This window comes from Solea solea, chromosome 8 (genome assembly GCF_958295425.1).
Source record: "Solea solea chromosome 8, fSolSol10.1, whole genome shotgun sequence".
NCBI lineage: Eukaryota > Metazoa > Chordata > Actinopteri > Pleuronectiformes > Soleidae > Solea > Solea solea.
The window spans coordinates 974,135-1,540,197 of NC_081141.1; the positions used below are offsets into that span (position 1 = coordinate 974,135).

The window sequence follows — 566,063 nt, forward strand, 5'->3', positions numbered from 1 at the left end:
TTATTATAATGACATAAGATTACATTACACGTCATTGAGCAGACACTTTTATCCAAAGCGACGAACAATAAGTGCATTTCAACATTTGTTTACAAATAAGAGGACAATAGACTGGTGGAGGCTACAGTGAGAAATGACCCTGCCACTGAAAATGGGCAAATGAACACTCAAAAATGTGCCCAATAAATTGTGCCAATAAAGGCATTGCCAATATAATAGAACAAGCATGGATATGGACTATGAGTATTTTTATGATCAGATGAATGAGGTACCTTTCATCGACAGATGGGGGCAATGGACTGAGTTACGTGGCTTACATGTTCTCCAAGGAAAGACTGTAGGAGGTTGGGATTATGGAGACTTTGACGTACCGAACACATCCCAGCGCCTCCGAGGGCTCAGTTTACTTTCAATGGTTCTCATTTTGGGAGGAAGAACAGGCCAGACTCAAAATCAGTAATATGAACAGGCAGGTCATTGTCAAACAGATTTTGGAAGAAGGAAAATATTGATTGTGGGATGAAAGTTTTACTTAAATGTGATGCTAATGGTGAAAGCATTGTACAAATACACTATCACTTACATATGCAACAGTTGTGGTACTGGCTGGCCAGCTGTTGAGACTGCATTGTTTTTGTGGGGACATCATTACCCAGATCAGGGTCGCAACCCGTTTGCGGTGCACCCACAATCAAACAACATGTCATTGTGGCAGTGGGATGTGGTTAGGCCAGGTCCAGTGAGAGATACGCTGAGCGGAGACGGCTGCAGGAACACAGTGGATGCAGCCCCCAGCTGTCAGAGTGACGGCGGTGCTTTTTGTTGAGACTTAAAGTAATTTCAGTTGGACTTTATTTGTTTATGCCACATATGACACATATGTCACAAGAAAATCACTCTTATGTCCTTCCTGAACCTGCCGTGAGCAGTGAAGCTCACATCTGGTTAGTCCAACCAATAAATTAAACTTATCCCTGGGACCTAACACGGTCACTAAACTTAATCTGGCAACTAACACCTCGCTGCCAATTTAAGCAGCCTTAGAATCTTTATTGTGGTATAGGATCCCTTAAAGCTGTAGACTCTAACATTTGTATACGACAGTAAAGGTGTATGACCTGGGCTTTTACATTGTATATATAGTCTGTGCAAAGAAATCTAACTGTATTGTTTCTTAAAACTACCCAGCATCTAAATGCAGCCACATTAGACTCGCATGCATCTCTTGAAACCTAAAGAAAATCAAGGATCATGGCTGTGCCAACAGATGTGCTCCTCGATGATTTCTATATTTCTATATATGTGACAGTTTTGTCTCTAAACATGGAAGAAAAAACATTTTATTTCAGATCATTACATGAAAAGTCATAAAGTCTGTATCAAATGATGAAAGCTTCTACAATCTATTCAAGGTTAGCAAAAAAGTAAGAGCACTTCATGGAGCAGTATTTAATTTAATAAAATCATAATAATAATATGACTGAGGGGCCCTATTAGACATATCCCATAGCCTTTGTTATTTGACTGAGGGCCCCATCAAGACATCAGGGGTGGATACCATAGCCTAAGGGGCCAGCACATAATAACCAGTGTTATTTGGCTTCAGGGCCCCATTACAATATCAGGATGAATAACGTGGTAGCACATTATACAGATATTGGGATAGTAATGCAGGGGCCCGACTTCCGGTGATGCAGCTGAGCTAGGAAGACGTGTGCTCCGGAGCTCTTCAGGAAAACTCGGTTTTAAGTTATAAATAACGCCCGCTGTACCTGGAACTTTATCCAACTGGTGAAATATGGACTTGAGATCCCGAAATAAGATGCAAAGCTCAATTATCGACCATTTTTCTCCTCAAGCCGCAACACGTGAAACGAGCACCGAGCACAACATGGCCGCGGAAGAGCAACGTGAAGTGGAAGGAAGCCACGCCATACTACAAGAAATAAAACGCGGTAATGAAGCACTCTCACAGAAGCTCGATGCCAAAACTGCCGAGATTAATCATTCTATTTCGGGGTTGAAAACTGTGGTAGACGGGATGTGCTCACGCATCACGGAGGCAGAGGAGCGAATTAGCACAGCTGAAGATAAGCTAACTGAATTAGACTCCCATGTCCTCCGTCTGATGAAGGAGAAGGACTTTCTCGTGGACAAAGTAGACCAACTAGAGAATCAAAGCCGACGCAATAATGTCCGCATCGTTAACCTACAGGAGGGCGGAGAGGGAAACGACCCGGTGCGGTTCTTTACAGATTGGATCCCCTCTGTGCTGGGACGACAGCACTTTCCCGAGCCGCTGATTATTGAAAGAGCGCATCGGTCCCCGACATTCCGCACGCCAGGAGATAAGCGACCCAGACCCATTCTCATCCGCCTACTCAAGTACCAGGACCGGGATAAAATCCTCCGAATGGCCGCTAAGACATCCAGAGAAAAAGATGGGCCGATCACTTTTAAAGGGAGAGGCAGTGATGCTTTTCCCAGATCTGAGTGCAAACCTGGTGAAGCGAAGAAAGGAATACAATCATGTTAAGAAGGAGTTGCACGCAAAGAAGCTCCAATTCAGCCTCCTCCACCCAGCGACCTTGAGAGTCATCCTACCTAATGGAGAGAAAAAGTTCTTCAAATCACCAGAAGCAGCAGCATCTTTTCTCCGAGACTTCCCGGGAGGTGATTAATCCTGCGTCTCACAGGTGACTACAGGTGACTACAGGTGACTACAGGTGACTACAGGTGCAGCACCACAACTCCTCTAACTCTGAGGGAGAGCGATTCCTGCATATCCTTGAACTATCCAGTGACTCTTATGTAAGTGCAACGATCCCCCGCCATATTTATTTATTTTTTCTTTTCACGTATTTTTTCATTTATTTTTATTTTATTTTATTTTGAAATAATTTATTTTTGGACATTATGGACAAAAAGCTAACGTATCCTATTGCTGTGAGGTTGCACTTGAACTTTCATTTACTTCTGGTTAAAGCGGGTGTTAACAATGTTTACATTTGAGGTCGTTTATATACCGAGTGATTACAAACTTATATACAAGAGAGCTCCGGGCCCAAGGTATTAGTTGGGTATGATAGTTTTAGGGAGCATTCAACGGAGGTCCCGATTGGTGTTTTTGGATGGCGCCGAGTGTTCAGGGGGTCGGTGCCTGGGGGAACGGGGAGGTTTTGTTTCTATTTGTTTTTTTTCTGTTTGTTTCCAGAGAGGCATTTTCTTTAAGCTTATTGTTGAAAGACTACTAAGTCACTGTCAAATCCTTAATCTTTTTACATGAATAAGGTGTTGAAATTTGTCAGTTTTAATGTCAATGGTCTTAACGGACCCGTTAAAAGGAAGAGGGTGTTAACATATTTAAAAAAGATTCAAACAGATATAGCCTTTATCCAGGAGACTCATCTGACAGCGCAGGAACATAATAAATTAAAAAGAGGATGGATCGGCCAAGTCTTCTCTTCATCTCTCAGCTCTAAAGCCAGAGGAGTTGCTATTTTGATAAACAAAAACATTCCCATCACTGTTCAGGAAACAATAAGTGATCCACTAGGCCGCTATGTCTTAATAAACTGTCTAATTTACTCTGAACAATGGACCTTGCTAAACCTTTACGCCCCTAATTATGATGACACTTTCTTTATTCAAGACATTTTTCTTAAAGTATCAGGGGGTCGTGAACATATTCTTATGGGAGGAGATTTTAATTTCTGTTTAGACCCGATTTTGGATAAATCAGCAACCTCCACTGCAAAGTCTAAGTCAGCCTCAACTACTCTATCATTTATGAAAGATTTAAATCTAACAGATGTTTGGAGGCAAATACATCCCCAAACCATAGACTATTCTTTTTATTCAAACCGTCATAATTCACATACTAGAATTGATCTTTTCTTACTGTCAACACATGTGGCTTACAGAGCATTAGAGTCTGATTATCTGCCAAGGATACTTTCTGATCATTCTCCACTCACTCTATCTATAGTAATGCCTGAGAAAATGGCCAGCATGTACAGGTGGCGTTTGAATCCGACCCTCCTTAAAAAAAGTGACTTCTGTAAATTTGTCAGGGATCAAATCAAACTATTCTGTGAAACAAACTGTCCTTCTTCCCCTAATAGTTTCATACTATGGGATACATTAAAAGCTTATTTAAGAGGACAAATAATCTCATGTACAAAAGGACTTAAAAAATCATATGTAGCAGAAGTGGAAAAATTAGAAAAGGAAATTCTTGGGCTGGAAAAAGACTTTCAGCAACATAGGGATAAGAAGATATACAGTTTATTGGTTCATGTATATCTTGAAATTGAAAACTGAAAAATAAAATATTCTTAAAAAAAGTAATGCAGGGGCCCCACAGCCCATGGGCCTAGGGTTGCCAACCATTACGTAAAATAAGGCAAGGCAAGATTCTTTGTATAGCGCCATTCTTACACAAGGCAATTCATAGTGTATTACAGAAGCAAGTAAATACATTGGAAACAAAATCAATTAAAAACAATTTAAACATTAAACCCCTCAAGAATCAAGAAGACAAAGAATTTTTTCATCTGTTCTGTGTTTGCCCTCCATGTGAAAATGAAATAAGTCACAGGGCTTACACTCCCACTCCCAAAGTGCTCTTTTACCTGTTCTTCCCATTTCATCTAATCCGTCCCCCTTTAACTCAGAGGTTAACTTAAAACTAATAAAACATTGGAATGTAATTTAAAATCCTTAAACATCATTAAACAAGCAGATGTGAACGTTAAAGTGGTTAAAATTGGCAATATCAGAAAAATATATATATATATATATGTATAAAAAAAATAAGGATTTGTTCCATATTTAAAAGACAAACAACATTTGGATTGAACAGAATGTTATTTTTGACAAGTCAGCCCAAAACCATGACAGAAAAAAATCCAGGTTAGTCCACTAATGAAGTTTGCACAATTGATAAGACGGAAAATAAAACCCTCCTCCTGCTGTCAGGCCCTCTCAGTCTGTCATTCATTACTATCCAGCAGAAAATGGACACTTTTAACTGATTGTCCTATTCGCTGTGAGTCCTGTGTATCGTAGCAACGGAGAAGCAACAAGATGTAAAAGTAAAAATGATTACAATCATTCCTTATTTTATCATGAAGAAGTTGGTGAGCCTACATGGGCCCCTGGGGCTGGGTCCATCCTCGTCCAATAACACAAAGCACAGAAAAAGCAGGTAAAAAGCAAACACGCTCACTTATCTCATAGTAATTATCATTTTTAAATTGTACATTAATAAAATGAAGCTGTGATTTATTTATCACACAATTATCTCATGGAAAGGGCTAATTTACCTACAATATAAGGTGATACAGAAACGGCATTAAAAATGGTCAGAAATGTTACAAAGTACAACTCTGCTCTTGTCAGGATGGTTTGTCACCTTTAAAAATGAGGTCTCCAAAGAAAAAGCTTGGGAAATATAACCCTCGAAGACACAATCCTGTCATCAGTTGGACGGCCCTGGTCGTTCTTCTGGCCTGCCTTCCAGGTGAGTGTAGTATTTGGTCACATTGTCAAGCTCTCCTGAAACATCTAAAAAAATATGTATGTTTCATTACATTACATTACATGTCATTTAGCAGACGCTTTTATCCAAAGCGACTTACAAGAAGTGCATTTAAACATTTGGGTACAAATAAGAGCTAGAAGTAAGTAAGAGCTTCAAGTAAATCAAACTATGAAGTGCTAGTCATAAGTGCGATAAATAGTTTTTTTTTTTTTGTTGTTGTCGTCGTCGTTATCGTCTTAGTCGAGGTAGAGTCGGAAGAAATGTGTTTTTAGTCGGCGGCGGAAGATGTGGAGGCTTTCTGCTGTCCGGATGTCGATGGGGAGCTCGTTCCACCATTTGGGAGCGAGGACAGTGAACAGTCTCAGGTTTCAGGTTGATTTATTAATTTCAGGCAGTAATAAATGTATTGAATTCTCAGTGATCCATGTATAAGAATTGATTGATTTATGCTGTTTTCTACCTGGGAATGAGTCGCTGTCTGTCTTGAGTGCCAGTTCAATAGATTCCATCAGGGTTTCCTCGAGTTTCTTCAGTATTTCCTCCTAATTCACCGTCATAATTAGCCATCATTACTTCATTATCACATACACAGCAACATAATGTGAATGATATGCATCAACTGTTGAGTGTTTTCAGATTGGTCAGAAGAATCAAAGACTACATTAACATGTGCAATGATAATATCACATTTATGACAGTGATGGAGAGTTTTCAGAGCAAGAGGAGCTTTAGCATATTCTACTTGATTAAAGTAAAAACATTTATGTAAATGATTACCTCAAATCATTGATAACAATACATATTACACAAAATGTACAAACCTTCAAAGCATCCAGTTGTGTCAACATGTTCATTTTAGCCATCTCAAACATTGTGTTCCTTGTAGCACGTACATGAGTCCGAATAATCTCCCTCATTTTTAACAGTGAGTCCTTTCCACGAATCTCTTTTGCTTCTGTAATTAAAAAAGTTTCCTCTTTTGTTGTTTGTCAAACTTGTTTCTGTACAATCATGATTAATATAAAGGTGTTTTACTGTCGTCGCAGGTTTTACATGAAATTATCTTGATTACCGTCATAGCATGTTTTCATGTTTGCCTCAATTGTGTCTGTCAGGCTGCTGTAGATCTTCTTCTTACGATCCCGGACGATTTTGTGGAGCTGTAGTTTGAGTTTGTCCTCCTGGAGAGAGAGAGAGAGAGAGAGAGAGAGAGAGAGAGAGAGACAAAGAGAAAGAGAGAGAGAGAGAGAGAGAGAGAACATGAAGTACATGTACATTCACACATGTTTTTGGATTGTGGGAGGAAAGTGGAGAACCCAATGTATGCTCTTCTTTCTGTTCTTCTCTACTTCATTTCCTCATCTTAAAAGACTATTAAAGAAAGTGACAGCATCCAGGGACGGCGTATTTCCAGGACAAAGACATTTTAGCTAAGTAAACTACTGATGACGTGTGTGGTTACTAATACTCCACTGGAGAAACCGTTTTCAGGCTTTACTCCGTAATATTTTACTTATCATTCTTTGCCACTATTTTCTGAAATATACAAAATGTGAAGAGGAGAAATTGTGCTTTTGCTTTACTTTAAGCAGATGCAAATTGTATTTGGCAATGCTCAGTTTCCCTTGTGTCCCCTCTGGCAGCCATGTTTTCAGTGAGCACATGTTCATCACTTCAAAAACCCAAACTATCTCTTTAACAATTGGGTTCATCATGCAGTACAGCCGTGAGGTCACTGTGCACTGAAGTCAATGTTTTATCGCCAACCTACACACACATTCACAATAGTTTACCTCTGTCTTGAGAAAAGTGAGTTGCAGTTTGACGTCATCGTGCTTTTGAATCAGCGTCTCTGTGTTCAGTGAAAACTCTTTGATGACATTCTTGAAAGGTCCAGAGTTGCTTTCATTTCTGAAAAATATCAAATGCTTTTGGTATGAACGTACATAACCGTGGACTTTCTTACGTCCTCATTAAGTAACAACTCACGGGAAGGTCTTCTTGAATTCTGCATCAATGCTGTCAGTCAGATGTGAACTTAACTTCTCATTCAAGTTTTTAGGTTTCCCTTTCTTTGATTTGTAGGCACCATTGTTCTGAACTACATACTTCAGTATCTTGTGAAAGCTGCTACCCGATGTCCTTGCCTGGGACAAAACAAACAGAGTGCAATTAAAATCAATCAAGTGCAAAAAAAAAGATTATATTAGTTAAAATATATAATTGGGACACCGGTACATACAGGCTCTAAAATGGACTTCATTGTTTTGTCACATAAACGTAGTGATTCTTCAAGGCCCTCTGCAAGGTGTGATTCAAAAGCTGAATGAGCCTCTTCCACAGACTTTTTGACTTTGTCAAGTTCATCTCTCATCTTCTCTTCAAGCTCCTTACACACTTCTGCTTTTTTACCAGCCTGAAAGTGGAAAAAAATAAAAGAAATGAATTAGTAAATCAATCCATTTGGTCCAATGAAGAATGTTTATTGCAGTATCGCTAGGGCAACAAATAGAGGCTTTTAAAGATGAATGTCTATTAAAACTGGGTCATCTATGTAATAGACATGTGAAACACAGCAAGTGCCTTTTTGACCGAGAAAGGCAGAAAAATGTCATGTTGGCTCATGAAGATGACCGACAACAATTCCCAGCATGCACTGCGCTCGCTGCCCCGTGAGAGTCTTGCTGTCTCAAGCTTAGAAGCAGACAGGGCTAGTTGTGTAAACACACAAACCCCCACGAGGAATTAAATATGTAATAAAAATAAAAATACAAAACAAAACACTAGTTTTCACTGAAATGCAGGTCTTTTCTCTTACAGTCATATCAGTTTGAAAACTACATTCAATCATTGTGGTTCTCAGTTTACTCTGCAGAGCAAGAGCCGGGTTAGCATAAGTGTTAGCAAAGATGGCGGACACTGTTTACATTCTGGGACTGAAGTCTCGTCCCCCTAGAGGTGAGTCTAAAAAGTTCAGACCTTGAACCTTGACTCAGCGTAGGGCAAAAATTGGAAAGGGAAAAAGATTGTGAAAAACTGAGGGAGGGAAGCACAATTTATAAAAAAAAATACTACTGCTATTCTAGCAATACAAAGCCACATGCAAATCAGTGAAGTATTCCTTTATTATGCTCATCATATGTCAACAATATTTCAACAAATAAGATCAAAAGTGTCTTTGAAACAAATTACAGACGATAGGTTTACTTCAGTTATGCAGCCTGTAACAATTTACCACACTTTAACTGCTATGCAGCAAGGTCCACAGACATGATTAAGATGTGTTTTTTTTATATTAATGGCATATAAAATGATCAATGACATAAAGATAACTCTTACCACTTCCATGCATCTGGTTCCTTGAATCAGAGACAAAATCCCACGAGCTCCAGACACATAGTTTAATGTCTCTGAGTGAGAGTCGTTCAGGTCTTTCAAAATATTCTGCAATCGCGGAATTTCTGTCAAAGAAATATGCTATCATTTGAAATACTTATACATAATATGTAATGTATACCACACTCAACATTTCACACAAACATCTGTTATGGAGAAATCTCTACTTACCGGTTTCATCTCGCTCAAGATATTTAGTCTTCAGAAACTCTTTGGAGCTCACTGTGAACACTTTGAAACAGTCATCACTGAAGTGTTTCTGGGGGAAAGGCCTGTGATTTTAGCAGGTTTCTAGTTGTAGTCTTTGTTTCAGATTTTCTCTGTTTTTAATGTAACGCACCTTAATTTCGTTTTCCTTGCTGAATTGTTTCATCACTCCACGTTTGGCTTTTTCGTTTCGTTCAAGCACACGATTACGAACTTCATCTCGTGACCTGCAAGAGATTTCAACCTGCAACTCAGTCTTCCTGGAACACTGAAACATCTGAAGTTTGGAGAAGAGTCTAGACATACAATCCTACTTAACAGAAAAAAACATGTCTTTGTTTCTTTAAATAATCTCACATCCCACAGTTCATGATTGTAGGTAAGCGTTGGAACGTAGGTGGACCGGTAAATCACTACAACAGACCAGTACAGTGTCTACATCACTGCAGGTGTTGTCTCAATGTAAGGGAACATCTCAGTGAAGCTTTGTGACCATCTGTTGTACACACTAGGTTCTATCTGCAAAGTAGTTTCAGAACCACGATATTATTGCTGTAACACTGACTTTCATTCATCATCACCGATCCCCAACATCTCTTAGTCTGATCAACATCAGCCCAGGATCAACAGAATGAAATGTTTTAGACAGATCATGGATTCATAAATCAAATCTTTCAGTACTTACTTAAAATCTGAATCATTAATTTGATCAGACTTGGTGCAAATGAAGTGAATGTGCTGACACTCGCCACCATTTCCCATAAGGCTGCTGGCATTTTCCAGGATCTCCCAAGATTCTTTCTCTGCTGTTGCTCGAGTAGTTTCAGTCACAATCCACACAGTGGAACAGTTTCCAACAATCTGCAGATGCATTACAGTCAATAAAAATACTGTTTCTAAACGAGATATATATAATAAACAGAACTGAAAGTAAACAGCGTACCTCTTTCCACATTTTATCTCTGCTTTTGTTACGATCCCCAGTTCCCGGAAGGTCCACAATTGTGACATGCTGAAGGAGGTCATTTCCAGGAACCCTGAGAGTCACACACTTCACTAACGGCCAATACTGTCTCTTTACTTCTTTACACTTTTCCACGTTGGAGTAATTTCTTGTGTATTTGACACATTTTTCTGCAAGTTCTTTAGCCTGTGATCAAAAATAAAATAAGGTTAAATTACACGATCTGTTCATACATGTATTCAAAGAGTTTTACTAACTGCAGAAAATAAGTACAAGTCTCAACTGAACTTAGTAAAAGTAACAGAGTAAATGAAAAGAAGTGATTTTGAGTAATAACAAACAATTGTGAAGTATAGATTTCACAGTTGACCACCATTATATATTATTATATGATGTATATTATATATATTATATTAATCTTTAGTGGATTCACATGGGTATCATCACAAATGTTAGTGTAAAAAAGAGGTTTTACTAACCGAGTCACATTTGATAATCTTCTTCCTTGACTGGAGAAATTCTGGAATTTCTTTGAAATATTTGTTGTCCATGCCGTTAGAGATTTCTTTCCAATCTTGTTCATACAGTGCTGAAATCTTTTCCTTAGTGGCACTATAATCATCATCATGCTCATCAAGAACATTTTCCATAGACCACAGTTCATCTTTCCACTCCTAAAATAAATGAAATTATTTGGAACAAATGAGTTGTGAAATGACATGTGATATCTGATGGTGAAAATGAAAAAGAGAAGAAGAACATACTCACCTCTGGCGTAATGAACTCAATGTGTGCCTCATATCTTTGTGTGTCCATGTTAGCCTCCAGTTTTATCATGACTGAGGTACATGCATCGACATCCCCAGACGGCAGAAGTTCCTTCTCCTCAATGACGGCATTTATCAAAGAGCTCTTTCCAGCTCCCGTTTTCCCAAAGACACCAACTAGTTCCCTTTTTTCTGTCATCAAATCTTTGATTTTATCTCTGTTGTACAAAATGTAAATATAGGTTAGGCTGACCATGGATTTAAAGAGTGGGATTTAGTCAGAACAGCAGAAAACAATTCATACAATCAGGTGATTGTACACTTAAAACTAAGTATACAGTAATTACTCTGCTTCAAGTTCGACGGAGCCCCTAGAGCAGGGGTCTCAAACTCAAATGACCTGTGGGCCACTGACGGTCTCGTCTGGTCAGTCGGGGACCAGTCAAGTAAAAAAAAAAAAAAAGCCCAACTTTTTTGGGAAAAGCAACAGTTGTGGTGGACATTATGAGCTCATATCAATTTTTTATTTTATTTTATGTATGCTATTGCCTCGTGTGAGCTTTTCTGTCTTTTATCCATTATTCTGTACTTTGTACACTTTGGTCCACTGTGTTTGTTTTTAAGTGCTTTACATATAAAGTTGGATTGGATCATTTCAAAATATAAGTGGTTGTTTTAATATGCAACAATAAAAAAAACATATTTATGATGCAAAATTAATCTATTCATTTAAAAATAAAAACATATAGAAATGACTCGTTACAACTTGATATTGTTTGGAGGGCCACATGAAATCGATTGGAGGGCCACATGTGGCCCCCGGGCTTATATATAAACTCAGCGGTAGAGCGGGTCTTGTTTCAACTGGAGGTTTGAGGGTTGGATTCCAGGCTCAACTAGTCTACATGCCAATGTGTCCCTGTGAAGACAATGTAACCCCATGTTTTATTTCTATTTCAGTGGTGTCCAAACTTTTTTTTAAAGGGCCAGATTCAATAATGTGAAGATTTCTGGGGGCCAATGGCCTCTCAGACCTTCTTCTAACAGTAAATGTTACAAATGAACTGTTTTATAATAATTTAATTTTCATTGTCACAATTATAATATTTAAATGGCAATGTAAGCAAATCTAAGTGATTTGCTTACAGTGAAAAATCTGCCTTTCGTTCACGTTTGGAGTCAAGTAACGTAATAGACCCAGAGGTGGGTATTGAACATGGGACAGGGTTTTAAAGAACAAGCCCTGACCGGCTGACCTAAAAGGGACTGAAGCTGACTTCCTGTCTAAGTCCCTAATAGGCTATAAATCAAAGACATTTAAAAAACTTATTGCGAGGCATCTCAAAACTGCCCCCCAAAAAAACAATCTCACTATGTCCCTTGAGGGGCGTGGTAAAGTTCTACCAAATGGAAATAATTTCCCAAAGTTTTACACACTGGAGCTTAAGTGTATTGTGTTACTCTTACTTTTCTTCATACAGAAAACATAATACTTACTTCAGGAAAGCGTTGAGCCTTGTGTTGTCTTTATTTTGTAGTTTCTCGGTGACAAAATCCATTGTGCGTCTCACACCAGCCCGTATGACGCTTTCTATCAGAGTGAAAATAAAGAGCTGTTGGAATGGAATAATGATAAACTCTGAGATTACAGCCACTGAGCTAAAACATCACATGTTATTAATGCTCATATGTAGCTTTGGTACAGGTAGTACATGGTTGACTGCTCTGATTGGACACTGGCCTACTATTAAAAAAGGATTTTCTGTGGCCAATATAAAGAAAACAATACTGGACAATGACATTTTGACATTTGTGGGTTGCTATTGCGGAGAGTGGTAGCATGAATAACTGAAAATGAATCTGGTGAAATGACACATTGACGTTTCCTGGGCGTCTCCTCCTTAGGATCCAGCAGTCTCTTCCCTTATTGAAGAGAAAAGTTTGCTGCAGTAGTCTCTCCCAACAATAAATCTTTGACACATTACAGACGTTTAATCAAAGCAAAACTATTACTGCCTTGAAAACACAAACTAAACCTTCATATGAGGTCATATATCATATAAGATATACAGATATTTCACCTGGGTCATCTCTGTCTCTGGTGGATGGAACCTGAGGATGAACATGATGTTACTTGACTGTTAGATCAAAAAACATATCATACACATCATATGTTGTTTAACAGAACAAACTCATGAACACATGAAGTCATGCCATGAATCAGAAAAGACCAAACAAGTGATCAGTGTTGATTTGCCTCAGTGAACAACAGTTAAATCATCGTGTGCACAGATTTATGCACCAAAAGCATATGAATGGAGAATTAGGGAACATTTGCTAATTTCAAGCCTCTGCGATTCAGTGATATCTTTATATGAGAAGAATCAGGTGTTTAGACTGTAGATGGAGCATACAGCCATGTCAAAACCTGAGCAGGCATTAAATAGAATCTCTCTCTCCACAATTAATGGCTCAGATGACTATTATATACTACATGTGGCGAGATGACTGTATTCATTTGTCTACAACTTACTGGAGGAGGAAAATCAACCTTTTCCAGAGTTGATGGTGGAGGAGTCTGTGTTGCCTGGAGACAACAGAAGATACTTATCCGTAACAGTAAAGACGTTCTTATAGAAAAATATCTATGAGTGTATTCACATTAATATTGTCAACCAGAAAACACTTAATAATTCACAGTAAAGACATTTTTATAAAGAAATTAAAAATATCTATGAGTGTATTGACATTGACATTGTCAACCAGGTCAGCACAGTATCCCCATGGTGCCAGACTCCAGATCAGCACACCCTAGGGCTCCATCAGGGCACCATAGAGGGCACCATCCCACCCCAGAGAGCCAGAGGGACAACCTTCCAGCACACATAAACCCAGCCCCCAACTGCCACCCACAATGTGGCGGTGGCGTGGCCGATGCCAACAGCCAACCACCCGACACTCCCCACGGGCTTTTGGGTATTTACCTGTCTGCAATCTTCTGGAGGCGGAGCAGCAACCACTTCCTGATTTGATGATGGATGTTGTGTTTCCTGTAGACAGCAGAAAACCTTTACTACATGTACTACCTACATATGTATTAGCATTGATTGTAATTTGATGTTGTCATTTACATCACCATGTGTCAGTAAACAAGGGAAAAAAGCAGTAATCGTGCACAGCTGTGTGTCAGAAGTTACTAATGACAAACATCATTAAAGTACAGACTTGCCTTCCACAACTTATGTTTATCCTTGAAGATCAACCTCGGTCCTCCTTTTGGGATCAACTGATCAATTAATCGATCATCAAGAAGGTGAAAACTTTGCTCATTTATTTCTTCATCTGTAATTAAGAAATATTTAATTAAATCACAGTCATGAAAAAATAAGTTTTAATTTTTGTTTATATGCTCCTGGTCTCTTTCTTCTGTCCCTCCTCTTCTTTGTCCCCCATTTTTCCTTTCACCCCAACCGGTCTAGGCAGATGGCTGTGAGTCTGGTTCTGTCAGAGATTTCTTCTTCTGTTAAAAGGAAGATTTTTCTCTCCACTGATGTGTTTGCTCATTGTGTGAATTGTTGGGTTTCTCTGCTCTCCATGATGTTGTCTGTGTACAGTGCCTAAAGATAATGTATGTTATGATTTGGCGCTATACAAATAAAATTGAATTGAATTGAATTAAATGATTGTGTCAGGTGAATGCATATTTATTTTTTCCTGTTGAGATAATTCTTTACTTTCCAAGCTTCCAGGTATCCTGTGCTCATAGCCCTTTTTTTCCAAAACACAAATTAATTGCATTGTCCTTTGAGTTCAAATGTTGCTTCTTATTTTAAGTTATTTTAGACTTAGTGATGCAAACAACACTAGGATGGGTTAGTGAACACTTTTCTCTCAATGTTATGTCTGCGATGCACAGCAGACCAAAGCTGCAGCAGTGTCACTTCTGTATGAGTAGATATTCATCTGTTTATTTTACATTTTATCTGTACCTCACAAAGAAACATACTTTACCTTCAAAATTAGGTATCCACTTGCTGAGTCCCCATTCTTGTAATTTATTTTTAACAAAAGTGTCCATGTCCCACAGCAGAAACTGAATGGTAGATAAATTGGTTTATTTAGTCATGAAGTCATACATGATGGACACTAGTGAAAAATAAAACCAGTCAAAGGTATGCTCACCTAAATCCAATCCAACTGTGTAAATCACTTTAATACAACCACAGTGGACCAAAGTACAGAATAATAAATAAACGACAGAATAAAGAAAAGACATAAAAGCTTACACGAAACATAAAAAAAATAGCGTCAAAGGAGAAGATTTGAAAACAGAAATTTCTGATGTGCACGGGGAGATCATTCCACTGTTAAGGAGTCATAACAGCGAAAGCACGGTCCCCTCTGAGGGCCATCCAGGCCTTTATGTCGTCAAGACACCTAAGCAACGGTTGGATGGATATGTGTTTTTTTCTTTTAGGAGGCACATGAATCTGACAATCGTCTGAATAACCGTGGAATAAAATGCTGGGTCGCCTAAGTATTGAGTCAGGTGGAAGCAGATAGAAAGAGAAGAGGGCCTGAAACTGAGCCCTGAGGGACTCAACACAAGGGAGGAGCAGAGGTGGATACAGAGTCATCAATGCCCAGTAGCTAAAAAGATTTATAAATTCTTTAAAGAGCTGATTCTGCACTGTGCAGAGTTTTAAAATTAGATTGGAAAACCCTGAGTAAGTTATGCTCTTCCAGAAAGGCAAATAACTGACTGTAAACTATGTTCTTGAGGATTTTATAAGGCAGAAAATAAAAGAAATAAAAGGCAGCTTGGAGACACGCCTATAATCAGTGAGAACTGCGTGATCAAGACCTGTTTTGTTTCATAACAGGTTGCACGACTGCATTTTTTTTAAATATTCAGGGACCACACCTGAGCACAGATTGCTATTAATAACTGCAAGTACAGATGGGCCTACAGTGGGGAAAACTTCCTTGCATGTTCTGCATGGGTTCTGTTCCGGGTCCTCTGGTTTTCTCCCACACTTTAAAAACATGCAGAGGTTAACTGAACACTCTAAATTGCCCATAGGCCCATAGGTGTGAGAGTATATGGTCTATGTGATGGACCTGCGACCGGTCCAGGGTGTGCCCAGTGGACGATGGATGGTTTTCGTTACCTACAATTCAGTCTTCACAAAGGTATTCTGTAGGCTGTAGTGTTAAACACTAGCTTTACAAATGTGCTGATTTCATTGACTCAGATCAGTGACCGCTTGTCTTGTCTTCTGTCTGTCTGTCCTATTGTGTTCAAAACTTGTTTTTGAAGTGTGGTTGTTTGAGGTGCTGACCATATGACCAGAAGTTAGCCCCTTAACAGAAGACTCACCCAGTATAATCTGCACAAGCTTGACTTTAACATATCTTTAACATATAGGTATATAGTATATTTTTCATCACATCACACAGGAGTTGTTAATCCACCTCTGCCTCCATCAGGAAGTTCAAAATGAAATTTTACATTTGTCATTGGTGGTGCATGCATTAGCAATGTCAGCACTGAACCACACCTCAAAAATCTATTTGATAATGTACAGTAATAAATATACATTATAAATGTGTATGTCACCTCTAAATTGTGTTTTTCAACAACAGCTTAGTTAAAGAAATAATCATTTTAAGGAAGGACTATGCAATTGTATGTATCAAAACTGATCACTGTACCACTGCATCCTCCCACAACTCTAAATTCTTTCAGTTTTGTAACAAAGTAAAGAAATCCAACACCCAATTATCAAAAGGTTTTGAAGAAGAAATTAATTATAAAATCAAGAAAGAATGTTGTAAAATCCCGACATATTTAATGGGTATATACACATACATATATGTGTGTGTGTGTGTATATACATAAAACATCCAATGACTTTTCATTGTTTCATACAGCATATTATAGCACAAAAGACTTCTGCATGTTATCCTGTTTTAATTTAGTTTCTCCCTGTTAAATTTACTCTTGAATTAAATGTATTCAATTTGCCATACTCACATTCTGTTGCTTCCTCTTTGACGGACAAACAATACCACAGTGCAGTGCTCAATCTGAGCCTTTTCTTTTAAGTCTCCACCTCTCACTAGTTTCACAGTATTTTTTCATAAGAGTTAGATTGTGCAATATTGCAGAACAGGTTCTGAGGCTACATCAACATGTTATGTATGTGTCCAGATGAGTCAGAAAATATTTCTCACAAAACATAAAAACAATAATGATAATTATTATAATGACATAAGATTACATTACACGTCATTGAGCAGACACTTTTATCCAAAGCGACGAACAATAAGTGCATTTCAACATTTGTTTACAAATAAGAGGACAATAGACTGGTGGAGGCTACAGTGAGAAATGACCCTGCCACTGAAAATGGGCAAATGAACACTCAAAAATGTGCCCAATAAATTGTGCCAATAAAGGCATTGCCAATATAATAGAACAAGCATGGATATGGACTATGAGTATTTTTATGATCAGATGAATGAGGTACCTTTCATCGACAGATGGGGGCAATGGACTGAGTTACGTGGCTTACATGTTCTCCAAGGAAAGACTGTAGGAGGTTGGGATTATGGAGACTTTGACGTACCGAACACATCCCAGCGCCTCGGAGGGCTCAGTTTACTTTCAATGGTTCTCATTTTGGGAGGAAGAACAGGCCAGACTCAAAATCAGTAATATGAACAGGCAGGTCATTGTCAAACAGATTTTGGAAGAAGGAAAATATTGATTGTGGGATGAAAGTTTTACTTAAATGTGATGCTAATGGTGAAAGCAGAGTTTTAAAATTAGATTGGAAAACCCTGAGTAAGTTATGCTCTTCCAGAAAGGCAAATAACTGACTGTAAACTATGTTCTTGAGGATTTTATAAGGCAGAAAATAAAAGAAATAAAAGGCAGCTTGGAGACACGCCTATAATCAGTGAGAACTGCGTGATCAAGACCTGTTTTGTTTCATAACAGGTTGCACGACTGCATTTTTTTTAAATATTCAGGGACCACACCTGAGCACAGATTGCTATTAATAACTGCAAGTACAGATGGGCCTACAGTGGGGAAAACTTCCTTGCATGTTCTGCATGGGTTCTGTTCCGGGTCCTCTGGTTTTCTCCCACACTTTAAAAACATGCAGAGGTTAACTGAACACTCTAAATTGCCCATAGGCCCATAGGTGTGAGAGTATATGGTCTATGTGATGGACCTGCGACCGGTCCAGGGTGTGCCCAGTGGACGATGGATGGTTTTCGTTACCTACAATTCAGTCTTCACAAAGGTATTCTGTAGGCTGTAGTGTTAAACACTAGCTTTACAAATGTGCTGATTTCATTGACTCAGATCAGTGACCGCTTGTCTTGTCTTCTGTCTGTCTGTCCTATTGTGTTCAAAACTTGTTTTTGAAGTGTGGTTGTTTGAGGTGCTGACCATATGACCAGAAGTTAGCCCCTTAACAGAAGACTCACCCAGTATAATCTGCACAAGCTTGACTTTAACATATCTTTAACATATAGGTATATAGTATATTTTTCATCACATCACACAGGAGTTGTTAATCCACCTCTGCCTCCATCAGGAAGTTCAAAATGAAATTTTACATTTGTCATTGGTGGTGCATGCATTAGCAATGTCAGCACTGAACCACACCTCAAAAATCTATTTGATAATGTACAGTAATAAATATACATTATAAATGTGTATGTCACCTCTAAATTGTGTTTTTCAACAACAGCTTAGTTAAAGAAATAATCATTTTAAGGAAGGACTATGCAATTGTATGTATCAAAACTGATCACTGTACCACTGCATCCTCCCACAACTCTAAATTCTTTCAGTTTTGTAACAAAGTAAAGAAATCCAACACCCAATTATCAAAAGGTTTTGAAGAAGAAATTAATTATAAAATCAAGAAAGAATGTTGTAAAATCCCGACATATTTAATGGGTATATACACATACATATATGTGTGTGTGTGTATATATACATAAAACATCCAATGACTTTTCATTGTTTCATACAGCATATTATAGCACAAAAGACTTCTGCATGTTATCCTGTTTTAATTTAGTTTCTCCCTGTTAAATTTACTCTTGAATTAAATGTATTCAATTTGCCATACTCACATTCTGTTGCTTCCTCTTTGACGGACAAACAATACCACAGTGCAGTGCTCAATCTGAGCCTTTTCTTTTAAGTCTCCACCTCTCACTAGTTTCACAGTATTTTTTCATAAGAGTTAGATTGTGCAATATTGCAGAACAGGTTCTGAGGCTACATCAACATGTTATGTATGTGTCCAGATGAGTCAGAAAATATTTCTCACAAAACATAAAAACAATAATGATAATTATTATAATGACATAAGATTACATTACACGTCATTGAGCAGACACTTTTATCCAAAGCGACGAACAATAAGTGCATTTCAACATTTGTTTACAAATAAGAGGACAATAGACTGGTGGAGGCTACAGTGAGAAATGACCCTGCCACTGAAAATGGGCAAATGAACACTCAAAAATGTGCCCAATAAATTGTGCCAATAAAGGCATTGCCAATATAATAGAACAAGCATGGATATGGACTATGAGTATTTTTATGATCAGATGAATGAGGTACCTTTCATCGACAGATGGGGGCAATGGACTGAGTTACGTGGCTTACATGTTCTCCAAGGAAAGACTGTAGGAGGTTGGGATTATGGAGACTTTGACGTACCGAACACATCCCAGCGCCTCCGAGGGCTCAGTTTACTTTCAATGGTTCTCATTTTGGGAGGAAGAACAGGCCAGACTCAAAATCAGTAATATGAACAGGCAGGTCATTGTCAAACAGATTTTGGAAGAAGGAAAATATTGATTGTGGGATGAAAGTTTTACTTAAATGTGATGCTAATGGTGAAAGCAGAGTTTTAAAATTAGATTGGAAAACCCTGAGTAAGTTATGCTCTTCCAGAAAGGCAAATAACTGACTGTAAACTATGTTCTTGAGGATTTTATAAGGCAGAAAATAAAAGAAATAAAAGGCAGCTTGGAGACACGCCTATAATCAGTGAGAACTGCGTGATCAAGACCTGTTTTGTTTCATAACAGGTTGCACGACTGCATTTTTTTTAAATATTCAGGGACCACACCTGAGCACAGATTGCTATTAATAACTGCAAGTACAGATGGGCCTACAGTGGGGAAAACTTCCTTGCATGTTCTGCATGGGTTCTGTTCCGGGTCCTCTGGTTTTCTCCCACACTTTAAAAACATGCAGAGGTTAACTGAACACTCTAAATTGCCCATAGGCCCATAGGTGTGAGAGTATATGGTCTATGTGATGGACCTGCGACCGGTCCAGGGTGTGCCCAGTGGACGATGGATGGTTTTCGTTACCTACAATTCAGTCTTCACAAAGGTATTCTGTAGGCTGTAGTGTTAAACACTAGCTTTACAAATGTGCTGATTTCATTGACTCAGATCAGTGACCGCTTGTCTTGTCTTCTGTCTGTCTGTCCTATTGTGTTCAAAACTTGTTTTTGAAGTGTGGTTGTTTGAGGTGCTGACCATATGACCAGAAGTTAGCCCCTTAACAGAAGACTCACCCAGTATAATCTGCACAAGCTTGACTTTAACATATCTTTAACATATAGGTATATAGTATATTTTTCATCACATCACACAGGAGTTGTTAATCCACCTCTGCCTCCATCAGGAAGTTCAAAATGAAATTTTACATTTGTCATTGGTGGTGCATGCATTAGCAATGTCAGCACTGAACCACACCTCAAAAATCTATTTGATAATGTACAGTAATAAATATACATTATAAATGTGTATGTCACCTCTAAATTGTGTTTTTCAACAACAGCTTAGTTAAAGAAATAATCATTTTAAGGAAGGACTATGCAATTGTATGTATCAAAACTGATCACTGTACCACTGCATCCTCCCACAACTCTAAATTCTTTCAGTTTTGTAACAAAGTAAAGAAATCCAACACCCAATTATCAAAAGGTTTTGAAGAAGAAATTAATTATAAAATCAAGAAAGAATGTTGTAAAATCCCGACATATTTAATGGGTATATACACATACATATATGTGTGTGTGTGTATATATACATAAAACATCCAATGACTTTTCATTGTTTCATACAGCATATTATAGCACAAAAGACTTCTGCATGTTATCCTGTTTTAATTTAGTTTCTCCCTGTTAAATTTACTCTTGAATTAAATGTATTCAATTTGCCATACTCACATTCTGTTGCTTCCTCTTTGACGGACAAACAATACCACAGTGCAGTGCTCAATCTGAGCCTTTTCTTTTAAGTCTCCACCTCTCACTAGTTTCACAGTATTTTTTCATAAGAGTTAGATTGTGCAATATTGCAGAACAGGTTCTGAGGCTACATCAACATGTTATGTATGTGTCCAGATGAGTCAGAAAATATTTCTCACAAAACATAAAAACAATAATGATAATTATTATAATGACATAAGATTACATTACACGTCATTGAGCAGACACTTTTATCCAAAGCGACGAACAATAAGTGCATTTCAACATTTGTTTACAAATAAGAGGACAATAGACTGGTGGAGGCTACAGTGAGAAATGACCCTGCCACTGAAAATGGGCAAATGAACACTCAAAAATGTGCCCAATAAATTGTGCCAATAAAGGCATTGCCAATATAATAGAACAAGCATGGATATGGACTATGAGTATTTTTATGATCAGATGAATGAGGTACCTTTCATCGACAGATGGGGGCAATGGACTGAGTTACGTGGCTTACATGTTCTCCAAGGAAAGACTGTAGGAGGTTGGGATTATGGAGACTTTGACGTACCGAACACATCCCAGCGCCTCCGAGGGCTCAGTTTACTTTCAATGGTTCTCATTTTGGGAGGAAGAACAGGCCAGACTCAAAATCAGTAATATGAACAGGCAGGTCATTGTCAAACAGATTTTGGAAGAAGGAAAATATTGATTGTGGGATGAAAGTTTTACTTAAATGTGATGCTAATGGTGAAAGCATTGTACAAATACACTATCACTTACATATGCAACAGTTGTGGTACTGGCTGGCCAGCTGTTGAGACTGCATTGTTTTTGTGGGGACATCATTACCCAGATCAGGGTCGCAACCCGTTTGCGGTGCACCCACAATCAAACAACATGTCATTGTGGCAGTGGGATGTGGTTAGGCCAGGTCCAGTGAGAGATACGCTGAGCGGAGACGGCTGCAGGAACACAGTGGATGCAGCCCCCAGCTGTCAGAGTGACGGCGGTGCTTTTTGTTGAGACTTAAAGTAATTTCAGTTGGACTTTATTTGTTTATGCCACATATGACACATATGTCACAAGAAAATCACTCTTATGTCCTTCCTGAACCTGCCGTGAGCAGTGAAGCTCACATCTGGTTAGTCCAACCAATAAATTAAACTTATCCCTGGGACCTAACACGGTCACTAAACTTAATCTGGCAACTAACACCTCGCTGCCAATTTAAGCAGCCTTAGAATCTTTATTGTGGTATAGGATCCCTTAAAGCTGTAGACTCTAACATTTGTATACGACAGTAAAGGTGTATGACCTGGGCTTTTACATTGTATATATAGTCTGTGCAAAGAAATCTAACTGTATTGTTTCTTAAAACTACCCAGCATCTAAATGCAGCCACATTAGACTCGCATGCATCTCTTGAAACCTAAAGAAAATCAAGGATCATGGCTGTGCCAACAGATGTGCTCCTCGATGATTTCTATATTTCTATATATGTGACAGTTTTGTCTCTAAACATGGAAGAAAAAACATTTTATTTCAGATCATTACATGAAAAGTCATAAAGTCTGTATCAAATGATGAAAGCTTCTACAATCTATTCAAGGTTAGCAAAAAAGTAAGAGCACTTCATGGAGCAGTATTTAATTTAATAAAATCATAATAATAATATGACTGAGGGGCCCTATTAGACATATCCCATAGCCTTTGTTATTTGACTGAGGGCCCCATCAAGACATCAGGGGTGGATACCATAGCCTAAGGGGCCAGCACATAATAACCAGTGTTATTTGGCTTCAGGGCCCCATTACAATATCAGGATGAATAACGTGGTAGCACATTATACAGATATTGGGATAGTAATGCAGGGGCCCGACTTCCGGTGATGCAGCTGAGCTAGGAAGACGTGTGCTCCGGAGCTCTTCAGGAAAACTCGGTTTTAAGTTATAAATAACGCCCGCTGTACCTGGAACTTTATCCAACTGGTGAAATATGGACTTGAGATCCCGAAATAAGATGCAAAGCTCAATTATCGACCATTTTTCTCCTCAAGCCGCAACACGTGAAACGAGCACCGAGCACAACATGGCCGCGGAAGAGCAACGTGAAGTGGAAGGAAGCCACGCCATACTACAAGAAATAAAACGCGGTAATGAAGCACTCTCACAGAAGCTCGATGCCAAAACTGCCGAGATTAATCATTCTATTTCGGGGTTGAAAACTGTGGTAGACGGGATGTGCTCACGCATCACGGAGGCAGAGGAGCGAATTAGCACAGCTGAAGATAAGCTAACTGAATTAGACTCCCATGTCCTCCGTCTGATGAAGGAGAAGGACTTTCTCGTGGACAAAGTAGACCAACTAGAGAATCAAAGCCGACGCAATAATGTCCGCATCGTTAACCTACAGGAGGGCGGAGAGGGAAACGACCCGGTGCGGTTCTTTACAGATTGGATCCCCTCTGTGCTGGGACGACAGCACTTTCCCGAGCCGCTGATTATTGAAAGAGCGCATCGGTCCCCGACATTCCGCACGCCAGGAGATAAGCGACCCAGACCCATTCTCATCCGCCTACTCAAGTACCAGGACCGGGATAAAATCCTCCGAATGGCCGCTAAGACATCCAGAGAAAAAGATGGGCCGATCACTTTTAAAGGGAGAGGCAGTGATGCTTTTCCCAGATCTGAGTGCAAACCTGGTGAAGCGAAGAAAGGAATACAATCATGTTAAGAAGGAGTTGCACGCAAAGAAGCTCCAATTCAGCCTCCTCCACCCAGCGACCTTGAGAGTCATCCTACCTAATGGAGAGAAAAAGTTCTTCAAATCACCAGAAGCAGCAGCATCTTTTCTCCGAGACTTCCCGGGAGGTGATTAATCCTGCGTCTCACAGGTGACTACAGGTGACTACAGGTGACTACAGGTGACTACAGGTGCAGCACCACAACTCCTCTAACTCTGAGGGAGAGCGATTCCTGCATATCCTTGAACTATCCAGTGACTCTTATGTAAGTGCAACGATCCCCCGCCATATTTATTTATTTTTTCTTTTCACGTATTTTTTCATTTATTTTTATTTTATTTTATTTTGAAATAATTTATTTTTGGACATTATGGACAAAAAGCTAACGTATCCTATTGCTGTGAGGTTGCACTTGAACTTTCATTTACTTCTGGTTAAAGCGGGTGTTAACAATGTTTACATTTGAGGTCGTTTATATACCGAGTGATTACAAACTTATATACAAGAGAGCTCCGGGCCCAAGGTATTAGTTGGGTATGATAGTTTTAGGGAGCATTCAACGGAGGTCCCGATTGGTGTTTTTGGATGGCGCCGAGTGTTCAGGGGGTCGGTGCCTGGGGGAACGGGGAGGTTTTGTTTCTATTTGTTTTTTTTCTGTTTGTTTCCAGAGAGGCATTTTCTTTAAGCTTATTGTTGAAAGACTACTAAGTCACTGTCAAATCCTTAATCTTTTTACATGAATAAGGTGTTGAAATTTGTCAGTTTTAATGTCAATGGTCTTAACGGACCCGTTAAAAGGAAGAGGGTGTTAACATATTTAAAAAAGATTCAAACAGATATAGCCTTTATCCAGGAGACTCATCTGACAGCGCAGGAACATAATAAATTAAAAAGAGGATGGATCGGCCAAGTCTTCTCTTCATCTCTCAGCTCTAAAGCCAGAGGAGTTGCTATTTTGATAAACAAAAACATTCCCATCACTGTTCAGGAAACAATAAGTGATCCACTAGGCCGCTATGTCTTAATAAACTGTCTAATTTACTCTGAACAATGGACCTTGCTAAACCTTTACGCCCCTAATTATGATGACACTTTCTTTATTCAAGACATTTTTCTTAAAGTATCAGGGGGTCGTGAACATATTCTTATGGGAGGAGATTTTAATTTCTGTTTAGACCCGATTTTGGATAAATCAGCAACCTCCACTGCAAAGTCTAAGTCAGCCTCAACTACTCTATCATTTATGAAAGATTTAAATCTAACAGATGTTTGGAGGCAAATACATCCCCAAACCATAGACTATTCTTTTTATTCAAACCGTCATAATTCACATACTAGAATTGATCTTTTCTTACTGTCAACACATGTGGCTTACAGAGCATTAGAGTCTGATTATCTGCCAAGGATACTTTCTGATCATTCTCCACTCACTCTATCTATAGTAATGCCTGAGAAAATGGCCAGCATGTACAGGTGGCGTTTGAATCCGACCCTCCTTAAAAAAAGTGACTTCTGTAAATTTGTCAGGGATCAAATCAAACTATTCTGTGAAACAAACTGTCCTTCTTCCCCTAATAGTTTCATACTATGGGATACATTAAAAGCTTATTTAAGAGGACAAATAATCTCATGTACAAAAGGACTTAAAAAATCATATGTAGCAGAAGTGGAAAAATTAGAAAAGGAAATTCTTGGGCTGGAAAAAGACTTTCAGCAACATAGGGATAAGAAGATATACAGTTTATTGGTTCATGTATATCTTGAAATTGAAAACTGAAAAATAAAATATTCTTAAAAAAAGTAATGCAGGGGCCCCACAGCCCATGGGCCTAGGGTTGCCAACCATTACGTAAAATAAGGCAAGGCAAGATTCTTTGTATAGCGCCATTCTTACACAAGGCAATTCATAGTGTATTACAGAAGCAAGTAAATACATTGGAAACAAAATCAATTAAAAACAATTTAAACATTAAACCCCTCAAGAATCAAGAAGACAAAGAATTTTTTCATCTGTTCTGTGTTTGCCCTCCATGTGAAAATGAAATAAGTCACAGGGCTTACACTCCCACTCCCAAAGTGCTCTTTTACCTGTTCTTCCCATTTCATCTAATCCGTCCCCCTTTAACTCAGAGGTTAACTTAAAACTAATAAAACATTGGAATGTAATTTAAAATCCTTAAACATCATTAAACAAGCAGATGTGAACGTTAAAGTGGTTAAAATTGGCAATATCAGAAAAATATATATATATATATATGTATAAAAAAAATAAGGATTTGTTCCATATTTAAAAGACAAACAACATTTGGATTGAACAGAATGTTATTTTTGACAAGTCAGCCCAAAACCATGACAGAAAAAAATCCAGGTTAGTCCACTAATGAAGTTTGCACAATTGATAAGACGGAAAATAAAACCCTCCTCCTGCTGTCAGGCCCTCTCAGTCTGTCATTCATTACTATCCAGCAGAAAATGGACACTTTTAACTGATTGTCCTATTCGCTGTGAGTCCTGTGTATCGTAGCAACGGAGAAGCAACAAGATGTAAAAGTAAAAATGATTACAATCATTCCTTATTTTATCATGAAGAAGTTGGTGAGCCTACATGGGCCCCTGGGGCTGGGTCCATCCTCGTCCAATAACACAAAGCACAGAAAAAGCAGGTAAAAAGCAAACACGCTCACTTATCTCATAGTAATTATCATTTTTAAATTGTACATTAATAAAATGAAGCTGTGATTTATTTATCACACAATTATCTCATGGAAAGGGCTAATTTACCTACAATATAAGGTGATACAGAAACGGCATTAAAAATGGTCAGAAATGTTACAAAGTACAACTCTGCTCTTGTCAGGATGGTTTGTCACCTTTAAAAATGAGGTCTCCAAAGAAAAAGCTTGGGAAATATAACCCTCGAAGACACAATCCTGTCATCAGTTGGACGGCCCTGGTCGTTCTTCTGGCCTGCCTTCCAGGTGAGTGTAGTATTTGGTCACATTGTCAAGCTCTCCTGAAACATCTAAAAAAATATGTATGTTTCATTACATTACATTACATGTCATTTAGCAGACGCTTTTATCCAAAGCGACTTACAAGAAGTGCATTTAAACATTTGGGTACAAATAAGAGCTAGAAGTAAGTAAGAGCTTCAAGTAAATCAAACTATGAAGTGCTAGTCATAAGTGCGATAAATAGTTTTTTTTTTTTTGTTGTTGTCGTCGTCGTTATCGTCTTAGTCGAGGTAGAGTCGGAAGAAATGTGTTTTTAGTCGGCGGCGGAAGATGTGGAGGCTTTCTGCTGTCCGGATGTCGATGGGGAGCTCGTTCCACCATTTGGGAGCGAGGACAGTGAACAGTCTCAGGTTTCAGGTTGATTTATTAATTTCAGGCAGTAATAAATGTATTGAATTCTCAGTGATCCATGTATAAGAATTGATTGATTTATGCTGTTTTCTACCTGGGAATGAGTCGCTGTCTGTCTTGAGTGCCAGTTCAATAGATTCCATCAGGGTTTCCTCGAGTTTCTTCAGTATTTCCTCCTAATTCACCGTCATAATTAGCCATCATTACTTCATTATCACATACACAGCAACATAATGTGAATGATATGCATCAACTGTTGAGTGTTTTCAGATTGGTCAGAAGAATCAAAGACTACATTAACATGTGCAATGATAATATCACATTTATGACAGTGATGGAGAGTTTTCAGAGCAAGAGGAGCTTTAGCATATTCTACTTGATTAAAGTAAAAACATTTATGTAAATGATTACCTCAAATCATTGATAACAATACATATTACACAAAATGTACAAACCTTCAAAGCATCCAGTTGTGTCAACATGTTCATTTTAGCCATCTCAAACATTGTGTTCCTTGTAGCACGTACATGAGTCCGAATAATCTCCCTCATTTTTAACAGTGAGTCCTTTCCACGAATCTCTTTTGCTTCTGTAATTAAAAAAGTTTCCTCTTTTGTTGTTTGTCAAACTTGTTTCTGTACAATCATGATTAATATAAAGGTGTTTTACTGTCGTCGCAGGTTTTACATGAAATTATCTTGATTACCGTCATAGCATGTTTTCATGTTTGCCTCAATTGTGTCTGTCAGGCTGCTGTAGATCTTCTTCTTACGATCCCGGACGATTTTGTGGAGCTGTAGTTTGAGTTTGTCCTCCTGGAGAGAGAGAGAGAGAGAGAGAGAGAGAGAGAGAGAGAGACAAAGAGAAAGAGAGAGAGAGAGAGAGAGAGAGAACATGAAGTACATGTACATTCACACATGTTTTTGGATTGTGGGAGGAAAGTGGAGAACCCAATGTATGCTCTTCTTTCTGTTCTTCTCTACTTCATTTCCTCATCTTAAAAGACTATTAAAGAAAGTGACAGCATCCAGGGACGGCGTATTTCCAGGACAAAGACATTTTAGCTAAGTAAACTACTGATGACGTGTGTGGTTACTAATACTCCACTGGAGAAACCGTTTTCAGGCTTTACTCCGTAATATTTTACTTATCATTCTTTGCCACTATTTTCTGAAATATACAAAATGTGAAGAGGAGAAATTGTGCTTTTGCTTTACTTTAAGCAGATGCAAATTGTATTTGGCAATGCTCAGTTTCCCTTGTGTCCCCTCTGGCAGCCATGTTTTCAGTGAGCACATGTTCATCACTTCAAAAACCCAAACTATCTCTTTAACAATTGGGTTCATCATGCAGTACAGCCGTGAGGTCACTGTGCACTGAAGTCAATGTTTTATCGCCAACCTACACACACATTCACAATAGTTTACCTCTGTCTTGAGAAAAGTGAGTTGCAGTTTGACGTCATCGTGCTTTTGAATCAGCGTCTCTGTGTTCAGTGAAAACTCTTTGATGACATTCTTGAAAGGTCCAGAGTTGCTTTCATTTCTGAAAAATATCAAATGCTTTTGGTATGAACGTACATAACCGTGGACTTTCTTACGTCCTCATTAAGTAACAACTCACGGGAAGGTCTTCTTGAATTCTGCATCAATGCTGTCAGTCAGATGTGAACTTAACTTCTCATTCAAGTTTTTAGGTTTCCCTTTCTTTGATTTGTAGGCACCATTGTTCTGAACTACATACTTCAGTATCTTGTGAAAGCTGCTACCCGATGTCCTTGCCTGGGACAAAACAAACAGAGTGCAATTAAAATCAATCAAGTGCAAAAAAAAAGATTATATTAGTTAAAATATATAATTGGGACACCGGTACATACAGGCTCTAAAATGGACTTCATTGTTTTGTCACATAAACGTAGTGATTCTTCAAGGCCCTCTGCAAGGTGTGATTCAAAAGCTGAATGAGCCTCTTCCACAGACTTTTTGACTTTGTCAAGTTCATCTCTCATCTTCTCTTCAAGCTCCTTACACACTTCTGCTTTTTTACCAGCCTGAAAGTGGAAAAAAATAAAAGAAATGAATTAGTAAATCAATCCATTTGGTCCAATGAAGAATGTTTATTGCAGTATCGCTAGGGCAACAAATAGAGGCTTTTAAAGATGAATGTCTATTAAAACTGGGTCATCTATGTAATAGACATGTGAAACACAGCAAGTGCCTTTTTGACCGAGAAAGGCAGAAAAATGTCATGTTGGCTCATGAAGATGACCGACAACAATTCCCAGCATGCACTGCGCTCGCTGCCCCGTGAGAGTCTTGCTGTCTCAAGCTTAGAAGCAGACAGGGCTAGTTGTGTAAACACACAAACCCCCACGAGGAATTAAATATGTAATAAAAATAAAAATACAAAACAAAACACTAGTTTTCACTGAAATGCAGGTCTTTTCTCTTACAGTCATATCAGTTTGAAAACTACATTCAATCATTGTGGTTCTCAGTTTACTCTGCAGAGCAAGAGCCGGGTTAGCATAAGTGTTAGCAAAGATGGCGGACACTGTTTACATTCTGGGACTGAAGTCTCGTCCCCCTAGAGGTGAGTCTAAAAAGTTCAGACCTTGAACCTTGACTCAGCGTAGGGCAAAAATTGGAAAGGGAAAAAGATTGTGAAAAACTGAGGGAGGGAAGCACAATTTATAAAAAAAAATACTACTGCTATTCTAGCAATACAAAGCCACATGCAAATCAGTGAAGTATTCCTTTATTATGCTCATCATATGTCAACAATATTTCAACAAATAAGATCAAAAGTGTCTTTGAAACAAATTACAGACGATAGGTTTACTTCAGTTATGCAGCCTGTAACAATTTACCACACTTTAACTGCTATGCAGCAAGGTCCACAGACATGATTAAGATGTGTTTTTTTTATATTAATGGCATATAAAATGATCAATGACATAAAGATAACTCTTACCACTTCCATGCATCTGGTTCCTTGAATCAGAGACAAAATCCCACGAGCTCCAGACACATAGTTTAATGTCTCTGAGTGAGAGTCGTTCAGGTCTTTCAAAATATTCTGCAATCGCGGAATTTCTGTCAAAGAAATATGCTATCATTTGAAATACTTATACATAATATGTAATGTATACCACACTCAACATTTCACACAAACATCTGTTATGGAGAAATCTCTACTTACCGGTTTCATCTCGCTCAAGATATTTAGTCTTCAGAAACTCTTTGGAGCTCACTGTGAACACTTTGAAACAGTCATCACTGAAGTGTTTCTGGGGGAAAGGCCTGTGATTTTAGCAGGTTTCTAGTTGTAGTCTTTGTTTCAGATTTTCTCTGTTTTTAATGTAACGCACCTTAATTTCGTTTTCCTTGCTGAATTGTTTCATCACTCCACGTTTGGCTTTTTCGTTTCGTTCAAGCACACGATTACGAACTTCATCTCGTGACCTGCAAGAGATTTCAACCTGCAACTCAGTCTTCCTGGAACACTGAAACATCTGAAGTTTGGAGAAGAGTCTAGACATACAATCCTACTTAACAGAAAAAAACATGTCTTTGTTTCTTTAAATAATCTCACATCCCACAGTTCATGATTGTAGGTAAGCGTTGGAACGTAGGTGGACCGGTAAATCACTACAACAGACCAGTACAGTGTCTACATCACTGCAGGTGTTGTCTCAATGTAAGGGAACATCTCAGTGAAGCTTTGTGACCATCTGTTGTACACACTAGGTTCTATCTGCAAAGTAGTTTCAGAACCACGATATTATTGCTGTAACACTGACTTTCATTCATCATCACCGATCCCCAACATCTCTTAGTCTGATCAACATCAGCCCAGGATCAACAGAATGAAATGTTTTAGACAGATCATGGATTCATAAATCAAATCTTTCAGTACTTACTTAAAATCTGAATCATTAATTTGATCAGACTTGGTGCAAATGAAGTGAATGTGCTGACACTCGCCACCATTTCCCATAAGGCTGCTGGCATTTTCCAGGATCTCCCAAGATTCTTTCTCTGCTGTTGCTCGAGTAGTTTCAGTCACAATCCACACAGTGGAACAGTTTCCAACAATCTGCAGATGCATTACAGTCAATAAAAATACTGTTTCTAAACGAGATATATATAATAAACAGAACTGAAAGTAAACAGCGTACCTCTTTCCACATTTTATCTCTGCTTTTGTTACGATCCCCAGTTCCCGGAAGGTCCACAATTGTGACATGCTGAAGGAGGTCATTTCCAGGAACCCTGAGAGTCACACACTTCACTAACGGCCAATACTGTCTCTTTACTTCTTTACACTTTTCCACGTTGGAGTAATTTCTTGTGTATTTGACACATTTTTCTGCAAGTTCTTTAGCCTGTGATCAAAAATAAAATAAGGTTAAATTACACGATCTGTTCATACATGTATTCAAAGAGTTTTACTAACTGCAGAAAATAAGTACAAGTCTCAACTGAACTTAGTAAAAGTAACAGAGTAAATGAAAAGAAGTGATTTTGAGTAATAACAAACAATTGTGAAGTATAGATTTCACAGTTGACCACCATTATATATTATTATATGATGTATATTATATATATTATATTAATCTTTAGTGGATTCACATGGGTATCATCACAAATGTTAGTGTTAAAGAGGTTTTACTAACCGAGTCACATTTGATAATCTTCTTCCTTGACTGGAGAAATTCTGGAATTTCTTTGAAATATTTGTTGTCCATGCCGTTAGAGATTTCTTTCCAATCTTGTTCATACAGTGCTGAAATCTTTTCCTTAGTGGCACTATAATCATCATCATGCTCATCAAGAACATTTTCCATAGACCACAGTTCATCTTTCCACTCCTAAAATAAATGAAATTATTTGGAACAAATGAGTTGTGAAATGACATGTGATATCTGATGGTGAAAATGAAAAAGAGAAGAAGAACATACTCACCTCTGGCGTAATGAACTCAATGTGTGCCTCATATCTTTGTGTGTCCATGTTAGCCTCCAGTTTTATCATGACTGAGGTACATGCATCGACATCCCCAGACGGCAGAAGTTCCTTCTCCTCAATGACGGCATTTATCAAAGAGCTCTTTCCAGCTCCCGTTTTCCCAAAGACACCAACTAGTTCCCTTTTTTCTGTCATCAAATCTTTGATTTTATCTCTGTTGTACAAAATGTAAATATAGGTTAGGCTGACCATGGATTTAAAGAGTGGGATTTAGTCAGAACAGCAGAAAACAATTCATACAATCAGGTGATTGTACACTTAAAACTAAGTATACAGTAATTACTCTGCTTCAAGTTCGACGGAGCCCCTAGAGCAGGGGTCTCAAACTCAAATGACCTGTGGGCCACTGACGGTCTCGTCTGGTCAGTCGGGGACCAGTCAAGTAAAAAAAAAAAAAAAGCCCAACTTTTTTGGGAAAAGCAACAGTTGTGGTGGACATTATGAGCTCATATCAATTTTTTATTTTATTTTATGTATGCTATTGCCTCGTGTGAGCTTTTCTGTCTTTTATCCATTATTCTGTACTTTGTACACTTTGGTCCACTGTGTTTGTTTTTAAGTGCTTTACATATAAAGTTGGATTGGATCATTTCAAAATATAAGTGGTTGTTTTAATATGCAACAATAAAAAAAACATATTTATGATGCAAAATTAATCTATTCATTTAAAAATAAAAACATATAGAAATGACTCGTTACAACTTGATATTGTTTGGAGGGCCACATGAAATCGATTGGAGGGCCACATGTGGCCCCCGGGCTTATATATAAACTCAGCGGTAGAGCGGGTCTTGTTTCAACTGGAGGTTTGAGGGTTGGATTCCAGGCTCAACTAGTCTACATGCCAATGTGTCCCTGTGAAGACAATGTAACCCCATGTTTTATTTCTATTTCAGTGGTGTCCAAACTTTTTTTTAAAGGGCCAGATTCAATAATGTGAAGATTTCTGGGGGCCAATGGCCTCTCAGACCTTCTTCTAACAGTAAATGTTACAAATGAACTGTTTTATAATAATTTAATTTTCATTGTCACAATTATAATATTTAAATGGCAATGTAAGCAAATCTAAGTGATTTGCTTACAGTGAAAAATCTGCCTTTCGTTCACGTTTGGAGTCAAGTAACGTAATAGACCCAGAGGTGGGTATTGAACATGGGACAGGGTTTTAAAGAACAAGCCCTGACCGGCTGACCTAAAAGGGACTGAAGCTGACTTCCTGTCTAAGTCCCTAATAGGCTATAAATCAAAGACATTTAAAAAACTTATTGCGAGGCATCTCAAAACTGCCCCCCAAAAAAACAATCTCACTATGTCCCTTGAGGGGCGTGGTAAAGTTCTACCAAATGGAAATAATTTCCCAAAGTTTTACACACTGGAGCTTAAGTGTATTGTGTTACTCTTACTTTTCTTCATACAGAAAACATAATACTTACTTCAGGAAAGCGTTGAGCCTTGTGTTGTCTTTATTTTGTAGTTTCTCGGTGACAAAATCCATTGTGCGTCTCACACCAGCCCGTATGACGCTTTCTATCAGAGTGAAAATAAAGAGCTGTTGGAATGGAATAATGATAAACTCTGAGATTACAGCCACTGAGCTAAAACATCACATGTTATTAATGCTCATATGTAGCTTTGGTACAGGTAGTACATGGTTGACTGCTCTGATTGGACACTGGCCTACTATTAAAAAAGGATTTTCTGTGGCCAATATAAAGAAAACAATACTGGACAATGACATTTTGACATTTGTGGGTTGCTATTGCGGAGAGTGGTAGCATGAATAACTGAAAATGAATCTGGTGAAATGACACATTGACGTTTCCTGGGCGTCTCCTCCTTAGGATCCAGCAGTCTCTTCCCTTATTGAAGAGAAAAGTTTGCTGCAGTAGTCTCTCCCAACAATAAATCTTTGACACATTACAGACGTTTAATCAAAGCAAAACTATTACTGCCTTGAAAACACAAACTAAACCTTCATATGAGGTCATATATCATATAAGATATACAGATATTTCACCTGGGTCATCTCTGTCTCTGGTGGATGGAACCTGAGGATGAACATGATGTTACTTGACTGTTAGATCAAAAAACATATCATACACATCATATGTTGTTTAACAGAACAAACTCATGAACACATGAAGTCATGCCATGAATCAGAAAAGACCAAACAAGTGATCAGTGTTGATTTGCCTCAGTGAACAACAGTTAAATCATCGTGTGCACAGATTTATGCACCAAAAGCATATGAATGGAGAATTAGGGAACATTTGCTAATTTCAAGCCTCTGCGATTCAGTGATATCTTTATATGAGAAGAATCAGGTGTTTAGACTGTAGATGGAGCATACAGCCATGTCAAAACCTGAGCAGGCATTAAATAGAATCTCTCTCTCCACAATTAATGGCTCAGATGACTATTATATACTACATGTGGCGAGATGACTGTATTCATTTGTCTACAACTTACTGGAGGAGGAAAATCAACCTTTTCCAGAGTTGATGGTGGAGGAGTCTGTGTTGCCTGGAGACAACAGAAGATACTTATCCGTAACAGTAAAGACGTTCTTATAGAAAAATATCTATGAGTGTATTCACATTAATATTGTCAACCAGAAAACACTTAATAATTCACAGTAAAGACATTTTTATAAAGAAATTAAAAATATCTATGAGTGTATTGACATTGACATTGTCAACCAGGTCAGCACAGTATCCCCATGGTGCCAGACTCCAGATCAGCACACCCTAGGGCTCCATCAGGGCACCATAGAGGGCACCATCCCACCCCAGAGAGCCAGAGGGACAACCTTCCAGCACACATAAACCCAGCCCCCAACTGCCACCCACAATGTGGCGGTGGCGTGGCCGATGCCAACAGCCAACCACCCGACACTCCCCACGGGCTTTTGGGTATTTACCTGTCTGCAATCTTCTGGAGGCGGAGCAGCAACCACTTCCTGATTTGATGATGGATGTTGTGTTTCCTGTAGACAGCAGAAAACCTTTACTACATGTACTACCTACATATGTATTAGCATTGATTGTAATTTGATGTTGTCATTTACATCACCATGTGTCAGTAAACAAGGGAAAAAAGCAGTAATCGTGCACAGCTGTGTGTCAGAAGTTACTAATGACAAACATCATTAAAGTACAGACTTGCCTTCCACAACTTATGTTTATCCTTGAAGATCAACCTCGGTCCTCCTTTTGGGATCAACTGATCAATTAATCGATCATCAAGAAGGTGAAAACTTTGCTCATTTATTTCTTCATCTGTAATTAAGAAATATTTAATTAAATCACAGTCATGAAAAAATAAGTTTTAATTTTTGTTTATATGCTCCTGGTCTCTTTCTTCTGTCCCTCCTCTTCTTTGTCCCCCATTTTTCCTTTCACCCCAACCGGTCTAGGCAGATGGCTGTGAGTCTGGTTCTGTCAGAGATTTCTTCTTCTGTTAAAAGGAAGATTTTTCTCTCCACTGATGTGTTTGCTCATTGTGTGAATTGTTGGGTTTCTCTGCTCTCCATGATGTTGTCTGTGTACAGTGCCTAAAGATAATGTATGTTATGATTTGGCGCTATACAAATAAAATTGAATTGAATTGAATTAAATGATTGTGTCAGGTGAATGCATATTTATTTTTTCCTGTTGAGATAATTCTTTACTTTCCAAGCTTCCAGGTATCCTGTGCTCATAGCCCTTTTTTTCCAAAACACAAATTAATTGCATTGTCCTTTGAGTTCAAATGTTGCTTCTTATTTTAAGTTATTTTAGACTTAGTGATGCAAACAACACTAGGATGGGTTAGTGAACACTTTTCTCTCAATGTTATGTCTGCGATGCACAGCAGACCAAAGCTGCAGCAGTGTCACTTCTGTATGAGTAGATATTCATCTGTTTATTTTACATTTTATCTGTACCTCACAAAGAAACATACTTTACCTTCAAAATTAGGTATCCACTTGCTGAGTCCCCATTCTTGTAATTTATTTTTAACAAAAGTGTCCATGTCCCACAGCAGAAACTGAATGGTAGATAAATTGGTTTATTTAGTCATGAAGTCATACATGATGGACACTAGTGAAAAATAAAACCAGTCAAAGGTATGCTCACCTAAATCCAATCCAACTGTGTAAATCACTTTAATACAACCACAGTGGACCAAAGTACAGAATAATAAATAAACGACAGAATAAAGAAAAGACATAAAAGCTTACACGAAACATAAAAAAAATAGCGTCAAAGGAGAAGATTTGAAAACAGAAATTTCTGATGTGCACGGGGAGATCATTCCACTGTTAAGGAGTCATAACAGCGAAAGCACGGTCCCCTCTGAGGGCCATCCAGGCCTTTATGTCGTCAAGACACCTAAGCAACGGTTGGATGGATATGTGTTTTTTTCTTTTAGGAGGCACATGAATCTGACAATCGTCTGAATAACCGTGGAATAAAATGCTGGGTCGCCTAAGTATTGAGTCAGGTGGAAGCAGATAGAAAGAGAAGAGGGCCTGAAACTGAGCCCTGAGGGACTCAACACAAGGGAGGAGCAGAGGTGGATACAGAGTCATCAATGCCCAGTAGCTAAAAAGATTTATAAATTCTTTAAAGAGCTGATTCTGCACTGTGCAGAGTTTTAAAATTAGATTGGAAAACCCTGAGTAAGTTATGCTCTTCCAGAAAGGCAAATAACTGACTGTAAACTATGTTCTTGAGGATTTTATAAGGCAGAAAATAAAAGAAATAAAAGGCAGCTTGGAGACACGCCTATAATCAGTGAGAACTGCGTGATCAAGACCTGTTTTGTTTCATAACAGGTTGCACGACTGCATTTTTTTTAAATATTCAGGGACCACACCTGAGCACAGATTGCTATTAATAACTGCAAGTACAGATGGGCCTACAGTGGGGAAAACTTCCTTGCATGTTCTGCATGGGTTCTGTTCCGGGTCCTCTGGTTTTCTCCCACACTTTAAAAACATGCAGAGGTTAACTGAACACTCTAAATTGCCCATAGGCCCATAGGTGTGAGAGTATATGGTCTATGTGATGGACCTGCGACCGGTCCAGGGTGTGCCCAGTGGACGATGGATGGTTTTCGTTACCTACAATTCAGTCTTCACAAAGGTATTCTGTAGGCTGTAGTGTTAAACACTAGCTTTACAAATGTGCTGATTTCATTGACTCAGATCAGTGACCGCTTGTCTTGTCTTCTGTCTGTCTGTCCTATTGTGTTCAAAACTTGTTTTTGAAGTGTGGTTGTTTGAGGTGCTGACCATATGACCAGAAGTTAGCCCCTTAACAGAAGACTCACCCAGTATAATCTGCACAAGCTTGACTTTAACATATCTTTAACATATAGGTATATAGTATATTTTTCATCACATCACACAGGAGTTGTTAATCCACCTCTGCCTCCATCAGGAAGTTCAAAATGAAATTTTACATTTGTCATTGGTGGTGCATGCATTAGCAATGTCAGCACTGAACCACACCTCAAAAATCTATTTGATAATGTACAGTAATAAATATACATTATAAATGTGTATGTCACCTCTAAATTGTGTTTTTCAACAACAGCTTAGTTAAAGAAATAATCATTTTAAGGAAGGACTATGCAATTGTATGTATCAAAACTGATCACTGTACCACTGCATCCTCCCACAACTCTAAATTCTTTCAGTTTTGTAACAAAGTAAAGAAATCCAACACCCAATTATCAAAAGGTTTTGAAGAAGAAATTAATTATAAAATCAAGAAAGAATGTTGTAAAATCCCGACATATTTAATGGGTATATACACATACATATATGTGTGTGTGTGTATATATACATAAAACATCCAATGACTTTTCATTGTTTCATACAGCATATTATAGCACAAAAGACTTCTGCATGTTATCCTGTTTTAATTTAGTTTCTCCCTGTTAAATTTACTCTTGAATTAAATGTATTCAATTTGCCATACTCACATTCTGTTGCTTCCTCTTTGACGGACAAACAATACCACAGTGCAGTGCTCAATCTGAGCCTTTTCTTTTAAGTCTCCACCTCTCACTAGTTTCACAGTATTTTTTCATAAGAGTTAGATTGTGCAATATTGCAGAACAGGTTCTGAGGCTACATCAACATGTTATGTATGTGTCCAGATGAGTCAGAAAATATTTCTCACAAAACATAAAAACAATAATGATAATTATTATAATGACATAAGATTACATTACACGTCATTGAGCAGACACTTTTATCCAAAGCGACGAACAATAAGTGCATTTCAACATTTGTTTACAAATAAGAGGACAATAGACTGGTGGAGGCTACAGTGAGAAATGACCCTGCCACTGAAAATGGGCAAATGAACACTCAAAAATGTGCCCAATAAATTGTGCCAATAAAGGCATTGCCAATATAATAGAACAAGCATGGATATGGACTATGAGTATTTTTATGATCAGATGAATGAGGTACCTTTCATCGACAGATGGGGGCAATGGACTGAGTTACGTGGCTTACATGTTCTCCAAGGAAAGACTGTAGGAGGTTGGGATTATGGAGACTTTGACGTACCGAACACATCCCAGCGCCTCCGAGGGCTCAGTTTACTTTCAATGGTTCTCATTTTGGGAGGAAGAACAGGCCAGACTCAAAATCAGTAATATGAACAGGCAGGTCATTGTCAAACAGATTTTGGAAGAAGGAAAATATTGATTGTGGGATGAAAGTTTTACTTAAATGTGATGCTAATGGTGAAAGCAGAGTTTTAAAATTAGATTGGAAAACCCTGAGTAAGTTATGCTCTTCCAGAAAGGCAAATAACTGACTGTAAACTATGTTCTTGAGGATTTTATAAGGCAGAAAATAAAAGAAATAAAAGGCAGCTTGGAGACACGCCTATAATCAGTGAGAACTGCGTGATCAAGACCTGTTTTGTTTCATAACAGGTTGCACGACTGCATTTTTTTTAAATATTCAGGGACCACACCTGAGCACAGATTGCTATTAATAACTGCAAGTACAGATGGGCCTACAGTGGGGAAAACTTCCTTGCATGTTCTGCATGGGTTCTGTTCCGGGTCCTCTGGTTTTCTCCCACACTTTAAAAACATGCAGAGGTTAACTGAACACTCTAAATTGCCCATAGGCCCATAGGTGTGAGAGTATATGGTCTATGTGATGGACCTGCGACCGGTCCAGGGTGTGCCCAGTGGACGATGGATGGTTTTCGTTACCTACAATTCAGTCTTCACAAAGGTATTCTGTAGGCTGTAGTGTTAAACACTAGCTTTACAAATGTGCTGATTTCATTGACTCAGATCAGTGACCGCTTGTCTTGTCTTCTGTCTGTCTGTCCTATTGTGTTCAAAACTTGTTTTTGAAGTGTGGTTGTTTGAGGTGCTGACCATATGACCAGAAGTTAGCCCCTTAACAGAAGACTCACCCAGTATAATCTGCACAAGCTTGACTTTAACATATCTTTAACATATAGGTATATAGTATATTTTTCATCACATCACACAGGAGTTGTTAATCCACCTCTGCCTCCATCAGGAAGTTCAAAATGAAATTTTACATTTGTCATTGGTGGTGCATGCATTAGCAATGTCAGCACTGAACCACACCTCAAAAATCTATTTGATAATGTACAGTAATAAATATACATTATAAATGTGTATGTCACCTCTAAATTGTGTTTTTCAACAACAGCTTAGTTAAAGAAATAATCATTTTAAGGAAGGACTATGCAATTGTATGTATCAAAACTGATCACTGTACCACTGCATCCTCCCACAACTCTAAATTCTTTCAGTTTTGTAACAAAGTAAAGAAATCCAACACCCAATTATCAAAAGGTTTTGAAGAAGAAATTAATTATAAAATCAAGAAAGAATGTTGTAAAATCCCGACATATTTAATGGGTATATACACATACATATATGTGTGTGTGTGTATATATACATAAAACATCCAATGACTTTTCATTGTTTCATACAGCATATTATAGCACAAAAGACTTCTGCATGTTATCCTGTTTTAATTTAGTTTCTCCCTGTTAAATTTACTCTTGAATTAAATGTATTCAATTTGCCATACTCACATTCTGTTGCTTCCTCTTTGACGGACAAACAATACCACAGTGCAGTGCTCAATCTGAGCCTTTTCTTTTAAGTCTCCACCTCTCACTAGTTTCACAGTATTTTTTCATAAGAGTTAGATTGTGCAATATTGCAGAACAGGTTCTGAGGCTACATCAACATGTTATGTATGTGTCCAGATGAGTCAGAAAATATTTCTCACAAAACATAAAAACAATAATGATAATTATTATAATGACATAAGATTACATTACACGTCATTGAGCAGACACTTTTATCCAAAGCGACGAACAATAAGTGCATTTCAACATTTGTTTACAAATAAGAGGACAATAGACTGGTGGAGGCTACAGTGAGAAATGACCCTGCCACTGAAAATGGGCAAATGAACACTCAAAAATGTGCCCAATAAATTGTGCCAATAAAGGCATTGCCAATATAATAGAACAAGCATGGATATGGACTATGAGTATTTTTATGATCAGATGAATGAGGTACCTTTCATCGACAGATGGGGGCAATGGACTGAGTTACGTGGCTTACATGTTCTCCAAGGAAAGACTGTAGGAGGTTGGGATTATGGAGACTTTGACGTACCGAACACATCCCAGCGCCTCCGAGGGCTCAGTTTACTTTCAATGGTTCTCATTTTGGGAGGAAGAACAGGCCAGACTCAAAATCAGTAATATGAACAGGCAGGTCATTGTCAAACAGATTTTGGAAGAAGGAAAATATTGATTGTGGGATGAAAGTTTTACTTAAATGTGATGCTAATGGTGAAAGCAGAGTTTTAAAATTAGATTGGAAAACCCTGAGTAAGTTATGCTCTTCCAGAAAGGCAAATAACTGACTGTAAACTATGTTCTTGAGGATTTTATAAGGCAGAAAATAAAAGAAATAAAAGGCAGCTTGGAGACACGCCTATAATCAGTGAGAACTGCGTGATCAAGACCTGTTTTGTTTCATAACAGGTTGCACGACTGCATTTTTTTTAAATATTCAGGGACCACACCTGAGCACAGATTGCTATTAATAACTGCAAGTACAGATGGGCCTACAGTGGGGAAAACTTCCTTGCATGTTCTGCATGGGTTCTGTTCCGGGTCCTCTGGTTTTCTCCCACACTTTAAAAACATGCAGAGGTTAACTGAACACTCTAAATTGCCCATAGGCCCATAGGTGTGAGAGTATATGGTCTATGTGATGGACCTGCGACCGGTCCAGGGTGTGCCCAGTGGACGATGGATGGTTTTCGTTACCTACAATTCAGTCTTCACAAAGGTATTCTGTAGGCTGTAGTGTTAAACACTAGCTTTACAAATGTGCTGATTTCATTGACTCAGATCAGTGACCGCTTGTCTTGTCTTCTGTCTGTCTGTCCTATTGTGTTCAAAACTTGTTTTTGAAGTGTGGTTGTTTGAGGTGCTGACCATATGACCAGAAGTTAGCCCCTTAACAGAAGACTCACCCAGTATAATCTGCACAAGCTTGACTTTAACATATCTTTAACATATAGGTATATAGTATATTTTTCATCACATCACACAGGAGTTGTTAATCCACCTCTGCCTCCATCAGGAAGTTCAAAATGAAATTTTACATTTGTCATTGGTGGTGCATGCATTAGCAATGTCAGCACTGAACCACACCTCAAAAATCTATTTGATAATGTACAGTAATAAATATACATTATAAATGTGTATGTCACCTCTAAATTGTGTTTTTCAACAACAGCTTAGTTAAAGAAATAATCATTTTAAGGAAGGACTATGCAATTGTATGTATCAAAACTGATCACTGTACCACTGCATCCTCCCACAACTCTAAATTCTTTCAGTTTTGTAACAAAGTAAAGAAATCCAACACCCAATTATCAAAAGGTTTTGAAGAAGAAATTAATTATAAAATCAAGAAAGAATGTTGTAAAATCCCGACATATTTAATGGGTATATACACATACATATATGTGTGTGTGTGTATATATACATAAAACATCCAATGACTTTTCATTGTTTCATACAGCATATTATAGCACAAAAGACTTCTGCATGTTATCCTGTTTTAATTTAGTTTCTCCCTGTTAAATTTACTCTTGAATTAAATGTATTCAATTTGCCATACTCACATTCTGTTGCTTCCTCTTTGACGGACAAACAATACCACAGTGCAGTGCTCAATCTGAGCCTTTTCTTTTAAGTCTCCACCTCTCACTAGTTTCACAGTATTTTTTCATAAGAGTTAGATTGTGCAATATTGCAGAACAGGTTCTGAGGCTACATCAACATGTTATGTATGTGTCCAGATGAGTCAGAAAATATTTCTCACAAAACATAAAAACAATAATGATAATTATTATAATGACATAAGATTACATTACACGTCATTGAGCAGACACTTTTATCCAAAGCGACGAACAATAAGTGCATTTCAACATTTGTTTACAAATAAGAGGACAATAGACTGGTGGAGGCTACAGTGAGAAATGACCCTGCCACTGAAAATGGGCAAATGAACACTCAAAAATGTGCCCAATAAATTGTGCCAATAAAGGCATTGCCAATATAATAGAACAAGCATGGATATGGACTATGAGTATTTTTATGATCAGATGAATGAGGTACCTTTCATCGACAGATGGGGGCAATGGACTGAGTTACGTGGCTTACATGTTCTCCAAGGAAAGACTGTAGGAGGTTGGGATTATGGAGACTTTGACGTACCGAACACATCCCAGCGCCTCCGAGGGCTCAGTTTACTTTCAATGGTTCTCATTTTGGGAGGAAGAACAGGCCAGACTCAAAATCAGTAATATGAACAGGCAGGTCATTGTCAAACAGATTTTGGAAGAAGGAAAATATTGATTGTGGGATGAAAGTTTTACTTAAATGTGATGCTAATGGTGAAAGCAGAGTTTTAAAATTAGATTGGAAAACCCTGAGTAAGTTATGCTCTTCCAGAAAGGCAAATAACTGACTGTAAACTATGTTCTTGAGGATTTTATAAGGCAGAAAATAAAAGAAATAAAAGGCAGCTTGGAGACACGCCTATAATCAGTGAGAACTGCGTGATCAAGACCTGTTTTGTTTCATAACAGGTTGCACGACTGCATTTTTTTTAAATATTCAGGGACCACACCTGAGCACAGATTGCTATTAATAACTGCAAGTACAGATGGGCCTACAGTGGGGAAAACTTCCTTGCATGTTCTGCATGGGTTCTGTTCCGGGTCCTCTGGTTTTCTCCCACACTTTAAAAACATGCAGAGGTTAACTGAACACTCTAAATTGCCCATAGGCCCATAGGTGTGAGAGTATATGGTCTATGTGATGGACCTGCGACCGGTCCAGGGTGTGCCCAGTGGACGATGGATGGTTTTCGTTACCTACAATTCAGTCTTCACAAAGGTATTCTGTAGGCTGTAGTGTTAAACACTAGCTTTACAAATGTGCTGATTTCATTGACTCAGATCAGTGACCGCTTGTCTTGTCTTCTGTCTGTCTGTCCTATTGTGTTCAAAACTTGTTTTTGAAGTGTGGTTGTTTGAGGTGCTGACCATATGACCAGAAGTTAGCCCCTTAACAGAAGACTCACCCAGTATAATCTGCACAAGCTTGACTTTAACATATCTTTAACATATAGGTATATAGTATATTTTTCATCACATCACACAGGAGTTGTTAATCCACCTCTGCCTCCATCAGGAAGTTCAAAATGAAATTTTACATTTGTCATTGGTGGTGCATGCATTAGCAATGTCAGCACTGAACCACACCTCAAAAATCTATTTGATAATGTACAGTAATAAATATACATTATAAATGTGTATGTCACCTCTAAATTGTGTTTTTCAACAACAGCTTAGTTAAAGAAATAATCATTTTAAGGAAGGACTATGCAATTGTATGTATCAAAACTGATCACTGTACCACTGCATCCTCCCACAACTCTAAATTCTTTCAGTTTTGTAACAAAGTAAAGAAATCCAACACCCAATTATCAAAAGGTTTTGAAGAAGAAATTAATTATAAAATCAAGAAAGAATGTTGTAAAATCCCGACATATTTAATGGGTATATACACATACATATATGTGTGTGTGTGTATATATACATAAAACATCCAATGACTTTTCATTGTTTCATACAGCATATTATAGCACAAAAGACTTCTGCATGTTATCCTGTTTTAATTTAGTTTCTCCCTGTTAAATTTACTCTTGAATTAAATGTATTCAATTTGCCATACTCACATTCTGTTGCTTCCTCTTTGACGGACAAACAATACCACAGTGCAGTGCTCAATCTGAGCCTTTTCTTTTAAGTCTCCACCTCTCACTAGTTTCACAGTATTTTTTCATAAGAGTTAGATTGTGCAATATTGCAGAACAGGTTCTGAGGCTACATCAACATGTTATGTATGTGTCCAGATGAGTCAGAAAATATTTCTCACAAAACATAAAAACAATAATGATAATTATTATAATGACATAAGATTACATTACACGTCATTGAGCAGACACTTTTATCCAAAGCGACGAACAATAAGTGCATTTCAACATTTGTTTACAAATAAGAGGACAATAGACTGGTGGAGGCTACAGTGAGAAATGACCCTGCCACTGAAAATGGGCAAATGAACACTCAAAAATGTGCCCAATAAATTGTGCCAATAAAGGCATTGCCAATATAATAGAACAAGCATGGATATGGACTATGAGTATTTTTATGATCAGATGAATGAGGTACCTTTCATCGACAGATGGGGGCAATGGACTGAGTTACGTGGCTTACATGTTCTCCAAGGAAAGACTGTAGGAGGTTGGGATTATGGAGACTTTGACGTACCGAACACATCCCAGCGCCTCCGAGGGCTCAGTTTACTTTCAATGGTTCTCATTTTGGGAGGAAGAACAGGCCAGACTCAAAATCAGTAATATGAACAGGCAGGTCATTGTCAAACAGATTTTGGAAGAAGGAAAATATTGATTGTGGGATGAAAGTTTTACTTAAATGTGATGCTAATGGTGAAAGCAGAGTTTTAAAATTAGATTGGAAAACCCTGAGTAAGTTATGCTCTTCCAGAAAGGCAAATAACTGACTGTAAACTATGTTCTTGAGGATTTTATAAGGCAGAAAATAAAAGAAATAAAAGGCAGCTTGGAGACACGCCTATAATCAGTGAGAACTGCGTGATCAAGACCTGTTTTGTTTCATAACAGGTTGCACGACTGCATTTTTTTTAAATATTCAGGGACCACACCTGAGCACAGATTGCTATTAATAACTGCAAGTACAGATGGGCCTACAGTGGGGAAAACTTCCTTGCATGTTCTGCATGGGTTCTGTTCCGGGTCCTCTGGTTTTCTCCCACACTTTAAAAACATGCAGAGGTTAACTGAACACTCTAAATTGCCCATAGGCCCATAGGTGTGAGAGTATATGGTCTATGTGATGGACCTGCGACCGGTCCAGGGTGTGCCCAGTGGACGATGGATGGTTTTCGTTACCTACAATTCAGTCTTCACAAAGGTATTCTGTAGGCTGTAGTGTTAAACACTAGCTTTACAAATGTGCTGATTTCATTGACTCAGATCAGTGACCGCTTGTCTTGTCTTCTGTCTGTCTGTCCTATTGTGTTCAAAACTTGTTTTTGAAGTGTGGTTGTTTGAGGTGCTGACCATATGACCAGAAGTTAGCCCCTTAACAGAAGACTCACCCAGTATAATCTGCACAAGCTTGACTTTAACATATCTTTAACATATAGGTATATAGTATATTTTTCATCACATCACACAGGAGTTGTTAATCCACCTCTGCCTCCATCAGGAAGTTCAAAATGAAATTTTACATTTGTCATTGGTGGTGCATGCATTAGCAATGTCAGCACTGAACCACACCTCAAAAATCTATTTGATAATGTACAGTAATAAATATACATTATAAATGTGTATGTCACCTCTAAATTGTGTTTTTCAACAACAGCTTAGTTAAAGAAATAATCATTTTAAGGAAGGACTATGCAATTGTATGTATCAAAACTGATCACTGTACCACTGCATCCTCCCACAACTCTAAATTCTTTCAGTTTTGTAACAAAGTAAAGAAATCCAACACCCAATTATCAAAAGGTTTTGAAGAAGAAATTAATTATAAAATCAAGAAAGAATGTTGTAAAATCCCGACATATTTAATGGGTATATACACATACATATATGTGTGTGTGTGTATATATACATAAAACATCCAATGACTTTTCATTGTTTCATACAGCATATTATAGCACAAAAGACTTCTGCATGTTATCCTGTTTTAATTTAGTTTCTCCCTGTTAAATTTACTCTTGAATTAAATGTATTCAATTTGCCATACTCACATTCTGTTGCTTCCTCTTTGACGGACAAACAATACCACAGTGCAGTGCTCAATCTGAGCCTTTTCTTTTAAGTCTCCACCTCTCACTAGTTTCACAGTATTTTTTCATAAGAGTTAGATTGTGCAATATTGCAGAACAGGTTCTGAGGCTACATCAACATGTTATGTATGTGTCCAGATGAGTCAGAAAATATTTCTCACAAAACATAAAAACAATAATGATAATTATTATAATGACATAAGATTACATTACACGTCATTGAGCAGACACTTTTATCCAAAGCGACGAACAATAAGTGCATTTCAACATTTGTTTACAAATAAGAGGACAATAGACTGGTGGAGGCTACAGTGAGAAATGACCCTGCCACTGAAAATGGGCAAATGAACACTCAAAAATGTGCCCAATAAATTGTGCCAATAAAGGCATTGCCAATATAATAGAACAAGCATGGATATGGACTATGAGTATTTTTATGATCAGATGAATGAGGTACCTTTCATCGACAGATGGGGGCAATGGACTGAGTTACGTGGCTTACATGTTCTCCAAGGAAAGACTGTAGGAGGTTGGGATTATGGAGACTTTGACGTACCGAACACATCCCAGCGCCTCCGAGGGCTCAGTTTACTTTCAATGGTTCTCATTTTGGGAGGAAGAACAGGCCAGACTCAAAATCAGTAATATGAACAGGCAGGTCATTGTCAAACAGATTTTGGAAGAAGGAAAATATTGATTGTGGGATGAAAGTTTTACTTAAATGTGATGCTAATGGTGAAAGCATTGTACAAATACACTATCACTTACATATGCAACAGTTGTGGTACTGGCTGGCCAGCTGTTGAGACTGCATTGTTTTTGTGGGGACATCATTACCCAGATCAGGGTCGCAACCCGTTTGCGGTGCACCCACAATCAAACAACATGTCATTGTGGCAGTGGGATGTGGTTAGGCCAGGTCCAGTGAGAGATACGCTGAGCGGAGACGGCTGCAGGAACACAGTGGATGCAGCCCCCAGCTGTCAGAGTGACGGCGGTGCTTTTTGTTGAGACTTAAAGTAATTTCAGTTGGACTTTATTTGTTTATGCCACATATGACACATATGTCACAAGAAAATCACTCTTATGTCCTTCCTGAACCTGCCGTGAGCAGTGAAGCTCACATCTGGTTAGTCCAACCAATAAATTAAACTTATCCCTGGGACCTAACACGGTCACTAAACTTAATCTGGCAACTAACACCTCGCTGCCAATTTAAGCAGCCTTAGAATCTTTATTGTGGTATAGGATCCCTTAAAGCTGTAGACTCTAACATTTGTATACGACAGTAAAGGTGTATGACCTGGGCTTTTACATTGTATATATAGTCTGTGCAAAGAAATCTAACTGTATTGTTTCTTAAAACTACCCAGCATCTAAATGCAGCCACATTAGACTCGCATGCATCTCTTGAAACCTAAAGAAAATCAAGGATCATGGCTGTGCCAACAGATGTGCTCCTCGATGATTTCTATATTTCTATATATGTGACAGTTTTGTCTCTAAACATGGAAGAAAAAACATTTTATTTCAGATCATTACATGAAAAGTCATAAAGTCTGTATCAAATGATGAAAGCTTCTACAATCTATTCAAGGTTAGCAAAAAAGTAAGAGCACTTCATGGAGCAGTATTTAATTTAATAAAATCATAATAATAATATGACTGAGGGGCCCTATTAGACATATCCCATAGCCTTTGTTATTTGACTGAGGGCCCCATCAAGACATCAGGGGTGGATACCATAGCCTAAGGGGCCAGCACATAATAACCAGTGTTATTTGGCTTCAGGGCCCCATTACAATATCAGGATGAATAACGTGGTAGCACATTATACAGATATTGGGATAGTAATGCAGGGGCCCGACTTCCGGTGATGCAGCTGAGCTAGGAAGACGTGTGCTCCGGAGCTCTTCAGGAAAACTCGGTTTTAAGTTATAAATAACGCCCGCTGTACCTGGAACTTTATCCAACTGGTGAAATATGGACTTGAGATCCCGAAATAAGATGCAAAGCTCAATTATCGACCATTTTTCTCCTCAAGCCGCAACACGTGAAACGAGCACCGAGCACAACATGGCCGCGGAAGAGCAACGTGAAGTGGAAGGAAGCCACGCCATACTACAAGAAATAAAACGCGGTAATGAAGCACTCTCACAGAAGCTCGATGCCAAAACTGCCGAGATTAATCATTCTATTTCGGGGTTGAAAACTGTGGTAGACGGGATGTGCTCACGCATCACGGAGGCAGAGGAGCGAATTAGCACAGCTGAAGATAAGCTAACTGAATTAGACTCCCATGTCCTCCGTCTGATGAAGGAGAAGGACTTTCTCGTGGACAAAGTAGACCAACTAGAGAATCAAAGCCGACGCAATAATGTCCGCATCGTTAACCTACAGGAGGGCGGAGAGGGAAACGACCCGGTGCGGTTCTTTACAGATTGGATCCCCTCTGTGCTGGGACGACAGCACTTTCCCGAGCCGCTGATTATTGAAAGAGCGCATCGGTCCCCGACATTCCGCACGCCAGGAGATAAGCGACCCAGACCCATTCTCATCCGCCTACTCAAGTACCAGGACCGGGATAAAATCCTCCGAATGGCCGCTAAGACATCCAGAGAAAAAGATGGGCCGATCACTTTTAAAGGGAGAGGCAGTGATGCTTTTCCCAGATCTGAGTGCAAACCTGGTGAAGCGAAGAAAGGAATACAATCATGTTAAGAAGGAGTTGCACGCAAAGAAGCTCCAATTCAGCCTCCTCCACCCAGCGACCTTGAGAGTCATCCTACCTAATGGAGAGAAAAAGTTCTTCAAATCACCAGAAGCAGCAGCATCTTTTCTCCGAGACTTCCCGGGAGGTGATTAATCCTGCGTCTCACAGGTGACTACAGGTGACTACAGGTGACTACAGGTGACTACAGGTGCAGCACCACAACTCCTCTAACTCTGAGGGAGAGCGATTCCTGCATATCCTTGAACTATCCAGTGACTCTTATGTAAGTGCAACGATCCCCCGCCATATTTATTTATTTTTTCTTTTCACGTATTTTTTCATTTATTTTTATTTTATTTTATTTTGAAATAATTTATTTTTGGACATTATGGACAAAAAGCTAACGTATCCTATTGCTGTGAGGTTGCACTTGAACTTTCATTTACTTCTGGTTAAAGCGGGTGTTAACAATGTTTACATTTGAGGTCGTTTATATACCGAGTGATTACAAACTTATATACAAGAGAGCTCCGGGCCCAAGGTATTAGTTGGGTATGATAGTTTTAGGGAGCATTCAACGGAGGTCCCGATTGGTGTTTTTGGATGGCGCCGAGTGTTCAGGGGGTCGGTGCCTGGGGGAACGGGGAGGTTTTGTTTCTATTTGTTTTTTTTCTGTTTGTTTCCAGAGAGGCATTTTCTTTAAGCTTATTGTTGAAAGACTACTAAGTCACTGTCAAATCCTTAATCTTTTTACATGAATAAGGTGTTGAAATTTGTCAGTTTTAATGTCAATGGTCTTAACGGACCCGTTAAAAGGAAGAGGGTGTTAACATATTTAAAAAAGATTCAAACAGATATAGCCTTTATCCAGGAGACTCATCTGACAGCGCAGGAACATAATAAATTAAAAAGAGGATGGATCGGCCAAGTCTTCTCTTCATCTCTCAGCTCTAAAGCCAGAGGAGTTGCTATTTTGATAAACAAAAACATTCCCATCACTGTTCAGGAAACAATAAGTGATCCACTAGGCCGCTATGTCTTAATAAACTGTCTAATTTACTCTGAACAATGGACCTTGCTAAACCTTTACGCCCCTAATTATGATGACACTTTCTTTATTCAAGACATTTTTCTTAAAGTATCAGGGGGTCGTGAACATATTCTTATGGGAGGAGATTTTAATTTCTGTTTAGACCCGATTTTGGATAAATCAGCAACCTCCACTGCAAAGTCTAAGTCAGCCTCAACTACTCTATCATTTATGAAAGATTTAAATCTAACAGATGTTTGGAGGCAAATACATCCCCAAACCATAGACTATTCTTTTTATTCAAACCGTCATAATTCACATACTAGAATTGATCTTTTCTTACTGTCAACACATGTGGCTTACAGAGCATTAGAGTCTGATTATCTGCCAAGGATACTTTCTGATCATTCTCCACTCACTCTATCTATAGTAATGCCTGAGAAAATGGCCAGCATGTACAGGTGGCGTTTGAATCCGACCCTCCTTAAAAAAAGTGACTTCTGTAAATTTGTCAGGGATCAAATCAAACTATTCTGTGAAACAAACTGTCCTTCTTCCCCTAATAGTTTCATACTATGGGATACATTAAAAGCTTATTTAAGAGGACAAATAATCTCATGTACAAAAGGACTTAAAAAATCATATGTAGCAGAAGTGGAAAAATTAGAAAAGGAAATTCTTGGGCTGGAAAAAGACTTTCAGCAACATAGGGATAAGAAGATATACAGTTTATTGGTTCATGTATATCTTGAAATTGAAAACTGAAAAATAAAATATTCTTAAAAAAAGTAATGCAGGGGCCCCACAGCCCATGGGCCTAGGGTTGCCAACCATTACGTAAAATAAGGCAAGGCAAGATTCTTTGTATAGCGCCATTCTTACACAAGGCAATTCATAGTGTATTACAGAAGCAAGTAAATACATTGGAAACAAAATCAATTAAAAACAATTTAAACATTAAACCCCTCAAGAATCAAGAAGACAAAGAATTTTTTCATCTGTTCTGTGTTTGCCCTCCATGTGAAAATGAAATAAGTCACAGGGCTTACACTCCCACTCCCAAAGTGCTCTTTTACCTGTTCTTCCCATTTCATCTAATCCGTCCCCCTTTAACTCAGAGGTTAACTTAAAACTAATAAAACATTGGAATGTAATTTAAAATCCTTAAACATCATTAAACAAGCAGATGTGAACGTTAAAGTGGTTAAAATTGGCAATATCAGAAAAATATATATATATATATATGTATAAAAAAAATAAGGATTTGTTCCATATTTAAAAGACAAACAACATTTGGATTGAACAGAATGTTATTTTTGACAAGTCAGCCCAAAACCATGACAGAAAAAAATCCAGGTTAGTCCACTAATGAAGTTTGCACAATTGATAAGACGGAAAATAAAACCCTCCTCCTGCTGTCAGGCCCTCTCAGTCTGTCATTCATTACTATCCAGCAGAAAATGGACACTTTTAACTGATTGTCCTATTCGCTGTGAGTCCTGTGTATCGTAGCAACGGAGAAGCAACAAGATGTAAAAGTAAAAATGATTACAATCATTCCTTATTTTATCATGAAGAAGTTGGTGAGCCTACATGGGCCCCTGGGGCTGGGTCCATCCTCGTCCAATAACACAAAGCACAGAAAAAGCAGGTAAAAAGCAAACACGCTCACTTATCTCATAGTAATTATCATTTTTAAATTGTACATTAATAAAATGAAGCTGTGATTTATTTATCACACAATTATCTCATGGAAAGGGCTAATTTACCTACAATATAAGGTGATACAGAAACGGCATTAAAAATGGTCAGAAATGTTACAAAGTACAACTCTGCTCTTGTCAGGATGGTTTGTCACCTTTAAAAATGAGGTCTCCAAAGAAAAAGCTTGGGAAATATAACCCTCGAAGACACAATCCTGTCATCAGTTGGACGGCCCTGGTCGTTCTTCTGGCCTGCCTTCCAGGTGAGTGTAGTATTTGGTCACATTGTCAAGCTCTCCTGAAACATCTAAAAAAATATGTATGTTTCATTACATTACATTACATGTCATTTAGCAGACGCTTTTATCCAAAGCGACTTACAAGAAGTGCATTTAAACATTTGGGTACAAATAAGAGCTAGAAGTAAGTAAGAGCTTCAAGTAAATCAAACTATGAAGTGCTAGTCATAAGTGCGATAAATAGTTTTTTTTTTTTTGTTGTTGTCGTCGTCGTTATCGTCTTAGTCGAGGTAGAGTCGGAAGAAATGTGTTTTTAGTCGGCGGCGGAAGATGTGGAGGCTTTCTGCTGTCCGGATGTCGATGGGGAGCTCGTTCCACCATTTGGGAGCGAGGACAGTGAACAGTCTCAGGTTTCAGGTTGATTTATTAATTTCAGGCAGTAATAAATGTATTGAATTCTCAGTGATCCATGTATAAGAATTGATTGATTTATGCTGTTTTCTACCTGGGAATGAGTCGCTGTCTGTCTTGAGTGCCAGTTCAATAGATTCCATCAGGGTTTCCTCGAGTTTCTTCAGTATTTCCTCCTAATTCACCGTCATAATTAGCCATCATTACTTCATTATCACATACACAGCAACATAATGTGAATGATATGCATCAACTGTTGAGTGTTTTCAGATTGGTCAGAAGAATCAAAGACTACATTAACATGTGCAATGATAATATCACATTTATGACAGTGATGGAGAGTTTTCAGAGCAAGAGGAGCTTTAGCATATTCTACTTGATTAAAGTAAAAACATTTATGTAAATGATTACCTCAAATCATTGATAACAATACATATTACACAAAATGTACAAACCTTCAAAGCATCCAGTTGTGTCAACATGTTCATTTTAGCCATCTCAAACATTGTGTTCCTTGTAGCACGTACATGAGTCCGAATAATCTCCCTCATTTTTAACAGTGAGTCCTTTCCACGAATCTCTTTTGCTTCTGTAATTAAAAAAGTTTCCTCTTTTGTTGTTTGTCAAACTTGTTTCTGTACAATCATGATTAATATAAAGGTGTTTTACTGTCGTCGCAGGTTTTACATGAAATTATCTTGATTACCGTCATAGCATGTTTTCATGTTTGCCTCAATTGTGTCTGTCAGGCTGCTGTAGATCTTCTTCTTACGATCCCGGACGATTTTGTGGAGCTGTAGTTTGAGTTTGTCCTCCTGGAGAGAGAGAGAGAGAGAGAGAGAGAGAGAGAGAGAGAGACAAAGAGAAAGAGAGAGAGAGAGAGAGAGAGAGAACATGAAGTACATGTACATTCACACATGTTTTTGGATTGTGGGAGGAAAGTGGAGAACCCAATGTATGCTCTTCTTTCTGTTCTTCTCTACTTCATTTCCTCATCTTAAAAGACTATTAAAGAAAGTGACAGCATCCAGGGACGGCGTATTTCCAGGACAAAGACATTTTAGCTAAGTAAACTACTGATGACGTGTGTGGTTACTAATACTCCACTGGAGAAACCGTTTTCAGGCTTTACTCCGTAATATTTTACTTATCATTCTTTGCCACTATTTTCTGAAATATACAAAATGTGAAGAGGAGAAATTGTGCTTTTGCTTTACTTTAAGCAGATGCAAATTGTATTTGGCAATGCTCAGTTTCCCTTGTGTCCCCTCTGGCAGCCATGTTTTCAGTGAGCACATGTTCATCACTTCAAAAACCCAAACTATCTCTTTAACAATTGGGTTCATCATGCAGTACAGCCGTGAGGTCACTGTGCACTGAAGTCAATGTTTTATCGCCAACCTACACACACATTCACAATAGTTTACCTCTGTCTTGAGAAAAGTGAGTTGCAGTTTGACGTCATCGTGCTTTTGAATCAGCGTCTCTGTGTTCAGTGAAAACTCTTTGATGACATTCTTGAAAGGTCCAGAGTTGCTTTCATTTCTGAAAAATATCAAATGCTTTTGGTATGAACGTACATAACCGTGGACTTTCTTACGTCCTCATTAAGTAACAACTCACGGGAAGGTCTTCTTGAATTCTGCATCAATGCTGTCAGTCAGATGTGAACTTAACTTCTCATTCAAGTTTTTAGGTTTCCCTTTCTTTGATTTGTAGGCACCATTGTTCTGAACTACATACTTCAGTATCTTGTGAAAGCTGCTACCCGATGTCCTTGCCTGGGACAAAACAAACAGAGTGCAATTAAAATCAATCAAGTGCAAAAAAAAAGATTATATTAGTTAAAATATATAATTGGGACACCGGTACATACAGGCTCTAAAATGGACTTCATTGTTTTGTCACATAAACGTAGTGATTCTTCAAGGCCCTCTGCAAGGTGTGATTCAAAAGCTGAATGAGCCTCTTCCACAGACTTTTTGACTTTGTCAAGTTCATCTCTCATCTTCTCTTCAAGCTCCTTACACACTTCTGCTTTTTTACCAGCCTGAAAGTGGAAAAAAATAAAAGAAATGAATTAGTAAATCAATCCATTTGGTCCAATGAAGAATGTTTATTGCAGTATCGCTAGGGCAACAAATAGAGGCTTTTAAAGATGAATGTCTATTAAAACTGGGTCATCTATGTAATAGACATGTGAAACACAGCAAGTGCCTTTTTGACCGAGAAAGGCAGAAAAATGTCATGTTGGCTCATGAAGATGACCGACAACAATTCCCAGCATGCACTGCGCTCGCTGCCCCGTGAGAGTCTTGCTGTCTCAAGCTTAGAAGCAGACAGGGCTAGTTGTGTAAACACACAAACCCCCACGAGGAATTAAATATGTAATAAAAATAAAAATACAAAACAAAACACTAGTTTTCACTGAAATGCAGGTCTTTTCTCTTACAGTCATATCAGTTTGAAAACTACATTCAGTCATTGTGGTTCTCAGTTTACTCTGCAGAGCAAGAGCCGGGTTAGCATAAGTGTTAGCAAAGATGGCGGACACTGTTTACATTCTGGGACTGAAGTCTCGTCCCCCTAGAGGTGAGTCTAAAAAGTTCAGACCTTGAACCTTGACTCAGCGTAGGGCAAAAATTGGAAAGGGAAAAAGATTGTGAAAAACTGAGGGAGGGAAGCACAATTTATAAAAAAAAATACTACTGCTATTCTAGCAATACAAAGCCACATGCAAATCAGTGAAGTATTCCTTTATTATGCTCATCATATGTCAACAATATTTCAACAAATAAGATCAAAAGTGTCTTTGAAACAAATTACAGACGATAGGTTTACTTCAGTTATGCAGCCTGTAACAATTTACCACACTTTAACTGCTATGCAGCAAGGTCCACAGACATGATTAAGATGTGTTTTTTTTATATTAATGGCATATAAAATGATCAATGACATAAAGATAACTCTTACCACTTCCATGCATCTGGTTCCTTGAATCAGAGACAAAATCCCACGAGCTCCAGACACATAGTTTAATGTCTCTGAGTGAGAGTCGTTCAGGTCTTTCAAAATATTCTGCAATCGCGGAATTTCTGTCAAAGAAATATGCTATCATTTGAAATACTTATACATAATATGTAATGTATACCACACTCAACATTTCACACAAACATCTGTTATGGAGAAATCTCTACTTACCGGTTTCATCTCGCTCAAGATATTTAGTCTTCAGAAACTCTTTGGAGCTCACTGTGAACACTTTGAAACAGTCATCACTGAAGTGTTTCTGGGGGAAAGGCCTGTGATTTTAGCAGGTTTCTAGTTGTAGTCTTTGTTTCAGATTTTCTCTGTTTTTAATGTAACGCACCTTAATTTCGTTTTCCTTGCTGAATTGTTTCATCACTCCACGTTTGGCTTTTTCGTTTCGTTCAAGCACACGATTACGAACTTCATCTCGTGACCTGCAAGAGATTTCAACCTGCAACTCAGTCTTCCTGGAACACTGAAACATCTGAAGTTTGGAGAAGAGTCTAGACATACAATCCTACTTAACAGAAAAAAACATGTCTTTGTTTCTTTAAATAATCTCACATCCCACAGTTCATGATTGTAGGTAAGCGTTGGAACGTAGGTGGACCGGTAAATCACTACAACAGACCAGTACAGTGTCTACATCACTGCAGGTGTTGTCTCAATGTAAGGGAACATCTCAGTGAAGCTTTGTGACCATCTGTTGTACACACTAGGTTCTATCTGCAAAGTAGTTTCAGAACCACGATATTATTGCTGTAACACTGACTTTCATTCATCATCACCGATCCCCAACATCTCTTAGTCTGATCAACATCAGCCCAGGATCAACAGAATGAAATGTTTTAGACAGATCATGGATTCATAAATCAAATCTTTCAGTACTTACTTAAAATCTGAATCATTAATTTGATCAGACTTGGTGCAAATGAAGTGAATGTGCTGACACTCGCCACCATTTCCCATAAGGCTGCTGGCATTTTCCAGGATCTCCCAAGATTCTTTCTCTGCTGTTGCTCGAGTAGTTTCAGTCACAATCCACACAGTGGAACAGTTTCCAACAATCTGCAGATGCATTACAGTCAATAAAAATACTGTTTCTAAACGAGATATATATAATAAACAGAACTGAAAGTAAACAGCGTACCTCTTTCCACATTTTATCTCTGCTTTTGTTACGATCCCCAGTTCCCGGAAGGTCCACAATTGTGACATGCTGAAGGAGGTCATTTCCAGGAACCCTGAGAGTCACACACTTCACTAACGGCCAATACTGTCTCTTTACTTCTTTACACTTTTCCACGTTGGAGTAATTTCTTGTGTATTTGACACATTTTTCTGCAAGTTCTTTAGCCTGTGATCAAAAATAAAATAAGGTTAAATTACACGATCTGTTCATACATGTATTCAAAGAGTTTTACTAACTGCAGAAAATAAGTACAAGTCTCAACTGAACTTAGTAAAAGTAACAGAGTAAATGAAAAGAAGTGATTTTGAGTAATAACAAACAATTGTGAAGTATAGATTTCACAGTTGACCACCATTATATATTATTATATGATGTATATTATATATATTATATTAATCTTTAGTGGATTCACATGGGTATCATCACAAATGTTAGTGTTAAAGAGGTTTTACTAACCGAGTCACATTTGATAATCTTCTTCCTTGACTGGAGAAATTCTGGAATTTCTTTGAAATATTTGTTGTCCATGCCGTTAGAGATTTCTTTCCAATCTTGTTCATACAGTGCTGAAATCTTTTCCTTAGTGGCACTATAATCATCATCATGCTCATCAAGAACATTTTCCATAGACCACAGTTCATCTTTCCACTCCTAAAATAAATGAAATTATTTGGAACAAATGAGTTGTGAAATGACATGTGATATCTGATGGTGAAAATGAAAAAGAGAAGAAGAACATACTCACCTCTGGCGTAATGAACTCAATGTGTGCCTCATATCTTTGTGTGTCCATGTTAGCCTCCAGTTTTATCATGACTGAGGTACATGCATCGACATCCCCAGACGGCAGAAGTTCCTTCTCCTCAATGACGGCATTTATCAAAGAGCTCTTTCCAGCTCCCGTTTTCCCAAAGACACCAACTAGTTCCCTTTTTTCTGTCATCAAATCTTTGATTTTATCTCTGTTGTACAAAATGTAAATATAGGTTAGGCTGACCATGGATTTAAAGAGTGGGATTTAGTCAGAACAGCAGAAAACAATTCATACAATCAGGTGATTGTACACTTAAAACTAAGTATACAGTAATTACTCTGCTTCAAGTTCGACGGAGCCCCTAGAGCAGGGGTCTCAAACTCAAATGACCTGTGGGCCACTGACGGTCTCGTCTGGTCAGTCGGGGACCAGTCAAGTAAAAAAAAAAAAAAAGCCCAACTTTTTTGGGAAAAGCAACAGTTGTGGTGGACATTATGAGCTCATATCAATTTTTTATTTTATTTTATGTATGCTATTGCCTCGTGTGAGCTTTTCTGTCTTTTATCCATTATTCTGTACTTTGTACACTTTGGTCCACTGTGTTTGTTTTTAAGTGCTTTACATATAAAGTTGGATTGGATCATTTCAAAATATAAGTGGTTGTTTTAATATGCAACAATAAAAAAAACATATTTATGATGCAAAATTAATCTATTCATTTAAAAATAAAAACATATAGAAATGACTCGTTACAACTTGATATTGTTTGGAGGGCCACATGAAATCGATTGGAGGGCCACATGTGGCCCCCGGGCTTATATATAAACTCAGCGGTAGAGCGGGTCTTGTTTCAACTGGAGGTTTGAGGGTTGGATTCCAGGCTCAACTAGTCTACATGCCAATGTGTCCCTGTGAAGACAATGTAACCCCATGTTTTATTTCTATTTCAGTGGTGTCCAAACTTTTTTTTAAAGGGCCAGATTCAATAATGTGAAGATTTCTGGGGGCCAATGGCCTCTCAGACCTTCTTCTAACAGTAAATGTTACAAATGAACTGTTTTATAATAATTTAATTTTCATTGTCACAATTATAATATTTAAATGGCAATGTAAGCAAATCTAAGTGATTTGCTTACAGTGAAAAATCTGCCTTTCGTTCACGTTTGGAGTCAAGTAACGTAATAGACCCAGAGGTGGGTATTGAACATGGGACAGGGTTTTAAAGAACAAGCCCTGACCGGCTGACCTAAAAGGGACTGAAGCTGACTTCCTGTCTAAGTCCCTAATAGGCTATAAATCAAAGACATTTAAAAAACTTATTGCGAGGCATCTCAAAACTGCCCCCCAAAAAAACAATCTCACTATGTCCCTTGAGGGGCGTGGTAAAGTTCTACCAAATGGAAATAATTTCCCAAAGTTTTACACACTGGAGCTTAAGTGTATTGTGTTACTCTTACTTTTCTTCATACAGAAAACATAATACTTACTTCAGGAAAGCGTTGAGCCTTGTGTTGTCTTTATTTTGTAGTTTCTCGGTGACAAAATCCATTGTGCGTCTCACACCAGCCCGTATGACGCTTTCTATCAGAGTGAAAATAAAGAGCTGTTGGAATGGAATAATGATAAACTCTGAGATTACAGCCACTGAGCTAAAACATCACATGTTATTAATGCTCATATGTAGCTTTGGTACAGGTAGTACATGGTTGACTGCTCTGATTGGACACTGGCCTACTATTAAAAAAGGATTTTCTGTGGCCAATATAAAGAAAACAATACTGGACAATGACATTTTGACATTTGTGGGTTGCTATTGCGGAGAGTGGTAGCATGAATAACTGAAAATGAATCTGGTGAAATGACACATTGACGTTTCCTGGGCGTCTCCTCCTTAGGATCCAGCAGTCTCTTCCCTTATTGAAGAGAAAAGTTTGCTGCAGTAGTCTCTCCCAACAATAAATCTTTGACACATTACAGACGTTTAATCAAAGCAAAACTATTACTGCCTTGAAAACACAAACTAAACCTTCATATGAGGTCATATATCATATAAGATATACAGATATTTCACCTGGGTCATCTCTGTCTCTGGTGGATGGAACCTGAGGATGAACATGATGTTACTTGACTGTTAGATCAAAAAACATATCATACACATCATATGTTGTTTAACAGAACAAACTCATGAACACATGAAGTCATGCCATGAATCAGAAAAGACCAAACAAGTGATCAGTGTTGATTTGCCTCAGTGAACAACAGTTAAATCATCGTGTGCACAGATTTATGCACCAAAAGCATATGAATGGAGAATTAGGGAACATTTGCTAATTTCAAGCCTCTGCGATTCAGTGATATCTTTATATGAGAAGAATCAGGTGTTTAGACTGTAGATGGAGCATACAGCCATGTCAAAACCTGAGCAGGCATTAAATAGAATCTCTCTCTCCACAATTAATGGCTCAGATGACTATTATATACTACATGTGGCGAGATGACTGTATTCATTTGTCTACAACTTACTGGAGGAGGAAAATCAACCTTTTCCAGAGTTGATGGTGGAGGAGTCTGTGTTGCCTGGAGACAACAGAAGATACTTATCCGTAACAGTAAAGACGTTCTTATAGAAAAATATCTATGAGTGTATTCACATTAATATTGTCAACCAGAAAACACTTAATAATTCACAGTAAAGACATTTTTATAAAGAAATTAAAAATATCTATGAGTGTATTGACATTGACATTGTCAACCAGGTCAGCACAGTATCCCCATGGTGCCAGACTCCAGATCAGCACACCCTAGGGCTCCATCAGGGCACCATAGAGGGCACCATCCCACCCCAGAGAGCCAGAGGGACAACCTTCCAGCACACATAAACCCAGCCCCCAACTGCCACCCACAATGTGGCGGTGGCGTGGCCGATGCCAACAGCCAACCACCCGACACTCCCCACGGGCTTTTGGGTATTTACCTGTCTGCAATCTTCTGGAGGCGGAGCAGCAACCACTTCCTGATTTGATGATGGATGTTGTGTTTCCTGTAGACAGCAGAAAACCTTTACTACATGTACTACCTACATATGTATTAGCATTGATTGTAATTTGATGTTGTCATTTACATCACCATGTGTCAGTAAACAAGGGAAAAAAGCAGTAATCGTGCACAGCTGTGTGTCAGAAGTTACTAATGACAAACATCATTAAAGTACAGACTTGCCTTCCACAACTTATGTTTATCCTTGAAGATCAACCTCGGTCCTCCTTTTGGGATCAACTGATCAATTAATCGATCATCAAGAAGGTGAAAACTTTGCTCATTTATTTCTTCATCTGTAATTAAGAAATATTTAATTAAATCACAGTCATGAAAAAATAAGTTTTAATTTTTGTTTATATGCTCCTGGTCTCTTTCTTCTGTCCCTCCTCTTCTTTGTCCCCCATTTTTCCTTTCACCCCAACCGGTCTAGGCAGATGGCTGTGAGTCTGGTTCTGTCAGAGATTTCTTCTTCTGTTAAAAGGAAGATTTTTCTCTCCACTGATGTGTTTGCTCATTGTGTGAATTGTTGGGTTTCTCTGCTCTCCATGATGTTGTCTGTGTACAGTGCCTAAAGATAATGTATGTTATGATTTGGCGCTATACAAATAAAATTGAATTGAATTGAATTAAATGATTGTGTCAGGTGAATGCATATTTATTTTTTCCTGTTGAGATAATTCTTTACTTTCCAAGCTTCCAGGTATCCTGTGCTCATAGCCCTTTTTTTCCAAAACACAAATTAATTGCATTGTCCTTTGAGTTCAAATGTTGCTTCTTATTTTAAGTTATTTTAGACTTAGTGATGCAAACAACACTAGGATGGGTTAGTGAACACTTTTCTCTCAATGTTATGTCTGCGATGCACAGCAGACCAAAGCTGCAGCAGTGTCACTTCTGTATGAGTAGATATTCATCTGTTTATTTTACATTTTATCTGTACCTCACAAAGAAACATACTTTACCTTCAAAATTAGGTATCCACTTGCTGAGTCCCCATTCTTGTAATTTATTTTTAACAAAAGTGTCCATGTCCCACAGCAGAAACTGAATGGTAGATAAATTGGTTTATTTAGTCATGAAGTCATACATGATGGACACTAGTGAAAAATAAAACCAGTCAAAGGTATGCTCACCTAAATCCAATCCAACTGTGTAAATCACTTTAATACAACCACAGTGGACCAAAGTACAGAATAATAAATAAACGACAGAATAAAGAAAAGACATAAAAGCTTACACGAAACATAAAAAAAATAGCGTCAAAGGAGAAGATTTGAAAACAGAAATTTCTGATGTGCACGGGGAGATCATTCCACTGTTAAGGAGTCATAACAGCGAAAGCACGGTCCCCTCTGAGGGCCATCCAGGCCTTTATGTCGTCAAGACACCTAAGCAACGGTTGGATGGATATGTGTTTTTTTCTTTTAGGAGGCACATGAATCTGACAATCGTCTGAATAACCGTGGAATAAAATGCTGGGTCGCCTAAGTATTGAGTCAGGTGGAAGCAGATAGAAAGAGAAGAGGGCCTGAAACTGAGCCCTGAGGGACTCAACACAAGGGAGGAGCAGAGGTGGATACAGAGTCATCAATGCCCAGTAGCTAAAAAGATTTATAAATTCTTTAAAGAGCTGATTCTGCACTGTGCAGAGTTTTAAAATTAGATTGGAAAACCCTGAGTAAGTTATGCTCTTCCAGAAAGGCAAATAACTGACTGTAAACTATGTTCTTGAGGATTTTATAAGGCAGAAAATAAAAGAAATAAAAGGCAGCTTGGAGACACGCCTATAATCAGTGAGAACTGCGTGATCAAGACCTGTTTTGTTTCATAACAGGTTGCACGACTGCATTTTTTTTAAATATTCAGGGACCACACCTGAGCACAGATTGCTATTAATAACTGCAAGTACAGATGGGCCTACAGTGGGGAAAACTTCCTTGCATGTTCTGCATGGGTTCTGTTCCGGGTCCTCTGGTTTTCTCCCACACTTTAAAAACATGCAGAGGTTAACTGAACACTCTAAATTGCCCATAGGCCCATAGGTGTGAGAGTATATGGTCTATGTGATGGACCTGCGACCGGTCCAGGGTGTGCCCAGTGGACGATGGATGGTTTTCGTTACCTACAATTCAGTCTTCACAAAGGTATTCTGTAGGCTGTAGTGTTAAACACTAGCTTTACAAATGTGCTGATTTCATTGACTCAGATCAGTGACCGCTTGTCTTGTCTTCTGTCTGTCTGTCCTATTGTGTTCAAAACTTGTTTTTGAAGTGTGGTTGTTTGAGGTGCTGACCATATGACCAGAAGTTAGCCCCTTAACAGAAGACTCACCCAGTATAATCTGCACAAGCTTGACTTTAACATATCTTTAACATATAGGTATATAGTATATTTTTCATCACATCACACAGGAGTTGTTAATCCACCTCTGCCTCCATCAGGAAGTTCAAAATGAAATTTTACATTTGTCATTGGTGGTGCATGCATTAGCAATGTCAGCACTGAACCACACCTCAAAAATCTATTTGATAATGTACAGTAATAAATATACATTATAAATGTGTATGTCACCTCTAAATTGTGTTTTTCAACAACAGCTTAGTTAAAGAAATAATCATTTTAAGGAAGGACTATGCAATTGTATGTATCAAAACTGATCACTGTACCACTGCATCCTCCCACAACTCTAAATTCTTTCAGTTTTGTAACAAAGTAAAGAAATCCAACACCCAATTATCAAAAGGTTTTGAAGAAGAAATTAATTATAAAATCAAGAAAGAATGTTGTAAAATCCCGACATATTTAATGGGTATATACACATACATATATGTGTGTGTGTGTGTATATACATAAAACATCCAATGACTTTTCATTGTTTCATACAGCATATTATAGCACAAAAGACTTCTGCATGTTATCCTGTTTTAATTTAGTTTCTCCCTGTTAAATTTACTCTTGAATTAAATGTATTCAATTTGCCATACTCACATTCTGTTGCTTCCTCTTTGACGGACAAACAATACCACAGTGCAGTGCTCAATCTGAGCCTTTTCTTTTAAGTCTCCACCTCTCACTAGTTTCACAGTATTTTTTCATAAGAGTTAGATTGTGCAATATTGCAGAACAGGTTCTGAGGCTACATCAACATGTTATGTATGTGTCCAGATGAGTCAGAAAATATTTCTCACAAAACATAAAAACAATAATGATAATTATTATAATGACATAAGATTACATTACACGTCATTGAGCAGACACTTTTATCCAAAGCGACGAACAATAAGTGCATTTCAACATTTGTTTACAAATAAGAGGACAATAGACTGGTGGAGGCTACAGTGAGAAATGACCCTGCCACTGAAAATGGGCAAATGAACACTCAAAAATGTGCCCAATAAATTGTGCCAATAAAGGCATTGCCAATATAATAGAACAAGCATGGATATGGACTATGAGTATTTTTATGATCAGATGAATGAGGTACCTTTCATCGACAGATGGGGGCAATGGACTGAGTTACGTGGCTTACATGTTCTCCAAGGAAAGACTGTAGGAGGTTGGGATTATGGAGACTTTGACGTACCGAACACATCCCAGCGCCTCGGAGGGCTCAGTTTACTTTCAATGGTTCTCATTTTGGGAGAAAGAACAGGCCAGACTCAAAATCAGTAATATGAACAGGCAGGTCATTGTCAAACAGATTTTGGAAGAAGGAAAATATTGATTGTGGGATGAAAGTTTTACTTAAATGTGATGCTAATGGTGAAAGCAGAGTTTTAAAATTAGATTGGAAAACCCTGAGTAAGTTATGCTCTTCCAGAAAGGCAAATAACTGACTGTAAACTATGTTCTTGAGGATTTTATAAGGCAGAAAATAAAAGAAATAAAAGGCAGCTTGGAGACACGCCTATAATCAGTGAGAACTGCGTGATCAAGACCTGTTTTGTTTCATAACAGGTTGCACGACTGCATTTTTTTTAAATATTCAGGGACCACACCTGAGCACAGATTGCTATTAATAACTGCAAGTACAGATGGGCCTACAGTGGGGAAAACTTCCTTGCATGTTCTGCATGGGTTCTGTTCCGGGTCCTCTGGTTTTCTCCCACACTTTAAAAACATGCAGAGGTTAACTGAACACTCTAAATTGCCCATAGGCCCATAGGTGTGAGAGTATATGGTCTATGTGATGGACCTGCGACCGGTCCAGGGTGTGCCCAGTGGACGATGGATGGTTTTCGTTACCTACAATTCAGTCTTCACAAAGGTATTCTGTAGGCTGTAGTGTTAAACACTAGCTTTACAAATGTGCTGATTTCATTGACTCAGATCAGTGACCGCTTGTCTTGTCTTCTGTCTGTCTGTCCTATTGTGTTCAAAACTTGTTTTTGAAGTGTGGTTGTTTGAGGTGCTGACCATATGACCAGAAGTTAGCCCCTTAACAGAAGACTCACCCAGTATAATCTGCACAAGCTTGACTTTAACATATCTTTAACATATAGGTATATAGTATATTTTTCATCACATCACACAGGAGTTGTTAATCCACCTCTGCCTCCATCAGGAAGTTCAAAATGAAATTTTACATTTGTCATTGGTGGTGCATGCATTAGCAATGTCAGCACTGAACCACACCTCAAAAATCTATTTGATAATGTACAGTAATAAATATACATTATAAATGTGTATGTCACCTCTAAATTGTGTTTTTCAACAACAGCTTAGTTAAAGAAATAATCATTTTAAGGAAGGACTATGCAATTGTATGTATCAAAACTGATCACTGTACCACTGCATCCTCCCACAACTCTAAATTCTTTCAGTTTTGTAACAAAGTAAAGAAATCCAACACCCAATTATCAAAAGGTTTTGAAGAAGAAATTAATTATAAAATCAAGAAAGAATGTTGTAAAATCCCGACATATTTAATGGGTATATACACATACATATATGTGTGTGTGTGTATATATACATAAAACATCCAATGACTTTTCATTGTTTCATACAGCATATTATAGCACAAAAGACTTCTGCATGTTATCCTGTTTTAATTTAGTTTCTCCCTGTTAAATTTACTCTTGAATTAAATGTATTCAATTTGCCATACTCACATTCTGTTGCTTCCTCTTTGACGGACAAACAATACCACAGTGCAGTGCTCAATCTGAGCCTTTTCTTTTAAGTCTCCACCTCTCACTAGTTTCACAGTATTTTTTCATAAGAGTTAGATTGTGCAATATTGCAGAACAGGTTCTGAGGCTACATCAACATGTTATGTATGTGTCCAGATGAGTCAGAAAATATTTCTCACAAAACATAAAAACAATAATGATAATTATTATAATGACATAAGATTACATTACACGTCATTGAGCAGACACTTTTATCCAAAGCGACGAACAATAAGTGCATTTCAACATTTGTTTACAAATAAGAGGACAATAGACTGGTGGAGGCTACAGTGAGAAATGACCCTGCCACTGAAAATGGGCAAATGAACACTCAAAAATGTGCCCAATAAATTGTGCCAATAAAGGCATTGCCAATATAATAGAACAAGCATGGATATGGACTATGAGTATTTTTATGATCAGATGAATGAGGTACCTTTCATCGACAGATGGGGGCAATGGACTGAGTTACGTGGCTTACATGTTCTCCAAGGAAAGACTGTAGGAGGTTGGGATTATGGAGACTTTGACGTACCGAACACATCCCAGCGCCTCCGAGGGCTCAGTTTACTTTCAATGGTTCTCATTTTGGGAGGAAGAACAGGCCAGACTCAAAATCAGTAATATGAACAGGCAGGTCATTGTCAAACAGATTTTGGAAGAAGGAAAATATTGATTGTGGGATGAAAGTTTTACTTAAATGTGATGCTAATGGTGAAAGCAGAGTTTTAAAATTAGATTGGAAAACCCTGAGTAAGTTATGCTCTTCCAGAAAGGCAAATAACTGACTGTAAACTATGTTCTTGAGGATTTTATAAGGCAGAAAATAAAAGAAATAAAAGGCAGCTTGGAGACACGCCTATAATCAGTGAGAACTACGTGATCAAGACCTGTTTTGTTTCATAACAGGTTGCACGACTGCATTTTTTTTAAATATTCAGGGACCACACCTGAGCACAGATTGCTATTAATAACTGCAAGTACAGATGGGCCTACAGTGGGGAAAACTTCCTTGCATGTTCTGCATGGGTTCTGTTCCGGGTCCTCTGGTTTTCTCCCACACTTTAAAAACATGCAGAGGTTAACTGAACACTCTAAATTGCCCATAGGCCCATAGGTGTGAGAGTATATGGTCTATGTGATGGACCTGCGACCGGTCCAGGGTGTGCCCAGTGGACGATGGATGGTTTTCGTTACCTACAATTCAGTCTTCACAAAGGTATTCTGTAGGCTGTAGTGTTAAACACTAGCTTTACAAATGTGCTGATTTCATTGACTCAGATCAGTGACCGCTTGTCTTGTCTTCTGTCTGTCTGTCCTATTGTGTTCAAAACTTGTTTTTGAAGTGTGGTTGTTTGAGGTGCTGACCATATGACCAGAAGTTAGCCCCTTAACAGAAGACTCACCCAGTATAATCTGCACAAGCTTGACTTTAACATATCTTTAACATATAGGTATATAGTATATTTTTCATCACATCACACAGGAGTTGTTAATCCACCTCTGCCTCCATCAGGAAGTTCAAAATGAAATTTTACATTTGTCATTGGTGGTGCATGCATTAGCAATGTCAGCACTGAACCACACCTCAAAAATCTATTTGATAATGTACAGTAATAAATATACATTATAAATGTGTATGTCACCTCTAAATTGTGTTTTTCAACAACAGCTTAGTTAAAGAAATAATCATTTTAAGGAAGGACTATGCAATTGTATGTATCAAAACTGATCACTGTACCACTGCATCCTCCCACAACTCTAAATTCTTTCAGTTTTGTAACAAAGTAAAGAAATCCAACACCCAATTATCAAAAGGTTTTGAAGAAGAAATTAATTATAAAATCAAGAAAGAATGTTGTAAAATCCCGACATATTTAATGGGTATATACACATACATATATGTGTGTGTGTGTATATATACATAAAACATCCAATGACTTTTCATTGTTTCATACAGCATATTATAGCACAAAAGACTTCTGCATGTTATCCTGTTTTAATTTAGTTTCTCCCTGTTAAATTTACTCTTGAATTAAATGTATTCAATTTGCCATACTCACATTCTGTTGCTTCCTCTTTGACGGACAAACAATACCACAGTGCAGTGCTCAATCTGAGCCTTTTCTTTTAAGTCTCCACCTCTCACTAGTTTCACAGTATTTTTTCATAAGAGTTAGATTGTGCAATATTGCAGAACAGGTTCTGAGGCTACATCAACATGTTATGTATGTGTCCAGATGAGTCAGAAAATATTTCTCACAAAACATAAAAACAATAATGATAATTATTATAATGACATAAGATTACATTACACGTCATTGAGCAGACACTTTTATCCAAAGCGACGAACAATAAGTGCATTTCAACATTTGTTTACAAATAAGAGGACAATAGACTGGTGGAGGCTACAGTGAGAAATGACCCTGCCACTGAAAATGGGCAAATGAACACTCAAAAATGTGCCCAATAAATTGTGCCAATAAAGGCATTGCCAATATAATAGAACAAGCATGGATATGGACTATGAGTATTTTTATGATCAGATGAATGAGGTACCTTTCATCGACAGATGGGGGCAATGGACTGAGTTACGTGGCTTACATGTTCTCCAAGGAAAGACTGTAGGAGGTTGGGATTATGGAGACTTTGACGTACCGAACACATCCCAGCGCCTCCGAGGGCTCAGTTTACTTTCAATGGTTCTCATTTTGGGAGGAAGAACAGGCCAGACTCAAAATCAGTAATATGAACAGGCAGGTCATTGTCAAACAGATTTTGGAAGAAGGAAAATATTGATTGTGGGATGAAAGTTTTACTTAAATGTGATGCTAATGGTGAAAGCAGAGTTTTAAAATTAGATTGGAAAACCCTGAGTAAGTTATGCTCTTCCAGAAAGGCAAATAACTGACTGTAAACTATGTTCTTGAGGATTTTATAAGGCAGAAAATAAAAGAAATAAAAGGCAGCTTGGAGACACGCCTATAATCAGTGAGAACTGCGTGATCAAGACCTGTTTTGTTTCATAACAGGTTGCACGACTGCATTTTTTTTAAATATTCAGGGACCACACCTGAGCACAGATTGCTATTAATAACTGCAAGTACAGATGGGCCTACAGTGGGGAAAACTTCCTTGCATGTTCTGCATGGGTTCTGTTCCGGGTCCTCTGGTTTTCTCCCACACTTTAAAAACATGCAGAGGTTAACTGAACACTCTAAATTGCCCATAGGCCCATAGGTGTGAGAGTATATGGTCTATGTGATGGACCTGCGACCGGTCCAGGGTGTGCCCAGTGGACGATGGATGGTTTTCGTTACCTACAATTCAGTCTTCACAAAGGTATTCTGTAGGCTGTAGTGTTAAACACTAGCTTTACAAATGTGCTGATTTCATTGACTCAGATCAGTGACCGCTTGTCTTGTCTTCTGTCTGTCTGTCCTATTGTGTTCAAAACTTGTTTTTGAAGTGTGGTTGTTTGAGGTGCTGACCATATGACCAGAAGTTAGCCCCTTAACAGAAGACTCACCCAGTATAATCTGCACAAGCTTGACTTTAACATATCTTTAACATATAGGTATATAGTATATTTTTCATCACATCACACAGGAGTTGTTAATCCACCTCTGCCTCCATCAGGAAGTTCAAAATGAAATTTTACATTTGTCATTGGTGGTGCATGCATTAGCAATGTCAGCACTGAACCACACCTCAAAAATCTATTTGATAATGTACAGTAATAAATATACATTATAAATGTGTATGTCACCTCTAAATTGTGTTTTTCAACAACAGCTTAGTTAAAGAAATAATCATTTTAAGGAAGGACTATGCAATTGTATGTATCAAAACTGATCACTGTACCACTGCATCCTCCCACAACTCTAAATTCTTTCAGTTTTGTAACAAAGTAAAGAAATCCAACACCCAATTATCAAAAGGTTTTGAAGAAGAAATTAATTATAAAATCAAGAAAGAATGTTGTAAAATCCCGACATATTTAATGGGTATATACACATACATATATGTGTGTGTGTGTATATATACATAAAACATCCAATGACTTTTCATTGTTTCATACAGCATATTATAGCACAAAAGACTTCTGCATGTTATCCTGTTTTAATTTAGTTTCTCCCTGTTAAATTTACTCTTGAATTAAATGTATTCAATTTGCCATACTCACATTCTGTTGCTTCCTCTTTGACGGACAAACAATACCACAGTGCAGTGCTCAATCTGAGCCTTTTCTTTTAAGTCTCCACCTCTCACTAGTTTCACAGTATTTTTTCATAAGAGTTAGATTGTGCAATATTGCAGAACAGGTTCTGAGGCTACATCAACATGTTATGTATGTGTCCAGATGAGTCAGAAAATATTTCTCACAAAACATAAAAACAATAATGATAATTATTATAATGACATAAGATTACATTACACGTCATTGAGCAGACACTTTTATCCAAAGCGACGAACAATAAGTGCATTTCAACATTTGTTTACAAATAAGAGGACAATAGACTGGTGGAGGCTACAGTGAGAAATGACCCTGCCACTGAAAATGGGCAAATGAACACTCAAAAATGTGCCCAATAAATTGTGCCAATAAAGGCATTGCCAATATAATAGAACAAGCATGGATATGGACTATGAGTATTTTTATGATCAGATGAATGAGGTACCTTTCATCGACAGATGGGGGCAATGGACTGAGTTACGTGGCTTACATGTTCTCCAAGGAAAGACTGTAGGAGGTTGGGATTATGGAGACTTTGACGTACCGAACACATCCCAGCGCCTCCGAGGGCTCAGTTTACTTTCAATGGTTCTCATTTTGGGAGGAAGAACAGGCCAGACTCAAAATCAGTAATATGAACAGGCAGGTCATTGTCAAACAGATTTTGGAAGAAGGAAAATATTGATTGTGGGATGAAAGTTTTACTTAAATGTGATGCTAATGGTGAAAGCAGAGTTTTAAAATTAGATTGGAAAACCCTGAGTAAGTTATGCTCTTCCAGAAAGGCAAATAACTGACTGTAAACTATGTTCTTGAGGATTTTATAAGGCAGAAAATAAAAGAAATAAAAGGCAGCTTGGAGACACGCCTATAATCAGTGAGAACTGCGTGATCAAGACCTGTTTTGTTTCATAACAGGTTGCACGACTGCATTTTTTTTAAATATTCAGGGACCACACCTGAGCACAGATTGCTATTAATAACTGCAAGTACAGATGGGCCTACAGTGGGGAAAACTTCCTTGCATGTTCTGCATGGGTTCTGTTCCGGGTCCTCTGGTTTTCTCCCACACTTTAAAAACATGCAGAGGTTAACTGAACACTCTAAATTGCCCATAGGCCCATAGGTGTGAGAGTATATGGTCTATGTGATGGACCTGCGACCGGTCCAGGGTGTGCCCAGTGGACGATGGATGGTTTTCGTTACCTACAATTCAGTCTTCACAAAGGTATTCTGTAGGCTGTAGTGTTAAACACTAGCTTTACAAATGTGCTGATTTCATTGACTCAGATCAGTGACCGCTTGTCTTGTCTTCTGTCTGTCTGTCCTATTGTGTTCAAAACTTGTTTTTGAAGTGTGGTTGTTTGAGGTGCTGACCATATGACCAGAAGTTAGCCCCTTAACAGAAGACTCACCCAGTATAATCTGCACAAGCTTGACTTTAACATATCTTTAACATATAGGTATATAGTATATTTTTCATCACATCACACAGGAGTTGTTAATCCACCTCTGCCTCCATCAGGAAGTTCAAAATGAAATTTTACATTTGTCATTGGTGGTGCATGCATTAGCAATGTCAGCACTGAACCACACCTCAAAAATCTATTTGATAATGTACAGTAATAAATATACATTATAAATGTGTATGTCACCTCTAAATTGTGTTTTTCAACAACAGCTTAGTTAAAGAAATAATCATTTTAAGGAAGGACTATGCAATTGTATGTATCAAAACTGATCACTGTACCACTGCATCCTCCCACAACTCTAAATTCTTTCAGTTTTGTAACAAAGTAAAGAAATCCAACACCCAATTATCAAAAGGTTTTGAAGAAGAAATTAATTATAAAATCAAGAAAGAATGTTGTAAAATCCCGACATATTTAATGGGTATATACACATACATATATGTGTGTGTGTGTATATATACATAAAACATCCAATGACTTTTCATTGTTTCATACAGCATATTATAGCACAAAAGACTTCTGCATGTTATCCTGTTTTAATTTAGTTTCTCCCTGTTAAATTTACTCTTGAATTAAATGTATTCAATTTGCCATACTCACATTCTGTTGCTTCCTCTTTGACGGACAAACAATACCACAGTGCAGTGCTCAATCTGAGCCTTTTCTTTTAAGTCTCCACCTCTCACTAGTTTCACAGTATTTTTTCATAAGAGTTAGATTGTGCAATATTGCAGAACAGGTTCTGAGGCTACATCAACATGTTATGTATGTGTCCAGATGAGTCAGAAAATATTTCTCACAAAACATAAAAACAATAATGATAATTATTATAATGACATAAGATTACATTACACGTCATTGAGCAGACACTTTTATCCAAAGCGACGAACAATAAGTGCATTTCAACATTTGTTTACAAATAAGAGGACAATAGACTGGTGGAGGCTACAGTGAGAAATGACCCTGCCACTGAAAATGGGCAAATGAACACTCAAAAATGTGCCCAATAAATTGTGCCAATAAAGGCATTGCCAATATAATAGAACAAGCATGGATATGGACTATGAGTATTTTTATGATCAGATGAATGAGGTACCTTTCATCGACAGATGGGGGCAATGGACTGAGTTACGTGGCTTACATGTTCTCCAAGGAAAGACTGTAGGAGGTTGGGATTATGGAGACTTTGACGTACCGAACACATCCCAGCGCCTCCGAGGGCTCAGTTTACTTTCAATGGTTCTCATTTTGGGAGGAAGAACAGGCCAGACTCAAAATCAGTAATATGAACAGGCAGGTCATTGTCAAACAGATTTTGGAAGAAGGAAAATATTGATTGTGGGATGAAAGTTTTACTTAAATGTGATGCTAATGGTGAAAGCATTGTACAAATACACTATCACTTACATATGCAACAGTTGTGGTACTGGCTGGCCAGCTGTTGAGACTGCATTGTTTTTGTGGGGACATCATTACCCAGATCAGGGTCGCAACCCGTTTGCGGTGCACCCACAATCAAACAACATGTCATTGTGGCAGTGGGATGTGGTTAGGCCAGGTCCAGTGAGAGATACGCTGAGCGGAGACGGCTGCAGGAACACAGTGGATGCAGCCCCCAGCTGTCAGAGTGACGGCGGTGCTTTTTGTTGAGACTTAAAGTAATTTCAGTTGGACTTTATTTGTTTATGCCACATATGACACATATGTCACAAGAAAATCACTCTTATGTCCTTCCTGAACCTGCCGTGAGCAGTGAAGCTCACATCTGGTTAGTCCAACCAATAAATTAAACTTATCCCTGGGACCTAACACGGTCACTAAACTTAATCTGGCAACTAACACCTCGCTGCCAATTTAAGCAGCCTTAGAATCTTTATTGTGGTATAGGATCCCTTAAAGCTGTAGACTCTAACATTTGTATACGACAGTAAAGGTGTATGACCTGGGCTTTTACATTGTATATATAGTCTGTGCAAAGAAATCTAACTGTATTGTTTCTTAAAACTACCCAGCATCTAAATGCAGCCACATTAGACTCGCATGCATCTCTTGAAACCTAAAGAAAATCAAGGATCATGGCTGTGCCAACAGATGTGCTCCTCGATGATTTCTATATTTCTATATATGTGACAGTTTTGTCTCTAAACATGGAAGAAAAAACATTTTATTTCAGATCATTACATGAAAAGTCATAAAGTCTGTATCAAATGATGAAAGCTTCTACAATCTATTCAAGGTTAGCAAAAAAGTAAGAGCACTTCATGGAGCAGTATTTAATTTAATAAAATCATAATAATAATATGACTGAGGGGCCCTATTAGACATATCCCATAGCCTTTGTTATTTGACTGAGGGCCCCATCAAGACATCAGGGGTGGATACCATAGCCTAAGGGGCCAGCACATAATAACCAGTGTTATTTGGCTTCAGGGCCCCATTACAATATCAGGATGAATAACGTGGTAGCACATTATACAGATATTGGGATAGTAATGCAGGGGCCCGACTTCCGGTGATGCAGCTGAGCTAGGAAGACGTGTGCTCCGGAGCTCTTCAGGAAAACTCGGTTTTAAGTTATAAATAACGCCCGCTGTACCTGGAACTTTATCCAACTGGTGAAATATGGACTTGAGATCCCGAAATAAGATGCAAAGCTCAATTATCGACCATTTTTCTCCTCAAGCCGCAACACGTGAAACGAGCACCGAGCACAACATGGCCGCGGAAGAGCAACGTGAAGTGGAAGGAAGCCACGCCATACTACAAGAAATAAAACGCGGTAATGAAGCACTCTCACAGAAGCTCGATGCCAAAACTGCCGAGATTAATCATTCTATTTCGGGGTTGAAAACTGTGGTAGACGGGATGTGCTCACGCATCACGGAGGCAGAGGAGCGAATTAGCACAGCTGAAGATAAGCTAACTGAATTAGACTCCCATGTCCTCCGTCTGATGAAGGAGAAGGACTTTCTCGTGGACAAAGTAGACCAACTAGAGAATCAAAGCCGACGCAATAATGTCCGCATCGTTAACCTACAGGAGGGCGGAGAGGGAAACGACCCGGTGCGGTTCTTTACAGATTGGATCCCCTCTGTGCTGGGACGACAGCACTTTCCCGAGCCGCTGATTATTGAAAGAGCGCATCGGTCCCCGACATTCCGCACGCCAGGAGATAAGCGACCCAGACCCATTCTCATCCGCCTACTCAAGTACCAGGACCGGGATAAAATCCTCCGAATGGCCGCTAAGACATCCAGAGAAAAAGATGGGCCGATCACTTTTAAAGGGAGAGGCAGTGATGCTTTTCCCAGATCTGAGTGCAAACCTGGTGAAGCGAAGAAAGGAATACAATCATGTTAAGAAGGAGTTGCACGCAAAGAAGCTCCAATTCAGCCTCCTCCACCCAGCGACCTTGAGAGTCATCCTACCTAATGGAGAGAAAAAGTTCTTCAAATCACCAGAAGCAGCAGCATCTTTTCTCCGAGACTTCCCGGGAGGTGATTAATCCTGCGTCTCACAGGTGACTACAGGTGACTACAGGTGACTACAGGTGACTACAGGTGCAGCACCACAACTCCTCTAACTCTGAGGGAGAGCGATTCCTGCATATCCTTGAACTATCCAGTGACTCTTATGTAAGTGCAACGATCCCCCGCCATATTTATTTATTTTTTCTTTTCACGTATTTTTTCATTTATTTTTATTTTATTTTATTTTGAAATAATTTATTTTTGGACATTATGGACAAAAAGCTAACGTATCCTATTGCTGTGAGGTTGCACTTGAACTTTCATTTACTTCTGGTTAAAGCGGGTGTTAACAATGTTTACATTTGAGGTCGTTTATATACCGAGTGATTACAAACTTATATACAAGAGAGCTCCGGGCCCAAGGTATTAGTTGGGTATGATAGTTTTAGGGAGCATTCAACGGAGGTCCCGATTGGTGTTTTTGGATGGCGCCGAGTGTTCAGGGGGTCGGTGCCTGGGGGAACGGGGAGGTTTTGTTTCTATTTGTTTTTTTTCTGTTTGTTTCCAGAGAGGCATTTTCTTTAAGCTTATTGTTGAAAGACTACTAAGTCACTGTCAAATCCTTAATCTTTTTACATGAATAAGGTGTTGAAATTTGTCAGTTTTAATGTCAATGGTCTTAACGGACCCGTTAAAAGGAAGAGGGTGTTAACATATTTAAAAAAGATTCAAACAGATATAGCCTTTATCCAGGAGACTCATCTGACAGCGCAGGAACATAATAAATTAAAAAGAGGATGGATCGGCCAAGTCTTCTCTTCATCTCTCAGCTCTAAAGCCAGAGGAGTTGCTATTTTGATAAACAAAAACATTCCCATCACTGTTCAGGAAACAATAAGTGATCCACTAGGCCGCTATGTCTTAATAAACTGTCTAATTTACTCTGAACAATGGACCTTGCTAAACCTTTACGCCCCTAATTATGATGACACTTTCTTTATTCAAGACATTTTTCTTAAAGTATCAGGGGGTCGTGAACATATTCTTATGGGAGGAGATTTTAATTTCTGTTTAGACCCGATTTTGGATAAATCAGCAACCTCCACTGCAAAGTCTAAGTCAGCCTCAACTACTCTATCATTTATGAAAGATTTAAATCTAACAGATGTTTGGAGGCAAATACATCCCCAAACCATAGACTATTCTTTTTATTCAAACCGTCATAATTCACATACTAGAATTGATCTTTTCTTACTGTCAACACATGTGGCTTACAGAGCATTAGAGTCTGATTATCTGCCAAGGATACTTTCTGATCATTCTCCACTCACTCTATCTATAGTAATGCCTGAGAAAATGGCCAGCATGTACAGGTGGCGTTTGAATCCGACCCTCCTTAAAAAAAGTGACTTCTGTAAATTTGTCAGGGATCAAATCAAACTATTCTGTGAAACAAACTGTCCTTCTTCCCCTAATAGTTTCATACTATGGGATACATTAAAAGCTTATTTAAGAGGACAAATAATCTCATGTACAAAAGGACTTAAAAAATCATATGTAGCAGAAGTGGAAAAATTAGAAAAGGAAATTCTTGGGCTGGAAAAAGACTTTCAGCAACATAGGGATAAGAAGATATACAGTTTATTGGTTCATGTATATCTTGAAATTGAAAACTGAAAAATAAAATATTCTTAAAAAAAGTAATGCAGGGGCCCCACAGCCCATGGGCCTAGGGTTGCCAACCATTACGTAAAATAAGGCAAGGCAAGATTCTTTGTATAGCGCCATTCTTACACAAGGCAATTCATAGTGTATTACAGAAGCAAGTAAATACATTGGAAACAAAATCAATTAAAAACAATTTAAACATTAAACCCCTCAAGAATCAAGAAGACAAAGAATTTTTTCATCTGTTCTGTGTTTGCCCTCCATGTGAAAATGAAATAAGTCACAGGGCTTACACTCCCACTCCCAAAGTGCTCTTTTACCTGTTCTTCCCATTTCATCTAATCCGTCCCCCTTTAACTCAGAGGTTAACTTAAAACTAATAAAACATTGGAATGTAATTTAAAATCCTTAAACATCATTAAACAAGCAGATGTGAACGTTAAAGTGGTTAAAATTGGCAATATCAGAAAAATATATATATATATATATGTATAAAAAAAATAAGGATTTGTTCCATATTTAAAAGACAAACAACATTTGGATTGAACAGAATGTTATTTTTGACAAGTCAGCCCAAAACCATGACAGAAAAAAATCCAGGTTAGTCCACTAATGAAGTTTGCACAATTGATAAGACGGAAAATAAAACCCTCCTCCTGCTGTCAGGCCCTCTCAGTCTGTCATTCATTACTATCCAGCAGAAAATGGACACTTTTAACTGATTGTCCTATTCGCTGTGAGTCCTGTGTATCGTAGCAACGGAGAAGCAACAAGATGTAAAAGTAAAAATGATTACAATCATTCCTTATTTTATCATGAAGAAGTTGGTGAGCCTACATGGGCCCCTGGGGCTGGGTCCATCCTCGTCCAATAACACAAAGCACAGAAAAAGCAGGTAAAAAGCAAACACGCTCACTTATCTCATAGTAATTATCATTTTTAAATTGTACATTAATAAAATGAAGCTGTGATTTATTTATCACACAATTATCTCATGGAAAGGGCTAATTTACCTACAATATAAGGTGATACAGAAACGGCATTAAAAATGGTCAGAAATGTTACAAAGTACAACTCTGCTCTTGTCAGGATGGTTTGTCACCTTTAAAAATGAGGTCTCCAAAGAAAAAGCTTGGGAAATATAACCCTCGAAGACACAATCCTGTCATCAGTTGGACGGCCCTGGTCGTTCTTCTGGCCTGCCTTCCAGGTGAGTGTAGTATTTGGTCACATTGTCAAGCTCTCCTGAAACATCTAAAAAAATATGTATGTTTCATTACATTACATTACATGTCATTTAGCAGACGCTTTTATCCAAAGCGACTTACAAGAAGTGCATTTAAACATTTGGGTACAAATAAGAGCTAGAAGTAAGTAAGAGCTTCAAGTAAATCAAACTATGAAGTGCTAGTCATAAGTGCGATAAATAGTTTTTTTTTTTTTGTTGTTGTCGTCGTCGTTATCGTCTTAGTCGAGGTAGAGTCGGAAGAAATGTGTTTTTAGTCGGCGGCGGAAGATGTGGAGGCTTTCTGCTGTCCGGATGTCGATGGGGAGCTCGTTCCACCATTTGGGAGCGAGGACAGTGAACAGTCTCAGGTTTCAGGTTGATTTATTAATTTCAGGCAGTAATAAATGTATTGAATTCTCAGTGATCCATGTATAAGAATTGATTGATTTATGCTGTTTTCTACCTGGGAATGAGTCGCTGTCTGTCTTGAGTGCCAGTTCAATAGATTCCATCAGGGTTTCCTCGAGTTTCTTCAGTATTTCCTCCTAATTCACCGTCATAATTAGCCATCATTACTTCATTATCACATACACAGCAACATAATGTGAATGATATGCATCAACTGTTGAGTGTTTTCAGATTGGTCAGAAGAATCAAAGACTACATTAACATGTGCAATGATAATATCACATTTATGACAGTGATGGAGAGTTTTCAGAGCAAGAGGAGCTTTAGCATATTCTACTTGATTAAAGTAAAAACATTTATGTAAATGATTACCTCAAATCATTGATAACAATACATATTACACAAAATGTACAAACCTTCAAAGCATCCAGTTGTGTCAACATGTTCATTTTAGCCATCTCAAACATTGTGTTCCTTGTAGCACGTACATGAGTCCGAATAATCTCCCTCATTTTTAACAGTGAGTCCTTTCCACGAATCTCTTTTGCTTCTGTAATTAAAAAAGTTTCCTCTTTTGTTGTTTGTCAAACTTGTTTCTGTACAATCATGATTAATATAAAGGTGTTTTACTGTCGTCGCAGGTTTTACATGAAATTATCTTGATTACCGTCATAGCATGTTTTCATGTTTGCCTCAATTGTGTCTGTCAGGCTGCTGTAGATCTTCTTCTTACGATCCCGGACGATTTTGTGGAGCTGTAGTTTGAGTTTGTCCTCCTGGAGAGAGAGAGAGAGAGAGAGAGAGAGAGAGAGAGAGAGACAAAGAGAAAGAGAGAGAGAGAGAGAGAGAGAGAACATGAAGTACATGTACATTCACACATGTTTTTGGATTGTGGGAGGAAAGTGGAGAACCCAATGTATGCTCTTCTTTCTGTTCTTCTCTACTTCATTTCCTCATCTTAAAAGACTATTAAAGAAAGTGACAGCATCCAGGGACGGCGTATTTCCAGGACAAAGACATTTTAGCTAAGTAAACTACTGATGACGTGTGTGGTTACTAATACTCCACTGGAGAAACCGTTTTCAGGCTTTACTCCGTAATATTTTACTTATCATTCTTTGCCACTATTTTCTGAAATATACAAAATGTGAAGAGGAGAAATTGTGCTTTTGCTTTACTTTAAGCAGATGCAAATTGTATTTGGCAATGCTCAGTTTCCCTTGTGTCCCCTCTGGCAGCCATGTTTTCAGTGAGCACATGTTCATCACTTCAAAAACCCAAACTATCTCTTTAACAATTGGGTTCATCATGCAGTACAGCCGTGAGGTCACTGTGCACTGAAGTCAATGTTTTATCACCAACCTACACACACATTCACAATAGTTTACCTCTGTCTTGAGAAAAGTGAGTTGCAGTTTGACGTCATCGTGCTTTTGAATCAGCGTCTCTGTGTTCAGTGAAAACTCTTTGATGACATTCTTGAAAGGTCCAGAGTTGCTTTCATTTCTGAAAAATATCAAATGCTTTTGGTATGAACGTACATAACCGTGGACTTTCTTACGTCCTCATTAAGTAACAACTCACGGGAAGGTCTTCTTGAATTCTGCATCAATGCTGTCAGTCAGATGTGAACTTAACTTCTCATTCAAGTTTTTAGGTTTCCCTTTCTTTGATTTGTAGGCACCATTGTTCTGAACTACATACTTCAGTATCTTGTGAAAGCTGCTACCCGATGTCCTTGCCTGGGACAAAACAAACAGAGTGCAATTAAAATCAATCAAGTGCAAAAAAAAAGATTATATTAGTGAAAATATATAATTGGGACACCGGTACATACAGGCTCTAAAATGGACTTCATTGTTTTGTCACATAAACGTAGTGATTCTTCAACGCCCTCTGCAAGGTGTGATTCAAAAGCTGAATGAGCCTCTTCCACGGACTTTTTGACTTTGTCAAGTTCATCTCTCATCTTCTCTTCAAGCTCCTTACACACTTCTGCTTTTTTACCAGCCTGAAAGTGGAAAAAAATCTAAAAAGTTCAGACCTTGAACCTTGACTCAGCGTAGGGCAAAAATTGGAAAGGGAAAAAGATTGTGAAAAACTGAGGGAGGGAAGCACAATTTATAAAAAAAATACTACTGCTATTCTAGCAATACAAAGCCACATGCAAATCAGTAAAGTATTCCTTTATTATGCTCATCATATGTCAACAATATTTCAACAAATAAGATCAAAAGTGTCTTTGAAACAAATTACAAACGATAGGTTTACTTCAGTTATGCAGCCTGTAACAATTTACCACACTTTAACTGCTATGCAGCAAGGTCCACAGACATGATTAAGATGTGTTTTTTATATTAATGGCATATAAAATGATCAATGACATAATGATTACTCTTACCACTTCCATGCATCTGGTTCCTTGAATCAGAGACAAAATCCCACGAGCTCCAGACACATAGTTTAATGTCTCTGAGTGAGAGTCGTTCAGGTCTTTCAAAATATTCTGCAATCGCGGAATTTCTGTCAAAGAAATATGCTATCATTTGAAATACTTATACATAATATGTAATGTATACCACACTCAACATTTCACACAAACATCTGTTATGGAGAAATCTCTACTTACCGGTTTCATCTCGCTCAAGATATTTAGTCTTCAGAAACTCTTTGGAGCTCACTGTGAACACTTTGAAACAGTCATCACTGAAGTGTTTCTGGGGGAAAGGCCTGTGATTTTAGCAGGTTTCTAGTTGTAGTCTTTGTTTCAGATTTTCTCTGTTTTTAATGTAACGCACCTTAATTTCGTTTTCCTTGCTGAATTGTTTCATCACTCCACGTTTGGCTTTTTCGTTTCGTTCAAGCACACGATTACGAACTTCATCTCGTGACCTGCAAGAGATTTCAACCTGCAACTCAGTCTTCCTGGAACACTGAAACATCTGAAGTTTGGAGAAGAGTCTAGACATACAATCCTACTTAACAGAAAAAAACATGTCTTTGTTTCTTTAAATAATCTCACATCCCACAGTTCATGATTGTAGGTAAGCGTTGGAACGTAGGTGGACCGGTAAATCACTACAACAGACCAGTACAGTGTCTACATCACTGCAGGTGTTGTCTCAATGTAAGGGAACATCTCAGTGAAGCTTTGTGACCATCTGTTGTACACACTAGGTTCTATCTGCAAAGTAGTTTCAGAACCACGATATTATTGCTGTAACACTGACTTTCATTCATCATCACCGATCCCCAACATCTCTTAGTCTGATCAACATCAGCCCAGGATCAACAGAATGAAATGTTTTAGACAGATCATGGATTCATAAATCAAATCTTTCAGTACTTACTTAAAATCTGAATCATTAATTTGATCAGACTTGGTGCAAATGAAGTGAATGTGCTGACACTCGCCACCATTTCCCATAAGGCTGCTGGCATTTTCCAGGATCTCCCAAGATTCTTTCTCTGCTGTTGCTCGAGTAGTTTCAGTCACAATCCACACAGTGGAACAGTTTCCAACAATCTGCAGATGCATTACAGTCAATAAAAATACTGTTTCTAAACGAGATATATATAATAAACAGAACTGAAAGTAAACAGCGTACCTCTTTCCACATTTTATCTCTGCTTTTGTTACGATCCCCAGTTCCCGGAAGGTCCACAATTGTGACATGCTGAAGGAGGTCATTTCCAGGAACCCTGAGAGTCACACACTTCACTAACGGCCAATACTGTCTCTTTACTTCTTTACACTTTTCCACGTTGGAGTAATTTCTTGTGTATTTGACACATTTTTCTGCAAGTTCTTTAGCCTGTGATCAAAAATAAAATAAGGTTAAATTACACGATCTGTTCATACATGTATTCAAAGAGTTTTACTAACTGCAGAAAATAAGTACAAGTCTCAACTGAACTTAGTAAAAGTAACAGAGTAAATGAAAAGAAGTGATTTTGAGTAATAACAAACAATTGTGAAGTATAGATTTCACAGTTGACCACCATTATATATTATTATATGATGTATATTATATATATTATATTAATCTTTAGTGGATTCACATGGGTATCATCACAAATGTTAGTGTTAAAGAGGTTTTACTAACCGAGTCACATTTGATAATCTTCTTCCTTGACTGGAGAAATTCTGGAATTTCTTTGAAATATTTGTTGTCCATGCCGTTAGAGATTTCTTTCCAATCTTGTTCATACAGTGCTGAAATCTTTTCCTCAGTGGCACTATAATCATCATCATGCTCATCAAGAACATTTTCCATAGACCACAGTTCATCTTTCCACTCCTAAAATAAATGAAATTATTTGGAACAAATTAGTTGTGAAATGACATGTGATATCTGATGGTGAAAATGAAAAAGAGAAGAAGAACATACTCACCTCTGGCGTAATGAACTCAATGTGTGCCTCATATCTTTGTGTGTCCATGTTAGCCTCCAGTTTTATCATGACTGAGGTACATGCATCGACATCCCCAGACGGCAGAAGTTCCTTCTCCTCAATGACGGCATTTATCAAAGAGCTCTTTCCAGCTCCCGTTTTCCCAAAGACACCAACTAGTTCCCTTTTTTCTGTCATCAAATCTTTGATTTTATCTCTGTTGTACAAAATGTAAATATAGGTTAGGCTGACCATGGATTTAAAGAGTGGGATTTAGTCAGAACAGCAGAAAACAATTCATACAATCAGGTGATTGTACACTTAAAACTAAGTATACAGTAATTACTCTGCTTCAAGTTCGACGGAGCCCCTAGAGCAGGGGTCTCAAACTCAAATGACCTGTGGGCCACTGACGGTCTCGTCTGGTCAGTCGGGGACCAGTCAAGTAAAAAAAAAAAAGCCCAACTTTTTTGGGAAAAGCAACAGTTGTGGTGGACGTTATGAGCTCATATCAATTTTTTTTTATGTATGCTATTGCCTCGTGTGAGCTTTTCTGTCTTTTATCCATTATTCTGTACTTTGTACACTTTGGTCCACTGTGTTTGTTTTTAAGTGCTTTACATATAAAGTTGGATTGGATCATTTCAAAATATAAGTGGTTGTTTTAATATGCAAGAATAAAAAAAACATATTTATGATGCAAAATTAATCTATTCATTTAAAAATAAAAACATATAGAAATGACTCGTTACAACTTGATATTGTTTGGAGGGCCACATGAAATCGATTGGAGGGCCACATGTGGCCCCCGGGCCGCCACTTTGAGGCCCCTGCTCCAGAGGGACATGGTGATTGTTTTTTTGGGGGGGGGACAAGTTTTTTTATATTCCATTTATATTAGGAAATATAAAAAAATCTCACGGTGACCTTATCTTTCGGGTCAGTTTGGCTCACAGAACCCAACAACACAACAATGGAGAACACACACCGGTGGGTTCTCCATTGGGTTGAGTTTGATCTGTGGCATTTCTGCACTGTTTGTGGCTGCTGCTGCAAAAACGGTTGTCATTCTGAGTGAGTTGCAAACCGCTGCTTTGTCACATGGAATGAGAACAGGTTAAATATTATTATCTTCATCACCACCACGGTCACCTCACTGTAGTTAACATAACATACTATGCCACTCTGTACATATTATAGTTAAGATTACATGTACCAATGATGTTTTATGTTTGAATCTTATGTGTCTATCTTATATATAAACTCAGCGGTAGAGCGGGTCTTGTTTCAACTGGAGGTTTGAGGGTTGGATTCCAGGCTCAACTAGTCTACATGCCAATGTGTCCCTGTGAAGACAATGTAACCCCATGTTTTATTTCTATTTCAGTCGTGTCCAAACTTTTTTTAAAAGGGCCAGATTCAATAATGTGAAGATTTCTGGGGGCCAATGGCCTCTCAGACCTTCTTCTAACAGTAAATGTTACAAATGAACTGTTTTATAATAATTTAATTTTCATTGTCACAATTATAATATTTAAATGGCAATGTAAGCAAATCTAAGTGATTTGCTTACAGTGAAAAATCTGCCTTTCGTTCACGTTTAGAGTCAAGTAACGTAATAGACCAGACTGTCACAGGTGGGTATTGAACCTGGGACAGGGTTTTAAAGAACAAGCCCTGACCGGCTGACCTAAAAGGGACTGAAGCTGACTTCCTGTCTAAGTCCCTAATAGGCTATAAATCAAAGACATTTAAAAAACTTATTGCGAGGCATCTCAAAACTGCCCCCCAAAAAACAATCTCACTATGTCCCTTGAGGGGCGTGGTAAAGTTCTACCAAATGGAAATAATTTCCCAAAGTTTTACACACTGGAGCTTAAGTGTATTGTGTTACTCTTACTTTTCTTCATATAGAAAACATAATACTTACTTCAGGAAAGCGTTGAGCCTTGTGTTGTCTTTATTTTGTAGTTTTTCAGTGACAAAATCAATTGTGTGTCTCACACCAGCCCGTATGACGCTTTCTATCAGAGTGAAAATAAAGAGCTGTTAATAATGTGGAATAATGATAAACTCTGAGATTACAGCCACTGAGCTAAAACATCACATGTTATTAATGCTCATATGTAGCTTTGGTACAGGTAGTACATGGTTGACTGCTCTGATTGGACACTGGCCTACTATTAAAAAAGGATTTTCTGTGGCCAATATACAGAAAACAATACTGGACAATGACATTTTGACATTTGTGGGTTGCTATTGTGGAGAGTGGTAGCATGAATACCTGAAAATGAATCTGGTGAAATGACACATTGACGTTTCCTGGGCGTCTCCTCCTTAGGATCCAGCAGTCTCTTCCCTTATTGAAGAGAAAAGTTTGCTGCAGTAGTCTCTCCCAACAATAAATCTTTGACACATTACAGACGTTCACTCAAAGCAAAACTATTACTGCCTTGAATACACAAACTACACCTTCATATGAGGTCATATATCATATAAGATATACAGATATTTCACCTGTGTCATCTCTGTCACTGGTGGATGGAACCTGAGGATGAACATGATGTTACTTGACTGTTAGATCAAAAAACATATCATACACATCATATGTTGTTTAACAGAACAAACTCATGAACACATGAAGTCATGCCATGAATCAGAAAAGACCAACAAGTTATCAGTGTTGATTTGCCTCAGTGAACAACAGTTAAATCATCGTGTGCACAGATTTATGCACCAAAAGCATATGAATGGAGAATTAGGGAACATTTGCTAATTTCAAGCCTCTGCGATTCAGTGATATCTTTATATGAGAAGAATCAGGTGTTTAGACTGTAGATGGAGCATACAGCCATGTCAAAACCTGAGCAGGCATTAAATAGAATCTCTCTCTCCACAATTAATGGCTCAGATGACTATTTAACAGTCTGCAACTTACTGGAGGAGGAGAATAAAGCATTTCCTGAGTTGTTGGAGTCTGTGTTGCCTGGAGACAACAGAAGACACTTATCAATAACAGTAAAGACGTTCTTACAAAAAAATATCTATGAGTGTATTCACATTAATATTAGCAACCATGTGGCGAGATGACTGTATTCATTTGTCTACAACTTACTGGAGGAGGAGAATCAACCATTTCCAGAAATGATGGTAGAGGAGTCTGTGTTGCATGGAGACAACAGAAGACACTTATCAATAACAGTAAAAACGTTCTTATAAAACAATATCTATGAGTGTATTCACATTAATATTAGCAACCATGTGGCGAGATGACTGTATTCATTTGTCTACAACTTACTAGAGGAGGAAAATTAACCCTTTCATAAAATGATGGTGGAGGACTCTGTGTTGCCTGGAGACAACAGAAGACACTTATCAATAACAGTAAAAACGTTCTTATAAAACAATATCTATGAGTGTATTCACATTAATATTAGCAACCATGTGGCGAGATGACTGTATTCATTTGTCTACAACTTACTGGAGGAGGAGAATCAACCATTTCCTGAAATGATGGTAGAGGAGTCTGTGTTGCATGGAGACAACAGAAGACACTTATCCATAACAGTAAAGACATTCTTATAAAATAAATTAAATATCCGAGTGTATTCACGTTAATATTAGCAACCATGTGGCCAAATGACTGTATTCATTTGTCTACAACTTACTGGAGGAGGAAAATTAACCCTTTCATGAAATGATGGTGGAGGAGTCTGTGTTGCATGGAGACAACAGAAGACACTTATCCATAACAGTAAAGACGTTCTTATAAAACAATATCTATGAGTGTATTCACATTAATATTGTCAACCAGAAAACACTTAATAATTCACAGTAAAGACATTTTGATCAAAAAAATAACTGACATTGTCAACCAGGCCAGCACAGTATCCCCATGGTGCCAGACTCCAGACCAGCACACCCTAGGGCTCCATCAGGGCACAATATAAGGCACCATCCCACCCCGGTGGTACAACCTCCCCCACCCTGGGACACCACATGCCCCCAGCACACAGAAACCCAGTCTCCAACTTCCACTCACATTGTGGAGGTGGGGTGGCCGATGCCAACAGCCAACCACCCGACACTTCCCACAGGCTTTTGGGTATTTACCATGCTCTTATCTTCTGGAGGCGGAGCAGCAACCACTTCCTGATTTGATGGTGGATTTTGTGTTTCCTGTAGACAGCAGAAAACCTTGATGTACTACCGACGTATGTATAAGCATTGATTGTAATTTGATGTTGTTACACCACCATGTCGCCACATTTGCACTAATGTTCTCAGAACTAATCAGAGGTTTATGTTCCTGAGATAGCATGTTACACTGAGTTGTGACTTTAACAATAGTACTAATGACAAACATCATTAAAGTACAGACTTGCCTTCAACAACTTAAGTTTACCCTTGAAGATCATCCTCGGTCCTCCTTTTGGGATCAACTGATGAATTAATCCATCATCAAGAAGGTAAAAACTTTGCTCATTTATCTCTTCATCTGTAATTAAGAAAAACTTAATTCAATCACAGTCATCATAGTCCATGTTTTTTCCAAAACACAAATTAATGGCATTGTCCTTTGAGTTCAAATGTTGCTTCTTATTTTAAGTTATTTTAGACTTAGTGATGCAAACAACACTTGGAAGGATTAGTGAACACTTTTCTCTCAATGTTATGTCTGCGATGCACAGCAGACAAAAGCTGCAGCAGTGTCACTTCTGTATGAGTAGATATTCATCTGTTTATTTTACATTTTATCTGTACCTCACAAAGAAACATACTTTACCTTCAAAATTAGGTATCCACTTGCTGAGTCCCCATTCTTGTAATTTATTTTTAACAAAAGTGTCCATGTCCCACAGCAGAAACTGAATGGTAGATAAATTGGTTTACTTAGTCATGAAGTCATACATGATGGACACTAGTGAAAAATAAAACCATTCAAAGGTATGCTCACCTAAATCCAATCCAACTTTATTTGTAAATTACTTGAATACAACCACAGTGGACCAAAGTGCTGTACGGAATAATAAATAAACGACAGAATAAATAAAAAGACATAAAAGCTTACACGAAACATAAATAAAATAGAAAAGAGCTGATTCTGTGCTTCTCCCTGTTACATTTACTCTTGAATAAAATGTATTCGATTTGCCATACTCACATTCTGTTGCTTCCTCTTTGACGGACAAACAAGACCACAGCCTTTTCCTTTAAGTTTGGCAGTATTTTTTTATAAGAGTTAGATTGTGCAATATTGCACAAGTCCTGAGGCTACACCACCGCACCAGAAAATTCAGAAAAGCAATAACAAGCCGCTCTGGTCCGCACAGCCTCATCAGAGTCACACTGGGGAGAAAGAAGAGAGTGAAGAATGTTTGTTCAGTAAAATATTGTAGTATGAAGATGCTCATCCAGTCATTTTTAATCCTGTCCACCCTGGTCAATCTACAGCTCTGTCTCCTGTCTTTTAGACAGTGACACTGTTTCTAAGTCATATCATAGCAGGTCTCACTACCGTCTTGTAGAGTTTCCCTTCCACTTTTGTGTGTGTCTATGTGTGTGGTTCTGAAACAGAAATAAATACAGAAATCAGAACAGGATATACATTCTCTACATACCAGTAGTAATGAACATGACAAATAAAAACTAAGGATTGATTTTTTCCATAATGTGTAGTTTTCTTTTTTAAGATATATTATAAAACTGGTATCAAAAAAAGTACTGATGAGGAACCGGTATCGGTAACTTAACCATCAGGACCTAACCCAGTCAGTTTTCCAGCCAGAGAATCCTGGAGCTGCACTTGCCATCTTGTTTGGTAATGAATGCATTAATTCAATAAGGCCAAGGGTTTATCCTTTTACCACCTTTACCACAGTATGACTATACACATTCAAGTATGGGATACGACTATGTTCAGACATAAATCCTACACCTAGCCCGATCGTTCATCCAGTGCCTTTTCAGTCCCGTGCGATCTGTACACCTTCTGGGTGTAACTACTTGCAAAGTCATGTAAAGACCCGTCACCCTTGGCACGGTTCTCCTGCACTGGCACACCCTGTCAATTCAGGTGCAGTTATCTAACTACATCTAACTCATATCTAACTACTAGCTAACTAGTTGTGAGGCTTGAATTAGATAGCATTTGGGACACTAAACTACTACTAGTTACAGTAAAGCTTGTTTAGCCGACACTGAAGCCCATGCTGAGTTTCACAGCAGTGTGATGTCACCAGTGTGCCCTGGCTGTGCCTTGACATCCATTATTTTGTGACTCTCTCTCCCCCCTCACTGGGGGTGCATCCAATTCACTTCTCATTCCTGTGATATTTTCCACATCGATCAGCTGTGGGTGCTGTCTTCATGCACAATGTGTTCGAGTCTGAAATGCTCAATCCCACACAGAGACCCCTATCATGCCCCACCATCAGTAGACCTGGCCTTACTTACCACACAGTCACCGCACCACCAGTGCTCATTTTTTTTGCACTTCATCACTGTATCATATCATCATCATCATCATTCACCCTCAGCTCAGATTTAAACCTGCATGTCCTGCTGGCCTAACGCTGCTGTCATCTTCCAAGCATCATAAAATGTGTTATTTATTTTGATTTACTGACCATTTCGGACATGTAGATATTTACGTTCAGATACAGTGTGACAGATATCTATCTATCTATCTATCTATCTATCTATCTATCTATCTATCTATCTATCATTTGTTTCTCTACCATCTTCTTGGCTTTTATTTTGAAGTAGTTGCTTTAACTTTTGGGTCACCTGATTTCCTGTCCTTCACTTCATTCCTCGGATGAAAAAAAGGCAAAATAAATAGTCAAAAAAAAACAAAATCAAAATTTTGACAACAAACGCGAAAAAAGGGCGGTTTTTTCGTTTATGGTTCAAAACGAAAGAATATGGTATTTCCCCCCCCGAAAAAAACGGTCAAAAAGTACACGGACCAAATACACCCCTTAACCAATTAACATCAAATAACTGTAAGAACAAAGGTCAAAAACAGACAGTGGATGTTCAGGACTAAGATTAGCATTAGCGCGATAGCGTTAGCCTGCTAACCGGTTAACCAGACAAACAACATAAACAATAGATATAGAACTATACATGTGAGACACACAAACATCCTACTTACTGCTTTATGAACGCACACGCTCCTGTACACACTCCAAATAGGTACAGCAACTCTTCTAATGCACTTCAATCACTACTCCACACTGTTCCGTGTGCCTCTCAGACGACACTGAAGCCGAGTCACAGCAATGCAACGCCCTCTCCACCCGAGCATGCTCCACCCACCTCAGCGTCACCCAGGTATTTCTATGGCGTTAGCTACCTTAGCTGCTAACTTTGCCGAAGCATGCCACTCCTCCCAAGAATGTTCGCGTGTGTCCCTCTGGGCTTTCCGTACGTACTGTTTTGTTTTTTGTTTTGTTTTTTTTACCCGGAAGAAGAACACGGTCTCCGTGACGTCATTGAAAGCTGTAAAAATGGCGGAGTTGGAGGAGGAGGTGGACGTCCTGGTGCAGAGAGTTGTCAAAGACATTAACAACGCCTTCAAGAGGAACCCTCACATGTGAGTAGTGCTGCTCGTGAAGGCAGCACAGCGAGTGGAGCCCAGGCGGCCACGTCCAGTCACCACCGACACTAACAACCGCTCCATCCCGCTGGTCAACGGTGGGCTCCGACTATCACCTGGAACGAGAGCGCTTCACAGAAAGTTGACAGTTCACTCGGTGGATTTAGCTCGTGCTCCGTTCGCTTAAATAGACAGAAATAGACTTTTCCTTTTTTGTTGAGTCACAACATGTATCGCGTTCTTAGCGTAGTTAGGATGGATGTATTCTGTACGCCTGTCTGGGACGGAGAGATTTAGTAATAGTGTTGTTACTCCGTCTTATTTTAATGCTCAGTTAGCTGCTACGTTTTATTGCATCGCTAGTACAAGTTCACCGACATGGGGCTGTCAGTGTTGTTGGCACATCCTGTACCACCGCTTCCATAAAACGCTTTCATATCTCCTAATAATAGCAACAACAATGATAATAGTAGTTGTCAAACATAAATAAGTTCTGTATGTGTGGTGTTGTGTTGTAGTTCATACTCTGACCTCTCTCCTTCCTGTCATTCCTCTCATTACACGTAGGAAACTCTAGATTTTATTTTTACAATGAGTCTTATAATATAATATAATATAATATCCTATTCTACCGCATTATATCGTATCGTCACCTCCATATTGGGATATGATGTGTATCTTTTTTGCCAAATTCTTATAATAACTAGGATTCCAACGATTACTCCGTTAATTGATTACTAAACATTACGTTTTTTTCAGCTTCTTAAAGGTTAATATATTCTGTTGTTTTTTTTGATTCTTTAAAACCAGGATACTGATTACAGATATATGACGATATGTCAATATTTAAAATTGACGGTTTCTTGTCTCATGTCATAATGTCACGACATGGATATGATATGGATATACTGCCCAGCCCTACATCTATACTTTACAAACAAAAGGACTGTGACTGCTGTCAATGCTCATTCTCTCTGTCTTGTGTCTTTTCTCTCAGTGATGAAATCGGTGTGATCCCATGTCCAGAGGCGCGCTACAATCGCAGTCCCATCGTGCTGGTGGAGAACAAGCTTGGTGTTGAGAGCTGGTGTGTTAAGTTCCTGCTGCCGTATGTTCACAATAAGTTGCTGCTCTACCGCCAGCGCAAACACTGGTTAGACAGGGAGGGTAAGTGCTCTTGTTCGACTTCTTCTTGGTCCATCTTTATGTCTGTTTCTCATACAACTACACTTTCAGTATTTTAATCTGAGTTAAGTCGATTTGTTATTGAAATTGCCCGAGTACTAAAATTGCTTCTAGATGATCCCTACCTCAATAATTTAAAACGTAATAGAAGCTAATACTGTATCATTGTATGTCTCTCAGCTTTAGTGGATATCACCTGCACTTTGCTGCTGCTTAATCCGGACTTCACCACTGCATGGAATGTCAGGTACGCCACACACTACTACACAAATGCAAGAGATATTTGCTCTTGGTCTTTATTTTTCCCCCTTGAAAGTAGCGCTGGGCGGTATGAACCAAACTTGATATCACTGTATTATATTATGTAGGCGCAGGTGAGTGTGTGTGTGCTCGTATTGAGCGAGTGGTCGAGCAAGAGAGGGAGCAGCGGAGTTTCGGTGCTCTAAGACTCAAGTGCTCATTGCTGCAATCACTACCACAGTTACTGTGTGGTGCCGCTGTGAAAAGGGTCCCCCCTCGAACAGTGTTTGGCTGTGCAACGTTCCATTTAGCGTTTACAGGTCTTGCGGTATATGAAATCATTAGAAGAAATTATTAGCGCGTTTCGGTACAAACCAGTATACCTCCCAGCACTACTCGAAAGTGTACAACATCTTTCCAAAAGATTGTTTGTTGCAAAACCTTACTTTGTACAACTCAAGCTGCGGCCACACCGTACACTAATATTCAATTCAACAGCTTTATTTATCCCCGCAGGGCAATTCCGTTTGCAGCCTCAGTCACATAAACGTACAACAAACTGACAACACATACAGCAACTACTCAGTACCGCAGGTGGGCATGGGCAGTCGAAGCAAGTCAACATTTAAGAAATAGATATTAGAGAATAAACATACACATTAAGACTCAAGTTAAAAATACTTTTAGCTGTCAGCAACATTTAAAAGCCTGATGGCCGAAGGAATGAATGAATGTGCAAATCTGTTTGTCTTCATCAAACAGAATACCTGACTGAGGATGTGGTCAGGATGACTAATGATCTTCCGAGCTTTTTGGATGAACCTTTTTTTACAGATAGAACTTAAGTCCTTTAGCTGGACTCCGATGATCTTGGAACAGACTTTAGAGATGCTGCTGAGACAGTTCTTCACAGATAGACCATAAAACCAACAAATAAAAGAAAACGTCAACAGACTTTCAATAAAGGAATGATAAAAGTTGCATAAAATGCTCTTAGAAACATTAAAAGAATTCAGCTTCCGCAGTAGATGGATACGTTGTTGGCACCGTGTTGCACCATTTTTGTGCTGTTCTTGTGTGAATTTGTGTCTACCAGGTTGACCGACTTCTCTGCCGATTTTACTCCATGGTTTTTCTGTTTTTAAATGGTCTCTGTAGATAAAACGCCTCGTGTCATAGAGCTCCGGGTGTGAACACACGAAGGTGATATGTTTTTCCTCCATTGTGAACCATCTGAGTCTGGCTGGCTGCTGGATTTGGACGTGACATCAGTCAGAGAATTTCAACACTGATGAAAGTAGAAAGTAAAAAAAATTCACACAGAAATTAGGGATGCACCGAAATGAAAATTGTTGGTCGAAATCTGAAAATCAGGAAACACTTGGCTGAAAACCAAAACACAGAAAGAAATTATTATGCCGATTCTGTACCATTGTTTTTTTTATTATTATTTATTTAATTTTGTTGTTATGTCTGTGTGTACTTACCTCACTAAAGTCAAGGCATTGGAACTATATTTTATTATAGAGTATAGATTAATATTCATGCTTTTAAAGAATGAATCAACATATATATATATATATAAAAAATGAAAATAATAAGAAAATATTTAGGAGGATCTCATCAAACATATAAGACAACAAGGGTGCATGCCCTTGTTGTAATCTAGTGTCTACTCACATCTGTGCATTGACTTTGTTTGTATGCAGCATCCGGATAGTGCTCAGTATTTTTTATTTCATCATTCAGATCAGTTGAAAAAGAGACCAGCGTAAAATATTCTTGTGACGTGACAATTCTTGCATGGATGATACAAACACCGACGGGCAGACCAAACCACTGGCAATGGGCTTGTAGTTGATCGCCCGTGTATATAAATTCTCGTTCTAGCCATCAGTTTTAGTGTGAAAGAACATTTGATGAAATGCAGTGTGTGTCATCTAACAAGGTGCTCCGTGGTGCAAACTCTACTGTTTACCCTGAGATCATTGCAACAAAGTGATGAAACAGTTCCTTGCCGCTGCAATAATGGTCCAGAGTTGTGTTCTATTGTGCAATTTAAGTTAGTTTTAACACACAGGTTCACACTTCAACAGATGTTGTATATGGATCATGTATGGAAATGGCTTTTGCACCCACGAACACCCCCGCCTGTACTGTTGAAGTTCAGAGTTAATGAAAGTAGTCTAATTCATCGCTGATTGTTGTTGAAGGAAGGAACTTGTGCAGTGTGGAGTTCTTCACCCTGAAAAAGACCTCTATCTGGGTATGCTGGCCCTCACCAAGTTCCCCAAGAGCCCAGAGACATGGATACACCGGTAAGACATACAGCAGTGCCCACTGGGTAGGACTGCAGCGATAGAGAATGAATGAAAATATTAAGATAAATGAATTGAATTGTCTATTTGAAGTTCACTTATAAATATAAATGAATAGCCTGCATTTTGCTCCATCATTTGGCTGCACATCAGGTGACTCAGCAGTTGATGTCTTCCCACAGTCGCTGGGTGTTGCAGCAGATGCTGCATCAGTTCTTTGCTGTGGGCGAGAGCAGGAAGCAGCAGCAGCAGCAGCAGCAGCAGAACGGTGAAGCAGCACAGGCTGATGGAGAGAGGAGCCACCAGCTCAGTGACCATCTGGCCAGGACACTCCACCAAGAGATGAAGGTGTGCTCTGACGCTGCCTGCCGCTATCCCAGCAACTACAACGCCTGGTCCCATCGCATCTGGGTGCTACAGCACATGGCAAAGGGCAATGTCAAGGTAGGACGGGGAGAAGGTGAGCAGGGAGCCAAAAGCAAAAAGACAGACACCCTGCAAATATTTGCATTAGTACCCAGGATGAAGACTGTATACACTGCAATCTATACTTTTGTAGTAGATGCCCAGTACACACTGGATGTTTCACAAAACTCCTAAATTCCTCTTTCATTTCTTGTCTCACTTGTGCTCACGGCCATGTTTCTCAACAGGTTTTCCACGACGAGCTGTCGTCGATGCGTCTGTGGGTGTCCATGCATGTGTCTGACCACAGTGGCTTCCACTACCGCCAGTTCCTGCTCAATGAGCTGATCACTGCGCTCTCGCACGCGGCAGCTCCCGCCATCACCGCCGTTACATGTCCTTCCCAGTTCTGCTCCGGTCCAGTCCCCGGCACCGCCGGTCCCCACAGTCTCAGCCACGCCCACGCTAACGGCGAGCTGTCGGGAGCAGACGCAGCAGCAGAGGATGAGAGGCAACACAGCTGTACCACAGTCCTGCAGCTCTTCCACCAGGAGATGGAGCTGTGCTCAGACCTGATCCAGTCCTTCCCGGGACACGAGACACTCTGGAGTCACAGGTAAGACGACGTGGGTGAACCCAACGTGGCCATTTTGTCATGATTACCAGGTAATCACAGCACTGCAGTGAAAGTAGATACTTGTTTATTGTGCTGTTGAAGGGATAATCCAGGATTATTCATTTAAATCTAAGTCAGTCTCTTCTTATACTGCCGCTCACTTATGCTCACCATTATTACAAACTGATCTTTTATCATCTTTTCATGTCAAACCTAAATGTTTGAAGTAAACAGCAAAAATAAAGCAATTGACCTCATTCTTCCAACACTACATTTTTAAACAGCAGCAAGCTTTTGCTGTACTGGTATTATTAAGTACTCTGTATTATATATGAAATATAAGTACTCATAGTTGTACACAGTCAGAAATGGTATCAGTACATGCCTAAAACACCAAATTAGAGGCAAGTGCTTTCAAACAGCTGAAGCCTGTTTACCTTCTGCAGTTGCATTTTGAGAACATGACTCTGAATATGTCTCCACCTCCTCATCATCATGCAGGCGGCATGTCTTTTACTTGTGGCATCAGTGGAGGAGAGAGCAGCAGCCACACGGCAGCAGTAACGGAGGTAGCCGGCCCATCCACCATAACGACAGTGACCCGGGTCGGCCAGAGGTCGGCGATGGAAGCCGCGCAGGCCGGACAGAGAGTGTGAACGGACAGAACCACACCGGTGAGCCCATGGACGTAGACGGGGCGTCCTCGTCTGACCCACACGACAGCAAGCGGCTGAAGAGAGGGGCCCCGCTGCCGAGCGCCACCCTGCCCTCCGAGCACGGCTTTGTGGGCGGAGTCCTGCGCGGTTGCTGTGACCCAGAGCAGAGACGTTTTGCCCTGGCGTACAAGAAGTGGTTAGACACCGTCATCGCTCAGCAGCCGTGAGAGAGAAGAGTTAGCCGCGTCCTTCCTTAACAGACCAAGAGTTCTGATCAGCCACTCACCTGTTGTAGTGCTGAGAGTAACTTATAGTTTTTTCAAATGCAGTAAAGACTGGGGAGCCTAGATCCTGACGTACCCTTCTGATGGTGAGTAAAGAGGAAGGTGACGGGATGTTCTTCCTCAGAAACACGTGGATTCTCTTGAGCTTCATCTGAGCCAGTACTTCTTCAGAATGGAAATCGGTACAGAGTAAGCCTGTTGGTTCCGTTGATAGATTCTGCTCTTGTTTCAGGTTCCGTAGTACCTCAGGACAAATTTCCACCATTTTTCTTTTGTTGTTGTTTTGTCGCCATCTCGGCGTCCGGCTGCGTCGCTCCATGTTTGTTCAGATATTCCAACAAACTGCTGCCGCAACAGGTGAGAGCTCAGCAGGATTTACACTCGGCGTGACTCGCTGCTAACCACGCATGAACAGATTATATATTTATTCCTGAAGCTGAAAGCTTAGGAGAACGGGGATAGTGACTGACGTCAGTTCTGTTATATCTTCTGAAAAACTCTTTTACATGCTGGGGAAACAAATCCAGAGTTACTGCAGTTTAATCAATCATGTAATCATTTATAGAGCTCCGGGCGCTGACGGCACACAACCGAGGGAACGCCCTCAGGCTTCTACTGACAGACGTGCACACGCGACACCATGATTCTCAAACACACCAGAGTGTGTGTGATGGCAGTGATGTGTGTAGAAATGACAATAAGTTCAATCATAGTTACAGTCACCTTATCTCTTACTCCATCTTAATCTAATTTCACTACACCAGTGTGTGTGTGTGTGAAGTATATGTGAGGAAGAGGAGGAGGAGGAGGATGAGAGAGCAAAGGGGAATAAATGTGCTCGACCTGTTTACACCTCTGTGTTTTAACGTTGGTGTTTGGTTTAAAGCGTTTGAGAACCGCTGGTCAGTCTCATGTCATCATACCAGTGAAGGTGGTGCATGGATGTCAGAGACACTTTACTGGATCCGTCATGAACCGCGTTTTACAGTGAGCCCAAGAAGACGGAGCCAAGGGAACAAACACAAGCAACACATTTCGTATCTGTCTCTCGGTAAATCGTGGACATACTAGGTTTGTCATGTGACGTCCAGAGCTCTATGTCACTGTGTGCGTCTTCATGTCCGCTGTGTTGAAATTCAGTGGCCTCACTTGTTGCAACGGCAGCTTGAAAGCACAGAGCCCTGATCCTCAGATTTCCATTCTGAAGGCAGTTACTTTATTAACCATGTATACTTTCTTCACTCTGCGTCTTCTCATCTTGATCCTCGGCTGCGGGTGTTGCTTTATTTCTGTCCACTAAATTTACTGATTAACAGAGTTGCTAAGTCCTAAATATGGAGCTACATGCTAAGTTATAGTTGCGTTCAACAGGAAGCCCTGAAAACTGATCTTTAGCAGACCTGTTGTTGTTGTTGTTGTTGTTGTTGTTGGGGGAAGAAACGTTGGCACTGATCTGAAGGAGCTCAAAGTGAGCGGTGCTGCGTGTTGCTGCTACCACACCAAACTGTTAGTTCTGTATCGTTGCTTTTTAAAGGTCCAGTGAAGAAAAAGTGACTGATTATGACAAATTAAGACTCCTCTGCTCACCCTTCCCTTTACTGAAGGTGTCGGGTAACTGCGGAGGTTCTTCACGTCATCATGTCCAGCTGTAGTATTATTTATTTTGTTTATAAACCACGTGAGGCTGCAACGAAGATTATTTTCATATCTGTCAATTAGTTCCTCAACTCATTGTGTGGTCCATAAAATATCAGAAAATCAATGTTGATGCAACAGTTTTAATATTTTTTTTTTTATATATATATATATATATATATATGTGTGTGTATATATATATAGAGAGAGAGAGAGAGAGAGAGGAAAACATTCACCTTTTAAGAGCAGAAAAACCTAGGAACTTGTTTTAATTATTAAAACAAAACACAACCGATCATTTATCAAAATAGGTGATGATTGATTAAGTAATTGGTTAATAATCGATGAATCGTTGCAGCCCTTTATTAAGATGATTAAGAAGATGTAAGATGGAGAGTATTAGTAAAGCGTTGTAAGAAAACACAGAACACACACTTGCTCTGTCTCAGCTCCTGTACAACAACAGACTCTGTTAAAGCACAACTCTTAAAGTACATATTTTATTCTAAAGGCATTTTCATATTAACGGCGACATAAATACACAGACGAGTGCAAATAATACCAATTAAGTCCAGGATCAGACCCCAGCCAATCATTGTTCATCAGGGAGGTGGAGCAACGAGTTGTCAATCATTACTCACCGGGGTTCTGAAGTGTCTCCACTGTTTCTCCCCAACAAGTTGGTTTTTTAACTTTGTCGCGGTCGAGGCAGAGCTGCTGTTACCAGAGCTCAACACAGCGTTCTTCAGTGTCACTTTTACACCTAGCAGCAGCAGCAGCAGCAGCAGCAGCAACAGCATCAGCAGCAGCATCGTCCCGGGGTGTCTTAGTTGCATTATCACTAAACAAAGTCTTTATAAAAGTGTAAATAACTGACACAGAAGAAAAAAACCATGTAGCTGATGTTTTAGGGAATGAAATCTGACTTTATCGTAGTATATTCAGTTTTTTGAAACCCTCCCTAAATGTTACACACTGGACCTTTAAAATATGTCTCTTGTTATTTTGCACTTTGTTAGAAACGATTCGGCCGAGCTGCTTTTCACCAAATCGCCGACAACACTGACAAAAGCCAGTGAGAGGATTTCATGCGGCTGATTCCTGGTGTGGCTGAAACACGTCCGTCACTATCTTTGTATTAAACTAATAATCAAGAAGGTCAAAGTGTTTTTGTGTTGATGGAAGAATTTGTAGCGCTACTTTGGGAGTTGTGTAACATTGTGTGTCTGCACAGTTCAGACGATGATGATTGCGTTATGTTGTTTTCCTCCGTCATTGACAGGAGACGACACAGTCAGTGTAGCCGTGGTCACGTTTACCATATAAGATGTAAATAATCATCGGTGGCCTTAGTGCTGACTGGTGAATGGTCACAGTGTGCTTCCATATTACCTGAACGATGTTAATCACAAAGGATCAGTGTGCGATTGTCTTGAAACGTGTACGTTTAAGTTCATTCATTCATCCAGGAATTGGTGCATATCCTAACTACGGTGGGGCATTTTGACATCTTTGCAAACCCAGAACACAAACCTTCAATCTAAATCTATCTATGCAGAAAGGTTTTTAATGGTTCAACAAGCTTTTTAAAGGAGAAATGTAGCTTGTTTTCTGTCTTTCTTTTTTCTTTCTTTCCAAACGTATTCATCAGTAAACTCCAGTGGCAGGGTCTGTTCTAACAGCCATATTTACAATCCTTTGTGTTGAGTTGTTTTCTCGTATAAAGATCAATTATCGCTAGGAGACGTGAGGAAGAAAAAAGCTTTGTTTTGTTGTGTGGTTACATGTGGTGCTGACTTCATGAAGCGTGTCAGCCTGAGACGATGGAAATATGGCTGAAAAATGGATTTTAACACTTAAGATAAGGGTCAGCCTGTAAATGTAAGGCTGCTTATGTCTATGATCTCTTATGTTAGCCGCTTTATCTCCATGAGACTGAACTTTGCATTGTTTGCTCTCTGCACCAAAGCCCATAGAGAAATCAGTGAATCATTGAAGCTCCACAAGAGTTAAAAACGTTGATTTTTCTCTGTGGACTTTGGTGTGGTTGAGTGAGTGATTTATAAACTTCAATTTCCAGTTTGGAAAGGTTGCCTAACGGTGAGAACATAATTCTTAAGATATCATAGCCTCAAGTACATGTGGATTTTATAATGTGAGCTTTATGTTAAGTGGTTAAAATCTTCTTTTTCCTTGTGTTTTCAGCGTCTCAGCACAGGGAGAATCTGGTCAGTATCTCATGCAGCCTCACATAAGAAAAACCCTTAACTCTCCCTTTAGGTCAGGTCTTCTTTTGGCATCATGGATTGAATCGAGATCCTGCTTTGTCACAAACTTAAAGTGTAAATAATTAAAGTGTAATATTTAATGTTATCTGGAAGCGTGTGGTTGCCTGTTGTGGAGGTATTTTCAAATCATATTTTACAAAGGGAGATAAAGGGACACATCAGTCACACCCCGCACACTTTAACTTTAATCTGTGGGTTCAATTAGGGCTCTTATTTTGTAGTATGACTTAAAATGCATCCAAAACAGGTCAACGAGTGACTTATGATCAACTTTCATGGGAAAGGATTGAACAGATAACAATATGATACACAGTTTATTCAGGAGGAAGTGGTTCCTGTTTATTAAGCGTCACTCGGTGACAGGATCACTGTCACTGAGTGACAACAAACTCTGTTTTCTCCTCTAACAAAACAAATAATATATAAGGTCAAGATGGTCGTGTACGTTATTGCAGATAGGGCCACTCTTGGCTTCAATAATAATTACTAGCATCTCATTCATTCAATATTTATTAATAGAGTTAAGTATTTTATCTTGAAAGTGTTTTTGTCATCTGCTTACCAGGAAAATAAAGCTAATCTGTAATAAAGAGTATTTTTCACCTCTTGTTTATTTTGAGTCAACATCTTTGTGTGTGACACGTGGCGATCACGTGACGATCATGTGACACGCACCTGCACAAATAAGTGATGGGAAAGAAACACATTTGAACTATTTATATTCAATAGAAAATGTTAAATTATACATTTATATAATAGTGTCATGTATAAATGTACCTTATTATAGTGCATTCAATACTAAGCTATTGTCTGAGATCAACAATGTCTGTCAATTGCATGCTAATCATGCTACAAGCTATTTAAATTATTAGAGGCTTTTATTTTAAACATTCTAAAATTCTGTGACCTGAAGAACCTCCACAGACCTCTGATAAGAAATAAGAGGAGACAATGCAGACACTTAGTAACTGTTCAGTCTTCAGTGGATGTTAAATCAGACATATCATATATATATATATATATATATATATACATATATGTCTATGCAAACACACACACACACACATTAAGAGAACATATTTATATATATACATATATATGTATATATATATATGTGTATATGTTCTCTTAATGTGTGTGTGTGTGTTTGCATAGACATAGACACTTTGCTTGGTCCTGTGATGATGAAGATGATGATGATGATGATGTGACGGTGGGATAAAGGAGGGGCTGGGAGGCAGACGCACACACACACACACACACGCATACATACAGCAGCAGCAGCAGTAGCGACAGGGAAGATGGAGGACAGGGTGGTGATGGTGGAGCAGACCTCCAGCCCGCAGCAGCAGCAGCAGCATCATCATCCCCGCTGATGGTTGCAGGTGAGTCCGCCTCTCTGTCTGTCTGTCTGTCTGTCTGTGGCTCGGATGCGGCTCACGGTTGTTGTTGTTGACGGTGTCAAAGCTGCTGTGGCGCGCGTGTGTGCGTGTGTGTGTGTTTGAGGAGTGGCTTCAACAGTGGAGTGAAAACTGAGGAAATGCCTTATTAGAGCCGAGGTGGAGGAAACAGCGCTGCTCTGTGCGCGAGGCTTTGTGGAGGGGGCGACCGCCCACCGGCCTGACATGAATGAGAGGGCCGACAGAGGGGGGGGGAGAGAGGGAGAGACACACACAGAGAGAGAGACACACACAGAGAGAGAGACAGACACACACACACACACAGAGAGACACACACAGAGGGAGACACACACACACAGAGGGAGAGGGGGAGGCCCTGCTGTCCTCACAGTCCCAGCATGGCTGAGCTCGGCCCTGTCAACACTGTGGCCTCTTTTCTTTTCTTCAATCATCTCATGAACTGAATGTTTGTGTCTCTGCAAGATTACACACACACACACACACACACATTCTGATATTTCTATCCATTTGAGGACCCTCATTTACTTGCCAAGGCCTTGTTATCTCTCACCTTAACCTGAGTCAGTTCACGTCTAACCCTGAACTTCACTCAACCACCAGTCAAATCTGCAGCGTTCAGCAACAAACTGTAGAATTGAGTGTGTTCACAGACGACATACGTGTGTGTGTGTGTGTGTGTGACCATGGAGTCCTCAGGTGGTGTTCTGTGAAACACTGTCATGCTGTTGTGAGGATGGAGCCACATTATTGTAACTTAACACGTGACTGTGGCCAATGTAGATGTGAAGCAGGTTCTTATTTGAAGTCAGTTTATGTTGAAGTCTGTCAGCAAAGACACTGATGTTAACACATAGTTCAGACTGTTGTGGGAGCAGGTTTTGTATTGACTGGCTCCTCGCGGCTCTACCTCTGCCCCCTGGAGAGGTCACCTCTTCATCTGCCCTTTCCACAGAGAGAAATTACACCGCGGTTTCCACGGCAACCGATGTCAGGGCTCTGAGTCTGACAGGGAGGGGAGAGGACGCATAATAATGTGCATCCGTTCTAACTGAAGCACAGCCCAACACACGTCGCCACATGATGGCGCTCTCATGTCATCAACACACAACCTCACAAGAGAGACGATGATTTAACTCACAGCAGGAGAATATGTGCATTTACACACATGTGTTAGCAGTAATGTCCTGAAGGGGGCAGTGGTTTTCATGTTGGAAAAGCTGAAATCTAAGATTTCATCCTGTAGATGATAAGTCAGCAGGAGGCAGAGGTGTGACCTGTAGAGGGCAGCGTTTCACCAGCCTGCAGAGTCCTGTCTGTGCTCTTTAGTATCCTGAGATCGTCTCTGCTGTGATTTAATGCTTTAAACTATTAAGTCTTGTTACCACCGTCTTTATGCTGTGGTTCCATCATCCAGACTGAAGTCGTGACGTAACAGACAACACTGGAGGGAATCCAGCAGCTCGGTTGGTCTCAACGTGACGTCAAATCGATGTGTGAGAACAGACGGCGTTTATGGGATATTTACAGTAAAAGCTGACGTGTTGACGGACGACGTTGTTTCCTGTTTCCTGACCTTGTGTCGTCTCTTGTCTCCTCCTCACAGACTCTGAGCTCAAAGTTCTTCACTGTTGATCCGACCAGAACCCGACAGCCATGAACTCCCAGGAGATGGAGCTTGGTCAAGTGGTCATGGAGGAAGATGATGCCCCTCCTCGCCATCGCCACAGCAGTCAGTCTCGTACCCACGGCAACCAGGACAGAAGGCACAGACGTGACGCCCCGGGCGGAGGAAGTGTCAGTGGCAGAGCAAGGGCGCAGCAAGGGTGTCGCCCACAGGAGGAGCAAGATACTGAGCTGCAATATGGAGCTCCACCTCCACAGGCCCAGCAGCAGCAGCCCATCCCACGGCCTGCGGTGACCCGCTATCGAAGGCAGGGGGACAGTGAGGCCCGGATCCGAGTCCAGCAGCAGAGACACAGGCAGCGGCAGCAGAGAGAGGCGGAGCGAGCACAACATTCAACACAACAACACAAAAAACACCCGGAGGTGGAAGATGAACGAGAGAGGGACGATTCAGCGCTGGCCCGCTCAGCCAGCACTGAGAGCGGCTTCCACACCCACAGTGACCGGGCCGAGGGGGACGACGGTCTGGTCCTGATGTCTCTGGAGCCTGAGACGCAGCCAGAGGTGGAGGATGAAACGGGGAACTATGGAGTCCAGCTGCGGCCCGAAGCCGAGGGATACACCGAGAGTGCCGAGGCCGAGCAGCAGCATCTCCACTCGCATCCTTACTGCGCTCCTCGGCCGTTACCACGGGAACCCCCGCCCGACGTCCACCACACCCAGAGACAGGACGACACGGAGGAGAACCTGAACACGGGATACTCCAATTATGTCTACACTCAGCCCCTGTGCCGTGCTCGAGGACGGCCGGAGAGTCTGGTCCCTCACAGCTCAGAGGGTCTGGATTCTGGACTCGTGGATGAAGCTTATTCTGAGCCGTATGACATTTACTCCATGTCTGAGCATGTTTACGAGGAGATCTGTGACGCTCCACCTTCAGGTTCCTCTGCTGCAGACGGATCAGGAGACGCAGAGTCTCTTCAGCAGAAGAGGGCCGGCTTCCGGCTGCTGGAGGGCCAGGCTGTGGGTGGAGACTACCATCAGCAGGAGGCCGTGGGCTCCCGTCTGCGGCACTACGACGAGCGCTCTGACGGCGAGTCGGACAGCCCGGAGAAGGAGGCGGAGTTTGCCCCGTACCCGCGCGCCGACAGCTGCGAGCAGGAGGAGGACATCGACAGCATCGTCGCTGAGGTGAAAGAAAGTATAAGTTCTCAGAGTCTTCATCATACGTCAGAAGACACGATAGACGAAGAAGACAATCTACCACAGGAAGAAGAAAAAACCTGTGAGGGAGACGTTAACCGAGCCAAGCCTGCGAGAAACCCGGCTGTCAGTCCTTCAGAGGAGCTCGCAGTGATGAGGAACAGCCAGGAGAAGAGGGACGCCATCTCTCTGGCCATCAAGGATATTAAGGAGGCTATAGAGGAGGTGAAGACCAGAACAGTGAGGTCTCCTTACACACCTGATGAGCCCAAGGAGCCTATCTGGGTAATGAGGCAGGACCTGAGTCCCACTGCTGAATGTGACCTTCCACCGTCGCTAGGAGGAGATGTAAGTACAGCAGCTCAGGCTGAGTGTAAGAGTGTGGCTGTCAATCAGTCCATCTGTCCATCAATCAGTCCATCTGTCCATCAATCAGTCCATCTGTCCATCTGTCCATCAATCAGTCCATCTGTCAATCAATCAGTCCATCTGTCCATCAATCAGTCCATCTGTCCATCTGTCCATCAATCAGTCCATCTGTCCATCAGTCCATCTGTCCATCAATCAGTCCATCTGTCCATCTGTCCATCTGTCCATCTGTCCATCAATCAGTCCATCTGTCCATCAGTCCATCTGTCCATCAATCAGTCCATCTGTCAATCAGTCCATCTGTCCATCAATCACATTTATAGTCAATATTCACATATTTCAGTACATCCCAAACGGGTTTGTCTTTGGCCCCGCCCATCTTTCCCCACTTCAAGGCCACGCCCACTCAGCTCCCTCACCAGGTCATGGTGATTGTGGTGTCGTTGCTCTGCAGATCACTTTTGAATCATTTACAGTGAATTCATTGGTTTGTGAAGCAGCTGACGACGACGACCATCACGTTAGTCAGAGGCGGAATGTTCCAGCACATGTGCTCATTGTTCCCTCTGCTCTGCCCGGTGTCGCTCATCTTCCTCCTCATGGTTTATTCAGTCATGGTGAGACAGAGAAAGGTAAAGAGCAGAAACAGGTTCAATTATTCAGTGAGGGTCCAGTAACAGTGACGGAGGCTGTTTTCCTCTTAACTTTACAATATAATAAAACATGGATGCTTCCTTTATTATGCTTCTTCAGTTTGACACTTGTTATTCAGATTCAGGGGTGGACCACATTGATTTAAGGACTGAAGTCTCAGACGGTCACAGACTCAGACCAGCAGACCAACACGGTTGATTGCGTGATGAATCCTGACACCTGTGTGTCACCTGAGCAGCTCACAGTGTAACCACACGCCGTCAGTCGCCGTCAGTCGCCGTCAGTCGCCGTCAGTCGCCGTGAGCTCGTCTGCGACGTCGGTTTGTGCATCGACTGCTTTTGTGCTTTGACTGAAAATCATGGAAAACTTTTGGATTTATCAAGTGGAGAAGCTCGAGGAGGAACAAGCCAAGCAGACGCAGCAGGAGCCCCAGGAGCCCGACAGAGCCGAGGTTCTTACTTCATTTATTAGGGTATTATGGGATGTGGAGGAACCCTGATGATGACAGTTACAGATCAGACGCAGACATGGTCACATGATCACTGGCTAACTATTCTGTGTAGAATTGATGTGAATATTTGACTGATGACTTTAAACACTTGTATGGAGCTGAGATGTTGAGCTTTAGATCAGAGAAGCCCTCGACTGTGGAACCATGTGACGTCTTCGCTTCCTAACATTCATTTTATGACCTCGTCTTTTTATTTATTTTTATAATGCCGATGATTGACCTTTGTTCTGACTCTTGACATTGACAGTAATTATTATTTAAACCTTTGTCATCTGCTCTGTGAAAGCACTTTAGCAACGCTATAGAAATAAGGTTGTTATTATTATGATGATGTAAAGGAAATAGGATTTAATGGACAAACTCTATCCATCTACAGCGCTTAGAGACAAATGATCAAACATCTTTTATTGTCCTGTGATTTTACTTCCAGGCTGAATAATTTCACCCTCTAACAACCTGTAAAATCACTCATGACTGAACAAAAATGAGCAGGAATAAATAAAAAAGAATGATAAATAATACACGACATAAATAAATAAAGCTGATTGATCAGTGACGTAAATGAAGCTATAAAATAAAAGTTAAGATTCAAGCCAAGCTGAAACACAAGCAGAGATACAATAATATAATAAAGTTCATCATTATTCTGACAGAGTTAAGTCATACATGATGATATATGATGATATAATACAAATATATTTACATTTGTGTCACATCTTAGACGTTATATGATCTCAGCTTTGCTCACTTTTTACTTGATTATCGGTCTAATGTTTGTTACTGTGACGTCAACATCAAAGTGTCCAGTCAACAGACGAGGGAGGAAAAGACAAACTCTGTAAATGTGTGTCAGGATCAGAGAGAGAAACAGGTGACAACCGTCAATATGAATATAAGTCAACTGTTGACGTGATGATACAGCGTCAATAGCTGTTTGTTACTAGTGCTGAGTCAACGATGGACCAGGTGTACGAACCACACTCTAACCAAACCACTCCTCCTCCCCTGCTCCTCCTCCCTGCTCCTCCTCCCCTGCTCCTCCTCCTTAAGTGAATGTGCAGTTTAAGCACAGAACTGCTTGGTGCTAAAGTGAGTCAGTGTTTCTCTCTAATTCAACTCTGCGTCGCTTTCGTTCGCCAGACGGCATCGTGAGTATGTGTCTCTGAAGTGTCCCGCCCATGAAGAGCTGTGTGAGTGACTGGTGTTTGCAGCCAATCACAGCGCAGCACCGTGTTGCACGAATAACATGACGAACAGACATCAGCAGCAAATCAGACGAGAGGCGAGTTTTATCATAAAGTCGGCTTCATTTACAGAGAGGACAAGGGCCGCATCCAGCCCGCGGGCCGCGAGTTGAGAACACCTGGCTTACACAAAGTTCAAGGACTCTTTCAGAGTTATAACAACAACAGATTTAGGAGAATGACGTCCAGGAAAGAGTTCATTCAACACCAAATACACTCAGACAAAGTGGTCATTTAACTCTTTAAGTTTTGATTTAACACTGCAAAGATTCACTAGGGTCACCTTGTAAAATGATAGGCAGAGATATTGTTGGAAAGTATAATCTTGTAATCCGAGGGTTGGAGCCCCCCAGAGCTGGGGTTCCCCTGAGCAAGGCACCAAATCCCTGTTGTTAATTGGACACTGGGGGGTTTGTGTCAGGGAGGAGAATGAAACCAGACTTCTTGTCTTCCTTCAGTCTCCTGGTTCAGGCTCTCCCTCTCCTCTCGGAGCAGAGTCGTCCAGCAGACATCTGCTGCAGGAGGACAGCGTGGAATCTTCTCCCTCCAGTAAAGAGGTTTGTCTGAACGCGTCGCTGCGTCCTCGTTCCCGATGTCTTCACGTCAGATCCTAACTGTGTCCCTTCTGTTTGTCAACAGTCCAGGAGAAGTCTGGCGTCTTTCCCCACATATGTAGAAGGTGAGTGTGTCTGAGGTGGAATCAGCTGCTCACTCTCCCACACCAGAGTCCATGTGAAAAATCAGTGTTTTTCCATTTTTGTCACTTCAGTTAATCCAAACTAAGGATTTAATCTGGACTGAATCTGAGGAAGATTCAGTGGGACAACATTTTTAACAACGTTAGACTGATCACACATTTAATATAAGATTAGATTTTCTCCCTCCTGACTGTTTACATTAGCTTTAGTATTTAGTACCCACATCAAGTTACTGACGATGCAAATCTGAGGAAAGTCATTTAATCCATGTTTTATGGTCTTGTGGTGTCGTGGGATTGGTGATTGGATTAAGGACGATTAGCATTGTTATTATCACGATTATTATTATTATTATCATTATTATTGTGATTATTATTAGTATCATTATTATTATAATCATTATTATTGTCATTATTATTATATTATCATTGTTATTATCACTATTATTATTATTATCATTATTATTATCATTATCATTATCATTATCATTATTATTATGATCATTATCATTACTATTATCATTATTATTTTTATTTTTATCATCATTATTGTTATTATCATTATTATTATCATTGCTATTATCATTATTAGTTTTATTTTTATTATTATGATTATTATCATTATCATTATTATTATTATTATTATTATCATTGTTATTATCACTATTATTATTATTATCATTATTGTTATTATTATTATTATCATTATTGTTATTATTATAATTGTTATTATTATTATTATCATTATTATTATTATTATATTTTTTATCATTATTATTATTATTATATTTTTTATCATTATTATTATTATTATTATTATTATCATTGTTATTATCACTATTATTATTATTATCATTATTATTATTATTATTATCATTGTTATTATCACTGTTATTATTATTATTATCATTATTGTTATTATTATTATATCATTATTGTTATTATTATAATTGTTATTATTATTATTATTATTATTATTATATTTTTTTATCATTATCATTATTATTATTATTATCATTGTTATTATCACTATTATTATTATTATTATTATCATTATTATTATTAATTCATATTTTTTATCATTATGATTATTATCATTGTTATTATCACTATTATTATTATTATCATTATTGTTATTATTATTATTATCATTATTGTTATTATTATAATTGTTATTATTATTATTATTATTATTATATTTTTTATCATTATCATTATTATTGTTATTATTGTTATTATTATTATCGTCATTATTATTATTATTATTATTATTATATTTTTTATCATTATCATCATCATTATAATTATTATTATTATTATTATTATCATTATCATTATCATTATCATTATCATTATTATTGTTATTATTATCAATAACAATAATAATAATAACATTAAAGTGAGATGGTTGTCAGACAGTGAGACCTCATCACTCTTGTGTCTCCAGTCCCAGGTCCATGTGACCCTGAGGACCTGATCGATGGAATCATCTTCGCAGCAAACTACCTGGGCTCCACTCAGCTGCTGTCGGACAAAACTCCGTCTAAGAATGTTCGTATGATGCAGGCGCAGGAGGCCGTCAGCCGCATCAAGGTGAGAACACACTCTGTAATAACTTCACTTTCATTTTAACGTCATGTCTTAAAGGGATAGTAAAGGTTTTTTGTTTGCTTGAAGTGATTAACAAGAAACACAAAGATAAATGAAGTCTGCACATTTGTTTGTATACACACGTATGTAGAAAATAGAAACATGTTAAATAAATCAATCTAGACCAACATTAAACCTTATACACACTGTGTAATGTTTCATAACAACACTCATGGGCTTGAAAGACAAACATTAAGGTTGTTTTTTTAAGTGTGTCTGCATGAGTCTGTCACTCTCACTGAAAACATGTTCCTTCATCAAAGTCTATGATGGTTTGTTTGTGTTTGCTGCTCTCACCTGTCTCTCTCTCTCTCTCTCTGTCTGTCTGTCTGTCTCTCTCTCTCTGACAGACGGCACAGAAGTTAGCCCAGACCAAGAAAAAGGTGCAGTAATCACATGATCATCCTGTCTGTCTGTCTGTCTCTGTGTGTGTGTGTGTGTATGTGTGTCTGTGTGTTTGTGTCTGTCTGTCTGTCTGTCTGTCTGTGTCTGTCTGTGTGTTTCTGTCTGTCTGTCTGTGTGTGTGTGTTTGTGTACATGTGTGTAACGTGTTTGTGTACATGTGTGTAACGTGTTTGTTTACATGTGTGTAACGTGTTTGTTTACATGTATGTAACATGTTTGTTTACATGTATGTAACGTGTTTGTTTACATGTATGTAACATGTATGTTTACATGTGTGTAACGTGTTTGTTTACATGTATGTAACATGTTTGTTTACATGCGTGTAACGTGTTTGTTTACATGCATGTAGCGTGTTTGTTTACATGTATGTAACGTGTTTGTTCACATGTGTGTAACGTGTTTGTTTACATGCATGTAGCGTGTTTGTTTACATGTATGTAACGTGTTTGTTCACATGTATGTAACGTGTTTGTTTACATGTATGTAACGTGTTTGTTTACATGTGTGTAACGTGTTTGTTTACATGTGTGTAACGTGTTTGTTTGTGCAGGCGTCTGAAGGTGACCCTCAGCCCATGACTGAGGTCGATCTCTTCATCTCCACTCAGAGAATCAAAGTGCTCAACGCTGACTCTCAGGTAATCCACACACACACACGCACACACAGACACACACACGCACACACACACACACCCAGACACACACACACGCACACACACAGACACACACACACACACACGCACACAGACACACACTGGTCTTGGTATTCTTAGTACAGTCAAAGTCAAACAGTAGCGACTTTTCTATCTTCTTCTCTCCTTTTATTTCTCTCTTTCGTCTGCTTTTGTTTCCTATAACTGTGATGTCATCAAAGTGTTTCATTATAGACACTATTACTACAACTTCCTGTCCTGTCCTTTCCTCCTTTCCTTTCCTTTGCATAGTCTGTATAGAGCAGCAGACTGAGTGTCATGCACACATGTAACAGTGTTGATGTGGTTCCATTATATCCAGGAGACCATGATGGATCACCCTCTGAGGACCATCTCCTACATCGCTGACATTGGTAACATCGTGGTTCTGATGGCGCGGCGCAGGATGCCTCGGGCCGACTCTCAGGAGGATCTGGAAGCTTCAGACCCGGGACAAGAGAACAAGCGTCAGTACAAGATGATCTGCCACGTGTTTGAGTCTGACGACGTAAGTCCAACCAGGACCCGACTGAGACATGGACGCCACGAGGACACAAGGACACAAGGACAAACCGATTTTAGCGACTTCATTAAAAATATCAAGAGTTAAATGTGTATCTCTGGTGATCCTTGTGTTCCGTCCCTGCTGGCAGCCATGTTGAAGTGTGTCACACATCATTGTCTCACATGTGGTGTACGATTACTGGAGGAAGTGTTTGCGCTCTGTCCTTCAGGCTCAGCTCATCGCTCAGTCCATCGGACAGGCCTTCAGCGTGGCCTACCAGGAGTTCTTACGAGCCAACGGAATCAACCCCGAGGACCTGAGCCAGAAGGAGTACAGTGACCTGCTCAACACTCAGGACATGTACAACGACGACCTCATCCACTTCTCCAAGTCGGAGAACTGCAAAGATGTGAGCAGACCATAATAACATCTGAATTATATTGGAATGTTATGAAAATGACACTCTTTTATAACGTGCGTGTGTAAAACTATTAAATACAAAGTAGGCAGGATGTTACTCTGACCTCTGACCTCTGACCTCTGACCACCTGCTGTGACCTCAGGTGTTCGTTGAGAAAGCAAAGGGAGAGATTCTGGGTGTGGTCATCGTGGAGAGTGGGTGGGGCTCCATCTTACCCACCGTCATCATCGCCAACATGATGCATGCTGGGCCGGCGGAGAAGTCGGGCAGACTGAACATCGGAGACCAGATCATGTCCATCAACGGGACCAGTCTGGTGGGACTGCCGCTGTCCACCTGCCAGAGCATCATCAAGGTATGAAGAGAAGGAGGTGGAGTAGTGGCTGCTACTGTTGCCTCACAGCAAGAAGGCGTCGGGTTTGAATCCCTGTTTGACTGAAGTCTTTTCTGTGTAGAGTTTATATATATATATATATATATATCAGCTCATATTATGTTTTTTTCACTCCTGCCACTGATTTGATTACATTTCCATTTAAAAATGATAATTGTGACAATGAAAATTACATTTTTATAAAACAGTGCATTTGTATGTAAACGTTAATGTTAAAGGAAAAGGAAAAAAGGACCTTTGACTCCCACAAATTTTCACATTATCAAATATGTCCCTCATTAAAAACAAACTTTTTTTTGCTTATTTTAACCATAAAAGGGTCAGAAAATGATCCTGTGAGAAAATGCAGAATAACGTTCAATATCTGGCAGTTATTTACAGTGTGTTAAAATAGTGGAGTCAAATTACTGAATAACCACACGCTGACGTTGACGTTCTCAGTGTTTTAGTTTACTGAATAAAATGGTTTATCGATTATTGAACTGCACAAAGAAATCAATATTTTAACTTGTGATTTTCCTTTTGGGATTTTAGTGAAAGTTTTTGTTCCGATATAAGACGAGAAACGACGTGATGTTCACTCATGAGTGACAGGATTCTAAATTCTAATTGTTACATGTTTGCTACAGAACTGCGGACCAACCTTTGTTATCTATTCCAACTGAGTGATGAAAATAAAAACTAAAAATGGAAAAGGTTTGAAAATGAATGAGTAAAAATGTGTGGGATGAACTCATGTAACTGTGAAGAAAAGAGTGAGTAAAAAGAAGGATGTGTGGGTTTTCAGGGTCTGAAGAACCAGCCTCGGATCAGTCTGAACATCGTCAGGTGTCCCCCGGTGACCACAGTCCTCATCAGACGACCTGACCTGCGCTACCAGCTGGGCTTCAGCGTTCAGAACGGCATCGTGAGAAACACACACATCTGTGTCCGACTGTGTCCGACTGTGTGCGACTGTCACGATGTGAAACAGTGTGTCTGCTCCTCCTCCTCTGACAGATCTGCAGTCTGATGCGCGGCGGCATCGCCGAGCGAGGCGGCGTCAGAGTCGGTCATCGCATCATCGAAATCAACAGCCAGAGCGTGGTGGCCACGCCCCACGAGAAGATCGTCCACATCTTATCCAACGCTGTGGGAGAGGTGAGACATCCCATAATACAAAACAACAAATACACACACAAAACATGCCTGTGTGTGCGCGCTCAACAATATGGCACAAATATAACGCCGTACAATGGAAAGTTTGTTTATTTGGAGACTTATGTAAACACAGATGTTCCTGTTGTGTTGTGGTTGTGGCCACAGGGGGCGCACACAGCTTACTCTCAGTACCTTAAACAAGCCATACGTTCATCACAGTTATAAACAGTGCATGACACCAGTCGGTTGCTGAGCATCAAATGTCTCGTCGACGTCTTTGCAGCTCAGACTCACAACTGTGCGTCTGCTCTGCTCGGTTATAAACAGCAACAGCAGCGACATGACACCAAGCATTCCACTGCAGCCTGACCTCCCTCACACGCTCCACGTCATGACACACACACACACACAGAGGAACCTTTTTTATTCTAAACGTGCTTTTGTTTCGACAGATTTTTCCTAAATCAGAGATTTAGAGAGAAATAAAAGAGCAAGTGACGAGAAAATCAAAATATGAAATACCTCAGAGAGTGTGGAGCATCGCGGACGACGTATGACACACAACAGTTTGTGCTAAGACGGGATTAAAAAACTGCAAACAATCAGCAGTAGATTCAAAATGTGAATTTAGAGCAAAAAAAAAGAAAAATTCTTCCATTTTTTTTTTGCTTTTGCATCAGTGATAGTACCTGGGTTAGGGTTAGGTCACTGATTGGTCAGAGAGTCATGAATCACACTGAACAATTCAGAACTGTAGATCAGTGAAAAAGAATCATGTGTTCATCTCAAAAAAAGCCCCAGCTGCTGTCACTCAAGGAAAAGCAAGAAAAACTGAGATTAGTTGAGTTTAGTCGTGTTAGAACTGTCAAATGGAAAAGAACACAATAAAATAACAACAAAACACTTAAATAAGACACGACGAAATGTAAAATACAACAAAATATCAAACTACGTGGTAATAAAGTGCAGCTTTGTGCAAGAACACAAGAACAAGCAGAGTTTGATTTGACTGAAACATGTAAACAGAGGAGTTTTTTCAAAGGAATAACGCCATGCTGTGTTGTGTCTGTGACAGATCCACATGAAGACGATGCCTGCAGCCATGTACCGCCTGCTCACCGCTCAGGAGCAGCCTGTTTACATTTAACCAGACCTCACACTTCCTGCACTCAACTGTCACTCAAACCCCAAACCCGCCTCATCTGCTCCGCCCGCTCCTCCCCCTACAGCCCTTCTTCCACAGCTGGTGTGATGGACGGACGGATAGAAGCTGTTTATGGGATGTTTCTGTTGCTCAGTGGCAGTGTAGTGTATTCACTTTAAAGGTCCAATATGTAATATTTTTGCTCCACTGGTCGTCGTTATGACAACTGCTGTCGAGTTTAAAGGCAGAAATGAAATATACGACGTGGTTCAATTAAAACTCCTCTGACATTTATCTGACTGTACAGAAGCATAGACAGAATCTAATCTAAAAGTGTGATTTGTGTGATAATCTGCTGGTAAAAGGACATGATGAGAGGAAATGTCCATCTATTGGTTGCAATCTGCAGTCTCACCATTAGATGTCACTAATTATTCCACAGTGGACCTCTCTGCAGTACTACACACACACACACACACACACATACACTTAACATCTTGTGAGGCTAAATGTTGCGACGGCGTATTAAGGCTGGGGGAGGGGGGTAATATTTCCAGAAAAAAGTCGCAGATTTATGAGATTAAACGTAGCAAATCTCATAAATCCGCGACTTTTTTCCTCCCCAGGGGCTGTCATTTATTTTTTTTCATACTTGGCCTAAAACGTTGTCGTAAAATGTTGCGTACTGGACCTTTAAAAGATTTATTTCTCACTTTGGCTTCAGTTTGCTCATCACAGGTCATCACAGGTCACAGGTCATCACAGCTCATCACAGGTCATCACTGGTCATCACATGTCACAGCTTATCACAGGTCACAGCTCATCACTGGTCATCACAGGTCACAGGTCATCACAGGTCATCACTGGTCATCACAGGTCACAGGTCGTCACAGGTCATCACAGGTCACAGGTCATCACAGCTTATCACAGGTCATCACAGGTCACAGGTCATCACAGGTCATCACAGGTCATCACATGTCACAGTCATCACAGCTTATCACAGGTCATCACAGGTCATCACAGGTCACAGGTCATCACAGGTCACAGGTCATCACAGGTCATCACAGGTCATCACATGTCACAGTCATCACAGCTTATCACAGGTCATCACAGGTCATCACATGTCACAGTCATCACAGCTTATCACAGGTCATCACAGGTCATCACAGGTCACAGGTCATCACAGCTCATCACAGCTTATCACAGGTCACAGGTCATCACTGGTCATCACATGTCACAGGTCATCACAGGTCACAGGTCATTACAGACAGCTGTTTTCTGGTAAAGTCAGAGAAATGAGCGTGATTGTGGCCTTGAAGGCAAACTGCACATATAACCTGACTGTATTTCTGCCACGCTGCTATTTCACCGGCAGATCACTCACTGCACGTCTCTCTCTCCACTGCCCGTCTCTCTCTCCACTGCCCGTCTCTCTCTCCACTGCCCGTCTCTCTCTCCCCTGCAGGAGTGTCACTGTTCATCTGTTCAAAGCTTTTCAACTCTATTTAGCTCAGTTGATGTGATTGTGGTTGATTTTGTATTCTGTGTACATAGCACCAGCAGTAATAACCATGAATGTCCCTCACAGTGTGTGTGTGTGTGTGCGCTATTTATGACCAATGTTGTTGAGATTTGATTTAACTACACACAAAACTGGAGCTTTTCTATATAAGTGTAAATGTGTGAGTTTGACGTCAGAGACTCGTCTTTCTCTTTAGTTTAACATGAACTCTGATGTTTACGAGGGATTATTAATCCGTCATCATTAATCACTAAGTTAATCGTCCACTATTCTGATCGCCACTCGTCTAATACTCGTTTTCTTTCTCCGGAAAATATTAACATTTAAGAAGCTGAAAAATAATCAGAAATAGTTCAAAATAGTTGACGATTGATTTAGTTATCGATTAATCAAATAATCGTTGCAGCCCTAAACGAACGAAACAAGACATTTCCAGATTTTGGAAACAATAAGAAACAGTTTTCAACATTTCATGAACCAATCAGAGCAGACGGGAGGCGGGAGCTTCCTCTCATAGTTATTTCAATCATGATAATAATGATAATGTCACTTACATATTTATTTATTTCTATTTCATAGACTCCACCAGTTTCTACAAAAGTTATTGTGCAGAAGAAAATTGTGAAATTACAAGTTAAAGGCACGTGTGTGTGTGTGTGTGTGTGTGTGTGTGTGTGTGTGTGTGTGTGTGTGTGTCAGACTTCACCAGCTCTAACAATTCCTGGTTTTTAGTTGATTTAGGAGAAACAAGGATTCTGTTTTAGTCACCATTCAAGGACTTTTCCAGGACCAGTTCCCTCAAATTCAAGGACCTAATGTGCTGACACAGTTAAAGATGGGAGGGCAACTTAAAATATGCTAATGTCGTCCACTTGTATTGAATTGCAGCATGAATACAATCTAAATATCAACTTAATGTATTTTTCTTGCACAAAATTCCAGAACTTTCAATGACCCATGTCAAATTTTCAAGGATTTCACGTATCTGCGGGAACACTGTTTATGAACAGTGTTCATAAACAGCATTAACTCGTCCAGTTCCTCTGTGACGACCTTTGGTTTGTCGTTTTCTTTAGTTTTGTTGTTTGTCAGAAAACAAAAACACATTATTTAAGCTTATCTTGGCCTTATTATTACTACTATGACGACTACTACTACTAACACTGGACCTGTTATCATGTTAGAGGGTTAGAGGACGCGGCAGCCATGTGCGATTACGCTGTGCTGTTCTTCCACTGTGTGTGTGTGTGTGTGTGCGCGTGTGTGTGTGTGTGTGTGTGTGTGTGTGTGTGATTATAAGCAGTGTATTCATGACCAGCTGAATATATACGACACACACATAGATGAACATTATAGAAAGCTATATAAAGGTATATACTTCTAATGGTTGTTTTGTTTTGTGTGTGTTTGGATTCAAAGGTCATTTAAGGTCAGGGGAATTAAGGACACACACACACATATACATGTATATATATACATGTATATGTGTGTGTGTATATGTATATATATATATATATAAAGCTTGGTCGGCTTAACAGGATAGTTTGGGGGTTTTCATGTGGGGGTGTATGTGTTAACGCCGAACGGGACAACAGAGAGTTCTATAAAGGCTCAGCTGAAAAACATCAATAGAACTTTTAATTCAGATTTATGTGAATATGTGTCACATACAATGGGAGTTTTAGTACCTTTAACCAAAACATGTCAATCTTTTTATTTTTATTTAACAATTCCAAGCGATATTAAATGCAACAGATATGTCTGTAAATAAGTGTGATTGGGTTTAGTTTGTCATCTTTAAAACATTTTCTCTGCTGTCCCTGTTCACGTTAAAACACACTGAACACACTCCTGCGTCCAAAACCCTCAACTGTCCCTTAAAGCTTGGGAAATAAAAGCACTTAAAACTCATTCTGAATGTAAACTCTGAAATATTATCTCTCAGTGTCTAAAGAAAAGTAAACATCCAAGACGATGTTTGATTTATTTGCAAGCTTTTTCTGTGGTGTTCTTGCAATCGGAGCTTCTTTCCTGTACCAGAGCCAGAATGTATTTGCAACAATAAAAGACTTGGAGAAGGACGAGGATTCCAGCTGTGCTTTTTTATTCCCTCCTGTGTTCCACTGCTGTGTTCCACTGCTGTGTTCCACTGCTGTGTTCCACTGCTTTGTTCCACTGCTTTGTTCCACTGCTGTGTTCCACTGCTGTGTTCCACTGCTGTGTTCCACTGCTTTGTTCCACTGCTGTGTTCCACTGCTGTGTTCCACTGCTGTGTCACTGTGGCACGGACTCTTTTGTTAACAAAAGGCTCATGTGATGAAATCAAATCTACACCAAAGTCCTCGCTCGTCTGTTTGTGTAATTACGGTCAAACTGATTTAAGAGTTACAAACACTGACGTCACAAAGTGACACGATGTAAAATCAGTGATTTTCTCTGTGAAGTTTGGTGCTGGAGAGCGAGTTGTTTATAAAGTGACACAAACTTCAGAAAACGCTGATAAGATACATGATGTATGAGTGCACTCTTGTGACGGAGCCACAGTTTTCATCCTAAATAATCTTGTCTAATCTTAATGTCAAAGAACTGCTGTCCTTTCAATCCGTCAATCAAATTTTATTTGTATAGCCCACATTTATTAACAAGGCGCGACATCGTCTGTCTGTACAAGGCTCGCGTTCATTTACTAGAATCTCTGTCAATGTCGCGTCCTCGGAGACTGGACATGTCCACACACACACACACACACACACGCACACACACACGGTCAGTGGTTGCAGTCCATGGGTTAAAAAGTTTTCGCCACAGTTAAAGGCAGCGGCGCCTCAGCTGTGCTGCCACCTACAATAATGATGCTAACACCGTTTGGCTTGGGTTCAAAGCACAGTCTCTCTAAAAACTCCAATCAGACTGTGAGGCCGATCAGGAAGATCCGGGCGGGATCCCGTCCTCGACGTGGACCTGGAACTCGCTCTGGATTCTGCCCTCCTGCTGTTTCTTCGATGCTCCAAAGACTCGAGTGCAGCGCAGGTGAATGAGCTCAGGTCCCCGCAGCTCTGAAGGTGCAGCAGACCAGGTCTTCTCCTGCGGTGGTGGGGAAAAGTCTGGCAGGACGTGCTCGCCGGCTGCTGTTGCTGGGCGGGTTTGGGTTGAGCGGGACCCATTCGTGAGTCAGTGAACACCTGGAAGAAGAAGGTAAACATTTTGACCAGATGATCAGCAGGTGTTTGTGTCTCAGACTGGTTCTGCTGAAGTTCAAAGATGCTGCTGCATGTGCTCCTACCTGTTCTATGTAACTGGCACAGCGCACCGCCTCCTCCATGTGCTCCTGATCCGACTGCAGGACATGTCGTATGCTCTCCACCAGTTCCTGGACCTCGGGGGCCAGACCCTGTGTGGCTGGCTGCTCCAGGATTTTCCTGACCAGCTCCTGTGTGTGTCTGTAGCTCTGGTAGTCCACCATAGAGGACGGTCGAGGCCGGCGCGGGTTCCTGCCGTCGTTGTTGCTACGTCGCAGCGTGACCTGCCCCTGGGAGTGGGCAGCCAGTGTGGGCTGGGAGGTCTGGGTGGAGGAATCTGTTGTTTGGGGAGAAGGAGCAGGGGGGGCTTCACTGCTGCTCCACACTACAGAAAACATCACAGGAAGATTCTTCAGTCTCCAATTACCAACACACTGTGGAACCAACCTTTGTTCATTTACACACAGTCTGCGTCACAAGATATCAAAGTATAACAATACAGTACTGTAAATGAACATTTCTGTCAAAATGACTTTAATGTTTATCAAACATTTTATGTGAAATTTAAGAAGAAAATGATTGAATGAATTATTATAACATATAATAATATAATTATATTGGACGACATACTATACTATGACCTTTTTGTCAAAATTTGGACGACATACTATACTATGACCTTTTTGTCAAAATTTGGACGACATACTATACTATGACCTTTTTGTCAAAATTTGGACGACATACAATAGTATGACGTTTGTGGTCAAAAATTTGGACGACATACTATACTATGACGTTTTTTGTCAAAATTTAAACGACATACAATAGTATGACGTTTGTGGTCAAAATTTGGATTACATACTATACTATGACCTTTTTGTCAAAATTTGGACGACATACTATACAATGACCTTTTTGTCAAAATTTGAACGACATACTATACTATGACTTTTTTGTCAAAATTTGGACGACATACAATAGTATGACTTTTTTTGTCAACATTTAGACGACATAAAATAGTATGACTTTTTTGTCAAAATTTGCACGACATACTATACTATGACTTTTTTGGTCAAAATTTGGACGACATACTATACTATGACGTTTGTGGTCAAAATTTGGATGACATACTATACTATGACCTTTTTGTCAGAATTTGGACGACATACTATACAATGACCTTTTTGTCCAAATTTGGACGAAATACTATACTATGACTTTTGTCAAAATTTGCACGACATTCTATACTATAACGTTTTTGGTCAAAATTTGGACGACATACTATACTATAACGTTTTTGGTCAAAATTTGTACGACAGCTTTTTGGTCAAAATTTGGACGACATACTATCCTGTGACTTCTTTGGTCAAAATTTGGACGACATACTATACTATGACTTTTTTGTCAAAATTTGCAAGACATACTATACTATGACTTTTTTGGTCAAAATTTGGACGACATACTATACTATGACGTTTGTGGTCAAAATTTGGATGACATACTATACTATGACCTTTTTGTCAAAATTTGGACGACATACTATACTATGACCTTTTTGTCAAAATTTGGACGACATACTATACTATGACCTTTTTGTCAAAATTTGGACGACATACAATAGTATGACATTTGTGGTCAAAATTTGGACGACATACTATACTATGACGTTTTTTGTCAAAATTTAAACGACATACAATAGTATGACGTTTGTGGTCAAAATTTGGATTACATACTATACTATGACCTTTTTGTCAAAATTTGGACGACATACTATACAATGACCTTTTTGTCAAAATTTGAACGACATACTATACTATGACTTTTTTGTCAAAATTTGGACGACATACAATAGTATGACTTTTTTTGTCAACATTTAGACGACATAAAATAGTATGACTTTTTTGTCAAAATTTGCACGACATACTATACTATGACTTTTTTGGTCAAAATTTGGACGACATACTATACTATGACGTTTGTGGTCAAAATTTGGATGACATACTATACTATGACCTTTTTGTCAGAATTTGGACGACATACTATACAATGACCTTTTTGTCCAAATTTGGACGAAATACTATACTATGACTTTTGTCAAAATTTGCCCGACATTCTATACTATAACGTTTTTGGTCAAAATTTGTACGACAGCTTTTTGGTCAAAATTTGGACGACATACTATCCTATGACTTCTTTGGTCAAAATTTGGACGACATACTATACTATGACTTTTTTGTCAAAATTTGCACGACATACTATCCTATGACTTCTTTGGTCAAAATTTGGACGACATACTATACTATGACTTTTTTGTCAAAATTTGCACGACATACTATACTATGACTTTTTTGGTCAAAATTTGGACGACATACTATACTATGACGTTTGTGGTCAAAATTTGGATGACATACTATACTATGACCTTTTTGTCAGAATTTGGACGACATACTATACAATGACCTTTTTGTCCAAATTTGGACGAAATACTATACTATGACTTTTGTCAAAATTTGCACGACATTCTATACTATAACGTTTTTGGTCAAAATTTGGACGACATACTATACTATAACGTTTTTGGTCAAAATTTGTACGACAGCTTTTTGGTCAAAATTTGGACGACATACTATCCTATGACTTCTTTGGTCAAAATTTGGACGACATACTATACTATGACTTTTTTGTCAAAATTTGCACGACATACTATACTATGACTTTTTTGTCAAAAGTTAGACGACATACTATACTATGACTTTTTGTCAAAATTTGGACGACATACTATACTATGACTTTTTTGTCAAAATTTGAACGACATACTATACTATGACTTTTTTGTCAAAATTTGAACGACATACTATACTATGACTTTTTGGTCAAAATTTGGACAACATACTATACTATGACTTTTTGGTCAAAATTTGGACGACATACTATACTATGGCAGGGCCACACGGTGGTGTAGTGGTTAGCACTCTCGCCTTGCAGCGAGAAGACCCGGGTTCGAGCCTCGGTTGGAACAAGGGCCTTTCTGCATGGAGTTTGCATGTTCTCCCCGTGTGTGCGTGGGTTCTTTCCGGGTACTCCGGCTTCCTCCCACAGTCCAAAAACATGCAATGTGGGGATAGGTAAAATTGGACACTCCAAATTGACCATAGGAGTGAGTGTGAGAGTGAATGGTTGTTTGTCCGTCTCTGTATGTGGCCCTGCGATGGACTGGCGAACTGTCCAGGGTGTACCCCGCCTATCGCCCGATGTAGCTGAGATTGGCACAGCACCCCCTGCGACCCTCTGACGGAGGATAAAGCGGTAGATGATGACTGACTGACTGACTATACTATAACGTTTTTGGTAAAAATTTGGACGACAGCTTTTTGGTCAAAATTTGGACGACATACTATCCTATGACTTTTTGTCAAAATTTGGACAACATACTGTACTATGACGTTTTTTGTCGAAATTTAAACGACATACAATAGTATGACGTTTGTGGTCAAAATTTGGACGACATACTGTACTATGACGTTTTTTGTCGAAATTTAAACGACATACAATAGTATGACGTTTGTGGTCAAAATTTGGATTACATACTATACTATGACTTTTTTGTCAAAATTTGGACGACATACAATAGTATGACTTTTTTTGTCAAAATTTAGACGACATACAATAGTATGACTTTTTTGGTCAAAATTTGGACGACATACTATACTATGACTTTTTTGTCAAAATTTAGACCACATACTATACTCCGAATATTTTGTGGTCAAAATTTGGACGACATGCTATACAATGACCTTTTTGTCAAAATTTGGACGACATACAATAGTATGACGTTTTTTGTCAAAATTTGGACGACATACTATACAATGATCTTTTTGTCAAAATTTGGACGACATACAATAGTATGACGTTTTTTGTCAAAATTTGGACGACATACTATACAATGATCTTTTTGTCAAAATTTGAACGACATACTATACTATGACGTTTGTGGTCAAAATTTGGACGACATACTATACTATGACTTTTTTGTCAACATTTGGACGACATACTATAGTATGACTTTTTTGGTCAAAAATTGGACAACATACTATACTATGACTTTTTTGTCAAAATTTGGACGACATACTATACAATGACGTTTTTGGTCAAAATTTGGACGACAGTTACTATGACGTTTTTGTCAACATTTGGACGACATACTATAGTATGACTTTTTTGGTAAAAATTTGGACGACATACTATACTATGACTTTTTTGTCAAAATTTAGACGACATATTTTGACTTTTTTGTCAAAATTTGGACAACATACGATACTATGACTTTTTGGTCAAAATTTGGACGACATGCTATATACTATGACGTTTTTATCAAAATGTGAACGACATACTATACTATGACTTTTTTGTCAAAATTTGAACGACATACTATACTATGACTTTTTTGTCAAAATTTGGACGACATACTTTACTATGACTTTTATGTCAAAATTTGGACTACATACTATACTATGACGTTTTTCTCAATTTGGACGACATCCGATACTATGACTTTTTTGGTCAAAATTTGGACGACATACTATACTATGACGTTTTTGGTCAAAATTTGGACGACATACTATACTATGATGTTTTTGTCCAAATTTAGACGACATACTATACTATGACTTTTTTGTCAAAATTTGGACGACATACTATACTATGACTTTTATGTCAAAGTTTGGACGACATACTATACTATGACGTTTTTGGTCAAAATTTGGACGACAGTTACTATGACGTTTTTGTCAAAATTTGAACGACATATGACGTTTTTCTCAAAATTTGGACGACATCCTATACTATGACTTTTTTTGGTCAAAATTTGGACGACATACTATACTATGACGTTTTTGTCAAAATTTGGATGACATACTATAGTATGACCTATTTGTCAAAATTTGAACGACATACTATACTATGAATTTTTTTGTCAAAATTTGAACGACATACTATACCATGACTTTTTTGTCAAAATTTGGACGACATACAATAGTATGACTTTTTGTCAAAATTTGAACGACAAATTATATTATGACTTTTTTGTCAAAATTGGGATGAGTATTTGACAAAAAAGTCATAGTTTAGTATGTCGTCCAAAATGTGACAAAAAAGTCATGGTTTAGTATGTCGTCCAGTATTTGACAAAAAAAGTCATAGTTTAGTATGTCGTCCAATATATGACAAAAATGTCATAGTTTAGTATGTTGTCCAATATTTTACAGAAAAATCATAGTTTAGTAAGTAGTCCAAAATGAGACAAAAAGTCATAGTTTAGTATGTCATCCAAAATTTGACAAAAAAGTCATGGTTTAGTATGTCGTCCAGTATTTGACAAAAAAGGCATAGTTTAGTATGTCGTCCAGTATTTGACAAAAAAGGCATAGTTTAGTATGTCATCCAAAATTTGACAAAAAAGTCATGGTTTAGTATGTCGTCCAGTATTTGACAAAAAAGGCATAGTTTAGTATGTCGTCCAGTATTTGACAAAAAAGGCATAGTTTAGTATGTCGTCCAATATATGACAAAAATGTCATAGTTTAGTATGTCGTCCAATATTTTACAGAAAAATCATAGTTAAGTATGTCGTCCAATATGTTACAGACAAATCATAGTTTAGTATGTCGTCCAAAATGAGACAAAAAAGTCACAGTATAGTATGTCGTCCAAAATGAGACAAAAAAGTTATAGTTTCGTATGTTGTCCAGTATTTGACAAAAAAGGCATAGTTTAGTATGTCGTCCAATATATGACAAAAATGTCATAATTTAGTATGTCATCAAATATTTTACAGAAAAATCATAGTTTAGTATGTCGTCCAAAATGAGACAAAAAAGTCAATAGTATAGTATGTCGTCCAAAATGAGACAAAAAAGTCATAGTATAGTATGTCGTCCAAAATGAGAAAAAAAAGTCATAGTATAGTATGTCGTCCAAAATGAGATAAAAAAGTCATAGTATAGTATGTCATCCAAAATGAGATAAAAAATTCATAGAATAGTATGTCGTCCAACATGAGACAAAAAAGTCATAGTATAGTATGTCGTCCAAAATGAGACAAAAAAGTCATAGTTTAGTATGTCGTCCAAAATGAGACAAAAAAGTCATAGTATATAGTATGTCGTCCAAAATGAGACAAAAAAGTCATAGTATAGTATGTCGTCCAAAATGAGACAAAAAAGTCAGAGTTTAGTATGTCGTCCAAAATGAGACAAAAAAGTCATAGTATATAGTATGTCGTCCAAAATGAGACAAAAAAGTCATAGTTTAGTATGTCGTCCAAAATGAGACAAAAAAGTCATAGTTTAGTATGTCGTCCAAAATTAGATAAAAAAGTCATAGTATAGTATGTCGTCCAAAATGAGACAAAAAAGTCATAGTTTAGTATGTCATCCAAAAAAAGATAAAAAATTCATAGAATAGTATGTCGTCCAACATGAGACAAAAAAGTCATAGTATAGTATGTCGTCCAAAATGAGACAAAAAAGTCATAGTTTAGTATGTCGTCCAAAATGAGATAAAAAAGTCATAGAATAGTATGTCGTCCAAAATGAGACAAAAAAGTCATAGTATAGTATGTCGTCCAAAATGAGACAAAAAAGTCATAGTTTAGTATGTTGTCCAAAAAGAGACAAAAAAGTCATAGTATAGTATGTCGTCCAAAATGAGACAAAAAAGTCATAGTATAGTATGTCGTCCAAAATGAGACAAAAAAGTCATAGTTTAGTATGTCGTCCAAAAAGAGACAAATAAGTCATAGTTTAGTATGTCGTCCAAAATGAGACAAAAAATTCATAGAATAGTATGTCGTCCAACATGAGACAAAAAAGTCATAGTATAGTATGTCGTCCAAAATGAGACAAAAAAGTCATAGTTTAGTATGTCGTCCAAAATGAGACAAAAAAGTCATAGTATATAGTATGTCGTCCAAAATGAGACAAAAAAGTCATAGTATAGTATGTCATCCAAAATGAGATAAAAAATTCATAGAATAGTATGTCGTCCAACATGAGACAAAAAAGTCATAGTATAGTATGTCGTCCAAAATGAGACAAAAAAGTCATAGTTTAGTATGTCGTCCAAAATGAGACAAAAAAGTCATAGTATATAGTATGTCGTCCAAAATGAGACAAAAAAGTCATAGTATAGTATGTCGTCCAAAATGAGACAAAAAAGTCATAGTTTAGTATGTCGTCCAAAATGAGACAAAAAAGTCATAGTATATAGTATGTCGTCCAAAATGAGACAAAAAAGTCATAGTTTAGTATGTCGTCCAAAATGAGACAAAAAAGTCATAGTTTAGTATGTCGTCCAAAATTAGATAAAAAAGTCATAGTATAGTATGTCGTCCAAAATGAGACAAAAAAGTCATAGTTTAGTATGTCATCCAAAAAAAGATAAAAAAATTCATAGAATAGTATGTCGTCCAACATGAGACAAAAAAGTCATAGTATAGTATGTCGTCCAAAATGAGACAAAAAAGTCATAGTTTAGTATGTCGTCCAAAATGAGATAAAAAAGTCATAGAATAGTATGTCGTCCAAAATGAGACAAAAAAGTCATAGTATAGTATGTCGTCCAAAATGAGACAAAAAAGTCATAGTTTAGTATGTTGTCCAAAAAGAGACAAAAAAGTCATAGTATAGTATGTCGTCCAAAATGAGACAAAAAAGTCATAGTTTAGTATGTCGTCCAAAATTAGATAAAAAAGTCATAGTATAGTATGTCGTCCAAAATGAGACAAAAAAGTCATAGTTTAGTATGTCGTCCAAAATGAGACAAATAAGTCATAGTTTAGTATGTTGTCCAAAAAGAGACAAAAAAGTCATAGTATAGTATGTCGTCCAAAATGAGACAAAAAAGTCATAGTTTAGTATGTCGTCCAAAATGAGATAAAAAAGTCATAGAATAGTATGTCGTCCAAAATGAGACAAAAAAGTCATAGTATAGTATGTCGTCCAAAATGAGACAAAAAAGTCATAGTTTAGTATGTTGTCCAAAAAGAGACAAAAAAGTCATAGTATAGTATGTCGTCCAAAATGAGACAAAAAAGTCATAGTATAGTATGTCGTCCAAAATGAGACAAAAAAGTCATAGTTTAGTATGTCGTCCAAAATGAGACAAAAAAGTCATAGTTTAGTATGTCGTCCAAAATGAGACAAATAAGTCATAGTTTAGTATGTCGTCCAAAATGAGACAAAAAAGTCATAGTATAGTATGTCGTCCAAAATGAGAAAAAAAAGTCATAGAATAGTATGTCGTCCAAAATGAGACAAAAAATTCAGAGAATAGTATGTCGTCCAAAATGAGACAAAAAAGTCATAGTTTAGTATGTCGTCCAAAATGAGACAAAAAAGTCATAGTATATAGTATGTCGTCCAAAATGAGACAAAAAAGTCATAGTTTAGTATGTCGTCCAAAATGAGACAAAAAAGTCATAGTTTAGTATGTCGTCCAAAATGAGACAAAAAAGTCATAGTTTAGTATGTCGTCCAAAATTAGATAAAAAAGTCATAGTATAGTATGTCGTCCAAAATGAGACAAAAAAGTCATAGTTTAGTATGTCATCCAAAATGAGATAAAAAATTCATAGAATAGTATGTCGTCCAACATGAGACAAAAAAGTCATAGTATAGTATGTCGTCCAAAATGAGACAAAAAAGTCATAGTTTAGTATGTCGTCCAAAATGAGACAAAAAATTCAGAGAATAGTATGTCGTCCAAAATGAGACAAAAAAGTCATAGAATAGTATGTCGTCCAAAATGAGACAAAAAAGTCATAGTTTAGTATGTCGTCCAAAATGAGACAAAAAAGTCATAGTATGGTATGTCGTCCAAAATGAGACAAAAAAGTCATAGTATAGTATGTCGTCCAAAATGAGACAAAAAAGTCATAGTATGGTATGTCGTCCAAAATGAGATTAAAAAGTCATAGTATGGTATGTCGTCCAAAATGAGACAAAAAAGTCATAGTATGGTATGTCGTCCAAAATGAGATAAAAAAGTCATAGTATAGTATGTCGTCCAAAATGAGACAAAAAAGTCATAGTATGGTATATCGTCCAAAATGTGACAAAAAAGTCATAGTTTAGTATGTCGTCCAAAATGAGACAAAAAAGTCATAGTATGGTATGTCGTCCAAAATGAGACAAAAAAGTCATAGTATAGTATGTCGTCCAAAATGAGACAAAAAAGTCATAGTAAAGTATGTCGTCCAAAATGAGACAAAAAAGTCATAGTATAGTATGTCGTCCAAAATGAGATAAAAAAGTCATAGAATAGTATGTCGTCCAAAATGAGACAAAAAAGTCATAGTATAGTATGTCGTCCAAAATGAGACAAAAAAGTCATAGTTTAGTATGTTGTCCAAAAAGAGACAAAAAAGTCATAGTATAGTATGTCGTCCAAAATGAGACAAAAAAGTCATAGTATAGTATGTCGTCCAAAATGAGACAAAAAAGTCATAGTTTAGTATGTCGTCCAAAATGAGACAAAAAAGTCATAGTTTAGTATGTCGTCCAAAATGAGACAAAAAAGTCATAGTTTAGTATGTCGTCCAAAATGAGACAAAAAAGTCATGGTATAGTATGTCGTCCAAAATGAGAAAAAAAAGTCATAGAATAGTATGTCGTCCAAAATGAGACAAAAAATTCAGAGAATAGTATGTCGTCCAAAATGAGACAAAAAAGTCATAGAATAGTATGTCGTCCAAAATGAGATAAAAAAGTCATAGTATAGTATGTCGTCCAAAATGAGACAAAAAAGTCATAGTTTAGTATGTCGTCCAAAATGAGACAAAAAAGTCATAGTTTAGTATGTCGTCCAAAATGAGACAAAAAAGTCATAGTATAGTATGTCGTCCAAAATGAGACAAAAAAGTCATAGTATAGTATGTCGTCCAAAATGAGACAAAAAAGTCATAGTATGGTATGTCCTCCAAAATGAGATTAAAAAGTCATAGTATGGTATGTCGTCCAAAATGAGACAAAAAAGTCATAGTATGGTATGTCGTCCAAAATGAGATCAAAAAGTCATAGTATAGTATGTCGTCCAAAATGAGACAAAAAAGTCATAGTATAGTATGTCGTCCAAAATGAGAAAAAAAAGTCATAGAATAGTATGTCGTCCAAAATGAGACAAAAAATTCATAGAATAGTATGTCGTCCAAAATGAGACAAAAAAGTCATAGAATAGTATGTCGTCCAAAATGAGACAAAAAAGTCATAGTATAGTATGTCGTCCAAAATGTGACAAAAAAGTCATAGTATAGTATGTCGTCCAAAATGAGACAAAAAAGTCATAGTATAGTATGTCGTCCAAAATGTGACAAAAAAGTCATAGTATAGTATGTCGTCCAAAATGAGACAAAAAGGTCATAGTATAGTATGTCGTCCAAAATGAGACAAAAAAGTCATAGTATAGTATGTCGTCCAAAATGAGACAAAAAAGTCATAGTATAGTATGTCGTCCAAAATGAGATAAAAAAAGTCATAGTACAGTATGTCGTCCAAAATGAGACAAAAAAGTCATAGTATAGTATGTCGTCCAAAATGAGACAAAAAAATTCATAGAATAGTATGCCGTCCAAAATGAGACAAAAAATTCATAGAATAGTATGTCGTCCAAAATGAGACAAAAAAGTCATAGTATAGTATGTCGTCCAAAATGAGATAAAAAAGTCATAGTATGGTATGTCGTCCAAAATGAGATAAAAAAGTCATAGTATAGTATGTCGTCCAAAATGAGACAAAAAAGTCATAGTATGGTATGTCGTCCAAAATGTGACAAAAAAGTCATAGTTTAGTATGTCGTCCAAAATGAGACAAAAAAGTCATAGTATGGTATGTCGTCCAAAATGAGACAAAAAAGTCATAGTATAGTATGTCGTCCAAAATGAGACAAAAAAGTCATAGTAAAGTATGTCGTCCAAAATGAGACAAAAAAGTCATAGTATAGTATGTCGTCCAAAATGAGATAAAAAAGTCATAGAATAGTATGTCGTCCAAAATGAGACAAAAAAGTCATAGTATAGTATGTCGTCCAAAATGAGACAAAAAAGTCATAGTTTAGTATGTTGTCCAAAAAGAGACAAAAAAGTCATAGTATAGTATGTCGTCCAAAATGAGACAAAAAAGTCATAGTATAGTATGTCGTCCAAAATGAGACAAAAAAGTCATAGTTTAGTATGTCGTCCAAAATGAGACAAAAAAGTCATAGTTTAGTATGTCGTCCAAAATGAGACAAAAAAGTCATAGTTTAGTATGTCGTCCAAAATGAGACAAAAAAGTCATGGTATAGTATGTCGTCCAAAATGAGAAAAAAAAGTCATAGAATAGTATGTCGTCCAAAATGAGACAAAAAATTCAGAGAATAGTATGTCGTCCAAAATGAGACAAAAAAGTCATAGAATAGTATGTCGTCCAAAATGAGATAAAAAAGTCATAGTATAGTATGTCGTCCAAAATGAGACAAAAAAGTCATAGTTTAGTATGTCGTCCAAAATGAGACAAAAAAGTCATAGTATAGTATGTCGTCCAAAATGAGACAAAAAAGTCATAGTATGGTATGTCGTCCAAAATGAGATTAAAAAGTCATAGTATGGTATGTCGTCCAAAATGAGACAAAAAAGTCATAGTATGGTATGTCGTCCAAAATGAGATAAAAAAGTCATAGTATAGTATGTCGTCCAAAATGAGACAAAAAAGTCATAGTATAGTATGTCGTCCAAAATGAGAAAAAAAAGTCATAGAATAGTATGTCGTCCAAAATGAGACAAAAAATTCATAGAATAGTATGTCGTCCAAAATGAGACAAAAAAGTCATAGAATAGTATGTCGTCCAAAATGAGACAAAAAAGTCATAGTATAGTATGTCGTCCAAAATGTGACAAAAAAGTCATAGTATAGTATGTCGTCCAAAATGAGACAAAAAAGTCATAGTATAGTATGTCGTCCAAAATGAGACAAAAAAGTCATAGTATAGTATGTCGTCCAAAATGAGACAAAAAAGTCATAGAATAGTATGTCGTCCAAAATGAGACAAAAAAGTCATAGAATAGTATGTCGTCCAAAATGAGACAAAAAAGTCATAGAATAGTATGTCGTCCAAAATGAGACAAAAAAGTCATAGAATAGTATGTCGTCCAAAATGAGACAAAAAAGTCATAGAATAGTATGTCGTCCAAAATGAGACAAAAAATTCATAGAATAGTATGTCGTCCAAAATGAGACAAAAAATTCATAGAATAGTATGTCGTCCAAAATGAGACAAAAAAGTCATAGAATAGTATGTCGTCCAAAATGAGACAAAAAAGTCATAGTATAGTATGTCGTCCAAAATGAGACAAAAAAGTCATAGTATAGTATGTCGTCCAAAATGTGACAAAAAAGTCATAGTTTAGTATGTCGTCCAAAATGAGACAAAAAAGTCATAGTTTAGTATGTCGTCCAAAATGTGACAAAAAAGTCATAGTTTAGTATGTCGTCCAAAATGAGACAAAAAAGTCATAGTTTAGTATGTCGTCCAAAATGAGATAAAAAAGTCATAGTATAGTATGTCGTCCAAAATGAGACAAAAAGGTCATAGTATAGTATGTCGTCCAAAATGAGACAAAAAATTCATAGAATAGTATGTCGTCCAAAATGAGACAAAAAAGTCATAGTATAGTATGTCGTCCAAAATGAGATAAAAAAAGTCATAGTATAGTATGTCGTCCAAAATGAGACAAAAAAGTCATAGAAGTGTTGATCAACAGAACACTGTCCCAATGTCAAGTTCTCATCCCAATCCAGATTCCCAAAAAAGGATAGTCCCTTATGTGGGATAGGAAACGATTTTCAAATATTCAAATAGTCATTAAATTATAAAGAAATCAAATAGTTAATGAGACTATGATCTAAGGGTTGAATAATTCCCTGTGGTTATGCTTGAAAAGCCCATCTCACCTTTAGCAGCCAGGTCGATTAACACCGGGTCACTGTTGGAGCGACGGAGCCGGGCTTTCTTTCTGGGAGCCGGTGCTGAAGGATGCTGCTGCTGAGGTTTAGCCTGTGGAGCGACACCTCGTGACACTGAAACCACCTGAGGATTCACATCTGAATGAAAGCACACACAAAAAAACAAGTGGTTCTCAGAGTGTCCTCACCATAAATGCAGCCGCACAGAAATCTTTTTATTTAGAACATTTACAAAGCTATCATTAATTATTATAATAATAATAATAATACAGAAAGCTGAGGAGTCATGTTAAGGCGGAGCATGCAGACACAGACGTACCTTGAACACAGGCTGGTGGAGGTGGTGACGTGGTAGGCGGGGTCACAGTCTGCTCCGCCTCCTGAAATAAACAGAGATCACACTGGTTTTCTCAATCACTGGGAAAGTAACGAGGATGTGACCTGGAGCTCAGAGCAGGAGCAGAGGTGTTTCTGGGGCTTTTCCGTTGTGCAGTTCTCGCACTACTCTGCTCGACTCGACTCCATTTCTTTTATTTGCTTTTCCATTAGGGAGAGAACCTGATTCCTGAGCTGAGCCGATACTAAAAGGTGACGTCAGCAGACTGTCGGCCACTGATTGGTCAGAAAGTGGTTTTTACAGCGAGCATACTGTCACTGTACACACACACACACACACAGATGTTCCTGTGTTTGACGGCTGACGAGAGGATCCAGCACCACGTCCTTCATTAGTAATAGAAAGTAATGGAAAACGACGGCCTGATAGTCGAGTAAAGTAGTTCAACAACTGTATAATGAAGAAGCACCATTGCAGTTATGTATTATTATATATTACATTATACTGAAATCTGCCCTTCTGTACCTTTAAATCATCCTTAACATAAACTGTATACTGCAGAGAATAGTGTTGTTGTAGTATTTTTTAACATTTAACATTCCTTAAACATTCAGAACGTTCTCAGTTGTAAACGTTAGTTTGGAGAATACCTGAGTGACGGCACTGCTGGAGCTTCCTGCGACAGCCTCATAAGGAGGCGGGGGGTCCAGTGGACAGAACACCTCCACTCCTTTGATTCGAGCCCCATAGATGTGAGGGAGGGGGATCACGCTGTTCCCCAGCATCCTGAACACACACACACACACACACACACACACGCTGCTCAGCCTCCTTTATAACACGGGTGTGATTATTATATATATATATACATATATATATATATATATATATATGTGTATAATACAGCAGCACACTGCACACACGCACAAAGCTACACTTTCAAGTCAGGGATGGTTTTCCCTGCGTGTTAGAATAATGATCATGTGATCATCATGTGATCCTCATGTTGAACTGTGTAACAAACATTCTGCTCCTTAAACCCCGACAACACAGAGTTCACACACATACGTCACAGTTCAAAGTTCAAACCTCGTTTACCTGCGAGCCACGCGCGGCGTGTACGAGTAGAACGTGGAAAAGTAGGAGGGAGGAGGGGCGGGGGCCACAAACTCATCTGGGTCCGGGACCTGAGCAGGCTCCTCCCTCTCTTCCACCGTGGCCCTGTGCTCGTCCTGTCACACGAGAACGGGACAAGACGATGAGACGTTTTTTAACTTGAGCAGCAGTCGTCTCTGAGTCTCTGAGTCTCTGAGTCTTCTCCTCTCCTGTGTGAGTCCAGCAGAGGAGAAGACTCAGACTCTCTTCTGACATCGTAAAGCTCTCCATCGTGGAAATATCAACCCTAATCTGAAGCAACTGTCTAACACCAAGGTCAATCTAAGACGTTATACATTTAGATTCTATAATGGGAATCTTTTGTAAAGAGGTGAACATGTGTCTGTCTCTTGTTTGACTGGAAAATAACATAATTACTCGATGAATCCTCAAATATTTTGACATCAATTATTCCGTTTGATTTCTGATTGTTTCAGCTTCTTAAATGTGAACATTTCCTTTGGTTCTTTGCTCCATAAAACAAAGAAATCATTTTAGTTTGTGGACAAAAATGATTATTTCCAGGTTTGACAAACAACGTGAAAAGAATCGACAGATTAATGGATGATGAAAAGAATCGTTAGTTGCAGCTCTAATAACGTTCACATCTCAACGATTCATTGATTATCAATCGATTACTAAATGAATCTTCAGCTAGTTTAATAATCAGTTTAATAGTTTCTAGTTATCAAATTATTCCTCTTCTTAAAGTTGAAGAAAAACCTGGTTTCTTTGCTTCACATAACAAAGACATTTGAGGTCCAGGACGTTTTATGGACGGATCACAAATCGACAGATGAATCAGTAATGTGTGTGTGTGTGTGTGTGTGTGTGTGTGTGCGATCATACCATGCAGGGTGTTCTTGCAGTGAAGATCTGCAGGTATCTGAGCGCAGCAGCCATCAGACACACAGCTGTGGTCAGAGCGTTCAGAGCACAGAGAGCAAACAACACTTTCTACGAGAGAAAAACACAGTGAGAGCAGAGAACGCTGCAGCGTCGTCGTCTGTTTTTCACAGCAGTTTAAACTGTGGTTGCACCTTGAGCAGGATCCTCATGGTGCTGCAGGAGTGAGCAGGGTGCAGCTCCAGCAGCTTCTCCTCAGGACATTTGGAGGTGGGCGAGAGGGAGCAGCAGTAACACACGTCTCCGTCCTCACTCTGAAACAACAACGTAAGGATGATGACGTTACATGGTAATGAATATTTCAATTGAAGTTTGACAGGTCTCTCTTGACATGAGATGAGGAATGAGATAAACAATGGGATAACCTGTGTAAATAAAGGTTAAATAAAATAAAAAATATGTATATAAATATGCGTAAACTGTCCTATGTATAATAATGACACAGCCTTTTATATTATTTATCTCTTATCATTTACAGTATGTGGACTCACCTCAGCCGATGAGTCGCCATTATTTGATTTGACAGAGATTTTAACACTGGATGAACAAAACCCTCTCATTTCAAACGCTGACGCACGTGACACGTTTACTTCTTCTGTGATAAAGATAGCACAACACACTTCCCTTCACTGCAGGATATTTACTACACCAGGGTCAGCACAAGGGCACCGAACATGAGCAGAGCACGCACACGCACACACACACACACACACACACACACACACACACACACACACACACAGCCTCCTACAGTGCACGAGTGTGAAGTCAACAACAACAAGACTTCAACAACATCCCATGACCAAGAGGAAAGGAACTGGGCTTGTAAACAGTGCACACGGCAGTGAGCAAGGCACCCAATCCCCATTGCTCATTGTCTCATTGTCCAGTGCCGCTCCTAAACCCAGAGTATTGGGAGGGACGCATGAGGAAGGGCAACGGTGTAAAAAAAATAAAAAACATGTGGATCATCCACTGATCTGTGGTCTAGAGAGACACACAGTCAATAATAAGATGTGTTTTTGTTTGACAGCTGAAGACACCACATGTGCTGCTCTGCTTTTGTAGACGGAACGTCAGGGGACGTTCCTGAAGAGGGAACGTCCCCTGACCTAGGGTTTTTAACTCGGAGCAACCGCAACATACCACGACCGCTAACCGCGCTCATCGCATGTTACTACTGTTGTTGTTTGTGTGTAGAAAAATACCACGTACAACACTGTTATTGACTGTTACTGCAGGTCCGTCTCTTTGGCTTTAACACTTCACTCTGAGCTGAATCTTTATTGAAAGACCGTAAATCCCTCTGCTGTTAAACATCCATCGCAGCTTCCACGTGTGTCTCAACTCAAGCCTGTTTACGTCCAGTGACCTGAGAGCGGCTCGGCTGAGTGAGTGTGTGATTACGAGCCAGTTCAGTATTAACAGAGATAACAGATAGTGAGGCAATGATGTCTAATGTTCTGTGTCGTGGGAAGAAATAAATACTCCGTGTGTGTGTTTGTGTGTTTGTGTGTTTGTTTGTCATCGTTTAGCAGCAAGAAATAAGGTTGTTGACCCAGAGTAGCTACATCTTTGTCCCCAGAGAGACAAAGTCTCCTGAGCTTCCTGTCCACAGTCAGAGACACAAACACGCTGTGCTGGCCATTTCACTGTGTACTGACATGTACACACACACACACACATATAAATGTATATATATATATATATATCTACATATATATGTATATATATGTATATATATATATATATATACATATAGATAGATAGATAGTGCAGGGGGAAGCAGAGACATGTTGAAGGTGGAATCAAAATCCAAATCAAAAATCAAATGACAGAAACAAACAGGTGTCAGTCTCACCAGTTGGCAGCTGGTCATACTGGAAACCAGCTGGGCTCCCTGGCAGCACAGGATGAATCCGGCCAGATTAAGGAGCACACACACCACAGACAGCAGGACAAACACATTCACCTGGAGATGGAGGGGTGTGAAAGAAGCAAGGGAAGATGGATTATTGTCCTTTATTGTCCTTTGTGTCTCACCGTGTTCATGATGTGTTCACAAACCATCAATCACATGATGCTGAAATGTAATGCAAGCAACAAACAGAGATGATACGTCGTCAGACTGAAACAGACACGTGTCGCGTTGTGTAGTAAATGTATTATTCAACTGCTTTAAAGGGTTAGTTCAGGTTTTCAGGAAGTGTGGTGTATGAAACTAAGCACTTAGTAACAGATAGCACCTAATAATATCTACACCTGCCTAAGTCTAGAATATCTTATCACATCAAAGAGCAAAGAGAAAAGCATTGATTTGACATCATGGATTCAAACATCAGTGTTTGACTGAAATGACGACATGAGGCAGCAGCGTGGATCTTACCAGCAGGAGCATGGGCTTCCTCCATGTTGTGAGTCCTACAATACCTGAGAGAATAACCTGCAGAGACACAACACACTCATTAAAACTGGCCCTCCTCTGATCGCTCATTCGAAACGCATTAACACTTTGATTGACAGCTGAATTTGTGCATGAGGACATGTATGTGCTGCCTGCTGTGCGTGTGAAACAATGTCATTTCAGGTGCATTTGTTTCATTGGTTTTATTGACGCCATGTGAAGATAAACGCTAGTTTTTGTGGAAATTAGACCCAGATCGAAAAATACTGAAACAACTTTAGGTTAAGGAACTAACCCCAGTTCTCTGAATCATGGGTGAATAGGGACGTCCCGATGTCAGATTTTAGCGACATCTTTGTTGTGAGAGGGAAAAACCGCGATAATCATGATTTTAGAGTTTTTATTCACTCACTTTCTTTGGTCCTGTAATTTAAAGCCTTCAAACCAAGTTTACACTGAAGAAATAACAACAATAACAATAATAATAATAGAAGATGAACAAAGACAATGTCAGGTTGGGAATAGCAGGCACAGGAATGCACCAAAATAACATAATAACATGATAATAACATGATAATAATATGATAATAATCAAATACTTACAGCAGGACAACACAGGACAGACACTGTCTGTTTTACCTTGATTTGGACAAAGACGGATGGTATATAAAATATACATATATATATATATATTCTATTATAATCTATGATTTATGACTGAAGCTGACTTATTTTATCTGGTGGCAGCCATGTTTTCAGTCAGCAGTGTGTCAGCCCATCCAACCTCTCTTCATAAAAGCTTAACTATCACTTTGAAGTTTTCTGTAGGCAGAATTATTTTGGGTATTATTGATCAGTAATTCCACAATAACCTCTCAGCCTCATGAATAATGAATCGAGTGATCGATTGTGAAATCCATTCACAATCTCACAACCAAATCTCCAGTAGGGCGGAGACTTTTTATTCCAAATTCAATATAATTTGTGAAATGACATGTTCTGAATGCAGGCTGCCATCTCGTAACCCGTCTGATCAACACATGAGACTTGATCAATAAATCCTATATAATTATTGTCTCCATGGGAACGTGAGGATAAAGCAATTCAGCGCATATTAATAAAATCAGTCCATGTGGTTATTTCAGCTGACATTTGACAACAAAGTGTCTAACTATCCGTCAACAGACATAACAATGTACACTTCAAATGTTGCCTGGTTGACACTGTTTACAGATACAATGACAACATTAACACTTGAATCACATTGAATCCTAGCTTTCACTTATGATAATGCATATCCTTCTAATGATAACGAGCGCACGGCTACACTCTGGTGTGAATCCAAATAAAAGAAAGATAACACATCATTGAAATGCCAGGGCTTTGTTTTATTAAGTATAAGTATTCAAATCTCTCATACTCACGTTTTACAGCAATTTAAAACTACAAAAAACATATTTATTTATATCTGATGACCTGCAGTACAGTCATGGCCGACACTACTATAACACATCTGGCCTTTCTGACAATCGTGGGTGTCGTCCAATTATAGGCTGTAGTGGGAGGAGTTAACAGGCGGCACAAGTATCAAACATGGGGGTGTGAGCAGATGGGAGCGAGTTGCCCGGGAGACGGATGTTGCGTACTTTTGTTTAGAATCCTAACTTTGTTGTTAGTTGTTTTTTTTTACGTTACTCAGCTCAAAACATCGGCCACACAACAGCTGCTCACTGACAGTCACGTTTATTCACGCCACTTCTGTGAGATCCCAAATCCCTGGAATCTCAGATATGAACGTTGTCTTGGATGGGTTAAGCTTAAACTTAAGCTGGATGATAATCTGTGCACTCATTTTGTTTAGTCTGTGTCAATACCAGCTGACACTGAGCCGATGAGGTTCCACCCTGAACAGGTCACCACTCAAACCACGGCAGCCACTATTGATGAATGTTAGTTTGGTTTGTTTATAACTAACTAAGTCTTTGCCCCAAGGCATTTATGTGGAGCAACGTTGTGTGTTTCTGTTGTGAGTCCAGCTTTATTATGACTGACACAAGCAATAAGGAGAGCACAGCTCAGATTTGACTGTGCAGCTGTGACGATGTACGGGAATCCATGAGATAATCAAACACAGGGTCTTATTTATTTATTTATTTAGGTTCTCGGTCATAAGCCGTGTTTCCATCCAGTGGAACGGTTTGGTTTGGTTAAGTACGTATTATCTGTGTTTTCATTAGGAACAGTACCAAAGTTACCAGAGTTACCAGACTAAAACAAATTTGAATAAATATCTTATTGCGATTATTTTGACAGGAATTGCGATTGCGACATGATTCGCGATATCAGGTCATTTTTCCGTCATTATTCTCATTTTCAATCAAAAGACATATTTAAAATGAAGACTGTGTGATGTTTGTGCAGATGTGTGACAAACAAAGACGTTCAGGGCGGAGCCAGACCAGCTCAATCACTCCCTCACACACAAACAGCAGCTGGACGTCCTCCATTGTTGTGTGTTGTGTTGCGTTCGATGCTGTCGTTCATTGTCGTCGCATCAGTACGACGTTGTGTGGAGAGCGCGCCGTGAGCACGGCAGTGACGTTGTGTTGTCTGTAGTTCTACAGTATGACGACAATTGAGGACACACATAAACACAACGCTCCTCCAGAGCAACAATCACGACACCTAAAGCCGCGAGTCGACGTATTTCTGGTTCTACCCCAGATCTGCTGACTCAGCTCCGCTAACGTCTAAGTGCTAACATTCACACCAGACTCTCGTGGTCAAGCGTCCTGGGATTATTGCACCACAAACAGGAAACGATGGGTGTAAAGTCTTTACACATCCATATCAGATCGTCCAGATAAAAATCGATTTTTTAACACTAGACTGGTGAAAAGTGAACATACAGCATGACCCGCGCCATACCCAGTACATTTAGTAATACTTTATACAATATTATAGTACTATTATACAGTTCTAACACGACTCGAGCGCTCTATCATTCGTGTTACCTGCTCTGACGACACGGTACTAAAACGTAACATCAACAGACTGCCGGTCACTGATTGGTCACAGAACGTTGTCACTGGACGAGTCACGAGTCCTCCACAAGAATTTAACTCAACAACGCCCAACTGTTGATCAGTTCAAAATCCTGAAAACGTGCAAGGAAATTTCTCAAATCTCAATATTTAACACGCGGCAAAAAGCCACTTCAGTTCCGTGACTCTGTCAGATGGAGTCGGCGCTCCTTCACGCAGGAAGTACTGTGCTGGGCCGCGCTATGGCGACCCCGCCCACGTTAGGGAGGTACAACGAAGTAATGGAAAACCACTGACACCAAACTGAGCACAGACGAGTGAGTAGAGCCGAGTGCTGCTGGAACTCTATCGTGGAAAAGCGTCGTGAGAGCGTTAACAGGAGCGTGGGCTCTCTGTGATTGGTCAAAGTCTCCAGTCGTGTTCTCTCACATCACTTCATTTGCATCATAGTTTGTAATAACTGATCAATAATCTTTCCTACTGTGCCTTTAATAAACCAACGTGTGTGTGTGTGTGTGTGTGTGTGACTACATATTTATAACCAACAGTATTAAATAACCTGTGACAGCATCCAAGACACAGACAAGTGAACCCACGATGACTTGAGGGCCCTAACTTACCGAGGAGCCTGCCCAGAAGGGACACGAGTTTCGGATGGGGGGAGAATTGCTGAGGGACAGAGCTCCGAACGACAGCGCCACCATGGAGCCGCCGAGCAGCAGCTGCAACAAGCCCAGAGAGAGCAGCGGCCGGCCGGGCAGCAGCAGCCGGGACCCGCTGCCAGTGAACCGGGAAGAGGCAGACAAACCGCGGGGTCGGTTCCGGCAGAAAGGCTCTGAAAGCTGCGACGTCCCGGTAACCGGACAGCAAGACCCCGGCAGCACCACAGGGAGTGACATCTGAGGCTGGTGGTCGGGCTGGAACCGTGCGAACAACAGAGAGGGGCGGTGCGGGAGGGAGGTTGTTTTTCACGGGTTAGAGAGCGGATAACGGCTGGCTTCAGTGGAGCTGCCCGCTGGTCCGGCCATGATGACGGTGTCCAGCCCGAAATAAGACGCTGGCTCAGGGCTCGCGGCTCACATTCACTTTCACATACTTTGGCAGCGGCACCGGGGTGAGTACAGTTCGGACGCGGGGGAGGGGCAGAGCAGACCATGTGGGACCTGTGGACGGGGGTGGTGGTCGTCGACTGATCCCGGTGTAAAATGGAGACACTTGAGATGGAACAAAAACAACAACAGCGTCACGGTTTTAAACACAACTGCTGCCTTTCTTAAGCCGACGATGGTTGTGTTTCAGGCCCGGGGTGGAGACCACGACGTCGGTTTAAAGCAGCGACACCCCCCGGCACGACCACCGTCATTAATCCCCCCAACTGTATTTATACTTTTGTATATTTTCGTCACATTTTTGATTTAGAGCAGAACAAAGTGGGAACAGAGGAGAAGTTTATACTAATATAAAAGATAGATTGATAATTATTGAAGATTTTTAAAACTAACTAATAAGGTTTAAACTACAATGGCTGCTAAATTAAGATGAATCACTGTAAAATTAAAAAACAGCAACATAATAATAATAATAATATAATAAATGCATACAAAGCAACAATCATTGCACAGAGCAATGTATCTAATATAAATATTGGATGATTGTTTACTGGCCCGGCCTATTATGGGATGTGTGAGCTGGCATTTTATTGCTCTTGAAGTTCAGGAAGAAAAAAGGTCAGAGGTGAAACTGAGAATGAGTCACATGTTCTTCTACTTTGTTCATTGTGATGATTAAAGAACGACTTATTGTTCACAACTGTTTTTAATTGATGTCTTGATCTGACTTGTAAGGCTGTTTGGGGGCGGAGCTTATTCTATATGCTTGAGATCAGAGGATCAGGTTGGATCCTAAACTACTGAAGAAAGCCACTGAGGAGATAGTCGCAGCGACCAAGACCAGCTCCAGGAGGTTGTGGCTGTCGAGAGACCACAATTGTGACCACAGGTGAAGCCTGGTCTGGTCTGGTCTTCACTGACCCGCTCAGGTGACCCTGAGATACCTGAGCAGAAGAGTTCCTGTCCATGCACATGCTCCTACAACCTGACCAGAGTCCTGCAGTATGAGCCTGTGCTAAAGCATCTTCAGTCTTTATTTGACTTTGCTGCTGCAGCCACACGGTGGAGCATGTGGCTTGCACTGTTGCCTTGCAGCCAGACGGTTGCTGGTCTACATCCCGGTTTAGGCCTTTGTGTGTGTGATGTTTGCATGTTTCTCCCCGTGTGTACTGTGTTGACTCCGCCTCTCACAGGGCTCCAGCGACCCAGTGACCCTCATGTGGAGGATAAAGCAGTAGACAATGACTGAATGAATGAATGAATGAATGAATGAATGAATGAATGAACAGCGTGGCTTCCAGCCAAAATAGTGTTTATTCACCGAGGGCTATCAGCACGCTAACACCATGACAGCAAACCAGACTCCAGTACGGCTTTAAAAATAGAATAGTTTGTGAAAAATACACAATAATTACAGTTCAATGTGTTCTAATGGGGGAATGATTAGGATTAGAATGTGATATAAAGAAAAATCTGCAGATACCAGAGGTGTCAAACCTGCGGCTCATGGGCCACATGCATGTGATAATGAACACGTGGTCGTCTTCCTTTAAAACCAACGCTGCCAGCGAGATGATAGATTATAGAGTATAATACTAAATATATTTTAATTGTTGTAATCACTGCATTATTATATGTCTTACATTCAACATTAAATTATATACTGTATATAAGATTGTTTGGTGTTTTAATTAGAGTTATTATTTACTTCATTTTAGAATTAGAAAATGTCTGTTTCTGGTATGAATAGATTTATTTTGCATCATAATTCTGAAATATTCAGTGTTCCATATCAAAAGCAACACTTTGACTTTGAAACCTGTGAAATATCATGATGAATATCTTTACTGCTCTATCCTGACGGGACACAGTTCATCACATATCACTACAACTAACGCTCTGGAAACAGACCAGTACTGAGTTCTCCCTCATAAAGGCTTTCATTTTAAGTTTATTTATTTTCAATTTATTTATTATTCAAGTGGTTGATTCAACTGTATTGTAATTCTGGGAGAATCCACTGAGTGGCACTATTGAGCTGTGCTTACACAGAGTTACTACATTAATGGAGTGGACTAAAGAAAAGAGACGCACTACAATGGATGGCCATAGACTTTATGTAGCAGTAGTTGAGTTTTGGAGTTTGTGACTTTACTTTAACAGCCAGAGGTTCCAAACCTGTGGCCTGCGGGCCACATGAGGCCCCGCCATTGGTTTCAAGTGGCCGGCCACTTAAATGTCTGTTTTTGATATTTATACATTTGATACATTTTTCATCATAAATGTGTTTTATTTTATTGTTACTATATAGGATTCCTACACCTTGGTTGACATCAAATTCAAGGACTATTCAAGGAATTTCCAGGACCAATTCCCTCAAATTCGATTTGCAGCACGCTCTGGACAAGTGATGGTCCTTGTGATGTTGGTCAAAGTCATTTCCCAGGCATCACGTTGTCATTTGCGCTCTCTTGCTTAACTTTACTCGCTCATTGTTCTGCGCGGAATCTCACATCAATACCAGTGAGAGACAGTGAGCGCTGGTAATTACGACTCAACATCAACTCCTTAAGCACTTTCAATGACCCATGTCTATTTAGGGTGATTTTCAAGAAGAAGAATCTTCAAGGTCCTTGAACAATGTTTTTTTCAATTTCAAGGATTCCAAGGACCCTGAACATAAACAAACCCTTATCTTGAAATGATGCAGTGTTGTCACAAATGTCATTATTGCTACATAAGTGTGAGCGTGCCCTGGTATAAGCCCTGAAAACACCATACTGGTTGACCCCTAATTGTTAAGTGCCTTGATTATTATTGATGATTTGTTGCTGTATAAATAAAAAAAAAAAAATGCATTTGTTGATGATTATTTCAGCAGTAGATTCATATATATTTGGTGCTCTGGTGTGTAATTGTACACACTAGAGTAGTATGGCACAGAGGAATAAGACAGCATATATCAGGCTTTGGATACACAATACAGTACTTGTTAGGAGACATTCATTTTGTTGACAAGAAGAAGAAGAAAAAAAAAAATCCCCTGCCACCTTATCATTTATTTAGTGTGTTGTTGGCAAAGGCAGTGAGAGCCACCATGACTGACCGGACACAAGAGGGCGCTGCAGGGTTCCTGGACCAAACACAACAAAACAAAGAAACAGGAATGATGAGGCCCAGTCACACCAGATCACACCAGATCACACCAGCTACTGTGGAGGGACTGAAGTGATAATCCATGCTTTTCAGATTGTGGTTGAATGAGGTAAAAACGTTCAATTTTAGCCACGTTACAAAGACTCAACAGCCTCTAAGGTTACATCTTCTGATCAACCCTCCATGTGAACTTGTATAATGACAATAAAGATCCTTTTCTTCCCTTAAAGTGTTTCCAATGTGTTTGTCGCTGTTAAGACAGGTGCAGGAGAGTTGGAAAACCTGGAAAAGGCTGAGATAAAGATTTGTGTGTGTCACCGTCTCCTGGCAACACTGACGGTGCCTCACACACCAACACTATCACTGTAAGAGAGTTAGATCAGCAACTTCAGCCTCAGACGCTACAACATAAAAAGAATCCTCTGCTTCTGAGTATGGGTCAAGGGTCAAAGGTCAAAGGTCAAATTGGCACACAGGTTTGTGCAGATTGAGTTCATTTTTAATCAATTGTGTTACTGATTGTGCCAATTCTACACATTGTATTGCTGGAGTAAAAAAGGTTGAAGTGACTGTTAGAGTTGCTGTTTCCTGGTGTGCGGGTGTGCACTGGCTGTTCCTGCGGGGACAGCATTAAGGTTTTGGTGTCACTGGTTCCCTGGTTTTACCTTTAAGCTCGACAGCAGCAGCAGACGGTGGCAGAGGACAGACAAACCGATCCTCACGGGACTAAGAAAAGTAAAAGGCACTTTGAAAAGTCGATAAATAGAATATATATATATTTATATATACTCGTTATACTGTATACTGTATGTATAAACAGGCATTTTCATATAGGATGGAATGCATAAATATATATATATAATATAGTAATATATACTAGTGAATATTAATATAGTAATATATAGTCATAAATGTTTGTATATTATTAGAAGTGCAAAAAGCGGAGCTTCAAATAAAGCGTGTTAATGAGGGCAAACGTGTGGTTTCAGCTGCTGTGCACAAACTGAAGAGTTGCATAGGCAAGAAAACAAGTGGTTCCTGAGCACTGAGCACTCAGTCGTGACCGTGTCAAAGTTAGACAAACACTTAAATACAAAACCAAATGTAAAGTAAGGACAGTGTGTTCCTGGAGAGAGAAGACAAAACATGGTTTCCCCGCTCTCTTAATGTCAAATCAGCAACAGTCTGTTCAAAGTCATCCTACAGCTCAGTGTCCTGGTACTGGTGAGAGCTGGCAGTGTAATATCCAGGTGCTGCCTCCTTCCCTGTGTCCTCCTCAGCTGCGTAGAAGGGACGTCCCTCCTTAGAGGACGGAGACGTCTGATGTTCAGGGTGTGAACTGGAACTGGAACTGGAGCGACACAGAAAACAGGAGTTCAACACCATTTTCTTCTTCTATCCCAGTATCCAGAGTTAACATGGAGTCCGGCTGTGATGATTAATCTGACTCATGCTCACATGGAAACAACGATATCATGGTTTAAGGTGTGGGTGTGGACCTCAGAAATATTCAGATGTTGAAATACAAACTTCAATTCATCATTTCAACTTCAGTTTGAGCAGAAGACTCGTTTAGTCACGTTATGGTTTAATTTACATGAACCATAACGTGACTAATGCTTTGATCCAAGTGGAAATATCTCGTCTTTTCCAAAATGAGATATATCACACAGACACAGACACAGACAGTCACAGACACAGACTGACACAGACAGACACAGACAGACACACGGCTGTAGTGATCTCACCCGATGGGCTGCGGTCGACTGTGGTCCAGTTTGGCCGTCTTCAGAGGAACAGCGTACAGGTCTGGGTGCGTCTGAACAATCTCGAGCTGGAAACAGAATCACTGATTAAACTCTAGATTTCCATAAAGAGGAAATGTTCACTGTGATTCCATCATGGTACGGTTTGGTTTGGTTTGGTACAGTATGGCACGGTTTGGTAAAGCCCTGGATCAGGGTTGTGCTTCGACTGAGAACAGAACCTTTACTTCACAGCCCTCAGCTCCAGATTAATAATGTGTTATTTATTCTGTCTATGATGTTTTCATATTTTCACTCCTGTGTGGCTTACGTTTGGTTTCATTACCATTTAAACATAATGACAATAACACAGTGCCACAGAGGCCCCTGGAATGATCAAATCTGGCCCTTAAAAAAGGTTTGGACACCCCTGCTGCTCTTGGTAGGCGGTGCGATGGAAATGAAAGACCACATGGACCGTGAAAGGAGGACGTCCAGCAGCTCTGTCTGTTCTCTGTCGAGCTTCGACTGAGAACAGACAGAAAACGTTTTTCAGTTTTATCAGCTGACTGTCGTGGGTGGAGCCGGTCTAGCTCCAACCTCACCGTATCGTACCGTTTAACTCTGGTACCCTGAGGGGGAGGTGCCAGAGAATGGAACAGCTGGAGCTGGTTATTTCACAAGGATTCCTAAAAACATTGACTGTACCAAACGTGACTGTTGCACTGAGTGGAAACACAGCTTGAGATATTCCCACCCTGGCGTTCTGCGCCTCCTGTATCTCCAGCAGCCTGTGCGCTCGGGCAAAGTGATCCATCTTTTCAAAGGCTTTGATCTTCCCTAAGAAGGACCTCATGGAGGGCTCGTCCACAGAGCCGTCCTCCACCGCCTCCTGCCGCCCGCACGGCCGACCCACGCCCTCTGGTGGTGGCGGTGGTGGCAGAGCGGGGAGCTGCAGAGCTCCCAGGTGCTGCGGTCTGCTGAAGGACAGGTGGTGAAGAGGAGGCGGGGGCAGAGGAGCGTACGAGGCGGCCGAGTGAGACACGGGAGGCAGAGGGTCGTTGTTGCTGCTGGCAGGGCTGCTGCTGGAGGGGGAGTCGTAACTCCGGCTGGAGCTGGGAGGCGGCGAATGGTGCAGGCGCGGGTGATGATGTGGGTTAATGACGCCCGACACAAAGACTGGATCATCCCTCAGCGACAGTTTCACCTGTTTGACGAGGGAAAGCATTAACGACGTCTTCAGCCTGTGAACTGCACCACACGAGCTGCTACTGCTGACTCACAGTAACACAGTCATTCAGACACCTCAGTCTGAGTCTCATTAAACCACATGTGACATGAACGTTCAGGTCCTGTGTGTGTGTGTGTGTGTGTGTGTGTGTGTGTGTGTGTGTGTGTGTCCCTCACCTTGTTGTCAGATAAAGAACCCACTGGAGGACTGGACCTCTTCAGAACTTCCCGACAACTGACTTTTCTCATGCGACTCCTGATGTCAGGACTGTATCTGCGCAAGATCTACACACACACACACACACACACACACACACACACACTGCAGGTCAGTGGGTATAACTGTAACAGGGTGTGTGTGTGCTCTTCACTCTACCTGCACAGGTGTACCTGTGATCCTGGACAGTCAATGATGTCATGTAAGAAAACAATGTAATGGAATCATTTAAGGCTGTTTATAAGTGTGTGTGTGTGCGTGTGTGTGTGTGTGTGTGTGTGTGTGTCTGACCTCCTCAGCTGTCACAGGCTCAGATGAGCGACTTATGGCCGACGTGTGCGTCGTCTCCAGATCGTGCTCGTTGTCCGTGTAGCAGCCTCCCTCGTCCGCAGTGTCGTCCAGGTCAGAGGTCAGCCGGCTGTCTATGCTGAGGTAATCTGCAGACATGGCCGACAGGAAGGACAGACGCTCCACGTCCTGGCAGTCCAGGTCACTCTCTACTCCCTCCAGCTAGAAGAGACACATGATGGATCTTGGGTGTACAGGAAGGAAGGATGGACAGACGGATAGCACGAGAACAAGAGAGAGAGAGAGAGAGAGAGAGAGAAGAAAGACAAACAGAGCCAAACTGTAGAGCACTACTGACAGGAAGTGGAACCACACAGACAAATCACAGGTGGTAGAAGTCTAAGTCTAAGTCTAAGTCTAAGACGAGACTGACACTAATGACAGAATCAAACTATCACGTCCACTCACAGTCACGTCCACTCGCTCAAATATGAATAAAACATAAACGTGTGAAACCTTTATTCTGCACACAGGAAGTGATTTGCTTTAAGTCCTGGTCTCTGATTGGCTGCAGGAGCCACGACATGCAACACTCCTTCTCTGGCATAAACACTGACCCTGTCAGGACCAGGAGTCCTCATGGAGACCAAAACCTGGTCCTAACGAGGCAGAACGTCGAATCTGAGGAACTGTGTGTGTGTGTGTGTTTTTACCTTGCCATCAGAAACCCACACAGCCTGCATCTGCTGCTCTCTGATGGAGTCTTTGACGCTGCCGTACCACGCGTCGTTGGCTGAGTTCAGATCAATGGCGTCTGAGTGAAACACACACACACACACACACACACAGTAAATGTACAGCACACACACACACACACACAATGCCTCTGTGTGTGTGTGTGTGTGTACCAGTGAATAAGTGCGCGCAGGTCTTCCTCAGTTTGACCGCCTGCTCGTAGAGTTTGCGAGCGCTGCGGTTGGAGCTGGGGACGACCCTCTGTCTCATGGCCTTGATGCCGTGTTTGCTGTCGGGGTTGAAGAAGATGACGATGGGATACCACTGGGTGTAGTTCAGGGTGTCCACCGCCTTGGGGGTCACATCGAGCAAGGCATGCTTGTCCTGCGTGGAGCGAGGGACAAAGTGAGGGAGACTCAGTGTAACCAGGTGTTCCCAAAATGAATTTCCTGAACAAAAGTACTGACTGTTCATGAGCAGAAGCTCTGTTTTATTAGTTTTACCTGCTCGATGATTTGCCGGATGGTGTTGAGTCGGACCACGCCCGAGGACTTCTCAGAGCCGGCGTCTTTAGGCTCAGTTTCTGACACAAGGACACAGAAACAGTGGTGAGACGGTAACACTGAGGAGAAAGACGTTCGGACACAAACTCACGGACACCGACAGAGACTCACTGGCAATGACAAACAGGTCCGGGATCTCAGAGGCCAGTCTCTCGTTAGCAGCATCAGCGATGGGACCAAACAGGACCACAGGACGCCGGAATCCAGCTGCAACCACACAAACACAAACACAAACACAAACACAAACACAAACACAAACACAAACATCAACATCAAGCATCATTTTGGTTTGATGTCGTGTTGCATCACTGAAGAGTCTAGCATGTTAGAAGGATGAGGAAGAAGAGGAAGAAGGATGCGTCCACAAGCGTCACCCACAGCGTTTTAGTAACTCCTCCTCGTCTCCTCAGCGACCTAAGAACTCGTCATACGAGGTCATACTTGCGTTGCTGTGATTGACAGTTTGACACGGTGACCGTCGTGAAAGAGATCAGAGGCGTGGCCTGAGAGGCCAAACATCTGTGTCACTCACCCTCTCGAAGCACCACGCGTTCATAGGCAGGGAAGCGCGTGGCCAGAGTGTGAGCACTCAGGTTCTCTCTGGTCCTCTTCAGGTCTTTCCTCTTCAGAGAACGCTGGCTCCGCAGCCGCCAGAAATCCGCTCGGTCGCCCACGACGGCTTTATGACAAGTCTGAACACTGGACATCTGCTCGGCTCTGACACAGACAACACACGCTTCATTATAAACGCATGAACGCGAGTGTTTTCACGTCATTGTTCTGATGAAATCCAGATCACCTGCTCTTGTTGGGGATGATTCCCTTCTCCAGCAGCTGCTTCTCTTTACCCACGCGGATTGCCAGCCAGTTGCCGAGCTTGCCGTCGTACAGCGTGTCCACCACCTTGAAGATGTCGCCCCGGCTGAAGGCCAAGCTCTGAGGCGTCTCCTTCTCATACTCAAAGTGTGTGCGGATGAAGAACGAGTCGCCGCGTCCCGACACCAAGATGTCGTTATAAACTAACGTAACAGAGGGAAAACAAGGAGGCGTTACTATGCAAACTCTTTAAAACATCTGTTTTTGATATGAATAGATTTACATCATATATAAGGATATAAATATTATATATATACTGTATATATCATGAAACACCTTTCATGATGGAATACTGTTGTCATTTTAAACTTTTACTGCTTTATTCTCTACACCTCTTTGACCAGAGGAGACACTCGTTGACCTCCCTGCTCTCGGAGTCCGTGGCCCCTTTGACCCTGTGACTGGACTGCAAAGGGGTCGTGGGCTGACCACAGGTGGGTACAGGTGTAAATCCACCCGAGGACGGATGGCAGATTATAAATGCAGCACACAGAGGGGGGAGGAGACGTCAGGGGAATAGCTGTGATCTGATAGCGATCACGGAGACGCGTGTTAATACCAGGTGTAAATCGTCAGTCAGTCAGGAAACTCTGTCTGAATGACACATGTTTTTCTAAATCTGAATCCTTGTCTTGATAAAAATAAAAGAATTGAACTGAACAGAAGAGTGACTGTGACTTACCGTCAAGTTTGCTCTGGGCGAGGATGGTGACCACTTCTCCTTTAGGAATCTCCAACAAGAAGAGCACGGCTTCCTCTCGCACCACACCTTGAAAATCAACGTTGTTCACCTTAAAGACAAAGGCAAGTACAATAAGTCAATAAGCTTTGTTTCTGGGAAACACTAGAATAATAATAGTATTATTATTATTATTATTATTATTTTTATTATTATTATTAATAATAATAATAATAATAATCCCATTTGAAAAAGAAAATCTAACTTTGTCTTAATAAGATATTAAGGCTTATTAACCCTTAAGACACTATATCACATAATAATGTGATAAAGACATTCTGAGGTAAAGATTCTTAACGTCAGTTTAATCTAGAAAAGAAAGACTGATTTTAAGTCAACGTGTTCATTCCACTGACATCAGGACCTTGTACCTTTAAGATCTGGTCTCCGACACGCAGACCCTCCTCCTCGGCGGGACTGCCCTCCTGAACTCCGGCGATGAAGATTCCGACGTCGTTGCCTCCAGCCAACCTCAGCCCGACGCTGTCGCCCTTCTGGAAATTCACCATCACTGTGTTTGGTCTGTTTAAACAAACACGTGACATCATGTCCGGCGTCGGTTCGGCTTCAGTGACACGAGAGAACCACGGACACGTGCAGACCCGACTCACTTACCCGTACATCTTCTCATCCTCTGAACTCGGTCTGAGGAGAATCTTGGGTGTGGTTGTTGCAGCAGCTGCTGGTGAGAACATCACGGTCGTCAGTGAAATGAGAGGCAGGTTAAAATGGAACAAAGTGTTAGAGGAACGTGGCCTGAAGACCTGGAGCGGCGTCTGTGTGCAGCGTGTCCACATCAGCTGAGGCATGAGGCTCTTCAGGGACTTTGAATGGAGAGGCCATGGCTGACATCTGAGCGGTCCTCGAGTGTTCTTCCCTGTCACACACACACACACACACACACACACACACACACACACACACACACACACACACACACACACGCGGGTCAATTAAGTGTACGTTCCAAACAAGTCAGACTTCACAAATTCCCGTTTATGTCGCACATGAACACAAGAGTTTCTACATTTATTCTCAGCCGTACGACATGAAGTATAAATGTGACAAAAGTAGAGCTGAAACAATCCACAACTATTTTGATAATCGATTAATTGGTTTGTTTAAGCTTCTAAAATGTGAATATTTTCTTTGATTTCTTTGCTCTGATAACAAAGAAATCATTCAAAGTGAATCATTTTGGTTTGTGGATAAAACAAGACATTTGAGAACATCATCATTTCCAGGTTTGACAAACACCGATCAACATTTTTGAAGGTTTTCTGAGATTTTATGGACCAAACGATTTATCGATTAATCAAGAAAATAATCGACAGATTAATGGATTATGAAAATAATCGCTAGTTGCAGCTCTAGACTAATGCCGTGTTTCCACAAGAGAAACATCCACGTTACATCACAGAGACGAGAGTTCTGACTCCTCTGTCCTACCTGGGGTTGTCTCTCTCATTAGAGGAGTGAGAGGACAGATCGGACTGGTGGGACCTCCTCTCCTCTGGGGGAGAATAGGAATGGTACGACTCCATCTCTGATATGTCTGGCAGACAGACAGACAGACAGACAGACAGACAGACAGTTAGACACAAGTTTCTTTCGAGCTAAATCCCCTCATCGAGACTGGAACCCCCAACCACCACCACCACCATCACCATCATCACCACCACCAGAGAACGGTTGCCTCAGGAAACCACAGCAGCAGCTAAAGCACGTTGGACAGACTGTTATTGGAGGTTTTTGTCAGAATTGTGAGGACAAAGGCGGAGCCTCAGCTCCAGAGTCCAGATAAAAGCAGCCATCACTCAAACAACAGAGTCTAAGCGCTTATTTCATTTGGGAATTCATAATCTGACAGAATTTGAATTTGAAAAACACACAGTGTGGACTCATTCACATTCACATGTGTCCACAGTGTGGACACAGTGTGTCCCTGCAGTGTCCTCATTCTTTGATTCGGCTGCTTTTATCTGAAGAGAGAAGAGCTCGTACGACACACTTCATGACTCAGACGTGAGAGGACAAGCAAGACGACCTGCTACGAAAGAGAGCGGATACTAAGACATGAAAACACGTCGCCATGACAACCCCTGTTAACAGCAACCAAGCAGGTCGTGTTTAACAGGCCCAGTGCAGTCACACATGGCTTTAAACTCATCATTTTGTACTCTTAACGTAGAAAAGCGAGGAGGTTAGTGGAGGTTTGATTAGTTTGATTAGCGCCACTCTGCATGCAGAGCTGTTAGGTACCAGAGGGGGCGCAGTTGGAAGAGTGAGGCAGGTGTTAAAGAGAAGAGGAAACGACGTGAAAGAGAGAGAGAGAAGAGAGTATTATATTATACCTCTAACCTGATGAAGAAGTGTCGAGAAACAACATCAATACCTCAGATTTACGTCCACGTCACTTCACAGATACCAGACACGGCTCCGACTGTCACGTTAGGTTCAATATTTGTTACATTAAAACTTCAGTGGGACAGTTTGTTACATAAAGAAACAAACACTCTACAATGTCTTCAATTAGGAATCACAGAAACTCCTTTAAACGCCAAAGATCGCTTCACAAATTATCATTCTATTGTTTCTGTTTTTAGGTTTATGAATCAAATATGTGGATAACTGACAAAAAGGTAACGTTGTCATTTGATGAAAGGCTTATTTTTGTGAATGAAGAACGACCAGATTCATAATCTCTCATTTAACACAAATCGGTGCGAGGTTTTTCATATTGAACAAGTGTAAATATTCACAGTTCACTGTTTTAAAGTGTGTTTGTAGGAGGTAAAGATGAGGAGTGACGATTAAGAACATTACTGACAGCGACAGTGAGTGAAGGAGGATGAAAATGAGACACTCTTGGGACAAAACATTCATTTGTTATTAGACGTAGAAAAATCAAACATCTTACCCACGTAACGAGCCGCGCTCTGTCATGCAATATTCTGTATTCACAAAAATAAACCATCACCTTTGTCTGATATTATTTAAATTCTACATCATTTTAAATCTGGAGACTTCCTCCTGCCACGCTCGTGATTTCACTTTCATGAAGCACACAGTTCAAAGTGCATTAAATATATTTATTTATTTATTTAATCAGGGAAAATGAACCATGTATTAAAGAGTTAAAAGATTAAGAGCCGTGTGTAAAGACAAGTGCAAACAAAGGGTGAAAGCTTTACAGCTGAGGTTGTGTCACAGCCAGTTACAGTTACACATGCTGCGTGTCGCTGCTCCTTCATCTAAAAGTAGGACATATTATCTGGAAGAGAAAGCACAAGAAAACACGGCACCTGTCAGCGGTTACAGGCCTCAGCTTGTGCGGGTCAAAGACCAGCATTCTGACATCAGAGAGGAAATCTGCTCTCCCACATCAGCTCAGAGCCGCGATGCTGCGCTCGCACACCACCACACACGCCGTCCGTTCACATCAGCAGTCAAAGACACACCTGACATCGCCGGCAGCAGGTGTGTGAGGAGGTGTGGCCAGTGACTCACCATCATTATCAGAGTCAGAGTCTGCCAGAGGGGGGATGCGGACCAGGATCTGGCGGCGGTCCCTTTGGACCACCAGCTGCAGTTTCCCTCTGGACTTCTCGATGAGTTTCCCGGCGTCTTGCAGAGAGAGGTTCTCAGTCACGGTTCCATTGATCTGTGCGCGCACACACACACACAGACACACACACACACACACGCACACACACACACACAGACACACACACACACACACGCACACACACACAGTCTGTGAGTGTGTCAGTAATGCATGTTGTGAATTAAAATGGCGGATGCTCTTCCTGACACGACCCTCTCATTTATACAGGCTCAGGACCGACACTAGGAGAACACTCCTTGCTCAGAGGTAGCCCAGGTGTCGGGGACTTGAACCAGCAACCCTCCGGTTACAAGACAAGTTGCCTTTTCACTGGGTTCCACATGAGCTGACCCTGAAAATCTCCATGAATGTACTTTTAAATATGCCTCAACTAAGCTGAGCATCTGCTGGACCTGCAGATATTTCACAATAAAAGACCCAGGAAAGTTCTTTTACTTTGAAATCGGTATAGTAACTGTGTGAACGAATGTGAACTGTGCACAGTGGCTCAGTGGTGGAGCGAGTCGTCTGTCAAATGAAAGGTTGTAGGTTGGATTCCTGAATGGCAAAAACTACTTTGTAAAGCAGCTTTGAGTGGTCGGTCATCAAGACAAGGACATTTATCATCAGAGGTCGACTCTGAAGACGAGCAGCAGGACATTTGTGAGTCTCACAAATGTCCACTGAGGACAAACACTAACATCACAACTGAAAAACATGGCAGAGAGGTACAATGTAACGTCATATAATAATAATAAAACACAATAACAACACGGTAATGGATGAACGTGTGAACACCTTCAGAATGATGTCTCCCTCCTGCAGGTTCCCGTCCTTGGCGGCCAGGCCTGTGCTGGTCATCTGTTTGATAAAGATCTGACTCCCGAGACGCAGGCCGTACTCTGTAAACACACACAACACACACACACACACACACACACACACACACACACACAAACACACACAACACACACACACACAAACACACACAGACATCATCAAATCTGACGCCAACCAGGGAGTGAGAATATGTTGAATAGCCACCAGGGGGCAACCTAACCCTTTGAATGGGGAACGACACTTGTCAGCACACAGTTAATGAGAGTACGACACATGAGTGGACACCAGTGTAAATCTTAGGTGTTTACGCCGTCGTTTAAAAGAAGGAAAAAATTTAGAATAATGAAAAATCTTTTAACAAATGATTGTAAGTTTCCACCGATGTTTCCCTGCATGAGGAAGTTATCTACACATTTATTATTAATGAAATATTTATATATGAATAATAAATGACATTATCAGTGCACATGCAAACATTTGATTTTGACTTTGTAACGAGGGAAACTCAAACCTTTTTATACTCCAGAGATAAGTGACACATTCAGAGGGAAGAGGGTGAAAGTCTTCACGATGCCAATAACAACATTTCTAGCAACACAAAAGAATATAGTTTGGAATAATTTGTCTGTATATTGAGGGAAGAGTGCAGCGACAGCTTCTGTCATGACATCACTCATAACCATTCTCATCTATTTCCCTCTAAATGGGACCAAACTTCACCAAATCAACATCGCCTGAGACCATGAACTTACCATGGAAAAGTTTCCTGATGTTTTAATCAAGTGAGAAGAAATCCACCTGAATTCTTCATCTATGGTCTGAGTCCTGCGCTGCTATATGTTATAAATACAGCCCACATAACAACACGTGTGTGGAAACAGGAGGTCGCGGTGCACGGTGAACTCATCTATGTTGACAGATCTAATGCAGCATTTAAAGCAGAACTGTGCAGGATTTTCACATGAATTTAACAGCTTCAGAGTCACTGCGACGGTTAAAGGTCTTGTTGAGGGTAAACTAGAGGCCGTCTCCACTCCCCGTCCTCAGAGTCAGGAGGTTTTACAACAGTGATAACTAGAGCTGTAACTAACGATTATTTTCATAATCCATTCATCTGTCGATTATTTTCTCGATGAATCGTTTGGTCCATAAAATATCAGAAAACCTTAAAAAATGTTTATCGGTGTTCGTCAAACCTGGAAATGATGATGTTCTCAAATGTCTTGTTTTGTCCACAAACCAAAATGATTCACTTTTAATGATTTCTTTGTTATCCAGAGCAAAGAAATGAAGTAAATATTCATATTTAAGAAGCTTAAACAATCGGAAATCTTGTTTTAATCATGAAAATCGATTAATCAATTATCAAAATAGTTGTCGATTAATTTAGTTATCGATTAATAATCGATTCATCGATTAATTGTTTCAGCTCTAGTGAGTAAACGTTAGATCGGCTTTTTTCAAGAGAGAATTGAAAGAGACAGATTCTGACCAGTAAGAACATGGCAGTAAGGAGGGGCAGGGAGGGAGGAGCCGTCATCATCGTCATCATCAACATAAAAATATGTACTCTGAGACTTTAGGGGGCGCTACGCAGAGAAAAGACTTGCATAGTTCTGCTTTAAGTCAGCATGAAAAACTGCTCCTTTGTCAAAAGACCAGGTTTCTGTGGTTGTCTTTCTGCTGCCTTAAGACAACAGTGAGAACTCACTGATGAGTGCAGCTGCGATTGCTTCCTACACAACGTGGTGCAGGGTGTGAAAATGGCGACTGTGTTTGGCTGAAAACTCGTTGTAAACACCTGGAAATTCCTTCCAGGCCGTTAGAACTGAAGAAGTCACATGACCTGGAGGACTGACCCGGCTCAGAGTGGAACAGAACCAATGAGAGTCTCAGTGTATCCACAGTCGTCCTTGTGTGTTTTACCTTCACTGGGCTTGTTCTTCACCAGCAGGACGTTGACAGGTTTTTCCAGTGGCTCCAGCTCTCTGGAAGGTTCTGGAGATGGAGGGTTGTCATTAAGGTGGTCTCTGCTCCTGTACTTCCCTACTTTTCCTCCCCCTCGCTCATACTTGTCCTCCATGCGATAGCTGTCCCCGGGGGGGCTGCGCTCTCGGCTGTGGTACCGCTGACGATCGGCGCTGACATCCAGGGTCCGTTCCCGGCTGCCGTCCCTCCTGGGTCTGTCCAGGCTGGAGTTTCGCTCCTGGCTCCTCCCACGGCTCCGCCCTCTCTGGTTGTGGTCCTGCCCGCCCCTGTACTCGGGCTCCAGGTAACCTTTGCTGTCAGAGGCGTGATCCCGGCCTTCGTCGCGGTACCAGCTGTTGTCGTTGTCGGCGTCGTAGTAGTGGCTGGAGGGGGTGTACTCCCGACTGTCTGCACCCGGGGAGGGGGGCTGCTTCATGTGGACTCTACGAGGTCTCTTCACTGTCTGATGGAGGAGGGAATATCAAGAAAGAGCTTAGTTAATCTTGTCAGAGGAGTTTTATCTGTTTGAACTGAACTGATTTAATTTACTCGGGTCTAAAGTCAGAGCCGGTGGACTCGCCTGACGCTCTCTTGGTAACCGTCCACTACAAAGAAAGTACCTACTCAATGAGGGCGGAGTCATCACCGCACGGCTGCATGAAACTGCCATAACTTTGTTTTACACACACACGCACACACACACACGAGTGACCAGTGACTTGTGAAGCAGTTGTTTTCAGTGTAACTGAATCATCAGAATCAGTTCATTACAACTGGACTGAGATACAGCGGCAGGGTCGCTGTCACTAAATCCTTTTTAATTTAAAATTTAAATTTAAATTTAGGATTGTGAAGTCTTTTTAAGGTACTCAAAAAAGTAGCAGGTACTATTCTAGTGGAAACACAACTGAACCGTGCCATGCCGAGGCGAGGCGGTATAAACACGCCATTAATGGGACCTAAAATTCCAAATCGATGAGACATGTTCACTGATGTTATAATCAAGTGAGAAGTAAAAGCATCATTTTCAAATAGTTATAGATGAAACCTAAATAAAAACATGAATTAAGTCTTTGCTAAATCACGCTTACATGTGTTATTTTTTATGTTAAGACAGAAACGACGGCACTACATCGCGCTAGTAAAGTAAGAGCTGCAAACGGGTTCAAGTGAGACTGAAAACCCAAAGAAAAATGTCCATGAAAAGTGCACAAAAACCCGATCTTTGAACAATCTGATGGGATAAATTCTTCTTGTCCCCACCCGCCCCTGCGCTGCTGCTGTATACACACAAACACTCCCTCAGTCAGGTCTGATAGTATTGCATGACGGAGCCCGGTGTGTTGATAATACTCACTATTTTGGCCACTTTGCCACATTTACGGAGAGACTGCACAGCAAAGGAATGAGGCACGCTGTCCATGGAGATGGAATTGACCTGAATGACACGATCATTCTCACTGGACCAAAAAACAACAACAACAACAACAACAACAACATGAAAATGAGATAATGATAGAAATCAGGGCTGAGCAATGCAACAAGCAATGGTAGTACAGCGAAACCACCATCTGCAGTGTGTTAGGTGTACAAACACACTTAAAGTACATTAAGTATGTTTTACTTCATGTGTGAAATGTGTGTTTTTTTCTCTCCATAAAATCTGTATGAATTCATGCCATGAAGATAATTATCAATGTCAGGGAAATAAATCGTTTCCTGGCACAAACAGAACTATAGAAATCAGATTCACCGGTAAACATGTGTCACCTCAGTGTTTGACCTGCACTGACCTCTGGGTTGGAGATAATCTAAAATCTCCGCTCCTGTCATGTACATGTACACAGCTGCAGTCAAAGGAGGCCGACAGAGGAGTTTTCTTGGCACACTTACAAGAGTAATCCGTCAGCTGGTCCTCCCTTTAGCACGTCTGACACGATGATTGACGTCTCACCGTTGTCCACGTTAGGGTTGTCGCGGCCGCCTGACACAGCGATGCCGAAACCCAACTTAGAGTCCTGCAGAAGAAAAGCCCAGGATTAAAATACTAAATTACTTCAGCCTGAGACACGGACACTCTCGCTCACACACAAAGGAAACATGATTACAGCCCAAAAGCTTCACCTCATAAAATCTAAGGCTGCTTAATCTGAAAGGAATACTTCACCATTACTAGAACAGGGGAAGTATTTTTGAAAAGTGTGCTTCCAACCTCAGTTTCCCCTGAGGTGAGAAATATCTTCATTCTTTTCTTTGTCACGTGGTCACCAGCGACACTTCCTGTTTGATTGTTAATTATTTAACGTTCATTTAAATCATCTGTGGTGTAGCAAACACAGCTGTTTAACAAACATTCATGTTTCAGGCTAGAGAGAGCGAAAAATAAATAATGAACAGCAACTGTGTGTCCACACCTCTGCTCACAGACAGGCCTGCTGATCTGGAGCTGATCTGGAGCTGATCTGGAGCTGATCTGGAGCTGATCTGAAGCTGATCTGGAGCTAAGCTGAAGCTGATCTGGAGCTGATCTGAAGCTGATCTGAAGCTGATCTGGAGCTGGCTGAAGCTGAGCTGGAGCTTATCTGGAGCTGATCTGAAGCTGAGCTGAAGCTGATCTGAAGCTGATCTGAAGCTGTTCTGGAGCTGAGCTGAAGCTGATCTGAAGCTTATCTGGAGCTGAGCTGAAGCTGATCTGAAGCTGATCTGGAGCTGATCTGAAGCTGATCTGAAGCTGATCTGAAGCTGAGCTGAAGCTGAGCTGAAGCTTTGCATTGCTGCTGGTTTGTGTTTTTCCTGCAGGGTCACTGATGAGAGGGAACAGAGCGAAGAGAGCGAGCCTGCGGCTGGGTGAGCTGAGGTCAGGTCAGGGCTTTTCTATTTGTGGAACAATGTTTATTTGCATCACAGAACTCTGAGCGAGCAGAGAGGAGACTCATTTCTCCGTTCATCACGCTCATTTTTCATTTGCACATAAAAAAAAGACAAAACAACACGAGAACAAAGAAATCATTAAATATCTTGTAAGTTTTTAGTGCAATGGAAACATTATTTAATGCATAAAGGGTGATGATGATGATGATGATGATTAGAGATAATGCTACTGTTTCCACATTGGCAAATATGGTGGATACAACTGATGTGAGGAGGAAGATGTGGACTGCTGGACCATGTGTGCCTCTTCAGTGATAATCCCCACCTACTTCTAATCTTGTCTAATTAATATCAAGAGATTAGCAGCAGATGGAAAACACAACATTTGCATTTTTTACGAGAATATTTTGTAAATTTGGTTAAAATGTTCAGTACATTCCAGAAGCGACGTGACCGTTCGTGTCTCTCTGTGCTAAAAACTGATTTGAACTGACTTTGGTGTGGGAGAGTGAGTCAGAGAGTGTATCTAACAGTGAGATAAAGAAGTTCAGCAGAGTTTATTTGTGACCCGTGTCCTCGCTGGCGGCCATGTTTCCAGTACTTTCAACTAAAGTGAGTCAATATCACATGGTCACATGTTATTATTATGGTTTGTTGTATGTTATTGTTTTCTAATAACTATATAAGTATTTCCTGTAGATGATACTATAACATCTAATTGTGAATTAATCATTTCTGGGACTAAAATCTTCACCCTACAACAAAGTAAATAAATAAATAAAACCTCACAGTCAGCTGTTCATACAGGACACTTCTTTGACATGAAAACACGCTTGTAGGTGATTTGTTATCTTACTTTGGTCAGAAAAAAATCCAACAACAACAATAACATGTGTTATTAATGTGTGGCCACGGGATTTTTCTGTCACTAATAGATTTTGGAAGATGATAAAAACATAATTTAGCCCCAGAGAGATTGAATTGAATCGCCAGTGTTGACCTTTTGTGTTTGTAACCACACAAACAGTGAGAAAACTCACCCGCTGCAGAGTGACTGTAAACTGCTCCCAGACCATCTCCTCCCCTCCTGAGCTCTGCAGGGAAACACAGAGGAAACAAAATCTTCAGCGACTGCAGGGGAAATAGTCCACTGTCGAGTTTCATCTGCAGGTTTTAAAACAACTCACAGCTCGGTTATTTTTTAGACACAAAATATGATTCAAGACAATCTGTGAAAGTCTCAGAACATGTTGTCAAGTCTTACTGTTACACAGCACAACACACTAATGAAGATCACTACTGCACTTTTATGGTTTTCAAATTAAAATCACAATCCAGCATGTTTTCACTTTATTATTCAGAAATAATCAAACTGAATTATCTGTCAGGAAAATGGCAACTAGATGTTTTCTTCAAACTGCTCAAACCACACACTCCTTTCAAGGAACCTCATTGATTTCCATTCAAAAGTCTCCATGAGGACGACTGGTTACTGTTCATGCCACACACACACACACACACACACACATCAGATAAATGTGTGTGTGCAGTGGGAACACACACATTTATCCCTGGGGGCTAAAAGATATCGAAAAGAAGACTAACCCTGATTAAACACACTCACACACACACACACACAGAGAGGAGTCATGAGTGGGTGTGGGAACAGTGAGGATCAGTGAAGATCAGTGAGGATCATGTCAATAACAGAAGCACAGCAGCCTGTCTTACTGCTTGCTGGTGTGTCATTTTAATTGGACTATTCCAGCAGACATCTGTCCACATCGCTGCTCTCTCACACACACACACACACACTGTTGAGCACTAATGGTTCAACTTCAGCTGCTTCTAACAAGAGTCGTGAATGAGAAGCAACAGAAGACGACAGAGGGAAGAAAATGTGGTTATTTTTCCTTCACTTGAAGATGTGTGGAGGCGGCGGATTGTTGAGGACATCGTAACACGTGTGTGTCAGCCGTGCAACAGGTAGAGGCGGAAATCACAGGTGCGTCACAATATGCTACGTGTTACATGGTCCACGATACAACGATTCTGTGATAATCAAAACGCTGCAAGACAATGTGACGTAGCGACGCCCGGGGAGTGAAAACATACTTTAGAGCAACTTCATTTGTTAATTAAAACACTGATATCCTATCGATTGTCATATTGCACGAGGAAGGACGACGATATATCACCAAATCAATATCTTGACAAGTCATAGCAGCAGGTACAGGTGTTTCCAACACAACACAACATTCTGCATCACAAGATATCAGGAAACTCACGCATGGCACAACACTACTTTCTTTATCACTAATTTGAGAATCTAATGACACCGACATCAGTCCGATAAACTGCTGGAGCTGTTGACATTTCAAACACATCAAACTGCGTATTCTTGTCTCAAAATGAAGAAATAAACAGCCGAAAAATATAGGATATATAGGATATTTGGATTGTATGAGATTTAACAGATACCTGATCCAGTGTCGATACAGAGTATCGTATCTGCTCCTCCCTAATGTAAATCTATGTCAGTACTTCAGTCACACTCCTTCTCTGTGTCTGTTTGAACTTGATTTAATTATAAAAAAAGATTGAGGATTCATTTTGTAATTGTTTAATTTAATTCATAATCATTGCAGCCCTAAAAGATAACATGTCGGGTAGAAAAACAGGTCTCGTATGAAAATGAGCCATTTTCAAAATAGTCACTACCACATACAGCTCACTGAAATATTCCTCACCTGGCCAAATAAGTGTGTTCTATTCTACACTACCATACCATTACAACATTAAGATGAGCATATAATAGTATTTTAGAGGCAAAACTAGAGAAAAACACACTGTATAATATATAAAATACAGTATAAAATACTGTATAATGATTCTTTTTCTAAAGATCAACAAATCCATCACAGAAATGTCTTGAAGACATTATCAGCATCTCAAACGACTCTTTAAAGCCACATAAATAAAGTCGTATAGATTCAGATTTAATATTAGACTGAGGACAGACAACAGCACATCAGCTCTGTGTGTGTTTGGGCTGCAACAATTCATTATTCATCTTTTACTGAATAAACAACCAGTTTGATGATCCATTCATGTTTGAGCTTCTTAAATGTGAATATTTTCTTTGTAAATCAAAGAAAACTTTGAAAACACAGATCATTACATGGACCGAACAAGGAAATAATTGTTATAATAAATATATCAGCAGTTGCACCAACCATCCATCCATCCATCCATCCATGCATGCATATCCCACCAGTCTGAGCAGGCAGGAGTTGCCCGCAGGTGCATACAGGACCACGAGGCTGCCCTTCAGATGTTCAGTGTCCAACCCCCTCAGCTGGATCCTGGCTCCCCCAGAGTCTGAGGCAGTGGTCTCAGCCGGTCTGCACCGATGCCAGCGCGGGGAACCAGCGCAGCAGCCAGTTGGCAGCCATTCCAGACTCATGTTTAGCCGAGGAGCTTCCTCACAGCCACGCTCCCACTGCCCCGGCAACCAAGACCCAGTCCCAGCATGGGGACTGGATCAGACCCTGATCAGACCCTGGCTACTTTTCCCACAGACACGAGTGTTTAACCTCCCTGCCTCGACATCTCACCTCCAATCTGGATAAGCCTGTGCGGTGGCGGATTAGCTGTGCCCGGGGGGGGGGGGGGGAGAAATGACTAAAAATAACAGCAGACTCACGGCCCCTCCTGCACCTCCTCCTGCTCCTGTCCCGCGCAGCGTCCTAAGCGCTTGTACAGCGCTCATCCACTTCCTGCGGAGGCCAGCTGACATGGCCAGGTGAGACTGGGTCAGGTTCAATGAGAGAGAGACAGAGAGAGAGAGACAGAGAGACAGACAGAGACAGAGAGAGACAGAGAGAGAGAGAGCTGCCCAACAGAGAACTCTGCCTGTCCTCTCTCCTCTATGTCTCTCTCACTCTGCACACTATCCTCCCCCTCTCCGCCTCTCTCTCTCAAACACACACATCCACATGCACAATCATTTGTTATATCACAACTGTGAGGACTTTCACCCCAACTAGACTCTCTGTCTCTGTCTCTGTCTCTCTCAAGAATCAAAGTCAGCTCTTCTAAATAAACTTCCCTTGAAATTTGAATGTTTCCGTGAACACCTCTTGGATGAAAAGGTGAAACAGGTCATCACCTGGGTGACAGAGTATGTCAGAAAAGTTGAAAGACGTTGGTCAGTGTCGGAGAACGTGAGTCAGTATCATTACAAAAACAAACACTAGAACCGTGTGTATTTAAGGGTCCATCATTAAATCATCACGTTTCTTCTGCTATGATGGCTGAACACTACGAAACTCAACATAACAGCAAATGCTGTGATGGTAGTCTTGGGCCAGTAGGTGGCAGCAGAGGTCAACCTCAAACAAGAACACTGTCCTTGCTGTAAAAGATGAATAAAGCAGCTACTGTAGTAAACTCAATGATATGAAATCATTCATACATGTGGACAATATTTGTCATTATGATTTATGGATCTTTAGAGAAACAGTGAAAGAACCGGCTGTGTTTATACAGTCACACTGTCCTATCAAAATCAATAATAAATGTATAGAATATTTACTAAACTTCTTTTGTAAATCGTCTGATTGATGTGAACTTAACTCTGAGAGAGTGAAGACAAATATACACAGACAGCATTTACACCTTTTCACACTTTGTTTTTTAAGATGAGAAAAAGTGAAAAGTATGGTTGTGATCCACATGAATTATTATAAACAGGAGGAAATATGTGTCCAAAAAAGATGAGAACAGTAACATAGTCAGGGTTGGATATCATTTTCTGTTCAATGAAGACTGTTAATAGTCTTCGTCATGATTTGATTTATCACATTAAAGCTGCTGTTGGTCAAATCTGTGTTAAATAACAACTCTACACTCAGAGCTTGTTCAGTGTGTGTCTGTTCAGACGTGGTATTAACTTACCAGGTGATTATATTACATAAAGCACTGTAGATTTCTCTGTGTGTGTGTGTGTGTGTGTGTGTGTGTATACTGTGTTCTGCCTTTGTTTCCAGTGCAGCAGCAGGTTACTGACGATCTGCTCGAGTAGCAAAGTACAAAGGTTGTGTTGTGTCCTGTTTCCACAACTTAAATAGGAAGTTAACTGCACTCTCAACTACTTTTAATGGGAAACTTAGTTATGAGTCAGCTCGTACTCTGAGTGTGTGATATTTAGAGTTAACGCTTCGTCTTAATCTAAAGACAACAACGTGCAACTGTTTCACCACGTGCAGAGAAATCACAGCAGTGAACATGCAGAATAATAACATGTCCACCGGGACAAAGTTTAGCTTTGCAAGATCTGCACTTTTAAACATCTTTGCTTTTTGGCCACGTAGAGCTGAGTGAAGCACTGAGCTCTGCTGTCACTCATGTCATCGTCAAAGTGTCTGCGGGCTGGGACATCAGGGACGTCAGGGACGTCAGTGTTGCTGTTATGTAACGGTGTGTGTGTGTGTGTGTGTCTCTGTGATGTCTGATCATGATAAAACTAAATGTCTCAAAAGCAAGTTTGTTGATGTTAACATCGTTGGTGTGATAGAACGGTAACAACGGTAACAACGGTAACAACGGGCACAACATTTGGTGACTGAGTGATGGACTGACACAAAACTGTGTTTCTGAGAACAGAACCTTTACTTGTTAGGCGGGGTGTGGGCGGTGCCTGATGGCCGCGTCAGCGGAAGCCAAATTTAGTCCTTTTACCTAAATAATAGTTAGGTAAAAGGACTGGTGGTGAGATTTGAAAGAAAGATGAGTTATTCTAAAACAGTTCTGACATGAAGTAGTGATAGTGATACACGCACACCAGAAGTAAGTAAGAAGTGATACAAGGACCAACAGATTTAGCCGTTTCACTTACTTTCACAATATTTTGCCTGCTTTATGTTGCAATTATATAACATTCTCTGGCTGGAAAGTGAAGTTCGTCAACCACTCACTCTTCTGCACCAAAGTCCACTGAGAAAAACAGCATTTTTAGCTCATGGGGACAAAGAAGCTGCTGGTCTCCTGCTTCACTCTAAAAATCACCACTTTCTCTATGAGACTGATTTTAAAAATGACGTCAGTTTCCTGTCAGGAATCTAAAAGTAAAGTAAAAGGAATAAAGCATAAAGTCATGTTTTTAATGTCTTATGCTAATGCTTCATCAACCCGGCCACTGGGGGGCCTGGGGGGCCACATCTACTCTAGTCCTAGTGCCGGGTCCAAACCAGGATAATTGGGGAGGGTTGAATCAGGAAGGACATCCGGCGTAAATCCTTTGCCAAAATTAAATACGCGGATTACTGAAAACCACAAGAGGACACGACGGACAGATGATCCACTGAGGTGACCCCTGAAGAAGAAGATGCTCTCCCTTTATGTTTGAAGCACGCCAAAGAAACCTGTGACTCCCTGCCTCCAGAGCCACGCCCATTCCCTGTCAGCCTTTAAAATGGATGACACACCGCGGTGTGTTCTCGGGGTAAAGTGGGTCCCTCAATAATTCATACGTCCAAAGTGCACAGTAAGACAGAGTTCTGTGACATACGAGACAAACTCATAAATTACATGAGAATGTCTCTCAGTAACACACGTTTAAATGTCACTGCCAAATAACACACACGTCGTGTTAACATGAGAATTGAATTTGCTGCACAAATCTCAAACCGAGTGAGCTGTGCAGTGTGTTTATCAAGAAATGACATCAATAATATTTAAATTCCCATTCTCAGCACCAAATTATTCAAATATTAGCACTATTTCATAGATTTAAAATACCCTTCCTTATGTTTATATGTAGACTACAGGACATGAAGTACAAAGACTCTGAGTCTGTTCACATCTACAGTCTGTACAGTATCTTTTAGATGTTTATGTGTATTCTAGAAATACAAGCACATTTTTAAAAACTCATTCAAAGCATATTTTTACATACGGCAGTAAATGGTATCATCCCACTGATCTCCACTGATTCCTAAACCTGGATTACACACCGTGCATCATCCAATGTTACAGCGAGCGACTTTACCTCATGTCTTATTGAAAGACTTTCCTCGTGTTTGTCATGAATATTTCAGACATCATGTCTGTTACAAATAAAGAACAAGGCTTGGACACGGACAGACCAGAGCTGGACAAACGCAGCAGTGCTTCATGGTTGTCCATCAACAGCAGCTGCCGGGCAGTGGATGCTGGAGATGAGACTCACAGATCCAACATCCATCCATTTAGCAATATTACAGTTTCCATAGCAGCTGTGCTTAGTTATGAAGGTCAGTTTGACTGAACTAATGCTGCAACTTAGCCTGAGTAACACCAGACTGCATCTTCATCTCATTTGAGTGTAAGGTGTAGTCACCTCCCACTTTTAAAGAGGTGTCGTACCGGTGCGACGACAATGAACGACGACATTGAAGGCGACACAACAGACAACGATGGAGGACGTCCTGCTCAGTTTGTGGCTGTTTGTCTCAACAAGACATCGAGCTTTGTACCAGAGCAGACTGCCTCGACCTCCATGGGATATTTACACTGATCGCGAGGAGTGACTGTTGTGGGCGGAGCCGGTCTACTGACCGTACCAATACCACATTCCATTCTTTGGTACCCTTCGCTCGGGCTTGATACTGTTCCTAATGAAAATGCAAGAAAATATGAACCACACCGTAACGAACCGAAACAGTTTAAATGTTTGGAAAAACCAATAAATTCCCACACGTACATCTGTGGGTCCAGACCCAGATTTTGGGAACCACTGATTTAGCGTATGCACACATGGACGACTGTGCATGCTGCCTTTGTGATGAGCGTCAGTCTCCTGACAGTGAGGTAACTGAGAGCTGCTGCTGCTGCTGCTGCTGCTGCTGCTGCTGACTCATGCTTCTCTTGACTGATGAAAGGTCACAGGCTGTGATAGGGAATCCCTGTGTGCTTTGGCCTCTCTCTGCTCCGGGAAGATTAAACTTCACTCTCCTCTCTCTCTCTCTCTTCTTCTTCTTAAGCTTTGTTGTTTTAAAAGTTTCAAACTGTCGTCACAGTCAATTCTGATCATGACGATCAGCTCCACACTGCTCGGCTCGGCTCGGCTCAGCTTGACTTAACTCGTCTTTTTAATTCACTGATTTAGTAAATCTGAATCTGAAGTTTGTGTGAGGAGGTTCTACAGTCATGGAAAACCCCGAGCCTGATACCAAACCCAGTAGAGTGGAGCCAATGGAAATGGAAAAACACCATCAGTGTTTCTCAGTCATGCTGTGTTTAGATCTTGCGTTTTCCCACGCTGCACACAGGAAGTGATGTGTTTTATATCAAGACAGAAGGAGGCATCGATTGTCCATGTTTACAGTTTACGGACATAAATCAAGTGAGAAGAGTCTCATTTTACCACAGACTTCCATTCAAACATTGGCTTTTTCTGATATTTTGAATTGACCACAACTGTGAATTAACAGAAGAGAGAGTCAGACCGAGACATGGTGTGAACGGATAAACGGCCTCATGCACATTAAGGCTGTAAAGGGCCAACATCAATCACCGTCCACTTCCAACATGGTTTCAATCTGATTTTGTGTTTCGACTAATCAGAGTAGGTCAGGCGTAACACACACACACACACACACACACACACACACACGCACATCATATCTAGTGTGGCGTGAGTGCTTTGGAGTGGAAATGCAGCTGCAGGCATGAAACAGCTCTGAAAAACAATGAGTCCTCTGACATTAAAGCAGAAGCACTGAGCTGAAGAACACACACACACACACACACACACGCACACACACGACTTCAAACGGTAAAATATGCACAGCCCACGGTGCACATTGTGCCCGTGTGAGCACATGCTTTGCTGCCTCTGAACGTGAGCTGATGTGCAGAGACGAGGTCATTTCAACAAGAACTCAACTGCAAAGGTCAAGGTCATTCTGCATGTCACTAACTGTCAAAGCCTGAAGATACATTATTACACAAGTCTGCCAAAACAAAGAGATCCACATTTTTAAAAAACATTTTAAGTGACAAATAAACTCTATTTTTAACTTAGTTTCCACAACAAAGTTAGACTATAATATTTATTTTGTCATTCCAGTTAAAAGTCCAGTTGACGGCCGATCATTTTTTGGTCTGTATATTTAACTAAATATTAAATACATGGATCATTAAATTAATGAATAATTAAATCAAATCCAGCTTTAGTGACGCACTGTAGCTTCTCATGTGTCTGAGAACAGAACAGATTTGTAATAATTGGCCAATGCCGAAGATTAAAAAATGGCAAATATCGGTACAATTAATCGTTACTGTAACAGGTATAATTTGGAATAATTTTAGTTTGTACACACAAACCATTTAACAGAAGTTTCTCTTAGATGGAAATAATCAGTTCAGCCATTTTAAATAAAATGAATAATAAAACTATATATTTAGTCTTTAAACATTGTTTTTGTTCTATTATTGCATTTGTTTTTCTTACTGCGACCTGCTTCTATTCTAAAAATGACATGTTTGTCAAATGTTGTCATGACGACGGTTATTATGAGCATCAATCAGCTTATGTTTCAGAGCTTTATCGTTTGTTTATTGAAACACGTGCTAATGTGAGGACAAGTTACAACAGAGTCTGCAGCCTGAGACATAAATCTATGCATGTGCATTGCAGATACATAACAATAATACACCAAAGGGCTTTTGTCATCCTGGGACACTGTAACCACTGTAAAAGATCAAACAGACCTCAAAAATATGTTACTAGTTTGTAATTCTCTGTGTGTGTGTGTGTGTGTGTGTGTGTGTCAACCCGGAAACAGACAAACTGTTATCAGATCTGTCAAAACTGTCTTAAACAAATGTGGTAAACAGTGGTAACACAGCAGATTAACAGTCTACTGATAATAATCCCAGCCTGTGTGAGTCTCTGCAGCCTGAGCTGCTCATGACTGAATCATAACAATGATGATATTGTGACATGTCACACAACACAGAGCTGAAGAAAACAAACACACACACTGGGCATTCATGCACACGCCAACGACACACACACACACACACACACACACACTGAGACACAAACACAAGGTCATGGGAACCAGTTTCCTCCAGCGTGAGCTGTGTTGACATCAAACACTGTTGAACAGAGTTTATACTCAGTCAGTCCTGCATTCACATCACAGTAACTGCACATCAAACATCACCTGGTACAGATCACACACGATAACGTCTTGCTTCTCAAGGCTGATTCTGATAACCGATAAGATAAAGTCTTCATATAATCCTGAGTTTGAGTAAAAAAACACTCAAATAAAGCCACTGAAGAATAGTTTCATAACTCTGACCTAACCATAACATCTTATTTTGGTTAAAACATTTATTCCATTTTATCACTACACTATGTGTTTATTAATGTGATGACTGCAGACCTTTGTAAACATTATTATCACCAATGAAGGACACCAGAAATGAAATAGTTTGGGGGCAGATCAGAGTAAATGGAGAGTAAACAGGAAGCCGAATCCTCCTCTGAGAGGACGACTGAGCAGAAAGAGAAATGCTGAACAGAGAGAGCAGAGCTAAACCTCCACATGACGTCAAAGCATGTGTTCATCACAGCTGATGAAGAATGAGGCTGTTTCCAAAGAGCCTGTTCAGACTAAACCAGCAGGGTTTTTATATTTCTCTATTTTAGGGGCTCTAAAATGTGAACAAGCAGAATTTTATGGATTTTAAACTTTTTACATGTGTTTGAAACAATGAAATAGGCTATAAATATGGTCCAATTCTGCTATAACACAAATAATATGACTCTTTTAAATGTAATGTTGTTGAGTTTTACAGATATATACAATATTCGGTCAATATCCCGTCACTTTTCCGCCTTTTTCTCTGTGGAGTACATACAGTGTTTTTACGACAATCAACCATCGACAACAACTTTATCCTTACTGTTGTGAAAACTCCCGCCTCCTTCTCCTTCTCCTTCTCCTGACCATGTGCACCAGAGTCTGGGAACACAAGCCATGTTTGCATTCTTCTGTTATTCTACTAAGAAAAAGCCGACGTTTACTCGTGTGTGGCTCGTCGCTCTATCAGAGAGTCGTTTCCTCTTCCTCTGCCATAATCAACGTCTAAAATAACTCAAATATCGCTGCCTTGATCTTATAAGCTGGTGCATGGCCAGGGAGTGTGTGTGCGTGTGTGTGCGTGTGTGTTCTGAGGGCTCTGGGTCAGCGGTCCCTGAACTTGCAAGACTATTTTTCCACTAGCAGATATAGTAGGGGGCGTGGAGGCGGCCTCCAGTCTCCCCACAACAAGACATTCAACCATCACAGTGACTCTGAAGCTGCTAAATGTGGGTAAAATCCTGCATAGTTCTGCTTTAATGTAGATTATGTGTATTTCACTTAATTATTCACTATAATAAATATGATTATTGTCACTGCAACAGCCTTTAAAACCAGGAAAAGTCAAAAGGACAAAATGATACCCAACATTAAATAGAAATGTGGAGAAAATCTCAGGTGTTAGGGAGAGCACAACATGACTGTATTTGTCAAACATGGAGGAAGGACAATGAGCGCGCGCGTGTGTGTGCGTGCGTGCGTGCGTGCGTGCGTGCGTGTGTGCGTGTGTGAGTGTGTGTGTGTGTGTGTGTGTGTGCGTGTGTGTGTGTGTGTGCGTGTGTGATTGAGGGGGTTGTTGTTTCCTGTGAGTGAATGTGACTCACAAGACGTTATCTCTAGAATGACAGGAAGAGGTTTGCAGACTATTTCCTGTAGCGGGAGCAACTTTTCCCTGCGTGTGTTTCAACTGAGAACCACAGCAAAACCACAGCAACACCACAGCAAAACCGCGACAAAACCACAGCAAAACCACAACAACACCACAGCAAAACCACAACAACACCACAGCAAAACCCCGACAAAACCACAGCAAAACCACGACAACACCCCGACAAAACCACAGCAAAACCACGACAACACCCAGACAACACCACAGCAAAACCACGACAACACCCCGACAAAACCACAGCAAAACCACGACAACACCCAGACAACACCACAGCAAAACCACAACAACACCACAGCAACACCCCAACAAAACCACAACAACACCACAACAACACCACAACAAAACCACAGCAAAACCACAACAACACCCCAACAAAACCACAGCAAAACCACAACAACACCACAGCAAAACCACAACAACACCACAGCAAAACCACAACAACACCACAGCAAAACCACAACAACACCACAGCAAAACCACAACAACACCACAGCAAAACCACAACAACACCACAGCAAAACCACGACAAAACCACAACAAAACTACAAAAAAACCACAAGTAACCACTATGACTGTATTAGTACAGTAGGTCCTCATACATTGATTTATTAGGAGTAAACGCTGTGTGTTTATATCGAGTTTTCCTAGTGTTTGACTCACTCACAGCTGCTCACACATTCATACAGCACATCCATGTGCACATTCACAGCCGTCAGGAGCAGCGTGGGGTAAAGTGTGTTGCCCGAGGACACATCGGCGTGTACACTAGCGGAGCAACCTCCCTGTTGAAAGACAACTCGCACGACCACTGCTCCACCGTTGCCCAGGTCATGACATGTTTGAAGGTTTTAGCAGTGGAATCACACACACACACACACACACACACACACACGACTGTTCTCACGTAATGTGAGGAATTGAGACCTTATTGAGACCTTTAAAGTCATTAGAATTGAAATGTTAAAGCCCTGGAGACGTGCTGAGGACCTGCATAAACGGCTGTGTTTGTCACATGAGTCATATGTAAATAAGGGACGAGTGAGTCATGATGTTTTCACAGCTCATTCACTTCAGCATCACCAACACTGTCACACACACACACCATTGTTTAACACGGCCGTTTCATATCACAAATCAATTCTATTGTTTGATGCAAATTCAAAAAGAGTAATATAAACTATTCATATCTCAATATGTCAAATAAAGTAGTTTTTTTATCCCTAACTTTTGGGATGTGCTTGTTCTCAGGGAAGTTTTTCCTGTTTCCACTCAGATGTTAATCTGTAAAATGAAACACTGTAATTACTAAGACACAAACTAAACAGGAAAGAGCTGCTGTGTGTGTGTGTGTGTTCTTGTATTTGTTACCTTTTTAGGACATTTTCTTTCAAAAAACAAAACCAAAACAAAAATGGAATTTCTGAGAAACTCGTCAGGTTTTAGACCAAATCTAAATTATGGTTAAGGTTAGAAGGTTAGACATTAACTGGTTATGGATAACGCTTTGTGCATCCTAAGAGGAATAGCTGCACAAATCTTAAATATTAAAGGACTATATAATGGAATGATCTGTTAAAGGTCCAGTGAGCCACACTCAGGCAGGGCTGGGTTCTATCGCAGCATCAGCACCGTGTCAGGCCCACGGCACAGTTAACCTCAGGATCACATCACCACAAAATAAATAAATAAATAAACCACATGCACTTTTAAGTGAGATGATGGCGCACCGTCCCCTGGTGCGCTGATTCAAATAGGTCTTCCTGCCTTTTAGTGATAATTGGATCTAAATATAAACTGTTTATATCTTCTTTTTTTTCCACAGTCAGGAACTGTTGTCGACTCAGTGGATGGACTCGCACGGCCGAGGTCACATGTTTATCTGTGGTCAGAGGCTTAAATACAGCACGTCAAAGAACCACACCATTAAACATTATGTGATCATTTAAACATCACAATATTAAACTACTCAAAGTTTTCTAAAAGCTCCAAGTTCAGGGTGTTTGTGTGGCACCTTCATGTGCACATGTGTTCATAGACGTCCCATGTTGTAATCAGTCAGTAAACAGTTTAAACAGGCTGCATTAGCGATGGTCTACAAGTTACTCTGCAGTAAATGAAGTTTACTACACAGAAGCTATCACCTTTCATCTGTATTAACAACTTCAGAAGTTCAAAAGAAGAAGAAGAAGAACAAGTTACCACCCTGAATGAAGTTGTGCAAACATGGATTAAGTAGCTGCTACATCCTAAGCTACTTAATGCCATGTCAGGTCACTGGTAAGTCCATTAAAACAGCAGCGTCGGGTGTTTTTACCACTGGGCGTGTGCAATATTTGCATGTGCAGAGTGGATTACGTGCAATTTCAAAATCATTTCAAAATGATTTGGTAAACCCGGTGTTTTGTTCATGTGTCGTCTGGTCTCCTGTCCCAGTGGAGGTGTCCTGGTGTCAAAGACAAGTATATTGTATCAGGTCAGTATTTTGGGATATTTGTCTTTAGTTGAAATAAACACATCCTGTAATGTTGTTAAATGTGCTTGTCAACTTCTGTGTAACAAGCTGCCTCCATCAGTGAGTTTAAAAGTGTTATTTTGTGACTTCAGTGTTTCAGATCGACCTCAGTGACAAAAACTTAACAGATCAAGTCGCAGTAGAGCAGCAGCTCCTGTTTCCAGTCAGAAATCCAGGTTTTAGCAGGTGTTCCTTCAGTTCAGTGGCTAAAATGTGTTGGCCATGGCAGCCATGATGGTGTCAGGTTGGTTCCCTGCTGAGGAGTGAACACTGAAGTCAGCACTGATAATGTGTCAGTACCTCAAATAACCACACTATCACCACACTCTCTCACTTCAGAGTGGATATTCTCATCAGCTCAACTAAGAAATGCTGCTTTCATCTCCAAAAATAATCAGTCAGACGTGGACGTGGACGTGGACATGTTCGTGACGCTCAGTGAGAGTGAAACAGCTGAGTGAGACTGTGCTCAGTGACATGTCGTTGAGTTGCATGAGACAAGCATATCAATCCCAGCGGGCTGAAATGCTGCCAGCTCTTCAGCCGAGGACAAGAATGCCGACACGTGTGAGGACAGACAGTCCTGTGCAAAAGATGTAGGCATGTGTGGAAAATGCTTTCACAAATATCAACTGTACTTCTTTCTTTTTATCAATGTACAAAATGCAGAATGAGCCAAGAGAAGAAAAATCCATATCTGTGTCTCCTTGATGTTATTGTGTGATGGATAAGCAGCTGCTCGTCTTCCTCACCATTAATCCTGACCAAATCCCCAACTCCATTAGTAGAAATGCAGCCCTGAACTTGCAAGGAACCTCCACCGTTCCTCACCGCAGCCTGCAGACACTCGTTACTGTACATCCACCTGCTCCGCAGTCAAACAGCCAGACACTTCAACTTTTAACTCATCCTGATGTAGTACAAGTTCTTTATGTCTCACGTTGATTTAAACCTCTAACACAGCTGTTTCTGTTTCAGCACCCGTTTGGTATAAAGGGTTAATCACACACCTGATTATAATCCTACAAAATCCCTGATTTGTGTAAGTGTAGAAGGATTGCTGTTGGTTTGATCACACTAAATATAATAAACAAAATATTTAGATGTTTCTTCTCTTAGCTTAAAACTTTTAAACAATTACGAGGCAAATGAAATAAACAAAATATCTGCCCTTTGTTGTTCTCAGTTCAGTTCAGTTCACACACACACACACACACACACTTAAAACTTAAAGCCACAGCAAACATCCTTGATTTCAGCTCGAGTTTCAACAGTGTGCCACGCCCTCGGCCTGTGAACCTATTCCCCAGCGAGAGGGGGCGGAGCCTGCATGCACACATGCTCCGGGAGGAAGATAGCGAGACACACGCAGGAATTTTATCGTTGTGCCACACCCAGCAGCTGTCAAAGCTCATGTAGCACAGTTCTCGGGGGGGTCAGGGAATATCTGGACTGTCACACAACAGCTTCGTAGTGTTTTTAGATCTGTACATCATTAAATGAATAACACCACCTCTGGTCTATAATGTAAATGAATGCCTAACCCTATAACCATACACTGACCACAATTCAAATATTAGTTCTTAGTTCTGCCTCATTAGGACCAGGTTTTGGTCTCCATGAGGACTACTGGTCATGACATGGTCAGTGTTTATGCTATAAAACGTCCTAAAGAAGTAACAAATAAAAGTGAACACACACACAAACACACAGTCAACAGTCATTTCAAATGATAACATGATAATAACATGTGACGTTAAGAACCCGGAAGTAAAAAAGTGGAAGCGCATTATAAAGACCTGGCTGTGTTTGTGTAGTTTATAAGAACGGGTTTAATTGGCAGACATTGAACACACTAACCATAAGTATGTTTGTAAGTTTAGAATTGCTTTTAAATTCAAATCATTTGGTTTTCATAGCTGTAGAATAATCCTTTATTGGGTCATTGGGCCACCATTTTGTGCCGAAATGTCTCTGCAGCAGCGTGAGAGGAACCGAACATGAGAGGAATAAATGAAGTGTTTCCCAGCAACATCCTTCCTGGTATGCAAACACCACCGTAGTTGATCCTGCCAACTGTACCTGTGACCCACAGCTCACACAACAGTCCAACAGTCTTCTTTTTAGTTTCACTCCACTTCAATGTTCACACTCAGGTGAAAAGGACTGGCTGAGTGGAAGTTTAACAAAAACACAGGGAAAGAGTTCACACTGCAACACCCAGCACAGAGTTTTACTGCAACTGCCACTGGACTACCTGCAGACTTTTTAGAATATTACTTGAGTAAAAGTCTTAAAGTACCTGACATTACATACAGTACTTAAGTATCAAAAGTCATTTTATGATATAAAATGTACTTTATGTATATGTCAACTGGAGACAAAACCGTTTGGCTGCTCAGCTGACTGCTGAGGGATGAAACTCACTATCCAGAGACAGGAGACCAGAAACCCAGAGACAGGAGACCAGAAACCCGGAGACAGGAGACCAGATTCTCGGTGTCGGACACGGTAAACAACGAGCCGCTGCTGTGTTTTAAGTCCACTTGGAGCCGAAATCTGCGGCTAACAGCTGAGCGGCTAACAGCGGGTGCCGCTAAAAACAACTAGTGACAACAAACAGGCATTACGTCACCAACTCAACTTTTATTTTGTCGTAACGAGTAACAAAGATGTATCGGAGTAAAAGTAAAAGTTATATTTGTAGTATTTGTACTTTGTACCATTACAACACTGACTACAGATTTTACAGAGCTGAAAGAATCTGCCAGTTAAACTTATGAAAGAATCAAACTTTCACAGCTTTATCAGAGTCTTTTCTGTCTCACAGAAGTCTGTATCAAACAAGAGATTACATACTTTAGTCTGGGATTTAATCTCAACTAAAACACCGCTGTGACGTCTTTCTTCAGTCATGTTGCCTTTCTTCTCTGACGTCACAGCAAAAACAAACTATGCCGTCATATCTGTGTAAATATGACCGATCAGTGTTTCCCATATAAATCTAAGAACATCTAATACTCGTAGATAAAACCTATGATGTGGAGAAACATTCATCACAGTGCCATTATGTTACCACAGGCACATCCAGTCATCAGCACAGTGAAGTTACAACACATGTCAGTAAAATAACATATTATTCCTGAGAAAGAGGAGCATGAACAGTGCAGTGTTTTCATCATGTGTGACTGTAGCAGTCACTGTAACAGTGTGTGACTGTGAGTCACTCACACTGAACTGGCCTCGATGGGCAGAAGACACAACAATGAACACAATCACTAACACAACGCCACTGAATCATGGAGCACTGACACTACAGAGCCACTTATGTCTGAGAAGGTGATGATGCTGTCCAGTGAACAGTGAAGCCAAACATACATTTGTCTCTTTGTTGAAAAGGAGCGAGACTTAAGACCCATTTATGCTCTACACAAAAGACGGAGCCGGAGACGGAACGGGGCCTTTCGTCCGTACTGTGCGTTCATCTCACACGTCACAGGAGAGTTTACGATGACGGACGCTCGGAGGTGAGCGTAATGACGGAGATAATGTTTGTGACGGACGGATGTAAAACAGATGAAAATGGAGTATAAATAGGCCTAATTACACTCATTTGTAAATGCCAATCGAGTAATAAGCTGAATATTTAGCTCAAACTTGACGTATGTCAATCACCTGCTCAAAATAAATAAATCCCATACATGTTGCCATCTCTGAAGAGCCGAGCACTTTTATTTGCCATAGATAACATAACCACAGCACCTGTTTAGTTTATCTGTCCAATTCATTATTCTGGCCCATGCTTCAATGTTCAACTGTTCTCATCAGAGTCTAATGTTTGTTTCTAGAGTCTAGAGTTTTTATTTTTTACTATTAAACAATAACACTGACTTTTGTGTCCACATTAATGCACTAATTGTAAGTTGCTTTGGATAAATGAGACGTCATGTAATGTAATGTAATGTAATGTAATGTAATGTAATCCTGGAGGAACGGCATAAATACAGGACAATAAATACAATTTTATTTAACATTTTAATACAGACTAAAGATTTAAAGTAGAGCTTTGCAAGTGTGGTTCTATTTTTCACTTTTTTTACTTTCGGAGCTCACCTAGTCCCCGACAGTTTCAGACGACATACTGTATTTTTACGATACCACCAGGGTTCTAGCTAGCGCATTTTAGGGTGGCGGCCCGTTACCCTATGATTTGTGGCCGACACGCACAATTGAGGACCGTTGCGCAAAATAAGAATAGTGTAACGGTCATAACAACAACAACAAACGCATGTGCATCGAATTTCCACACATGACATTTCTTGTTGCTCTGCATAGTTCATTCATACAACTGTCTTGAATTAGCAACCTATCAGCCAATCAGAAAATAGCATTTCTTGTCACTGGGAAAATAGGTTTCCGCTGCACTACTCGTTCCACGAAGGCACGTGAATGCTGTGAAGGCGTGCGCAGGTTTCAGGTGACAGAGCTCAGTCAGGTAATCACTTCATTTATGATAATAGCTGCTTATGAAAGTGTAAAGAGTATGAACTTCGAAATTTTTTTTGCTGTTTAAGGGGAAAAATTAGGGCCAAAAAAAAGGCAAACAAATAGGTTGTTCTTTATTATATAAACATATTATCCATAATCCCTATAAGGCCCTGCACGTAGACAACACTACAGAGAGCAGAGACACACACTGAGCAAGCATCAGTGGAGAGAACAGGATGAAATCTCTGACAGAACCAGACACAAAGATGTGCGGCCATCTGCCTGGACAGGTTGGGGTGAAAGGGAAAATGGGGGCCATGGCAACAATACACTTCTATAGCATCCAGTGACCTTCACAGAAGGTGATGTCACCGTAAACAAAGAGGTGATTCCAGTTTTTCAACTTCCACGATGTGAATGTAACCGCAGCGGCAGAGTAAACATGACGTCAGCCGCGTAACGTGCGTCTCTATTGGAGCTCGTGCAGCACAACAGGTGTCACACTGACGCGCGGACCATTGGCTGGCCTTCACGCGCCTCACTGACACTTTCACACACAACACACTCTCAGCGAAAACAAAGCACAAACTCCGGCGCGTTCGCGTCGTGGCGGAGCGGTGAAGACTGTGACGTCACACATGTCAAACACACACACACACACACACACACAGCCTCGTCACTTACGCCGACATTTTCGCTCCTGCTCGGGTACGAGACCATTCTTCCTCCGCCGCCTTTCACCGGCATCTTCTCCGCTTCTCCTCGGTTCAGAGGCGGACAGCGGCTGCGTCGTCGCGGTTCCGCAGAGAATCCAAGTGTGAGTTGAGGCAGCGGTCAGTTGTCGTGCTCGCGCTGCTCGGCTGCTCTAATGAGACATTATCTCCGCCCTCGACGCTGTCAGTCGCTGGTGTTTCCTGCCTGCGGGCGCGCGGACCAGCGGCGGCAGCTTCACAGGGAAGAGGGAGGTCCGTCCAACTACTGTGGGCTCGTGCTCTCTCTCTCTCTCTCTCTCTCTCTCTCTCTCGCTCTCTCTTTCTCTCTCTCTCTCTCTCTCTCTCGTGCTCTCTCTCGCTCTCTCTCTCTCTCTCTCTCTCTCTTTCTCTTTCTCTCTCTCTCTCTCTCTCTCTCTCTAACTACGACAGCACGACATTTCCTGTTTCCTTCCCTGGTGACAGCGTTTGTTATATTTAGTTGCAGCAGCGGCGGCGGCGTCTCTGAACATGTGTTAACCAATGTAAACAACACCACACTGTGTGATGTGGTAAAGTGCGACACAACTGGTCACAATGTGCCGACGTGAGCTCAGGCGCTGGTTTTAAAGGAATAGTTCAGTTGTTGTCATTTTAACCCTTACGAGTTTAAGAATATCCTCACTAATTTGTCCCTAGTGGCACAAAATGTCACTTTCCCAAAAACTGCGATAAAAACATTACATATTCATATTTTTCTTGAGTCAATCTTTTAAAACTACTTCAGCCTACATATCAAATATTCATTATATTTGTGATATTTTAACCCATTAAAGGCCAGTATGTTAACACAATTCCACTGTAAATACAATAAAATAAAATTATAATTTTCAGTGAATACATTTTAAGGAGAATTTGATTGTAATTATTATTAGGGCTGTTATTGGTTGTTTGTTTTTTTGCAGTGTCATATTTAAAAAACAACAACAAAAAACTGACTCATTTGTTCCAAGCGGCAGAAAAAGTCACCTCCACAAAAACTGCTGTAAAAATCTTAAATATCAGTTCTAAATGTATATCCTCTGGCAAATCTCAGCTATATTCATTCAACACAGGCAAAATGGCTTGACAATAAAAAAAAAACGCAGAACTCTAACAGGTTATTAGCTGGCAGGGCCGCAACAATTATTCCATTATTGATTGATTGAAATAAATTGTCAACTATTTTGATGATTGATTTGTCAGTTTGAGTGATGGTTTTTTTTCCCAGTAATTAAAAGCTTATGTGGATATTTATTGGTATCATTAAAAGTGAATATTTTTGACACTTGAGAACATCATCATTTCCAGGTTTGGGAAACATTTATGACATTTTCTGACATTTTATGGAACAAACAACTCATCGATGAATTGAGAAAACAATGGACAGATTCATCAATCATGAAAATATTCATTAGTTGCAGCCCTGTTAAAAATGTATTACATGTAATTCTTCAGTGTCAGAATGAACATTTTCAGTTTATTCCTTCATGGGAAAATATCCCACAGTCATGGAATCACTGTTTCAATTTAAAGCTGTAGAATTGTATTTTTTTTTTTATGACTTGTGTGGTAATAAAACATATGGGTAAATCAGATTTAGACCTCATCCGGTCAAGGCAGGTCAGTTGGAATCACCTGCCACAGAGTTATTGCTGGATGACCTACAGGAGTGTGCAGTGTATCCATGTGGAGAGTGTGTTGGTGGAATACCTGATGATGACATGGAGTCACACGCACACATAGAGTGTGAGGCTGCTGGGGGTGCAGGTAGTGTGTGTTTAAGCCGTGTAGGTGCCTCAGCACATACACCTCTGAGCTGTACCTCTCCCTACAAGGAAACACCAAGGTCAGCATGTTGTCTGTCTGAACACACACAGAGCATTCATCAGAGAACCTCATACGCAGGTAACCTAAAGATTCAAATCCACAGAGCAGCTTCATCTTCACAGTAAGTCAGTCAACATCAAACAGGACATCACAAATAAAGATTTACATTTGAAAAGAGGTCGATCTATTATACCATGTATTAGGGCCATACTGAGGAGACACATATTTAAGCTCTCAAGAATAAAGTCTTAACATTCATAAGAATATAGTTGAGGCATAATATTGCACAATAAACATCTTTTGTCTTCAGCGTGGCCCGAATACTCCCATCATAACTTTAAGAAAACCTCTTGTAAAATAAAAAATTAAATTAAAAAAAGTGTTTTATGGATAGTTCCCAACACCTGCTGCTGACTAGTGGTCGGAGGCTTTAATACAACAGAAAACCAATGACAGGAATATTTACAGCACTTAATATTAGAATCATACTGTGAAATATTCTGATATTTGAGTACAATTTAAAGTGCCACTTTAGGTTTTTTTGAAGTGTAGTTGTATAAGTCAGTGTTTCCCAAACATTCTATATAATAATAAGTTACTGACTGTATATAAAAATTTATTTTATTTATTTTTCTTTTTACTTTGCTGGTCAAAGGTAACAGGCAGTAAGAATATATTAAATAGCCTACAGGTTGCTAGTTGCAAAAATATTCCACCTAATTGATATAAGTGGTACACATTTAGTTTCAGGTCTTCCTCAGCAGATCAATGACTCTACGGTAAATCTTGTGAATATTGGATGTATTTAGAGGAAAACAGATGAAGTACAGCACACATGAGTGGACGCCAGTGTGATTGACAGCTGGATTCAGCCAAATCGTGAATCTCGAGGCTTCAAAATAAAAGTATTGGATTCTTATGGGTGACGTCACTTCCTGTCACTGACACGTATTCAGTGCTGACTGCGTCGTGTGTGCCCCCTGCTGAGAATCAGCCTGACCCACAGAGGCTCGCTCTCAGTGAAAACAAGCAAGAGAAAACAAGTGATTTCATTTAAAACAGCAAACACACACACACACACACACAGCATAGTAACGTGTCTACAGATCGACATGAAACCTGACGTTATAAAGTGAGAAAATTAGCGTTTTGAGCTGGCAGGGACACACGAGCTGCCTTGTTTGGTATCTTAATATCACTCAGGTAAGTCCAAACTAATTGAAATACCAGAGTCACAAAATAATCCCTATGAGAACAACTTTGTGCTGCTTTCTTGATATAAATGGAGTTAAAAGATCCCAAAAACAACATCTGACTTTATTTCTGGCCTTTTTTCTTCTTCTATTTTTGACACGACTATAAATAAAACCTGGAAGTTTTCACGTCAGCTTTGTGTCCCTGTGTTAAAGTTGTACTCACGCTTAACCTAAAAATACATCCTTGCAGCAGAGGCATCAAAGTAATGGGAAGTAAAGGGAGTGTGACGTTCACACTGACATAACTTCACATTTATGGGGCTTGAGTGTCCTGCATTCATAAGACTTTATGGCTTTTCAGATTGAACTGATTTATTTGTATTGCACCAGCTCATAACACATTAGCTCAAAGCACTTTACATAGTAAGGTTAAGACCTTAAAAGCACAACAGAGGGTGTCATATCAGCACTGAGGTCATTCTGACTGTTATTGTTGAACTTCCTCTCTAAATGGAATTATTATCCACATCTGTTTTTCTTAATAGCAGTATGATGTGATGGCTGAGTTTCCTGTTTTCAAAACAATCAAAACAGGGACATCGCAGCCAGTTGTGGCCATCCAGTGCCCTCTACTGGTGCATAGGTGCTATGTCATGCCAGTAAAAGTCATGTTATTTGCTTAACCCCCCAAAAATGAGCGAGTGACAGCGTACATCATTGTCTCAGTAGAACAGCCGGTCTGGTACTGAGAGGCAGAAGTGAAGTTGCTGTGGTTTGTATTTGAGATGAAGCTGCAGGAGCTGCATGAGCTGCAGGAGCTGCATGAGCTGCATGAGCTGCAGGAGCTGCATGAGCTGCATGAGCTGCATGAGCTGCATGAGCTGCATGAGCTGCAGAGGTTGTGTGACAGAGTGCGATACTGCACACGCTGCACTTCTGCTCATCTCACCTTGTGATTACACTGCATCTATGGTAAGCACTGCTTGTTCAGATCCTGAATCACTGATTAAGAGTCAAAGAGCAACTTATGCCCCCAGCGTGTTTCCCTGCTGTCTGTCAAGGTCACTGTGTTTGTGTGTGTGTGTGTGTGTGTGTGTGTGGGGGGGGGGGGGAGATACAGTGGCAACTTGCTGAGGAAGCTGATCAGAGGAGTGCAGGGGACAAAAAAAAGAGAGTGAGAGAGAGCAAGTGAAAGGCTACTGCAGTGCGTATAAGAGAGCTTAACATCATGAATACAGAAACCTCATTTTACCTCCGTCTAGACCTCCCTCTCTCTCTCTCTCTTTCTGCCCACGCCATTTTTTTGGAGAGCTTGAAAAATGACTTTGATACTTTGTGATCTATCTGCTCATTTATCTTCCTGTCTCGCAACGCTGTCGCCCTTTGAGCTCCTGCCTGCCAAAAATACATTGCATCAAGGTACCAGAAATAGCAACGGGCATAAAAGAAGGGGATGAATATTCAGACGGAAATCAAGGATTTCAAATGGCAGCAGCTGTGCTGCCTAATCATCTGTAGACGGAGCATGGAACATGTAACTTTTACCCAAAATAGATAAATAAGGGCACATCTGCACTGCATGGTTCATGTTATGTAAGTGTGTGTGTGTGTGTGTGTGTGTGTGTGTGTCGGAAACAAAGCCAGTCTTAAAGGTACAGTGGGATGGATTATTTTGGGCCGTTATTGATCAGAGAGTGACAACTATTATTGGTCTACTAGTCCAACCAGTCAGTACATTTACATGCACAATTTAATCCAGCTAAGGCTGTAGTCCGACCACCTGGACAGCTTGCAGAGTCCCAGCATACGTGCGAAGAAGAAAACGGATTTATTGGCCTTGTTTATGTTAATCTTCCTCCTGTGGTTGCTGTGTTGTCACCGCTGCAGCTCATACTTCGTCTCCTTCTACTTAGGAAATGGTGCATGTGCAGTCTGACTCCAGTCCGACTAAGGGTATACATGCTGGAGTAATCGGACTATGACTCGCATTATCCAGGTATGTTAGTCCGACTAACGAGTTAACATGACATTAAGAAAACTGAATTATTGTCTTAGTCGGACTATCAACATGCATGTTAACACACACACACACACAGTGTTGCCAACTACTTTCAAAGGAAAGTAGCTAAAATAACCCTAAATCATATATATAAATATAAATATGTATATTTATATATATGTATAAATATATATATACTGTATATGTGTATATATACATATATAAATATATATATTTATATGTAAATTTATAAATATATTTTTATATATATATTTATATTGATATATACATATCAATATAAATATATATACACACATATAAATATAAATATATATGTACATAATATAGCGGAATATAAGTCGGTAATAAAGTTCCACTCTGTGCTTTTATTGCTACTCCTCCACCGCTAACAACTGCCTACACTGCAAAGAAACCTAAAAAGCTGGGATCTACGATATTATTGGCTCAGTATTTGCTGATATTGGGTATTATGGGATATTGGCAGACACGCCAAGATATGATCAGTTATCAGTTATTGGCCCATGCACTCCCAATATATCGGCATATCGAATAATGGCAAAAAGTGCAGTGTAAAAGTATAATAAACACAATACAACAGAGTGTCTCAGATATGGAGAGATTGCCTTGAGTGATTTGTTGAACATGAAACCAGGAGAGAGAGCGCTGTGAGCCCCAAACATTTGTATTTCCAGTGATCTTGCCTATTGCAGCTTTAAAGGTCCTCGGTGTAAGAATTTGATTGACCTTGTAGGAAGAATGCAGATGTTGACAAACTCCTCCCTTTCCCGTGCACACCAGGGAACTGTGGTGGCCTTCACATACCGGAGAGGATGATGTTCTTCAGTTACAAAGTAAGTTTCTGCTTTAAAACACAAACTGTCCGCTGCTTTTTTTGTCAAATGTTACACACTGCATCTTTAAGCCTGCTCGCCAGATTCTTTACCTAAAATACACACGGATGCATTTTTGCTTTTCGAAGGTTTGTGTGTCAACACTTGTTAGTGACGCACAGAATGCAGTAACACGCTATCACCTCACCCATCTGGCCTCTGCTAATTAACACTGCTGCAGGACATGTATGGAGACACACACACACACACACAGAGCATTTGCAGGACAGTCAGCTGGGAAGAGGAAACGACACAGAGTCAGACACAACATGATGGTGTTAGAGGGCGGAGGAGTGACAATATGTTTGTTTTATTATTGTGTTTTATTACAATACGAGGTCACATCATTTAGATGCCACGGCTTTGTTTTTATTTCTTAAAATCTATCGCACGTACAATTTAAAACTTGATTACAAAACTGAAAATTAAAAGTTTCATTTATTTATTTATATTTAACGCTTAGAACGCACAGAATATACAGAGGCTAGAAGAGTTTCTTATATCCTTTTTTTCAGCACAACCTAGACAAAAAATGTATTTTCACCAACTATATAAACAAAACCTACTCAAAATGTTTAAAATCGGACTTCATTTTTGACATTTGGGAATACGTCACAGTTCAAAGTTCACTTGGCTCATATTTATGACACATTTTGTGACTTCTGCACAATTATTGCTACTTAGGGTTAATGACCTTTCATGACTCACACTGACTTACAGCACACATTCATACAGTGCATCACCTACACAGAAAAGCCCCCGGCTGAACGAGGAACCAAACTGGCAGCATTCTTGCTGCAAGGCAACAATGCTTACCCCTACGTCAATGCTCAATAAGACCCCTACTCAATAAGATGCAGATTTGGCATGGAGGTTGTGATGTCACTTTTGTATCGCACGCCGTCTCTGTGCGTTTGTGCTGCGGTGAGAAGGAGCCCTGAAGTGTCCATGCTCCCTCCACCTCATCGTTATTCTGACTCTGTGACTCTGCTGATCGACAGCGGTCTACTGCTGTTTTGATGAATGCCTCTGTGTGTGTGTGTGTGTGTGTGTGGCACTGTATCAGCGGTTAGAGAAAAACTGTGGACACTGTAGGTGCCATTTATCCACACAGCCAAATGGATCTATCGATAGTAGAACATTAATCTGCAGAAGCTCTCACCTGCTGTATATGGCCTGGACTGGACTGATCAAAGTAAGATCTATGGGCCCAACCCCCCACCCCACACACACACACACACACACACACACACAAACTAAGAAAAGTTCCCCTCCTCCCACCCTCAGTGGAGGGTATCAGTGTGCTGACACAGACAGACGTTCTCATCGTCTCTGTCTCTGCTGTGAAATCCATTTCCATGAGTGGGAAGATCTGAGCTCCAGCTCCACCGTGCTCATACTAAAGTAGCTGTGTAATAGTGGAAGCCAGTTAGTGCACTTTTAGTTTGTGTTATTTTTAAAACATGTACATGGATTATAATGATGCATTATAAAAACTGCTTTATCAGGGTGACATCAGGTGGAACTCTGAAATCACAACAGGGATCTACAGATACCAGCATCGTTCTGATTCACTCATTTTACATCTTTTAATTGTTAAGAATTGATGATTTTTCACCTACAAGTTCAAAGTTCACATTTGAGCTGAAACATCTCGTCTCAGCTCAAATGATTTTTATTTACATTTTTACAGACTGTCTCAAACTGAAGTAAGGATGGGACGATACCACCTTTTTGTACCGATACCGATATCACAAACTCGATGATATTAGTCTGATATAGTTATTTTAGACCATTTATGAAATATGAAGCTGTTAACAACACGTTTGTGCTGAGTCATTTCAAAGACATCATTCTCAGCTGGCTCAGCTAAAATGCGTTTGCTGATTTTAATTTACATTTTTACAGCCTGTGCATAGTGAAGCATGTAATATATAGTTAGGAGTTTTGGATTATATCAGATTTTACATTTTTATCTGTCCAGTGATGTTCATTCTGTGCCACTTCTGGTTTTAGTTTGACATTTATTTTGTCTTCTCTTGTTGCAGATCAGCTACTTCCTCTACAAGTCCCGCCTTCATTACTTTTACCTTTGTTCTATTTGCCACACCTGTGGTAACTGTGGTACTGAACGATTCTGTGAACAGATGTCTTTAATTAACTGATGGTGTAGTAGTTAGCACTCTCGCCTTCACCTCTCTGCCCGTGTACGTGGGTTCTCTCTGAGTTCTGCAGGTTTCCTCCCACAGTCTACAAACATCTGACACTCTAAATTGAGCGTGAGAGTGGATGCTTGTTGTGGCCTGTGAGGGACCGTCCACAGTGTGACCCCACCTTTTGCCCCACATCAGTTGCCCCCCCCCCCCCCCCCCCCCGCGACCTTCATGTGTAGAATAAAGCGGTAGAAGATGAATTAATGATTCTAATGATTCAGTAAAATAAAACAACAACAGCCGCGCTATGACGACTTCGCCGTGACGATGAATGAATGGAAGTTAGAACTGTATAATGGAAAAGTCCTGCTCCAGATGTTATAACCACCTTCTTAATATTATAATATTCTACACATTATTGTCCTATTATGGCAGCACACGCTGTGCTTGCTCGGCTGACTGTAGGTTGTAAGGTGACTCCCTGCTGCAGCTCGGCTGCCTCTGGGCTCTGTTACAGTCATGACCAGCACACAGGCTGTCGTTTTTTGATTGGCTTATCAGCGACAGATCCACACCTCCCTCTGCACTCCTTCACTCACTGACAGCCAGCGCTGAATCTAATACTCGCTCCAGTCCTGGGACAAATCCATCAATCTCACACACACACACACACACAGACCATGACCTTCAACTGAGGTCCATCTATCAGCAGAGTTACTGTTACATTAACTTCAAGCATTAAAACCTATGTCTGTCTGTCTTTGTCTGTCCCTGAGTCTGCCTCATTAAGCTGCTGAACCAAGCGCAGAGTAAGGAAACATGTATTTTACAACTCCCTCAGATTTATGTAAGAATGAAATGACCGGAGTGTAACCGGGCACAAAGCCAAATGGAATTACATTTTTAATTAAAGCCACTCAGCAGTTCTTCTGATGAAAATACTGGTGACTGTCTGTCTGTCTGTCTGTCTGTCTGTCTGTTTACTCAGCAAACCACTAGAGTGATTTACATGAGAGTGACCCAAAGATGAACCCATGCACTTGTTTGGTCATGTGTTCATTCCCTCACCCTCACATTCATTTAAATCTATTCAATTCAACACGTGTAAAACATAGTTCCGCGTTTTTTCAAAGCGTGGTCAGATGAGGTAGCACTGACCGCGTCCACTCGTGTCAGTGTGACAATCAAAGAAACCGTTCACACTCCTGCACCAAAGTCCAGAGAACAAATGTGCAAAGGATTTCAAACACCAACGTTTGGAACGGTGGATCAACAATCAGTGACTTTCTCTGTGGAATTTGGTGTGAATGGTTTACACAGTAACATAAATGTCTGATGGTGAAATAAAGCATAGATTTGATGAGATTATAACGCTCAGGTGGAGCTCAGAACTTAAAGGTACGTTATGTGAGAAATTGACTGCATTTATCCAAAAGAGTCCAGGATGAAGACCAAGTTGCAGGCATCAACATAGCGACCATTAAAAGTGCTTATTTTCATCGTGCTTGACTGAAACGCGACTGTGACCTTTGACAACTCACTTCTGCGGCTCGTCGCTCGGATAAAACCACAGCAGTAACACAGCAGCGAGCTCTGGCACCAGGTTTTACTGTGGTTTTCCTCACTCTATACTGCCCCCACATTTTCCGGTGGTATTGCTGTTTCGTCATTTCTGTGTTTAGGAAACTTTGGCACCCATGTTCTCCACTGTTTTGAAAAGGGCTAGTGCAGTAACTGTTACATACACACATATATATGTATGTATATATATATACACATATATATATATATATATATATATATATATATATATATATATATATATATATATGTGTATCCCTTATATGCAGCAGTGTCATTCAGGACATGGATGTGTCTCTCTGTAAACACACTGCCTCCTCTTCTAAACATATACACACACACATTTCCACTAAATATAGGAAATAATTGTGACATCAACTCCACAGATCCACTAAAGCTGAGCAAGCCAAACTTTGACATGACAAATGCACACACACACACACACTACAGTGTCTCCACAGCAGAACCATGTGATCAAATAAGTGTGTGCAGCACACACAGCAACACCCAGAGGGCGTAAGCACCGCTGCTGCTGCTGCTGCTGCTGCCACTGCTGCCTTGCTTTTGAGCACAGCAGCAGGGCGGGCAGCAGAGGCGGGTGGAGGCGGCGTGACTCTACCTTGCCCTCGGTCCAGCAGAAGCAGACGTTACTGGAGGTGTCCAGCATGTCTGACAGGAAGGAGCAGACGCCGAGACGCATGGTGGAGGACGACAACAGTGCTGGAGAGACGCACAGGTGAAAAAAAAGAGAAAAGAAAAGAAAAGAAAAAGAAAGAGGAGAGACAGAGATGCAGGGGAGCTGTTGACACAGCGGAGACCAAGCAAGACTGAAGAGGAGGAGGAGGAGGAGGAGGGGGGGCAGAAGAGAGGGAAGAGATGGAGAGAGAGAGGGAGGAGGATGGCTGCACTGCTACTGCTCCTGCATGTGAGTGTGTGACACTGTATATGTGTGTGTGTGTGTGTGTGTGTGTACAGTAGCTGTATGTTTGTATGTGTTTCACGCTCAAACACAATATTCTGGATTTCTTTATCAATCCCGTTAACGAGGATAGATACAGGTCAGGTGACGCGACTGAAGGTTTCAAGACTTCTTTTTCCTCCTCCATCTTCTCCTTCTGAGAGATCTCCAAGAATTTCAAGGTGACACGAGGAAGTGTAATTCTGTCATGGCTCTGGTTCTCTTTGTTTCAGCCTGTGAGAGAGTGACTGTCCACTGTCCACTGTCCGCGTGGACGACTGCGAGGACGCCTGTGCGGACGACTGCGTGGACGCCTGTGTGGACGACTGCGTGGACGACTGCGTGGACGACCGCGTGGACGACTGCGTGGACGACTGTGGAGTTCTGAGGCTGACAAACTTGACATTGAACATCAGTTCATGTAGTCTTGTGTGTGATTACTCGTCCAGGACAGGCCGCTTTAAAGGGACAGTTTACTTTCTTTGGAAGCGTGGTTGTTTAAGGTTAGGGTTTGAAGCTGATTTCCTCATAACATAGCTTTAACAATAATAAACATTTAAATTCTAAGCTCTATCTTCCACCTGATTAACTAACTAACATACTTTTCTGCCTCATCTCAGTCGACCCAGTCAGATGAAGAGATCAGCATCAGTGCAGAGATGTCCAACACTTCCATGGTGCCCTCAGAATGAGAGAACGTGATTTCAGAGCAGAACCAGAGAGAGCAGAGAGTGACTGCCAGGCGCTCAGACTCACTCACTGCAGCGCTGTGGTTTTGTTAGAGGCACGAGCTGGAGAAGCAACGAAATCCGCTTGAGTTTCAGTCAAGCGCAATAAAAATAACCTCTTTCAGTGGTCGCTATGTTGATGCCTGCAACTGGCCTGGCCTTTTTTTGATGAATACAGTGAACTCCTCACGTAACATACCTTTAAATTCTAAAGAGGAAGAGATCAGCATCAGTGCAGAGATGTTCAACACTTCCATGGTCCCTTCAGAATCTACTGCAATGACACAACATGATTTCAGAACAGGACCAGACTGAGACACGTGGAAAAACTGATTTTAGCCATTCAACCAAAGTCTCATTGAATAAAATCTATGCTTTATTTCACCATTAGACAGTCCTGTCCAACTGGAGACTGACATTTATTTTGCTGTGTAAATCATTCACACCAAATTTCATAGAGAAAATCAGTGATTTTACGTCACAGCTGATCCACTGCTGCCTCCATCAGTAAGTTTAAATGTGTGATTTTGAAACTTTGGTGTTTAATTTGCTTTGCTTGAAGTAACACAAACTTACTCCTGTGTCTCTGTGAGCTAAAACCACACATTTTCTCTATGGACTTTGGTGCAGGAGAGTGAACTGAAGCCTGTGTCACTTTGTAAATCCTTCACTTCCTGCACCAACGTCCATAGAGAAATTCAGCAGGTTCATGAACATGTGACTTTGGTGTTGGAAGTCTTTTCCATATAGTGAAATAAGCATGGTGACTGCCACCCAGTGGTGGAAATCAGCTATTGCTATTGAATTTTGCAATTTGCCGACCTGGAGGCAATTTACGAGTTCAGTGAGTGGATTGTGTGGATTTAATATATTTAATTTTATATCATATCTTAAGGTTCTTTGATGTAGTGCAAGGGTAAAGTATTGTATGAAGCAAAACGTAATCTGCTTCCAGTGAGTCAATATGTTTCTACAACTTACATGTATATGATTTAAGAGAAAGAAAGGTGAAGTTCAAAACAACAACATGACAAATACCTGTCACCTGACCCTGCCCTTACTGACTAAACCTCACTCTGAACTGACTTCAAAACTTCAGAGCCCTGATAAACTACTGTACTATAAACTATACAACGCTTATCAATAACAGGTCTGGGGACCCCAAGGGTTCTGTGAAGAGGTCCCAGAGGGTTCCCAGAGAAAAATAAAATGAAATATGAATATAAATGTCATAAAAATTAAAAACAATACTTCATACACAAAGCTGTGTCATTCACACACATCAAGCACATCAGGTTGGTTTGTTATTCATATTCATAACAGATGTTCACATGCTCCTGTTACAGCTTATAATACAATCATCATTTTAAAACAACAATACTGAGCTAGCTCATTATCATTATTGATGATTAAAAGACAGTGTCCAGCACGAAAAGACTTTAACTTTTAATCCCTGTATATGACATTGAATGAACACTAACGTAACGTGCGTTAACGACGTTAATGAAAACTCACCCCGTAAGAAGATAGAAGGTTAATAAGAGGTTCTGGGTGCTTCCTTTTCATCACTGGTGTCACGTCGTCATCTCAGAAGTAACTACGGTGTCGGTTCGCCTCACGGTGTCCAGTTATTCTCATGTCCTGTCACTAAATAATAATAATAATAATAATAATAATAATAATCCATCCGTTTGTGTTTAAACTCCGGAGAAAGTCCGCTAGCTTAAATGCTAACGCGTTAGCATAAAGTTCGCTAGCTTAAACGCTAACGCGTTAGCATAAAGTTCGCTAGCTTAAACTCTAACGCGTTAGCATAAAGTTCGCTAGCTTAAACGCTAACGCGTTAGCATAAAGTTCGCTAGCTTAAACGCTAACGCGTTAGCATAAAGTTCAACAGCCACGATTTAGTTCTTCTACAGTGTGTTTTTTCATCTTCATTCAACGGTGAGAACACACGCAGCTTCTGAAGCAGCAGCAGACACGGTGAGTGACAGCACCATTCATTCCACGATCAAACAAACCTCATTCAAACACACAGTGCGTGGTTTTAAGACACACAATACTGTGATTTCTGTGATTTGAAGCATGTAGGGCTTCTTCGAAACCAACTTTATTTGGAAGAAAAATACGACGATATGGTGATCCAGAGTGAAACCTAACTGTGGTTTAAAGCTAGAGATTCCATCATCTCAGAGTTGAACTGAAACTGCTCTCTGAATCATGGCCCTGCTGTTCCTGGCAGACACACAATAGTAATCAAAATCATGTAAGGTTCTGAAGGATTTGAAAAGCAGCAAAAAGTAAATATGTTATATTAATAATAATATATTTAATAATATTATTTATAATAATAATAATATACATAATATTTATGTAAAAAAACACATTTCTTTGAAGGTTTTTCACACACACACACACAGAGTTGTTTTTAATATCTTAGTGAGGACACATCATAAATCTAATCTCATCTCATTCCCTAGCCTAAACCTAACCTAAACCCAATTCTAACCCTATAACCAGGTCTTTAGAAGCCCTTTAAAGATGCAGAGGCCAGACTGAATGTCCCCACAAGGTCACAATGTCCTCACAGAGATATACATTCAAATAAAAACAATAACAAACTCACCCTGCAGGTTTCCAGAGTTTCCGTGGTGGTGGGATCAGCTCTCTCTTGTTGAGGGGAGCGACTCCGAGAGCTGCCTGCATGATTGTGATGAACTTCTTATACTTCATTATTATTTCTGCTGCTCCAGCGTCACAGCAACACACGACGGTCAATCAGTCGCCGTTGGTTTGAGTCCGACACATCGTCCGGAAGCTGGATGCTGACTGTAGAAGATGGAGCAGCAGGAGAAATATTAAAAAAATAAATGAAAGAAAGAAGAAGTCAAAAGACAAAGCAGCCGTGCGATGACTTGTGTTTGCATAAGCATAAAGCGTCACAGCGTTACATCATTCACAGAGAAAATCCCACTCCACAGGGATCATAGTGGCACTAATCCTCTGGGTGCTTATAGTGATAATCCAGCACATCCTCTGTTTCTAGTTTTTTCTGTCTTTTTTAAAAAAAAATTGGTTTGATGGGAACTTTCATCCTTTCACATAAATTGAATTGCAGTTTTTAGGATTATCATAATGAAACAAAAAAAAACTACTATCTGGATCCTTTCAGAACCGACTGATGTACGATTTATTTATTATTTATAAACTTAAAATGAGCCATCTCAATGTAGAAGTAACATTATATACAAACACACACTAAAAAAGACCAGTACTTAAGTGAATACAATAGATCCAGCCTATTCAAATGGAAGCCCGTGGGCCACATGCAGCCCAACGAATATTTGTATTGTTCGTAGTACCTCCGATTCTGTTCAGGCACAGTTCTTTTATTATTATTTTATTGCATTTTTGAAGTACTTAAATGTGTCATCATCTGCAGAAAACATCTGGCCCAGCCACATTTCTCAGTCGAGTTTGTAACTGCAATAGAGTTTTTTCCTTGCAACAAGTAATAAACCTGAGTCTGGCCCGGGCACTGACACAGACTGCTTTTATATCACATGATTATGTCCCTCAGGATTTGAAAAATAACAAGACTTTTTCTCTGTTTCCTCCTCAGTCTTGGAATTTTATGGAACACAATATGAATATGAAATATTTCAGTCAAGGTGCACCATATAAGACTTACACAGCATTTTTTGATGCTTCCACCCACCAAGTAACTTGTAATTGTAGCCATGTTATTCATAAATGGTGTTATTGGCTAACTTGTGTTGTTAATGCTGTAACATACTGTCACTGTACAAACCTCAGTCTCAGTCTTTGTTGGCCGTTTGTGAAACGCTATGTTCCCTCACATCCTGTGAGAAGAGGTGGCGGTTCACCACATGCTCGGTGTGTGCGTGCGTGTGTGAGTGTGCGTGCGTGTGTACCTCATGTTGTGGCGACCTAATAATATAAATATAATAATGGGGACTTGTCTTTGTTATGGGGAAAAAAATGGAGTCCTCATAACATAGATGTCTCCATTTTAAGGTGAAGACATATTTTAAAGTTAGGATTAGGATCAAGACAGTAGTAATTAGGGTTAAGGTTAGATTAAGTCTGCAGGAAATGAATGATTGAATGTAAGTCAATGTCCTCAGACGTCATGGAAACTATAAAACAAATCATAAAAGTGAAAGCCCCCCTTGCTTGTGTCCAGGACAAACCAGGCCCCTCCCCAACCGAACCCGTCCAGGGGCACGCACACAAAAAAGAATAAAGTTCATATGCAAAAATAAACAGCAGTTGGAGGTTTTTGTTCCTATTCTCACATAGAATCAAAACCAAGGTATTGCCTTGTTTCTTTTTTCGATACCAGTGAGTATTTGGTATTTATACGTTTCTCACACAACAGGAACGTGATCAGGTGTTGGCGATAAATAGCTTTATAAATTGAAATGTTGAAATTTTAGTTTTTATTTGGGTGATACTGACTTCTAATTATGCAGTAGAGTGTCTGATTGGGATGCATAAATATAATTATATTAACCTCGCAAACTCAGAGCAGTCAAAGCTCTGCGCCCCCCCCCCCCCCATGTGATCTCTCGCGCCCCCCAAAGGGTGGCCAGGTTGGGAACCATGGATTTAGTGAGCGAGCTGTGTGTTTGTGTTGGTGTGATCTTGCTATGTATGTTTGATTCTTGTTTGTCCTGTTTGATCCCCCCCCCCATGTTGTTTGTCTTTTTTCTCTGAAATGAAATATTCTCTCTACATAAACTTGGCTTGCCCTATGTTATTGGCTGCATCTTGTTCTCTAACGCGTTGTGGTTGTTGAACTGTGACTCACTCCAACGTCTCAACCGGCAACTTTTCCCCTTTCCCTCGCCGGCTGAACGCTCACGGGGGGTTTTGTGTTGTTTAAACATCTTTATTGCAAAAAGGTTACAGTACAAAGGTGATTACTGCAATACATCACATTACATTACATGTCATTTAGCAGACGCTTTTATCCAAAGCGACATTCAATAAGTGCATTTAAACATTTGGGTACAAATAAGAGCTAGAAGTAAGAAAGAGCTTCAAGTAAGTCACTGTAACGCAGTTCTGGGAGCGTTACTGCATTATTGCTGCTGAGCTCTGGTCCTCAGAGTGCACACTCTGGCCCAGCAAAGAGTCCATGAGCTCCCACAGTGTCAGGAACATTCTACAGTATGTATACAGTACAAATGATTAAAAAAAAAATTCAAATCTTTTTCTTTTGTGGTTGAAAAGTGGAAATGTGAGTCATAAATGTCCAGTCATAAAAACATCTAAATGATCAGTAATTCATAGATAATTTGTATAAGAAAGTAGAAAGTTTAGCCCCATTGTCGTGATTATATACGTGGAAAAAAAGCAAAAAGTCTATCCACATTAGTAAAGTCCAAATATACGTACGGCTGCTGTCAGACAATTTCAGGGAAAGTCCCAGAGTAAGGAAAGAAGGCAGCATAATGATCTGGAGGTGAAGGTGACAGCTCATTGCGGCTGTCCATAGCTAATGTTGACAACGGTCATGGTGTCCTTCCTCTCGTTCTTAGTCTCTTTCATATGATGTTGTTTGATTCAGCAGCTTCAAAAAAAAGCATTATTAAAAACACGTCAAATGAGGAAAATACATGTGATTTCAAATAATGCCTTGAGAGAAAAATAAGGTTTTACCTTTTGGTTTGGGATTTCTGAATTTATAGATCAGCCCGCCAGCCAGCCCCAGCCCCAGCAGCAGCAGCAGCAGCAGCAGAACGACAGGAACAACAATCTTGACGGTGGTGTGGTCAGCTACAAAAACAATTGAGATCAAAGAAACAGTCTTCAGGGCCACACGGTGGTGTAGTGGTTAGCACTCTCGCCTTGCAGCGAGAAGACCCGGGTTCGAGCCCCGGTTGGAACAAGGGCCTTTCTGCATGGAGTTTGCATGTTCTCCCCGTGTGTGTGTGTGGGTTCTCTCCGGGTTCTCCGGCTTCCTCCCACAGTCCAAAAACATGCAGTGTGGGGATAGGTAAATTGGACACTCTAAATTGACCATAGGAGTGAGTGTGAGAGTGAATGGTTGTTTGTCTCTATCTGTGTGTGGCCCTGCGATGGACTGGCCAACTGTCCAGGGTGTACCCCGCCTATCGCCCGATGTAGCTGAGATTGGCACAGCACCCCCCGCGACCCTCTGGTTGAGGATAAAAGCGGTAGATGATGACTGACTGACTGACTGAAACAGTCTTCAGCTCTGCCAGCTCCTGTCTTTTAAACATTGGCACTGCATGTTGTCATGTAGGAAAAGAAATGGCTCTGAAGTGTCAGACAGGAAGTATTGACACACGATGTAAACTGTGCAGCACAGTGGCTGTACGTTCATTTCCACGCACATATCGACACATCATCCCGCACTTACACTTAAATTAGATATTGCGCGCAATCACAACCGAGACTTCCACGGTGCTACGCACATTTGAAGGAGCTGGACTCATAAAACACTCTAAATACTCAAACTGCACATGTGTATTTCTTGTGAATGTGGCACGTGTAAATATTTCTTATCTGAAAGTCACATTACGATCATTTTCAGCTGCCACATTTATCAGAGCCTGTGACTTGTAGCACATCCTCACCTTCGATCTCCTCTTCAATTGCACTGCAGTTGGCTGTGAACAGAAGAGATTCCCACATCAGAACAGTGTTTGAATGGTAGTAAATGAGAAAGTCGCCCTCATACAGGAACAGGCCTGACATGTAAGTGATACTCACTCTCACAGACAGCCGTGTAGCGCTTAAATCCAAAATCCAAATCCTGTGGAGAAGAAACACAGAGGCGATACAGTGAGGCTCGTGCTAGGCGGTTCTGGTTCATACCAAAAAAAGATACATACGCATCACATTGTTTCTGCCTTAAACATTTGGTCTCACATAATACAAAGAAGTGAAACACATTTATTAAAGTAAAGGTTCAGTACCTCACAACTTGCTTCATACTCCATCTTGGGCTTACATCTGTCTGTGACCACAGTGGTGACATTGTGCTTCACCACTCCATTGTTCTTCGTGACTCCAGGTCCCTGCGTTACGTGAGTTGCCACATTATTCTACAGTCAACAAACAAAAGGACAAATTAATGTAGATCATGACAAACACCACACAACTAAAGTGTGAACAGCGTGATAAGTCACCTTGTCTATTGACCACCAATAGTCGCACCCTGATGGAGGTGATACGCTGAAGCTGTGGCCTTCAGGGCTCTTACTGTAAGTGCAGGGTAGTATGTCTGCAAGAGATGGACGTAGACCACAATCTGGAGATACAAGAAGACATGATTAGAGGCACAAACTAGATACACAATGTATTCATGCAGTTACCTCAACAGAACGTGCAGACATATTCAAATAATAAAGAAGAAGACTCATATAATCCTTAATATTGAAAGTTGAAAGTTATTTGAAATAAAAATTCAGTAAAACTGTTTAAAATAATTTATTGTCCAAAATCATAGGTGTAGTGTGACCATGGGAAGTAAATCTTTGTCCGAGGTGGTTTCTGTAACACTGCAGTTAAGAGCAGTGAAGCTACTGATTTTTTCAGTCGAGCTTGTGATTTCAGCGACGTCACATCCGTCACAAGGTGACAGACAGCAGAGAGGCGGGTGTTACTCTTCCAGCGCGGAATTCAGTTCCCGTGGATGAAAAGGTTACTGTAGCTCATTGATTACGCAATTCTGATTGGGACGAGACCCCGCTTATGTTTCTAGAACGTTTCGTTTACACGTTATTGAACCGGAAAGTCCGAATCTGTCAATATCTAACTTTACCGAACTAAAAACAACCACTAAACATTATTTTCAATTCTTATTTTCATGTATTTGTGTAGAAGTGAGCAACGGGTTAAAGACACAAATGAATAAACTTTGTGGTGGAACTAGATGATCATGTGATTTTATAATTATGAAATATAATAAATGAATATTAATATTTAGTAAAAGCCTGTACCATCACGCTCTGTGATCATTGTATGCCTAATGTATCTGTTCATATGTCATGCATCAACATATTTGTGTAAGGTGACAGACAGCAGAGAGGCTGGAGGAGATGCCTCCTTGTCTTTCTTTAGTTATGAAAGAAATTATGATTTTAAAAAACCTACTTGTTAATAAATAACGTATAAACATAAACATTACTCACATAAGACTAGTGTGAGCCGCACCAGTGTTGTCCATCCTCCAGTCATCGTGACTTGTGTAACTCTCCGCAGGTGAAGAAGCGACTGAGCTGCTGCAACCTTCTGTGTAAAGACCGTCCCAGTCACAGTCTTTATCTACATATCGACATCCGTGTTCAGTCAGAATCCAAAGAATCTCTCTCTCTCTCTGTGTGTGTGTGTCTCTCTCTCTCTCTCTCTCTCTCTCTGTGTGTGTGTGTCTCTCTCTCTCTCTCTCTCTCTCTGTGTGTCTCTCTCTCTCTGAGTGAATGTGTGGGAGTGGCCGCGGCTGAGAGCGTTTTTTTCTTTTCTTTTGTGACCACTGATTTAGAGTTGTTTAGAGTTTATAGTTTTTAGAGTTATTTGTGTTTGGCGGTGGCTGCCGCAGTCCTGCAGGTAATGGCAGCACCTGCAGTCTCCGGGCTGGAGAAGCTGACTCGCCGACATGCCGTCAGACTGTGTCCGGATGTCGGCGTGTCAGTGGAAGCGTGTGGCCTCGCTGTGGGTGCAGTCGTGGGTTACAGCAGATTTTCTTGGACAGCACTGATAAAGTGAATGAACTGGTTGAGAGAGGTGTGGTGGTGGAAGGATCTCTGGTGCACGTGTTACCTCTCGTAATTCCTGCTAAAAAGATTATTATTTCAAACGCAAACTCGTGTCCGCGATAAGGAAATGAAAGGTAAGCAACTGTATTGTCATCATACTGGTTTTGTACAACGAGATGTCGAGGTCAGATGGAGGGTTGATCAAAGAGCCGCTGCGACTGAGCGCGCCGCCACAAGGGACCAACCTGACCGAATGTAACTAACATTCTAACATGTTTTGATGGTGGGAGGAAACTGGAGAGCCCAGGGGAAACCCACGCAGACATGGGGAGAACATGCAGAAAGGTCCCAGACCAGGAATTGAACCCAGCACCTTCTTGCTGTGAGGCAACAGTGTTAACCACCACTACTAACCACTGCGCCACCATGCCGCCCATAAAGATGATTCCGCTGGGCTGTAAATCTGCTCTCCTGAAGCACGTCGTGTCTTTCAGGAGAAAGGTTTTCATGATACTCAAGGACAACAGATCAGAGGTAAATCTGGCTCTGAAGTTCAGAGTAGATGATTATGATTACACAGTTCACGTCACGTCAGACTCGCTCAAATGTTTCGGTTGCGGGGCAGAGGGACACTTGGTCCGCTCATGCCCGGGAAGAGCAGGTGACCGCCGGCCTGACACAGACACACACACCTGAGACACAGACACCGCACACACACACGGAGGCACAGAGTGACGCAGCACACACACACAGAGACAGACAGGGGAAAGCCCTGATGGACAGAGTGTCCAGACTGAGTCCTCTGTGGTCAGAGGACAGACAGTGACCAGAGTGGCAGAGGCTGCTCTGGACCATAACGATGATATTATTGATGATTCAATGGGTGAAATGATCAAATGTTCAATCAAACGGAAAATCACTGAAACTAGAGTAACCACCACAAAAAAATAAGAAAATGTCAAAAGATAATTCACAGGTGTCCTCTGAGGGGTCAGAGGACAACACACAGGAAGACACATTGGAGGACACACTGGGAGACACACAGAGCACACAGGGTGATGAGGAGGCGGGGAGAGACACAGTGAATTCCGTTCTCCTGTGTCATAAAGTTTGTAGCTGACACAAAAGGAGAGAAGGGAGTGAACCTTGATCTGCGTCTCTTCAGTCAGTCAGTGAGGTCTCTGATGAAGAACAAAGGAGACCTCAGCCATCCTGCTTTTATTGACACAGAGATCTTTCGGCTGAAGAAAATTTTAAGAAAAGTTCGACTCCAGCTAGAGAAGGAAAACAATGAATGAGTGTGTTTATTTTTTCTTTCTTTAGTTTGGTGAGTGTGTTTTTGTTTGTTTGCAGCTCTTTTTTAATCATGTGTGACATCAAACTGGGCTCTTTAAACATTAACGGTGCTCGTCAGGACACAAAGAGAGCTGCACCTTTTAATTTGATCCAAACCAAACAACTGAATGTCACTTTATTCAGGAGACACACAGCACAGCAGTTTATTTTATTTTTTTTTTTTTTTGTCGTCGTCGTCTTAGTCGAGGTAGAGTCGGAAGAAATGTGTTTTTAGTCGGCGGCGGAAGATGTGGAGGCTTTCCGCTGTCCGGATGTCGATGGGGAGCTCGTTCCACCATTTGGGAGCGAGGACAGTGAACAGTCTGGAGTTCTGTGAATGCCTCTGCGATCCTCTCAGTGAGGGGGCAGCGAGCCGGTTTGCCGATGCAGACATAGTGGGCGGGCTGGGGTGTAGGTTTTGATCATGTCCTGGATGTAGGCTGGACCGGATCCGTTTGTAGCATGGAACGCATACGCCTCTTTGCGTATGCAATAGTGAACAAACAGGAGAAATACAATTTTGCCAGGGTAGCCCATAAATGATTAAAAAGAAAAAGAGGACCAAATATTGACAGTCTTAATTGCCTTCTTGTTGCTAGAGCCAGAAATCAAGGAAATATAGTGCACAACTTCATGGGTAACATTGGGACAAAATTAGGTTTTTTACCACTGAGTTTACATTTATGAATATGGAATTTTGTCAACAGAATCAATACATTTATAATGAAGTACAAATTCTCTCTATTTTGACTTCTATAAAATACCACATTTTCCCATAATATGACAAAGTCTTTATAAATATGGTCAATGATGAATCTGCTGAAGTTTTGCCAAAATGATCTGGTGTGTGAACAAAACCAAAAGAGGCATATGCATTATTCCTCCAAGGAGGTAATGTTTTACCACATATGTGTGTGTGTATAGGGGTATATTATAACATCATTAAATGTATAATATTTAATAAAGTACAATAATTGTTCATAGAAAAAAATCTCATATTGTGTAATAACATGTTCAGTGTGCAACGTCTTCAGATAAACATTCAGGCTGGTCACTGTAACGCAGTTCTGGGAGCGTTACTGCATTATTGCTGCTGAGCTCTGGTCCTCAGAGTGCACACTCTGGCCCAGCAAAGAGTCCATGAGCTCCCACAGTGTCAGGAACATTCTACAGTATGTATACAGTACAAATGATTAAAAAAAAACTTTAAAATCTTTTTCTTTTGTGGTTAACAAGTGGAAATGTGAGTCATAAATGTCCAGTCATAAAAACGTCTGAATGATCAGTAATTCATAGATAATTTGTAGATAAAGAAAGTAGAAAGTTTAGCCCCATTGTCGTGATTATATACGTGGAAAAAAAAGCAAAAAGTCTATCCACATTAGTAAAGTCCAAATATACGTACGGCTGCTGTCAGACAATTTCAGGGAAAGTCCCAGAGTAAGGAAAGAAGGCAGCATAATGATCTGGAGGTGAAGGTGACAGCTCATTGTGGCTGTCCATAGCTAATGTTGACAACGGTCATGGTGTCCTTCCTCTCGTTCTTAGTCTCTTTCATATGATGTCGTTTGATCCAGCAGCTTCAAAAAAAAGCATTATTAAAAACACGTCAAATGAGGAAAATACATGTGATTTCAAATAATGCCTTGAGAGAAAAATAAGGTTTTACCTTTTGGTTTGGGATTTCTGAATTTATAGATCAGCCAGCCAGCCCCAGCAGCCCCAGCAGCAGCAGCACAACGACAGGAACAACAATCTTGACGATGGTGTGGTCAGCTACAAAAACAATTGAGATGAAAGAAACAGTCTTCAGCTCTGCCACCTCCAGCTCTACCTCATCATGACAGGCCTCAGTGGCGTCTCGTAGAGCTTCCCTTTCACTGTTGCTGCTATCCTTCTGTCCCACTCTGTCTAAACCCACTCCACCTTCACTTGACCTGATAGTGAATGCTGATTAAACACCCGACCACTGGTAAAGCTAAACCTGAGATTAAACTGGTTGTTTGACCAGTAGAAATGGGGCGTAAAAGTGACACATGACCACAGATGCAAACACAAAGAGTTTTACCTCCAGAGTTCCTGCCATCAGTTCTGTGTGGGGAGAAAGAAAAGAAGCCAATTCAGTTTTTTAAACAGTCGCAGCTAACTGTTTGAATGTCTGTCATGTAGGAAAAGAAATGGCTCTGAAGTGTCAGACAGGAAGTATTAACACACGATGTAAACTGTGCAGCACAGTGACTGTACGTTCATTTCCACGCACATATCGACACATCATCCCGCACTTACACTTAAATCAGATATTGCGCGCAATCACGACAGAGACTTCCACGGTGCTACGCACATTTTAAGGAGCTGGACTCATAAAACACTCTAAATTCTCAAACTGCACATGTGTATTTCTTGTGAATGTGGCAAGTGTAAATATTTCTTATCTGAAAGTCACATTACGATCATTTTCAGAGCCTGTGACTTGTAGCACATCCTCACCTTGGATCCTGTCCAGCTACACTGCAGTTGGCTGTGAACAGAAGAGATTCCCACATCAGAACAGTGTTTGAATGGTAGTAAATGAGAAAGTCGCCCTCATACAGGAACAGGCCTGACATGTAAGTGATACTCACTTTCACAGACAGCCGTGTAGCGCCACCCATCCTGTGGAGAAGAAACACAGAGGCGATACAGTGAGGCTCGTGCTAGGCGGTTCTGGTTCATACCAAAAAAAGCGTTTAATGATATGAATTTCAGGAAAAACTGAGTTTTGCTCCAAGAGGAAGTAGGTACGGGGAGAAAAGAAGCGGCCCAGGAATAGAACCTTGATGTACTCCGCAAGTAAGATGATGGTAAAAATGATAATATAGTGGGGTAATAAGGAGATAATATCACTGTCGATGATGTGAATGATGGCCACTACACAGATACGACTACAGGTGTTTCCAGAGAACAAGTGCTCACATGGAACAGCGTATGAACAGTGTCACACTGTGCGTCCGTACAGAACACAAATGATGCAAGCTTTCACACAGATGTTACATGGTAACTACAGCAGAACTGAGACAAACATACGCGTCACATTGTTACCGCCTTAAACATTTGGCCTCACATAATACAAAGAAGTGAACTATTAGGAGTCGGTCAGTGTGCGGCGACACATTTATTAAAGTAAAGGTTCAGTACCTCACAAAGTGCTTCATACTCCATCTTGGGCTTACATCTGTCTGTGACCACAGTGGTGACATTGCTCTTCACCACTCCATTGTTCTTCGTGACTTCAGGTCCCTGCGTTACGTGAGTTGCCACATTTTTCTACAGTCAACAAACAAAAGGACAAATTAATGTAGATCATGACAAACACAACTAAAGTGTGAACAGCGTGATAAGTCACCTTGTCTATTGACCACCAATAGTCGCACCCTGATGGAGGTGATACGCTGAAGCTGTGGCCTTCAGGGGTGTTACTGTAAGTGCAGGGTAGTATGTCTGCAAGAGATGGACGTAGAACACAATCTGGAGATACAAGAAGACATGATTAGAGGCACAAACTAGATACACAATGTATTCATGCAGTTACCTCAACAGAACGTGCAGACATATTCAAATAATAAAGAAGAAGACTCATATAATCCTTAATATTGAAAGTTGAAAGTTATTTGAAATAAAAATTCAGTAAAACTGTTTAAAATAATTTATTGTCCAAAATCATAGGTGTAGTGTGACCATGGGAAGTAAATCTTTGTCCGAGGTGGTTTCTGTAACACTGCAGTTAAGAGCAGTGAAGCTACTGATTTTTTTAGTCGAGCTTGTGTTTTCAGCGACGTCACATCCGTCACAAGGTGACAGACAGCAGAGAGGCGCGTGTTACTCTTCCAGCGCGAAATTCAATTCACGTGGATGAAAATGTTACTGTAGTTCATTACACAATTCTGATTGGAACGAGACCCCGCTTATGTTTCTAGAACGTTTCGTTTACACGTTATTGAACCGGAAAGTCCGAATCTGTCAATATCTAACTTTACCGAACTAAAAACAACAACAACAACAACAACTAAACATTATTTTCAATTCTTATTTTCATGTATTTGTGTAGAAGTGAGTAACGGTTTAAAGACACAAATGAATAAACTTTGTGGTGGAACTAGATGATCATGTGATTTTATAATTATGAAATATAATAAATGAATATTAATATTTAGTAAAAGCCTGTACCATCACGCTCTATGATCATTGTCAACATATTTGTGTAAGGTGACAGACAGCAGAGAGGCTGGAGGAGGTGCCTCCTTGTCTTTCTTTAGTTGTGAAAGAAATTATGATTTTAAAAAAACCTACTTGTTAATAAATAACGTATAAACATAAACATTACTCACATAAGACTAGTGTGAGCCGCACCAGTGTTATCCAACCTCCAGTCATCGTGACTTCTGTAACTCTCCGCAGGTGAAGAAGCGACTGAGCAAGTCAGCTGCTGCAACCTTCTTTATAAAGACCGTCCCCCCCGACTAATGAAGGGGAGGAGTTTCCATTGTAATGACTCACTTTCAGGGTTGGCTCACTGACACCTTCAAGAACCAGCGTAACAAGTGTCAGACTTTTTTTTTTTTTTTTTTTTTTTTTTATAAACAACTTTATTGAAATACGGTTACATTACAGAAGTGAAGAAAGAAACATATTGCATTAGTGAACAAACAGAGCAAAAACAGGAGAAATAAAACTTTGCCAGGGTAGCTGATGAGTTATTAAAAAGAGAAAGAAAAGGAGGACCCAGAGCCGGCCCTGGGCATAGGCAGTATAGGCAAATGCTAGGGGCGCCGTCATCCGCAGGGGGCGCCGAAAACGGAGGAAAAAAAATAATAATTATAAATACAACTTTTTTTTTTTTTTTTTTTTTTTACCACTACCATTATTACTATTATTTCGAAATATTACATAAGCCCACAGCGACATAAAGTCATAGCAAAGATTATTAAATAATGCAGAAGCCTTTTTTCTGGGTGCAACGAGCCGACGCTCTGTACCTGCCCTCTGTGAGGGGGGCGGGGTCAAGAGGCCAGCTGCCTGAATCTGAACAGACCGTGACCCAGAGACGAAGACAAAGATTAATGACACTGTATCGGAAATATGTCCAAAAGACTGAAGCCATCCGCCGCCCAAGGAAGGAAAAGAAGGAAAGAAGAGGAAGAAAAAGGTGAAAAAGACAGAGGTACAGTAATGTCAATGTGATGAAGTGCATGAAATGAATAGTTTAATGCATCGTAGTTACCGTTGTTGGAGCAGAGTGTTAGCTTGCTAGCTTACTTCGAACGATAGCAACATTGTTTAATAATCAATAAATAGCTGAGTCGACGTGTGTTAATGTTACTCCACCTTAAATTCATCAGGGACGTTTGGAAACTTAACGTTAGGCCTGTGCAAGTGTTATTTTACAGGTGTCTTTCCTGCTTGTATGTCAGTTAAAATGCTTTTAGTTGTCCATGCCCTTTGTAATAGGGTGGTTGTAAGCCTTTGGTTTTATGTGTCACAGTTTATGTTTGTTAAAGTTTACATCAGTGTTAAAGTGCAGTTAAAGTGTATTACAGTTAATGTTTCATACCTTAGCTTTCCCATATTATTCATAGGCTATATATACATATATATTCATTTCACTGCACTTTACTGTTTTTTTTTGCACTCTGGTTAGACTGAATTGCATTGCAATGACAATAAAGTTGAATGAATCTCATCACATGTTCATTATTAGTCTATATTAGTCTCATGTATAGCACACCAAGCATCTGTTTTTTTATTCAAATGTAACATGCAGTCGTCACTGTAGATTATTATTTGGATGCTGGCGTACACAGGCTGACCTTAGTCTTCTGTCAGAAAAACTGCAGCTACTCCAGAGGTTTATTTAACCCTTCTTTATTTCTCAAAATGGGAACAGTGTACAGGATGTGTTGTTGTGTGGTTTCCTGAGATATATAAATAAAGGGAACAGTAATGTATTAGTACATTATAATGTAACATAGTTGTGAACTAAACACACAAATAGTACTATACAACAAATGCAGTGAGAATGATGACAACAATGGTATTCTCTATTGGCCACACGGGGGCGCCTCAGACCGCATCATGACAATTTATCACCAGCAACTGTAATAAACATTAATTGTGTTCGATGTAGAACCCATCCGTGGTATAACACACACAATCAAACGGCGTTATGTGTCTAGGACACATATATAAGGTAATCTGAACATATTAACCAGCCTGTGTTAATATATCTTACATTACAATGTCGCGCGCGAGAGTAATAATCACAACATGGCGGCCGGTCCAGGCTCACGCCAGGTATAGCAGGAGACTGCGTACTACTTAACAGTGTGTATAAACTTACGTCTAATTCACGCACGATGAACACAATATAACGGTGGGGACAACTACAGATTCAACTCCATTCACTACCGTCACTGCCGTAGAATACGTGCACAGCACTCCGCGTAACTTCACTGACTTTGCTGGCTTTTCTGGCTTCGGGGTCACTCGGGACTACTCGGGTCTTTCCGGTATCGTTCGGCGCCGTGACTGTGGCGTTCCGAACACGGCAGAGCAGGGAAGTTTGCACAGTCACATATACTTCTCTTCTCTCTTCAGATGCACTTTTAAATATTTCAGTACCACCCCCAGTGACACAGCATCAGGTGCTGCTGTCCCGTCTACCTCTGCACAGCCCAGTGACACAGCATCAGGTGCTCCTGTCCTTTTTAATTTTATCACTTGTTTCTTTCTTTAGTTTTTATTTGGTGTGATATGTTTTACTCGATGCAAGGGGGGGCCAGCTAAAATCTTGCCTAGGGCACCAAATTACTCAGGGCCGGCACTGCATATCGACATCCGTGTTCAGTCAGAATCCAAAGAATCTCTCTCTCTCTCTCTCTCTCTCTCTCTCTCTCTCTCTCTCTCTCTCTCTCTCTCTCTCTCTCTCTCTGAGTGAGCGTGGCCGCGGCTGAGAGCGTCGTCAGGGGGAGTGTTTTTCAAACTTTTCTGACTAATTCTATCCTCTTCTTTTTTGCTGCTTGGTGGTTTTTTTGTTGACATTTAATTTTTCTTTTGTGACCACTGATTTAGAGTTGTTTAGAGTTTATAGTTTTAGAGTTATTTGTGTTTGGCGGTGGCTGCCGCAGTCCTGCAGGTAATGGCAGCACCTGCAGTCTCCGGGCTGGAGAAGCTGACTCGCCGACATGCCGTTAGACTGTGTCTGGATGTCGGCGTGTCAGTGGAAGCGTGTGGCCTCGCTGTGGGTGCAGTCGTGCACCGCCGCTTCTGAGTAACGAGTCTCTGAGGAAGGAACTGTCGCGGCACGGGAAACTCGTGTCCGCGATAAAGATGATTCCGGACATCCGGAGACACAGACACCGCACACACACACACCCCAGGCGTCACTTCTTTGAGACTGGAAAGTTTCTAGTGCGGGTGCTTGGTGTCTTGAAACCAGCAAATGCAATTCTACAGGCTCAGTCTGTGGATATGTGCAGTGCTTCTGAGGTTGTAGGTGCAGCACTGGAGTCCCTAAAAAACATTCGGGAAGATGATTATTGGGCAGAGTTATCTCAGGTGGCGACTGGAGATGATTCACATCCTCCAAAGAGAAGGAGAACAATGAGCAAACACCTTAGTCAGAGTGTTGTGCTCTCAACTGTGGGCCATACAGACTCTGATGATCCTACCCTTAATCCCCATCAGTCTCTGAAAAGATCTCTGCTCAACATCCTTGACAGGGCCATTTCAGAAATGGAAAATAGATTTTCACAGAGAAATGTTGACCTGATGAAAGCCATATCTAGTCTTGCACCCAAATCTAGTGCATTTCTAGATTCAATCCAGTTGCACCCTCTGGCTGTGCTGGCTGGCACAGTGGCAGACAATGCAAGTCTGAAAAATGAAATCCTTGTGGCAAAACAGATGTTGCTCAAGAAATGTCCAAAGGAAACAGACCTGTCCACTGTGTGTAAACACCTGCAGGAATACAGGGAAGCCTTTCCTGAGTTGCATAAATTGTATGTAACAGCCCTGGTAATTGGTGTGTCTTCAGCGGCATGTGAGAGTTCCTTCTCCACATTGTCACGGGTTGTAACCCCCTATCGTCGCACCATGTTACACAAGAGAAAGAGGAATCTGGTGATTTTGGCCCATGAGAAGTCCATAACAAATAACTTGGACATGGATGAATTTGTGAGAGTTTTTGCAAAGGGAAACCGGAGACTGCTGTTGTTGAGTTGAGTGGAGTGGAGAGAAATGAGAGGAGTGGAGAGAAATTTGTTTTTTTGAGCTGTTCAGTTGCCAAAAAAAAAAAGTTCTGCTGTATATCTGTTGTGTTTTATAAATTAGTTTGAGAAGATGTTTTATTATTATTCATAAGACTACCTTTCAGTTTTGTAAATATTGACTATAGTGTGTGAAGTCCTATTTTAGGTTCAAATTTGAGAATTAGGCCATCCAGTTAAGATAAATGTTATGTTGTTGGTTGATAAAATCTGGATAAAGGATGTTTTATTTTATTTTATTTTATTTTATTCATTTATTTTATTTTTATTTTTCAGTTCCCCCCCTGAGGGATTGCCACCTTATTGTGGTCAGGGGGTTTGTGTGCCTCAGTGACCTTAAGAGCTATACCAGCAGGAGCTTAGTCTTCAGGTGGGACACCCAAGTTGGACAGGTCTGAAGGTAGAGGCCTGACAAAGTGCAATCCACTTCTCCAGGTTGGGGTTGGACACATAGACCCCTTTCAATGAAGAACGCATTGTTACTATAAGCACAGAAAAAAAGTGCTGGAGCATGATGTGTACACATGATGCCCCCTTCACATTTCTGACTGCCCCCTCATATTTGCCTGCCTAGAACCGGCCCTGGTCCAGACTGAGTCCTCTGTGGTCAGAGTACAGACAGTGACCAGAGTGGCAGAGGCTGCTCTGGACCATAACGATGATATTATTGATGATTCAATGGGTGAAATGATCAAATGTTCAATCAAACGGAAAAACACTGAAACTAAAGTTACCACCACGAAAAATAAGAAAGTTTTATCAAAAGATAATTCACAGGTGTCCTCTGAGGGGTCAGAGGACAACACACAGGAAGACACATTGGAGGACACACTGGGAGACACACAGAGCACACAGGGTGATGAGGAGGCGGGGAGAGACACAGTGAATTCCATTCTCCTGTGTCATAAAGTTTGTAGCTGACACAAAAGGAGAGAAGGGAGTGAACATTGATCTGCGTCTCTTCAGTCAGTCAGTGAGGTCTCTGATGAAGAACAAAGGAGACCTCAGTCATCCTGCTTTTATTGACACAGAGATCTTTCGGCTGAAGAAAATTTTAAGAAAAGTTCGACTCCAGCTAGAGAAGGAAAACAATGAATGAGTGTGTTTATTTTTTCTTTCTTTAGTTTGGTGAGTGTGTTTTTGTTTGTTTGCAGCTCTTTTTTAATCATGTGTGACATCAAACTGGGCTCTTTAAACATTAACGGTGCTCGTCAGGACACAAAGAGAGCTGCACCTTTTAATTTGATCCAAACCAAACAACTGAATGTCACTTTATTCAGGAGACACACAGCACAGCAGTTTATTTTATTTATTTATTTTTTTGTCGTCGTCGTCTTAGTCGAGGTAGAGTCGGAAGAAATGTGTTTTTAGTCGGCGGCGGAAGATGTGGAGGCTTTCCGCTGTCCGGATGTCGATGGGGAGCTCGTTCCACCATTTGGGAGCGAGGACAGTGAACAGTCTGGAGTTCTGTGAATGCCTCTGCGATCCTCTCAGTGAGGGGGCAGCGAGCCGGTTTGCCGATGCAGACATAGTGGGCGGGCTGGGGTGTAGGTTTTGATCATGTCCTGGATGTAGGCTGGACCGGATCCATTTGTAGCATGGAACGCATACGCCTCTTTGCGTATGCAATAGTGAACAAGTGCCAGGTAGCCCATAAATGATTAAAAAGAAAAAGAGGACCAAACATTGACAGTCTTAATTGCCTTCTTGTTGCTAGAGCCAGAAATCAAGGAAATATAGTGCACAACTTCATGGGTAACATTGGGACAAAATTAGGTTTTTTACCACTGAGTTTACATTTATGAATATGGAATTTTGTCAACAGAATCAATACATTTATAATGAAGTACATATTCTCTCTATTTTGACTTCTATAAAATACCACATTTTCCCATAATATGACAAAGTCTTTATAAATATGGTCAATGATGAATCTGCTGAAGTTTTGCCAAAATGATCTGGTGTGTGAACAAAACCAAAAGAGGCATATGCATTATTCCTCCAAGGAGGTAATGCTTTACCACATATATATACATATATGTATATATATATATATATATATATGTATATATATATATGTCTGTGTGTGTGTGTATAGGGGTATATTATAACATCATTAAATGTATAATATTTAATAAAGTACAATAATTCTTCATAGAGTTCATAGAAAAAAATCTCATATTGTGTAATAACATGTTCAGTGTGCAACGTCTTCAGATAAACATTCAGGCTGGTCACTGTAACGCAGTTCTGGGAGCGTTACTGCATTATTGCTGCTGAGCTCTGGTCCTCAGAGTGCAAACTCTGGCCCAGCAAAGAGTCCATGAGCTCCCACAGTGTCAGGAACATTCTACAGTATGTATACAGTACAAATGATTAAAAAAAAACTTTAAAATCTTTTTCTTTTGTGGTTAAAAAGTGGAAATGTGAGTCATAAATGTCCAGTCATAAAAACGTCTGAATGATCAGTAATTCATAGATAATTTGTAGATAAAGAAAGTAGAAAGTTTAGCCCCATTGTCGTGATTATATACGTGGAAAAAAAAGCAAAACGTCTATCCACATTAGTAAAGTCCAAATATACGTACGGCTGCTGTCAGACAATTTCAGGGAAAGTCCCAGAGTAAGGAAAGAAGGCAGCATAATGATCTGGAGGTGAAGGTGACAGCTCATTGTGGCTGTCCATAGCTAATGTTGACAACGGTCATGGTGTCCTTCCTCTCGTTCTTAGTCTCTTTCATATGATGTCGTTTGATTCAGCAGCTTCAAAAAAAAGCATTATTAAAAACACGTCAAATGAGGAAAATACATGTGATTTCAAATAATGCCTTGAGATAAAAATAAGGGTTTACCTTTTGGTTTGGGATTTCTGAATTTATAGATCAGCCAGCCAGCCAGCCCCAGCCCCAGCAGCAGCAGCACAACGACAGGAACAACAATCTTGACGATGGTGTGGTCAGCTACAAAAACAGTTGAGATGAAAGAAACAGTCTTCAGCTCTGCCACCTCCAGCTCTACCTCATCATGACAGGCCTCAGTGGCGTCTCGTAGAGCTTCCCTTTCACTGTTGCTGCTATCCTTCTGTCCCACTCTGTCTAAACCCACTCCACCTTCACTTGACCTGATAGTGAATGCTGATTAAACACCCGACCACTGGTAAAGCTAAACCTGAGATTAAACCGGTTGTTTGACCAGTAGAAATGGGGCGTAAAAGTGACACATGACCACAGATGCAAACACAAAGAGTTTTACCTCCAGAGTTCCTGCCGTCAGTTCTGTGTGGGGAGAAAGAAAAGAAGCCAATTCAGTTTTTAAAACAGTCGCAGCTAACTGTTTGAATGTCTGTCATGTAGGAAAAGAAATGGCTCTGAAGTGTCAGACAGGAAGTATTAACACACGATGTAAACTGTGCAGCACAGTGGCTGTACGTTTATTTCCACGCACATATCGACACATCATCCCGCACTTACACTTAAATCAGATATTGCGCGCAATCACGACAGAGACTTCCACGGTGCTACGCACATTTGAAGGAGCTGGACTCATAAAACACTCTAAATACTCAAACTGCACATGTGTATTTCTTGTGAATGTGGCACGTGTAAATATTTCTTATCTGAAAGTCACATTACCATCATTTTCAGCTGCCACATTTATCAGAGCCTGTGACTTGTAGCACATCCTCACCTTTGATCTCCTGTTCAATTGCACTGCAGTTGGCTGTGAACAGAAGAGATTCCCACATCAGAACAGTGTTTGAATGGAAATACTGTGAATCTACTTTAAAGTAAATGAGAAAGTCGCCCTCATACAGGAACAGGCCTGACATGTAAGTGATACTCACTCTCACAGACAGCCGTGTAGCGCTTAAATCCAAAATCCAAATCCTGTGGAGAAGAAACACAGAGGCGATACAGTGAGGCTCGTGCTAGGCGGTTCTGGTTCATACCAAAAAAAGCATTTTATGATATGAATTTCAGGAAAAACTGAGTTTTGATCCAAGAGGAAGTAGGTATGGGGAGAAAAGAAGCGGCCCAGGAATAGAACCTTGATGTACTACGCAAGTAAGATTGTGGTAAAAATGATAATATAGTGGGGTAATAAGGAGATAATATCACTGTCGATGATGTGAATGATGGCCACTACACAGATACTACTACAGGTGTTTCCAGAGAACAAGTGCTCACATGGAACAGAGTATGAACAGTGTCACACTGTATGTCTGTACAGAACACAAATGATGCAAGCTTTCACACAGATGTTACATGGTAACTACAGCAGAACTGAGACAAACATACGCGTCACATTGTTACCGCCTTAGACATTTGGTCTCACATAATACAAAGAAGTGAACTATTAGGAGTCGGTCAGTGTGCGGCGACACATTTATTAAAGTAAAGGTTCAGTACCTCACAACTTGCTTCATACTCCATCTTGGGCTTACATCTGTCTGTGACCACAGTGGTGACATTGTGCTTCACCACTCCATTGCTCTTCGTGACTTCAGGTCCCTGCGTTACGTGAGTTGCCACATTTTTCTACAGTCAACAAACAAAAGGACAAATTAATGTAGATCATGACAAACACAACTAAAGTGTGAACAGCATGATAAGTCACCTTTTCTATTGACCACGAATAGTCGCACATTGATGGAGGTGATACGCTGAAGATGTGGCCTTCAGGGCTCTTACTGTAAGTGCAGGGTAGTATGTCTGCAAGAGATGGACGTAGAACACAATCTGGAGATGCAAGAAGACATGATTAGAGGCACAAACTAGATACACAATGCAGACATATTCAAATAATAAAGAAGAAGACTCATATAATCCTTAATATTGAAAGTTGAAAGTTATTTGAAATAAAAATTCAGTAAAACTGTTTAAAATAATTTATTGTCCAAAATCATAGGTGTAGTGTGACCATGGGAAGTAAATCTTTGTCCGAGGTGGTTTCTGTAACACTGCAGTTAAGAGCAGTGAAGCTACTGATTTTTTTAGTCGAGCTTGTGTTTTCAGCGACGTCACATCCGTCACAAGGTGACAGACAGCAGAGAGGCGCGTGTTACTCTTCCAGCGCGGAATTCAATTCACGTGGATGAAAAGGTTACTGTAGCTCATTGATTACGCAATTCTGATTGGGACGAGACCCCGCTTATGTTTCTAGAACGTTTCGTTTACACGTTATTGAACCGGAAAGTCCGAATCTGTCAATATCTAACTTTACCGAACTAAAAACAACAACAACAACAACAACTAAACATTATTTTCAATTCTTATTTTCATGTATTTGTGTAGAAGTGAGCAACGGTTTAAAGACACAAATGAATAAACTTTGTGGTGGAACTAGATGATCATGTTATTTTATAATTATGAAATATAATAAATGAATATTAATATTTAGTAAAAGCCTGTACCATCACGCTCTATGATCATTGTATGCCTAATGCAGGGCCGGCTCTTGGCATAGGCGATATAGGCGGTCGCCTAGCGCGCCATCTGCTGGAGGGGCACCGCGAGGCGCCCCTCCAGCAAAAAAAAATTAAAAAAATTTTTTTAAAACAATGAAAATAAAAATGATTTTCTATTCCCAGTCGCCCTCATTTGTGTGTTCTCTCTTGAAAATAATAAATATTAACAAATGAATAAACAATAATGTTCCTAAAATGTGGCGCTGCTGAATCACATGATGGGTGACCTCAGGGTCAGAGCAGGGATCAGAGGTCAGGTCACAGACAGGTGAAGCTTTTGTTATTAACGACATGAAAAGGCCGTCCAAGCCCTCGGGAGCGCAAAACCGCAAGAGACGAAAAGAAGAGGTTGTGTGAAGACGTTTTATTAGCGCTATTTATTTAAAACAATAAATGTTTTCATATTTCTGCTTGCTAGCTACATCGTGTTTAATGTGAAAATGCGCACTGCATCAAATTAAACATGTGTGATTGTTCATTTGGCTGGTGTAATTCGTGTGTGTGTGTGTGTGGGGGGGGGGGGGGGGGGCACCGGAGAGCAATCTCGCCTAGGGCACAAAATTAGGTAGAGCCGGCCCTGGCCTAATGTATCTGTTCATATGTCATGCATCAACATATTTGTGTAAGGTGACAGACAGCAGAGAGGCTGGAGGAGGTGCCTCCTTGTCTTTCTTTAGTTGTTAAAGAAATTATGATTTTAAAAAAACCTACTTGTTAATAAATAACGTATAAACATAAACATTACTCACATAAGACTAGTGTGAGCCGCACCAGTGTTATCCATCCTCCAGTCATCTCCGCAGGTGAAGAAGCGAATGAGTAAGCGGCAAGTTTTATGACGGTAAGGCTTCATGTTGATGTATCTGACGTGATGATGTCACTTAACATGACTCGCCGACACGCAGTAAGACGTCCGGATGTGGTCTCAGTGGGAGGCGTGGACTGGCTGAGGGTGCAGTTGTGGGAACTTCCTATCACTGGGTTACGGTCACGCAGAATTGTAGTACTTTTTTTGAGTCATTTTGTTCATTTTTACAGCGGTTGGCGCTGTATCCTCTTGTGGGCGTTATAAAAAAAAGACACTCATAGCTCCACAGGATACACAACTAAGTAGTTTGCGTTGTATAAGTACTTTGCTAATTAATTTGACTTTAATTAATTAATCTATATATTGTGTTATTTAGGCCTCCAAAACAATAAATGCAAAATGAGGTGAATAACAACATGGACAGCTGTCATTAAAACACAAAATAAGCTCATGTATAGAATTTACTGCAGAATGTAACACATTTAACCATTGTGAAAATATTGCTTTTAGTTTTGTATATTTGATATATCTGATTATATTAGTAACACTCCTATTATAAAAGTATAAATATATCTCATGTCGTTCTGTATCCTGCGTTTTAGTAGCCCATATACAGTATTGATTTAACATAAATACCTTGTGTGTGTATGTATTCATTGCACATTTCTGTTCTGTTTAATGTTATTTGAATTATTCATAAATATGCAGTGTCATAATAACGACATCTCTGACGTTTATAACAAACTTGAAAATCGGTATAAAATTGAGCAGGTTATGGTTCTTTAAAAAGTCCACGTACCTATACAATACGTGTTATGGGTGACTGTGGCATGATGGCTGCCAGTGCCTTCCTCCCTAAGACATCCAGCCTTTATATATATCTATGATAACTGCACCCAAAAAAAACAGCAACTGTGCTGAATGTGATACAAAAGGAAGGGGAAAGGAAGCCACACACACACACACACACACACATATAACCTGCTATCTCTGTAAAGTGGCTCACGCTGAAAATAACATCAACATTTTGTCACATTTAGCTTCAATCAATGCTAAAAAACTTGACTGATCCATCATGTTCGCTTGCATAAAGGCCAGCAAGAGCCTATCCCCTATCTTACCGAGGTGGCCTCTGGTGGCCCCTGACTCAGGGGCCTCTGGTGTCGCTGTTGAAATGCTCTGCCGATGTTCTCGGCTGAGGCCGATTCGTTGGACATTTCCACAGAGCGACCATGGCCGACAGTGCTGGCCCTAATGCAAGTGAACATGACAGATCAGTCAAAGTGAGCCCCCCTGTGGCTGGCTATAGTGGCTACCGCTCATAATTCCCGCACCCTTCATAAAAGTCACACTAAAAACTCAAAGTACTCTTCAAATACAGTTTCTCCAAACGTGTTTATTAGTTATTATCACGCTTTTATTTTGGTACTTCTGGTTACCTTCTACTTCTGGTTATGTGCATATTAGTTTAATATTAAGTTTCACCCAAAACATTTAGATTTAACATTTAGATTTAGATTTAGCATTTAGATTTAGCATTTAGAATTAGATTTAGATTTAGATTTAGATTTAGATTTAGATTTAACATTTAACATTTAACATTTAGATTTAGATTTAGATGTAACATTTAGATTTACATTTAGATTTAGATGAAACATTTAGATTTAGATTTAACATTTAGATTTAGATGTAACATTTAGATTTAGATTTAGATTTAGATTTTGATTTAACATTTAGATTTAGATTTAGATGTAACATTTAGATTTAGATTTAAGATTTAGATTTAGATTTTGATTTTGATTTAGATTTAGATGTAACATTTAGATTTAGATTTAAGATTTAGATTTAGATTAAGATTTAGATTTAGATGTAACATTTAGATTTAGATTTAGATTTAGATTTAAGATTTAGATTTAGATTTTGATTTAGATTTAACATTTAGATTTAGATGTAACATTTAGATTTAGATTTAAGATTTAGATTTAGATTTAGATTAAGATTTAGCATTTAGATTTAGATTAAACATTTAACATTTGGATTTAGCTATTTAAAATATCTCTAAGTTGACAAATATTGTTGTAAATGTGCAAAAATGTCACCCTCTAAAATGTTTTAAACATGGTTTGAAGCTAAATGTGACAAAATGTTGCTGTTATTTTCAGCGTGAGCCGCTTTACAAACGGCAGCCCATAATCTCCCCACTCAGTGTGACCACATAACAAAAAAAACTAAACAAAAACCAGAGATCTATCCTAACAAAGCAGAAGTACTTCACTACTGTACTATAATACTTGTACTTTTAGTTTTCACTAAAAGGAAGAAGAAGAAAAAGGGCACATACAGCACATCATTGTGGTCACTGAAAAGTCACTAATACATGTTTATAGTATGTTATACAAAGTGCACATTATAGAGCATTAAAACAGACTCACTAGACAGTAAGTTTAGGATACGAGTGACTAAAAATCACATCAGGACTTCAGTCTCTTCCACACAGACGGAGCAAACCTCAGATGACTGGTTACAAACCTCATGATGCTTATGATGGGCTGCAGCCGCGAGGACAGTGTGTGAGTGGTTATGTCATAAGCCTCTGTGACCTGAAGCCTCCAGGATTTGTGGTTAGTGAGGTAACTTTATGACAGGATTATGAACGTAGTTCACTTCTGACCAGAATGAGGCTACGATTTAGTCTGTGATGGTCATCTGAGCACGAGCACGAGAGAGAGAAGTAACTGTCTCATCTGTGAAAGAAGCCTTCAGACACAACTGCAGCTAAGACTATGATGACGGCTGTGTGTCTGTCTGTTTAACAATCACATACAGTATTTCTCAAGAAGGGTTCAGTGTGTAACGTTTGGCATAAATATAAGAAATGACTGTCACATCTATCACAGGTGATGATGTGCTCTTTTTCTTCTTCTTAGAATCACCATATCCTGTTTCATTCTGAAATACCCACCTCTCTCTGGCTGCATCCTCAAAGTGTGCAGAAGATGAAACCACACAACCCACAACTCATCCAAAATTCTTCTTCTTCTTCTTCTTCTTCTTCTTCTTCTTCTTCTTCTTCTTCTTCTTCTTCTTCTTCTTCCAGCAGACTATACACCAAGAAATAAAATGCCACCTCTACAGTCTGAAGTCTGTCTGCTGGTTTAACTCCTAATCAGCCAAACATCCTAAATAAATATATATAATCAGATATATTGAAATATTTCTGATGTAAAATGCATTTTTTTAATGTAGTTATAGAACTAATAGCAGACATTTTTAAATATTCTCAGTAGTGTATTAATATAAATACATGTTTATCCCTTTAACACCTAAGCCTCAAAATGCCCGTCTGGCCCTTTTTTGCTTATTTTAACCGTAAAAGGTCCAGGTGCTTTTGTCCAGTTTTCCAGAATAACTTTCAAAATTAGCAAAGTTAACAATTCAAAATGAAGAAAAACAGTAAACAGTTGCACACAAACTCCAGATTGTGTGTTAAATTTGAAATTTGAACAGTATAAAACATATTTGTTTGAGTCTTTGTCTTAACGTCTGAAAACCGGCCAACAAAGTGGAAACTATGTCCAGGCTTTTTTCCAACTCTGGTGACAAAGACGCTGATTCGCCAGCTTCCTGCAACAGCACGAGTGACATTAACTTTGACGGGAAAGTTTTCAGAGACTGTTGGAGACTGTTTTCCAATCGCACAAATTGTCGCATAATTACAATAATGCAAAGGCTGAAAATAGAGAAAATTCATTAAGTCAAGCTTTTAACTGTGTTAAGATGGTTTCTCACGCTTTAAAACAATTTGCCGGATAAAGGTCTAGTACTAACATTGACATTGTGCTGGATTCTTGTACGTTTTTCTTTTTCTTTTAGTTTGATCTGAAGGCTGAATCGTGTGCTGTGTCATGTTTGAAACAGGCTCATCCACTTTGTTTCATTTAATCACAGAATGAATGTACTCGCTCAGCTGATGAGTCACAAACACTTTCTTTCTACTTGGCCTGATTGTGTTTATTTCACTATGAGCCAGAGCGGCTAAATGTAGCAGTTCATTTAAAGGAAAACGTCCCGTTGTACATGTTGTGTTCTGTGATTCACGTGTGTTTGTCCTGTTGAAACGTGTCAAAATGGCTTCCGTGCAAAGGTCTGTGCTCATATCTCACACAAACATAACAGCCCAACCAAATTTGTCAATGGAAAAAACACAGTACTAGTATAGAACTTAAACAGTCTTTAACTGGCAGATACAGTGATGTCAGGCTGGGTTAAAGTCATGTTGTGTCCAGCACCTGTTCCTCTAATAGTTAGATGGAAACTTGGATGTCATTAAAAATAAATTAGAGCTACAAGAATGTTTGTGCCAAGAGTAAGATAGTCCTTTAGTGTGGATTAAATGGATTAAATGGATTAAATCTGATTAAATCTGAGCCCATTTTCTGTAAATACATCCTTGAAATAAAAAAAAGAAATAAAGATGTTAAATTTAATCTTACACACTCACACAAAACCAGAGACTGTGTGTGTCCTTGTACTCTTTACTGGCATAAACACTGACCTTGTCAGGATCATACTGTAAAAACTGATTTAAGCAAAATAAGGCTTGTTTTAAAGAAGTGGTTCTTATTGTTTTGCCTAAAAAGAAAAAATAATTCTAGTTTTAATAATAGTTTAAAAAAAAATGATATGACTTACTTTAAGCTTTAATTACCAGTAACAAGCTAAAACAATGGTGTGTATGAAATCCAACAACCTGGTCCAAATGAGGCAGAACGGGCTAAGTGTAGGGGTAAGATTTGAATGGTGCTTAGGTTAAGGTAAGGCATTAACTGGTTAGGAATAACACTTAGTTAAGGCTGTTTAAATGAATGAAAGTCAATACAGTGTCCTGACAAGAACAGCTGCACAGACGTGTGTGTGTGTCAGTTACAGTTGAAAACTTTGATTTATTCTATTATAACGTGAATTATCTGTTATTTAATATAAGTGTCACATATCTATAGTACAGTGTTAAAGTCGAGGACAGACAGACAGACAGACAGACAGATGGACAGACAGACGCTTTCGCTGCTGCTGCTGGTGGTGAGATCTCTGGCCCTGCCCCCGTTGCTGTCGTCGCCTAGGAAACGGGGCGTGTCTAAAGCGCTCGTGAAGCAGGTGGCTGACGTGATTGGCTGGAGTGTGGCATGATGCAGTAGCGTGCCATGGTTCCATCGTTGGTCCACCTTGAGCGGAGTGAGCCCCGAGCCTCTCTTCTCCTCCTCACGGCTCCTCCAGCCCTCACTCTCGCCTCACCCTCCGCCGCTCTGTCCCGCTCCTCTCACGGTAAGTTTCTGTCACATTCACGTGACGCTTAAATGTAAAGTTCGCGGCGCAAACACAGAAATAGAGCGTAAGCAGAGCGGCGACTAAAGCCGCATTAAAGCTGCTGTTACACGGCACAGGCGACGGTAACAGCCCGGTGAACCGCTCCGTCTCCAGATAAAAGTGTGAAGAAAGGGCTTTCTGGTAGAAATGTTGGTGTAGTGGTTGTGTAGACTGAGTTATACTAGTATTGTAGTAGAGAAGTATGTGTTTTGTTCTCAACAGGTCACAAATTAAAGGATTGTAATCAAAGGCGGACTATGTTTATGTGGTCGCATGAAAGTGGTGAATTTATTAAGCTAGTAAGGAAGTGCTAATTAACTACGAATTTAATTGAATCAAAACCATTTTTTTGTTGCTAGTAGTTCACTTATTACTAACTGTACGTTTCTTATCTAAGTTTATTGTTCTCAGGTACTTCATACATACTGAAAATTGCTTTATAAAAGTTTATCTGACCAAGTTCAGGTTTTTGCTGACCCATTTTATCTAGTTAATATTTATTTTACACACTGTTTATATTTAATATATGTATATATATATATATATATATATGTATATGTGTATATACTCTATATACAGGAAGTCTGCTGCCTCTTGTGTTACTTAGGCAACAGAGGCTTTCAAACATCAAAGAAACAAAACAAAAGAATTGAAGTTACAAATGGAGAATTTACATTACGCTGCTACATTTCAAAATTGTTCTAATTTCGCCATAAAAAAGAAGAGGCAAAAATCAGATAATCAAATAATTGTAATGGCTGTTTGTCAACAAAAAAAATGTGTTCAAAATGAATCTTAATAAACTTGTACAATATTAGGAAAACATGCAATACGCAATAACCTTGTCGAATATTGTGATAATATAACGTGTGTAAATCTACAGTGTTACTGTTTGCTGCTAACTAGGGATGGGCTTTTCTAGCAAACATGCTATTAGAATGATGTGAATGAGTGAGTGAAAGTAACGTGTGGTTCATAGCGTGCTGAGCTAACGGGATCTACCCCCTCTATGCTCAATACGCTCAGAATCTACAGTGTATTGAGCAAACTTGAAGGTGCATTCAAGAAACCTCTTCAATTTCATCACTTCTGCAAACACACATGAAGTCCACAAACTAAATGCTTGATGCTGCTTCTGCTGCTGCTGCCATCCCATGACAACCACAAATTAGACATCATCATTGAAGTAGAAATATTTGTTTTTATAAATGCAATCACTGATTTAACTGTGTGGATGAAGGTTTTTTGTTTTTTTTTACAAAATGACAACAGAAATGATCTGTTTTAGTACCTAGTGTACAGATGTGTCTGATGTCGGTTTGTTTGTGTGTCCTTGTGAATGACATTGAGGGGGGAAAGAAGAAATGGTAGAAGATTGAGTAAATCTAAGGTTTACTCACGCTGCTGTAACATAAAATAAGATTTTAAGCAATAGAAAAATGAATTCATGTATGAGTGCGATTAGATAACAAAATACTGTGAAGCTGCACAGTTACCTTCAGCCTCTCCCTGCTTATTTGACGCTGCTTGTGTTATTTGGCAGCTTAGTTTCACCATGCTGACCCGCCTCTTCCGTATGCATGGCCTCCTGGTGGCCTCACACCCCTGGGAGGTGATAGTGGGCACCGTCACCCTCACTATCTGCATGATGTCCATGAACATGTTTACCGGCAATGACCAGATCTGTGGCTGGAACTTTGACTGCCCCAAAACAGAGGAGGTGAGTAACAGTGGAGTAGTGAGAAAACATTTTAACTACTTATGTTATGGTCACAATAATGATTTGATAGCATAATATTTAGATGTGGTCTTGACTTAAAATGGCCAAGACTGAGACAGAAGAAGTCTCAAGTGGTCTTGATACCGAGACCTTTTTTGAGGGCTACAACACCAGTGATGAATTTCTGCCTCAATTGTCATTAATCAGATTTCTCTTTTTACAGCAGATTCTAAGCAGTGACATCATCATCCTGACAATCACCCGTTGCATCGCCATCGTCTACATTTACTTCCAGTTCCAGAACCTGAGACAACTTGGATCCAAATATATTTTAGGTAAATTACTGACGGCCACGTAACGTCTTTTTATCAGTTATTAAGGAGACCGTGATGCTATGATGCTAACGCAAAGTCAATTTTATTTCCCAATACTCGTGTTCTCGCACAAGTAAACATAACCTGTAACTACTTGTCTGGGGCTAATGTTGGAGCTAACTAGAGCTGAAACAAAACTATTTTGATAATCGATTAATCGGTTCAAAGCTTTTTTCATGATTAAAACAAGATTTCCGATAGTTTAAGCTTCTTAAATGTGAGTATTTTCTTAATTTCTTTGCTCTGGAGAACAAAGAAATCATAAAAAGTTCATCATTTTGGCTTGTGGACAAAACAAGACATTTGAGGTTTGACGAGCACCGATCAACATTATTTAAGTTTTTCTGACATTTTATGGACCAAACGATTAATCAATTAATCGAGAAAATAATTGGCAGATTAATTGATTATGAAAATAATCGTTAGTTGCAGCTCTAGAGCTAACCAACAACAGTGCGACCAACTGATCCTAGTGACCTATATTTTCAGAATTGACCAGGAAGTCCAACTCCCTCACTGACTTTCTGCAATGCCCCGCCCCTCTGTGATTGCACATTCACAAGAACATTTTTGGACTGTGTCAGATTTTGCATTTTTCTCTTTCTGATATCTGATCCAGTGATTTTGACCCAGCAACAGCCTTACCTGAATCCAGTGCATCATGTATTTTGACCTAACAAGCTACATTTGACTAAAAAGCACTTCATCCGCTCTCTTGCAGGCATCGCTGGTCTTTTCACCATATTCTCCAGCTTCGTATTCAGCACAGTCGTCATTCACTTCCTCGACAAAGAGCTCACAGGCCTTAAGTAAGGACACATTTTGCGAACTTTCTCCACCTGTCTGTTAAAATGCTCCAGCTGAATGCTCTCTCATGTCCTGCAGTGAGGCTTTGCCTTTTTTCCTGCTTCTCATCGACCTGTCCAAAGCATCTTCTCTTGCCAAGTTCGCCTTGAGTTCCAGTTGTCAGGTATGAAGACATATTCAGTTGTCATGTAAAAATATTCCACGTCATTTTTAAGAGGATTCTTTGACATATTTTACTCCCAACGTTTTTCAGGATGAAGTGAGAGACAACATCGCTCGCGGTATGGCGGTCCTGGGACCCACCTTCACTCTAGACGCCCTGGTAGAATGCTTAGTGATCGGCGTGGGAACCATGTCAGGTACGTGATCACAATGCTAAAGTGAAGTGCTAAAGACAAACTCACACAAACATACTGTAAATCAAAAATCTAAAAAAGGAAGTCAAGGACATGAGCTGTTAAAGATAAAGTCAAATGCAGAGGTGAAGCAAAGTTGCAAACTCTCGAACAAAAACATTCTTCACCACATTCCCTAGCAGATGATAACCTGACCTTGATTATATGAAAGACAAGTAACTTTGTGTAATCTCCCACTGTATGTAGACAGTTAAAGAGTAACCGAACCCTGTTTGGCCCTTGGCTTTTCGAGTCCTTGCATCACTGGCACATACTTTCATTTCTCTCTTGTCCGACCGGTGTGAGGCTCGTTGTCTCTGACTCCTCCCCTGCTCCCCGCTCTCCCTCCCTCCTCCTCTCTCCAGCTCTCAGCCCACTTCCTGGTATTTTTTTGAAAGTCAGTGGAGTCAGCTTGAGAAGAGGAAGTTGAGTTAGAAGAGGAGGTTGAGTTAGAAGAGGAGGTTGAGTTAGAAGAGGAGGTTGCGATAAGCAGTTTTTTTACTCTTTTTACAACTCTGTCCTCCTCCAAGATGGCAGACCTTGTTAAACCCTCATTATATACGCTCATGCAAACATACTCAGGGTTAGACTCTTCAGTTTCCACCAATAATAACATTTTATCCTTTAATGAGCAGTGGTCAGATGAGTTGTTCTTGTGGAGGTTCTGAGTGTCTCTCTTGTGTCTTTCAGGCGTGCGGCAGTTGGAAATCATGTGCTGCTTCGGCTGCATGTCTGTCTTGGCCAACTACTTTGTGTTCATGACTTTCTTCCCAGCGTGTGTCTCACTGGTGCTGGAGGTAAGAGTTCAGCCTGGTCGTATGTTTGTCGGGCCTTCAGCGGAGCGATGGATCGTGCTCACGCAGTCTTTGGTCTTAGTTTTAGTCAGAGGTTAGCTGGACGTGCAGTCAGAATTCACAGTTCCACTTCAGCCTATTTCTGCCAGTGTTTTACAAGTAATATTGGCTTAAATATTTAAAATCCACTCTGTAGCAAATAGATAGTAAATCCAGAGAAGTTACTACATGTGTAAAGTGCATTGCATGGTTTTATTTGGCATTTTCATACATTTGAAGGATTTGTTCTTTCTCTAGTTCCTGTTAGTAATTAATAATAATATTGTTGACCGAGGTGTTTTTGCTCTGCTAGCTGTCCCGTGAGAGTCAGGAGGGCCATCCTATCTGGCAGCTGAGTCACTTCTCTGGAGTCATGGAGGAGGACAACAAACCCAACCCTGTCACGCAGAGAGTCAAAATGATCATGGTAACTGTGGATGGTGCATGTTTTTGTTTAGTTTCTTAGTTTTCTTTTGAACAGTGTGTGACTTCTCTCTCTCTCTCTCTCTCTCTCTCTCTCCAGTCTCTGGGCCTGGTGATGGTCCATGCCCACAGCCGATGGATCGCCGAGCCCCTGTCCATGAACTCCACGGAGGGAATCCCTCAGGTTGGCATGGAGCTGGACCAGTTCTCACCCAGGAGAATCGAGCCAGAAAAACCACTTTGGCACTTCTACGTCACCAGGTGAGGCTGCTGAGATGCTTGTTTTTCTGCAGCCTGTTTGCACGCGACAGGTGTCTTAAGTGCGTACTCCAAGGCTATGAAAACCAATTCATTTTATTTTTAAGTCGTGATGCACTTACACAAACGTCACATGTGAGAAGTATTTTTGCCAATAAATCCCCTGAAATGTTACACACTGGACCTTTAATAGTCTAAGGTCATGACCTGGAACTGTCATACTGTTTTACAATTGGACTTCCATCTCAGATTTTACTCATGTCATAAGGAGATCATGAAAATGTGCTGCAGAAGAAACATCTGGCATCTAAAGCTAGTGTCAGCCTCTGAAATGAGTCATGGTTCATGTTGTGCAGGATGATAACGATGGACGTAGAGCAGGTGATCTGTCTGGCTCTGGCTCTGCTGCTCGCGATCAAGTACATCTTCTTCGAGCAGGTCGAGATAGAGTCCACCCTGTCTCTGAAGAACCCCGTCACCATGTCTCCCCCGGCCCTCACCCAGAGGCGGCCCGCTGAATCCTGCTACAGGCGGGAGCCGGCAGCTGCTCCATGCCTCCAACCCGCTCACATCGCTGCTGTCCCAACAACTGTCAACAAGACAGAGAAAGGTGTGTGTGTGTGTGTGTGTGTGTCTGTGGGGATTATTGTAGTAGGTGAACAGTGATGTCTAACTCAACCTTGTTTCCGTAGATGAGGTTATCCGGCCCCTGTCACCCTCAGCCACTGATCCCGAGCCAAAGAGCAAATTCATTGTGGGTGGTGACGAGGAGGAGCTCAAGTGTGAAGCTGCGGAGACGATCCTCCCACCAGAGCCCAGAGGCCTCGAGCAATGTGTGGACATCCTCAGAAATCCTGAGGTAAAACAGCGATGAAATGTCTCTTTCACTACAGACAGACACTACACACGTCCTGTCTCTTTGGTCCTAAACTGTCTGTCATCAGTCACCAGTGACACTTGAGCTTGTTGTGTGGTTTAACTCGACTCTAATGAGATTAGTCACTTTGGTGTCTCTCTGAGGTTGAGCTAATTAGAGCATGACGCCAGAACAAAAGACGTGTCATTCCACTCCCACCATAATAACAGCTGCTCTTCACACATTTTCCTGATTTTTAGTGATAAGTGTGGATAATAATCCTTGATTTCTAAAGAGATTTATTTTTTGATGAGTAGAGTTATTGAACTTCAACGTTTTTATGACCGAATATTGAAAATGTGTTATTAATATCACATTTCAGAGAAACTCATTAGTGTCAGTGAACCATTAATTTAGCACACACTCTTTTTTACCAGTCTATGTAAATGCAGCTATTTCATCAATTACTTCATTACTTAATTAATCATCACTAAATTTTGACTCGTGCTGTTGATGGAGTTGATGGAATTTTCCATGAACACGCTTATGTCTGTGTCTGCTGCAGCTCGGGCCTCGTTTCCTGAGTGACGCTGAGGTGATGCTGCTGGTGAACTCCAAACACATCCCCGCCTACAAACTGGAGGCCATGATGGAGAAGCCGGAGAGGGGAGTGGCCATACGAAGACAGATGATATCAGCAAAGCTTCCCTCTCCCACTGCTCTCTCCACCCTGCCGTACACAGACTACGACTACTCCAAGGTGAAGACACGCACACAGGACACTCATGGATGCAACGCGTTCCCTAAACCCTTACCCTAAACTTACTCAACCCTTAATTTAACCTTAAAACCAGGTGTTAACCCTCAAAGTAGTGAGGACCAGCCACAATGACACTAAGACACACAAACACACACAAGACCAGCCACAACTGTTCGATCTCAGTGAACTACAGCCAACTAATCACATCTATTGTGATTCGAATTTTCGGGAAAAGTCTTGGAAAAACAAATGAATTCAAAAGTGAAATCAAACGTATAGATTTCTCCATGCTTCGTCTTGAGCTGAACTTTTCTGATTTCCAGGTTATGGGTACTTGCTGTGAGAACGTGATTGGCTACATGCCTGTACCAGTGGGCGTGGCCGGACCACTGCATCTGGATGGGAAGCAGTTCCAGGTTCCCATGGCAACTACAGAGGGCTGCTTGGTTGCCAGCACCAACCGAGGCTGTCGAGCAATTGCTGTGAGTGTGACAGACAAACACAAATCACAAAAACTGAGAACGACATCGTGTCTGTTGCTGCGGTAACGCTGTATGGATGATGTGGCCCCTGCCTGTGTGTTTTAGCTTGGAGGCGGAGCCAGCAGCCGTATCCTGGCTGACAGCATGACTCGAGGGCCTGTGGCGAGGATGCCGTCCGCGTGCCAGGCCGCCGAGGTAAAGGAGTGGCTGGAGAGCGCAGACGGTTTCCAGGAGGTGAAGGAGGTGTTTGACAGCACCAGCAGGTACGGCAGGAGACATCGCTGAAACTCAAAGTGTGTGCTCAGTGTCTGCTGCTGTACGTCTAAGTGTTGTTTATGTGTGGTTGGTGTCGGCAGGTTTGCTCGGCTTCAGAAGCTCATGGTTTGTGTGGCTGGCAGAAATCTATACATTCGATTTCATTCCAAGACTGGAGATGCTATGGGGATGAACATGATCTCCAAGGTAACTGTTTGAGTTACTGCCTCTTTAGGACCTATGGCGTCACAGTGAATGATGGTTTACATGTTTACATTCTCACATCTAGGGAACAGAGCTGGCTCTGAGCAAACTGCAGCAGCACTTCCCAGAGCTGCAGGTGGTGGCAATCAGTGGGAACTACTGCACTGACAAGAAACCTGCTGCCATCAACTGGATCGAAGGCAGAGGAAAGTCTGCTGTCTGTGAAGCAACCATCCCTGCTAAAGTCGTCAGAGAGGTACTCAAGAAGCTGCTCACTGCTCATCTCCTCTATCATCCATAAATGAACTTGTTTGCAATAAACTAGAAACAAATCCAGTGTGTGTAGCACTCACTGTACTGTAATTAAGACTCTGCTGTTTTCATGAGAGAGCAGACAGGACAGTGCAGACTCGTTCTTGAATCAGCAAACTCACGCTTGTCCCTCTCCGTCAGGTTCTGAAAACGACCACAGAAGCGATGGTGGAGGTGAACATCAGTAAGAACCTGGTGGGCTCGGCCATGGCGGGAAGCATCGGTGGAAATAACGCTCACGCAGCCAACCTGGTCGCTGCCATCTTCATCGCCTGTGGACAGGTCAACTAGTTCTAGTAATGGACATGTTGTGCATCAGTTAGCTTCTGTTTTTATCTTATGTTAATGTGTGTGTGTGTGTGTGTGTGTCCTCCAGGACCCTGCTCAGTCAGTAGGCAGCAGTAACTGCATCACCTTAATGGAGGCGTCAGGGCCGACACGGGAGGACCTGTACATCTGCTGCACCATGCCTTCCATAGAGCTTGGCACTGTAGGAGGAGGCACCAACCTGCCCCCCCAGCAAGCTTGCCTGCAGGTACACACACACACACAACATAAACAGTATGATGAAATAAATAAATGAATGAATAAAATGAATAAACATGAATAAAATGGACAAAAAAAAAAAATCAAACAATTACTAGATAATAATATTAATAAAATAATACTTATGTAAACAAGAATAAGGTGTAGGTAAACGTTTGCACACACATTATATAATGAATACTGTGGCAAACCCATGGTGGCTCCACTAGGTGGCAGAATGCACAAATTGGTCCCTAATATTTGTCAGTACCAAGATAGAAATAGGCCAATGTAGTGCAACAATCCATGCTCATCCTGTGTGTGTGTGTGTGTGTGTGTGTGTGTGTAGATGCTGGGCGTGCTGGGGGCGTGTCATGACTCTCCCGGGGAGAATGCGCGGCAGCTGGCCAGGGTTGTGTGTGCCACCGTGTTGGCTGGAGAGCTCTCGCTCATGGCTGCTCTGGCTGCTGGACACCTGGTCAAGAGTCACATGACACACAACAGGTAAGAGCAAAGAAGCCCAAACTCTCAGGCACCTGTAAGTCATGATAGAACCACAATGGCAGACGCTTCATCATCATCATTGAGGGGTGTGTGGGGAGTCTGATGCAATGCTAGCAGTAGCATTTATGCGATTCTCATTTGTTCTAAAGCTAAGTTCAGCGGATGTTTCCATCAAATAGACAATAAACGCTTCAGTTTGGTAGAAAACAGTACGTATATTTTTGCTTGTCCATTAGGAATAGAGCCAAAATAACCAGTGCCAACCGTTCCATTCTTTGGCACCCTTCCCTTGGTGTACCAGAGTCAAATGGTATGATGTGGTCAAACCCTCATAAGGATGCATCTGGTCTGTAGTTTAAGACCCAATCTGTAATGGACTCATGAAAAACTCATTCAGATCACACTGGCAAATAATGAAGTTAAATGTTCTTCAACCTGCAGAGAACCCTGAAGATAGAACCGTACGACAATCTCTATAAGCACACAAAAGCTTCTGACTGCTGGTTCTGCTGTTGTGGTTTATTCAGCACCAAAGAGAGAGAGAGAGCATTTCTCATGTTCTGACCGTTTTGTCTGCAGGTCAAAGGTGAATCTACAGGAAACCCCAGGAACATGCAGCAGAAAAGCCTCCTGAGAGCCTTTGTTCAGCTTGGCTTTCTTCAGCGTGTCCAGAACAATGGACGGAGCAGTAAATCCAGTCAAATATGTACAATTTCAAAAGTGACCAATCATTCATCACTGAAAAACAGACCTCATAGGTCTTCTGAGTGACATATTGTGCTATAAGGAGCATTTGTGTGACAAATCTCTGTGCTGGATATAAAAAGGGGCCATGCAAGCTAATCAGTGTATTCTGTGGGTATAAATTCATTTGTGTATCTGGTGAGTTAGATACTGGCTTCTTTAATTTTCTGTCACAAAATGGATTTCTGTAAACACAAACACATGCTACACACAACACAAACAATCCAACAGACGGTTCTCATTGTTAAATGTCTGAAAACGGATGAGCAGAGCTGTGAGGACCACAGTGTTAGAGTGGCCAAGCAGTCCTGCAGAGCCACAGTAAAGGTCCAATATGCGATACTTGACCACCACTCACCGTCAGACCCAAACAAAAGCAGCTATTGTAACTGTTCATCACACGTCTACTCATTACTCGCTGTGTGCTCACAACATACACGTCGTCTAGACCACCTGAGAAAACACTGAGCTCTCAAAGTATCGCCAACGTTAAAATACAGCGGCGTAAACAGGCCGAGCAAAGTCAGCTGCAGACTTTTCACAGGAGGCAGGTTTATTTATTCCCCATAAGATCATTTGCTCTCTCATCATCCTCCTCGTACCACCAGAGGAAGCTTACCACAGCTTGAGAACCATGGGTTTACAGGACTGCGACAGACGGAGCGGGGCCTGATGACATCACAGAGGAAGAGCATGACGCACATTAGTCCTCTGCTACATATTTGCACGTGTAATACTTGTTTATTGAGATCATGTGAGGTAGAATATTGAATATTGGCCCTTTAAGTTCTGGTCTAATCACAAGGACATGGACAGATAACAACCGTTGCCTGGCTGCAAGGACGGACATGTGTGTGTTTGAAAAGAAGATGACTTAATGCCTGTGCTGTTAATACAGTAAATGGTTTCATCCGAATCAGAATACTTTTATTATTCTTTATATTTGTGTAGTTGTGTGTTATAGTCTTGATAAGCACTGCAATCATTGTTCACATGACACACGATGACGTCATCCATCTGCATCTGTGAAGATTCAGGCCAATCAGAGTCCACGGCGAAGGCAGCTGCACGGGAATACAACAGCAGTTCATCACGGAGACTGAAAACGAGAAATACAACATTAAAAATATTTACACAGACATTACTGCGGCAACAAAGGGTCAGAGGTGAAAACTGAGGTCAATTGGTTTTTGTGATGAGACATCAGGTGTGAACTACGTTAATGTCGTGTGATCACATGACAGCACATCATAAAACACTGTGGTCCTCTGACATCACTTTTTCCTGTCACGCCCATTCACACTTAGCCAGACATGAGCGTGTAGATTAGCAGAGCCAGAGTCAAACCCCCTGACCTTTGGGTCATATTAGAACCATGCAGTACACCATAAGCTGTTTCATGTTGTGATTAAAAATAAATCAATCAATAAAAAATCATTATCTCAACTGCATTTTCAGTCAATAAGGGAAATGGAAAATGTAATTTGATGCACAGTGAGTCCGGTTTTTTCACTGTATGTTCTCAATAAATGCAAAAATAAAGACTTTACATATGTACACTTTTGATCACTGTAATGTTATTAATGTACGTCAGCCAAAACTGTTGCTGTGAAATGTCATCAAATGTCATTTTAGAAGCTTAAACTGAAAGTGTTTATGTTATTCAGCTGAAATATTAATGTGCAGATCCTCCAATCACACTGGCACTGTTCACCAAGCCTTAAAGGAATCGTGTTGGGCTTTTTAAGCATGGTTGTGAGAGGTTCTGACAAATATAGCGCAGTGTACAAGACATGACAACCAAGGACAAGGCAAGTCCACAAAAACCCCCAGAAAAATCCAAGACTAAAATCTGAAATGAATCATATCAAAATGAATCATACAGGGACCAAATATGACCAAAACATGACCAAATATGTGCATTGCCCGTATTAACTCCGATTCTGTTCAGATACAGTTCTTTTTATTATTGTTTTTTATTGTTATTGGGTTTTTTTTTTTTACATTCTCCGAAACCTGAAACCTGCACGAAACTACGACAGCACATCATAAAACACTGTGGTCCTCTGACATCACTTTTTCCTGTCACGCCCATTCACACTTAGTCAGACATGAGTCAAACCCCCTGACCTTTGGGTCATATTAGAACCATGCAGTACACCATAAGCTGTTTCATGTTGTGATTAAGGTCCTCTGACATCCCTTTTTCAGAGGACACTTTTTTTTTTTTTCCTGTCACGCCCTGTTTCATGTTGTGATTAAAAATAAATCAATCAATAAAAAATCATTATCTCAACTGCATTTTCAGTCAATAAGGGAAATGGAAAATGTAATTTGATGCACAGTGAGTCCGGTTTTTTCACTGTATGTTCTCAATAAATGCAAAAATAAAGACTTTACACATGTACACTTTTGATCACTGTAATGTTATTAATGTACGTCAGCCAAAACTGTTGCTGTGAAATGTCATCAAATGTCATTTTAGAAGCTTAAACTGAAAGTGTTTATGTTATTCAGCTGAAATATTAATGTGCAGATCCTCCAATCACACTGGCACTGTTCACCAAGCCTTAAAGCAATAGTGTTGGGCTTTTTAAGCATGGTTGTGAGAGGTTCTGACAAATATAGCGCAGTGTACAAGACATGACAACCAAGGACAAGGCAAGTCCACAAAAAACCCCAGAAAAATCCAAGACTAAAATCTGAAATGAATCATATTAAAATGAATCATACAGGGACCAAATATGACCAAAACATGACCAAATATGTGCATTGCTCGTATTAACTCCGATTCTGTTCAGATACAGTTCTTTTTATTATTGTTTTTTATTGTTATTGTTTGTTTTTTTTAACATTCTCCGAAACCTGAAACCTGCAGTACCTACAGAGCGGCTCACAGCTGGATACTATTGCATACGCAGCATAAACGGCCTACACTCCAGTCCAGCAGGTGGCGGTAATGCGCCTGTAAGCTGGTCGCTGACCGTCATTTTCACTGTAAGGAAGTAGAAAGAGGTCCAGTAATCAGTACATGTGATAAGTAATAAGAAGTGCCGCTTCGCCATGGTGTTGTTGTTGTTGTTATTCCGTAAATCTGCGTGTATTTCTGCACACGTGTGTCGCCTCGCCAGCGCGCAGAGACTCCGCAGCTCGTGTCACCAGGTAGCGACAACTCACGCCACGTAATCTCACGCACGTTTTCAGCTAACGTCCGTTTGACTGAAGAGTGTAAACATGTTTCATGTTTCATGTTCCAGCTCAGGAGCCTGTGTCACTTCTATCACGGAGCTTTTCCGCTGCGACGCCGGGCTTCTGTCTGCCAACACCCGGAAACAGTAAGTCCTGCTTCCATTGTTTCGTTTAAGCCTCTAAAGACTGTTTTAAAGGTTAAGTCCTGGTGTTTTTGTGAAGTGTGTTTTGTATCAGAGTCCTCCTTAGACAAAAACAATGATCACGTGAGTCATCGAGCGACACATTCAAAACATTAAGTGTTCCAACATTAAGTAGTCAGGGCCAGTGGCGGCCCAAGCCTTTATGGGGTCCTACGATGAATCTGATTTGCCCCCTTAAGGCTTCAGATTATCATTAAAGTCTCTGAAGAAACTGTGAATCCTCTGTGAACATCACTCAGATGTAAGCAGCCAGGGCCGGCTCTAGCCTCTTTGCTGGATTTAATTTGGGCCCCCCTCCCACTATCTAGGTGTATCTACCTGTGCTTGACTATTATGGCGCTTTCCACTACATGGTCTGAGCTCACTTGGAACTTCACCAGAACGGGCATTAAAAAAGTAGGTACCAGGTACTATTGCTAATGGAAAAGCAAAATAACTGTGCCCTGCCATGCCAAGGCAAGTCGCGCCAGGACCATGTAGTGGAAAAGTGCCATATGTTTCAAATTTTTATATTTTTTATTATATAAGAAACAATGTAAACAAAGTGTTTGCTTGTCATGTTTTTTAGTGTTGTTTAGTAACCTCAGGTTCCCTGAAGAAAAGCATCCATATGAGCGCAGTCAGGCTGGAGAAATCCACTCCTGTGCAGATGAGGTAACACACAGTTGTCTTCTTGTCTAACAATGACTTGGTGGCTTTGAATGGTTTCGCTAATGTACACGTTTGTGTCGCTGTGTTAAAGTGAGCTCTCTGAAGCAGTGTATGAGAAACTGGCAGAGGAGACACTGGATGCTCTGGCTGAATACTTTGAAGACCTGGCTGATGAAGCTCCTCCTGGAGCCGACTTTGATGTCGTCTTCTCTGTAAGTCAAGTGTCTGTTGTGTTCACTGTCACCGTCAGGGAGCAGCTGTCTGTGGAGTAGTCGCGGTGGGCAACTTGACACTGACCTATTATTAGAAATCATTAATAATTATTAGGGTTTGACAGAGCATCTGTTTTTTAACTGGTTCCAGCTTTTTCGGCACTAGAGGTCCAGGAAATGCAGACCAAATGACCATGTGACAACATTCAGCCAATCATATCAGTGAATGGTGTCTGTAAAGTCTTACCTTATTTCAGGTTGGGTCACATGATTACAGCAGCCACCTCTATTTTTACTGCTGGTGTTTCACAGCAACATAAACAGAGAAGATGATCTTTTACCATTGTGAAGCATTTGCACATGTGCAGCATCAAACAGTTATTTAATGACTTACAGAACAGTATTTAAAAGTATTGTATGGCTTCATCGCTCTGTAAAATATAACAGCAGAGAGACACTCCAGTAAGAGATGAAGAAAAATCAACTGATAACCAGTGAAAAGTAACGTCACGTAGTGTGATCTGATTTTTTAATCCAAACAAGAGTAAAGAGATTTTAGTAAACAAAAACAAAGGTGAACATAACGTAAGTTGACTAGCCTTGGTCCGTGGAATTAAACCACTGAGACACATTTGTTTAGCTTTTTGAACACATGCCTGGAAACCACAGTGTTTTGAGCTGTAGGAGGATGACTGGTTTATTTTTATGCTTTAAACATAAATGTGTTTAAAGCTTACATGCATGTATGTGTTTTCTGTCTTTGGTCCATGTGCAGAGCGGTGTGTTGACGGTGAAGGTGGGCGGAGACCACGGCACGTATGTCATCAACAAACAGACACCAAACAAACAAATCTGGCTTTCCTCTCCCACCAGGTAAATACTGTACCTGCGTCACACCAGGGCTACATTTTACTTTTACTTTGAGTAGAATATTTTCAGTACTCTTTCCACCTCTGATTAATTAGCATTTCATATACAAAGTGAAGCACAAAGTGTGGTGATGCTGAACTTGAATTAAACATGTTAACCAGTTTAATGACTTTGGTTTTTAAAACAGATTTGCACAAAGTGAGCAATCTTCAACTGCAAAATAAAACCAAATCACTTCATACGTTTTTTTCCCCTCACACACTATTGGGGACCCTCCGATCCCCAGGGGGCCCCCAAGCAGCCGCAGTTCTCAGATACAAGCCTCTGTGGCCATCGTAGGAGAGCTTCTCCATGCACTTACTTAATAAAAACAAAATGCACTACTATTATTATTATTGTTCTTATTCTTTGTTTTCTTGTGTTTGCAGTGGCCCAAAGCGTTACCACTGGACTGGTGAACAGTGGGTTTACAGCCACGACGGCGTCAGCCTCCACCAGCTGCTGTCCAAAGAGTTCTCCATCATCTTCAATAAAAACATGGACCTCTCTGACCTGCCGTATTCCTGAGGTTTAGGGTCATGACGTCACATAAATACAGATAACGATGATCATGTCGCGTAATAATATATTTGTACAGCTCCTACTCTGTGTCACACACACTGTCTGCATCACGTCACATTTCCATGTTTTACAGAGCTGGGCCTTTTTGGTTTTGTTTTGAGACAAATCATTTTGTTTTATTATTTTATTTATTATCATGGACTGTGTACAAAAGTAAATTAAATGAATTATTATTATATGAACTATTTAAAGCTTATTGTAATCTGCAGTCCCTTGCAAAACTCACAGTGACAGAACAGGGGAAGCAGAAAGTTTGCTGAACGACAGAAAACATAAACTAAAGGGTGATCGGTGTGGACAGGCTTCTGATCACATGGGGGTCTGTATTCTGACAGATTAACTGCACTTCTCTCAGTGTGTGGTTTAACACCTGCACACATTAAAGCTCCCATATGAATGAATGTTGTGTCGTTTTTCTATTTGATCTGTTGAACAGTTGCTTTAAACATTTTATCTAATGTGTGAAATGTGACAAACAAAGCAGGGATGAAAGAAGGAAAGAATGAACAAGGAGCGGCTACTGAAAGGACAGAAATTAAAGAAGGGATGGAAAGAATTAAAGCCATAGAAAGAAGGAGAGAGAAGATGGAAAGAAATGAAAAAGGGATGGAAAGGAAAGCAATAAAGGACAGAAGAGACCGAACCAACAAAAAGAGGGGAGTGAAATGAAAGAAAGAAATGCACCCGTCTACTCACGAGGGTAAACCAAATCCAATCCAGTCAGTCAGTGAAATCCAGTTCATGTGTGTTGCTGCTGGTTTTAACAAATCCTACTGTCAGTAAATAAAGTGATGCTCATTGTCATGTTCGTGTGTAATGATCATGTTCCTGTATGTAAATGAGCTGTGTGTTTACAACTGTTACCACTTTGAAACAGGATTTTCTGGTCTCAACTCCATGAATTAAAAATATAGAATATAAAGATCAATAAATGACTATGTGCGTGTCTCGACGTGTCCTGTGAACATTTTATTTACTATTGTGGTCAATAGTAAATAAAAAATCTTTGTTGCAGTACCACGAGTAGCCACTGGGAAATTTGTCTTCAAGGCAAAGGGGGCGGAGCTACATCCAGTTTTTCGTCGCAGACCCTGGAATGACACGCGGCTCGTGTTTGCGTCACAGATGAAACGATAATGAATTCTCATTCTCTTCAGGTAAAACTGCACGAACACTTCCCGTGTGTGTCAAGTTTGTCTCTGAGAAACGTGAACGTCGACTGACCGTTACCATAATTAACATAATTATCATAATTACGATGGAAAGTCGTCATTTTAGTGTAGCTAGCTTAAGTACAAGCAAGGCTAACTCTGTCGTGACGACATTATAATTAATTAACTTTGTTGGTTTATCCTGGAACAATTGACATTTAGCTAAAACAGTGGAACAAGTTTCCTAAAATGACGACTTAATTTATCCAAATAAAAATAGTCGGTGGCAAAAAAAATAAAGGTCTAGGTCAAGCAGTATCAGGTGTCGTGTAAAGTTGCTCAAGATGAAAATAACATCAACATTTTGCTCCAAACAATGTTTAAAAATTAACTTTTTCCGCATTTACACCAATATTTGTTTACCTATAATATATTAAATAATTAAATCTAAATATTAAATGTTACACCTATTTAAATATGAATGCTAATTATAAATGTTAGATTTCTAACATTCTTAATGTAATATTTAGATTTAACATTTCATAATCTTGACTGCTGTACGGTGCATGACACTACACCGATTATTACTAATAAGTTATCATAAAAAAGTATATTTTTTCAAACTTTCAAAAGTTTACAGAGAGTTTAATGACACTACACTGTATTACGGTGAAGGGATGTTCAACTTCACCAGTGAATATGACTAGATTTTGACACATTGTACCTGTGACAAAACTGCTGAGGCTGTTTTCATGCCTTTCTCTACCTTTGTCTAATTGAATACTGCTTAATTTATATCCTTTATACTCTGTCTCTGAACACGTTGCTGCTGTAACAATGTGAAATTCCCCAGTGTGGGATCAATAAAGTCTAATTAATCTAACCTAGAGTGACATTTTCCATCACTTCTATTTGTCAACTAAAGTGCTCAACTGTGACTTGCCTCTCCCTAGAAGTTAAATCGCTTCTGTATTTTTTAGAATTGTGATTTTTTTTCCCCAGAGAGTTTTGGAGATGACTGACATCTGTAATCCGGAGTTTGAGAGAAATGGAGACGTATCCTCTTCAGATGATGACTCTGTAAGCCTGTTGCATGAAATGAATGACTGCATGAATGGAGCCACAGCCAAGGACACGGAGAGAGAGGAATCGGACTCACAGAACGTCAACAAAGAGCAGAACAAGACCTTGGAGATAATTCCACCGATGCTGCTAGAGGAACAGATGTCCGGGTCCGTCCAGTCTAAATCAGGTAACTGTAATTTACAAGTTCCTGAACCAATATAGTAGAACCATTTTAATTTAAACTTTACTAACATCATTTGTTTTTGTGTGTTTTCATTGGTTTCATAAAACCTCAAAGCAAGTGTCTTACCATGCTTGGCAATGAACAAAAAGTTTCTTCAGAAGAGAAACGAAAGGGGAGAGAGTCGCCTGCACAAAGCATGCAGAAGAAAAGATGTAGCACAAGTCAAAGGACTCATTCAAGCCGGGATCAGTGTCCACATGGAGGATTATGCAGGTCTGTCTACCCTTAAATTCTCACTACACTACATGCTGTGTCTGTGATTGTGATTCTTTGCAGTAGCTTTGACATTCACCTTTTTTGAAAATCGCCCTAAATAAACATGGGTCATTGAAAGTGCTTGAATGTTGTGCAAGAAAGAAGTTAAGTTGATATTTAATGTCTCCCTTATTTGTTATGACCCCACCTACTGTTTCATGCCCTGCATTGCTTGATGTACGCAGACGAGGTCGGGTCATAATTACGAGCGTTATTGTGGACACTGTCCACTGTCTCTCTCTCTGATGTTGATGTGAGAACAATGAATTCAAAAGTCCTTGAATTTAATGTCAACCAAGGTGTGGGACATGGGGAACCCTGTTTTTTAACCACTGAGTGCTATGTCTCCACAAGAAAACACTGGTGAGAAGTCACACAGGGAATGATAACTGATATCATGTAGTGGTTATGAGACCGCTTTAAACTGTCTTCTTCTGTCTGTCTGTCTGTCTGTCTGTCTGTCTGATTTATCAGGCTGGACACCTCTTCATGAGGCTTCAGCTCAGGGGGACAAAGCAGTGGTCGAGGAGCTTTTGAAGGCGGGAGCTCATGTTAACGTGAGAGGCTTTAATGGTTTCACACCCCTACATGATGCAGTTTCCTCTGGACACTATCAGGTGATGGAGAAACTCTGACAGTTGGGCTATTTGCTGTATTTCCTTTAATATATAAAACCCCATGAGCCTCGTGGAGGGAGGTTCTACACCCTAACAAGATGATGTGAATGTGTGTTGTGTAGGTGGTGAAGCTTCTCCTCCAGCATGGGTCCAATGCCAGCGACAGGAATCTCCATGGTCTAACAGCACTAGACATGGCAGAGAACAATATCAAAGACCTGCTCTCATCTTTCCCATTATTATCCGGTGTGTGTGTGAGCAGTAGAGCTGCAACTAACCATTATTTTCATAATTGATTAATCTGTTGATTGTTTTCTCGATTAATCGTTTGGTGTTTATTGGCCGATTCGATTATCAAAATAGTTGCCGATTAATTTAGTAATCGATTATTAATCGATTCATCGTTTCAGCTCTAGTGAGCAGCCTTGTGAGGCTCTTGTACAAGAAAGACAACGGACAGTAGCTCACCTGCTGCTGTCCATATACCATACTTCACAAACCGGTGTGCTTGACAATGCAGTTTTAATGGCTAAACATGTAACTACTTGGTGTTTGTTAGTTACATCTTTAACAAAGGCTCAGATTACGTTTGCTTCACAGAGAAAATGTGAATGATGGGATATCTGTCTGTCTGGTGTGACCATGCACTTACCCTCCAAATGTAGAACCCAGAGAATCGGATGACAAAGACGAGCCTGGTGACGTTCAGCTGAGAAACACCCGGACTGACACTGTGAGCACTCGCTGCACTTTAAACACCTTTTTTAATGTTGATTAAGAAAAGTCGCTGCATTTGTCTTTTGTGTTGTTATCTCTTTGTAGTTGAGACTTTCACAAGCTGTAGAAGTGGTTTTGAAGAGGATGGAAAGAGACCAAAGACGAATGTTGACTTTGACAAATCCACAGGATGCAGGTAGAACATAATTATGCAGTTAGGCTGAAGACACACACACACACACATACACACACACACACACACAAGTGTGCAAGCAGTTGTGGAACCATTTGCTTTTAATTTTGACAGCCATGTAAAGCAGTTAGAACAGCCACACAGTTTGCATGAGTGCATGTTTGATTGAAATGTAATTTTCTTTGGAGAATAAAAGATAATGATAATCAATAATATAGAAAAATTGAAAACATTTGCAATATCCCAGAGAAATAAACAGAGCCTAAACTAAAGTTAAAAAAAGAAAATGATATAACTACATTGTTCTGTGTCTCAAATTGTTATCAAGCCCTAACCCTTTTTTAAATGAAATCTTTATGTTGTCCAAAGTTTACAAAGGACCATACATTTTCCATCCTGTTTATCAGGAATGACACCGGGCGACACAACATCTAAACACTGCTATACTGAGAAACCCAGAGAGTCGTGTGGAGCTGATAGTCTTGATCAGCACTGTTTGACAATCATTTCAATGTAACAATAACAAGATTTGTTTATAATTAAAAGTCATGAATCATGGGTTACATTAAATGTTTATTCATTTCATAAAACAAAAAGTCCTTAGTCCTTAAAATCTTGCAAGAAAGTGGGTGTGTGTGGAGATGTAGACACTTGCAGTAATCACAGGAATAATAAAAGGACCTGGTCATACACCACATGGGTACAAATGGATTTTTCAGCTTCTTAAATGTGAATATTTTCAGGTTAACAAAGAAAAACAAAACATTCAAACATCATTTCCTTGTTTGGCAAACACTGATCAACATTTTCTGACATGTTCGAGTAGACAATAATACAGAGAAAGGGCTATTCTTAAAATATGTACTTAGCAATATCCACAGAAAATAACCTGCTATTAATATGTAAAAATGCTCAATTTAACTCAGGCTGCCTGCAGGTATTGTATAAGAGTTTAATCTGGTTCATGGAAGAGTTATTTGTCATTTATTTTAATTGTTTGCAATGAAATACAATATTTCCTCTTTTAGTGAGTATACATGGGTGAATCACATTGTGTCAACGGTGATACAAAGATGGTGAATTGTTGATGTTCTGTTTTTCAGGCAAATATCACTCGGCTCTAACACAGATCCAGAATAAGGTGCTCATCAGTCAGCATTTGGAGATGGATAATATTGCCCAAAGATACAGGTCAGTTCACAAATGGGCGATATGTATTGTATATAACCTCAATGTGGTGATATGCAGTTACCACATATCACCACCAGGACACGCCAAAGCACCATTCTCATGCCTGATACCATTATTTTAAAGGTTTCCCTAAAATAAAAATAAAAATACACAACAAAAAGTTTTTGTTGTGTATTTTCAGGCATTGGAATTTTGCCCATCTCTTCATGAAACTAGAGATTAAGGATGTGATACTCTGCCTTTTCATTCTAGTCCTTGCCTGTCTCTTTTAGAGGAATTGAATAGTTATTTACATGATTTTTAAGGTTGCTTAGCAGACTACTTGTCTGTTTGACAGGAGTGTGTCTGGCCTTCAACAACGGATTCTGAAAAGTCAACTTGTTTCCCTTGCATCCCGTCAGAGGAACTTGATGGAAATCCTCCAGAAGCAACTGGATGTAGTAGAGGCCTACGTTACAACCAAGACCAAACTGACCAGTCAGTCTTCCAAGCATCGAAACAGCACAGCAGTGAAACAGCCATCAGATCACTCCTACACACATGCTTCCACTAAACCAAGAGAAGCACCTGGTAGCTGTCAAGAGAATCAAAGTCGAACAAGACGGAGATCTGCAGCTCCTTTACGAACCCAGACAAACAGCTGTCACGGCAGCGCCACGCAACTGGGAAACACTTTGCAACACAGCAACTTTCAAATAAAAGGAAGAAGTGCCCTGATACAGACACAGTGTGATGATAACAGCAGACATCTCTCCACGCTCATCCAGAGGGGAGTCATGCCACCTGGAAGTGTTTTACAGCTGCTGTTGAAGGTACGACTAAGCTTTTATATCCATTACACTGATTTCATCCTGGAGAAACACACCTATTTAAACACTGACATACTTGGTTTTATGATATTATTGCACAGCTGGGATGAACTCTCAGTTATAACTTTTATGGTCTGTTGTACAGTATATACATTGTGGTTGGAAACATCAAAATGAGACATAAACACGAACAAGTGTTATAATATATATATGTCAAACTTTGTGAAAATGCGTTAGAGTCTGAAGTCGATACAAAAATAAAAATCAGAACAATATCAATGCAGTTCGGTGACCATGTATAAGTACCTCCCACATAAGCCCACTTATGTAAAAATATGTATAAAAACCTGAGCTATCGCCTTAATGACCAAAGCAGTGTTGTTGTCTTGTCTTTGCAGGGTCAGTGGCACCGCGCCCTCGTGAGCAAAGATGGCTCAATAAAGGACACAAAAGGCAAGATGCATGTGACTCCAGAGCGCTGGCTGGAGTCCATCCTGGGCAACAACATCCCCGTCTCCTCAGTGTATGCCTGGGACAAGGTTACGCACAATATTTCCTTACTTTAAGGGAAATGGTTGCAGAAAAAGAAAATTCTGTGTCTTTTCTGTTGTACTTTAACACTGCCTGTGTGAGCAGTGATAATATTTTATACTTTACTACCCTGCAGCGGAGTTTCTCCTCTAGGGCTGCAACTAAAGATTATTTTCACGGCCGTTTAATCTGTCGATTAGTTTTTTGATTCGTTGATTCGTTTGATTTCTCAAACCTTGAACTGACGATGTTCTCAAACCAAACTTCACCAGTTGTAATGATTTCTTTGTTATATGGAGCAATGAAACAGGAAAAAGAAGCTGAAAAACTTCAATAATGAATCAACAAATTATACATTTATTTACAAAAAACCCCAGATTAATCCTCGTCAAAATATTTGGCTAATAATGTAGTGACTGGTTAATGATTGATAAATCGTTTATCTGCCTCCACAATATTAAATTGATTTAATCTGGACTTCTGCCATAGTGCTATGCAGAAATAACAGAAAACATGGAGGCCTGTAAATATGAATTATCAGTATCACATCAATGACACACGGAGAAAAGCTTTAACTAAAGTTACATTACATAACATGCAGTTAATAAAATCCATGGCTGCTGAAATCTATGATGTTTCAGGAATGTATATATTCCATTATATTCCTGCCTTGTTTTTTAAACTGAAGTTTGTAAACCCCAGATGATATTAGGTGATGGGCCTTCTGTTAAATGGCTTCCTTGTGTCCTGTGTGAGAGTGAACATCTGTCAAACGTCACACAACGATCACCTTCATGTTACCTTTGTTTAATGCAGTTAAAGGATGTTTCTGATGAGCGTTCTTATCTGTTTGCCCAGGTGCTGTTCAGAGACAAGAGCTTGTCTTACTATTTATTCAACATGGAGGCTGAGGTCAACACAGCACAGCCGCCTGCAGAAGGTGGTGTCCAGCACCGCACGGCGGCTTCTTCCCAGGACACACTTTCCACAGGTATGTTGTTCCCATAGCAACCATGATTGTGTTTTGACTTTTGAAAATGAATTATAAATAATCTTTGTTACATTTTCCGCTTCTGATCACAATTGTGTTTCCCAGATTTTTCACTTTCACAAAGCTATCCTGTCATGTCTTATTATCTGTCCCTGTGTTTCCGTCATGGTACAGTACGGTACAGTTTGGAATGGTAAAGCCTTGGGTCAGGCTTGTGTTTTCACTTTGCCACTGAAGTGAACCCTTTGTTTGTGTTCCTCTCACAGGACGAGCTGCCTTGAATTGTCTCATGAGAGTCAAGATAATCCATTTGGTGGACGATGAGTTGTTGCCAAATGCTGTATGCGACTACCACTGGGAGAAGCTCTTAAAGAACGACTATTCAGAGCTTGAAGACTGGTAGGGTGGATCATAAGAAGTGTACTGTTGTTGTTTTGAGAATTTCACTCAGTCACTCATTCTTGGATCGGTTTCAGTCAAATGTCATTTACTCATCACATTTATCTAAAAATGACATGAGATTATAAAACATTGACTTTTGTATTTATTATAGTTTATTGTTACACTTTAAAAATGCTCACTCTGTGGTAGTGTGAGTAACAGTCGGTATTTAATATTTAATGTAACTCAGCCGTTCATTGAAGGGTTTATGTTTGTCTATAATATTGCTGTTGTTAAATGTGATATTTGCCTGCACTGAATGAAAAACAATAAAGTTGTCAGACTTTATAAACGTGTGTAATTGAAAGTGTTTTAACTGGTGCAGCTTTTCCAGAGGTCCAGGAACTGCAGACCCATTACATGCACTGTAAATGATCTCATGAAGTTACTCAGCCAATCAGATCAAAGTGTCTGCATCACTCGACTAATATCAGGTTGGGACACATGCTGGTAACGTTGGGTTTAGAGTTAATCTTACATTTCAAGGTAAAAGCTCTACTTTTTCAGTTCATCTTTCAAACAAGGCTTTTATTGTGACGTAGTTGCCGGACAGACAGATGTACACCTTCATAACAAGAGTCCTGGTGTTAAGTTGATTACAAAGCAGTACAAGACAAATAACTTCTGGTGTAATGCTACCCTCACAGTTCTTGATTTCCACCGCTCCTCTTCTTCCTCTAATATTCTTCAGCACAGAAGTTCAAAGTCTCCCGTCGCAGATCAAAGACCTTCTTTTTCTAGTGAAGTTCCATGAAGAAATTCCAAAACTGCCTTGATGGAAAGGTGATGATTCTTCTCACTATTGAAAATAGATGTTAAGGAAAAACATCAGCCAGTTACCATTGTCTTTTAAAACCTAACACTGGTGATGGCAGTGAGACACTGAAGCTTCGATACGTGCTTCAAACGCTGAACTAAAATTCCATAGAACCACTGCTTCAAAGCTGGCTTTGGTGTCAAAGAGAAATGTCCCACATTGCTTTGGACAACTGCTTCATTGCCTGAAGGAATCACCTGATTGGATGATTCACTGGTACTGGTCCTTGTGAGCAAGTGTTTTCCAAGAAGTTATGAGCAATTAAAGTAACCGGCTCCAAAAAATATTGTACCTCAATAAAAATGTGTGCTCCCAATCCCACAATAATCATAATAAGTAAAGTAGCTTCTCCAACTCTGCTCATTGAGCTGTTCATCAACCAGCACTCTCAATTTGACTGCAGCCTTGCACTTTGCCAGCAGAGGTCACTCTATACTGGTCAAAGTTCCTCAACGCAGTTCAAAGTCAATTTTTCTTTAAACAATTCTGACCCTTTATATTTTTACATCGTTGCATGAAGGAATGCCAAAACTGCCTCAGACAATTCATCTCAATATTGAGAATTTAATTAAATTCCTCAATTTTCCTAAAGAAAAGTCACTATGACGCTAACATTTCCCTCTGGACTCCTAGCTCCTATTAAATTGAGCAGATGAAAGAATATTGTGTTATACAGGCTGTCAGCCAACATCAACAGTCCATAATCCAAACCCAAAGATATTCATTAGATTGGATTCCTCTATTCATTGTCCACCGCTTTATCAACACGTCAAATCTCAAAATCATAGTCAGTGACACATAAAAGCAAAGTGTGGTTCCTTTGATAAATTTAGAGCCATGGCCTCACCGCTGACTTCATCAGAAACCAGAGGAGTTGGAATGCGGATGATGACGACTCCTGTGACGAGGAGCGTCATAAGGAGAAACCCGCCTCCCACACGCAACAAAATTGCGAAGAAACGTGAGACCATAGTACCTGTGAGGAATGACACTCAATCCAGGGATAACACAGAGATTCTCACCCGAGCCGGATCCCCGCACCCTCAGCAGCCACCTCCGGCCCAGCAGCCACCACAGACCAATCAAGCTCACACAAAACAGCAACTACAGAATGTGAAGAGGAAGTCAAAATGTGTGAAGGAGTTGGAGAAACTGCAGGAGAGGAGAGAAAGGCGTCGGCTTCAGCAGCAGGAAGACAAGGAGAAGAGAGCTCAGGAGATGGATGTCACCATTCCCAACTACGAGATCATGTACATGATCCGAGATTTCCGGGACAGTCTGGTCTACCAGCCGCAGATCGCTCCAAATCTGATTGAAGAGCACAGAATTTGTGTGTGTGTGAGGAAACGTCCACTCACTAAAAAAGAGTTGGCTGCCAAGGATTTGGATGTCATCACCATTCCCAATACAGAAATGATCATGGTACATGAACCTAAACAAAAAGTGGACCTGACGCGCTACCTGAAGAACCAGACCTTCTGCTTTGACTATGTCTTTGATGAATGGTCTACCAATGAGATGGTCTACAGGTTTACTGCCAGACCTCTAGTGGAAACCATTTTTGAGAGAGGCACAGCCACCTGCTTTGCCTATGGGCAGACGGGCAGTGGAAAAACACACACCATGGGTGGAGATTTCCGTGGGAAAAACCAAGACTGCACTCAAGGAATTTATGCATTAGCTGCTCAGGATGTGTTTCTCATGTTAAAAAAACCCAACAACATGAAGTTAGATCTCCAAGTATACGCCACTTTCTTTGAAATCTACATTGGAAAGGTGTTTGACCTGCTGAATCGTAAAGCTGAGCTGAGGGTGCTAGAGGACGGGAAACAGCAAGTACAGGTTGTGGGTCTTCAGGAGCGGGAGGTCAATTGCACAGAGGATATCTTGAAACTCATAAAGGTGGGCAACAGCTACAGAACATCAGGGAAGACATCGGCCAATGCTCACTCGTCTCGCAGCCATGCTATATTCCAGATCATTCTTCGGCGAGAGGGGGAGATACATGGCAAGTTCTCCCTAATTGACCTTGCAGGAAATGAGACGGGGGTTGGCACATCGAGTAGAGACCGCAAGACGCGCCTGGAGGGAGCTGAGATCAACAAAAGCCTTCTGGTGCTTAAGGAGTGTATCAGGGCTCTTGGCCATAACAACTACCATACTCCGTTTCGAGCCAGTAAGCTGACCCAGGTCCTGAGAGACTCTTTCATTGGGGAACATTCACGCACATGCATGATTGCAACAATCTCTCCTGCTATGACATGCTGTGAGAACACACTTAACACACTGCACTATGCCAACAGGGTCAAGGAGCTTTCAGTAGACCAATACCAAGCGATGGCAGGAGGTAGACCCAATATCCATGATGTCACTCAGCTGGATCTTCTGGATGAGGAGTGGCAGAGTATCTTGCCGCAGAGAGAAAAATTTAAGGAGCAGAATGAGGCAGAAGTGATGCCTCAGCTGTTAACCCTCGATGAGGCCATATCTGAGTTAGAGGAGATGGGGGGGTACGTCCGGAAGGATCATCAAGCTGTTTTCCAGGAGTCGATCCGGTGGCTGGAGGATGAAAAAGTGCTCCTGAACATGACAGAGAAGCTGGATTATGATGTGGCGTCTTACACAACTCAACTGGAGCAGATCCTAGACCAGAAGATCGAAATCCTCACTGTGTTCCGCAGGGAAGTGAAGTCGTTCCGCTCTGCACTCGAGGAGAAGAAGCAAGCTAGTAAGCTAATCAATCCCAAGATGCCACTTGCTATTTAGTAAGTGGATGTTGACACATGAAGAAACGGAACCACGAGATGATTGGCACGACCTGGACTATCAAGAGCCACCCTCCTTAAGTGAAGCCCCCAGGATGAGTTTTACCGACAGTCTACCTACAGTACCTACAATTGATATTCACCAATGTAATGTATTGTTTATGCATTTTCTCTGGTGCCACCCAGTGTACACAAGAAGCAACTGCACATTCCTTTCAGCTGTGTGCAGATGGCAGTTGCAGGGGTCTGTCCAGGGCTGTTTGGAGGCCTTGTTAAATTTGTTAAATCACCTGTATTCATCCATGAAATAACACTTGCCAATGCCTTCATGAGCTGAATCAGTAAATTAAAATGTAAAAAAAAAAGGTCTCATCTTCCCTGTTGTTTTGTCACAATGTTGAACACAATGTTTCACTGTCTCTGTGACAGTTGTTAAACACAAATCATCTAACTGTTTCCAAAGACCTTGGCATCCTTGTTTCGACACAGTGTTATTGAGAAGTTTGCTAAGCATGTCAACAACTCTGTGGTCATGGGAGGAAGAGGGAAATTAAGCAAACATGTTACAAGTTCAAAATGCTACTTACTTTCTTTATATTGAGCCTCATTTTCATCCCCACCCTGAACGTAAACCAGTAATCCAATGACTTTTGTACCTTCTCTTCACCATTTCTGCCCCTAGTCTAAGTTATTATTGTTATCCTTATTAAATATCAATCACAATACTAATCGTTATTATTCTCATGATTATATCATATTTTATGATAACCATTTTGATTTTTTTTTTTTTTTTTGATGGGCTAAGGTGCATTAAAAGGTGGGCACCAGAAAGAAAGTGCTCCCCCGGGGCAATGATGCTGTCCCGAGGGAGACCTTCCCTCTGTGTGTATATTTATGAAAAAAATAAAAATAAATTCTGAATAGTATTATTAGTCTATTGTGGTGCATTAAAAGACACAGGAGATGGTGAGGGGAAGGACTAAATAACATTTCCATTGGGGATTTGGTGACAACACTGAGGGTCAATACAAGAAAAGTTCCAGTATGGTGATGAAGCAAATAATAATAATAATGAACATATAGTAGATGTAATATAGATATTTATATACATACACACTGTAACTATGAAAATAATAATAAAGTAAGTAAAATATATATTTTTACAAACTTGACTCCAGTTATTTGATAATTAATTAATTTATTTATTCATTCATTAACAAAATCAATCGTCAACTGTTTTGACAATTGATAAATTGGTTTGAGCAGTTTTCTGAGGTTTTCAGTTTTTTTTCAGCTTCTTTAATGTTCTTTTACTCTAATTTCCCTTTTAGGTTCTTGACTTCAAGACTGAGTTACACGTATTCACTGCTGTGCAGCTGTGCTTATGAGAATATGAGAATATGAGAAGTCTTTGCTCTTCATTGGTTAAACAGGTTTAATCATTAGTGAGGGCCTGGTGAGTGTAAGTGCAGTGGGCGGGCGGGTGGACTGACTGACTGCTGGCCCTCTGTCCCTGGTATACTCCTCTCTGTCCTGCTCTCCACTCTGCGATGGAACTCCACCCATAGCAGACGCTGGGCTCCGGACCAGTGCGGTGAGTTTTCTGTCAGAAACAGGAGTAATGTTACTGTTGCTGCTTATTCCTTAGTCTGCTGAATAGCCTGGTTGTAGCAGAGGTGACTGCAGAGTGTAACACAAAGAGCCAGTCTTTAAGGCAGAGCTTGATTCTTGTCACAGCTGAAGGTTTCCTTGTGTTTGACTGCATTTGAGTATGCTTTCTGTTTTTGTCCTTTTGCTTTGACCCTGCACACTTACTGAGCATATACGTATGTTTCTGTCATTATATTGTTTCTTATCTTATATGAAGATTCTGGTGGAGCTGGGAGAAGAACCGTTTAAAGATAACTCCATAGAGCAAGGTAATGAGAGCAGGAACACCACTGCTCATTTCACATTCACACTCAACACAGTTGCGAGAGTTAAACATATCAAATGTGTAATTCTGTAATAGAAAAATAGAAAAACAACACTTATTCGATATTTCAAACTGATTTATTCCCACACTTCACTTCTCAAGGCTAAGTTGATGATGTGACAACTGGCAAAATAAACTAAGTAACTTTCCTTCATGATCGCCTGTGAGGAGCTGTTCATTCTGACTGCACACAAATAAACAGAGCTTCAACAAATCATTCAAACTCTTATTTCCTCATCAGACATCACAACCAATGCACCCTGAAAGGGATAGTTCACTTTTTTAAGTGTGGTTGTACACACTCACACTATTGCCACCTTATCAACAGTGTGCTGCTGAGTGTGTGCAGCTGTGTCTGTGAACCACAGTCCCACTGATAACATAGCTGAGTATGTTTGTGCTCTATCTCACTCGTAACCTTTTCTAGTTGGAAACTGGTGTTTGTAAACCAGCTGTTCTCCCCCAACAAAGTCCATAGAGAAACTCAGTGTATTTTAGGCCAAGAGGACACAAGTGTTGCTGCTCTGCTGCTGTCATGTGAATAAGGTAACTCCAAACAAATGATTTCAGACTGTGGAGTCATAAAATCACTGTGTGAGACAGCAGAGGATCAACAAAAAACTCCTGAGTATGAAGTCATAAATTTAAAAGAATAAAGTCTTAATTTACGAGAATAAAGTCTTAATTTACGAGAATAAAGTCTTAATTTACGAGAATAAAGTCTTAATTTACGAGAATAAAGTCTTAATTTACTAGATTAAGTTCCAGCATACTAAACTATGACTTTTTTGACTGATTTTGGACGACATACTATACTATGACTTTTTTGACAGATTTTGGACGACATACTATACTATGACTTTTTTGACAGATTTTGGACGACATACTATACTATGACTTTTTTGACTGATTTTGGACGACATACTATACTATGACTTTTTTGACAGATTTTGGACGACATACTATACTATGACTTTTTTGACAGATTTTGGACGACATACTATACTATGACTTTTTTGACTGATTTTGGACGACATACTATACTATGACTTTTTTGACAGATTTTGGACGACATACAATACTATGACTTTTTTGACAGATTTTGGACGACATACTATACTATGACTTTTTTGACAGATTTTGGACGACATACTATACTATGACTTTTTTGACTGATTTTGGACGACATACTATACTATGACTTTTTTGACTGATTTTGGACGACATACTATACTATGACTTTTTTGACAGATTTTGGACGACATACTATACTATGACTTTTTTGACAGATTTTGGACGACATACTATACTATGACTTTTTTGACTGATTTTGGACGACATACTATACTATGACTTTTTTGACAGATTTTGGACGACATACAATACTATGACTTTTTTGACAGATTTTGGACGACATACAATACTATGACTTTTTTGACAGATTTTGGACGACATACTATACTATGACTTTTTTGACAGATTTTGGACGACATACTATAGAATGAGTTTTTTGACCGATTTTGGACGACATACTATACTATGACTTTTTTGACAGATTTTGGACGACCTACTATACTATGACTTTTTTGACAGATTTTGAACGACATACTATACTATGACTTTTTTGGGTGATTTTGGACGACATACTATACTATGACTTTTTTTGAGTGATTTTGGACGACATACTATACTATGACTTTTCTGACAGATTTTTGACGACATACTATATTATGACTTTTTTGACTAATTTTGGACGACATACTATACTATGACTTTTTTGACAGATTTTGAACGACATACTATACTATGACTTTTTTGGGTGATTTTGGACGACATACTATACTATGACTTTTTTGACAGATTTTGGACGACATACTATACTATGACTTTTTTGACAGATTTTGGACGACATACTATACTATGACGTTTTGGACCGATTTTGGACGACATACTATACTATGAGTTTTTTGACAGATTTTGGACGACATACTATACTATGACTTTTTTGACAGATTTTGGACGACATATTATAGAATGAGTTTTTTGACAGATTTTGGACGACATACTATACTATGACTTTTTTGACTGATTTCGGACGACATACTATAGAATGAGTTTTTTGACAGATTTTGGACGACATACTATACTATGACATTTTGGACTGATTTTGGACGACATACTATACTATGACTTTTTTGACAGATTTTGGACGACATACTATACTATGACTTTTTTGACCGATTTTGGACGACATACTATACTATGACTTTTTTGACAGATTTTGGACGACATACTATACTATGACTTTTTTGACCGATTTTGGACGACATACTATACTATTGACTTTTTTGACAGATTTTGGACGACCTACTATACTATGACTTTTTTGACAGATTTTGAACGACATACTATACTATGACTTTTTTTGGGTGATTTTGGACGACATACTATACTATGACTTTTTTTTGAGTGATTTTGGACGACATACTATACTATGACTTTTCTGACAGATTTTTGACGACATACTATATTATGACTTTTTTTGACTAATTTTGGACGACATACTATACTATGACTTTTTTGACAGATTTTGAACGACATACTATACTATGACTTTTTTGGGTGATTTTGGACGACATACTATACTATGACTTTTTTGACAGATTTTGGACGACATACTATACTATGACTTTTTTTGACCGATTTTGGACGACATACTATACTATGACGTTTTGGACCGATTTTGGACGACATACTATACTATGACTTTTTTGACAGATTTTGGACGACATATTATAGAATGAGTTTTTTGACAGATTTTGGACGACATACTATACTATGACTTTTTTGACTGATTTCGGACGACATACTATAGAATGAGTTTTTTGACAGATTTTGGACGACATACTATACTATGACATTTTGGACTGATTTTGGACGACATACTATACTATGACTTTTTTGACAGATTTTGGACGACATACTATACTATGACTTTTTTGACCGATTTTGGACGACATACTATACTATGACTTTTTTGACAGATTTTGGACGACATACTATACTATGACTTTTTTGACCGATTTTGGACGACATACTATACTATGACTTTTTTGACAGATTTTGGACGACCTACTATACTATGACTTTTTTGACAGATTTTGAACGACATACTATACTATGACTTTTTTGGGTGATTTTGGACGACATACTATACTATGACTTTTTTTGAGTGATTTTGGACGACATACTATACTATGACTTTTCTGACAGATTTTTGACGACATACTATATTATGACTTTTTTGACTAATTTTGGACGACATACTATACTATGACTTTTTTGACAGATTTTGAACGACATACTATACTATGACTTTTTTGGGTGATTTTGGACGACATACTATACTATGACTTTTTTGACAGATTTTGGACGACATACTATACTATGACTTTTTTGACAGATTTTGGACGACATACTATACTATGACGTTTTGGACCGATTTTGGACGACATACTATACTATGAGTTTTTTGACAGATTTTGGACGACATACTATACTATGACTTTTTTGACAGATTTTGGACGACATACTATACTATGACTTTTTTGACTGATTTCGGAAGACATACTATACTATGACTTTTTTGACAGATTTTGGACGACATACTATACTATGACTTTTTTGACAGATTTTGGACGACATACTATACTATGACTTTTTTGACAGATTTTGGACGACATACTATACTATGACTTTTTTGACCGATTTTGGACGACATACTATACTATGACGTTTTGGACCGATTTTGGACGACATACTATACTATGACTTTTTTGACAGATTTTGGACGACATATTATAGAATGAGTTTTTTGACAGATTTTGGACGACATACTATACTATGACTTTTTTGACTGATTTCGGACGACATACTATAGAATGAGTTTTTTGACAGATTTTGGACGACATACTATACTATGACATTTTGGACTGATTTTGGACGACATACTATACTATGACTTTTTTGACAGATTTTGGACGACATACTATACTATGACTTTTTTGACCGATTTTGGACGACATACTATACTATGACTTTTTTGACAGATTTTGGACGACATACTATACTATGACTTTTTTGACCGATTTTGGACGACATACTATACTATGACTTTTTTGACAGATTTTGGACGACATACTATACTATGACTTTTTTGACAGATTTTGAACGACATACTATACTATGACTTTTTTGGGTGATTTTGGACGACATACTATACTATGACTTTTTTTGAGTGATTTTGGACGACATACTATACTATGACTTTTCTGACAGATTTTTGACGACATACTATATTATGACTTTTTTGACTAATTTTGGACGACATACTATACTATGACTTTTTTGACAGATTTTGAACGACATACTATACTATGACTTTTTTGGGTGATTTTGGACGACATACTATACTATGACTTTTTTGACAGATTTTGGACGACATACTATACTATGACTTTTTTGACAGATTTTGGACGACATACTATACTATGACTTTTTTTGAGTGATTTTGGACGACATACTATACTATGACTTTTCTGACAGATTTTTGACGACATACTATATTATGACTTTTTTGACTAATTTTGGACGACATACTATACTATGACTTTTTTGACAGATTTTGAACGACATACTTTACTATGACTTTTTTGACAGATTTTGAACGACATACTATACTATGACTTTTTTGACTAATTTTGGACGACATACTATACTATGACTTTTTTGGGTGATTTTGGACAACATACTATACTGTGACGTTTTTCACTGTTTTTGGACAACATACTATACTATGACTTTTTTGACTAATTTTGGACGACATACTATACTATGACTTTTATGACAGATTTTGGACGACATACTATACTATGACGTTTTTGACAGATTTTGAACGACATACTATGCTATGACTTTTTTGACTAATTTTGGACGACATACTTTACTATGACTTTTTTGACCGATTTTGAACGACATACTATACTATGACTTTTTTGACAGATTTTGGACGACATACTATGCTATGACTTTTTTGACTAATTTTGGACGACATACTTTACTATGACTTTTTTGACAGATTTTGAACGACATACTATACTATGACTTTTTTGACAGATTTTGGACGACATACTATACTATGACTTTTCTGACAAATTTTGGACGACATACTATACTATGACTTTTTTTGAGTGATTTTGAACGACATACTATACTATGACTTTTCTGACAGATTTTTGACGACATACTATATTATGACTTTTTTGACTAATTTTGGACGACATACTATACTATGACTTTTTTGACAGATTTTGAACGACATACTTTACCATGACTTTTTTGACAGATTTTGAACGACATACTATACTATGACTTTTTTGACTAATTTTGGACAACATACTATACTATGACGTTTTTGACCGATTTTGGACGACATACTATACTATGACTTTTTGGACCTATTTTGGACGACATACTATACTATGACTTTTTTGACAGATTTTGGACGACATACTGTACTATGACTTTTTTGACAGATTTTGGACGACATTCTATACTATGACTTTTTTGGGTGATTTTGGACAACATACTATACTGTGACGTTTTTCACTGTTTTTGGACAACATACAAAACTATGACTTTTTTGACCAATTTTAGGCGACATACTATACTATGACGTTTTTGACCGATTTTGGACGGCATACTATACTATGACTTTTTTGACAGATTTTGGACGACATACTATACTATGACTTTTTTGACCAATTTTAGACGACATACTTTACTATGACGTTGTTGACCGATTTTGGACGGCATACTATACTATGACTTTTTGGACCTATTTTGTAAGACATACTGTACTATGACTTTTTTGACCGATTTTGGACGACATACTATAGTATGACTTTTTTGACAGATTTTGGACGACATACTATACTATGACTTTTTTGACCGATTTTGGACGACATTTTTATACTATGACGTTTTTGACAGATTTTGGACGACATACTATACTATGACTTTTTTGACTGATTTTGGAAAACGTACTACACTATGACGTTTTGGACAGATTTTGGACGACATACTATACCATGACTTTTTTGACAGATTGTGGATCACATACTATATACTGTGTCTTTTTTGACCGATTTTGGACGACATACTATACTATGACGTTTTTGACCAATTTTGGACGACATACTATAGTATGACTTTTTTGACCGATTTTGGACGACATACTATACTATGACGTTTTTGACAGATTTTGGACGACATACTATACTATGACGTTTTTGACCGATTTTGGAAAACATAATATACTATGACGTTTTGGACAGATTTTGGAAAATATACTATAGGATGAAGATGTGACAATACAAGTAGAACAAGATTGGTGTAGTGGTTAGCACTCATGACTTTAATGTAGAAGATCCGGGTTCAATCCCTAGTTGGAACAAACAGACTCTGCAATCCTGAGTCTCCTGAGTTTAATTTTGGATAACATGACTTACTATGACGTTTTTCACTGTTTTTGGACAACATACAAAACTATGACTTTTTGGACCAATTTTAGACGACATACTATACTATGACGTTTTTGGGTGATTTTGGACAACATACTATACTATGACTTTTTTGACTAATTTTGGACAACATACTATACTATGACTTTTTTGACAGATTTTGAACGACATACTATACTATGACTTTTTTGATTAATTTTGGACAACATACTATACTGTGACGTTTTTGACCGATTTTGGACGACATACTATACTATGCCGTTTTGGACCTATTTTGGACGACATACTATACTATGACTTTTTTGACAGATTTTGAACGACATACTATACTATGACTATTTGACAGATTTTGAACGACATACTATACTATGACTTTTTTGACAGATTTTGGACGACATACTATAGAATGACTTTTTGGATAGTCATAGTATAGTATGTCGTCCAAAATCTGTCAAAAAAGTCATCGTATAGTATGTCGTCCAAAATCACCCAAAAAAGTTGTGGTATAGTATGTCGTCCAAAATCACCCAAAAAAGTCATAGTATAGTATGTCGTCCGAAATCTGTCAAAAAACTCATTCTATAGTATGTCGTCCAAAATCGGTCCAAAACTCATTCTATAGTATGTCGTCCAAAATCTGTGAAAAAACTCATTCTATAGTATGTCGTCCAAAATCTGTCCAAAACGTCATAGTATAGTATGTCGTCCAAAATCGGTCAAAAAAGTCATAGTATAGTATGTCGTCCAAAATCAGTCAAAAAAGTCATAGTATAGTATGTCGTCCAAAATCGGTCAAAAAGTCATAGTATAGTATGTCGTCCAAAATCTGTCCAAAACGTCATAGTATAGTATGTCGTCCGAAATCACTCAAAAAAGTCATAGTATAGTATGCCGTCCAAAATCTGTCAAAAAAGTCATACTATAGTATGTCGTCCAAAATCAGTCAAAAAAGTCATAGTATAGTATGTCGTCCAAAATCTGTCAAAAAAGTCATAGTATAGTATGTCGTCCAAAATCTGTCAAAAAAGTCATACTATAGTATGTCGTCCAAAATCAGTCAAAAAAGTCATAGTATAGTATGTCGTCCGAAATCTGTCAAAAAAGTCATAGTATAGTATGTCGTCCAAAATCTGTCAAAAAAGTCATACTATAGTATGTCGTCCAAAATCAGTCAAAAAAGTCACAGTATAGTATGTCGTCCGAAATCTGTCAAAAAAGTCATAGTATAGTATGTCGTCCAAAATCGGTCCAAAACGTCATAGTATAGTATGTCGTCCAAAATCAGTCCAAAATGTCATAGTATAGTATGTCGTCCAAAATCTGTCAAAAAACTCATTCTATAGTATGTCGTCCAATATCTGTCAAAAAAGTCATAGTATAGTATGTCGTCCAAAATCTGTCAAAAAAGTCATACTATAGTATGTCGTCCAAAATCAGTCAAAAAAGTCATAGTATAGTATGTCGTCCAAAATCTGTCAAAAAAGTCATAGTATAGTATGTCGTCCGAAATCAGTCAAAAAAGTCATAGTATAGTATGTCGTCCAAAATCGGTCCAAAACGTCATAGTATAGTATGTCGTCCAAAATCGGTCAAAAACGTCATAGTATAGTATGTCGTTCAAAATCACTCAAAAAAAGTCATAGTATAGTATGTCGTCCAAAATTTGTCAGAAAAGTCATAGTATAGTATGTCGTCCAAAATCTGTCAAAAAAGTCATAGTATAGTATGTCGTTCAAAATCTGTCAAAAAAGTCATAGTATAGTATGTCGTCCAAAATCTGTCAAAAAAGTCATAGTATAGTATGTCGTCCAAAATCACCCAAAAAAGTCATAGTATAGTATGTCGTCCAAAATTTGTCAGAAAAGTCATAGTATAGTATGTCGTCCAAAATCTGTCAAAAAAGTCATAGTATAGTATGTCGTTCAAAATCTGTCAAAAAAGTCATAGTATAGTATGTCGTCCAAAATCTGTCAAAAAAGTCATAGTATAGTATGTCGTTCAAAATCACTCAAAAAAAGTCATAGTATAGTATGTCGTCCAAAATTTGTCCGAAAAGTCATAGTATAGTATGTCGTCCAAAATCTGTCAAAAAAGTCATAGTATAGTATGTCGTTCAAAATCTGTCAAAAAAGTCATAGTATAGTATGTCGTCCAAAATCTGTCAAAAAAGTCATAGTATAGTATGTCGTCCAAAATCACCCAAAAAAGTCATAGTATAGTATGTCGTTCAAAATCTGTCAAAAAAGTCATAGTATAGTATGTCGTCCAAAATTAGTCAAAAAAGTCATAGTATAGTATGTCGTCCGAAATCAGTCAAAAAAGTCATCGTATAGTATGTCGTCCAAAATCACTCAAAAAAGTCATAGTATAGTATGTCGTCCAAAATCTGTCAAAAAAGTCATAGTATAGTATGTCGTCCAAGATCTGTCAAAAAAGTCATAGTATAGTATGTCGTCCAAAATCTGTCAAAAAAGTCATAGTATAGTATGTCGTCCAAAATCTGTCAAAAAAGTCATAGCATAGTTTGTCGTTCAAAATCTGTCAAAAACGTCATAGTATAGTATGTCGTCCAAATCGGTCAAAAAAGTCATAGTACAGTATGTTGTCCAAAATAGGTCCAAAACGGCATAGTATAGTATGTCGTCCAAAATCGGTCAAAAACGTCATAGTATAGTATGTCGTCCGAAATTGGTCACAAACGTCATATATAGTATGTCGTCCAAAATCGGTCAAAAAAGTCATAGTATAGTATGCCGTCCAAAATCGGTCAAAAACGTCATAGTATAGTATGTCGTCCAAAATCGGTCAAAAAAGTCATAGTATAGTTTGCCGTCCAAAATCGGTCAAAAACGTCATAGTATAGTATGTTGTCCAAAATCACCCAAAAAAGTCATAGTATAGTATGTCGTCCAAAATCACTCAAAAAATTCATAGTACAGTATGTCGTCCAAAATCTGTCCAAAACGTCATAGTATAGTATGTTGTCCAAAATCACCCAAAAAAGTCATATTATAGTATGTCGTCCAAAATCTGTCAAAAAAGTCATAGTATAGTATGTCGTCCAAAATAGGTCCAAAAAGTCATAGGATAGTATGTCGTCCAAAATCGGTCAAAAACGTCATAGTATAGTATGTTGTCCAAATTTAGTCAAAAAAGTCATAGTATAGTATGTCGTTCAAAATCTGTCAAAAAAGTCATAGTATAGTATGTCGTTCAAAATCTGTCAAAAAAGTCATAGTATAGTATGTCGTCCAAAATCTGTCAAAAAAGTCATAGTATAGTATGTCGTCCAAAATTAGTCAAAAAAGTCATAGTATAGTATGACGTTCAAAATCTGTCAAAAAAGTCATAGTATAGTATGTCGTTCAAAATCTGTCAAAAAAGTCATAGTATAGTATGTCGTCCAAAATCACCCAAAAAAGTCATAGTATAGTATGTCGTCCAAAATCTGTCAAAAAAGTCATAGTATAGTATGTCGTCCAAAATCTGTCAAAAAAGTCATAGTATAGTATGTCGTCCAAAATCGGTCCAAAACGTCATAGTATAGTATGTCGTCCAAAATCTGTCAAAAAGTCATAGTATAGTATGTCGTCCAAAATCTGTCAAAAAAGTCATAGTATAGTATGTCGTCCAAAATCGGTCCAAAACGTCATAGTATAGTATGTCGTCCAAAATCTGTCAAAAAGTCATAGTATAGTATGTCGTCCAAAATCTGTCAAAAAAGTCATAGTATAGTATGTCGTCCAAAATCTGTCAAAAAAGTCATACTATAGTATGTCGTCCAAAATCAGTCAAAAAAGTCATAGTATAGTATGTCGTCCAAAATCTGTCAAAAAAGTCATAGTATAGTATGTCGTCCGAAATCAGTCAAAAAAGTCATAGTATAGTATGTCGTCCAAAATCGGTCCAAAACGTCATAGTATAGTATGTCGTCCAAAATCGGTCAAAAACGTCATAGTATAGTATGTCGTTCAAAATCACTCAAAAAAAGTCATAGTATAGTATGTCGTCCAAAATTTGTCAGAAAAGTCATAGTATAGTATGTCGTCCAAAATCTGTCAAAAAAGTCATAGTATAGTATGTCGTTCAAAATCTGTCAAAAAAGTCATAGTATAGTATGTCGTCCAAAATCTGTCAAAAAAGTCATAGTATAGTATGTCGTCCAAAATCACCCAAAAAAGTCATAGTATAGTATGTCGTCCAAAATTTGTCAGAAAAGTCATAGTATAGTATGTCGTCCAAAATCTGTCAAAAAAGTCATAGTATAGTATGTCGTTCAAAATCTGTCAAAAAAGTCATAGTATAGTATGTCGTCCAAAATCTGTCAAAAAAGTCATAGTATAGTATGTCGTTCAAAATCACTCAAAAAAAGTCATAGTATAGTATGTCGTCCAAAATTTGTCCGAAAAGTCATAGTATAGTATGTCGTCCAAAATCTGTCAAAAAAGTCATAGTATAGTATGTCGTTCAAAATCTGTCAAAAAAGTCATAGTATAGTATGTCGTCCAAAATCTGTCAAAAAAGTCATAGTATAGTATGTCGTCCAAAATCACCCAAAAAAGTCATAGTATAGTATGTCGTTCAAAATCTGTCAAAAAAGTCATAGTATAGTATGTCGTCCAAAATTAGTCAAAAAAGTCATAGTATAGTATGTCGTCCGAAATCAGTCAAAAAAGTCATCGTATAGTATGTCGTCCAAAATCACTCAAAAAAGTCATAGTATAGTATGTCGTCCAAAATCTGTCAAAAAAGTCATAGTATAGTATGTCGTCCAAGATCTGTCAAAAAAGTCATAGTATAGTATGTCGTCCAAAATCTGTCAAAAAAGTCATAGTATAGTATGTCGTCCAAAATCTGTCAAAAAAGTCATAGCATAGTTTGTCGTTCAAAATCTGTCAAAAACGTCATAGTATAGTATGTCGTCCAAAAAAAGGTCAAAAAAGTCATAGTATAGTATGTCGTCCAAATCGGTCAAAAAAGTCATAGTACAGTATGTTGTCCAAAATAGGTCCAAAACGGCATAGTATAGTATGTCGTCCAAAATCGGTCAAAAACGTCATAGTATAGTATGTCGTCCGAAATTGGTCACAAACGTCATATATAGTATGTCGTCCAAAATCGGTCAAAAAAGTCATAGTATAGTATGCCGTCCAAAATCGGTCAAAAACGTCATAGTATAGTATGTCGTCCAAAATCGGTCAAAAAAGTCATAGTATAGTTTGCCGTCCAAAATCGGTCAAAAACGTCATAGTATAGTATGTTGTCCAAAATCACCCAAAAAAGTCATAGTATAGTATGTCGTCCAAAATCACTCAAAAAATTCATAGTACAGTATGTCGTCCAAAATCTGTCCAAAACGTCATAGTATAGTATGTTGTCCAAAATCACCCAAAAAAGTCATATTATAGTATGTCGTCCAAAATCTGTCAAAAAAGTCATAGTATAGTATGTCGTCCAAAATAGGTCCAAAAAGTCATAGGATAGTATGTCGTCCAAAATCGGTCAAAAACGTCATAGTATAGTATGTTGTCCAAATTTAGTCAAAAAAGTCATAGTATAGTATGTCGTTCAAAATCTGTCAAAAAAGTCATAGTATAGTATGTCGTTCAAAATCTGTCAAAAAAGTCATAGTATAGTATGTCGTCCAAAATCTGTCAAAAAAGTCATAGTATAGTATGTCGTCCAAAATTAGTCAAAAAAGTCATAGTATAGTATGACGTTCAAAATCTGTCAAAAAAGTCATAGTATAGTATGTCGTTCAAAATCTGTCAAAAAAGTCATAGTATAGTATGTCGTCCAAAATCACCCAAAAAAGTCATAGTATAGTATGTCGTCCAAAATCTGTCAAAAAAGTCATAGTATAGTATGTCGTCCAAAATTTGTCAAAAAAGTCATAGTATAGTATGTCGTTCAAAATCTGTCAAAAAAGTCATATTATAGTATGTCGTCCAAAATTAGTCAAAAAAGTCATAGTATAGTATGTCGTCCAAAATCTGTCAGAAAAGTCATAGTATAGTAAGTCGTCCAAAATCACTCAAAAAAGTCATAGTATAGTATGTCGTCCAAAATCACCCAAAAAAGTCATAGTATAGTATGTCGTTCAAAATCTGTCAAAAAAGTCATAGTATAGTATGTCGTTCAAAATCTGTCAAAAAAGTAATACTATAGTATGTCGTCCAAAATCTGTCAAAAAAGTCATAGTATAGTATGTCGTTCAAAATCTGTCAAAAAAGTAATAGTATAGTATGCCGTCCAAAATCTGTCAAAAAAGTCATAGTATAGTATGTCGTCCAAAATCTGTCAAAAAAGGCATAGTATAGTATGTCATCCAAAATCGGTCAAAGAAGTCATAGTATAGTATGTCGTCCAAAATCTGTCAAAAAAGTCATAGTATAGTATGTCGTCCAAAATTAGTCAAAAAAGTCATAGTATAGTATGTCGTCCAAAATCACCCAAAAAAGTCATAGTATAGTATGTCGTTCAAAATCTGTCAAAAAAGTAATACTATAGTATGTCGTCCAAAATCTGTCAAAAAAGTCATAGTATAGTATGTCGTTCAAAATCTGTCAAAAAAGTAATAGTATAGTATGTCGTCCAAAATCTGTCAAAAAAGTCATAGTATAGTATGTCGTCCAAAATCTGTCAAAAAAGTCATAGTATAGTATGTCGTCCAAAATTAGTCAAAAAAGTCATAGTATAGTATGTCGTCCAAAATCTGTCAAAAAAGTCATAGTATAGCATGTCGTCCAAAATTAGTCAAAAAGTCATAGTATAGTATGTCATCCAAAATCGGTCAAAGAAGTCATAGTATAGTATGTCGTCCAAAATCTGTCAAAAAAGTCATAGTATAGTATGTCATCCAAAATTTGTCAAAAAAGTCATAGTATAGTATGTCGTTCAAAATCTGTCAAAAAAGTCATAGTATAGTATGTCGTCCAAAATTAGTCAAAAAAGTCATAGTATAGTATGTCGTTCAAAATCTGTCAAAAAAGTAATACTATAGTATGTCGTCCAAAATCTGTCAAAAAAGTCATAGTATAGTATGTCGTTCAAAATCTGTCAAAAAAGTAATAGTATAGTATGCCGTCCAAAATCTGTCAAAAAAGTCATAGTATAGTATGTCGTCCAAAATCTGTCAAAAAAGGCATAGTATAGTATGTCATCCAAAATCGGTCAAAGAAGTCATAGTATAGTATGTCGTCCAAAATCTGTCAAAAAAGTCATAGTATAGTATGTCGTCCAAAATTAGTCAAAAAAGTCATAGTATAGTATGTCGTCCAAAATCACCCAAAAAAGTCATAGTATAGTATGTCGTTCAAAATCTGTCAAAAAAGTAATACTATAGTATGTCGTCCAAAATCTGTCAAAAAAGTCATAGTATAGTATGTCGTTCAAAATCTGTCAAAAAAGTAATAGTATAGTATGTCGTCCAAAATCTGTCAAAAAAGTCATAGTATAGTATGTCGTCCAAAATCTGTCAAAAAAGTCATAGTATAGTATGTCGTCCAAAATTAGTCAAAAAAGTCATAGTATAGTATGTCGTCCAAAATCTGTCAAAAAAGTCATAGTATAGCATGTCGTCCAAAATCTGTTAAAAACATCATAGTATAGTATGTCGTCCAAAATCGGTCAAAAAAGTCATAGTATAGTATGTCGTCCAAAATCTGTCAAAAAAGTCATAGTATAGTATGTCATCCAAAATTTGTCAAAAAAGTCATAGTATAGTATGTCGTTCAAAATCTGTCAAAAAAGTCATAGTATAGTATGTCGTCCAAAATTAGTCAAAAAAGTCATAGTATAGTATGTCGTCCAAAATCTGTCAGAAAAGTAATACTATAGTATGTCGTCCAAAATCTGTCAAAAAAGTCATAGTATAGTATGTCGTTCAAAATCTGTCAAAAAAGTCATAGTATAGTATGTCGTCCAAAATCTGTCAAAAAAGTCATAGTATAGTATGTCGTCCAAAATCACTCAAAAAAGTCATAGTATAGTATGTCGTCCAAAATCACCCAAAAAAGTCATAGTATAGTATGTCGTTCAAAATCTGTCAAAAAAGTAATACTATAGTATGTCGTCCAAAATCTGTCAAAAAAGTCATAGTATAGTATGTCGTTCAAAATCTGTCAAAAAAGTAATAGTATAGTATGTCGTCCAAAATCTGTCAAAAAAGTCATAGTATAGTATGTCGTCCAAAATCTGTCAAAAAAGTCATAGTATAGTATGTCGTCCAAAATTAGTCAAAAAAGTCATAGTATAGTATGTCGACCAAAATCTGTCAAAAAAGTCATAGTATAGTATGTCGTCCAAAATTATTCAAAAAGTCATAGTATAGTATGTCATCCAAAATCGGTCAAAGAAGTCATAGTATAGTATGTCGTCCAAAATCTGTCAAAAAAGTCATAGTATAGTATGTCATCCAAAATTTGTCAAAAAAGTCATAGTATAGTATGTCGTTCAAAATCTGTCAAAAAAGTCATAGTATAGTATGTCGTCCAAAATTAGTCAAAAAAGTCATAGTATAGTATGTCGTCCAAAATCTGTCAGAAAAGTAATACTATAGTATGTCGTCCAAAATCTGTCAAAAAAGTCATAGTATAGTATGTCGTTCAAAATCTGTCAAAAAAGTCATAGTATAGTATGTCGTCCAAAATCTGTCAAAAAAGTCATAGTATATAGTATGTCGTCCAAAATCGGTCAAAAAAGTCATACTATAGTATGTCGTCCAAAATCTGTCAAAAAAGTCATAGTATAGTATGTCATCCAAAATCGGTCAAAGAAGTCATAGTATAGTATGTCGTCCAAAATCTGTCAAAAAAGTCATAGTATAGTATGTCGTTCAAAATCTGTCAAAAAAGTCATAGCATAGTATGTCGTTCAAAATCTGTTAAAAACATCATAGTATAGTATGTCGTCCAAAATCGGTCAAAAAAGTCATAGTATAGTATGTCGTCCAAAATCGGTCAAAAAAGTCATAGTACAGTATGTCGTCCAAAATAGGTCCAAAACGGCATAGTATAGTATGTCGTCCAAAATCGGTCAAAAACGTCATAGTATAGTTTGTCGTCCGAAATTGGTCCCAAACGTCATAGTATAGTATGTCATCCAAAATCGGTCAAAAAAGTCATAGTATAGTATGCCGTCCAAAATCGGTCAAAAAACGTCATAGTATAGTATGTCGTCCAAAATTAGTCAAAAACGTCATAGTATAGTATGTCGTCCAAAATTAGTCAAAAAAGTCATAGTATAGTATGTCGACCAAAATCTGTCAAAAAAGTCATAGTATAGTATGTCGTCCAAAATCTGTCAGAAAAGTCATAGTATAGTAAGTCGTCCAAAATCACTCAAAAAAGTCATAGTATAGTATGTCGTCCAAAATCACCCAAAAAAGTCATAGTATAGTATGTCGTTCAAAATCTGTCAAAAAAGTAATACTATAGTATGTCGTCCAAAATCTGTCAAAAAAGTCATAGTATAGTATGTCGTTCAAAATCTGTCAAAAAAGTCATAGTATAGTATGTCGTCCAAAATCTGTCAAAAAAAAGTCATAGTATAGTATGTCGTCCAAAATCTGTCAAAAAAGTCATAGTATAGTATGTCGTCCAAAATTAGTCAAAAAAGTCATAGTATAGTATGTCGACCAAAATCTGTCAAAAAAGTCATAGTATAGTATGTCGTCCAAAATTAGTCAAAAAGTCATAGTATAGTATGTCATCCAAAATCGGTCAAAGAAGTCATAGTATAGTATGTCGTCCAAAATCTGTCAAAAAAGTCATAGTATAGTATGTCGTCCAAAATCACTCAAAAAAGTCATAGTATAGTATGTCGTCCAAAATCACCCAAAAAAGTCATAGTATAGTATGTCGTTCAAAATCTGTCAAAAAAGTAATACTATAGTATGTCGTCCAAAATCTGTCAAAAAAGTCATAGTATAGTATGTCGTTCAAAATCTGTCAAAAAAGTAATAGTATAGTATGTCGTCCAAAATCTGTCAAAAAAGTCATAGTATAGTATGTCGTCCAAAATCTGTCAAAAAAGTCATAGTATAGTATGTCGTCCAAAATTAGTCAAAAAAGTCATAGTATAGTATGTCGACCAAAATCTGTCAAAAAAGTCATAGTATAGTATGTCGTCCAAAATTAGTCAAAAAGTCATAGTATAGTATGTCATCCAAAATCGGTCAAAGAAGTCATAGTATAGTATGTCGTCCAAAATCTGTCAAAAAAGTCATAGTATAGTATGTCATCCAAAATTTGTCAAAAAAGTCATAGTATAGTATGTCGTTCAAAATCTGTCAAAAAAGTCATAGTATAGTATGTCGTCCAAAATCTGTCAAAAAAGTCATAGTATAGTATGTCGTTCAAAATCTGTTAAAAACATCATAGTATAGTATGTCGTCCAAAATCGGTCAAAAAAGTCATAGTATAGTATGTCGTCCAAAATCGGTCAAAAAAGTCATAGTACAGTATGTCGTCCAAAATAGGTCCAAAACGGCATAGTATAGTTGACGTCCAAAATCGGTCAAAAACGTCATAGTATAGTATGTCGTCCAAAATCGGTCAAAAAAGTCATAGTATAGTATGTCGTCCAAAATCAGTCAAAAACGTCATAGTATAGTATGTCGTCCAAAATCAGTCAAAAAAGTCATAGTATAGTATGTCGTCCAAAATCTGTCAAAAAAGTCATAGTATAGTATGTCGTTCAAAATCTGTTAAAAACATCATAGTATAGTATGTCGTCCAAAATCGGTCAAAAAAGTCATAGTATAGTATGTCGTCCAAAATCGGTCAAAAAAGTCATAGTACAGTATGTCGTCCAAAATAGGTCCAAAACGGCATAGTATAGTATGTCGTCCAAAATCGGTCAAAAACGTCATAGTATAGTATGTCGTCCGAAATTGGTCCCAAACGTCATAGTATAGTATGTCATCCAAAATCGGTCAAAAAAGTCATAGTATAGTATGCCGTCCAAAATCGGTCAAAAAACGTCATAGTATAGTATGTCATCTAAAATTGGTCAAAAAAGTCATAGTTTTGTATGTTGTCCAAAAACAGTGAAAAACGTCATAGTATAGTATGTTGTCCAAAATCACCCAAAAAAGTCATAGTATAGTATGTCGTCCAAAATCACCCAAAAAAGTCATAGTACAGTATGTCGTCCAAAATCTGTCAGAAAAGTCATAGTATAGTATGTCGTCCAAAATTAGTCAAAAAAGTCATAGTATAGTATGTCGTCCAAAATCGGTCAAAGAAGTCATAGTATAGTATGTCGTCCAAAATCTGTCAAAAAAGTCATAGTATAGTATGTCGTCCAAAATCGGTCAAAGAAGTCATAGTATAGTATGTCGTCCAAAATCTGTCAAAAAAGTCATAGTATAGTATGTCGTCCAAATTTTTGAGTGTGTAAAAAGTGTCATGCTCACCTCACTCCTATGTAACCTTCAGATCAAAATTAGACACCATAGAGGTCACTGACCTCTTACACCAGTGATTGAATTTGCTATAACATTAACCTTCATAAGTTACTTAAATAAAATGAGAATACAAATTCATGTCTTGTTTATTCTTTTTTTTGCTCTTTGCTCCCAGAATGAAAATACGATGTGTCCGGTGCCTTCAAAACGTGAAACACAGGTGTCTCCTGTTTTCTCTGTTTGTGCTGGCGGTCTGTCTGCTGGTCTACATTAAAGTGACGCCGAGGGACAGTGTCTACATTGATCCTTATGGAATCCCAGCCAGCGTCTACGGAATTCTCAACCACAAGTATAACATCAACTGCACAGCCATTTACGAGCTCGACCCCATGGAAATAGGCAAAACTCTTGAGATTAGAAGGAAAGTGGCCGTGGACGTGGATGATGAGAGCACACTGAGTCTAACTTCAGACTGTCAAACATTCATCAGAGCAAGGGCTTACAATCAAGTTCCTGTGTCGGAGGCGGAGCGGAGCTTCCCGCTGGCTTATTCTCTGGTGGTGCATAAAAATGCACCCATGGTGGAGCGTGTTCTTCATGCCATCTACGCACCTCATAACATCTACTGCATTCACTATGATCAGAAGTCCTCCCCAGTGTTCATAAAGGCCGTTCAAAACCTGGCTCGGTGCATTCCAAATGTTTTCATCGCCTCCAGACTGGAGTCTGTGGAATACGCCCACATCACCAGGCTGTATGCCGACCTCAACTGCCTCTCTGACCTGATGAGGTCTGAGGTCAAGTGGAAGTATGCCATCAACCTGTGTGGCCAGGACTTTCCTCTGAAGTCAAACTATGAGCTGGTGCTTGAACTGAAGCAACTGAATGGCAGTAACATGCTGGAGACCAGTCGCCCCAGTGAATTCAAGAAGCAGCGTTTCCACTTCCAGCACGAGCTTAAGAAAGTGCCCTACGAGTATCATCGCATGCCCGTGAAAACCACGGCGGCCAAAGACGCTCCTCCTCATGGGATCCAGATGTTCGTTGGCAGCGCATTTTTCGTCCTGTCGTGGGATTTTGTGAATCACATCAGCAGCAGCCAGGTAGCGAAGGACTTCCTGTCATGGTCTGCTGACACGTACTCACCAGACGAACACTTCTGGGCCACACTCTCCAGGCTGCCTGGAGTTCCAGGACATATTCCCAGGTCAGAAGCAGATATTACCGATCTGAGGAGTAAGACGCGACTCGTAAAGTGGAACTACTTAGAAGGAAAACTTTACCCCGCCTGCACGGGCACACACGTGAGGAGTGTTTGCATTTACGGAGCTGCCGAACTGCGCTGGCTCCTGAACTATGGCCACTGGTTTGCTAACAAATTTGACCCTAAAGTGGATCCATTCCTGCTGACATGTTTGGAGGAGAAACTGATGGAAAAGCGTCTGTGATCAAGCAAATATGATCGTTTAAGGGAGACTTGGTGTTTATTATGTGAATAGACAAAGATTTGAAAGTATTTTAAATCTGCATTTGACAGTTTATTAGGAAGGGGATTAGGGCCACATGTGATTATTAATATGAAAAAAAATAAAAATAAAGTTTAATTATTCTGAATTCTGACATCAAAGTTCAATTCTGACTTTAATCTCAGAATTCTGGCTTCATTTTATTTCTTTTTGCTTCCAAAAAAGTCACACGTGGCCCTAATCCTCTTCCATGAATAGCCCATATTTTTTATTCTGATTAATATATACATTTTTACAAAATTAAAGGATGTCATGAAAACCTGTTCTGGCAGGATATTATGGTATAGACCGAGCCAGTGTTTACTCAATTGGGAGTCTTCTTTTTCAGTCGTTCCAATGACCAATTACACTGTCCATGTTGTGACGGTGTTTGATGGTGGACACTACTTTTACTGTAAGGTGAGAATTCGTCGCCATGTTGACCTCAGTGTGTGGGAATGAAACTGCAGATTTTTAACAAAGAGAAGAACACTCCTCCACTCCTCCTTCTATGGCAAGAGACCACTTTAAATCGCTGATGTTTCTATTCTATTCATCATATAAATGCCTATCAGTACTTTACTATACTGTAAACACCCATAGACAGAGTTGATGGGCCGGTGGTCACCCTGGCTGAAATGAGACTCGCTCACTGTGAATGGAAAGGTAATGTGACACGAGGATGTCCTGCAGCGCTGCAGAAGTAACAGGTGGTGGCTGCAAAAGCATCCGCTTTCTGTCTGTTTGGCTGCTAAATAGTTAAATCAGGTATTGTCCCTCACAGCATGACTTTGAGGAACATAATAGGAGTCAAATGGCTCGCTCCTTAGTTTTACTATGATGAGTATTCGTTTGCAGCTTTGAAAAAGGCAGAGGCCCCGGCATCTATAATGAAATACTTTTAAATCTTGCCATTTGTTACCAAGGAGGTTATGTTTTTGTCTGTAAGTTTGTCCTTCTGTGAGGAAGACAAATCCAACTGAACATTTTAGTAAATGATAGGAGAGCCGGTCAGAACAAGGGCCTCTCTGCATGGAGTTTGCATGTTCTCCCCGTGTGTGTGTGTGTTTCCTCCCACAGTACAAACAACATGCAGTAAAGGGATTAGGTGAATTTGACTCTCTAAATTGACCGTCGGTGTGAGAGTGAATGGTTGTTTGTCTCTGGAACCTGTGACGGAGAAAGCGAACCATACCATGATGGAAACACAGCATATGTTCATAACATGAGTGGAGTTTTTTAGACACCGCTCTGCAGTGGCAGGAAGCACCACCTCAGATATCACACAACATCACACGGGCAGCTACAATAGACCTTGTGTCAGGGATTAAAGTTCTCCATTACGACGACAAGAGGCCATGAATGAGTAACCCAGAATGCATATAATCATCTCTTTGTTGTGATTAGTTGCTCAGGTTCTTCGCCTCTCGTCTTGTTATGCCCTCGTTATGTCAGACCGGATATTCCCATTATTTTGGGGCAGTCCTAAACACATTAATTAATACGTAACAAATGTATTATATAGAGCTCCGGTAGATGACATTAGAGATTGAGAAAGCATGGTGTACATTTCCATCTGTGAGTCGCAAACTGTAGTTCAGTTTAACACGCAGGATCCAGCAGAGCTCGCGGTTAAGCACCAGACAGACTGAACGATACCAGACCTAAAAAGTCTCAGTACCCCTCTCAAAAACAAGGGTCTGCAGTGAAGATGCTCTAAAGCACGTCACTCACTCTCGATGTCCGCCTGTTGCTGACATGCTAACAGGCAGACACATGCTCAATATTTATAAATATTAATATTTAATTATAAATAATTTAATAATTAAAAAAATAATAATTATAAATAAAACAGTCAGCAGGACAGTTGTGTTTTAGCACTGTTTTAGTTCCAGGAAGCAGCAGCTGGTGATGACACATTTAAAACCACAACATTTTTATACGCAAGTAAAATCTAGAAATCTGTAGCGTGGTATTTTCAGAATAAGATAAGACTTCTACATTTACAGTTTTACAGCAGCAAAGACAGTAAAGATAAAGGTAATCTGATCTGTAATCTGTGAACGTGCAGCTTTCACAATATCTGGCCTCCACTGCACTGTTTTCAACTGGGATTTCAGGAACTGTTTAAAGGTCATGGTTGTACATATTATATATATGTGTGTTATCTAATGTTCAGGAGTGGGACCACACCTCAGTGTCTGTCTCTCTACTCTTTTCCTTAGATGGCATCTGCTGTTCCTGGGAGCTGCAGCAGAACCCCTGCGGAGGTTTCTCATCATGCTTATGTCGCGTGGATATAACGAGACTTTCTTTTCCTTTTGTTAGTATAGATAAGAATATACAAGAAGTGTCGCAGGCCTGTCTTTGTCTTTGGACATTCCCAAATACAGTTCTTTGCCCAGTAAAGGGTTAAAGGTCCATGGTTTTCATGGTTATCATAAGCAGTGGATGCAGGTATCACTGAGGTCTCACACACTGGCTTCTTTGGTCCTCCCCTCCTGTGTTCGCCTGCCGCTCACAATAAACTCAATTCATGGCTGCAGCACAGAGCAGAGGGGTTACAGAGGACAGGTGAAATTTGAGGACGAAAACCTGTGCCCCCCTTCTTACATGTCTGTCCATCTGCAGGTATACAATGAACAATATGGGGCATTCTTTCCCTGTGGTCTGGTATGTTGTGCACAGTCCAAGTTTCTTCTTCTACGATGGCACATGTCGAAATGTTCTTCACGACGTATAAAAAAAGGTTATTATAGTTAACGAAAAGTAACGAAAACTAAAATTGAAAAAACATTTTCGTCAACTGAAATAAAACTAAAACTAGAGTTGTGCTCAGTTTTCGTCTTTGTAAATTCATCTCATACATCATACTTTTGGGTTCATATGAAGTATACAGTATTTATCTGTAGTATCCCACTTCACCATCGGGTGGCGGTACAAGTCTGGACGCAGGGAATAGGACGCAAATTCAGGTTGCACATGCTCTGTCCACACACACCCAACGCACTCTTTACGTGTGATTCCAAAATCTGTGCGTGGAAGTATTCCAGGGCCGTCAGGAAGGAGAAGCCGAAAGTACCTCGACCTAAATATGTGAGAAATTTAAAACAATGTGAGCCTGTTAACGATGAAAAGGGCAATAAAAATGATAATTAAAATGTCTTTCAAACCATATATATTCAGAATAAAAGTGTGCATCCATTTGAATGGAGATCACAAATAAAAAGTATGTTACATTAAACCTTCAGGGGATTTGTGAGCTGTCAGCTGCACCTCAGCACGTCCAAACTCTGCTCTGCCCCATTTCCTGTGGTGATGACGTGTCACACCAAGAACTTACAGAAGGATTGTGACTCACTCTGCAACTTTACACCTGTCAATATAACGTATTTATTGGCTTTAAACTTCGCTTTCAAACCTGGATATTTGGTGTGTGGCACGTCCAAGAGTCTCACCTCTGTCTCGCCAGCAAATACTTTTGCGTGATACAGTTTCATAATTTGTGAACACAATGTTGACTTTGTAATTAACTCCTTATCTTTGATGCTCTGTGATTTGGCAACAGAGCATCAAAGATAAGGAGTTAATTACAAAGTCAACATTCGCTGGACGACCAAAACCCAAGCAACAAAGACATTCTGCCTCTGTGATATGATATAAAAGGCGAGTGAGAAGTAAATACTCGGGCTTATCTCTGAAGATATGGTTCTGCTCCAGGCCTAACCCTTTCTTTAACTCACTGAGAGAAGCTTGTTTGTTGTTGCACAGTCGTCCAAACAGGTAGAGACTTATTTTCTTATTTTCATTAGCATGAAGGGACAGCTTTATAAGTGACGACTGATGAAAAAAACGGCCCATAGAGCCCAGTTCTGGGAGCATAATGGAGGCCTTGTCTGTGCAGACAGCCGCCGCTTCAAACCAACACGTCCCGACGTGAGTGAATTACCTGGAATAACAGAGTTCTGTAACATTTCTCACCGCGGAGGTGCAGAGGAGTAACGGCCAACTCATACTTTCCATTTCTGCCACGGACCGCATGATGTAACTGCTGTCATCTGCCCATGTCCTGATCACACGTCACTGTGCAGCCCGGACGTGACTCTCTGCACACAGCTAATGCACCAACTGTGTGTTCTCGTGATAGAAAAACACTAAAGATACTTGTTTTGAAGAGAGACTGGACATCAGTGTTTAAAATATGGAAAAAAGGCTTATTTACAGAGCGTCTGCTTAAGGCCCCATGACGGAGATGTGAAGAAAATACACGTCTTAACATATTAAAGAAAACTAAATATATTGAGATATCTAAAAAGTGTTGTGCTCAAGTTATTTGGTTTTATTTTGTAGATTTTCTGATTTAGTGCACATTTGCACATCTGTTTAAGTTTAAAAAAAACTGCTTTACTTGTTTAGTTCCTGTTCAGTTTCACCACAGTTAGAGCGTCACTTCAAATACAGAAGAGTAAATTAAATTAAAGTGTAAAAAATTCAGCTGAGGGCCAGCCCTGCTTATTTAGATGAAACGCCAAGAAATAAGACCTATAAGAGAGCCTGACGCCACGCCCACTGGGAGGCGCCAAAGCTCCACAAGGGCTTATGAAGTCTTCTTGATTTTAAGGGAGAAATGTTTTGTGAAATAATGATTATAATAATAATTATATTAATATCATAATTTCTTCATCATATACAGTATATTAAAAAAAGAAATACTAAGAATGCATATGTGAACACTCGCTGTGTTAGACGTGTAATCTTGAATTAACCCTGTCCTTTTTACTTGTTGGAATATACGAACCATAAAATGTACATTTCCAAAAATTTACAAGTGTCTCCACTATGTGTTTTTGTACTGTGGGAGGAAACTGGAGAAGCCTTCAGGAGAACATGCACACACAAGGAGAACATGGAGAACATGCACACACAAGGAGGACATGGATAACATGCACACACGAGGAGAACATGGAGAACATGCACACACAAGGAGAACATGGAGAACATGCACACACAAGGAGAACATGGAGAACATGCACACACGAGGAGAACATGGAGAACATGCACACACGAGGAGAACATGGAGAACATGCACACACAAGGAGAACATGGAGAACATGCACACACAAGGAGAACATGGAGAACATGCACACACGAGGAGGACATGCACACACGAGGAGAACATGGAGAACATGCACACACGAGGAGAACATGCACACACGAGGAAAACATGCACACATGAGGAGAACATTGAGAACATGGAGAACATGCACACACGAGGAGAACATGGAGAACATGCACACACGAGGAGAACATGGAGAACATGCACACACAAGGAGGACATGGAGAACATGCACACACGAGGTGAACATGCACACACGAGGAGAACATGGAGAACATGCACACACGAGGAGGACATGCACACACAAGGAGAACATGGAGAACATGCACACACGAGGAGAACATGGAGAACATGCACACACGAGGAGAACATGCACACATGAGGAGAACATTGAGAACATGGAGAACATGCACACACGAGGAGAACATGGAGAACATGCACACATGAGGAGAACATTGAGAACATGGAGAACATGCACACACGAGGAGAACATGGAGAACATGCACACACGAGGAGAACATGGAGAACATGCACACACGAGGAGAACATGGAGAACATGCACACACAAGGAGGACATGGAGAACATGCAAACTTCAGACAGAAGTGAACCAGCATCAGTCTTGTCGTCTGCTCCCGTGTTCGGACAGAAATGGGAAAAAAAGCCTTCAGTTTCTCTGTCCTCTCCAAACTGAACTTAAATTGCCAACTTGTATTTGACTGTCAACAATCTGAAATGAAATTTAAAATCTTAAATTGTTACTGCAACCAAAACTCCTGCACTTTGTCTGCCTAGTAGCACTTTTATATTTCAATGTTTGTTTTGAAAGTGTTTCCTCCCTGTTTCTTATTAACGATGACGTGTGCTGCTGCCTTTCTTGGCCAGCTCACCCATGTGAAAGAGATTTTCATCTCAATGGGTCTTTTATCTGGTTAAATAAATAAAAACTAAATAAAATAAAAAATATTTATGAAAAACACGGTTTTGTTGCAGATAGAATACATATTTTTTAGCGAACATAAAGTAAGAACCTTAAATAAGATTATTAATCATTAAAATGACAAAAAAAAAAAAGATGCAGGCTCCCTCTTGTGGGGAACTGCATGTTGGCAAGTTTTCAAGTCACTCACATGAAATAATCCCAGGGATTAAAAATGATTCATCCTTTGTGAGTTGTCCTATACAAAGTTGGATTTAATGTGTGTCATTATTATGTTGATTCATGAATAAAAAGTGTGTTTTTGTGCATGTTATGGAAAAACAAAAAGTATTCTTGATATTAATTAATTAATAAATACAAGTCCCGGGATTTCATAAGCGCAGTAATCTGCTCCTCTCCATCTTCACCCACTGAGCGATGACGTCTGCTTCCGTCTTCCTGGCAGTGACCAGTGATGCAGGATCGGCGTCGTCGTGTCCTCTGTGTGAGACAAACGGGGACACGTCACACATGTGAAGTGTGAGACTGTGCAGAGCAGAGGACGGCGGGCGTCTGTACCTCAGGTCCAGGTGATGAGCTCCTTCAGGGATGTTGATGGCGATCAGAGACGAGCTCAGGGACTTCCGTACCTTCAACAGCAGAGAGGCGAATAAAGACACTGTTGTTTCTGACCCACGCGTTCACATGACGTAAGATTTACTGTGGTCACTGCAGGTGTCCCTGAAGTGTATTTAAATGACCGATACAGGAGTTCATTACATTTGTAGTTCCTCAGCTCACTCAAATACTGAGTGCAGGATTCCCTCACCTGGGTTGGCATCAAATTCAAGGGCTTTTCAAGGACATTCCAGGACCAAATGTGCTGATACAGCTTAAGATGGGAGGGCAACGTGTAAGAGCCGCTTCTCCCGCGGCATCCACTGTCAGTGATCTACAGCAAGATCTGCATCTGGACAAGTGATTGTCCTCAGGATCTTAGTTTAAAGTCAGTCTTTGTCATTTCCTTTGGTGAGACAGAGATCGTGGAATTTGCACTCATTGTTCTGCATGGAATCTCATTTTGAAATGGCAGAGAGAGAGAGAGAGTGTCCACAACATCGCGAGTAATTACAACTCATCATGCAATGCAGGGCATCAAACAGCAGGTGGCGTCATAACAAACAAGGACATTCACCTAAATATGAACTGAACTTGTTTTCCGCACAAACACCTTCAATGACCCGTGTCTATTTAGGGCCATTTCCAAAAACTTTCAAGGGGCCTTGATTTAAAAACATTTTTGAATTCCCCAACTTTCAAGGATTTTCAGGACCCCTGGGAACCCTGTGGGTGGCTTCAAACTCACCCCTCCATTTGCCCATGGGTCCAGATCACCGTTGGAGAAGATGATGTTACTGGCTGTGGAGAGAGCTGAACACAGACACACGCGTCAGCACAGACAAGGAAACAAGTTCCCTTCCCTATATATATATATATATATATATATAAATAATCGCTTGGTCCTTAAAATGTTATATATATATATGTATATATATATATATATATATATCTGTTCTCTAACAGGACGTTTTAGAACGCCATCATTTCCAAGTTTGACAAACATGGACCAACACTTTCTGACATTTTAACGACCAAACGATTACTCGATTAATCAAGAAAAACGTCGACACGTTACTCGATTATGAAATGAACCATTAGTTGCAGCCTTACATTTTATTACAATGATATTGTCAACAATATTAATATATTTCTCAATATTTGTATAGTACAAGAAAAAGTGAAAAAGTAAAAAAATGCAATTAAACTAGAAATTTACTGTATAGAGCAGCAACCAACAATTGTTTTCATAATTGAATAATCTGTGGATTATTTTCTGTTTTGTCCATAAAAGCTGTAAATCTCTTGTTTTGTCCACGATCCATTTATTTTTTGGTAGAAAAAGCAAAGAACCCAGAAAACAAATACTCATTCATTCATTCATTCATTCATTTATCGATGAATCGTTTGCAACCGTACATAAAGCAATTCAATGATTCAGATGAAGTGCACATTTGACTCTTCAGTTGCAGAGATTGTCTACAGAGCGTGGACGTGAGGAAGCAAATGTCCTCAGAAGCTGCTCAGGACATTTGGAACTTCTAACAAAGCTCCTTTGTCAAATCTTAAGAAAACACGTGCAGCAGTAAGTGTTTGGCCTCATGACACTCACCATCACCCCAGAACTGGGTTTTGAACCAGTCTGGTCTCGGGACCACGGCCCAGCGTTTGGAGCAGTAGCGCTCGCGCTCTGCCTCAGTGAACGTCATGGGAGGAAACATGTCCGTCACGTTGTTGCTCTCAAAGCACAGGTTGACCTCTGTACATGCCTGTAACCACCACACAAGCAGAGACAGCTGACAAACATGGTTCTCAAACTGTGGTACGTGTACAACACTAGCACCTGGTTTTCTGTCTTGAATCCTCTCTCTCTGGGTTGTTCTGTATTACTTTCCTATTCTTGTCTGGGATTGTCTCTCGTCTCATCATCAGACTGCTGTGTGTCGAGCTCCACAAACATGATGACGTGTGTGCAGTACCTGGTAGTCCCATGCCATGCTGTTAAAGCCCAGTCCACAACCAGTGGGATCAGCACACTCCAAATACAGACTGTACAGATCGAAACACGTCAGCACACCCGTGGAATTATAGACGATCGCTGCGGGATGGAAAGCAACAAGGTTATTTAATGAACTGCTCATTTCTACTCACTATCATTCATTCACTCAGGATCTACTGTGTAGACCAGGACCACACTGGATACTGCTCTTTGGAGTGTAACTCAAGCACATTTTTCAGGTGTAAACCAGTGTATATGTGTATCTAGTAATCTTCATGGTTAAGTGTAAAGTATTGAATTTCTATGTGATAAAAATCATCTTATATCTACAGCATTCAAATGTTGCCAATGGCTTTAATAAAATGTAAAATTAAATGTAAAGACATACAAGCACTTTGTTACTGTACTTGAGTACAAAATTCATCTGTACTTTACTTTATTTGCATTTCTAGCAACTTTTACTTTCACTACACTAAATTTCCTCTATCTTTACTAGCAAGAGTTGGTAATGGTGTGTATTTATATAGCGCTTTTACAGTACTTTTGATACACAAGTACAGTAAATGTCATATTTTAAGACTTTTACTTAAGTAATATTATAAAATACACTTTGGCACATACTGCACAAATGCACTTTTAAATTCATATCCATTTTACTGCTCCACTTATCATGTAACCTTTGTTACTTAAACCCTTAATACTCCATTTTTCAAAATCAGGCATTAGGTGGAGTCAGCTTCATCATAATACTGGTGATTTCTTGAACATTGTAAAAGTAAATTAAAATGCTTATTATTATATTGACATTATTATTATTATTATTATTATTGTTATTATTAATAATAATAATAATAATAATAATAATAATGTGACCAAAAAGGTTGTCATAGCTCTGTAATACACCTGGTATTTGCCAAACTTTCAAGATAAACTTTGACTCTTTACACATAATAATAACAAATCATGTACAAGTGTGAAAATAAAATTCCTGACAGAGAAGAGAACTAAATAATAATAAAAAAACAATAAACAGACAGCATTTAATAAAACAGACAAGTGAAATACAACTAAATAAAATCAATCAGAGGTGAAATTCACAGCCAAAAAACGACTAAAAATCTATTACTTACTATTAACTATTGCAAACCAAAAACCTATATAATTCTTTTTAAAATCTGATAAAATTGCATCAAATCTTAAGTGTATTTCCTAAAGTTAGTCATTCTAGAACTCTTGATTTTCAACCTAGACTATGGAATAGAAAGAAGACCAGGAGAACATAAAGTACTTGCAAGAGTATATGGAATTAAAAAGATATATAATATAGTCTGAAGCTTCAGCAGACTGGAGTAGTTTTCCATTTTCACAGCGGTTCCTGCTGTTCTCGTCTGCTCGTCGATGAACATGAAGACAAAGCTGTTCCTGCTTCTGTTCTCTGTGAAGACTGCAGTAGTTGTAGAGGCCTGGGCTATCTTTTTCCAGGCAGGTTCTTTGGAACCTCTGTGGTAGTTGTGGTGATTGTAGTAGTGGACCTTGGACCTCTGTAATCCTTGTAGACTGGACCTCCATAGTTGCTACAGGATGGGTGTCTGTTATACAACAGAACTTCTGTAGTTGCCATGGACTGGACTTCTGTAATATGAAGTGCCAGAACCTTGGTCATTGTAGCTGAATTTGTGTAGGGTCAGCCAGTCGGATTCAGGTGGGTACAGTCAAGTGAATTCTGGTAGGTTCAACCAGATCATTTGTGGTCAAACAGATAAATTGGTCTTTGGTTGATTGATCAATTTTGCTGTTGGTGTCATCAGCAGATGATGCTCCACAAGCTGAACACAGAAGGGACCAACATTTAACTTCAATGAAGACTGTGCTGGAATTTCGACTGCAGACTACGTGCAGCTATGTCCAACATTATTTTCCAGCACGACGTATGAAGCAAAGCAGCAGCGAGTTAGATGTCCGTCCGCCCTGCCGCTTTGTTGATGATGTCTGGGAGGTACCAGAGGAGGGCCTTGAAGGCATCATCCACTGGTTTTCGCTCGGTATCTTCAAGCTCTGCAATCTGTTTCTCCATAGCCACTAATCTTCCCATCACTTCATTCATAGACTTAGTTCTCATGTTGGTTCTGTCGTCCAGAGCCTGCTTACTCTTTGCAAGAGACTCGAGGAGCATCTTCCCCCGATCACAGGTTTTCTCAGCTAGTTTGCTTTGGCAGGTCTCTGACACTTTCTTCTTGTTGTTGTTAAATTCAGCATTGAGATCAAACAGTGCAATTTTTTTCTTAATCAGTGCAATCAATTTAACCTTTTCATTTAAGGTCTGTGTGTTGGTTTCTGCAACAGACTGGTTTTCCACTTTCACAGCAGCCATCGCTTCATTTGTCTCCGCCGACGGACGTGGAGACAAAGCTGCTCCTGCTTCTGTCTTCTGTGAAAACTCTGCTTCATTTACTGCACACTGTGCTTTTGGTTTCCAGGCAGGTTTTTTGGGACATCTGTGGTAATTGTAGAAGTGACCTTGGTTGTAGGCTGGACCTCTGGAGTCATTGTAGGCTGGACCTCTGTAGTTATTATAGGCTGGACCTCTGTAGTTATTATAGGCTGGACCTCTGTAGTCATTGTAGGCAGAACTTCGGTAGACATAATTGGTTGGACGTCTGAAATTACTTTGGGCTGGAAGTCTGTAGTTCATGTGGTTTGGACCTACGTAGGTATGGCCAGCTGGGACTTTGTAGGAATAGTTGGGTGGAACTTGGTAGGAACAGTCAGATGGAACTTGGTAGGAATAGTTAGGGTTAGGAGGGACTTGGTAATTAAAGCCAGCTGGATGTTGGTAGGTATAGACGACGTCTGTCAGGAGTGTGTTGGTGTCTGCAGCAGACAGGTGCTCTGTGCCCACAGTGGCCTGTGCTTCATTGTTATTAGCTTCAGTTGAATCAGCTGCAGACTGTTTGTCCATTTCCTTTGTGATTGTCTGAGTGGACTCAGCTGAATCACGAGTCTCTTTCACTTGAGGCAATGAAGGCAACTTCTGGACCTGGTTGTCGTTTACGGACATAATTGTTCAGGAAATGTAAGATTGGTGTCTGTTGTTGCACTTGTCAAGACAGAGAGAACGCACACCTTCGCTGGCTGTGCACGAAGCCGAGACATCAAAAGCACATGACATGAAAGGCACTGAAATGATGTCAAACACCCAAAACTGATGACATGTGACGTGACGGGCACTTTCACCTGAAGCAGCAGCCTCACCTTGTGCTTCTACATACTGCTTTTCATAGAACTGCATCAAAAGACGTGCCATTGTTTGGCTACAGGCTAATCCTGTTACCAATATCCAATAAGTAATATTATTAAATCAGTATTTCAGAGTTCATTCACCTGCAGTGTTCCTGAGATTGGCGAGTAGGTCAGATCCACTCAACATGGTTTCACAAGCCACCTGAAAAGAAGTCAGTCATGTCAGACGTTGCTTCACATGAAAGAAGAAAGACTTCTCTCTCTTTAGAACATAAACACTGACCACGCCATGGAGAGCAAAACCTGGTCCTAATGAGGCACAACCTCATTTCTGAGGAACTTAAGTTTCAGGCAAGAGTCTTACCAACCCAATCTAGGGTTAGATATGTCATCAGTTAGGGATACAATGTGTTGTTTGAAGGATGTAGAAGATGAGTTTGACTGAGTGTGTGTACCTTGACAGGATTGGCAGGCATGTTGCCCATGAAGTGAGTGCTGTAAGGGTAATCCAGCATGGCCATCATAGTGAAGGCGTTCCTCAGCAGACCGTTGAGCTGGTGGACGTCCTGCGCAGACGACGGAGGTTTACACAGACTAAACTCTGACTGGATGTGACTGTAATCTGGTAACAAAGACAACAAGTCACTTTATTGGGAGTTATTCATTCAATGTTCTGGGTTCTGGAGCCGTCTTTGTTAAACATGTCACCACCTCATCACCTCATTCTCCCACATTCACATGTGACCAATGTCTGCTGCATTCACAACAGTAAGAGAATGTTCAGAAAGTCTGTTCTATCGTCTATTTCTATGTCTATTCCTTGACGTCTGCAAAAGACAAAAAACAAGATGAGACACTTAGTTTCGATTTACCTTGATTTTCAGCCAGTTCTTTGAGCTGATGGAAAGCTCCTCTCACAGCTTCTCTGCATTCAGGGGCAATGCTCTCAAAATCCTTTGAAAGAGAAATAAGGTTTTTTATCATAACATGAACACATGTCTGTGCCTCTCTGTGGAGAGAAGCTCAAATCAATCACTGCTGTAACAGGAATTCAGGTTTGAATCATGTGATGATCAGTTTTAATAATGTGGTGGTCATTGATAAAACTGGTGATATGAGACGAGGCATCTAGAGCCTGAAATTAGACTACATCACTCAGGATGGATGTTAAGACCAGGTCTGAACTGGGTCCAAGACCTGTGGACTCAACAAACAGATGATCACCCTTGTACTTACAGCTGTAACATCTCTGAAAAACTGTCGGGAATCTCCCAGCCCAGCAGTGGACAGGATGGGGGCACTGGCTGCCAGAGCTCCAGCCACAACATTTGGATATTTGAGTCTCATGTAGACGGACAGCATTCCACCATAACTGCAGAGACAGTGAGAGAGAGACAGTCAAACAGGATGTCAAATGTGTCTTTAACCTTAGACGCCTGAAGTTTGTTACATCCAGCATCAGGTTTCTCTGAATATGAACCGAATACATCATGCAGTTTCAAGTTCGGCTTACGTTGGATAAACTGAACGCTCCTAAAAGTGATCAGGAGGCTAAAGAACAGCAGCAAGTTCAGCGTCTTTGCCTCAAGGAATTCAAGTGTAACATTTAATGTGTAAAAGAAGAAACAACACAAGGGTGAAGAGTGTTGGAGAGTGAGTGGATCTCACCTGCCTCCAAACACGATGACAGGACACTGTGTGGCTGCGAGCTGCTGTTTCAGCTCAGTGATCATGACGCTGTAGTCAGCGAGCGCCTGCTCCACAGTCAGCAGGCCGATCTCTGGGATGTTGAAGGAGTCGTGGCCAAACGGCAGAGATGTGCCGTAGTACCTCTGCAAGAAAAAGACATGCTTTTCTTTCACATTTGTGTACTTACTGATGAAAACACCTCAAACTTTTCTTTTTCATAGTTCTCTATGTCTGGCACACATTCTCTTATCAAAGCCTTTTATTTTCAGGGTCTTTTCTTCAAGAGTAACTCATTTCTCAGTCTTTGTGTGACAATAACAAAATAAAGAGATGAAACCACATGATCTTCAGTGTCAGTGTCAGTCCATATAAGTGGATTAGATATTAGAAAGAGACTAAATATGATCCCATACAATCTATAAACATCACGTCCATAAGCTTTTTTTCTTGTTTGTGTGATGGAGGAAGTGAAAATCAGCTGACAGTATGAGTCACATGGCTGTCACTGTGTTTTCTTACATGTTCTGCAAATATGACGAGCGCTCTTTGCTGAGCAGCCAACTCTGTGATGAATCCAGAGTTGAGGGCAAAGTCCCAGATGTCTCCCTCGTTGCCCGTGTAGAAGAAAACGGGTCCGACGCCTTTCTCCCAGTATTTATCTGAAATGAGAACGAGCGCGAGAACACGATGAGCCGTTCGATCGTACAGTTCTTGTTCGCTTCATGAGAGGAAACGGAGTTTCACCTGTGATCAGGTAACGCTGACTGAACGTCCCGTTTCCCATGCTGTTGAAGTTGAAGTGATCCAGAGTCTGAGTGAAGTACTTCTCTGTGAACGGCGACTCTGTCTTCACTCCACGATGTTTCCTTAACTGGAGGAAAATCAATATTATTCTGTATTATTCTGGGATACAGTGTCATTCATTAAAGCGGCCGTACGTAACTTTGTTCAAGGAAACAATGTAACAATATTTGTCCTTCATCTGTGAGTGAGTGAGTGAGTGAGTGAGGTATTACAGTTTCAAGAAACTGAGCGTGTCACACACAAGAACTTTAAAAGGGAAATTCATCAAACTTTATGCTTTTAGTTTGTGTTCTTTGTAAATCAGCCAGGACACGTCATAGAACTATTGTTTAACCAAACTCAACTTAAGAAACTGCAAAAACACCAACAGACACTTTTAAATCATTTAAAATGTGATTAACATTTGAAACGTTGGGCTCACACCATCATATTATTGTAGATTATTTTTGTCATTGATAATGAAGTCTTTAATAGTAAATAAAATAGATCATCTGGACACATCACAGGACTGTCAAACCAAACCTCATTCATGTAACTGCTAACTTTGGAAAATCGTGCTATTTTTTATTTGTTATTTATAAGAAATGTGAATAATATTAATCTTTCGGCTTAAACACCTGACACACAAACTGAAACCCAAATATTCAAATGAGTTACGGTTTGCAGAAGTTTCTAACGCCTCTGAGACGTTTGAATGGCGTTTTTTTTCTAAAACAGAACAAAAACGGATATTTGGACAAGAAAACACTAGAAACTCAAGCGCTTACCTTAAAGTAAGAGTGCGGCAGCGCCTCAGCACAAAACACGGCCACTGTCACCGTGAGAAAAGACATTATTTGTCTCATGTTTGTCTAATTTCAGCTTTAATTTCAACAACAACAGAGAAGACAAGTTACTTCGCCGGTGTTCAACGCGCCTGCGCCGAAATCACGTGTCATGTGACTTGTGCTACATTCAGGTACATCTCGTATGTTTTAACTTCCTTTTCTTTAAAGGGGCCAAGTAGCAAACTGCAGTAAACTATCGAAATGTTTAAACGAGCGCAAACTTAATATTAATTCATTTATAACATTTACATTTATTTGTCAAACCAAATATGTTGGAACAACTGGAACAAACTGATCTGAAATCAGCACCCAATGTTTATATTTTTTAATCCAGGTTAAAAAAAAAATCACGTGCTTACGATTGAGCTCTTTTACATCAGGTTACATTTAATTATTAATAATAATTATAATAATAATATTATTAATAATAATAATAATAATAATAATACATTTGTTTAACGTGTCAGTTGCTTTCTTATTTGAGCGCTTTGAAAAAATGGTGCAAAGTATTCATAAATATTTCCCACACCTACTTTACATCATGTGTCAAGTTTGGGCCACAAAACCATATTAAGTTTACTGTCAAACTCACACACCAATGAACAAATTATCAAAGCAGTTGGTGATCAATTTAATAATCAACCAATCTTATGCTACCATCACACATCCTGTTCATCCATCCATCCAATACTATTTATCCTCCTCATCCATTTAAACCAGTAAGTGTCAGCATTACCCAATAATGATCTATTAGGCATCATCACTGAGGGATTCCCAGTGATTTCTGATCTTTAAAACCCAGCAACAGTTGTTGAATGCTCTGCTTCCCACAGTGTGGGCCTCTAAAAAATGTTTCTAAAATGATTCAAAACAAATGTTCTTTTTGCTTTGGCGAAAACAAACTTAAATCCATTAAAAGACATCAAATATGTATTGTGGAATATGATGTTGTGTGTTTCATACAACATAAACAAAACCCACTGAGGCACATATACACAACACCACCATAATCAAGCAGAGGTAAGAAGGTAGATGACATCAGAAATGTCCGAGCTCTGAGGGAGAAACATGATTTGTTTCTGTAAAAGAAACCGAGCTTCACCCTTAAATTAGAAACCAAATTTCTAACATGTACTTTGAATGACAGCTCCGCATCAATGATGAATCCCAGGTCCTTATAACTGGTAACCAGCTCAAGAGCTCTGGCATGGGAAGTTCTAATTGAGGGTATTTTTTTTTCCATGGGAACAGATGAATTAGAGTATAACGTTGCTTTTGATTTTCCAGTATTTAAAAGCAGTTATGAGTCTGCACTGCATCAAAGGCAGACTGCAAAAATGTGAATGCTTGTGCAATCGAGTGTGAACAACAGTAAATTACGGAACCATCAGCATAAAAATGGTATGAGGCATTTTGACAAGTTTGCACACAGACTGTTAATGTAGATTGTAAAGAAAATGGGCCCTACGACAGAGCCTTGAGGTACACCTTTTGTGTATTTTGGTCAGAATACCAAAATGAATGCGCCAATAATGTCGATTCTGTTATTCATATTAACGATGTGGAACGATGCTGTATTTCACAAGTCAATGACCAAATGTTTGTTCAATAAAAATCGCTTTATTTCAACATTTTCCAAACAGAATTAAAGCAGATTCAGCATTTATTATTATTATTATTATAATACAAGTAAAATCTGCAATGCATTATCTTATGTTGAGAGAAAAAAAAACAATGTCCCACTTAAATACAACATCCCATATCACAGCTTAAGGACAAATTAAACCAGAAACAGAAACGGTGAGTCCGTCCGTCACAGTGAAGTTTCCTCCCTCACTCTCTTTGAAAAATTCAGTCACGTTTGGAACACACAGCACATTTGTCTTTACAGTCGCCTCGTGATCAAACACACAAACATGTACAATCGTCACGACAATCACCGGTGGGTTCTGGTGTATAAGCATCACATGTTCATTGTAATGTTCCTTGAAAATGTAACGTAATCCTGGATTGGTCATTTAAATACACTCCAGGGACGCCTGGAATTACAACTGTGTTTAACGGACAATAAATCCTATATAATGTGGATGATGATGATGACGATGATGATTTACAGCCTACGATCACATACGACATCAGCTGCTACAAGAAGAAATGACTCCCAGTTTAAGTGAAGCTGTGAAACCAACATCCCAGCTGAACTGTTGTTGTTGTTCAAATGAGAAAAAAAAGAAGGTAACATAACATTATTTTAAAGCCATTTACTGCGTTAATTCATGTTTTAACTAATCATTAATCCATGTTATTCAGGTTCATGAAGTTATTAAATCATATATTATTCGAAGGTCTATAAAGTTACTGTTAAAAATGACATTAAAAGCTTTAAATATCTTGCTTTCGCTCACATTTATTAAAGGTTTAGCTTTATTAATGCAAATGTAAAGAATGAATAAAGGTTAACAGTGGTTAATGAACGCTTTAAGTTGCTTCTGCTCTCCCACAAAAGACAGTTCCTGGACTTTATTTGGTTGTGAGGGAATATTGTGACTATCCCTTTAAGATGTGGGGATTAGGATTAGAATAGGTTCTGGTTAGATTACGGGTTTTGAAGGGCAGGTGTTTGGCTGACACAGTTGAAGTGTCCTCACAGCTACACAGATGTACAGCAATATCCCTCTAGGGTGCCCCCTATATAGTTTAATCAAGTAGTTTTCACAGCATGTTTCACCGAGATTAATGAAATATAGTGATCGGATACTGTATATCAGTGTCTAGGGTCCATGAATGCAACATAAAGACCTTTCTATTTTGATTTTCCAGACAGTGCACAATGGAAATGATCTTTTCATCCAGTTTAACAGAAACAAACATCTGCTGTCCAGTAGAGGGCAGTGTTCCTGTACACGTGACCTGCTCCATGGCAGCAACAAATACAGACCAAACAAAAAAGAATGACAGGAGTCTAAAAATACCACAGTTTAGTGACATTGTTATCAAAAGCAGTGAAAATATCTCCTTTGTTAGTTTTTCCTGAAAGATGTGGCTTTGGAGAAACAGCTTTTTCTTACAAAACAAAGACCGGGGCTATTATTAAATGTTCAGCATATCTTTGGCTCAGGAGTTATGCTGAAATAGATGCGGATCACACACACACATACACACACACACACACACACACACACACAGAGGTCGAGATTAGCATGGTGTAAACCTAGTGACTGCTTTGAGGGACCACTGGAAAAAATATCAGTCCACATTTCATTGTTCTGCTGTTAAAAGTACTCAGTTTCAATCACTATATATATAGAGAGAGAGAGAGAGATACAGTGTAATAAACAGTTTACAGTTGGTCTGTTGAACGTTCATTAAAAGGCACACGTGAGGAAAAACAAACACAAAAACAACAACACAGACTTTACAAAACCAGTTTGGTCTCAGTTCAGTCAGAAAGTCCACGATGTCAACGAGTGGCATTTACAGGAATGACTTAAAGCTGGGGCAGCTGAGCTCACAGAGGGAAGAATCAATGCATCGGTGCAGACGCTCTCAGTTATCCAAAGAGACGTAAAGGAGGACGTCTGTGTCCATTCAGAGGTCGTCGTCAGCCTACAACGCCGCACTGAGGGCTCAGCTTGACCCATGTGACGTTAACACCTCTCATGGCGTTTGTCCATTATATAGTTCTGTGAACCATCAGGGTCTATTGGCACTTTTCCACTGTACAGTTCTAGCACCACTCAGCTCGGTTTGGTACCAGACGTTACTTCATGATACATCATTAAGAAGATTTGCTCACAGAATTGTTCAGACTCCTCTGTTAATAGTGAGATTTTTGAAATGTCCTTTGCTAAATGTTGGAGATTAACACGTAATCTTGAGTTTCATTCTCGTGTCGGACGTCGCGCTCATGACTCTCCCGGTGACCACACTCTCTGACCAATTAGTGGCCGGCAGTCTGCTGACGTCACATTTCAGTATCGGCTCGGTTCCCCTGGAACCTCGTCAGAGCAGGAGCTGAAAAAAAGCCCCAGGTACCAGGAAAAAAAAACCAGTCGTGCTAGAACTGTAGAGTGGAAAAGTGCCGATAGACCCTGATGAACCACACCTTGGTTCGTGTGAGCTGCCACCACGGGTTTAGAAACCTGGGGACTCCCACTCCAAAATCACAAGTGAAGAAGCCTTTAGGATGAGAGGAACGAAACGTCTTCTTGGTTTTAGCAATTGTGTCCCAATTAAACATCTGGTGTGTTCCACTTCCAGGTCTTTCACAAACTTGGAGCAACCTCACTAACCCCGACATGGAATTCTAAGATGGCTGCCACTGTACAAACACTTTGAGCGTTAATAGCACTTTTGTCATATTTGTTTCACAGTAAATCAGTCGCACACATTGAACCTTTGCATTTATAACTGTAGGCATGTTTCAGCGACGCATGTGTGCGCAAAACACCATGTTCTGACAAACGACACGCCAAAGAAAACAAGTGTGGAAAGAGGTATGGTTGGACCACAGTGGATTTATGAAGGCAGAATGCATTAAAAACCAGACAGCGGATAAAAAAATTAAATAAAATAAAAATGAAAAAATGCAATAACAATACTCATGGCAACATTTAAAAGATATAACACTAGAAAGAAAGTGGATTTCCTGACTTAATGATGATTAGTGGTGCATGTATTATTAGTTTTTAGCTCACAGTCAGCCCCTCTGCTCTATGCACATGCTGTCACTCACACACCACCAAACATTAACTCTCTCTTTCTTTGTCGTTTTCAAAAAGTTTCAGGGAGTATCTGAAACACGTCAGCTGTAGAACATACTGTATGACAGGACTGGACGTTACGCTGTAACACTCCACCAAACAGACAAGAAGACGTTGTAAACGTTACAGATATAATAACAGAGACAGAATGAACCGAGCCAGAGGAAAGAAAGGGAAATAATGTCCGTTTGTTTACGTTTCGTGACGCAAAAAAAGGTCACTTTTTTCCAATATGGTGCAGCCTTACTGAGGACATCACTCACTCTCTCTCATGTAAACAATCTGTGTCCGAAAATATGTTGTAAAATGTCCTATTAGAGCTGCTTAAATCAGTCGACCTTTGACACCTGTACCATTATTTATTCAAATATAAATAATGATAAGAACCCAACTCTACCCTGAAAGGTCACGACATGCTGCTTCTCTAAACTGACTTGTAATAAGTCAATTTCTCCCGCTCCCTTTACATGAAATGAAACATCACACAACGGTTTAACACTAACGTCAAAAAAACATGTTGCCTACCCGAGACGACAAAAACTGAACAAAAACACGATGTGAGCTCGCTGTATTAACAAATACCAACTTTAAAACATACACTACAAATCAATATTTTACACTACGTTTCTATTTCAAAACAAACACTTCACTCCTCCCACTGAAAAACTAATACATCAAAGCTCTTGAGGGGTGAAATGGAACATTCTGTGAGAGGAGCAGCTGCTCAACACAACATAAATACAACTCAGTCACCACCGATTCCCTCATGATATGAGTTGATCTGCGTCCCGAGGAGAGGCTGCTGCTGCATTCACATGTCATACAGACATTCACATGTCATACAGACCAAAATAAACCAAAGGTAAGTGTATCACTACAGTCACATTATCCAGAACAACACAGTAAACGTAAAAGTTCTGAGGTGCTTGTTAGTTTCAATTTAAACCTTAAAAACATGTTTAAAAAATATACAGCCTAGAAGTACGTAAGACAATCTGAGGTTATTACCGCATGGTCCAGCAGAGGGCGCTCTGAGCACACCTTGGCCTTGGATCCACTCTAAAAGACCTTGACCTTTTGGCCTCCAAAGCATCGGAGTATTTCTGCTTCTAAACCATCGATCACAAAGTAACGAGACAATCTAACATCTGTTAGTTAAACTGTTGCCTACACCGGGGGGAAGTGGCAACGGAGGCATCACACAAGCTTTAAACAAGTGGTCTACATTCACATGACCAATTTGGGCAGCCCATGTCCAAGAGGAAAGGAAGTGGGCTTGTAACTAGAAGGTTGCTGGTCCAAATCCTGGGACAATGCCCCTGAGTAACGCATCACTGCTCCCGCTCCTGGCTTGTATTTTGTTTACTGTTTAATAAGAATGGGTTTAAATGCAGAGGTCAAATTCACCATCACTAATTTGTAATAATAGTGGAGTAATAATAAATAAGGTTACAGTTGTGTGTGTGTGTTACATTATATATGTTTAAATTAGATTTTTGGAAAAAAGTGTTACTTAAGCTTTATGTCTTCACTGGTATATTTAATATAATATTATTTATTTATAATCACTGTGTCCTGTATGACATGAATGCAGCACAGACATTAAAATGCCCTCGTATGAATCAGTCTGAGATTGACAGAGTGTGAAGACGGAATAATGGAGCGGACAATTAGATCACTGCGGCACGATATCATCGTCATCATCAGCCTTTATCGGCTTCAAAGTGACTCTTGTGCTTGTCCCTTCACCAACTGCGATGTTGTTATGTTTATTTGTTTTATTATCTGAAAAACATGTTCATTTCACTACAGACGAGACTCGACGACCTCTGCAGTTTGTATCGGCCCAAGCACCTGCATTATATCCACATAACAAATATATCTGCAAAAAAGGTCTAAAACTGTGCATCCCGAGTACTTTCATTTGGCCAAACTCCATCTGATAGTAATTTTTTTTTTATCTTTTTAACACATGGTGTAAATAGATGCTCCGTTCCCACGAGTCTCAGCATCTGACTGAATCACGAGGAATTAGCTTTTAACCTCGAGTCCCTGCAACGTCGCACTGGTGTGTGAACGCGTCACAGCAGAGAGCTCAGGTGCAGCAGGCAGCAGTTGGTTTCAGTTCACACACACACACACACACACACACACACAGAGAGTGGATTACATTCTGTTTCTAACAGGGCTCACGAGTTAAGACCTGACAGTGATGTAGGATTTTCTCTGGAATAAAAATGCCTATTTTCTTATAGATAGGACAAAATATCATATTTACACAGGAAATCTGCGTCAGGTGATGACGACACTCGGACCTCTGCCCATCAACATGTGTCAAAGGCAGTCGTTCAGTGCTGATGTTTGCTGATGTTAGAGAAAACACAAACTTCCACACACACAACCCTAATGAATAAATCAGTCTCCCGTCACACTCAAGGTCGTTCTGGCAGAGCTCGCTCACTGAGATACAACAGACCAATTATCTTGGTGTTAGAGCAACCCTGAGATTATTTTGCCATTTGAATTCACCCTAGTGTGTGTGTGTGTGTGTGTGTGTGTCACGCAGCAGTGGGCCATATAGGCAGAGGATGAGCTTCAGTGTTGAAGACATACTGGTCAAGGCTGACGAGGTCTGGGTCGTGTGAGAAGAGCAGGTACAGGTACTTCAGCGTCTCTCCCAGGAAGAAGCTCTCCATCTTGTCTCGGGGACTCGGGTATTCTGGGTCTCGCACGTTATTAATGGACGTGTATCCACCAGACGGGACCTGAAACACATGGTAATGTTCTGTATTTAGATTACTTATATTATTTATATTAATCAATCATTTTCAAATAAGAATCACAGGTCCAAACAACACAATTAGCCAATTGCAAAGGCTGATAGAGCATAGTGCATAATGTACGCGTATATCCTTAAAAATAAGAATAAATAATAATCATAACAACAATTACAATAATGAGAAGGAAGTAGAGCTGAAACACTTTCGATTTAGTAATCGATTAATCGGTTTGAAGCTTTTTTCATGATTAAAACAAGATTTCCGATCTTTTTAGCATTAAAAGTTAATCATTCTGGTTTGTGGACAAAACAAGACATTTGAGAATTTCACTTGAGATTTTCTGACATTTTAATGCACCAAACCATTAATCTTAGATAATCGTCATCTAATCATGTGGAAATAACAACAAGCGCATGTGCAGCATCTAGGGCTGCAACTCAAGGATTCCCACTGAAAAATGAACAGAGGCTTCATTTCACGTGCCTTGGTGTACTTGTTGAAGTTTTGGAGAATCTCCCAGCCCCACTCCTGGTACTTGTGGTCTTCAGTGAACCTGTAAAGGTAGAAGAGACTCTCCACCGTCTCTGGTCGCAGCAGGTTGTGTCTGTCAGCGAGCTGAAAGAAAACAACAACACTTTCTTTTTATTTTTCTTTTATTCCTAGTAAAGTTTCTGTAATAAACAAAGACAATACACACAGATACTGTTTCCACCAACCTTCACTTCAATGTCTCGGGTGCTGCCCTCGTGCATGTTGAAGTGGACAATCTCTGGACTGAGGCCTGTCTCCATCTGGACATACATCTGATAGCAGGTCTCCATCAGCTCTTTGGCCAGGTCCATGTGGTCAGCGGGCAGACCATTGTGAGCACCGAGGGCCAGAGTGCCCGGCAGGAAACACACCAGATGATCCTGAGTTCACAGAACACATAGATGTCACATGTCACTAACAATATCACACATGACAATTACATGATGATATTATTATGATGCACACTTCTCTGATCTGTGTACGGAAGTTAACTAAGTGTGGCATGAAATTAAATATTGGTATATATTATTACATTACTTTCCTCAAAGGAAGTAATATTCATGAGGCTCTTAAAGACTTAAAGAAGCATTTGTAGCATGGATGGTTTCACAGATGACTCACCATTTTAGGGCTGAACTGACCATGTGAGAGCTCTCCAACAAAGGTAAGGCCATGAGGAGAAGACTTCTGCAATAGGTTCTTCTTTACTCCTTCTATTGCCTGCAAGTAGTCCTCCAAGAGCCTAAGAACACACACACACACACAGTCTATCATTGCTTTTATTAGCCTTAAAAAGCATTTTATATGTACGTTACGAAAGGGCCTTGTTTTACACCATCTTGTTACCACAGAAATGCAGCAGAGATGTTGTTACAATCGTATGATCTGTTATAAACGAGTATTATTTATTATTTATTGCTTTTACTTCTTTTATTTATTTCTTTAGTCACTCTTACTTTCTCTTTTAGGGAACTTTGTGGCTCTACCTTTGTGTTTCTCTTGTTTCTATAGCTCAGTATCCTGTTCTTGTTTCTTTTCATCAGCGCTACTACAACTATATCTATATCTATATCTATAGCTATATGACACTGGCTGATTTATAGTGTTTTCATGCATCAATCTGTTTCGTAACAAATAAACACTCCACTCCATTGCTGGAGACAACACAGACAAAAAGTCTCCCTTTTATATCTGGTATTTCTCCAATAAAAACTTGGTATAGCCCTCTCTCACTGTGAGAGATAACATTCATTGGCTTTGATGAAACAAATACACAACAACCTCCTGAGGACAGAGGACAACCCGGTCTACTTCCTGACAGTTGCTTAAAAAACAAAGTCCTAATTTGAGGATGAAGAAAAGAAAACATGCTCACTGATGATCCTTCTTCCCGCCCTGGATCCACTGCTTCAGCAGGTATTCATAGTAGCTGTCGGCTCGGGCTCCCAGTGTGTAGACGCCTTGATGGGTGAACTGTCCGTTGTTTGTATTGATGAACATGGGAACGAGGCCGTCCTGTTTGCCATCCAGTTTGTGGATCTGTTTCATGACTTCATCCACTGCAGCCTGGAAACATCGAGGACACGGTGTTTTTGTCAAGTTCTTTTAATGACTTTAAGTTATATTTGAGCTCTGGTATTTACAGCCATCCAAGTTCTGGTCCCGATCTGTCCTGAACACGTTAAGGTGGTCACATTATTCTGTTAGAGACCTCCTCCTCCTCCTCCTCCTCCTCAGCTGACATCTTGTAAGTCGCAGTATTTTTTTTTCAATCAATTAGCACTAATAACCTTAATTAATCTGCACAATATCAACACTGACGAAACGTTCCTGGTGGTTAAAATTGATTTGATGTTTCAGCGGCAGAAAAAAAACCCTCACATTTAAGGATTAAAAAATAGCCACTTTTGAAATAAAATGCATTGCAGTAAATACTATAAAAATAGTAAACTAGGCTTCAGTGTTTTTTTCAACATTAATAATAAACTGAACAGGTTACTAAGGGAAGTTCAACTGCTCAGTTTGGCCTCAAAACTCAACAAAAAGGCACTGATGAATAAAAACGATGAAGGGAAACAAACTCACAGCACAGACTGTGTTGTTTCTAGTACTAACAGCATATATCTCTATGTACCGCCCATCTCCATCTATGTCTATTTCAGCTCAATCCAAACTCACGTCACTGTAATTTTAATCCATCAGCCTCAGTTCTGAGTTAATCTTAATTAATGAGTGAGAGGGGAAAATCGGGTCACCTCATACTGTGGGTCCTGGGTGAGGCGGCCGAGCTCTCTGAACTCCAGCTGGATGCTTGTAACTTCAGATAAAGTGCTGTCAGAGGTCCAGCGAGGCGGGTGAGCGATGCCTTTCCCAATGTTCACGTCAGAGTAGGGGATCTTAGACGGGGTGTTGAAGGCTGGCATCAGCCTGGAGCCAATGTCTTTCTGTGGAGGAACCAAGATTTTTAAACACACGGCACAGAGAGACTCACGCGGGTCGTACAACTCAGATATACAGTAGGTGACACAGGTTTGGAAACCTACAATGACTCCATGCATCCTGTAGCACTCACACCACAGTCATACTTCCCACGCACACGACGATGACGTCACAGAATATAACAGCAATTGTTGTTGTTGGTTTTTGATTCTATATGGTTATTAATAGATTCATTTAGCTTTATAAATGTTTTATTTTATTAACACACACATGTTTTAATATCTAAACAAACACTGTGACTCACAGCTTTGTCCAGGAACAGGGCGTCTCCGGTCAGGTGGTAGGTGCTGAGCAGACCTCCCAGGATACGGATGGTGCTCTCAAACAGATTGACGTCTACGTTCTTGTCGAACGTCAGCTCTGTGGCCACCCATGCCCTCGCTTCTTCAAACTCTAAAAACACACATTTTAAAGCTATTGTTAGTAGAATAAACTGAATATTACATTTAAAAATAAATAGAGATGGGACTAAAGTTAGTTTATATATTATATATATTATATATTATATTATATATATTATTATTATATTATTTATATATATATATATATATATATACACACACATATATATATATATACCAGGGGTCGCGTTAACCGAATATTTTCCGTCATTGACCGTTTTTTTTAAACGGTGATGGAAAAATCTGAGAGCCATCCGTCATTTTGACAGATTGCAATTCACACCCCTAAAAACTATGTTGATAAAAGAGGTGAAAAAAGAGGGATAGATGCAGATGAAGGACAAACTCAGCCCTTGGCCTCAGCGGAGCGAGGAAGCGGCAGTAAGGAGGTTAGGCGAGTTCAGTGGGAGCGGGAGTTCTCCTGGCTGAGGAGGGAGGATAGAAAAATGATGTGCGACAAAATAAAGATTCCCATCGGAGAATCTGAGCATCATTTCTGACCTGGACACCGTACTCAATGCATCTCGCTATCCTTGTAGTGCTGACAGCGTGTTAAAGAGCTATGGACAGGAGGCTTTGGAGCGCGTCTGTGACCGGTGCAGCTGATCCACTGGTGCAGAAGGAGCGCATGTTGCGGGATTTCCTACCACACGCAACTACGCGCAAGCAGGCACTCGATTTAAGTCCATGTGGACCAGGAGGAAGGTGTGAGACTGTGCGTTTAGGCCACAGGTGAACTGTTCATATTCCACTGCAATATGAACAATGCAATTGAATATGTCATTATTATCATTTAAAGTGACCGGTAAAAATGGATTATCACGGGATTTTTATGACCCTGTCAGTCAAAATGACAGACAACGAAAAAGTCTAGCGCAACCTCTGATATATACACACACATATATATGTATATATACACATATATATATATATATATATATATACACACACACATATATATGTATATATATATATATGTATATATATATATATATATATACATACATACATACATATATATATATATATATACATACATACATACATATATATATATATATATATATATAGATACATACATACATACATACATACATATACACACACACACACACACACACACACACACACACACACACACACACACACACACACACACACATATATATTATACACACACACTCTGTTCCGTAGTTTGGGAGCCAGTTACCTTCTTTCAGCCCCAGGAGCCACATGGTATCCAAGGCATCAATAAGTGTCAAACCCAGGCCAAACCACTCGCTGTAGGTCTTGGAGATGGGCCGAAGCTCATCGTGGCCCCAAGAAAATTGTTTATAACCGTTCCACGCATGTCTGAAAGCTTGGCGCACTTCCTCCAGCCTGCTGGCTTCTGAAACACACAACACATACATACACATGTCACTTCATTCTCCCAGAAGTCTATTCATCTATTCATTCATGGGTGAACATGTTATACACACCAGAGTCTTGAGGTAATTTGGCTTCTTGGTCGTCAGGTGAATCGTCCTTTTCTTTACTCTTAGCTCCGCCTGTGGCCTGGTTCGTGTCGACCAGTGGCCCGTGCCAGCTGCTGCAACAGTGGAAACAGACATAACTAAAAATATGGGAACAGAACTATATTTTGACCATTTTTGCCATATTTTGAGGTTAAAACGTTACTTATTGGTTAAAACATTAATTCTTTAAATCTCATAAAACATGAATGTTTTTTTTTAGGGGGTGGGGGGAGGTAATCTTTCCTTCCAGAACAAAACTTTTCTCCTACTAAACTTTGGTTGTAAGCTTGAGAAAAGTATTGATATGACTAGTCTGATATATACTGTATCATATCAAATGACATTAAAAGCATATCATGATAAGATATTTTCCCACATCGCTCAGCCCTTGTTACCCGGTCACTCCCTCCTCCAGGTCTTCCTTGACAACAGCTGCCTTGTTCTCAGCAACCACTTCTGAAGCGTTTCCTCTCCTCTGAAGGTGATTGTGAAGAACAGGTCTGCTCTCAGTGGATAATTTCCTCTATAAACAAGAAAACATAAAACATACATCTACACTTCATATAAAGCAGGTTAAGAGTCTATAAAAGTATCTATTCTACAGCATCAGTACGAGCAAACATGAGCTGATTGAGATACTTTTCATAAAGCTTAAGAGAGAATCCAGATGCATCAGAGAATCCTGTTTTTTTGCCACAGTGAAATATATGAAGAGACCAGTGATTGTTTTTAAATAACAGCTACGTTTACATAATCCCAAGTAATCTGAACACATAAGAATAAAAATATGTCCTTTCTTCATTCTTCAGAGAACAGACATAAACACCTGAGAGGTTTGTTCTGGCAGCGCTGACTGAGCCATTTTGTCAGGCTCCGGCAGCAGAGGAGGGAAAGTGGGCCCCGGGATGTCCTTACTGTCTGTGTCCTGCTCTCCATCTCCAAGGCCTCCAAACACAAACATAAACATTTTTTTAAACCAATGGTCACGACTGGAAATTCAAAGGAAACGGTCAGACTGATTTACAATATGTGCAAAGGTTCCTTTGGATGTGTTTGTAGTCAGAACACGGAATTTGTGAGATCTACTTCTACTTCTTCTCACTTCAGTGTAAGAACAATTGCTCAATGTATCTTATACTGAATATGCTTTAAAACACAATAAAACCACTCATTGTTCAGTTGTCATTGAGGTCCTGTGACTACGCCACCACCAGTGGCTGAAATCTATCATCCCATGGGAAACGGGCCTTACCTCGGAGGTGTTCAGTAACAGTAGGATAGGTGGCTAATCCAAAAATAAACAGAAGCACAACGATGCAGAGGATGAGGCTCCGCTGCAGCCTGGACAGCTGCTTCCATTTCTGCAGGCACACAGTAGAGAACAGAAATGCTATGATCTAAGCAGCAGCTGCAGAATGTGCTTTTCTTTTGATCAAATAAGCAAACTTAACAGACAGCTCTCATTGTCGTGTGCTGCTAAACTGTTTTGATAAGGACAGGGAACATAGAGGTGTTGTCGATGGAATAATCTCATGTATTTGGTCAATTTTGTTGTGTAAAATATAAATAGTCTTGGCTTCTGCTGAAGAAGTAACTTATTTCCCCCCCAAGTTGAGTGAAGTCACTCACAATCAACTTCTATTTTTCTATTAATGTCTTCGTGGGTCATTGTTTTTGTTTATTTTGTCTGTTTCTGTCCATCACACATTTTATGGCACAGAAAATAAAAAATATTGGGGCATAAACCCTTAGATCTAGAATACAATTTCCTACAGAAGTAGGCACTGATGATGACTAGCAGCAATGGAAAAGTACGACACACACACACACACACACACACACACACACAGACAGACACAGTAGCACGGTGGGGAAACCAGAGCTCTGTGTGAATATGAGAGGACAACAGGAAGTGTCTGTGACCCACTTACCCTCCAGCAGGACTGCCTCCTCCACTGCTTGCTGTTATTGTAACCTCCACTTTCTAGTCCAGGAAGGCTTAAAGATACGTAGTCCTGTCGAGATGGTGGCTGCATGTCTCTGCATGTCCCTGGAAGAGCACAGACAGACTCCTTTAAATCAGGAGAATATTCAGAAATAACTCAAATATTCACCAGAAAACACATTAATAACAAAAGTATGTCTGTCACAACAGCACATTCATAAATTACCATGTGTCCAAGGTCTACAAGACAATAGTGAGTCCTGCTATGATGTATGTCTTAGAGACAGGAAGCGGAGCAGGAAGTGCAGAGAGATAAAGTAAGAGAATCAAGGTTGAGAGAGTTTTGTCACGTGCAGAGGACGGACAGTGATTATACTGGGGAAAAGATGCTGAAGATGGAGCTGCTGGGCAGGAGGAAGAGGAAGACCACAGAGAAGGTTCATGGATGTTGTGAAGGAGGACATGAGGACAGTTAGTGTAACAGAAGAGGACACAAGGGAGGGGATCACTGTGGTAAAGGGGAAGAAATAGCAAGACTTAGAATACATTATGATGATAACTTTTAAAGCAATTTCTGCTTTTCCTCTCACTGGGACGGAACAATAAAGGGATTTGAATGAATCATTTATTGTTTAGGAGAATTTGAATGAAAAATGGCTTTTCTCTCCAGCTTGCTCCCCTTAGGCTCCCGTACTAAAGATAAGATGTCTGGAGGTTGGGACATTGTTTGAAGCCAGTAGAAAACTTACTGATAATTGTTGTTGTTGTTGTTGTTGTTTACCATGACCAGGGTGAGCCATATTGTTTATATGATGGTTTTGAGGCTTGTATTTTGATGCAATTTAAGCCCAAGGAGAAATTATGCTCAACTCCCACAAGGAAAACAAAAAATGAAATAATAACAATGGTGTTTTGGGACTTGCTGGTGTTTTCTGTCCTGTGTGTTTTGGGGTTTGTGTGTGTTTTCACTTCTGCGTGTGTTTTGGATCTTTGCAGTGCGTTTGCCCTGTCGGCCACCGTACCCGACCCTACATCTCATGATGCAAGCCTGATCCTCACTTACTTCTTGATTTCATCTGCATGATGAAATCTTATTCCTATGCTTTTACAATTATATATGAAATTGAATTCCTATATTTATATTTTCCTGCCATTTTGATGACATGAGCTGAAGATCAATGGGCAAAATCCCATATGAACAAGGCTTGAAGCCCCATCATGCCTGCAATGTCTAGTTATAATTGTTATTGTTATTATTATTATTATTTTTATTATAATTAACTCAGATATTCCCGATTCTGAAACATCTGAGCATAAATGTTGGTGGTCATGTAGCTCAGCTAGCTACACACCTGTCACACACGTCAACTTTGCATCAACAGGCAGTTTTTTATACTTTACGCTGCATGTCAATTAAATGTTTGTAGTCGGGGCAATTAGATACATATTTACACAATTTATTCAAGGACACGCGTTACTTTGGCAGATAAATGTTTTACCTTTCACATAAGAGGCTCAACTTCGCCTACACGTCACCCGGTGGAAGCGACGTTTTGGCGGTATCACAGCCCAACCGTGGACCGAGGCATGGCTTGAGGCCTAAAAAAAACCCACAACATACAACGAGTAAAATACACTGAAACCTTTTTAAAAAAGTAAAACACGTGTATTCTTTGAAGAACCATCTCTGCTGTGTCCTGAACCTGCCCCATAAAACAAAGAAAAATGAAAATATGCACTGATTTTACCTTGAAAAGTACTCCAGTCTATCCAGAGCAGTGTTGTGAGATTGAGCTGGCGGTTAACTCAGCGTTAATAAAACAGCCTCGGGTCTCTGTTCACGTTTAAGACACATTAGTATGTAAATAATAAGACAAATGTGCTCGCTGAATGTTATCCACTTGTAGCTGCTGCTGCTAATGCGATGCTGCTCACTGACAACAACAAACGATGCAGATGGTCCATGCTGCCTTCACTGGTTTCCTGGAAATGTCGGAAATACCACTGGCGGTGCACGTTTGTCTTAAATTTCAAAACAAACCTATGGAAAAACCATTTGCTCTTTTGTTTTACTATACAATTTAATGTATTTATTGTATTCGTTTATTTACATGTGGAATTTAGCGCGACAGGGGATGGTGCACAGTTGCGACAGATGGGACAGTGGGGTGAACTTGTTTGTCATAGTAGTGCTAATGTGAGGCTTTTAATTTGAAATGTACTTGTGCAGTAAAAATGTCTTATTTACAGTCTTTTCTCAAATTAGTAAATGGTTTCCAGTATGCTAGTAATAATAGATGTCCTGAACACATCTTTACCTTGTCTTGTCTAGAATTTATAGAAAACTTTGTATTTATTCGCAACTACACAGTAGTATATAGTAAATAAAATGTTAAGTGTCTGATTTCCTGTATGGTAGTAGTCATAGCTGTCCTGAACACAACATAGTCAGTCTTGTCCACAACTCATTAATACTTTTATATATAATTATAAAAGTACATTAAAATAAGTTATAATGAATAAAATTTGATCAATCATTTATTACATATACAGATACTATCAACATTTGTATGAAGATGAGAAAGTAATATACACCTGTAGAGGAGCTGCAGTTCTCATTGTGTTAATAAACAGTACATACAGACATCCCAATGTATTTTGGGCAAGAACACAGACAAGAAAGTACTTTTAACTGCATACAATAACAGGCACACAGCATAGTTCCACATAACACCACGTAATGTGGTTTTATTGATACGAGTTGTGTGCAAATATGCTAAAAACGATGGTTTGGGAGTAATAAAGGACTGATTGCACACGTGATGGGGCTGGGCTCACTTCCCTGAGTGAAACAACAAGCAAACAAAATGTATTTAATGTGTCATCAAGCATTAGGAAATATAACTTACCATAATGTACAACTCTGTATTACATAGCTTGTTATAGACCCTGTAAACCTGTTGAGCCATACCTGAAAGAGGAAACTATCTTTAAAGCTGCATTTATAACTGACATGAGTACAGGTTGTCATAGTAACAAAGAAGCTGGTGAACACAGTTAGCAGTAATTGCTTAACAGCCAAATATTTCTAGTGTATTAAGTGTACAATAAAAGAAACACTTTAGTACCAATAACTTTGATATGTTGGTCCCTTAAGAAGAAAAAAACTCATCTCATATTGGATAATGTTATTAACGATGTAATCTTTCATATTTACTGTACATACTGATGGTCATTCATTTATCACATTTGGACAATTGTATCATCTTCGTAGCATGGCCCATTCATCATCATCAATACAATGATCAAGTCACAATGTAACAGAATTAAAAATGATTAAATCAAGGTCAAACACTTACATAAATAATCAAGAACACAAACAAATTAAGTTAACAAACATCAAGACATTCAGGTTCAAAATGTCCTTCGTGTCAGAGGAAACTTCATCTACACAGCTCAACGTGTCGAGGTAACAAAAAACCAAAATCTATAGAACATAGAGAGCAGAGGAGTGGTAGAAATGTTTGCAGACCTGCTGCCACACATGGGATTAAGGGGGATTAACTCCCTAAATGACATTTTTGCTCCCTGTCAAAGCTTTAAGCATTTAAATACTGTGTATTGAGAACAACAAAGTTATTATCCAAGACTACATGCGACACACTGTCACATACTGGTTTATACAGGTTTATTTAGTATGTTAAACTAAACACCTCCAGCCCTGATTTCATTTTCATTTACCGAGAGACATGCGGAATGGGGTACGTGAGGTTTCTCAGTATCTACAAACATGGGATTAGCATCACCTGAGAATCTCCAGTAATGTGTAATAATCTGTGATCTTAATCCTGTGTGAATAGTCCATTCCTGTAATTTGTAAAGTAAAAAACTCCACCGCAAATGACCACGGTCCTGTGATCATATTAGTCCGTGTGATACGGCATGTCTGCGATATGAAGGGATGAGGTTTTATTTCTTTTTTCAGGTTTTTGTTTGCTTTTCTCTGCCTCGTTCATGTTCAAAAAGAAGAACGGAGTCTTGGAAGGTTTGGAAAGGGTTGCGGGTGCAGGGTTCACTTGGTACTTAGTGAAACACCAGCATAGAGACCAAGCTGAAGGCCATCATGGAAACCTGCGAGACTGATGGACGATGTGTAAGGAACCATGTCGTGTGCTTTTATTTGCAGCGATGCACAAAAGTGCAGTAATGAATGATGTCAGAGTGTATTAGCGGTGTGTTATCTTTTATATCCGGGGGTAATATCAGTAAATGACATAACACACACTTAAATCACATTACATAATGTGATTTCATTTGACGACACTAACACTGCCGCTAATATTTATGATTTTATTTACATTTTAGATGTGATTTATCCATCTGCCGAGGTGCAGAGGTGGGGACTAGAAGGCTGCCACCGGGAAAAGCCTCTTTAAATACTGAGAACAGTTGTAAAGAAGCAAATGGAGACACGAGGTTTAACCCATGGCGCTCGTCATCTGTCCATTCAAAGAGAAAGAGCAGCAAACCACCTGGTCGACATGCCTCCCTGCTGATTTTGACTGAGAATCATCATTCATTAATGTAAGCATGAATACTTTTCTACTTTGATGTGTATCTCATTTTGAAACTGTGGTCTAATGTAATGTAGACTTCCTGAATCTACTTCACTGTTGATTATTTAGTGTAAAGAGTGTCTTCACTTCATCTCAGTGCCCCGCTCAGAATCGGATGCTGCATACGATCATGCTGAGAGATGCTGGGCGTCTCTAACTGAAGCACGCAGGTCCTATCGTGAAGCCAAACTCCCAGGTTAGCTCTTGGTTTCCAAACACTGCCAGGTCTCTTAGAGGCAGCAGGAGGAGGTCTTCACTTTCAAACTGAAAAACGGATTCCTGGCCTCCTGACTCTGGAGTCTCTGACATCTGTGGGGGGGAAAAAAAAGGAAACAATGTTTATGGATCACTCAGAAACAAGGCGGCGGTTTCTTGTGCGTTTCAGTGTTTGTTTAAATAAATTAAGATTGTGTAAAAAGATTCCCAGTGTGTGGTTCCTGGTTATCCAGGGAAACATCAGCCGTCCGTACCCAACCCTACGCCCCTGGTACTGTCCCGGGAAACCCTGTTTTCTTGGATCCATGAACATCCATCATCATCATCAGTAATATTTACCACACAGTCTTGCAGCACTCCCAGGTAACTGTGCCTCCGAGTGTCAGCCAGGAACTTGACGTCCCTCTCTGTGTCTCTGTCCCCGCTCCGTCTTCCTCCTGGCGAGCAGGAGTATGTGATGGTCTGAGAGGAGAACCTGCTGTTCAGTCGCAGAAACCTCATCTGCACCACGTCTCTTCCTCCTGGATACTCAAACTGAGAGATTTGTGTACGACACGTTAGAGAAGGGGAGAAAAAAGCTGTAAAAAATAAATAATTAATAATTCACACGTGGAGACTTTCACCTGGAAGCCGTCGTCAACTGTGCTCAACCAGTGAAATGACATATTTGTGCCTGAATCCTTTAGCCAAGCTTTTATGGGAACCTGTGATGAATTATTTATGTTAGAACATTAACAGTTACACAATAGTACTTTAACACAGAACATGACCTCACTTTTACACACATATAAACAAGTGTTTTTTACTGAAACTAGTTGTGATGGGAATCCACTGCTCAGTACACAGTTTAATGCCAACTCTGAAAGAGCTCTTCTTTGTTGCTTTATGGTCTGGGTTAATACGAGCAGAGTCCCTTTTCTCTGTTTACATCAAGCGTCAACTCAAAATGGCTGCCTCTAAAAAGTCTTACCATAAGGCTCCAAATCCCAAAATATCCTTATTTCTCATTATAGGTCCAGTTATTATCCATAAATTCTTACATACATTCTGCAAACAAACAACTGGAACAAGGAAACGTGATAATTATGGGAAATGAAAATGGTTTATAATAACACACAGCGACCAGCTGATTCTGAACGTTCTGATCACGTTTGGTATTGAAATGTAAACACAACAATATTTGACGACATTTTAGTGTTAGATAGTTTAAGCTTCTTAAATGTGAGTATTTTCTTCATTTCTTTGCTGTGGAGAACAAAGAAATCATTAAAAGTGAATCATTTTGGTTTGTGCACAAAACAAGACATTTGAGAACATCAACATTTTTTAAGTTTTTCTGATATTTTATGGACCAAACGATTCATTGAGAAAATAATTGACAGATGAATTGATTATGAAAATAATCGTTAGTTGCAGCTCTAAAAAGCACACTGGGCAGTTACATATTACATAAGTTCCATAAGTAAGTATATTCTTCAGTGACTGCCAATAAAACCTCCTCATTATTAGACTCACTCACATGATTCCTCGTTTGCTTTATTTCTGCTGTGATATTTTAAATGGGACATGTTATAGACATGTTGTTGATACCTGAGGCTGGAGTGGAGACAGGCACGTCTTTGGTTCTGCTGTGAAGTCACAGTACACTTGAAAAGCATCAGCTGGGCTTCCCTGGTTAGGATCAATGTAATACAGCCCTGAGAGACAACACAAGCATCTCATTAACATGTACTGTACATCTGCATATAAATTCATTCATTCACTCACACGTTGCTCAGGCTAACATAGGGAAAAAAGGGGGGGGGGGTACAGCCTGGACAGGTCACCAGCCAGTCCATCACAGTCCAAAACACCTCTGCATGTTTTTGGACTGTAGAAGGAAACCAGAGAACCCGGAGAGAATCCACATGTACACGGGGAGAACAAACCCCATACAAAAAGGCCCTCGGTCTTTTGCTGTAGCCACTCCTCTACCATGTGGCCCACATCTGAATATCTATAGTACGTTCATTATTTCCTACTAGAAAACATCAAGGAACTACAGCTTAGACTTAGACTTCCTTTATTGTCATTGCACAAGAAAACACAACAGTGAATCTGGCAACGAAATTTCGTTGTTTGGCAACCGGAAAAAAACAGCATTGAATTTTAGGAAGTAACTTTTAGTTAGAACTGTAAACTACAATTCAAGAAAATATATAAACATGTGTATAAAAGTAGTGCAAAGATAAAAAATTGTGCCTGTTCATCGAGATGGGGGGGTTGCTTTCCTCGCGGGGTTGTTGCTCAGAGCTTCAAACCCCCCCCCAAAGAAGTTGTTGAGCTCATTGAGGAAGCTGATGTCATCTCGGCAGGGTGAGGGTGTGGCTTCGTGGTCTGTGGCAGTCTGGATGCTGGGGTCATGGAGGACTCCTTGCGTCTTCTGACTGTGGGCATGTTTTGCTGCCTTGATGGCCCGGTTCAGAGTGCCTCTCGCTGTTCTGAGTGCCACCGCGTCACCAGATTTGAAGGCAGCATTGCGCTCCCTCAGTCTTGTGCGCACCTCATTAGTCATCCAAGGTTTCTGGTTGGCCGGTGTGACTATTGTCTTTTCTACTGTGACCTCCTCCATGCACCACTGAATGTAGCCGGTCACAGATGCAGCATACTCCTCCTCATCTGTATGATGACCGTCTGTTGCAGCCTCTCTGAACATGTCCCAGTCAGTGCACTCAAAACAGTCCTGCAGTGCAGACATAGCTCCCTTAGGCCACACTCTCACCGTCTTCACATCAGGCTTTTCTCTGGTGACCAGGGGCTGGTATGCTGGAATGAGCATAACAGAGAGATGGTCTGGGGAGCCGAGTAAAGGGCGGGGGGCTGCTCTGAAGGCCTTCTGGATGTTAGTGTAGACTTCCAAGTCCGGTGTGTTTTCCCCTCTGGTAGCAAAATCCACGTGCTGGTGGAATTTAGGAAGAACAGTGTCCATGTTGGCCTGGTTAAAGTCTCCAGCAACAATGAAAACGCCCTCCGGGTGTTTGCTTTGCATGTCACTGATGGCACAGTAGAGGCTACTGAGCGCGTGCTTGGTGTTAGCGCGGGGTGGAATAAACACAGCAACCACGATGACGACGGTGAACTCCCGGGGCAGGTAGAAGGGTCTGCACCTCACCATCATAAACTCAATGTCCGCAGAGCAGTGACTGGACACCAGGGTAGCGTTGTTACACCAGCTGTTATTAGTGTACATGCACAGGCCACCGCCTCCGGTTGTACCTGTGAGCGCGTGGCTGCTGTCGGCTCTGATTGTTGTTAGCCCGTCCAGGCTAATGGCTTCTTCAGGGACAGACGAGTTCAGACACGTCTCGGTGAAAATGAGGATGCAGCAGTTTCTTGTTTCCCGTTTGGTGGTTACGTCCAGCTTCAGGGAGTCCAGTTGGCTTTCCAGGGAGCGCACGTTGGCGAGCAGGATGGAGGGCAGCGGCGATCGGAACGGGTTCGCTTTTAGCTTAGCTTTTAGCTTAGCTGCAAGCCCGCCGCGACAACCGCGTTTCCTCTCGCACCGGCTCCGGTGTCTCCGTGGACGGTCTGTGCTGGTGGGAGACTCCGCTCCTCTGGGGACCTCTGGGTCCGACTGGCGTAGCAGACCAAGGCTTTGTATTGTGATCCGCGCCTCTAAGTTTACGAAGTCGAAAAGACCAAATGTGCTCAAACTAAACATAACCTGACGGTCATAGACTGTTGTTCGCTGAGCAGCTGCTGACATACACGGACCCGCCATCTTTTCAAAACAACAGCTTCTTCTTCTTCTTTTCTGAGCTTTTATGGCGATTGGTGCATTACCGCCACCATCTGGTATACAGTGTGGATCCAAATGTTGATCTTAAGTACTTCTCAAATAGTGGGGCGGGGCCCCCCTGAGGGGGCGTGGTGAGGTGTGTGTGGGGGGTTGGGCAGGGTGGGACAACTTATACAGTGGTTTATACAGATAAATAAATAAAAATGATAAAAATAATTAAATAAATTACATTATATATATATATATATATATATATATATATATATATATATATATATATATATATATATATATAACCTATATATATATATATATATATATAACCTATATATATATATATATATATATAACCTATATATATATATATATATATATAACCTATATATATATATATATATATATATATATATATATATATATATATATATATATATATATATATATATATATATAACCTATATATGCATACACACACACACACACTATATCCTGAAGTAATATCTTGTAACACTCACTCGCTCCCACTTTTCTTTGGATACTGTAAAACCATCTTCCTTTTCAAACAACAGCTAAGAGTTATTTTTTCTTTAAAGCCTGTGAGTGAGCCGGTGTCAGTCTCTCACCATTAGTGGAGTTGGGGAAAGCCAGCCACAGCTCCAGACATGTGGTCGCAGGGTGTTGTTTGCTGCCATCTGGTGGATTTATGAACCAGTGCAGCTCACCCTGAAGGGAGTCCAGCAGAGCCTGCACCAGCACACGGTTGGGTTTGTCTGACACGTACATGAGATCCTGAGAAATGAAAACATAAAGAACACATCTGTATTGTGTTTCCATGTAACTTTGTAAACAGATCAAAGTCCAGAGAAAACAGACGTTGTGGATCCACTGCGCTCTCCATCAGTAAAGTCAAACGTGTTTTTTTGTGACTTCAGTGTTTCAAAATGGATTTATCTACGTGACACAGAATTTTGAAACAAGGCAGCAACAAACCAGCAGCTCCTGTGTCCTCACTGGCTAAAAACACAGATTTTCTCTATGGAATCTTGTGTAGCTGTGCACAGGGCTCACATATGATGCACTCGGCTCTGAATATACTGTATGTTTGAACCAGTAAAACAGCTAGAGCTGCAACTAATGATTATTTTCATAATCGATTGAAGCTCACACTCACAGGGTTTTTTATCACCAGTGATGTTTCGAGTACAACAGGAGTCTGAGGAAGAGCAACAACTAGCTGCTGTTGCAAAGGAACCTGAGCGATGTCCTGAACTCCTGGTGGCTCTCAGTCAACCATCTTACCTTCAGCTGAGTCAGAGTGAGGTTCAGGGACGTCCCCGGGGGTCCAGGAGGTCCAGGTGGTCCCTAAAAAACAGAATGAGACTAGTGAGGTGGTGCCATATTTGTGAAACACCTCTGGTCCATCATTCCACTGTGAGTTTACTTTGCTGTTTTAATACTCACAGGTAAACCTTTCCTCCCTGTGAGGCCTGATGGTCCAGAAAACCCTTTCAAACCCTGGTGTTCACAGATGACATCCAGTCAGAAATGTAACTGTACATCAACCAGTATATTTACAATCATATGATTTGTAGATTTTAAACTAACTGCAACTAACGATTATTTTCATAATCAATTGTTTCAGCTCTAGTAGATTTCAAATCAGAATTTGAAACTAATATTTTTTTTATTGTTCTATGGTTCCAATTCTTACATAAGAAAAAAGTAGCAAACATATTATAACACTGTCAATGTTGTACTAAAGCTTGGTTGTAAAAAATGATTGGTTATAATATATGTATATAATCTTTAACTGCATGGTAACTCAGATCTAAGAAGTCAACCATATGGATTTATGTGACTATGGTTGTTGGTCTGAGTATTTCAGAAATTGCCGATGGATCTCTAGAGTTTAGGCACTTTATTAGTTGCCGTGTGTACCTAATAAATTGGCCAGTGAGTGTAAATCTTAATCAGGTTTGTGAAGAAACAGCCCTGTGCAGTCTGATTTTGCTTTCACCCACCTTCTGTCCAAACAAACCCTAAAGAAAAACAGAAAATCAGATATTAGGGGTGCCAAGAATTGTATTTCCAGCATTAGAGCAAAAATGGACTAAAAAATAACAAAAAAACATTGATGATCGAGGACTTACAGGCAGCCCAGGTAGGCCGGGGGACCCTCGTCCACCTGGCAGGCCGATATCACCCTGCAACAGTCAGTACCATGTGATTAACAATGACAGTTCAGACAAAGCTTTTACAAGAATAACTTATAAAACTCATGTGAAATGTTAGATTTCTTAAAAGATCAAGTGGATTGTGATGCTGTTTCTATGAAGCATCAGGGTAGAGATGACAATGTGAGGTGAATATTCTGTTCCCACACTATCTGAAAGTTTAAAGGCCCTTGTTGTGACCGGGTCTCGAAGCAGGGTCTTCTTGCAGGTCTCCCAAATTAAAAGATATTTATTATTATTTAAAATATAGACCTGTTTGCATCACTAACATATATATTTTAGTATAGAGTTACACAAACGAACACTGAGCAACAGGATGTAGGAGCAGAGAATCAGTGGTTTTGTTGAATGAATGCGTCATGTGTCATTTCACCTGCTCTCCCTTCTCTCCAGCTCTTCCTGGCTCTCCAGACGAGCCTTTCATTCCCTGAAACAACACAACTGCAGTTAATCATAATAATAGAAGCATAAAGTAGTAATATCATTCCATTTAGTAACTCTGCCCTTTGAAAAATGCCATGAAATGGGCTGAGAGCTGAGTGAGGGCCAATGGCAAATTTTGAATGCTGTAGCTGGTGTTTAACCAGAGAGGCAGTAGATGTTTATCACTACTTTATGTCAAATTTAAACATTTTACACTAAACTGTAAAGATCAGGCTCAAAAACATGGGTCCCTTAAGCCAAATTATACTGTTTAGAATAGGTCCCCTCAAACATGGAGGGGTAAGAGGGGGGCCTTTTCCAGTCTGTGCCCAGGGGCCCACTGGCTCATAATCTGTCTCGTTACCTAAATACACTGGTTTTCACCTGAAAAAAAGGGGTTTAGGGGTTTAATTACACTTTAATAAAGCTTCCATAGAGTTTTAGTGGGCTCACCTTTGACCCTTGTCGACCAAGAAGGCCATGTGCTCCAGGATCTCCAGATACTCCCTGCACAGTGAGAAACTTCAAGTTATCTCACCAACAAACAACACATCTCTCATAGCTGTCACATAAATAAAATACATTATTTATCATAGTCTTAAGAAATGTAAAAGTAGTTTATTTTATCGGAAACATGGTCCCATATGAAAAGACACACTGAGCACACTGAGGTCAGAATGAAAATAATGTGAAAACAAAGTAATACTAAGTGCAAGGTCTATTTCTGAGATATGCTACCACCGTCATGTTGCCTCGCTGAACAAACTGGCAAGAAAGAAATGACATAAATGAGTCTCAAGGACAAACTGTACCTTAAAGCCTGGTCGACCCATTTCGCCTTTTTCTCCACGAGGCCCAGTTTCACCCTTTAGGTAAAGATTGTGAAAGAATCTAAATTGTTTTGCTTGTTTTCATAAGGTTGAAGACACGAGACGACAAAAACACCTCACTCACACTGAGAGAGAGGAAGACTTACATATGCACCATGTCTTCCCCGTGGACCAAATGGACCCACATCACCCGTCATACCCTGGGGAACCAGAGAAAGATCAAGACTTGAATCAATGGAATAAAACTTCAGATTGTGGAGATTTACACAGATTAAAGCTTCTACAGATCGTCAGCTGACCTTTTCTCCTCCACTTCCTCTGAGACCTCTGCTTCCAGCTTTCCCTCTTTTCCCCTTGAAACGACCAAATGAATATTAGAGTCAAGACAGATTAAAGGAATAAAGGTCAAATTCATGTGTATCGTCCTACCCTCCGCCCAGCGCGTCCTGTCTTCCCTGGACGTCCACTTTTGCCGTCATCTCCCTGAAATTCAGTCCATAATTTTTGAAGATAAAATAGTCAGAACAGATTTCTCACACTTAGTCAATTAATACACAACTCCATTAGCTTCTGGACACAGGGTTGGCACTAACCTTTTGACCCTTTTGTCCTTTTCGTCCTTCCTGTCCAGGTCCACCTTTTGGTCCCTGAGGACAATATGAAGGAGGGTGGTGAGTGAATAGTGTGAAACATGTAAATGTGTGAGGACAGCACTGACCTGAAGTCCCTGAGGACCAGCAGGGCCCTGAAGTCCCATCTCACCCTCAGTACCCTGGGAAATGGAAGGACAAGGGGGGGTTTATTAAGGGTGTACAGTAATAATAAAGATATTGTCCGTGTGAGAACACAGCAGGAGAGCAGGAGGGTGACTGTTTTGCCTCCTGCATGCGAGATCCAGGTCACCTCCTGCTGCCTTTGTCATATGTGAGCAGCAAACACAATTGTCCAGACAGTGTCTCATCACCAGTTACATTAGATGGCACTGGCATCATCCAGCCTATCATTGTGTCCACCTTCCCTTCAGCATCTAACATCTCCATTGTTGTGTCAATGCAGCATCTTCTGGGAGCTCTCGTTATGATGCTCCTCCAGCTGTGGCTCCTGGTTCTTACCTGAGGTCCTGGTAATCCTGGAGGTCCTTTTTTTCCATGCAGTCCATCAAGGCTCTGCAGACAGTAAAGATATTTATCATCAAAAATATATATGACATGACTTCGGTTCACAAAGCGAACAGGTTTTTCAGGTGAAGCTGTTGTCACCTCTCCTGGCCTCCCTTTCTCTCCAGGCTCTCCTCTCAGCCCATCAGGTCCAGAAAAGCCCTTTGCACCAGGATCACCGTGTCTCCCTGTGGCTCCTTTAGAACCCTGAAACACAAACAATATTACCTATCGTGATTTGGGCACATCACAACCAGACGCACCACTCTGTCAAATGTGTTTGGGAAAATGAAATCAACGTACCAGTGGTCCAGGCTTTCCCATGTCACCTTTCACACCTCGGTTTCCGTTTGCCCCCTACAACCAGAAAGAGTTGTAAAGTGAATTTAACACTAGTAACAGATGGAGCGTCACATTAAAATGTGCCTTGAATGCGTTTCTTGTGAAAACATGTGATCAGATCTGCCTCTTTCTGCCCTGGACTGAAAATACACACCGACATCATGACTGGGTTACATGTGTCTGATGTCAATAAAGGGAGAATAAAGAAACGAGAAATGCTCAATTGAATTAAAGCTCTATTCACTGTGCTGTAACATGAAATATGATATAAAGATACTGAGCGTAGTGGGGGCTAAATCAACATATGATTGATTAGTGTAAAAATACTGCTGAGTATACTCAGACTTTCCTGGTTTCAAAGGCTGTTGCATTGATAATCTTCATACTTATGGGTCAGTCATATATATATATATATATATATATATATATATATATATATATATATATATATATATATATATATATATATATATATATATATATATATCGATTAAAAATACATGGAATCGACAATATATAAAGTGTAATATATAACACTATAATAACACATATTTATATACAACGTCATTGTTTCGAACATACCTAAATATACATTAAAAAGCCAAAGAAATAATACTAATATAATAATACTATAGGTATTAAGTGTATTTTAAGATCATGTAATACAGATTATAAAGATTGTAAAGAGTAGTGTTATTCTTCTCAGTGTATTGTCACTGTCCTTTGTCCAGAGAAACAACCTGTGTTAACACCAGGTCTGAACGAGTTCTGTGAGTATGCAGCAGCAGCACTCTGTACCTTAGGACCTGGACTTCCTTTGTCCCCTGTCAAACCAGCAGGTCCCGTGTCTCCCTGTAAACAGAGCCATGTCCAGTTAATGGAGGAGTAACTTCATAAAGACCCATGTTCACGATCATTCAGAGTGATGGAGGCTCGTGCGTGTTTGTTTACCTTTGGTCCTGGTTTTCCCTGCAGTCCAATAATCCCAAAAATACCTGGAAACCCCTGAGAAAAGTTTCATGTGTAAGTGTTTGCTACAGAATAATAGTGAAGTCTTTTTCTTTACAGCAGTGTGTCACAGACCCGTAGTCCTGATAAACCTGCTGGTCCAAGTGTCCCCCTCCGCCCAGCTTCACCCTGACAGTAGAAATATAAAGTGATGAACACAGACGTTGATGATAAACATTAAAACAATGACAGAGTATATTAAAAAAAGCTTTTTACCGTGAAGCCTTCATAACCCTTTTCTCCTTTTGATCCTCTCAGTCCTCTAATGCCCGGCACTCCTCGAGGTCCCTGGGATCCTAACGGGCCACGACTTCCAACAATTCCCTGTTAAAAAAAAGAGGTCATTATTTATTTAGTCACGCAGAACTTTGACGATAAAAAGTATTTATCCCACTCTCCCATTTACAACATTCTGGGAGAAAAAAGTCAATATTCTGCTTTGTTCCTGTACAAGAGGCAGTGTTATGAGCTGAGGTTACTTCAGTTGTCCAGGTCAAGGTTCAGTAATGTTATGTAGCCACTTAAAAGTCAATATCAGTATTATTTTGTATCAACAATTTCTGCTGCTGCTGCTTATATAAACATGTCATCTCTCTCTCTCTCTCTCTCTCTCTCTCTCCTGTCTCTACCTCATCTCCTCTTGTCCTTTCTCTCCCCCCTATCTGTCCCCCCACCTCTCCTCTGACCCCCATTTTTTCCTTTCACCCCAACCGGTCGAGGCAGACGCTGCACATCTGTGAGTCTGGTTCTGGCAGAGATTTCTGTGGTCTGTGTACAGAGCCTTGAGATAATGTATGTTATGAATTGACGCTATACAAATAAAACTGAAGTGAATTAACACAATGGTCTAACACTTCCTTCATCAATACAAGATCCTGTGTATATGAATAAATGTTATAAGTGAACAGACTGCCCCAACAATAACTGGTAGATGTTTGTGACTTCATAAAAACAAGTGCAATCACCTCACCTTTGCTCCCTTAGCACCCGTCGCCCCAGAAACACCACACTCTCCAACATCTCCCTGCACAGAGAAACAACAGGAGGTTAGAAACCAGCAGGACAAAAACACAACAACCACCAGGGTCATGTGTGCAAGGGTAATCACTATAGACATGATATGATGTCTGACCTCTTTTCCCCTCTGGCCAGGCTCACCCTGCAGTCCCTGGGAGCCCTGTAGTCCTGGCTCTCCCTTCGGTCTCCTGAGTCCTGGTGGTCCTTGGGGGCCTGGAGGTCCCTGGTTCAGCGTGACAGTTATTATACTGTAGCAACCGACACTGTGCTCAGTACTGGACTTATCTATGCAGCACATTTTCCGTCACTCATCTTTCACACAGCTGTCAGGAGCAGCATGGGGTTCCTGGGCAAGTGTCTTGCCCAAGGACACATCGGCACGTAGACTAGCAGAGCCGGGAATCAAACCCACAACCTTCGAGTTGAAAGACGACTCGCTCTACCACTGAGCGACCGTTGTGTGTTTTATTCAGTACTAACTAACTAACACGTACCTTTTCACCTTTAGTTCCAGGAATCCCATCTTCACCAGCTGGTCCTGGAGAACCCTAACATCAACAAGATCAGAATTTAAAAGCACAGTTAAAGCAAAACTATACAGGATTTCTACATCACAGAGTCACTGTGATGGTTTAATGTCGGGGGCTGTCTCCACCCCCCCTACTGTCTGATAGCGGGAAACCAGAAGTGAGGATGAAGAGGAAGATGATGGAGGGATGCTGAGCTGACGGTGATGTCGTAAATAAACGTACTCTGAAACTGCACAAAGAGGCAAGAGAGCAACAAGACTTGCAAAGTGAGCAGCGAGGAACAGACCTGCTGCCCGTCCAGACCTGGAGCACCAGCATCGCCAGCAGAACCCGTGGCTCCCTAAAAACAATCAACAACAGCAAAGTTACTTCAGTGGTGTGAATGATTCTCGATTAATGATTCTTAATGATTCTTCTACAGAAGCATGTGGTTTTCAGTATTATAGCTGATGATGTCTGCATGCTTAAAAACCTGTTACCTGGTGTCCTTCCTCTCCTGACTGACCCATAGTCCCAGTAATGCCGGCTTTTCCCTGATCAGAAATAAGATTCACTGCATGAAAACATGTAATAAGATGACAATATACTGTTGGTATAGAACACAATCACAGAGTCTTATATCAACACATAATGGAGAGAAGAGTGGAAAGTACCCACTCACTGGAAACCCTCTAGGACCAACCAACCCTGGTGGCCCCGGTGGCCCCTCACTCCCTGGGGGACCAAGGCTCCCCATGCTGCCCGCTGATCCTGGTTTTCCTGGAGGGCCCTGAAACAGGAGCGGCGTGGTTAGTCAACCAACAGGAATAACACTGTTAATAAATCTACACGTCCAGCTGCTACTGATTTTTGGAAGAGAGTCCAGAATCATCACAAAAGGCGGTGTTTTTTTTTCATCGTCCTCATCATCAGTTTATTCTTCTTCTCCTCCTCCTCAGTGTTTAGGAGAACAGTGAGGAAGGCCATGTAGTCTGTGATGAGTTAAGAAAAACACAACCTGACACTACCTCCAAGTCTGAAGATCAGCCGTCCAGATCACGACGATATGTCCTTAGAATCAAGAAGACACAGACTCTCTGGAATAATCTGCTCTCAGCGACATGCTTATCTATATTTTTGTGGCTTTTACTGGCAAGGAATCGACAAAATATCTTGTATTTTTTGGTGAACTTAAAACCACTCGTAGTTTTATGCAGAACCAGGGGCCCAGAAGTCAGAATCACAGCCAAAGACGTGTTTTTTTTTATTATTTGAAGATCAATTACTGACACAAACTCTACATATTACTACTACATATTAGCAGATGTGCAGTTTGCAGAGTAATGTACAACAATGACCTAACTCTGAGCTGCAGGACATACTTACTGGCAGCCCCCGAGTGCCCTTGAGCCCCAACTCTCCTCTGCGGCCCTAAAGGAAAGATGGAGGGTTAATATTTTGCATTATTGCAGCTGATGGTGTATGATGTTTTTTTAGGGTATAAAGCAGCCATGTTCTTTCTTACCTGTGGTCCTACAGACCCTCCCTCACCAGAAACACCCCGCAGACCCTGAGGAGGCAACGTTTCAGTACAGCTGAGACCCAGAAGTGTATAAAATCATTATCCATCATAACAATGTACTGCAGTGGTTACCAAGGACAGGGTTGGGACCCACAGATGTGTCACGGGAGATTTGTTTTGGGTCAGAATGTACAAATGTTTTAAATAAACTTAAAATTTTGAATTCACCGAAACATCTCTTATATATATAAATGAATAATTCATTTACAGATTGGATATGATATGAGGGTTTTACAAAGTTTGGGAGATTCATGTTTGTATGTGGACGTCAAACTAGATTCATATGTAAACACCAAAACATACTCACTGGAGGGCCACGTTTTCCTGAGCTGCCAGGAAGTCCTCTGACTCCAGCGTCTCCCTGCACAGGCGACAGGTCACAGAAAACACAGAGAAAGATCACCAGTTTGTTCTGTTCAGGCAAAGCTTTAGCATCTGCCTCCAGTTTTCTCTTGGGCCCACTTTGCAAAGCGATTCAAACTGTGTTTATGATGTTTGCACTGATTTAGATTCAGATTTCATAACGTTAGCACTGAAGACTCAGCCATGCCTCACCCTCTGTCCCATGTGGCCCGGTCCCCCGGGCTGCCCCACGGCTCCAGGGTAACCCTGTGAAGAAGAGGGTTCTCTCATTTAGCGTCGCACTCCAACAACGCTGTCAAAATCCAAGTGTTTTAGTTCTGTGTTCCTTTGCATCAGCAGGTGAAATGAAGCAGAAGCCAGTGTGTATTCAGAAGAAATGTGGACGATGCTCTGAGCTCTAAAACGTCGAGATAAATTATGAGAGGTGGCAAAACAGCTCATGAAAGTGTTGGAAGAAAAACACGGACGTGAATCTTCTTTGTTGGCCGGTTATAGGATGAGGAGCCAGTGAAGGTGCTTTCAGTTACTGTATAATATTTATAGATCTGTATAAAGCCAAGTCGCCAGCGTGTGTGTGTGTGTGTGTGTGTGTGTGTGTGTGTGTGTGTGTGTTTGTGGTTTAACTTATGAAACTGCTTGTGTACAGTAGCTCTGGCAGATACATCAATACTGATGTCTGCAGTTTTCTTCTTTGTCTTTCTGCTGCGATACAACATGATACAGAGGAAGAGCTTATACATCATCCAAAATAAAGACACATGCATATGGAGCCTGTGTTTTCCTGTTGGTTTCCATTGATCAGCACTGAGACCAAAGGTGTAAAACACGATACATTTCCTTGTAAAGACTCTAACTCTAAAGTTAAGTTGCCTTTGTGTTGTTTCATTTGTAATAACTTGGAGGTTAAATTGTGTTGGTCACTCACACACATGCCTACTGGACCCTGGGGGCCCATCAGCCCTTGTTTTCCAGTGAAGCCCTAAAAAAAGAAAAACACATTAAAAAGAAAAGTATTTGTACATTTTTTCCAACCTTGAAGAAACGGTTGCTAACAGTTGAGCGGACACTGTGTTCACTCACCCTCTCCCCAGGTGGTCCAGGGATTCCATTGTCTCCAGGCTTCCCAACGACCTGTTGAAGTCACAGGTGATTTTCTTCTTTTCAGTTTATTCAAACTCACCGTGAATACGAATATAACGACGATTAGAAGTTAAAATGTCAGCGTACTCTTGCTCCTGGAGGACCCGTCTGTCCTGGTTCACCAGCCACACCTGGAAACCCCTTCATGTGAACACAGACATTTTTAGATATGTGAGACTGTTTTCAAAGATTTTTGTTTTCTCTGTACAGTTTGTTATCAGCGCAGTTTTCATATACCAATGCAATTTAAGAGAAACAAAACAAAAAACAACTTACTCTGTCTCCCTTGGGCCCGGAAGAGCCAACAGAACCGACAGCACCCTGCATGTAAGACACATGATATGAATATGTATCTGTGTATTTATATATGTATATTTAATCAGGTCCCTCTCAAAATCAAGGAAGGATTCTCGGATGACTGAATTCCAAGGATGTTACATAAACACAACCTAAGGACTGTTCTAATGTGCAGAAACATTCAAATTACATTATATATGTATACATACATATTATATATGTATACATATTATATATGTATACATATATTTGCGCGGCCTTTTAAAACAGAAAGCAGCAACAGAGCAACTACCAAAGCGTTGGCTAAATCTACATTTAAATGTTCCTACACCTGAGTTGACATGAAATTCAATAACTTTTCAAAGACTTTCCATGACCAATTCCCTGAAATTCAAGGACAAAATGTGGTGACACAGCTTAAGATGGGAGGGCAACATGTAAGAGCCGCTTCTCCCAGGCGTCCACTCTCATTGATTTACAGCACGCTCTTGGAATTTGCATTTCACAGGTTGTTATAGGCTGTTATATTTGTTTCACTGTAACTCAGTCGTACACATAGCACTGTTTTATTTTATCTGCACACACGTTGCTCCACAAAATATCATGTAAATATCAAGTGCTTTGGCTACACTCCCAGTTTCGACCAGTGACGCCATGAAACACACATGTCTCAGGAGTCTTGACTCGTTTCTGTCAGATAAGATAAGATACTTTATTTATCTCACAGTGGAGAGAAAACGGCGTTAAAAGTGAGGAACGATGCAGCAAAAACACCATTTTATGAGATGAAAAGTTATAAAACGGGAACCTGTGTACCAGGCTTTCCTTCTGGTCCCTCAGTCCCAACTCTGCCTTTGAAACCCTGAAACAATAATCATACAAACACACACACATTTGTGATGACAGATTACATTGAGTCAATGAGCTGGATTTGAGCTCGTCTTGCTCACTCTCACCTGGATGCCAGGTAGACCAACCACACCAGGGCGTCCTGGACGACCCTGTAAATTGACAACGATAATAATAAAAAACACAAGAAACTGAAATTGAATGTGACATTGTTAATGTTTCATTCTGTCCAGGTAATAATTACCCTTTGCCCTTTTAGTCCCGACGTCCCACTTTGACCTGGACTGCCTCTATTTCCCTTCAAATAGGAACACATTCACCTTTAGATTCAGATAAAAGACTTCTTTAAAGATTATCTAATACTTTTTCAAGTATATTTATTTATCATCAATCTGAATACAACTAAAAACAACAACTTTGTACAAAAGTTACTGGTTTAAACGTCCACTTTTATTTCTTTCATACAAAATGGACGCCATTAATATAAAAATGTACTAAGCAATACAAATACAAAGCAGATCATTTAAAAAGTAAGACCGGGAGATCAAATGACCTCATACACATTTTTATGTGAAAGTTCATTTATATTTATTGTTATTTGTACTTGTCTGTCAAAGTTCAATCTCAATAATCCCAATTTCCTTCACTTTCAGTGCTTCACATACCTTTCATTTTACACCAGCTACTACATGAGTGTTATTGTCAGTGGTCGTAAAAGAGGCTAATAGTGACAGTCATCAGCAGAGGTCATCTCTCCTCCTCACATGGTTCAAACGTCCGCTCAGTGAAGTGCAACGTAACAAATGTCCGTGTGTGAAGATAAAGTGCGACACATACAGCTCAGTTTTACGAGCTTCAATAAAAGCCTCTGACCTTTGGCCCCTGGTTCCCCACGGCTCCCTGGAGACCAACTTCCCCGTCTTCACCCTAAGGAGACGAAACAGTGTTAGTGTGAACACATGAAGTAAAACAGAGCTACAGGTTATTTTATCAGGATATTTTGATGCACACACTGTGACATGTTGATAACAACAGACTCATATTTAATATAGGTGTACATTTTACCCCATTTCCACCGTTATTTATTTGAATTTACATTAGTTGAAATCTGTTTTCATGTTGGCATGATGTCATACTAGACTGTACCATTTAGGGAAAATATCTCCTGAGTATTTTTCTGATATCTCCTGGACAGAGAGCAGAAAAATAAACTAGCAGTCTTTTTTTTGTGGGAGATCATGATCCTTACCTCGTCTCCTCCGGGCCCAGGTTGACCTCTGACCCCTGGAGGGCCTGAGGTGCCACTTTCCCCTCTCTCTCCCCGACGACCCTGGATTCCTGGAGTACCTCGTGGGCCCTGAGGGAACAATAATACCCGAGGTTCAGTTGTTAGCATAAGCATAAACAACACGAGGGAAAGATCTTACACGTGAGGTTAGTGGCAGAAGAACAAGTGTCTTCATCATCTTACTCTGTCTCCTTTGGCTCCAGCCTGTCCGTGGTCACCATCCTGTCCTCTGAAGCCCTGCACACAAACCAAACGTGACACTTTTATTGCAACATCACAATAGAATGACAACTTTAAACCTCTAAAATAACCCAATAACACAAAATGACCCAATAAAAAAAGTCCATTTCCTGTTTTTAATGTTATTGTTGCAACTCATGTCATAACTGTGCAAAGGAAAGTTATGTTGCCTCCGTGTGTTTGTAGAGGGTGTTATATTAAAGGTACAGTATGCAGGATTTCTGTGGCGTTACTGATCAGTTATTCAAGGTCATCGGCGGAACAGTGGCTAGCAATGTTGACTCACAGCTAGAAGGTCACTGTTTGGAATCCCGGTTGGACAGAGGCCCCCGTCTGTGTGGAATTTGTATATTCTCTAAATTTCCTCCAAATACATGCCGATTGGGTTAATTTGTGGGCGACTAATACACTGCATTATTAGTGCAGAGACTTCAATGTTCACATTCATTCTAACACTTAAACACGATATATCGCATAGATTGCAACAACAAAGTTCAGTCATTGTCGCTGTCGTTCACGTGCGATATTGTACTTTTGTTTGCTCATCTTGTTTCTCTCTCTCCTGTGACTCACGGCGATATTTCTGCTCGGTTTTGATGCGTTCACTGATGCTTGTAAAATGCACTCGCTCACATTACCCTGTCTGTAATATTGTCAGGGACTATGTAGCTTTCTCCAAATATTGGTAAAGACAAGTCACCACCGCCCATACACAAACCCACGTCCTTGGTTTTTAGTTATATTTTAATGACCCCCACAGATGCACATTACCTACCTTCATGGGAGCCCAACCCCCTCTTTTTGGGCTCCCACGTAATTCGCACACAGATTGTCTCTGTATGTTTGTAAGTGTAAATGTGTGCAGGGTGTGACCCTGTGTCTGTCTCTGGATGTTTGTATGTGTAAATGTGTGCAGGGTGTGACCCTGTGTCTGTCTCTGGATGTGTAAATGTGTGCAGGATGTGACCCTGTGTCTGTCTCTGGATGTGTAAATGTGTGCAGGGTGTGACCCTGTGTCTGTCTCTGGATGTGTAAATGTGTCCAGGGTTTGACCCTGTGTCTGTCTCTGGATGTTTATAAGTGTAAATGTGTGCAGGGTGTGACCCTGTGTCTGTCTCTGGATGTTACTAAGTGTAAATGTGTGCAGGGTGTGACCCTGTGTCTGTCTCTGGATGTGTAAATGTGTGCAGGGTGTGACCCTGTGTCTGTCTCTGGATGTTACTAAGTGTAAATGTGTGCAGGATGTGACCCTGTGTCTGTCTCTGGATGTGTAAATGTGTGCAGGGTGTGACCCTGTGTCTGTCTCTGGATGTGTAAATGTGTCCAGGGTTTGACCCTGTGTCTGTCTCTGGATGTTTCTAAGTGTAAATGTGTCCAGGGTTTGACCCTGTGTCTGCTGGGATTGCCTGCCGCGCCTCCATGAGCCTCATGTGGAGGATAAAGTGGTAGAAAAGGATTGAGAGTGATCAGTTATTCAGATGTATGATGTTCGTCTGGCTCGCGTTAGCATAAGAAATCAACTGACCTGTGAAGGTCAACTGCTGATTCATCATTGTATGAAATGTAACTTAGTAGGAGGAGCCAATCATCTGTGTGCTTATCTTTGTGGGGACATTTTACCTGAGTCCCACAACTTTAAAGGGCTTTTTCAGGATTAAAACCTGGTTTTAGGTTTGGGTAAAGGTTAGGCACCTAGTTGTGATGGTTAAGGTTAAGTTAAGGGGCTAGGTAATGCGTTATGTCTGTAATGTGTCCCCACTAAGGTATAAAAACAAGTTTGTGTGTGGTCCATGTATTACACATGTTGTGTGGAACTAAATGTGTTTACATTAGTCACATTATGGGGACAAAAAGCAAGTCTCCCTAATGTAAAGTATTACATTTGAATGTGAAGACATGTTGTATGGTTAGGATGAGGTTAGGACTAGGTTCAGTAGTAGTTGTGGTGGTTAAGGTTAAGAATAATGATGACTGAATGTAAGTCAATGTAACGTCTGTGCTTCTATTTCTGTGTTCAATACTTCAACTGCACATGTATGACAGACGATACACAGTTGAATGACTCGATAATCACTTACATAATAACACATATCGTTCATCATCAATGTTAATAGCTAATTACAACAGGTGATTCATTGCTTACTTTGACACCTGCATATCCTTTTGGACCAGGACTTCCAGGCATCCCCTGTAAGAGCAAACACAGCTGAATAATAATAATGATAATAATAATAATAATAATAATAATAATAATAATAACAACATGACTAATAAAAACACATGACTGGAAAATGCCTGTTATCTCAAACAATTGAAAGATTTCACAGATTCACTTTGTCCTCGATGTTTCAGTTAAACTATGAAGAACAAAAATCAGACTCCTGACTTTGAGCAGAGACCAGCAGCTGTCGCTGCCGTGGACTAAAATAATAAGACATTTGTGGGGCGCAATCTCAGCCTGAAGCCTTAGCTAATCGAGTATTTTTGCACAATCAAGATAAGACCTGAGACACATTGGATGCATCTGCACCATCTTGGCTCTCTTTTAGGCACCAATGTTAACAGAGGTGCACATCTCAGGTGGGCGAGCTGCTCTACTGCTGTACTCTTCTTGAGAACATAACTCTTTCCACTGTGTTTCCCAGCAGAACAGACAACGGAAATGATCGTTCATCACAGTTTCAATCTCTACATCTATAGAATTTGTCAAGAAAACACATCCTGTGTCAAAGTAAAAGCTCTGGAAAACAAAGAAATCATTAAAAGTGAATAATTTTGGTTTGTGGACAAAACAAGACATTTGAGAACTTCATTTCCAGGTTTGACAAACACCGATCAACATTTTTTAAGTTTTTCTGATATTTTATGGACCAAACGATTCATCGATTGATGGAGAAAATAATCGTTAGTTGCAGCTCTAAAGACAATTGATTTATATTTACTTACCATAGGCCCTTCAATACCAGGAAGCCCTTTGTTTCCCACAGGTCCCAGTTCCCCCTGTCAGACAGAACATGCTCAGTCTCATAAGCTCAAAAAAGAAAAGAAAAAAGAACTTTGCACAATTTTTCATTAGCACTTACAATTTCCCCTTTTGGACCAGTGGGACCATCATCGCCTGGTTGACCCTGACAAAAACAGACCAATAACAAAACTGTCAAACTGTGAGACAAAGTGCAGGTTGTGATTGTGAAGGATGACACCTTTACATTTATGCATTTATCTTGTTTATGAGATGAGGTCAGAGTTTCAAATGTGGTGTATTACTGTTAGTTTAGCTGCGTAGAGTTCAGAATGGGGCCGTCCTATCTGATTTATGCTTAGTGGGACCATCATTCGTTCTTCAACAGGACAATGACTCCAAACACGCCTCCGGGCTGTGTAAGAGCTATTTGACCAAGAAGGAGAGTGATGGAGTGCTGTGTCACATGACCTGGCCTCCACAATCACCTGACCTCAACCCAACTGAGATGGTCTGGGATGAATTGGACCACAGAGTGAAGGCAAAGCCGCCAACAAGTGCTCAGCAAGAGCTTCTTCAAGACTGAAGCAGCAGCTCAATGAAGCCGATTCAGAGAATCAAAGCAAAGGGGGGCTACTTTGAAGAATATTAACTATAAAAAACTAATTCTGGCTTCTTTAACACATTTTGTTTACTGGATGTCTTCAGTATTAATCTACAATGTAAAAAAAAAAAACATTGAATGAGAAGGTGTGTCTCAATGTACCTGAGTTCCTGCAGGTCCAGGTGAGCCCGTCTCTCCTCTTAATCCTGACGGCCCCTGTAAGAAAAGCAACCAGATGAAACAATGACAGTTCTGCATCAGTACCAGTGCTGTATGTCAAACTATAATGACTGGAACGTACTCGAGGGCCTGTACGACCTCGTGGACCAGTTGGACCTGGATCCCCCTACAGAGGAACAAAAAGACACACCATTAAACTTTATGATACAAATGAGACAGCACACTCGTGTGTGTGTGGGTTTTCACTAACTTTAAACTGTAACTTTGTAAATAAACACATTTGAACCACTGTCCCATGAGTTCACACGATGATGATTAAGCCCATCAGCGCTACAAGACTCCTGGATCTCGTGTCGCCTGGTGACATTCCACTTTGTAGCCTGCCTCACACACAAGGTCAGTTCAAAGTTCACCCATGACGCTCAAACTTTAATATCTAATAATATTTAAAGCAATGTGGCAAAAAAAACAACAACAACTCACCTCAGACCCATTCAGTCCAGGTGGTCCTATCCCGCCCGTGGCCCCTGGAGCCCCCTACAAACATCCCACTGAACGTTAGTGTTTCCTGCCGAGAGCAGCTGGCACTTGTGTGAACATTATGAACACTATTGCTCACCACCAGCCCTGGAGGACCCTTCACTCCATCATCTCCAGAGTCTCCCTGAAGAAAAGAACAAACAGTGGCTGTTGTGACACTTGGATGAGGAGAAGAAAGACAGTCTAAGCAAATACAACATAGTGTATGTGTCCTACCTGTGGTCCTGGAGGTCCAGGCAGCCCCTGAGTACCTCTGTTACCTGAAGGACCCTTGATAAGCACAAAGGTCAAAGTCTGAGTATGATTTTAGGAGAAGTCTAGGATGCAGTGTCCATGACGTTTATTCCTGAGAATTCACTCCACAAAATATCCATTGAGCTTGAAGATAATTGATGATTTATCACTTTTATTTCTGGCTTTCTACAGATCATAGAATCTTCAGCCATTTCATTATTAAATAAATAGCACAGTATGGCACAGAAGTCATCAGTAATAGTGGGTTTTGAAAGGGAAGGTTTGATCTAAAACTAAAATCATAATATATCCAACACCTGATATGATCAATCTTCCTGATCTTAAAAGCCCAAACATTTCAAGCTCAATTACCCCAGTTTTTTTTCTTACAAGTGTCTCATGAATATTTAATGTGTATAGAAAAGTCTTACAGGTGGTCCAGTGGGTCCATCGTCTCCTGGTTCCCCTTTAGATCCCTGCAGGACAGATGAAGAGTGGCAGGATGTCATTATCAGCAGTACACATTATTTGGTGATACACATCGTTGTCAAGTAAACACCAATTTATTAATTAGTTGACAATTAGTTGCTTCTCTGTTGACAGACAGTTAGTTGACTGGATGTTTGTATTAAAGTTAAAAACAGCTGAGAACAGTAGATATAAATAAGTGTCAACTGATTACTCCATTATTAAATAAATCGTCAGCTACTTCAAATATCTATTTATCGGTTTGAGTGTTGTTTTGTTTTATTAAAAACAAGTTCCTCCTATTTTTCAGCTTCTTAACGGTGACTATTTTCTGGTTTCTTTGCTCTATATAAGAAAAAAATCATTAAAACTAAATAAATAGGACTTAGATCTTATCTTTTTACGTGTTGTATTTTACTGTTTTATTTGCATTTTCTGTTTTATTACAAAGTTAAAACAGGGTTTTTACTTTTTGACTTAAGACCTTTCCTTTTCATTCCACCCTGTGTTGTGTTTTATTGTCATATTTGCTTTTTAAATTTAATTTTCCACTTTGAGCTGCACTCCTTGTATGAAAGGTGCAATACAAATAAAGTTTATTATTACAAAAACACTTAAAAACAGCAGCTGCTTGACACAGGACGCTGTAAACTGTTGTGATACATTAATAAACACTATCATGTGCAGGGAAATGTCAGTATGAATGTCTTTGGACCAGTAACCGTCATCAGAAGCATTAATGTGAATTATATGAAAACACGTGCATCGGGAATTGAACCCAGGTCACAAGAATGGGAATCTTGCATGAAACCACTACACCAGCGGTGCTGATGCAAGAATGGATGCAAACATACGTCTAAACATACACAGATTGTGTGGTTTCTTGGTGACGCCATATTTATTTATTTTAATATTTTTATTGCCATTGGATTTTAATCTTACAGTAAAAATCTAAGTGAACATGCAACAATATCATTTGCAAAAAGGCGGCAAAGGTAGCTCAGTGTCAACTCAAAGGTTGTGGGTGCGATTCCTGGCTCCGCGAGTCTACATGCCGGTGTGTCCTTACCCCACGTTGCTCCTGACGGCTGTGAGCATGTGAATGGGTACGAAAGAAGATGTAAAGCAGCTTTAGAATAGAGAAGTTTAAAGTTTAAATGTGTGTTGTTTTGGTGATCACAGACAGTAACTCCCACTCTAAACAGTCGATCACAGATCTGCACATGGCATCAATTAACTTGTTTGTTATTTGAAATGTTCCATATTTGGGCATTTGGTTGGATCCCAAATTCACCCAGACTAAGTAAGAAAAGGAAGAATTGGCTATTTATAGAAGAAGAGAAGAAGTTGCCTTTCTTTCAGAAACAGAAGGTCCGTTGTACAATCCTTTATTCTACCTGTGTTTGATTATGGTGACATTATATCCATGCACACTTCAGCCACGCCTCTAAAGCCACTCGATGCTGTGACAGGTCTCTCACCCGTCACTGCATTCATTCAACACTTTAAACCGAGAAAATGAGCAACAGATGAATCAATTATGAAAATAACCATTCATTGCAGCCCTAGTTAACACGATACTGAACACCTGTAGATTAGTACAGTAGTAGAGAGTCACATGAGCTACCAAAAAAAGTGATGCCCTAATCCTATCCCATGATTAATTGGGCGTTTTTTCCGGAAAAACAAAGAAAACTAAAGAAAACGAGAGAGAGCAAAGTGGAGTGGATCACAGCAAGGGCCTGTATTCAAACATGAGCAGTGGTGTCAAACACAGGGAATTAGAAATGACACCACAATAAAATGAAGGACTTGTCAAATACGTTAAAAAAGTAGTCACCTGCCGGACAAGACGGTGATACATATCATCCCTAAACCAGTTGCCCTTGAATTGTCGGTAATATAATACGATTCCATTTAATAATATTCTTATATATTAAAATCTATTTGTTACACAAACCTTTATCCCAGTCTCTCCACTGTCTCCACGTGGTCCAGGCTCACCAGTGAAACCCTGCAGTCCAGGACATTCACAGTGTTAACAAAAACATTTCAAACAAACCTGAACGAGTGTAGTGCCCACTGAGAACAGCAGGGGGCATCAATCTGACCCTGAGCTTATGAACACTTACGGTAAAAACACAGCCCAAGTACAGCATTTTACACTAATAATAATAATAATAATAATAATAATAATAATGATACAGCAAACACTTGATGTGATGATTTCAGACTGCTACAGTGGGGAACAGCAGTCCGTAACATTTCTGTGACTTAAATAAAGTTTGTGTATAAAAAGCTGGGGAAACACTGTCATACATGACTGTAAATCAAGAGATTTTAGAATGATCTAAAGTTTGAAAAGCTGGGCTCAAAAAGATTCTAAAAGAGATTTTAATAAGTTTCATTTCTAGAACTAGAACACTCACCTCATCACCTTCCTCCCCTTGCAAACCATCTTCTCCTTTAAAGCCCATGGGTCCCTGACAGGGAAAAACAACAGCGTTAACAAATAATGCAGGTTTATCCTTATAAAACCACAGACTCACTCACCTGGAGCCCTGGTTGCCCCCGTGGCCCAAACATCCCGTCCAACCCCTGACTGCCATTCCGACCCAAACTCCCTCTCTTGCCGGGGACGCCCTTTGGACCGGCTTCACCCTAACACACAGATCAAATCCCATTACATGATGTTGGGACACCAGGTATAACAGAGCTAATGCTGTTAAATAAATGCTGACCATGTTTCCTCTGTGTCCTGAAGCTCCTCTGGTCCCTGGGTCTCCAGGAATCCCCTTATGATAAATACATTTAAAACAAGTTAAAGGAAACACTGGCGTACTAAACTACTTGTTTAATCACAATGGACGCTTGACTCACTGGAAGACCAGGCGTTCCCATCTCTCCCATGAGTCCAGGTGGACCAGGCTGCACCTGATGAGCAACAGAACAATTCACAGCTATAACTCAGCGACTTTGAACACTGATATCAGTTTTCCTGACAGAACTATTGAAATACTCACCGGCCAGCCAGCTCTGAGCATGTGAAAGAAGGTCGATCTCTGCAAAAAGAAAACACTACATTATTTATAAAAGATCACACGCACAGTTTTGACACTTTGAGCATTGTTTCCACTAGACATGATGAGATGCTGTTTTCATATTTACACTACAGTTAACCAGTACAGTGCAGTACAGTGCTCTAGAGTGTAGATACAGTACAGTGTAGTTAAATACACTGGAATACAGTGCAGTACAGTAAAGTCTAGTACAATGTAGTACAGTCATTTGTAGTAAAGTGTAGCACAGAACAGTACAGTGAAGGGTAGCTGAGTTCAGTACAGTGTTTCATTGTACAGTGAAGTACTGAAGTACAAGACAGTGCAGTAAATTGTCCGTAAATCTCTTGTCCTGTACATTTTCATACAGTACCGTACACTGTAGTGTAGTACAGTACAGTGTAGTACAGTGTACGGTACAGTGTAGTACATTAATTTGTAGTAAAGTGCAGCACAGAACAGTACAGTGAAGGGTAGCTGAGTTCAGTACAGTGAAGCACAGTGAAGTACAATACAGTGTAGTAAATTGTTCGTAAATCTCTTGTCCTGTACATTTTCATACAGTACAGTACAGAATAGTACGGTGCAGTGTAGTACAGTGCGGTGCAGTGCAGTACAGTGTAGTACAGTGCAGTATAGTACAGTGTAGTACAGTGCAGTACAGTACAGTATAGTACAGTATAGTACAGTGTAGTACAGTGCAGTGTAATGTGGTACATGACAGCAGAGTGTGAGCTCACAGCCATGTCAGCAGCACAGCTGTGAATGATTCCGGTGCCGACTGAAGTCCTGGTGCTGGTTCTAGAACACTTGACGCTGCAGATGGAGCCAAAGAGACGCGAGTGTGTGACAAAGTGCTGAAAACTCCATTTAATGCCTCTTGTGGATGTTTAACGGCCGTTAAATGATACGACGTAAAGGTTGTGGTCACTGGCAGAGTCAGGTCTCATAAACACGGGTCTTTCTGGCGGACTCCACCACCCAGCTCTGCTGCTCCAGCTTCTGTTTGTATTGGCAGAGGTTCTGCAGTGTGGCTGGCCAGACCTGAGGTCAGGCTCAGACTGCTGAAGAGGACTGGACCTGCTTTACTGTAGGTCTCAGTGCGTCTCTGAGGCCTCGCTGTGTTCTGACAGAGCAGCAACACTGATGCTTTTCAGCTCTCGTCTCTCTTGTGAAAGCAAAGTGCAGGGCCTGACCCAGGCATGAGGTCTGGATCTGCTCCAGTTACAATACATCCAGATACTCCAGCTTTTCATTACAGCCTGTGAGCTGTGGCCATCTACAGATTGTCAACAGACTGGGGTCGGATTACTGCCTGAACGTTCTCTCCATGTCATCGTCTGCATTTGTACATTATAGTTTTCATGGGAAATTCGGATTTTCACATTATTGTCCATTTAATCATGATCTTGGACACGTTTTGTAAATGAAACGTACAGAGCTTGTTTTCTGTGTCTGAGGAATATTTATATATATATATATAAAAAAAAAAAAAAAGAATCGACCTCAAATTCACTTCCTTCAAAGAAAATAAAAGCTCTTCACGGCTCTTCACCGTGTTTCTGTCTATTATGACATGTTTTATAAGTCAAATTTTAAATTGAATTTAATCCAGCTCTGTAATAGAATGTGAATTAAACAAACCCTGACAGCATCATAATCATTTTAAGTGTATTCTTCATTTGACTGAGTGAAAAGTAATAAGGTGGATTTCAGATTTTAGGCTATTGTGCCGTCATATTTTTTTAAAAAGAAATAATTCTTTGTTGTTGCACTCTACCTGACATAAAAGTGTGTTTAAGTGTTGGGATGCATCATTTCTCTCTCTCTCTCTAATCTATTATACGGTCTATGGGTGTGCGCTCTCATACCGTCTCATTTCATATTTCAGTTAAATAATTGTTGTTGCAGTCGACATGATACACTTTTGCAAGTAGTTGTGAGTCTGTGTGTGTGTGAGAGTCTGTGTTCATTATTGATCTCAGCCTTAGTTTGACGTCAGTTATTAAAGACCCTGCTGGACTGTTGTGAGCAGTGTTTATATATTGAGACTCACCCTGAAAGCGACCCAGTCGTCCTCAGAGTTCCGCCATAAATAAAGCGTGGGAAGTCCCGGAGGACCTGGAGGCCCTGGATCTCCTCTACGTCCATCCATGCCTGAAATACCTCGAGATCCCTGCGGAAGAAAATAGAAAAAGTAAAAAAATAAAGATGCCAGTGATAGAAAAGTTTACATTACATCACATTACAGTAGAATCTGGTCAAATGTAAAATCCAAACTTACCATGTCACCTTTAAATCCAATAAACCCTTCTCTGCCTGGACATCCCTGTAAGAACAACATGACATTTAAATGTACACAAGTGTCCTTGCTGGTGTCTGGCATCATCTGCACAGTGTGACGATCATAAAAAGAAAAGGCCACTGTGGTTCGTTCGAGACATTAATGCCAAGTGTTTGGAAGCCTGTAATTTAACAAGTGGAATAAAAACCCCGTATGAGTCAGCTTCAACCACATGTTTGCACAGAACAACCATAACCTCCACTTACAAGCAAAATGCACACCCACTCAGGAGGTAATTTCAGGGATTATCTGAAGCTCTCAAGGGAAAAAAAGATGATATTCAGTTAAAAGCAGTGACAAAATGTTTTTATCTGTTCTCAAAGTGAAGATGGAAGTTTCCCCAACTCAGTGTCTCAAAGAGCTTTAAAGACGTTTACAGAGCAGGAGATACAGTACTGAGGGGCAGGAGATACAGTGCTGAGGGGCAGGAGATACAGTGCTGAGGGGCAGGAGATACAGTGCTGAGGGGCAGGAGATACAGTCTGTGCATCTGGTTTTCCAATAGTGAGATGAGAAGACCTGTGTTCATTTTTATATTGAGATTATAAAGTAACCACTATGGTGAAAAAAATATCCTCAAGGTCCAAAATGTAAAATCTGTGCATGAATAAGGATTTTAAAGATAAAATGAAAGCAGGCTTGGATGATGTGAGGTCAGCGACTTCTCCTCTCCTCTCTGGCCACACCCTCCAGGCCGCCTCCCTTGGCTTTAGCCTCCTCCAGCAACATAAATTAGAATATGAAAATAAATTGCTTTGGCTCCAACAACTATACATGACTGTAGTGAGTCAGGTTGCCAGGTTTGGTAACATCCTGCTTGTACTCAACCACAGCCTGCGTATGCACTGGTGGACTTCATGTTAAAACCACACGACAGACGAGACTCTTCTTCTTCTTCTTCTTCTGCCACTTCTTCACTGCTGAGCTACAACTATTCATCTGTTCAAGAGAAGCCAGGTGATCGTTTGTTTCTACATCAACACAATCCTAATCTAAATTTAATATTCATTGTTAGAGAAGAACTAGTATTAGGGGCCACACTGAGAATTTTTAGTTTTCGAGAATATAATCTTAATTTACGAGATTAAAATCGTAAATGTACTAGAATAAAGTCTTAATTTACGAGATTAAAGTCTTAATTGACTAGAATAAAGTCTTAATTTACGAGATTAAAGTCTTAATTGACTAGAATAAAGTCTTAATTTACGAGATTAAAGTCTTAATTGACTAGAATAAAGTCTTAATTTACGAGATTAAAGTCTTAATTGACTAGAATAAAGTTTAAATTTACGAGATTAAAGTCTTAATATACGAGATTAAAATCGTAAATGTACTAGAATAAAGTCTTAATTTACGAGATTAAAGTCTTAATTTACGAGATTAAAGTGTAAATTTACAAGAATAAAGTTGTAAATTTACCAGAATAAAGTGTTTATTTAAAGTGAAACTTAAAAGTAAATGTATGACTAATCTCGTGGTTTAAAGTTCTTTGAAGTGTGTGTACGATGTATTGACACATGATCAGCACTGGCGTCGCCAACCAGTGTTGGATCTGCCGACACCGACGCTCTCACTGATCACACGGCTGCAACAATAACAGAATTTAGCACCTGCTAAACTCTATGATATCTCAGGACTGTGACACCTTTTGTCGCCATTAGAAAACTGTTTAGCGTTTGCTTTGTTACCCACTCACTCACTCACTCACTCAGTCACTCAGTGACTGACATGTTAAGTGGAAGGAGAGACCGGGCTCTGTTGTATAAGGATTGTCTGACACGGACCAAACACGGCCAATAGTAGCCAAACTAAATCTAGATGACTTTTATTAAGTGGCTAAAACCAGATTTTCCCTCTGTGGTTGTTTTCTGGTGCTTACTCTTCTTCCCTGTGGTCCAACAGAGCCAGCAGCACCTCTGTGGATCCTGTAGCTTCTCTGGTCAGATCCGTAGATTACGTCCCCAGACTGCGGTGTACTTGAATGTTGACCAACCACGCTGACTTTTAAACGAGGCTGCAGTCTGTCCGTCTCCCGGTTTCCCTTTGGTTGCATTGATGGCGTCACATTCTTGTAGATCGCTAACGTAACATTTTGTTGTGAATCGGGAGAGATGAAGTCGACGTTCCTTTCATTTGACGATGGGATGAACGGAGAGGATTCAGTGGCATCAGCTCCTCTGTCCTCGCTGTTAGCCGCTAACACAGGGAGAGGTTCATCGACAAGGACAACGACAGGTCTCTGGTCAGGATCCGTCGAGTCTGCAGAGTTTCCCTCGGACAGGTGAGTCTGAAAAGAGACCCGGAGAAGAACCAGCAGTCAAATGTGACATTCTGTAGCGCGCTAACCAAATCTTTAATACAAAAATAAGGAAAATGATGCCGTATAACATCAGTGACAGAATTGGTCAGTTCTTTGTGTGTATTTATCTATTCAGCTCAGGAGTCGGGCAGTGACGTCCATGACGCGGCCATCAAATGAACATGATTTAAATCAAACTAAACAATTTTACTTCCACTACGTTTGAGGTCAATTGGCAACATTTTCTGTTCATCAAGCAAGTAATTCATGACATAATTCAGTTTCCCCCTCCTATTTTGAAGCAGTCTGGTCCTTCTCCTCTGACTTTGGTATCGACAAGGTATTTGCACCCAAAGTACTGTCGCTTATTGAATAATTTCTCTTTTCCAGACCATTCTCAACAAGTTATAGGGAGTGCATGAAGATCCCAGTAGATCAGGAGTTTCTGAAACAGTCAGAACCACCTGTCTTTATTCAAAGTGATGCTCAGTTTGAACCTCTCTGCCATGTCCACATGCCTAAATGAGTCGGATTATATATTTGTATTAACACACAGGTGTAAAGAAGGTAAGGCGAGTGTAATTCAGCCCATCATCGATGTACAAGGACCTTAGAGCACCATCGATACACTGTTTCAAAGCACAGGGTGTGACGACCATGGTGAGTACACATCACTCAATGTGTCATAACTCTGCACCTGATGCTGTTTGTCCAGCTCTCTGCTCTGCTCATCGTCACCACTCTGACAGACTGGAAACACCAGCATACAGATGATGGTCAATCACCACAACAACAACAACAACAACAACAACAACAACAACCTCCTACACAATGTTTCTAAAGAGGTTCCAAAGAGTAGCAGGGACACTGGAACTGAGTCGCAGAACTTTTGAACTGGGTTGAGAAACTTTGGACTGCATTAAAGGAACTCTGAAGCAACTTTGAACTTAGTTGAAGGAACTTTGAACTTAGTTGAAGGAACTTTGAAGTGCATTGAAGGACACTGCAACTTCAATCTGTTTTAAAGAACTTGAACTGTGATGAAGGACCTTAAAATGTAATTGGGAACTTCAAACTGTAGAGGGCAGTATTGCACCTCGCAGTGTATAACCTGCCAGAACTTATTGGAAGAAGAGGAAGCAGCAGGGGGCATTTTACTGGCTTAAGGCCTTATTTGATTCCATTGCTTTGACACCTTGTAATCATCAGCACCTGAACCAGAGTGAGAGAATGTGGTGTGATAAATCATCACCCCCACACACACACACACACACTCACTCACGTTACATCTGAGGCTGCACTCACCAAGGTTTCAATTTAATCAACTTGAGCGATGGAGTAAATAGCGCCTCCTCCTCCACCATCACACAGGTGACAACACTGGCAACTGCCTGCTGCTGAGATACAGTAGTGTATTAATGGTCATATCCCACTTAATATGGGATGGATTGTTTTATAGATGTCAATGGCGATGTCCATGCCTGTTTCAGGTGTTTACTTGACCTTGGATTGAGCTCTTTATGTTACGCCACGATTGAAGCCTCTTCCAATTGCAACAGGAGGCAGAGAGTGAGTGAATGAATGAATGTATGAATGAACATTCACACACAAACTCTGTATAACCACACAGTTGTGGTTTAGGGATGTAAATGATGTATCATCTAGAGTCATGTTGTCATCTTCTCTCTTTAGGGGTCACCACAGCAGATCATCTGCCTCCATGTTGTCCTATCCCTTGTGTCCTCGTCTGTTACACCAACTGTCCTCGTGTCCTCCATCACCACATCCATGCTCTTCCTCTTTTCCATCTTCAATATCCTTTGTCCCATATTAAAAGTATCATAATGCCTCTCTGGTTGTGGACAGAGCTTTACTTAAAATCACTGAGCAGAGAATTTTGACTCAACTCTAAAACAAATCTGTGAGTGCAAGACAACAGGGGAGGAGTCCATGGTCTGTATTTAGAAAGCGTCTTTCTAGCTGCGAGTGGAGCATTTTCTATCACAAACGGAGCTGAGAATCAAACCCACAACCTTCCAGTTGACGTCCGTATTCTTCCTCATTTTGTCTTTAGCACAGCTCCCAGCCTCCATTTAAGCTCCACTCTGTGCCTAAAGATAGAAGCCAAGGTTTTTCCAAAAAGTTCCTTTCAAAGAAAGCTTAGAACTTTCTTTGGGGGAAAAAAAAGGCCATTGAACGTTAGTTGTAGTTGTAGTTGTTGGCAACAACCTGAAACCCCCTAGTTTGCACAAAAAATGTATTCTGGAATAACAACCACCAATAAGGAGACTCCCTACACTTGGCAGGCTGATTAGTGATGTGACAAAAATCTCACTGACTTTCAGGGATGTAGAAAAAAGCGTATTACTGCACACGTGTGCTGGCAGAGAACTTGATGCATATGGACTGATTTAACGTGACTTCTATAAATACAGTATCAAAGAATCATGAGCACATTTGGCAGGAACATCTTTCACATCTTAAACTTGTTCCAGTGCACTGACGACAAACCATGAAACCACTCGATCACAAAACAGCATTCCCACACTTCCCGACACATTGTCACTTGTTATTGTACATACCACGTGTGTGTGTTGCCCGTCCACACTTAGTCCCACGCGCACAGAGTCCTGCAGCCAAAGGAAGCCCATCGTGACGGTTAATACAGTCCACATGTCTGCAGCGTGTCCTCACGCAGGTCAGTGGATGTGTCTGAACAGGAGCAGCCTTTCCTTCTTCAGCTGACCCTCCTCGAGCCAACAGAGACACACCCAGGACTCCACTGCACCACACGCTGCCACGCCCCACACACTGCACTCACTCAGATGCTGCCGTCACATTAAACAGTCTCACGCCGCGCTCATATCACCACAGAGGAATCTCCAAACATTTCATTTTCACGCTCCACTGCAGGATCAAAAGGTGAAGCGACAGTGACATCACAAACCTCCCATTCATAAGAGATGTATTATTATTATTGTTATTATTAAGTATATGGAGTAAAATAAATGAAAGAGATTATGTGTAACATGAAATAAATGACTGTATGCCAAGTCTACCCTGTCAGTTGGATGTGATAAATATGGTTTCAATGTCTCCGATTTCTTACTCAGTGACATCAATCTTTGATCTTTTCATCGCGGTGCGTTCCATGTGTCGTCGGAACTCGGAATTTCCATCTAGAAAAAAAGTCGACGTCACAAACCCTGACAATATCTCAGTGGGACTAACCTGGTTAAAGAAAGGCTAAAAACACAAGTCAAACAACACTTAACAAGTAAAATAGTTCTTACTCAACGTGGGCGGAGTTTTACACGCGACACACACACACACACACACACAAACGAGTGACTATTGACTTGTAAAGCAGTTATTTTCAGTGTAACTGAATCATTAGAATCGAAGCACAGACGTCCGACACAGTCATTGGACTGAAACACAGCTCGCCGGTCGTGATCAGCCGTGTTGTTGCTAAAACACACCAGACGCCACTGTTCAATATTGAGATTTTACACATTTCCCTGCTAAACCCACGTTTTTACGATTGTTACGTCTTTTTAACTGATCTACTGTTCGTTCGGCTTGATTCTTGTGTCGGACGTCGCGCTCACGCACTTCCTGTGACTAACAAGTACCAGGTATCGCCAGCGGAAACACGGCATTGTATACAGCAGCAGAGCAGGGTACAGCTGGGGGCAATTATCCCGTCAAACTTCCTCTGGATTCTTCCCCTCTCCCTCTCCCTCTCAATAATTTGAAGAGATTCTCTTGAGGCCTTCTCACAGGTGCAAAATGCCAGCGTGTCAAACAGACACATTGACTTCAGGTCCAGGAGGAGGAGGCCAGTAAAACTACAGCGTCATCTTCAGTTGGAGGCTTTGCTAAACTGCTGCATGGCTCATTACTCGTAAGACACGAGTACTCGTATCATAGACTGTATTTACACATGTAAACATCAGACCGACTGTTTCCCGAATGGTGAGAAATGAAATTATATGATATTATATTATATTATATATATAATGATCAATTATATTATATAATGAATGGATTGGTAAGCAGGAAGCGAATCATTAAAATATGTAAATTGTGTTGAGTTGTGGAAAAAGGGGGTGGGAATAAATAAGCTTATTCTTCCTTCCACATGTAAATTGATGGATTTTTTTGACCAGAACTGTGACAGTATACACGAGTTCACACTGGCAACACAAAACCTGTGAGGTGACGCCCTGACGATGAGTGGAGTACGAAACTGTGAGCACAACTTTAATTATCCACTTTCTTTCAGATAATCCCCAACTGCACAACCGACCGTTCCGCTCAAACCGCCCTGAAAAGTGCACCCTGTGTGCAGCGCGGAAAGTTGGCAAACATTGTTTTGAGGGTGGACGGTGTACACCAGCACCGTAGGAAAAGAGGTAGTGATTGAACATGGCAGGGCCAGACCATAATCGTCCTCCACGGGCTGTTCATCAGGGGCCACCACATCATTCAGCCTCTGCACATGAGCATGAAACACTGCTCAGTCCCACAAGGGAACATGGAGTCAGAGCCAGAAATCAGCCACATGAGTTACTCATGAAAGGATGAATCGTCTCTTCACCTCTGTGCCAATCATTCAGTGCATTTACATGACGTGTATTTGAATATATGAATAATAAAAGCAGCTTTTGTTAGAAACAAACGTGGCGAACGTGCAGCGCAAACATAATAAATTGATTTGCATAGAAAGTGTGATATACAATATTCAGACTCAAAAGTCATTCTAGTTTCTATACTTTTAGAATTAGGATTCCATAATTCCTGCCTCTCAGTCAGTGTCTGGTGGGAGCTCCTTAGTCTAAAATGACACATTACTACATAATGCTTTTCTCACTGTACACAGTTCATTTATGAATTCTGATAAAAACCAAGGTCTCCATGTCGCTCTCAAAACTCCTGGTTCCAAACACAGACTCTATAATCTGCATTTCTTTCCCTTCAAATGTTCCGTTTGAATCGAAACCACATAACATTTACGACAGTGATGTATGTCCTTGAAACTGAATATTTACCCAGAATGCACTGGAGGTTACCACGTTGCAGGTGGGCTGATGAAGAGTGCATTGGTCCCTGGCAGCGTCTGGATCCCCCATAACAAAAGTCATTTGTCTCACAGCACCCTGAGGACACCAGTGAGAAGACAGGGTCAGAGGTTAATCTCCGTGTAAACCACAGGCACAGGAAACTCCACCTTTAACCTGCCAACCCCAACCCGTCATCTAGACCTGACACTTCAGACGAGGTCAACAGAGGCCAGCGGAGGACATCCATCACTATCTGCTCTGCACTGTACTTGGATTAGACACTCAACCGTCATGGATATGATCAATGCAGCAAGTTCATAGCTTATAGCTCATATTTTTGACTTTTTTTATCTCATACTTGTGACTTTTTATCTTAATTTTGACTTTTTATCTGAATTTTTTGACTTTTTTTTATCTCATACTTGTGACTTTTTATCTCATACTTGTGACTTTTTATCTCATAAATGTGACTTTTTATCTCATGTCAGACATACATGTCCACTTTAAAATCTTTAGTAACATTTTTAAATTAAGAAAAAAATAATCATTTACATTTTACAATCATGAATTAAGCATTAACTAAACATTAGCTAATTACATTATAAATGATTAGTTAATCATCACCTCATGATTACTTAGTGATCAGTTAACCTTTTTGCACACATTATTTTGTATTTTAGGTGACAAAGACCTGTCTCGTGTATAATCAAAGACAAACATCAAAAACTATTTGAAAAACACCTAAAAAGAACAAAACGTAGCAGAAAAGTTCAAAAGGAAACTTGTGTCCCGTCAGGATCATAAGTAAAGACGACACAGTAAAGCCTCCTCTGCTGCCACCAAGTGGAAAAATAAGTCCAGTTCCTGCACAACCTCGAGTCCCTCCCAAACAAAGATGGAACCCTTACTTCAAAGGGTGTCTCGTATCCCTCCAGGCTGCCTCCCACCATCAGGACGCCATCCGTGGCGATGCGCTGCCAGGGATACGCCCAGTTCACCCTCTCCACCAGAGAACAGTCCACATACACCTCCAGCCAAAGAGGGGAGACACTCAGTGACACTCGGTGCCACCGACCGTCCCGCAGAGACCCCACGGTGAACCTGTATGTGATTGAAGCAGGACAGAGGTGGTAAGAGAGGGGAGACACATCCAGGGACACTACCAGGGACGGACGAGAGAGGGGACAGAGGGGAGTGAAGAATGGACATCACATGAGGTTGGTCCCAGTTTTGTCTGGGAACGTTTGGCGTCACACTTACTCATATTCTCTGTGCTGTGTGGAGATGAAGGTGAGCGAGAACAGGCCGAGGCGGAGCTGCAGGTGCACGTGATGCTGGGAGTTTAACAGGGAAACTACGCTGCTCTCCTCCATCTGAGAGCTGCGGAACTCCATCAGCAGGCTGAACTCTTCTGAAAACCTGCAGGAGACACACATGACTGTACAGCATCCTGAGAGACAAAGACATCATGCATTTTTAAGGCTTATTAGAATAACCTTAATCGTCATAACAACTAAATGCCTAACCCTAGCCTCAACTTAAACCAGTTTCTATCCCTGAACCCTCAAAAGCTCTTAAAGTTCTGAGACAAGACGTCCTCACAAATATAGGTTTGACTCAAAATTTACAACCTCGCAGCTTATTTTGGGAAAGTTTCTTACAACAACAACAATCTTTCTTCACAGTTTAAGCATTTTTATCTGTCGCTTATGTCACAAACACAGCACATCCTGTTCTTGTTTCAAAATAAAAGCCCTCTAGCAGACGGATAGACAAACGTTCCCTGAATTACTCTTTGTAAAATAGCACCTGCTGCACAGAGGCTCTGCAGCAGGTGTGTGTGTGTGTGCGTGTGAGGGACACAGCTGTGCCGTCACTCATGGCAAACACACCAGTGTAAAACTGGCCTTAGACGTCATTCCAACCAAGACTGGAATCCAACTCACTCACTCAAACACTCACACTCGAGGACGTTACTCCTTGAACTTGTGGCATTATCTGTGTCAGTGTCACACACAGAGACTCGTCTGTGTGTCCACCGTACGTACCTTTGTCCAAACACCTGTTCTGTGGACACCGTCACACTGCCGTAACGGCCCACGTGGAGAGTCGGACACCGCAGACCGTCCATCGACACGGACACGTCGGTGCCGACGTTCACCCTCTGGGAGAAGTGATGCAACAAATCCACGTCCTGTTAAGAAAACAAAGCGATGCTTTTGAGTATTGAGTTGAACTAACGCCAGACTGCAGCTCAGTGTCCAAACGGTGTCGTCACCTCCCACCTCCCACGTCCAGGAGGTGGACGTAGATTAAATTAATCAAACAAATAAATAATTCACCGATACTCAAATCATTTCTAAAGTGGTAGTTTGATCATAATTCACTTTTGTGTGAAATATTTCTCCTGCCGCTCACTCCCAGCACCGTCTGTTTCCGTCATGTAAAGGTCAACAGGAACCACCAGGGACCACAGATGCAAACACTGCTCGCAGGTGACCACACATAACCAGGCTCCTCATTCCTCCCTTCTACGTGCGACACGGTAAATACTTTACACAAGTGCAATATACGTATTTATGCTGTAAATATCAAGTCCATACTGTGTATAGTCTGCTGTCCATAATGTACATTCTACATTCTATTTTAACTCATTTTTTATAGTCAAGTGTTAATATGTTGTTTTTTGTTTGTTTGTAATTTTCTTTTTTGGTAATGCATGTTTATTATTTATTATTTATTATTTTTACTGTCTTGCTGCTGTAACAATGTACATTTCCCCACTGCGGGACAAATAAAGGACTAACTCTGGTATAGACCTGGTTCTGTACATGGTCCCTGTCAACTAAACTAATAAACTAAACTAAGTACAAAACTAGTCAGACATACACGGCCAATAAATCAATTTTCTACGGCCTTACCTCGACTAAACTGTGCATGTAAACGTACTGAATGTGAATGTTTTTTTTAGCTCTTTTTACTCATGATTGTCAGATTACAGTGAGCTTGCTGAGCCGCTCTCTTCACTCACTCACTCACTCACTGTAAAATGTGAGTGACATTTATTAGTGGCTGAGTCGTCTGCAGGTGCTTGGACGTGACATGAGGGCCGAGCACGGACTCCACACATCACACAGCTCACATCAGATACGACAGGGCTGTAAACTGAACTCTGGCTGCTCGCCGCACATCAAAAGAAGGAATTCCTTCAGGAGAAACAGCCTTTTATTCATCCTTTAATAGCACTAGTGTCAGACGCTCCTGAGCCTCACCACATACTACTACTGTGAAAAAACACAAGCAGTGGAAGCTGGTCTGTGTCAGCATGAGGTTAAAGCTGCAGTATAGAAAGATTGTTGATTTTCATTCACAGGTTATAAAAAAAGTACTCAGATTATGGGATTTTGGCGACAGCTGACCTGAGGCAGTCTCTAGAATCTGCACTAACTGCACTCAGAGCTGTTTCAGTGGCCACAGTCCAAACAGGTGTTTTCATGCTGCAACAGCGGCTCTGAGTGGAGCAGCCAGGTACTGCACTCACAGTGTGTCATCAGGTGACTAAGATGATAACCTACATTTACTGCTACTTTAAACAAACCATGCTTTTATAGTGTTTAATATGATTATATTTCATTTTCCTGGGTTTTATTTACACTTTGTACTGATTTTTTTTATTATTGTGGGCATTTTGTCTCCACCCATCTGTTTTGTTTAGTTATTCATTTACACATAAACTATTAAAAGGACACAGTTATAATATAGATGAGAATGTGAGAGATAATTACCTAAAAAAAACTCTTCAGGGATTTAAAATTAAAAGTGGTGTTCTCCCAATACTGCACAGCTTCATGTGCTCTTATGTTTGTAATTGTTTTATGTTCATGGTTTTTCTGAACGTTTTCTTTTGTATTATTTTTTATTAATGCAGATTACAGCTTCACATAAATGAATTCAAAGAGACCACGCATTAACTGAAAAATAAAGCTACTATAATCATACATTAGTCAGTTAACTCGTAGTTAGACTGCTTTGTGTCCCTAATTTCACTTACTATCACACCGTTTGGTGTTATAATAGTTATTATGTCTATAATGTGACTATTTAAAGTATTAAATGTTAAGTGTGACGCAGTTGTTTCTTACCTGAGCGAAGGAAATCCCACGTGTCTCCACGTAAAACTGTCACGACCACGTCACATTCAAGTAAATACAACATTAGTAACTGAACTGGTCGCATTAAGAACATAATTCCTTACAGAGGTCAACAAACTTAACTATTACTTCTGCTACAACAGCGGAAAGACGGCAGAATCAACGCGTTTAGAACCGTTTTCTTTTATTGTGCGTCAGGTGAAGAAATGACGCTGTCAAGTCAGCATGTTTTCACAGGACGACTGCCAGAAAGGTTTCAAAATAAGAGCCCGACACAGGAAATGGAGATAAATGAGTTGTTCGCATTTAGTGGATGTTTTCTCTTTACCCATCGTTGGTGCCTAATTGTGAGGATGAGTTTGAACCTCGGCAGCTGGTTTTCACCATGTCCACGTGCCTAAATGTCCTGCAACCCTTAAAGGGATACGTCACCCATTTGCATTTAGCTTTGTATGACTATAATAGGGGTGGTAGTTTTAAAAAAAGTGTGCTATCCAACCTCAGTTGAACAATATCTTCATACTTTTCCCGCCAGTGACACTTGGTCCTGTTAGCGTAACTATTAGCAAAGATGGCGGACACTGTTTACCAAGTCTCGCGCATTTATCGTGACAGTCACGTGTTTCGCTCTTTTGTCACACACTCCCGCCACACATTGTATTTCAATTCTCACGCTAAAAATAAATAAATAATATAAATGTCTCTGTCGCGCCGCTATCACTATGGAACCGGGAGGAAACTGCTCTCATACGCACGTGATTGCCTCCTGAGCAGTGCTCACTTTGGCAGATACTCCACCTTGTGGCCAAAGGGGGAAAGCACACCTCTCTGTATGTGCTACTTCTCAGCACAGATACAACAATACATATATAATACATCAATAACTGGACTTAAAAACCTCTTAACATTTGAAATGAAATAACTTGAAAAATATACAATATATACATCTCTTTTTGTTGTTTATTTTTGAAATAATAGTTTGCTGTGCATTTGCAGTAAATACAGTTTCATCGTTGCATAGTCCATTTTAGTCAGGAGGCTACTTTTACTTGTAATATTTAATTTTCAATCGTTAATCGTTCTCGATTCAGGGGAAACTGAGGTTGGGAAGCACAGTTTTTCAAAAAATATTAGCCCTATTCTAGTAATAAAAGCAAAGGTGAAGTATTCCTTTAAGATAAAAAAGAGCCATTTTTGTCCCCTCTCCACTAAACCTATTTAACCTAATTATCTTATTGGGAATAAATCTGGCTCCTGTAGCCGCCTTTGCGCAGTCCATTTATGCCACTGTATTTTAATGTTGGTGATGATGTTGTTATTATCTTCTCAGGTGGTACTTGGTATAAAAAGTTTGAGAACCACTGCTTTACCCTCAACTGTGAAGATTTGCACCTGGATCAACAAATCACACACACACTGGTTTACACCTGGGAAAAAAACCCCGTGATACATGATCACATAATAAGAAGCTTTGTTTCATTCTTTTTTATTTCAAGGAACTTTGCTTCATACAAAAAGTGTAATGTAAGAAACAACTGCAGAATTAAAAGTCTGGCCAAGAAACATAAAATCAGGCAAACAAACATTTCACTGAATCCCAAACACAGGAATGTTCCAGGTCTGCTGCGTGGGGAAGAACTGTCATTGACGCTCAATACTGTTTTTGATAGAAACGCTTTGTCTTTTTCAACAAAGCCCACAGTTTATATCAAATATGAAAAAATCAACAACAAAATAACACGTAGTATCTAAAAGTACTAAGTTGTCTACATGCACATACGTCGTTAGAACATGCAAACTCTTTGTATTTTGTCAAGGAAAAGCCACACCTACAGAAGTAGCCAACAGTATGCAGAATAAAGTTCGGAGACCACTTCCATTTGAAGCTACACAGAGGCCATAGAGTTCGGAAGGTACAGGATTTCTCTGCCGTCGCGTGACTACGCCTTTAAAAGAACACAGGACTGTGTCCGTCTTTGATGAAAACGAAGCTGAGGTGGATTTACAAAAAAACCCTTTTTTATCACGACCTAAAAGGTGACACCTCCTCCAGTTTGTGAGCCCTGTGTGACTTTGTCAAAGTGGGTAAATGTGATGCATGCAAATATATGTATAAATCTGCTGTACTCCTACATGTTTTGTTTTTTGTTTACACTTTGTGCCTTTATGTGTTTAACGTCATTTTCTATAATAAAAAAAACATTTGGTCACGCTCATGCTGAAGCCTGAATCTGAAGAAGCTGCAGACGAATGGAGGAGTGCTTGTATTTGTTGCATAGCCCACAGATCTCAGACTCAATGAGCAGCTGCTGCTGCTGCTGCTGTGGATCAATGTGACGTTCATGTGTGTGTGTGTGTGTGCGCGCACGTTCTAGGAGAAGTTGCATATAACGACGGTTTGTGAGTGATTTCAGCCCTTGTACGTCAGAGCAGAGCGTTTTCAGACATGACGGATGGTGTGAACGTGTGTTTCTAACACATCTGACAGCGTGAGACTGGAAGCAGAGGTTTGGTGACGGTCGGTGACCGTCGTCTCACTCCTGAACGTCGTCACAGGTCAAACTCTAGCAGCTCTGTTCATTTCTGGAGTTGATCGGTGTTGTAATTTCACATTGTTGTTATGCGTCAGAGTGAGTGTGGTTGCTAGGCTGCAGATTCTTTTACATAGTGAGTTTTTTGGGGAACCTTCTCAAAGAAGAGATGCTGCATCTTCAAGGGTTTGTCTTCAGATAGTAAACATCACATCGTGAGGTACAGGACGGGATGGAACATCTCCAGAATCGTTTTGTTTGTTTTTTTTATCCCGACGCTTAATATCAATCAATTTGCTTGTTGTAACATTTCCTGCTGTCAAACTGCTGAAAAACACACGTCACAGCTGTTTTAGAAGAAAACCATGAAACTAAAATCTGGATCCAGAAATACAAAATAAAATATCTGATGCATATCAATGTTCATTTCAATACACACTCACACACTTAAGGACTCTGCCACGACTTGCATTCATTGGGACAGCGTAAACAGACCCTTATCCCTAACCTTAACCTTTAACCTTTAACCTTTAAATCTTAGCCCTAAACTTAACCAGTTCCTCAGGAATGAGCTTCTGCCTCATGAGGACCAGGGTTTGGTCTCCATTGGATTAGATCTGAGCAGGTTAAATATGACAGGAGGTCACACTGTGACATCATTTCCAGAAAACATGTGAAAAACAGTCGGTGACTGAGCAGCGCTACCATCTAAACATGCACGTGTCACTGTATAGATACATATATATTGATGCAGTTTCCAACATCAGGCTCCGCCTACACACGTTTTTATCAAAAACGAGAAAAAAAGAATCCACTTTCTTCTTCTTCTTCTTTTTTGAAAGCGTGCTGAAGTGTAGGTTAGCGTCGCTCTGGTTTCCTGCAGCGCTACATACAGCATGAACCAAACCGCTACTCAAGTGAGGACGTGTTAGAAAACATCTGACGTTGCATCTTTTTTCTTTTTTTGTTTCCTCGTTTCTCTACAGTATTATCTAAAAGGAGATTTTAGGCACTTTGTCTTAAAACGTCGCAAAGAAGTCCGTACGTACGAAACATTAGACCTGAAACCATGGCAAACCGGAAGCAGTTCACACACACACACCATAGTCCCCGCCCCGCCGCCCCCATGTCGTACAAAAAAAAAGAAACAAAGATAAGAACCTTTTTTTTTCTTCTGTTATATAGAAAATAAACGGGTCAGTCAGGATGAAACATAATCAGAGAACTGGAGAACACCACAGTGTCATTATGTCTCCACTGAACGGCTCTCTGACCTCTGACCCGTTTCCTTGACCTGCTGAGTCATGGGTTTCTGTTGACGTCGCCATAGCGACTCAAACACACTCACTGTTGAATGTAATGGTAGAAAAAAAAGTGAGTGAAGTGACAAAGAGAGGGAAGCAAATGTAAAATGACATCTTTTTCTTTTTTTTGCATATATTTCCCTCTTTTATTATGTGATGCAAAGGGTGAATGTGTCGGTTTGTAATCCCAGGTTACTTCAGATTACAGCTCATGCTCTCATGTTAGCAGGTGAGTGTGTGCAAAGGTTCGTCACCAACACATGCAGACGGGTGCATGAACAAAGTCTCCTGTTAGTACATTCATTAACATCAGTAAATGCTACTCAGTGGCTCGGGGTTGTCGTGTCTCATCTAAAGCTCGAGGAGATGAAATATGGATTTAATCTGGATTGATAAGAGAAGTGTCACATAAGGGAAAGAAAAACTAAAGACCTTTTACAGAACCTTGCAGAAAACATGCACTAATAACGTCATTCACCTGGATAACATTAATAAATGGTTAGTTCAAACATTAATGAACTGTGAGTGAATGCTTACAACAGCATTAAGTAATGTTCATTCATGTACCTTTACTGCTGCTTCACTGTTCTGGTTCATTCCAACGGTTTTTGCACATAAACGCAGCACAAAACTGTGAATAATGTGAGAAGAAAAGGTGAATAAATCATGAGGACCGGACACAAATACCACACTTAGTACCAAGGACGCCTGGAAAGGGTACTAAGTGGGCAAACACAGGTGGGGCCAACCCACTTGGGACTCACCGTCAGCCTGTTTGAGGGTCTACATGGAGGCGTCAACAAAACACTCACGTCAGAGCAGATAAAGGATCACGCCAGAGTCTGATGTCCTGCTCTGCTTCATGATCCCGTTCACATTCAAGTTTTCTCCCTAACCTTAGCTCTCCATGTTTCAAACACACACACACACACACACACACACAGTGACAATGTAAACTAAAGCCTTCAAAGAAGATGATAAAACTCATCACAGTTCTTCAAAAATGCATCAAAAAGGTTGGTTTAAAGCCAATCGTCCTCCTCTGACTCCTGGTAATACCTGGATGCCCTGACGCCAGAGCCTGGGCTGGTGTTGCCCCCGAAGCTGAAGTGGTACCCATTGGGCACCCCAAGGTTCTGCTGCGGAGCCGGAGGCAGGGCTCCCATCACGCGAGGCAGTGCGGTCCGAGATGAGCGTCCGGCACAGGGGCTGGGCGACAGCGACGCCACGTCCTGGAAGACGTCCAGCTGGTCCCGGAGGCTGCCGTAGGGGCCGCCCAGGGCCTCGCCGGGGCCCCGGCCCAGGAAGGGCTCAGAGTTGATGCGGGCGACGGGGCAGGGGATGTGATGGGAGCCGCTGTGTCGGAGGGCGTTGTGCTCCGACAGGCCGCGGCTCAGCCGGCCAGGACTCAGAGAGGCCCTGCTGGACACAAAGTGCACGGGGGAAGAATTGGCAGTCTTGTAGGCCACCCCTGGCCGAGGGGTGAGGGGGGTCTGGGGGAGCTGCCGACGTCCGCGGCTCGGCGTGCTCGAGCTGGAACTCAGTGCCACGGGGCTGCCTTTAACCCAACCACTGCCCTAGATGAAAATTGGACAAGCAATTTGAAACGATGTGCAAAACATGTGACAGAGGGAGAGGTCAAAGGGAAGGAGGCGGGGACAAGGTCGCCAGAGGGAGGAAAGGAAAGTAAACGACACCAAAAAATGTGGGATGAGATGCAACAAAATGACAAATGAGGGACAGAGAGACGACAGAATGACAGACAGTCAGAGGAAAGTCAGACGGACATAATGGACAGAGAATGATGAAAAGAGAAAGTGGGAAAAGAAGTGAAAGGCCATGAGAGGCTGCACCACAGGCAGACAGAGGATACAGCAGCATCAACAGAGAACAACACCGTCTCTCAGCAGCTGGAGCTCCATGTATTTATTTCACTTACTGTCTAAGAGATTTACCTGCAGGTTTTTCTGCAGTTGCTCCATTAGTTTTGTTGCTGTCGAGTAACTCACACCACAATCATCAGCAGCACTGTGTGTACAACACGGCGTGCCACGTACTATAGTACTATACATCATGATACAGAAATAACCTGATTATGCCCCATGATTAATCGTGATTAACGTAACTCTGACAGCCCAAGCTTTAACCCTTAATGGTCGTTATCAGGCTTCTGCGGAGCTTAATGATGAGCTGACCATTTGAATCAGGCGTGTTGGAGCAGGGAAACGTCTAAAACATTCAGGACGGTGGGTCCCTGGGACCAGGACCGAGAAACCCTGTTTTAAATCACTATGATCACAATGACATCATTTAGATCATTTCTGTTATTATGAGCAGCAGAGTGCACTTTTCTGTTTAGATCAGAATCACACAATAGAAGAAATCAGACAGTGATCGGAGCCCTGCTCCTCCCTGCTCCTCCCTCCTCTGCTCTCCCTGCTCCTCCCTCCTCTGCTCTCCCACCTGCTTGTTGCCGGGTTCCTGCCCCTCACTGGGGGAGGTGGCACAGCTGGCAGTGGCAGATTTGCTGTGGCAGTGCTCCTGGCTGCAGAAGCGGTCGCAGGAGTAGTAGCGCTGCTTGTCGGCCGACGGGTGGTGGTGCTTCCTCTCGTGGGAGCGTCCGCGGTCGTGGGCTCGCTCTCTGTGGGCACCCGGGTCTGATGCTGGCTCTCCTGGTGCACCTGCAGAGGAGGGATGAGACGGGTGCTTCGAGGTTAATATTAGGGCCATGACTGATGTCACACTGTCGCGTAAAGCAGCTTTGAGTGGTTATCAAGACCAGAAAAGTGCTCAATAGGTCGTCACATTGTACATCTGTGAGGGTCGTTCAAATATAACGAAAAAACCAAGGACGTAGGTTTGTGTATGGACGGTGGGGAAAAGCCAGATTGTCCATACCAATATTAGAAACTGGGCAATGTGTAAGTGTGCGCAAATTCTGTGAGCGGATTTTTTTTTACGAGGATCAGTGAACGCATCACAGCCGAGCAGAAATATCACAGAGAAGACAGAGAGAGAGAGAAAGTGTGCAGATGATGTTCTGTTGTGAGTTTTTAAGGCCAAACCTAAAGCCTTTCCCTTTCTCTCTGGCCTGCACGACTTAACACACATATTACTCGTATTATTACTGTATTATTTTCATCTCAAACAATGCAGTTTTCTATGTAAAAAGTATCATTCACATAAACAGACAGAAACTACTGTCAGTCTTAGTTGAGACCCTCACAAAGACGAGATTATATATTATTCCAGGATGTCCAGATTTTCTGTTCTCGACTCAGTTTGATTTCATATGCAAGTTGAAAACACACACACTGACTGAGACATGGTGTCGTCTGTGAGAGCAGGTGCTTTATTTTCCCCGGTTAAAGGAGCGAGGCCTGCAGCAGCGTTCAGACACACTCTCCACAGCGTTGCCCTGCAGAGACGCCGCCTGTTCATTGCTGGGTTGTCGCCTGTTTGTGTCTCTGACAGTTTTTCTTTTATCAAAGTAGTAAAGAGGACGCGTGGAGCTGCACGTCTCTGTCACACACTGGTTATACCAGTTATCACCAGTTATATATATATAAATATACATTTTTGGAGAATGTATTGGAGTATTTTTAATTCCCATCTTGTTTTTTATTCAGGGTGTATCAATAGGGTTAATAGTCTGTCGGGTATCATACTGTATGTATAAGACATTGACTTTCCTGAGCGTGATAGGAGTCGGAGACATTTATCAAGACTAGAGCCGTTGAAGGTCTTAAAGTTTTACAGGTGTTTTCTCACATAGTTTCTAAATATTAGTAAATATGGAGAGAAGAAGCCGCCTGATCATTTGTATTTACTCTGTAACTGTAATATATACTGTAACCTATCACCTACTGTGTGAATGCCTGAAGGTATTGTGGATCTGACAGCACGTGCCCATGCAGCTATCATCTGTGTGTTCTTGTATTTGTTGTTTCTGTCATAAACACTGACCTTGTCAGGACCAAAACCTGGTCCTAATGAGGCAGAACCTCACTTCTGAGGAACTGGTTTAGTTAAGGGTTAATATTTGAACTGTGGTTAGGTTAAAGTTAGGGTTAGGCATCAACTGGTTTATGATTTATGAATGTGTGTGTGTGTGTGTGTGCTGGCTCACCAACAGAGCCTGCAGCTTGTCCACCCAGAGACGTATCCAAAGACCTCTGTCTCTTCTCTCTGTCTCGGTCTCGGTCTCTGCGGTGGTGGCAGCGGTGGTGGTGGTGATGGTGGTGCGGTCGCTCCTGGCTGGGTTTCTCCAGGGTGTAGTCCCTCAGGTTGACCTCCTGGGGTCGCTGTGGGGCCACAGTGGAGGCTGAGCGCTTCATCGGGCTGGCGTCGGGGACGGTCTAATGAGGGAGGACGACAACAAGGAGACTCGCGTCTGACGTGTTTTCCTAAAGCATCCGAGTGTGACGACGCAAGCACAAACAGTATGTAAAATAACTGAAAGAAAGATGCGTGAGAGTGAGTACGTACGGCCAAGTGGATCCCTGGAGAGGGTCGTGGTTGTCCCCACTGTTTCACAGGAGAATGAAGAGAAAGAAGAGCAGAGGGATATTTAATAACAGGATCAGTGTTTGTCAGGGCTGCAGCTAACGGCTCTTTTCATCATCGATTAATCTGTCGATTACTTTCACGATCAAAGAGTATTTGTCAAAGCTGGAGATGATGATGTTCTCACGCGTCTTGTTTTGTCAAAGCAGCACAAACGCAGTTCATCTGGTTCTCATCAGAACATTAAGACTTTTAGTTTTACTTTCACACTGCAAACCTCACTGTGTAGACAGATGAATGATCACATGGTTCCGTTTGAGGCCGCGGTTCTCAAACTGCCGTACGTGTACCATCAGTGGTGCGTGAAAATGACAGAAAATCAGAAATACTGTGAACGGAGAGGACCTGAGGAATTTTGACCAGAGTGCGTTGAAAATGAAACAAATAACAAAATGTATTAAATAATAATTAGAGCTTGGTATAAAAAGTTTGAGGTGTAACAGGTTAATGTTCCCAAATGTTAAATTTCAGGGTTGCTTTGCGTCCGGTTTCCATGGAAAGTGCATGTTCTGCTTCAGTGACAGTAAAATGTGCCCTTAATTCACACAAGGCATCATGGGCCATAGAAATAAGGCTGATAAACAGATGTCATCTCCTGACCTCGGCTCAGCTAATCTCAAAAGTAGCAGAAGACGTGATGGATGAGTCTGCAACAGAGCGACTGAAGGTTGTGGATTTGAGATGGTGTGGTCTATAGTTCCCGTCATGATCCAGCAGCAGCAGCAGCAGCAGCAGCAGCAGCAGCAGCAGCAGCAGCAGCAGCAGCAGCAGCAGCAGCAGCAGCAGCAGCAGCAGCAGCAGCAGCAGCAGCAGCAGCAGCAGCAGCAGCAGGTAGATTCCAAAAGTCATTTATTCCATGAGTTAAAAGATTTCCCACCCTCTCTTTTAAAAGGTGAGAAAAAAAGACGGAAAATCAACACACACACACACACACACAGCTGGTCTTTCCGTCCTCCCATTATTCCTCCAGATTCTCTCACTCTTACATTTAACCCAGTTACTGTCTTCCTCTCCCATTCATCTTGGGCCTGGAGCCATTTGCAGCCACGAGCATCTTCTTCAGTTGGCAGCAGGATAAAAAAAAACCCAAAAACAACCCAACAGTGGACAAACAGCAGGCAGGCAGCCAGGAGCTAATCAGATTACAGTGGAGTGAAAGTAAGATCATCAGTGACTGGGCTGTGAAAGGAATGCACTCTCAACGCAGAAATCCATTAAAATCACTCAGGAAATGAGGGCCCTTATTATCTTATTATATTTCTTAGGATCTCACATTTATAAGGCGTTTATTTTGAGTTTTGCTGCCTCAGTCAGACAAACCTGCAAGATCACGGGAATAATTGTAATCATCATTTATTAACATTACTTAATGCTGTTTTACACATTTACTAACAGTTCTGTAGTAAACGTAAGTAACTGTAAATGTCTTGCTAATGTATAATAGCAGTACATCATCATAAGGATACTTTTCCTTTATTAATGAACGGTTATTGTAATGGATTTCTCAAAGCTTATTATCAGTAATGGAGACGCACAGACAAACATTTTCTTTCTCTTATGCTAAAGAAATCCACACACTGTGGGATTCAAAAGTGACTTTCAAAATAAATGATGATTCAGTTTTATTCAGGGCCATTTAAATATTTGTGGAATCCTGCATCTTTCAGTGGTCTCAGAAAGTACACAGACCAGCTTTTCAAGGAAACTTTGAATGAATGGTCCCTGTATAAATATTTTCAATGCTTTAGATCAACTAAAGCATCTAAAGTCATCTAAAGCTACACACAGAGACTGAGCAGTATGTAAGTTACTGAGTGGATCCAGATTCTGCACCAGAGTGAACAAGCAGCAGTCTGGAAATGACAGGTGACTCTACTGAGTCTGTTTGACTGCTGCAGGGCAACAATGACATGAAAACTAGACACAATCTGTCATTTAAATTGTGGGCTGGAGCTTATTTAATAGTGAAATTACAAAAAAAGTGGATGTTCAGTGTTACCTGCTGCTCAGCACTGAGTCGAGGCATAGAGGCGGCTCTGCCCTGGTTCTCCAAACCTGCACCAGGGACTGGGATTGTGCTGCTGATACTGGTCTCCATCTTTCTCATCTCCACAGACTCCTACACACACACACACACACACATAAGCCTATTAGCATCATTACTGTGTGGGGGGCGGGTAGGCTAATTCATTCCTCTTAACTGTTAAAGACAGTTAGCAGTGTAGCCTTGCTGTTGGTCATTTTCTCACTCTTTATTGCTAAATAACAAAGATAAAAGTATCAGTCCTCATGTGTTTGCAAAGTGAACTGTGTACTGTATGGATGACGATCACACCTGAACGACCGCAGTGTCGGGCGTGTCGTCTGATGGACCTCTGGACACGCTTCTTTTCGCATTGGCTCGGGGAACGTCCTTAGGTTTCTCCATCACCCAGGACAAAGAACCCTTGATGTTGTGATCGTGACCTGGCCTGTGTGTGACAGCAGTCAAACCTCAGCATGACAACAACAACAACAATAATCACAGGGGATCAAACTCTAACTCTGAGTGACATGTGAAGAAACGTTAATCACAGATGTGATGTTGCAGTAGACTAATGAAATCAGCTGTTTTCGGGTCATCCAACCCCCAAAGTTTTTGTACATATTTAGCAGAGAAATTAACATTAAGATGTATTGAATTTGTCCAAATAATGTACGGCAGGAGGTTTGCTCTGATGTTTTCGTAGATGTGATATACACCACTGTCTCAGTATACCTCTGCATTTTCTGTATTCAGTATTTATGAAATATCTAACATTTCCATATGAAAGATAAACTTGAGTCTCAGGGTTGAAAATCAACATTTGTCGGACGGTAGCGATGAATACATAATAAAGACATGTTTTATTGGACAGTTTAACAGCAGATGTGAGGGTTTTTATGTGTGCATAGATCACCATGTCAATAAAAAGGAGTATCCATAAACAACTGGAATTACTGCCCAACAGTTGTTTGCCTCTGGTGACCAATGCAGTCTCAGCTGATAGAACGTGTTTCCAGACCCATAGAAAATGCATTTGTTGACTTAAAAGGTCACCAAGATCTAATTAGTGAGCATTTGTGTCACATGGCATTCTTAAAAAATGCATTTACATGGCAAAGAAGGGGAGGTCACAGCAACCTTGAAGTCTGGCTGCTTTTGGCCTTCCACCACATTTCTCCCCAAAGACAACAGGACAACATGGCCATCCATATAGCACATGGGGCAATAACTGAAGTCATCAGTGCTGGAATATGTCGGGGTTCAGGATGTGACCTTCATCTGCGACTGTACCGCAAAGCTCCAACATGGACCAGGTGCATTCCAGTTTAAGGAGCCTATGTTGAAAATCTTTCTCCTGTGACATTTTCTGAGTGAGGCCGAGGACATGTCGCAGTCCTCCCTCCAGGATTTCTTATGTGGCAGCTTTTATGTCTGAGACAAATTTCCCCTGGGACAAATAAAGAAAGCTTGAATCTTAAAAAGGTCAGTAACTGAACCAGCCCGGCAGCTGAAGACCGTGTGCTTCTTGAGTTTATCTGACTCTGAATACATTGAGAGTGCAACCCTCAAGTCTTTATTTTCACATAAGTGAGTCAGGTGAGTCAACTCACTTGCAGCTTCAATGACGCAACCCTGCAGACCAGGCTGTGAAATAACGTTTGGGAGCGTTTTGGATTATCAGGACAACATTGAGATTAACGGTCTAGTGTCAGGGTGTGGGCTGAAAAGCTGTCGAATTTACCCAAATGTGGTTTATTTTTCAACTTTTGTTTGTGATAATGAAATGTCTTTAGTACTCATTTTTCACGAAGTTTTAAGTTTCATCGCTCCAGGCATGACCCCGTCTTATTCAGCTGATTAACTTTTCAGCCCACACTCTTACATATCGACTTAAATTTATGAAGCCCCCTTCATGTAAATGTGAAGGGGAATTTCACATATTTCACAGTAGCCCCAGATAATTTTAGGGCCTCCCTCTTTCCATTTCTGTCCTTCAACTCTCCTCTGTCCCCCATTTTTCCTTTCACCCCAACCAGCCGAGGCAGATTTTGAGTCTGGTTCTGTCTGTGTGAATTGTTGGGTTTCTCTCTATAACATCGTACGGTTTCTGCCTCCCTATGTTCAGTATCCAGACATGATGCAGGTTGTGAGTTTATACAAATAAAAGTGAATTGAATTGAATTCATTTCCTACGCTGACATGAACCAAACTGCAGATTCTATTCTTCATGCATAAAATGGCGTCAGCAGGACTCACAGTGTGCCTCCGTTGTTGAGAGAGCTGGAGCTGGGTCTGGTCTGTGGCTGGGACTTGGCGTGGGATGTGGGCTGGGGCTGAAGAATGCTGGGAGGCTCCTCGCTGTTTTTCATCACAGGCGGGTCTTTCTCCTGCATGTGAGGCAGAGGCAGCAATGGCTTAAACAAAGCCCCGAACTCGCACTGTGGAGGAGAGACGGATGGCAACATGCTGAAGACATTCAGAGGCAGCAGGCAGAATATTGCTGGACCCAGATGTGAGAGCAGGGGGTTCTATGCCACGCATGTGTGAAAACTGGGCACAGAATATTCATTTATTGCAGTCATGCTCTTATGTAATGCATCTGTGTGGAAATTATGGCTGTGCAGTAGATATAATAACTGCCAAATGCATTTTCATCTATGACTGTGACGTGTCAGTGTGCCTTAAAAGGGATAGTGGAGGTTTTTGAAAGTGTGGTTGAATGAGGCATTGATACAAAGTCAACGCAGACTGTGCAGCGACACAAGCAACAACTTATTTTAACACTTGCCTGATAATCATAACATCTAAACCTGAATCGTGATTATCTTAAGAATATGTTAACTGCTTCATCTCATCATTGGACAGACTTTCCTGACAAGAAAGTTACATTTGTCTCCTTAGACTCAATATAGAAAATCCGCATTTTTAACTGAAATAATCGGTAACACTCTAGATTAGGGAACACATATTCACTATTAACTTGGTGCTCACTAACATGCATAAACAGCACACTAGCCCTTTATTAGTAATTATTAAACACGTATTAACACCTTATTCTACATAATCTTATTCTACCTCTATTACGACATGAATTAAGATTTTTCCTGATTAAGGTGTTAATATGTGCTTAATAATGACTAATAAAGGTCTGGTGTGCTACTTATATGCATGTTAGTAAGCACCTAGTTAATGGTGGATATGTGTTCCCTAATGTAAAGTGTTACCAAATAATCGGATCTACTGTTGCCTTATTTGATACGTCTATGTGGTGGTTGGACTACAGAAGTGACATGTGGCCCTGATCCTCTCCCATAGGCAGTATACAATAGCGTGTGTGGATGTTGTACCTGGGAGTCTGACGGGTTCTGTTGCAGCTGCGGCGGCGGCTTCCTCGCTCGATACTGCTTGTAACATTCAAAGATCATCAGGGCCGCATACACCTTCCCTACTGTCAGCTCATTGGCTGAGGAAGAGAGGAGAGGAGAGATGTTAGGAATAGAAGGAGGAGAGAGGGGGGAATTCTGCTGACTGCTCCCTCATTCATCTCTATTTGCCCGCTTGTCTCACTAATAGTTTTTTTGTTTAACGTGAGTGATTAGTTTAATTCACAGGAGGTCACTAAATTGGATTTTTAAAGGGTAAACAAAACAAACTTCATCACAGAAATGACACAGCACACGCAGAGCGTCAGCCGTGTGGACGGACACAGAACACGGCCATGACATCATCACTCTGAGGGTTCGGGAAACAGTGATCTGGGCGGAGCCACTGTTTGATTGACAGCATTGTAGAAGTATACACGACACTGGAGCCTTTTCTGGCTCAGCTCAGAAACAAATAGCATTAACACTGTACACTGTACACCTGCGCGGCTCAACCCGCGGCCTGTGGGTGCAAGTATGTACTTGCTTACTTGAGTATTGCTGCAGCCTCATTACCGCCACCTACAGTGTTGATAAATGAACATATGAAATACTTTTAATAAATGCATATATATAGTTATTATTTTCACATTTTCAATATTTAACTTCATTTATTAATTTATTTTTATTAAAAATACAATGTGGAAAATAGATATTACAGCATTGTAGAGTAGTGTGTGTGTGTGTGTGTGTATATATATCTATATATTTATGTACATATTATATTTAAATACAATGACCGTGCGACTTTAATATAAATCTATCTAAAATAAATAAAACAAACTTTCAAACTGTCAGGTCAAAACGTTTCCATTAAAAACAAAATAACACGTCAACAACAAATCTATGGATCACACCGAGCATGTAATGACAGCGACGTCTGAGCCAGCGGATCATTTCATCAGGACAGGCCGAGGTAACGCTGCTCTGCGCCGGGCACAGTGAGCGCCGAGCGTTCTGATTTGATTTTGTAATTTGATATCTGACAGTTCGTTGGTCTAACGATGTTTGACCTCATGCTTTTTACAGAAAAGAGACACAGATAGATCTATGAGGCGAAGTATAACATTCAATCAATAAAACCTCATCTATTTTTACGAAGGTCTCATGAAATTGTCCTTGTACTGCAGTGCATTTCAAATATTTTATTGAATATTACCTTGATAATTCATATGTGTTTTTATGTCCACGAACACAGAGATATTTTTTACTATGTGGCCCACGAGCAATGCTAAGTTGTAGGATTTCATCTGCTCATTAATTTTTATCAGCGTCGGTTTATAAAGAATGAGTTTAGAGTTCAATAGAACGAACATACATCAGGCAAAGATAACGTGTGACACACTCCACTTTCTCGTTGCCATAAATTAAGGTTACAACCACCTGCGTGACAGTCAGAGTACACTTCAGCTCACTCAGGGTGGGTCTCTCACGGGCTCGCTGGTGTTTAAACAGAAAACTCTCATCAGCAGAGAGGAGAAACGAGGAGAGGACATCTTCACACATGCAGAATCATGTACACACAGCACTTCTGTCACAGTGTAACATGCTTACAGATGCTTACGTTTATGTGGCGTCACCAGCAGGTCCATGGTCTTCTGTGAGAGGTTGGGCCACACTGTGGACAACTCCTTCTTTAACTCGGCGTCAGACAGTCGCTGGGCTAACATACCTGGATATACACAGAACAGACAGACAGACAGACAGACAGACTTCATTAAAGCTGCACAACACTGACTCAGTGTTTCAAAGTTCTCTATCTGAGTTGTGTCACAACCCCTGGATTATACAGACGCTTCTTTCTCTTTTCAGTTCTCAGTCTGGTTTTCTTTTGAAGTTTTTCCTTCGTGTGCACCTTGTCGAGTTTTGCCTCGTGTCCTGCGTTTCCTTTTGATTGTCTGTGTTTCACCTGTGTCTGATCACCTGATAATTGATTGATCAGGTGAAACACTGTGTGTACTGCAAGAGGCATCTGATCAATTCTTTTTATTTTTTTAAATAACTGCTACCAATGATTTAGAGATTTTCACCTAGAAAGAATACTACAGTACTTCCTATGTGTTTACATTTTCAAGAAAAGAGGGATTTAAGACATTTCAAAGATAGAAAGATGAAAAATTCTATTAATTTCTACTCATATATGTGATCTCGTGTTTCTCTGACCTGAAGCCAGTTTGATGTCCAGAGCGGTGCGAATCAGCGCCATCAGCGTGGAGGTGAAGTGCACGCTGTTGTTGTCGGCGATGGGCATGTTCATTTTGACGAGACGCTGAGATTAGGAGATGAGGAGGAGGAGGAGGAGGAGGAGGAGGAGTAACCCATCAACATCAGGTCAGGAGGTGGAATACAAACAGTCTGAACATACACAGTCCCACAGCCGGAGAAATCAATCTGTGTGCTGCTGTGTTCAAAACAACTATCCCAGATCTGCTCTCTCGTATTTAAGCCCCCGTCGTAAGTTTGGTTGGACGTTTACAGAGTTTACTGCTCAGCACACAAAAAGCTTTCTCCACGAGAACATACAGGAGGACACAAACTAGACATTCACATTCACTGCTACTGGCTACAGTATGCACTACGCCGCAAGTCAAAGTGCACTGGTGCAAGACTGACATTGACCGAAAAGAAGGTGAGAGAAGGCATGTGACGCATAACCATGGAGGTGCCGCGGCAGTCGCAGGAGCTCGACTCTGTGTTTGACATCCTGACAATCATCAGGTCGCATGTGCTCTACGTGTAAAGTGGCAGAAAAACAGGAAAAAGAAAAGTGTCCATTCCACCAAGCGTGGGCAGCCTTAGTGGGTTGATTGTGGACTAATGGCACCGCTAGATGCAAACAGGATGACGTGTGTGATTGCTGCTGAAAGAGTTGAGCTCCCCTGAACACAAAAAGCATTCATATACATGTGCTCTCAGTGGCAGTGCAGAGAGGACGAGAAGACCAGCGTCAGAATGAGACGGTGATGGAGAGAGCTGAGGAACGCACACACACACACACACACACACAGAGAAGTAGGTTTTCTTTTCTTTTTTAGTGAACAAAATCAACTGCTTTATTTGTTATTGTTATTTTGGATTCAAGCGACTCTACCCTGGTATCAACATCTGATAATGACCTGATCTGATGATTGTCTCAATAATTCCATTCGTCTTTACTTTTGGCTTCATGTTTAAACTACAATCAAACTTCAGGTCACATTTGTGTAACGCAGGACCAAAGACAAAACTTCAAACTTATTTATTTAGATTTTGTCACTTTTCCTCTGCTTTTCACTTATATTTTTTTAATAATTTTATGTAAATCATAGTATATATCTATCACATGCTATTCACATAGTAATATCAGGTACAGATGAAGACTATTTTTCATTTGTCTTAATCGGTTTTGAACACACACACACACACACATACACAGACACACACACACTGACACTAAGACCTTTCCAAAAGTGCATAGATTGAGATGAAATGAGAGAAAGAATGACAGGGAAAGTAAAGCAAAGACCACAAAGTGAAAAGCATACATATAAAAGTCTTTCTTATACGAAGAGCAACACAGGTCCCACACACACACACACACACACACACACACACACACACACTGCTCCACAAAACTATAGGCCTGACATTTAAACGCAAACGATGACATTGGAGCAAATTTCCTCCATAAACATAAAATCTTAATGAATTATTAATCAGCGTGTCCCAAAGTATTTCTAGCTAAGCTCAGTGTTATTATCGTAATCCGCCGACACGAGACGCTAAACAGTTGGCAACAGCAAAGAAGAGGGAGGGGCTTACACCAAAAAGATATCAGAGCGCTAGCAAAAAGCAAAGTGAGGAAATGAGGGACGACTGCAGAACACAGACACTGGCTGGAGTTTGCACCAGTGGAAGAAAGGTTTGTCGAGCACAGGGAAGCAGGTAGAGGAGGAAGGGGGTCTACCTTGTAGGCGACTCTTGGCGGACATTTCTTTCCCAAACCTAAGGGTGGGGACATGTGGAGCAGCATCTGATACATATCGGAGTACTTGATACGGCCACTTCACAGGGAAAGGAAATCAAATCAAATCCAAACAGAGAAGGATGGGGAGTTAGAGAAGGAGTAGAGGAGTAAAGAGAACAAAAAGAGGAGAATAATGGAAAGGGGAAACAGAAATCTGGTGTTAATAGATTTCCTTAAGTGAGATGCAGAGTGGATGCCATCCTCGGCCACTGTGTCGCGGCACGGGGATGCATCGCTGTGGAGCTCAGGGTCCCTGAGAGGAAACATGAGATGGCAGAGAGTGAGTCTGGTTGGTTAGAGGGGAGGAGGGGTGAGAAGAGAGGATGACGAGGTTGACCTAACACGCAGGATGCGTATGAGAGGGAAGAGAAATGACAGCATTGTAACAGGGATGTCTGCCTCAGCATGCATGCAGACATCCCACTGGTACTTCAACCAGGTTACACAGAGACAAAGGTTTCAATGCCAGCCCGAGGTCTGAGTCGGGGCTTTCACTCATAGCCTGACTTTCCTTTAACATAGCAATATATTTAAAAGATCAAAAATCATTAGTCATTAGGCTTTTGATCGGATGCAGAAATGTCATCACGTTCTCCTTTTAGGAGTTATTTTCTGGCAAAGTCCTGGAGACTTTTCAAGACTTCAAGAAATGTAAGAAATGGGAATAAATGATATATAAAATGATTAATAATTTAATTAAAATTATTATAATTAAATGATATAAATCTGCGATCTTTAAAGCATTAGAGCGTCGACATGAGAAAGTAGGCATGGTAGACGGCATGTTGGAACAATGCCGTGGCTTTGAAAGCTTTGTTTCTACTCCGGCATCATCAACCAAAGCCAGTCAGTTTGGAGGGGCAGATGCTCTAGACTAAAGGCGATTTCATTGGTGCACAGCCATTCAGTTAAAAGTCTCTTGGTGTAGAGGTACACAAACCACCCCAGTGACGGAAATGTCTGGTATTTGCAAACCTTGTATGCTACCCTATTAGGGCAGTTCTTCCCTAAGCCGAGGGGGGGTGAGATAATGCGTAACAAATTGTACATATCCTTATAGGAAATCCGTCCACTGTGGAAAAGAACAAGCACATAAATAAATAAATGTTGAGGACAGCTCAGAACAAAAACAGTGATCATTGGTGGGCTGACTGCATAAAACAAAGGAGTGAAGCCTGCGTACCAGGCCTCATGAAGTCACCTTAGTCTAGGGGGGAGAAGTAAGATTAGGGTGTCATTTTACACCACTTGACTCATATATGGCGTGGGGCCGAGATAGAGGTGTGAACATACCACGCAGCTGGGTCATACTCGGCCCAAACCCGGATGAACTCATCCAGGTGATGAGGTCCCAGAATGGAGGAGTCTCTGGTTAGGTACTCAAAGTTATCCATGATGACAGCCACGAACAGATTCAGCATCTGGAACACACACATTCAAGTCTGCGACTACGTTTTGGACTGTTAAACAGTGAACAGTAACCAGTTCATCCCAATGGGACGAGCACAATGACACAGAATCTACCCTACGAATATTTCTCAACTGCCAACATTTTCACAGAAATCTGGATTTATAATCCTGCTTGTTTCACAGTATGTGGTCCTTATATATATATATATATATATGTGTAATGTATATATTCGATACACGTGGCATGAGAGATAGCGGTCGTATCGGGTTCCATCGACAGCATGGCAAACAGCAATGGTGTGCGTCACGACCCCGTCTGAAACCCGAAGTGTGACTACTTCCTGTTACCACTGACGCATCACAAACGAATGACGGCTAAAACTAAACAACAATGTAAAAGAGTGTGAGTCACGACCCCTTCTGTTGCCCAAAAACCTGACTTTTTTCAGTGCACATGCAAAATGATGTTTTATGACAGTCGAGGATTAACCACAAAACTAAAAATAATGTAAAAATGTGTATTTTATTTTGTAAGAATAACGACCGTTACCGAAACCCAGTTTCTTCTGTTATCGCTAATGTATTACGACTAAAACTAATTATATAGTGTTTTGGCAAAAAGTCAAATTCCATGGATCTTATTTTGAAAGCCAGTTAGAAGGAAGTGGTGCTATGTAGGATCGGCTGAGGGACTGTCAAATTTCTTAACACATGGAGAATCAGAGATGGAAAACTACTACTTAGGTAAAGACTGCAGTGTGTTTGAGCACTGACCAGGAAGGAGCAGAGGAAGATAAAGGAGACAAAGTAGAAGTAGGCAAAATCACTGCCACAGTCTCTCTCGCTGGACCCCGATCGCTCGTCGCATTCTCGGCCGCTCAGACAAGACAACATGATCTCGTGCCAGGACTCGCCAGTCGCACTCCTGAGCGCAGAGGAGACATCAGAGGACACAGAGGACAGGCAGAATCTCAATAACCAGGTTGATAGGGAATGAATAATGTGACTCATGATACATTTATGTCTCTTTCAACATTGAATAAAAAATGTGGAGCGGACGTGACTTGATTTTTGTACTGATCTCAATGTTTCATTGAAAGATCTTAAAACCGAATTTGTTTGTGAACAATTACAATTACAGCGACGTAACAGTGACCATGTGACTGTACGTCAAATATTATGTGGAAGAAAATGCTGGAAAACCCCTAAAGTCTTACCTCATGTGTATAATCTTGTACTTCCATTACTTTTAATATCCCTTACAAACAAACTGGTGTCTCAAAAACTAGTGCAAGCCAACAATCTTCTTACTGTGAGGCAACAGCGCGTCCTGGTTTGACCTTATTTTATATGTATATTAAAACTTTTGCACAGTACTATACTTTACGACACAGTATAATATAATGTCATACCTGAAGAGCAGCATGAGAGCCTGGAGGAACGTGCGGAAGTTGTTATGTTCATCGATCGCTGGGTCTTCAGTGTCTTGAGTATTCAGCTTAATGTTGCCAAACACCTGCAGCAGAGACACAGTGAGCGTCACATCGTCACCACGTGTCACGTCAAACATTTTAACAGTGAATCTCTGTGGGAATAATAAGTGAGCGCAGCAGAGAAGCTTCACGCACCTGCATCCCGATGATGGCATAAATGAAGAACAGCATCGCAATCAGCAGGCAAACATAAGGCAGCGCCTACAGAGAACAACAGGCAACCAAAGCACACTTTATTATTTCAATACACTGTCAGTGACTTCAGCCTTGTTGTTGAGTGTGTATGTGCCACAAACACTGACTCAGAACCTCATTTCTGAGGAACTGGTTAAGTTTAGGCCTAGGTTTTTCATTGTGGTTTGGTTAAGGTTAGTCGTTACCTGAGTTTAGGCTGTCCACGTTAATTAAGTCAATGCGAGTGCTCTGAAGGATAGCTGCGCCAACCTGTTGTGTCTGTGTGTGTGTGTGTGTGTTCACGTATAGTACAGTTCACGTGGGAACACGTGATAACGCATGTAAGCGGCACCTTGAAGGACTGGACGAAGGTCCACAGCAGGATGCGGATGGTGTTGCCCTGCCTCAGCAGCTTGATGAGCCGAGCGGCTCTGAACAGCCTCAGGAAGCTCGGGTTCAACAGCCTGTCCTGTTACACACACACACACACACACACACACACACACACACACAGGAAATCAACAATCAGCAACAAAATACTAATGATCAGCTGATAACATGCTGATCCCCTTCAACAAGCAAAAATACACAAACCTGAAAGTACTATAAACACCCTTTAAGTACTATAAATACTCTTTAAAAGCACTATAAATACCCTTTAAATACTATAAATACTCTTTAAGTACTATAAATACCCTTTAAGCACTATAAATACTCTTTAAGTACTATAAATACCCTTTAAGTACTCTAAATACTCTTTAAATACTATAAATACTCTTTAAGTACTATAAATACTCTATAAGTATTGTAAATACTCTTTAAAAGTACTATAAATACTCTTTAAGTATTGTAAATACTCTTTAAAGGTACTATAAATGCTCCCTAAATAATATAAATACTCTTTAAGTATTGTAAATACTCTTTAAAAGTACTATAAATACTCTTTAAATACTATAAATACTCAACACTTTATAGATCATATTGCCACACTCAGGATTTACAGCATTTACAGCAGGTCATTAAAACTATAGTACGTAACTTTGAAATCATTGGAAATTCTGAGTTCCGGCTACAATAAAACACACCACGCTTGAAAGGGAAACCTGAGCCTTAAATGATGATTGTTCTTTTTTTAGTGCTTCTCTCCTAAGTTATATAAAATAATTTAGATCTATGTGTCGATCGGATGAAACACTTTTTGAATGTCACTCACCGTCGTCTAGTGAAGTTTGGGACCAGGGCAACAGCAGTGACCACAAGGGACAAGATGTCAACGGGGACGGAGAGAGAAAGAGACGGAGAGTAAGGACAGCAGAGAGGAAGACAGAGGGATGAGAGAAGGGGAACAGTCATTGTAAATACTCTTTAAAAGTACTATAAATACTCTTTAAGTATTGTAAATACTCTTTAAAAGTACTTTAAATACTCCTTAAACACTATAAATACTCCTTAAACACTATAAATACTCTTTAAATATTGTAAATACTTCTTAAATACTATAAATACTCTTTAAGTATTGTAAATACTCTTTAAGTACTATAAATACTCAGGATTTACAGCATTTACGTCTTTAAAACTATAGTACGTAACTTTGAAATGTCTGTTACATTCAAACCATTGTCAGCTCCACACGACTCTATCATGTTTTCAGTTTAGCCGTGTTTAGATCTTGTGTCGCCGGGCAGTTTCCATGCTGCACAGACAAAGGGATTTGTTTTTTTGGGGGGATTTTTAAACAATTTTTGGATTTTTGCCTTTATTGAATAGAATAGAGTAGAATAAAAGGGGGGAAGACACGCAGCAAAGGACCAGTCGAACCCTGCAATGGGCAAAAGTATGACAGAGGTGATGGTAGCATTGTACCAGTAAAGAACAACTGAAAACACAAAGAAGTGTCCAAGTGTTGAGATTTGACGTTGGAAATTCTGAGTTCCGGCTACAATAAAACACACCACGCTTGAAAGGGAAACCTGAGCCTTAAATGATGATTGTTCTTTTTTTAGTGCTTCTCTCCTAAGTTATATAAAAGAATTTATATTTATGTGTCGATCGGATGAAACACTCTTTGAATGTCACTCACCTTCGTCTAGTGAAGTTTGGGACCAGGGCAACAGCAGTGACCACAAGGGACAAGATGACAATGTGGACGAGGAGAGAAAGAGACGGAGAGTGAAGACAGAGGGATGAGAGAAGGGGAACAGTCATATTGTACAACATCAACTGATACAGGTCAACAAACAACACACACATGAGTCAGTAAAATGTGTACACACATAAAAAAACACTCCACAGCTCCCTGTCTGACAGCTGCTGTGTGTCTGTATGTGTGTGTGTCTGTCTGTCTGTGCTGCTCATCATCATCAGGACTGTGTGTCTGTCTGTGCTGCTCATCATCAGGGTGCACTTACATTGATCTCAGTCACCACGATGTCAGTGATGCTTCCCAACACTGTCACAAAGTCAAACACGTTCCAGGCGTCCTTTAGGTAGTTCTGAGTGAGAGTGAGAGTGAGAGTGAGAGAGAGAGAGAGAGAGAGAGAGAGGGAGGGAGAGAGAAGGAGAGAGAGAGAGAGAGAGTGTTTTCAAATTGAATACATTACACCCATGAGTTGATGAGTTGTCCTGCACTTGTGTCTTATATCACAACCTGTGACAAGTACAGCACCAAAGTGTTGTTACTTCATTAAATGACATGACTGCATACGGCCCACTGTGACCACCATCACATCTAACGATGTGGTCCGGAAGGGTTTTTGATGATCGTCGTTAACACCAGCTCTGATCAGGATCACTCACTCACTCACTCACTCACTCACTCACTCACCAGCGGACCAAAAGCAATGATCTTGAGGATACACTCCAGAGAGAAGATAGTGGTGAAGACAAAGTTGAGGTACTTCAGCATTGCTTTATAGAAGTCTGGAGCTTCGTGGAACTAAAAGACAGAGGGAGATGAGTGAGACCTGCTGGACTCATCATGAGAGTGAAACTGTACTAAATGATTCATATCCTCTTGAAAAGCTCTTACCTTCATCATGAGGACCACCGTGTTGAGAGCGATCATGATCATGATGGAGTACTCAAACGGAGGCGACACCACAAACTTCCACATCCTGTACTGGAAGGACTGCTTGTTCTTGGGCATGTAGCGCGTCAGAGGTTTGGCGTTTATGGCAAAGTCAATACAAGCTCTCTGGAACCAAAGAACCACACATACGCAGGTTACGTTATGTGTTCTCATCTACGGCCCACGGCTTCGGTTCTAAAATGTATTATTTATGGCCAGTGACGGACTTCAACAAATGAACTCAGCTGTTAAGGAGACCCCAGGTTCGACAGCTGTGACCGACAGCTATATGCACTCATCTCATATTATGTTATTTGACTCCACATGTGGAAAGAAAGGCAATTTTTCTTTTAATTTTTTCACTCCTGATCAGCTTAGATTTGGTTACATTTCCATTTAAAAATGATAATTGTGTCAACCGAGGTGAATAAAATAATAGGGCTGGATTTAGATTTCTCTTTTGTTACTTTATATCTTGGTAAAATTCCGGAAACAGTCCTACACAAGGACAAATACTAATTGAAGATTCTCTTAGCAAGTAGTAGGAAAGCTATAACCAGGAAATGGTTGCAACTAGATCCGCCAACATTGGCTCAGTGGCTCGGGATCATTCAAGAAACTTACTGTATGGAGAGACTTAGATTTGTTTTAAGACTTCAGTTGGAGAAATGTACCGAACACTGGAAAAAATGGATTGTGTATGCTCCTTGAATAGTGTGACGTGATGTATGTGTATGTATTTATATGTAAAAGAATATTTAGATTTTAAATGTAACACCCATGATGATCCCATGTTCTTTGTACATGTTAAATAAATAAAAAAATAGTAAAAAAAAAAGATAATTGTGACAATTTTTAGAAAACAGTGCATTTGTGTGTAAATGTTACTGTTGAAAAAAAAAAAAAAGGACCCAGAAATCCTCACAAATCAAATATGCCCCTCGTTAAAAAAAGTTTAGACACCCCTGAGTTAGACCATTCAACACTAGGAAAGAAGCAGTGACGAATCAGCGCTTTAAAGTTAGTAATGGACCTCAGGGGTCCACGATCAGCTTCAAATCCTTGATTCCCTACCTCAGTGTCAGTGCTTTACCTTATTCTTCTCCAGGCTGCACCCAGACAGAGCCTTGTCCCCCTGCTCCTGAAACGTGATGATGATCAGAGCCACAAAGATGTTGACAAAGAAGAAAGGAAAGACCACAAAGTAGACCACATAGAAGATGGACATTTCTATCCGGTAGCCTGGACTGGGACCCTGGTCTTCAAAGGTGGCATCGACAGAATGCTTCAGTACACTGGAAGCAAAGGAGAGCAACGATGGGTGAGATACAGTAACATAGTGACATACTGCACTAGGCGTACACTATTCACTCTCACACCTACAATCAATTAACCTCTGCTTGGGATTAGAACCTGGAACCTTCTTGCTGTGAGGCAACAGCACTAGCCACCATTCTGCCATGTGGCCCCTCTGTGCCAGTGTATAATCATTTTTTTTACCCAATCACATAAACAGAGCTTAAACTGGTTTATATTTACCAAAGAGCAATTTTAGGATTTTATAATAAAGGCTTATTTTGCCAAACTAAAAAGAAAGGGGACGTGTGGTCGTGAGCAGCTGCGACCTGGATGAATGAGAATCCAAACAGAACAGTAACAATGATGTTGATGTGTCTGATACATCAGTTACAGTTACAGGTAAGTTTGCATTCCCCAGAACATACAGCCACACGATCCCTTTGATAGATATTACTCATTTTCTCTTTAATATTAGTCGGACACGCCTCCGCAGCATGTTTCCTCTGTTCCTGCCTGCCTCATAAATGCCACATCATTTAGCGTTAAGAACACCCAGAGCTCACAGTGAGCCCACAGGATATAACTCTACGCTTGTTTTATACAGAGCCACAGATGACAGTTCATTAAACCTCATGATGACAACACTGATGATTATGTGCTGCATCTAAAGAGAGAACTAATGTGAAAGCTGCGATAAGCAATACATTTCTATGAACAGCAGCAGGGCTGCAACGATGCTGCCTTATTTGTCAACTTATTATATTTCAGATTAAAGTGAGAACTCTGATTTTTCATCTCCTTGAATGTGAATATTTTTGTTCAAAGAAAACATACACGCTTTTCAACAATTTCTGATATTTTATAGACCAAACAATTACTTGATTAATCAAATATCAGAATAATGATGATTAAAAAGAATTGTTAGTCGTAGCCCAAGATGTTTCCTTGTACTCCTGTAGATCTCACAAACTGTGATTTTTTTCTTTCTTTCTAAGTGGACTTAGAAAGCTGTGCCTTCCCTTTTGAGCGTGGCAGATATTTATCCCCAGTTTCATCACGGTGCTGGGAAATGACTCTGATTCCCTATCAACAACTTCTAGCACACTATTTCTCAATGAAACCAGTCAGACAGGCAAGATGAACACAGCTCCTAACACAGTGGAGTCTCTATGTGTCAGCACCTCATAAAAACCTGAAAGACTCTTTTAATTGAATGTCTTACAAACCTTTGTTTCATGTTCTTTTCCTGCATTTCTTTAAATATCCAAACTCTCTTAAAGTTACGACGATGAATCCTCGGTGAGAGCTGAAGTCAGCTGTACTTACGTCGGCCAGCCTTCTCCGGTGGAGACGGTGAAGAGTGTGAGGAAGGCCCACAGCACGTTGTCATAATGGAACTTGTATTTCTCCCACTTTCTCTGCTCGACAGTGAACCCGTCTTTCTCGTAGTGCAGGAACTGCCCTCTGGAAAACATGAAAGCAAAGATGAGGCTGAGCGCGACAGAGGTAGAGAAGTTAGAGGCGCTTGAGACTAACTCGCAGTCCTTCTTCAGACCCTTGGACTCGTCGGTGCAGTGGAAGAACTTTCCTTTGAAGAGCTGGACGGCAATGACGGCGAAGATGAACATGAAGAGGATGTAAACGATGAGGATGTTCAGCACGTTCTTCAGAGAGTTGACCACACAGTCGAACACTGCCTGAGGACACACACACACACACACATGCACACACGTTACAGTGTGAAATCCTTTCTGAAAACTACAGAATTAGCTTTCAACGCACACGTTGGATACTGGGGACACCAAAGCTAACTTTTACATCTCATTGCTTGTGTAAGTTTGGCCGCAGGATCATTTGTGTTAATCTGAAATTGTGTGAGCAACATGAGTAAAAACAAACCATTCTCTTCAGGAGAGCATGGGAATCCTCAGCTTTATTTTCATCTTAGCATGTCCTGAGCTACACTCTACGGACACAAGTATTCTGGCGGACTGTAATAATGTATTCAAATACAAATACAGTTCTTGAATGTGGAATTGGTCCCTCTTCTGCAGCTAGAACAGCTTCCACACGTCTTGAATGATTTCTATTATGGTTGGGCATGAGAGCCGGTACTTTTTGTGCTTGGTACCGATTGGCGTCAGTACTACCAAGTACTGGTTCACTTGAGATGTCTGGGAGAGCGTAAGACTACGAGAGCATGAAAGCAATAATGGCGAGACGAACGCAGTCGAAAGTGTGGCTGCATTTCACACAAATAGACGCAGACAGCGCATAATGTAAGGTGGCCGAGGAAACATCTCCAACCTGATGAAGCACCTGGTCAAACACGGGATTTATCTGAAAGCTGAAGAATGTACGACTGCTGCATCAGCTACCAACGCTAGCAGAAGAAATGAATGAAATCCACCTCATCGACACGTTCAGGTAATTATCAGGTGGTCCTAAACGTTCAATAGTAATTAACTAACATTAACTAACATTAACTTATGTTTATTTATTCTTAAATCTTCTTAATAAAAAACTGAAACTGAGAAGTGTAGACTTTGTTTTAGAACTGGAAAACATTTTAAAAAGTGCCGTTTGGTACCGGTGCCGAATTTCAGATACCGGTACTGGTACCGGTACCGTATCGGTTCAATTATGAACCAACCCTAGTTTCTATGGTAAATTGTGCTCATTCATTCCGCAGATTCTTAAGATCGTCCTTCACTGGAGATAAGGGACCTAGACCAAAGCCGGAGTAAGACATATGAATTCAGGTGTGGCCAAGTACTTTTGTCCATATAGTGTAAGTCTCAGAGTATCAGACTCATCGAAAGTCTCTGCCCAGGGTGCACAAATCTCAGATGTCATAACGTCCAAAACCCTCTTAATGTTGGCGTCAGTGAGTAACGGTCACAGAAGCAATGCATTAATTAATAAATAAGGACTTTCTGCCCTAAGCCCAGTGGAGCCATGCTAACTTATTTAGACATTTCCAAATAAATGTGAACAATGATCATCAGGGAGCAGAACCTTTAATTTTGGCAGCCGTTTGATGGTCTTGAGAGGCCTGAGAACGCGGAGAACCCTCAGTGACTTGATGGTGCTGATGTCTTTGGCTTTGCCTTTGGTCCCCCTGTGGATAACAAAGGCTGTTAAAACCACACACACACACACACACACACACACACAGCAACAAAATCATCTACAAACAGCCTGCAGTGATCGGAGGCCTGTGTCAGGAAGTGGGTTCAGCAAACTCTGAGTTTGTTTCACAGTGCTCACGAGGGTTGATCTACTCAAAGCTCAGGCTTGTTCTCAGAGTTTGCTGAACTCCTGCTTCCTGAAACAGAGGCAAAATATTTATATGTAAAGTTTCCAGCATATAAAGTGTGGTTCTAAAGACATTTTGATTATCAGCCATGATGTTGTAATCATTTAAGGATACAGCCATGAGATTGTTAAAAAATGTTATATGCTATGTGTAATATTTCAAACTCCATTTTTGATTATTCCTTTTTGAAGATCAAGGTTCCATTCCCGAGTACGTAGTAACTGTGGTGCATATACCACAAAGCTCAAGTGATGATACACCAGTGACTCTCTCCATAGTTAGAATGAAGGTTATTGAACAGGTGGTCCAGAGAATTGATGTCGTATATTTGCCTTGATCAAGAGAGCAGCAGATGATACCGTGTCTCTGTGTCTGTGCCATGTGTTCAGACATCTGGAGTGTCCTTCCTCATATTGTGTCTGTTTGATTACAAACTGTGAGGAGTCAACAAATCTCAGCTCTCACACATTTCGGAATTCTTCACTCACTATAACCTCCGCTAATTTGAGATGGGAAAGCATTGTTCACAAACATAATGTTGATTGCACTTTAAAATGATTGACCGTTCCAATGCTTTTGTCAATTTACATCATGCAACATCTCAGAAAAAGCCTTGAATATCATTTGAGATGATTCTATACCACTAGAGGAGGAACATTCCCTTTCATTCTCTACATATCAGCTCTCAGTTCATTTCACCTTTTGACTACAGTTCTATCCACATAAAAACAGAGACTATTCCTTTTGGCCAAACCCAGTTTATATTTATTAGGCTCTGACATTTCAGTAATTTATTACCCCTGTGTGTTGCCAGCAAACACATAATTACTCCCTTTTGCCAAATGTGTTTCCCCTCATGATCTATCTCTTAAACTGAAGCAAACAAAACTGGGTTATGTTGAGTAGAATATTTACACAACAGTCCAGAGCATCAAGAAACTGCACAACAGAACAACAAAGTCAAAGACTCGATGAAAAACCAAACGCAACTCAAAGAAATATGTGATGTTGTGTTTTATGGTGTCCTTACACTCAGCACAAGCTAATTATTGCTCTTTTAACGTTAAACTATGAAAACAGTTCTAGCATTATCCAAAAGTCGGAAATTGCAGTGTGTGTTTACTGCGAGAAAGCACAAACGACACAGTGATGCAGTGAAGAAGATTTTGATAAGCAATCAGAGGAACATGCAGCTCCTAACCATAGGGCAAAGAGACAAAGAGACTGAACCTCCGTCACACTGGGAGGTGGAGTAGAAGCCCAAACAACAGCTGCTAGATGTTTCTAAAAAAAACACGTGTGTGACTGTTTCTTGCTTTTAGGAAATTCTGTAGTTGGCCAAAATGACATCCATGTGTGTGCAGAGTGAAATAAAAGCGCTGGCAGACTCGGCTTGGTTCACCCAGGCTAGTCACATGCACCAGTACACCTCACAGGGCAGTCCACGCTCAGCCAAGTCCAAAGATTGAACTCCTCGACTTGGGACATCAACACAATCCTAACCCAAAGCAAGTCGACATTTTCTGTCAAAGATCCATAACCTCAGTGTGACAGGGTGTGACTCAGACCTACTGCTTCACACCCCCGAGCAGCAAACTGTGGGCTTGTGAAGTAACTGCTGATTCTGACAGGGGATGTTGTCAAGCAGTGAAAAGAGCACTGAGTGGGTGTGGAAAAGATTTGCTTTAAAGCCTCTGGACATGGCTGGGCTCTTTCCTATATGCCTGAAAAACCTTTCCATTGTAGCATGGAGGCTGTGGACTGTCAGGTATGAAGGGTTTGCTGCAACTTTTAGGATTTTCTACTACTTACCCTTCCTGTAGAAAGCTTACACTCAGGGGCACTGATCGAAGTCAAATAGATCTTTAAACAATACTAAACAAAAATGTGCAGTATATTTTGGTAACATGTCTAAGTATAATATCAGATAATCCAACAAAGCAATTTTTCAAAGGACCAGGTGCTTTCACTCCTCCATAAAATACTCACTACCATATTCATCAGTTCTCTCTCATTCAGCACAAAAATATATATAGTTGGTGCTTTTGCCACCTGCTAACAACATTACACTGATCAGGCACGACATTACCAGGGTACACTGCTGTGGTGTGTGTGTGGCCCCAGTTTGGTGGCAATTGATGTTATGATCAAAGACACTGACCTCTAAATGACACGTTTCATTCCATGATGCCATCTTAATAATATAATTATACAACAGTTTTTTCCTTAAAGAAAAAATCACAGCTAGAACTGAAATGGACTGCTGTTAAAACAAAAAATAAAATAACTGTCTTATTAAAGTTAGAAAAACAAAAGATATAATATGGCTTTTTGGAATGAAAATGGTTAAAATCATGGGTGTTTTTTTACAGGCAGGTTTCATTTGAAAGCTGTCAGACAAAGGTTAAAAAAAAGGTTTCATATTTTTAATACATGACGCTGATCTAAGCATTAGAAGAATGGCAGTTAGAAGGGGGTTGGATTTCAGGGGGTGAGGAAGGGTCAGGGTTAAGATGTGGGTACAGGGTGGGGGTGGAGTCAAAGGGGTGTGGGTGATTTCAGAGGAGGGCTCCCCACCTGGTCACACCTTGTTGCGATCTACTTGGGGGAAAACAGTGGTAAAAACAAGGTACAGCAATTTTATGGATGCTTCACACATACGAACAGAATAAAGCGTAATGTCTGCATCAGATGACAACGCCATAGTTTTCCATTCGTGACAAAACAGATGTGAGATTTTAACTGAGGGAATAAATCCCAGAAGAGAATGGATCTACAATGGACTCAACTACAACTACAGCATATATACATATGTATGTATATATACATCTGTGTATATATATATATATATATATATATATACATATATATGTATATATATATATATATATATATATGAGAAAATAAAGTCGCAGACAGTCCACCGCAACTGGGAACCCACTGATTACTATAATCTCCTTTGTATTGCAGCAATCTGACGCTGTCTGTGGTGCTGAAAATGCCCACTGTGACTTTATTTTCTCATAGATTTGCTACTTTTTTATTTGAAATATTAGCCCCCTCCCCGGCTCCGTATTATTCTTCATACTAGGCCCTAACACGCCATAATACACTAGTTTTAACTATAATAAAAGAAGAATGAACTGGAATATAATCCCAGCACTGAAGCCAGGCTAGCATTGCTTTCACTGAAATGCACCCTGAGGTTCATGGGGGTGAAATGACAGATTCATGGCTTCAACTTGGATGGAGACGCTATGGTTTGTTGTCGCTGCCACAGGCAGTTGATCAGATGGTGAGCAGACACTTCCAAGGACATGCATGACGACTGAGTGACAGCTGTCAATCAAACGAGTCTACCTATCTGGATCCAAAGAGCATTTGTAAATCATTTTTTGAGTTTCTTTAATGGTTCTCATAGTATGTGGAACGTTGAGGATACAATCCCAGCCAAAGCCTTCTTTAATAATTAACATTATGAAATAATAACATTACATAACGACAAGTACGAAGGAAAATATGTAAAAAATGTATTCTTTAGCCATTTATTTTTCAAAGATTAGCATTTTTAAATGACTGCACCTTAGTGTGTAGCTATTGTTTTTTATTATATAGTTATTATGATAGTTTTACCTTCAAGATTCTTAGGAACAAACAATTAGGCAGAGCCAACATTCAACGTAAATGTTCCCAAGTCCTAGCATTGAAAAACCTCAGATTTTCTTTCTTTATTCTAACTTTAACACGTCTGGCTGATGAGCGTATACATAATAACAAAAGTGTCAGCGTTTTAAGGATGTGAACAAATCAGTATTTGGCAAACTAGTATTGTCTTATCATTGGAATGTTACCGAGCAGGACAGCACTGCAGGTAATAGGTGAACTACGGATCCAGGACCAGCTCTCTCAGAAAGTGGCTGGAATGAAACCCACTAATAGGTAGAGTGTGTAAAATTTGGCAACATCCACTGGTGAAGTTTCATGTTGCACCTGAATATCGCTCACCTCCCTCTTCTCTCCCAAACGTGTCAATGAACCGACGTAGCCTTCAGTTAGCGTCACAGTTCAACAGTCTGTCAGTTTTTCCATTTGTGGGCTACTTTAAAAACACGGTGGTCACCGTAGGATGTGAAGGCCTGGCTCTCACTGAGACACAGCCTCAAACTCTCGCCACAAAGATGGAAGCATAGCATTGTCCCAAATGTCTTGGTGTGCTGAAGCGTAGACCAAAGCCAAATACTTTTGTCCATATAGTCACTATAAGCCACTCAAAGATATTTACAAATGCTGCTTTAGTTCATCCAAACACGTATCTCCATCTGCAGAATGGTGCTGCCGAGTCTGACAGATACAAAATGCATGTAAATGGAAATGATGCGTCAGGACAGACCTGAGGTCAGTCATTAAAATCCTATAGTGAGCAGCACACGTGTCATACAGTCGATCTAGCCTGCATGCTGAAACCACAAAGACGAGCGATGCTCCCCGAGATGTGCTCATGCCCTCCGACAGCAGCTACATTAGTGAATCAATAATGGAGAGTGTGAGACTGATGGTGTCATTCCAGTCCAAGCAGAGCAAAGTGTCGAGGCAAAGTGCTGATGAAAACACCTCCCAGCAGAGGTTTAGAGAAGAGGATGATGATGAACACGTTATTGACATGCCCCCATGGGTGGGGGGGGGGCACAAGCACACGAAGGTCCGAGATGGACGACGAGATGAGATGTGCTTCAGACACGTCGGTGAACACTGCAACTGACACTCGTTCTCACAAGCAATTTCACCTCATATGCTCCATGTCTTACCGTCTTTTCAAGCAAAGACATACTTTGACATACTCTGGGACGTCTTTTAGTACAGGAGAGGAATTCGCTTTTTAGGGCAGAGGTCTCAAACTCACAGCCATCCAAACCATTTATTTATTTATACACTTTATTAATCCACTCTGCATTTAACCCACGGTACGCTATCATCTATGACATTTATCTAAGTTGTCATTTAGAAAGTTGTGTATGCAATGTCTGCATAATTGCATTTAGTGGTTCAATTTAAATCAATCAAAGGCCTATATTCCATATTTCTACTGACAGGCACCACTGCTGCAGTGTTTATCACGTAAATGAGCGGTCAGTAGAAATATGCTGTCACAGAGTCCACGACAGAGAGAAGCCTCAGCTTCAGAGAGACGTGTCCAACACCGCAACAATCTCTGACCGCAACTTCCCTTAAAACAGACACCAATTATTAACCAGGCTTAATGTTATGTATGTGGAAACTGATATTTGGAACTTCTGTAGGGAAAGGATGTGGTGACATATTTTGATGTCAGCTTATGTGCAGACTTAAAAGACATTAAAAGAGACATTTATTTCTTTGTTTTGTCTTCTTAATTCCTCTAACTTTTCTTTTATAAAACATAACTCGTATGGGAATAATATCCAAATTACAAATTTTAATTTTTGTGCCCAAGAATATCAGACACTACAGGAAGATCTCATTTGAATTCTCAGACTGAATATATGAGGAGATTGCTTGTGTTTTTGCAGTGAGGGACATGTATGTCATGTATGTTATCGCTCATACACATACATACACACGGATAACGACACGGTCGAGCAAGATGAGAGAGACAGAGGAGGCATTACCCCATGAAGCTCCTTCAAAACGATCCCAGAACAGAGACAGGGGAAGAACCATGTCAGTATAAACACACACTGTATACTGAATACACACACACACACACGCTGACACACTGTATATTACAGCGTGCAAGCCACATACAGTATATCCACCAAGTCTGATGGATAAATAACTTTTAATTTGAAGAAAAAAAAGACGTAGGAGTTGTTGAACTTACGAAACTGCAAAAGCCACCAGCGCCCCACTGACCACTATGAAGTCCAGAATGTTCCACAGGTCTCTGAAGTAGGATCCAGGGTGAAGCAGCAGGCCCAGGTCCACCATCTAAACCAAAGATAAGTCCTTTGTAAACATTCAGACAGAGCTGCTGATCCACTGCTGCCTTTTCTGTGACTTTGGTGTTTGAAATCCGTCCTTTGGATATTTCATTGAGTGACACAAACGAGGCAGCAGTGGACCAGCAGCTCCTGTGTCCCCGAAAGCTTAAAAACCTTGATTATGGGATTTGTTGTGGGAGAGTGAGCAAATGTACAAAGTGACACAGCGTTGTGTTTCAAAGAGAAAAGGCTGCCTCACAGCAAGTAAACACTTATTGTTAAGATATTGTGGACATCAGCAGTAAAACCACACTCACCTTGATCACCATTTCAAATGTGAAAACACCAGTAAAGGCATAATCCAGATATTTAAGCACCTGCAAACAAAGACCCTGGATCAGAGTACTGAATATGTGCATGTGTATAATAATCCCAAAATGAATCATGTCAGAGTGGAGAGTGTACTGGGAAAGCTTTCCTGGTGTTTCATTTCCACATCTGCCCACAACTGCACACTAAAAACACTTCTCTACGCATACATTAACATGTACATACACTATGTTTCTGTGTATTTTCACTGTGTGTCTCACATTGTTGCGTGGGGCATTTGTCCAGACTGGGTCCTCTGCTGCCAAAGCGATGCTGCTCAAGGAGATGACCACGAGGATGGACATCTCAAAATAACGCAGAGTCACAATGTAGTGACACAAGCGTCTCACCCTGAGGGAACACACACACACACAGAACACAATGGCTAGTGTGACGGCAGCTACTGAAACCTGAAATGTTAGTGGCCAATAATGACAATTACTGACTCGATAGCGTTATATTAGAGATATCTCAATATTGACTTTTCATGTGCTGATTTCAGTACGATACATTAAATTTACACCTGATGCATTTATCACCTACAGTGAATTTCTTTTTAAATGTGTCCTTTATTTAGCCAAGAAGGTCCCATTGAGACACAAGATCTCTTCTTCCAGGGAGTCCTTGGTCAATTTGAACTTCTCTCTAACTGTGTGACAAATATTCTGCTCCCATAAAGAAGAAATAAACAAAGTGACGCATGTTTGGATTTCAAATGAATATGACCAGTATCGGACCGATACCAAGTATCATATCAACTCATCTTTACTTAATATGATGTCTGTATAACTGCGTAGAAGAAAGAGGAATTATTGCTTTATGCCGATGTCCGATGAGATTTTAAACACGACTGTCCCAATCCTATAAACCAAAATGTACATTTGCACCACAACGTGAGGCTTTTTAATCCATGTCTGATGAGGCAGTCTACTAAACCTGATCATGGCTGTTGTGTTATCTACAATAATGTGGTTTACAAGAACATGAGGGGACGGAATTCACTGGTGACAATCTCTGAAGGGTCAAAGTGAGTAGTAGTCTGAGGAGACTCACGGATTGGTCTGTCCAAAAATGAACATGGAACTGTAAGGCAGGATGGGTTTGGGTCCAGTTTGACCAAGATCCTCCAGGGCCTTCTCATTCATGGGCATGGCCTCACAGTCAATACTGTTCACTGCGAAGACAGATTCATATCAAACATATTTAGTGTGTGCAGAGGTGACATTGTTTTGAGCAGCATCAAAGCAATCATTTCAGAAATGGAACAGTGGCTTTACCTCACCAACTCAACAGACATCACATACTTTCCTCCAAACAATTATTCTTTTTTGAATGTTTAGAGATAACATCCATTGTAAATGCAAAAAAAACAAATGCGACACAAAACACGGGGTTCAAAGCAAACTTGATGTTTCTTGTTCACTCACCTCCTCAGTAGAGTCTTATGCACTCCTGCTAAAACATAAGCCAGCTCCTTAACCCCCCATCAGTTGTCATTATGGGAAAACTCATACAAAGAAGCGTTATCGATAACATTTCCGATATGGATTGAAAATGTTTACAGTGTCTTTTAGTAGTTGTTTTAGCCCTGATGGGTTTAGCATGACCTAAAATGAAAAAGGCCTTTAAATTTCAGCTCTGTGAGGGGACAACAGCGCACCGCTGCTGCATCCCTTTTCCAAACACCCTCCACCAAATTCTATAATGTGCCGTTACATACTGTCGACCATCTCTGCATCTTTGGCTGACAGCTTACCCCAAATAATCAGGCTGGTTTATGAAAATCCAGGAGGTGACTGTGCATAAAAGTCAAGTGTATTAAAGCTCCGCACAGATTTCACTCCAGGCTAAGGAAACGTATTAACAATGTTTATTTGACAGAATTTGCACTCAAGCAACTCTCTTTTGCAAAACACTGTGAGGATGTCAGTCATTTTCTTAAACAAATGACTTAGAATACAATGAAATTCATTACGTGTGCTCTGTTTTTGGAGGTAATTACGTTGTATGAGCGTGGTCTCTCCCGGTGGGGCGGTCACGGTCACAGGAGGAAGCTGGTTGGACGTCTGGCCGCTTTGTCGGACGTTCCGCTGGTTGTCGGAGTCTTCTGCTCGGTCGAGAGGCCAGTTCCCGCCCGCAGAGCCCTGCGGTGGAGAGATGGCCAGCGACTCTCCCTCAGAGTCACCACACCGGTCCCTACAACAGAGGCAGCACCTCACACATCCACCTGTACACTAGAATATTTCATGCTTACAACTGTCAGAATCATTATATTAGCTGATTAATAAAGATATCAGCTCATAGCAACAGTGCGGCAGAACTGAGAGAAACTTCTCGCGCTTATTTCCATAATCGTTTAATATTTTGGATTATTGTTCGGTCCATAAAATGTCAGAAAATGTTTTGAATGTTTCTCTGAAGCTTTGGGTTTATTGTCACATGACTTCAACCTACAGCCTTTCAAACACTGAATGGTTATTTTATTCAGTTCTATACACTTCACTGTTATTTCTATCTGGGCGGGAAAATCTGGTAAATGACAGGAGATTGATCAATCAAAACTAAAATTTAACTGAAATACAAATAAAAACTACAGTTTAAAAAAATCACAACTAACTGAAACTCAATTGTGTGTTTACGAAACTAACTAAAATTGTAGTGAAAATATGCTTAGTTTAATATTTTAATATACTAATATGAAGTTACTATATTATTTGTTCAAACTTGATTTTTGGGAAAGAGAATTACTGAATCTGTCATCTCGAGCTGTTAGCTTAGTAATAGTTCAGACCATCATAAAATCACAAAGTGGTGCAGTGGTGTTGAGTTTTACCTGTGACTGTGGGTCTTCTCTCTGTCGTTAGGCTCCTCCCCCTCCACTCTGGACTGTCCCCTGGAGCCATGAGTCAGGTGTCTACTCTTCTCTCCATTCGCACCACTCTCTCCTCTGGAACTCCTGTCTCCATCCCTGTTACAGGGCCGTCCTTTGTGACGGGATCTCCTCTCCCCCTTCCCTCCGCTGCTCACCGTCCCGTTGCCGCCTCTGGACCGATGTGAGTGATGATGTTGGTGCTCTCTCTCGTTCGTGACCCCGCCTCCTCCGCTCTCATCCACTGAGCTCTGATGGTGATGCTTCCTGCCTCCCTCTCGGCTGTGGGACCTCTCGCTCTTCCCCTCTCTGCCGCGGCTGCCGTTGTGGTCCTTGGAGCGGCTGTGATGGACGTGGTGCCTCCCACCAGTCTCACCGTTATCATTCGTCTCCTCCTTGGTCCTGGTCCGGTCCCTGTGACGGTGGTGGTGGCGGCGGTGGTGAGGCGCAGGAGGGTCCGCCGCAGTATCGGCCTCTTCAGGCACACAGGGCACATGGTGGTGGGGCTCGACGAGCAGAGGCCGGTCGTGGTGGGTCATCATTTCGGGCCGGATGACAGAGGAGCTCCGCCGACGCTCCTCGGGCTGCAGCTCGTTGTACAGAGCCTCACAGCTCGCCCAGTTCTGTCTCCTCAGTTTGTTTGCCTGCTGCTCCCACACAGAAATCGGCTTCACCGTTTTCTGCTGCTCTTTACTATGGGATGGCAGAAGAACCACACAAATCAGAAGCACTGGAACATTGTTTTCAATGATCTTTAAGAACCCTCAACTTTGATGTCGGCACAATGTGGCCATTTTAACAAAGGATAGAAGAATTCACGATGGATACAGTGTTTCAGCAGCAGTGCTGTTGTGCCAGTTTCCATGAGGATGCCACAACAACACGGCACACATTTGTTCCAAGTCAAAACAGTTTTGAATTAAAACTGCAAGACTTTCCAATATAAACAAATCGCTTACATTCAAACATCAAACGTCAAATAAGTTCATACAATACTGATTAGGCCTGTGTTTAGACCTCATTTCAGTGGTTTGTTCAGTGTCATGGCCGACAGAGACGACAGCAACACCGCGCTCATGAAGTGAGATGAGTGCAAACAGGTTTTGGTGATCACTGAGTGATAATAAGATGATTATTAATGGCACATTGATATTAATGATATTAATGATTGTGTGCGAGGATGCACAATATTATCGACCAATATTGCCTTTAAAACGTATTATGGGATATGTTGTGACAAAATTTGTCGTAAGGTGTCTGATGAAGAAATAAAGTTGATTATTGAAGCTTGGTTTATTCTTTGCAAAGAGAGAGTCAAGATGGACAACTGCTCAGACGCCAGTCAAGGACAACGCTGAGGCACAAAAGAAAATCTGTGTAGTATATAGTTGGTGTTATCTGTGCAGCTGGGGAAGATGACCTGGGGTCCCACGATCCGACAGGTCTGTGAATCAGGTTTTGTGTGGGTATAACTCAACTTGCTAGGAAGAGAGATATCTAGGAAGAGCTACAAGTGTGTAGGTCGAAGGTGAATGGCCTAGTATGAAGCTACAGGAATGTGTATGTAAACAAAGGTGTAAAGGAATGGAAATGTTATTTTTCATGGCAGGATATGACAAATGTGTCCATATAACCCCGATATGACTCATGACTAAATCAGTAGGCTGAAAAGGCTGCTACCTCATTGACTTCTATGCTTGTGCCCTCTCCAACTATTATATTATATTCTTTACTTTGCACAATTAAGAAAATGTATATCTGCATCAGCTGCAGGCTAATGTGCAAAGGTGCACCTCCACATCTGCCTTAACACATTATTTAATGGTTAAATTGATGCACTGTCCTGACACTGTGTGAACTAAAAAAGTGTGACACCTCTTCACATAACCTTAAATAGAACTGCATTTTCTTTAATCTGGCATTTTATCTGTTCCCTGCAAACATGACAATCAGGAATGTTCCATCATCCTACAGACACAATCTCCTCCTTCTGCATATTGTTCTATGTGTAATTTTTCAACAACAAACTGTTTTATTTATGTGGTCTTGGTTTCAAGGATGTAAATAATGAAAACATGATGATGTATGGTTAGTTTTTTGTTTTTTTTACGAATGTTATCATCATCATTGTCATGGTCATCCACCACCTTGATGTGAGGCGGTTGGGTTTACCTCAGGAAGGGATGGACAGGGGTGCAGACATAACTCCTACAAACACATAAAGGGAGCAACATTGAAACAAACAGAAGGAGAGAAGGAACGTCTGACACAGGTTACAGACAGAAGCACAGAGGGAGCAAATTAGCCTCAGAGGAGTGAGGAGGGGAGGAAACATGTCGAGTACAGAGACGCAAAATTATACAAAAACACACAAACAGAACTGTTTTTGCTGAGAGGGAGAAGGGAAAACAACAGAGATCCAAATACTGAACACTCACAACAAAGCTGAGCTGCTTCAGTGCACAAAGATGTAATGTTACTTTCATCTTGTGCATGTGTTTCAGTGTTTCCAACACAAATATTCCTGTTACTAGCCGATTTGTACTGGAAACACGAGATGATCTGCACATGTGTGAAGTGTCACGACTTCCTGTTGAAACAATTTACAGCATGTTTGAAGATTTTTAAATAAAACAACGTTATATTAGGTTTTTATTAGTTATTCTCCAAACAGGAAGTAGTCATATTACACGCAATGGCAGAACAAATTGGGTTTCTGGTAACATATCCGGTAATGACAATGCCTGCTCACATTGTGAAACAGTCACATAAGCCCCCATGTTACAGTAACAACATGGTAATAGTGTGCTTAATATAATGTTAATAATTTCATAATAGTATGGTAATACCATTTCAGGCTCGTTGCAATTGGTAATAAGGTGATTATATTACAGTAATTATGAGATTGACTACATGCTACCAGGAGCGTGATACAGTCACATAAAAATATTTGTCAATCAAAATTGACAATTACTATAATATAAAGTAGAGATGAGCCAATATGATATTCAGTGGTCAAAACCACTGGATTGGCCTTCAGACCGACAAAAATACAAATGCAAATCCAACACAATCCATCACATGTGAGTCATGTTGTGGGCTGTTTATTTTTTATTTATGGGAGAAGAAAACTTCGAACACAGTTGGAGAACTATTTCTTTGAAATAGCCAGCACAAATGTTGTTAACAGCTTCATAGTTTTAAAAGGTACCAGACTGATATCGGTCTCAGAAATTCAAGTTTTTGTTATCAGTATTGGACAAAGTGGTATTTTCATACTTATTTCGAAGCTATTTCTACAGAAATTAGATGGAGTTACTTTACTTCACTTTCCTGTTACAAAATTAAGTACTACAACAATACCAGACTATTACCGAATGGTTACAGTGCTGCATGTAAAGTGTTCCCACCCCATTAGACAGATATTAACACCAGTCCCAAGAAATCTGATCACAAGTGCTAAGTTTGCCTTTTCACACCTCCTTCAGGGGTGTGACTCCTTCATATCCTGAGTGTACTTGCTGAGTTATTGGCTTTGTTTATCTCTTGGAGGAGACCAGCATTCTGCACTCTTAGGTGAAAGGCAGGCCTGTCTGTGGGAATTCAGCAGCAGGCATTCCAGCAATGATTCTTTGGATGCATTCTTATTATCAAAACTGCCATTGAGGAGAGAGTTTATTTCCACTGTGAACACTGTGTAGTGTAGCTACCCTGGGCTAACAACAATATGAATGTCTACCACAGGGAAAGGAGCTTTTTTTGATGAAGCTAAAGCACTGACTAGTCGCTATAATAGGCTTTATAAAATGTGGCAGCAGAGTAATTGAGTAAGGGGAAAATATCTCAAGCTCAACAGTGAGGTACACCATTTCCACAGGGCTGTGTAGCACACTGTGGCTCTGTTTGAATTCTCACTTCGGCTGAAATGCATGGCAGTAACAGCACAACATACAATCTCTACACATGTATTACCTAAATAAGGTGTACTTCCTTTAACATCCAGATATTCAGTGTGGGCTTGCTACAAATCAACTTAACTGGACAGTAAGCAAGCTGAAAGACAAGTAGGACTCGAAATGGTAACAATAACTAAAAATGGTCTTTAGTTAAATGTAGTAAATGTAATCATTTGTACTACCATGTATTTTCTGTACAACTGAAGTCTACTCCAGTCAAGGACTACTGATGAAACACCAAATTCAAAGTCTGGGAAATCTATCTGGTGGAGGAGGGGAAACCTGGCTTTTCTATTGCTTGTGACACATGGGGTCTCTGTCTGAGCAAAATGCCATGTGGTCTCCATCCAAGATGCATGTGACTCCAACTTAAATGAGCTGATTCCCAACACTCCACAGAGCTCCCCCAGGCAAAAGTCGTCAGACACCATTACTAGATACACTGGTTTGGTGCTATGACTATGTCTGATCCATGTAAATGTGACGTATTAGTGTTTTGTTACTGCCTTATTTACATTCCAAAAAAAAGAATAATGAACAGAGATGAAAATCGCAGACACGGAAGAGGAGGAAAAGCTCTTCTGCTGCTTCTACAACACTGGACGTGTCAAAATAGTCCATTCTAAGTGAATGCTTGATGCATGTGTACACGTGCCACAATCTGATCATTTAATTTTGCATCCATGTAAATAATGAACTGTAAATTCCAATTGCAATGACTCTTTTTGGAATGAAGACATTTTGCATATGTAAACATTGCTAATGAAAACTAGGTACAATATGGTGTGTTAGAGGATGTCAAACGACTCTTGTGGATCACACGGAAATAATAATAAAATAGAGTCAAGAGTGGAAATACTGAAACACAAGCAGCTTCATCACAAGATTGTAAACACTGAAGAGCTGCCGTGTTCTTCACACTGAAGAATGACTGACATTACGACGGCGGGAGAGGGTGGAGGATTTAGCAGCGGCGGCAGCAGCAAGGGGGGAAGGCTGAGGGGAGGGTATGGGAGGATTCAAAAGTTGTATCAGAGAGGTAATAACTCACAGTGAGTTAACGCTGCAGATGGATGAGCTGCTAGAATGCGCGTTACCTTGACTGCGTGTTAGAAAACTGTACATGCACCAAACGAAAACAGAAACGGGGAGGGGAGGAGGGGTGGGGACATCATATACAGTATGTAGAGTGAGGTCAGGGAAAACAGCCAAACACACTGTTCAACATTTCTCTGTTTCCTGTTTGTCCTTTAGCCTCCCATCACATTTCAGCTGTGTGAAACACACAGCTGAGATTGAACCAGGGAGGAAATTGTGACAGGAAACAGCCACAGTGACCGTAATATACATGTGATCACATGAGATTTGTTGTTTTATGTTGGGAAAATCAAAAGGCACCAGCAGCCAGATACTGGGGATGGACATTAGTATTCTATTATTGATTATAAAAAGTCAATCAATTACTGTGACTATTTGCATTATATATATTGTATATATATATTTTTAAAAAAAACCAAATATTTCTATTCCAGTGACTACCTAAAATGTGGTACATCTATTATCACAAGGTGGAAGCAGCAGCAATAATTTAGTCAGTGTACTGTGTGTTTGCAGAAGTAATGAAATTCGTGAGATTCCTTGAATGCATCTTAAAGCTGCTCTTCTAAGCTCAACATGCTGTGGATCCCAAAGAAGTGATGAAATCTACCAGGGTCTTAACACACTGTGGACCCTACATTACTTTCACTAGCTGTCATATGCTGGAGTTTAATTAAAACATTCAAATATTTGACAAATAATTCTTTTGAATATTTGAATAGCATTTTTGCTGGAAATGCCCATCCCTACCAGATACTAAAATATTTCAACAATCAACATGTAAGTACACGTAAGCAACTTTGTAAGCAACTGTAAGGACTGTGTCTCAATTCAGATGCTGGGGACACTTCATACAATGGTTAATACATGGTACGAGGCCACGAGGAGCTAATACTGTGTTAAATGATGTCACCGGTAGCTTTACAAATCCTTGAATAAAGTATGAGTTAATACCTTAATTAACCTGAATAACAATATTAAATGTGTACTTAAAACATTAATTAATACTTAGTAAATGCGTATAACAGATTTTACTAATGTTAAATCATGTACCTTTATTATAAAGTGTTACCATTGCAATTAAGGTTTTTTGCCTGCAGAAGGGTGATGCACATACTCAATAATGAAGCGAAATGGAAGAAATTTTGAAAATTAAAACATTTTAAATTCTTCTGTAAATAACGTTAGTTTTTAGCATAGTTAGCAAGTTAGCTGTTGTGTCTTTTTATGGTTGTACACACACGCGTGAGAGGAGGAAAAAGAAAGCCAGAACAAACATTGGAAGACGTGAACTTACGCTGTGATGGAAATGTTAGCGGCCGACATGGGGCTGACCTCCTTTACCTCCTTGGACTTCTGAAGGGCGAGTTTCTTATTGATTTCCTCCTCTGCATCCTGGACAGTGTCAGCCAAATAAAACATAGCATGCACATTAGGGCTGGGTATCGCCACCAATTTCCTGAATCGATTCGATTCCGATTCACAAGGTCTCAATTCGATTCGATCCACGATTCCATCAATTCTGATTTACCCAAGTACCTGCCTACCGACCTTTCCACAGACTTAGAAATGTTGCTTTTTGAAAAAGCTGCCACAAAATGAACAACATTTGGTCGCAAACAACCTAGTTTTCTTGTAATCCTGCCTAACCCAGCTCTAAAATAAGGACTATTATTATGGCTACTGTGGGGAAGTCAGTGCTACGACTCCATATTGAGAACCCCTTAAAAGCCACAATGTATCAAGATATAAAGAAATACAGTACCTTAGTGAGCTCCTGGGCATTTGCAAGGTTATCAACAGCAATAGCCAGGAAGACATTGAGTAGAGTGTCTGGTTATTTGTAGTTGAGTTCAAATGACTGATAAACAGAGAATCAACATTTCAATAAATGGCACTATAAGTGTCTTCCAACAACTTACCCGGCAGCATGAAAACAATTAAAAGGATACAGTTCCCAAAGAGAGTGAGAATAATGAAGTAAATAGAGGAGTACATTCCCCCCTCATGAACGCCTCCCTGTGATTCAATCCCATGGTACATGACCTCGTTCCAGTCTTCTCCAGTGAGAATCTGCAGGAGAGGAGACACAAGCTGAAGTCCCTTCAACAGCAGAGCGGCAGGAAACCAACAAAAAAAACAATGATCAATTTGACCCTTCACCTGGAAGACGGTGAGAATGGCTGCTGGGAATGTATCGAAGTTAGCTGTCGGCGTCTTGTCTTCAAAATTAAACCTGCGGGACAACAATAAACAGACTTTGGAATCAGACCAAAACAACAGCATACGCCTGGAAGATGAAGCAGCGTCTTCTACACATTATGATCTCATTAAAGGATGACCACAGTGAGTATACAGTAGGTTTTTTTATCATCTGTAGGGAGTTTTCGTCCCATTTATAAGATTATATAAAGATTTTTTCTCTTTAATTATGTACACTGTAAGTAGGGCTGCAACCAATAATTCATTATTAACCAAATGATTACTTGATTAATCGAAAAAAGGTTACGGTTCATCAATTATGAAAATGCACATTAGCACTTCAGTTGTACATTAAATATATAAATTGGAGCCTTAGTAACAAATCTTTTCCAAAATCTATGTACATGTTCCTGCCATATTATATTGACCTTTTTTCTAGAACCATCGAGTGAAAGTGATACCCAACCTTAGTTATTTTATAAAAAATATTAGCTTAACCTTTAATCATTATTTAATATTTAATAGACAGAAAGATGTACAGTGCAAACTGTGTCCACAACAGGCTCAAAAGGCTTAAAAAGAGAGAGAGACAAACTGTGTATAAGACAAAAGTGGGAAAGGGAATCTGCAAATAACAGAAGAGGCGTGGGAAAAATTCTGTGAGCTACAATGGATGGTTAAGTCATCTAGTTCAGCTTTGTGGAGAGAGTTTGGACAGAAAAATGTCCTAAGATGTCCTAAGATGATAGATATTTACACAGAAAAAGAAAGCCATAAGTAAAGAGTGGTTATAACCACATATTTCTACAGTAGATGATTTGATTAATATTATTTATGATAGGAAAAAAACAGAAAGATACATTTATGAAAAGATGGAAAATTTGGCTTGCATATATTGTACAAATCATTAGTTTGAAGCGAAAAGAGACAAATTCTATTTATTTATATATTCTATATGTCTCTTGGTCAGTACTTGATTGCAGTAAGGCACAAAGATCGTGTTTGTTTGTGTCCCTGTATTTATTATGTTGTTCTTTTGGGTTAAATGCATTCTAATGATAATATAGAGCAGTGTTTGTATGTGGACCATGGTTACGTCACACAAAGAGCACATGTGGATGTATTTCTTCACTGTGAACAGGTGCAGTCGGAACTATTGACTCACTTTCCTCCAAACAGCTGCATGCCCAGCAGAGCGAAGACCACAATGAAGAGGAACAGGAGGAACAACAGGCTGATGATGGACTTCATGGAGTTGAGCAGGGACACCACGAGGTTCCTCAAAGAGTTCCAGTACCTACACACACACACAAGCAAATGGCATGAATATGTATAAGTGACATGAAAGGTTTTCCACCACACAGGCAGACAATTGTGACGACTCACTTGGTGACTTTAAAGATCCTGAGCAGCCTCAGAGCTCGAAGGACACTAATCCCAAAGGAGGCCCCGGGTTTGATGGCAGCCCAGATCACCTCAAAAATACTGCCAATGATCACCTGTCAACACACTGCGGTTAACGCGAACAGCAACCACACTTCCCGCTTTCTTTTTATTGTGAAGAAGAAATTAGATGAGTTCAAAATAAAAGGGACAAATCGGGGACGACTCACCCCAAAGTCAAAACAGTTGAACGAGGAGTGGAAGTAGTTCTGGGGTCCAAGCCCGTACATTTTCATGGACATCTCCACCAAAAACAGGCCCAGGAACACAAACTCCGCCAAGTCTGTCCAGGAGGGGTTAGAAGAACATATACAGATCAATAACCTGGGTTATCACACTGAGATTTTAGGAAATAACTTAAGCTTATGTGACACTGAAGTGTCCCTGCCCTCGTTCTAATCTGTGGCCAGACAGTGGTACTGTTAAATCACAGGTCATTTTACAGTTACTTAAAGTAACTGTAAAACTATAAAAAGTTAGTGTGTTGATCAAAAGGTGAAATTTAAAAAGGTTATTATAATCCTGTGGGAATAGAGTTTACAATATGTCTGAAACAAGTAAAAACGAGCACCATGACATGTTAGCCTCTTAATTGAAATGGAGCCAGCTAGCTTATCATATCTGGTTTACTAGCTAGCTATAGCTACTGTAATACATTTTAATTAAATTTAATAGTTGCAAGTTAAACTTAAACTTAAAGGCCACAGTTTAAATATCTACTGTACCTCACAATATCATCTAAACTTACTTGACTTTATGTCGTCCCTGGGCTCAAAGTGTGGCTTCAACAGTTCAGGAATGTTCCGGAAATCATCTGCTACTGAGGCCACACCCTGCATGTAGGGGGTGTGGCCTAACTAGCCCTGCAGTGAGTGCGAGTAAGCATTGATATTCCTTTGTAAAAACTAGTAAAGACACTTTTACCAAGTATAAGAGGCTCAGTGGTGTCACATTTATGTCAGGAGGTGTGAGAGCAGTGAAATAAATAATATTACTGCGCGTTGGTCAGGCAGCGTGTGCAGCTCAGTTGTTTCTCACTTGCAGCTGTCTGAACTGCTGGCAGTTGTTTAATATGCTCACGAGGGGCCTATATTGTGCATGTAATGTTAATATCTGCGCGTGTGCAGTAATATTATTTGCTTGTGAGCGCATTTTACTGCTCTCACGACTTCTGATATAAAAGTGACGCCATGTAAAATGTCTAATATTATTATTATTACTCATCTTATTTATTTATTTTCCTGTTTGTAGATGTGCCTTGTGTGTGTTTTGTTGCCTTCTGTTAAATTAAGAAAATCTTCAATAAATACTGACGCCAAAGTGACGCCATGCAAGTCAAACTAGCTACCACTGCTGGTAATCTGAGTAATCTGAGTAATCTGAGGTACAACTGCTTTGACCATGTAGTCGTACACAACTGCGAGTGCTTACATAGAGCATAGGTGAGCCAGTCCGGCTGGCCGTAGTGTACGATGGCTACACACAACGTGTTGAGGCCAACCAGACACAGCACAGTCCAGTAGAAGCTCTGGGACTTGACCAGACGACGGATGGTGAAGCGAATCCTCTTCACTTTCCTCCTGAAGTAAGACGAGCTCTCGTTCTTGCTCTTCACACTGGCCCGGGCAAACGGCGACCCTGGGGGGGCAGTTGGAACGAAACAGAAAAAATGGCAATAAAGTCACCGAGTTAAAGACAAGACGTCGTCTGACCACTGGACTCATCGCTGAGTTTAAGACCCGACAGTTACTTTGAACCGGGGCCTTGTTTCTGACATTGACACATAGAAAAAGTTGGGACTGAAAGGTGAATCATTTTTAAAGTTCTATGTATTATGCCAATAAGAATATTTGGTTTACGATGAGCTTAAATTACCGTTAAGTAATTATTACCTAATACGAATGATCAAGTGAGGAGCGACAGTGAGTCCGTGGGCAAAACACTTGTTGCTCGGGACGTGTGAATGAAAAATGTGTGATAGAAATGTAGATGTGCTGTATGAATGTGTGAGTGAATGAGTGTGAATGGGTGTGAATGGGTAAAGTGTGGTGTCAGACATAGAGGATATAGTTGATTCCACCTAATCAATCAGCCCTACACTACAGTAGAATACAGTGGTGTTCCACTGCCACGGGAAACTGTTGAAATGTGATATAATTAACTTTTTTTTTTAGATCTTTAGCTATGATGTCATTGAAGAGAAGCCTGTGACTCTCTTTAGATCACTGTCTTCCCACTCCATGCTCCTACTCCCATTTAGCGTGTACTATATTTAACCTTCTGTTACTTAAGACCGAATGTCAAGTAGGACGGTGCACAGAAGGGACAAAGAGAAATTGTTCTATTAGAAGAACAGGAAGACCAGAGGGCTAATTATTTCCTGCTCTATATTAGTCCAGACATCTGAGTCATGCTGTGTGACCTGAAGTCCCACAATAATATCTCCATGTATCTGCTTCTACCTGTGATTTCCTTATCTTTTATCATCATCATTATTATTATTATTATTATTATTTACATTTATTGTTTGTGCTGTTTTTGATGTACAGCATCCTTTTCTGCCATATAAATAAGGCTGGATTGGATTGGATTATCAGTACGGGGGGAGGATGATTATCATGAGATATGAGAGCTGATAAATCAGAATTTCCTCTGCTGTCATTACTGCAGATTGGATGAATGTTGTCTCATAAAGAGGAGAAATTCACAGGTTATAGGTGCTAACAGCAGAATATATATATATATATATATATCAACACATCAGCAATACATCAAACAAGACTCTTTGAGCACATGGAAAAAATGGTTAAAAATATTAAAGAAGACAAATGTCATAGCGCTCCCTGCAATCTGACTCACATCACTCAGAAGTTGTTCAACGCCATTGATAAAAATACTTTTGATAACTGTAAAGAAGGGGTGTCAAACTGGCGGCCCATGGGCCACATGCGGCCCTCCAATCGATTACATCGGCCCGCCCAGCACTGTGCTAAGTCACAGCTACCAGTGAGGTGATAGAATATAGACAGAATATAAATATAAGTATATTTGCTAGCAATACTTTTTAATTAGACATTCGGTTGTAATTATTGCTTTATTAAATTTATTACACTCAACATTAAATTACATATATTTAAGCTGTTTTAATTTTCTATTCATTTCTCTGTTTTGGTGCTTCATAAATATGTTTTTATTGTGAAATATACACCATTTTACATCAAAACATGCACTTTTACTTTGAAATTCTGTCTACTATCAAAATGGATATCTCATACATCTCCACGCTACTGAACAGTTACTGAAAAGTACTTGGATTGGTGACACCGACATGAATTAAGTCTAATCAAACTCAATTTACCTCCAATCTGTCACCAAAAGAAGTCTTATCTTTAAATAACGTCTTCTTTTTTCAGTGTTTATGTTCGTTGCCAGACAGAGCTGCAGTAACACGGCAGACATTGTGTTCTAGGTGTTGTCCTCACCAACAGATGAGATGTCAGTGAAGTGGTCCTCGCCCTCCTCTGCGTTGATAAGGTCATTCTTGCTCTTCTTGGTCCTTTTCAGCACTGAAAATATGGAAATATACAGTTCATATCAAACATGTTTAAAAATGCACCAGATCTATGATAAGTCACAGATTCTTAGTGCGTTCGTTAGTATATACAGTATATATACATATATATATACATATATACTAACAAGTAAAAAAAAACAAGTAAACTACTTCCTCTTACTGATATAAATGGATTTAAACAGGCCTTGATACAAATACATGTAATAAACTAAACTAGAACTGACCAGTATTGGAAAGAATGGCAAGAAAAGTTTCTGTCATGATATCTCAATAAAAGATATTCATGATGATACTGTGCATTATTTCAGAATAAGAGCATTTGTTTTTTAATCTAGAAGAATTTATAGTGCACAAAAAATGTAATATTATATCTATATGGTCTTAGATTTTGGATATTGTCATATAATAAAGTGTCTGTGATGACTTTTCCTTGTTTTAATGGCTGCTGCATTGATCATCATCATATTCATTACATTGAGTACATTTGTGAAATACACTAAGTATTTTAAATGTAATATTATATAATGGAATTAACACAATTATATTAAAAGAAGTTACTCAATAACACATCATTTTAAGCCTAATTTTTTGTTTTACAGAATTTGACTAAATTTGTAGGCAATTTCATTGTTTCTAACACACGTAAAATATACGTAACATTAAAAAGCAAAATAAATAATGCAAATATTATCTGAAATGAAAGGTAATAACTGTGTATTTAGTGTATTGTCACATATGTGTCTCATATATCAGGATTTAACCTAAAAATATCCAGATATTTATATTTATGTTATTTATAAGTCATATTGCACAGACTTTATTTTATTAATAACAAAAACAGAAGGAAATAAAATAGAATCAAAAACTAAACCAACAATAAGACGTAGAATGTTGACTAATATACATTTGATAATGTGTAATAATAATAATAATAATAATATTCAAGGGGGGGCCCTTCAGCCCAATAACACAGTATGTGATGTCTTTATTGGGCCCCTTAGGCTATGTTATGCACCCCTGATGTCTTGATGGGGCCCTCAGTGAAATAACAAAGGTGAAGTGATGTGATATGTTCATTACTACCTTTGTACCGCTGTGGATTTGCCCTCACCTGAGTTGCTGTGTCTTCGTTTGTACCAAGCGCCGTCTGCAGATTTCTCCTCGGCGTTCTTGTCCTCCTCCGCCAACATCACCTCCTCTGCAACACAAACACCAACGCTTGAATAAAAGGTCCCGCCTCCCCACAGCAGCACAGTAGAGTGAGGACGCGGCGTGTGTTTTTGTCGTCCACCTGCTTTGCAGATCCATTCCCGGTATCCCGTCAACTCCCGCTCTATTTGCTGTCGCCTGCGCAGTTTCAGGAATTGTTGTCTCTTCTCCACTCTCTCTCTCTCCTTGGCAAACTCCCTGTAGACACACACACAGACACACACACACACACACACACACACACGTTTATTAGACTTGACAAGCTAACACAGACCCTGAAGCAGCTGGACACATTATTCTGTAAGTTTTGATGATATTATGAGTGATAATACCATCAAAACTTTACATTACTTGACTTTGTGCCCATATACTTGTCCTTACGTCAGCTTCCTGAACGGTTAAATAACAGCCAGATATGAAAAGTGAAAGTTATCTTGGAATAAGGGGCAGAAGCATTCACTCAGCCATGAAAGGGTTAACATGGACAAACTGGATTGAGACCAGCAGAGGGCAGCACCTGTGACCCAACAGAGGCAGAAACATCAACAACAACAATGACACACTGCAGCTTTAAGACAAAATCTTTTATTTACATACATTGTTTCCTAATGGAACCTAAGGAAAACAAATGTAAGTGTGCTTCAGAGTCAGAGTTTTTCACAATAATATTGTATATTAAACCATTATTTTAGTCAGAATATGATGATGATTGAATTATCAAACTACTGTGTGACTATTAGGTGTCGTCTTCCATATGAATAACACTCTAATACTACACCACTCATATGTTACAGCTGATGACATTATCTTTGTTGTCTCTGTGCTGCTTGTTGCCAACATCAGACTTCTGTCTGTTCTTAGATGTGTGAGACAGAGAGAGAGAAGGCGGGAAATGAGAGACAGGGACAGAGAGAGAGACCAGTAAACTGAGAGAGAGAGAAACAGAGAGAGAGACAGGGACAGAGAGAGAGACCAGTAAACTGAGAGAGAGAGAGAGAGAGAGAGAGAGGAAAACAGACTATTGAAATAACAGGAATCTCTTCAGTCCGCCGCCACCCATCACAGATTGGTGTGTCTCCCACACAGCAGGGAGGGGGTGGGAGTGAGGGAGCTCCACTCTGCATTGCAGTGGCAGCCTGCTGCCTTCCTTCCTTCCTTCCTTCCTTCCTCAGGATGTTTCCTCCTCCTTACATGTGGCCGACAGCAGCTCCAAATCTCATTTTGTGGCTACATTATATTGTGGTCACCTCTTTAGAACCTTTTCTGGTATATACACTGACTTTTTTAGGAAAAGTATTCCTAAAGGAGACCTATATGTATATATGTATATATATATATATATATATATATATACCTATATTGTGTATATATACCTAACTCTGCCTCATATATATACTGTAGGTACATACGGTATATTTTAGGGCTGAAAAAAATACTTGACAAAATGAGCGTAAATAAGCGTAATATTTCGATTTTTTTGCACACAGAATTCCCGTTCTGTGAGACAGCGTTTTAATATAAACAAACTTATAACCTCAATCATTTTCAATTTTCCAAAAATCATTTATATTTCCACATATCTGATGTATGATGTTTGAACATAGTTGTAGAACTAATAGTAGCATTTATTAGTTTTGATGGAGCCTCCAATTAATACTATTTTTGTAAATATTTCATGTAATACTGGAGTAAATGTGATGTTTCTCCCTCTAAAAGCGTCTGCTAAATGACATGTAATGTACTGTAACGTCCCTTGCTCACCTGACAGCCCCGCCCCTCCGTACACCTGTAATCAGCTTTGTTCTACTTAGCTAAGCTTCAGTGCAAACAGTCTGTCTTTGTTCACGGCCTCATGCAGGCGTCTGTCTGTCCCTGCCTGACCTCCCACCTCCATCACCAGTGCCTGCACCACAGTATTCTGCATCTGTGTGTGTGTGTGTGTGTGTGTGTGTGTGTGACTTCCTCTCATGTGTTGCATCACCACGTCTGACTCAGCAAAAGTTATACAGAATAGCTTGTGTCTCAATTCAGAGGCCACTTCCTTCACCGGCAGCACAGACCGTGGAAGATGAACCAAAATGACACGGTCTGGTCAGCAGGGGATTTTCCCCCCCGGGGTTGCCACTGTTGCCTAGCAACAGAGCAGCAGCCGGACACAAAGGACAACATTTTTAAGGCCATTTCTCATTTTAAATGATTTGATCTTTTTTTTATGACTTTTGTTCATATTTCGGGGCCAATGGGGGTCAACGGTGGAGCAGCTTGACTTGTGGGTCGTGGGTTCGATCCCCTCGCTGGGCACAGACACTTAACCCCAAGTTGCTCCTGATGGCTGTGCCGTCAGCGTCTGAACTGGTTTGATAGACGTGTGATAGAACATTCTGTGTTTGAATGTCAACACTGTGAGCCGTTTTTGAAGGATACATTTATCCTTCACACCGCCGGCCAGAAGCCTTTTTTTTTTTTTTTTTAAACTTTGTTAAAACAACTGAGAACATAAAATCATGATTTAAGCAGATATCATGTTTCAAAGCTTTCTATCCAAGTCATTTCAGCTGATTCTTCATATTATTATTTGTGGATTACAGAGAAGCATTTATTTAACCAGGTTTATTTGACCTGGTCAAACTTAACGAGTGGAGACGCAACTTAACCGTGCTGTGCTGTGGCGAGGCGGGGGAAACACGCCATAAGGTACTTCATCATTTTAATTATCTCTCATATCACGATGACAAAATCACACATTCAGGCTTTTGGTGTAGAAAATATTTCTAAACCATTTATAAATCTTTATAAATGTAAGAAAACCTGACACGTGTGGTTGTGATTCAAACTTTGATCAGTGCCACATCTCACCCATCGTGTCCACCACACTGATGGAATAAAAGGCCCCAATGACCCTGATCTCCCCTGAGGAGGAGGAGGCGTCTGCAGCCTCTCAACCCTGCATGTATCTGCTCTCCTGCCTGCTCTGAAGCTCAGATCGTGGCCTTTGAACAGCGGCATGGCGCCCACACTGACCGCCAGACAGCATCAGTGACCTTCCACCTCCACAGTAACTGTACGACCATGTGACAACTTCTGTGGCACGAGCAGGAAACGAGGGAGGATAAGACGAGAGCGGAGTGAGGGGGCAGCTAAAGGCTACCTGCCCTCTCTCTACCTGTGTTTACATGACATGAATGTACAGGATGTGATTGTGTACGTATAGTAAAGGTGCAGTGTGTGACTTTTAAAAATAAACAAATGGAAAAAATGCTATAAATTTGGCCACAGTAGAGATTTTATTATAACAGCCAACAGCAACAACGTGTGTTGATGACATCGTCAACTAAAGTCAAAACTTCACAAAATTATATGTTTATTACAAATAATAATAAACTAATTCTTATATTTTGTGGTATTTTCTCTTTGTCACGCTCAGTGGTCATTTCAGCACCACACCAACACTGAACAGCTCCTCTGCTCTGGCTGAGCTCTGACTGAGCACTGTCCATGGTGCTGATCACTTCCCCTTTCACCCTTCCTCTCTCCTTTTTTCAGTAAAATAGCCCAAACAAAATCCTCATTGTTGTTGAATACAGACTGTATACAGTGTGTGTGTTGCGGGGTAGGTGTGTTTCGTTATTAGTAACTAACATGTACAAGGGCCCATCATAGAAGCATGCACCGGGGCCCTTCGTTACTATGACACGCCACTGTCCCTGTAGCAATAATTGCCAATCACATAAAATGTAATTTTGAAATGACAAAGTCTTGTTTTGTCTCAGGTTCTCGCGCTCTTAAATGATTTATATGTCTGTGTGTTCATGGGGAAAAAGAACAGTGACCAAGCAACAGTTTATATTAATGTCACGGTGGTTGTTAAAGTAGTCATTTGTATGGAAAGAAATAATTACAGTCAACTAAATCAAGTAAAAAACAAACACAAAACCTTCTTGTTCACCCACCCATAAAACAATTCATAAATGAATCTATTTTCCCCTTTTTTCTGGTTAAATAAAGATGAAATAAAATACATTTAATAAGAGAACACAGCTCCCATTTCTCCTGGCTTTTCCAATGCTTTTTTAAAATGATCTTGTGCCAGTGCTTCTCTGATCTGACTAAGACTGTTGATGTACCAAACGTCTACTGGTCTCATTTGCTGACACGAGCGATAATACAGGCTTAGGCGAGAGCATGTGCTCGGATCAGGTAATCCACAACGGTCCTAGTCTTCTCCATACATCGATTTATCTGTGGCCACAATATCAACCACATATTGATTTTCTTTCTCTGGCTGTACTGTTACACATGGGTAATGGCAAAGTTAATTGTAGAGCTGCACAAAGTACATTGATTCACACACACACACACACACACACACACACACACACAGCTCTCTGAGTTATTATGGTTTTACCATATGTGATGAAACAAAGCTTCAAAGTGAGACGCGGTTAATATAAGTACAAACAATCGCTTGTCGCCAATATGGCGCTAGCATCGCTGATTCTGACGTCAAATTCAAGGACTTTCCAGGACCAATTCCCCTAAATTGAAGGACAGAATGTGTTGACAGAGCTAAAGATGGGAGGGCATCTTGTAAGATTTTTATTTTTATTGATTTGCAGCACGCTCTGCATCTGAAATCTTGGTCAAAGTCAGTCTTTGATGAGCTGGAGTTCTAACATTTGCATTTGCCAGGCATCATGTCGACATTTGCTCTCTCTTTCTTAACTTTATTCACTCATCGCTCTGCGTGGAATCCTACGTGCACGACGACGGGAGTGATTATGACTCCATGTTTGTTCTGTCTCTGTACATCCAATATAATATCAGCTTCACTTCTTTCTTGCACAAACGTTCAATGGGTGATTTTCAAAAACCTTCATGGGCCGTAACATTTCTTCTGAACATCTCATTCTTGCAGGTTAAGGCCAGGTTTAGTGCACCATTATATTACACCATTCATTCATTTGGGAACATTAATTAATGATTAGTATGATTTCCACCACTGCTGGAAAAACATGTTTTGTAGCCTGTAGCAGGTATTTCTCACCCTTTCAGCAGAAAAGATCTTTTACTTTTGTCCTTAAACTCTGGCTGCTTCCTCATGAGATGCTGCTTTAGATTTGGCTGGCTGCTTGGTTTCATTTGCAGATGACACAACTACAGTGGGGCTTTTCTTCTCTAACTCTATACTGAGGCGTGCAGATGTCACTAAACATCAAGAAGACAAAGGAGCTAATTATAAACTTCAGGCAACACAGGGAGAGGCTCCTGCCAATGGAAATGAAGACAGAGGAGGTGGAGAGAGAGCGTCCGGCTTTCATTTCCTGGGCGTTCGCGTCAGCGCTGACCTCAAACGGACCGTTGAGTCTGCTGCTTTGGTAAAAAAAGGCTCAACAGAGGTCTGGGCTTTTCCTCACAACTCTGAGCAAGGACCACTTGGTGTTTGAAATCCTTTGTACAAAGCATAGTGACAAACTGACATCACAGTCTAGTATGGAAACTGACTGTTTCCATACAACAGCTGACAGAGCGAGGCTCATAAAGACCCCACTGCGCCCCTTGAGGACATTTCTAGGTCTCGCAGCCACAGCAGAGCGTGCAACATAAGCACAGCTTCCACCCTTGACAGCACTTATTTGCTCTATTACCATCTGGAAAATGCTACAAAAACCCAAATGACATTTTATGTCACCAGCAATGACAATAAAGGCATAATATTCTATTCTATTTCATACTGTGTGGTTTTCTTTCTTTTTTTATTCAGTGTTTATATAAAAATCCTTATTTACATATTCTTTTTGTATTTATATTAATTTCTGATGCCCTTTTTCAGTTGCACAACAAATGAAGTCTTCTAATAGGCTATTACATGTGCATTTCATATTATATAGAACATATTCAATATCTAATATCTTTGACTAGTAAACTGATAAATATCTATATGTGCATATAAATAATATGGGTGATTATTTTAATGTTTTATTTACACCCGTCGTGTTTTTGGTTCCTACCTGCCTGTGTTGTCAGGTGGGAGAGATTTCAGTGACGGACTGTGCGCGTTGTGTGATGCACACGTGTGAATAAAAAGTAGTAAGTTTTAAGTTTTTATGCATTTTTTGTTAGAGAAAAAAAACATTTTCATTCAAACTTTAAACGAACAACTGAACACAGAACGTTCGCCAACGACACATCACGAGCAGCCGCTTTGCATCACTTGATGAAGTGGGTGGAGTTAAATATGCATGCATGTTAAGATGCATGTTTTAAATAACATGCATCGAATTGAATTTCTATTATGATTTGGATCAGGAAAGGTTGGGAAACAAGAAGATAAAGATAAAACCAAGACGGAGGATTCTTGTTTCAAACCTACGCGTGGAGCTGAGATCATCTCAGGATGTTCTTACCCTGACAGGACGCCGAGCACCAGGTTGAGCATGAAGAAGGACCCGATGATGATGAGCGGGATGAAGTAGAGCCAGTTCCATGTGTTCCCTAAGGCGTCGTTGGCCTGAAAACATCAACACAGAGAGAATCAAACACACTGTTGATTTGTCACAGTTGAAGTGTGAGGCTGATATTGGGGCTATAATTAATCATTTAGTAAAAGCTTCTTAAATATGAACAATTATCACATTCAAACCATCGTCAATTGAGTTCAAACAATGGTGATTAAGTCCAGTGTCCAGTGTTAGAAACGTGTGCCCTTTAAAAGGGTCCATTACAGTGTAGAAATACTTCAATTAAAGCTCTAGTAGGCAGGATTGCCTAGTTGACAACAGGAAGTCAGACACCGTTACAACATTAAAAGAATAAAAGCCCCCATTTTGTAACATTAGTGCAATTTCAAGCTTTTATCGCCAACTGTGAGACAAATACTCTCCTCCCATGAAGAAGAAATAAACAGCCCATAATATGACTTACAGTACGGGTCCATTTGGTGATCGTCCTTCCTCGTTACACCCGGTCAAATATCCATCATTTTATCAATAAATGGAGGTGATCTAAAGTAAACTACTTCTACTACTTCATGTCTCCTCATGGTGGCGCTGCTCGTGTGAATGAGGGAAACTCAGCTGGCTGAAGAAGAGTGCGTTTACAGCGGTTAAGAGATGCTCCATCCACGTCCAATACGTAGACTTTATGCACTTTTCACTTTTCACCGACATTTTTTCTTTCTTCAGTTCGACAGACATCGTGATGTATCGCTGTATGATTGTCTTGTAATATACTGATGACCACAGAACCATTGTATCGTGATATTATTGGTATCGTGGACCGATATCTGATCGGTGACCAATACTGACGCAGAGCATGGGCTCCTCTCTCGTGATAATGTTGATAATACTGTGTTTGCCTTCGAACTCAGCTGTGAACTGGTTTTTGTGAAGACTGGGCCAAACTTCACCGCTATGACACAGTCTGTCCTCGTTTGCTTCCATCTCTTCTGTAAGCACTGGCTTCATTAAAAGACAATAAAGTGTGTGTGTGTGTGTGTGTGTGTGTGTGTGTGTGTTCCTTCCATCACTGCCTGAGGGCTTCTCACTGCATTCATGTTGACACAATCCTTCACTCACACTCACATTATTACATTATGGACGTTCATTTGATTGCTTCAAATTGTCTGGCGATGTACTTGCTATTTATTGAAACCTATTGTGTCCCTTGCAATCCTTTATTCATTTCTCATTTTGCCTTCCATAGATGTTCCCATTGTTCTCCCAGATAAAGGACGCGTCTCACTGAGCAGCTGTAATTGCTTTGTCCGCACAAAAGAGACACCGTGCAGCTTAATCAGGCCGTAAAATCCCACGGCGTATGAAAGAGGAGACACAAAGTAAGAATAAAGTGAAGAAAGGTAGATGAATGTGGGGCCAGCAGTCTCTTCAGCTCCTCAAACCCCCAAAGTACACAAATTACTGTGCAGCAAACATGAGGCAGAAAACATGAGGTACTAAAAAAGACTGGTGAACACAGTGGAGCTTTTAGCAGATATTAAGACACTTATTTCTCCAAAACTGTGCTTCAGGGAGGAGTATGCAGTAAAACAAGCAGGTGAACAGAATAGTTCATGGAGACTGTCAACCAGCAAAACTACATTTAGTCAGTCCTCATTTTTGGATCTGAAACATCCTCAAATAAAATAAAATAAAATAAAATAAAATAAAATAAAATAAAATAAAATAAAATAAAATAAAATAAAATAAAATAAAATAAAATAAAATAAAATAAAATAAAATAAAATAAAATAAAATAAAATACAATAATAATAAAATTGTAGCCACTAACTAGCTCACCCAATAAAATCTGTGTAACTTCATATGTGTTTTAAGCGCACAAATACACAAAAGTAAAGTAATAAAAATACGACGCAAAGAATGAAAATATCTCAACTTTTTTTGGAATGCAGCGAGCACTTTCAACGTGTCTCTTGATACTTGGGTCAAAGAAGGAGGTCGAACTTTATCAACCAGATGAAGCACCTGAATCAGCCCTAACAGCCCCCGACTGAGGGGTTATTAAACTTCCAACTTCAAAGGAATAACATTCCCATCAGTTACCACACAACTTAGGAACTTGCACATCTGCGTATTTTACACATCGCCTTCTTCACTCTCTCAAAATGTTCCCAAACTTTGGATTTCTTCACTTCCTGTGTCCACCCCTTTCAAATTCAAGCCATGCATGAATCACTGCATGGAGATATTCTCGGTATCGTGGATCACGTATCGTGAGGTACGCTGTGTTTCCCACACCGACTGTGAACTGACTGGAAAACAAAGAATAAAAGGCAAAGTTTGCAATAAAGTTCCTTGAAAACCAGGTTTATGTCGACTCTGTTAGTTATTCACACTTGAGCGGGTGCCGGGGGTGAATGATCCATGTTGGACTGCTGCCAAACAGGCCCTGGGTTAGAAAGGTGGAATCATCTGTTATAATGTAGCTCGGAGCTGAAAGTGGCTGCAGAGGCCTAAGTGCATTAGCTGGTGCTGATGCCTCAGACCTCGGCCAACAGAGTGGAGAGAGGAGACAATAGAGAAGCCATTAGAATCACTGCTCTGCTTCCAAACAGCAGCAATACCACACCCACACACCATGGAAGCTGCCACACTCACACAAACTACATGTTTCAAGCACCTTTAAGGAGATTTGAATGCTTTTTTCCAGCACCTTGTCGCTGTGGTAAATGAATATGAATGTACACATTCTCCAAACCAGATGGAATTGTGCTATAAACAACCACAATTGACACACGCGCAAGGACTGCAACGATAGATGAAAATGATGATTTCTTTTTTATTTGTGACATCACCCACTGGTTTATGAACCATCTTAGTTTTTTCTTAAACCAGAGGAGGCCACATTTGGATGAGAGGGTGGAGCTGAGGATAGATTTGTTGAAATGTTCATGAAGGAACGTGTAGGAAGTAGAGATGAGCAATATATACATGTATGATATCTTTATGGCGACATGAGACAAGATATGGTCTTAGATTTTGGATATTGTGATATATCGATAAGGAATGATTAAAAAGTACATCATGATTTATTCCCATATAAAAGAAAAAATCCAGTCTGGATGATTACTTTTTGCTTCTGTACTTCTTTAAGTACTGTACATCTGTGTTACTTTGGTGGTTTTCTACACATAGAAACATTAACAAGCAGCAGTGTCTGTCAGGTCTCCTAATGACAACGTGACAGCCTGGGTTTTGCCCCTTATACCCTTACAGCCATGATGGACAGCCACTCTGATAAAGAGGAGCCAGCAGTCGAGGGAAATGAGACAGCTCTCACTCCGGCCCTGACAACTCAATCCCAAAATCACATTCAGCCAAAACAGCGGCCTGGGCCTGAGCGGTCAGAGTGAATTAGCAGCCTGTCAGTGATGGAGGAGACATACAGGCGAGTCACCCTTACACCACATACGGACTCATTCTGGATTAACACCTCAGGATAATGGGGATTATCCATCATGTGAAAAACTGAGGTGTTGGTGAAATGGAAGCAGCAGTGAACATAAACTACAGGATCATCATGTTGTGTTATATTAACATGTTCCCATACAGTCTATACTCATGTCTTTACATGGTCATCATCGTCATCTCCATCAGTGTTTCACAAACTTTTGAAAGATTGTGACATGAATCACAATATAAATCCTAAATTACAGACACATCTGTAACACGTTAAACCATTTTCAATTGTTAAATTGATCAAATAATTTACTAAATGAATTCAAACTTCATTCTATGCATGTTATTTCAAACATCATGCATTCATCTTGACTAAAAACATGGGAAAAAAACATGGGAAAAAAAAGGGAGCGGTGGAATATATGTGCTTCTACTTAGTCTAAGAGAGCTGTTTAACCCTTAGTGCTCACGCAGGTGCACCCATGGTAAATAATACACAACTCCTTATATGCATGTGTTTATAGGTCACATAGTCAGGCTTTAAAAAGTACTTTTTTTCCATCTTCTTATGTGTCGTTGAGTCAAAGTTCTGATTCATTTTATATCACATTTTTATTCCAAATTTCACAAATGTTCTGCTATTTGCTCAGGTGTGTTTATATAGTTGGTGAAAATGAAAATTCTTAAAGCCTCTGAATATACTGTACATTAACACAGATGTGAACTAAGTCACTTCACTGACAGCAACATTCGATGTTTAGGCCTCAAAATCTGTGATTTATTTGAGGAATAATAAGAAGGAGAAGACTTGGACCTAAAACTGGATGTGATTTAATGCACACATGTTGTTTTCCCTGTTTCATTCTTTTAGTCTATTACATAACTGCTTCCCTGGCATGATATAATTCTTACTCTTATGCAAATGGAGGAGGAAAGCTGTGATTTGGTTCATACAAGCGGTGTGTGTGTGTGTGTGTGTGTGTCTGCCTCTAATCATCCCCCCGAGGAAGGCCGGGAGGGGAAGGAGCGATCAGGGGGAAACGCTGTGTGTCTCAGCATGGATGCAGAGAGCAGACTGGCGTGTACAGTTACAGTGACACATGCTGCGCAGACTGTGATGAGGAGCATCAGGAGCATCAGGAGCATCAGGAGCACCAGGAGCATCAGGAGCATCAGGAGCATCAGGAGCATCTCAGAGAAACAGGAATTGCTGCCTCAGTTTGTGCTGAGTTATACCAAAATGATGTGACACGCTCGCCCTTTATACGGAGAGTTCCTCCTGCCCACACACACACACAGTGTGTTTTCTATGACTTAAGAGGACATGACATACTAACTCTTACTTACTTAAGTTACGGGGACTGGATTTTTGTCCCCAGAAAAGGGACAAGTCCCCTTAATGCGACTGTATAAATAGTTAGGTCCCCACAACATGAGTATTAACGAAACACACACACACACACACACACACTTCCATTCATTTGGACAGTCTATACAAAGAGTTATCCCGTAACTCGTTCATGCCTAACCTTAACCTAACCTAAACTAAAATGTGTTTCTGCCTCATTAGGACCAGGTTTTGGTCTCCATGAGGACTACCAGTGACATGAGTCACGTGAAGCTGAACTCTCCTCGAAGGGTTAGGGTTCCTCGAACCCGAAGTGGTCGTTACGGCCATTTAAGTCCATTCATTCAAGTCCGTGGGTCGATTGGTACCGGGCCGCACGGAAAGAATACATAACAGTATTTCCGTTTTATTTATTATCTGATTCTGAACGAAGTTTTATTTTGGAAAATTATCGAATTCTCTCCGCCACATCTGTCTTTGACGAGATGCTTTACATCATCTATGAAAACCAACCATTCACTCTCAAAATCACTCCTTTGGTCAGTTTAGAGTTTCCATTGAATCTTCTTCTTAAAAATCAGATTCTTAAATAACCAGCACAACATATCACAATGAGAAAGACAAAATAAATCAGGGTTCTTTTCCTGCACTTCATCCTCAACAACATTCAAATCACATAAATCACATACTTTCATACCTCACTGTTTCAATCGCCGGTGGAAGGAAACCAGACGTGATCTGTCCTCTCCTTCATTTAAATGTTCAATAAGGTTCAGTGAAATAAAACCTTTTTTTATTTGAACATCTGACCTTTGGTTTACTCTCCAATGATGTTTATGTCGTTGAAGCAATTTCTCTTTGACTGTATTTACTTTACACTGAAGTTTATTCCTAAAACTAGAATTGAACTGAAATGACTTCTCTTGACCGAGGAGAATTATTTGCATGATCCCACGTTAAGTCAAAACCATCACACGGCCGAACCATTCCACCTCGCTGTTTCATCAAACCGCGCTTCCATCCTGTGTCTCCGCCCCCTGCACATTATTTACATGATAACGAATCAAATAGTCTAAGTGTGACGACAGTAAAGAGTCCTTTACTTATTTTCTGCACAAATATTCCACAAAAAATGAGCAGTTTGTATATTTTCTGATATAAAGAGCAAGCAACAGGTTTATTCTTCTTCCCTTGATCTGCACTTTTTTCTGGGTCATGCCTCCACCACTGGTGCGAGGGTGGTGTTAACAGACACATGCGCGTGTGTTCCAGTGTTTCCTCACACTCATCTCCAACAACCACAGCGCTTTTTGAAGGATGTGTAACCAAACCCCCGCCCCGCCCCGCCCCGCCCCTCCCCTGCGTGCAGCTCACTTTACTAAATGTGTGATTTTGAGAGCAGAGTGAGGGAGAGGAGGCGGGGAGCAGTGCAGGGGGCGTGGCCTGGTATCTGACACCTATTTGCAGTGAATCAAACGTCATGCACACACTTTTAGAGTGGACTCACATCGTAGAGGATGTTCACCCATCCCTCCATGGTGATGCACTGGAAAACCGTGAGAATAGCGAAGAGGATGTTGTCAAAGTTGGTGATTCCACAGTTGGGTCCGATCCAGTACTTGCAGGTGGTGTCGTTTTCACAGGTCCGCGCTGGAGCCTTCTCACCACATGGGGAGTTGGAGGTCAGCTCGCCTACAGCCACAAACACAACAGAGTCCCGTTCACACCTGGGTTCACATGCAGGGATACACCAGAAGATTCATCTGTTTGTGATTCATGGTGTCACTTCCTGACAGAGGGATACATTTGTCCTGTCAAAGGCGGGTTTTTTAGTCAATGTGCAGGATGCTAAGCTAAGCTGAGATACACTTCATCGCCAGTAAACTCTGATATACACAGTTTATGACTCAAAATGTCTGATTTCACAGGTTATTTTGAGCCGTATGTACAATTAAAAAAATGCTCTTTTCAAGATAGGTCATTAAAAATATGAAACACAAATTATTACTAAGTTTTGACCAAAATAATTGCGCTAATCTAAAATAGAATTCATCGCCACCACGAGGAGAGAGCGCCTTAATATGTTCATTCAAATATTGATGTTTGCCCTGGTGTACTGATGATCATATTAGATATTAAATAGATTTTGACATATGTTGGATGTTCAGGGCTGATTATTGATTATTACTGATTATTACTTGTTAACGAGGCCGATAACTAATACAAATATGTCATTTCTTCTATTAATTTTCTGTCCATCAGCACTTAGATTTTGGATCAAACCAGAGCAGTGCTATAAAAACAATCTAAGTCGTTATATCATTTACTCAACTGCTTGTTTGGTTTTTACGACTTCTTGTTAAGCACTTGGCAACATTATAATTTATTATGCTGTATATATATAGTTTGGCACACGATTCGATTTGGGAGAGAATTTCATGCCAGAGGAAACCCTCTCGTTTCCTCTGGCATATAATTAGTATTATTATTATTCACTTCTCTCTTTAACAACATGCATTCAAATCCATGAAAACTGTGGGCGCTCGTGCTGCTCACCTGTGTCGTTCCTGAAGCAGGCGGAGTGGAACTTGCCCATGTAGAATTCCAGGCCAATGATGGCGAACATGAGGATGGCGAAGAAGAGCAGCAGGCCGATCTGCAGCAGAGGCACCATGGCTTTCATAATGGACTTCAACACCACCTGAAGACCTGAGGCACAACACAACCAGCGTGTTATTAAAGCACAGGAGACAATTCATCATTTCACGGGCTCATTTTAACCCTTTAACACCCAAACCTTGCAGAAATGTCTGGACAGAGAACGTCCTGTGAGTAAGTGCTTTTGCCCATTTTTCCAGAATGAAATTTGAAAGGTATAAAACACATTTCAAATGACATTTGTTTGAGTTTTTGTCTCATTGTCCAAACAAAAAATGGAAACTACATATGTTACATATTGTACATAGGTGTTTTTCCACTTCTCTTCTCTCTGGTGACAAAGACGCTGATTCTGAAATTACCGTAATAACCACACGTTGACTTAGACGTGCAACTTCTCAGCTTTCAGAAACCGGTGGAATTTTATCGATAGCACAAACCGTCACGTATTTACGGTGATGCAAACTGTCAACCATTTAAATCACTTCTTTATTTTATCTTGTGACCTTGTTTTCTTATTTTATTCATTCATTTATTTGTATTAATCTGTCTGGCCTTTACCCCGACAGCTTTTATTCTATCACGCCTCTGTATTTTGGTTTTTAATTACTCTATGTTAATCCTGTACCATTATTATTGTACTTTTATTCCTTGTTGTTACTACTGTTCATTTCTTGTCGGTCATCTTGAGTGTCATTGTAAACTGTTGTTGGTGCTGTATGAACAGTTATTATTATTATCAGAATTGTTGTGATTTGGTGTATATATATTATATAAATGATATAAATTGCGATAGGCTAACTCTGTTTTGTGGAATCTTTGGGATAATTCTGTGTTATTACCGTTCATTGTGACGCTGTGGAGGAAAAACAGTGTGTGTGTGGTCAACTTACTCGGAATGCCAGAGACCAGTTTGAGCGGCCGCAGGACCCTCACTGCCCTCAGTGTTCTCAGGTCAAAGTTAGTCCCCACAGTGGCCAACATCCTGCACACACATCAACAACATGGAGTCAAGATCACCGGCAGCAGAGCAGGAACGCAGATGCATGATCATTAAACACAGCGCAGGTAAAACGGAAGATCACGCAGCAAGAAGAGACTTTCATGCTGTGCAGGTGAGCTGTGGGTTCCAAAGTCTGGCTCAGGATCCACAAATCACCGCACATAGTTTATTCTTTATGTTGTTATGTTTTAAAAATATAAATATATATATATATATAATACATATTGGATTGTTGAGTCAATCACACAAACAAAATGCTCCTGGGTTTGAGGGAAGATGATGAGGAAGAGCGGATGTCAGTAAGGAGAGAGGACGTTTACTCCACATTGTTGTTCCTGCAGCCTCAGCACCACGCCTCACGCCTCACATCTCATCACACTAAACTGCTGAAGCGTGAAAACCAACACCTACTGCACATTTACAGTGAACTGTTTCATGTTTGACAAATCACACGGTAAATACTTTGAAACAGAATACTTCCTGTTTATTAGCTGTGCCCCCAATTCAGGTGTCGCACCCTTCACATGACTCGACCAAAAACCAAAACCACCACGTTCTGGCCTCCGGAGAATTTCCTGTGTGCTTTAGCAGCTTACCCCACTGACACACTTCACTAGAAATGAGTCAGGGTGAGAGTGGATGGTTGTTTGTCGCTATGTGTGGCAACATGTACTCCCAAACTACAGGGGGAGCTGTGAGAGAAGAAAGCAAAAAGGTGACCAGACTTCCAAAGCTCATGCCTTCAAAAGAGGTCCAACAGTGATCAGAGCACATGCCCCAAAATGAACGCTTTAGTCTTCCAGGAGCAGCCATAGTGTGAGGGACACCGGCAACACTCTCTCTCTCTCTCTCTGCTCCAGTAACGGCAATCGTTTGGACAGACTGCATTTCCTGTGGCTGCTTCACAATAATCGAAATCCAATGTTTTCACACCGGAATTCTTTAAACGTGAAGGAGCACCAGCAGGAAACGAGGCATTAGCGGTTAACAGTCGAGCATTCGCTGAGCCACTAAAGCGGGGATCACTGTGATGAGTCAGGCCAGACGCAACCATAAGTAACCGGGGTTTCTACCACAAGCCAGAAGCTCTTCACTGTGTTTGTCCTCGACAGTTCCCACACAAGGTTCTGGAGTAGACTCTGGGAAAAGCTGCAGGTGCTGCTCCATGAACACGCAGCTTTAGCTGTCAACAGTTTGGCTCCGAGCGAGGTTAACTGTTCCTCCGGCCCAGTTCTAGTTTCCTTTGTTTGTTTTCAAGCTCGGACGCATGAAGAACGAATCTGTGCTGCAGCCAAGTCTGAAAATAACGATTCTTGGCAGCTGGGTGTACAGTGAGAGAAGTAAGACCACTCCGTCTATGTTTTACTATTTACAGCTGATTTAATGTTATATCTTTGGCAGGCAGTGCCCTTAAATCATTCAATAGCAGGTGGTGTATATTAAACAGCAGGTTTATCTCAGTGTATACAGCTTGGCATCCATAGAGGAACTCACTGACCATAAATAAATGTCATAATCTGGTTTATTGGCCACAGTGGTCACCAGCGCGGTGCACCTGGTCGCCCACGGGCAGCCAATAAGACGCCGGCAGTGCAGTTTGTGAGTGTGTGAACTGAGCCACAGTTGATGATCTCTGTGAACCGCTGAGAACAGCAGGAGGTCGATCTGGCTTGTAAATGACGGTTGATTATTGTGATCACTCATTGATCCTCCTCACAGCAAAGCCCTGACCATTAATGCCTCTGTACCAGGAACCACCTGGATGTTTTAACGGCTGACACAGACAGATAGACAGGTATGTGTGTGTGTATACTTGTATTTATATATTTGTGAGGTCCATTAAAAACCACAAAAACTGTCTCTTTAAAGGGCTTTTTCAGGGTTAAGACCTTCTCAGAAGTCTAGTTTTTGCCCATAAACCATTAAAAATTACAAATACATGATGGAGACCTTTAAACACCTTTAACTAAGGACAATGTAGCGATGTGGAGTTACAGTGTGCCAGGATCTGACAAACACAAATAAGCAGGATCCAAACACAGACCATGTGTCAGTATTTGGTTGAAGGTAACTGTGATGAGGGATGATGGGTAACCCACAGCCGAAGCACCCCTGCAAGTCTAGTTCTCCTGAAAGAGATCTGGGAACTCACGGTTAATGGCACCGACAGACTCATGGAATCATCGTTCTCGTGTTACGAGCACGTGCCACTGCATGAGTGACATGTGACCAAGTGACGGGATTATAAATCTCACTTTCCCCAGAAAATAAAACAAAACACAAGTACAGCGTGACTCTGGTTTTTTACACTGAATTGGGATCATATCATTGCAACCGTACTGGGAAACTGTGTGTGTGCAATACTGTGTGTAAACAACATAATACACCCAACACAAGCTGAGTAACATGATACACACACACACACACACACACACACGCGGCTCAATTTAGATGAAAAATGAAGATTCACAGAACAGACGTCACGTGAAACGACACATGGACACTTCATCAGCCACTTTGAATTGTGCTGAAATCTAAAGACAGCGGTAAAAATAAAAGATATGCAAATATGAACGATGCAAAGACACAGAATAAGACGATCACAATTAAAATGTAAGCATCAAAGCGTGGAAACTGCAACAAAGGCACGGGTCGCATCGCATCGTGTCATATTTCAGAGAGTCCCCCCCGAGCAGGCGGGCCTAGTCGAGAGGACACTGGAGGGCCAAAACGAAAGGCGTCCAAGACACGACCCAACACGGAAGAAAGAATTTCCGTAGATGGAGCTGGTGCGTGATTTTGAAACTTTTCAGTTTTGTGATACATTTTCACCTTAAATTTTCCAAAGGTTACTCACAGTGCTGTGTGAGTGAGAGGGGGGAGTGGCTACAGTAGAGCGGCGAAAGCCATTGTGTGCTTCATTTAGCATCACTTATTCAAAACAACGTCAAATTTGGCACTGCACTTACTTGTGCCCGTGGGAAGATAACTGTCAAGTTTGACATCAATCGGAACATCGAGAGATATGCTAATAACACACACACACACACACACACACACACACGACTGTACATTTTCACCACTGGCCCCAGACACTGAAGTTTATCTCCACCCATCCAGTCACAGCCTGGTCTAGTGTTTATTTGAACACTGACTCGTGCTTTCTGTGCTCCGACTGACCCCGAAATCTCAAATTCAGTTGAATATTCATTGCACTATTGCTCAGCACTATACTTGGACTTGGCCTGGGCCCATGAACGTATCCTCCCAGAGCAGCGCGGAGGAGAGCCGAGGGAGCCGAGGGAGCTGCAGGGTTCAGACTCGGCGACAAATCAGATTAACCACACGTGTGTTGCTTTGCTCTGTCTGCACTTGAATATTCTTACCAAGCCTTGGCTCAAGTCCAACAAATAAGTTATTATTGTTTATTATTACCCGTATGTGTTAAGGGTAGTATTTCTTAATATCCTCTGCAATGGTGGCGCTTTATGCCTCATTTATTCCTCTTAATCTGAATATCTGAACATCATCTGAACTCATATTTGTGCCTCATACAACCACAGGGCTGATAACTCTTTCCTTGTTTTCTGCTCATGTGTTGTAACAGTGACGGACGACACAAAGACGAGTACACGGAGGGTGAGAAGGATAAAAAGCCAATGAATAATGAGGTGAAGAGAAAGAGAGAGAAATGGGAGGGATGCTTGCAGAAGGGAAGCCACAATAGAGACGACTGGAGGTGTCGCCATAGAAACAAAGGAGCTCCAGTGATCTCATTAGAGACAAACAGCCAGGAGACACGCGCTGGCTCAAATAAAGACTGTGTACAATGTGTGTTTCTTAGCATTAACAGGCTTCTAATGGGATTCTAATAACACCATCAGCACCGTGGTCTTTTAAAGCGTTCATATGTGGAACATTATCCAGGTGAACGTGACAGCTGATCGTGACCAAAACTAAACACAAGATACATAGTATGACTTACTTTTTAGTTGTCACGTATGAAGCAGATTTTTATTACAAATGTTACCTCACGATTTAAGAATTTAGTCGACAGTGTATAATAATGTGAAAAATGATACAGAATAAATATAAACAACTGTAAAATCTGTACAGAATACTATAAAATGCAATACAACACACTATAACTACTAAGTGCTGGACATTAATAAGCTGTTTTTACCACTTAGCCATTAACCACCATTTTAAAACCATGGTGTAACAAATATTCTGCATTTCTGTGATATTTAGGATTCACAGCTCGGATCAAAAGACATTTGGACCGATACAACCCTAACAAGTAGAGAAGATACTGCACCGTTGTTAAAGCTCAAGAGCAAACATATTCGTCAATGACCCTAAGCTGTTGGCAGTGCATCCAATATGTCAATAAACAATCCATCCATCCATCTTCTACCGCTTTATCCTCCACTTGGAGCTCACAGGGAGTTAAAGCCAATCCCAGCTGACATGGGGTGAAAGGCGGGGTCACAACCCCACACACACACACAGAGAAGGACTACCATCACCTAATCTGGAAGTTTTTGGACCGTGGAGGGAAGCAGGAAGACTGTGCTAGCCACCACCATTCAAGGCTTTTATTGTGAAATACTATTCTCCTTGCGTGGACGACAGCTGTCACACACACACACACACACACACACACACACACACACAGATGTAATAGTAATATCACTTGTGCTCAAATCCTGCACATCTTTCAAGTTTACACCTGTAACAATGTCATCGTCCCGGTGCAACACAACACAACAGACAAACAAACAAACAATGTAGGTCGTCCATTAGCTCTTTATTTTCCTGCTCAGTTTGTCTCTAAGACATCAGGCTTCGTGTGAGAGTAGACTGCAGGCGTCTGCCTCGACTTCCATGGGATATTTACACTGATCGCAATGAGCTGACTGTTGTGAGCCAGTCTAGCTCCACCCTGACTGTAACCTACCCTTTTAGGGAAGGGTGCTGGTTATTATGTTAAATTATTTAAATAACGAGCCCCGACCGTAGTGGACCTCATGTGTCTTGAGTGCAGAAGTGATGAAATTTACCAGGGTCTTTGAATGCATCTTGTTATCTGCGCCCATTTAGCTCATCACACTTACTTTCACTGCCTGCAGTGTGTATTTATAGTGTGTTAAATCACCATGTCACGCCCTGGACTGACCCACAGTAAACTTAAGGACGAGTATTCCTGTTGCTTTCTTCTCTCCAGCACCGTCCGGATCTGTTATCTAATGTCATACCTCCAGTGCTCCACGGCAGCTACTTCTCTTGAAAGCTCATCTCACCCATGTGCAAAGGCAAACTGCTTTCATAGAGAGAGAGAGCATGTGTACTCTGATGTATTTATGATCTTCCAATTCCCCACAGAGTTCTTTAGTAACGCTGCAGGAACTTTTGCCTGAAAACACGACGACTCTGACTCTGAACGCATGTACGCATGTGAGACACGTGCAACAGGCGTCACGTCAGCACATATCGTGCCGACTCTACATAATCTCAGTCACAACAAATGAGTCTCAGGTCAGGGTAGTTGTGGCAGCCATGTGCCGGGGCCCACTGACTTCCTCCCACACCTTAGATCAAGACTCTGATCAACACAGGAGACAGAGACGAGCTCTGGTCTGAGATCTGAGCAGAGGATACAGGAAATGTCATCATAATAAAATATCCATACAAGCTTTTTCATGAATGTGAAATATGATAATCGATCTAGTCTTCAAACCCAGCCCTCGCTGAGCCTTCCAGCATGTTCTCGGAGCGGCTGCCCTCGCTGATGAAAGTGCAAGCAAGGTAGCGTGCAGGGAGATCCATGGCTGGCAGCTGAGAGGAGACAGCAGTGGCTGGCTGCCTGCAGGGTCCCGACCCTCCCCGACAACCAGCGCTCACATCAATCGGCTCCCCGGGGGGAAGGTGGTGGTGATGGAGTAGAGGGGGGGGGAGCTGAAGATGGCTGGAGACACCTCCCAGGACATCGATCGACAGTCTCAGACACATCAGTGCAGAGATTGTGTGTCAGCCTCCGTCTCATTCTCCTCCGCCTCGTCTCTTTTCCTGGCAACGGGTGTGACGAGCTGAGACAGGCTGAGAGGCTGCTCATGGTGAGTGGCAGCAGAAACACACACACACACACACACACACATCTACCTTCATCCCAGGTAATACAAGACACACGCAGCTAATGCTAAACACTGCAGGCCTCTGAATAAAGACACTGTTGACAGGATTCATAAAGTAAATGTGTAGCACAGAAAACCTAATAAAACAGTCATCACTCCCTCGCAACCAAACTTTTCCATATTGGAAACACAGCACTTGACGGAACAGCAGGCACCAAGGACACCAAAGTTTTCTATTGCCCCTTTAAAATCTGTGTTTAATACTTCAATATTCTGACAGCTATCACTAATCTAGAGTGTTTAGAACTCTCAGTCTCAGGTTTCGGGGTCAAAACTTCTCTACTTGTTTGAATAAATGCCTCTTCTCAACAGCTATAATTCTCCGGCCACTCTCGAGCTGCATTATTCCCTCACCCATTGACGCTATCGGGACCTCATCATCCGCCAAAAAAGTGCCGTTGTGTGGAAAAGGGATCTGAGCCAAAGGGCAAAGCTCTCCATATGCACGTCACATGGGTCATGACCGAAAGAAGGAGATCTTCGGCTAAACTGGGTTTTTTCAGGAGGGTGGCTGCAGTCTCCCTTAGAGAGAGAGAGAGAGAGAGGGTGAGGAGCGAGAAGGGTTGCTGCTCCTTCGTGTGGTTTGGGCATCTGGTAAGGATTCCATCAAGGCGCTTCCCTAGGGAGGTGTTCCTGGCACGTCCAACTGGGAGGAGACCTCAGGGCAGACCAAGGACCAGATGGAGCAATTAGATCTCCTGGCTGGCCTCGGGGCATTCGCTGTAGTTGGACGATGTCTGGAGCTCCCTGATAGAGCTGCCACCCCCCGCGGTTGACAATGGTTTTTCATGGTGTTGTCAGTTCCAGTCAGAAGGAGCCGAGTGTTAGAACAACGAGTGAAATAAAAGCCATGAGTTAAAGGCTGAAGGTAAACTGGCCGACAGAAGAGAACGAGATGAAGGAAATGATCCATCAGGTACTCGTGGTGGAGTACTTGCTCCAAAGAGTCAGCGGAAAAACCCAGACAGGAGATTGTTTCACAACAGACACGATGATTGATTTGTCGGACTAAAATAAAACCCATGCGTACATTATCTCAGGTAACAGTGGACATTTTATTTATAGTAGAACGTATAATAAAGCTCAGGTGAAGTACACTGCAGCGATGCTGTGCATGGTGCTTATCAAAGAGGATAAAATGCACTCTGTAACTGGGCTAATTCATCCACAGTGAAACCCAATCAATTATTCATTCATTTGCTCCAGCATTTTCTCTTAAGAGGGAGGCTGATTAGAGAGCAGCTCACTGTACAAATGCCACGCTCCAGCTTCTCCACCAGATTTATGGTGAGCTGCGTGCATTAGTCCTGACCACAGAGCCATCATCACACCATCCACAGTCCACATTCTCTCTCTGCATCACTGAAGCAGCTTTCTGGAGCCTGAAAACCCGACTGACTGACTGACTGACTGCTATTAGTGTTCAGTGTTCACAGAATAGATCCCCCGAATTGATAATGCTGGTTAAAACGTCTTTAGATTCCAACTATTTCTCACATAAATTACATTCTCACACAAATAAACCCAATGGGCCATTCACAGGAAAACGAGTTCAGGAGAATCCGCTAGGTTTTCCTGTTAAATTTTTATCAGCATTTTGAAAGCACTGAAACTGTGTTTGGAGATTGTTTCCTGGCTTTCTTCTTTCTGTCTCTGTTGATGTGACTGTACACGTTCTACAAATGCAGCGTTTCCTGAACCTCCTGAATCCGGAAAACAATATTAAACGCATATTATTCAAAACACATACACATACATCTTCATGTTGTGATGTCTCTAAGCTCATTGTTTTCAGTCAACATCAAGTCGCTCATACACGCCCCACTTAACAAAAAACTATCCGTTTAAAGACATTTTAAAAAGAGTGCCAATGTGAATTCAAGCGTAACACATTTAAAGGTACAAGAAGCAGATTTTATTCCAGCACTATTGATCAATAATTCCATAATAACCTTTCAGCATAATGTACATCCAGTAATCTGAGAGAGAGAGAGAGAAAAACACTTCCGCACCTCCTCTGTGCTCTGCTGACAGCCACACAGAGCGGGCGATGCTATCGCCTACTTGGCTCCTACAAAGATACTAATGCCAAACTCACAAGTCAGAGCTGAGGGACATCAGCTGGAAACACAAACATATCTCAGTCTACACATTGGCAGCAATAACCAGTGTGGGTAACGGTAAAAGTAGTTTCTGACACTTTATGGACCAAACGATTCATCGAGAAAATAATGGACAGCTTAACCGTTAACGTCACAACGACAATGCCCTCAAATGCCCATCAGAAAACTAGCTTTTATTTTATTAAAAAACAAAAAACCTCACTCAAACCAATTCAGTTCTCAAAAAAGTCATTGATTAGACGTCCATTCATTGATAGATCACTGCAGCCCTCACATCATGTGAGTGTTTAAATAACGTATTAATAAAAAAACCACTATTTTAAACCACTTTTTAATCTATTCATTTTAAAAAGGAACCAAAAAATACCGACATGAACTACAACGTCAGTGCCTGGAGTTTTTCTGGCCTTTGATTGGATTCATCTCTCCGGTGAATCGTCCCTTGGCTTCCCGCCTCTCAGGCTCTGCAGCACTGTGCAGTATCACATACCACTGGCACTGAGAGCATGTTGGACCAACAGAGAGTTAGCACAGTCCCTGGTGTTGCTTTGAGGAGGAGGGAGGTGTTGATGCTACTACTGAAGGGAAAGCCACAACCTTGTGTTGATCACAAGGAATTTACACAGCAAATACACAAACTGGCGACACTAATGCACCTGCTGCTGCTGCTGCTGCTGCTGCTGCTGCTGCTGCTGCTGCTGCTGCTGCTGCTGCGGCTGCTGCTGCTGCACTGTAGAAAACACCAGTGTTTTTCGTCGTCTTTTTTCCTCACAGGTGTGAAACCCTTTCAACCACAAAGCTATGTTAGTTTAGACAGCGAGGAGCACAGGTGTGACATACATGCATGTCACCGTTTCACCCAGGAAATGTCTGGCACCAGCTAATGACACGAGCTAATGACACATCTGAAACACATTTCATAGGATCTTAAATAAACGTAGAGTTTAAGCTTCTTAAATGTGACTATTTTCTTCATTTCTTTGCTCTGGAGAACAAAGAAATCATTCAAAGTGAATCATTTTGGTTTGTGGACAAAACAAGACATTTGAGAACGTCATCATTTCCAGGTTTGACAAACACCGATCAACATTTTTTTAGGTTTTCTGATATTTTATGGACCAAACGAGAAAATAATCGGCAGATTAATCGATTATGAAAATAATCGGTAGTTGCAGCTCTAAATAAAAGTCAATGCTTTCAAGTGTCACAACCTCCTCATTTGCCTCCAGTCAAACTTCAGCCTGACTCCTGTGCAGCTGAATGTTTGATAAGACTGTTGATTGCGGTGTGAGAGAGCTGCGGTGCCATTACCAACTGTGAAACAAACAAAAAAAAGTGATTAGCAGCCCAAAACATGACTAAGCTAAAATACCGTTGCAGGTCCACCCAGTTTTAGGTTGTTATTTTAACCTGAGTCAAGGTGTGAGTGGGGGTCGTTAGGGAAACTGGGTCAGGGGGACGATGTAAGCGGCACAGTAATGCTTTACTTTACCAAACAACCACAAACGTTGAAAATCCTGAAAAAACACAGACTACAGACTAGCAATCCAGTCAAGACACAGCACCACACACACTCTTGGTGTTCAATGGAACACCAAGGCAGGAGATTCTCATTGACTCATACTCTCATGCACTGACAAGCATGTTAAAAGTCTGATTTTGGTCCAACAAAGACAATAATTAGTTTTTTCTTAATGTCATGTAAACATGTTAGCCTAAAAATGAGCTAGTCTTAGTCGGACTAACATACCTGGATAACGCGATTCATAGTCCAATTACTCCTGCATGTATATGCTTAGTCAGACTGGAGTGGGACTTCTGCACGTTGTGCACATGCACCAACATTTCCTTCCTTAAATCCATACTGCTACAGTGTTTTCTATTTGTGATATCAGTATTTCACACACACACACATATCAGCTGACAATTCATGTACACTGTGCTCTCCTATGCCGTTTCAGTGAAAAGTAAGATCAACGATTTGTTATGAGGTCAAAATGATGGTGACAGTTTTTTAACATACATCATCTCCTGATACCGAAAGCAAGTGTTCACAGCTGAAAACTGAAAAGCAAATGTGGGTAGTGTAGACCGCAGCTCTATGCAGAGCAGTTTTAAAGTCATGTGTGGCTGTAACTAAATGTACATCCCACAAACTGAAATACAGGTCAAAGTAGACCAAAGGCCTTCATGTAATCTAACAGAAACCACTATTTTAGCCAGATTAGACTGCAATATAATCATCATTATAGTAAACATCGCTAAAAGCGACCAGTAAATGGATTTTCCAATTTGACCATGGCTACAGAACAGCTAGCAACTTCAGGAGCTAAGCCAGCTAGTTCACTCCCACTAACAACTGACAGGTTCCAGTGAATAATCCCAGATTATCTTCTGAGCCTGCAAGAGACCCATGAATGATTTTCCTCCAAGTACCGCCAGAGGAAGCTTGTGTACCACTGGCGGTACACATACCACAGTTTGAGAACCATGACCGGACTTGCTATGGCAGACGATGGATTAACCTGAGATATGTTCGCATTTCCGACTTCTCAGCTGGAATGTGAGATTCAGACGTAAATGGAACAGAAAAGCAGAGAAACACAAGTTAACCTCTGTGTGAGGTGAGCAGTGTTATCCTATGAGCTGCATGTGGCAGTGTTGTAACGCAGGACCGAGCCTACAGCAGCTGCTGTGATGCAGCCCCGCTCTGCAGACGAGTGCTGGAGTCCATGTATTCACTGTGGTTCTCAGCTCAATACACTATTGATCTGGGTGGGAGCAGAGCGAGGCAGATATACGCTCTTATTAGCAACTCCCAACATCTTACTGGAACATGCAGGAGGTCGGCGCTGGCCTACGGGACCTGAATCCAGGCTCTTCCGTTTACACAGCTCACCACATGATGTGATTAGCAGCTCATGAATAATGGCTGGAGCTCGTATCCAGAGAGCAAACGCATACTCTCTGCGATGTGCGCCGGGTTAATGGGCTGGTGCCAGTTACACAAGATTACAGATTGTTGTAGATGGGTTTCTAAAAATCTTACAACTTGGTTTCTATTCTTAGGTTTGGTCGTGTATCCCATGGTGGTTTCTGGAATTTGGAAAAACACCGTTGATCGGACAGAGAAGAGACGGAGAGACGTTACTTAATAAATCATCACTCGTGTCATATTTGTGTGGCTGGTACCTCAGGTCAGCCTCGGCAGGTGTGAATGTCAGACTGCTGCTGAATCTCTCATAATTAAAGTGACGCGGCACATTTCTTCCCATCACTCGTGAGGTACGCTGTGATTCCCCCCCCCCCCCCCCCCGATCACAATCCCATTAAACAGAATATGGCACACTGGTAACAACGCTGTGCTGTTGCTGTTACTGTGGCCCAGAGTGAAACATCCACGGTGTTTTTCCACAGGGAGCTGCAGTCAGTGACACCAGCGCACTGTTTCTTCCTCTCTCCCTGTTACTACGCCACGACTGTCACTCTTCCCTTTACTGCTTATAAATAAGAGCCAAATCCCCAGCGGAGTTCACCTCCATGTCTGGGGAATTTTGAAAAGGCATTCTTGGAAACACCGAGGGAAAATAAAACATGAGACACAGCAGGTACTGGAAATGTACGATCCAAAGAAACCAAAGAAAACAACGTATATTATATCTTTACATCTGTTGATATGATAAATTATCTGTGATGATTTTTCCTGGTTTTAAAGGCTGTGATGAAATCAACACAATTATATTTTAAATAAAGTCACCTAATAACACTTCTTTCATTTTAAGCTTAATTATTCATGTTATAGCAGAATTTGACTCTATTTATAGTCAATTTCATTTTGTTTGGAACACACATAAATATCTTTTATTTAACATTAAGAAGCCAAAGAAATAAACCAGGAATGTGTCTTTTAAGATCATATAATTCAGATCATAAAGAGTAGTTGAGTGTATTTACAGTGTATTGTCAGCTTTATATCCACATTTATGAAATATTAATTAGAAACCATACCTGCCAGGCTTGCAGAAATGCTGATTAGATTTATATCGTTAATATACAGAACAGTGAGTATTTGGTGACGCTTTGGACGAGACACAGGACTGAACTTTCCTTCTTCTCCAGACGAGCTTAATGTTTGATCACCAGCGACTCGCCGCTAATGACTCATCGCTATCAGCTTCTGCGCAGCACATCCTGCAGGAAATGAGCGTCATCATGGAAAAGTGATTTGTTCTCATGCTTGCGTGCACACGCGTGTCGAGGTGCGTCAGTTCAGCTGCATCTGCTCTGCAGGAGCACAGAGTTACAGTGTGACAGCATGGCCCACTCTCTATATACAGACTGGGCGGTATGGTTTCTAAATAAAATTGAGATCATTTTAGATACAATGCTGCACACGGGTTGTTTCTCTGGACACTTTTTTTTTAGATGTTTATGCTTCTGAAATGAAAGTGACAATACACTGTAAAAACATATTATGATATAATCATAATTATTAGTTCATGTTTGAATACTCGCTTTGATGATGATGTTTTGTCTACAAACCAAAATTCTTCACTTTTAATGGTTTAATGGAGAAAGTTGTCAAAAAACTGATCGATTATCAAAATAGTTAATATATCCACATAATAATTGATACATGAAGGATATTTATGTGTGTTAGAAACAATGGAATTGCCTATAAATATGGTCACATTTCATGACGAAAGCATAATTATACCAAATCCTGTTCAAATGTTGACAGATATGAAGTAATAAGCCTATTATAAGATCATCAATATCAATATAGATGATACATTTTATTTTACAGCGTATTGTCACTTTCCTTTGAGAAGCACAAACACCTGAAAAGGAAACTTTTATCCACATAATTATATCTCATATATCTCGTATATGAAAACTCGGATCAGAGACAATAAACACACACACACACAGATCTCTGCGTCATTCCACCAAAACCAGACTCATTCCGGTGGATGGCATTATAATCTCCACTGCTTCCCAGTCGTTTCACCCAGCAGTAATTGAGGCTCGGTGGCTTCTGGAGGCTTCCAGTGGGCGGGGCCGGAGCGCTGATGAGGGGTTTGGGAATTAACAGAGGCTCTGTTTACTGCAGCGAGGTTCCTGACACAAACCCCCCACAGATGAGCCAAATAAATCTCTGTGTCATTATGTAAGTGAGGCCACAGCGCTCCCCGGAGGAACCGCCAAGTGCCCCGGGGACTTTCTGCAGCGTAACAGCATCCTCCACCTCCACCGCCTCCCCCATCCTCCCCCGTCCTCCCCCCACAACAACAGCACTATTCCCATCCTGTACCGAGGGACTCGCTCTGTGTTTACTCTGCAGACAATCAGGGAACGACAGGAACTGGTCCGGCAACATTGTCGTCAGCTCACTGAGCGTTTGTAAAGCACGAGCCGGAGGAACGCGGAGAGTCAACATTACACCGGCACCTCTATCCGCTCACACAGATCACAGAGGCGTGTCACTTCTTCACGGTTGTACTTCATCAATGAGTTCACTATTTATCAACGACCATTTTATCTTCACCTGGAAAAATACAGCCATTTTGCCGTGTAGGAAACACAGTAGAGCAGCCACAGGTGTAAATAATCAAATAACGTAGTAAAAATACGACTTTTCTTTGCCGCTTTCCGGATACTTTTGATGTCGCAGCTGCCAGCAGGGCGTTGAAAATACTGCACTCAGAGTGCCCTCTGCTGGACCATGCGGTACTTACTTCCGATGGTCTGATGTCCTTCTAGGCTCAAATGGCTTTCTTTAAAGTGTGAGTTTGAAAGTGCTCACGTAATACTCATCGTAACAGCAGGAGTACAAAATCATATACTGCGATATACTCACACAACAGCTCTTGTGAGAGTGAGCACTTGGCACCATCTAGTGGACTGAAACATCAATTTTATGCTAATCCACAAATGGTTTAAATATATGGCACCAAATTCGATAGTTGGCGTCGCCGTGAGATTTCACTGCATCGATTTCCAATCCAACTTGATTTGTAAGGCACTTTAAAACAATCACCAAAGCTCTGCACAGAATAATAAATAGATAAAAATAAAATAACATCAACGATTCAAATAGTGTCAAAGGCCGAGGAGAAGAGATGGGCGTTTAAGGCGGAAGTCGCTTTTTCACCTTTTTCTCCGACACGTTACGAGTACGTTCTTTTTAAACATCCAGCACTTTATCCTCACTGTCAGCTGCTCGCTCGTCACAATGACTCCGAAGCTGTTTAATGAGGGTAAAAATCCTGCATTTAAAGTGTATTTAAACAACACAGTCCACAGTTCTCTGCTGTGGACAATACCACCTTAAAACTCTGACAGGAAGAAAACACGTCGGCATCTGGAGAGGCTCTGCTCTACTGATCATTAGAAATAACACACACAGGCCATTAATAGTTGCTGCCCATCAGCTCTGTCACTTAGGAGCTGTATAAGCCATTAGGCCAGCGCTACTCACCCTGTTAGGACCACCACAAAGTCCATTACATTCCAGCCATTACGTAGGTAGGAGTCTTTGTGAAAGGCAAAGCCCTGGGCGATGATCTTGATACCAGCCTCAAAACAAAATATTCCAATAAAGTAGGGCTCTGTGTGGTCCTGTCGAGAGAGAGAAGAGCAAACGGTGAGGAGGATTTGTCAAACCCACAGATTCCAACGCAACCAAATGTAGGCCATAAACCTGGGATAAAATCAATCATCCAGTCACTGCAGAACCAACAAAAACAAGCTGACATGCTTCATTTTCCATTTCCAATCCAATCTTCTCTTCATGTGTTCAGTGTAACCATTAACTGAACATGATTTAGAGCGGTGCTCAACGGCCACAAAGGCTAACATTTAAAACAGTAATCATCGTGATATTTTTGTTTCTTATGCTTCTTATGAGTGAAAATAGACATTTTAGTTTAAACGTGTTTAAATGTCATGATTAGCATCGTGTAATGTTACATTACATACAAACATGTTTGTACAGTAGCTCTGAAGGGACAAATTAGATCTAAAGAGGTCGATGACATTCTACTACAATACCGATATCACAGGCCCGGTATCAGTCCGATATTAACGGTCATTTTCAACTATAAAGCTGTTAACGACTCATTTGTGCCATTTCAATCTATTTCAAAGACACAATTCTGTCAACGTACATTTTTACAGTCTGTGGATACATCGGATTTTTGGATAATATCGCATTTTGACCAGTATCGGACCAATATCAAGTATCGGCTCATGCCTTAGTTGAAAACGCAAGCTAACTACGCTTTTCGCATTATGCAGTCCTAGCATTAGCTCGGCTCGGCTCGACTCAGTCTGGTTCAGACGCGTTGTTCTCCGTGACTTCATATCACGCCCTCGTGCTGTTGTTTTATACGCGACACAAACACACAGACTAGTTTCTGCTGTAACTGAATCATTAGAGTCAGTTCATTAAAAAGATTTGCTCACAGAGTCGTTCAGTACTCCGTATATTGAGATTTCAGGATATTAAGCCTTTTTAACTTAATCTACAGTTGGGCATTGAACTCATGACTCATCACATTTTTAGTACCGGCTCAGCTCGCTTGGATCCTCATCAGAGCAGGTACCAAAAAAAAGCACCAGCAACCAGATATTATCTCTGATGGAAAAGCAGAAAAAGTCGAGCCATGTCGTGCTAGAACTGTAGAATGGAAAAGTGCCATTGGTTTCATGGGAAAACCTCACAAGGGGCTTGGGCAGGAGGGGTAACTGGACATACTGATACACAGTGGGGATCAAACACAGCTCTGCAGGGTGCTGCTTAACCTACAACGCCGCTGCTCACTTCCTCTCCATTTAACCCACATGGAACCAGAACACAGACAGACCGTGTATCAGCTGTTCTCTTACGGAGACAAAACGGCACAAATGTAAAACATCACTGCACGTGTTCCCCAGGCCCAGGGCTGGGAAACACTGCACGAGGAAATAGATTTAAAAAAATAAATAAAGTCTACTCACCAAGCGCTCTGACATGGGAGTCTTGTCAGACTCCGGTAGGTGTTGCTCCAAAGCCAGCACAATGCAGTTTGCTATGATGGTGGCCAGGATCATGTACTCAAATGGAGTGATAACGTTAAGGAACTCACAAGACACAACATTTGCAAACAGAGCAGAAACTATTCACGGACTGATCGTTGACGTGTGCGTGCAAGAATCCAGGTGATGAAAAAACACTCCTGACATGACAACCAAAATATGGACAAATTTTTGTGTTTTTTTTGTGTACGTACGGGTTCTGTTTTTTTTTGACACGGTTCATCTATTGACAACGGTGCTCTTAATGCACACAGGTCACAGCTGCATCGACTGGTGGTCACTAAACGTTCCAGTTAGCAGAATGCTTATTTCTTGAAACATGAGCCGCTGACTCGGCATAAAAACAAGATTAATACACCGTGGTAAGTGTTAACAGCTTGAACTCTTTCCAATACAGGACACTGGGTTCACTTTGCATTAGGATCCAAAGTCAAAGTGTATAGTATTAACCAGGGACGGACATTTCGAGCAAACTTTTTAATCTAATACCATTTTGATAATTGATTCCTCGGTTTGAAGCTTTTTTTCATGATTAAAACAAGGTTTGTGATTGTTTCAGCTTCTTAAATGTGAATATTTTCTTAATTTCTTTGCTCCATAAAACAAAGAAATCATCAAAAGTGAATTATTTATTATTTATTTCCTGGTTTGACAAACACTGATCAACATTTTTTAACGCTTACTGACATTTAATGGACCAAACGATTACTCGATTACTCAACAAAATATTCAACAGATTATTTAATTGCAGCTCTAATTCTAATATTCTTAACTCCAGTGCATGACAGCTAGTGAAAGTAATGCAGGGTTCGCTGATAAGGAGCAGCGAACGAGATGCATTCAAAGACCCTGGTAAATTTCATCACTTATGCAAAGACACAAATTGGGTCGTCATTGGACCAGAGAGATTTGTTTTATAAATACCAAAGATGAAGAGTATATTGTATATAAAAGGCAATATATCAGACTACTTTGTTTTGCACAGCAAGAAGTTGCTGGGTTCGAATCCCGGTGCTGGACCTGGTTGAGTTTGCATGTTCGGACATGTCTAACATGTGTTTCCTCTGGGCTCTCCACCATCAAAACATGTATGAATGTCAGACACATTTTTCTTGGTAAAACACAATAATCATGTTTTCTTCTTTCCTGTGAATCCACATTCAGCAGTGACCAGGACTGAGAGAAGAGTATACGAGTACTTTAAGGAAATTATACACAGAATTGTACAGATTATTAAGCCTCTCTCTCCTCTCGCTCCTACATCCCCTCGGAGTCTGGCCGGCTCCAGCTCTGCTGGGAGGAGGGCCAGCCCTGTGGACTCCAGCTGCTCAGAGCCACAATAGATCATCCTGTAGTGTTGCCGTGATTGCTCTGCTTTAGAATACGCAGCTCAGTAATGCAGCGTGACATCAAAGTATAATAAATGCTTGTTCAGCAACGGGAGTAATCACCTAGAGAGTTAAGCAAGGAGGCGATTACACAACTTAATGTGAATTAATTGCAACACCGATAACACTTGAGCTATTTGGCCACTGGCTTCTAAATCCACAGCAGACGCACAAAAGCCAACTGCACTGACATGAAAAAAACTTAATCCATTGAGAGAAAAAACACCAACAAATGCATCCTGCTGCATTGTACTGGTGTGGCTTGTTTGTTTGGTGTCACACCCAAGCCTGCTGCTCACTGAGAGTTCAGCACCACGGACAGCACCACTGCTGTGAATCCTCACACAGATGCGTTTCTGCAGTCTATGAGTCGAGCGTACAAAAACAGCACAGGGCATGATGGCTTCTCTAACCAGGCTGCATCAGCCCATGTCTCTGGATTATAACGTCTCGAAATCTAATTCTTTGTCAAACGGGAGACGAAACACGAGTCCAAAAACACCCAGCCTTCAAGCTACTACCTCTGGATCTATTACACATCCATTAAAGCTCAGTTTCCTGTGGGGCTCTTTAAGGTTACCGTGCTTGTCAACATCGGCAGCCGACATACATATAAGATCAAGTTCGATGCAGGCATTGGACTAGAACTGCAACGATTAACCAATTCCTAAAGTAATCGTTACCTCATTTTATAATTGATAAATCAGGTTTTTGTTTTTTTAATCATTAAAATGAATGAATGTTCTCTGATTGTTCAGCCTCTTAAAGTGAATATTAGTTTTCTTTGCATTATGTAACAAAGAAATCATTCAAAATGTAATAATTCTTGGTTTGTGGAGAAAACGAGGCGTTTGACAACATCATCGTTTTGCGGTTTGAGAAATACTCGCCAACATTTTCTGACATTTCTGACAAAAAGATCAATCGGTGAAAATCGATTCTGAAAATAATTGTCAGTTGCAGCCCTAAATTGGACAATTCCAGGATGTGAAAGTATCCTGACATAATAATTGCTATTGCAATACTATTGAACATCATTTTAAAACACTGTATATCTCTTTCACATTCTGATGGATCAGATCATTAATTCGTAAACTGCCTTGATTTGGTTTGCAAGCTTTTGGGAAAAGTGCATAAAAATATAATGAAAACATTGCAGGCGTTATCAAAAAGTATTGTTAAAAATGGTACATTGTAATGTACAAAGTTACAAAAACATGCTACGTACACTACAAAAAAAGTCATTGTTGTCATAAACTGGAACTAAGTACTGTGGCGCTGTAAAAACGTGTTACTTATGCTGCAAAAAAACCCGACTTATATTACCAAAGAAAATGTCTCAAACTACAATGAAAAACTGAAAGATGCAGAATCTCAAATCACTAGGACTGTATGTTGGTGAGCTAGACCATATTTTCAAATCAGAAAAAGGAAACATTTACTGCAATTAACTTATTGTAAAGTTTTTTTTGTTTGTTTAGTTTTTTAAATCGCCATGTGTTTGTATTGTCAAATCCCTAGTGGAATGTGTATATATACACACATATATATATGCAGACTTTACATATTGCTAAGACTAAGACTCATGCTAGTATTGTTTGTCCAAGATCTTTGTTTTTGTTTTGTTTTGATCACTTTCTTAAGCTTTTTGTGGCCTAGCACACTTAACTAAGTGCAACACCCTCATACCCCAAATACCTGTGGGCAGAGAAACGACGGGATAATATTGCAGTTGGATTTAGAATACGTTTACGTTCATGTACAATTTTGGAAAATAATAATAACATGTGTTTGTTCTCACTGTGTGGGTCTATGTTAGCAGCTAAACAGTTGTTTTCCAAACAAAATAGCAATTAGAAATAATATAATATAATATACTACAATATAATATAATATAGTTGTGATTTTTCATCGTCCTGGTTTCCTTAAATATTTTGGCGATGATATCTGCAAAATATCGGTGTGAATAAGTTTATATATCGGTTTCAGTTAACGGCCAAAGCAGTCACGATATCTCGTCATATCAGATATAATTACTATTGATAACAGTTCCTATCTGTGAGTTCTTTTGTTGGATTAGAATAAAGCCCAAGTTTTTTTTTTTATAATAACCATATATATAATATATAAACTTGTGTGATAATTGAACTCAATATCACATCATCATTGCAATATTCACTAAAGTTACTGCATAGTTAACGCATGTTCACTCAGAGCCTTAAATGGACACATTTCTGACCCGGGTTTGGTGTGCTGACGTGCCGGTACACGGTGCGGGGAAGGATATGGCCATTCGGTGATCTTTTTGGCATATTTCCGTATGACGTTGTCCTCGCTGAAGATGAACAGAGAGCGGTTGACGGTGAGGAAGTTCTGTTTGACGGGGATGGGGTTGTAAATGGCCATGGTCCGGGCTCTCTGGGCCATGGTCTGCTTGTACATCCTCTGGCCCCCCGGAGGCCCCGGCTGCCGGCTGGCCCCTCGCGCCGGGCCCGCGGGACCGCCGCCTCCATAACGGCTGGACAGTTCGTCTTCGAAGCGAGCCATTGCGGCGGGAGAGCACGCGAGTTGCTGGAGGAACCAAAACTGAGAGCAGGTAAGAAATGTGGAAGAAGAAGAAGCATCACAACACACACCGTCGCCCCGTCCTCCAGGTCCCTCAGGTGCGTGAACCGTCCACGAGCACGCGAGTCAAACATTCACAGCAGAACCAGGTGTGTGTGTGTGTGTGTGAAGGAGGTTTCTTTGAATTCCTGTTATCTGCTCGAGCCCGCCGCCGCCGCCGCTGCTGCTGCTGTTTCCATGCTACAGGACGCGGCTTCCGCTCAAACCACAGGAAATATTCAATAATTAAACTGACTTTTAACACTTTTAACAAACACAAAGCGCGCGCGGGCACAGCGTGTGAACAAAACACAGCGTCACAGCGAGGAGCGCGAGGAGCAGAAGGAGGAGAAGGAGGCGTCCGCACGTGACATTATGACTGACAATGTCCAGAAAAGAGAGTCCAGTCGGCGGCGACACACTCTGCCTCTCCCCGCCTCGTCAGCGCCGTCCAGGTGAGAGGAACAGGCCGCCGGGGCTGCGGGTGCTGCCGGGGCTTCAGTGCCGTGTACGCGGAGGAGAAATCACTCACGACTGGGGTGGTGCGTTTCCGTGAACTTGCTGCTAATGTGTGCGCGTGCACGTGTGTTTGGAAACAGTACTTTTCTCATCCACAGAGCACAGACCCAACCACCCACGTGACCGACAAGACGCCAGCCAGTGGCTCCACCTGGCCCGGCCCTGTCTCCATAGCAACAGGGGAGGACAGAGATGGGAGCCAGAGAGAGAGCCTCAGTCTGAGCTCTACAGAGTATTTACAGCGTCGGGAAGTTTCCACATGGCAGTGAACGCAACACAAAGGGGCAAAAACACACTTGGATTGCTCTAATTTAATTTAATTAATTTTTTTAATACTATTCTATTAGAACCATTCATTCTCAAAACGAATGATGAGTTTAATAGTCATATGATCATACTTGGCACATTATATCATATGCCACTCACTCGAGAGTCTGATTCTGAATCTGTAGACACTATTAGTGTTTATGTATATTTTTATTTAATTCAGATTAGTCCACTGCTCAAAAGCAAACACTTAATAATCATTTTTCATTTTTCGGTGGGATTTTGAATCCAGCTTTGTTTTTGTGGTCAAAGAATTATACATTTTATCATCAGTGTCATTTAAGTGTTCCTTTAATCCTTTTAATGTTCTGTTATATATTATTTTAATGTATTTATTTAACCCTTAGTGCTCAAGTGCACCCTTGGTAAATTGCCATGGGAATAACACACAAGCCCTTATATGGACATCCTGGGGGCGTGTGTTTACAGGTCACATATGTAGGCTTTACAAAATGCGCGCTGTTGAGTCAAAGTTACGATTCCTTTCATATCTAACGTTTAGTAGTGATGTAAAGTAGCAATAATTGTGCAGAAGTCACAAAATTGACCGTTTTGTCTTTTTATTTTTGTTCATAAAAACGAGGCCAAGCGAACCTTGAACTGTGACATTTCCAAATGTCATATATTTCCAAATTTTGAGAACTTCTGAAAAAAGATATGGCAATCCATATTGCACATTCTTATGGCCTCTGTATTTACTATATGTTTAATGGAAAAAAGCAGCCTAAAGTCTGTGTTCCAAAGGTTAATTATCTATCCATCTATCACACATTAACTCATGTTTATTTATAAAGCACATTAAAAACAACAGTTGAGCAAAAGAAGACAGAAGATAAAAATACATGGCAAGTGACAAATAACATCAAATCTAGGTGTTTTTTTTTTTAAATGAATAATTAAAAGTGAGACGAAACGGTAAAACTTACATAGTGTTGCTTTAATACTCCAACAGCCCGGTGTCTTCCTGCTTTGCATCCGCAGTAACTTTTGTCTCTTTGCTGTTTCAAACAAGAACTCTTCAATTAAAAAAAAGCACACGAGTAAAAGAACCTTTAAAAATGTGTTTAATTGATATTTGGACATGTAGTAAAAAGCACAGAGCACAGATTAAACTACCAAAAATATGATTTCTCTAATTCCATCAGTACAACATTATTAAAAGGACAGTCAGTGAGTGTTAAAAAGATTTTTTTTTTAACCTGATTGTTAGCTTTTTAAAAGAAGCTCAAGCTTCTCTCACACACACACAGTATTTACTTCAGCCTCCACACTGAAGCTTTACCTTCACAGGTGTAAATAAGCTCCGTCTCACTAGTTTATATCTAAACTAAGCGTTGGTGCATCATCTCTGACAGTACAGCGATACGATGACCTCGTTCAGACATGTTATTAACATCCGTGTGAACAGTGATCACAAGGAAGAAGAGATTTTTAGCATATTTAACAAAGGCCTCACTACAGTCGTCTGCAATGTATTAGACATATTGTCCATGTGCTGCTTTATGCCACTGTAACACATATGTGTGTGTCACTTTGTAAAGAGAGGAAAATCAATCACCAAAATCATTCTTTTGGATTTAACTAAGTGACAGAAACTTAGAGAGCAGCAGCTTCCGAGAGGTTTGGAGAAAACTGTCTACCTGCACGAGTAAGTGGCAAAGTTATTCAGTGTAAAGCTATTGTACACTTTAACTGGTGTAGATTTTATTAGGTGTTTTTACTGAGAGTGAGCGTTCATGTTTTAAGGTGGTTTACAGCAGGTTCATGATTTAATATAATGTCAGAGGACGCACGTGTCCAGGCACAGTCGGTCTCACGGGTGTAAAAGAAGGAGAAAGAGTGTGTTTTTTTTTATCCTCGGAGCTGCACACGTATGATGGGATGTTAATACATGGTCTGAACGGGGGCCAGTGTGTCCAGGCAAAAGGAGAGGTCAGAGGTCACCAGTGTGTACGCGCCTGCTGGCAGACGAGTGACGACACTTGGGAGAACCACACTGGCAGCTAAAGTACTTGCTCTTCACCTTCCAGTAATTATCTCCGTAGTCAAACCTGGAGAGAATACAAGTCCATTTCATTATTTGTGTTTGGTTTATTTGTTTTCAAGTTCAGGGAGGAACAACTCACCCTATCTGCTCTCCAGCTTTGATGGGCCTGCTGGAGAAGAAGGCTATCCTGGGGAAGCGGAGGTCCTGGTGCATGGTGAACACCCTGACGACCAGCAGGTTGGGCTCACACAGGTGGTTGACGAAGCGGCCGACGTTGCCGAACAGTCTGCCGTCGATGCAGTGCACGTCGCCCACCTGGACATGACGGTGACAACCACAGAGAGTCACGATAGAAAAGGTGTCGCCGTGAACGCGAGGCACCAGGCGCGTGATTAACGACGCAGACAGGAAGTGGTCGATGCATTAAAGAGGGAAAGGCGGAGTCACGATTGTGTCCTTTTATCCAAACGTCACTTTTTGACAAATCTTCCCTCCGTTGACGCAGCAAACGGAGCAACGACGCTATCGTTAAACAATCACTACGCTATGATTTGTTTTTTTAATCATATTTTTTTATTCTTTAATCTATAAAGCACTGAAAAACGACAGAATGCTACACTAGGGGCGCACCACGGTATAACACGGGCACGGAATTGTGTTATTTGATTTGTGTTATTCATTTTGTTCCTACTGTCCACAGTGTTGCAGTATGAGAAACACTGGAGGAGGAGGAGGAGGAGGAGGAGGAGGAGGAGCGTGACAGAGGCAGATCATGTTGAAGAGGACGGTCACACCCTCACTCTTCACTGAGTGAGAATGATGAGGCAAAATGAGCAAATACACAGACGGGGGTTTCACACCATTCTTTCAGGAACAGAACAAATGCGACTGAGAACTAAAGACTGAGTCATTACTTCAGCAAATGGTCCGACCATCATCATCATTACATCCAACCACAGTCTGTAAAAACCATCAAGTCAGGACATTATACACTCACCCTGTCTCTCTCTCTGTGTGTGTGTGTGTGTGTGTGTGAGAGACTCTGCAGCTCCACCTATTGTCCAAACACGAGAGTGACACTTATTTTTACCAACGCTGATGTTGTTCGAGAGCCTGAATCTAAAACGTTAAAAAAAACACGCGACTGGTTTAAACGTGACGGCTGATCAGTGACCTTGCACTTTATCTTCAAATGTGTGCGTTTGACTTATCCTGACTATTTTAAAAAAAAAAAGACGGTTAAAACAACCTCGGGGCTGCACAGCGTCCTCGTCTTAGCTCGAGACATTTTTCTAAAAGTTAACATCTGATGCATCTGATGTCAATCAAACACACGGCTCCGCCTCCCTCTTATACAGATTCTATAAAAGATTATAAATTCAGTGGGTGGGGCTTATATTTAGGTGCGCTTCATAGTCCTGAAATGAGCTTCCACTGATCTTAAAGTGTTCTCCCACTGTCTCTAACATGTGCGGTCACCTTATTGTCGAGGGTGAAGAGATACGAGTCGTTCTCTCGTTTGTCGGCCTCTGCGTCACTGATGAGTTCTCCGGCGTACCTGTGGAGGCATTAGAGGTTTGACTCAGAACACTGAATTTCACTTCAGCTCTCCGTCACCAGCGTCCGCTCTTACTCGCACACGAATGTTCCCTGCGGGACGTCCTGCATGGCCCTCACTCCCCAGCCCATCGTCTGCGTCCTGTAGAGCTGCAGCCGGACTCTGAAAGCAACAGCAGAGGCTCTTATCTAATCCGGCAGCTGAGGAGGAGGAACATTAAGACGATAGATTGTATTGATTTCATTCAGGAAAACACAGTTTGACCAGAGAAAAACAATTTGAGGCAGTTCTTTTCCTGGAAGAGAGCATTGATCGTCTTCACTCCTGGCCTGGTGCAAGACTGGGAGGAAACTATTGGAGCTCTGCATCGTTCATACTCGCACACCTGAGATTACCATTTGCATACAGTGGGAAACATTATCACACGTGATAAAGGTTATTAGCAGAAAATGCTACAAAGGATTTTCTTTTCTTTTTCAGTTCACTCGAGTGAAAGTTACATATGTGTCCTTTCCTGATTTTAAAGGCTGTACTGACACTGAAGCATTCAGTCAAATATGATGATGTTTATGTTATTCAATTAAAAGAGGCACTGTATGTACGCGATGGGTAAAAAGATAAAAAATACATGGAAACAATATGAAATTATATACGAACATTCACAACACTTCATTTCATCCTGAATATCGTTTTTGCCTATTGTTATACTTTATTTAAGTCTTTTACCTTTACATAATGTATTTTATGGTACCTACTATGTATTTGGTGCATATTACTGACAAACGAGTTACCTGAGTCCGTTCTGGACCACGCGGTTCCTGCAGGACCTCCAGCAGGAGCAGGCATGGTTACACTCAAACAGCACTGGAGGCTCTCGCTGACAGAAGTCCAGTGGTAGTCGACCGTCCTGGAAAAACACACACACACAGTCACCTAGTCACCTCCTGCGGTCTGTGTCATACAACTTAATGTTCAAAAAATAATGGTCATTTTATGACTTAATATAAAACGTTTCTTACGTACAGCTCCTTAAAGTAAATGTTGACAATGTTATGTTAATGTTAAGCAATGTTAACGCAGAAATCAACTGTTTTCAGACATGAACTCTAAGTCCTCAACTTTAAAGAGCTTTTTTGGGGGTTAAGACTTGGTTTTAGGGTTAGGTTTAGAATTGGTTGTGTGTGTGTGTGTGTGTGTGTACTCACAGTGTCATACCAACATCTCAGACTGAGCTGACCACACATGCAGGTGCTGGATGAGCAGTTGTCTGTGCAGCTGCAGTGCTGCGCGACACAAACGTCAGGTATGATGACATTCTGTAGCACATGCAGCTTAAACTTCTGCATTATATCGTAAAGGAAGTGCGTGTTTACGGTTTAACATCACACGTGTTGCAAATGTTCAATTTAAGGCAGAGGATAAAATAAGATAAATCGTGACAAAGGCAAGACAAAAGGAACACATGCACATACAAAACAGACTTTTCCCCCAGTCATGTATATGAAAGTTTACATTATCACTACACATTTACTTTAAATACACACAGAAACATCCAGTTTGTAAAGTGTCACCTGTAAGTGAGTGATGTCCTTGTCTATATTGATCGGGGAGGTGACACAGCTGTCTGGGATGTACTTGAAGTTTTCTGGGCAGGGCTCGCCGTCCACGCCGTTTACACAGGTGATAGGAACCGCCTCATACCCACGGGAGATGTCCCTACAAGAGGAAATTAAAAGTCTGATTTCAACATACGGACAGACATGAACAGCCACACCTGTTCAACGACTCATTCTATATGTGATAGTTTTAGTCACGTTTTAGTCATTTCTATATGTGATAGTTTTAGTCACGTTTTAGTCATTTCTATATGTGATAGTTTTAGTCACGTTTTAGTCATTTCTATATGTGATAGTTTTAGTCACGTTTTAGTCATGTCTATATGTGATAGTCTAGTCACGTTTTAGTCATTTCTATATGTGATGGTTTTAGTCACGTTTTAGTCATTTCTATATGTGATAGTTTTAGTCACGTTTAATCATTTCTATATGTGATAGTTTTAGTCACGTTTTAGTCATTTCTATATGTGATAGTTTTAGTCAAATTTTAGTCATTTCTGTGTGATGGTTTTAGTCACGTTTTAGTCATTTCTATATGTGATAGTTTTAGTCACGTTTTAGTCATTTCTATATGTGATAGTTTTAGTCACGTTTTAGTCATTTCCATATGTGATAGTTTTAGTCACTTCTATATGTGATAGTTTTAGTCAAATTTTAGTCATTTCTATGTGTGATAGTCTTACTCACGTTTTATTCATTTCTATATGTGATAGTTTTAGTCACGTTTTAGTCATTTCTATATGTGATGGTTTTAGTCGACGAAAACTCAAAAAAGTTTTAGTCAGTTTTAGTTAAGAAGTATAGTCTTTTAACCAATCCATTTAGGTCAATAAGTATTGGTCATCGTCGACGAAAACAACACTGCCTCTCTCTGATCCACGCTCTCCCTCACTCAGGTCTCTCAGCCTATTTCGTTGGCATTTTTTCAAAATCAGGCTTTGGGCAGAGTAAGCTGCAGAAGAGCGGGTTAATTTATGTTTTAAAGCTGGTGCAGTTCATGTTTCAGGAGCTTTGGCCGCCAACACAACACAGTGTGATGCACGGAGCTCCACTGTGTTCCGGAGAAATCCCACCACAGTGTACCTGCTGAGCACTCTCTCTCCACGACAGTCCCTGCCTCTCCTGGCGTCGGTGAGCTTCTTGTTGGTGTTGAGCGCCGTCCACACGCTGGAGCCGTAGACGCAGCAGTCCAGCGGCGTCTCTCCCTCCTTGTTCCTCTGAGTTACGTCTGCGCCGCGAGCCAGAAACAACCTGTGGACGGCAGAGATTCAACTTCTTTACGTCTGGGGAACACAGGTTGACACACAGAGGGGAGTTTCAACTCAAAACTCGACAGTAACATCACCTGCTATCTGCTATTCATGTGGGTTATGCATATTTATAAAGGGATGATCTTTATTCAGCTGTGAATTTCAAAAGACCTTGACTTTAAGGGATCCGCCCCCCCCCCCCAACATTGTTAGTAGAACACGCTTAAGTTTACTATTTTGTTACTTTGTATATCATGTGATGTGAGAGAAAATAATCATTAACACCGAGAAACATCCTCCAGGCTGTTTGACTATTTCAGTTTGACTAAAAAGCTTCAATTATTATTATTCTATATAGTATACCAGAGTAGATTTGGTCTGAATCTGAACTGGTGTGACATGACAAAACTTACTGTGCACAACTACTACAACTCATACACGGTCATTAGATAAACATTAACGAGGACGTCTGAAAGACAGTCCTCCGCTCGAGGACAGGAGACTCACATAACACAGTCCAGGCGGTTCTCTCTGGCGGCGACGTGGAGCGGCGTGTCCCCGTGGACGTTGACAGCGCTGAGGTCGCACTGGGCCTCCAGCAGAGCCTGAGCCACGTCGTCACAGCCGGACAGAGCCGCCCAGTGCAGGCAGACGTTCTCCTCCTGGTCAGGGAGAACGCATTCATCAAGTGTTTCTGACTTTCAGTCTGATCATCTGTGTGAGATGAGTGTATTTTGAGTGTTACTGCTGCCATGGAGGAAGTCAGGACTTAAAATACTGAAGCTAATCTTCTGAAACTTAGTGGAAGGCTGGGGTATGACTCAAGGAAGAATAACGCTTTGTAATATTTTTGTCACTTTCCTTTCAAATTTAAATCATGTATTATTAAGACGATACTGATTAAAAAAGGGGGAAAAACAACAGAAAAGCCAAAATCACAGGGTAATTAATAATTGTATAAGATGATCAAATTTAAACATACAGATTAAAAGGTCACAGGATTCATTTACTTATGTATTTAATGTATAGAGTATACTATCCTTCCTGTTGGAAACAACTCACACTTTTTATATTAATTATAACATAAACTCAGTGAGGTCTACTTCTTATTCAGTATCAAGGTGACACGGCAGCTGTTGCCCTTCAGACTCAAATGTTTACTGTCCACAAATATGTTTTTCCTCCCAGGAGATGAAGCTTGTTAGAGAGCTGCAGTGCTGTATAAATATATGTGTGTGTGTGTGTGTGTGTGTGTGTGTGTGGGGCGCTCACCTTGTCTCTGATGTTAACGTCGGCCCCTCTGGACAACAGCAGGTGCACCAGCTCCTTGTGCTTGTACTCGATGGCCCAGGTGATGGGCGTCCAGCCGCCGTCATCCTGCGCAGACACGCGTCACTACTCACACACACGCAACATTGTGTCTTCGCGGGCAGTTGGCGAATGAACGGATGAATGACTTTTACCTGACAGTTGATGTATTTGGATGCCTTGGTGAGCAGGTGATGGATGATGTCACAATGGCCCAGTTTAGCTGCCAGATGCAGACACGTGAAACCCATGATGTCCTGAGATGACAACATGATTCGTGCTGAACAACACTGCCACTGTTTCAACCATGCCTGGACTTTAATCTGAAACACCGGCTTCACTGACACCGGTGCTGCAGCCGAGGCTGGCCGTACTCGGGTGTTAGTGCATTATACAACAACAACAAAACTAAACTGTCCCATTTAAAGTACTCGGCAAGAGTTGAAATGGTGACAGTGGATGCAGCGATGGACGAGGAAGAGATGATCCGACAGTGAGAGCATGAGCTCACGGACTCACCTTGTGGCCGACGGCTGCTCCCCCTCTCAGCAGGTACTTCACCGTGTCCAGATGGTTGTTTTCACAGGCGACCATCAACGGAGTTCTCTGCTCCTCATCAAACATGTCCAGGTTGGCTCCGGCCTACACACACACACACACACACACACACACATCATCTGGGTGTCCGATCCCACATCAATAACATTACCTGGTCTGCATAATTCCATCTTCGATATATTCATCGACTCCGCCCCCTTCCCTCACCCCCATACAGCTCCCTTCCCTCATTCCACCACATCAGCCCCATCCTACAACAACCCCACTGAATTCAATTTAAAATCCTCCTGTACGCCTCGGCCCTCCGTATCTCTCCGACCTTCTCCACATCGCCACCTTAGATCCTCCTCCTCCTCCGATCTCTGTGATATTCCCCTCCATTTTCTGTTTACGGTCTTTTATTGTTTGTTTGTTTTTTTTCAGTGTCGAAAAGAGTGTCGAATAAATAAAATGCATTATTATTATTATCATTATCATTATAATAACAAGTCCTATTTATGAAATTTTAAAACAGAAACAGATTAAATGTTAGGATTTTTTTATATATATATTTTTAAATAAAATGTTTTGACCCAGTTTAAACACTTTTGTTGTCAAACACTTGACAAATGCTGCCAAGTTTGGTAAAACTTTATCTTTTTCATCCAAACCTCCCATTTCCAGTATTTCATGTGTATTTAATCCAGTGTTGTGACATCATTTGTTATTATTTCAGAGGGAGGAAAAAAAGAAAATAGCTCTAACATACTATGCACAGAGCAGTTTTTTATGTCATTTTCATTCTAATCTCATGGAACATTAAAAACAACTTCATTATTCATGAATAAGTTAATCATCAACTCTTTGACTGATTTTCTTCAGGTTTCTTTGCTCCATATATCGAATAAATAAATAAAAAAATGTTTGGTTTGTGGAAAAAAAACACAGAACTCATGGCTGTAAATGTACAGCAGATTAAATGATGTAGATCATTTAATCCATGAGCTGCTTTTACACATGGATTTTTCTACACTTCATCCAGAAGAGCTGGATGTGGGTGCATAGTTGGGCTGAATGATTTTGAAGTGCAATTATTCTGCTTGAGAAGTGCAGTTTTGATCGTCTCCCTCAGATGATTTACAGAAGATAATCTCCTCACCTGCACCAGCATGTGGCAGATCTCCTGGTGACCCTCGGCAGCTGCTGCATGAAGAGGAGTGCGCTTGCTCTGGCCTTCCACCAAAAAGTTGGGGTCCTTTCCATCAACTGTAAGGAAATAAGAGATTAGCACAATAGTGTGATAACACAGAGACTGTGTGGAGTCTTCTGTTCAGGATTTGTTTTGTACGTGGCTCCATGACGCGCTGCAGCCAAAGTTAGCGTAACGACAGTGATGCACCTGCTCCTAAACTCCTCATGATTGTGAAGAGTTACAGAAGAGTGACTTTATTTATTTCAAATTCCCAAAAGATGAGGAAATAAAGTCGAAAAGATGAGCGGATTCTTGCTGTGAGGCTGCAGTACCACTGATAGAGAAAGAGGGAGACAGAGAGCAGGACTGTGCCTAAAGCAGCTCTGTGTCTTTTAATTGTGACAAAGACTAAAACATTCATATTCTCTACAAACCATTGATCCTCACTAAAATCAGAAGATATATTTGTTATCAATTTACAGGGACTTTAATGTAGAGCTGAAACGATTCATCCATGAATCGATTATTAATCGATGACTAAATTAATCGACAACTATTTTGATAAGCGATGCATCGGTTCAAAGCTTTTTTCTTGATTAAAACAAGACTTCCGGTTGTTTAAGCTTCTTAAATGTGAGTATTTTCTTCATTTCTTTGCTCTGGATAACAAAGAAATCATTCAAAGTGAATCATGTTGGTTTGTGGACAAAATAATCGACAGATTATGAAAAGAATGGTTAGTTGCAGCTCTACTTTAATGAGATCATAAGTGTGTTAAACCGAGTGTCTCAAGCTTTCATTGACAGGAATCCATCCTGTGATAGTGTGGTGTTCCTAATCAAACGCTCAGTGAGCCAGTGTTTGTGAAAGTGAAGAGACCTAATATTTGTGCTTTTTGTGTAAATGTGCTTCGGGCATTTATGAAACACACATTAAATGATAATATAACACGTTTTCCTTGCTTTGCCTTACCTAAGAGATGAATCACCTTCTGCAGCTCTCCTTGTTTAGCAGAGATGTAAAGCTGTCTGTTTGGATACTTCATTTTCTTTGGTTTCAGGCTAAAAAAAATTAAAAATACAATGAATAACACTCGAAAGCAAAGTGAGGAGCAGAACTGTACTCATGTTTCATGGTGGCACTGACTTCTCGTCATCCAGTGCCGTGAGGATGCTCTCCAGTGATTCTTTAGGTCTGTCTGCAGCACACACAGCATCGCTCTTTAACCTTGAAAAAAGAAGCAGTGAGACTTTAATTTGACGCCACTCAATCACTGCGATGTCTCCTCCATGTCCTCGGTCTCGTGTTACCTGTTCGGACTCTCGTCCCTGCTCCTCTGAGGCGTGCTGGTCTTCTTCGCCCGGAGGATCTGTGGGACGGCCGGCGTGGTCGACACTGAGGGCAGGGTGGCCACGGTGGGCACCGCCGGGAGCGACAGCCTGGGGTTGGATCTGGGCACCGACGGCGACTGGTCAGCCATCGCTACCGTGACTTCCTTGGCTCCAGTGGCGTCCTCGCCGCAGTGAGGACAAAACCTGCAATCCTTCAGGATGGAGGCGCAGTCGCGGTGGAAGCGGTGCGAGATGCTGCCGTACGGCCTGCACTCCATGAAGGTGCCCTGTGGAACACACCGAGGAAAGGCAGAATTGGAGTTAGGATTGGGGTTGCTGTTTTTTGGGGGTGTGGTTGTGCTGTCACAGCTCTCAGTGCAAACATAGCTTCCACAGCAGGAAGAACAGATGGAAGCCACCTAACAAAAGGCTCATCTGATGAAATCCACAACAGGAGACGACACTCTGTGATATGATCTCATCATATATTTTTTTCCACATATGATAAACCTTTGTTTGCTTTGATATGGAACAATATATAGTTCACAATAAAAACAACTTTATAATGCAAAATGAATTTATAAAGAACATAAAACTTTAAAAACACACATTTAAGTGACGGGACGCATCAAATTAATTCCGTTTGAGACCTCTGGTATAAATAGTTTACATATTTTCAATGTTTTCTACTTGTATTTATAGTATTTCAATTTAGTTAGCTAATTCTTATTTTTATTCTATTCTTTTATTTATCTCCACACATACAGCACCGTACCTTCAGAGTTTAATTTAGTTTAATTTAATTTAATTTAATTTAATTTAATTTAATTTAATTTAATTTAATTTAATTTAATTGTGTATTACTGTTTGATTAGAGACTGAAATTTCGTTCCTACCTCATGTTTTAATGTGTGTTGGAATGACAATAAAGAATCTTGAATCTTATTCCTGTTTGCATTTCATGACTGTTATTGCTGATGCACACAACGTTATTTTATGACTTTATTCTATAACAAAAGGCACAAAGACGTTGCTCATCCACTGTTGCCTTAAGTTGGAGTAGAGTTTATTGTTACATTGTTCTCACTGTGTGTCCCTGCCTGTCTCATGCTACTTAAAGGCACAGAGTAGTAATGAATGTAATGTAATGTAATGTAATGTAACGTAATGTAATGTAATGTAACGTAATGTAACATGAGTATCATGCAAGGTTTCCCGCTCACCGCCCTGCAGAACAGCCCACAGCCGGGGCAGCACTGGTGCTTGACCATGCCGGCCCGGTGGTCCTCACACAGAACCAGCAGATGGACCGTGTTGGAGGGCCGCATCATTTCCTGCTTCATCACTCGCTTCTGGCAGCGACTCAGCTGTGAAGAGAGGAAAACAAGGAGGTGAATAGTGTTAGGCAGAAACACTGAGACCAGGATGGACCGCTCAGGGACCGCTCAGGTTGAGCGGTTCACGGCTCTTTGTGGAGTTCTGGCGCCTAATTAGATAATGTTGTGTAAGGCTGGACAATATATTGATATTATGTTAATAATATATATCTTTATTATATATCGTGACATGAGACAAGATTTGGTTTTAGACTTTGGATATAATCACATCATGAGTAAGGATCTGGGATGACCTTTCCTGGTTTTAAATATTCCAGATACTTATTATAGTGAATAAATGTCTGAAATAATGCGTGGAATTGACCCAATTGTATTTAAAAAAGTCACTTGATAACACTTCTTTAATTTAAAGCCTAATTATCTGTGTTTACTAGAATTTGACCATATTTACAGTCAATTTCAGGGTTTCTAACACACACATAAATATCCTTCATTTAACATTAAAGAGCCAAAGAAGTAAACCAGTGACAAACTTACCATTCCATCCATGCTCTCCATGGCCATGCAGGTGTGGTCCGGAGCGGGCAGGCTGCCTCCACAGTGAGGAGTCTCCATGCGACAGCAGCACAGCGGTAACTCCTCCGCCGGGTTTGTTTGGGTCGCGTCGCAATCCACTCCCGCGTCTGCCAACGCACAAAGATGAAGATTGAAAGATGAACACAACACCAATGATGTGACATTAAAGGACAAATGAAGGACGCATCACCTGATGGAGGAGGTAAGAGCAGCTTTTCCTGAGCTTTCAGGTCAAGACAGTCCAAAGCCAGCTCTGTGTATTCGATATGGCTGCCTTCTGCTTTCACTTCTGCTGCCACCACAGATTCCTTTGCGACGGCCACCGGCTCGCTGACCGTCGCAGCCTCTGGTGCAACTGCTGCTTTTTCATCTGGTGTCGCTCGGTTCTTCTCCACAGCGGCTCCAGGTTCCTCGGTCTGATACCGAAGAGTGAACATTTATGTGAATTAAGATCAGAACGTGGGTTACAGAGGACAACAAGTACACCGGACATACTAATGTGTATCTGGATGTGCTTCTACCTGATCACAGTTACACCTGGAAACACTGTGTCTCAAAGTTCTGTGCAGCTCTTGTTATTGTTATTTTGCATCTTCACTTCATCCACAGTACGGTTACGGTTAGATTATTGGATTATTCACTGGATTATAACAAAAAATAATCCACTAGTTACAATGACTATTTGTTATATTCATTATAACTGCATTTATAAAAACAAATATCTCTACTTCAACCACGGCCTAATTTGTCGTGTATCTATTATCACAAGATGGGAAGAATCTAGTCAGTGGACTTGATGTGTGTTTGCAGAAGCGCTGACATTTACCAGTGTCAATGAATGCATCTCCTAAAATGCCCCTGTTAACCTCAACACACAGTGAAACCTGCATTACCTCACATGCACTCATGTGCTTGACATTTAGAATATTCGACAAAAATATTATCACTGCATCGTTGCCAGAAATGCCCATCCCAGGGTTCCCACACCTTGGTTGACATTATATTCAAGGACTTTCCAGGGCCAGTTCCCTTCCCTTCAAGGGCCAAATGTGCTGACACAGTTTAAGATGGGAGGGCAACTTGTGAGAGGCGCTTCACCCACGGCGTTTATTTGCAGCACGCGCTGCATCTGCACAAGCGTGCAAATCAGTCTTTGTCATTTTCGTTTCAATCATTTCATTTCATTCTGATTTGGAACCATGGTCACATGGTAAAGATGGAGCACAAACAAACATGCAGTAATAATATTCATACATAAAATACAAAAAGGAATTATCAGGGATTTAGGTCCAGATCCAGACAGGACGGTGTCTGGTTCACCTATCACCAATTCTACTGTCGATACAATACAGTGGCTCCTCTACACAAGAGTTTAGGATTAAAAGAAAGAGTGACGGATGTTAGCTGTATCAGATAAATGCTGCCACTCATGTCCAGGTCAAGATGATGAGAATACATTTCACATCCTCCTGTGACCATGACCACTGACCACTGTGAACAGTGAGCAGTCAGAGGTCGTGACACGTGAATGCACCTGCCTTTTCCTGCTGTTTCAGGGTCTTGGTCTTCTTCTTTGGGACCAGGTTGTACATTCCCATCTTCCTCTTCTTCCTCTTCACAGCTAGAGAAGCACACACACACACACACACACAGTCAGTCAGTTACATACAGAGGATGTTCAGATTAATAATAGTTAGTAGATGTAAGGAGGAGCTAACCTGGCGGAGGTTTAGTGGCGGCAGCTTTCTTCTGTTTGCCTTTGTGACTGATGACTGGAGGTGCTTTCCTGCTTGCAGGCTTTGGAGAGAAACATATTTCATTATTTATTGTTTTATTTATTTATCTACTGTTTGACCGTGTTTAGAAAAGCGCTGCACAGAAAATGTATTATTTTTTAAACATGAAAACGCTTATGTTGTAAAAAGGTTCTCAGGCACCCAGGTCCTAATCTTCTTCAGTAGTTAGCTGTGGGCGACTGGACTTGTTTGAGTTGAGTTGAACACATTTTACCTCACAGTTCAGTTCAGAACTGAAGCAAGTCCAGTCGCCCACAGCTAAATACTGAAGAATGATTATCGAGCGTGTTTTCAATGCTTAGTGATTTGTTCTAGCTTCTTAAATGTGTATACGTTCTGGTTTCTTTGCTCCATATAAATAATTTTAGTTTGTGGACAAAACAAGAGAAAAAAAAATAATGATCAATATTTTTCAACATTTTCTGGACCAAGTATTCGATTCATCGAGGATAATTGTTATTATAAAGTTATTCTTTTTAGTTACATCTCACTACGCCTATATAAATGATGCACTGATATAACAAATGGCTCTATAATTATCATGTTGGACACACAACGTCACATACTCATTTTTCTGACAGAGACTATTAATCTATTAATGTCGAATAAACAAAGATTTACCCTTTATACGCCGAGGGTTCATATAAAATACTCTGCTAAATGAATCAATTATTCACCAACTACTCTGGCTGATTGATCCGATTGAAGACAAGTTCTATGTTTTCAGCTTCTTAAACGTGTGTATTTTCTGGTTTATGTGCTCCTCTCTTAAATAAATATCTTTGGTCAACAGATTTTAGAGATAAAATTCTGATCAACAGGAGAAGGAGCTTTACAGACGATGACACTTAAGTGACCCTGCACTAATTGTTGACTTCATCAGTGACCAGATGAACGATACACCAAACGTGACATATAGTAATCCCCAACGTTATCGCTGCCTACTTCCTGAACTTAAGAATGTGCATGTTGACAGTCTGCAACACTGGCGCTGTCCATGGTCCTGCAGGGTCGCCCAAGTGTCATCGTCTGAAAAGCCCCAGCCGGGATATTCATGTATTCATCGCAGGGGCCACTGATGCCAATCCCAGCTGACATATTCTCTCAATATGCTTACCTCACTGAGAATTAACGGTCAACAAGGTTAGACTAATATAATGGCTTACATTTTACTTGTGTCCAGAATGTAAGAATTATTGACATTTAGTGGACTCCTCCAATCAAGTGAGCTAGGGAACTATTGTGGTCTTCACACCAGAAAATCTCCCTCTTTTACATTCAGGTAATATGCTCCTGCTTCAAAATGTGAAACACAAGCTCTGGCTGTATTTGTCTGTTGTGGTTGCTGTGGAAACACAACATAGCGGGCCACGGTAAAGCAAGGCGTTTGTCTGTATGTTCACCTTAAATGCTTATTCTAAAAAAAAGAATTATTTTTTATTTTAAAGCAATTATTCACTGATGCAAACAGACTTAGGTGTAGCATATTGAATTTTTGCATTGCACACTGGACGTTTAAAAAAGATCTGAATGAAATATGGAAGTATTTTACATGATATGATTTTACTTCCTGTAGTGTGCTGCATGTGTTTACCTTGACAACAAGAGAACTTGCCGTAACTGCTGCTGTAGCCTGTGCAGAGGCTGAACTCGGAGTTTGTTCCTGTGAGCTCCCAGCAACCGCAGTAGCAGCAGAAGAAACAGACGAAGCAGCAACAGCAGCAGGTCTCTCCTTGACATGTGGGGAAGTCACACGTCCAGATGTACCAAGGAATGAGCTACTAGAAGATGCCAGCGTTTTGCCAGTCGCTCCATTACTGCTCACTATGGGTGAGCTGTGGAAGGGAGTTATCTTAGCTTTGGGCCTCTGACCACTCTGTGCTACCTGCCCCTTGGCACCCACTGCTGCGCTGGCTGAGGGAATGGTGGCTCTTCTGCTTGACCCGGGCCCCTCACTGGCTCTACTGTGATCCATTGTTGTCCCGAGGAGGAGGATGATTGGTAAGTGTGGTCAGACCGTGGCAGCTTCTGGAGCACCTGAGAAATTAGAATATACAATATCCATCCTTAACTCACACATTGTGGCACAACATTAGGTTCATGATGGTGAATATCCATGATAACACCAGTAGTGAATCAAGGAACTTGAAAATGCTTCAAAAGAATCCATCAAAGATCTTTCATACCCATTCACACGCACATGCAGACTACCAGAGCAGGGAATCAAACCCACAACCTTGCAGTTGAAAGACAACACTGAGCCACCGTCGCCCCACGTGTACTACAGCAGCTGGAACACAGCCAGACATCAGAGAACAACTATACAAGGTCTGAGATCAAAGGAGACAGGGTGGTACGCCGTCTAGAGCGTGGTTCCCAAAGACTGGGTCGGGACAAACAAATGGGTCATGGGAGATTGTCATTGGGTCCCCCCAAAAAATTAGCATTTTCCCAACTTTTTAGTTAAGAATCCATCCATGAAATGAAGATATATTTGAACATCTCTTGAAATGAAATGATATAGTTGTCAGTCAATTAGACAGCATTGCACCACAAATAATGTCACTAATGTAACATGGTACAGGTTTATTATTTAAGATAATGAACAAAACTTTTCTCATATTACAACATGTTTTTACTTTGTTGATAACGAAAATCTTTGGGTTTTTGCACATTTCCAAATTTTTTATAGTTTCTACAATGTTTTAGTAATGCAAGACATGTTTTTGTAACATTAAGAGATATTGTGGGTAATGCAAATCCCTTTTGGGAACGTCACTGACATGTTTTTGTAACATTATAACATCTGTAATACTGTTTGATAAGAAAAAATACAACTACAAATATATTATTATATATTAACAAATATAGCAATTAATCCGTACGGAAAAAACCCACATATAAAGCTTTTAAAATATTGCAATAATCTTGTGACAGGAAGTTTTCACACCATCCCATGTCTACTTCCATTTTTAAAACACAAAGCCGAAAACACTCCAACACTTAGTCTCAGAGTAAATGACGTCATAAACGTCAACAGACGCAGTATGTGCATCATCTTCGTGGCGTTTAACTTGCAGGACAATGAACAACTGAAGTTATCTCTACATGTGACAGTGACTTTTACACAAGAGCGGAGCAGACGTGCTTCTGCTGGAGCAGCAACGTGAGCGCGGAGGCCGTGAGAGACCGACAAGAGAGCGGTAAAGCTTTACGAACATTACCGAAAGTTGAAGTCGGACCACGGTGAAAAGTTGCGGCAGATGCGAGTCCTCCTGCGAGCCCCGGTCGGCGTAGCTGTTGTATCAGAGCGAGGATGAGGAGGGACGGACGGACAGGAAGACAACATTTCCCACTTCCGCCCCACCCGCGCAGCACCATCAATGTCCTAAGAAAACCCCGCCCCCACGCTGCCTTTGATTGGCTCGAGTTAGGAATGGAGATTGGTGATTGGTTGAAAACAGCCGCGTCAGCGCAGGTCCAAAACACTTGATTCACTAAAAATCCCGGAAGTTAGTGGCGGCTAATTTGAATTCGTCCAGCTAGCATAAATAAATAGTAAACAAAAGTATAAAAATACATGAAAAGTCACACGCAGTGACACGTTTATGTCATAAAGTGCCATATTTTATTCAAAGCATTCTTTGATAAAAGGACAACAAGTCAATGTTTCAGTTATTTCACATATCATTTCATAATGTCATTTATTTTATTATTATTATTATTATTATTATATATTATACACATACATATTATTATTTTATAGTAGTAGTACAAATCCATGGTTCTCAAACTGTGGTACATGTACCACCAGAGGGAAATGAGAAACTGGTATAGTGTATGTGAGTGGAGCTGAGGAAAATGAAATAGATAAAATAATAATAATAATCATAATAAGAGTCCTTACCTCTCTCTTGCTCCCATCTAATTTCACTATACCAGCATGTGAAGTATATGTGAGGAAGAGGAGGATGACTTCACCACGTTTGTAGCTGTTTTTCCCCCATCTAGAATGAAAATGATGTAAAATGTAAAACATGTACAACCTGCTTTGGCTTTGTTAGTAATGCAAGTCTTGTCTTTATTTTTATTTATTTTTTAATCCACAGAGTCGCTGTATCTGTGTTGGTTTATGCAATGCTGAGAAAGTAGCAGGTTTTGTGGGGGGGGGGGATATCTGTCAAACTGATAAGAGCGCTGTCGGCCTATATAACGTCGGTGTGCAGACGTAAAGGCGCGAATCAACATATCGAGACGACAGGTAAGACTCTGACACATTTTGGCCAAAATATCTTAAAGCTAATCTATTCTCCAGGGTTCCGGCGGCCTTAGCAGTGCACATAGGAGAAGACTGAAGCCTTAACACTGAAATATACAGAAACCAACACACATAGACCAATATCTGCCGTTTGACTCTCACCACCCACTGGAGCACAAACTTTGCAACATACCCACATGAAGGAACACAAACACGTCAGGGAATCACTTCAGACCTGTGGCTACCCAAACTGGGCCTTCACCAAAACGCTGAGAAGAAGAACATCAGACACGGGAGAAAAGCACAATAAACAGAAGAAGATTGTTATTCCATATATTACCAGAGTCTCTGAGAAATTGTGGATGATTTTCAACAACATCCACATCCCCTGCACATTTCAGAAACGTGTTAATCCTAATCTCCAGGGCAAAAACAGCATAACGTGGTTTATGCAGTGCGATTTACATTTACAATTAAATGACCCGACTGTGTGTGTGTGTGTGTACACGTGCATCAAGTGTTCAGTCGAGATGGACTGTGTGCACTGTTTGATTCACCGACTGTAGAAGCAGAAGAAGCTTCACTTCTGCTTCTGTGGCAAACAAACACTGCACGTGTCCATTCGTCCCCTCGCTGTCCATCATCCGTCTCGTGGTTTCCGTTTTTCTTTTGCAATGAAAATGCAGCAATAACAAAAAATGGAAATATGTCGGATGTTTATGTGGATCAGACTCGTGATCGCACCAAACCGAGTCATGATCAGATCCACTTGTCATATGAACACAGATTCAGAAATATGCCAGCTGTACAGACTGTATGACATCAGAGGTTTTGGATTGGCGTGTGAATGTCAGTCAACCATGAAACATGAACAAACACGTTCAGCTGTTATGGAGCAAAATGTTCTCACTCGCCTCCAGAGACGATAACGCGACGTTCCCTAAATGTCTAACTCAACAGTTGTGTGTGGAAAGATGATAACTGTATTGACCTGTGTTATCCAAACTGGGTAAAGCTGTTATTTTTTCGGTACGTGCTCTGATCAGGGTTGCGTGACTTTTTCCAATACAACTTATGTTCAACGTTGTCCTTTAAACGTGCAACATGGAGATAAAGGAAACAAAGACAACGCATAAAACGAAAAAGAGCCACATGGAGTTAATTTACCTTAAGATGTGTTTTTTGCTGTAAAAAAACTGAAATTTATGAACTGCTTACTCTCCCACACCAAAGTTCATAGAGAAAATCAGCATTTTGAATTCGCTGGGACACAGAATAATTGATACAGCAGTATTCAGTCAATGTGTGCCTGTTTCTTTCACTGATATATCTTACATTTCTTATCCAAACCATGTCAAAGTAAGTCGCCTGCAAAGGTTCAAGCCTGTTTGCACTCTGTTAGCGATATATTCCGTATATCTTTTACATTTCGACTGATATCTGCTAATAATAATTTCCTACAGTCTGCCCAGGGAGAGGCATAATGCCGCGCTGCACAGTTCCAAGCTCTTAATCTGTAGTGGTGTTGAAAAGGATGAAAGGATTCATTTATCTGCGACTTCAGTTTGACTGCAGGCACACAAAACAGTCAGTGATAGAATCCCTGTGCGTCCCCCGAGCTAAACATCTAGTTCCCCGTTGTTTTAACAGACTTTTCCAGTCGGCACTAACTTGGCCTGTGAAGTCAGAGTCAGCAACACTGTGATGAGAGGAGACACTTTAAACGACACTCAGAAACAAAGAGATAAATGTAGTGACGTTTTTGTATTTCAAGTCAATATATAATGTCAGTGGGTTAGAGTTAGAGAAAAGCTAAAGTGCTATAGGAAATGGTATTTGTATGGTCGGAACCAGCCTCAGCAAATCCAAGAATAATGCCGAACAGTAGATCAGTTTAGACTAGAACAAGTCTTTTTAATGAAGAGATTCTAATAATGAAAATAACAGTTTTTCCCATCACTAATCTGCTGTCCTTCTTCCAACAAGTTCCAGCTGTAAGAGGTGCAATGCTGCCCCCCACAGTTCCAAGTTCTTTAACACGGATCGAAGTTGCCCCTAATTCTCATCCTTCTCAGAGTTCTTCATCTGTTCAAAGTTCCTCATCGCAAGTTCTTCTTCCTCTTAAAAAAAAAGCTTCTGTCGCTTCATATTTTTCCATAAGAAATGCCAAAACTGCCCTTATTGCAAGGTGATGATTCTTCTTAATATTTAAAAGACCCAGGTCAGCCATGTCTCTGGATGTCCACATGGGCACAGACCGTCTTTTCCTTTGCAATTCTTATCTAAAAAAACGTCAGCACTGCACACACTGGTGCCTTAGTAAGTCACCTTCCAGCTTGGAAGCCTGTCAAGTGACCTATTGGACAGAAATGTGGTTAACAGACAGACATCCCTTGCATTTATAGGTTGGAGATTAGTGAGAAAACATTTAAGAATGCTCACCACAACATGGATTCTGTTCTGTTTCTCCTCCACAGCCTCCAGTGAAGCCATGGCGTCCAGTCTTCCTCTCCTCCTGGTGTTCCTGTGCAGTCTGACTGCAGCGTCAGCCCGGCTCAGGGTGTTCAACCTACGCGCCAGCAATCTTCCCTCTGACTTGTTCGGAACCACAGACGGCTACGTCAAGGTGTCCTGCGGTTCGGTCGCTATGGGTGAGACGTCCGTCCGTAGGGACAATGCCAACCCCTGGTGGGACGAGGAGTTCTCCAGCTACGAAGCCCAAGAATACGACGTACTGAGGCTGGAGGTTCACGACAGTGATTTATTCTTCGATGACCTGCTGGGAGCCTGCCAGCGTCAGATCCAAGTGGGAACCCATGAGCATGAATGCTACCTGGAGGAAGGCACCCTCCATTACGCTTACACCCTTGGCTGATGCGGGTGTAACTGACCTTGTGTTGTTACACACAACCTGCATCTGTCACACATTACACAGCTTCATCATTGGCTATTTTGTTCCAAGGTTGACAAATGAAAATAAAGTGTGATACAAAAACAATGATTTTATAATGTGTGATCACTCGTTTATTACAGGAGTGAACGAGTAAACCATCGCAGACTCACCTGTTCAGTATATGACAGGTGACCTGTGGCATTGATTGTTCAACTATCCTTTAGGCCCCTTGGTCACTAATCTGGATCTGACACCAATCTAGACCCAAAACCTATTACCATAAAGGCGGACCAATGACATGCCCTGTAAATGACCTTGTGAAAACACTCCTGGGCCACACCTGATGCACAAGGAGAGCATATTTCACTTAGCCCAAAGTGGCTTGGGAGTGATAGAAATTAAAAGTTCAAACTTTTGTGTTTTTTTTAAACAAAAATATTTACAAATAATATCATAAAGTCCACATTTTCCACAATAGAACAATGTGAAGAAAAAAAAAGCAGTTGACCTATTGCAGCAAACTCAAACATGAATCATAGAAGAGATAAAGAACAGAAATACACAGTAATAACAAAATGCAAAATAGGATTAATAATAAACTGGAAATTATAAATTATACTCAAATGTCTTGTTTTTGTCCACAAACCAAAATGATTCAGTTTTAATGATTTCTTTGTTATATGGAGCAAAATATTCACATTTAAGAAGCTGAAACAATCAGAAATCTTGTTTTAGTCATGAAAAAAGCTTCAAACTGATTAATCGATTATCAAAATAGTTGACGATTAATTTAGTGATCGATTAATTATCGATTAATCGAGTAACTGTTTCAGCTCTACAAGTAAATGTTCCACTATTTTGATAAAATTTTACTCAAGTACAAGTAAAAGTACTGGTCTAAAAATGTACTCAAGTTAAAGTAAAAAAGTAGCTTGTTTAAAATTTACTTAGAATACAAGTTACTTAGTTAATTTGTTAACAAGGTAGACACCAATCTCACATTAATTGTTTATAATTAAAGGCAAAACTTTACAAATGAAAGTGCTGGCAAAATAAAATATGTAAACCCATAATGTATCAGACAAAATGGGTCAAAGGTCACAAATGCTTTCGCCTATTCGCTTGTCTTCATCGTTCACTGCCAAAGAAAACGTAGCAAAGTGCAGTACTTCCAAAAAAAATAAAGTGCAGTACTCCTACTGTGAAAACTGCTGTGATTGGTCAAAACCTCCTGTGATACCTTAATGGGGGAACTGTAGCCTGTGAAACTGTGAGTTTACAGCCCTGTCAACCAACTGTTGTAGAGATGTGGGCATGCAGTTATGTGCTTGTTTTCCATGTGTATATCCTCAAACTGTTCTGAAGAACTGTGTAACAAAATGTATTTATTTATATTATTTTTTTTTTATTTTGGGGTGGGGTTGTATAATGTTCTATTTGTTTAATATAAAATGAAAATGGAGACCTGTTACTCCTCCTGTAAAAATGTAACCTCCTTGATCCTCCAATAAAAAGATTTATATATAAAAAAAAAACCTCCTTTGATGAGACAGAATTAGCAAAGTAGGAACAGAAGTGTCTCTCTCTCATTTTGCTGAGAAGTTATTGAGGAATTATTTAAGAATAACACAAAACACAGTGTCGACTCTACCTTCAAATGTTTCGAGCTGAAACCAGGCTACACTGAATTAAATTACACTGTCTCGCACACACACACACACATACACGTACTGTACATACTGTATTGTGTAATGCTGAGAGTGTAACAGGCTGCGTGTTATGGTGACGTCATGGTGATATAAGCCCTGCTGCTCTTTAAAACAAACTGAACGACGGACACACTGTGGCAGACAAGACATCAAGACTCTAGGTAAGATATCTACATCTGTACTGTGTGTGTGTTCTTCTTTTAAGAAGACAACACACACACACACACACACAGTACGTTAATATGTGTCATTATTATTAGTTACATTACATGTTTTTACTTTTATCCAAAGCGACTTACAATAAGTGCATTTAAACATTTGGGTACAAATAAGATCTAGAAGTAAGTAAGAGCTTCAAGTAAGCCAAACTATGAAGTGCTAGTCATAAGTGCGATATATAAGTTTTTTTTTTTTTTTTTAGTCTATTTGTTCTCTGTGTGTCACTTTTAATTCACCCTTTTAATTTTAAAATAGTTTTTTTCCCCTCTAATTCTTGTTCATTTAACTGGATTTTTTTTCATTACTGCCGTTAAAATAAAAAAAAAGGTGGTCAATCGTTTTTTAAAAATGCTCTTTGATTTTTGTGTTGTTTTCCGAGCTGTTTTTTGTGTTATTATCAGACATTTTACAGTGGTTTGACCCTCATGGCCACCATACTAAAAGATAAGGACTTTAAAATGTATGTTTTGAACAGTAGTTAGGTTGGCAAGTAACAGCATATTTGTATGACGAGTGAACATCAGGTCTGAAACAAACATATATCACTGTGTATTAGAGATAACAGGGACTAAAATAGAAGATCAGTTCAAACAAATCCAGCTGTGAGTCGTGACATTTTCCCACAGTCTAACGTTGGAAACTCCTCCCTAACATTTCACTCTTCCTTATGCTTTATCTACCCTAAGCAGGATCATTCAAAAACAAAAGTCCATGAAATTTGGTGTGAATTTAATTAAGGGGTTGGACGCAAAGAGACAGAATATTCTGTGTTTGTGGTTGTGGGAGCACTTTCTTGCTGTTTCCTGTTTCACCCTTGATTGGACCCATGAAAAATGACCAGTGGCAGGGGTGAAAGATCTTCACTGTTGTGCCACAGTGGCGTAGTGGTTAGCACTCTCGCCTTGCAGCGAGAAGACCCAGGTTCGAGCCCCGGTTGGAACAAGGGCCTTTCTGCATGGAGTTTGCATGTTCTCACTGTGTGTGCGTGGGTTCTCTCCGGGTACTCCGGCTTCCTCCCACAGTCCAAAAACATGCAATGTGGGGATAGGTGAATTGGACACTCCAAATTGACCATAGGAGTGAGTGTGAGAGTGAATGGTTGTTTGTCTCTATCCGTGTGTGGCCCTGCGATGGACTGGCGAACTGTCCAGGGTGTACCCCGCCTATCGCCCGATGTAGCTGAGATTGGCACAGCACCCCCCGCGACCCTCTGGCAGAGGATAAAGCGGTAGATGATGACTGACTGATGACTGACTAACCAAACACCATGGTGCCAAAGATATTTCTCTGAGGGATCCCAAAAAAATCCCAAATTTTTGAATCAGTGCTATGCAAAACATTAAGGTAAACCAGTTCAGGACTGTGCTATCAATGACAGCTTTTAATCATACAACTTTACGCTGTGCCAGATGATACTTAACAACTATCATGGCGTTTTATTTTTGATTGTGGCTCCTAAACGAGGATCACTGTGAGAGACGTTTACTGATGGCTGTATCTGTGGTCTAGCAACCAAAGATACAGTAGCTAGTTAAAAGTTCTAAGTTGGATGTTTACAAAAGCTACTAGACATCCCTTCTTTGTCATCATTGTGTTAAGCCCACTTCTACCATGCCAGGGAAAAAACCCCATTCGTGACTGGTTCCCTTTTATCGAATATTTGGTAGCTGGCTAAAATTGCTTCCTCGTTAGCCAAACCAAATTGCTGGCAGATTCACCCAGTCTAGAAATCTCACAGTCTGTCAAGCGCATTAAAAAACAGCTACAAATGGTATGTTCCACTGCTACAAAGAGATGCATGAAGTCTAAGGAAAACAATGAGCACATCCACGTACCAAAATAAAAGCACTGCTCCTCCTCCACAGCCTCCTGTGCAGCCATGGCATCCAATCTTCCCATTCTCCTTCTGCTCATGTGCAGTCTGACTGTGGCGAAAGCCCAGCTGAAGGTGTTTGACCTGAGGGCCAGCGATCTTCCGTCCAGCATCCTGGGAACCACAGATGGCTTTGTCAAGGTGATCTGCAGCTCCGCCATCGTTGGTCAGACATCTGTGCGGAACAACGACAAAAACCCATGGTGGAAGGATGAGTTCTCCTACTTCGGGGCGCAGGAGAATGACGTACTGAGGCTCGAGGTTCATGACAGTGACTACCTCTTTGATGACCTTCTTGGAGTCTGCCAGAGAAATATCAAGCAGGGTACCCATGTGCACGACTGCTACCTGAAGAAAGGCGGAATCCTTCATTACTCCTATACCCTTGGGGGTCAACGAGATCAGGCCAGCACAGATTAATCCAACAAATCATGTTCTGATTATCCAGAAAAAAAAAGATAAAATCAAATAAACTTTGTCAAATAAACCACTCCACGTCTTATTTGATATGATATTCATTCACTGGCTAAAGTTTTATCATTCACATGAGGGTGGCAGGTGGTTAACCTCACACCTTCTTGCTGCGAGGTAACAGTGTTAGCCACACTAACCATGTGCACCTGATATATTATTATATTATAATAATGAACGAGTGCTGGGGACACAAATGAGATCAAGGAGACCTCTTGCTTTTGATATTTTACCTTTTTGTATTTTTCAAGACTTATATTTGAAATCAATTTTACACCAGGTTTTAAGATTTTGACTACAAAACATCTAGAGTCTTGGTTAAATGTCCTAGATCTGTTTTACTCTCAGTCCCCTCCAGTGTTGTAAGGTAACAAAGTACTAATACTTTGTATATCTATAGTTTACTTGTTGTTTATTTTTGTAGCAACTTGTACTTTTACTTCAATACATTTCCTCTAACTATCTTTTGGTGCTTTTCCACTATACAGTACCAGCACAACTCAGCTCGACACGGCTTGACTCAACTCGGTTTGGTATCGTTTTCCATTGCTCTAGTACCTCCTCAACGTGGGCGGAGCAGCACTGCTGCATGAAACTGCCATGACGTCGTTTTAGACGCGACACACAAATAAACTAGTGACTAGTAAAGCAGTTATTTTTGGTCCACTGAATCATTAGAATCAGTGAGTTCAGTACTTCTTGCATGACTCCGTCTGACACAGTCATTGACCTAAAATACAGCTGAACGGGTTGGGATGTGGAGTGTGCGTTAAATATAGAGATTTTAGAAATGTCCTAACTAAATGTTGGAGATTAAAGCATGTTCTCAGGATTTTTAAGTTTTTTTTTAACTGGTCTACAATACGGCAATGATCGCTTTGACCCATGACTCTTTGCCAATAAGTTGCCGGCAGTCTGCTGACGTCACATTTTAGCTCGCTTGGAACCTCGCCAGAGCAGGTACCAAAAAGAGCACCAGGTATTAAGTACTATCACTAATGGAAAAGCAAAAGAAGAATTGGTGATGTAGTCATGCCCTGCATGCATGTATGGAGGACTTCTTCTCTGCTCTACAGTCTTCTCAAGCACAAGATGGCGCCAAACCTTTTCAGCAGACAAGCTTGGATTTGCTGAAATTTTGCGCTGTCCGACATTATATAAAAACTACTCACAAGGTTAGTTACAAACATTAATGGCCAACAGCTATGCTCGTGGCCAAAGAAAAAATTTGCATGTTCAACAGTCGTAACAGTTCCTAACAACACAGATCAGACCTGAGGCTGGGTGATAAAAAGCTGGTAGAGAGTTTTATCATGTTAACATCCAGAATTACCAAGTTGTCTTTAGATTGTTTATAAACTAATAGAAACTGGATGTTCAAGAACTTTGTCCAGCTGGTGGGTTCAGACCCTCACAACAACATTTCCCTATAACCCTCTATTTAGCCAAGAGCAGCCCTGCTCTGTGGGTAAAGCCTGTAAACAGACAGCAAACAAAGCCCAGAGGAGATGCAGATAAAGGTTTTCTCTCTTGATTTGATTTGAACTATAAGCTAAGAGGTACATTTGGAGTCATGTCTCAAAAACACCAAAACATAGTGCCTACTGCACCTTTAAATGTTGATCATTGATCCATTAAAAGACGACTCATTAATGTGCTGCCACCAGATTACACACACGTCACATCACGCGGTCATGTGATGTAATGCCTCGCAGGTTGTGTGATGTGGGAGGGTCAGGTGAAGCAGATATAAACTCCACTGGCCTTTAAAACATCAGCTAAACGACAGATTCACTGTGAGACACAAGGCATCGAGACTGCAGGTAACAAAGTTTGTGTTTTCCCTTTTTAATTTCTTTACATTAATTAGTGTCATTAGCCATTTTGTCCTCAGACCTTCTTGTTTTCACATCTTTTTTTTTTACTACTCTTACGTTTTTTTTTCATAGTGTTTGCTTACAGATTTCTTTCCTGTTTTTTTTGCACTACTTTTATATATATTTATATACATACACACTTACTTATTTATTTTTTCTTAGTCATAGTATACAGTAAGCTACCTTAAAATTCAATGCTGTGTGTTGGTTATTATCCGCTTGCCAAGCAGCGAAATGTCGTTGCCAGTTTTCACTGCTGTGTTTTCTGTGCAATGACAATAAAAGGATGAAGATGAAGAGACTGACCATACTCAAAAACCTGTTCAGAACTGTGCCATCAGTGACAGCCTTTAGAAAATGACAAAGCAGAATGTTATGGACCACTGCTAAAAAGACAGACATGCGTTTCTCCTTCACAGCCTCCAGTGAGGCCATGGCGTCCAGTCTTCCCATCCTCATGCTGCTCTTGTGCAGTCTGACCGTGGCTGAAGCCGAGCTGAGGGTGTATAACCTGCGAGCCACCGATCTTCCCTCTGACTTCTTTGGAACCACAGACGGCTACGTTAAGGTGGTCTGTGGCTCTTACAGTGTTGGTGAGACAGCTGTACGCAAAAACACCGTAAACCCCCAGTGGACTGAGGTGTTCGTCTGTGACAACGTAGGTTACAACGATGTGCTGAGGCTGGAGGTTCACGACAGTGACATCTTCTCTGATGACCTCGTGGGAGAGTGCGAGACAAATATCAGGCATGGGACTTACTTTAATACCTGCAACCTGAAGGGAGGAGGAACACTTAATTACGACTATACTTTGTTCTAACTTTACTGACTATACAGTGATCTTTGCTTTGGTGATGTCCTGTAATCCATTATCTGGAATTTTAATCCAATAATTCATGTTCAGATTTCCAATAAAAAATAAAATTAAAATTATTTGTGTTTTCATTTGTTTAAAGTACATCCTGGACTGGTCACCTGTCCGCCACATGGCCAACTATAGAGATGAAAAACCATTCACTCTCACATTCACACCTACGCTCAGTGTCCAGAGAAAACACACACACTCCACCACATATATATATATACACATACATATTTATATGCATACATAAATATGTATACATATATATATGCATACATATATACACACATATATATAGATATATATTAAACATATGAAGTATACACACACAAACATATAATGAGATGCCGTTTACAAAATGACTCAAGCTGAAAATAACATATAACATTTTGCCACAATGTTTAAAAAAGTGTTAACTTGTAAATATATGAAATAGTTCAATCTAAATATTAAATGTTACACCGAAATGTTAAATATTAAATCGAAATATTAAATTTAAATCTAAATGTTAAATCAAAATATTAAATTTAAATATAAATCTAAATGTTAAATATAAATATTTAATTTAAATCTAAATGTTATATATAAATATAAATGTTAAATATAAATGCTAAATATAATATAATGCTAAATATAAATATTACATTTAAATCTAAATGTTCAATCAAAATATTAAATTTAAATATAAATCTAAATGTTAAATATAAATATTTAATTTAAATCTAAATGTTATATATAAATATAAATGTTAAATATAAATGCTAAATATAAATATTACATTTAAATATAAATGTTAAATCTCAATAATAAATCTAAATATTAAATGTAAATCTAAATGTTATATATAAATATAAATCTTCTGGGTGAAACTAAATATTTAGCTATTATGTAAATTCCAGTAGGTAAACGGAAGTACCACGATAAAACCTTGAGATGATCAGGTTGTGATTAGAGAATCAAACAACAAATTAAAATAGTGTCCATCTCGCTGCTCTGTGCTGGACACTGTATTTGGTGGATATAGCATGTGCTCAGCTGCTCTGAGTCATAGCTCAATCTGATACACTTCATGGGCGGTACTGCAATTTATGAAAATATATAGTGAGAGAGCTTTTTTGTACATTTCTTTAAAACAAATTCTTACTTTAAACAGACCTACTATACATTACATCAACGCACCTGAGATAGGACAGGCCGTCTTACGACTATAAGACATACAGTAAAAGGCTTAAAGAGCATTTATGGAAAATCAAACACAGCTAAAGTGCAGTGTAAACAAACAATTAGGAATTATACTTTTACACATACTGGAAGCATGTGCAAACACGTAAGACGTTTAATGAATCCTGAGGGACATGAGTTTTCTTCTTTTTAAAAAAGAGGTTTTTAAAAGTATTATGTTTGTTAGACTTGTTTTTCTACGATGGCGTATTTGTGCCAAGTATGAAAATAAATAAATAAATAGGACCCGGGGGAGGGGGAAATATTTCGAGATGGAATATATTAGAAAATAAAGTCGCAGATTTAAGATTTCATTCCACATATTCAGACTTTCATTACATATATATTCAGACTTTCATTCCACATATTCAGACTTTCATTCCATATATTCAGACTTTCATTCCACATATTCAGACTTTCATTCCACAAATTCAGACTTTCATTCCACATATTCAGACTTTCATTCCACATATTCAGACTTTCATTCCATATATTCAGACTTTCATTCCACATATTCAGACTTTCATTCCACAAATTCAGACTTTCATTCCACATATTCAGACTTTCATTCCACATATTCAGACTTTCATTCCATATATTCAGACTTTCATTCCACATATTCAGACTTTCATTCCATATATTCAGACTTTCATTGCACATATTCAGACTTTCATTCCACATATTCAGACTTTCATTCTAAATTTTCAGACTATAGCTCGGGATGGAGCGTGAAGAAAAAGAAAAGAAAGATGTTGCCAAATTGTTAAGAGCTTTAAAAACACAATAAAAACGACAATAACATTTTAAAATGAATCCTAAAATGGACACATCACAGGTGAGCATTAAAGACTAGAAGAATATTTACAAATAACAAACACAGCAAAAACACAGTGTAAACAAATGTTTCCATCTGTTGTCCCCAAAGATATTAACAGATGCAAAGATAAATAAAAACACAGTACACACCTGTACAGCTCATTGATGTACACAATGTCAAAAATAATAAAGCTAAAACACAGTTTAAAAAACTGTTAACAAATGAAAGTACATAGTGTAAGTGTGTAACACTTGTAAAAGGTAACAAGGAAGTGGGAGGAAGAACAATCCAAACAAACTAAATTTGAATGCAGGTTTTGAAATATGAGTCTGTTTGATCCAAAAATAGCACATTTTCTTTGGATTGCACATAAACTAATAATAATAATGCTAATAATAACAATAGCAATCAGAGGTTGTAATAGCAGTGTTTTCGATTGTTCTATTATTTCTTCCAAAAATCCTATATAGACATAAGAAAGTGGACGTCCATGGAGTTTGTCCAGTGGGTGGGATCAGACCCTCAGGGGGCCCTCATAACAAGATTTACTAAGGCCCCCAGTTTGGCCAGGAGCAGCCTGATGTGTAAAGGCTGTAAACAGAGAGTAAACACACACACACACACACATACAGAGAGAGAAAGCTTGCAGGTTGAGTGATGTGGGAGGGTCAGGTGAAGCAGATATAAACTCCACTGGCCTTTAACACACACTAAACGACAGAGACACTGAGAGAAAAGTCATCAAGACAGCAGGTAACCATTTCACTTCTGTTGCTGTTTTTTAGTTCAGTGTGGAGTTTGTGTTTTACCTTTTTCATTTGTGCTCTGCTGCAACTTTGTCACTTTTTAATCCACCAGATTTTTTGGTTTGAAGATGTTTAGACATTGTTTTCCTCTAAAAGTTAGTACTCTTATTTTAGTCAAAAAATAACGTCTGTATCATAAATGAGCATAATGGAGTGACAGCTCAGGAGATAAAGTAAGAGAGGCAAGGTTGATGGTGAGATGGTTTGTGGTGGGCCACATGAAATTGATTGAAGGGCCACACATGGCCCCGGGTTTGCGACCTCTGGCCTAGAGTGTCACAGATCCACATACCCAAATGAAAGCATGGTTTCTCCTCCACAGCCTTCAGTGAAACCATGGCATCCAGTCTTCCCATCCTCATGTTGCTCCTGTGCAGTCTGACTGTGGCTGAAGGCGAGTTGAAGGTGTATGACCTGCACGCAGAGTATCTTCCTTTTAACTGGTTTGGAACCACAGACTGCTTCGTCATGGTGTACTCCAACATGGACAGTGTTGGTAACACATCTGTTCAATTAAATGACATGAACCCAACGTGGGATGAGGAGTTCTCCTACCCCAACGCCAAGAAGGGTGACATCATGACTCTTGAGGTTTTTGACGATGACTACATCTATGATGACTTCTTGGGAAACTGCGAAGAAATAATCCTGCCAGGAAACTACTCAAATTTCTGCTCTCTGCAGAGAGGTGGAGTCCTTCATTACACCTACTCTTTCATCTAAAATGACTGACTACAAGTTGGTCTTTGCTTCTCTAATGTAATCCAATGTGTTGGGTTTTTAATCCAACCAATCATGATCAGATTAGTCATTAAAAAAAATCTAATAAAGTTTGTATAAAGCAATTTCTTGCATCATGCTGTATTTCTGTGTTTCCAGGTTCTTGGTCACAGTTAAATATTCTCATTCCTTAATCCTGGATTCTTCCTTTGTCCTCTCCACCCCTCCACCTCCTCTTTCTCATCTCTTCAGTCATCTGTTTTTAACAAAGTAATACTTTTTCTACATTTCCGTTTTACTTCACACAGAGCTGTAATGACATGAACGAACGTTGATTTAAAATAGAAAGTTTATGGGTTTGAGGTACAGACTTAGAGTCAATGTTGACTGCACTGTACACAGACCCTTGTTTATTATTATTATCAATATTATTATAATGATTATAGGTCAGAGTTATGCACTAGAGGTTTGACTCAATTGGGGAATATCAGTCCGATTGATCCTAAATTTGCATATATTCTTTGGATTGTACAAAACCTATGAAGTGTTACTTTATAATAGATCTCCAAACCAAACAATGCCATTTTCGCAGGAAGCATCACTGTCCATATTAAAGTTCTCAACGGGTCGGGCCAGGTTGGGGGGTCGGTTCGGGCCTTTTCCAGCTCATAAAACACATTTCTTGCAGGTTGTAAATGATATGTTGTTGTTTGTTGTGAATCATCGCTGTTCATGTGTGGTGAAGAGTAAATCTGGAGAGGGGCAGAGCTGACGCCGCTGCGTGCGTAACCCCCGACACTTTGGGCATGTTAGTGTCAGTTTTGGGGGAAAAAATGGCAAACGTCCATCAACATTCCCGCAGCCAAAACTCAACCAGTTTCAGATGCTGCCTGCTGACCAATGGGCAAATGTACAACAGTATGTGAAGTCCCGCCTGTTAACTGTGCAGCAGCCGGTACCAGAGGACCCAGATGACCCAGATGACGTGAGCCAGGAGACGGGTGCTGTTTCAACAGCAGCAGCAAGAAAACACCACGCTTCGATCAATGAGAAAATGTAAATCAGAAAGACAACGGCCCGGACGGGTTCGGGCAGACAGTGTGTCGGGCTGCCTCGGGTTTGGGCTTAAAGACCTTGCGAGCTGGGCCGGGTCGAGTTGTAATCTTTAGGCCCGAACTCTAGTTCATATCTAGACTTACTGTATATTACTGGTAGCATGACAGGCGTAGTTTTTGGATGAATACCTTGTTTTGACACAGGACGTCCCTCAGTGACATTGTCAAGTATTCTTAAAGTGACCTGTTTGGATTAGGAGTTATTTAAGTTATTATGATTTCTTTAATGACAATATTATAAAATCCTGTCATTAAAGAAAACAAACATCACCATTTTACACCTTTTATATGTACATATACATATAGACATATATATATATATATATATATATATATATATACACACATATATACATACACACACAACTCTGTGTTGATGACATTTCAACTACAGATTTTATGGAAATGTACAAAAAAGGGTAAAAGGCTAAAGTCAAAATGTCCTCTTAACTCTTTCATGTGTTCACTGCTGGTACATTATTATATTACTTTGTTAAAATAAAAAGACAAATACAGAGGAAGATAGTCGCAACATGATTTATTGGATTAAAAATCCAACAAATTGATTCCAAGACATTAGAACAGTAAAGACCAACTTGTAGTCAGTAATGTTAAAGAAAAGAATAGGTGTACTGAAGTTGTCCACCTTCCATCAAGTTGCATTTGATCGAGTAGGTCCCTGGCTTGATTGCTCTCGCACAGGATCCCACAAGGTCATCAAAAAAGGGGTCACTGTCGTGGACCTCCAGCCTCAGTATGTCACCAGTCCTGGCCGCGGAGTAGGTCAAGTCCTCAAACCATCTCGGGTTTTTTTCATTTTTTTCAACAGATGTCTCACCGATGAGGTCAGTGTTGATGAACACCTTGACGTAGCCGTCTGTGGTTCCAAAGAAGTCAGAGGGAAGATTGGTGGCTCGCAGGTTATACACCCTCAGCTCGGCTTGAGCCACCGTCAGACTGCACAAGAGCAGCATGAGGATGGGAAGACTGGACGCCATGGCTTCACTGGAGGCTGTGAACGCGAAACACTAATTGGATTTTAAAATACTCTAAGCTTTCTGTACCCAGTGTTCAACTCATGTCTGTCTTTGTAGCAGTAATATTTGCCTTAACCATTTTCTAAAAGCTGCTGAACTGGCTTTTCCTTAGTGTTCCAGACAGCACTGTTTCAACATGAATGGTCAGTGTCATATTCTGTTAAACTCCTGTGGCGAAAATTATACCTAATATCTTATCATTCATTTCTAGAGCACTGTTCAAAATGTACATTACACATTACTTCACATCAACAGACAAAACTAACAAAGTGAAAGAAAAAAACCCAGATTGAAAAACCTGGTCGGGACCTAACAGTGCACTCCAATTTGTCTCATAATAAAGAGCTCAGAGAAATACATTTAGATGAAAGTGTGTTTTCAAGGAAAAGAATCGTGAAAACATTGTAAAACAAAAAGGTCTGAGTGATAGAAAAGAGCACAATCAGAGGAACGACACTTATTAACTTCTTTCTTTTCAGAAATGAAAAAGTTAAAACACAAACTCCATACTGAACACAAGTGAAACTGTTACCTGTATTCTTGATGACTTGTCTCTCACAGTGTCAGTGGTAAAGGTGAGTGGAGCTTATATCTGCTTCAGCTGACCCTCCCACAACACACAACCTGCAACATATTACCCTTCTGTGTGTGTGTGTGTGTGTGTACCTTAGTCAGTCTTGTATTAAGTACTTGAAAGCAATACTTGAGTAAAAGTACAAGTATCTTACCAGAAAATGACTTTGGTAGAAGTTAAAGTCACCTTTTAGAATATGACTTGAGTAAAAGTCTTAAAGTACCTGACATTTACTGTATCAAAAGTCATTTTCTGATATAAAATGTACTTAAGTATTTAAACAAAGTGAGCAATTACAATTTTGAATATGACATTTATTGTGGCTCTTAACAATATAAGCATAATAGGTACAAACAACATTAAAAATAACCTTCTGTCATGAATGGTGACAACCTCCCTGTGTCTGCTTGTATGTTTGAGACTTTTGGAGTTTGTGGACCTTCTCGACGTCACACTGTGTTTAAATTCAAATTGGAGACAAAATCTGCCGTTAATCTGCACGAGCTCACCGGCTGGTCACTCAGCTCACAGCTGAGAGCTGAAACCCAGCGTCCGAAGTGTACAACAGAAACCCAGAGACCAGAGCCTCGGTGTCGGACACGGTAAACAACGAGCCACTGGTGTGTTTTAAGTCGACTCCAACAGCTGAGCGGCTAACAGCTGGTGCCGCTAAAACAACTGGTGACAACAAGCAGGCAAAACTCAACTTTTATTTTGTTGTAACGAGTAACGAAGATGGTTAAAGAAAATGTATCAGAGTAAAAGTAAAAGATGTCAGAAATATAAATAACGAAGTATAGTACAGATATGTAAACATTCTACATAAGTACAGTAACAAAGTATTGTCCTTAATAAATTTTGTTATGAGGGCCCCATGAGGGTCTGATACCACCCACTGGACAAACTCCATGGACGTCCACTTTCTGATGTCTATATAGCATTTTTGGAAGAAAATATAGAACAATATAAAACAATGCTATTACAGCCTCTCGTTGTAATTGTTGTTATTATTATTATTATTAGTTTATGTGCAATCCAAAGAAAACCTGCTATTTTTGGATCAATCAGACTCATGTTTCAAAAACTGCATTCCAATTTAGTTTGTTTGGACTGTTCTTCCTCCGACTTCCTTGTTATCTTTTACAAGTTTGCACACTTTTATTTGTTAATTGTTTGTTCACACTGTGTTTTAGCATTGTTTGTAAATTGTAAATATTCTTCAAGTCTTTTATGACTGCTCTATGAGCCATCGAGGCAACAGTGCACGACTGTTGCATGTGCACTCAACATTTCTCCTGTTTCACTTCTTACATGTAATTGCTGTGAATGGATTAATATTGTTTTGTTGTTGATGTTTCCCTTTTTGTTGTTTGTCTGCCCTGTTTCTACGCTGCCTCTTGGCCAAGTCGTCATTGTAAATATGAATTGGTTCGAAATCGACTTGACATTTCAACAATGTTTCAATCTGTTGTCCCCAAAGATATTAACAGAGGCAAAGATAAATAAAAACAAAGTACACACCTGTACAGTTCATTTATGTACACAATGTCAAAAATAACAAAGCTAAAACACAGTGTAAACAAACAATTAACAAATGAAAGTACATAGTGTAAGTGTGTGCAAACTTGTAAAAGATAACAAGGAAGTGGGAGGAAGAACAGTCCAAACAAACTAAATTTGAATGCAGGTTTTGAAATATGAGTCTGTTTGATCCAAAAATAGAACATTTTCTTTGGATTGCACATAAACTAATAATAATAATACTAATAATAACAATAGCAATCAGAGGTTGTAATAGCAGTGTTTTCGATTGTTCTATTATTTCTTCCAAAAATCCTATATAGACTAGGGTTGTAATCAAGAAATTACTTGGTCAATTGAAGCCCTGAAATTGATGGCTCTGAAAGTGTTTTGCATCACGTGAATCTGCGCAATATCATAGCCTTCCAAAAATATACTATATACTAAACTATATTATACTACGTTGATATCAGCGTGATAACAATTGTTGAGGAATATTTAGATTATTTGGCTCTGTGCATGTCCTCGCACAGAGCGAGACTTAACATAGGAGTTCAGATTCACGGCTGGGACACAAATAGATTGCTGCCGTTGTTGCGGGCGAGTGCGCATTCAGTTATAAAACAAATCAATGATTATTAGACTAAAACATTGAATTATGCCAATTCTCATTCTGAAAACACCCCCATTAATACTTGGTACATTCCTCCAGATGAAATCAAATTAACCATAGACTGTATGAAATTAAGGCGGCAAAAAGTCAACTTATCAGAATTCGAGTCGAACCAGAACTTATCGACTCATAAATCGACCAGTCGACCAGGACTTTACAGCTCTAAAATAGACATAAGAAAGTGGACGTCCATGGAGTTTGTCCAGTGGGTGGGATCAGACCCTCAGGGGGCCCTCATAACAAGATTTACTAAGGCCCCCAGTTTGGCCAGGAGCAGCCTGATGTGTAAAGGCTGTAAACAGAGAGTAAACACACACACACACATACAGAGAGAGAGAAGGCTTGCAGGTTGAGTGATGTGGGAGGGTCAGGTGAAGCAGATATAAACTCCACTGGCCTTTAACACACACTAAACGACAGAGACACTGAGAGAAAAGTCATCAAGACAGCAGGTAACCATTTCACTTCTGTTGCTGTTATTTAGTTCAGTGTGGAGTTTGTGTTTTACCTTTTTCATTTGTGCTCTGCTGCAACTTTGTCACTTTTTAATCCACCAGACTTTTTGTTTGAAGATGTTTAGACATTGTTTCCCCCTAACAGTTAGTACTCTTATTTTAGTCAAAAAATAACATCTGTATCATAAATGAGCATAATGGAGTGACAGCTCAGGAGATAAAGTAAGAGAGGCAAGGTTGATGGTGAGATGGTTTGTGGTGGGCCACATGAAATTGATTGAAGGGCCACACATGGCCCCGGGTTTGCGACCTCTGGCCTAGAGTGTCACAGATCCACATACCCAAATGAAAGCATGGTTTCTCCTCCACAGCCTTCAGTGAAACCATGGCATCCAGTCTTCCCATCCTCATGTTGCTCCTGTGCAGTCTGACTGTGGCTGAAGGCGAGTTGAAGGTGTATGACCTGCACGCAGAGTATCTTCCTTTTAACTGGTTTGGAACCACAGACTGCTTCGTCATGGTGTACTCCAACATGGACAGTGTTGGTAACACATCTGTTCAATTAAATGACATGAACCCAACGTGGGATGAGGAGTTCTCCTACCCCAACGCCAAGAAGGGTGACATCATGACTCTTGAGGTTTTTGACGATGACTACATCTATGATGACTTCTTGGGAAACTGCGAAGAAATAATCCTGCCAGGAAACTACTCAAATTTCTGCTCTCTGCAGAGAGGTGGAGTCCTTCATTACACCTACTCTTTCATCTAAAATGACTGACTACAAGTTGGTCTTTGCTTCTCTAATGTAATCCAATTTGTTGGGTTTTTAATCCAACAAATCATGATCAGATTAGCCATTAAAAAAAATCTAAGTATGTACTTTAATTTGTTAATTGTTTGTTTACATTGTGTTATTATGTTGTAAATCTTCAAGTCTTTTATGACTTCTCTATAAGCCATCGAGGCAACATTGAGCGATATTATTATCAGACAGACACCGGCTTTAGTGGTATTCCTTCTTCATGTTATTGTAGTAAATTATTGTACAATTAAATGTGAGTAAATAATGATGAGTTTGGAGAGGGTTTTGGGGAAAAATCTTTAAGTTTTCAATGTCAATGTACCATGAGTGAAAACAAGATTGAGGGTGTGACTAAAGTAATGAGTTGGTTTATTCACACGTTGAGTAAAAGCAATTGATTTTAACAGCAAATTAAATGCACAACTAAGACTATCGCAGTCAACATCTTCATGGATGTTGAAATCCCTTACAATTAATGTTTTTATCTGTCTTACTCCGATAAGAATTCAGAAAACTGACAGAAACTCTGAATACGGTGCAGGTGGACAATAAACAGTGACAGAATAGTTTTTTGCGTTTTCCAACTAGGATGAGAAGGACTGAAGGGCTCAAAATCTGCCACCAACCACTTACCCAAGGGTTCTATGAAGAGGTCCCAGAGAAAAATACAATGAAATATGAATAATAAAAATGAAAAAAAAGAACGGTAATATACTTAAAGAGTTAGAAGGATCAAAGATAGATACATATTTCTAATATCAAATAAAATAAAATACATTTAAGTAGCTCTGTGTTGGTGTGGGTGGTTCGCTCAGAGAGTTGCTAAATCATTAGCCATGTGTCATTCACACATTATTTAAGCACATCATATTGGTTTGTTATTCATATTAATAACAGATTGAAACGAACATTGGATTATTAAAAGACAATGTCTAGCATGAAAAAACATGTTTTAATCCCTGTATGTGACTCTGACTGAACACTAACATAATGTAGATGGACGACGTTAATGAAAACTCACCCCATAAGAAGATAGAAGGTGCTTTATTTCCATCGCTGGCGTCATGTCGTCATCTCAGAAGGTGTGCAGTTATTCTCAGGTCCTAAATAATCCATCCGCTTGTGTATAAACTCTGGAGAAAGTCAGCTATCTTAAATGCTAATGCATTAGCATAAAGCCCGCTAGCTTAAATGCTAACGCGTTAGCATAAAGTCCGCTAGTCCGCTATTCACATCGATGAACAACCCTAATTCAAATACAAAGTATGGTTTTAGGACCCTTTTAAAAACTTTAACTCGTTGCTACTTTTGCCGTGGCTGGTCATATCGCGACAAAATGACATGCAGTATTCAGCTAACTATATTCTAGTTATTTATATTTAGGAGGGATTTGTTTGACTTACTTATACGCCAGTCCAATAGATGGCGCTGCTGTGTCATGTTAGTTCAAGTGCCACCGAGGAAGAAGGAGGCATTTGTTTATCTGCTGGTGTTGCACTTCCTGGTTCGGACGCTGCTCCGAACTGAAGAGCTATGGACGTGACCCAAACATCGTACTGCACTGTCACAGATTTGAAGAGTCACTCCAAGTTTCTTTGTTATACACATAGAAAAGGGGGAACATTCTCAATATGGTGAGTAAGCGTTATTATTTAAAGATAATCTAATAATCTGCACTCCTGAAACGAGTGAAACCAGACCTCAATGAAAACAATCACAGCTACCCGTCACCAGCATTGAATTAACCAGTAAATACATTATTCTTTGCGTGTAGTATTTAAGCCGAATCAAAGAATACCTCCTTATCAGTAATACAACCATCAGTTGTGATGCCACCATTTAAGTATATTTGTATAAAGACGAGACAAAAGTAAAAACGGCGAATATTTGAATGCAGTTTGGATCACAGCTGCACTGACTATGTATAAGGGTTTACTTACACACAGTTTACTTGTATATAAAACTGATGCTTGCGTTGTTAAATTAATTTGGGGGGGATGTCAGGTCTTACTGTGGCCCAAGAATATAAACAACAAAGGGGTTTTATATATATATGTGTGTGTGTGTGTGAGAGAGAGAGAAAGAAGAACTGTAAATAATTTGTAAACATGGGCTCTCTAGTTACAATCTTAATACATCTACTGAGATCATGTGGTGTTGTAATGTAAACAGTGTGTGACTGAATGTAACTGTGTGTAGTCTGACAGATGCAGCTGATGTTTGGAGCACAGAGTTCACAGACGACACCCTGAATCAGTTCGTAAGTTTCCCCTTTGACGCCTTTTTATTCATTTATTTCATTTCTTTTCTTCCACCGTCTCCATGTGAATGTGCTGCTGACTCACTCTGCAAATATGTTTGTTTGTGTAGAGACAGAAGTTTGCCCTTAGATCTACAGAGGATTATATTCTAAAGCTCAGGTAAGAATACGTTACAATCTACTTTGTGTTATTTTTACTTTTTAAATTGTACCAGACTAGAGACAAAACAGTGCAACTGCAACACAATACAGGGTTTTGTAAATGTATCAAATAAGAATACATAATATTATAGGAAATCAAATAATGATGATATGTGAAAATGCTGAGCGTATTTTTCTCTGTGTTTCAAAATGTGTGTGTAAAACGATAGTTGGGAATTGGTAATTAAGATTATTAATATACCAAGAAGAAGATAGAATTGTGACTACTATAAGATTCTTATGTTTTAGGGCAGCACCAACAATATCATATAAGTATGTGTATATATATATATATATATATACATACAGTATATACATATTTGTTTTTTAAAAAGTTGGAATTGTGAATTATTTATGAGACTGTACTAGAATTTGGTGGCTCCAGTGTAGCTCATCCCCTCTGTGTGTCCCTCAGATCAGCCTGTGGGAGTGGGGATGTCTCTGTTGTGGTCCAGGATTGCAAGGCGGAGCTCCGGGTGAGGTCAGGTGACCAGAGTGTGGATCTGACCAGGCTGGAGCGTCCGCAGGCTGCAGAGGAAGTGAGGGAGCTGCTGTTCAGGATGGCAGACGACCTCACTCAGCTGAACACGACACGTACCGCCTTCTCTTATTCCACTTGTTTGACAAACACGTTGGGATTTGGTGATTTACACGTGTTTGTTGTTTCCTTGCAGTTAAAACCTCGACCAACAGTCCAGTGAAAAATCACCAGAGGCGTCCCACAGGTATGCACATCTTTAAGGCTGTAGTCAATCCACTATTTAACTAAGAAAATGATATATATATATATATATATATATATATATATATATATATACACACATACACACATACACACACACACTGTATGTATTTTTTTCAGAGAGAGAGAGAGAGAGATGTAATCATTTCACATGGTTTCTGTTCACAAAGACCAAACTATGGCAGAATAACAGGCACTTTTCCATTTCAGAGTTTGAGCCCCGGCAGCAGCAAAGCTCGGCTCCTTCAGTGACTGTGAAGAAACGACCTCCAGGAGCTTCACTCATCAACCCCGGAACTAAAAAGTACAAAAAGAATCTTGTTAAAAAGCAGCCACATGAATCATGGAAAAGAAATCACCACAAACGTTGATCTGCTGTTTACAGGAAGGTGCAGGCGACAGGTGTGGCCTTTGATGATGCAGAGGAAGACTGAGCCTTCACGCTGCTTTTAATGTGTTTTTATATATATCTATATCTATCATGTGAAATTAATGGATTTTTTTTTTAATATTGTTTTTAATATTATTCTGCTGTAACTTCTATGAAATTACACATTTTAACTCCTGTGGAAATGAAATAAAGAATGACGTTACTGTGTCTGTCATATGTAAAAAAACACCTTTTCTGATTGTTTTTGACAGAAATATGGGCAACACAGAGCAGAGTTCATAAACAACATGTTTAATCATACATGAGCTCCAAAGCTAAAGGTCATTTGTGTCCAAACAACACACAGAATACAGTCATACATCCATGTTAAGTATAGAAAAAAGATATTTATCACTCCAGTGGTTGCTGGTGACGGGAGTTACCTCTTCATTGTTTGAGTCCATAAACACATTGAAATCAGTTTTGCATTCGACTGATCTCTGATTCTTTTATTTCATTGGAAACTTAAATGATTTAATAGTCAACGCTCCACAAGTCCCGCTGAAGTTTAGACGCACAGAGATCAGTGGTGTGGTCATTAATATTCCTTATGTATTAATGAAGTTCATTTTATTGTACAATAATTCAAATATTTAAGCATCCAATTTCCCTACAGTTTACATTCTCAGAGAAAAAAGAAAAGGAAAAACAAACTCACCAAAGCGTTGATGTGCAGTCGTCTGTGACAGAGTGACAGCGTACAACTCCAAACTCAACACATGCCCACACAACGTCAGAGAATCTCTGAGTGTGCGGAATAAATGAGAAGTTCTGCAGAGAATAACACGCGTCCTGCAGCAGGAGGAGTCTCTGAGTATCACAGTGATGTAGTGCATTACCTTCAGAGGAGCGTAACTATTATAATACAAGGTCTGCGTTACACAACATCGAGATATGTTCAAAGCACAAAAGAAAGAAAGAGCATTCAGTAGAAAGAGACCGAAATGTACAGCGTCAAAACAAGGTGTTAGAAGAGAGAGGCACCATCCGGACGAAAACCAGGTATCACACACACACACACACACACACAGGTCCCCAGCTCACGCTCTCTCCCGGAAACCCTCTGATATCGCAAAATAAATCTCATGCCTCCGTCTTCAGCTGCGTCCATATCCAAAATAAATAGTTTTTCTTGCCCCAGAAAAATAGACTATTACATAACACCACCGGGAATCAGCGTCATCACGGGACGCTCTGGACGCGCCGTCCACACGCAGAGTGACCTCTAGTGTTTTCAATTTTAACATTTCACCATGGTCACATGTTCAGGCTGGAGCGAAGGCGCCTTACCTGCTGTTCCCAGCAGCCGTCGGGTGACACACACGTATGGAAACAATGAATATGGAAACATTCCAGGGTCAGGTGTTACAACCAAGTGTTGGCTGCTGCTGCTGCTGATGCTGCTGCCATTTTGTCTCTCCATGCACTTCCTGTGATCTGACCCGAGCTTCCTCAGCTGGGAGTTAAGAGTCGGGGGGAAAATACTGAACTAGTGGTCCCATGTTCCGTCGTGCAGAGAGTGTTGGTCCTCGCCGGGGTGAAGTGAGCAGCTGCGTTCTCTCCTCCCAGGACATCGCCCTCTCTGCTCCTCCCCTCGTCTCCCTGCACCGTCAGTGGCTCGTTTTCAACAGAGAGTGTCTGTGTTGAAGGAGAGCTGCACCTGCCAAACACACACACACACACACAGTCACACGGTCACACGGTCCCTGCAGAATGTGAGATCATCCATGCAGTCGTTGTGTCTTCAAAGCCAGTGAACAGGACCTTCTGCTACTTCCTCCTGCACTCGCCTGTAGACGTGTACACGTAGATGTAACGTTGGTGCATTCCACTAAGTCGTGGGTGACTTGGAGCAACCTCATCAACCCCGGCGTGGGATTCCAAGACGGTCTGTCTTAAAACCCATTTTTACTCTTTGGCTTTCAACCCAGTATGAGACATTGGGTTTTATCTTATAGTTTTATTGTATGACCTTTTCATTTGTGTTTTTGTTAATACTTCCTACAATATTTTATTGTTTTATTGTTGGTTGTCTAGACCTATGATGTCATTTCTTACATTTTATTTATCTTATTTATCTCTGTTGTACAGCACTTTGTTTCAGCTGTTGTTGTTTTTTTAAGTGCTTTATAAATAAAGTTGGATAAAACACACAACTATGTCGTCCTGTTCGAGTCCTCGCTATTGTTCGTGGAAAATGTTTCAAATATAAAGTAAAGCACTGAAATAAAAGAAAAATGATGTGGATTTGATGTGATTCATGCTTGAGGAAACCTGCTGGTATAATTATGTGGATCTCATAATGTTTACGTCTGGATTAGCCCCGCCTAGTTTGACCTGATCATCCCAACACATCACTTTGTTCACATGCAGGTTTACTTGTGGTTCTAAAAGAGCAGCATGGGAGGTGGAGCCTTCAGTTACCAGGCTCCTCCTCTCCTGTGGAACCAGCTCCCAGTGACAGTCCGGGAGGCGGAGCCTGTCTCTGTATTTGAAGTTAGACTTAAAACCTTCCTTTTTAATAAAGCTTATAGTTAGTTATGCTGCTATAGACCTAGAATACTGAGGGAATTCCTGTGGTGCACTCACACTCACTCACTCTCTCACACTCACTCACTCACTCACACTCACTCACTCATACCCAGGGTATGAATATGACTTCATTATATGTCATTAACCTCGTTCTATCTCTCCCTCGTTTGTGTCCTTCCTTCCTCTCTCTCTCTCTCTCTCTCTCTCTCTCTCTGTCCTTATCTTTTTAAAACCATATAATATTTCCCCCAACTTTTAAATTAAATGACGTTTAAATGTGTCGTCGTGGACGAAATATTAAACCACTTTCATTTATCGCTTTGATCGCCATAAAAAAGTGTTCACTTTGAGAGAAATAATGAAAATAAAATAAAAATAAATAAACATATCGTTTTTTTTTTTTATGTGACCCACTCACCCTTTCTTCTTCAAAGCTGATTAGTCCTTCGTCATCGTCGCTCTCCAGCTCCTCCGGCGCCTCGCTGATCAGAGCATTGAGCTCCGTGTTTGCCGGTCGAGACTTCAGGAGGCTGAAGATGTGCTGCAGAGGCGACTGAGCGCCACCTGGGGGCAGCACCTCCTGCTGCTCCAAGTTGTCGCTCTGCTTCTTTGCGAAGTTGACAAATACCTGTGGGACAAAAAAGGTCAAACCTCTACTCATGCTGCTATAAATCACTATATCTGTGCTAATGAATGTAAAAATCACATGTTATTGTGTTTTTTTTATGATCAGATTTGAGGATTCAGGATGAATTGGGAGGGACAATAAAACCAGGTTCTAAGCTGGATCAAGGACTCACGTTGTCCAGTGTGGTCTGACTGACAGAGTAGTCTTCGATACCCAGGACCTCCACCACCTGCTCCATCTTACTGAACACCTGAGCCAGAGAGAGCCACTCTGACTTCAGCTGGTACTGGACCTTGGTGTGGTGACGCTCCTGCAAACAAGACCACACACAGAAGACCTCACTCAGAAATATGAAATGTAGAATGTGTCTTTTTCAGGAAAGACGTGAGAACGTTGACTGAGGACTGAGGTCCGCCGCGTCCTCAGCAGCACTGTTCCATAACTCACTTTCACTTCTATGTATGAAGCAAAAATCAGCTTCAAATGTTGCTAAAAATTGAATTTTTATATTAATATATTTATATTTTTATATAATCAGCTACGCCATGGTCTTTTTAGCTAATTCTATTACTTTAATGCAGAATCATAATCTTAAATGATGTGCTTTTTATATCTGTTTGATCAAAGTAATATAAAATAATTGGAAATCAAGTTAAACTTTAATCACTTTAATGCCTTTAATTAACATTAAATCCTCAGTTTATATATAATTTCAGTTCAGTTTATGAGAAGCAAGGCCACACAACTTCTGCTCCACCATTTTCTTTTGTATTCTTCATATTTATACTGTTTACACAGAGGTAAATATATTATTGTATATAATCTTTCTTTTTCTTAGATTATATCTCATGAATTTTACTATAGGCTGTGAATCTCTGTGATTTTCTGTAACGGTAACAAAGCGGATGAATCTGGTGTAAGTCACGGTGTTGACAGACAGTTGTTGTACCTTGAGCACAGCCTCAGGGAAGTTTCTGTTGAAGAATCGAACCACCTCCTTCACTGTGGAGCTGCTCTTGGTCCTCACTGTGATCATGTAACCGTCTCCAAACCTGGACCACGAGATGACAGCAGTGCAGACGCTGGTTTATACTCGTCACAGTGTAAATGTCAACAGTCTGAACAGAGTCTGACAGAGTGTTAATGGGTGAATTTTGACAGCCTTTTTAAATTTGACAAGCAGATCAGTTGTATTCATTGTTTTTAAAGCCCTCAATAATACACAACCACAGCCTTAAGGTCCTCTGACCAACTGCTGCTGGAGGATCCTAAAACCAGACTGAAGTCTTTGCTGCGGCCGCCCCCCCAGACTCTGGAACTGCAGGACCTGGAGACTTTTAGATCTTCTTCTCTCTGGTGTTTCATACATGAGCTCATGCAAATGTTATGTTACATTGTTTTTATTCTCATCTTTTTCTGTATCTGCGTGTTTTTCTACGTAACCTGTGCCTGTGCTGTAGACTTGAACATGGTCAGGGATACTTTGTGTCACATTATTAATGTTATTAACTTAAATACTGTCAATATTCTTGGTAGAAGAACAATAATAACAGCTTTAAATCACAATGTAGATTATGTCCAGGGTGTCAGTTGGGATCCTCATGTGCAGGATTACGTGGTAGACGATGGATGGATATAGATTATGGTCGACATAAAAAAGTGTGGTTTTACTACTTTTTGAGGGGGACAGAGTTTAAAAGATGACAAATGAAATCTACAAATGATGTTCTGCTGATTATTTTCTTCCTCCTCACCTGTTCTTCAGGTGTTGGATGCTGCCCAGGCATTTGAACCTGCCATTCACCATGATGCCCAGTCTGGTGCACAGAGCCTCACACTCCTCCATGCTACAGCAGAGAACACCGTCGTCGTCAACAACAACACATACTGTGTATGAACAGTGTATAATGAACACACTGTGGACGCGTCTCACCTGTGTGATGTCAGCACCACTGAGCGGCCGGTCTTGATGATGTCCAGGATTAAATTCCAGAGGAACCTGCGAGCTTTGGGGTCCATCCCAGTGGTCGGCTCATCCTGGAAACACCAGGAAACATCGATAAGAATAAAGTTGCACGTGAGAATAATCTGAGAATAATCTGAGAATAATCTGAGAATAATCTGTCACTAAATCTAAATCTACTTCTTTAAACCAGAGGCGGCCCCAGGATTGAATTTAAAGGCCCTGATATACGTCCACTCACGCAAACCCAACACGGACTGTGCAAATGAACTAGGTGTCAGCTCTGTGTCACTGTCCATGGTGCTGAAGTAGACCTTGACCTCAGTTTGTGTGTCTTTCTCAGATCAGCGGGGTTCATTTAATGTAATGTAGGTAATGTCGTTAAAGAGCAGCTGCTGAAACAGCACCACACAAAAAGAATTAAGCTTTACATGAAGAAGGGAAGGATCGCAGAGTGGGCGGGGCCTCCCCTGAAACCTCTTACCAGGAAGATGAGTGAAGGATATCCAATCAGAGCAATGGCCGTGGAGAGCTTGCGTTTGTTTCCTCCACTGTACGTGCCGGCGGGTTTGTCTGCGTACTTGGACAACTCCAGCTTCTCCAGTGCCCACTGCACCACCTACAGGGCAAAAAAGGGTAACACGTGCAGCACAGTTCCAGTGAGTGTGAGATGATGTGTTTTAATTCTATAACCGTGTCTAAAAGATAACATGATACTCACAAATCAAGAAACATGTTAAAGAAGGTCTTAATAGAAACTACTGGAGTCTCATTCTAATACATCCAGGTTTAAATCCACTCCGGCTCTCACCGGGCTTCAGTGATGACATGATTGAATGCTCTCATTTCTTCTTTGCCTGCTCTTTTTGTTTGCTAACGATGCACCATTTGCTAAAAATACATTCATCTTCTGGCCATTAGCACTGATGTTTATAGAGATCCTTACTTTTAACAACTTGGGACAGTGCTCACTTTGATTTATTTCATCTAAATAATTGATTTTAAAGAGCAACTGAAGTAAAATGTGAAATGCATTATTACTGAAAGCTGTTGTGTTTTCTCTCCCCTGAATCATTTTGGTTTGCCGCACATCTGTGACGTGTGTGTGTGTGTGTGTGTGTGTGGCATCCTACCCTCTCCTGGTCTTTCCAGGGAATGCCACGAAGGCGAGTGTAGAGCTCCAGGTGTTCCCTGGCTGTCAGGTCGTCAAACAGGGCGTCAAACTGTGGACAGTAGCCAATACTCTGCTGCACGTGTAACAGGTCCCTCAGGATACTGCACGCACACGCACACACACACACACACACACAAAAACCAGGTGTTAAGATCTTTATTGTCACTTTAGTACAATAACATTTCTATAAGAACCAGTATCTGAGAATATGCAGGGGGCGGGTTATCATTATTCTGTTCATGTAGGGATGGAAATCGGTATCGGTCAATATTGGTATCAGTCTGATACTGGTCAAAATCATTGGGTCGGATATCGGACGGATAAAAATGTAGAATCCGATACCGTCCGATACTTGCTTTAGTGCCTGCTCTGCGTCGTCACAGGAAGAGGCAGTGGAATCAAATCAATGCCGAACTGCAAATCAGTTCAAAAGACTGAAAACAATCCTGAAAACGTTTAGCAAGAAAATGTCTCAAACCTCATCAAACGCCGTGTGATGAGGTTATCTCTGAGCGATACCAAATATTCCCAACACACACTGACCTCCGGCTGTTAATGAAAGCCTCCCCTCCCGTGGTGCACTCATCTCCCGTCAGCATCTTGAACGTGGTGGTCTTCCCGGCTCCGTTCACCCCCAGCAGTCCAAAACACTCTCCAGGCTGGACGCCCAGACAGAGCCGGTCCACCGCCAGGATCCGACCCATCTTCCTGGATTTATACACCTGAGGGACAAACCGGAGCATCACTTTGTTGTCAGTTCACTTTTATTGTAAACAAAAGCCTCTTTGACTGTGTTGCACCTTTGTCAGGTTCTCAATCTTCAGCATGTCATTGTCGGCGTCTCCTCGCAGCACTCTCCTCCTCTCACAGGCCACGTCTACGTCGTCGTCGTCGATCGGCTGGCAGCTGACCGGCACTCTCCTGGACGGTCAACACAAACAGCATTGAACTCAAAAAGCAAGAAAACCCTAAAATCTCTGATTGAAACCTTTATGTAACAGATGTACTTTCAAAGGAAAAGACTTCCAGTGACGAACGCAGAAAACATTCCACTTGCAAAACTGTAACAGATTATTTATTATTTTCTTCCGAGCACAAACGGGCAATTAAAGGAAAAGGAGATTTCTTTTTGCGTGTATTGCAAATAAATTACATTTCTGAATGTATTGATGTTGAACAAATAAGATTAAGATTGTCAGTGACAGAAAGTGTCCCAACTGGCTGCACATCATGTTCAGACAATAGAAATAAGACAGACACCTAGAATCTTACGACACAAACTAAATAAGACGTGTGTAAAATGGCCGCGGTAGAGAGGACGGCAACTGACACACACAACACTCACGAGGGTTTCCTGAGGAAGTTGTACTGGCAAAGGATGGTGATGAGGAAGCCAACAAAGCCCTCTATTGTCATGGCAACGAGACTTCGAGTCACAATGTCCCACTCAAACGGTGACTTCATCTTGTCAAACTGGCCTGAAAGCACAAAGTTACACGAGTTAGAAAAACAAAGAAATAAACTTACAGCTACATAATATACACAAATATAATATATAAGCGTAACCCTACATCTGTTTACAGCAGAGGTGTCAAACTGGTGGCCTGCGGGCCACATGTGGCCCCCCATTCGATGACATGCAAAAGAACAAACAACTCTAAATCCTGCACTTAAACATTTTAGGGTCAGTTTATGTTCTAAGATCGGCGTCGGGACGCAGAGTTACACGATTGTCTTGCAAAATAAAATGATCACAGAATTGTGATATTTTACCATGAGTTACCGTGTGAGTCTCACCTCTATTTGATCGTAAGAAGACTTGCTTTATTATTCTCTATGACAGAGAAACTTGTTATTAATATTATTTTAGAATTAGTCATTCTGGCACACACACCAATTAGTGGTAGTGAAGTGGGTGCCTTGCTCAGGAGCACTCCAGCCCTTGGCCTGTCCTAGGATTGAACCAGTGACCTTACAGTTACGTGACCAGTTCCTTTCCTCTTGGCCACGCGCTGCACACACAGCACGGGATGTTACCAGCAGCCTGTTTTTATGTTCTATGTCTCCTCATTGTTCTATGTGTCATTGTTCTACGTGTCATTGTTCTACGTCTCATTGTTCTACGTCTCATTGATCTATATCTCATTGTTCTATGTCTCTTTGTTCTACGTCTCATTGTTCTATGTGTCATCATTCTACGTCTCATTGTTCTGTGTCATTGTTCTACGTCTCATTGTTCTATGTCTCTTTGTTCTACGTCTCATTGTTCTGTGTCATTGTTCTACGTCTCATTGTTCTGTGTCATTGTTCTACGTCTCATTGTTCTATGTGTCATCATTCTACGTCTCATTGTTCTGTGTCATTGTTCTACGTCTCATTGTTCTATGTCTCTTTGTTCTACGTCTCATTGTTCTATGTCTCTTTGTTCTACGTCTCATTGTTCTGTGTCATTGTTCTACGTCTCATTGTTCTATGTGTCATCATTCTACGTCTCATTGTTCTGTGTCATTGTTCTACGTCTCATTGTTCTGTGTCTTTGTTCTACGTGTCTTTGTTCTACGTGTCATTGTTCTACGTCCCATAGTTCTACGTGTCATTGTTCTATAGGATGAACGCCACAGTTATAAAACTCTTTATAGAGTTTAAAGACATACAGGGTGTGTGTGTGTGTGTGTGGTAAAGTACGGGACGTCCTCAGTGACGAGTACTCACCTATTTTAGCGTAGTACTCGTTGATGTACTCGTTGTAGGCCATCTCCATCAGACCATGACCCAGGTTGTAGTTGGGGAAGATGAGGAAACAGGATTTCATGTAGCTGTTGACTCTCTTCAGATCCTGCAGGAGAAAATAGATTATTGACAAACACATGGTTTCATAGCAAATATCAAATATCAATAACAAATATGATATAAATATATATATAAATCAAATATCACATATAACACAGATGCAAACTGGTTTCTCATCAAGACTAACTTGCAACCCCTGTCCCTGGTTAAGCCTTCACTAACAGTTACACACGTTATAATACACAACACAAATACAAATACAGGACAATACAGCAAACTGACCTTATCGTGTTCAAACAGCTGCAGGAGGAAGGTAGCGACCGTTGCCGTGATGCCTATGAAGAGGTTGATGACGATGAGGAACACGTACGCTGTGCTGGGAACCTCGAACCAGAAGGACGCTGGGTACATGATGGGAGTGATGGACCACCTGGAGGACACAGTCATGACCATATATTTCAATATAATACTGAGAATATGATGAAGAGAAGAAGAACAAAGTGTTTGTCTTACCCGTAAAGAAGAAACAAGGAGAGGACGGCGGGGAAGTTCGTGGGCGAGGTGTAGGCGGGCAGGTCGAACACAAACAGGATAATGACGCAGCACGTGGCGGGAACCAGGTAATTCAGCTGAGGAGAAGAACGTGTTCAGACACAGACACAGACACAGACGGCATTTCCTGCCTGTCGCACTCCATCTACAACCCGGCTCACCATGTCCCATATGTAGTTAGCCAGCCAGTAGATGACCGGGTCACAGCCGCTCACAAACTGCAGGTGTTTGGCTTTGGTGGATTTCTCTGCCACCAAGAAAACCACAAAGCTGGCTGGAACAAAGGACATGGCGACGATGATGAAGATGGCGATCACCACGTCTGTTCCCTGCAGCCTGGAGAGGAGGGGAGGGGAGGGGAGGGGAGAGGAGAGGAGAGGAGGGGAGGGGAGGGGAGGGGAGGGGAGGGGACAGTTATACTTAAGCCACCATTCAGACTTTCTGTAACATTCATAAACCATGTATAAAAAGTAAAAATAGTCTTCCTGTGGCAAAATTAACCTTGACTTGCAATTCAAACTGTAAATTTAAAGGTGTCGCCTGCAACCAGGCAAGTTATCAGCTATCAACCACACAGGTGTCCACTCATGTCGTCCTTTATCGTCTTTTTCCCTCTAAATGGGAACATAGTTCTCAAAATGTGCATCGAAGTTGAACAAAATCTTATCGACAGATTGTATTTTAATGAACAAAAGAAACTGAAACTAGTGATTGAGAACATGAACTCCTCAGAACGATGTTTACTGAGCCGATTAATCTCATTTTCCTATAGACCTTCATTCAAATAGAGTTCTTCTTTCGCCCTTTCCGACGCACGTCACTTCATTCATGTGATTTCTGTCAAGTTTAAAGGTAAAGCCTCTAAATAACATCTCTCTCCATCTTATATATATAAATATCTAATGTTTACTGTTTACAACAAAGTTCTTACCCTTCATTTAACATAACACCCGGTTTATTTCTTGGCATGTGTTATAAAACAATGACATTTCCAGATGTTACGTTACATTCACGACGCCGGTACTCACAAGTAGTCCAGAGACAAACTGGCGCTGGTCCGATTCATCGGGTGGTTTGTCAGCGTGATACCTGCACAGTCGTAAACACTCACACTCTTAACCTTTATAATACTAATAACTTTATATTATTACATATAGAAGTGTTCTCTGTGGTTACCGTAGGCAGCAGGGTTTCCCTTGGACGCCGGCAGGTTGGAGCGCAGGATGGCGTTGTTGAGGACGTTGAGATACGTGGGCATGCTGTGGTAACCTTTGTTGTTGTACAGAACCTGAACACCACACCAGATGTTGCTCTGTCAGAAGCTGTCTGTGTGTGTGTGTGTGTGTGTGTGTGTGTGTGTGTGAGAGAGTTCAGAGGTCATACCTGAGCTGATCTGCGGACGGCGATCTTGCGAACCATTGGTGGTATATTTCTCCCAAACGACGCTGGGATGGACTTCTGGATGTTTCCCACCGTGAGACCACCGTATCTGTCGAGAGCAAAGTCGATGATGAAGCTAAGACTTTGGGTAAGAAACGTCTGAGCTCACTGTTGCAGCGTTTATGTGTCGTATGTTCACATGAATCCCCGGGATTTGACTCCGGTTTTCCTGCATTAACCGACAGATGAGACACTTTTCTTGCTCGTTGTCTCGTCACTAAAGTGTGAAAGCAAACGGAAACACACCCTCTCCTGTGGTTACCTGTGCAGCCGCAGTCTGTCGGACGTGAACAGCAGATACTCGGAGACGTTGCGGCCCGTGACGTCCACCAGGATGTCGCCCGTCACCACCTTCATGAGCGGGGGCCGCCCCCCGACCCCGCTGGGGCAGGAGAAGCCCGTGCCCTGCATGGAGCAGGTGCAGCGCACCGGCTCGTGGATGGAGAGGGGGAGGGTGGGAGGAGAGGTCACAGGCTCTGAAGAAACACAAAGGAAACATAGAAAGTTATTAAAGGTTACTCACGTTTAAAGCCGGGGAATAAATCCATGGCGTGATGGAAATCGTCATATTATAAGTGTGTGTATTTCACACATTTGCATTAATAACACTTCTTAAATTCAAGCCTATTTGTTTTTGTTATAGCGCGTAAATAATATCCTTCATTTAACATTAAAAAGTTTTATCTGACATGAACGGTAATAATAACTGTATTTTAAGATCATGTAACGTCAGATGTTTTAGTTTATTGCAGTGTATTTTTTTTATTTTTACAGTGTATTCTGATATATCTCGTATATATTGGGATATAGCATAAAAATATATAGCTTATATACCTTTAAGCTTGACAGAAATATTGATTTGATTTATATTGAAGTCATTTAGGGTGAATGTTGGTAATTTCATGGTTTTTTTCATGGTTTTACAGAATGATTTACTGATTTACAATTTTATTTTATCTGTTACATTTTACAATTTAGATCATGAGTATTTCAGTCTGCAGTGTTTTCCCTCGATTCCTCACTTCCTTTCCTAACTCCCTCCACTTCCTCACTTCTCTCTCTGACTGTTTTAATACATAATACCAGATGGTTACTGGTTGTTTTTATCCTGTGAAGCACTTTGTATGAAAAGTACTGTATAAATAAAGTTTAATTGAAAACTTACACACCACACATACACACCAGTCCTTTCATTTCCTGCTGCTGCTTATCATCTTCTTATGTTACAGTTGTCTTGTCATCACAGTTCAACATGAGACGGACTCACCGTGGACGGTGGTTGGAGGTGCGACGGTGAAGTTCCACGGCCCGTCCTCGAAGCGAGGGTCTGGGTCGTCCGAGGGCGCCGGTGAAGGAGGCGGGGGCACAAAGTTGGACAGCGGGACGCCCTGCGTGAAGGAGTCCAGACACATGGAGTCAAAGTAGCGTGCGGCCAGGGTCTTGGAGTTGTTGGCGCTGGGGTTGAGGGTCTGGGCCAGTTGGTCCAGGGTGCTGTTGAAGGGGGTTTTGAGGACGCAGGTCGCTCCCACACCCGACGGCAGACGCAGGGTGTTGGTGATCGTCTGTGGATTGGCGTCTGGGGACAACTTGGACCTGAGCACAGAGACGAGCTCCTTTAGTCCACACTTACTCACACTTAGGTTTACATTCGGATCCACTGGAACATCGTTTCTTCCTTTTGGACCAAGGAAGAAACGATGTGTGTCGGGATCCAGATGAAACGGAGCGGCATTCAGGGAGGTTTTTGTGTTTAATCATTAGTGATCATGTGTTCACCACACTTTGGTCAGGAGTGGGTGATAGTGGGGTTGTTCTATGAGCTCGTCTTAAAACCTTTCTGCAAACAATAATCCAAAGTTAAAACATCACCCAGATGCTGGAAATGACGTTTTGTGATCCATGCAATCTAAGAGGTTATTACTGCAGGGAGACACGTGTCATGTCACCTGTACTGTGGTCTGTCTTCATTGGCGTAGGGAATGAAGTTGCCCCTGGGCTGGGTGTAGTTATGATACTGAGATGGAGACAAGATCAGCGGGGGCAAATCTCCTGTAGGACAAAGCAAACATTCAGACCTGGATAACAACACTGACGCAGCTTACACTGTTTTTAATTTACATTTCTTATTGTAAAGATCACTTTACTGCCTTCATAAATACATAAGTAGGTTATATAAGAACCATTTATCATGTATTAAACAGTTTTACGCCATTGGGCTCAGTTCCTGTCTTTTATTTTGTTAAAGTTCTTGGTTTCCTGTGTATTGTTTGTATGAAACATGATTTAGAACTCTCTGAATAACTCTTCTACTACTGTGCCGACAGCATTAATGATCAATCACTGTAAGAGTCTTTATCAGGGAGGCACAGTTTGAAGCATGACTCAGTCATTGCTCTACATATCTGCGATTGCATCCGTCTCCCTGAGAGCGCAGGTCTCGCTGCTTTTAATTACAGCAAACGACTGTAATTAGAGTTTGATTCATAGTGAAAGTGATTCATCATATCATATCATCTGCATTAGATGAACACAGTCTACATCAGTGTTTCCATCAGCACTGCAGCTGTGACCCAGTGCTTTAATCTACAGTCTTAATGCGTGGGTGACTTCCTGTTCCACTCTTCTCACCGATCTCAGGCACAGATAAGGCGACAGTCATGGCCACGCAGACGAAGAAGGCAGGCAGGAGGATCTGAGAGAAGAGGCCCTTGGTGTTCCTCTTGGCACAGTGGAACCGCTTCACTATGAGGCCGTGAAACTGACTCAGCTTCAACCACCAACCGTCCAGTTTGAAGCTGCCCTGCCCCTCCAGGACCTCCGGCTCTGGGGACGAGGGGTTCTCTGCGTCTCCTGGACACGAAGGAAACAAGAGACTGAAAATACTGCTGTGTGTGTGTGTGTGTGTGTGTGTGTCTGCCTGTGTGGACGCTCACAGTGAAGAGGGACGTTTTTCTTATTCTGATTTTCATATGACGAATGTTTCTAGTTTTGTATAAATGTGAATTTCAAAGGATAAAAAAACTTGATGAGTGGAAGTTTTTATATTATTTTACATTCAGTGAAATATCATTGATTTTGTTGATTAAAAAGGCACTGAAACTAATTTGCATAAAATGCAAATATTAAAAATCATAATAATAATAATAACAACAACAACAATAATAATAATAATAATAATAATAGCAATAATAATAATAATGAACATTATAATATAATAAACGAGCAGATTCCGTGTGACCTGCGTGTGAGAGATCGTGAGGCTGCAGTGTGAACATGGACTGACCCCTGAGGCTGGCAGAGTCACACTCCTGACCGTTGTCAAAGAGGGGACAGTAGTCCCCGTAGAAGTCTGCGTAGAGTCCCCCTTCGTCCCCCCGCACTGACCCAACAGATGAGGAGGATTTCAGCGAGGTCTGACTCTGGGTCAGCTGAGAACACTTCACGAGATTACTCAGCTCCACCTCTGGCTTCTGGCTCTCCACTGACGGTCCGGTCTCACCCTGCGTCACCCCGAGTCCTCCTGAACCCACTGAGGACTTCCCAGCTGAGCTGCTCCCCGGGGAACCCTTCATGTCTGCACAGAGACGGAGGAGGAACCAGGTTTTTATCTCAGACTGGAGTCAAAGAAGGAACGAAAAGACTTTTATGAATGAACGATGAAGAGGAGAGATCTCACCAGCATCGCTGTTTTCCAGAGACTGGTCCTCCTCAGACACTTTGAGGAAGACTTCTTCTAAGGTGGTGTCCATCACCCCAAAACTGGTGAGTGCCAGACTGTCCAAGCTCTGCTCTAAAGCCTGAGAGAGACGTCATAGAAATCACAGCTAATATAAAAACGCTCTCATTTACATTACAAGAGATTTTATTTCATCACATGTCAGCGGTAGAAAAAATGACAATAAATAAGCAAAGGAAAAATAATTAATAACAATAATTAGAGTCCCCTTATCTCTCGCTCCATCTTCATCTAATGTCACTATACCAGTGTACGTGAGGAAGAGGAGGACGATGAATAAATCTGCCTCCTGTGAAAACTGTCTAACTGTGTTAGACAGTTGTGAAAACTAGGAAAATGGCTGTGTAGGTTTTCTTCAACTAAGGACCTAAAATAAACTATTTCCATTCTTTATTCCATAATTCTTTAATCCACACTTGGTTTCACACGTGTTCAGCCACTATTTTCTATATGGGTTTGAATCATAATGTGTCGACTAAAGACATGAACACCCTCAAACACATTTGACCCCTTTATAATAAGAATTTACTTTTAAAACTGATACAGCTGTTGTAGGCTCGGACACCTTCTCTTCATGTGGTCGTTAACGATTGCTATAGAAACTGTACCTGTTGTACAAATGAATGTCTGTTCAATGTTTATGTTTTGTCATGTATGTTCTGTTTATGTTTATGTTTATGTTTAATTTAATTTAATTTAATTTAATTTAATTTAATTTAATTTAATTTAATTTAATTTAATTTAATTAATTAACTTATTCAGTTTATTTGTTTAATGTCTCTCTCTCTCTCTCTCTCTCTCTCTCTCTCTCTCTCCCGCTCACTTCTCCGTCTCCCCATCCCCCTGTCCGGTTGCCCACATCACAGAGTCAGAGAATAAATAAATAATAATAATAAAAAAAAAAGATAATAATAATAATAATAATAATAATAACTACAGGCCGAGTTTGTGCCTCTGTACCTGAAAGAGCCTCTCGAAGCAGCCCTTCTTCACGGCCTCTGACGGCAGCACGTAGGACAGCTCCGTGTTGGAGTCCGACACCAGCAGACAGGACGCCACAAACTGTCGGATGAACTGCGTGACCCGAGCCTCGGAGCAGGGAGACAGCGAGGAGGACGGAGACAGACACGAAGACGGCTGAAGCTGGCTGCCCTGTCCTGAGGACACACACACACACACAGTGGGGAGGACAAGACAACACAGGGTGAAGGCTCTTACACTCATCCTTCTTACAGTCATGACTGTATCACTTCAAAGTCAGTGAGACTTTCACTGAGGATTAACATCTTAACATTTGCTTCAAAACCGCTGTTTTCTCAGAATCAAATCATCCAGGTGATGACGTATGAACTACTACCAGCTTTTAACGTTAGATTTGTGTCCAATTTATTCACACATTCACTTTTAAATCAGTATCCAGTCAAGGCAAATTTTCACATGGCAAGGAATTTTGCAGAGCAACAATGCAGCTATTATTCCCGTTCAACAGAACAAGATCAGTGTTGTTGTTGACGTGAAATGCAAAATATTTAAAGAAATGAAGCAAATACTGTTTACAAACAAACAGCATTGTTTTTTCATCATTTTGGCTGTTTTCATTTTGTGTACAAACAAGTGTTACACTCGTGCCGTTGAGTGCAAAAAATGTGCCATTGAAACCTCACCTCATTAAAGCATAATACGTGCATTTTATTACATCTGGGTGTCAAATCTGGGCTTTTGCCTTGGAAGTGATCAGTTTTACTCTCGCCCCTGATCATAATAAATCATGGACTTATCATATAATAATTATTCAATAATATTTTGCATGTAGTATCTTTAAAATAATTCATATTTACAGTCGTGACAAAAACCTGGAATTTATCGGGTTAAGATCTTTAAAAATTAATTAGCATTTTATATCAATCATAAGTGAAAAAAAATCAGCTGAAAGTAGAATATATAACCGTCCACAAGTTTCAAGAGTTTTTTTATGCACGTTAATCCCCTCAAAAATGACACAATGACACAGAATAATAATAATCTATAATAAAAAGATTAAAGCGATAGTTTCCATGCACAAATTCGTGCCAGGATCCGTTTTGGTCCTTAGCATTCATGCTCGGGCCTTTATAAGTGAATAATATAATTTTTATAGCTTGCCTTTAAAAAGCACATTTTTGTGTGACGGCTCAAACTAAAGCGCCTGTTTTTGTGCTAAATCCAAGACAAATAAAAACAATTGTTGGTAGAAACAGAAACAGATGATCATTCTTTTAAATGTGCTCATTATATTACATGTTCTGTCTCAACTCTGAAAATAAACTCTAATTCTGGCATCATAGTTTTGTAATCCAGCCCCCATAATCCACATAATCTGCGGATGCCGATGTGCAGGACAGGTGCGCGTACCTTGGCCGTCGCTCTGCTTCTTCACCAGCGTCAGTTTGTATCCGTCTCCGTAGGTGCTCTTCAGGAAGAGCGGCGAGCCACAGCACTTGAGCTTCCCGTGTGAGATGATGGCGATGCGATCTCCCAGGAGGTCTGCTTCGTCCATGTGGTGGGTGGACAGCAGAATGGTGCGACCTGTCGCACACACAGTACTTGACTGGTACGAGTCTTTACAGTTGAACACATTTAAATGAGACGTTTATAATGTAAGGACGTCCTCACTCACCCTGTTTGTATTTGAGGATGAGGTCCCAGATGGCCCTGCGCGCGTACGGGTCAACCCCCGCTGTGGGCTCGTCCAGGATCACGGCCCTGGAGCCGCCGACGAAGGCGATGGCCACCGACAGCTTCCTCTTCATGCCGCCGGACAGAGTCTGCACCAAGCTGTGACGCTTGTTTGATAACTCCAGGTCAACAATCATCCTGCGTACATGTACACAGACAACAAAGCAATGAATGAATGAAAGAAAGAAAGAAAGAAAGAAAGATGCAGCCCAGAAACTTATCATCCTCTACTCTTAAAAACATCCTGTTTTCTTGTTTGTTTTATTTAATTTTATTTAAAAGGGACTCTGCTGAGCTTGTTAGTATTAGGCATTTTCTGGTCGACCTCTTCTGTCACAGACCAAAACAACTGTAGCCAACAGCTAGTTAGATGCACTGTTGAAGTGCATTCACTTCAAATTGTAGCTATCACGAAGTCTTCTTCACTGTTTGTTGTCCTTTTGTCTGTGTACTGACTTCTATTATTTATGGTTCAAATCCTGAGAGCAAGAAATGTGGAACGTGTGCAGAAGAACCATCTAAATAAATAAATAAATAAATAAATAGCAGTGAACGTGCACTCACTTGTCCATCTCCTTGCGTATGTCTTCTTCAGCCATGCCCTTGAGCCTGGAGTAGAACCACAGATGCTCCTCGACGCTCAGCTTGTCAAAGAGGACGTTGTGCTGTGGACACATGCCCAGGTTCTGGCGAATGCGCTCCATCTCTGTGCGGATGTCATGGCCGTAGATGGTGGCTGAGCCAGAGGTGGGCGGGAACAGGCCGGTCAGGATGGACCTATGGGAATGCCACACAGGCAGTCAGGTGGTGTAGAAGAGTTCTGCTGACTCTAAATCTCACACATTCACAAACTGCTCCTCTCACATGGTTGTGGTCTTGCCAGCACCGTTGTGTCCCAGGAAGGAGACCACCTGGTTCTCGTGCAGGTTGAGGCTCAGTTTGTTCAGGGCCAGTTTGCTGCCAGTCTTGTAGACCTTGGTGAGTTTGTCTATACACACGACCAACGGCAGGTGACTCGGCTCCTCCTCGATGCCCCGCATCTCCTCTGGGTTACAACGAGGCGGGGAGAAAATGAGTGCCACACAAATGTTGCTCTATTTCACTTTTCTCTTACATAACCTTCATTATCGTCACATAAAACCTTAAAATAATGAATAATTATTATGAATGTATAATTATACTTATAAAAAGTTCAAACTCAATTCTGAAGAACCAAGAACTGATGGTTCTTGGTTCTTTTTAAGTATTTATTTTAATATCTAAGTGTATATCTTCTATCCATATATATAGACATATATATATACATGTGTATATGTACATATATATATACATATATACATATATGTATATATATACACACATATACATTTATATATGTATATATATATATACACACATATACATATATACATACATATACATACATACATACGTATATATATATACACACACATACTGAGAATGGGTATACAGTATATGTATATATGTACGTGTATATATACACATGTGTAATAACATAACATAAGTTAAGTGAGGTGTCAATCACACAATCACTTAACAAAGGACACCTAATGTGTATGTACAGTAGGAGGAGCTAATGTCCAGATGTTCCACACCTGATCTCCTCTGGTCCATCGCACAAGCCTGATCCTCCTCCATCACACTGAGCCTGGCAGCCCCGCCCCCACACCACGGCCAGTCCCAGGTCTCCACGCGCCCGCTGCCTGACCAATAAGACCGCTGCAGGGGGAAGTACCATGGGCGGGGCAGCCCATACATGCCTGTGTAAGAGACACAAAACACGGAGTACACACACACACACACACACACACACACACACGCACATAGAAGTGCGATGACGGCTCAAGAGAGTCATGATTTCCTACCTGGATGCACGGCCTCTATGTACCAGGTGAGCACACCGTACACACTGGCATCAATGATGAGCATCATCATGGACAACCCGAGGTTGAAGTCGTCGCCTTCTACTGGGGACTGGCTGATGGTCCTCCACTGGATGCCCACACCTGCGACCTCATACAGGGCAAAGTACTTGGATCCGAGGCCAAAGGCAGTGGTGGACATCAGAGACTGCAGCAGACGGGTGAACGTCACATGACAATAATCCAGATTATTAGTGATGTCGTTATGGTCAGACAAAAAGGAAAGAAAAGGTCTTACAGCTATGCACTTCTCAAAGGCGGTGATCTTATCATGGGCCACCTCCTCCCGAATGGCCACGTACATGTAGGGCACGTAGCTGAGGAAGTAGATGATTCCACCACAGGCTGAAGCCAGTTTGGCCTTGGAGTAGATTACTGACACCAAAAAACTGGGAAACAGACATTTTTGTTATTATTCACTCGTTGTCTTGGCTTTGACACATTACTCATTTCAGAACGACTGACTTGTTTTCATCAGTCCACAATCAAAACATTTGGACTCTGTGAAGATTTCACTATCAGACCACGCCCCATGCTCTGAATTCCCCCCCTGCTCTGAGAATCCTCCCTCCCTCCCTCAGCTCACAGTCCATCTTCTTGGCATTTTTCAAAATCAGGCATTTGGGCGGAGTTAGCCTCAGGAGAGGGGGGTTTGATTCTCACCAGAACATGATGGTGGCCACGGCGTAGATGGTGAGGAAGAGCCAGATGATGAAGGGGTTGCTGTGGAGCAACACTCTGCCGTACTTCAAGATGGCCGTGAGAGCGGTGACAGAGATGGACAGCTGGACGAAGCCCGTGATGAACCAAGCCACCCAGTGGACCGCGTTGTTCAGACCCATCATCTTCATCACCTGACAACATGGCGTGATGGTTACATGTCACAATGTGTAGCTCATGGACAAAAGGGGTGGAGTTGGTGTAATAATCACGCGTCTGTATAGTTTATCATCTACAGTAGGTGACTGCCCTGGCAACACTGCAGTACATACACAGTGGTAAAAAAAACTGTAAGAAAATACAATTATTTACCTCAAAAGGTGTATTTATGTCAATTTTTGTCATTCAAACATTAACAATTTACCTTGAAAAAAGTATTTGAAACTGCTGGATAATGACAAAGTCTCCCAGGCAGCTACTGTGTGACTGAAAGCCTGGTAGTAACCTGTGATAGTTGCCTGGTTCCAACCAACACACACTGGACAAAATACTAAACTCAGGGCTTTAGTAAAGTGAGTGTTTATTCGCGCTTTTTCATTCAAAAGAAGAATGAAGAACTGTGACCCCGCCCTATGTTCTACAAAGGCTTAGGCAAATTCAACGTAATTAACAAAATAATAAATGAACTGTAACGTCTTTTACTTTAAAACAGGAACAGAAAGTGTTGTCTTTGCGACATATTGGACAAAAACAGGAATTGAAAACTGTGGTCTGAGGTCATTTCCACTGTCGGTTTTACCTCTTTGAGTCGGTGCTCCTTCTCCGCCACAATGTGCTGAATCATCATGGCTACTGAGTACACCCAGGAGATCACCATGCACAGAGGCATCATGTGCTCAATCACAAACAGAAAACTGGGGGGGAAAAAAAGTACTTTAAATTCTGAGCACAAAAACACGAGCACGATCATCACAAAACCTGACAAAGCTCAGCTCTTACTCGTCTCGGGTGTAACACGGGTAAGGGAACATTTGGACGTAGTTACCGGGCTCCACCACATCATGGCCCACGAACGTGTTGATGATGGCTCGCTCTATCATATCTGTGGGAAAGACGGAGAGAGAACGGCCATGTTGCCACAGTCAGCTCGCTCACTCATGACACGTGTTGTAGTGGTACATGGACTTTTTAAAGAACCAGAACCGACCCTGGATCCACACAAAACCATAAAGGAAGTAGAATTTCCCGCCAGTGTTTGGCCCCGGACGCCAGTAAGCCCGTCTGATTTCATTGGTTTTCTCCGTGAAACTGGAGTTTTGCCTGATCTTGTAGAGAACGTGTGGCGGCAGGGAGCCGTCTTTGTTCGTCTGGAAAATCACACCTGAAAAGACAAAAGAGCATAAAGTGGAATCACAGCAGCCTCATCGTCCTGGTGACACAGAGTGAGACACTCACTGGCAAACACAGACACATTGTCCTGGTACGCCTGGTTCAGGGTGTAGTTGACGATGCTGTCCTCATCGGGAAAGCCCTTGAAGACGTCCACACTGACCTAAAATGTCCCACAGCAGAGACGGACTCATGTTAGAGACGGGTTAAACCACTTCACACAGTTTAGGACTGCACTGATTAACACAGTGGACACTGTTTGCTTTCTGCTTTCCTCAGAAAGTGCTGTTAGTGAAAGAATGTGGAAGTAAACGCATCGATTGAAAATAATTATGAATATGCCTTCTCTTCTGAATCAGGATCAGTGCACCTTCAAATACTCTGTGGCCAGAGGTCTTCAGTGACACAAATTCTACACGTGTGTGAGTGTGTGTTGTTGCTGTTTGCTTGTGCTGAATTCTTTCTATTCTTTCATATTGAAATCACAATTTGAACCAAAAAAAAAGAACTTGTTGGAAACTTTATATCAAAATGGAAAAATCTAATTTAGAAATGAAAACCAAACCCAAATGTTGAACCTTTGACATGAAGCGTGTCCAGCCGCAGGCGGCGTTGTCGATGGTGTCCAGCTGCTCCAGCAGAGTGGACGTGTTTGGGAGACTGTAGTTTCCCTCGATCAGACTCTGCATCAGCTCGCTGTCCGTGTTGTTCAGCAGCTCGGGGTGTTGCTGCAGCTCAGAGGACAGCTGCGGACGGACAGACGGACGGACAGACAGACAGACAGACAGACGGAGGAACACGATGACTGACAGTTTATCATCTTTGGCCCTAAAAAGCTGCTGTGTGCTATTCCTGCAGTATCCAGCACATTAAAGGATTAGTTTAACGTGGAATTAACGGAAATGAACCCGGTGAAATAAAGGACTTATAAATGACTGGTAGGTAAGTGTACCTGTTGCAGCCACACCATGTGTCTGTGCAGCCGACCCTCCTCCAGAAAAGTCCTGAGCTGAGCAGAGATGTTCAGCCACACCCAGGTGTAGTGCGTCACGTTCCCGACGAATGCAAAGGTCTCATTTGCCTACGAGCACAACATATCATTAGATCTCTCTCTTCACCCTCTCACCACACCTTCCCTTCCTCGCTCTCTCTCTCTCACACACACACACACACACATTGCACTCTTGATTACCTTAAGCCCACATGCACAGATGAGAGATCTACACACACACACACAGTAGCTACTGCCAATGGTCTGTGTGTTAACTAACTGAAAAACGTGATTTAAAGAGAGAAACACTCTGCAGAGTCAGATTCAGAAATCATTAGTTTGAATTAATAATCACATCAAAGTATCTTGGCGTGTTTTTCATCATCTATCCCTAATTACTACATATTTAATGAGAACAGTAATCACACAGTTTTCTCCAATATTCTGACACAATTCATGTCACTTCATATTCTGGCACTGGACGCAGCATCAGTCAGTGTAAATGAAAGAGTTGTAAATGACGCTGCACACATGAAAACTTAGGGATGGGCGTGATGCTCCATTCATTCATTCATCAGATAATCCCCGGTGACAGGACCTGGGATTAACATCCATCCTGAAACATCCTGTCACAGGTCTCACTTCCCTATGCTGTATGCAGATATACATGAATGACACACGTCTGTTGTTCTGTCTGTACAGATGTGTCTACTGTGTGTGTGTGTGTGTGTGTGTGAATGAATGAATGAATACACTACTCACGCCGCTGTAACATTAAATTACAGCTGAGGACTTTAAATTCATCCTGACCACAGACTCAGGACAGACAGTATGTCTTGGACAGATGTTGATACCACGTCTAAAAGGGTCTTTGTTTATCTTTGACAGAGATCTTAGAATAAAGATAAAGCTTTGAGAAATAAGCTGCATAATCTGCTCGTGTTTACTAACACAGGAAGTGATGGTGCATTAACCGGGGACTTTTTACTGCAGGCCTACAGAGCTTTCTGGCATGTACTCGCCTTCTGAATCACTTTATCCACCTGAGAGCCAATGGGGGAGTAGAGGATCTTGGGATTTGTCGTCATCAGGTGAACCAGTAAGCCCAGATTCCTCTGCTCTTTGCTGGTGAATCCCAAAGAACTCATGTTTCCCTGCTTCAAAGCCTCTGGCTCAATGATCCTGAGAGAAGGTCATAGTTTACTCCATTTCTGTCACACATTGTTAGAATGATCCTATCTAACTACATCACGTCATGTTGTAATTAGCTGGAATTATCCTTTAAATTGTAAATATACTCACCTGTTGTTCCCACAGAGAATGGGCTGCAGTCCTGCCCACAGCTGAACAAACGCTGAAAACTGAGAATGAGGATTCTCTGTTTCCTGCTCGTCTTTCTCTCCTTTAGCTCTCCCGGGCCCCTCGGGTCCCTTCTCCACCTCCTCTCTGGGGATGTCAGTGGCATTAGGGCCCCAGGTGGTGGCATTGAGGGGCCAGGTCGTGTTTGTGGTGGAGGTTGCGGAGCGGCCAGTGCAGGCTCCTTTGGGGAGCAGACTCGCCAGCCCGGACAGAAGGTCCACGTCTTTGAGAAGCCTCTCCACATCGGCCAGGTCCTTCAGCAAAGCCCCAAGCTGGGACTGAGAGAGGGGAACCCGAGAGCTGGGTCCATCCAGGTGAAGCTGGAGGGGTGAGGTGGGGAGAAGAGAGATGGTGAACAAACACAGAGTGTTCCAAAGACTGCTCCACTGAGATCTGACCTCTCATCCAATGGACCCAGACTCAGCATTGGTTCAGGGTGTGAGCACTTCAAAGGCATGAACTCATGGTTTTTATTTATTTATTTATTTAAAGAAGCATGAGGACAATTCACAGTTTTCATGTCGACTAAACGTCTTCATCCACCAGAGACCTTGGAAATAAGAGTTGGAGAGCATGTAGCAGCTTCTTCAGCCTTCTGTTTTAGTCATTAGTCGTGTCAGGGGATCTTTGTGTGTTTGCCAATATCCGATTATACTACAACTGCTGCTTTATTATCCTTTAACAGCAACCGCAATGGAAATGTTTGAGATATCATGTTACGTATTGTGTCACGTGAGCTCTTCTGCCTCCCATTGGCTTTATTCTGCACTGCATCTTGCGTGATTCATACACTCCAAGACTACCGTCACAGCATTCGCTGCCTTAATTTAACGAGTAACATCTAAGTGGATATAAGCTCATTAAAGAAGGTGTGCGCCACCACTGGACGAGAAAAGACTTGCACCTTATGGTCGAGCATAGGCAGATGTCACATGGACAGAGACAGTAGGACTCGTGTTTCTGCCGTACCTTCTCGGCGACGCTCCGCGCGTTGATCTGTTCTCGCAGCTCGAGGCTCAGCTGTCGGAAGCGCTCTGACCTTTGACCCTCCCCGCCGCTGCACAGCGCACTGCGATAGAGCTGCAGCGCCGGCTGCTGCTTCTCAGGCACCAGGAGGATGTGAGTGAGCTCAGAGGCTCCACCCTCCCCACAGGTGAGGCTCTCCAGTGTGGATCCGGTCAGGAGGATTCCCTGTCCATACAAGAACACACAGAGATTATACTGAGCCACTTCCTGTGTGTTGTTTGTTGGTCGTGAGATAAATAGATTTCAGACAAATGTCAGTATTAAATGTCATTTTGGATGTTAATTCAATCAGAATTGTTTTCATTGTTATTGAACACAGGTGTAATATATGTATGGGACGTACAGTGGCTGCAAACTATACATTTAATACAGAATACAGAATAATATTATCATTTTACAAAACACATAAAAAAAGAAAAGAAAAACACGGAATCATGTTCTGAGCTTGATTGTATTACATTACACTGTAAGTAATGTTCTCAAAATGGAAATATAGTTAAATCTGTCAAAAGACAAATAAAGAAACAATTTATAATCCTAAATAATAACAATAATGAACATATTAAGTGACTCCCAGAACTATTGTCAGGACCTTTAAAATATAAAAGATAAGATAGGGAGGTCAAAGTGTGGTGAGAATCAGCAGTTATACCTCAGCCTCCTTCAGCACCTGCTGGTCGCCTCCCTGGTCTCCCTGGTCTCCCTGGTCTCCCTGGTCTCCCGTGGCCTCAGTGAGGCCTAAAGTCTGGGACATCAGTGTGAGCAGAGTGTGTCTGTGAGCAGCTGTTGTTGGATCCTGTAAAGCTTTGTACAGCAGACCTCCATCCACGCCGCGACCATCGCTCAGCAGCTTCTCCTGAGGTTAAAGCACAAGGAAACACACACTCACTGATCACCAGGCTTCAGTAAAGCCACTGAGTCCGTTTGATTTGTGCGTGTTTCCCTTTGTTCACCAGCTGTCACTGAGTCTGTGTGTGGACAGAGGACACGGGTGTTTCCACTCCTGTGTCTCTGTGCCAAGAACGATCAGGTGTCACTGTGAGTGGATTCACTGCAGCTTACAGTTGTGAAGTGATACAGTGACACGTGGGCAGACAACCAAAGGAAATGTCGGTGTGTTTGTTAAATGCATGATCTTGTTTTGACAGCACAGATATTTTTCATTGAGTGTTTTTTTATTGCAAAATGTTCACGCTCGTTCAGTTTGTTTGGGTTAAAATAAGTAAATATATAGTAAATATAAATAAATATAATAATTGTTTTGGTTACAAACCAAAATGACTCAGTCTCAACGATTCCTTAATATTCACTTCAAAAGTAAGTCATCCATTACTATGCAGCCCTACTGAGGAGTCTGCTTATTACATAGTTTGCATTTCTTTGAGACAAAGACTCAACAAATCTTTTATCATAAAAATGTTTTATATAGTTAAAATTTCAAATTTTCTTGTACAACTACAGTGTTTTTCAAATTGTTAATACGCTGTTTTAACATGCAGTAAATTGTAAATAACTGATATCCAAAGTTATTCTGGAAAAACTGACAAAAGCAACTCACAGGACATTTTCTGGCCCTTTTTTATGATTAAAATAAGCAACAAAAAAAAAGTCCAGACGGACATTTTGAGTCTCAGGTGTTAAAGGGTTAAAGATACACATAAGTACAGTTAATCAGATTTAAATCCGATCATCAGAGACTTTGTTCAGAGACACAGAGAGAAGCGTTAACGCTGACTGACGCTGAGTGAACATGACAGCGTTATCATTTATTCATGTTCCTCGGTTTCACCTTTTCCCTCTTTGACAACTCAAATGTCAGACAGTAAAACTCTGAGCGCTGCACCACCGTGTGGGCTGATGACATCAGTCAGAGTTTGAACGACATCAGCGAGAAAAAAAGAAAACGCGATGATTAATGACGTAAAAAACAAGTCGTAGCAGTAAGTTTCGAAACAATCTTACCAAACACTAAACTTCGCGACAGACTGAGTCTTAAAGTGCCTTTAAACAACAGCCACCGTTATGAAGACTCTATTAAAGCTACAGTATGAAGAATTTAGTTATTAAAAGAAAGTTGCATGTTGTAGCTGAATATCGCAGCCCATCCTTATGCCGCCAGAAACTGAATTTGAATCATTTATATTTGAATTTAAATGTCTAAACTGGAATAATTGCATTAAAAAAACTGAATTTGAATCACATCATATGAACTTCTATTGTTTTATTGAAATCATACAGAATTTTTCCAATGCAATGATTCAAATGAAACAATACAAATTTTTGACTGCAAATATTCAAGTTTAGCCATTTAAATACAAATATAAATGATTCAAATTCAGTTTCTGGTGGTTCATACATCCTTCCCTTCCAAAAGACTTGTGCAGCCTTTAGTAAGCATCAAAATAAAAGAAAATCGAATTTGTTAATTGTGGACTAAAACTTTAAGACACAAATATATGTGACATGCATAGAATAAAAAATGTTAATTTATATTTTTATTTTTAAATAATTCTTGTGCACCAATGAACTGACTCTAATGATTGTGTGCACTGCTGTTTGAGATTGTGTCTGCGTAAAGAGTGTAACATTAAACCAGCGCGACACAGAGTAGCCTGCCAATAAATTATACATAAAGAAGAATGTGACACAGTAAATAAAGAGACATCCAGCGTTCTGTGGTCTCCCTTCTTGTCATGTGGTCACAGGACAAAGCTGTGTGAGAGAAAGCTGCAAAGGCCAGTGTTTTTCCTACTGTTGCATGTAAGTCATTATTCCCTGTAAAGGATTTGTAGCTCCACCCTTTAGGAGTCGCACCACTGTGCTTGGTATGTATCACCGGAAGGGAAAGGTGCCAAAAAAACGCAAGTAAAGTCGTGATTTGAACCAAACTTTACTGCATGTGCTTATGTTTACAATCAATCTAAGCAGAAGCCTCAGCATGCACCTGCTGCTACACTCCTCTGCCTGTGGGTCGCTAGATAACTGAGATGTCTTTGTCCCGCAAATGCATCCTCCCCTCGATGCAAAGACACGCAGGAAAACTCTGCCACAGTAACTGAGGTAGAGAGGCTGAGCTGTGAGGCTGCAGGTACCGCTGATATGGAGCTTTTCCATTTTACAGTTCTGGCACGACTCGCCTCAACTTGACTCTACTCGTTTTTTTTTGCTTTTCCATCAGTGACAGAAGTGTTGTCACTGGAGGAGTCGTGAGTGAACAATGCCGAACTAAAGATCAGTTAAAAAGACTTAAAAATCCTGCAAACATGCGTTTTAACAAAGGACATTTGTAAAATCTTGCATGCAGCCGCGCTATGGCGGCCCCGCCCACGTTGAGGAGGTACTTTGGAGTAATGGAAAACGACCTGAAACCAAACCACGCGAGGCAGAGAGCTGGACTGTAGCTAACCCAGCTCTGTGTTTGTGTACAGTATGATGTTAAAGTGCTTACACTGATAAACATCGATGTTAAGTCTATGTGTGTGTGGCACAGTGCATCAGGAGATAATGGAGATAAACCAACTGGGGGCATAAGGGCTATCTTTAAACAATGAAAGGGCTTTGTGCTATTTTTTATTTAATTTGAATCTTAATTTCTTTTTTAATTTTTAATTTTTAACTTGCATGCTCTTTCTGGTACTTACTGAGTCTGATATGGAGCAACTGTAACAATCTCCTTCGGGTAATAAAGTGTAAAGTTAGGACCGAGCATAAGCAGCAGCGACAGCACCTTGGAGATGCCTCTCTCTGCAGACAGCACCCACAAAGAAAGCGCAGATCTCTGTAAACTGGCTCATTAATATCTGTGGTGTGAGGAGTTCGTCAGACCTGTTTTTCATGTAGGTACAGTACTCAAAGATCTGATCACAAGTGGACAGCATTAAATCGGTCTTGTTTACACCTGTGGCAGCCAGTAGCGACATCACTCAGATTAATCTGGTGCCATAATGAGGTTTATTGCCTATTTTCCTTCAAATGGGACAACACTTCATAGAATTGGCCTCATGTTCTGTTAGTGGTCCAGTAGACTAGGTCCACATACTTAATCACACCTGAGCATCTTGTCTTTTGAGTCTGGCTATAGTGAAATAAGTGCCTGTACAGTAAGTAAAGTAAACTTAACTGATTACATAAGGGAATATATGGAAAGCTGAGCCCCAGCACTCTCGGTGCAGAAGTGTGGATCAGCACCAGCTGTTTATATACCCCGCACCTGTCTCCACTAATGCTTAATGATCTCATCGTCGTTCTCTGCCCAAAAATGTTCCGTGCTAAATTTAAAATGCTGTAAAAATAAATCTTTCAGCCCATTCACCAGAAAGCTTCCAGGGACCAAATGTGAGTTTGAATGTTGCTGTTCTTGCACAAAATGTGACGAGCAGTCAACGCTGACTCAGCAACAAGCCACAAGTTTGACTTCTTCTCATTTTACAAATAAAGGAATGGTTATCGAGACATGGATACATAAGTCCTCCATGGTGTCGCCATAGTTACTCTGATATTTGTGACGTTAGCAGCCATTTGGTCAGGTCACAGGTGTGAGTAATTCACTGAATGACGGTCATTGCTGCTGATGGCTCAGGAAGTGTAATGAGTTAGTTCCTACACCAGGGGTCTCAAACTCCTAATCGATCAATAAAAAATAGTTATTTCTCTCCGTCCTTTTAACGTCAAATATGTTTTTCCCCAGAAAATAAATGGTTACTTTTGAAGGTGAAGACAGGTAATGTCCTCTGAAGTGTGTGTGTGTGTGTGTGTGTGTGTGTGTGAACGTACTTCCAGATGAAGAACTTTGTCTCCAGGTTTGTGTCTGACGTCTTTTGCAGCCTGAAGCCAACTCTGAGTCCCTCCAACAGCTCGAAGAGACGTACCAAAGATAAGTCTGTGCACCTGCAGGACACACACACGAGATTATATCCCAGATTATAACCCACTGTATAAGGAATGACGAGTCAATCATCTGGTTGTTGTTTTGATCAAATGCCCGTGGGGATTCTTCACAGGTGTCACTGATGACATGAACGACTTCCTCTGCTCTCTTCCTGTCAACAGTCATGTGATTATTTACACTTGTGCATTTCCTACTGCGGAGCCTTTCAGTACAATAACTGCAGAATTGTATAATTTGACATGTGAACATGTATTCTGTAAAAGAGTGTTGAGGTGAAGTGAAAACAGAGCGAGCGACGAACCTCTTTGACGTCGATGGGAATGCTGAGCAGTGAAGTGGAGGCGGCGTCGGACAAGGACAGGTTCTTCACCAGGAACTGATGGAACGCCGACTGACTCTTCAGTAAACTGGCCAGTGTGAAGCCTGAGTCCAGACCAACACACACACACACACACACACACTTCAGGTCAGGCTGGCTGATGAAAAGTAACCTTTGATTGTTTGACCTCAGATGCATGAAATCTGTTTTCCGAGTATTTCAGGTTTAGAACTATGTTATAAAGCTCTGTTCTCGTTGACATTATCACATAGATCCCTGCCGTGGATGCTGATTAGGAAGGCACAGGAAGTCTTTGCCCTTGAGCAAGGTACCCCCACCCAGTTGGTGTCACAGAAGAGGACACAAGGGAGAGATGATCTGCTGTGGTGACGCCTAAAGGAGCCCAAAGAACAACTGACGTCTGACTGAAAGCGTGTCCACGGCAGCGGACGATCTAATTGACTCTAAATGGGAACGCTAATTTACAAAATGGACATGGTGCTGCATTAAAGAAGATCTGAAACTTATAAATGAAGTGACAGGAAGACTCATTTCCCGCATAATGAATACAGATTACAGACAATCCAGAATTGGTTTAGATTAAGTCCATTTCGGGCAGGGATTATCTCCTTTCTGTCTCTGCTTCTTGGTTAAAGTACGTCCACAGACGCAGATAAAGACAAAGCATAAGGAGAAAATGTTTAATTAGTCTATTTTTAACATCCCCACATGAATCATTCCTCTCCACCCGTGCACATGCTCTCATGGTGGCTGCAGCAAAACAAACTGCACTGTTTTTCTTTTCTTTTTATAACAACATCACTTTATGTCACTTGAAAATACTTTGTTTGGCCACATGAGAGCGTGAACATTTGTTTTTGTGTTAGCGTGCACCTGCGCTCATGTGTCTCTGCTTCACTGTGAACCCACGCAGCTTCACATGCTGCGGTCTGTGCTGTTGCATCAACTCTTTTTTATCTTTATTGTTTTTTGTGGAAGCTGCTGATGAAGATAACCATCATCCAGTATTCTGTCTTTGCTTTGCTTTCGTGAGGTCAAACGGGCTAAAATGTACAAATCTAAATTTGCATATGGAGCTGCTGCGTGCGATGCTTTTTTCGCAGTTTTTTTGTTGTTATTTTATTGTAATTGGTACCAATATACACCAATATTATCAGTTTTTATCAATGTCTTGATCAACAAAGGTTTTTCCTGTCCTTGACGTAGATTTCCTGTTAAGAAACAAACAACTGCTTCTTACAACTAATACGACAAAAGAAACTACATATTCATATTCTAATATTCTCCTTGTTTACATCTACAAACTGTAATAATAATAATATTTAAATAATCAAGTCATTTATCCATCTCTGTGGCAACAAAAACTTAAGAAGTTCATGCTGTACTGTACATATTTTGATTATATAACGTCTATAGTGTGTATTCTGTTGCATTTTTTTAACTTCATTGTCAATATTATACATTGTACACATGTAACAATGTTAATGTCTCCATTGAGGGATTAATAATGGATTATCATATCTTAAACTAAAGAGTACATTTTTTTTTGTCGTATAACTGATAATAAAATCCTCTTCCTGTCTGGCTTCAGGGATCAGGGATGGAATCATTCTGGCTTGAATCTGCTGGTTCTAACATCACAAGACTCTCAGCTACTAAAACTCTTCTTGGATCATGTGACGCAGTGGCATGTCACGCTGACCGAAGCCAAAATGTGATCACATGACTGACATGGCATCTCTCTCTTTCATCTGTATGCTCGACAGCGTCGCTTCAAACTGCAGCGTGGATCAATGCACAGCTCTGCTTACTCTGTGCTTTCACAGGGGCGGCGGCAGCCAGCGTGGAGGGCGGAGTTTGTTAAAAATACCAGTAGCAGTGGAAAAGAAAGAAAGTGAGAGAACCACAATGTTTGATTAATTCTCTAAAAGAGGATATAGATTCAATATAGTTAGCGTATGGCTAAGTGGAAGGGAATTAGGTCAAATTCTGGGACAGGTCAAGGGCTGGGGTGCCCCTGAGCAAGCCACCCAACCCCCACTGCTCCTCAGGTACCACTTTATGTGTTCACGTTTATGTGGTATGCATGGAAAATATAAAATATTGTTTGGTAACTTGTATTTTATTCAGATGATAAAAATACCTTTGTTGGTTATTTTAACCATAAAAGTGCCAGAAAAATTTCCTCCCAATAAGTGATTGTTGACAGTTTGAATATCTGAATGTTAAAATAGAGTATTAATGATTTCAAATGAAGAGAAAAAAACAAAAAACGCTGCAGTTGTACATAGTGTTTAATTAATAATTCATAATAACAATTGTACGGTGTTAAATTAGAATTCTGAACAGTATAAAAAATATTTACCATAACAAAGTCTCAATGTGTAAAAACTACGTACGGTGTTTAAAACGACACTATTCAAATTTTCTGCCAAAGTTTGAGTGAAATTACCGTAATAACCACAACGTTGGCTTTCACATGTCTCAGTTTTCAGATACCGTTGGATTTTCTTTTGCGTAATTACGGTAATGCAACGCGTGTTTGCGCAAACGTGTCGTCGGCGATACACTCGGCGTTAAAGGGATGCTTTAAAAACTTTAAAGGGCCTTGAATTTATTTCTTTCCATTCACACACTTTCAAGGATTTCAAGGACCCATGGGAACAAAAGACAATGTGAAGGTTTTCAAGCAATATCGAACAAAGTTTTGCCTTAGCAACAAGTGACCAGAGGTTCACTGGCTTGTACTTTTCAAGAAGTTGACGCTCCATGCATATATTTGATTGAATGACTTGCAAATTACTCATTTGCAAGGTTCCTTCTTTGTGATAACAGAAACCTGGAAGATAAACGGATATCACATCAAAGTGTGGCTGTGTGTTAAGACCTTGGCTGTTGTTGAAGTGGTAGTCTGTCGGCAAAGGCGTGGAGCTGAGCGTCTCCAGGTGTTTCTGCAACATCTCCAACTCCTGACCCAGACCGGGTCGGTCAGAAGTGAAGAGTCGGTTCTGTTCGACGACTTCGCTGATCCTCTCCAGCAGCTGGGTCACACTGAGAGACACAACGACATTTCAATTACTCCACAAAGACAGAAACAGTGTTCTGTCAACACAGCGTTCAACTCAGTGGTCATGTATTTGTTGTTTTTCTGTTCCTGCAGCTTTGGAAGGAAGTCTGAAGAAAAGGACTTTCAAAATGTAGCCTGCTGTTTTTCCAGGATCTCCAACCCTACCTACCTTTAATTGAGGAAGAGGAGGGGGTTTATTGTAGTTTATTGAGCAGTGGGGAAGGGTATCAAGAACCCATAATGTGGTACCAGACACTAGCAAAGTATTAATAAGCTCCTGGACCAACAACATTTGTGTTACATTCATTTTAACCTTGATACGAAACAACGACATGGATGTTAAAGTTTGGACTGTATCAGCAAAGCGAATGTTTCTGGTGCTGCCCTCACATGGCCGCAAATTAGAATGCAGGTTTCAGGCACTAACTTATTGGCTTTACTTTTCATATCAAGACACAACATCTTTCATCATAATGTCTACAGCATAAGGTTTTCACTGGGGATGAGTCAAAATCCCAATTTCAAGATTATTTCCATGTTTTGTGAATAAAAAGGCAGGTGGATATTTCTTAATTGTTATATTAATTGTTACTAATTGCTGCATTTTTCCCCACAAAGCTCCCCGACCACATTTTTATCTCAGTGTTACCACAATTTAAGAGAATGATGAAAGAAACAGAAGTCTTCTCACGTGGAGTTCTTGTACTGCAGGAAGCCAAATTCATCCCTCTGTCCATCTGGGCACAGTGACTGCATGATGGGAATGATGCCAGCCGAGGTGAGCGGGGCAGCGCTGTAGAAGGCTGGACGTGACGGGGGAGAGGGACATAAAGAGAAATCCACAGGAAGAGGAAGAGGATGTGGCAAGAGTAGAAGACGAAGAAGGAAAGAGGAGGATGAAGATCAACAGGTTTATCATGGAGAAAGAAAGAAGGAAGCAGAGGGAGAAATTCTGTGTTAGAGAGAGAAAGGAAAGGAGGTGACAGACAAGCTAATGGTCAGAGAGGCTCCCACATGTCAACGGTGACGCTGCACAGAAACGTCGCCTGATATTCTAACTCGTCTGTCCATGGATGCTGGCTGGACAGGGTCTTGATCATAGCCTGATGTTTCCATGGTTACTGTGCTACTGAGACAACTGCTGTACATGATTCGCCCACCATTACACTTCCTCCAACTCACTCTCTTCCTTCATTGTTATCCATATATGTATCTTTTTGAGGAATAAAAGACTATTTAAATGACATATGGTCAACTGAGAGTCTGCATTTTACCTCACCACGATCTTCAGACTGTGGGAGGAAGCCAGAATATGTGAAATGCACACCTGGATGTGTTAATCTGACTTTGAGGAATTAAATTTCCATTCAGAGGTATAGACATTCACATGAGCACCCCTGCCTCCCGACTCTCCTCAACCCCCTGACCACTTTATTTTAAATTGATGTGGTGGGTGATGTTAGGCTTAGAGCTGAGGATACAGTTATTATTGACATCAGATCTCTCTAACCAGGTGAGCTGAGGGGAAAAGGGTTATCGAGTACAGGTGTTAAACACAGGATAGAGTCCATCATGACAGTTTTAAGTACAGATCCAATTACGTGAGATGTACAGCCATTTATTAATATGAAGCAAACACAGCACACTGGTAGAAAATGGACGTTTAAAGGGAAAGGAGCACAGAACGGCCTTAAATAATTCAGCCTGTTGAGGACTCTGCAGTTACAAACAATACAGTTAAGGCTCTTAGAAGCCAAAAATGTCATTTAAGGATTGTCAGCGACACTTTAAAATTCTCTTTTATGTGTGTGTGTTTGGCTCCTCCAGTAGACACGCCCCCTTTCTGAACACAGAATGTTGATTTAAATGATTTATGACTTTACACACACTGTAAACAGGAATTAATGTGTAGATTAAATGACTCTCACCTCAGTCATTCAGTGGCTCATAAAACTATAATAATAAAAAAAATCTGCCCATACTTAATATGAAGATGTTATTATGAGCTGCTGAGAAACTGAAATGTGCCTGCTCCCATGATTCAAAGTAGTATTCAAGGTTAGGCTGACAAACAGCATGTACTGTACACACAAACACAAAAAGCACAAATCTGGAACACTTACACACTGGTCCATCCAAAATGTTGAGTACATGCATCATGCGCAGGAAAATAAAGTAATAAACAGAAGCCAGAGAGACAGAAGCAAAGATAGAACAGCAGAGGTGACGTAAAAGAAAAGACAAGAATCAGAATATATCGGGTGCTACAAGCAACAGTGAAAAAACTAACTAAAAAATAAACATAATCAACTGAAAACAGTGCAATACGATAAAAAAGTGGCATAAGAACAAAAAGGTCACATGACATACTAGGAGGCAAATAACAAACTAAGTGACAACAGATTTACAATAAAGCAAAGTCATTTGACCAGAAATGATGGGATTGTAATAAGGTTGACAACAATAAAAAGAAATGATCCTTGAGACACTTTCACTAGACTTATCCTCCTGCTGTCTCTGTCCGTGTCCCTTCTACTTTATCCGCTTACCTTCCTTGACGGGAATCGCTGGCTTCTTCTGCCGCAGGCCCAGCAGGATGAAGAAGAGGACCAGCGGGATGAAGATCTCAAAGGCCAGCACCCACTGGATGGAAAGAAAGATGACCGCGTTTATTGTGCTGCATTCAAGCGTCACGTAAAATTCCCATTTCCCATTACTATGTTTAAACGTACAGTATGTACAGAGGGTATAAGAAGGTGAAACATAGAGTGTCTTATATGCTTTTTTTTTTTCTGCACAACCGAGACAATCTGATGATTTTCACCAACTATATAAACACACCTGAGCAAAAAGTCCTCAAAATGTTTCAAATCAAACTGTGAACTTTGTGTGGCTCGTTTTTATGAACAAAAAATAGGAAAAATGGTCTATTTTTGTGACTTCAGCACAATTATAACTTTGACTCAACAAAACATCAGAACCCTGAATATGTGACATATAAACACACACCCCCAGGATGTCCATATAAGGATGTGCCATGTGAGCATTAAGGGTTAAGATCAATATAGATCAAAGAGATTTTCATTTTTAAATGACTTTTTGTCGTTGTTTTACCCCTGAGGGAATCAACATGGTCTAAAACAGTCTTTGTTTTCGACATGGGAAGCTCAATTCAGGTGCAGTTATTCATACATAAATTCTGCAAACAAACAACTAGAACCAGGAAACTAATCATGTAAAACTGAAATACTATAATAGTGTTATTTACAGAGTATACCTACATGAGCTATGTCGTTGAGCAAATAACACACAATCACCAGTTATTTGTCTATTGATTTCCTTCGCAAAATCTACACGGGACTGAAAAGAAAAGAATCCGCTGTTGTGTATGTTCCAGCAATGCTGTCAATCAAAAACCCAGCAACCACGCCCACCCACCCCTCCATCCACTGTTGGAAGTTACGATTTTGTAACGTCTAGTAACTCAATGATGATCAGTCTTCAAGGTTACGTTACAATCTTTCCAGGTCAGTTGGGTGTGTTTACTGCTCTACTCTCTGTCCTAATATACACGCCACCTCATCAGACTACAATGAGCCACCATTTTATTAAATAAATGATCTACATAGTGTTCTACTTCTGTCGTCTGCCTGTACCCATCTTTTACTTTCTGGTTTGTGTTTTTCACCTGTGAAGCAAATACAGTCAGAAGCTAAGAATTCAATTAGCCAGCTTCTCAACTGGACTAGCAAACTGCCAAAACTGGCAAGGAGAGAATGTAATGATGTTATTAAGATGCTGGTTTTGTGTGTAAAGATTAGAAGAACAAAGATGCATTTTCATTTGTGCATGGTGTCACTCTAGATGTTGTAATAGCTCACGACACAACCTTCGTTTTTATTTTATTAGTGGTATTGCTGCAAATAGGGCTCATGGTCGACCAAACGTCTGCCAGTCACTTGATTCCACCTTTGCTTTCAAAGGTCGAGATTGTGATGTCTTTTTGGGTCAATATTCGATTTAAAATTGAGATTGTATTATATATTTTTTTTATATACACACACACTATATTAATCCCCTTAGGGAAATTATTTCTCTGCATTTGCCCCATCCTAGAGTTAGGAGCAGGGAGCTGCCACACTGAGTAGCGCCCGGGGAGCAATGGGGGTTGGCTACCTTGCTCAGGGGTACCCCAGCCCTTTCAAACTGGTGGTGACTTGAATCGGAGACTTTCCGGTTACAAGCCAAGTTCCCTTTCAACTTGGCCACAGGCCCCCTTAGTATTTTAGTGCTCCCAAAATGCCGGTTGTACACAGATAAAAAGCTACATAACTATGTTTTTCTTGAAGTGTGTACTTTTTTTGTACTCAGTGTACTTTATTGAAGAGCAGTCACACTCTTCAATAAATCTCACATAATCTTTCAAATAGTCCCCAGTCTGTCTACTCCTGAGTGTGGATATCAAAACTGAGCCTGTTAGGACTAGTATGAGTTGTTTTCAGACACTTTGGGTCCCATCTGGTTTTATGGGCTGTGTTTTTATTTTATATCTATGTGCATACATTAACACACAAACTTTGAAATAGTGGAAATGGTAAGTTGTTTCCAAAAAATAAAATAGAAAGGCCAGAGACCTTGGGTTTTGTTCTCTCTCAGTCTCAGAGAGAGAAATGAAGCCTGACCCAAACTATCATCTGCACCTTGTGTCTGTTAAATACAAACCTTCACAGCACAAACCAACAGAGAGGTGTAAGAGCGAACCCTGGGAAACGAAAATCCCTTATTTCTGTTTTAACACCAAAGCAATGTGGCTTTTTGGATGTTTGAGAGTAGACCACCACATGAATCAAGTCCCATTTTGGCAGGAACACAGAAAAGAAAAGGATTTCTGTGAAATTGAACAAACAAAGTCCTCTTTGAACCCTCACAAGCTTCATCTGACAAACTGTATAAAAGGCTATATGGTTGAAACCTAATAAAAGCACTATTTCACACTGTGGTAAAAAGTACAAAATGAAAAATATGACAGAATGCATAGATGTGGTCCAGGCCTTAGTTGTCCGTTGGGGGTCCCATCCCAACTCAGGGCCCGAAGCAATTGCCTAATTTGCCTTTTCGGTTATTTCAAAGCTAGAACCCACAACAATGCAGTAAAAGTATTTTTTCACACACTCCAATTTGTGATAGTGAGGTTAAACTAGACATGTTCACACAACAGTACTGAACGCACACAAGGGGCAGTGGGCACCACTTATATGTATCTTTGCTCAAAGCAGCCCTTGAAACAACAACCCTCCAATTAAAAGCCAAACTGCTGTTTGCAAGCACAGGGAAAGAACCAACAACTAGCACATAAGGTCAACCACGAAGGGACTCGAACTCTCAATCTTCTGATCCGAAGTCAGACCCATTGTCCATTAGGCCACATGGTCCTGTCATTCACATACAGTGGTGCGGACAAATGGCAGGCCCCACACCCCGCCTACCAAGTAAAGGCACTGTTGTCAGTCAAAAAGTCAAAAGCCTGACTCATGAGGAAGTAGGCACCACCTACATGACTCAAAGGCTATGGGTTCAAAGCCCACCGCTGTCTTCTTATTCCGGACTCTTGTGTAGCTGAAGAAGAAGAAAAGAGGCTCTGTAGCGCAATGGACAGCGCATTGGACTTCTAGCTGATGAACACAAAAAGTAATTCAAAGGTTGTGGGTTCGAGTCCCACCAGAGTCAGTCTTTATGCATCAACCACATCCTCTGCACAATGGCCCCCTTTACACCTGGCTTTAAAATGTGTTTCCTGTGATCAGACTGCAACGAGATAGCGTCTGACCACCTGTACAGGTGTAAGTAAACCAGAGGAGGCACTGTTCTCCCATCTGCAAGACCACTTCAGGAGGAGGTCAGGGACGCATTGTGACAACATTAAACTGAAGTGTAATTGTGCTGCATCTCTGTTCCACCCACAACAACAATGCACAACGTCAATTTTCAACATTTGCAACTACCTAGAGAGAAGTCTTCTTCAGAAAACCAGAAATGCTTCTAGGGTCTCTGGGGGCTCAAGGCAAAAGGAGACATTGGGGTACTCTTCGAAAACTGTTGTGTGACATTTTCACACAACAGTACTGAACGCACACAAGGGGCAGTGGGCACCACTTACATGTATCTTTGCTCAAAGCAGCCCTTGAAACAACAACCCTCCAATTAAAAGCTAAACTGCTGTGGGCACCAAGCACCTGTACTGTCATAGCACAGTTAAACAACCAACAACTAGTACATATAGTCAACCACGAAGGGACTCGAACCCTCAATCTTCTGATTCGAAGTCAGACGCCTTGTCCATTAGGCCACATGGTCCTGTCATCTACACACAGTGGTGCGGCCAAAGCGCAGGCCCCACACCCCGCCTACCAAGTAAAGGCACTGTTCTCAGTCGAAATGCAAGCCTGACTCATGAGGAAGTAGGCACCACTTATATGACTCAAAGGCTATGGGTTCAAAGCCCACCGCTGTCTTCTTATTCCGGAGTCTTGTGTAGCTGAAGCAGAAGAAAAGAGGCTCTGTAGCGCAATGGACAGCGCATTGGACTTCTAGCTGATAAACACACAAAGTAATTCAAAGGTTGTGGGTTCGAGTCCCACCAGAGTCAGTCTTTATGCATCGACCACATCCTCTGCACAATGGCCCCCTTTACACTTGGCTTTAAAATGTGTTTCCTGTGATCAGACTGCAACGAGATAGCGTCTGACCACCTGTACAGGTGTAAGTACACCAGAGGAGGCACTGTTCTCCCATCTGCAAGACCACTTCAGGAGGAGGTCAGGGACGCATTGTGACCAGATTAAACTGAAGTGTAATTGTGCTGCAGCTCTGTTCCACCCACAACAACAATGCACAAGTTCAATTTTCAACATTTGCAACTATCTAGAGAGAAGTCTTCTTCAGAAAACCAGAAATACTTCTAGGGTCTCTGGGGGCCCAAGGCAAAAGGAGACATTGGGGTACTCTTCGAAAACTGTTGTGTGACATTTTCACACAACAGTACTGAACGCACACAAGGGGCAGTTGGCACCACTTACATGTATCTTTGCTCAAAGCAGCCCTTGAAACAACAACCCTCCAATTAAAAGCTAAACTGCTGTGGGCACCAAGCACCTGTACTGTCATAGCACAGTTAAACAACCGACAACTAGTACATATAGTCAACCACGAAGGGACTCGAACCCTCAATCTTCTGATTCGAAGTCAGACGCCTTGTCCATTAGGCCACATGGTCCTGTCATCTACACACAGTGGTGCGGCCAAACCGCAGGCCCCACACCCCGCCTACCAAGTAAAGGCACTGTTCTCAGTCGAAATGCAAGCCTGACTCATGAGGAAGTAGGCACCACTTATATGACTCAAAGGCTATGGGTTCAAAGCCCACCGCTGTCTTCTTATTCCGGACTCTTGTGTAGCTGAAGCAGAAGAAAAGAGGCTCTGTAGCGCAATGGACAGCGCATTGGACTTCTAGCTGATAAACACACAAAGTAATTCAAAGGTTGTGGGTTCGAGTCCCACCAGAGTCAGTCTTTATGCATCGACCACATCCTCTGCACAATGGCCCCCTTTACACTTGGCTTTAAAATGTGTTTCCTGTGATCAGACTGCAACGAGATAGCGTCTGACCACCTGTACAGGTGTAAGTAAACCAGAGGAGGCACTGTTCTCCCATCTGCAAGACCACTTCAGGAGGAGGTCAGGGACGCATTGTGACAACATTAAACTGAAGTGTAATTGTGCTGCATCTCTGTTCCACCCACAACAACAATGCACAACGTCAATTTTCAACATTTGCAACTACCTAGAGAGAAGTCTTCTTCAGAAAACCAGAAATGCTTCTAGGGTCTCTGGGGGCTCAAGGCAAAAGGAGACATTGGGGTACTCTTCGAAAACTGTTGTGTGACATTTTCACACAACAGTACTGAACGCACACAAGGGGCAGTTGGCACCACTTACATGTATCTTTGCTCAAAGCAGCCCTTGAAACAACAACCCTCCAATTAAAAGCTAAACTGCTGTGGGCACCAAGCACCTGTACTGTCATAGCACAGTTAAACAACCGACAACTAGTACATATAGTCAACCACGAAGGGACTCGAACCCTCAATCTTCTGATTCGAAGTCAGACACCTTGTCCATTAGGCCACATGGTCCTGTCATCTACACACAGTGGTGCGGCCAAAGCGCAGGCCCCACACCCCGCCTACCAAGTAAAGGCACTGTTCTCAGTCGAAATGCAAGCCTGACTCATGAGGAAGTAGGCACCACTTATATGACTCAAAGGCTATGGGTTCAAAGCCCACCGCTGTCTTCTTATTCCGGACTCTTGTGTAGCTGAAGCAGAAGAAAAGAGGCTCTGTAGCGCAATGGACAGCGCATTGGACTTCTAGCTGATAAACACACAAAGTAATTCAAAGGTTGTGGGTTCGAGTCCCACCAGAGTCAGTCTTTATGCATCGACCACATCCTCTGCACAATGGCCCCCTTTACACTTGGCTTTAAAATGTGTTTCCTGTGATCAGACTGCAACGAGATAGCGTCTGACCACCTGTACAGGTGTAAGTTCACCAGAGGAGGCACTGTTCTCCCATCTGCAAGACCACTTCAGGAGGAGGTCAGGGACGCATTGTGACCAGATTAAACTGAAGTGTAATTGTGCTGCAGCTCTGTTCCACCCACAACAACAATGCACAAGTTCAATTTTCAACATTTGCAACTATCTAGAGAGAAGTCTTCTTCAGAAAACCAGAAATACTTCTAGGGTCTCTGGGGGCCCAAGGCAAAAGGAGACATTGGGGTACTCTTCGAAAACTGTTGTGTGACATTTTCACACAACAGTACTGAACGCACACAAGGGGCAGTTGGCACCACTTACATGTATCTTTGCTCAAAGCAGCCCTTGAAACAACAACCCTCCAATTAAAAGCTAAACTGCTGTGGGCACCAAGCACCTGTACTGTCATAGCACAGTTAAACAACCGACAACTAGTACATATAGTCAACCACGAAGGGACTCGAACCCTCAATCTTCTGATTCGAAGTCAGACGCCTTGTCCATTAGGCCACATGGTCCTGTCATCTACACACAGTGGTGCGGCCAAAGCGCAGGCCCCACACCCCGCCTACCAAGTAAAGGCACTGTTCTCAGTCGAAATGCAAGCCTGACTCATGAGGAAGTAGGCACCACTTATATGACTCAAAGGCTATGGGTTCAAAGCCCACCGCTGTCTTCTTATTCCGGACTCTTGTGTAGCTGAAGCAGAAGAAAAGAGGCTCTGTAGCGCAATGGACAGCGCATTGGACTTCTAGCTGATAAACACACAAAGTAATTCAAAGGTTGTGGGTTCGAGTCCCACCAGAGTCAGTCTTTATGCATCGACCACATCCTCTGCACAATGGCCCCCTTTACACTTGGCTTTAAAATGTGTTTCCTGTGATCAGACTGCAACGAGATAGCGTCTGACCACCTGTACAGGTGTAAGTAAACCAGAGGAGGCACTGTTCTCCCATCTGCAAGACCACTTCAGGAGGAGGTCAGGGACGCATTGTGACAACATTAAACTGAAGTGTAATTGTGCTGCATCTCTGTTCCACCCACAACAACAATGCACAACGTCAATTTTCAACATTTGCAACTACCTAGAGAGAAGTCTTCTTCAGAAAACCAGAAATGCTTCTAGGGTCTCTGGGGGCTCAAGGCAAAAGGAGACATTGGGGTACTCTTCGAAAACTGTTGTGTGACATTTTCACACAACAGTACTGAACGCACACAAGGGGCAGTTGGCACCACTTACATGTATCTTTGCTCAAAGCAGCCCTTGAAACAACAACCCTCCAATTAAAAGCTAAACTGCTGTGGGCACCAAGCACCTGTACTGTCATAGCACAGTTAAACAACCGACAACTAGTACATATAGTCAACCACGAAGGGACTCAAACCCTCAATCTTCTGATTCGAAGTCAGACGCCTTGTCCATTAGGCCACATGGTCCTGTCATCTACACACAGTGGTGCGACCAAAGCGCAGGCCCCACACCCCGCCTACCAAGTAAAGGCACTGTTCTCAGTCGAAATGCAAGCCTGACTCATGAGGAAGTAGGCACCACTTATATGACTCAAAGGCTATGGGTTCAAAGCCCACCGCTGTCTTCTTATTCCGGACTCTTGTGTAACTGAAGGGGAATAAAAGAGGCTCTGTAGCGCAATGGACAGCGCATTGGACTTCTAGCTGATAAACACACAAAGTAATTCAAAGGTTGTGGGTTCGAGTCCCACCAGAGTCAGTCTTTATGTATCGACCACATCCTCTGCACAATGGCCCCCTTTACACTTGGCTTTAAAATGTGTTTCCTGTCATCAGACTGCAACGAGATAGCGTCTGACCACCTGTACAGGTTTAAGTAAACCAGAGGAGGCACTGTTCTCCCATCTGCAAGACCACTTCAGGAGGAGGTCAGGGACGCATTGTGACCAGATTAAACTGAAGTGTAATTGTGCTGCAGCTCTGTTCCACCCACAACAACAATGCACAACGTCAATTTTCAACATTTGCAACTATCTAGAGAGAAGTCTTCTTCAGAAAACCAGAAATACTTCTAGGGTCTCTGGGGGCTCAAGGCAAAAGGAGACATTGGGGTACTCTTCGAAAACTGTTGTGTGACATTTTCACACAACAGTACAGAACGCACACAAGGGGCAGTTGGCACCACTTACATGTATCTTTGCTCAAAGCAGCCCTTGAAACAACAACCCTCCAATTAAAAGCTAAACTGCTGTGGGCACCAAGCACCTGTACTGTCATAGCACAGTTAAACAACCAACAACTAGTACATATAGTCAACCACGAAGGGACTCAAACCCTCAATCTTCTGATTCGAAGTCAGACGCCTTGTCCATTAGGCCACATGGTCCTGTCATCTACACACAGTGGTGCGGCCAAAGCGCAGGCCCCACACCCCGCCTACCAAGTAAAGGCACTGTTCTCAGTCGAAATGCAAGCCTGACTCATGAGGAAGTAGGCACCACTTATATGACTCAAAGGCTATGGGTTCAAAGCCCACCGCTGTCTTCTTATTCCGGACTCTTGTGTAGCTGAAGCAGAAGAAAAGAGGCTCTGTAGCGCAATGGACAGCGCATTGGACTTCTAGCTGATAAACACACAAAGTAATTCAAAGGTTGTGGGTTCGAGTCCCACCAGAGTCAGTCTTTATGCATCGACCACATCCTCTGCACAATGGCCCCCTTTACACCTGGCTTTAAAATGTTTTTCCTGTGATCAGACTGCAACGAGATAGCGTCTGACCACCTGTACAGGTGTAAGTAAACCAGAGGAGGCACTGTTATCACATCTGGAAGACCACTTCAGGAGAAGGTCAGGGACGCATTGTGACAACATTAAACTGAAGTGTAATTGTGCTGCAGCTCTGTTCCACCCACAACAACAATGCACAAGTTCAATTTTCAACATTTGCAACTATCTAGAGAGAAGTCTTCTTCAGAAAACCAGAAATACTTCTAGGGTCTCTGGGGGCCCAAGGCAAAAGGAGACATTGGGGTACTCTTCGAAAACTGTTGTGTGACATTTTCACACAACAGTACAGAACGCACACAAGGGGCAGTTGGCACCACTTACATGTATCTTTGCTCAAAGCAGCCCTTGAAACAACAACCCTCCAATTAAAAGCTAAACTGCTGTGGGCACCAAGCACCTGTACTGTCATAGCACAGTTAAACAACCAACAACTAGTACATATAGTCAACCACGAAGGGACTCGAACCCTCAATCTTCTGATTCGAAGTCAGACGCCTTGTCCATTAGGCCACATGGTCCTGTCATCTACACACAGTGGTGCGGCCAAAGCGCAGGCCCCACACCCCGCCTACCAAGTAAAGGCACTGTTCTCAGTCGAAATGCAAGCCTGACTCATGAGGAAGTAGGCACCACTTATATGACTCAAAGGCTATGGGTTCAAAGCCCACCGCTGTCTTCTTATTCCGGACTCTTGTGTAGCTGAAGCAGAAGAAAAGAGGCTCTGTAGCGCAATGGACAGCGCATTGGACTTCTAGCTGATAAACACACAAAGTAATTCAAAGGTTGTGGGTTCGAGTCCCACCAGAGTCAGTCTTTATGCATCGACCACATCCTCTGCACAATGGCCCCCTTTACACCTGGCTTTAAAATGTGTTTCCTGTGATCAGACTGCAAAGAGATAGCGTCTGACCACCTGTACAGGTGTAAGTAAACCAGAGGAGGCACTGTTATCACATCTGGAAGACCACTTCAGGAGAAGGTCAGGGACGCATTGTGACAACATTAAACTGAAGTGTAATTGTGCTGCAGCTCTGTTCCACCCACAACAACAATGCACAAGTTCAATTTTCAACATTTGCAACTACCTAGAGAGAAGTCTTCTTCAAAAAACCAGAAATGCTTCTAGGGTCTCTGGGGGCTCAAGGCAAAAGGAGACATTGGGGTACTCTTCGAAAACTGTTGTGTGACATTTTCACACAACAGTACTGAACGCACACAAGGGGCAGTTGGCACCACATACATGTATCTTTGCTCAAAGCAGCCCTTGAAACAACAACCCTCCAATTAAAAGCTAAACTGCTGTGGGCACCAAGCACCTGTACTGTCATAGCACAGTTAAACAAACAACAACTAGTACATATAGTCAACCACGAAGGGACTCGAACCCTCAATCTTCTGATTCGAAGTCAGACGCCTTGTCCATTAGGCCACATGGTCCTGTCATCTACACACAGTGGTGCGGCCAAAGGGCAGGCCCCACACCCCGCCTACCAAGTAAAGGCACTGTTCTCAGTCGAAATGCAAGCCTGACTCATGAGGAAGTAGGCACCACTTATATGACTCAAAGGCTATGGGTTCAAAGCCCACCACTGTCTTCTTATTCCGGACTCTTGTGTAGCTGAAGCAGAAGAAAAGAGGCTCTGTAGCGCAATGGACAGCGCATTGGACTTCTAGCTGATAAACACACAAAGTAATTCAAAGGTTGTGGGTTCGAGTCCCACCAGAGTCAGTCTTTATGCATCGACCACATCCTCTGCACAATGGCCCCCTTTACACCTGGCTTTAAAATGTGTTTCCTGTGATCAGACTGCAAAGAGATAGCGTCTGACCACCTGTACAGGTGTAAGTAAACCAGAGGAGGCACTGTTATCACATCTGGAAGACCACTTCAGGAGAAGGTCAGGGACGCATTGTGACAACATTAAACTGAAGTGTAATTGTGCTGCAGCTCTGTTCCACCCACAACAACAATGCACAAGTTCAATTTTCAACATTTGCAACTATCTAGAGAGAAGTCTTCTTCAGAAAACCAGAAATACTTCTAGGGTCTCTGGGGGCCCAAGGCAAAAGGAGACATTGGGGTACTCTTCGAAAACTGTTGTGTGACATTTTCACACAACAGTACAGAACGCACACAAGGGGCAGTGGGCACCACTTACATGTATCTTTGCTGAAAGCAGCCCTTGAAACAACAACCCTCCAATTAAAAGCTAAACTGCTGTGGGCACCAAGCACCTGTACTGTCATAGCACAGTTAAACAACCAACAACTAGTACATATAGTCAACCACGAAGGGACTCGAACCCTCAATCTTCTGATTCGAAGTCAGACGCCTTGTCCATTAGGCCACATGGTCCTGTCATCTACACACAGTGGTGCGGCCAAACAGCAGGCCCCACACCCCGCCTACCAAGTAAAGGCACTGTTCTCAGTCGAAATGCAAGCCTGACTCATGAGGAAGTAGGCACCACTTATATGACTCAAAGGCTATGGGTTCAAAGCCCACCGCTGTCTTCTTATTCCGGACTCTTGTGTAGCTGAAGCAGAAGAAAAGAGGCTCTGTAGCGCAATGGACAGCGCATTGGACTTCTAGCTGATAAACACACAAAGTAATTCAAAGGTTGTGGGTTCGAGTTCCACCAGAGTCAGTCTTTATGCATCGACCACATCCTCTGCACAATGGCCCCCTTTACACTTGGCTTTAAAATGTGTTTCCTGTGATCAGACTGCAACGAGATAGCGTCTGACCACCTGTACAGGTGTAAGTACACCAGAGGAGGCACTGTTCTCCCATCTGCAAGACCACTTCAGGAGGAGGTCAGGGACGCATTGTGACCAGATTAAACTGAAGTGTAATTGTGCTGCATCTCTGTTCCACCCACAACAACAATGCACAAGTTCAATTTTCAACATTTGCAACTATCTAGAGAGAAGTCTTCTTCAGAAAACCAGAAATACTTCTAGGGTCTCTGGGGGCCCAAGGCAAAAGGAGACATTGGGGTACTCTTCGAAAACTGTTGTGTGACATTTTCACACAACAGTACAGAACGCACACAAGGGGCAGTTGGCACCACTTACATGTATCTTTGCTCAAAGCAGCCCTTGAAACAACAACCCTCCAATTAAAAGCTAAACTGCTGTGGGCACCAAGCACCTGTACTGTCATAGCACAGTTAAACAACCAACAACTAGTACATATAGTCAACCACGAAGGGACTCGAACCCTCAATCTTCTGATTCGAAGTCAGACGCCTTGTCCATTAGGCCACATGGTCCTGTCATCTACACACAGTGGTGCGGCCAAAGCGCAGGCCCCACACCCCGCCTACCAAGTAAAGGCACTGTTCTCAGTCGAAATGCAAGCCTGACTCATGAGGAAGTAGGCACCACTTATATGACTCAAAGGCTATGGGTTCAAAGCCCACCGCTGTCTTCTTATTCCGGACTCTTGTGTAGCTGAAGCAGAAGAAAAGAGGCTCTGTAGCGCAATGGACAGCGCATTGGACTTCTAGCTGATAAACACACAAAGTAATTCAAAGGTTGTGGGTTCGAGTCCCACCAGAGTCAGTCTTTATGTATCGACCACATCCTCTGCACAATGGCCCCCTTTACACTTGGCTTTAAAATGTGTTTCCTGTCATCAGACTGCAACGAGATAGCGTCTGACCACCTGTACAGGTTTAAGTAAACCAGAGGAGGCACTGTTCTCCCATCTGCAAGACCACTTCAGGAGGAGGTCAGGGACGCATTGTGACCAGATTAAATTGAAGTGTAATTGTGCTGCATCTCTGTTCCACCCACAACAACAATGCACAACGTCAATTTTCAACATTTGCAACTACCTAGAGAGAAGTCTTCTTCAAAAAACCAGAAATGCTTCTAGGGTCTCTGGGGGCTCAAGGCAAAAGGAGACATTGGGGTACTCTTCGAAAACTGTTGTGTGACATTTTCACACAACAGTACTGAACGCACACAAGGGGCAGTTGGCACCACATACATGTATCTTTGCTCAAAGCAGCCCTTGAAACAACAACCCTCCAATTAAAAGCTAAACTGCTGTGGGCACCAAGCACCTGTACTGTCATAGCACAGTTAAACAAACAACAACTAGTACATATAGTCAACCACGAAGGGACTCGAACCCTCAATCTTCTGATTCGAAGTCAGACGCCTTGTCCATTAGGCCACATGGTCCTGTCATCTACACACAGTGGTGCGGCCAAAGGGCAGGCCCCACACCCCGCCTACCAAGTAAAGGCACTGTTCTCAGTCGAAATGCAAGCCTGACTCATGAGGAAGTAGGCACCACTTATATGACTCAAAGGCTATGGGTTCAAAGCCCACCACTGTCTTCTTATTCCGGACTCTTGTGTAGCTGAAGCAGAAGAAAAGAGGCTCTGTAGCGCAATGGACAGCGCATTGGACTTCTAGCTGATAAACACACAAAGTAATTCAAAGGTTGTGGGTTCGAGTCCCACCAGAGTCAGTCTTTATGCATCGACCACATCCTCTGCACAATGGCCCCCTTTACACCTGGCTTTAAAATGTGTTTCCTGTGATCAGACTGCAAAGAGATAGCGTCTGACCACCTGTACAGGTGTAAGTAAACCAGAGGAGGCACTGTTATCACATCTGGAAGACCACTTCAGGAGAAGGTCAGGGACGCATTGTGACAACATTAAACTGAAGTGTAATTGTGCTGCAGCTCTGTTCCACCCACAACAACAATGCACAAGTTCAATTTTCAACATTTGCAACTATCTAGAGAGAAGTCTTCTTCAGAAAACCAGAAATACTTCTAGGGTCTCTGGGGGCCCAAGGCAAAAGGAGACATTGGGGTACTCTTCGAAAACTGTTGTGTGACATTTTCACACAACAGTACAGAACGCACACAAGGGGCAGTGGGCACTACTTACATGTATCTTTGCTGAAAGCAGCCCTTGAAACAACAACCCTCCAATTAAAAGCTAAACTGCTGTGGGCACCAAGCACCTGTACTGTCATAGCACAGTTAAACAACCAACAACTAGTACATATAGTCAACCACGAAGGGACTCGAACCCTCAATCTTCTGATTCGAAGTCAGACGCCTTGTCCATTAGGCCACATGGTCCTGTCATCTACACACAGTGGTGCGGCCAAAGGGCAGGCCCCACACCCCGCCTACCAAGTAAAGGCACTGTTCTCAGTCGAAATGCAAGCCTGACTCATGAGGAAGTAGGCACCACTTATATGACTCAAAGGCTATGGGTTCAAAGCCCACCACTGTCTTCTTATTCCGGACTCTTGTGTAGCTGAAGCAGAAGAAAAGAGGCTCTGTAGCGCAATGGACAGCGCATTGGACTTCTAGCTGATAAACACACAAAGTAATTCAAAGGTTGTGGGTTTGAGTCCCACCAGAGTCAGTCTTTATGCATCGACCACATCCTCTGCACAATGGCCCCCTTTACACCTGGCTTTAAAATGTGTTTCCTGTGATCAGACTGCAAAGAGATAGCGTCTGACCACCTGTACAGGTGTAAGTAAACCAGAGGAGGCACTGTTATCACATCTGGAAGACCACTTCAGGAGAAGGTCAGGGACGCATTGTGACAACATTAAACTGAAGTGTAATTGTGCTGCAGCTCTGTTCCACCCACAACAACAATGCACAAGTTCAATTTTCAACATTTGCAACTATCTAGAGAGAAGTCTTCTTCAGAAAACCAGAAATACTTCTAGGGTCTCTGGGGGCCCAAGGCAAAAGGAGACATTGGGGTACTCTTCGAAAACTGTTGTGTGACATTTTCACACAACAGTACAGAACGCACACAAGGGGCAGTGGGCACCACTTACATGTATCTTTGCTGAAAGCAGCCCTTGAAACAACAACCCTCCAATTAAAAGCTAAACTGCTGTGGGCACCAAGCACCTGTACTGTCATAGCACAGTTAAACAACCAACAACTAGTACATATAGTCAACCACGAAGGGACTCGAACCCTCAATCTTCTGATTCGAAGTCAGACGCCTTGTCCATTAGGCCACATGGTCCTGTCATCTACACACAGTGGTGCGGCCAAACAGCAGGCCCCACACCCCGCCTACCAAGTAAAGGCACTGTTCTCAGTCGAAATGCAAGCCTGACTCATGAGGAAGTAGGCACCACTTATATGACTCAAAGGCTATGGGTTCAAAGCCCACCGCTGTCTTCTTATTCCGGACTCTTGTGTAGCTGAAGCAGAAGAAAAGAGGCTCTGTAGCGCAATGGACAGCGCATTGGACTTCTAGCTGATAAACACACAAAGTAATTCAAAGGTTGTGGGTTCGAGTTCCACCAGAGTCAGTCTTTATGCATCGACCACATCCTCTGCACAATGGCCCCCTTTACACTTGGCTTTAAAATGTGTTTCCTGTGATCAGACTGCAACGAGATAGCGTCTGACCACCTGTACAGGTGTAAGTACACCAGAGGAGGCACTGTTCTCCCATCTGCAAGACCACTTCAGGAGGAGGTCAGGGACGCATTGTGACCAGATTAAACTGAAGTGTAATTGTGCTGCATCTCTGTTCCACCCACAACAACAATGCACAAGTTCAATTTTCAACATTTGCAACTATCTAGAGAGAAGTCTTCTTCAGAAAACCAGAAATACTTCTAGGGTCTCTGGGGGCCCAAGGCAAAAGGAGACATTGGGGTACTCTTCGAAAACTGTTGTGTGACATTTTCACACAACAGTACAGAACGCACACAAGGGGCAGTTGGCACCACTTACATGTATCTTTGCTCAAAGCAGCCCTTGAAACAACAACCCTCCAATTAAAAGCTAAACTGCTGTGGGCACCAAGCACCTGTACTGTCATAGCACAGTTAAACAACCAACAACTAGTACATATAGTCAACCACGAAGGGACTCGAACCCTCAATCTTCTGATTCGAAGTCAGACGCCTTGTCCATTAGGCCACATGGTCCTGTCATCTACACACAGTGGTGCGGCCAAAGCGCAGGCCCCACACCCCGCCTACCAAGTAAAGGCACTGTTCTCAGTCGAAATGCAAGCCTGACTCATGAGGAAGTAGGCACCACTTATATGACTCAAAGGCTATGGGTTCAAAGCCCACCGCTGTCTTCTTATTCCGGACTCTTGTGTAGCTGAAGCAGAAGAAAAGAGGCTCTGTAGCGCAATGGACAGCGCATTGGACTTCTAGCTGATAAACACACAAAGTAATTCAAAGGTTGTGGGTTCGAGTCCCACCAGAGTCAGTCTTTATGCATCGACCACATCCTCTGCACAATGGCCCCCTTTACACCTGGCTTTAAAATGTGTTTCCTGTGATCAGACTGCAACGAGATAGCGTCTGACCACCTGTACAGGTGTAAGTAAACCAGAGGAGGCACTGTTATCACATCTGGAAGACCACTTCAGGAGAAGGTCAGGGACGCATTGTGACCAGATTAAACTGAAGTGTAATTGTGCTGCATCTCTGTTCCACCCACAACAACAATGCACAAGTTCAATTTTCAACATTTGCAACTATCTAGAGAGAAGTCTTCTTCAGAAAACCAGAAATACTTCTAGGGTCTCTGGGGGCCCAAGGCAAAAGGAGACATTGGGGTACTCTTCGAAAACTGTTGTGTGACATTTTCACACAACAGTACAGAACGCACACAAGGGGCAGTTGGCACCACTTACATGTATCTTTGCTCAAAGCAGCCCTTGAAACAACAACCCTCCAATTAAAAGCTAAACTGCTGTGGGCACCAAGCACCTGTACTGTCATAGCACAGTTAAACAACCAACAACTAGTACATATAGTCAACCACGAAGGGACTCGAACCCTCAATCTTCTGATTCGAAGTCAGACGCCTTGTCCATTAGGCCACATGGTCCTGTCATCTACACACAGTGGTGCGGCCAAAGCGCAGGCCCCACACCCCGCCTACCAAGTAAAGGCACTGTTCTCAGTCGAAATGCAAGCCTGACTCATGAGGAAGTAGGCACCACTTATATGACTCAAAGGCTATGGGTTCAAAGCCCACCGCTGTCTTCTTATTCCGGACTCTTGTGTAGCTGAAGCAGAAGAAAAGAGGCTCTGTAGCGCAATGGACAGCGCATTGGACTTCTAGCTGATAAACACACAAAGTAATTCAAAGGTTGTGGGTTCGAGTCCCACCAGAGTCAGTCTTTATGTATCGACCACATCCTCTGCACAATGGCCCCCTTTACACTTGGCTTTAAAATGTGTTTCCTGTCATCAGACTGCAACGAGATAGCGTCTGACCACCTGTACAGGTGTAAGTAAACCAGAGGAGGCACTGTTATCACATCTGGAAGACCACTTCAGGAGAAGGTCAGGGACGCATTGTGACAACATTAAACTGAAGTGTAATTGTGCTGCAGCTCTGTTCCACCCACAACAACAATGCACAAGTTCAATTTTCAACATTTGCAACTATCTAGAGAGAAGTCTTCTTCAGAAAACCAGAAATACTTCTAGGGTCTCTGGGGGCCCAAGGCAAAAGGAGACATTGGGGTACTCTTCGAAAACTGTTGTGTGACATTTTCACACAACAGTACAGAACGCACACAAGGGGCAGTGGGCACCACTTACATGTATCTTTGCTGAAAGCAGCCCTTGAAACAACAACCCTCCAATTAAAAGCTAAACTGCTGTGGGCACCAAGCACCTGTACTGTCATAGCACAGTTAAACAACCAACAACTAGTACATATAGTCAACCACGAAGGGACTCGAACCCTCAATCTTCTGATTCGAAGTCAGACGCCTTGTCCATTAGGCCACATGGTCCTGTCATCTACACACAGTGGTGCGGCCAAACAGCAGGCCCCACACCCCGCCTACCAAGTAAAGGCACTGTTCTCAGTCGAAATGCAAGCCTGACTCATGAGGAAGTAGGCACCACTTATATGACTCAAAGGCTATGGGTTCAAAGCCCACCGCTGTCTTCTTATTCCGGACTCTTGTGTAGCTGAAGCAGAAGAAAAGAGGCTCTGTAGCGCAATGGACAGCGCATTGGACTTCTAGCTGATAAACACACAAAGTAATTCAAAGGTTGTGGGTTCGAGTTCCACCAGAGTCAGTCTTTATGCATCGACCACATCCTCTGCACAATGGCCCCCTTTACACTTGGCTTTAAAATGTGTTTCCTGTGATCAGACTGCAACGAGATAGCGTCTGACCACCTGTACAGGTGTAAGTACACCAGAGGAGGCACTGTTCTCCCATCTGCAAGACCACTTCAGGAGGAGGTCAGGGACGCATTGTGACCAGATTAAACTGAAGTGTAATTGTGCTGCATCTCTGTTCCACCCACAACAACAATGCACAAGTTCAATTTTCAACATTTGCAACTATCTAGAGAGAAGTCTTCTTCAGAAAACCAGAAATACTTCTAGGGTCTCTGGGGGCCCAAGGCAAAAGGAGACATTGGGGTACTCTTCGAAAACTGTTGTGTGACATTTTCACACAACAGTACAGAACGCACACAAGGGGCAGTTGGCACCACTTACATGTATCTTTGCTCAAAGCAGCCCTTGAAACAACAACCCTCCAATTAAAAGCTAAACTGCTGTGGGCACCAAGAACCTGTACTGTCATAGCACAGTTAAACAACCAACAACTAGTACATATAGTCAACCACGAAGGGACTCGAACCCTCAATCTTCTGATTCGAAGTCAGACGCCTTGTCCATTAGGCCACATGGTCCTGTCATCTACACACAGTGGTGCGGCCAAACCGCAGGCCCCACACCCCGCCTACCAAGTAAAGGCACTGTTCTCAGTCGAAATGCAAGCCTGACTCATGAGGAAGTAGGCACCACTTATATGACTCAAAGGCTATGGGTTCAAAGCCCACCGCTGTCTTCTTATTCCGGACTCTTGTGTAGCTGAAGCAGAAGAAAAGAGGCTCTGTAGCGCAATGGACAGCGCATTGGACTTCTAGCTGATAAACACACAAAGTAATTCAAAGGTTGTGGGTTCGAGTCCCACCAGAGTCAGTCTTTATGCATCGACCACATCCTCTGCACAATGGCCCCCTTTACACCTGGCTTTAAAATGTGTTTCCTGTGATCAGACTGCAACGAGATAGCGTCTGACCACCTGTACAGGTGTAAGTAAACCAGAGGAGGCACTGTTATCACATCTGGAAGACCACTTCAGGAGAAGGTCAGGGACGCATTGTGACCAGATTAAACTGAAGTGTAATTGTGCTGCAGCTCTGTTCCACCCACAACAACAATGCACAAGTTCAATTTTCAACATTTGCAACTATCTAGAGAGAAGTCTTCTTCAGAAAACCAGAAATACTTCTAGGGTCTCTGGGGGCCCAAGGCAAAAGGAGACATTGGGGTACTCTTCGAAAACTGTTGTGTGACATTTTCACACAACAGTACAGAACGCACACAAGGGGCAGTTGGCACCACTTACATGTATCTTTGCTCAAAGCAGCCCTTGAAACAACAACCCTCCAATTAAAAGCTAAACTGCTGTGGGCACCAAGCACCTGTACTGTCATAGCACAGTTAAACAACCAACAACTAGTACATATAGTCAACCACGAAGGGACTCGAACCCTCAATCTTCTGATTCGAAGTCAGACGCCTTGTCCATTAGGCCACATGGTCCTGTCATCTACACACAGTGGTGCGGCCAAAGCGCAGGCCCCACACCCCGCCTACCAAGTAAAGGCACTGTTCTCAGTCGAAATGCAAGCCTGACTCATGAGGAAGTAGGCACCACTTATATGACTCAAAGGCTATGGGTTCAAAGCCCACCGCTGTCTTCTTATTCCGGACTCTTGTGTAGCTGAAGCAGAAGAAAAGAGGCTCTGTAGCGCAATGGACAGCGCATTGGACTTCTAGCTGATAAACACACAAAGTAATTCAAAGGTTGTGGGTTCGAGTCCCACCAGAGTCAGTCTTTATGTATCGACCACATCCTCTGCACAATGGCCCCCTTTACACTTGGCTTTAAAATGTGTTTCCTGTCATCAGACTGCAACGAGATAGCGTCTGACCACCTGTACAGGTTTAAGTAAACCAGAGGAGGCACTGTTCTCCCATCTGCAAGACCACTTCAGGAGGAGGTCAGGGACGCATTGTGACCAGATTAAATTGAAGTGTAATTGTGCTGCATCTCTGTTCCACCCACAACAACAATGCACAACGTCAATTTTCAACATTTGCAACTACCTAGAGAGAAGTCTTCTTCAAAAAACCAGAAATGCTTCTAGGGTCTCTGGGGGCTCAAGGCAAAAGGAGACATTGGGGTACTCTTCGAAAACTGTTGTGTGACATTTTCACACAACAGTACTGAACGCACACAAGGGGCAGTTGGCACCACATACATGTATCTTTGCTCAAAGCAGCCCTTGAAACAACAACCCTCCAATTAAAAGCTAAACTGCTGTGGGCACCAAGCACCTGTACTGTCATAGCACAGTTAAACAAACGACAACTAGTACATATAGTCAACCACGAAGGGACTCGAACCCTCAATCTTCTGATTCGAAGTCAGACGCCTTGTCCATTAGGCCACATGGTCCTGTCATCTACACACAGTGGTGCGGCCAAAGGGCAGGCCCCACACCCCGCCTACCAAGTAAAGGCACTGTTCTCAGTCGAAATGCAAGCCTGACTCATGAGGAAGTAGGCACCACTTATATGACTCAAAGGCTATGGGTTCAAAGCCCACCGCTGTCTTCTTATTCCGGACTCTTGTGTAGCTGAAGCAGAAGAAAAGAGGCTCTGTAGCGCAATGGACAGCGCATTGGACTTCTAGCTGATAAACACACAAAGTAATTCAAAGGTTGTGGGTTCGAGTTCCACCAGAGTCAGTCTTTATGCATCGACCACATCCTCTGCACAATGGCCCCCTTTACACTTGGCTTTAAAATGTGTTTCCTGTGATCAGACTGCAACGAGATAGCGTCTGACCACCTGTACAGGTGTAAGTACACCAGAGGAGGCACTGTTCTCCCATCTGCAAGACCACTTCAGGAGGAGGTCAGGGACGCATTGTGACCAGATTAAACTGAAGTGTAATTGTGCTGCATCTCTGTTCCACCCACAACAACAATGCACAAGTTCAATTTTCAACATTTGCAACTATCTAGAGAGAAGTCTTCTTCAGAAAACCAGAAATACTTCTAGGGTCTCTGGGGGCCCAAGGCAAAAGGAGACATTGGGGTACTCTTCGAAAACTGTTGTGTGACATTTTCACACAACAGTACAGAACGCACACAAGGGGCAGTTGGCACCACTTACATGTATCTTTGCTCAAAGCAGCCCTTGAAACAACAACCCTCCAATTAAAAGCTAAACTGCTGTGGGCACCAAGCACCTGTACTGTCATAGCACAGTTAAACAACCAACAACTAGTACATATAGTCAACCACGAAGGGACTCGAACCCTCAATCTTCTGATTCGAAGTCAGACGCCTTGTCCATTAGGCCACATGGTCCTGTCATCTACACACAGTGGTGCGGCCAAAGCGCAGGCCCCACACCCCGCCTACCAAGTAAAGGCACTGTTCTCAGTCGAAATGCAAGCCTGACTCATGAGGAAGTAGGCACCACTTATATGACTCAAAGGCTATGGGTTCAAAGCCCACCGCTGTCTTCTTATTCCGGACTCTTGTGTAGCTGAAGCAGAAGAAAAGAGGCTCTGTAGCGCAATGGACAGCGCATTGGACTTCTAGCTGATAAACACACAAAGTAATTCAAAGGTTGTGGGTTCGAGTCCCACCAGAGTCAGTCTTTATGCATCGACCACATCCTCTGCACAATGGCCCCCTTTACACCTGGCTTTAAAATGTGTTTCCTGTGATCAGACTGCAACGAGATAGCGTCTGACCACCTGTACAGGTGTAAGTAAACCAGAGGAGGCACTGTTATCACATCTGGAAGACCACTTCAGGAGAAGGTCAGGGACGCATTGTGACAACATTAAACTGAAGTGTAATTGTGCTGCAGCTCTGTTCCACCCACAACAACAATGCACAAGTTCAATTTTCAACATTTGCAACTATCTAGAGAGAAGTCTTCTTCAGAAAACCAGAAATACTTCTAGGGTCTCTGGGGGCCCAAGGCAAAAGGAGACATTGGGGTACTCTTCGAAAACTGTTGTGTGACATTTTCACACAACAGTACAGAACGCACACAAGGGGCAGTTGTCACCACTTACATGTATCTTTGCTCAAAGCAGCCCTTGAAACAACAACCCTCCAATTAAAAGCTAAACTGCTGTGGGCACCAAGCACCTGTACTGTCATAGCACAGTTAAACAACCAACAACTAGTACATATAGTCAACCACGAAGGGACTCGAACCCTCAATCTTCTGATTCGAAGTCAGACGCCTTGTCCATTAGGCCACATGGTCCTGTCATCTACACACAGTGGTGCGGCCAAAGCGCAGGCCCCACACCCCGCCTACCAAGTAAAGGCACTGTTCTCAGTCGAAATGCAAGCCTGACTCATGAGGAAGTAGGCACCACTTATATGACTCAAAGGCTATGGGTTCAAAGCCCACCGCTGTCTTCTTATTCCGGACTCTTGTGTAGCTGAAGCAGAAGAAAAGAGGCTCTGTAGCGCAATGGACAGCGCATTGGACTTCTAGCTGATAAACACACAAAGTAATTCAAAGGTTGTGGGTTCGAGTCCCACCAGAGTCAGTCTTTATGTATCGACCACATCCTCTGCACAATGGCCCCCTTTACACTTGGCTTTAAAATGTGTTTCCTGTCATCAGACTGCAACGAGATAGCGTCTGACCACCTGTACAGGTTTAAGTAAACCAGAGGAGGCACTGTTCTCCCATCTGCAAGACCACTTCAGGAGGAGGTCAGGGACGCATTGTGACCAGATTAAATTGAAGTGTAATTGTGCTGCAGCTCTGTTCCACCCACAACAACAATGCACAACGTCAATTTTCAACATTTGCAACTACCTAGAGAGAAGTCTTCTTCAAAAAACCAGAAATGCTTCTAGGGTCTCTGGGGGCTCAAGGCAAAAGGAGACATTGGGGTACTCTTCGAAAACTGTTGTGTGACATTTTCACACAACAGTACTGAACGCACACAAGGGGCAGTTGGCACCACATACATGTATCTTTGCTCAAAGCAGCCCTTGAAACAACAACCCTCCAATTAAAAGCTAAACTGCTGTGGGCACCAAGCACCTGTACTGTCATAGCACAGTTAAACAACCAACAACTAGTACATATAGTCAACCACGAAGGGACTCGAACCCTCAATCTTCTGATTCGAAGTCAGACGCCTTGTCCATTAGGCCACATGGTCCTGTCATCTACACACAGTGGTGCGGCCAAAGCGCAGGCCCCACACCCCGCCTACCAAGTAAAGGCACTGTTCTCAGTCGAAATGCAAGCCTGACTCATGAGGAAGTAGGCACCACTTATATGACTCAAAGGCTATGGGTTCAAAGCCCACCGCTGTCTTCTTATTCCGGACTCTTGTGTAGCTGAAGCAGAAGAAAAGAGGCTCTGTAGCGCAATGGACAGCGCATTGGACTTCTAGCTGATAAACACACAAAGTAATTCAAAGGTTGTGGGTTCGAGTCCCACCAGAGTCAGTCTTTATGCATCGACCACATCCTCTGCACAATGGCCCCCTTTACACCTGGCTTTAAAATGTGTTTCCTGTGATCAGACTGCAACGAGATAGCGTCTGACCACCTGTACAGGTGTAAGTAAACCAGAGGAGGCACTGTTATCACATCTGGAAGACCACTTCAGGAGAAGGTCAGGGACGCATTGTGACAACATTAAACTGAAGTGTAATTGTGCTGCAGCTCTGTTCCACCCACAACAACAATGCACAAGTTCAATTTTCAACATTTGCAACTATCTAGAGAGAAGTCTTCTTCAGAAAACCAGAAATACTTCTAGGGTCTCTGGGGGCCCAAGGCAAAAGGAGACATTGGGGTACTCTTCGAAAACTGTTGTGTGACATTTTCACACAACAGTACAGAACGCACACAAGGGGCAGTTGGCACCACTTACATGTATCTTTGCTCAAAGCAGCCCTTGAAACAACAACCCTCCAATTAAAAGCTAAACTGCTGTGGGCACCAAGCACCTGTACTGTCATAGCACAGTTAAACAACCAACAACTAGTACATATAGTCGACCACGAAGGGACTCGAACCCTCAATCTTCTGATTCGAAGTCAGACGCCTTGTCCATTAGGCCACATGGTCCTGTCATCTACACACAGTGGTGCGGCCAAAGCGCAGGCCCCACACCCCGCCTACCAAGTAAAGGCACTGTTCTCAGTCGAAATGCAAGCCTGACTCATGAGGAAGTAGGCACCACTTATATGACTCAAAGGCTATGGGTTCAAAGCCCACCGCTGTCTTCTTATTCCGGACTCTTGTGTAGCTGAAGCAGAAGAAAAGAGGCACTGTAGCGCAATGGACAGCGCATTGGACTTCTAGCTGATAAACACACAAAGTAATTCAAAGGTTGTGGGTTCGAGTCCCACCAGAGTCAGTCTTTATGCATCGACCACATCCTCTGCACAATGGCCCCCTTTACACTTGGCTTTAAAATGTGTTTCCTGTGATCAGACTGCAACGAGATAGCGTCTGACCACCTGTACAGGTGTAAGTACACCAGAGGAGGCACTGTTCTCCCATCTGCAAGACCACTTCAGGAGGAGGTCAGGGACGCATTGTGACCAGATTAAACTGAAGTGTAATTGTGCTGCATCTCTGTTCCACCCACAACAACAATGCACAAGTTCAATTTTCAACATTTGCAACTATCTAGAGAGAAGTCTTCTTCAGAAAACCAGAAATACTTCTAGGGTCTCTGGGGGCCCAAGGCAAAAGGAGACATTGGGGTACTCTTCGAAAACTGTTGTGTGACATTTTCACACAACAGTACAGAACGCACACAAGGGGCAGTGGGCACCACATACATGTATCTTTGCTCAAAGCAGCCCTTGAAACAACAACCCTCCAATTAAAAGTTAGACTGCTGTGGGGACCAAGCACCTGTACTGTCATAGCACAGTTAAACAACCAACAACTAGTACATATAGTCGACCACGAAGGGACTCGAACCCTCAATCTTCTGATTCGAAGTCAGACGCCTTGTCCATTAGGCCACATGGTCCTGTCATCTACACACAGTGGTGCGGCCAAAGCGCAGGCCCCACACCCCGCCTACCAAGTAAAGGCACTGTTCTCAGTCGAAATGCAAGCCTGACTCATGAGGAAGTAGGCACCACTTATATGACTCAAAGGCTATGGGTTCAAAGCCCACCGCTGTCTTCTTATTCCGGACTCTTGTGTAGCTGAAGCAGAAGAAAAGAGGCACTGTAGCGCAATGGACAGCGCATTGGACTTCTAGCTGATAAACACACAAAGTAATTCAAAGGTTGTGGGTTCGAGTCCCACCAGAGTCAGTCTTTATGCATCGACCACATCCTCTGCACAATGGCCCCCTTTACACTTGGCTTTAAAATGTGTTTCCTGTGATCAGACTGCAACGAGATAGCGTCTGACCACCTGTACAGGTGTAAGTACACCAGAGGAGGCACTGTTCTCCCATCTGCAAGACCACTTCAGGAGGAGGTCAGGGACGCATTGTGACCAGATTAAACTGAAGTGTAATTGTGCTGCATCTCTGTTCCACCCACAACAACAATGCACAAGTTCAATTTTCAACATTTGCAACTATCTAGAGAGAAGTCTTCTTCAGAAAACCAGAAATACTTCTAGGGTCTCTGGGGGCCCAAGGCAAAAGGAGACATTGGGGTACTCTTCGAAAACTGTTGTGTGACATTTTCACACAACAGTACAGAACGCACACAAGGGGCAGTGGGCACCACATACATGTATCTTTGCTCAAAGCAGCCCTTGAAACAACAACCCTCCAATTAAAAGTTAGACTGCTGTGGGGACCAAGCACCTGTACTGTCATAGCACAGTTAAACGAACGACAACTGGTACATATAGTCAACCACGAAGGGACTCGAACCCTCAATCTTCTGATTCGAAGTCAGACGCCTTGTCCATTAGGCCACATGGTCCTGTCATCTACACACAGTGGTGCGGCCAAAGGGCAGGCCCCACACCCCGCCTACCAAGTAAAGGCACTGTTCTCAGTCGAAATGCAAGCCTGACTCATGAGGAAGTAGGCACCACTTATATGACTCAAAGGCTATGGGTTCAAAGCCCACCACTGTCTTCTTATTCCGGACTCTTGTGTAGCTGAAGCAGAAGAAAAGAGGCTCTGTAGCGCAATGGACAGCGCATTGGACTTCTAGCTGATAAACACACAAAGTAATTCAAAGGTTGTGGGTTCGAGTCCCACCAGAGTCAGTCTTTATGCATCGACCACATCCTCTGCACAATGGCCCCCTTTACACCTGGCTTTAAAATGTGTTTCCTGTGATCAGACTGCAAAGAGATAGCGTCTGACCACCTGTACAGGTGTAAGTAAACCAGAGGAGGCACTGTTATCACATCTGGAAGACCACTTCAGGAGAAGGTCAGGGACGCATTGTGACAACATTAAACTGAAGTGTAATTGTGCTGCAGCTCTGTTCCACCCACAACAACAATGCACAAGTTCAATTTTCAACATTTGCAACTATCTAGAGAGAAGTCTTCTTCAGAAAACCAGAAATACTTCTAGGGTCTCTGGGGGCCCAAGGCAAAAGGAGACATTGGGGTACTCTTCGAAAACTGTTGTGTGACATTTTCACACAACAGTACAGAACGCACACAAGGGGCAGTGGGCACCACTTACATGTATCTTTGCTCAAAGCAGCCCTTGAAACAACAACCCTCCAATTAAAAGCTAAACTGCTGTGGGCACCAAGCACCTGTACTGTCATAGCACAGTTAAACAACCAACAACTAGTACATATAGTCAACCACGAAGGGACTCGAACCCTCAATCTTCTGATTCGAAGTCAGACGCCTTGTCCATTAGGCCACATGGTCCTGTCATCTACACACAGTGGTGCGGCCAAACAGCAGGCCCCACACCCCGCCTACCAAGTAAAGGCACTGTTCTCAGTCGAAATGCAAGCCTGACTCATGAGGAAGTAGGCACCACCTATATGACTCAAAGGCTATGGGTTCAAAGCCCACCGCTGTCTTCTTATTCCGGACTCTTGTGTAGCTGAAGCAGAAGAAAAGAGGCTCTGTAGCGCAATGGACAGCGCATTGGACTTCTAGCTGATAAACACACAAAGTAATTCAAAGGTTGTGGGTTCGAGTCCCACCAGAGTCAGTCTTTATGCATCGACCACATCCTCTGCACAATGGCCCCCTTTACACTTGGCTTTAAAATGTGTTTCCTGTGATCAGACTGCAACGAGATAGCGTCTGACCACCTGTACAGGTGTAAGTACACCAGAGGAGGCACTGTTCTCCCATCTGCAAGACCACTTCAGGAGGAGGTCAGGGACGCATTGTGACCAGATTAAACTGAAGTGTAATTGTGCTGCATCTCTGTTCCACCCACAACAACAATGCACAAGTTCAATTTTCAACATTTGCAACTATCTAGAGAGAAGTCTTCTTCAGAAAACCAGAAATACTTCTAGGGTCTCTGGGGGCCCAAGGCAAAAGGAGACATTGGGGTACTCTTCGAAAACTGTTGTGTGACATTTTCACACAACAGTACAGAACGCACACAAGGGGCAGTGGGCACCACTTACATGTATCTTTGCTCAAAGCAGCCCTTGAAACAACAACCCTCCAATTAAAAGCTAAACTGCTGTGGGGACCATGCCTGTACTGTCATAGCACAGTTAAACAACCAACAACTAGTACATATAGTCAACCACGAAGGGACTCGAACCCTCAATCTTCTGATTCGAAGTCAGACGCCTTGTCCATTAGGCCACATGGTCCTGTCATCTACACACAGTGGTGCGGCCAAACAGCAGGCCCCACACCCCGCCTACCAAGTAAAGGCACTGTTCTCAGTCGAAATGCAAGCCTGACTCATGAGGAAGTAGGCACCACCTATATGACTCAAAGGCTATGGGTTCAAAGCCCACCGCTGTCTTCTTATTCCGGACTCTTGTGTAGCTGAAGCAGAAGAAAAGAGGCTCTGTAGCGCAATGGACAGCGCATTGGACTTCTAGCTGATAAACACACAAAGTAATTCAAAGGTTGTGGGTTCGAGTCCCACCAGAGTCAGTCTTTATGCATCGACCACATCCTCTGCACAATGGCCCCCTTTACACTTGGCTTTAAAATGTGTTTCCTGTGATCAGACTGCAACGAGATAGCGTCTGACCACCTGTACAGGTGTAAGTACACCAGAGGAGGCACTGTTCTCCCATCTGCAAGACCACTTCAGGAGGAGGTCAGGGACGCATTGTGACCAGATTAAACTGAAGTGTAATTGTGCTGCATCTCTGTTCCACCCACAACAACAATGCACAAGTTCAATTTTCAACATTTGCAACTATCTAGAGAGAAGTCTTCTTCAGAAAACCAGAAATACTTCTAGGGTCTCTGGGGGCCCAAGGCAAAAGGAGACATTGGGGTACTCTTCGAAAACTGTTGTGTGACATTTTCACACAACAGTACAGAACGCACACAAGGGGCAGTGGGCACCACTTACATGTATCTTTGCTCAAAGCAGCCCTTGAAACAACAACCCTCCAATTAAAAGCTAAACTGCTGTGGGGACCATGCCTGTACTGTCATAGCACAGTTAAACAACCAACAACTAGTACATATAGTCAACCACGAAGGGACTCGAACCCTCAATCTTCTGATTCGAAGTCAGACGCCTTGTCCATTAGGCCACATGGTCCTGTCATCTACACACAGTGGTGCGGCCAAACAGCAGGCCCCACACCCCGCCTACCAAGTAAAGGCACTGTTCTCAGTCGAAATGCAAGCCTGACTCATGAGGAAGTAGGCACCACTTATATGACTCAAAGGCTATGGGTTCAAAGCCCACCGCTGTCTTCTTATTCCGGACTCTTGTGTAGCTGAAGCAGAAGAAAAGAGGCTCTGTAGCGCAATGGACAGCGCATTGGACTTCTAGCTGATAAACACACAAAGTAATTCAAAGGTTGTGGGTTCGAGTCCCACCAGAGTCAGTCTTTATGCATCGACCACATCCTCTGCACAATGGCCCCCTTTACACTTGGCTTTAAAATGTGTTTCCTGTGATCAGACTGCAACGAGATAGCGTCTGACCACCTGTACAGGTGTAAGTACACCAGAGGAGGCACTGTTCTCCCATCTGCAAGACCACTTCAGGAGGAGGTCAGGGACGCATTGTGACCAGATTAAACTGAAGTGTAATTGTGCTGCATCTCTGTTCCACCCACAACAACAATGCACAAGTTCAATTTTCAACATTTGCAACTATCTAGAGAGAAGTCTTCTTCAGAAAACCAGAAATACTTCTAGGGTCTCTGGGGGCCCAAGGCAAAAGGAGACATTGGGGTACTCTTCGAAAACTGTTGTGTGACATTTTCACACAACAGTACAGAACGCACACAAGGGGCAGTGGGCACCACTTACATGTATCTTTGCTCAAAGCAGCCCTTGAAACAACAACCCTCCAATTAAAAGTTAAACTGCTGTGGGGACCAAGTACCTGTACTGTCATAGCACAGTTAAACAACCAACAACTAGTACATATAGTCAACCACGAAGGGACTCGAACCCTCAATCTTCTGATTCGAAGTCAGACGCCTTGTCCATTAGGCCACATGGTCCTGTCATCTACACACAGTGGTGCGGCCAAACCGCAGGCCCCACACCCCGCCTACCAAGTAAAGGCACTGTTCTCAGTCGAAATGCAAGCCTGACTCATGAGGAAGTAGGCACCACTTATATGACTCAAAGGCTATGAGTTCAAAGCCCACCGCTGTCTTCTTATTCCGGACTCTTGTGTAGCTGAAGGAGAAGAAAAGAGGTTCTGTAGCACAATGGACAGCGCATTGGACTTCTAGCTGATAAACACACAAAGTAATTCAAAGGTTGTGGGTTCGAGTCCCACCAGAGTCAGTCTTTATGCATCGACCACATCCTCTGCACAATGGCCCCCTTTACACTTGGCTTTAAAATGTGTTTCCTGTGATCAGACTGCAACGAGATAGCGTCCGACCACCTGTACAGGTGTAAGTACACCAGAGGAGGCACTGTTCTCCCATCTGCAAGACCACTTCAGGAGGAGGTCAGGGACGCATTGTGACCAGATTAAACTGAAGTGTAATTGTGCTGCATCTCTGTTCCACCCACAACAACAATGCACAACGTCAATTTTCAACATTTGCAACTACCTAGAGAGAAGTCTTCTTCAGAAAACCAGAAATGCTTCTAGGGTCTCTGGGGGCTCAAGGCAAAAGGAGACATTGGGGTACTCTTCGAAAACTGTTGTGTGACATTTTCACACAAAAGTACTGAACGCACACAAGGGGCAGTGGGCACCACTTACATGTATCTTTGCTCAAAGCAGCCCTTGAAACAACAACCCTCCAATTAAAAGCCAAACTGCTGTGGGCACCAAGCACCTGTACTGTCATAGCACAGGTAAAGAACCAACAACTAGCACATATTGTCAACCACGAAGGGACTCGAACCCTCAATCTTCTGATCCGAAGTCAGACGCCTTGTCCATTAGGCCACATGGTCCTGTCATCTACACACAGTGGTGCGGGCAAAGCGCAGGCCCCACACCCCGCCTACCAAGTAAAGGCACTGTTCTCAGTCGAAATGCAAGCCTGACTCATGAGGAAGTAGGCACCACTTATATGACTCAAAGGCTATGGGTTCAAAGCCCACCGCTGTCTTCTTATTCTGGACTCTTGTGTAGCTGAAGCAGAAGAAAAGAGGCTCTGTAGCGCAATGGACAGCGCATTGGACTTATCGCTGATAAACACAGACATTTATTCAAAGGTTGTGGGTTCGAGTACCACCAGAGTCAGTCTTTATGCAACGACCACCAACAACTGTCCAATGCACAAGTTCAACTTTCAACATTTGCAAATACCTAGAGATAAGTCTTCTTCAGAAAACCAATTAGTGATATTGAATTTAAACTAGACATTTTTACACAACAGTAGTGAACACACACAAGGGTTCAGTGGGCACCACTTATATGTATCTTTGCTCAAAACAGCCGTTGAAACAACAACCCTCCAATTAAAAGGAGAGATAGGGACCTGCTATACTGCATGTTGCACACAACACTCATTACAGCCACATAAGTTAAATGGCACGATGGCCCCTGCATCCTTCTTGCTTAATGCACATTCAACCAGTTTCAAATTAGAGAACAAGGATTTGCTACATCCACATTTTGACAAACACATTAAGTCACAGAGAGAGACTGTACAGTACTGTACTCACACTCACTCACATACTTCCATGCAAACATGAGAAACAAAAACACAAAAGCTTCTGCTGACTGTAGAATCATTAATATTCTACATCTACAGACTGTGATCTGTGCTTCACAGCAGTGACGCCATTCAAAACATTTGGAACCACAAAGAACTCTATGTTTGAGACTGTCTGGGTGAGTGGGAGGCTGGAAATCACACACACAAGCACACACACACACAGAGGCACAAGATTAAATTACTGTTTAATTAAGATATTTCTTGTTACATCACTACTGTAATTAAGCTCTAAAACCATATTTCCATGTAACAATAAGTGAAACAAAGCGAAAAGCAAACAAGTAACAATTACAGGTATTCCTGTTGTTATCTAATTATGATATTCTGATTATTTTTGTCTTAAAGAAAAAGAATTGAAAGAATCAGGTTTAGTGTGAGGAAATATATTAACCAAATTAAAGAGTTTGAAAACAAATTGCTTTTTGGCACCTCTTGAAAAATGTGGTGACCCCTTTTACAAAAACATTACCAAGCCAAGAACATAATTTGTACATAAAAACATTAAGTTTTTCATAAAGATGACGTGTTTGATCTCCACTAGTTGTAGATACATCTTATGAGATTTAGTGTTCCATAGAACTCTGGGATACTGGGATTGATTTTCAGTGTGTGTCACACTGCATGCCAAGATACACCCTGATCAAGAGCTCTTAGAACTTTGCTTTTAAGGAAGTTAGTATTGTTATGCATTTGCAATACCACAAAGCAGGAAACACAATGATGTTTCCTTGCTTCACAAACAAGGAAACGATGCAATAAGTGTTTCCTTACCTCTAGGACGAATGATTCTTTTGATATTGTGAAGGGGACATGAGTTGCAAGAGTTTTGGCCTGTATTGTTGTCAGAGACAACTTTTGGCCTGTATTGTTGTCAGAGACAACTCTCTATGAAGTAGAATTTCTTTAAAGAAATCCTTCCTCACAGAAATTCTACACCTGAACAGGGACTCGAACCCTGGACCCTTAGATTAAAAGTCTGATGCTCTACCGACTGAGCTACCAAGGCTTCGAAGATGCTTTTCATGGACGCAAAATTCACCTGGCGGACAAATTCTACAGTGGAAAACTGGTGACAGAAGCCTCATATGAATGGGATGTATTTAGACATCCATCAAAGAGTTTTAGACTGAAGAAACCATCACTCAACAGAGGAGGTGGACTAAGACACCAACTATCAGCCACCTACAATGCTGTCCTGAGCGCTCTTCCAAAAAGAATCAACAAGCAAACACATCAAAACAACTGTGAAGTCCAACAGCCACATAATAGTAGAGTCTGCTTCTCAGGTGACCCACAGAGGATTGATTGTCTTGTTCAGACTGCAGGTTGCTGACTTTTGGATCAATATAATCCTTCATCTTTCCAGTGGGATTACCTTCTTTCCAAGAATTAAGAGTCTCTCCAAAGTTTAAAGAAAGTATGATGCTTATGGAACATCTTTTCTGCAGTACTCACACCCGATCAAATGCATTTCTAATCCAAATAATGTCAAAGTCGGCTCTACCCTCACTGGTGCCCTTATAAAGTGTATAAGTATATAATTATCACAATAACAAAAAACAATTTTTGACAGTTTCTGTGAAGACACAATGTTTCATGCTTCAACTAAAACAGGATTAAAAACAAAATGATTAATAAACATGACTGGAACAGGAGAAATACTTTCAGCCTAAATCATAAAGTAGCTCCAAAAAGTATCACTAGTTAACTGCCTCCCTAAAAAACAACAGTCTGATGTGATCCACGCTGCAGCAAAGCCTGAGACCAGGCGAACACCACTCACTTCTCCTCCTCCCCCCTTCTAAATAGATGTGTCATCTCCAGTCTGGTTGCAACACACTTTAACCTCTCCCTCTAATCATGCTTGTCTTTTAAAGGGGCAGTGCAGCCAAAAAGCAAGGCTCATTTATTGAGAATGTCCAAATGATGGCTGCAGCTGCTGCACAATTTCATTTGGCTTAAGTGTTTAGCACTGATGAATATGAAGATGTTCTCCAGTAATCAGGATGAAGGATAGTCAGTCCACTCAGCCTGCTGGATGGATTAACTGAAGCCTAATAGGACACAGTCAGTATCAAAGTAAGGAGGTGTGTTGTTTGTGTTCAGCAAAATAAATGGGCTTCAACTCTAATGTAAGTCATTAACTGAGCCAAAGACCTACAAAACAAGTACAAGTGGTCTCAGTAAATACACAAACACACTCATTCAAACACATACAAGGCTATGCATTCGCTCTCTCTCATATATGTATATATATACATATATATATATACAGTATATACACACACATGCGATACGATGTGATACATGGGCTTCTGCCTGTCTAGGGTTAGCCACGGCCAATGATCCACGCACATGATTTGGCAGAGAGTGGGATCAATTTAGAGTGTCCAGTTAACAACGAGCAATGGGGATTGGGTGCCTTGCTCAGTCGTACCCCAGCCCTTAACCTGGCGAGGACTTGAACCTTCCAGTCACAGACAAAGTTACTTCAAGTCTTGTGGAGGAGGTTGCACTGTTCTCCACCCTGCTACATGTTTTTTTGTATTCTGTAAATGAACTAATGCTATATTAGCATGTGGAGGCCCTCTCGCTCCTCCTTTCTTCTCATTACTTGTTTCTTGTTCCCTCTATCTCATCTGTAGATTTAATCGAAGTCATTCCCTTTCTATCTCAAGTGTATTTCCCCTGGAGGAGTGAAGAAGCTCTCAATAATTCATCAGCCTGAGACTTTTTCCAACAATCAAAGCTGCTGCTGCTGCTTCCTGACACAGCTAAAGCTTACCGGCTCCAGTGTTGGGGAAGTTTCTTGTCAACTATCGATAATTATTCATTAAAGAAGTGAGAACTTAAGACCCAACAAAGTTATATCACTGCCATAAGCTCCATCACAGGTGTTTAACACTCCTCCAGAATGGCTACAAAGCTACACCTTCAGCGTTTATAAATGGGGGAGGAGTCTGGGACAAGAGCCTTGCGCTGATTAGGCAAGAGGTTGACGAAAGTGAGCAAGAGTGGACTAAAATTTGACTGCAGTAGCTGGTGTTTGACCATAGAGGGCAGTAGATACACATTTATCATTTCAATACTTGAAGATTTGAATGTGGACATTACTACATATCCATATACACTGGTATACACCAGAAAAAAGTGGTTTCAGGGTTGAGTTCCACTTTATACAAAACACGTTTGTTACTGTCTATTGTCTCGTTTGTCCACTTTGGTTTTAGAGGGCACCACACACTGCAACTGTTCCCCTGCTCCCAGAGCAGTTTGTCCACTGAACATAAAGACCAAACGGACCAATCTGGGGGTCACGTTGTCCACTGTCTGACTGACTGCGAACAACGTGACCCCCAAACATCAAAGTTACCACTTCTTTACAGGGATCAATTACTCCAAAGTAGTTATTGGCTTCAAAATGTGATGTACTTGTTACTGTGATCACATTACTGTAATGTGTTTCTAAGTATTGCCTTACTGCCTAACACTGACTGGCACAGATTAGCAGCCAAGGGTACTGAAGGTTGGTTGGCCAGCAGTTGTGCTCAAAACAAAAGGACTATAGAGAATAGTGCTAGTGTTCAGAGACACACAACTGAAGTGTTCTCCACAAAAAACAAAACGAAAGACAAAAAAGTAGTCAAAGTCACTAAATATAACAGCAGCCATTTGGCGGTTGTGAGTTGTATTTTAAATCAAATACAATTAGAGCAGCTTTTTAGCACGTCCATACTTAAAGGTAGCATATGCAAAACTTGAGTGCCCCTCCCGTTCACAGTTAAATACCATGTCAGATATTGCACAAACAGACTATGAAAATAGATACGTAATATACATAATGTATGCATTCAGCTATTAACAAGTCCAGAGGGAGAAGGGCTAGCTCTGAGTCATAATGGAGCCCTTTCACAGCTCGTACCACTGTCGATTGTAGAAATGCCAGACCAATATTGACTGTGGTGATCTCTTTATTTCTGCTTCTTCTGCCTTTGTGTGAAGCCTTTTAAGTCAAAGAACAAGATTTCCTTGTAAGTACCTTCGTAGAATCGCTTTTAGCTGGATGTTTTGAACAATTTTTTATTATTTGTTGTTTTTGGCTTTCACATGTTTGTGAAAAAGAGCCCCTTTGAACACTTTCCATGTGTGGAAAAAGCTGTGTGATTATGTAATCTGCAATAAAATGTATCAGCAAATAACTGTGATTGATTTTGGTGACAATGTCGACGAATCCTTGCAACCGTACAAGGTAAACACAGCTTGTTTATATACAGGGTCCAGCAGTTCAACAGTTCTCACATGCAACAGGTAGTTTGTCTAATAGGGATGGGCATGAGTATTTAATTATTCACTTCTGTAAAGTTAAACAGTTACTATGACTGCTAGTAATATTTTAAAAGAATTCAAAATAAATGTTTGATCAATGATTGCACTCTCAAAAAAAATTCTACCCCAGTGAATATCTCATTTGTGATGCAACTATTACCACAAGGTGTCAGAAACAGCAAGCATTTAGTCAGTGTACTGCAGAAGTAAAAACTTATGAGATTTCTTGAAAGCATCTTGAAGCTCAACATGCTGTAGATTCTGCAGAAGTGATGAAAATGTCCAGGTTCTGTGAACTTGTTAGCTGCTCCTGTTAGCTTAACACATTGTGGACCTTGCATTACAAGCTCACATGCTGGAGGTTTTAATATTCAAATCATACCATCAACTACTTATATTAATTTCCCTACGATCGACCAAACCAGGTTCACACAGAGAAAGATTGTGATGCCACGCTCTACTCTCCCTTTTTCCAGACCATTGTCTATAAACCACAGATGTGGCTGTGTGTCAAAATCCCAGATCAACAGCATCAATTACAGGAATAATGCTGCTAATAGAGCTACAGTCTTATCTGAGTTTAGCTGAAGAAAGCTTTCAGCCATCCAGTCTTTTATTACGTCTACACAATCAAGGAGTGAAGTGAGTCTCTTTTTGATTGAATGTAAAATGGAGCTGTATGTCGTGCACATAAAAGTGACTTGTAACATTAAAACTGTCTCTAACATGACCCAGAGTAATAGAGTTACGAGTATGGGTCCCAGCATTGACCCCTGTGGAACACCACAAGTCAGAAGCGAGGAGTCAGAGAGTTTTGTTGTCAGAGACAAATGAGGCAATGTGGATATCGTTGTGTACTCTCAACAATGCAGTTTCTGTAGAAGGCCTTTTCCTAAAAACAGACTGAAATTTATCCTACAGCTCAAATTTGTGAGTTGGTTGCGTCAAGTGACCGTCCAGAGCTCTATTCCTCACACTCGACCCTTAAATGAAACACAATTTTGATATCATCAAAGTACCTTATAGAGAAAAAACTGCAGCCCTGATCTCACAGGATTTACAGATATCCTCTGCTGTCTCCAGTACCAGGCCTCAGTGAACCAGCTGCTAGTCTATTAGACTTTACAGATAACATATATAATTCATCTAGCTGTCAGTTGACCTTCTGCTACAGATTTGCACGTTCCCTTATCAGTCAGCAACTTTATTCCCCATCCCATCCATCTTTAAAAGCTTCCTCTGTCACACTTACTTTTCTTCCTCTCCTCTCCGTGGGAAAATGTGTCTCGTCTTGCTGCTGTTTTTCCTCTTTATTTTAAAATTCTCTCTCTAGACACCCAGCCAGTGGCTTTTATCCAGCCCTGTGTCAGACGATGATTAAAAGAGTGACTAGATCTAGGTCAGATGCTCAGCCTAACTGCTCAGTACAGCTGGGCAGTGTTTGGTTACTGTATGCTGCATCTGTTTTGAGGTCAGAGACATCATTTTTTTGCATCTGCTCTGCAAAAATGTGTCACTAAATTGATGCATTAAGCTGTAAACATTAGATGGGTTTATCACTTGTATTTTAAAATTGTCTTTATCTTAATTGAGAATATGTTTTTGCCTCTGGTGAAGTTGTAGTAGAGAGCCCAACAACACGCAATTTTGTTTTCCTTCCTATGTATTGTATAGTTTATTAAGGATTTTATGTTGTTTTGTTTATGTTTTTATGGTTCCGTTTGTTCCAAATCAGAAGGAAATATATGAAGCTCAGTCTCGAGGGCAGCAGCACTAGTAAAATATCATGGTTTTGCAGATCAGTAGGTTTTTGTTTTTAAAAATTGAGTAGATTTAGAGTGGCATGAAGGGGTGGTAATCTTTGGATAAGTCTATCTATCTATCTATCTATCTATCTATCTATCTTCTTTGCAAAGCAATAGCAACAGATTTCGTGATGAGGTTTATGTTTTCTATTTTGCGCTGATCGGCAGAAACTGGAGTCATGTGTTTAATCTCCACGTCCGGGTGCTAATGTAAATGTTGTTGTTCATGTTTGTTGCATTGCCAAAGTATTTTAGTTCGGTTTCACACAGTGTAGTTATTGTCACACAATATGTTCTCCGCCCCCTGTAATTCACAGAAGACAACATTTTTCCACACATCATTTTTTTAATCCAGATTACGCTGGTTGGATTATACTTTAGCCATAGCTCTCGCTCGAGGTGACGCACACATTTATGCTGTGAGATGTTTAACCAGTTTATTGGTTAAGGCCTGGCACACTAGAGGATAATTGGCCAGATCGGGGGTGTCTTTTGATTTTAGGCTGATTTGAACAGGTTGTCTGGCCAAATTATGCTGTAGTGTGAGGGTTTAACAGACGTCTTTACGTCTGTTTAAATTCTAAAGTCACGGTAAATCCAGCGAGTTTCTGTGAGATCCCAAAATCTCTGGAATCTCCTCCCTGAAATCGTTTGTCTGTGATCGTCTAGTCTGGGCTTCCTCCGGATTAAGACATTGAAAATCAGTTATAAAAGTTTGTCATGTCTGTACTTTTTTAAAATCACGTCAGAACATTTAAACCAAGCACAGTGTTAATATGCTATTTCATAACTGATTCATGATCAATCACGAACATAGACGATTTCTCCCACCTCCAGTGTCATTGTGTTTGTAATCTGATGAATGGAAATCAGACATAAACACTCCTTTAAAGCCTCCTCTCATTTTTGAACTTATCAACCTAAAGTTTTGCTGTGAAAATGGAGGACACGGGCAAACTTAACCGTCCCCCTGAGCAGTCAGTCACGACTCCAACGTACCTGAAAAGCAGTGTGTGGAAGTATTCGGGGTTCTACACCACAGATGGCAGAGGAACAAACAAATCTGCTGACTCACCTTTCAGCTTGGCTGTTAGCTCCACCCAAGTGACTCGGCATCAAAAAGAGGCATCAAAGACAGGCAGTGTGACTAATAGTGAGTGTAATTGTGTAAAGTGCACTGTCATGAAATGTTTGTTCAAACTTGACAGCCCTGGTCTTTCCACCACTGCACTTAAACAATATTATATAGCATATCTATTCATACAGACTGTATATTCAATACAGCAGCAACAACAACAACACACTCTCTGGAGGATTAGGTGATCAAACCAGTAACTTTAGCAGCTTTGAACATGAACTCCAATGAAGGTATAAATCCTAAATGATTATTGTTGGTTGGTGCTTAGTCTCAGGTAAGTGCTGACGACATCATTCTGCTCCGATCATCAATCTTACGGACGGCTTTCGTGAGTTTAATCTAGGGCGGCGTGATTATAAATCTATAGGCAGCAATGATGCAGCTGTTGCTATTTTTATTATTGCAGAGGCTCTCCAGGGCTCTCTTCTTAGCTTGATTGCTGAAGGTAGGTGAAGTTAAAAATAGCTACCATCCTTTCCCACCCCACACACAAGAAACCAAAACCCTTCCCTTTATCAGGACACCAGTAAAAGCACCAGGCACTGACACAAATCTTGCAGGCAGCCTTAGGACAGATCCAACCTCGGCTTTTAAGAACAGCACAAACATCACTTGCACATGTTCCGACATCAACAGACCCACAGTACACAAAGACAAGTTAATGCCGTTTTCGGAATTCTTCCCGACAGAGTCAAGATCACATTTAAGTCCTCGCACCGCACCATGCATGATGGGCCGTGAAATGACCGCGATGGCCATTATGTGGACGTAGACAGAGGCCGCCCTGAAAGCTTTTAAATTAAACAATGTATGTTACTTCCTGTTGCCAGCAGGTGGCAGTAAATTCAGTCACAGATATGCGATAAACAGACGGACATCCCTTGTATTTCTTATACAAAAAAAAGTGTTATAGCAGAATTTGACCATATTTATAGTCAATTTTGTTGTAAACATCCTTGATTTAACATTAAAAAGCCAAATGACTGTTTGAATCTGTTGGTTCTTTTCTACATGAACTCTAAATCTAAAGCTCTTATCTTATACACGTCACATTACTTTTGCAATATTGTTTGTTTGACCCACGCCAGCAGATAAAAGAAAAGAGTGCAAACGATATTTGTACAGCTGGAAGATCCTGGTTGTTCCGGCACAACAGGTGAATTTCTCATCAAATCAATACACAAACATTCATTTGGTCCCAGAGACGAGATTATGTTCACTTGACCAGACTGAAGTGACTCATATCTGTTTCTCTGTTGCTGTGACTCAGACCAGATTCTTTTCCAGGGCTCTGTGAACACAGAAATCTGTATTCTGATTTTCAAATCAGACTTGTGTCACTTCATTGGATATGTATCTGAATGGCTCAATCACACCTGTCTGACATTAAGGTAGACTCAGAAAAGGTTATGTTACCAACACGTTATTTATATTTAAGACCCCACAGGCCTTTATAAAAGTCCCCCAATGCCCCCCCGCTCTGTAGAGGACACCTATTTCAGCCTATTTCTTATTGGACCCATTCAATTTCCCAACAAATCCTGGGACTCACGACACTGAAATCCTGTCATCACTGGACCTGTATGTTTTTGTCACTGTCATCTTTGAATGCAAGAAATTGAAATTAAAATGGTGTCATTAACTCAATTTGAGTTCTTTCTCACACACACACACACACACACAGACACAATTATATTATCGACTTTCTTTGTTTCCTTTGTTCCTCCCACCCACTCACTTTCCTCACCCATTCATTCTGTAGAATAAGAAAACATTTTCATTAGATGAAGAGCAAGGTATTTTTGTACACACACACACACACACTGTGAACACTTATAGATATAATGCATTCCCCTTACTCTTAACCACTACAACTAAATGCCTAACCCTTAACCTAAACCTAATTCTAACCCTAAAACCAGGTCTTAAAGCCCCATAGGCCCTTTAAAAGATGTGAGGACCAGACAAAATGTCCTCACTTTCCCAAAATGTCCTTCACAAAGATACACATACAAGAAATCACACACACACACGTTCTGTCGTAACATGAGATGATTGGACACGAGTCTTCATGTCGTTCAGGTTCATAATCTTAATTTGGAGGTCAGATTAAAGAGGATAGATCTAAACTGGACCATCTCCTCTGATTGATCAGCGGGCCCACTCATTTGTGATTGGTCGACAGTGTGTCAATGCGAGGCTCCTTGATGAACACTTCACATTTACTGTAGCCATGGCAACAACAGTGCCGATTCTGCTGGAAGTCAAACCCGCGGCTCGGCAGCCTGTTGCATGTTACATGTGATGCAGATTCTTTACAGAAAACCAAAGAATGTCCATGAATAAAAACAGGGCGTCTCAGTGTGAGAGAGAAAGACTCCCGGACCTTTGTTATTAGCAGAAATGTTTACACGCATAAAACTGCCTTGTCACGCTGAAGGAAAAGAGAAACCCTGAAAAACATAATGCACATCGTGTCGTCATCCTTCTGATCAGAACAATACTCAGACGTCAGGCTGTTCACAAGGAATGGGCATGAGTGTTCAATTATTCGCTTGATTATAAAAAAAATCAGCCGTGCCGTAAGAAAAACTTATCGTCCGTGTGAGTTCTCACCCGCAGCGCTACGACACGAGAAGTTTTATCTACAGAGACGCTACAAAAGCTAGAAATAAAGTCAGTGAGGAAGTCGGTGTATCGCTTATGTGATGCATAAATTCCCGTTGTGAGAGATTAAGAGTTTCCTCGGGTGCATCGGAGGCTCAACGTGCTATAGATCCTGCAGCAGTAATGGAATTTACCAGTGTCTGTGAATGCATCTTGTAGCTCGACACACTGGCCCGCTTTACACCGGACATTATCGTCTCTTCACCACATGTATTTACAGCTGGTATTATGACGTCACATCCTGTGTGTTTTCATATCAACAACAACTTGTGAACCCTGCATTAATTTCACTAGCTCTCATGCACCGGAGTTTACAACATTCAACTATTCAGCAAATGATATTTGAACAGTATTTTTCCCATGGCTAAAGCAAACATTTCTGATCTTTTATTTGACCAAATTGCTGTTTTTATTATTCATATTTTTATTACTTGGTCACACTACCTCTGTCACATTGAGGGATTTTTCTTTACGAGTGTGTAGTCAGGTTTTTTTTAACGTGTTTATTTGTTATATCTGAGCAACTTTGTGTTAAGATCTGCTCTATAAATAAAGCTATTATAATAATTCAAAATATTCTGTGGTATTTGCTTATTCCCGTAACTATGACAGTCATACACACCAGGGTATGTACTGTACACGGTCTCTACAGCAGATGACTGTGACGTGTGACAATGACACACATGAAGTGAGGTGAGTATGAATCATCACCTCACCCTGTCATTTCAACAACTACACCAGCCTCTGTCTTTCACTTCACTTCATCTGCGGCTTATGGATAAAACAAAGAAAACACAGCCTCCACCCGGCGACATTCCCGCGCTGCACACAGGAAGTGATTCATTTGATGTCAAGACAAGTGGAGGCAACAGCGTCATTGCACGAGTAAAGCATGAAAGCTGCAAACGCGTTGGCGTTCTTGACTGAAATCACAAAGAGGTTCAGCAGTTTGACAATATTAATGCTTCTTGTCCCCGCCCCCTGCTCTGCTGCTGCATACACACAAATGCTCCCTCAGTCAGGTCTAATAGTATTGCTTTGGTTAACTCGGGATACTCAGTATGGGTATCGGTCTGATACTGGTCAAAATCGCGGGATAGGATATTGGACAAATAAAAACTTCACTGTGCACAGACTGTAAATCTGTTAATAATCAATCAGACACAGCATTTTAGCTGAGTCATGCTGCGGGCTGTTTATTTCTTCTTCTTCAGAGAATAATATTTGTTACACATTTGCAGAATTAGGTCTTTGAAATGACCTGAAATGGCACAAATGTGTTTGCTAACAGTTCCATCTAAAATGACTGAATTGGACCGATATTGGTATCGGCCGAAACTCCAGTTTAAAAACCAAAGTCCTTAAACTGGTTTACTTTGTGACCATAGGTGGAAAAGGGGCTTTAGTGCTTCACTTCGAATATGAAAATGCAAATAAATACTTGGCCACTGATTTCACAACCCTGTAGGGCTGCATAATATATATATTATATACTGATTGGTGTTTACCAAACCTTGAAATAACGACGGTTTCGAATGTTGATTTTTATCCACAGACTAAAATGATTCAGTTTTACTGATTTCTTCGTTATATGGAGCAAAGAAACCAGAAAATACCTGAAAAATCTGAAGGTTTGTTTCGATGAACACTCAAACTGATCCATCGATTATCAAATGAGTTGACAATGAATTCAGTAATTGTGTATTTTAGAGATGAATCGAATAATCACTGCAGCACTAGAATCCTCTAAGGTTAAAAAGACACAGGTGACACTGGTTTGGAGTGATTAACACACTTATAATGAATGCTATTTATAGTGTTCCATTTGGATCATTAATAGTGAAGCACGGGCTATTCTGAGGTAAGCAAATCAAATTCAGCTTATCGGCCACATAAAGGCTCCAAACATGATACTTATATTTCTTATTATATTTCCTGATTTTACGCAGCATGTTTACTATTTATTATTATTATTATTATTATTATTATTGTTATTATTATTATTATCTGTGCCGCTGTAACATTACAAATGTCCTTGTTGTTGGAGGGTTCTATGCGGTCCTGAAGCCAGAGGACACAGACTGGGTCTCTGCACAACTGTTTGTCAACAGCAGCAGCAACAACCTGTTTGACAGGAGAAGCACATAGAGAGAAGCTTCCCAGCAACACACACACACACACTGACAGCAGACCAGCAGCAGCAGCATCATCATCAGCAGCAGCAGCATCATTAGCAGCATCATCATGCTGCTTTTACAGCCTACTGCAGTGTGTTTTTTTTATGTCTGATGGGGGACATTTGCAGACAGAGGCAGGTGCTGGGAGAATTTGCCCAAATAATACGTGGTGGGCACTGCAGCAGCAGCAGCAGCAGCGGCAGCAGCAGCAGAACCCACGCCCGTCTGCTCTGCGAGGACACAAACAAACACATAAACAAACACACGAACACAAACGCGACTCCCTGAGAGCCTCGAGAGAAGCGTTTCACGCGTGAATCCGTGGCCGCGTCTTACCGGTCCCCTCCTCTTCAGAGCGATGTTCTTCCACAGCAGGAGATGGAGCTGGTGCAGGAATCCCATTTTCGCCTCCCACTCGTGCTCCTCTCTGTCCTAAATCCACCACATCAGCCGGACAGCGGTGCTGCCGCTGCCGCTGCTGCCGGTTTAAGTTTCGGTGTTGTCGGTTGTCCTGTCGCTGCTGCTGTCGCTGCTGCTGCGGCGGCGCAAAAACTCAACAACCGGGGAATTAGTGTCCCATCATCCCCGGAGGATCCGCGCGCCTCCTCCGTCACTTGATATTAAATAATATTAACCCTGTCCACTGAGGCTGGTAAAGCAAAGACAAGCGTTCTTCCGCCCCGTGACTGACGGTACAACGCGTGACGAGACAGTTCGTGCTCGGTGTGTCGGTGGAGCAGCGCCGGGGCCGTCTCTCCAGCTTCTTACCGGAATGCTAGGAGTTAGTGTTGGGCACGAGCGAACACTGCGAAGTTCACTACAGCAGCGACAGGTTGTACTTCCGGCCAGGACTTTCAAAGCAAAAAGCCCTCTCAATATGATGGGAAGGAAGAACATTTGATTTATATATATATATATATATATATATATATATATATATATATATATATATATATATATACATATATGTGTGTGTGTGTATATATTTATGTATATATATATATGCTTTTAAGGACCGTTTATATACTGTAAGTGAACTGACAGAACAAGGGCAGATGTTCATCTTCATAGACCATCTTCTGTTGGTATCTGGCTGTTACTACTGCAGCTCAAGGATCAACACTGGAGACGGGAAATGATGTAATAGTACATGTAAAAACTCAATTTATATTTGATGTGTTCTTAGATTAACAATAAGTTAAGTTATTTTTTTTAAGAAAGAGATCGGATGATTTTATATGTAGTGCATATTTCTTTACTTGAAAATTAAGTCATTTTACAAAATGACAAAAAGTCATTTTAATTGTTGAAAAACACTGTTCGATTGTTATAATATATATTATAATTATGGAAAAGTACTGTTATCTTTATAGATATTTTTCATTATTTTACAGCATATTTTTGGTGCCAGAATATTACCGTGTTTCAAATGTTTTTGTTTTTTTTTACAGTGTAGGGTAAAACAAAAACAAGAGTGACACTGGTTTGGTGTAAATAACACAACTATACATAATGCAAGATAACCAACCCCCACTGCTTCCTGGCAGGGCCGGCCTAAGCCTTAATGGGGCCCTACACTGAATTTGATTTGGGGGTCCTCTTCTCACTCCGTTGCTTGACTATTATTGATAAAACATCACAAGTAACATCACAAAAGTGGCCTAGTATTGATGTGCACTTAATGACTTCTTTAAACTTGTGCAAATGTGCATTAATTAATAATGGACTACAAAATAAAACCAAATAACTTGAGCACAACACTATTTAGATCTCCAATTACATCTAAAGATATTTAGACTTCTTTAGTATGTTAAAATGTATTTTTTTTTTCATGGCTGATCAGCTGCGTGGGACAGATCAACCGTATCAGCACAGATTTTGCACCAGGTTCCAGGCGATACAGTACACGGGTGAAAAGTTGAAACAGTTAAGATGTGGTTGGCATACACAGGAGCTTCCTGTCCTCCTCTGCAGATATATGAGCAGGAAGAGCGCCCACAGCTTGTGGTTCATCAGATGTAAAATGTGAAACCCTGCCCTTTCTGAATTTCACATGCAGCTGGATGTGCAAGTCGAGCAAAAAGCGCCAATTTGGGTATCGAAACAAGGTGGCACAGTGATGGGCGTCACTGAAGAAGTGGGTTTGATTAAAGACGATGTATTGCACACTCAGAGTAAAAGACTCTCTTTAAGATCAGTACATCCTTCTCAATATTCAATATTCAACTTTTCTTTTTAAACAATAATAAAAATGTTCTATTTTCTATGTTTGCTGCTGCTAGTTTCTCTCTGCTGACCACAGACAGCCACCGAGAACCAACCGTCACAGGCTGGGTGGATGTGTGTGAGGAAGTGTTGGGCAATAAATCAGTCGAACGTTCCGAGTGAACTGAAATTGAGCTGAACTGAGTTTTCCTTCAGTTCTGCAGACAGCCCGATGCCACCCATGACATCCAGGCAAGTACTAACTTCTCTGATAATCCTTATTTTTATTGCAACAACTGTCCCCCTTCTGAGCTTTGGTCTGAATTTCTCTACACATTCATTGTGTTTCTGTTCAAATGCTTTGCTCTGAAAGACGATTCATGACTTGACTTATGGTGCACAGAGAGTTATTCTAATATGTGATCAGATAGTGGGTTATGAAGAAAAAAGAGCACACACTTTGACTTTGACAGCTTAAATCTGTAATTTTCTTTGATTTTTAACCTATTTTTGAAAGTCGGGTGTGTGTGTGTCTCTATATGTGTGTGTGCCAGTGCCTTTAGTGTAACCTTGCCAGGACCTTTAGACCTCATGAGGACCTAAATCTTGGTCCAATGAGGCAGAAGTTAATTTCTGAGCCTCTGGTTGCAGTGATGAAAGATCACACACACACCTGCAAACACACACACACACACACACACACACACGCCTGCTTATAGTACAAATCTACAAATTTTTCCTTTGCGAGGCTCCATTGATCAACTAAGGACGCAGCTGTCGCAGCCTCTTTGTGCTGATGTTAAGGGTGATTCACACTTGGTGCAACATTCAGTTTCACATCTATTGTTACTTCTGAAAAGTCATAGTGCAAGCTGGTCAACACCTTTTGTCTACATGGGGAGCGATTTTGTCGATTCATTTAAATAATTTAACACGTTCCAGTGGTGACGGACCCATAAGCTTTGGTAACGTGTGCAGGCAAACTGAGTCATCCTGGTTACAGGACAGTCTACGGCGCAAAGATGAATAAGGACGGACTTTTAAAAAGTTCCCCGACGGCTTGTTGGGCAAAACTAAACTTTGTGTAAAGATTCACTAACATGTTTAAAACATTAAGATGCCCTTTGTTGTGCCAAATTTGTACTTCACTGGAGAGAAACTGTGTTTAAAGTTAAGTAAAGAAAGCCATTAAAATAGCCTTTGAATTTAAATATGCTTTGTGTCTTGATTCTACATTCATTCCATGATTTTATATCAAAAAATATCTGTTATAAGCTTCAGGTTCAGGCGATTCATTAGTTAATTTCTTACATTTCTGTGCTATTGAATTTCTTATTTCTATATCGATTGACAGCCCTCATATATATATATATATATATATATACATATATACATATACATAGTATATATGTATTTGTGTATATGTATATACATATATATGAACATATACACATATATATTATATATATATATATATATATATATATATATATATATAGGGTTAGGGTTATATGTATATATGTATGTATTGTTTAGATTTGAAAGCAAGACAGTTTAAAAGTTGAAAGAGACTAACCCTCTGCAGTTCCTGCACTGTGCCACATGTGTGAACATGTGACACTCATGTCTTACCTTCCTTCCTTCCTTTGCAGGACCTTGAAATCTATCATCTATACTCCCTTGACCTGGTCTACGCATCATCACCATGACACCATCTCCAGAATGTCCCTCCTCCTCTGCCTCATGCTCTTCAGCTCTCTCTCCTGCCTGTTCTGGTACAGTTTTCTGAACCAGACGCTTCATCTGCAGAAACGTCCTCCTGACGTTCCTCAGAGAAACATCAGCATCCTGCTGTGGCACTGGCCATTTGGCCGTTCCTACAGTCTTGCAGGAGATAAATGCCTGGAGATGTACAACATCAGTCACTGTCTCCTCACTGATAACACTTCAGACTTCGCCACGGCTGATGTGGTTGTGTTCCACCACCAGGAGATCAGCCATGGCTCGTCTTCGCTGCCCTTGCACCTGCATCGGCCGGCCTCCCAGCACTGGGTGTGGATGTCCTTGGAGCCTCCTGTCAACAATGCAAACCTCGCACAGTTCAATGGCCTCTTCAACTGGACCATGAGTTACAGACGTGATGCAGACATACCTATACCTTATGGAAAGACCATTCCTGGAGGGGAGGAGCACAGTTTCAAGGCTCCTGCAAATCACTCCTGTCTTGTCAGCTGGGTGGTCAGCAGCTACAAGCCTCAGCAGGCCCGTTCCAGTGTTTACCAAAGTCTAAAAAAGTATATCCCCATAAAGGTCTATGGCAGGTGGACTAAAGAAATGCTGTCAGACAGAAAGCTGTTGGCCACCATTGCAAACTGCCTGTTTTACCTGTCTTTTGAGAACTCTGAGGCAAGGGACTACATCAGTGAGAAGCTCTGGAGGAACGCTTTCCAAGCAGGGGTTGTGCCAGTGGTCCTGGGCCCCAGCAGGGCCACCTATGAAGCTTTGGCACCCCCTGGCTCTTTCATCCATGTGTCTGATTTTAACAGCACAGCAAATCTGGCTGCCTACCTCAAGCTCGTGGCTGCAGATAGGAAGAAGTATGAAGGATACTTCCAGTGGCATCGCACTCATGCCATAAAAACCTACACTGAGTGGAGAGAACGACTGTGTCAGATCTGTGTCAAGTACCCCAATTTACCAGCCAAGCAAGTCTACCAGGACCTGGAGGGCTGGGTCAGCAGTTAACATTAACAGAGGCAACTGGTTTTCAGTACCCTTTCCTTGGGGGGTAATGGTACGGTATGAGTGGAGCTAGACCCACAAAGTCAATCCCTTGCGACCGCAGTCTATTCTCACACAAGGCTTGACGTCTTCTTGAGACAAACGGCCACAAACCGAGCAGGAAAAAGAGCTGCTGGACGTCCTACATTGTTGTCCTTGTTGTTTTGTCGTTTCCTTGTGTGCCCCCCCCCCCCACAAGTACTGTTCTCAGGGCTTTACCACTCCAATTTACTGCAGGACCATGTGGCCTAATGGATAAGGCGTCTGACTTCTGATCAGAAGATTGAGGGTTTGAGTCGCTTTGTGATTGTGTCTTACAACACATACAAGTTGTTGTTTCTTTACCTGTACAACAAGGTGTATATATACATACACATACACATATATATATATATATATATATATATATATATACACATACATATACATATATATACACATATGTATATATATATATACACATACATATACATATATATACACATATGTATATATATGTATATATATATATATATATATATATATATATATATATGTCAGCCCAAATATAGCCGACAGCCTTTTTGTGACTGGAAGCTAAAATTTGTAACCCTCTCACACCCTTGCACCGAAGTTCATACGGTAAATCCATTTTTTTTTTAGCTTGTGGGGGCACAGCAGCTCCTGTTCTACTGCCTCAAACGGCAAGACCATGTGGCCTCTGACTTCAGAACATTGAGGGTTTGAGTCCCTTCATGGTTGTGTGAGACCACACATACTAGTCGTTGGTGTTTGAATTTCCCTTGGGATCAATAAACTATCTTTGGCAAATTTTTGTTATTTGAATAAATTGAAATGAACTGATTTTAAGCAGATTTAATTTACTAATGGAGGCAGCAGTGGATCAACACATCCTGTGTGCACTGACGAAAATTGCTCTTATTCTTAATGGAATTTGGTACGGAGAGAAGCAGTTTACAGTAACTTCAGTTTCCAGGCTGGTAGACTGAAGCGGTTTATATAGTTTATGATTTTGAGAGTCTGATATGAAGTGGCTGAAATGTTTCTCCCTGTGCTAGCAGCCATATTTTCAGTGAGAGTGATTGTTTGTGTCCCAGGGACACGAATGGTTCCCTTTATGAAAAAGCCCAAGTGGTATGTAACCTTGATTGATTATTGACTGATTAATGTAAACAAAGAAATATATTTCCTTCTCAAAATAGCAGATTCTCTGTTTTCTTTATCTTCTTATATCTTGTTTGTCTGCTCAGGGTTTCACTTCTGAATCATACACTTTGGTGACTTTAGGTAACTTCCTCATGAAACAATAGTTGTGAATTGTTGGTTCATCGAGTGCATTTATGTGCAAATGAAGATATGAAACAGTAGAAGTCTTATGTCATATGGTTTAAAGACAGAACCGGTGTGTAGAGCTGTGTCATTTCTCCCTAAATTCAAAAGTAAAAAAGCAGATTTAAAGGTTTAGTTGTAACATTGTTGTGAGATCATAGACTGTGCAGCGTGAGACCACTTTAACACTGCACTGCTGACCTCTAGTGGCTGAAATGAGTCTAACATAGTATTCATCCAACATGTTTTCTAGTTTCCCCCATGTCATATACACACAGGCCGTTTCTCAATACTCAAGCAAGCAAGTATGTACTTGCTTACTTGGGAAGTATATCCTTGAGAAGTACGCTGGGAGTATATACTTGCCAAGTATGGGAGTACACAAGTATGTGGTTGTTTCTCAATACTCAAGTATGAAAGTATGTATGTATTGTTCTGCTGTTTGAATGGAGGCTGGCGCCAAGTGCTGCAGCCGCATTACCGCCACCTACGGTGTTGATAAATGAACATATGAAATACTTTTAATAAATGCATATATATGTTGTTATTATTTTTACATTTTAAATATTTAACTTCATTTATTAATTTATTCCTATTAAAATATACAATACAAATAATACAATGTGGAAAATAGATATATTACAGCATTGTAGAGTAGTATATATATATATATATGACGTGTACAAATGTATACTACTCTACATATCTAATATTTACATATTATATTTAAATACAGATACAATGACCGTGCGACTTTAATATGAATCTAACATTCAAAGTTAAAATAAAAAAAACATTAATAATGTACAAGCTTTCAAACTGTCAGGTCAAAAGGTTTCCATTAAAAACAAAATAACACGTCAACAACAAATCTATGGATCACACCAAGCATCTAATGACAGCACCGCTGTCAAACTATAAATACGTCATATCTTCATACATAAACCACATGTTTAAATTCTAAATGACTAATTTCTCGCCTCAAATGATGTTAAAACAGAAAAATATTTATTTCAGATTTATATTTATATTATCTGCTGCTATGCTCCGCCGAAATGTATTCTGGGATACATGGCCATCCCAAGTCTATCGCTTAAGTATAGCAAATGGTGTAAAATGAAAAAGGCCTGTAGAAAGTGGAACGTCAGTACAGGGCGTCACATTTGTACAGCAAGTGGAATCAAACAGAGAATCTGACAAAATTAAACGCTCATTAAACAATTCGATTTCTCCATTTTGTCATGAACAGCAACAGAATCCTTCATAAGAAAAAACTGGTACACGAGACAGGGATTTTATGGCTTTCCAAAATGTCCTTGGGTCATTTAGGTTTTCAGGGGTGATAGACAGATCAGAATCTGATTTTGCTTTCTTAATAAAAGATATTTCCAAGTTGTCTAAAATCAAGCCAATCAGAGGAAACCCCCACTTTTCCTTGCCTTAGCCCAAGCCAAGTTACGAATAATGTCTTATAACTCAGGGGAAAACCAGGGATTATCACTACCCATGTCTATTTATGGCTAAAACCATCATTAAAAAAAAGGTCCAGGCTGATTCCACATCAGGGATTAACTAAATTCTCCTCCAATGAAACATGAAATGAAACAAATCATGAAAAAAACCAAAAAAAAAACCCTGCTCATTAAGTAGTTTGAGATTCCTCTTACAAATGGCACGTGTCTTAGATTTAGGGATCTTCGTGTTCCTGACAGCAGAACATGTGTGAGGAACACTTGACTTTTCAGGGCATTTTAAGGTCATTAACTGACTTTTTCATTTACAGAATCACAACATTTTAAAATTCGAGAGGGGTCTAGCTGCAGACCTGCACTGTCAGGACCCTTTGTTGCAGACCTGCACTGTGAGGTCTCCTGCACTGTCAGGACCGGAAGTTGATTCGAAAACCTGTCAAAATAAAAGCGAGCATACCGGAAGCATACATTCAAAATAAAAGCGAGCATACTTGAAGCACGTATTTTTCATTCCCCATGTGAAGTGTGAAGACGACGAGGTGAGTAACAGTCAAGTGACAACAACTTTGCGTCATACGAAGAAACAGAAACAGTCTTTATTCACTAGAACGTTATGTTGCACACTATATATTGTCCTGTAAAGTTATATTAATTTGAAAGAATCGGGTTTTGGACTTTTGGGTAGTTTTCAGCGTTGTTGTCGTATGATAGTGCTCACTTAAATGTGCCATTTTCCTACTCAAAGACCAAGAAAACTGAGTTATATCATATCATTTTTATATAATTTTGTTTTACTTATTACGACATCAACACTTGTTTGCAGCCAGAGTGAAGATGCCTCAGATTTTGAACATGAACAGCACCCAAACTGAGGAGGCTGCGCAGGAAATGGGAAAGCTGTTTGACACCATGGATCTGAATGAGGAAGAGAAAGAATTAATTCTTGAGGCTTTTAAATTTATTATTTATCCGATTGAAGATATGTGGCTCTTCTGTGAAGAGATTATGGACAAACGAGGGTACTTGTAGTACTGTGAGTACAAAGAGTAGAAAGAAAGAAAAAAAACAAAAGTTAAAATTGTGGAAAAAGAAAAAAAAACTGCTTAGGAGATCTTGGTTATCTGGGTCATAGGTATTCAGTAATTCACTTTGAATACACAAAGCTAAGTTCATTTAAAATCATCAACCCTCACACCCTCCATGTGGTCCAATAGCACAAGGTAAGAACATAGCACAAACAATATTAAGCAATTATTAAATGAATTATGAGGTGTTATAATTGCAAACAAACTTAAGATATTGCCTATATAAAAAAAATAAGTAAATCAATATGTATATGGTCCAGCAGTATATAATATTTTGTTCGTTTTTTATCTTGACATTTTCCTGAGTTTTTTCACCTTATACAGTTGAACTGGAAAGATATACAGTTTTTTAAAAAAAAATCTCTTTCATTAAACACATGGATACACATATTTACATTGTAAACATAAAATAAAGATCCAAGAAACATTGGGAACGAAAAATACGTGCTTCCGGTATGGTCGCTCTTATTTTGAAAGGCTTCGAATCAACTTCCGGTCCTGACAGTGCAGGAGACCTCACAGTGCAGGTCTGCAACGAAGGGTCCTGACAGTGCAGGTCTGCAGCTAGACTGTCTTGTAAAATTCAGACGGTGGGAAATACACGGTGTTACATGGACTCACCCACCTGCGATCGCTTGCTCGTAAGTCTCTCACACACACACACACACACACACGCGCGCACACACACGGCCAACGCGCAAACACGAGTGACGAGAAACGCCATTGTTTCTGTACGGAAAAGTTTGCGCGCGCGCGCCTGTGTGTGTGTGCGTGTTTGTGCGCGTGTGACAGCACAGGAGCAGAGAAGGGAAACGGGATGAGATGATGCAGCGCGTGTCCAGGTGACTTCGCCCGGCAGGTGGACACGAGGCGCAGTAGAGATGGAACTGTAGATCCAGAGGATTATTTCATCATTATTGTTACTGTTGTTATTATGTTTAATTATTATTGCATTATTATTGAGGGTCTGTGTCACGCCTTTATTTTCCCATGCAGGATAAGACACAGAGACAGTCTGTCTCCCATCATGTCTCCAGCAGAGGGCGCTCCATACATGTTTCTTTGTTTTACTGACATTATTATTATACACACAATATTATAGACATTCGTTGTTCTTAAAGGGCAAATGACAAACAAACTTACATTCACGTTGATGCTGTGTTTGATTACTTCACATTCCATTACAGTCTGATTCAATTTAACCAGTTTTTTCAATTTATTTATTAGATTTTTTCAGATTATTTGAAGGAAGTGACTTTGACGTCGAGCTTTTTGTCAATTTTATTAAATGTTTTCAATCCCAACATCAATCCTCACTGTCTGATGATCGAATGACACAATTCCTGGAAATTAGTAACAAACTGTAAAAACTTTCCTCAACTCACTCTTCAGTTCATTTGTTAACCTCTAGAGGGAGCACACAGCACCTGGAACTCCTGTCCTTCATCAGGCCTTTGACTCTTGTCCTGCTGGTGGAAGAGTTTTGGATAAAGACACTTTACAACCCAAGTGCGTTTTGACTTCAGATTATATAAATATTTATTTCTTTATTACAGCTCTGTTATATATCCACGTGCATGCTAAACAGAGTGGTAAAGAAGTAGTAAGTCCCAAAACAGTCAGTTTATCAAAGAGAGCTCGGCGGCGTGGGCGTGTCCTTGTTCTGAGGTTCACTTTCATCAGAGAGAGAGAGAGAGAGAGAGAGAGGGAGAGAGAGAGAGAATGAGGAGGAGGGTAAAGCAGAGGCGTGCACCATTTTAAAAAAGGCAAACATGATTGAATTATCGTTACATCTTTGTTTCCAGTAAACTTTTATCCATCCAAACAAGAAATCTGAAGAAATCTGCTCCTTTTTGTCTTAATACTGTCTTAATACTTCTTCTTCTACACACATCCTCTGTGTGTGTGTGTGTGTGTGTGTGTGTGTGCAGGTCCAGTGTGATATGCTCGAGCAGAGAGGCTGAAACACAGCTGCACAGAGCAGCTTTCCTGAGAGACAACAGCCACAGGCCACAGTTACTGCCCCGACGTCTGTCCCTGGAGCTGAAGCATCATCATCGTCATCGTCCTGGGGCCCGTAGTTTAACCTATGACCTGTCGAGTGGGCCAATATGACCAGCTGCAACATTAATTCCAACACCCATGCAGTGTTTAAGCCAAGTAAAGGTAAGCAGAGAATATCCATGAGGGGATGAATCAATTCAATCTGTCATAATATACAGGTCGAGAGATTGGACTGGATTATACTGTTTTCTTTCCATTAGAGATTAATACATGACACTATATATATATATATATACATATATATGTATGTATATATACTGTATATATGTACATGACAAAAATATATATATATGCATATATATGTACATATATATGTTAAGGTTGTAACAATTTTAAATTCAACATTAATCCTCCACTAAATTACTAAATTAATAACAATTGTGTTTCTTTTTGTATGTTTGAGTGTTTTCCTGATTAAATATATTGACAGATTAATCAGTAATCCACCATAATCCTTGAACATCTAAAGGAAATTTGGATTGTTATTTGTTGTAATTTGATGTTATTGTTATTATTATTGTTCTGGTTTCGCCCTGAACAATGTTGCTATTATCATGTGTCACTTTGTACACTATACACATTCTTAATGACAGGGTTTTAGTATGTTGTTGATGATCTTGATAAAGACTGGATTGAATCATCCCGTTCAGGAGCTACAGTATGGTGTAACGTTCAGATTCTCTGCTTCCCACAAAAGAAACTTACATTTCATTTAAAAAACTATGATGCGAAAAACAAAAGAAACGACTATTTTTAAATCAGTTTTTCACCACTTTTCTGCCAGTGTTTGTTCCCCTCGTGTGTGTGTGTGTGTGTGTGTGTAAAACCCTGCAAAACAGTCGCTACGGAAGCAAACAGCTCAATCGATATTTGACACGGCACTCAAGAATCCAGAGGAACATGTGTAGTAACACGTTACGTGATAGAGGTAAGATCTCCGACTGTACATGATAGCAGCTATATACACATCACAAGAACCATAGGGACTAGCCATGTTAGTCAGATACCATATGTACAAAGTGGCCACGCTCTGTTTCAGAGTTCTAAATAAACAAGTTTCAAGTTCCTTTGAAATCATTCAAGTTATCTGTGTGTGTGTGTGTGTTTGGGGATGTAACGGTATTTGTTTAAAATTCACAATGTCGCGATGTCTTCACATGTACGTGACGTGTGATATAGACTGTAGATGTCGCTGTAAACGCTCATCCTGAGCGATGGAGGAGGGGCTTAGCAGAGGGTGAGTAAGGGGGGATTGTTTTCATTATCTTCCTGGATTGGGGCCGACACTAGGACTACTTTGGATGTGGCTCCCCCTTGTGGCTAAGGGTCAATTCACAACGACCAATTGGTATTGGGGGCTTTGCTCAGGGGTACCTGAGGATTTAAAACGATAACTCTGGGTCCAAAATCTCTCCCCCACGGTAGACCGTTGGTCAGCTCCATGATTTGCCCAATTGGAGTAGTCGCTGTTTTTATTGTATCTCATGAGTAACATGACACCGTTACCACGACTACCAGATCTATAAGAAGATACAAAAGCTACACAGAGCCTAACGCTGTTGCTTATTATCCCAAATTTGCAAAGATATCTCAACTTGGGGGGGGAGTTAAGTTTGGTTGAAAGTTGAAAACACACAGCCAAGAAACACAGCAGACTGTCTGAAGTAATGACGGCGAGGGTCCAGCAGGGGGCGCCGCGAGTGAAGCTTGAGCGCGGTTTGTTTTGTTGTAAAAACGACGGAAAAAAATTATTCGGATATTATCAGCATGATATCGGTATCGGCCGATATATCGGCATATCGGATAAAGGCAAAAAGTCCAATATCGTGTGCGTTTCAGCACGAAAACTTTCATGCTTTCACGATAAAAATTGTACTTGAACAGTATTATTATAGTATTATTATTATTATATCTGTATTATTCTATCTTGAGACTTTGATATCGTCACATCCCTGTGTGTGTGTGTGTGTGTGTTGGCATGATTTCCAGGCGTACACAGGAAACTTGTAAATGCATATTCACGTTCATGTTTTCATACACAGCGTCATCAATTCATGCATAGAGCAACTACACTGAGAAAACCAAGGCTACATCAACAGTGATACAGATCACGGTGCCGCGTTCAACGTGTTCATGAGGATGAAATCAATAAATAACAAATAATAATAAAAAACCAAAAGCCTGAAACAAAGACCTCCATAAATTAAGGAGTGTTTACTGATATAATAATAATAATAATAATAATAATGACTTATGGATTGATTGACAGGAAATCGTGAAGAAACTGTGGAATCTGTTCTTTTTTGCGAACAGTGTTACAGCAGTGATTTCTTTTAGTTTCAATAAAAGAACAAATCTGAGAAATAATAATAATAAAAAAAGGACGAGTGTGTGGCTGTGGAATGAGCGACGTCGGTCCAAGACTTAGTCCTGCGCTGTGACGTCCTTTAAGAGTCCATGAACGTCTCGCCTCGTCCTCCTCAGCGTCGCCTCACACTCTCCCCACATTCCGGCTGCTCACAGCGGTGTGTGTGTGTGTGTGTGTGTGTGTGTGTAAATGTAACAGATTGTTTCTTTGCTTTGTTGTGTTGTTTTTTTTTAAACACACAAGCGCTGTGGTCCGGGTTCGTTAGCGGAACTTGTGGAGGTAAATCGGGGTGTCGTCAAACAGCGGGTTCTTCACTTCCATTTCCCCCGTCTGTACATGGAGGGGGAGGGAGGGAGAGAGAGGGAGAGGGGGAGAGAGACTATCAGATCAGCAGGGGAGTCAATGTCAAATCCAGGCATAAAACTCACTGAAAATAAAGAAATAAATCAGAAATCTAATTTGAAGTTAAAGGATTACTTCACAGATTTAGTATTTTAGTATTTTTGAAAAATGTTATATATATATATATATATATACTGTAGATATATATATATATATATATATATATATATATATATGTACATGAGTTTACTCACAGGTGCCAGTCCAGGACACTCGTATACTGTAAAATCTCCGTCCTCGTTCTCTTCATCAGTCGACGCCCCCGAGTCAGGAACCTTTGGCTCCTCCCTGTGTCTGTTACACACACACACACACACATACACAGTGGAGGAATCAGATTACATGAAAGCAGAGAGGGGACACTGAGCGTGTGAGTCTGGGCTGGGCCGATGACTCACTTCTCCAGGGAGAGCATCTGCTGCTTCTGGTGCTGGTAGTGGTACATCTGGGCGCTGTGGGCCAGCTTCTTGTCTCCGGGCTGAAACACACCACACAGGGGGGGAGGGGAATGAGAAAGTCTGTGAAGATTATCCAAGTACTGAAATGTCTCTACTGCACTCGCAACATTGTTAACCCTTTAACACCGAGCGTTGTACATCAAAGCAAACGTGTGGTTATTTTCAGCGTCTCTGTCACCAGAGAGGAGAGAGTTGGAAAAAAACGCCTATTTAAATATGTTTTCTACTGTTCAAATTTTAAATCTGGTGTTTGTGTACAACTACTCTTTGTTTTTCTTCACTTTAAATTGTTAATATTCGGGAAAAATGGGCAAAAGCTCTTCGTTACAGGACATTTTCTGGCCCTTTTATGGTGAAAATGAGCAAGAACGTCCATGAGTCCATTATTTAAATGATGAAATAATCAGAGCCAAAGCTGTAGTCATTTGATCCGGGAGTGAAAACACATAAACACATTCAAACCTGAGATTAAACAGTTTTTTTTGTTTGTTTTTTAGAGATTTCCTGCTCACCAAGTTGTCAAACGCCTGAGCTCTGATCAGTCGATGTGTGGGAGAGTCCATCTTCTCAGTGAGCTGCAGACCTCTCTGCAATCTGTGAAATAAAAGCAGTGTCCTTAAGATATGTATATGTATATATACATATATAAAGTATAGAAACTTCATCCCCACCCCAGGCTAGATAAAAATA

At 40.7% G+C, this 566,063-nt stretch overlaps 25 protein-coding genes, 1 long non-coding RNA gene and 62 other non-coding genes across 121 annotated transcripts in view; 42 read left to right on the forward strand and 46 right to left on the reverse strand.

The window, feature by feature from the left end:
• Positions 1 to 4,271: 4,271 nt before the first annotated feature.
• On the reverse strand, positions 4,272 to 12,593 carry LOC131463792 (nuclear GTPase SLIP-GC-like). The gene is made up of 16 exons (XM_058635829.1): positions 12,583 to 12,593; positions 12,377 to 12,538; positions 10,881 to 11,097; positions 10,592 to 10,786; positions 10,092 to 10,298; positions 9,834 to 10,009; positions 9,282 to 9,375; positions 9,113 to 9,200; positions 8,885 to 9,006; positions 7,788 to 7,961; positions 7,535 to 7,692; positions 7,339 to 7,456; positions 6,618 to 6,726; positions 6,367 to 6,500; positions 6,006 to 6,087; positions 4,272 to 5,568 (listed from the first exon to the last, which is right to left on the reverse strand). The coding sequence occupies exons 1-16, from the start codon at positions 12,591 to 12,593 to the stop codon at positions 5,483 to 5,485; spliced, it is 2,133 nt and encodes a 710-aa protein (XP_058491812.1). The 3' UTR covers positions 4,272 to 5,482.
• A 13,064-nt stretch (positions 12,594 to 25,657) lies between these two features.
• Positions 25,658 to 33,977, reverse strand: LOC131463793 (nuclear GTPase SLIP-GC-like). Its single transcript, XM_058635830.1, has 16 exons — positions 33,967 to 33,977; positions 33,761 to 33,922; positions 32,265 to 32,481; positions 31,976 to 32,170; positions 31,478 to 31,684; positions 31,220 to 31,395; positions 30,668 to 30,761; positions 30,499 to 30,586; positions 30,271 to 30,392; positions 29,174 to 29,347; positions 28,921 to 29,078; positions 28,725 to 28,842; positions 28,004 to 28,112; positions 27,753 to 27,886; positions 27,392 to 27,473; positions 25,658 to 26,954 (listed from the first exon to the last, which is right to left on the reverse strand). The coding sequence occupies exons 1-16, from the start codon at positions 33,975 to 33,977 to the stop codon at positions 26,869 to 26,871; spliced, it is 2,133 nt and encodes a 710-aa protein (XP_058491813.1). The 3' UTR covers positions 25,658 to 26,868.
• A 17,310-nt stretch (positions 33,978 to 51,287) lies between these two features.
• On the reverse strand, positions 51,288 to 59,607 carry LOC131463794 (nuclear GTPase SLIP-GC-like). The gene is made up of 16 exons (XM_058635831.1): positions 59,597 to 59,607; positions 59,391 to 59,552; positions 57,895 to 58,111; positions 57,606 to 57,800; positions 57,108 to 57,314; positions 56,850 to 57,025; positions 56,298 to 56,391; positions 56,129 to 56,216; positions 55,901 to 56,022; positions 54,804 to 54,977; positions 54,551 to 54,708; positions 54,355 to 54,472; positions 53,634 to 53,742; positions 53,383 to 53,516; positions 53,022 to 53,103; positions 51,288 to 52,584 (listed from the first exon to the last, which is right to left on the reverse strand). Exons 1-16 carry the CDS (start codon positions 59,605 to 59,607, stop codon positions 52,499 to 52,501), a joined length of 2,133 nt encoding a protein of 710 aa, XP_058491814.1. The 3' UTR covers positions 51,288 to 52,498.
• Positions 59,608 to 76,917: 17,310 nt separating this feature from the next.
• On the reverse strand, positions 76,918 to 90,368 carry LOC131463652 (nuclear GTPase SLIP-GC-like). Of its 6 annotated transcripts, XM_058635494.1 has the most exons (29): positions 90,151 to 90,368; positions 88,510 to 88,559; positions 88,156 to 88,340; positions 87,949 to 88,008; positions 87,778 to 87,859; positions 87,377 to 87,489; positions 87,105 to 87,170; positions 86,660 to 86,704; positions 86,473 to 86,517; positions 86,290 to 86,343; positions 86,107 to 86,151; positions 85,930 to 85,977; positions 85,509 to 85,539; positions 85,276 to 85,350; positions 84,922 to 85,015; positions 82,992 to 83,208; positions 82,703 to 82,897; positions 82,205 to 82,411; positions 81,947 to 82,122; positions 81,395 to 81,488; positions 81,226 to 81,313; positions 80,998 to 81,119; positions 80,434 to 80,607; positions 80,181 to 80,338; positions 79,985 to 80,102; positions 79,264 to 79,372; positions 79,013 to 79,146; positions 78,652 to 78,733; positions 76,918 to 78,214 (listed from the first exon to the last, which is right to left on the reverse strand). In XM_058635494.1, the coding sequence occupies exons 5-29, from the start codon at positions 87,842 to 87,844 to the stop codon at positions 78,129 to 78,131; spliced, it is 2,643 nt and encodes an 880-aa protein (XP_058491477.1). In that variant the 5' UTR covers positions 87,845 to 87,859; positions 87,949 to 88,008; positions 88,156 to 88,340; positions 88,510 to 88,559; positions 90,151 to 90,368; the 3' UTR covers positions 76,918 to 78,128. The 6 variants fall into 6 exon arrangements, with proteins under 6 accessions (XP_058491477.1, XP_058491476.1, XP_058491478.1 ...); XM_058635493.1 differs by lacking the exon at positions 88,510 to 88,559; XM_058635495.1 differs by lacking the exons at positions 86,660 to 86,704; positions 88,510 to 88,559 and having other exon boundaries at positions 90,151 to 90,367.
• Positions 90,369 to 90,448: 80 nt separating this feature from the next.
• Positions 90,449 to 98,102, forward strand: ptar1 (protein prenyltransferase alpha subunit repeat containing 1). Of its 2 annotated transcripts, XR_009241081.1 has the most exons (8): positions 90,449 to 90,591; positions 91,592 to 91,761; positions 91,960 to 92,026; positions 94,233 to 94,337; positions 94,520 to 94,781; positions 94,991 to 95,358; positions 95,860 to 97,700; positions 97,922 to 98,102. XR_009241081.1 is itself a non-coding variant. In XM_058635499.1 (7 exons), the coding sequence occupies exons 1-7, from the start codon at positions 90,506 to 90,508 to the stop codon at positions 96,239 to 96,241; spliced, it is 1,440 nt and encodes a 479-aa protein (XP_058491482.1). In that variant the 5' UTR covers positions 90,449 to 90,505; the 3' UTR covers positions 96,242 to 98,102. The 2 variants fall into 2 exon arrangements, 1 of the variants encoding a protein (XP_058491482.1); XM_058635499.1 differs by having other exon boundaries at positions 95,860 to 98,102.
• Positions 98,103 to 101,479: 3,377 nt separating this feature from the next.
• Positions 101,480 to 117,286, forward strand: apba1a (amyloid beta (A4) precursor protein-binding, family A, member 1a). 8 transcript variants are annotated; one of them, XR_009241090.1, is made up of 15 exons: positions 101,480 to 101,606; positions 103,246 to 104,816; positions 107,706 to 107,804; positions 107,887 to 107,926; positions 109,392 to 109,537; positions 109,945 to 109,977; positions 110,550 to 110,636; positions 111,013 to 111,198; positions 111,425 to 111,604; positions 111,759 to 111,971; positions 112,798 to 112,917; positions 113,010 to 113,150; positions 114,226 to 115,032; positions 115,225 to 115,417; positions 115,535 to 117,286. XR_009241090.1 is itself a non-coding variant. In XM_058635505.1 (13 exons), the coding sequence occupies exons 2-13, from the start codon at positions 103,296 to 103,298 to the stop codon at positions 114,295 to 114,297; spliced, it is 2,838 nt and encodes a 945-aa protein (XP_058491488.1). In that variant the 5' UTR covers positions 101,480 to 101,606; positions 103,246 to 103,295; the 3' UTR covers positions 114,298 to 115,109. The 8 variants fall into 8 exon arrangements, 1 of the variants encoding a protein (XP_058491488.1); XR_009241087.1 differs by having other exon boundaries at positions 115,225 to 115,407; positions 115,444 to 117,286; XR_009241086.1 differs by having other exon boundaries at positions 115,225 to 115,361; positions 115,398 to 117,286.
• Positions 117,287 to 117,898: 612 nt separating this feature from the next.
• On the reverse strand, positions 117,899 to 141,150 carry fam189a2 (family with sequence similarity 189 member A2). 2 transcript variants are annotated; one of them, XM_058635507.1, is made up of 11 exons: positions 140,517 to 141,150; positions 136,835 to 136,891; positions 136,310 to 136,420; positions 134,583 to 134,702; positions 134,392 to 134,499; positions 133,486 to 133,619; positions 133,038 to 133,173; positions 132,370 to 132,430; positions 132,039 to 132,188; positions 119,100 to 119,392; positions 117,899 to 118,998 (listed from the first exon to the last, which is right to left on the reverse strand). In XM_058635507.1, the coding sequence occupies exons 1-11, from the start codon at positions 140,793 to 140,795 to the stop codon at positions 118,693 to 118,695; spliced, it is 1,755 nt and encodes a 584-aa protein (XP_058491490.1). In that variant the 5' UTR covers positions 140,796 to 141,150; the 3' UTR covers positions 117,899 to 118,692. The 2 variants fall into 2 exon arrangements, with proteins under 2 accessions (XP_058491490.1, XP_058491489.1); XM_058635506.1 differs by having other exon boundaries at positions 119,100 to 119,440; positions 140,517 to 141,148.
• Positions 141,151 to 142,300: 1,150 nt separating this feature from the next.
• On the reverse strand, positions 142,301 to 193,480 carry LOC131463654 (tight junction protein ZO-2-like). 5 transcript variants are annotated; one of them, XM_058635500.1, is made up of 24 exons: positions 193,359 to 193,480; positions 181,090 to 181,207; positions 160,881 to 160,934; positions 158,863 to 158,987; positions 158,327 to 158,429; positions 156,928 to 157,432; positions 154,960 to 155,063; positions 154,065 to 154,218; positions 152,004 to 152,109; positions 151,319 to 151,431; positions 151,170 to 151,233; positions 150,926 to 151,076; positions 150,498 to 150,606; positions 149,739 to 149,958; positions 149,472 to 149,656; positions 149,051 to 149,146; positions 148,880 to 148,959; positions 148,550 to 148,760; positions 148,355 to 148,455; positions 147,645 to 147,863; positions 147,314 to 147,421; positions 146,664 to 147,113; positions 145,910 to 145,995; positions 142,301 to 145,512 (listed from the first exon to the last, which is right to left on the reverse strand). In XM_058635500.1, the coding sequence occupies exons 1-24, from the start codon at positions 193,463 to 193,465 to the stop codon at positions 145,362 to 145,364; spliced, it is 3,720 nt and encodes a 1,239-aa protein (XP_058491483.1). In that variant the 5' UTR covers positions 193,466 to 193,480; the 3' UTR covers positions 142,301 to 145,361. The 5 variants fall into 5 exon arrangements, with proteins under 5 accessions (XP_058491483.1, XP_058491487.1, XP_058491484.1 ...); XM_058635504.1 differs by lacking the exon at positions 193,359 to 193,480 and adding an exon at positions 192,248 to 192,388; XM_058635501.1 differs by lacking the exon at positions 193,359 to 193,480 and adding an exon at positions 192,248 to 192,313 and having other exon boundaries at positions 181,090 to 181,242.
• Positions 193,481 to 211,727: 18,247 nt separating this feature from the next.
• On the reverse strand, positions 211,728 to 213,600 carry LOC131463456 (uncharacterized). 2 transcript variants are annotated; one of them, XR_009241045.1, is made up of 6 exons: positions 213,527 to 213,600; positions 212,962 to 213,004; positions 212,805 to 212,837; positions 212,370 to 212,392; positions 211,970 to 212,077; positions 211,728 to 211,880 (listed from the first exon to the last, which is right to left on the reverse strand). It is a non-coding gene; the product is annotated as an uncharacterized LOC131463456 (long non-coding RNA). The 2 variants fall into 2 exon arrangements; XR_009241044.1 differs by lacking the exons at positions 212,805 to 212,837; positions 212,962 to 213,004; positions 213,527 to 213,600 and having other exon boundaries at positions 212,370 to 212,500.
• A 6,956-nt stretch (positions 213,601 to 220,556) lies between these two features.
• Positions 220,557 to 231,124, forward strand: hmgcra (3-hydroxy-3-methylglutaryl-CoA reductase a). 3 transcript variants are annotated; one of them, XM_058636872.1, is made up of 20 exons: positions 220,557 to 220,714; positions 222,300 to 222,476; positions 222,700 to 222,811; positions 223,572 to 223,659; positions 223,736 to 223,820; positions 223,911 to 224,016; positions 224,743 to 224,849; positions 225,199 to 225,312; positions 225,409 to 225,569; positions 225,923 to 226,176; positions 226,259 to 226,425; positions 226,988 to 227,182; positions 227,506 to 227,664; positions 227,770 to 227,927; positions 228,021 to 228,126; positions 228,209 to 228,379; positions 228,577 to 228,717; positions 228,812 to 228,970; positions 229,310 to 229,464; positions 230,044 to 231,124. In XM_058636872.1, the coding sequence occupies exons 2-20, from the start codon at positions 222,312 to 222,314 to the stop codon at positions 230,096 to 230,098; spliced, it is 2,658 nt and encodes an 885-aa protein (XP_058492855.1). In that variant the 5' UTR covers positions 220,557 to 220,714; positions 222,300 to 222,311; the 3' UTR covers positions 230,099 to 231,124. The 3 variants fall into 3 exon arrangements, with proteins under 3 accessions (XP_058492855.1, XP_058492857.1, XP_058492856.1); XM_058636874.1 differs by having other exon boundaries at positions 222,703 to 222,811; XM_058636873.1 differs by having other exon boundaries at positions 220,593 to 220,714; positions 222,305 to 222,476.
• Positions 231,125 to 233,196: 2,072 nt separating this feature from the next.
• fxn (frataxin) lies at positions 233,197 to 236,263 on the forward strand. Its single transcript, XM_058637063.1, has 6 exons — positions 233,197 to 233,370; positions 233,466 to 233,543; positions 234,169 to 234,254; positions 234,343 to 234,463; positions 235,239 to 235,336; positions 235,762 to 236,263. The coding sequence occupies exons 1-6, from the start codon at positions 233,272 to 233,274 to the stop codon at positions 235,898 to 235,900; spliced, it is 621 nt and encodes a 206-aa protein (XP_058493046.1). The 5' UTR covers positions 233,197 to 233,271; the 3' UTR covers positions 235,901 to 236,263.
• Positions 236,264 to 236,393: 130 nt separating this feature from the next.
• Positions 236,394 to 244,442, forward strand: LOC131464538 (ankyrin repeat domain-containing protein 31-like). 6 transcript variants are annotated; one of them, XR_009241183.1, is made up of 12 exons: positions 236,394 to 237,111; positions 238,108 to 238,357; positions 238,469 to 238,627; positions 239,144 to 239,286; positions 239,409 to 239,532; positions 239,952 to 240,019; positions 240,109 to 240,199; positions 241,300 to 241,387; positions 241,725 to 242,199; positions 242,573 to 242,735; positions 243,586 to 243,718; positions 243,985 to 244,118. XR_009241183.1 is itself a non-coding variant. In XM_058637058.1 (12 exons), exons 1-12 carry the CDS (start codon positions 237,091 to 237,093, stop codon positions 244,119 to 244,121), a joined length of 1,836 nt encoding a protein of 611 aa, XP_058493041.1. In that variant the 5' UTR covers positions 236,394 to 237,090; the 3' UTR covers positions 244,122 to 244,442. The 6 variants fall into 6 exon arrangements, 5 of the variants coding, with proteins under 5 accessions (XP_058493041.1, XP_058493043.1, XP_058493044.1 ...); XM_058637058.1 differs by having other exon boundaries at positions 242,573 to 242,719; positions 243,985 to 244,442; XM_058637060.1 differs by having other exon boundaries at positions 242,595 to 242,719; positions 243,985 to 244,131.
• A 1,344-nt stretch (positions 244,443 to 245,786) lies between these two features.
• Positions 245,787 to 248,100, forward strand: LOC131464537 (kinesin-like protein KIF2A). Its single transcript, XM_058637057.1, has one exon. It carries the CDS (start codon positions 245,814 to 245,816, stop codon positions 247,740 to 247,742), a length of 1,929 nt encoding a protein of 642 aa, XP_058493040.1. The 5' UTR covers positions 245,787 to 245,813; the 3' UTR covers positions 247,743 to 248,100.
• A 1,150-nt stretch (positions 248,101 to 249,250) lies between these two features.
• On the forward strand, positions 249,251 to 269,517 carry gcnt4a (glucosaminyl (N-acetyl) transferase 4a). Its single transcript, XM_058635089.1, has 3 exons — positions 249,251 to 249,335; positions 249,609 to 249,660; positions 267,883 to 269,517. Exon 3 carries the CDS (start codon positions 267,884 to 267,886, stop codon positions 269,153 to 269,155), a length of 1,272 nt encoding a protein of 423 aa, XP_058491072.1. The 5' UTR covers positions 249,251 to 249,335; positions 249,609 to 249,660; position 267,883; the 3' UTR covers positions 269,156 to 269,517.
• A 5,761-nt stretch (positions 269,518 to 275,278) lies between these two features.
• dpp7 (dipeptidyl-peptidase 7) lies at positions 275,279 to 284,512 on the reverse strand. Its single transcript, XM_058635149.1, has 13 exons — positions 284,363 to 284,512; positions 283,536 to 283,662; positions 283,311 to 283,450; positions 282,771 to 282,934; positions 282,339 to 282,474; positions 281,975 to 282,056; positions 281,558 to 281,724; positions 281,244 to 281,304; positions 277,843 to 277,961; positions 277,476 to 277,632; positions 276,612 to 276,676; positions 275,825 to 275,895; positions 275,279 to 275,746 (listed from the first exon to the last, which is right to left on the reverse strand). The coding sequence occupies exons 1-13, from the start codon at positions 284,438 to 284,440 to the stop codon at positions 275,638 to 275,640; spliced, it is 1,476 nt and encodes a 491-aa protein (XP_058491132.1). The 5' UTR covers positions 284,441 to 284,512; the 3' UTR covers positions 275,279 to 275,637.
• Positions 284,513 to 287,385: 2,873 nt separating this feature from the next.
• Positions 287,386 to 300,823, reverse strand: man1b1b (mannosidase, alpha, class 1B, member 1b). Of its 4 annotated transcripts, none has more exons than XM_058636051.1 (15): positions 300,607 to 300,823; positions 300,358 to 300,457; positions 298,845 to 298,963; positions 298,166 to 298,274; positions 297,740 to 297,858; positions 297,309 to 297,436; positions 296,878 to 296,984; positions 296,607 to 296,786; positions 295,240 to 295,388; positions 294,752 to 294,940; positions 293,872 to 294,062; positions 293,118 to 293,238; positions 292,682 to 292,876; positions 292,449 to 292,580; positions 287,386 to 291,950 (listed from the first exon to the last, which is right to left on the reverse strand). In XM_058636051.1, the coding sequence occupies exons 3-15, from the start codon at positions 298,947 to 298,949 to the stop codon at positions 291,744 to 291,746; spliced, it is 1,932 nt and encodes a 643-aa protein (XP_058492034.1). In that variant the 5' UTR covers positions 298,950 to 298,963; positions 300,358 to 300,457; positions 300,607 to 300,823; the 3' UTR covers positions 287,386 to 291,743. The 4 variants fall into 4 exon arrangements, with proteins under 4 accessions (XP_058492034.1, XP_058492035.1, XP_058492032.1 ...); XM_058636052.1 differs by having other exon boundaries at positions 296,607 to 296,783; positions 296,878 to 296,987; XM_058636049.1 differs by having other exon boundaries at positions 296,878 to 296,987.
• Positions 300,824 to 301,392: 569 nt separating this feature from the next.
• si:dkey-61l1.4 (collagen alpha-1(I) chain) lies at positions 301,393 to 346,513 on the reverse strand. Its single transcript, XM_058635832.1, has 67 exons — positions 346,460 to 346,513; positions 340,552 to 340,697; positions 339,764 to 339,922; positions 339,412 to 339,604; positions 338,492 to 338,599; positions 333,018 to 333,425; positions 331,079 to 331,123; positions 330,851 to 330,970; positions 328,759 to 328,797; positions 328,616 to 328,669; positions 328,477 to 328,530; positions 328,289 to 328,396; positions 328,165 to 328,218; positions 327,696 to 327,749; positions 325,699 to 325,743; positions 325,250 to 325,303; positions 325,113 to 325,157; positions 324,977 to 325,030; positions 324,615 to 324,659; positions 324,476 to 324,529; positions 323,831 to 323,875; positions 323,694 to 323,747; positions 322,891 to 322,935; positions 320,691 to 320,744; positions 320,469 to 320,576; positions 320,093 to 320,146; positions 319,464 to 319,517; positions 319,327 to 319,371; positions 319,179 to 319,232; positions 318,350 to 318,394; positions 318,161 to 318,214; positions 318,014 to 318,064; positions 317,859 to 317,912; positions 317,126 to 317,179; positions 316,878 to 316,931; positions 316,514 to 316,558; positions 316,375 to 316,419; positions 315,671 to 315,778; positions 315,489 to 315,542; positions 315,296 to 315,349; positions 314,974 to 315,027; positions 314,595 to 314,702; positions 314,433 to 314,486; positions 313,679 to 313,786; positions 313,538 to 313,591; positions 313,406 to 313,459; positions 313,253 to 313,306; positions 312,416 to 312,469; positions 312,215 to 312,319; positions 312,068 to 312,121; positions 311,674 to 311,727; positions 311,549 to 311,602; positions 311,385 to 311,438; positions 311,255 to 311,308; positions 311,102 to 311,155; positions 310,938 to 310,991; positions 310,579 to 310,632; positions 310,076 to 310,129; positions 309,619 to 309,672; positions 309,490 to 309,507; positions 308,930 to 308,983; positions 308,768 to 308,830; positions 308,092 to 308,257; positions 305,281 to 305,387; positions 304,314 to 304,394; positions 304,030 to 304,224; positions 301,393 to 303,783 (listed from the first exon to the last, which is right to left on the reverse strand). Exons 1-67 carry the CDS (start codon positions 346,511 to 346,513, stop codon positions 303,628 to 303,630), a joined length of 5,049 nt encoding a protein of 1,682 aa, XP_058491815.1. The 3' UTR covers positions 301,393 to 303,627.
• Positions 346,437 to 429,841, reverse strand: cacna1ba (calcium channel, voltage-dependent, N type, alpha 1B subunit, a). The gene is made up of 48 exons (XM_058635343.1): positions 428,943 to 429,841; positions 425,190 to 425,295; positions 423,670 to 423,809; positions 408,762 to 408,853; positions 407,767 to 407,919; positions 406,718 to 406,902; positions 400,353 to 400,456; positions 394,031 to 394,146; positions 393,851 to 393,937; positions 392,648 to 392,731; positions 390,597 to 390,812; positions 389,336 to 389,448; positions 389,109 to 389,221; positions 388,888 to 389,019; positions 387,684 to 387,756; positions 387,473 to 387,593; positions 387,286 to 387,353; positions 386,818 to 386,915; positions 382,639 to 382,674; positions 380,431 to 381,159; positions 379,600 to 379,793; positions 378,651 to 378,771; positions 377,819 to 377,948; positions 377,546 to 377,605; positions 377,129 to 377,235; positions 370,971 to 371,073; positions 369,489 to 369,649; positions 369,279 to 369,416; positions 367,747 to 367,948; positions 366,615 to 366,779; positions 366,411 to 366,521; positions 365,989 to 366,078; positions 363,939 to 364,055; positions 363,548 to 363,613; positions 363,332 to 363,435; positions 362,694 to 362,844; positions 361,803 to 361,930; positions 360,450 to 360,546; positions 358,667 to 358,772; positions 358,068 to 358,175; positions 356,429 to 356,544; positions 355,338 to 355,519; positions 353,391 to 353,526; positions 353,055 to 353,174; positions 350,978 to 351,016; positions 350,619 to 350,847; positions 348,953 to 349,170; positions 346,437 to 348,066 (listed from the first exon to the last, which is right to left on the reverse strand). The coding sequence occupies exons 1-48, from the start codon at positions 429,200 to 429,202 to the stop codon at positions 347,512 to 347,514; spliced, it is 7,080 nt and encodes a 2,359-aa protein (XP_058491326.1). The 5' UTR covers positions 429,203 to 429,841; the 3' UTR covers positions 346,437 to 347,511.
• A 1,311-nt stretch (positions 429,842 to 431,152) lies between these two features.
• Positions 431,153 to 448,590, reverse strand: ehmt1a (euchromatic histone-lysine N-methyltransferase 1a). 3 transcript variants are annotated; one of them, XM_058636552.1, is made up of 23 exons: positions 448,501 to 448,590; positions 446,209 to 446,630; positions 444,516 to 444,594; positions 444,336 to 444,418; positions 442,988 to 443,213; positions 442,759 to 442,904; positions 442,108 to 442,251; positions 440,864 to 441,171; positions 440,700 to 440,780; positions 440,526 to 440,614; positions 439,521 to 439,627; positions 438,344 to 438,466; positions 437,980 to 438,081; positions 437,789 to 437,893; positions 437,024 to 437,178; positions 436,350 to 436,517; positions 435,222 to 435,366; positions 434,856 to 434,933; positions 434,442 to 434,557; positions 433,726 to 433,812; positions 433,572 to 433,650; positions 432,232 to 432,407; positions 431,153 to 432,156 (listed from the first exon to the last, which is right to left on the reverse strand). In XM_058636552.1, the coding sequence occupies exons 2-23, from the start codon at positions 446,566 to 446,568 to the stop codon at positions 432,039 to 432,041; spliced, it is 3,075 nt and encodes a 1,024-aa protein (XP_058492535.1). In that variant the 5' UTR covers positions 446,569 to 446,630; positions 448,501 to 448,590; the 3' UTR covers positions 431,153 to 432,038. The 3 variants fall into 3 exon arrangements, with proteins under 3 accessions (XP_058492535.1, XP_058492533.1, XP_058492534.1); XM_058636550.1 differs by having other exon boundaries at positions 446,188 to 446,630; positions 448,501 to 448,589; XM_058636551.1 differs by lacking the exon at positions 448,501 to 448,590 and adding an exon at positions 447,818 to 447,955 and having other exon boundaries at positions 446,188 to 446,630.
• Positions 448,591 to 448,811: 221 nt separating this feature from the next.
• LOC131464191 (perforin-1-like) lies at positions 448,812 to 451,849 on the forward strand. The gene is made up of 2 exons (XM_058636553.1): positions 448,812 to 448,854; positions 451,329 to 451,849. Exon 2 carries the CDS (start codon positions 451,343 to 451,345, stop codon positions 451,724 to 451,726), a length of 384 nt encoding a protein of 127 aa, XP_058492536.1. The 5' UTR covers positions 448,812 to 448,854; positions 451,329 to 451,342; the 3' UTR covers positions 451,727 to 451,849.
• A 5,969-nt stretch (positions 451,850 to 457,818) lies between these two features.
• LOC131463702 (uncharacterized) lies at positions 457,819 to 458,833 on the forward strand. The gene is made up of 2 exons (XM_058635595.1): positions 457,819 to 457,839; positions 458,313 to 458,833. The coding sequence occupies exon 2, from the start codon at positions 458,327 to 458,329 to the stop codon at positions 458,711 to 458,713; it is 387 nt and encodes a 128-aa protein (XP_058491578.1). The 5' UTR covers positions 457,819 to 457,839; positions 458,313 to 458,326; the 3' UTR covers positions 458,714 to 458,833.
• A 5,132-nt stretch (positions 458,834 to 463,965) lies between these two features.
• LOC131463700 (perforin-1-like) lies at positions 463,966 to 469,892 on the reverse strand. Of its 2 annotated transcripts, XM_058635593.1 has the most exons (3): positions 469,521 to 469,892; positions 468,036 to 468,157; positions 463,966 to 464,446 (listed from the first exon to the last, which is right to left on the reverse strand). In XM_058635593.1, the coding sequence occupies exons 1-3, from the start codon at positions 469,523 to 469,525 to the stop codon at positions 464,046 to 464,048; spliced, it is 528 nt and encodes a 175-aa protein (XP_058491576.1). In that variant the 5' UTR covers positions 469,526 to 469,892; the 3' UTR covers positions 463,966 to 464,045. The 2 variants fall into 2 exon arrangements, with proteins under 2 accessions (XP_058491576.1, XP_058491574.1); XM_058635591.1 differs by lacking the exon at positions 469,521 to 469,892 and having other exon boundaries at positions 468,036 to 469,086.
• An 89-nt stretch (positions 469,893 to 469,981) lies between these two features.
• On the forward strand, positions 469,982 to 472,293 carry paxx (PAXX non-homologous end joining factor). Its single transcript, XM_058635594.1, has 7 exons — positions 469,982 to 470,133; positions 470,699 to 470,759; positions 470,870 to 470,919; positions 471,376 to 471,554; positions 471,635 to 471,685; positions 471,913 to 472,006; positions 472,088 to 472,293. The coding sequence occupies exons 1-7, from the start codon at positions 470,033 to 470,035 to the stop codon at positions 472,134 to 472,136; spliced, it is 585 nt and encodes a 194-aa protein (XP_058491577.1). The 5' UTR covers positions 469,982 to 470,032; the 3' UTR covers positions 472,137 to 472,293.
• Positions 472,294 to 472,368: 75 nt separating this feature from the next.
• Positions 472,369 to 552,012, reverse strand: abca2 (ATP-binding cassette, sub-family A (ABC1), member 2). Of its 2 annotated transcripts, none has more exons than XM_058635590.1 (49): positions 551,546 to 552,012; positions 507,875 to 507,968; positions 506,017 to 506,128; positions 505,146 to 505,309; positions 502,220 to 502,341; positions 501,804 to 501,917; positions 497,683 to 497,886; positions 496,974 to 497,195; positions 495,948 to 496,324; positions 495,668 to 495,827; positions 494,607 to 494,735; positions 494,233 to 494,400; positions 493,721 to 493,817; positions 493,473 to 493,646; positions 493,265 to 493,367; positions 493,065 to 493,179; positions 492,269 to 492,459; positions 491,844 to 491,994; positions 491,549 to 491,753; positions 491,279 to 491,443; positions 490,527 to 490,707; positions 490,227 to 490,439; positions 489,604 to 489,800; positions 489,339 to 489,512; positions 487,908 to 488,104; positions 486,888 to 487,008; positions 486,495 to 486,785; positions 485,840 to 486,061; positions 485,158 to 485,260; positions 484,479 to 484,804; positions 483,474 to 483,687; positions 483,155 to 483,260; positions 482,948 to 483,059; positions 482,800 to 482,860; positions 481,933 to 482,107; positions 481,733 to 481,848; positions 481,502 to 481,649; positions 481,142 to 481,265; positions 479,775 to 479,907; positions 479,230 to 479,350; positions 478,973 to 479,151; positions 478,389 to 478,530; positions 477,740 to 477,874; positions 477,226 to 477,329; positions 477,047 to 477,139; positions 476,242 to 476,344; positions 475,465 to 475,602; positions 475,083 to 475,292; positions 472,369 to 473,786 (listed from the first exon to the last, which is right to left on the reverse strand). In XM_058635590.1, exons 1-49 carry the CDS (start codon positions 551,609 to 551,611, stop codon positions 473,757 to 473,759), a joined length of 7,602 nt encoding a protein of 2,533 aa, XP_058491573.1. In that variant the 5' UTR covers positions 551,612 to 552,012; the 3' UTR covers positions 472,369 to 473,756. The 2 variants fall into 2 exon arrangements, with proteins under 2 accessions (XP_058491573.1, XP_058491572.1); XM_058635589.1 differs by having other exon boundaries at positions 472,369 to 473,792.
• trnar-ucu (transfer RNA arginine (anticodon UCU)) lies at positions 510,960 to 511,052 on the forward strand. The gene is made up of 2 exons: positions 510,960 to 510,996; positions 511,017 to 511,052. It is a non-coding gene; the product is annotated as a tRNA-Arg (tRNA).
• On the reverse strand, positions 511,607 to 511,679 carry trnar-ucg (transfer RNA arginine (anticodon UCG)). Its single transcript has one exon. It is a non-coding gene; the product is annotated as a tRNA-Arg (tRNA).
• Positions 511,879 to 511,971, forward strand: trnar-ucu (transfer RNA arginine (anticodon UCU)). Its single transcript has 2 exons — positions 511,879 to 511,915; positions 511,936 to 511,971. It is a non-coding gene; the product is annotated as a tRNA-Arg (tRNA).
• trnar-ucg (transfer RNA arginine (anticodon UCG)) lies at positions 512,526 to 512,598 on the reverse strand. Its single transcript has one exon. It is a non-coding gene; the product is annotated as a tRNA-Arg (tRNA).
• Positions 512,798 to 512,890, forward strand: trnar-ucu (transfer RNA arginine (anticodon UCU)). Its single transcript has 2 exons — positions 512,798 to 512,834; positions 512,855 to 512,890. It is a non-coding gene; the product is annotated as a tRNA-Arg (tRNA).
• On the reverse strand, positions 513,445 to 513,517 carry trnar-ucg (transfer RNA arginine (anticodon UCG)). The gene has a single exon. It is a non-coding gene; the product is annotated as a tRNA-Arg (tRNA).
• Positions 513,717 to 513,809, forward strand: trnar-ucu (transfer RNA arginine (anticodon UCU)). The gene is made up of 2 exons: positions 513,717 to 513,753; positions 513,774 to 513,809. It is a non-coding gene; the product is annotated as a tRNA-Arg (tRNA).
• On the reverse strand, positions 514,364 to 514,436 carry trnar-ucg (transfer RNA arginine (anticodon UCG)). Its single transcript has one exon. It is a non-coding gene; the product is annotated as a tRNA-Arg (tRNA).
• Positions 514,636 to 514,728, forward strand: trnar-ucu (transfer RNA arginine (anticodon UCU)). Its single transcript has 2 exons — positions 514,636 to 514,672; positions 514,693 to 514,728. It is a non-coding gene; the product is annotated as a tRNA-Arg (tRNA).
• On the reverse strand, positions 515,283 to 515,355 carry trnar-ucg (transfer RNA arginine (anticodon UCG)). Its single transcript has one exon. It is a non-coding gene; the product is annotated as a tRNA-Arg (tRNA).
• trnar-ucu (transfer RNA arginine (anticodon UCU)) lies at positions 515,555 to 515,647 on the forward strand. The gene is made up of 2 exons: positions 515,555 to 515,591; positions 515,612 to 515,647. It is a non-coding gene; the product is annotated as a tRNA-Arg (tRNA).
• trnar-ucg (transfer RNA arginine (anticodon UCG)) lies at positions 516,202 to 516,274 on the reverse strand. Its single transcript has one exon. It is a non-coding gene; the product is annotated as a tRNA-Arg (tRNA).
• trnar-ucu (transfer RNA arginine (anticodon UCU)) lies at positions 516,474 to 516,566 on the forward strand. The gene is made up of 2 exons: positions 516,474 to 516,510; positions 516,531 to 516,566. It is a non-coding gene; the product is annotated as a tRNA-Arg (tRNA).
• Positions 517,121 to 517,193, reverse strand: trnar-ucg (transfer RNA arginine (anticodon UCG)). Its single transcript has one exon. It is a non-coding gene; the product is annotated as a tRNA-Arg (tRNA).
• trnar-ucu (transfer RNA arginine (anticodon UCU)) lies at positions 517,393 to 517,485 on the forward strand. The gene is made up of 2 exons: positions 517,393 to 517,429; positions 517,450 to 517,485. It is a non-coding gene; the product is annotated as a tRNA-Arg (tRNA).
• On the reverse strand, positions 518,040 to 518,112 carry trnar-ucg (transfer RNA arginine (anticodon UCG)). The gene has a single exon. It is a non-coding gene; the product is annotated as a tRNA-Arg (tRNA).
• Positions 518,312 to 518,404, forward strand: trnar-ucu (transfer RNA arginine (anticodon UCU)). Its single transcript has 2 exons — positions 518,312 to 518,348; positions 518,369 to 518,404. It is a non-coding gene; the product is annotated as a tRNA-Arg (tRNA).
• Positions 518,959 to 519,031, reverse strand: trnar-ucg (transfer RNA arginine (anticodon UCG)). The gene has a single exon. It is a non-coding gene; the product is annotated as a tRNA-Arg (tRNA).
• On the forward strand, positions 519,231 to 519,323 carry trnar-ucu (transfer RNA arginine (anticodon UCU)). The gene is made up of 2 exons: positions 519,231 to 519,267; positions 519,288 to 519,323. It is a non-coding gene; the product is annotated as a tRNA-Arg (tRNA).
• On the reverse strand, positions 519,878 to 519,950 carry trnar-ucg (transfer RNA arginine (anticodon UCG)). Its single transcript has one exon. It is a non-coding gene; the product is annotated as a tRNA-Arg (tRNA).
• On the forward strand, positions 520,150 to 520,242 carry trnar-ucu (transfer RNA arginine (anticodon UCU)). The gene is made up of 2 exons: positions 520,150 to 520,186; positions 520,207 to 520,242. It is a non-coding gene; the product is annotated as a tRNA-Arg (tRNA).
• On the reverse strand, positions 520,797 to 520,869 carry trnar-ucg (transfer RNA arginine (anticodon UCG)). Its single transcript has one exon. It is a non-coding gene; the product is annotated as a tRNA-Arg (tRNA).
• trnar-ucu (transfer RNA arginine (anticodon UCU)) lies at positions 521,069 to 521,161 on the forward strand. Its single transcript has 2 exons — positions 521,069 to 521,105; positions 521,126 to 521,161. It is a non-coding gene; the product is annotated as a tRNA-Arg (tRNA).
• On the reverse strand, positions 521,716 to 521,788 carry trnar-ucg (transfer RNA arginine (anticodon UCG)). Its single transcript has one exon. It is a non-coding gene; the product is annotated as a tRNA-Arg (tRNA).
• On the forward strand, positions 521,988 to 522,080 carry trnar-ucu (transfer RNA arginine (anticodon UCU)). Its single transcript has 2 exons — positions 521,988 to 522,024; positions 522,045 to 522,080. It is a non-coding gene; the product is annotated as a tRNA-Arg (tRNA).
• On the reverse strand, positions 522,635 to 522,707 carry trnar-ucg (transfer RNA arginine (anticodon UCG)). Its single transcript has one exon. It is a non-coding gene; the product is annotated as a tRNA-Arg (tRNA).
• Positions 522,907 to 522,999, forward strand: trnar-ucu (transfer RNA arginine (anticodon UCU)). The gene is made up of 2 exons: positions 522,907 to 522,943; positions 522,964 to 522,999. It is a non-coding gene; the product is annotated as a tRNA-Arg (tRNA).
• On the reverse strand, positions 523,554 to 523,626 carry trnar-ucg (transfer RNA arginine (anticodon UCG)). The gene has a single exon. It is a non-coding gene; the product is annotated as a tRNA-Arg (tRNA).
• Positions 523,826 to 523,918, forward strand: trnar-ucu (transfer RNA arginine (anticodon UCU)). The gene is made up of 2 exons: positions 523,826 to 523,862; positions 523,883 to 523,918. It is a non-coding gene; the product is annotated as a tRNA-Arg (tRNA).
• Positions 524,473 to 524,545, reverse strand: trnar-ucg (transfer RNA arginine (anticodon UCG)). The gene has a single exon. It is a non-coding gene; the product is annotated as a tRNA-Arg (tRNA).
• On the forward strand, positions 524,745 to 524,837 carry trnar-ucu (transfer RNA arginine (anticodon UCU)). The gene is made up of 2 exons: positions 524,745 to 524,781; positions 524,802 to 524,837. It is a non-coding gene; the product is annotated as a tRNA-Arg (tRNA).
• Positions 525,392 to 525,464, reverse strand: trnar-ucg (transfer RNA arginine (anticodon UCG)). The gene has a single exon. It is a non-coding gene; the product is annotated as a tRNA-Arg (tRNA).
• On the forward strand, positions 525,664 to 525,756 carry trnar-ucu (transfer RNA arginine (anticodon UCU)). The gene is made up of 2 exons: positions 525,664 to 525,700; positions 525,721 to 525,756. It is a non-coding gene; the product is annotated as a tRNA-Arg (tRNA).
• trnar-ucg (transfer RNA arginine (anticodon UCG)) lies at positions 526,311 to 526,383 on the reverse strand. The gene has a single exon. It is a non-coding gene; the product is annotated as a tRNA-Arg (tRNA).
• On the forward strand, positions 526,583 to 526,675 carry trnar-ucu (transfer RNA arginine (anticodon UCU)). The gene is made up of 2 exons: positions 526,583 to 526,619; positions 526,640 to 526,675. It is a non-coding gene; the product is annotated as a tRNA-Arg (tRNA).
• On the reverse strand, positions 527,230 to 527,302 carry trnar-ucg (transfer RNA arginine (anticodon UCG)). The gene has a single exon. It is a non-coding gene; the product is annotated as a tRNA-Arg (tRNA).
• Positions 527,502 to 527,594, forward strand: trnar-ucu (transfer RNA arginine (anticodon UCU)). The gene is made up of 2 exons: positions 527,502 to 527,538; positions 527,559 to 527,594. It is a non-coding gene; the product is annotated as a tRNA-Arg (tRNA).
• Positions 528,149 to 528,221, reverse strand: trnar-ucg (transfer RNA arginine (anticodon UCG)). Its single transcript has one exon. It is a non-coding gene; the product is annotated as a tRNA-Arg (tRNA).
• trnar-ucu (transfer RNA arginine (anticodon UCU)) lies at positions 528,421 to 528,513 on the forward strand. Its single transcript has 2 exons — positions 528,421 to 528,457; positions 528,478 to 528,513. It is a non-coding gene; the product is annotated as a tRNA-Arg (tRNA).
• Positions 529,068 to 529,140, reverse strand: trnar-ucg (transfer RNA arginine (anticodon UCG)). The gene has a single exon. It is a non-coding gene; the product is annotated as a tRNA-Arg (tRNA).
• On the forward strand, positions 529,340 to 529,432 carry trnar-ucu (transfer RNA arginine (anticodon UCU)). Its single transcript has 2 exons — positions 529,340 to 529,376; positions 529,397 to 529,432. It is a non-coding gene; the product is annotated as a tRNA-Arg (tRNA).
• trnar-ucg (transfer RNA arginine (anticodon UCG)) lies at positions 529,987 to 530,059 on the reverse strand. Its single transcript has one exon. It is a non-coding gene; the product is annotated as a tRNA-Arg (tRNA).
• trnar-ucu (transfer RNA arginine (anticodon UCU)) lies at positions 530,259 to 530,351 on the forward strand. Its single transcript has 2 exons — positions 530,259 to 530,295; positions 530,316 to 530,351. It is a non-coding gene; the product is annotated as a tRNA-Arg (tRNA).
• On the reverse strand, positions 530,906 to 530,978 carry trnar-ucg (transfer RNA arginine (anticodon UCG)). Its single transcript has one exon. It is a non-coding gene; the product is annotated as a tRNA-Arg (tRNA).
• trnar-ucu (transfer RNA arginine (anticodon UCU)) lies at positions 531,178 to 531,270 on the forward strand. Its single transcript has 2 exons — positions 531,178 to 531,214; positions 531,235 to 531,270. It is a non-coding gene; the product is annotated as a tRNA-Arg (tRNA).
• Positions 531,825 to 531,897, reverse strand: trnar-ucg (transfer RNA arginine (anticodon UCG)). Its single transcript has one exon. It is a non-coding gene; the product is annotated as a tRNA-Arg (tRNA).
• Positions 532,097 to 532,189, forward strand: trnar-ucu (transfer RNA arginine (anticodon UCU)). The gene is made up of 2 exons: positions 532,097 to 532,133; positions 532,154 to 532,189. It is a non-coding gene; the product is annotated as a tRNA-Arg (tRNA).
• Positions 532,744 to 532,816, reverse strand: trnar-ucg (transfer RNA arginine (anticodon UCG)). Its single transcript has one exon. It is a non-coding gene; the product is annotated as a tRNA-Arg (tRNA).
• On the forward strand, positions 533,016 to 533,108 carry trnar-ucu (transfer RNA arginine (anticodon UCU)). The gene is made up of 2 exons: positions 533,016 to 533,052; positions 533,073 to 533,108. It is a non-coding gene; the product is annotated as a tRNA-Arg (tRNA).
• trnar-ucg (transfer RNA arginine (anticodon UCG)) lies at positions 533,663 to 533,735 on the reverse strand. Its single transcript has one exon. It is a non-coding gene; the product is annotated as a tRNA-Arg (tRNA).
• trnar-ucu (transfer RNA arginine (anticodon UCU)) lies at positions 533,935 to 534,027 on the forward strand. The gene is made up of 2 exons: positions 533,935 to 533,971; positions 533,992 to 534,027. It is a non-coding gene; the product is annotated as a tRNA-Arg (tRNA).
• Positions 534,582 to 534,654, reverse strand: trnar-ucg (transfer RNA arginine (anticodon UCG)). The gene has a single exon. It is a non-coding gene; the product is annotated as a tRNA-Arg (tRNA).
• On the forward strand, positions 534,854 to 534,946 carry trnar-ucu (transfer RNA arginine (anticodon UCU)). Its single transcript has 2 exons — positions 534,854 to 534,890; positions 534,911 to 534,946. It is a non-coding gene; the product is annotated as a tRNA-Arg (tRNA).
• trnar-ucg (transfer RNA arginine (anticodon UCG)) lies at positions 535,499 to 535,571 on the reverse strand. Its single transcript has one exon. It is a non-coding gene; the product is annotated as a tRNA-Arg (tRNA).
• Positions 535,771 to 535,863, forward strand: trnar-ucu (transfer RNA arginine (anticodon UCU)). The gene is made up of 2 exons: positions 535,771 to 535,807; positions 535,828 to 535,863. It is a non-coding gene; the product is annotated as a tRNA-Arg (tRNA).
• trnar-ucg (transfer RNA arginine (anticodon UCG)) lies at positions 536,416 to 536,488 on the reverse strand. The gene has a single exon. It is a non-coding gene; the product is annotated as a tRNA-Arg (tRNA).
• Positions 536,688 to 536,780, forward strand: trnar-ucu (transfer RNA arginine (anticodon UCU)). The gene is made up of 2 exons: positions 536,688 to 536,724; positions 536,745 to 536,780. It is a non-coding gene; the product is annotated as a tRNA-Arg (tRNA).
• On the reverse strand, positions 537,335 to 537,407 carry trnar-ucg (transfer RNA arginine (anticodon UCG)). The gene has a single exon. It is a non-coding gene; the product is annotated as a tRNA-Arg (tRNA).
• On the forward strand, positions 537,607 to 537,699 carry trnar-ucu (transfer RNA arginine (anticodon UCU)). The gene is made up of 2 exons: positions 537,607 to 537,643; positions 537,664 to 537,699. It is a non-coding gene; the product is annotated as a tRNA-Arg (tRNA).
• trnar-ucg (transfer RNA arginine (anticodon UCG)) lies at positions 538,254 to 538,326 on the reverse strand. The gene has a single exon. It is a non-coding gene; the product is annotated as a tRNA-Arg (tRNA).
• Positions 538,526 to 538,618, forward strand: trnai-uau (transfer RNA isoleucine (anticodon UAU)). Its single transcript has 2 exons — positions 538,526 to 538,562; positions 538,583 to 538,618. It is a non-coding gene; the product is annotated as a tRNA-Ile (tRNA).
• trnak-uuu (transfer RNA lysine (anticodon UUU)) lies at positions 540,030 to 540,102 on the reverse strand. Its single transcript has one exon. It is a non-coding gene; the product is annotated as a tRNA-Lys (tRNA).
• A 3,066-nt stretch (positions 552,013 to 555,078) lies between the features above and the next one.
• fut7 (fucosyltransferase 7) lies at positions 555,079 to 556,362 on the forward strand. The gene has a single exon (XM_058636759.1). It carries the CDS (start codon positions 555,137 to 555,139, stop codon positions 556,157 to 556,159), a length of 1,023 nt encoding a protein of 340 aa, XP_058492742.1. The 5' UTR covers positions 555,079 to 555,136; the 3' UTR covers positions 556,160 to 556,362.
• Positions 556,363 to 564,160: 7,798 nt separating this feature from the next.
• The window catches only part of npdc1b (neural proliferation, differentiation and control, 1b), a 16,429-nt gene continuing 14,526 nt past the window's right edge, over positions 564,161 to 566,063 (reverse strand). Inside the window, exons 6-9 of the mRNA XM_058636805.1 lie at positions 565,886 to 565,967; positions 565,314 to 565,393; positions 565,110 to 565,209; positions 564,161 to 564,843 (exon numbers count right to left, since the gene is read on the reverse strand). Coding sequence (XP_058492788.1) covers positions 564,775 to 564,843; positions 565,110 to 565,209; positions 565,314 to 565,393; positions 565,886 to 565,967 — 331 coding nt within the window. The 3' untranslated portion in view covers positions 564,161 to 564,774. The remainder of the gene's footprint in view (positions 564,844 to 565,109; positions 565,210 to 565,313; positions 565,394 to 565,885; positions 565,968 to 566,063) is intronic.

What these genes read in the sequence shown, in the direction of transcription:
- cacna1ba (XM_058635343.1), bottom strand. Translation starts at nt 429,202, where the DNA reads ATGGCTCGCTTCGAAGACGAACTGTCCAGCCGTTATGGAGGCGGCGGT. An exon ending in AACGGCTGCCAAAATTAAAG is followed by an intron (nt 369,650 to 370,970) that starts GTTCTGCTCCCT and finishes GTGTGTCCTCAG; the next exon opens with GCAGTGTTCGACTGTGTGGT. An exon ending in TGACTGAGATCAATGTAAGT is followed by an intron (nt 364,056 to 365,988) that starts GCACCCTGATGA and finishes TGTGTGTAACAG; the next exon opens with GACAGGCTGTTGAACCCGAG.
- man1b1b (XM_058636049.1), bottom strand. Translation starts at nt 298,949, where the DNA reads ATGCAGCCACCATCTCGACAGGACTACGTATCTTTAAGCCTTCCTGGA. An exon ending in TGTTACTGAACACCTCCGAG is followed by an intron (nt 297,859 to 298,165) that starts GTAAGGCCCGTT and finishes TTGTGTTTGGAG; the next exon opens with GCCTTGGAGATGGAGAGCAG. An exon ending in GGCGGGAAGAAGGATCATCA is followed by an intron (nt 293,239 to 293,871) that starts GTGAGCATGTTT and finishes GTGTGTTCTTAG; the next exon opens with GCTCTTGGAGGACTACTTGC.
- apba1a (XM_058635505.1), top strand. Translation starts at nt 103,296, where the DNA reads ATGAACTCCCAGGAGATGGAGCTTGGTCAAGTGGTCATGGAGGAAGAT. An exon ending in TGCTCAACGCTGACTCTCAG is followed by an intron (nt 110,637 to 111,012) that starts GTAATCCACACA and finishes CATTATATCCAG; the next exon opens with GAGACCATGATGGATCACCC. An exon ending in ACGTGTTTGAGTCTGACGAC is followed by an intron (nt 111,199 to 111,424) that starts GTAAGTCCAACC and finishes TCTGTCCTTCAG; the next exon opens with GCTCAGCTCATCGCTCAGTC.
- fam189a2 (XM_058635506.1), bottom strand. Translation starts at nt 140,795, where the DNA reads ATGTCACTCCCTGTGGTGCTGCCGGGGTCTTGCTGTCCGGTTACCGGG. An exon ending in ACGCCGCGCGTGGCTCGCAG is followed by an intron (nt 133,174 to 133,485) that starts GTAAACGAGGTT and finishes GTGTGTGTTCAG; the next exon opens with GATGCTGGGGAACAGCGTGA. An exon ending in CCAGCAGTGCCGTCACTCAG is followed by an intron (nt 132,431 to 133,037) that starts GTATTCTCCAAA and finishes TGTTTATTTCAG; the next exon opens with GAGGCGGAGCAGACTGTGAC.
- dpp7 (XM_058635149.1), bottom strand. Translation starts at nt 284,440, where the DNA reads ATGAGACAAATAATGTCTTTTCTCACGGTGACAGTGGCCGTGTTTTGT. An exon ending in CAATCTCAGGAACACTGCAG is followed by an intron (nt 277,962 to 281,243) that starts GTGAATGAACTC and finishes TCCATCCCGCAG; the next exon opens with CGATCGTCTATAATTCCACG. An exon ending in ACCCATGGGCAAATGGAGGG is followed by an intron (nt 275,896 to 276,611) that starts GTGAGTTTGAAG and finishes CTGCTGTTGAAG; the next exon opens with GTACGGAAGTCCCTGAGCTC.
- fxn (XM_058637063.1), top strand. Translation starts at nt 233,272, where the DNA reads ATGGTGTTGTTGTTGTTGTTATTCCGTAAATCTGCGTGTATTTCTGCA. An exon ending in TCCGCAGCTCGTGTCACCAG is followed by an intron (nt 233,371 to 233,465) that starts GTAGCGACAACT and finishes TTCATGTTCCAG; the next exon opens with CTCAGGAGCCTGTGTCACTT. An exon ending in TCTGCCAACACCCGGAAACA is followed by an intron (nt 233,544 to 234,168) that starts GTAAGTCCTGCT and finishes CATGTTTTTTAG; the next exon opens with TGTTGTTTAGTAACCTCAGG.
- LOC131464191 (XM_058636553.1), top strand. Translation starts at nt 451,343, where the DNA reads ATGGCGTCCAGTCTTCCTCTCCTCCTGGTGTTCCTGTGCAGTCTGACT.
- hmgcra (XM_058636872.1), top strand. Translation starts at nt 222,312, where the DNA reads ATGCTGACCCGCCTCTTCCGTATGCATGGCCTCCTGGTGGCCTCACAC. An exon ending in CCTTGAGTTCCAGTTGTCAG is followed by an intron (nt 223,821 to 223,910) that starts GTATGAAGACAT and finishes AACGTTTTTCAG; the next exon opens with GATGAAGTGAGAGACAACAT. An exon ending in GGATGAACATGATCTCCAAG is followed by an intron (nt 228,127 to 228,208) that starts GTAACTGTTTGA and finishes TCTCACATCTAG; the next exon opens with GGAACAGAGCTGGCTCTGAG.
- ptar1 (XM_058635499.1), top strand. Translation starts at nt 90,506, where the DNA reads ATGGCGGAGTTGGAGGAGGAGGTGGACGTCCTGGTGCAGAGAGTTGTC. An exon ending in TGGCAAAGGGCAATGTCAAG is followed by an intron (nt 94,782 to 94,990) that starts GTAGGACGGGGA and finishes GTTTCTCAACAG; the next exon opens with GTTTTCCACGACGAGCTGTC. An exon ending in GAGACACTCTGGAGTCACAG is followed by an intron (nt 95,359 to 95,859) that starts GTAAGACGACGT and finishes ATCATCATGCAG; the next exon opens with GCGGCATGTCTTTTACTTGT.
- LOC131463702 (XM_058635595.1), top strand. Translation starts at nt 458,327, where the DNA reads ATGGCGTCCAGTCTTCCCATCCTCATGCTGCTCTTGTGCAGTCTGACC.
- paxx (XM_058635594.1), top strand. Translation starts at nt 470,033, where the DNA reads ATGGACGTGACCCAAACATCGTACTGCACTGTCACAGATTTGAAGAGT. An exon ending in ACGACACCCTGAATCAGTTC is followed by an intron (nt 470,760 to 470,869) that starts GTAAGTTTCCCC and finishes TTGTTTGTGTAG; the next exon opens with AGACAGAAGTTTGCCCTTAG. An exon ending in TCACCAGAGGCGTCCCACAG is followed by an intron (nt 471,686 to 471,912) that starts GTATGCACATCT and finishes TTTCCATTTCAG; the next exon opens with AGTTTGAGCCCCGGCAGCAG.
- LOC131463654 (XM_058635500.1), bottom strand. Translation starts at nt 193,465, where the DNA reads ATGAAGTATAAGAAGTTCATCACAATCATGCAGGCAGCTCTCGGAGTC. An exon ending in GTGGCAAAGTGGCCAAAATA is followed by an intron (nt 157,433 to 158,326) that starts GTGAGTATTATC and finishes CTCCTCCATCAG; the next exon opens with ACAGTGAAGAGACCTCGTAG. An exon ending in GAAGAACAAGCCCAGTGAAG is followed by an intron (nt 155,064 to 156,927) that starts GTAAAACACACA and finishes GTGTGTTTACAG; the next exon opens with AGTACGGCCTGCGTCTCGGG.
- abca2 (XM_058635589.1), bottom strand. Translation starts at nt 551,611, where the DNA reads ATGGGATTCCTGCACCAGCTCCATCTCCTGCTGTGGAAGAACATCGCT. An exon ending in ACATGGTGTGGCTGCAACAG is followed by an intron (nt 494,401 to 494,606) that starts GTACACTTACCT and finishes GTCCGTCCGCAG; the next exon opens with CTGTCCTCTGAGCTGCAGCA. An exon ending in ATCCAACACCTGAAGAACAG is followed by an intron (nt 476,345 to 477,046) that starts GTGAGGAGGAAG and finishes CTCGTGGTCCAG; the next exon opens with GTTTGGAGACGGTTACATGA.
- LOC131463792 (XM_058635829.1), bottom strand. An exon ending in CATGAAAACATGCTATGACG is followed by an intron (nt 6,501 to 6,617) that starts GTAATCAAGATA and finishes TTTTAATTACAG; the next exon opens with AAGCAAAAGAGATTCGTGGA. An exon ending in CACAACTGGATGCTTTGAAG is followed by an intron (nt 6,088 to 6,366) that starts GTTTGTACATTT and finishes ACGGTGAATTAG; the next exon opens with GAGGAAATACTGAAGAAACT.
- LOC131464537 (XM_058637057.1), top strand. Translation starts at nt 245,814, where the DNA reads ATGGCCTCACCGCTGACTTCATCAGAAACCAGAGGAGTTGGAATGCGG.
- gcnt4a (XM_058635089.1), top strand. Translation starts at nt 267,884, where the DNA reads ATGAAAATACGATGTGTCCGGTGCCTTCAAAACGTGAAACACAGGTGT.
- ehmt1a (XM_058636550.1), bottom strand. Translation starts at nt 446,568, where the DNA reads ATGGATCACAGTAGAGCCAGTGAGGGGCCCGGGTCAAGCAGAAGAGCC. An exon ending in ACGGCACTGGATGACGAGAA is followed by an intron (nt 440,615 to 440,699) that starts GTCAGTGCCACC and finishes AATTTTTTTTAG; the next exon opens with CCTGAAACCAAAGAAAATGA. An exon ending in GGAGAGAGAGTGCTCAGCAG is followed by an intron (nt 435,367 to 436,349) that starts GTACACTGTGGT and finishes TTCCTCTTGTAG; the next exon opens with GGACATCTCCCGTGGGTATG.
- LOC131463793 (XM_058635830.1), bottom strand. An exon ending in ATTAATGATTCAGATTTTAA is followed by an intron (nt 30,762 to 31,219) that starts GTAAGTACTGAA and finishes AATCTCTTGCAG; the next exon opens with GTCACGAGATGAAGTTCGTA. An exon ending in GAACCAGATGCATGGAAGTG is followed by an intron (nt 29,348 to 30,270) that starts GTAAGAGTTATC and finishes TTCCACTTTCAG; the next exon opens with GCTGGTAAAAAAGCAGAAGT.
- LOC131463700 (XM_058635591.1), bottom strand. Translation starts at nt 468,228, where the DNA reads ATGTTGGAGTACACCATGACGAAGCAGTCTGTGGTTCCAAACCAGTTA. An exon ending in GAAACCATGCTTTCATTTGG is followed by an intron (nt 464,447 to 468,035) that starts GTATGTGGATCT and finishes TCGCGTTCACAG; the next exon opens with CCTCCAGTGAAGCCATGGCG.
- LOC131464538 (XM_058637058.1), top strand. Translation starts at nt 237,091, where the DNA reads ATGAATTCTCATTCTCTTCAG. An exon ending in CCACATGGAGGATTATGCAG is followed by an intron (nt 238,628 to 239,143) that starts GTCTGTCTACCC and finishes CTGATTTATCAG; the next exon opens with GCTGGACACCTCTTCATGAG. An exon ending in GACAAATCCACAGGATGCAG is followed by an intron (nt 240,200 to 241,299) that starts GTAGAACATAAT and finishes TCTGTTTTTCAG; the next exon opens with GCAAATATCACTCGGCTCTA.
- fut7 (XM_058636759.1), top strand. Translation starts at nt 555,137, where the DNA reads ATGTCCCTCCTCCTCTGCCTCATGCTCTTCAGCTCTCTCTCCTGCCTG.
- si:dkey-61l1.4 (XM_058635832.1), bottom strand. Translation starts at nt 346,513, where the DNA reads ATGGCGACGTCAACAGAAACCCATGACTCAGCAGGTCAAGGAAACGGG. An exon ending in ATGGACCCACTGGACCACCT is followed by an intron (nt 325,304 to 325,698) that starts GTAAGACTTTTC and finishes GTGCTTATCAAG; the next exon opens with GGTCCTTCAGGTAACAGAGG. An exon ending in CGGGCCACATGGGACAGAGG is followed by an intron (nt 316,932 to 317,125) that starts GTGAGGCATGGC and finishes TCGCCTGTGCAG; the next exon opens with GGAGACGCTGGAGTCAGAGG.
- LOC131463794 (XM_058635831.1), bottom strand. An exon ending in TTGAGTTCATTACGCCAGAG is followed by an intron (nt 57,801 to 57,894) that starts GTGAGTATGTTC and finishes CATTTATTTTAG; the next exon opens with GAGTGGAAAGATGAACTGTG. An exon ending in AGATTATCAAATGTGACTCG is followed by an intron (nt 57,315 to 57,605) that starts GTTAGTAAAACC and finishes TTTTGATCACAG; the next exon opens with GCTAAAGAACTTGCAGAAAA.
- LOC131463652 (XM_058635493.1), bottom strand. Translation starts at nt 87,844, where the DNA reads ATGGACACTTTTGTTAAAAATAAATTACAAGAATGGGGACTCAGCAAG. An exon ending in CAGTGACAGAGATGACACAG is followed by an intron (nt 85,351 to 85,508) that starts GTGAAATATCTG and finishes CTCTTCAATAAG; the next exon opens with GGAAGAGACTGCTGGATCCT. An exon ending in GCAAGGAAAACGAAATTAAG is followed by an intron (nt 81,314 to 81,394) that starts GTGCGTTACATT and finishes CCTTTCCCCCAG; the next exon opens with AAACACTTCAGTGATGACTG.